General features: G+C 39.5%; 3 protein-coding genes and 1 long non-coding RNA gene across 12 annotated transcripts; 3 read left to right on the top strand and 1 right to left on the bottom strand.

Annotated features, from left to right (window-relative positions):
* Positions 1-3,807: 3,807 nt before the first annotated feature.
* MLLT10 (MLLT10 histone lysine methyltransferase DOT1L cofactor) lies at positions 3,808-150,802 on the bottom strand. 7 transcript variants are annotated; one of them, XM_054190448.1, is made up of 21 exons: positions 150,657-150,802; positions 140,088-140,256; positions 136,309-136,388; positions 120,001-120,055; positions 105,362-105,471; positions 99,032-99,135; positions 96,460-96,553; positions 94,634-94,729; positions 79,957-80,052; positions 72,009-72,264; positions 69,374-69,940; positions 44,844-45,022; positions 24,503-24,620; positions 23,041-23,113; positions 18,358-18,512; positions 16,319-16,507; positions 15,822-15,910; positions 15,335-15,696; positions 8,653-8,755; positions 7,673-7,885; positions 3,808-5,454 (listed from the first exon to the last, which is right to left on the bottom strand). In XM_054190448.1, exons 2-21 carry the CDS (start codon positions 140,254-140,256, stop codon positions 5,386-5,388), a joined length of 3,177 nt encoding a protein of 1,058 aa, XP_054046423.1. In that variant the 5' UTR covers positions 150,657-150,802; the 3' UTR covers positions 3,808-5,385. The 7 variants fall into 7 exon arrangements, with proteins under 7 accessions (XP_054046423.1, XP_054046422.1, XP_054046420.1 ...); XM_054190447.1 differs by lacking the exon at positions 150,657-150,802 and adding an exon at positions 150,634-150,651; XM_054190445.1 differs by lacking the exon at positions 150,657-150,802 and adding an exon at positions 140,899-141,058.
* Positions 140,587-146,321, top strand: LOC128905047 (uncharacterized). The gene is made up of 3 exons (XR_008464734.1): positions 140,587-140,680; positions 141,456-141,610; positions 143,460-146,321. It is a non-coding gene; the product is annotated as an uncharacterized LOC128905047 (long non-coding RNA).
* A 6,691-nt stretch (positions 150,803-157,493) lies between the features above and the next one.
* Positions 157,494-160,970, top strand: SKIDA1 (SKI/DACH domain containing 1). The gene has a single exon (XM_054190451.1). It carries the CDS (start codon positions 158,058-158,060, stop codon positions 160,563-160,565), a length of 2,508 nt encoding a protein of 835 aa, XP_054046426.1. The 5' UTR covers positions 157,494-158,057; the 3' UTR covers positions 160,566-160,970.
* Positions 160,971-249,769: 88,799 nt separating this feature from the next.
* On the top strand, positions 249,770-526,516 carry NEBL (nebulette). 3 transcript variants are annotated; one of them, XM_054191076.1, is made up of 28 exons: positions 429,190-429,588; positions 429,685-429,756; positions 436,290-436,394; positions 438,514-438,624; positions 445,076-445,186; positions 452,898-452,999; positions 454,606-454,707; positions 461,469-461,576; positions 463,138-463,242; positions 466,644-466,748; positions 467,817-467,924; positions 468,910-469,020; positions 471,926-472,036; positions 474,276-474,386; positions 475,056-475,166; positions 475,409-475,519; positions 476,030-476,134; positions 479,267-479,359; positions 484,228-484,320; positions 484,713-484,806; positions 487,122-487,217; positions 488,299-488,300; positions 489,569-489,673; positions 490,798-490,969; positions 494,943-495,035; positions 495,991-496,119; positions 515,178-515,293; positions 520,822-526,513. In XM_054191076.1, exons 1-28 carry the CDS (start codon positions 429,523-429,525, stop codon positions 520,996-520,998), a joined length of 2,925 nt encoding a protein of 974 aa, XP_054047051.1. In that variant the 5' UTR covers positions 429,190-429,522; the 3' UTR covers positions 520,999-526,513. The 3 variants fall into 3 exon arrangements, with proteins under 3 accessions (XP_054047050.1, XP_054047049.1, XP_054047051.1); XM_054191074.1 differs by lacking the exons at positions 429,190-429,588; positions 429,685-429,756; positions 436,290-436,394; ... (18 more) ...; positions 488,299-488,300; positions 489,569-489,673 and adding exons at positions 249,772-250,089; positions 251,104-251,198; positions 335,702-335,786; positions 379,048-379,155 and having other exon boundaries at positions 520,822-526,516; XM_054191075.1 differs by lacking the exons at positions 429,190-429,588; positions 429,685-429,756; positions 436,290-436,394; ... (20 more) ...; positions 494,943-495,035; positions 495,991-496,119 and adding exons at positions 249,770-250,089; positions 251,104-251,198; positions 335,702-335,786; positions 379,048-379,155 and having other exon boundaries at positions 520,822-526,516.
* Positions 526,517-538,152: the final 11,636 nt, after the last annotated feature.

Raw genomic sequence — 538,152 nt, 5'->3', positions numbered from 1 at the left:
TATTTGCAAGAAAATTCAGAGAATGTTCAGTTGAGAAGCTTAAAGCAGTGGCTCCTGACAAATACCATTTATCTGAAGGAAGATCCTTAAGGCTGGGCAAGGATTGTATCTGCCATTGTGTCACACTTGTCAGGTCGAGTCCCTGAAGCGAGGGATGTCAGCGCCTGAACACAGGTGCTGCTCATGCCTGGATGGAAGTGAATGGATGGGGTGCATCCTTACTGCGTGAAGAATCAAGCTGCCAGAGAGCAGAGGCGAGCTGGCCGTGTAAGGGAAATGCGTTGGCCTCTTCTGCGGTGAAAATGCACCGTGAACTGGTGGCAGGACGAACTGCCTCATCGTCAAGAACTGGAAAGGTTTTGCAATGTGCTGGTGGTCATTTGGCACTGGAGGGTGTTTCACACTGAGTACTCTGGCAGGGTAGGTCTTGGGATGAGGAACGTGAGTCAGTGTCCAGCGCCAGTGGATCTGCAACTAGATGCTTGGCGATACCCATCTAGGAGGGATCCTTCATGTAGTGCCAGCTTGTCCAGGCCCCATCCACTCTTACCTTCACATTTTGTTCCTCAAGGGCTAAAGGAGTTGTCCCAGCCTAAGCATTAGCTTTTGTGTTTGGCTGTGGGGAGGAAGGTGGTGTGGGTAAGAGTCCACAATCTCCAGGCCCTCTCAGGGTCCTCTCCTGGGGTCGTGGGCCCTTTTGGCAGGGGCTGGAGTCTGTGATCACTGAGGTGTGACATGATGCCCTTTACAGCAGGGCTAAACTGTAGCCAGTCTCCATAAAACTACCCAGGCTTTGTTTTCTCGTGGTTCTGGTGTCCGCCACCAAAGCTATAGTTTTTCTAAAACTTCCTGTCCATGAAAATCGAGGTGACTCTAGGCTTGAGATTTAAACAATTTCCAATTTCATTTCTAGCAAAGGAAGCAGAGTTTTTTCCAGTAATGTTAATATTTGCCTGCAAGCAAAATATTTTTCGTTTTCTGGATAGTTTCGAACTGTACCTCAAAGTGCCTTTTGCACTATAATTTTGGGCACAAAAAGCTTTCTGTCTTAGAGGGTCTGTGCTGTAGCCTCTGTACTGGGACTTGCACCCGAAATGAGCCAGAGCTGAGTCTGTTTTGAGCATCTTTGCGTGGCTCCGTTGCTGGGACAGACAAGGCTCTATGGAATGGGGCAGGCCAGCCAGGGAGGGCAGTGTCACCGTGCCACGCTGAGGATACAGTCCAAGTGCAAAGCTAAAGCACCAGGATTTTGTAAAATAATAGCCTCACAACCATAGACAAGTGAATGAGCAGAATATGACTGAGATGCTGTAAAGTTTAATAGTGCTCTCATTTAGGTTAGGTTAGTTCTCAAAGACTAACAGCGGCAGTTCTGCAGTGTCCTGTAGATCTGAACATTTGCACTATATTATTCTCAACTTTACAGCTGACAATGTAGGAACTAATTGCAAAATCTTCCTTGAAACAATTTTTTTTTTTTTTTAATGTGACCTCTATGAGATGACAGAGTCTGAAAACAATAGAAACACTGAGTGTTTGACTTTGGAAGAGCTCTCCTTCAGGCAGAACCAGCAGCGAGATTTTAGCGCAGCTTATGAAAACCAGGCACCAGAAAACCAGTCAGTGAAATGTCCCACAATCACACGGCTGAGAGTAGCTCCTGCTAACACAGCTCGAATGGATGAAGTTGATAAAACCAGGACTTGGGATGTCATAGGCTGTCCAGAATTAGTGAATTAGTCGGCTCCTGTAAGCCATAAGGTGTGTTGTCATTGTTGTCAAGACAGCTGGATTTTGGTAAAAGAAGTTCAAAAGCCTGCTAACATGAAACCCTTGTGCGATGCAGCGCATTTAGTCTGCGCTGCTCTTGTGACACAGCCCTGAGCGGTTCCCGACACGTTGGAGGGCAGCTCGGTTACCAGCGACTTGGCTGCCGGGGACCTGCGTAGCAGCTTGGGCTGCTCTGGCATCAGAGGCATTCCACAGGAACAGCAGTATCGGCGTCTACTGAACTGGTTCCAAATCAGCCACAGACCATCATCTTTGATGTCAGGATTTGCAAAATCATTGAAACAAGGTTGGTTTGGCTGCATCTGGCCCTCACGTGAACTTGGCTTTGATGTGGTCTCTTTCTTTAAAGGGCGGGTGAACTGGATTTCTGTTTAGATGTCAGAACTGTCCTTTTCATTATTTCCCTGCTGCTGATTGTTGGCCCATCAGGACTACGAGTACTGTAACACTCCATTGCTATCTTGGGCTTCTGGCCCCGATCTCTAACAAGTTGAGATTCTGAGAATGCCCTGAATTTGACAATCTTACTAGTCTTTCCAACTTTGCCCCTTTCATGTTTCTCTGTGTCTTACCAGGAGACCGATACCAGAGTTGAGGCAGTCCCGCCCCAATGAAAGAAACAAAGGAAAAGCAGGACTTACCCCTCTTACTGGTTCCTATGGTGCTGCTCCAATAGGAGCGAGGTGACATTACTGGGGCTTCTAGTCTACAAGGGAGAGTTTTGGGTCCCTGAATAAAGCAGCAGTAACGTAACTCTCCAGTCCATGACTCCAGTAGAAGGGACACTTGGGAGTCCCTGGAGACCTCATGCTGGTGGACATATGGGGCTTTTCTTCCCCCTCACCTACAGGTCTGGCAGTATGAAGTACAAATCTAGTGGCCCAGCATACACGTGCTATATGCTCTCCCTTCGTAGCATTAGCTAACAAACTGTCACTGCCCAAACAGCCAGAAGACGGACAGTACCCAGTTGTAGAGCTTGTCTAGATGGTGCATAGGTTTAAGCAGTAGAAATGCCTTCTGTTCAACTAGTCTTTGCGCCTCTTTGCCTTATAGCATAAAACATTCAGTGACTACCTGGAGAATGTTGGGAATTTCTTCTAGCCCTGATGGTTGAGGCACCGTTCAGCAGGTGGGAGGGTGATGCCCCAGGCTGTGCCAGATGATGTTTCACATTCCCCTCCTGTTAGTTCTGAGCTTCCTCATTGACCTTTATCTTCTTTCAGGACTCCACTTTTCCCCATTGGAAAAAAAACCCACAAATATTCAGTCCTCAAGACTTGAGCAGATGGAAATACAAATGGCAGAGGCCTATGGCAATGCCATCTTCCTGCTGCTTGTTCCAAAAGCCAGGCTCAGCCAGAGGCTGCACCAGACTAGCAAGGGGCTAAAAATCACAGGGGAGCCATAACACGTCCCCATCTGCCAAAAACTGACCATCTTCAAGTGACAGTAGGGGAAGGGTTAAGTTCCTCCCTGCCACCTGGGAAATGAAAGACCAGGAGTTCGGCTGCGTGTACCAGCCCTTCCATGGACGATAAGCAAAATTCCTGGAAAAAAAAGCATTGAGCTGGTTTTACAGAAAACGCAATACAAAAATTACAGCAAGAACTAAAGGCCTCGATCACCTTAACATGGGCACTGCGTAAAGAACTCGTCCCATCTCAGCAGGGCTCTCACCAAGTTATTTCAAAAGGAACGGGGGCCATTGGAGCAAGAGCTCCCTCCTCCTCCTCCTGCAAGTTCACACTCTCTGAAGGATGAAGGGAAAACACTCTGACATCCGACTATGGCACGCGGGTGCAACTGGACACTTACATCCAGGAAGCAAAAATGGCCCTGGACAGTTTTGCAGCTGCAGCAGTGTCTCTTGAAAACAAAAAATTACATTTTAAAAACCTTATCGTAATAAACTGTAGTGGCCAGGTGCAACAGACATCATTCCTGTCATGTGATGTTAATAAAAATATTCCATTCTTCTAGGAGACTCGCATTCACGCAAGCAGTACACAACTATAAACATTATTAAAGTTTATTAACAAAAGCTTTGTACATATCTTTTCATACACTTGGAATTTTACATCTAGTCAAAATAACAGCACATTTCCATCTTACCTTTTGTACAAATTGTTACAGAATATCCACCAGTGGGTTGAGTAAGCAAAATAAACCACTGGTTTACTTTTGTAAAGTATCTACAAAAGTGATTTGTGACATTTTTAAAAAATTCCCCAGAACATATAAAAATAAATTATTTTTACTTTTTCAATTAAATCTACTAATTAGAAATATTACAAATCAAAATATCCATGTTTTCTTATGAATTCTTCACAATACAAAACAGATTCACAAAACTTTATTTACAGAAATGAGGTAAGAACTGTGCAATGTTTAACTAAGAAACATATTGCAGAATTAACATGTTCTTCCAAATAAGTACACAGTGGAGGTCTAATTACAGCTGGGTCTTTTTCCTCTAATAATTCCCACCGTAATGTTGATTAGTGGTCATTAACCCCGTTTAAACTGTCCTTCACCGTACTGCATAGACTCGCGCCATGAAATCAGCTACTGTCGGAAGTGTTGGTAACGCAAGTTCACCCGTTTCAACCACTGGTAAATTTTAGTGGGAAATATTAACTCACTTTTTTTTGGTAATTTATTAGTGAAAAGTGACCCAGGTAACAATCTGCCTGAGCTATCTACAGTGGTATAAACACCTCTAGGAAAGGCAGAACAAGGCGGCTGCTGGTGCAACACAGAATATTCCCGCTGCTAACGAGGACACGTCTAGTGCATGATCAGCTGTTTGCAGCCATTTCAACAAAGCGGAGGTAGCAACAGGCACTTGGTTTAGGCCAGACACGACACCAACTTCTTCCAGTGTGGCCTTCTCATCTGGTAAGAAAACTTTTGTCACCGGAACCAAACCGGTTCCTTTAAAAACCTCAGAACTCTAAAACCTACACCAAAATTAATAAACTTCAGATTCCATACTGTAATTCTTACTCAGGAAAAACTCCCACTATATAACAACAGGAATTTAAAAGAATAAAAAAGTTTCAGAAGCAGATTCCCTTATGAGTCGGGTTTCAAAACGGGGGGGTAAAAAAGAAACGACAAACAGCAAGTCCAGGCTGCCGTTACAAGCTTAGTCTAACAGGGTGTATTGCAACTGCAGCAGAAGGTCAGACTGGCTGGGCTCCCGCTGTTTTTTAAAACTACTGCTCTGAAACCAAAGCAGCGTGGGACCACGGGCAGTTCAGCAGCCTTTACATTTATAAGATTAGGACTGAAAAGTCAAATATGTGTTTTTCTGTCGTTGAATTTGTACTTAGTACCATCACATTGACAAAATAATCGTGGTTTGCAGTTTTATCTACTTCACAGTCTGAAACGTTAAAAAGTACATCCATTTTAGTGCAACAAGAAAGCAAATGAAAACCTACCAAAAATATCCTTGTGAAAATTATTAACCTTTTGCTGTGCAGTAAGAGTTCCTTGTTGCATTTCTTCAATCTGCAGAAAGGCAAACTGCAGTTTGCAGCCAGACGAAGTGCTATAACAGCAGGACGTGCAGTTCTCAAGTGTCATTCAAATGTCAACTCTTCTCTGACGCAACTGGTCCAGTTTTATCGTTGAGCCTCTGTGTAAGAGAAAATACTTCTAAAAATCAGATTATAAAATACAGAGTTAAGTAAAGTTAAATTCGTACAAATGACAAAGCAGTACCTTTACCAGGGCTATCTAAATAGTAACTTCTGCATTGCAAAGAAAAATCATCTATTGTAGAATAAAAAGTGGGAAAGAATAATTAAAGTAGTCCTACATTGAAGCAACTCATATGAAGGTCATTACAGCTGCCGTTAGAAAACATCAGTTTTGCTTCTACTTTCATTCAACTTTCAACAATTTCATACTTTCAACAACAAGACTTGCTGTTCCCGGCTGTTGGTCTCTCCTTAGAACCACACGATGGTCAAGACAAACACCAGGTGAGCTCTGCTACGCTTTACCCACCGGAGAGGGCTGAAATCTACACTTCTCCATCAGAACAGAAATACAATTCCCATTTTGCCCCATCACGATTATCCTTCTCTCATAAATTGCTACAAAGACATTTCCTGCAAGTATTGACCAGGACTGAGCAGAAACCTCATCTCATTCACTGAGCATTCAGAAACACTTGAAAAGCTGCTCCAATTCGAATTGAGATTCAAATATTGAAACTTTTGGCAAATGGAGAATTTGTTAAAAATTCATTTTGGATTAAAATAGTTCAGACAATCCCATGTTATCCATCTCAATTCTAACCTTTTTTTTTTTTTTTTTTTTTTTTTTAAAAAAAAAGGCAATTTCAAAAGAAATTTATTTCTGAGGGTTTTGTTCAAAAGATGTTCTGAGATTTCCTGGAATTGTTTACAGCTAACTGTTACAAGAACAAAACTAAAATTGTAACTGCGTATTTGTAAAATATACTAGTTCTGCCCGGTCACGCTGTCCAAACCTAGTAATAGTCATTTCAAAAATTCAAAATAAGGTCACATATAGAATAGTTTGTTCTGATGCAAACCAAATATAGGATCTCAATTCCATTCACTAGTCATTTTTAGAAAATGAGGGGAGATAAATTTTAAACACACAAGAACAAATTGTGAACATTTCTAAATGAAGGCAAGGCGTTGGGCAAACCCCTGGGACAGAGCGCTTCTGCTCTGACAGCCGGGGACTGGGAAAGGACGTGATCTGACTGGAGTCCGGCAGTTTGCAGTATGGCTGCAACATGACAACAACGGACCAAACTGGAGAGTGACAACGACCACGCGCAAGGCTTAATAAAAGCACTCACTCATATTTCTGAATGGAAGGGAGCTGTTTCCAGGAAAACTGTCTTGAAAATTCATCCTTTATGTTTTGTGTCTCACCTTATGTTCAGGAAGTACCACAAAAGCTCAGCTGCCTGAGTCGTCCTCCACCACTGTGCCCCTAAAGTAGCTGGGGGTGGGTGCAGAGAGAGGACCGACATCTAGCCCCAAACTCTTCCTTCCTGCTATTGCAAACAAGTTTCCCTTTTTTCACGACCACTGCCACTTGAGGTCTTCTCCAAGGAATACCGGAACTTTTTCTTCCTGCTCTACTCATCCTTTGTTTTTACAAGTTCCACACGCTCCTTCCCTTCATCCTTTGTTATATTGTATGACCCTTAGAAAATGAAGTCTATTCTCTGACTCCTTGAAGAAAGGATTCCTGTCTCGGGGATGGAGTTTACGGGCAAATGCTGAAGACAATGGAACATCTTTGCCAGAAAAATGTGTCTTGTTTCCTTATCTGTCTAGGGAAAGTTGTATTACCCTACCAAGCAAAGGAGTCACTCAGCCTTCCCACGCCAGAACCAAGATTCACACAGCCCATTCTCCTGGTACATATTTCACCTTTCCAGCAATGGGCTCCTCATCTCTCAAGTCATTGACTAATCTCTGCAGCTTCACAGTGCCTGAGGCCTGGCCAGGACAAACTCTTCAAGTAAGGCGATAAAAGGAATGATCTACAAAATACTGGACACAAAGCTGGGGAAGAAGGTGGGGTGAGGAGGACTAGGGCTGCAGTTGTAATTACAAGAGGAAGGCATGGGTCGCTAGCCTGGTGTCCTGATCCAGGGAAGCAGGAGCGTGCAGCAGCCAGGTTAGGTGTAAGTGACTACAAGTTCTCTGAGTTCTGAACTTCAGTAAGTGCAGCCCAAGGCACAAGAAAAAGAAAATAAGGAAAATAAAGAAAAACTCGACCATCCTTGAGTTGTGGATACATGCACGTAACTTGCTCTGTATCTTTTAGTTGCCTCATGGAGGTACTACATTGAAAATGAGGTGAGAAATATACTTACTGTCACCTTCTGAGCTGCGTTATCTCCATGAATTGTAAGGAATGGGTTGGTGGTAGCTGCATTAAGTGGTGAGGCCTGTGTGCCTGAAAGCAAGTTGTTTATGGGTATCTGTGCTCCTCCAGTAATCTGTAATTGCTGTACTTCAGACTGGTGGTGTTGGTGGTGGTGATGTTGTTGCTGTACTAATTGATACAAAAGGGCCTGATGTTGTTCCTTGAGCAATATGAGGAAAGGAAGGAGAAAAAAAAAATTAATCAAGAATTAGTTACTGAAAAAAAGCTCCTCCCTGGGTTCTTGCTTATCCAAATCATCAATCAATGCAACTCTTAACCTAATCCCAGCTAATTAGGTTACACGGATGAAATTCCATAAGATTGTGGGAAGGGGAAGAAAGCGCCTATAAAATTTCCTGAAATCAGTAGCTCAGCAGAAGTTCAGCTAAGCCTGATGGCTTCGTCACGCCTCCATCAGAACAAACATACCTGAGAAGAATATCAAGCCATGTTTGTCAAAGTACTAAAACTACACAATTAACAATACAAGGAGTTAAACCAGTTACCTAATGGCATATATGAATACTGCAAGGCAGAATAAAGACAGCTCATGAGATGATACCCAAAAATATTTTGCTAGAGTCCTGGTGGAGTCAGAGAATAGTTTAGGATATTGTTAGAATCCAGACATGGTCCCAAACTCTGCTGCCCACAGCTGATGCCAAGAGACAAGCCACCATGTCCACACGGGACTAAATGGGACTGAAGGCACTAGGGAACAATTCTAGGGCTACAGAGAGCCCAATAGTATCTTGTAGTTTAGCATGACTGTCATCCAAAAAGGTTGAAGCAACTGAAAAACTAGAAGATTATCAAAACCTGTAATATCAAGTTAAACACATGTCTAGCATTTTTATTAGGCTGAGGAGTTTATCCATGCCTTAGAATACCATAGAGGAATAAATCATAATTAACTGTAAAACTTACTGATGTGAGTTGCTGGGTACTTAGTAATTGCTGAAATTGCTGGTGCTGTTGATGGAGTAGAAGTTGTCTCTGTTGGTCAGGAAGCAATCCTAGTCCAGAGGCACTGTGGGGTTTGACAGGGAAATACTGAGTTTATATGAAAGTACGGGAACTTCAGCTTTCCATTGAAATAAATAAAAGCTGTATATAAATAGACAGTTCTTGTTTAGCATTTTGATTGCATACTGTCAAATATTAAATAGTCTGTCTGTCCAGTTGCATTTTTTTGATACATACCTAGACATTACCACCACCGCCCCCAGTCTCAGTTATGCTGAGCAACAGCAACATCTTGCCTGTAATGGAAGTCTACTATGTGCACATTATTTTAAGCTCAGAAAATAATTACCATTTCTACATTTTTTTCAAATACTTTATATGGAAAGGCCGTATTTTATATGATAAGACAGCTCTTGCCAACCTTTCATACTTAGTTAACTAGCATTTACTTTGTCTTGGTTTCCTTCTAATTCTCATCTTTTGCTATGTTCAGATTACCACTATTGCCTATACCTTGTCTGTAACTTAGCAAACACACTGAGCACTGAAGCTGGCCATCCAATGCTGCCACAGGATGAAGCAAGCTGCCCCTGCACTTGCCTACCACTTAGCTCCCAGTCCCTGCTTTCATGCCTACATAAAATTTTCTGCAGCTATTTAGGAAATTGGGCAGGGAACTGATCCATCTGACAACTGGAAATAAAGGTTTTCTCCAGCTCTGCCAGTTCACTGCTAGACCAACAGCATGAACGAGGGTGGGTTTGGAACAGGAGACCAGGAAGACAGCTGGATTTACTCTTTCCGTACCAGTGTTAGCTTTACTAGTTTAAAACACCCATTGAATTATTAAGGTGTAGTTTCATGATAGGTTTACCCTGCTACTGAAAGGTTAAGTACATTTCTGTCCCCTCCCCTTGCACTAGCTCTTGTACAATGAGCTGCGTCTCACGGGAACTGAGCTGAAACCAAAGCTAGTACAAAACACACTGAAAGATTATCTATTAATGTTGATGAGGTTTTTGTGTGAATGCACAAGCACTAGTATCAGCAAGAAGGTGTGCGCAGGACGACAGGATTGCTAGTAAGGAATTAAGTTAAATCAGCAACTAATCTGCACAGTTAGGCTACAATCATTTAGCTCTTCAGGACAAAATATTTATCTTGCCTTTCTACAGTAGCTAGCATGCTGTAGCCCAGCTCCGTGATCACTTTGACATTTACTTTGTATTAACCAGGCAGTATGAAAATACCCAGAGCATCGCCATTCTCTACTGCTGGGACAGGGCAAGCAACCCACAGACTTTGATTCATACTTCACTGGATGCCCACAATGCTATGGGAAACACATGCTGGGCTGAACTTACTATTCCCTATTGGGGTATGTGAAGTCTGCATCTACGGGATGTCTATGGGGCTGGATGGGATCCACCCAAGGGTACTGAGGGAGCTGGCAGAAGTGCTCACCAAGCCACTTCCCATCGTTTATCAGCAGTCCTGGCCAACCAGGGAGGTCCCAGTTGTCTGGAAATTAGCAAATGTGACGCCCATCCACAAGAAGAGCCAGAAGGAGCATCCAGGGAACTACAGGCCTGTCCGCCTGACCTTGGTGCTGGGGAAGGTTATGGAGCAGATCATCTTGAGTGCCATCCTGTGGCACATGCAGGACAACCAGGTGATCAGGCCTGTCAGCATGGATTTATGAGAGGCAGGTCCTGCTTGACTAACCTGATCTCCTTCTATGACATGGTGACCCGCTTAGTGGATGAGGGAAAGGCTGTGGATGTTGTCTGCCTGGACTTTAGTAAAGCCTTTGAGACAGCTTCCCACAGTGTTCTCCTGGAGAAACTGTCTGCTCATGGCTTGGATGGGCGCACTCTTGGCTGGGTAAAAAACTGGCTGGAGGGCCAGACCCAAAGAGCGGTGGTGAATGGAGTTAAATCCAATTTGTGGCTGCTCATAAGTGGTGTTCCCCAGGGCTTGGTACTGGGGCCAGTTCTCTTTAATATCTTTGTCAATGACCTGTTTGAGGGAATCGAGTGCACCCTCAGTAAGTTTGCAGACAACACAGAGTTGGGCGGGAGTGTCGACCTGCTTGAGAGTAGGAAAGCTCTACAGAGGGATTTGGACAGGCTGGATCGATGGTCTGTGGCTAGCAGTATGAGGTCCAACAAGGCCAAGTGCCAGGTCCCACACCTGGGTCACAACAACCCCAGGCAGCGCTACAGGCTTGGGGAGGAGTAGCTGGAGAGCTGCCCGGAGGAAAAGAACCTGGGGATGTTGGTCAACAGCCAGCTGACTAGGAGCCAGCAGTGTGCCCAGGTGGCCAAGACAGCCAACAGTATCCTGGCTTGTATCAGAAATAGCGTGGCCAGCAGGGCTAGGGAAGTGATTGTCCCCCTGTACTCGGCACTGGTGAAGCCTCACCTCGAGTGCTGTGTTCAGTTCTGGGCCCCTCACTACAAGAAAGACGTTGAGGTGCTGGAGCGTGTCCAGAGAAGGGCAACAAAGCTGGGGAGGGGTCTGGAGCACAAGTCTTATGGGGAGTAGCTGGAGGAAATGGCTATGTTCAGTCTGGAGGCGGCTGAGGGGAGACCTTATGGCCCTCTACAACTACCTGAAAGGAGGTTGTAGCGAGGTGGGGGTGAGTCTCTTCTCCCAAATAACAAGCGATAGGACAAGAGGAAATGGCCTCAAGTTGTGCCAGGGGAGGTTTAGGATGGATATTAGGAAAAATTTCCACACTGAATGGGTTATCAAGCATTGGGACAGGCTGCCAAACATTGCTAGGTTGAGTCCCCATCCCTGGAGGTATTTAAGACATGTAGATGTGGTAGAAACGTGGTTTAGTGGTGGACTTGGCAGTGTTAGGTTTACAGTTCAACTCAATGTTCTTAAACATCTTTTTCCAGCCTAAATAATTCTATGATTCTATGATATCCCATAAACTTCACAAAATCGTTACTATCACTTCTACCACTTCCCTGGTTTTCAAATCTCTTGTCAATGCATTTTTTTCTCTAGTCAACAAGTTAATTCTACTGACCTTGTCCTGTGCAAGCCACTTTGCCTCTGATTATGCTTGCTGTACTCTTTTATTTTTTCCCTTGTATTATATCCTTGTCTGAAACTGTATAATCGGAACTGCACATAATATTCCAGACACACACACACCAGGGGATTAATGTGATAGAACACAAAATGGATAACACCATTCTATTTATTCCCCAATAACTGCTAGCAATGTTTGTTTGACTGTTGAGGAGAGCAGAGATGACACTCCAAGGAAACTCCTAAATTTTCTTCCTGAGCTGCAACAGCACAACTCAGACCTAACATAAGCTAGAACTGTGCATGTGTTTGACTTTCAAACGATGACATTCATCGATTAATTGAAATTCCTTCAAACAGTTTTAAATTCAATTGTATCAAAAACATTTGTAACAACTGCAAAAAATAAGTACCTTCAGTCTGACTAATATTACCATTGTTTCCTTCTCTTTTTACCTCACTTTTTCTGTATTCTTCTATACTGGAATGAATCTTCTCCATTTTTTTTCATTCTTTTATCTCTTTCTTTCTTTTTTCCTATATCATATTTTACCTTTGCACTTCTTTTTTCTGCTGCTGTTCTCCCGTCTCTTTATCCTCTCTGCCTTCCTCTCTTGCTCTGCATTGGCACTTGAAAGAAAATATCCTCAGCCAGCAGCTGAAATCTAAGTGTCTAGAAACAAAACCTAACTACAGACGACAAAACACTGCAGCTCCCGAGCTTCCCAGAAGAGGCAGTTCACTGGATTTCACCACAGAGCTTTCTCTAAACCGCATCAGCTTGGAATGTAAATTTAATCCTTTTTAGCTTCTCATTAAAAGGTATATGATCAGTCTGAAACTCTCCATCTTCTCTGGTTGCGAGAATGTAAAGAAACAATCCTATCTTTTTCCTTAAATCACTTAATCTCCCGGTTGCTCACAATCTGTATTAAGCCATCTTTTTCCCAGAAAAGGATAGAGTATTTTTCTCTCCCAAATGAATGCAGGCTCTTTTATCTACAATTTGAAACTCTCTCAAACAGCACTGTGCAAATCAGTGTTTTCTCACCTCCTTGTGTCCCACAGTTAAAGAGCTCACATGAGTAAGGACAATATGCATAAAGAATGTTGAGTAATCTAGCTATTTGTCACCTGAAAATGTCCAAACAGATTCTGAAGCTTGGGAAGTTACTGTAAATAGCGACTTACAGGAATATCTGGGAAGTCTTTTAATTACAGAACAATACACCAAAGTTAGGAAGTAGGGCTGAGTTCTCATGTGGCTTTCTGCCGTCTTGCAAACACTAATTTAAACCACCTCCAAAGCTGACCACCACCGTGCGATCTAACCAGGTTTGGAAAGCTCGCACCAGCATGGCAGCAACCCTCCATCCCTGCCTGTGCTTGTTACCATTTAACCCTCACAATTAAGAGCTTCAAACCATAGTGATACCTAGAGGAACTTAACATTAAGGAAACAGTCACCTAGTTGCCACTGAAACAGCATTGAACTCAAGAGTGGCAGGTGTCCCATATAATTTCAGAACCAATAATTTCAACCAGTGGAAAATATTTTTAGATTTTTTTTTTTCCTTTTTTTTCTTCATTCAAAATCATCCCAGAGCCTCTTCATAACATAGTTCCAGTAACAGAAAAGATTCTTCATATTTTTCACTGAAGCATTTGTAACAGAAGAAATGGGAATGAGGAATGTACGTGTCATTACTAAAATCTTATTAGCACTAATTAGTATTAGTGCTTGCTCCGCCTGAACTTTTTCCCTCTAAATATACAACTAGAAATACTGAAAACTCACAGAAAATGGGGGCAATTGTGAAACACCTCAAAGGGAAGGGGGCCCAGCAGAGAATTGTGTAAAAAGTGTACTTTTAAATTTAATATAAACACTAAATTAGTATTACTGAGGAAGCAGTGTAGAAAGAGATCATGCAAGAATAGAAACAGAGAAACGGAAATGCTGGCAGAGTTGTACACCATAAGCTTGTTGTAGCAGAAAACAGGGAATCACTGGAGTATTCCAGACTACGCTAAAAGTTAGAGAGCGAGCTTATGAACAGGATAGTAGTTGCAGTATTCTGCATGAACTGGGGTAGACTACAACTAAACTACACACTCAGGAGTTACAGCAGTTAAGATGGATATTTAAAAAAGAGACAGAAGAAATTCTGCAATAGAAAGAGTCTGAAATAAGTAATCTGTGCATTAACAAAATCATATGAGAAACAGAAGCATGACCTGTATATTTTGACATTACTTGGAAGTGGAAAGCATCATACAACTGGTCAATATTATTGACTTTCTCTAGTATTTCTCACTTCCCCTCATGCTTTTGGGGAGAGTAACGCAAAATTCTTGTGTTTTCAGCAGACCTCTGATACTCAAGAAAGAAGATAACTTTTCATTAACAAAATGTCTTTTGTTTAACCTATGAAATGTTATGTTCATATATGATATAAACTATGAAAAATATAACCTCCTCAGTAAAAATATAATAGCACAGCAAATCAACAGGATACACTTGAAAGTATCAGATTTTATGAGCCTATTGAAGCAATACCACACAGTGATGCGGTGCACGAATATTCAGGAGCTGCCAAACGAACAGTGAGGAAAGAAACTGGAAAAACAAGCTACAAAACTAGGGAACCCTTGCATCATTCCAATCACATACGCCTTTTTTGGTGGGTAATCCACCATAATCTCCAAAAATAAACTCTACTTAACGACAAGTAATCCACTGCATATTTGCAGGCATTTCTTTCTACGCAGAACCACGGTTCTCCTTCCCAAGTGATGGACAATATAAGGGGTGGGGGGAAGGGGAATGAGGAAAATGAGTTAGCCCAGGCTCTGCTCTATCCCGAAATACTTCCAGACCAAGCAGCCCATTCCCCTTCCCGGAAAGCAGCTGTCTCCTTTTGTTACCCATTTGCCTTGCAGCTCAAGCAGCAGCACTTTATGCTACTGAGGATACCTGGGTTTGGGGAAGGGCTGTTACAAATCCTGAAGCACGGATCTTTTTATGCATTTAAAAATCCTTAGGAACACCCACTTGAAAAACTGATTTTGTTGTCTTTAGACTCAGATGCAGAGAACTGAAAACACCGTGCAATGGTATTACTACTCTGGTTAGTTATGCCTATTACATGTTTAATTACATGACCGTATACAGTTCTCCTCCTTCCCCTCCCCCCTTCGTACTGCAACAAATGGTAGCTTTTCCAGTGCCCCTTTAATCCTGCAAGAACAATTGTCAGGACAAAGAATATTTTTTTCTGAACTAGAAAAAGAGCTGGAGCATATTTACATGATTGTATTTGTTTGGGAATAAATGGAAACAGGAAGAACAGGAATAAGTGGACACTGGGATTCCCAAAAGCTAAACAGAAAACATCCTTCCTTTAACTTGACTATTCATGGTTCCATTAAATACCTTCTTACTTTCATTCAAAGATCAGGAGCAGAACCTGGTTTGACAATTACAGGCTAAGGAAGAAACATTACCTTTTGACTAAGACAGTTTAAAAAAATACAGCTAAACTGAAGAACAGCAGGCACTATCCGGAAAAACATAAAATCAGCAAATTCTTACCTGTTATTTAACGTGGTTGGCAGAGGATGCGTTGCATTGGGTGGCACGGTTGCATGAGTGAGAGGAGAAGGGTTCTGTGATATTGTTGCTGGGGTCTGAATTACCCCATTTAAAGCCCCTACAATTCCATTGATTGCCAGCTGGCTGGCTGGCAGCGCTCCAATTATTCCACCCACACCAGGCACTGCAGGAATGGTGGAGGTTACAGTCTGCATACCACTAGCTAGTGCCCCCACTGTCACACCATTGACCTGTTGAACTCCTGTGACTCCTGAGCCTTGCTGAGCTGGACTCTGCCCAGCAGGTGGTGGAGTGGAAAGAGCTGATGAACTGCTGGTGCTTTGTCCGCTGGAGGTTATCTCCTGGTGTAAAAACAAACAACAAAACCCCCTCAGCTGCACAAAATTTCACCCAACACCACAATGCAAGGACTATGATGAGTTAACTTGTAACAAGTTTAAGTTTAGAAGCAGCAAATAAAAATTACCTGATTTAATACAGGAAGAGAATTGTCCGGTAAAAAACTGTTTCCCAGATGAGGGCTTTTACTGCTGTTCAAAGAATCACTGCTAGGTGCTAAAATAATTATTTCAAAAAACACATAGGAATTAAATTTCTGTAACATGTAAAAAGATACAGAATACTTATTTCAAAATAATGTCAAAGGTAAACAGAAAACATAAAGTCAACCTTAAAATCATTGCTGAATAGTAAAATATTAACTAAATAATTGGTGAATCAATAGATTCAAACAGATGTGCTCCAGACTGAAGTAAAAAAGAAACTGCGCTGAAACAAATAGTAATGCTTCACATAAATCTTCTAATTGACTTTTAAGCATCTAAACACACCAACAAATTCTTAGTCTATATTTATCCTGCATGTGTATGCATCCCCCATCAATGGCATGTGTGGATGAAATAAGTATTTCATATAAATACATGTTCAAATTAATTTGACATTTTAATACTCTCCTCTACTTACCTGCTTGTACTGGAAAGGCATGTACTTGATGAGAAGGGCTAGGATTTGAAGTTATTGTTGGAAAGGGCACTGAGAGCTGTGCATTGAGTAGCTGAAGCCGCTCCTTCTTAGCAGTCAGATTCTTTATCTGTTCTTCTAACCGCCTATTTTCAACCTGAAGTTGGTGTAACGATTTAAGCATTCCTAAAACTAAGGTAAAAATGTGTATGTTATCTTCCACAACCACATTCAAAGAATAAATAACATCTTCATTTTTTTTTAATTTCTGCGTTACAGTTTAAGACTAGCATTAAGTCATATGTGAAAATATAAATAAAATTATTACTGAGAGATATGTTAGAGAAATTTGACTTTAAGTGGAAAGGTTTAGGATCAATTTTGTGTAATTTGAAGTGCAGAAAAAAGTACATAGCATGTGATAGTAACTTTGCAATATATCTACATCCCGGCTTAAATACAGATAAAGTCACATCATTAGGGATGGTGTTCATTTTAAGCAAACAGCAGTATATGATAACTTATCCCCAAACCAGAATATAAAAACAGTACTATTTTGGTTGCACAGGGTAATTGCATACCAGAAAAAGTTTAGCAAATATGGGTTCAACTAACAATACAGCCAACCAACATCATTTACGTAAAAACAAGCAAGTTTGTGAAAAGGGAGTTTTTCTGCTTTAATGCCCTGTAGAGCGAGTCACAAACTTACAGAAACAATGAAAAAAAAGTCACCCAACGTGAAGTTATCATGACACACCTTGTTGGGAGCAGGAGCTCTCGTTTGCTTTGAGCGGCGATCTACAAATCACCCAGCAGGGAGCACTGTGTGAGCACTGCAGTTGCCACCCCTTTTTTTGCAGAAAAAGGGCATCATCTTCTCTATTAACCTGATTTTTACCAAGCAGAATTTTCTCAAACTCCAATTTGGTTTCAGAACTTGGATTTCCCAACTAGTACTAGAGTGTGACTGTAAAGCCACAGGGATAGCCTTTTTTTTTTTTTTTTTTTAAATTCTAAACTGTATTTGTTTAACATGACCTCTGGGCCTACTACAGACATAAGTCTACTGGTATAGGCACATCTGGTCATTTCCCAAGGATTTAGCTTTTATCCCTCCTCTTCAAGAACATACAAAGGAACCCTCAGTGAGCCCAAATGAGATGCAATAAGACTTAGCTAAACCTGTCCTCCAGCTATCATGTTTAAAGGATTATCCCTGCATGAATTTCCTCACAATTAGCATTTTTGTCAGGATACCATTCATAAAAATACCAAATACTAGATACCACTTTATACTACCAACAAGAAGAATATGCTCAATAAAATATAACACAAACCCCAACCGTGTATTAAAAAAAAAAAAAAAAAAAGTAAATGTATTCAGTCATTGTCTTTGATACTGATAGATTGTTGAGTATGGAGATCCAAGTTATCTACTCATCACTTACGCTTTTAACGTATTCATTCTTGGACTATTCTACTCTATTAAACATAACTTGAGAAAATAATTATTTGCTTGCTTTGAGAATTTCACAAGAAACACAGAGCATAAAAAAGATAGGAAAGCCCAGTAGGACGCCTCCCTAACATTTGTAAATATTTTTTTAAAACAGCAACAGAAGTAGGCAGTTTAGATTTAAAAAAATGAAAAATATAACAATAAAAAATTATTATGCCGATTTACATCACACAATATAAAGCAAACTGGGGAACTATTCTATACTATTTACAGTAGTGAATCTAAGAGTCCAGAATTCATTTCCAAACTCTGCAACTGACCAGATGGATCTACAAGTCACTTCCTCTTACATGACACAATTTCCCCATCCATAAAAATGTAGATAATTATAGAGAAGTCTTTTGTAATCTACTGAAGCCATGTGCTGCATTGAGAACTACATTACAATTATACACCACAGTTATATTTCTATTCACAGCAGAATATAAGTTTTTTTTTCAAACTCTTGGACAAGCACTGAATGGCAGTTCTGAATAACACAGTTAACAAAAGCGGTAATAAACACAATGTGAGTACTTACTGTCACTAGGGGTGCCTTGCTCTAATAAAAACTGTTGTCCTTCACTCCATTGCCTCTCCAGAAGCTGTTCTATGCTGGCTGCTACTGGGGGCAAATTTTCTCCACAACTGTTCCCTGATTGATCATAGCGAATCTGCAAGCTGCTTACAGGGGATCTGTTGAAAATATTGCAATTTATTGTTTAAAGAAAAGGATGGAAGGAAATGTATTAGTAAAATGATGTTGAAGTTTCTTTCCTTATGTCAGCCCTTATCACCTACATATCTTACACTTCCAAGGCTAAGTTAATTCATCAAAATCACTAAGAAGTCCTGGTTCTCACTGCCAAGGCTTTAATAAAACAAAGATGTAGTATTTCACAGCGTGAGAATTTATACTGCGAAAGCACATAACCTCTTCTTGCATACAGACTAATATATACCTAACTGACAAACAGCATTGTATTAAATTATACAACACATACTTCTACAGCAGGAAACAATTATATATGGATATATAGAGTACCTGTCTTTAAAGAAAAAAAAAATATCTCCAAACCTTTCCCAGAGAAAACTGGGAAAATAAAAACAATTCATTAAAATCAGCACAGTAACGGTACTTCTACACAGAAAGGCCAGATATAATTCCACTGCCTAACTTGTTCTAAGAAGAATCATGTAAAACCAGATTTTTGATGGGACTATGTAAAAATATTCTTTCAGAAGGGACGCAACAGAAGTTGAAGTTATACTCTGCCCGTCCTGTGCACACTTAATATACTTCTTTTTTCACTTCTGATCGCACATAGTTCAAGGAATAATCCCTTTGCCACATGCTTTTTCTCATTCAGGAGAAAATTAAATATTCAGCACACAGCCACTAAGAAAGCTGGGTACCCCTCAGGCCCTATGAGAAGGCTTCTTTTGCACTGGATGAGGCAAAATTTAACCTGTGAGCAAAATTAGATGCTCGGTGTATTTCTGACTCAGGATTCTGGCCTCACGTACGCATGGTCCCATTCCTCATACAGGACTAACACCAAAGCCCGCTAAATGTTGGCTGGTGGTTTTATTTGTTTGTTTTGTTGTGGTTTTGCTGGTTTTTTTTAAATCATCTCCAGTGAGCTCAGATTCAGATTCTTATATGTTACAGTAACAACTATTGGTGCCATCACAGGATCACAGCCACACTGTTTTACATGTACTGCAAACTTACCAACAAGACCACCATAGTCCCAGCACAGGACAACATATAGAGCTCAGGAAATCAGTGTGTTAATTATGATTAGCGTAATAAGCAGTGGTCACAGTACATTAGCTACCTAATGACTGTCAAGCATTTTGTAGGCACCAGAGCAAAGCTATTTTAACGAGAAAAGGTTTTAAGTAGGTGACTTAAGAACTCTAAGTATTTATAAATAATTCCTCTTTTGCATACAGGATGAAAGAAGAACAACACTTGTTAAAACAAAAAGCCCTGATGAATGGGTAACCAAGGTAGTGTTTTTGACAAGAGATGACAACTCAACAGCATTTAACAGTTCAGCACAGTCATGGAAAAAACGGCCTTAAAACTAGTTGTTTACATGATGTGCTGAAGAGATAAGAAGAAAGGTTTATGCAGAAACATTCTGAACAGATGTACTACACTCCATACAAACAACGCACTTTAAAAAAAAAAAAAAAACCACACCAAAAAAACCCAAACAGCAAACAAATACAGAAACCCACCACACAACCCCCCCAGCAACTTCTTTCTCTGTATGAATGCTTTTGAAGGGCGCATAACGCTACTCTAACAGATTGCACCGTTTGAATTATAAATCACCAACAAAATTCTTGTTGGGCTAAGGACTGTTTCCTATCAATTTCACAAAGGCAGAAAAAAAGCAACACATGACTATATAACCTCTGCAATCCTTCACTCAAAGCCTGTACAGAATGAGAAAAAAAACGGAAAATCTAGATTTTCCTGTATCGCAACATTAGTCAATCCATCCTCTTCCAGCTGAACCCCCACCTCATCCATTAGACATGATACGGTTCCTGCACACTAGGGTTGAATCCTTATTCCAAATAGTATTTGATCATAGTTTCCAATAGGATTATAAATGTGCAGTATGTGCAGGTCCATTGCTGTCACTGAGATGGGAATCCCTTGCCTCAACGTTTCATACCTTGCTTACGTTCACAACTGTTTTTTGTTTAAGTTTGGGGTACAGTTATTCATACTCTTACAACATCAGTTGTAAGCAATACCACATTTAGATATAGGCATTACATACATATTTCAATGCAGGTATTACATAACACATTTTTAAATATAAGGTTAAATATAGGGTAAAAAAGTTTAAGTGGTACCTTGGGAAAAGCAGCAATTCCTTTGCAAAACAGAAACAGCTCACATATATCAGGTATATTTATATTTCTCAAATATATTAAAATTTTAAATATGACAGCTTAAACATCAAACACTGTGGTTATATAGGGGTACAAAGATATAACAATATGAATTTGAAATGCCCATACAGCTCATGAGTCACATACGTTCACATACGAGCTGCAATCGTCTGCGTCATCAACAGCAAACAATTGTTTCTGCAAGTGTTTTTGGTTTAAGCAACTATTTGAAAATTACGTGGTTCTTTCAGAGAAGTGTTATTTATGAATCTCATAAGCTTCAAAGGGAAGAGAGTCAGAACTTGCAGAAAAATAATTTTAATAGATAAAGCAGGTAACATTCAGAGTTGCAAAGTTTTCAGATAGCAGATTTTTGAAGTTAGCTTTTTATTCACTATAAACCATATTTTAAATAATCAGACTTATTTATTTAACAGGGGAAGGTGCAGAGCTACCTACATATTTTAGAAATGTCGACATACATGTGATCTTTCTTATCGCACAAACTAGTGGTGAAATTTGCTGACTACTGAATTTAATTGAATGGTTAAGTTTTCTAAATTTTTTCCATGATAGGTATTTCGGAATAAGTTTTTCCATCTTTCAATTTTGGAACTACAGCAGTCATTTCTCCATTCCCTTCCCCCTTGTTCCCCTCCCCCTTTTGGCTTGTTTTTGAACAACTCTACTGCCAATCAAGAGCTATCTGCTCTTTGGGAAGCGATACAGCTTCCATACGCTCAAGGAAGCTCTGCAACAGTGGACTGCGGTGGCCTTTGTATTACACAGCTCTCCTTTGCCATCCCCGTGAAAACCAGCTGAAATTTGACCACACTGTAAGTGCTGGACTGTATGTACCCGGAACATACACTGCATAGAAGCGTCATATTTAAGAAGTTTAGCTTCTCAAATATTCTATCTAAAGCCAGCCTGAACACAACTATGACCTATTCCAAATTGTACAAAGATCAGGCCTTTGCATATTAACTAAGAAGGCATTAAAACTTGTCATTACCACACCATAAGAGGACTACTTAATATATAATCAAAAGTTCTGAAATTTCTTAATTGTTGAGCACTTCCCTTTGCAAAATTCTCTTAACTTACTTGTCTGTTATACAGACATGTTCTTTATTCATATAAAGATTTATATGCTTATGTAAATATATGTACTTGTGTAAATATATGTACTGTACCAAGAACACAGTCTAAACTAATTTATAAATTTTCTACTTATTGTTTTAGAAGGAACATGTATTGGAAAGCTGAAAAGCCTGTTCAAGACTAGGTAATACCACCTAACTATTATAATGGATATTCTCACCCCATTCGACAAGAAGTCATTTGATTAATTAAGGAATATAGCACAAGATAAACAACACCAGTCATGTACATTAAATTATCTAATTTGGAGATATTTATTACAAATTCCTGTAATAAACACATGCTGTAACAATCAAATTCATTGTTACAACACTATATCTGTGTAACTACCATTTTTTAGCTATCCTAAAATTCTTTTCAAGATAAAATTCCCATGGTTAATCTCTAAGGAAAAAATACAGTAATAACGCTATAAAATCTAATTCATATGGTATCCAGTATGGAAAATAAAGCCCTTTAGAAACAAAGATTCACTTAAAATACAAAGAAAACACTACTGAAGTATTTAAAGTGCAATATTGAAATTTTAACAGCAAGTATTTTGAAACAAAATAACGTGATACAATTCCAGCAGAATTCTTATGTCAAACTTCAGTAGAGATGAACAGCACCACAACAAAAAAAAGTACTTTTCACAGAGAATTGTTGCGTATTTCTAAGTGGAGAGGGAATGGGAAGAAAACATTTGTTTTGAAATTTTTACTGATATTTAACTTCTCAGACCATCTTATTCCTGTAACTGTTGTCATCTTTAAGTCTAAGGGATTTTGGAATTTTTGCAAATATGACTAAAGATATGATTATGGTAACAAATCTGAGGAGATAAGTAGTACGTGTGGATTAAATGATAGATACATCCCTATGAAGTAAGACTCCATTTCTTAAGTAAAGTCCTTCATTTGTAAACTTAATTTCAGTTGATATAAAAGTAAATTTCAGCACATTTTAGCTATCTGGACATTTTAGGGGTTTTTTTTAGATAGATATATCAATATAAAAATAAATGTATGCATACATCTGTGTTTATATATACATATATAGGCTTTTAAAACACTTCCGTATTACTAGTAAAAAGACAGTGAAGTTTCCAAATCTTAAAACATTTTCTCTGCCTGCACTCTCCAATATAAATAATGCTTACCGTGGTGAGAGACTTCCTCTGGGTGAACCTCCTCTGCCAACAAGGCTGCGGCTATTATCTCCGAGATCTTGATCTGCAGTGTAAATATTTCACAGCTGATAAATCGACTCTTCTTAGATAAGAGTTTTAAAGCTGATGTAGATATTTTAAAAATACCTTAAATCTCAACTTCTATCTGCAGCTACTGCTGAAGAGTGAATACGTAACTAGTTTAAGATTGCTGAACTGTAGCATGTAAGGTGTCGTCCTTACACATTTCTGAGGCTGTACCAGGCCATGGATTATGTTCACTTCTTTCATTCCTTTCAGTTTTACAGCACAGAAGCGTGGTTTGCATTTGCAGTACCCTCCCCTCAGCCACTTTTAATTTCTACGGTGAAAGTAATGAATCACAGCTGTGGACAGCTAATCTGTATGCTTATCACAGCAAATCCTGATGCTCTGTATTTTTTTAACACTTTGCATCCCAAAACAACTCATAAAATACGTAAGGTATTAAACTTACCGCTGTCGTCTAACAAGCACACATTATTCTGCAAATTTACTGAAAACTTTATGTAAGCGTATAATTCACTAATTCCTATTTATAAGCAGGAGCACAGGAAAGTCCCTTGCTAAAAAGGCAGTAAAACAAACAAAAAAGGCCTCATTAAGTATACGAAAACGTTTTGCTTGGAAGGACTCAAAAGGGTTATTTTCCCTATGGCCTCTCAATAAAATAACCCTATCTGCCCCCTTCAAGGTTACCCTCCCCCTATTCTGAGTCAAGCGACCTCCGACCTCTCGGAGGGCAGAGACATGACTGATCCATTCTTGGTAAACTGCTAAACTCCTTCCCTTCCCCCAAAGAGCCGGGACCGCTACGACATGTCAACAAACCCGGACGGAGGGAAGGAAACAAAGCCGAGGCAGCGGCTCATTAAAACCGGCGAGGAGAGCCAAGGGTAACAAAACGCCAATCGGTAAATATTCACAAGATTATTAAACGCCGCACAAGTTCTCTAACGGGATCTCTTTCACACGAAGTTGGATGTAATGCAATTTCATGAATTATGCAAATCAAGGTTTAAACTATTCACGACAAAACCCAGAGCTGTGTTACTCTCGTTGCAAAGAGCTCCGAACTGAACACATCAATCACAGAAGTCACAGGAGACATTGTTGCATTCCTGCCTGCTGATGGCTCTGCTTAAACATTTACATTTCAGACACCAAAAAAAAAAAAAAAAAAAAAAAAAAAAAAAAGAGAGAGAGAGAAAAAAAGGGGGTGTGTGGAGGGGGGAAGAGAAAAACCGCGCTGTCCTGCAGGACAACTGAGAATTTACTTCCAACACCCAACAACTTTATACAGACATTTAATAACCAAACGCTGAGCAGAGTTCAAAAATAAAATTTAACAACCTTTTTAAAAATACTTCAGTCTGTAAAGTTGCCCATTTGTCACCAGCGGCGGGAAGCTTACCTGCTTGGCTGTTTTCCGACTGAGCTATAAGTGCTGCCATTGCTGAATTGGGATTCAGCCTATTGCCGTACATGTGGGATGGAGGCAGACTGAGAGAAGATCCAGGTAGGGTGTTTGCCTGCAAGAAACCAATTAAAACTTGAATCCTTTTTTTTTTTTTTTTTGAAACAGAGAGAAATGCTAAATATATTTTTTAAAAGCCTTCTTAATGCACAATTATTAATTTTTTTGAAGTTGAATTTTTTTAAAAAAACTGTATTTAAAAGAAAAAAATACTATTTTCCATTTGTGAGTACAGAAATAGTATGCAGTACTTTGAAAATATATCAGGTTTTAAAGTGTGTTTTACTTGTCGTTGGCAAGATCTGTTAATAAAAAAAAGTCTAATAAAAAAATTACTGTAGCAAATATTAAAAATACCTAAATTGCATTTTAAAACAACCACAGTGTAGCAGGATGGGTAAACTTCCTTGCTATCCTGAAGTATGCACTCGATGCTAGGACTTAGTAGCATGGTGACCATGTGGTTATCCTACTAATTATTTAATCTTATTAAACCATTTACAAAATAAGGGCAGGTAGACAACAGATGTCTCACAAATGCTTGGGTTCCTTACATCACAAGCCGGCTGTGGAGGTCAAAAGGTCCAACTTTCAGCTCTATAGTTTAACTACACAGAGCCATATTTCCTTTGCTCAACTCCATCATTAGTAAAACCTGCACACTATTTTGCTACTTCCTATTTTGATAGACTTGGAAGCCTGGTGTTTTTTTGTTTTGTTTTGTTTTTATTTTAAAGAACGCAAACAGCCATTACAAGTATGTTTTCTATACAATAGGGGGCTCGCCGAATCACAGCTTTGCCCTGACCCCATATAAGGAACTGTATCTTTGGCAGTTGGCCAGCTCTACTTATTGAAGAGCTCCCAAAGTTTGTGTTCATTCATGTTGCTAACCACAATTCTGAAGGTCTCTGCTGGGACTTGTGCCAAACAAGCGAAAATGAACCCTTAAACAGATGAAGCTAAGGAGGCTGGCCAAAATCTTGCATAATCCAACGCAATAAAAATACCTTCTTCCTTGGCTGCTTATGCTTTTTTCCTTTCGAAGAAAAGATTTGTGTCAAATGCTGAGTTGCAGAGACAGGCAATCAAAGAAAAAAAAGGCACGGCTGCTTATTAAGAAGGCATTTTCCTACCTGATAAAAAATTATTTCAGAACAAAGAAAAGATTGCAATGCTGGGGGGGACGGGGGGGGGGCAGGGGGAATCAAAGATACACAACCTGTGTGATCACTGGTTTTAAAAATGAATCTTTTAAGAAAATGTAAACAAGCTTTACAAAGGAAACTTTGAAAAATGAAAAAAGAAGGTGAACAGTAAGGAACTCAATTTGTGGGACATTTTGACATGTATAACTGCACACAAGAGATGGGGGAAACATACTGGTTATTACAGCAAAATATTACAGAGTATAAACTATGTCTCTGGAAAGAATCACACACTACCATTAAGTTTTGGCTTTCAGCCAACATATTAAACTTGATGAATGGACTTTTATGAATTCACACAACTGTTTTCAATGATGCTTTATTTACTATATATTGGTGAGAAATTGTGCCTGATACTTACATTCTTCTACTGTCACCAAGTTAGAAAAAGCCACAAGTAATTACTTAAAATGATCAGAATTTTTTCGCTCTTCAGTTTAAAGGTCTGTGCAAGATTGCTAGGCATGGAAACACGGTATCACTTCAAATCTGGTTGTTTTTCTGGTGTTTTGGTTTTATTTTTTGTTTTTTTTTTTTTTTTGTTTTGTTTTTTTTGTTTTGTTTTGTTTTTTTAAGAATTGCATGTCTTTAGTAGAATTAATCTGAATTAGCTGTAAGTCTAAAAAAATAATGCAGGCATTTCTACCTACCCAGGTATAACAGCTTCCAGAAATACAGTACGTATTAGTACTGTTGTCCTTTAATAAGGGTTCTTTACCAGTGTGCAAGAGCCAATCAACACACTGAGTCGAGATATTTGGTTTTATTTCAATTCTGCAGAATCAGGTGCTGGCCATTTAACCACAGCCAGCACGCCACACGTTTCCAACTGCCCGGTATTTACAACAATAAAATACAGCTGATCCACTCACTGCTCCTGACTATACATATGCATCTAAGCTCTCATCTAAAACATTTCGGGAGGTACCTTACTAGCATGCTCGTTATTCTCAAAGAGGTGTGTGTTTTAGCATTATAATTACCCAAGGTTAGTTTGGGATACATTCCTGGCTCGACTGTAGTCCAGAAGTTACATTTTTTGCTATATTGTGTCTAAGTCAGCAACTGCAAAAGAACACCTAAGACATCTTGTTTTGTTTCACATCCTATTCAAGGTTAGGTACAATTCCTTGATGTCTCAACCATGTCCCAACTGAAACTTCTTGATAAACCTTTAACCTTGTTCCTTAGACATTAAATCCCCCCCTTTGAGACTTATGGTCCTGTTCTCTTACAATCCCATTGAGTCTCACTCTTTGGCTTTTTTATAGTCTCCCAGTAATCCTCCCTTTCATTTTCCTTTGTCTTATAATTTCCCTAGAAGAATCATCATCTATTTTAGTCATTAGTATTTGCTGTTGATTTTTATTCTTGATTACTTGCTTGCCTCAATTGAAACAAAACAGTAAACATCAGGTCACACAACCGCTTAAAATTAAGATTATCACTATCAGGACAACTATTAGGAATAATTGTTTTAACCAGTTCAAGTTAGGTAAACATGATGTTAACCAAGGGAAATCTACTTCTTCACTTTCATTGAATCTTGAGGCCAAATCCTTAAATCTTTGTATCTTCTCGTCCACTAGTTGAGAATTATCTGAATCCTCTAACATGACAGGATGGGCATCCCCTGATTGATTCATTCTCTCTTTCTCTTCCCTACAGGGACATTCATTTTTCTGGTGCCCTTCCTGTTTACAAGCAGCACACTGATTTAAACCCAAAGGAGGGCCTCTTTGTATCCTGTATTGGGTCTTGTCCCAGGACTCCCTCTGCCTTTTTCCCCATGACCCCCCCCCCCCTTCCCCTTCCTCCCGTCCCCCTCTCCTATCCACAATCGCTGCAGCCAAGAGAGAGGCCCACAGCCCCATCCTTCTTCGTTCCCTCTTTTCCCTCCCCACCTCTCCATCATCACATACCTTATAAACAATTTCAACCAGCTAAGAAATAGACATTCCTCCTGCTCCATCCACCCTCCACAACTCCCTTCCTAAATCCTGCAACAATTGGCCCACAAACAACATGCCAAACATTCCCCGACCTGCCTCCTCCTCTGGATCCAAGTCAGTCCACCTCTTAGCCACCTCACATAATCTCTCATAAAAAGTTGACAGGCTTTCTTCAGACTCTCGTCTAACTTCATATGTTTTAGACAGATTTTTTGGGTTTGGGACCCCATATTGTATTCCACACAGCACCAGCTGCTGACATTGCTTCAGTTCAGCCCCTCCCAGCCAAGCATTTGGATCCCATTCCGAATCTTCCCCCAAAGGCAGGCACTGACTAGGATCCTCCTGCCTACACCTTTTTCTTCCCTCTTCTTTCTCCTTATCTAATACCCTTCTCCTTTCCTCTGCAATCAAAAAGGTATTCAATAAAGCCTGCAAACCTCCCCAGTTAAGGTTGTGAGTCAACATAATAGTTTCTAAAAGCTGATACATTCCTTCAGGGTTTTCTTCGTATGATCCAACAGATTGTTTTCAATTTAACAGGTCAGAGACAGTAAACGGGACATGTACAAAAACTGGAATACTGTCTACCCCTACCAATTGTCTCAAGGGCACCTGTATTGCTGGTTGGGAGTGTCCCTAAATTCTGCCTGAAATGAGGCTAAAGCTTTCATTTCCCTTCTTGCCCTTTTTCTTGATCCCCTCCCGAACTTCCCTGTTCACGTTCTGTCCCTAGCTCACGGTTAAAGGGAGATGGGGAAGAGGGAACCAGTAACTGAACATCCTCCTGTTCATTCCCTGCACAACACACAGACACTCGCTTTTTTTCCTTCTCCTCAATACACGGCATTAACATATCTCCTCCTACTCCACACTTTTTCTGAGTATTTGGATCTCTATACAAAGTCATAAAAGCATCAACATAAGGCACTTCATCCCACTTTCCCAGTTGATGACAAAATAGCATCAATTGCAATATAGGATTAAATTGCAAAGTTCCATTTTTCAGCCATTGCTCATCATTCTCCAATTTATAATTTGGCCACCATTGACTACAATGTCTTTTCATTTTCTCATAAGTCATCAGATCTCCTCTGAATTTGTTCCAATTTTTTTTAAATACAACCCAAAGGGCTACAGGGAGGGACTGTGGATTGGCTTGATCCCATATTGAGCTTACACTTACTTATACCTAAACCAATGTTTCTTCTGTGTGCACTCAGCTCTAACTTCTATTTGTCAGCAAGGGTAACCTTTTCCCCTGTTACCAAGTGTCTATGTACAACTTTATAATCTTCCATGAAAGTAATTAAATTTAATACACACCAATCCAGGAATTTGGCCCCCTTTCACCCTTGACACAAATATCTTGTAAGTGTTGCACCTTTGAGTCGCCCACCGCTCCAACACCGGAGGAGATTTGCAGGAGTTCCCGACCAACCGGTCAGTGCACACTGGAGTCCTGTCCGATCCAATTCTCCCACTGCCAAGGACGTCAAGACGATCTGAGCAAAGCCTTATGGCTGTCCCATCTGGGGTGCCAAAAATGTTATCCCTAAATAAGGGTTCTTTACCAGCGTGCAAGAGCCAATCAACACACTGAGTCGAGATATTTGGTTTTATTTCAATTCTGCAGAATCAGGTGCTGGCCATTTAACCACAGCCAGCACGCCACACGTTTCCAACTGCCCGGTATTTACAACAATAAAATACAGCTGATCCACTCACTGCTCCTGACTATACATATGCATCTAAGCTCTCATCTAAAACATTTCGGGAGGTACCTTACTAGCATGCTCATTATTCTCAGAAAGGTGTGTGTTTTAGCATTATAATTACCCAAGGTTAGTTTGGGATACATTCCTGGCTCGACTGTAGTCCAGAAGTTACATTTTTTTGCTATATTGTGTCTAAGTCAGCAACTGCAAAAGAACACCTAAGACATCTTGTTTCGTTTCACATCCTATTCAAGGTTAGGTACATTCCTTGATGTCTCAACCATGTCCCAACTGAAACTTCTTGATAAACTTTTAACTTTGTTCTTTAGACATGACTGTGACATTTACTGATGAAGGCGGCAATACTGCGCAGCTCCTGCTAAAACGCCTATAGCATGATTCCAACTGAACTATTACTGCTCACTAGCAACCAACCTCCAGCTGTTTTCCTCTCAAAATAAAACAAACTTCAAAAACCATGTAGATTTTTTGTCAAATCCTTTCACTGAAGCAACCTTACAGAATGGAATATTACAAGATTCAACTGTTATTTGCTTCTACATCTAGGAGAAAAGACTAGCAAAATAAAAATCTATATATACGTTATTTAAATAAATTGGTTGAGGGTATGAATTCTACTAATACAGTTTGTGCCTTTTTTTTAAAAACTACAAACATGAGATCTTATTTTTGTTTCATTTTAGAATATTTCTATAAAAGATTTCTCTTAATGCTAGTAAATGTACTGCTCATGTTTTACACAGAAGCTGCTACACTTACTCTGTGTAATTCACTGAAAGGCTGCTTAAAACTGTGCAATAGCAACTATATATTAATTTATCATGGCAGGGCAACTATAATCAGCAAGGAGAATATATGTTTATTTGACTGTAACACGCCCAAATAGCTTTAAGAACTTTCTAAAAGTATCTAAGTATCTCGAAAGTAGTTGCTAAAGTCTGTTGAGTAACCATCACATCACAAAAGAAAAGACATCAAAGGAATTAAACAATGTTTGCTAAGTGGATTGATAGATCAAAAAACTTAGCAAAAAAAAAACAGTATCTAAGATCTTGAGTTTTTTCAGAAGTGGTGGTCCACCCTAAACTTAATGCCTGTTTATACTTTAAAATAATAGTAAAGGTATCCTACAAGTTGGAACAACTTAAGTTCTAGTGCCATAATGTATCCTTTGCAACTCTCAAAGGAAAAAAAATCACATTATTAAATTGTTCGAGCAAGCTGGAGGTAACTAAAAAGTTCTAAAATACTTTTTTTAAATGTCAATGTAAAATGACAAGAATAACGATTTGCGAAGCTTTATTACATATGTGACGACTTCATCTGACAGGAAAGTAGAGGAGGTGGAAGAGTGCTACATCATTTAAAGGTGAAACAGGAGCTTCATGTTTCACTCACAGTTGAAACAAGCTGTAGCAAGCATTTATTAAAAATGCACAATCATCCTGTCAATACATATTAAGGTCACAGGACTGAAACATGTTCTAAAAGGCAGAACTTTTAAAGCTGTAGTATTCTTTATTTCAACTGATTCTATTTAAATAACGCAATACATGATCAAAATGTAGGAACTAATAAAATAAAGAGACTGCTAAGTATTTATTTTGAAAAGGCAGCACATTTTCCTGAAAAGATTTCAGCAGATGGATTTAAGCCCATCTAGAGGTATATAATACACTGCTTTCATTTATGGCATGTTCAATAAATCAGTAAAGCAATAAGCAGCAGAGCAGCACAGAAGGAAGATACACTGTAATTCACAGAGTGCCCGAGTGCAATAGGAATAAATGATTGATATTTGATTGATGCTTAAAAACACTTCCTCTACAGTAAGAAAGAAAGTGCAAGTATAGTCTTCTAATTAAAGAAGACTTGCAAGTTAACTAGATTTTACTCCTATATATAAATATCCTCTGAAATATTTAAAATAGTTTTATATTTGTGTGCATCACTCCAAAATGGTATTTTACTGTAACAGTATGACTATAAAGTTCCCCAAGTTGGCAACTACTTGCATGCATAACTGGATATTTACCTAAATTTCCAGGGAAAACAGTTTCTTCATTTCAAAAGTTACATGTTCTTTAAGCAAAAAAACCAAAAGGGAGAAAAATGAGACAATACTTAACTGTACGCAATTAGATTAGATCTCAAAAATTTGAGAACCTTTGAGCATGCCTATTCCCCTATTCCTTTCAAGTTTTATGCTATGAAATATTTTCTGATAACAGGCCTCATTTCTGTCTCAGCTCCACACCAGTAAGGTTTTAATACTCGGCGTGTGATGAGAGATGAAACCAAGTGTGAACAACTTTCGGGTCCCATGAGTAGGCTGACTGTTGAAGCTGTCAGGTTCAATTGCATCATTCCACATTATTCAATGCCCCAAACTGCTCCCTAATTGTTAGGGGCTTAACATATTCAAAACCATTGTTTAGGCTAATGCTGAAATGCCTACAGTTGAGTTTCCATAAAGAAAGGGGAGGGATTTAATTGTAGTTAAACCATTACTGAACTCTCCTCCTTTCATGATAGGACAACAAGGATGGCCGGAACAACCAATTCTGAGACGGCTTCTTAATCAGTTTATATCCAATCAACATCTCTTTCCCCCTCTGCTTTAAAAATAGTCATTGCTATATTGTAGGTTTGAGTTATATTATGATGATGCTTTACAACTTGTGACAGATCACCTAATTACCTACTTCAGCCAATATCTATTTGTCAACTATAATTTCAAAGGGTGTTTTAATTTCTTGTTTAAAGTAGAAACATATCATTCCTCCTGCACTGTCTCTATCCCTTGAAGTATGAATACTAGATTAACGTGGTTGGGGTCATACCATTTACCAATCATACTGGTTCTCCATCACAGCACGATGCTGTGATAGAAAGCGCAGAACTACCCCTTGTTCCTATTAACGTGAAATAAAGAAATCAAAAGCCCTAGATAGCGCCAACAAATACTTATTATGGTCAACTACTACTGAAAACAGTCTAAAAAATTTTGATGCAGATGAAGTTTCAAGCTATATTTTCTTCAAGCTATTCTGCTACACTTCTGAGAAGGTGTTACTAATGCTTTCCATGCAATTGTCTAGCTTCACGGAACATGGAAGGAAATTCAAGCACTAAACCAATACTAACATCAGCTTACTTCATCAAGGAGTTATCTTAAGCTGATGTATTTTGGTCAATGGCAAGCAACGTTTATCTGAACAATGTACCATTGAAAATAACATAAAGATTAAAACCTGCATTGCAATTAAATGAGCTTAGATATTCAAACATTAATTCTATGTACATAATGATAATCAAAAGTTGATAATATACATATATATAAATCAATTGCTCTTCTTGAGAAGCAAAACCAGCTGCCTATTCAAGCGACAGCAGCAAAAGCAACCTGGACTTATGTTTCCTAGATTAACCTGGACAAATGAAGAAAAGTGACTTTTCATCCCTAGAATTTTTAAGGCCAGTTACACTACGGGAAGCATATAACAGTCAGCTTTTCCTCGGTATTCTGTGCAATGGAAAGAATGTGCTATTGCTTCCTTTTATTCTTTCAGTACTTCTGGTACCATCTTTAACTTCATTTAGGAGATGCGGGGGAACTACTGCTACACATCATTACTTGCCTTCTCTAAATTCTGTTAGCTCTTCATCTGGGATGGCAATATACACTCACAGAAGGGTGGCCAGACTGCATTTAACCGTAGCAATACAACAAAATTTCTAGGAAGCTCAAGAGGAAGATCTGCCACATCAACAGCTTTTCATGCATCACTTGCTGCAACTCAACTCTTGAATATTTTCACCACAAATATGGAATTCGCTTACAAATCTTATCTAGACCTTGTTTCCAATGAAAACAACTCCCAAATTCCTGTCTACTTTCCTATATGCCAAGAAATACAGATGAAATTGAGGACAACAGCGAAAATTCTTAATAAAATACTGTTTCAACATTTCTTCTCAATATCATCACATGACTTTTCAAAACAACCAGCACAACACAAAATAATATTAAAATTCAGCATGATAAACAGTATTTATGTATTTTAACTAAACTGATACTTTCATTTACACCTTTTAAATTTGCATTTTGGCTTTCATAGTTATAAATTGAACATAATTCATTTTCAAGCAAACTATATCGACTTCTTGACTAAAACAGCCTATAGCACTATTGATGACTGAAAGCAGCAAGTGTACCTTTTACAGCTAACCTCACCTCACCTGCTATCATACATACACCACCAATGTGAATCAGCCCCAAACATCCACTGTAGTCTTTTACTCATTCATTCTATGAAAGCAATACTGGGATTGAAAAGATACCCCATCCCATACTGCCACCATTACCATCCAAGCACTTTGAAGTCCTTAAAGTTTGGGTTTCTTTTTTTTAAAACAGATAATCAAGGTGCAATTTTACAATAAATGTTTTCACTAACTGGCTGAAATAAAAGAATTAACTGAAAAGCTTAATTAGGAGGCTGGGAAAGTTGAAATGAAATCAGAAAAGGGTTTGTGATATCTTAGAAGAAAAAGGCAACTTTTCAATCAGGAAGAGCATTAATTACAAATGTACAAATTATTATAATTAAAATCTGTCAGGAAAACTGTATACATGACATGTAAAATCATCTTATGGATACATTATTCACATCATTAGTACTTTTTATGTTGCAAGCAAAAATAAATACCTTGAACTTCTAGCTGTAATGAAGACTCTTGCTTATGAACAAGCAAATAATCAAATACTGTCTTTGAGAATCAATTGTTTTGATTAAATGTACAAATAAATCCTTCAATTAAATGAAACCATCTAACCTTCAAACAGCAGTACTCAAATATTTTCCAAGAAGGGCATGAATGAATGCAACTGGGAAACACAGTGGGATTTGAAAGGCAAAATGAAAAATTAATGGCACACCTACAGAAACTAATTTATACCTCTGCCCAGTGTACAACAAGGGCACATCAAGTCATTAAAAACCACATGGGTAGAAGGCCTATCTTCCAATAATGTGAAAAAGCTATAACCTCAACTGTACTATCAGTTCACTCATCTCCTCCACATTAAACAATTAAAATCTATTTATTTATAAACTAGACACAAAATGAGACTTGTACAAAAGCTTACTAGAATGCTACCTTCTTTGTTTGTTTGTTTTTGTTTTTTAAAAAGGAGGCTTTACAGAGATAAGACCCGGAGATTCCTCCACCTCCCCCACAAACCTAACTGAAAACAGAGCTATCATTTCAACACAAATCCCTTCTACCTCAAGTTTGTTCCTCCATCCTTTCCATCTACCTCTGTCTTCATAGCACTTAACCTGCATGTGCTCTACATAGACAACAGAAGCAATATCTTACCCAATAATCTGTTTTCCTTAAGAACATTAACCTATATATCAGAAATCACAATTTCACTCTCATATTGCCTAGCAGAAAGACTGACTTGATTAGGAAACAAACCCAGAATACCCATATAGTAATCTATTTTCTTCACATGAGTATTCCAAAGAAAGCCAGACTCTCATAATATGGCAAATAATGGATCTGAGAGAAAAGTAACTACTTTCAAGATCATCTATAATTTCAAAAATAGTAATAACAAAGAATCACAAACATTGACATTTTAACTTCCTAAATAAGCCTCAATAGTCTTTGCTATTTAAGTGATGAAACAAGCACCTACAGTAGCACAATTACTGCTGTGTAAAAATGCTTGCAAGATTCTCAACATTTTATACAAGGCCTATAAAGACACTGCCTCAGCAATGAACTTTGCAGCTTGTAACAAAGCATACACCACGCAAACTTGAAACCTTTTTCAAATCAAACCTAAACATCTGCTTTCACCTAAATATTTTTATTTATTCTTGCCATTGCATACAGACTAGAAAATTTCACATTTTTCACATTCAACACCATTACTATTGTCTCAGGCAGCTAAATTGAAGTAGTGCTACACTCAGTTCAACGAAGAGGTCAATGTGCCTCAGTTGCCTGGAGACTGATGGTTGCTACAGCAGCACCAGATAAGCCAAGCTAAATAAGCTTCAGCTTGAAGGCAGAAAACATTTATTGCTAGACTGAAACATTGATGCAGTTGTCTCAGCATGCAGCACTGCGCAAAATCATGCAACTGCCTTTCAGAATACCTGTATATTGCTTGAGTCTACATGAAGACAATCTTACTGAAGGCAAGAGAAAAATACAAAAAGTAAAGATTTTAATTGGGCTAAATGCTAGATTACTTGCAACTATGATTCCTTTGTTCTTCTAGTTGAGTCACATGTTAGAAGGAATTTTCCCTCTGGCTGTAAATTCTTCCTCCTTGCCACTCTCCACCACCCCCACCCCAAAAATCCTCAGTTAGATTGAATGAGAAGAAAATTAGATTTTTACCCATTTTGCCTAGAAGTAAAAAGGAATTAAAACAGCTTTTAAGTAACAAACAAGAAAATTTAGATGGAAAAACCTCTATTAGCATGGTTCTTTTACATTTTTAATTTTGCAAGACTCTTAAATTTAAATGCCTGTGACACAAAGACAGTTTAGTGGTTTTGGAAGGAAAGTCACAATTTTGCATTGACGTCTTACACCACAATCCCAAACCCCTCTCTGCCTACAACATACTGAGGGACACATTTAGCACAGTTTCTAAATCTACCAGCACTGGCAATTTCCTGTGGCAATGAGTCCCAAGGATGACCAACGTATTCTATTGAGAATGATTTCTTTTTGTTCTGGATGTGCTGCCTTTTCCGTTCATATCTTTTTCTTAAGTTATGAGATAAGAAGAACAGAGTAATTTCAGCATCCAACATCCAAAGAGTGTGTGATCCATATTGATATTTTACCTTTGATCCAGTGGGTAGGAACCCTCTTTAGAGAGATCTTATAATCAAAAGGTGTTTTGATTGTCACAGAAAATACATTAATTGGTTTTCATGTATCCACAATTTCTATTGATTAGAGAAATCTAGTATCTCGGTAAGGAAATTATTTCCTTTTTCTGGAAGCATGTTGCTTAAACCATGCAATGTCATGATCTCCAGATGTTTTATTATTCTCTTTTTAATTACCACTCATATTAAAGGTAATACAAATCATCTTTTGAAAGACAAATGCAGAAAATACAACCAAACTGACCATAGATTTGTAAAACCTGCTACTTTTATGTTGGATCTTTAAAAAAAAAAAAAAAAAAAGGGAAAAAAAACCCTCCACCAACACACCACGCACTGTATGGAAATGTATAAATTGAACTTTAAAAAATGAACTAATAGAACTTCCAAAACATACTGTTTATCTGCAGGAAAGATCACTTAACTCTAGATTACATCAAATGAATTAGTATCAGTGAAAGGAAAAGACTGGAACAACCTGATGTCATGATCACCAGAAGAAGCATATTTTGGAGAAATTTAGCAATACATTAACATACTGTAATAGGCGCTGTCAATGCTTTATATAAATGGCTGATTTCTAAGTGGTGAGACTTTCACTACAAGGCACCCACCCATTACTAGCTTTGCAGATAAGCAGTAGAAATCTATACTATCTGCACTCTGGACTTCTTAAGAGCTATGCTGGCACTCTGCGTCTCAACTATTTCTATATTAAGAAACTTACTTCAGGAATTAGCCTGAAAAAATGTGAAAAGAGCTTAAGGGTCTTCATAAGTTATGGAAATCATCTCTGATTAGATATCTAATGTAATTTACCATAATTAGGACAAGTTCCTTTGCATTGCAAGAAAGGACTGCTGCTTAAATAAGTTTGTTGAGATCATCTCAAAGTCTCTAGCTTTAAGCCTTAAGAGGTTGTGATCCAAAGGTGTCTGCAAGACTATTACACTAAATTCTTAACTTTAGCCATTACACATGGTTGCAATGTGTACCTTTGGAAGCAAAGCAGGAAGCTCACTTAGGCAGCCAACCATTTAGTGCAGGTTACTTGAAGTCTGAGGTTGTCACATCTGTCACATCCCAATGTCCTAGAACTGAGGGCAATTTGTCTTTTTTCATGTATTCATTCTACTCCCCAAGGAAAAGTTCATTAAACACTGACAGCTAATAGACCTGCCATTTTCTAGAGTACCCACAGAGAGGATGCCCCAGAAACTTCCCTTAAATGGACTTACACTTCCACTTGCCCAGCTCTAGTAAACTTCAGGTGCTTAACCTGAAACTTTCCTCCCTTCGTCATGTTTCCTTTGAGCTGAATACTTAACTTACAAAAATAAAAAGCGCAGCAGGAAACAGGGTGTGTTTCTCTGAGCAAGACAGAAGGGAAGCAGAAGTGGACGGAGGAGTATATTCCTCAGCCACATTGACTTTGAGAATATGACATCCATAATTTGAAGCTACAACTGCAAACTCAGCAGCAATACCAATCAGGTATGTGCATTTTACTGTTCTATGAAAATGCCCAAATACCCCTTCTGAAGGCTTGCAAAAAGCCCTCTCAACTTGAATTTTCATCAAGGACCACTCGTTGAAGATGTACTCTTAAATTCCCTCTTAATTCCATCCCTGTTTTGGAAGGGAAAAATAAGATTGTTCCCAAAAGTGCTCCCAACTTCTCTGTTGACAGGGACAAGAACTAAGAATAGAGTTCCTTTTTCCTGTATTTTCACTCATTTTCCCACGGGTGCCAGAATAGAAAAGAAAAAGGAGGTATGATAGCATGCAAAATGATGAGCAGACTTAAACTATGGCAAGAAAAAAACCACTAAAACAGGAAGCCAAAAATAGTGTAAACTAGTAATGTAGAGAAAGAGCAGGGGACTAGAGAGATACAAAATTAGGGACTAGACTAATTCAGAAAGTGAGAAAATAAAAACCACAGGACAGAAGCATTCGAAACATCAGATGCCCTACATTCAGAATCTGAAAAGATCTCAGGATTCCTGAGCTTTCAACATTCCTCTATTGTTAACAAATAACTCCAGATCTATTGAAAAAAAATAAGCCTTATCTCCCTCTAAAAGCTGGATCAGACAAAGGAGGATAACCACCACTATACGAATGCTAAAGAAAACCCTGCTGTTTTTCTACTGCTCCTAAGGGGAGTGAAGCCAAACGAACTTCAGAAGGGATAATGGAAGTGATTAAAGCAAACTTATTTCACTTAGAATTGCAACTGAGTAGCAGCACCTTCCCAATTATCACATCTCCACCACGGAGGCAATAGTTCATTACACCATGTTGAAGTGGACCTATCTATCATGCCGTCACAAATAAATTCTGGCCTAAAAAAAAGAAACAAACAGGAACGATTCAGTTTCCCTATCTTTGTGCAAGCCACAAGGACCGCTGTTACAGACACTTCTTGTCCTTTTCCTTCCCTTTATGAGCTGCTTCTGGGGCAAAGGAAACACAGCCCATAAAGTAAGAGATGGGAACTTAGGAAGAAAATAAAACAGAAGCTGCAGAGGAAGAAAAACAGCTTAAAAAAGAAAGAATCCACTAGCAAAAAAACCATTTTTCTCTCTGTCCTAAGAAAGACAAAATAATCTTTTGCATTTTATCTGTAAAACAGGTTAGTGACAAGTATGTGCAATATCGCTTGAAATTGCCTCACAGATGTGCTTATTACAGTCACTAAGAGCACAGATACCATAACATGGGAGAAGGAAAAAAAGTCACAATTTGATCATATTAAATTTCCAGAATAAGAATAAATCCTGAAAATTTCTGAATAAACTGAGATTACTATAATGTGAAGATCATACATTACTGAATCATAAAATATCAGCACCAAAAAGCCGACGAGCTACAAATGTTTACAATAAAAGGCTGTATATCTTAAAGAAACCACTACATGCCATTTCAAATCCCACTAAAAATACTATTGAAATGAGATGACAAGATATTCAAATGCATTTTTTTTTCTTAAAAGGAACACAGTCTGAAAGATGGCTTTAATAATCAATGACTGGAAGAAAACCCAGTCAAAACCCCTTACTTCCGTTTCTGCAGTTTGATCCTGTATTCTGAACACAGAGACACCAGAAACAAATGACCACAGAACACTAGTAGGGTGATTTCTCTCATTTAAACCATCAAAAAGAATAGACAGATTCGACCACTTTCAATCTCAACCAAAGCAGCAAACATTTCATTAGAAAACACTACATCTACTAAATCAAAATTATAAATAAAATAAAATAAAAGTTAATCTAACAACCACCACTTCCCGAGAAAGCAGAAAACAAATCCTGCTGTACAATACCAAATGGTACTGAGGCACCCAGGTCACTGCTTTTTTTATGAACATATATTAATCACTAAGAATAACTTGTCAGAAAGAGCAATACAGCAAACTGTTACAAAACAACACAACAGGCTGACAAACATTTCTGCTATAATTATGAAACACAAGGAAATCTTTGAGATAAAAACCGAGCATAGGACCTCAGAATGGTGCAACTTGTGACATAGCTTAACAGGGAAAAAGACAGACACTATTCCAAATGCATGCAAGAAAGTGATTTTTCTCAACAGAGCACAAATTAATATTCATGCAAAAGTTAAAGGCATGCTTCTAAGACAAATGACAGTAGTTTGAGATATAGTAATTTGCTGTTACATGCAAAACAGGCAGTACCTACAAACACGTCAAGAGCACTAATTCACAGAAAACCAGGAGCAAATATTTGTGTGAACTATACCTTCTTTCCTGTATCCCTTTTTTCCTCTATTCTTGCAATTGTTAAATGCATTGTTACACTAATAAGGCCTCACTGAATTAAGCAGCGTAACCTATCTGAGGCTATGCTCAAGACACATAAAAAAGAGAAATAGGATGGAAAAAAAGTCTGCATTTCCAGCAAGTGACATTTTTACTAGACTGTTGTTTCCCACCTGGTGAGGAACACCAGCGTTTAAATTCAGTTATGTCACAGCATGGAACACAAGCTAATAATCTCTTCTGGATTTATTAGATTGGAATAAAAATTATGAGTGGCATGAGGGAGAAGAAAATGAGACACAAAAGAAAAGGTGATTGCAACAAGGCCCATACTGTGTTTTCGTCTTAAAACCAAACAAACAAAACCCACAGTATGGGAACTATCATACTAGACAATAGAATGAAAGAGTCTAAATCCAGGATTATCAAGTTGTTGGGGTTTTTTAAGCTTTGAAAACAGTGTTGTTTAGTTGTTGAAGGAAAAAGCAGCACTTAGGGGTTTCAATCACTGAAGTTTTATGTGGGCATAGCAGTTATTAAAAAATAACAAAAGGCACAGTAGTATTACCTAATTTTCTCACTTCAGAACAGTTGCTTTTGATTGCTTGCAAGTTTTCTTAATACTGTGAACAAAATTTTCTGTATTAGATGTCTACCATAACCTCTTAATCAAAATAGTTCAGCCAATTTTGAGACTAATTCTATGGAAAATATATTTTTTTCCAAGACCTTCTCTTTAGAATTTCTTAACACCTTTGTTTTAAAAAAGATGCAAAAGATCCATCAAAAATTTACAAATTTATGATGTCTCCAAAATCATAATTACAAATGCGTGATAGATATCTAAGAAAACTTAACAGCTGACTTATTAGAGGAGTACACCCTAGCAGCGCATCTTTGAGGCTATTCCAATTTTTAATACTATTCCAGTTGCATACCTGCCATTCTGAACAAAGAGCTGAGCAACAAAGGTTGGGGCATGCTTGTTCTCTTAACCAATAGTTTAAGTAAAACCTACTTTTTTTACTTATTACTTCTTATCTGCTATAGAGGCACAAGCTTACCTTGACTTACAACCATTGTATGTACACCTAGGATCTTGGTTGATTTTATTGTAATTAGAACACTACACAAGAAACACATTAGCACACCGTTATTTGAAGACTTTCATGGTCAAGAGGTGGGTAAACACTGAGAATACATCCCCAAGAGTCCAGTAAGCAGACACAGCACTCTGATGCAATTTTGCAGAACTAAGTAGGTAAACCCTAACCCTTGAACTACAATCAGTGATTTATGATAACTGCATGGAAAAAAAAAAAAAAAGGTTCTCTTGAATTGGAGAACAACTACATGGTAAAATAGGCGCTCTCAATTGAGTCTCTTTGAGCAGTAGTAAGGACCTCATGAACTGAAAAAGACTCCCAGAGCCCAGGAAAAACAAAGGCACATTACAGGTGGTTGTCATGATTCAGTGTGAATCAAAGACACTTCCAGCAGGAAGATCTGCTCGGTATTTTCAAGTCTTGAAAGCTGGGAAAAAGCATCTAATCTGTCTGGTGCCATGACAGAAGTAGCACCAATTCTAAACCTCAACCGGGACATGAAAGCAGTTAATATTTGAAAATTCACAATAGACATCCATCTTCTTTCTCCTCCATGTTAGAAAGTAGTCTGTAAACTCATTTTCCCCATGAATCAGGAAGAACTGTGTCCATGGACCTTAAAGCCAACTGACTGTTCACCTCTTGCCACTACAGCTTCTTTGTAGAAAGTTTCTCTCAAAACTGATAGATCAGCAGGGTAAAAAAAATAAAAAATAAAAACAAAAACCAAAAACCACAAAACACCCACCCCAAAACAAACAAACAAACAAAAAAAACCAGAAAGGTGACAGTTAAAGCAATTTAGCCTCAACTGAAAGTGTCCACTGCCTACCTTTTGGATATTACTGGATGCCAGACAAAAAGGAAAAGCGACAGTCTAACTGCAAATGGTGAAGACAGGGAATACAGAAAGGAAAAAAGTTTGGGACAATAAACATAGGTGCCTTGCTTGTAGAGCATAACTTAAAGACACATCATGCCACACAGTTTATCTGAGGCACGATGTTTAGTTTAAATATCAATGCCTGCATAATGGTTCAGATGATGGAAGAACCAAGTTCAAATTTGTGCATTGACACCACTGATACAAGAAAAAACAAAGACTGTGCCTTTACCAATTTCCAACTGGCAGACACGAGCTACCAAAATATAGGCCTAGAATCACTGAAGCAGCATACAACTTCATTAATTCTCTATGCAAACACAGGAGTTCCCTTTTAAGGCTGTCAACCAAAACTTCTCACCATTTGAACTCCCCTTTACAGTTCAGAACCAAAAGATTCTTTAAATAGTAGTAGCTGTGATTAAGATCCTGACAAGTAAATCTATGACCACTTGAAAACAAGTTAGGTACTGAGATAAGATACGTGACTCCTCTGGGGGAAAAAAAAAACCCAACGAATAAAATAAACCACCCCAACACATCTCCCAAAAAAAGGAGCCAAAGGAAAGACAGGAATTTTAAGCACTTAACCTATGGAGGGCTCTCTAGTTCAGCTAAACACTAAGAAAAAGTGTACCTCCTAGGGTATACTTCACCTTTTTGTGACAACACAAGGAAAAAATATTCTATGGTATTTCTTTTCCTGTCTGTTAAATATGGGCACTGTCCCATTGCTTTTTAAATCCGTTTATCCTCCAATAGAGTTTAACAAATAGAAGCGATGGTGCACAATTCTTGCTTATTTAACTTTTCCATGTCGTTCATGATTTTAGAGACCTTTGTCTTATCCCACCTCAGTGTCTCTTTTTCAGGCCAAGAGTCCTACGCTATTTACTCTCCTTATAAACATGCTGTTCCATGCCATTGTTCAATACCTGGCCCTTCTTGTACCTCTTTCGATATCTACTGTATCTGTTTTGAATAGAAACTGCCTTTTCCCTTTAACATGAATTTCATTTGCCCTCTTACTACCTTGTCAACATAGGCTGGTAAGGTTTTTCAGCAGTTTGTGACAGCTGATCTTCGTAATGGCTCATTGCTTAACCTGGCATAATCAGCAAAATTGGCTTCTGTTTCTCCTCCTTTTCCTAGGTCATTTAAGAATACGTTGAGCTGTACAAAAGACTATAACACTGATCATTCCAAGACTCTAAACCTCTCCACTGTGAAAACTGAGCATCTATTTGTTTGGGTTTTTTCAAATCTTTTAACCTGCTACTAAACTATGACACAACCTCTCCCCTTATCTCCAGACTGCTCAATTTAAGTGTCTTCAGTGAGTTATGTTGTGTAATACTCTTTGGGAATGTTAAAAATAAAAAAAAAAAATAAAAATCCAATTGGTTGTGATTTCCCTTCACAAAAGCTACACTGGCTTTTCACCAAAGCATCATATTGTTATTTCATTTCTTTACAGCAGTTTCTAACAATTTGTGCAACAAAGATGCCACCCAATTTTGTGTGAAACTGGCCAACCCGTTCCAAAGTTACAAGACAGAAGTCACACAGACACACTGGCATAACACAAGCCTTATTTCTTTAGGAAACCAGTCCAGAAGGATTACATAAAAATACAAACTGCCACCTATAACAACAGAGTGTTATTTGATAGTGAAATGTATTCTATGTTGGCCTGCACATAGTATTTCTGCTATACATGTACTATACACACACACATAAGTATGTATGTATTAAGCTCGATTTTAATTCTTCAGGTTTATATCCACTATCTTGAATCACTGTAAACTTTACAAAAGTTGATGGTTTATATGCACAGAAAACATGTATTTGATATATTCATTGTAAAACAGATATCCATCAGAAAACATAAAATACAAGAAACACAAAGTATAAAAACATCATGTCCAGTACAGTATTCCTTCATACTTATACTCTAATCATGGTGGCTCACTACAACTATAACTTTGTACTCTCTTGCTTTGATAAATGCAATCTTGCCCAACTTAAACTCATATATAGAATACTACCATAAAGATATTTTTTCTCGTTCATTACTTTGACTATGTCACCTTTCTGCACTCCTCCAGTGTCCCCCTTTATCCCTTCATCATGAAACATGAATTACGTATCTTCATTTGTATGATCTTTCAAATACAAAACTGTACCATACATGTCAACTTTAATTTGCTACCACGATGTCAGTCTTGGCCACCTCTTTGCCAGGGCTAGCCTTAGTTTTCTGTTTGTCAAATCTCCCAAATAAAACCCTGTGTTCTTTAACTGATACCAGGATTTTTGCATTAAATGTGCAAAACTTCACGTGTTTTCCTCTTTTAAATCCTTTCTTAAAACACTGTTCTGATAAGAGACACTGGTTAGAGCACTGATGAATTGTAAGCAGCAGCATGTATGCTCCTAGTCATAACACAGTCATTATTACCACACACTTCCACAGATCATTTTTAAAAATCTACATGCTCTAAGAAGATGGAACTATGTAGTATTATGGGGAACTTCTAGCCACTATAACATTTTCACAACAAATACAATGTTTATTAACCTATTTTCCAAACAAATCATTGTTTCTTTTAACATTGAAAAAAAAGCAGGTCGATAACATGGTTTGCTATCTTAAACTCTTGTGATAGTTTACCTGAGTTGCAGCAACAACAGTAGTTACAGAAGGCGCAGTTGAAGGTGACAGAGCTCCCACTTGCTGCAAGTGGCCTGAAGCCTGCTGAGGTAAATGAGAACTGGAAACGGGAGTGCTAGATCCTGAGCCAGAGACTGCATTTGGAAATGATACTGCTACATCATTGCTGCTAAAAATACCTGAAAAAAATTACAAAAACGATTATATGCATCTCTCTCTTCCCCTCCCTCTGTTTTCTAGTAACCACGTAAATATGCAGTAGAAAATTAATCAAGACAAACAAGATCACTTAATACATAATGCAGAAAGTTTCTGTGTCGAAATTCTAACCATGCTGATTGATAAAATCGTTCTTGTCATTTGACATTCTACAGTTCAGGGAACACAGATTGATTCAGTTCTAAGTTTTTGTAAAACATGTGTGATAAATCAAATATTTATGTGCATTACAAACTGCTCAAATATTAAGAGTAGCAGAATTTTTGGCTGAAATGCCTGCCTTCAACTGAGTCTGCTATCAGAGTTTGTTCTTTCAATAAATTACTGTAAAAGTTAAAGTAGATAAAGAATGAAGTATTGGGCTATATAACTGAACATACACAATACAAATGGAAAAAATACTTTTTAACTTTAAAGTAAAATGTTTCTGAACAACATACATTTGTCCAAAACTGTAATTTTGGCAACTAAGGATTGCTTGTGTATTTTCAAAAAAATATTGACAGCAAGTCTGAGGACAAAGTACTCAGCTTTGCTGGTAGAACTGGTGGTATTTCGTTTATTCACCAACTAAAACTCCATCCGTGATCTAAGAATGCTTGACTAACATTTCTGCTAGAATAGCCAACAAGTAAATGACTAAACACGTTAACATTAGTCAGATTTGTATGTTAGCAATTTAAATAGGAAGAGTTCATACCCCTCTGTGAAGCCATCCATTACTTCCGTTCATCTACATGCAGGGTAAAGTTCATTATATAGGTTGGGGAAAAACCCTACTGACCAGAAGCCCAGGACAAGAAGTAGTACCTGTCTATGAAACTGTTAGGCTCCACGTGCATTAGATAAGTGAGCTGTCAGCTGGCCAAGGAATATCAAGCATGGTAGCACTGAACTGCAGTTAGAGGAAGAGTGCCACAGGGAGTAAACAGAAGTAGAATGAACATGGTTAGATCAAAAAAAGCAACAGAACTGAAATGCCAGTTAGAAGGCAAAGGGTGGAGCTAGTTTGTCACTCATACAAATAATGATTTGAAGAAGGCAGTGACAATAAGAAGATACGCAATGTCAAAACACCACTCGCCACCCAGCAATCCCTCTGAGCGCAGGCAGTCAAGGGAGACTAACATCATCCAAACCCACACATAATATGCAAACACTGATGCATCTTAAATTCCTTGCCCCTATTAACTGTCAAGAAAAATGGAAGAGAAAACCAGCCAGACCCAGTGGAGAAAGAAGATGTGAAAAACAGCTGAGGACACATTCCAACAACACTTTTTTTCCTGCCTAACTGAGGGTTAGTGACTTCTTGTCATTTTGTCCCCAGTTTCTTCATCATAGCGCAATTCCATTACTGCTCTACTTTTCTACTGACCTTAGCATCTTTTCCCATTTAGCATACCTTCCTGGGTCATCTTCGCCTCCTTTTTCTTTGGTCACCATCCCAAAAATCTACCATTATGGCATTATGAGCAGTTAAGATCCTTGAAGTGTTCACTTTGTTATGACCTTTCTCCAGTTATGTCTGCGTCATCTAACTAGACAGTAAATTCTAGGGATCCTGGCTCTAGATTTCTCCCGACACACCACCAAAATTAACATGATTAACAAACAGCTTTGCTATTGAGTCTACTCTTAAATGTGATATAATTACAGCCACAAAAACTGAAATAAATTCCAGGTCCTCAAAAGATTTTTTTAAATCTGCTTTCAAGCAGAGATTTCAAATTAAGAAAAAAGGATGAGATTTTTGACCCTTTGTATTTTGAAAGCATTAAAATAACTGAGCATACAAAAATTATTGAAAAATATGAGATTCTCATGCAATTACCTGGCTCCAGGAATCATGAATTTCAAGGGTAAAAATAATGAAATATCACACCACTTATGATCAAATCGCATGAGTGCATCACCACAAATGTTATCACTCTCATAAAACGTCAATGATAATGAGTGGAGAAAACAAAATTTTTTGCTGAGAGTCAAGTAGTAAAAGTGAAAGATATTTTGCCAGAATGGTAAAACAAAACAAACAAACAAAAAAATTTAAAGCTATTGTAGATTTTTTTTCTTAATTTTTCAAAATCTTACTTATTTAATAACTGCAGAGTTTCTGCTGCTTCTATTTTAATGATAAGGTTTATTCTTCCTCTTAAAATTAAAATTCTGGAACACAAGCATATAGTTGTAAAATCACGGGCATAAAACTACTCTAAAAGAAAGACAAACAGTAAACTAGTTTGCCAGTGGAATGAGGAAAGCTATTATTTGTTGCTAGTAATGGTAGTTGTAGTAGTAGTATTAAAAACACTCACTATTTGTTGCTATTGCAAAATACAGGACAAATATGACCTATCTGCACACCATGTTTGGGCTAAGTATTTCCATTTAGCAGTACCTTACTTAATATGTAAAGTACATGCACCTTCTGGAACTAGTCATGCAACCAAGATATCACTCCATGCAAGCACTCGAATAAGAACTGTATGCTGAACCCATAAATAAATCCTTAATTTTCACACCATTTCAAAAATACCTGTATAAAAACTATGTGCATATCACATTAGAAAGCCAAGAAAGTACTTATTTTAAATGTCTCGAACATATCAAGTTGTCCTTTTGGAGTTTGGGGAGAGACAAATCACTTTCTGGATCAGGACGGAATAATAGCAAAAGCCTGAACAAATCACTATAAACCACATTAAAGTTTAAAACAAACAAACCACCTTGAAGTCCTTACCATATTACTGAAAAGCGAAATAGCTACAGCATGTGATGAACAGCACTGTGTAATTTGCCAGAGGCATAAACAGCATGGTTAAATACAATCTTCAACTTTTTAAACAGAACACAGTTCTTCAATCGCAGGTGGAAACGGACACTGTTCAGGTAAAGTCTGACTGTGCTTAAACTGCTAAAACAGCTACAGAACATGTTTTCAAGTTCTGACAGACAAAACGCATGTATAGCCTGCACTGCTGGGGTGAAAGGTTTCACAACAAGGCAAGTGCCAAAAAAAAGCATCACTGGACAACAAATAATTGCCTATTTAGCACAGAAGGGTAGTACTATAGAGCAGGGAACACATCAGATGATGCAGGTTGGAAAAATCTGTATTCTTTTTGCTGACAATCAGTGATGAAATAGATAATAGAGGAAATAAAAGAAATTCAAGAACAGTGAAAAACAAAATAGTCTCAAGTCAGAACTAGCTACGCAGCAACATATACCAAGTGGCACGCAGAACAATTTTAGTGATTTTATTCAAAATCTCAAAAACAAACAGTTCCATGAGCAGAAGAATTAACAAAACAGATTAAATTCTGGCTTTCAACAGTGTTGCATCTCACAGCTGACATCAATACACTAAGCTTTCCCACCACAATTTCTGTATCTAGCTACAAAATCCTCAGTTCTTTTTATTTTCTAGTGCTACAGCCCCCTATGTTATTCAGCTCCCTTACACTCCCTCCCTATGCTAGTGATTGTCTAGTTCAGCAAGAGACAAAACCAGTCCGTGGTAACTTTTGTAGACATACACTGTCCATCCCTATTACAAGAACTTACATATTTTACGCTCCTTTATCAAGTTTGCTTGAAATTGGACAACAGGTTCAAAGCTTACTGTCGGCCAAAATCAAGAGAGACAACATGTATACTGCTTCCTTATGAAGCCAGGAAAATGCTCTCCCTAGCATAAAGCTGTATTTTCTTTTTTAAGTCAGTAACTTGAAATTCTTGCAACAATTATGAAAAGAGAAGTTATTTGAGATATCTGTCATAGGTTGCAGATCCTAGCATTTTGCCAGAACTTAAGGAATAAGCAGAATCTGGTCAAAGAGGTTTTTTTAAAAATGTAAAATTGCAACTCCACATATGTTACACAGAACTACAGAACCTTTCTACTTGGGGGAGGACAGACAGACAGGACGGGGGCCAGGGACAACAACCTTAAAGGGACTTGTAGTAGAATTCACAGAAATAAAAGGAAATTTTGAGCTATATAGAACAAGTACTTCTTTACAAAACCTGAAGCTATGTACACGTTTCCAGTACCTTCACCTCCTCTAGTGATTTCAAGAAGTCTCCCCTAAAGCTATGACAACTTTCTATACAGATCAAAACGAAATGGTGCCTTTGAATGAAGCAGTCCATTAATTAGTACCTAAACATGTAGAAAAATTGACTAAGTTTAGTTACACAAGAAAGAACATGGCCTATTCCAGCAGAATGTTAACAGTGGAAGAAACTTCCCAGTATTTGTTATTTTGTAACATGAACATAAGCTAAAGTGAATCTAATACTAAACACAAGCAAATAAAACCAGGTTATTGTGACACAGTTGCCTAAAAAGAGAAGAAAGTTGTGTTTGAAACTGCCAAGCCACCAACAATATTTCATTTCAATTCATCTGAGATAATGAAACTATAGTTTGGATGCTAGGGCCAACCTGTTCCCTTCATCAAGAAATTTGAAATCTAAGAATCAAGCTGTTTTGCTGCTGCTGAGCAGTGGTAGAGTTCACTTTGGGATAGGTTTCTATAAGATTCTGCAATAACAGTTCTAGAATGCGTGGAAATGATAGTTACTGATCTGCAGCCTGAAAACAAGCCTGCATTTCTGTCCCATTCAGTGACTGCAACCTCTGTGCCGATCAACAGTCAATGCCCTCCTTTTAAGAAGGGCATTCTGTGCCTTCTCCATGACAAGGCAGAAGTAAAAAAAGCTCCCAGACTCAAAGTACCCAAACAATACATACTGCTGGCAGTGGAGGGGAGGAAGGAAGATACAAAATACAGGTATAGGCGTTTTCAAATTGGAACAACTATTCTAGTTTCATACCTATTCACAGAAGACAGACTGCCTCAGTGATCTAAGAACAAGGTCATAACATCTGAAGTCTGCTATCAAACTGCATTAAAATTAACCCCAAATCCTTGACAGCTCAGCAAGCAACACACGTTTAGTCAATCTCTTCTGCCTGTCCCCATTTCTATGTTCATGATCCTGACTGTACAGCTATCTACAGTCACTCAGAAATTTATTTAATAACGGGGTGGGGGGTGAAGGATCAGAAATGATCCTGCTATAGTGAAGAATGTTATTTTATACTTGATCCCACATTCATTAATGACCACAGCAGTGTTACAGAACTCACTCTTCAATAAACTGTAACAGTAAGGAACACATATACCAGCTAACTAACATGAAACAACACATATGAGTTGCTTAAACCAAGCTCTGTCACTATACGGTCCTCAATTAGACTTTTATTTCAGCTTGAATTAATGCAAGCTGATGCAGGTCTTACACTACAGCCCTCCACTGCAGAAGGGCTCAAACCCATGTTTTTCATAGCCCAGCCAAGGTGAATTTGCTCTCTGAGAGGTTTGAACACAACACAAGGAAACAGATGAATGACACACTGGACTAGTGTTACGGTTTAGGCTGGGCTGGCCACCAAATGAATGACAGATGCTCTCTATTAGCCCCTCTCCCTTCTCAGAAGAGGAAGGGAGAGAGGCTTACAGGTTGGTAAAAAAACAACTAAAACAGCTTTAATGAAATATTAACAACAAAAATAAAAGACAATAATATTAATAAGAAAATAATAAAATATATACAAATATATACAAAACCAATATCAAGCTCCCAGGATGATGATCACATTGCCAGCAGGTGCTAGGACTCAGCAGACTGGACTCAGCAGTAGATGGGAACTGCATTCAGGAACACACGGATTGGGATCAAAGGCAGGAAAATGGACAGAGTCCTCCTCGGACGCCTGCCATTGAGGAAGAGAGGGCTGACCCCTTTGATCCCTCAGATTTACACTGAGCATGATGCAGATGGGATGGAACACCTGGTTGATCATTTTTGTCACCTGTCCTGTTCACTTCTCCCCGCATATAGAACCCCTATATGTTACACAGAATGATTCAGGTTGGAAGGGACCTTAAAGATCATCTAGTTCCAACCCCCTGCCATGGGCAGGGACACCTCCCACTAGACCAGGCTGCTCAAAGCCCCATCCAGCCTGGCCTTGAACACTTCTAGGGACGGGGCATCCACAACTTCCCTGAGCAACCTGTTCCAGTGCCTCACCACCCTTATAGTGAAGAATTTCTTCCTGATATCCAATCTAAATCTACCTTCTTTCAGTTTGAAGCCGTTGCCCCATGTCCTATCATAACATTCCCTGATAAAGAGTCCTTCCCCATCTTTCCTTCAGGCCCCCTTTAGGTACTGGAAGGCTGCTATAAGGTCTCCTCGGAGCCTTCTCTTCTCCAGGCTGAACAACGCCAACTCTCAGCCTGTCCTCACAGCATAGGTGCTCCAGCCCTCGGATCATCTTTGTGGCCCTCCGCTGGACCCGTTCCAACAGGTCCACGTTCTTTCACTTCCAGCCTTCCAAGTTGGGGTTGGACTAGATGATCTTTAAGGTCCCTTCCAACCCAAACCATTCTACGATTCTATAACAAAGTTATCTGATTTTGGTTGTTATAGCAATAAATATAAGCAAGAGCCCCTCTGCATACCATTCCTTGGTATTAACTGTAAACATCAGGCATTATCGCCGCTAGAAGCAGACACTGTCTGAAAAATATGCCATTAATTTCAGAGAGTTAGAAGAGACTTAACTCAAAAGAAAAGAAATTGGTTCTCTTCTATCTCAAACCAGGACAACTAGGAACAGAGGGAGAACTATATCATTCTTCTAGCCCACTATATCCATCTCTAACAGTGATCAACAGCCGCTGCACAAGGAAAAGGCGAGCATGAAGTAATACTTCTCTCAAATATTCTCTCAGCCCCTAGAAATCCATAACTTATGAATATTGAGCTTGAGGAATTATCTTTGTAATTATTAGCCTTAAATTTGCTTCCAACTCTACCCCAATGAATTTCTTCCAATCCTTTCTGAACAGTTGTAACTTTTCATACCACGTCCCATGCCAAAGTTAAACCTCAATTAAACCATGTGGTCTTTTTTTGGGGGGGTGGGAGTGGAAGACAGGGGCAACACAGGGAAAAACCTCCTTTCATTTGTTTCCTCCAGATATTCTGATTTCCCACAATAAATCTTCGAGATGCTTTATAACTGTCTGTTTAAGGTTCACATATATAATTAATTCTGCTTTATGAAAGAAGACATGTTAAAAATGTCATGCTTATTCTAGTCAGACTCAACAAGTTTTGAAGTACTCTTTTAGAATAAGAGCAATAAGATAAAGAGCTCCATGATCACGTGACACATATGCTCAGAACTATATGAAAGACCCCTAGTTCAAGTGTGTCACAGCACAGAAAGATCTTTGCAAGAAGAAAAAGTTAGATATGGAAGAATAATTAATAAATAAAGATCTTAGCTTTTATTTAAACTTTCACTTTTGTCATGGCAAGGCAAGACATACAAGCCTAAGTTACTTTAATATGACATACTAAATCCAAAGAGGTTTTAGGCTCACTAAACAAGTATTCCTGAGTAGGAACAAGACACTTGTGGTCTATGTTTCTTAATGATTTCCAGGGAGAACTTAATGTGTTTGCTTAAGGTCTCTGAAAACCTACCATAGCTTCAAACCATTCTGACAGTAATCTATCTCAGTGAGTGAAATGGTGAGTAACTGGAAGCACTACATTCCCCTTCACTGATAACTTCATATAGTCTTTTACAGGAGTTTCTACTTCAAAAGTTTCCTCTCTTTTGTATTTCAGTGATCTGAAGTTGGTGTCTTTGAAGGCACGCTTCAGGATGCTTTACTGAACCAGAATTTTCAAAAAGAGGACCATTAGAGAGGCTAACTAACAACAATGTCAATTCCATTGTGATTAGTTATTTCTGGTGGTGGAGAAACAGCTGTTGCCTGAACTGCTGAAAGACTACACATAGCTGTCATTAGCAACAACTAAAGCTTTAAAGTGGTATTCTAGAAATGAATGGACAGGTAGTTATACTTAAGATTGTAATATTTGATAACTGGACAATAAACTCCATTATTCAATTCTCTGAAAAAAATGGGCATAAAGGAACTATTTCAGGGTGACTTTGTAATTTGCCCTTCTCTCATTCTTCCTTTTTTACATTATATGGTTTAGCTGAGCGCTACTGTCCTCACGCTTCAATATAGGCAGATATCTTTTTATAAACACTGTAAAAGTCTGCCCAAGTTGGGCTAGATGCAAAAATTTTAGCTCATTCATGCTTAGTTTAGATTACCTTGTTAAAAAAAAAATTATCATATACATTAAATTTTGCCTGCACTGATGTGGAGGCCAAGGCTACAGAACTGAAAACTTTCTTTGGAAACATACTGTTTTCTGAAGTCTATCACAGTGCTAGGACTGGCACGATGGATGTCTCTTCTGTGCTACAACTCTCCTCACTGCAACTCACAGATTAGCATAAAACAGAACAAGCAAATACACAAACCTAAAACAGGAACAGAGTAAGAAAAAAAGCAGACGGGAGACAGAACGAGCAAGAACAGAAGTAGCCACAGAAAGGCTACAACGAAAATCACAATTTAGAGCTAGCTCTAACATAAAATTACTACATTCAGGTCGTCACTCCCCATAGTCTTTTTTTAAAGTATGCACTAAAAGTCCCAACAGATGTGTATGCCTGGACCCCCTCCTTCTGCTTTCCAGTGGTAGGCCCATAAAAATGATGCAGAAGAGATGAGACTTCAAGGTCAAGTCAAAAAATTTTGTAAGGTCCAGAGTAAAACTGATAAGGACAAAGCACAAAGTTATCACACAGCAAACAGCAGTGAAAACTTTACAACTCTCAACTGCAATTTTTCAGGGTTTTTTAAATAAGTTTTTAAAAAAGCATGAAAAATATAAAAAGCTGACCACAAAAATGAGAAACATGGTGCTGAGTTACTAAATTGCTGGCAAAACTGCAGTGTGACACTTCTGCCTGGAAGTGTCTTGACTCCTTTCTATTAAGATAGGTATCTTTACAGAAACATACAGTTTGCATGATTATGTTTTCTTTTTCAATTGTCCCTTTCAAATGTGTTCAAGTCCTTAGCTATCATCTTTCCTCCGTTACACTTTGTCAGCACCAAATTCAACTAACAGGCCTTTATACTAGCATAACTATCGAATGAACTTCTCTGCTACAAACTTTTATTTGTCTCCACTCAAACCAAAACTCCCGTTTTTTTTCTTTTTGGTACTTTTTTGCTGATATGAAGCAAACTTAAACTCAGTACAATGAAAAAACAAGCTCCTGATACACTGTCTCCATCAAAACTCTTACAGACAATGACTCTTACAGTCCTCAGCATCATCTGACTCATAATCTGAATGTGCTGTTGGAGTAAAATATTTAAATATAGAAATATAGTTATCTGAAGTTTGAATACTTTCTTTTCGTCCTATACACACATGGCAAGACCTTTCCTTGCTGTTCATATTATTAAAATTTCTACCTACCCTCATTGATTCACCTACATATATACACTTCTGCCAAACCAAGAGTATGCAAAAAAAAAACCAACCAACCCTGCAAGATGGGGGGAGAAACCAACCAACTTTAAAATCTTACTTATAGAAACATGGGAAGGTAGATAAAACACACACCACACCCAAAAAAAAAAAAAAGGCGCAGATTAGATAATAAATCCTGTCCAAACACTGTTCTAAAACAAACACGTAGGTAACATAATGCTGCCCAACAATAATAAGTCATACAAAGCATTATTACTGCTTGACAAGAAAGCATACAACATTAAGTAACGACTTTCCTCTATGCCCTTCCAACTTCTATACTGGAGTTAGGAAGACACAATCAGTTTTTTTTAAAAGTGCAATCTGGAAAGAAGTCATCACAAATGGCATTCCATCAATATCTATTCTGCACTGTGTTGTGAACCTGTACCTCTTCAACATTAAACAGCAGAAAGGCTCTGCTTATAAAACAGCAGAAACTCACCACGTCCAAATTGAGCACACTTTGTCAGATACCCTTCAGATGTTTTATTTTTGTTCAGAAAAATGGTGAGCTTGCTTTCCTTCATCTCAAAGCTGGTTCAGAGCACTGTATACCTGGGAGAGTGAGAGGGAAACCCTATATCAAAAGGAAAAAACTAAACCTATTTTACTAAAGCAAAGCAAATCCAGAGAGATTTCAATATTTCTCACCACATGTAGACTACAAAATAGAAATTTAAATAATAAAAAAATCTAATATTACATTAAGAGACCCACCACTACAGACATCTGCCTAACAGATGTAATTCGTGGTTCCGACAGTGTGAAAAGCAAAAGTCCTATAAAACCTTAATGATTGCTAGCTTAAAATGCAAAGAACTTCACCACGCAAAGTTTAAGCATTTAAGTTATTTTGCATACGCTGATCAATACAATTTGCAATGCATACAGCACTACTCTTCCAACATACATGTACAGCAGTAAGAAAAACATTCTATTTGTCTGACACCAATGGACTAAAAATTCCAATTTTTATTAACAGATCGCCTGACATCAATTAAGTGTAACACTGAGAAATAAATTTGATCATCTTCAAAACTAGCCTCATGAGAAGGTTTTAACTATAAATATTCCTTCCTAAATCTTTCAGTAACTTGTGAATATAGCTATGACTGTTTCCTACAAATGAAAAAAAGAAAGTCTTGTAAAAAGTAATTAAAGTTCTAATTTAATAAGATATATTTCATTTTCACTGGCTACAAGTGAATACAGAACTAGGTATACAAAGCCAACACTGAATACTAAAGGGAAACAGCAATTAGATACATTAAAGATTCAATATTGCTCCCACTGAAATTGATAGTACCGTTAGCAGTGACAAACGGGCAGCCTTGGGCTGTCAGAACAAAGAGTGGACAAAACAAGGCTACCTTCACATGCATTACTTGTAGTAATTTAAGTAGTCGGGAAGGCAAGTGGAAGAATGCCTGAGGTAGACACCACTATAACACACCTATGAATGGAGCACAGAAGAACAACTAGAAACACTATTCACAAAATTAAAGAAAAGAATCTCAGAACTGGAATAAAACTGTTATCATTTTACTGTGCACATACAAAAAGATCATAAAAAGAGAACTGTGGAACTATTGACCTATCAGGCTCCTGCAGACAATCTACAAAGTTTTCACTCAAGTACTGAACAATTGACTCACTGCAGACCTGTATTTCACTCAATCCATAGAATATGCAGACCTTCAATCAGGCTTTTCGACAAAAGGCTACCCTTTGTGATAAATGAACCTCTGAAAAAGATTCTAATATAACTTACCATTATGTATGGTATTCATCAACTTCGAGAAAGCTTTTGAGTTAGGAGAAAAAGGGCTTCATGTTAAGATCATGTTTAACAGACGCACAAAAGAATATATGTATAGACAGGAATTTCAGCGAACAATAATATACCTGAATACATCTTTCTTGTATTAGAGCTCTGATCATTTACAGTAGCTCAAATTGTAAAATGGATTTATTTCTATCCTCTATAATTTTTTACTTATATTTCTTTTCTCAGTGTTTGTTGGCTTTTAAATGTCAAGTGTAAGAACATTCCAGCACATGCCAATTAGCTGCATTCTAAAGCTACTATTACAAATAAGAAGTCAAATAATTTCCAGCAACTATCAGTCTTCACAACAAAAGACTGATTTTAATTTCATTGTCCACATCAAATTTAGAAACTTAAACTGAAGCTGCCTTGCTAATTTTAATCATGACGCATCTTTTTTGCTGCACTGATAGACTGAGACTAACTCATGCAAACAAGAAGTTTAACAGAAAACAGTTGTGTCTCGTGGATTTTAGGGAGCTCAGTTGAAGAACAACTCAAATGCGTAGAGAGAAAGAACGTCCAAATAGTGGTACACCAAAGGAGATGTTCACATGAACTTCTTTTTCTTTAAGTGTTGGGGTTTTTAGGGAATATTGATCTGACCATGAAGTGCCAGAATACACCCACATCCTCTGCTGGGTAGCTGGAAGTCCCTGTAACTCAGCCTCCACAGCAACACAACACTTTTATGCCCTGTTGCTGAGTGATGGCACTCACGCAGATGGCCCACCTCTTCAACTTATGCCACCACTCTACTCAACCTTAGGATAATGTAGTCATGAGACTACAAAATGATTTTAGTTTCCATTTAGTAGTTCACTCTTTCACACTACTAATGAACAAAGCCCTCAGCTTACATGTCTGGTTTGACAAGACAACCAGATGAATGATTTTGCAGGCAAGAGCATAGTGAGCACCTCTGCCACATTTCCATGGGTAATTTTTCTACCTGCATCAGCCTCTGAGGTCTAATTGTAATAACTGTTCATGTTCCAACAGGGTGACTGTCTTTTATGCTTTATTTTTCTCTTTTTTATTCTTCCCACAATTGGCAATTAATAAACACTGATGTGAGCCATTTTTAACTGCCAGGCTCTTCTGAACATCAGGATTCAAAAAAAATGAATTAATAATAAAGACAATTTAAACTTTAGTCATTGATACTAGAACGTTACAAAACTAATTTAGAAGTCATTAAAAAAAAAAAATCCTTGCTTTTTACCTACTGCCTGAATGTGAATAATTGATGAAAGTTACTTCCATGGAAAAAACTTTTGAAATTTAGAATATTTTAATTTTTTTAAAAATTTACTTATAAAAACATCAAGTCTGTAATGTAAAAAAAAAAAAACCTAATGTTTTTTTAAATTTTGTGGTAGAGAAAAAAACCTCACAATATACAAAATCCTGGATGATTCTTGATAGAAGTGGATTAATCTGATAAAAATGAAACTGATAATTTTAATTAACCTTCTCAGTAGTTTTCAGAGAACCAACAACAATGTACAAAAATACACTTATAATCAAAAGTATTACTTTACAAGGCAGGAAAAAAAAAAAATCACTGAAACACACAGAGTTAGTATGTCTGGGATCATATACGTTACACTATTGGGACAAATTCTGCCTCAGGTGCAGAGAACATGATGCAACTGCGGTCTGACACCCTTAAGAGCAGAATCATTTTACCCACACGTACTCTTCACAGCCTTTATTTGATTATAATTATATCAGTTCGTTCCACTTATGCTAAATTTTTGTGCACAAGAAATAGCAGCCATTTTGATCCACCACTGCTTTCGATATTAAGGAATGCCCCTTTCAAATTTAAGGAACCGTTGGGTAGGTTTTTTCAGAGGGCTTGGGGTGATACTGGTTTTTTTAAACAAGCTCAGCCCTAGATTGCCTGAATTTTCGCTTTTGTTTCTTTAAAACTGTACCACACAGGAGCTACCATTAACCCAAACCATCACATGCGCTGTATGACAATATAATAGACAAATGAAGAAGAGATGCAGTTAAAGAGCTGACAAAACAATTCAGTAGACCTAGTCAGCAACATGGGATTAAAACAAGTAGTTAGCTGGCAACTCAAGAACATACATGAAAACAAACAGAGAAACAAATTTCAGTAGAACACCTTCCAACTGCAGCTACTGGATGTGGAAAAAAGCCTTTTTAACATTCATGGTATACACAGTCCTTAAGAGAACAGTGCCAATTCCAGGACACATGAATTAATTTTTAATAGTCTGCTACTGTGCTTATCAGAATTAACTTTTCACAATAAGCATATGCTACTATAGAATAATTATATGAGAAAAGGATTTGCACTTTGAAAGTCTCTTTTTTTGGAATTCTTAAGATTCCCGATAGGAAGTAAAGAGACTGTCACACACTGATCAAAAGAGACAAATATAGTGTTATGAATTATCAGAAAGGAACAGAGAACAAAACAAAAAGCAAAGTTATGCCACTTTAAAAATTCACGTTGCACTTATATTTCAAATATTACCTATGCTTCCAAAAAGACTATAGTAGCACTAAAAAAGATCTGGAATGCGTAAGAAAGATAGAGTATGAATGACAAGAAGGTATTAAGATATCCAGGTCTAAAAAAAGATAACGGGGTAAATGACAGAAATGTCTCAATTATGAATACTGTAAAGATGCTGAATATTTTTAATGACTATTCACTGGTTTTAGGGGAAGGTCAAAACATGATCAGCAACAGCTGTGAACAAAGTACAACCTTTTACAATGCATAAGATACAAAACTCACTTCTCACATTTCAGATATTTACAGCATAAATTGGTTCAAAAATTATTAGACAAATTCATGAAAGTGACCGATTCACGGAAGAGATCAATAGCTACAGATATCCAACCTTGGGATGAGATGCAAGTAAGAAAACGTCCTGTTTAACCCAATTCCTTTGAAACAAACTGTTCTAACACAGACCTCATCCGGTTACATGATGAAGGGCCAACAGTAGATCAGCTCTCCTTGTGACTGATGGAGCTAACTCAAGACTCCCCTCAAGCCTCAACACAGAACAGAAGGAGAACTGTTCCCCTTACCACTATTCCCTTCCACACCCCATAAATTAGCAGAAGGCAGATGAAAAAAGGTGTTTTATTCTGGAAGGAAAAAAGAGCTACTGTCTGGGTTCCTGGTATAACTGCCTCTATTGGCAGCTACCTCTTTCCTGACTTTTCCTGCGCTGAAGTACCCTCCCAGCCACCTAGTTTTCTCCTACAACGTACAGCCAAGCCATTGAACTCCAACGTGCTAAGGTGTCAAGAAAGGTTAGCGATGGTGAGCAGTAATCACATATGCCAAAAAACTATACATTGTAATAGCTGGAAATCACATTCATTGTTTTCCTTTATTTCCCATCTCTGCTGCCTTATGCGCTTTCAGTCTTGCCTGAATCCTTTCTCTCTTCATTTAATCCTTATGGTAGCTGCTATTGCTTGCTTTAAAACCTTACCAATTAGTTTTCCTTAAAATCAATGCTGCTCAGGAAGACTTTGTTATTTCCAGCTCATTTATTTCAATTAGATTCAAAATATCTCAGAATTGATTACATATTAATACCTACATCCAAGTCACCATGCTTTTACTGTTCATTACCTGTTTTTAAGCTAATTGGTTATGCGCACAAAACCCAAAGTTGAATTATAAGCTTACCAGTACTCCCACAGCAGAAAAAAGGCCTAGTGACTTTGGCCCCTGAAAGGATGCTATTTGCTGTAACCAACCATTAATCCTTCAGATGAGGAATTAGTCCATGACTGTTATCACACTTTTTTAAAAAAATAAATAATCTGCATTTGAGAATCTTACATGAAAGCCAACTATATTAATGGCTCATGAGTTGCTTTTTCATTTGTTTGGGGGAATGTGGGAATGGGGGTTTGGGGTTGTTGTTTTTTTGGTTTTTTTTAATTTACTTGGAACCTCTAGTCATTCTTATCAGGAAATCCTTCTCATTAATGTTCTAAACAAATAAACGATGGGAAATAGATACAAAACCAAGCCAAGTACAAAGGATCTGATAGGATTACTCATGCATAAACTCCAGACACATGTTTGTATTCTTCAGCTCTGTTTACAGCTTCCATGAATCTCTTCTCAACTCAAGTTTCTAGAGCTACACTGGTCCAAAGCCACCACAAAAGCCTTAAGAAGAATTATTTTGCTAAGTATTTTGACAGCACACTTTGCGCGTATGGCATACCTATATACCCAACTGCTACAAAACTTTTTCAGTTATGCTGAAAGACAGGTTTATTTGAGTAATCTTCTGGAAATATGGTGTTAGCTTATCTGTGACAACTTTTTGCATTTTATTTATGCTGAGGAGATTTGTTAAAATGAGGTCATATCCAGGTGGATCAACACAAAGATCTTGAAGGGTTTAAGCAACTAGCATGGGTAACCTTTGTAGTATCAGGAACTGCCGCACAGTGAAAAGGCACTGGGATGTATTGTCATTTAGGGAAGCGAAGACACATCTTTGCATCCAGACAGACACTGTTTCCCTTTTTTAAAGTGTTCTTAAATACAAAAGCTATTGAAATCTTCAATTGTGTCTGTAAAGCTACCCCAATTGGTTCCTGTCAATTAAGTAGAGCTAGGTGTTTGGATTGTCATCAACCACAGCAAATGGAGCTACCTGTGGACTGCCTGACTTCAAACACTTTGCTACAAAACAAGAATTGCTGTGGGGCACGTGCCCCAGTGTCATACCAAGTGACACCACACCACAGGCTACCCGGAGCTTCAGAAAGCCACTGATCTTAGTCCTATCACCTCCGTGCAACCTGTTTAAGAAAGTAAAATAAATTACTGGAGTCAAAAGGAAGCATAGAGAAATGTGGAGCTGATAATCAGACGCTTGGTCTGATTATATTTAAAAAGAGTTTAAAAAGACTCTGTTTCAAAAGAGCATAGTATAGAGACAGTATAGTTCCTATACCTCAACACAGGAATATGTCCACTATAAGTCTTGATGGATTTGTCCCCGAGCAACAGCTTTCAGTTAAAAGATCAATTATTTTAAGGTAACTAATCTTCCTTATACCACTACATTGTGTTAGTATTTCTACTTAAATGTCTTGTTTCCTTTTTAAAACTTTACAGGGAAATCTCAGAAATTATTACGATAATCAACAGCAGCTCTAGACATCAGACCTTCTTCTTATATAGAAGTTAGTCACCTTAATCATAACCCTCAAACAACTTTCAGTTTAACTTCTGATACTGCAGCTCTTCACATCAAATAAATGGAAAATTTAAATGCAAAGTACATTTCCTTCTGATTTTAAAAACCTGACTGTAGTGCTATCACCTCTGACTGACAACAACTACAACAAAAAAAGAATTTTACCATATAAATTGGACAAGTCTTCAGAGTGACAAAAATGCTGCAAATACTATCAACACATACACATCACATTTTTCAGCTATATTTGAATTATGAAAGACTTGAAAGTCTGTAAGATCTGAAAAGTACAATTTTCAAGGAGGGGTAAAAAAACCCTTCTGCTCCTTTTATAGTAAAGTCTCTTTGCCCTCACCCCACACACACTTTTTTTTATGTTCCCATGTCACCTTTAACAGATTTTATGGAATTAAAAGACTGATTGCTATCTTGCATTTGACTTACAAGGAATGCCATACTCTAGTAAATTGACTCCAGATGCTGAAAAATGTTCACACTCAAAAAGATGTATATTTTAATTTAAAAATATATATATACAAAGTGATATCAAATGAAGGGGGGGGGGTAAGTCTAATTTTTAAAGGAGATCCTGTGAGCTAAACAGTTGCAAGTAAGCAAACAACACCTGTATCTCACTTCAGTTTCCATGCAGCAATAGAATTTCATTTAAGGAATATTTCCTTGATCTTCAGAAAAGGGATACACCTCTAAAGCAAATACCAAGTTCTGCAACAAAGACATATGATAGGATAGAAATCTTAATTGCTTCAGAGTGCCTCCTTGTTCCCCTGTTCTAGTTTAAATTCTAATTTTTAGTTTTATAAAAAGAGCTAAAGAACTAACATAATCCAAGCACAAAACTGGAAGTTTCAATACATTTTCTCTTTATGCCTTTTTTTTTTTTTAAATTAAATACAATAGAGATAATACCACATACTTTTAGTCCATATATCTGCATAATCAACTCCTGGAAAAGCAGGCAGTGCATTTTGTTCACTATGCAGGGAACAGTAATAGCAAAGCTGTCAGCTAGACCTCATCGATACAGTCTCAGTTACCTAGGCCTAAAATAAGTGAGTTTTTATTAGGAATTCAAACCTAACACCAAATATATACAAGGCACTTCATAAGCTTATAGGTCTAACATAATCTCAAAGCAAACAGTTTACAAAAAGCTCATAGACTTCTTTGAACACCTTCCCTCACCAAACATGAAAGATTTATAGCTACATTTGAAAAGTAGTAAGTACAGTAACTTAAGTAGCCTTTAAACTCCCCCAGTCCATTTTCTTCTCTGCCAATATAGATACAACTATCAAAAAGCCAACATATTCATACAGGTATTAATTACGTTTCCAAAAGACCATATTTAGATGCCTATTCTGCAAATAATTCTGTATGGGCAAAAATCTAGACCTAAAGAATTTATTTTATTCATTACTAAATTCATATTTGGGTACAAGATTTGCAAAGCTTGAACAAAAACAAGATTTCAAACAGTTTATAAATAATCACAGTTTTTCACTCAGCTGTCTAAAAGTATTACGTCTTTCTCTTGAAATTAATAACTACCAAAATCTTCTTTACGTTATTTTTAAATAAAAGACCTAAAAGGAACTCAGGAAAATCTGAGATGTATTACAAGTTCATAATTTAAACTTATTATTTTCTGTTGACTATCAGTGCATAATAAATAAATAAATTATGATATATTTTGAAATATTATGATATATTTAGAAAGTAATGCCCAGAGTCACGTCACAATTTGTTAATCTACTTTCAAGTATATAATCTTCAAAATTTCTATTTTAACTTGACACTTACATTCTCATACAACAATTAACTAGTGAGGTAAAATCTCATTTCCACAGCTGCCAAGATCTTTGATATAAGCAGGCCTAAACAGCTCGACATGCAAGCTATACCCTCGTTATTAGAACTTACCTTCCCTTCCCTGGGACATTTTTCCACTTCAAGAACACCCTCACATCTGTTTTCACTCAAGAAAAAAAAAAAGAATCTACAATTTTTTGAGAAAGGAAAACTTTCTTTTGTTTTGAATCAAGTTTTTTTTTCAATGCAATGCTTCAAGAGTCTCTAGTCTTGTGACATTCACAGGTGAGTTGATTTGTATCTAATGCACAAACCACTGCTTCCATGGAAAGTCAGGCAGCCTTGAGACTTCAAAGGTGGAAAGGCTGAACATTTGTTTTCAGCAGCTCATCTAATTAAGCACTATAGGTCTGTACTTTTCTGTCAACTTTAAAATACAAAAACGAAACACAGAAAATGGTGCGATTACCACTATGAAGTATGCAATTATGAATGAAAAAAATTCTTGACCAGGAATATTAATTCTTCCTTTATAACTATTATGATCACGCTTTTAGCCATTTTTGTAAACAGAAATATTCTCAAATCAAAGATACTTCATTCTAACAAAGAGTTTAAGACTCTCTGAAAAGGCTATTTTTTTAAAATCTTGATCATTGTATGCGTCTTCTTAACTTTCATATATTCGTATTTTGGGATGAAAGTAATATCAGAATTAAATATAGTACTCTGCTGCCTGCAATATCTATGGAGCAATTTCAAGTGATAAAACTTTTCCATCCTTTCTTGAAATAAGTACCACAGGGATGACAATAGTCTTTTCGTCCTAAAGCATCTCAATATGAGATAATGTTCAGCTCTCCATCATTATTCAGATGTTTTTCATAATTGTTTTCAAAATACATCTCTGTTACAAGGTTCATTGTTCAGTAGTTTTTGTACAAAACTTTCTTAATCACAGAATTATTATTCATTACACCTGAGTATATTTCTTACAACATATGTTTTTAGAAATCACCGTGAACCACCAGAGCAAGCAGTAATGATTTCTTAATTTCTTCCCAATCTTTGATAAAAGCATAGAACATACCATGTTAGGAATAATTTCTGCATGTTGGGAATAAAAAACTGCCTGACAATTTCCTACTAACTACTGTATTTTGAAATGCATTATTTGCTCAGTTACAGTCTATTTCACATGCCAAACTGATGTAAGGATAATACAGCACAGAATTAGGTTCTAGATTTAGCTAGTAAGTCAAAGACTACAGAGGAGTTTAAACATATCATCATAAAGATTTAATATACACTCTGAGGGACTTGGTATCTCAATGAGAATGATTTCAAGTTACTCATCTACTTTGAAGCTCAGAGTTCTCTTACATCATCAGTATGACAATGAGCCTAACAGTAAGATACCTCCTTGCACAGAAGTGTTAACACTTAGCAGAGGTTTCATCACTTCTTGAATCAGATGAGAAAAGAGAATAAAATACACAGACTAAGCTGAAGCACTTAGTAAACTCCTGTATAAAGCTGAAATTTGACTGCATAAGACATAAGATCAACCTAGAGGAACCTGTGCCAAAAAACATTACCTGTTTCTAAATCAGAGTTTGAAATATTGCTGTATTAAAGTACAATACTGGGTTTGGATACGTACTTTCTTCCAAAAACTGTCTAGTATTACCAACCAGAGCATACTGAAGACTGGTCAAGGGTAGACCATATATGATGTAGAGATAATGTAGGAAGACAAATTATAAGATTGCCTCAATTGTGACAAAGGAATTTCAGAAGATGGGCACAGGTGGTGCTGAAAGAACAGGCTAACTATTTCAAGGCCCAATTTGGAATTTAACCTTCTCCAGACTTCTTAGGAAAAAAAAATATAAAAGAATTGCTTTATAAGCTCTTGTAGGGTTTACAGTACTCCTACGGGCATAAAATCAATTATGCAAAAATTAAAATATTGAAGCAAATGATCTCCTGATCCCCACAGGAACTAAAGTTGATATTATAGGATTTGTTGTTCACTTGAAATCAAGGATGGAATTGAGAAAGACAGAGAAGCATCTCTGTACACTTGAAGCATTGTAATTCTTCCAGCAGAAGGTATCCATATAGAACTTGAAGATAACTGTGCAAGAACTTTATCTACCATAAAACAGAAATTTCAGTTTACTTCTGACACTTGATTGCTCTTCATTTTACCTTGCTGCATTATTCCACAAAAGTCAAAAGGTACTGTATGTCACACAAAATGCTTTTTTCCCCTCTATTGGTGTGGGACACGAGTTCTTAGAAGTTCTTCACACACTGGAGTGTACTCCAAAGAAAGAGAAGCCAGAGCCTGCACAAACTGCTTGACAGAAAAATACAGAATGTATGACAGTTATTTATCATAACTGTATTTTTTTTCTTCTCCCCACCATCTTATTAGTTTCTGCACATATGTGAGAGTATGGTAAAAGAAACATTTGATCTTGGAATCCACCACTAGCAGAGGTAAGCACTGGAACAAGATGCTACTCATCTCTTTCATTCCCTGGATGAAGGTTTTCTCTTCTTTAATCACCATTGTTGTGAAAAGAAAAAAATAAAAATCTTCAGCAGAAGGGATCACTGCTTTACAATACTTCAGACTAGAAATCTTTAAGTATTATTGCCTAGAAGGATGCTAAGAATTAACTTAATCCTGAGAATACAAATAGTGTGACTTTAAAAAAGTTAAACAGCTCCATAAATTGTAGAGTTCAGATGAAACCCTCCCCTATTAAAAAAATTTGGATCCTGAAATCACTCCAAAGACCAGTGGGATTTTGGGGGAACTGGTATCAGCTTTATATCACTCCTGCTGACAACTGACTTATGTCTTCTTAAACAACAAACTTACAGTGCCTGTGAATTTCCAGCAGAAAGGTAAGTATGGTTTGTAAATAAGCTGTTATTGGCCAAGAAGCTTTTTTTTTCCCCCAATAGGAACAGATATAGTAGAAAAATGTTAATGTGAAAGAAAAAGTCCTTATCACCCTACCAACTACATTTTATTTCTTTTTTTAAAATTAATTTTCATTCCTTTGAGTACATTGGTAAAGTAGCGCATACAACGTTTCCTATCATAATATAAATACATTTCAGTAAAAATTATAAAGAGCATTAAGATTGAACATTCAAGTGCCCAAAATTTTGATAGCATCAGATCAGTTGCTTGCCAACTGTAATACAACCTGAGTGTACGTATTGTAACAGCTTTTAATACGTGGCCTCGTAGTACTCATGCTACATCTCTGTTCTTATTAAGCAGGAAAATAGAAGTTCTGTGGACTGGAAAAAAGTTTGGAGAGGACACATATTTTCACAAAATGTGCTGGATGTACTTGCTCTGAATAAAAGTTTTATGGACGACATTTAATTTATAAATAGCACATAATTAATCAGCATCACCCCTTAAATGGTATTTCATATTTAATTAGAACATTAACTGTGAACAGGATTATCACACGTCTGTGAAGTAATGATTTTCACAATTTTTATGGATCTCAACAAGTACACTTCAGAAAGTGGAGAAAGAATGGTAGCTTAATAAGAAGGTTATTTAAAAAAAAAGAAAAAAGAAAAAAGAGGAGGAGATTCTTGAAAAAGTGCCTCAAAAGCTTTTGTTTAATATGGTCTAACTTATTCCCAATTCTGTTTCTTTGAAGTAATGAGGCAATTCCAAGTAAGAGTCAGTAAAAACTTTTTTGGCTTGACTTCCCCTGTATTTTCTCTCACTACATTTACATGCACAAAATCTTATCTGGGGGGTTGGGTCAAATCGTTTAGATTCACATGTCATATTTTGTTACTGGATAACATAGAGACATTTCAAAGAGAAACATCAGCATATCATACCTGAGAAAATGTATGTTTCTGATAATACTCATATGCCCTTCCCCATTGTAACAAAGTTGTAAATGGACTGCTAAACCCAGAAAATGCTTATGTTGAAGTGAGGAAAGCAGGACTACGACCATAAGAAAGAAGGGAAATCAGGGAAAAGGGCACATTAAAACAATATGCTCAGAGTCAAGCAGAATTTTGTGAATGAATTTAGAGCTCGTGCTCAAAGGCAAAGGCAATCCATCTGGTTTTGTTTCTTTGGGTTTTCAGGCTTTTGTTGAGATGATTTTGTTGATGGTTTTTGTTTGGTTGGGGTTTTTTTTGTTTTTCATTTATATTCTTTGGCACCTTCAGAAATTATCCCTATTTTAGAGGATAGGCCTAATGCTGGCTTGCAACAGTCTAAGTATGCTTAACAGAGTTGAAATTATAGGCTGTATATCATGATAAAAGTAATAAAACCTACTTGGTATTTCCATCCATGTATTCCAAAGCCTTTTTATAAAGGGAGTTTAACATTACCACTGGCATTTTATAGATGGAAGAGTGAGGTGTAATAAAGAGGACAAAGGAAGCAAGGATGGACCTGGCCAGGGAAAGGCCTGTTCTAGAAGCTGATAAAACCAGAACATTCGAAGAAAAATATAAGGTGGGAAATACAAGTCATTCACTTCAAACCAAGGTCTTGTACTTCCATCTGTTACCACAACTACAACAATACATAATCCACCTCAAAGAGTTTATAAAGGAATAAGAAAGTTCATACTAAAATAATCAGAACAGTGATCTAAATCTGTTGGATGATCTCAGTCCGTAACAGACAGGATGTTTTTAAAACTGCATTTTAATAAAAAAGATGGATAGTCAACTAAGAAGTTTTGCCACATACCATTTCTGCAAGAAAAATATTTTCTAATATAGTTGCCACTGCTACTGCCATTAATACCCGTAATAATCATCATAATCATCATACCCATAATAATCATCATTCATCTATCTCTAACAAAGATTTAAAACAATGTGGTTTTGACATGAAGTGTTTAAGTACCTGCCTTGTTCTGAAACAAACATGAAGTTTTTTATTTCTTGAAGCATGCATATTTTTAAAGCATCTCTTACTTATACAGTGAAAACATACAATATGAAAGCATAAAACCCTGCCCACTACAAAATATTCAAGTTCCATTCCTCTTTCCCCCAAAAATGGAAAACTTAAGCAAAAAATCCGCTAGAACAACAAAAAGGACAAAATTTCAAAGTTACAAAAATGAGGTATCAGAGAGCTTGCTATTTTTTTATCCAAACACAAAGGCCTTGAAAGAAACTTCAAAGCAACAGAGACTGTGGTAGCTACAGTATTCTGCAAGGTCATTCCACACACAGATTTACTGGGAACAGGAAGCCTCTCACAGCCCCAAATGCACATCACACTTAGAACAGAGGAAGAACAAACCATCCAATTTCAATTGCTAAAAAAACACACAAGAAAACATTATCTGGCTGCACAGGGGTCCAGATTCAATATCCTTTTATGTTTTTAAACTTATAATTCTCCATATAGACATTTTGATTGTTAATTATGATAAATTGGGAAAAAATAATTGAGGGACATACTCAGCACAGCTGACATGCTTGAGTACTGATTTTGTTTTCTCTATGTAACAGAACATACAGACGATATAGTCTGTATAAAGTATCACTTATTTTAGCTAAAATTGTCACGTGTAATTTCCAAAGAACCTATTTTCATGCAACTTATTTTTCCTCCTACAGCATCAAAACCTGCATTTATATAGAATATAGGTCAATACACAGGTCAATCTACTACAGCCACCTACACCATAGTGGCGCCTTAAATGAACAAGACTTACTCTTCCAACAGTATATTCTAATTTTTACTGGTTTTCCCAATGCAACTGTCAAGATATTTTAAATGGTACTCTGTTCTTGAAAAGCATACTCAGAATTATGCCCTAAATAATAAAGACATATTTTGAGGTAAGAAAACAAATACAATAAATGCCTACCTGAACCCACTGGAGATGAACCAACACTAAGACTTTGTAAACTTCCATTCCTGAGCAAAGTTGGAGATTTCTGAAGACCAGAGCTTGTCACACTTCCTGCAGCAGATGCCACAGATGAAGTTGGGGAAGCAGAAGAAACTGAAAGATGGGAAATACTTTCTTGACCTTTATTTCCTTTGGGTCTACCAGGCCCATGTTTACTTTGCTTATTTCCTTTCCGTTTCTTCTCTGTTACAGTTTCTTCTTCCATTCCAGAAGTTTGAGCTCGCTTATATGCTGTAGAAGTAAGGCTTGAATTACCTATGTCTCCAGGTGAGCTGTCAAAGTTTTTAGATTGAGAAACAGCTGATGATGAAGGGAGACCAATTAAGGAAGTGAAACAATTGACAGCCCCCTCTTGACTCCCAGTCTCTCCTTTATGTACATCTTTGGTTGACGAAGACTGTTGAGAATGTGTGAAACTGTCACTTCGCAGATCTGTGTCTGTAAAACTCAAAAAATCCTGGGGAGACTGAACTGAACTTCCAGAAGATGACTTCATGCTCCCAGGAGTGCCCATAAAGCTTCCTGAAAAAGAAAGAAAAGAAGAAGTACAATTATTTTTTTACTATAGTTGATGAAAATTCCTGGGGAAGGTTAATATCTTAGAATACCCAACTTTAAAGTGCAAGGACTTTATGGAAAGTATTACCAAGAGCTAAAGAATTTATTTTTAAGGTAACTCATTGCTTCTCCTGCTGATCTTCGCTCTGCTGGATCTGATTCTCAGATTCCTATCTGAGATTCAGATTTGAATTTAGGGCACAAACAAGGTGAAAAGGAGTAAAAGGAGAATAACAACTTTGCTGCTTAGGCAACTTGGACATCCCTCATGTTTTGAAGACACAACAAACACTTGGTGCAAGTCAGAGCCGTTTTTTCTAACCATGCACATACATAGAAAGAAGGCGGCTGATAGAAACGTGCTATGATCACATCTACACTATGCCTGCAATCTTCCTTACCATTCTACCTAAATCAAGGGTCTGACACAGGTCAAGGGAACAGCAACTGCACTTAATTTACCCTGGCTGAGGAGGTGTTTCACAGAAGAGGTATTTTTCAAAAGGACATGAGAGGAAGTGGAGAAAAGCGTATAAAATTGGCATTTTAAGACTTCTATAGCACTAACAGAGAATCATAAAGATCTTTTGTGTAACAGAATTACATTCCTTCTGTAAGATTTGGAATGCGGTCATTTCATCACTGTGTTAGCACATGCAAGGCAGAAAATGAAGCACGCTTAGGAAATACAAACATCTACGTTCACTGAAATTCATTAGCTTTATATGGTTGCCTGCATGTGGATACTGTTTTGTAGAACTCAGACTGATGATGACTATCCCGTCAAGAAAACACTCCTAAATATGACATTAGGAATAAAAAAAGTCCTTTAAAACTTACTATTTTATCATTAGTACTCCATTAACATTATTAGGAATGCCATTTAAGATACAATTTACATTAATACAGCAATTTAAGAATAATAAAAACATTGTTGCTTTGTATTTTAAATAACTTACGTCAACTTCATTTAATGCAGCTTTAAAGAAATACATGCACATAGTAAAGATCTATTTTGCCATCTGCAGTGAGCAACATTTTTCCTTAAATGCAGGATTCCAGAAGGTATTTTTCAAAGTTTTGAAAATTTAAACAAAATAAAACACTTCTGTTTTTCAAGTAAAAAAAGCCTGAAATACTGAAAGAGTTCTAGACAAATTTAAAAGTGCTGACTGCATAAACAAACTCAAAGAAAGAGCAACATCATAAAGCAGAAAGGACAGACAGCACCTACATGCCACAGTGAAAATTAAGGAAAAACAATTATTTTCTAGAACGTCTAATTTGCTGTGTTTCAAAATAACATGTTTTATTAGATAAGTAATAAAAAACCAGAGGTTTAATTTTTTTTAATCTTTCTTCAACTCTGACAAAGATGCCATAATAAAATTTGCTTTTTAGAAGTGTCAACAGTGCATTTCGTGGGTTTTAGCATGTTCAAAATGTCAAACTTTTTTATTACATAAGGTAAATAAACCATATATACTTGTCACGTAATCATCTCCTGCTTATGTATTTCAATTACAAAAAAATAAAAGTAAAAAGGTCTTCCGCTTTGAAGCAAATGGTATATTTTAAATGTCTGCATGTTGAAAATTTATTTAGGGGACACCACATCCTACACATTAGGTAGTCCAGTTTCGTTCTACTAAGCACTAACTAAAAATCCGAAGTAGTATTTTCTTAAAGAGCTAAGGAAGACCTCTATACTCAGATTCATATGTTATATTTTACTAACTTTTCAGATTAACTTTTCAGAACATAAAGAAACTTCTGTTTTTAGCAGTTAAAGAGAATACTTTAAGAGTCTAAAGAAAAGCACCAGTTTTGCCCTTTAAAGATGCGCAACCTTCTTTTTTCATGTTATCACAATGAATATTTTTTCCCTGAAAAAAAAAGTTATTTTCTCTTCAAAGTGAAACAACATCCTCTTTATTGAGGATAACGGATGAGCTGCTTTTCAAGTTTTAAATATGTAAGATTTCTAATTCATGTCAAAGCAGAAGTCGTGTTACAGTGTAACAATTAATACCTTGCTGAAAAGGGCTAGCTGCAGTCACAGTTGTTCCTGGATTTCTTCCAGCACCAGGCTTTCTTCCCCTCTGACCTGAGCTGTGACCTGCAGATTTCTTCCCTTTGCTCTCTGACCCTCTAGCCTCTGAAGAATCTTTTCCACTTGAAACGTGTGTAGAAACTTCCTGGAAATTTGCATTTGTAAATCGAGCTGTAGTATCTTCCAACCGCTTCAAGGAGCCTGACATGGAGTTGTTGCTAGTGCTTGTGTATGTCTAGCATTTTGATACGAGAAAAGAAGAAAAGAAATAGTTAGGTCACACAAAAAACTGTAACGAAAGAACTGCTTAAAAGAACTCATTCTTGCAATTAAACTTAGAAATGTTCAAATACTAAGGTAACTGCCAACAGCAGGAGTTACATAAACTGAATTGTTAACATTTCCAGCAAACAATTCAAGACCGTAAAACTTCATTTCGTGGGAAAAATGCACAAAAATAACGTCGGCTTTGGTTGAAATTTTTACTTCACTGAGGTCAAAGGATTAATTTCAAATCTGTGGTTACACAGTCTTTACATTCTATTTAAACAGGATATTGTTATTTTACTGCTTAAAATTAAAAAAGAAAAAAGAAAAAATGAGTCTTTAAATGCTTTTCTGAAAATACAATTTTTATGCAGTTTTTTTTGTCAAACTGGAAACATTGCTCCATCAGCAGTGGAACTGATGTGAAGGCTTCAAAACCTAAGAACTTGCATTTTTAAGACTTTATCGTCTCAACACCAAACCTAAATCAACTCCAACAAGCCCAGCTGCCCTTTGGACAAATGGCTTTCAAAAATTTTATCTTTAGGCCTGTTATTCTTATGTTAAATTTTGTCAGAATTGTTCATATTGGCGAACTACATATAGTCAAAATAGATTCACAGAAAGCAATTAGGTGGGCAGGGAAACTGTGGGCACAGCATCAGGAAACCACACAAAGGAATATAACTGTTTTCATAATAAAATCAAAAAAAGGAGTTCTAATAGCAGAAGTTTAATATCAGAAGAAAGAAAATTAAAGCAAAATTAGGAAAAAGGAAATACTATTCTGATGATGTTTATACTCAAACCGGCTAGTAAAGTAGCCTTTTGGCTGCATAAAGCTTCTTCATCAAAAGAATATGAATCAAACCTAGAAGCTACTCATCTGTTCAAAGCAAGTTTAGTTTGTTTTCCAGTTCTTTATAGAAGAGAGTCTAAAATAGTATCTAAGTTGATCTCCATTAGAGACTACACAAACACATGCCTTTAAAATTGAGCATATACACACATTTTCCGTGACTGGGGTGCATGCTGAATTTAGGACTACAGCAAAACATTTCCTAATCTTTGTATAGCTGGTAGAAAAAGTTTTCCATATTTTTAGTAGAACAGCTAAGGCATTTACATAGAACTTAATTTTTATATAGAACTTAATTTATATAGAACAACAACTTAAGTTGTCTTCAGTTAGAAATGACAGAAGACAACTAAATATGCAAGCTTTGAGGAAGATGAAAATTTTACTCTATTTGCCTACTGCCCTGTATGAATTATTATGAACTGCAATAAAAACATATTATGGATTTTCTGAATAACAGTGAAGAAAAATCAGTGTAAGTCTGTTAAAGTACAATGTTAAAAATAATTTACCTCAAATTCATATTACTATACTGGTAACTGTTTGTTACCAACCCATAACAATTTATTGTCTTTTAGACAATCATTCTATCATCCAATGACCCCTCTCCACCTGGGAAGGGGAATCCGAGAAAACAAGGAAACACAAGGGCTGAAATACAAATAGATTTAATAGGACTAAAGACTAAGACTATAGCCTAAAGACTGTAAGACTAAATCATTAACGATAACACTAAAGAACCAGTATTGATCCCGATACCAATGTAAAACATACAAGGATTATACTCAGCCAATTCTATCAGCAGGAAGCTGTGCACTCCCAGCAGTGGACAGCAAATGTCAGACACTGCGAGCGCTGAGGCTTCGGGAGGAAGGGAAGGGCTCAGGGGTCCGGCACCGGGGCAAGGAGTTCTCTGGACCGCCACCATCAAAGGACAGAGAGAACTACGCAGCAAACACTCTAATTTATACCGAATGTGACGTTCACCGTATAAAATAATCCTGTTGGCCAGGCCGGGCCTCGCTCCTCCTCATCCATGCACCTGGCAAGGCTCGAAAACACCGAGACCTTGAATCCCACATAGCCTAGCTGGCTAGAAAGTAAATATTTTCATGAATTCAGACACTAGAGACATCTAAAAGTGCAGTTTTCCCAAGCATTAGAAGAGAAGTCAGTCCTGCGTTGCTCAAACAGGACACTGTTTCTAATGAAGATGGAGTCGATTCTCAAGTAAATTTAGTAGTTAACTTTTTGAACTATTACAAAGTACACAAGTATGCTCAATTTTCCTGAAACTGACGTTTCACTTGACCTGAGTTAAGAAGCAGTGGTTCAAATTTGGGTCATTTGAACAAAGGGTTTTCAGACATGCAATAACCCAAACTAAAAGTCAGGCTTTTTCTAGGATCCAGGATTTCTCCTCTTATCCAGTTCCTTCCTTTCCTAATTCTTACCTCCTATCCACTCAGTGGAACATTAATTGCAAGGATAATTCTCTATAGGTATCAATAACCATAGTTTGATGTTATCTAGTACCTCTTCTCCATTGTGGCAGGAATTTTATTTATTTATGTATTTGTTATAAAGGGAAATAAAGAGTTTAACATAGGTCTACAGACTGGACAGGGCTACACAATGACAAGTAGGCATTAATTTGCATATACTGTGCGGAGACTTGGTTTGATAGCATGCCTGAATCCTGTTCTTAGCAGATTTCCTGGAAACATGCATGCACTTCGCAGTTCTGCTTTTGAAAATTTTGCTCCAACAGATATTTCTGTTTTGGAAGGTGCTGTAAAGTGTACCGAAACCTACATGCTTACTTAGATTACCTTGAATGATAATATGATGCTATACACCCTAAGCAAAGTAAAATTGGTATCATTTGGTCAGTTGTGGTGGTTTTTTTCCACAGATTATATTCCTTACTTTAAGGAGCTAATCACAACAAAGTGCCCTAAACCATATACACGTACATCAATCTCTCTGAGAACCCACAAGATATGCAGTAGGATGTAAGGTAAAACTGCAGCACAAGCTTTAGATTATTAAGCTACTTGGTTCATATAATAACCTACATACCACTAAACATACTGCTTTTCTAAAATGCTGGTTCTAAAAGACAAAGGCCTAACAGAAATGTCTCAGAAAAACCTTAATATGCCATGGCAAAGTTATAGCATTTTGTGCTATATTGGGGTTTTTTTGAGGTCAGGAGAGTGAGTGGAGCAGGGAGCAAGGATCTGAGGATAGAGGCAGAACGCAGTTGGTTATTTACTGACTGGCTTCTGTCTCTGCAGCCCACCGCCCCCCCAGGTTACAATGCTGTCCCCTCCCAGCACATGCTTTTAAATGGAATACACTACTCGAGGCTCCTCCCTTCACTGCTCACACTGCAGTCAGTCTTTTTCCTTCATTTCAGTACAGACATCCTCCAAACAGGAGGCTCCCCTGATGCTCTCACCCAACTCCATTCCTTGGTTTATTTGGGAGGACTTGACTATTTCATGAAGTTATCAAGTTAACTTTGTGTGTATCAGGGTTCCTTTATGCTTCCCATAAACCACTTAGCAAGTTTTGTTCCCCGAAAAGCGCACTTTTACATTGCCAACTTGGTGCACAGATAGCTACTGTCATTTTTACACCCCCCCATATATCACTCTGTGTGCCCTGAAGAGTTGTACCATCCACCTGTAGCAAGTCTTAAAACTTCTGGAAAAGCTTTAGATTTGTGGTAAAGGCATAATAATAATTCCTGCTGTACACAGTACGTCCCAAGGCTTGAGAAGCCTTTAGCCCTAATACAGATGTATAGGGTAGTACTCTGCACAGAGAAGGGAAGGACCATGGCAGGTAATTCTCCACAAGAATGACAGATGGTAAGCGCATGGTCCAAGAAAAAAACAACCAACCAAAAAAAAACCCAACACACATGCACACACATGTCCCATAGCCTACAAACACCACACCGCTGTGGGATAATGATGTTCAGTCATATCGAACAGAGATTTCCCTAACTCTTTTAATTCTCTTCCGTATCCCACTGTGGTACAATCAGAGTGCCTCCCTTGAGAACCAGGCTGGGCTGATAGTCAAGGTGAACTGCAGAGGGTTATCATTGTCATCTCTACTATTACAGATAAACTTTAGTCAGCTGTACTTTTTGTTTGCAATATCTTTTATTTAGTTACTGGATACAATTGGAATACAGATACACTGTCTTGTGCACCTATGTACATCAATGTTTTGGAGGTTTGTTTTAATTAGTAACACTCCTCCCCACCCCACAAAAAAAAAAAATGTATTTTTCTGTATCTGTTAAACCATACACATTTTTAAACTCTCAATACAAGCCAAAGCTCAAAACCAGAGACAAAAGCTTTTACCAGGACTAAATGAAGGGCTGATGGCCCTTCACAACTAAGATGATGGCCAGAAGAAAACCTCATCTGAAGAGGCAGAGAGAGAATTCAAATTCCTAAGTTATTCTAGTCTTTTTTAAAACATTCTGTATCTATGCCCCAAGAGAAAAGTGAAAAATTTGTTTGTGCATTAATCAAGAGTAGTTAAGAATTTCTTATTTCAGAACTTTTCAAACTTAACTGACCCAGACTAAGCAGTGTTTGCTGAGACAGTACAGGGATGCACAAAAATGCCTTTAAAAAAGCATACTCATAACTCAACACAGCATTTGGACTGGAACCTGAGTAAAATTTCTTGGAATTAAATTTTGCAGAACAAACAGGGAAATCAAGTATACTAACTCACATAATGTAAATCCACAGCTTATTCTGCAGCCTTTCAGGAATCTATCTTAAGAAACCACTCATCCAGATAAAAACATGCTTTAAGGCATCACCTGCACAAATGGTCATTACCACTGTACCACAATGGATTTAACTTCTTTAAAAAGGAAAAAAAAAATTAATTTCAAATTCCAGTTCCCCCCAGTGTGGTAGCAGAAGTGATTATATACCATGATAAAATAATGTATTCACTGCAAAGACAGACTGCTATGAAAAGGACATCAAGTCCAAATCAATTCTGACAACTCTATGTAAAAGGATGCAAAAAGTAATACAATGTTCTGAACCAAATATTTATCTCCGAAGAAAACAAATCTTGCTACATTATTAAAATTTCAAATTTTTGAGGAACTCACTATGAATTTATAACCTACAAAAGCAAATGCATGTAAATGGTGCCAAAAGGACTTAGGAAAAAAATTAAAAGACAACTGAAGGAACTAGCCACAAAAAAATCACTTCCAAATATCCAGCAGACACTTTTTAAAAAAACACAATCACACTTAGTAACTTCATTTAAAAACAACGAACACCAATTTTTCTGATGATCCGAAGCATTATACAAAGAATGTAGAAAACAAAGCAGATAGCTTAATAGAAAAAAATTACAGAATGCAAAAGGTTAAAAAAAGAAAACTAAAAGGACACATGTTGATACTTAAATTCCACAATGAATATTTCTGTTTTAGTTCAATTCAGTTATAATTTAAGTTCTAGAATTATAGAGAGTGTCTGTTCTCTGTAGTATTTGCTCTAGCTCTACCTTGCCATAGGATTTGCAACAGTTTTTTATCATCCATCTATTTAATGATTTTTAAGACTATAAAGAGATGAGGATTAGGTATTCAAAAGAACATAAAAATATTAAAAATGTTTCTATTATAAATCCTATAGACATAACTACAAAAATACATTTGTCTTGCTATACGTACATATTTAGTACAATCTTGCTTAACACTATGGCTAACAACTCAGCAAGATTTTCATTCTTTACTTGGATTAAATAGAGGTCTGCTAAAAATGGGATCTTACTCTTGTTCACCTTACTGAAATGTACACCATTGAGTCGTAAACCTTGTAATTAGGAAAAGACAAGGGAGAACAAAGCAAGAGGTCAGCAGAAAAACAGAACCCAACTGTGTCCTCAGCATTAAAAGCATATTTCAATAGGTAGAACTCAAAAATAACCAATATTTCAATATATTTTCTTTCACTTTTACACAAATATACAGCAGTATCACTTTTTGTTAAAACTTATGATGATTAGAAAAAGTACAAAATGGATGTAATTCAAGAAAGATAGGATTATACATAGCACAAAACACAAACAAAAATTGTGGAGTTTAAAGGAAGATCCCACACAAGAAGCCTCATTTACAAGTTCTTTCAAACTTAAGAGGAATATGTTCAGGACAAATTAATAAAATGAAATAAGAAATCACATGAACCAGTCAGTACTATTCAAAGAGTTTTACAACTTAATTTCAATAAAACCTGTCACACCCACTGATTGCAATGCCTAATCTCTCTTAAATCAAAACAGCAAAGAAGTAAATTGAGTCTACCCTCTCTTTTTTAATAAAGACTTATTGGGAGTTTCAGAAAACCACTGAACAGTAAGTTTCGCTATACACAATAGTGTCAAAAAGATTACAGCAGAACCAGAAACAAGACTTATCAGAAGCGTGAGTCACAAATAATGGGATGTTAACAGGTACACATCCTCAAGTTAATAATCCTACTATTGAAAATAAAGAAATATCCAAAGCATACTAAAAACCTAACTTTCTTGGTGATGTTTCTTGAAGTTGATACCACTAGATAAGGGAATACTTCCAGGGACTAGAGAAAGTTGGTATTTCAATTGTTTCACCCTGTCCTGACAAGGTCTTGGTGTACCATATGCAAAGAGACATATTTGTTGAATACTGCATATCAGGAGCCAAACTACATACAGTTAAAACAAACTTCAGCATCTTTGCTAAAAAACAGTGCTTGACATACTGATGGCTAATTAATTCAAACCACGATTCCCAGACTCAGATGTCAAACATGAATGGGACAAATGTTTTCCAACTCTGAAGGCAGAAAACCCATTTCTCAATACTGCTGCCCACTCTGTAATACCATCATTAGTGTCACTTTTTTTTGTGGATAGTGCAAGCGATTCTCGTAGAGTACAATGAGAACTGTCATCATTTAACCCTCTACGTTGTCCCCTGAGTTAGGCATTTGCTAGCACCTTAACAGGAAGGAAAGACCACAGAACTTAATGAAGCAGGCTGCTAAAAAGGCAACGTGGTATTACAGGCATAGGAAACGTGAGCAAGGGCTGTTGTGATAGAAGAAAGGGTAATGGCTTCAAACTAAAAAAGGGAAGATTTTGACTAGACAGAAAGAAGAAAATTTTTACATGTGTGCTGAAACACCGGCCCAGGTTGCCCAGAGAGGTGGTTGATGCCCCACCACTGGAAATATTCAAGGTCAGGTTGGATGGGGCCCTAAGCAACCAGATCTACTTGAAGATGTCCCTGCTCACTGCAGGGGAGGTTGGACTAGATGATGTTTAAAGGTCCCTTCCAACCCAAACTATTCTATGATAGTTTCATAATTACCGACTTAAATGCTTAGAGGTTCAGCGACAGCTCAGCACACACAAGTGAATTTCAAAGGAAAGATTTTCTAAAACTCCTCAAATTATTAAACATACGTTAATGAAATAAAACTTACTGTAGTATCAGTGGCACCTGATTGGAGTCATTTAATTACTCACTATTCAATTACAAAAATCTAAGCCTTTCTTCATATTAGAAACCTCAAAGTATTTTAGGATTTTACATTATAGGAAAAAATACCAAGACTATTATAGAATCTATGCCATTATAAAGCCATTATATATATAGAATCATTCCAGTATATATACTGGAATGATTACATCATGAAATTTCAACATAAGTAATTGAAGTGGAAGAGGAGGAAAAACACATTGACTTACTTTCTCTGTAGTTACAGTAAGAGATGGAACCAAGGATGGTGAGGACTCCGACTGCTTCTTGTATTTTTGCTTGTGTTTATCTTTCTCTTTATATTTCTAGAAGTTACAAAAGATAATATGACCTAAGTTCAGCTTCATCTTTAACATAACCCATTTTACGTAGCATCAAGCGTTATCAAAATTTAAGAGAGATGGTAATAATGTCCTGTGCTATTTTAATGGAAACAACATTAATGTTTTGAAATTTTTATAATATAATGTTATAAAAGCAAATCAAGTATTTATATTTTGCTTTCAAAACACACAAACTTAAATTCTTCAATTATAGCCAGCATTTATGAATACACTACTGTTAATATTATCCATCTTCCCAATAATCAATCAACAAAAGAAACTGGATTAAAAACAGAGACATGGCTGCTGCTTCAGAGGTCTTCCTGCATTTCTCACCGAAGATTTCTGTCTTCCTGCATTTCTGCACCTGCACAGTATTTTTTGTTGGGATATTACTGTAAATTAATGCAAGGTTTCAGCTTTGGCTCCCCTACTGACATCTTCATGCATAAGAATGTGAAGTTTGATTTAGATTTCATTCCCAAAGAGGTGCATACAGTTTACATACTAAGTAAGTATCTTCCATGTTAAACTGAACAGAATATCAAAAGTGATACAAATCAAGTGTGCTTTCTAAGGAGGCTGAAAATTTAATTTTTTACATATTTTTTTAAACATAACATGAAGCATTGGCAATGTGAATGAAATTGTGCAAACAGAGAGAAAATAATTTCTTAACCCAGAGCCTTTAGAGCATAAGTCTACATAGACTACAGAAGTCTTCCCATACTGGTAGAAGTCAATTCTTAGAGGATTACAGAATAAGACACAAACTGTGCTTGTTTAAATAATTCAGACAAATACACACACACAAACCCCCCCAAGTCTAACAAAATTAACAATTCGACTTAGAATACAGGAGGAGTTCAATATTTGTGACACAAGGGGTTTAAAACTCTCATTGAGTAGCTTGAAAGGATGAGGAAGACAATTTAAAATCTGTAAGTCTGAATAGCCATATGAAAACTCAGTAACTGTTTTGACTCTTAAAAATGATCCATGCTGATCTTTCTCTAACTATCAAAATGACTATCCAGACCCTCAAAAGAAAATGTAATTTGTTCAACAGCAACTGCACAACCACTCTCACCAAGCACCATGACAAGATGTAATATGTGCATACTCTATGCAGGTATCACCAAGCATCAATTTTCTATTTCAGTCACAAGAGAAGAAACATCAGAAACTTATACCATGGAATCAGTCTGAGAGAATAAGAAAATGGGTTCTCAAATTCTCTGATAAAGTAAAATCAGTTAATTGACAATCTAGATGCAAAGCTGAAAGCAAAATACATTTATCTCTGCCTTTATGAACAAGAAATACCAGCTGACTTAGAGATCACCTTGTCTCTAACCAGCCCCAAATCCATTTAACTAAACTTATAACCTAATTTTGCCAGGAAGAAAATACAGTTTAGCCAAGAAAATTCATAAATAAAGTACCAAAGCTATCTTCACCATAATTTCATGCACAAATATACTTTCTAGAATACAATATGTTAAGTCATTCGATTCTTGAACACTTCTTAATCCTCAAAGGAAGGCCCAAAAGAACTCTTTAAAAGGTTGATGGGGATTTCTAGGTTTGTTTTTTTCATATGCTGAAGTGAACTTCGTATTTTTTCCCGGTGTGCTGCTTGGATATAAATATGGAGTTTTCTCTTTCATAACAAAGTGTGCAGGTGTCATAATTACAATAATGTACACTATAAAGTAGGATTTCAATTGTTTAAAACCTAATATAGGCTTGTTGGGGGAGTTTTAGATCGGGGAGTCTATTTTTGTTTTCTTTTGGGGTTTTTGTTTGGAGGGGGGATTGTTTGTTTAGGTCTTTTTAGACATGGAAAATACACATTTGAAAGAAAGAAAAAAAAGGGACACGAGGGATTCAAATGCAGTGTCTTTTCAATAGTTTCTCAAATGCAACAGTGCCAAAAATGCTCCCCATAGTGCCAGAAAACAAACAGGGATCAAGAGAAAACAGAAGCATCTACACCGACTGCCATATTATCCGTCAAATCTGTTGATCCAAAAGCCTTTCATCAGTGCTAGTTACCCTGCTTACTGTATCGTCAGTGTACATGTTTAGATAAACTTGAGTAACAATTTCACTGAATCCCAAACAAGCCTCCTCAAGAAGGAAGTTAAGAAATGGAAATCCAAGCCACTGCCCGAGTTTCTTTAGCTTTCATCATTTTACTTGGAAATTCAAATCACCCTCAAGAAATTTTTTTATTTATCATTTTGTAGCCAAGAGGCAATGACTTTAATACACTTTAAGATGAAACTTCACTGTAATATCAGTAAACAACAGGAAACGTTTAAATTAACATGGTTTACAAGCTCTTTTACTTCCAGTGTTAATTTTGTCTGAAAGGCAAAGGAACACAGAATTCTGATCAAAGGAACAGTCAGAAGGACTTCAAATTACATTCTGAAATGTACTGAAATCACTTTGATAGCCATCTCAACAGAAAAGTACGTGTCAAGAAGGAGGAAAGACGGATACAAGAACAGGGGAAGGCAGAAGGCATAAACAACTTAAGAGCCTGGAAAGAATTTGCTTTAAGTTCTGTAAAGTGCAGCATCAACAACCACATCAAATTCCTCTACTAGATCCAAAATATCAACGCAAAGTTTGCCAGAACACCTTACCAAGGTTACAGCTTACCACTCAAGGCCACTGAGGGGTACCCCACCCAAAGGCCTTTTGCATACAAAGATCTCATCCACAGGACGACTGCTGTCCTTAACTCTACATTCCCTCCTCCTTTTAGGTTATACCTCCTCTAACAATCCCTCCTCTTTTTTTTTTTTTTTCCTTTTCTTTTCTCTTTTCTTCTTAAGGAAAGTTCAGAAGTCTCACTTCTGAATGTGAATTGACTCCAGATGCAAATAACATCAAAGAAATGGAGAACATTTCATTGCAGGAAAACCTTTGAAAGGAATGCTCAGGTTTTACATTGATAAGAATAAAAATTTCAGCAACAACCTGCTGAGATGAAGAGGCTTAGCTCCCACAAAGCAACTCCTTGCAGTTGCACCCTTTTCTCACTATAAAGTTGCATACTGTTAAATGAGAAGACACTGCCCGAGCATTCACACACCATTCATGGTGTCACATGCACACACACGCACACACTCTAGGGCACGCTTCCTCCTTCTTCAGGGTTGACCCTAGGTTTCCCGCAGCAGAGCCTCTGGCATCGTATTTTACAAAGTAATTAATTTAACTGAAAGGTACAGCAGCAAGGACAGCCTGGGCTGGGAGCCTCCAAAGAGAGGGACCCTGAACAAAGAAATCCTTGGGCAATTATACCCTTGCGATCTCTACACCCGCCCCTCATGCATTCTTCACACTCTGTCCACGTGTCTTTTAGTCCAATGGTGATTTTTGGACTGGGGTCTTCTATTGGATTCTTTTCCTGTGTCCGGGCAGGCAGGCTGTTAACTTGTTGATTTGCAGTTTCAGACGAGGGTCTTGTCTTCTGGTTTATACTCCTTGTGCACCTGAACTCACTGGCAGAACACGAAGAACTGACACAGACTTGGGAAAAACACTACCAAAACATCATTGTGATATCATCATCTTTCCCATACTAAAAGATTAAACACAGCACTGTACCAGCTCCTGGGAAAATTACGAAGAAAAATAACTCTATCGCAACCTAAAGGCTTCAGCAAATCTAGCTACTCATGCTGGGTAAAACTAGGCAGACAGCACAAATCACACCATAAGTAATTTATTCTAATTCAAACTTACTTATTTATGCTTAACAACTAATACCCCTCAACACATACAAAGCATAAGTTCTGAAATACCCACTTTGGGATCCAAAAAAGGAATAACAGAGGGACGTTAATTCCCACAATATTTAACAAATATGACAGCTTTCAATCGAGTCTGTATCAAAGGACACACAAACTAGCCATCTTCCCTGCCGCCAGAAAACAAACAAACAAGCAAACAAACAGTTGGCCATTCATGGAAAACTCACTGCATGCTTCACTTTTTTAAGACCTCCTCTGATCAGCCACAGTTAAAAAAAAAAAAAAAAAAAACAACCAACCACCAAAAATCCCGTAGCAGAACCTCACTAAGATAAACATCCATCCAGAAAGCCACATGGAAACCCACCATTCTAGGGAAGGTAATGATATCAAATGTCTGACCTTTTACAAGCTTTACCGTAAGGAAAGAAAAGGCAGAAATTACTCTTAACAAGGACTGAAAACAATATTGATGATAAGCAAAAGCTAAGGGAGCTCCAAGGCCAGGCAGAACCCATGTATCCCATTTATATACTCAGACTTCAATTTTTTAAAGATTCATAGGCATGAGTTCAGATGTTCCAAACACCTGTATAAGATAGTTGCAGAGCTGATAAATGCAATGCTACATTCTGTAAAAACGGGATTTAGCCGAAGAAACATTCCAAGGAAGAATACGTTTAAAAAAATACAGGGCCAATTACAAAACTGACAAAGCAACCTTCAGTCTCGGTTCACAAATAGGGTAGCTCAACAGACCGGATTCAGGCAGCTCCTGAAACCTTTCTTACTGTAAGAAAAATAAGGCGCGATTGCCATGCAGCCACTGGGTAAGCAGCTGTAACATTATTCATCCTAGAACTTGAAGAGCCCTGATTTATGATGTAGCTAAATACCAATACAAAATACCTAGAGTTCATATGTCATGATTAATCAGAAAGCTTCATTTATCACTAGGGATCTCTTTTTTGGCTTTTGTTTCTTATCTAAAATATTATGTAATACCGTCTTAATTCCAATAGCTACATGCTGCAAGATAAGAAAACTAATATGGTGCAAGATTTCTGGAATTCTACAGCACTTTCTGTACATTGCCCTCTTGTGGGGCAGGGGAGAGGAAAAGGGGAAAAAAGCACATTTTCACTGCTTCTGTTTCTTCCACAAATATTCAATCTACAAAATATGATTTCACAAATACAGTTTGGTATGGAATATTCCTTTGGCCAGCTTGGGTCAGTTCTCCTGTCTATATTCCCTCTTCCCTTTAGGAAGCTGAAGAAGTCCTTGACTGCTTAGCAACAAATAAAAACATCAGTGTGTTATCAACATTATTCTCATCCTAAATCCAAAACATAGCAGTATACTAGCTGCTAGTAAGAAAGTTAACTCTATCCCAGCCAAAACTAGGACAAGTTCATTTACACATTGGATCACTCTAAAGATCAGCACTTGCTCATTCATTTTCTTTAAAGCACTTTCAGAGGAAACATTTATCACACTACTGAATGAAAATATCACCTCATCAAAATATCAAATTAAGGATACACATATAATTATATCTTAACTCTGATCTGTTACCAACAAAATAAATGTTAACAAATCTATCCTTCACAGTTTGGACCTCACTGTCTGAGAAGACTGAATAATGCAAGTGAATGATAACTTTTCCAGTACAGATGGAATGGATGAGTACAGCTTTTCTCTAATGGCATTATTAATTCATAACATTTCCACATGGAAGTATCATTTAACTTGTTGAAGGTGTTTACGCTTATTTGCAATTCATTTCTGTCTCAGGAATGCACAGCCTTCTCCAAAGAGGTTTCCACAGTACTTCATTTCATTAACCTGTCAGACCTTCTGTGTGCCAATTCAAACTGCTAAAACAGCAGCAACAAAAACCAAAGTGGATAGTTTTCTGCTGGTTTAGTGAGCTAGGTTAGTTCAGCAAAAGAGTGTGAGCGACGAACACTAACAGGGACACGAAGAGATAGACACAAAACAGAGGAGCAAGAGCTCACCTGCCCAGGGAAGAGGAGACTAACTTCTATTTTGAAAGAATTAAAACACATGCACACTATCAGCAAGTACCAGTGCTTGGCCCTTCAGACAAACCTGCTTGGGCTGATCCTGAATTATTCCATTTTTATCCGCCTCTCTGTTACAAAAATCATAACCACCACCACATTTGGTTGTTCACAACCACAACATTTTAAAATCTATTTTCCTTAGTTATTCTTGTAAGCAAAATCATCTGAATATCTGAATCATTTTTCAGTTTTTGACTCCTCCAAATAATTCCAACATATCAGAATGTTGTATTAGCACAGAGTACTCAGATTGGTGCTTTTGTCATTTATGGATTTTCTGCGCTATCTTTCCATCACTGAAGCTTGTAAATACAGAGCTGCCACCATCACAACTAATGTCTCTAATAAAAAGCTGCATATAGTTCTTGCTAATCCCTAATACAAGAACTGCTTGGCCTTTTATTTGTGACTACTAGCTGTTAGTAATATAGGCATAACAATTCCAGAATGAAAGATGCCTATGGTCCACAAGTTTCAAATTCAAATCCAAATTTATCTTGTTTTGACAAGAACAGCCCTAGCTCAGGCATTCATCTATCTTTTTATACGGTATAAACCACAGCAGGAAAATTAAATGCAGTGGCAGTGTTGCTGCAGTCACAGCAATAGAAGGATATAGGCACAGGATAGGGAGAGGTAGAACACTACTGCCAGTATGTCATAGTTTAACCTCAGCCAGCAACTAAGCACCACATAGCCCCTCGCTCGCTCCCCCCAGGGAATCAGAAGAGTAAAGGTGAGGGGAAAACTCATGGGTTGAGATAAGCGTAGTTTAATAGGTAAAGCAAAAGCCACGCACGCAAGCAAAGCAAAACAAGAAATTCATTCACTGCTTCCCATCCACGGGTAGGTGGTTCAGCCATCTCCAGGAAAGCAGGGCTCCATCACATGTAATGGTTACTTGGGAAGACAAATGCCATCATTCCAAACATCACCCCCTTCCTCCCTCTTGCCCCAGCTTTACAAACCAATCATGACATCATATGGCACGTGACATCCCTTTGGTCAGTTGGGGTCAGTTGGGGTCAGCTGTCCCAGCTCTGTCCTCTCCCAAGTTCTTGTGCACCCCCAGCCTGTTCACTGGTGGGGTGGGGTGAGAAGCAGAAAAGGCCTTACTCTGTGTAAGCACTGCTCAGTAATATTGAAAACTTCTCTGCATTATCAACACTGTTTTCAGCACAAATCCAAAACATAGCCCTATACTAGTTACTATGAAGAAAATTAACTCTACCCCAGTCAAAACCAGCAAGCAGCATTATTCAAATACATACATATTTAGCTCTAAGAATGTAACTTGTTCTTAAGTACTAATCTTTGATACAATTAATTAAAAGACTCAAAAACTTCACTTCAATACAGGGATAACGGTCAGAATTTTAACTGCCAATGGTAAAAAGACTCAAGAATCGATGATAAGAATGCCAGTCAAAGCTTCTCTTAGGTGCACAACTCAATCAGAATAAGCTACTCTTCTTTTGATATTTAACATTAAAATACACTTTTTCTGTTATTTACACAGTTTAATATTAACCGTTAGTGATAGATACTCAGTGCTAAACACTCGAGTAGCACTTTATAACTTCAAAAATGGTGCAAGATTAACTAAATCAAGGCAACTATATAAATTGCAAGTATTTAAAACTTTAAAATATGTATCGTGTTACACACTGTGAAATGCTCCACTGTCTGCAAGGTAACTTAAGGATACCCATCAAGTATATGTCAAGAAATAGGCAAATAGAATGGCAAGCAAAAGGAGTACATTTAATTTTTCTGGCTCAATAAGCTTAACATTGCAGATCACCTTTAACTGCATATGGTCTACCAGCACACAAAACATTGTACCTGGTGAAGAGCATATACATGCAACTTTATACAACAATATCAAGATGACCTTCTAGAGACTGCTATGAAGTCAACATAAAGTACTAATAACCTTGTATTAATCTAGGATCCAAAGCAAGGAACAATAATATCTCAAAGCACCTTTTTCTTATACATCTCTCACAGTTATAGCTACAGAGTTGAAGTATAGGAAGATATATTTCTCAAACAGAAACAAAAATAATCAAGAAGTAACCTTAATGACCTATTTTAATGCTCAGGTGTCATTTGGTTTACAAATTAATACAAACAATATTGCATGATTTTCTCAAGCAAGAAACGTTCGTGTCTCTTCAAAGTTCAGCTTACTTTTTACCCCAGTTATTCAAAAGTTACTCTCATCTATCTTATAATGCGTCAGAGCACAAACATTAATGAGTTACATAAATGATGCTACTACACACTGAACTTGTAGAAAAATCAAAATCATAATCAGACAAAAAAATCTTTTCTTAAAATTTTGTGAACATTAATGAAACTGAAGTAACTAATATGTAATAATAGCATAAATAATAAATAAAATAAGTAAGAGTAACACCTAATAATACCTCAAATATATCATAGCAATTTTTCAATGAAACAGAAAGTTTTTTGGTTGATTGTTGCAGATTAAGGAAGACATCTGGACTAACAATGTGGTTTTTCTTTAAAAAACCACAACTCTTGTTTGATGAGCACAGTGCAAACTTACTACAGTAGAGATCTACTCAAAAATCTCTCACAGCATTGCTCTAGAGACGCCTATAAAAACCACGATGAAGTAGTAGCTCCATGAAAGGAACAAATAAATAACAGAATTTCTTCATACAAATGTTTTAGGATTTTGCCACCTGTGGAATTTCAGTTTTACGGTATACAGAGACAATTATCACTGCTACCAATCACCATTATTTCGTGCACAGGTTCTGCAGGGGTCTGGTTTTGAGTTTGTTTTCTTTCACGGTGAAAAGCAGAAGACTAAAATGGATACTTTGAGGTAAAAGGGACAGCTGCAGTTAATGCAGCCTTACAAAATGCTACATCTTACAGAGCAGTTTTTAAGTATACCTGAGGTGGTGTGTTTGTCATTTTGATTGTACAATAATTAACTAATCCCAGGTGCCAAGCTTGATACTATTATGAGGTGTTTGTTATGCTAACGTACACTAAAAGCATTACTCTTTTTCCCATAATACATATAATGTGTTACTGTAAGGTTAGAAAAATATGAGGTAGTCAAATCAGTAATTCCATGATAAGCATGATAACTGAAACAGAAGTTCCTACTTTTTCTCTTACTAAAATAAAAGAAAATTTAAATTAAAACAAATTTATCTGTTTATATAGTTCTTCCTGACCTCCACAACAGATCATTTTGCTTTGCCATCTATACCAACTGGTGTCAGGTCCAGTAGATTACACAAAGTTGATTATCAGGCTGACACAGAATACAGCAGAAGTTAACACAGAACTTCAGCAGGCAACAAATCAAGCAACAAGATGCCACCTTTGCTCTTTATCCTGCAGACTTTAAAGATACATGTTACTGAATACACTCAGATAGAGTAACTTTCTAATGAAATTTTATTTACACAGTCACACTCTGTCAGTCTTCCCAAATAAATAGACTTTCAACACAAGTTGACATGAAGAGGTATGTTAAAAAAGAAAAAAATTACACTCCTACAGTCAGTAAAGGACAGGTGCCCAGAAACAGAAATACTATTCGTCAGCACCAAAAGTAACAGACTGCTGCATGAAGTCAACCCTTTTTGAACACCAGGGAACCCACACAAAAACTCAGTCTTAGGAAACAGGAACGAGGTTCTGCAGCTCATAGATAGATTAAAGACCATCTATACACTGAGCAACATATGTTATGTACTTATTGACCAGTTTTTAGATGTGTTTTAGAGGCATTCTTCTTTCCCTCTGACTTAACAGAATTTGAAACAAGTAACAGATAAGAATCACCATTAGCATCCATATCACACAATTCTCATTTGAATAATATTTATCTAGCATTACTTCAATAATTAAAGTTGAAGTAATTTAATGGTGTTTGCAAAACACTTTTCTTCTCGTTATCTTTAGCATTCTTACAATTTTGCTTCATATGTCAAGAACACTTAGAAGTATTAGACAGTCACATCTATTAAAACAATTAAGAAAACTTTAAAAATAAATAAAAACCATAGAATCATAGAAAAAATGCAGTGGGATACTGCATTACTGAAGGGAGTCTGGAGCTTTTTTCCCTAAAAAGTTACACAAAAAATCACAATGTTCAAATAACATTATTAAGTTTATGAAATAAGGCAATTAGCAGAGCAATGACATAATTAGAATTGCCTTTGCAACACTCTATACAGTACTTTAAATTGACTCTTCAGGACTAAATCAGAACGCTATTTTTTTTAAAGGGAAAAAACGGAAATTACTGCTCATGCAGCTGAATGGTAACCCAAAGAACTGCAGTCTGTTCCTATTTTTGCCACAGAATCTTACTGATGCATGGCAGGTCAATTTTATCTTCTCACAGTCAGTTACTCAGATAGTGAATGAACACTTGAGCCAAGTGTTTAGGGCTTGATTTGTAACAACCCACACAGACCATTAAAATACATTAAAAAGCATCGAGTGCCTTTCTCCCAAATGAAATTCATAGCCCTGACATATGAATGTAGGCTCCCTCACAACATATTGGGAAAGTTTGGGCAGTTCAGAATGCAGTTCACAAACGAACACACAGCTAGCCCATGGAAACTTTCAGTCAGTAAACGTGTGTTTTAAATTTTCCCTTCCTGTGGGCCTAACAACCAAACTCATGGCTTCAGCATAACATGCTGAATGTCACACACTGTCTCAAACTCTTCTTAGATGTTCAAGTTTCTCCCCTCATAATCAGAGAAGGTGTAATGTTTCCTAAAGATGTTACAGTTTGAGAAACCCATAACAATTTATTGTCTTTTAGACAATCATTCTATCATCCAATGACCCCTCCCCCACCCCAGGAAAGGGAACTGGGGAAAACAAGGAAACACAAGGGCTGAAATACAAATAGATTTAATACGGTAACACTAAATCATTAACAATAATACTAAAGAACCAGTATTGATCCCGATACCAATGTAAAACATACAAGGATTATACTCAGCCAATTCTATCAGCAGGAAGCTGTGCACTCCCAGCAGTGGACAGCAAATGTCAGACACTGCGAGCGCTGAGGCTTCGGGAGGAAGGGAAGGGCTCAGGGGTCCGGCACCGGGGCAAGGAGTTCTCTGGACCGCCACCATCAAAGGACAGAGAGAACTACGCAGCAAACACTCTAATTTATACCGAATGTGACGTTCACCGTATAAAATAATCCTGTTGGCCAGGCCGGGCCTCGCTCCTCCTCATCCATGCACCTGGCAAGGCTCGAAAACACCGAGACCTTGAATCCCACATAGCCTAGCTGGCTAGAAAGTAAATATTTTCATGAATTCAGACACTAGAGACATCTAAAAGTGCAGTTTTCCCAAGCATTAGAAGAGAAGTTAGTCCTCTGTCACTCAAACCAGGACAAAGAACAGGACAAGCAGCAAGGAGAGGCCCACAATGAATTCTCTTTAGCCTGCAGCTCAGCGTTTAGAACACCTGTCCTGGCTCCTGCATTTTAGGTTCTCCTCAGAGTGACACCATCCAACTTCTGTAACAGTGCCCTGGGGCTCCTTGTCACTACTTTGCTCTTTTTCCCCTCTTTAATCACCACTTCTTACACATTTTTGGTCTTCAGTCACAAGCCCGTTATTATTTATTTTGCATCATATGAGTCATCATAGCAAAGAGTTATAAATTTCCCCTTCCAGCTCAGTCCAGACCAAAGCACTTCTAGTAGAAAAGGAATTTGTGTAATTCAGCTGCTATATAGTACTTACTCACTATGTGGTAAATACACATTTTTCAGAAGTCTTAAACATATGATGCTAGTAAGCTTGCCTAATTTTCACATAAGTGGCAAGAAACACTTCCTTTACACAAAGGTCATATCCCAGACATGTTTAGTTCCTTCTTTAGCCCCTTCCAAAGATAAGGCTGCCAGGGACATTAGCAAAGCAAGGTATTCTTACACAGCCTCATGGTGGCCTAAGTTTTTCCCTAAAAAGCTTGAGGTAAACACCTCAGCCCTGAAAAAAGAGATATTATAATGTGATGCCAAGCAATGTACTACCAACCCTACTTATGAGGCACATAGCCTCATCTCTAATCATTTCTAAATAACATCTCTGCCATAGAAACTAACAATACTTAGTGCAGCAGTAATCAGAATATAATTAAGCTACTTATTCTGTAGATTCAAATACCTCATTAAAATTAAATCATACCAAAGGTTTAGTTTGGGTTTGGTTTTTCTTAATTATTATACCCTTATATATTTGCTATTGATTTTGTAAGCACAGTGCCCAGAAGAGACTAAAAACATATTATGAAGGAAAATACATGCTTTCAACTCAGTGTCTGTTTACAAAAACAACAGCTATCCACATCAGCATTTTCAGACCAACCTCTTCTTATTGCAGAATAATATTTTATATGCAAATGGATTGCTTTTGAGGTCTGAGCAATAAAAATGGTTCCAATCCTCAACTCACACAGCTTCTGCTTGGCAAAAGGGAAAGCTTTAAGGATGTCTAAAAATCAGATTATCCAAATTTCCTAAGAACAAGATGAAAGATAAAGTAGAAACTAGTGTGCCCTTCCTGGGAGGGGAGGGGGAGACACCACTGTATCTGGGAAGAAAGGTATACATATTTGCTGTAATATCTAGATTCCAAACGGATTTATAGAAGAGGGAAATAAGGAAAGTCACCCTAAAAAATGACCCTACTCCTCCAAGATACACTGTGTATTTGATTCACTATATCAAATAAGACATCACATGCAGAAGGTAATCAAATTTACCAAGAAAATGAGCCTCCATACCACATACGGTTCATTGACTGAAGATTAGCATTTTGCAAAGCACAGGTCATTCTTTAGCTACAGAACACATAAAAAAAGCCAAACAAAAAAAAGAGTAGCCACAAAAAGTTAGGCGATTAACAGCTTTAGGAAATTGCAACCTTTTTCACCACTTTGTGGTTTTAACTAGAATAGTGTTTTGTTATTATACAACATAAATAAAGCAAATTAAACAATGTGAAATAATAGGTCAGTGCTTCACACCGCATTGCTTCACTTGGTATTACAGATCATGAGATCTTCTGGATTACCACGTTTCAGTTTATGGAAGGCAGAAAAAACTTTAATATCCTATCTAACTTCAAGTCACAGAAATAGGTCAGGACTTGTAAAGGCAAGCAACAACATTAACTATTTCTAGAGATCCACAAAACACTTCCAGAGCAGGAGAAGCAAGCAGCTAGCAGAAAAAAATAACTGATACATTGGCTGAACACACTCTGTTAGAAAGGCCCTCCAAGTACCCCTTGAAGATTTTACAGGTATTACGACCTGAAGCAGCATAGTATCTCCAAAGTCACTAAAAAAAGCAACAACAAAAACCCCAAACCACAGGTTTTTTGCACTGCTCAGACATACAAAACTGAATATAGGCTTCATGCTCATACTGCAAAGTTTCTTCAAATTTAACTTCAAAGTTTTGTCAATGTGAGTAAAAATCCATAAATACATTTTGACAAAACAGGACCTGAAATATGATAGTGGTGAAAAACTAAGCAAACTAAGATAAAAAAATATGGCAAATATGGGTAAGGTTTTACCTTGCAGGTAATTCTGTAGTCTATAATTCAAGATTGTTTTTTCCACCAATGTGTTACTAAGAAAAATTGATTTTCCAAAATCCCATGCTATTCTTATGTTAGTCATAAATTCAGATTTAGAAGTACAACCACATCGCAATGCACAGTCTCTCCCCTGCATTACCAGATGAAAATGGAACTATTCACCTACATCAATAACCAGACCTAAAGACACTTTTTAGAAGATTATCCAAGAACAATGGAGATCAACACCCATTCAAAGTCAAAGTGAGCTTAAAAACCAAATCAAATATTAAGGAGGCTAAGGGTCTGAAGACTGACATTTGTTATTCAATTTCCTGTCACTATAAATATAGCTCCTTCATATAATACACATTTGGCCAATACACTCTTTGATTTCAATTTTTTATGTAATGATTTTGAACAATGCAAAACTAAGTCTCCCCACACCTGCAGAAAATCTATTAAGTTAGTTGTACAGGATGCATGCAAGTGAGGAGTTTTGCATCTATTATTAGAGGGCTAAAAAAGAGCCAAAGCAAATTTGCATTATTGTGCCACTGTCTGTTATCACCCTGTGTTGGATTTAAATGACAAATTTCCCATAGGCAACTATTAATCTAGCAGTAATAAAAACGTAAAGTAATAATCATTACAAATTTAAAATTCTTTTTTACAAATATGTAAAGTTAAATTGTGTTTATCAGCACACTTGCTAAAAGATCTACCCCTGTATGTCTTTCCCACCTAGTCACAAATGCTACACAAAATAATCTCTAATGGAAAACTATGCAAGGAAACTGTATGGAAACAGCCTTCCCGACAGGTATATTTCAGTGTGTATCCCAAAAGTGATGATAAACAGGAATAGGAAGGAGCACGTACCAGTGCACCTGAAGATGTTTCCTCATTGGACCCTAGTACCTACCTCCTGTTTATCATCTGTGTTATTAATTATTCAGTGTTTCAGGAACAAGATTTCCTTCACGCTTTTTAGCAAAAACTAAATTTATCAGAAAGTGCTACTATTAAGCAGATGTGCCACATAATTAGCAACGACAAATCCACTTACTTTTTTCTCCTTCTCATGATGTTTATCCTGAGAGTGAGAGGAAGAATCACTTAAACTTTGATCATATGACCTATTAGATCCCCGTTTGCTCTTTTTCTAAAAAGAGAAAATATATTTATGGATAGAGAAAAGGAACCATTTGAATAAATAAAAAGTATAAAGCATTTCAACTGATAAGATGCCTTACTTCTTGAAGAAAAAAAAAAACTTCAGTAACTGAAAAATTACTGACAAATTACTAACACTAATAATATGAACAAGACTAACCAATGTATACCAGGAAAAAAAGCTATGGTCATGTATGCATTTACAAGCAGCAGACATAATTGCTTGTATTTCTGTAATTATTGAGAGCCTAGTCTGGGACTGAAAATACTTTATGTTAGGCCAGTGTTCAAAAGGTTTGTTATTTTATCTTAACTGAGGTGGCTTTATAAAGATGCTTCAGGTCAGTGGTTTGCCAACCAAAGTTTTCAGTGGTATAGTAGATATACCCCACCCACCATCTTCATTTAGTAGTAAATACTAAACACCTGTATTTACCAGGCATAAACAGTCACAGTAATCCTAAAGAACCACTAAAACACTTAAGTGATCTTGCCAGTCTTTACTGTTCTTACCACTGTAGTTTCGTAACGGAAAGCTAACTAATTACATGTCAAATATGGAGTTATATCTTTATCATTAAACTTGCTTTTTAAATAAACATATGTGTTCTCAATCATAGCTGTACTGGAACATACAAATCAAATGTGTAATTGTGTAAGAGCTTGCCTTCACTGCTAAGTAATAGAGCATTTTTTGTCATTTTGTATACTTAGCTCAAGATAATAAAAAAAATAGAATCTTAGCTTATTAAGGGCCTAGAAAGCCCTGACTTATCTTCATTATGAAGCAAACTCATCAATATTCACAAAAGCACAGAGCTAACCTCACCAAGCTTATCTTCCAGAAAGCTAAAATGCTTCATTTGCCCTGTGTTTTTACCTCATTGCAACTTATTCAAAAGTCACCCAAGTATTCACCTTTTTTAGCAGTGAAAACAAGAAATAATCAAGTTTAACTATACTCATGGCAGTATCTGAACTCAAGTTTACATATTTTAATTTTCATAATTCAATATTTATAAAAAACATTTTTTAAATATCAGTAAGTCCTTCAAGTCCACACACACACACACGTACACAGAAACAGATATCTGGATCTGTCAAACTCATGATAAGAAGTGACAGGAAAGAATCCAGAGGTGTGATCCAAAACCTACTGAAATAACTGAGATATTTCAAAGTTTTTTGTTTGCTTGGTTTGTTTTTTTTAAAAATCAAACCTCAGGTCACTTCCTTGAGGTTGTGTTTCAGAAAACTTAGAGGCAGGGAATATCCACTGGCTACACGGTGAGAGATAGGACAAAAGGAAAAAACACACACACACAAAAAAAAAAAAGTAACAGAGGCAGAAAGAAATGGAGGGCTTATTTACTCTCTCATATACAGGATAACAAGTAATATTTTCTAGATTATTCCAAAATGGACTAAATTCCTAGAAGGTAACTAATCAAATTGCAAAAGAAAACAGTACAGGAACCTAATGAAAAAAACACTAAATGTGCATGCTGTTTCTGGCAGAGGGTAAAAACCAACACATCTAGAAAGTAACCACTTATACAAACATTTTCAGCCAGTATTTCTGTAACTGTCATTAAAACATTGTTTCAACAAAATAGAATCTACCCTCTGAGCTACATGAAAATATTATTTCTAGTATTAATGGCAATTCAGAGTGAAAAAATAAGTGACATTTATTTATAGAATTTAATGAATACATACCAGTTTACTAAAATGGTATTTACAGTAGCCACAGTATTGGACGTTATCTGCACCATTGCCTTCTTCTTCACAAAGAAGTCCCGCAAACTGTGCACTAAAAATAAACCAAATGACATTCAAGAAAAGCAATTTTACATCAACTTGTACCACACTATTACAGCAGATAATGTATGGATACTTACATCTGCATTTAACAGAAGTGATTTCCAAACAAGTGACTTCTAGTGGCATGCAAGCACATAACCAACCTTTGTAGCCCAGTGAAAAACATGTTTATACTTTGGCCTGATGCCTTTTTCATAGTCTTTAAGCCATTCACACAAGCTTATAGCTTGAAAATCTACATTTATTATGCAGCTACTCCAACAAATAAACAAACCAAGCAATTTACAATGATTCTTAGCTCAAATTCAAGCCAAAAATTACCTATGGAAAGAACAGTTTTTAACAAAACCATACTGTAGATCCAAAGAGCAAATTTTTCTCAAGTTCCAAACATCTTTCTGTGCTTTGCCAGGAAAATTACTTTTTTTTTTTTAAAATAATACTTCAATGACATAATAAATCAAACTATATTTATTGGTTTAAAAGACTGTGGCAGGTTAATTTCTTTTAAAAAGAACAAGACTTACAATTTTCCTTGCCTGGGCTAATTACTACCTTATTCTACTACATTTTTTCAAATCAAATTTGCTTTTCCCCATTTGTAATGTTGATTTATTTTCTTTATCAAAACCAACTTAGACATTGAAAAAACAAATATTCAGCTTCATTTTCTATATCATTTTCATTAGCATAATAATGTAATGTTACAGTCAGAATGATGCACGGGAGTATTTAAATGAAAGAACAATACATAAGGCAGCTTATTTTCATTGCTTTTTAAAATCACTTTCCCCTCCATTTATACATTATGTTCTTAGGCAATCTAGAAATACTGCTTCCTAAATACATGCACACCTACAGCAGATGTCAACTACAGAAAACATTTAACAGGATCTCTTTAAGCAAAAATCTATTGTTCTAAGCTTGCCATACAAAAATGGATGAACCCAAGCTCATTCTTCCTTAGACATTATAACCCAATATTGATACACCTCACCTTGGATCTCTGCCTTCTGTAGTTTTCACATTTTTCTTCCATTTTTTAAATATTGCAGAACTCTCTCAATATCCTCAGTCACAGTACTCTCTGACTAGATATCATTTTATAGTACATACCTAGCGTTTTTTAGAACCAAAAAATACTAAAAAATGACAAGGTAAGTATTTTCATTTTGGATCTAATTCTCATGTTCTTTACAGCATTCACTGAAAACAGAGTTTTGGAAGAAAGAAGAAAAGACTGAAAGGATTCTTGTATGCATCCAATTGTTCAAAAGAAGAGAGACGTTTTCATTCAAACACTTGGATGTATACATTTTTTCACATCTGTAAGTAACTTCTTTATATGTTATGCATGCTTTAGGAACACAATCCATTTTCACCACAAAAAGAAACTTGACATTGATCACATCCAATGAAAAATTAAGATGCTTATGAAAGAGTAAAACCTGCCAGATAGTTAAGTAATTAAAATAAATTAAAAAAAAGCAGAGCTGCCAAGAAATCAGCGCCTAAGCTACAGAACTATATCCTTTAAGATCTGCACAAGACATTCAAAGTATCACTTGATTACGCTGAAGAAAATATATTTGAGTAATTTAAGTAGGTGTGCAAATACCTGACTCTGTTGGTCATGAAGCAGCATACTGGGGCACTCATAAAACAGACAGGTAAATCCAGATTATGTAGCTAGACAATCTATGTAAATCTGCTATCTATCTATTGCAAATTAGCTTCAGCTGAATTTGAAAAAACAAATAGTGCCTGTAAATTTTGGGGTGGAACTCCTTTTGCCTCCTTCTAGCTGTTGACATGTAGTTTTATCTAATTATCCAGCCTCTTTTAGAAGTCCATAAAGTGAGACAAGCAACTCCTGAATGCAAGCAAACCTAAATATCTTAAAGTGGAATAAATTAGATGGTGGACACAGCTGTTTTTCTCCAATGGCTATACATGAAACCTAAATGAATAGTTCAGGATAGAGGTGTACCATTTAGATAAAACCAGTGAGGTGAATTACCCCCAAATGTTTGGAAATCTGGACCAGAAGGGGTGAGTCTAGTGCATTTTTATGTATAGTTCAATAATTTTTCCCACTGCTTTACCAAAAGCACACATAAAATCAGTTAGCAGAAGGTAAACAAACAATGTCTTCACATTCTCATATCCTATAAAATATCATCTAAGAAAAACTAAGAAAAAAACCACTAAACCTTATTCACTGTAGCACACAGCATTTAATACAATCCAAGGGAGTATTTTCAGACAGCTTTTGCAGCTCACAGCAATGTCTATGCTACCACTGTCATATTGTTAGTAAACTCTATTATAATGAAGTTAGGTACTTCCACAAAAACCACTTCACTTCTTTACTCAGAAATACACTAAATAAAGAGTTTATTCATTACATTGTGTGCATTGATTCTTTTTGGAACATCAGATATGTTAAATAATAAAATATACTTACCATGTTACATGAAAAGCTTGTCGACATCCATGTTTATTACATGTCATACAAGCACCAGTGGCTGCTTTACTTTCTCTGCCTTGTTCATCACAAATATAGCATGTCTATCAAAGAGAAAATACTTAACATGATAAGAAGCATACAAATGAATTCTGTTACTCACAGGAGATTCTATGGTGAGAACTACTGGATTTTGCAGCTAAGCTTATATAAGAACTTCTTCATAAAAAGTCTAATTATGTTTGTTTGCAAAAGGAGATCACCTGGTAGACACTTGGGATCTGTGTAACACTTCATCAACACTAAAGCAATACAAGTACTAATTTACTTAAATTCTGTATCGCTATTCAACTAGCCAAATGGTTAAACAGCCAAGGGTCAATAGCACTGGGCTTCAGCATTTTCCTTGCTTTCAAGTTTGTGTTTATGTCCTTTTAGGTTCCAATCATTTTCACATTCATTTAACATTACCTGTATTGGTGGCATTCAGAAACATCAAATTAGACTGAGTGCCTAATGGTACAAGATACCATATGGTATACATGTATATGTCTACAACGTTACGTACAGAAGAACTGCAAACTTAAAATTTTATTTGTACATTTGGTGTAAAGAATTTTCAGAAGGCTCATAGCATGCTTCAATATTCATATGATGCTTAGTTACCTTTAATTAAATATGGTGTTTAACAGAACTCTGCTTTAATTTCAGCATGACTTGGACAGCCCCACAAATATCTTAGAAACTAATCAAGCAAGAACCTTCTGTAAACAAAGCTTAAATTAGTATATTAAACCCATCTCAACCTCAAAAACAAGCTAAAATTAAAACAATCTGTCTGAAAATCTTTCCATAGCATTTCTGTCAATTTATTTGTTTTACTGGGATTTGTAATTTGCAATATTTTCAATTGTAATTTGTAATATTTTCAAAAACATTCTCAGTGAAATGGAAAAAAAAATTAAGACAAAAAGAATCCAAAATCTTTCTCATTATTCGATTTTTTTTTTTTAACATGTGGCAAATAAACATAGATACATGCTGTATGGAATCTCACTACTATACTAGACATCGCTGCAATCTCTCACCAGCATTCCAGGAAGAAACATCAGGCAAAACTAAATCTCTTTCAATTTTTTACTGTCCTAGTTACTGAAATACCATTTAGAGATTCTATTGTATCACAATTATGTGTAAAATTTAACAATTTAAGAATAGATTCTTAATGAAAGTATCCTCCAGCACTGAGGCAGTGAAGTGTCTGTTTTTAAATGAGAGAGAACCGTATTGAGGTAACAAATATCAGCAACACACTGCTACCTCTGTAGAAATCCCATTACAAGATCTTAGATGAGAAAAGATAAACTTTTTTTTTCCCCAAAAAAAAAAAAAAAACTGTCTACATTTAAACTGTAACTGACTTATTGCAATTGTATCACAACCTCCCTTCAGTAAGGCAGAGAATCAGTAGAATAAAAAATAAAAAGAACACCAACCAGGGGAAGTAGAAAATACAGTTTAAGAAAAATGGACCAAAATACTACCAAAATAAAAAAATAAAAAGGATATAACGCAAAACCAGTATTACTTAGAAAGACATAATAATGAGTGAAATTCACAGATCAGAACAGCCGTTTACAGAAGTGTTTAGAACAACATTTAACATGAGACCTCAGCTAACTAAAGCGTTTTTGTTAACATGCAAGACTCTAGGGGAGGCGAGTCATTCTTGTACTGTTTCCACAAGACTTCTAAAAAGCATTAAACCCAATAGCTAATATATCCTAAAATCATACCCTATATCCTAACGTTTGAGGATTAGAAAGGTGATAGTCCTACTTAATTCTTTGCCTTGCTCCCTTTGTACATCAAGGTAGTGCATACAGATAATTCAGTTGTTTGACAGGGTCTGAGACTGGCTGCGTTTTAGCTTCCCATACCATGATCTGACACATTTACATTTTAGGAAAAAACAAGGTCATGATCTATCAACCTCATCTAAGTAACTATATTAAGTGTAAGTAACTTCAAAAGTAAGGTACCTCTATAAATAGAGAGTTCAACAGATCCCATAAAACTTAAGTTCCAGTTACTGTTCTGTTTTTTCAGACTTTTGCCTTAGGATCTGTAACTCTTCCTCACTGCAGCTCAGGAAGAAAAGCAATAGAAGCATTCCTTTAGTAAGGATGTAGGCCCTGTTTTCCAACACTACATACTACATTTGGGGTCTGTGTTTCAGGACCACTTAAACCAATTTACAGTAAAATGACTGAAAAATGATAACAAACGACTAGCTACATTATGAACAAGTTTAAACACCACACGGTAGACTGCCTACCCATTTTAACAAGCTCAATGAACTTTTATTCTTTCTACAATAGTCATGAGAAGTATAAAACCTGTTTCCTAATCTTCCATATGAAACGGGGCCATCTTCATCTTCCTGTTCCAACACGGACAGTAAGTTCTCTCTAAAGCTGAACTTCTCATACTTCCACGTTCTCTTAGACACACATATGATTCCAGAAGCCTGAGAACCTTTCTCTTTCTTTCACAAAGCAGAAAAACCAAAGGCTTTCACACATTTGCCAATCCATGCAATTGCTACACCTCCTCTGAAACCTCTCGCATGTGGACGTGTAGAACTCTGTGTCTCATCACCCACAGCAGCGCTGCTCTTCAGAGCTTTCAAGAGAAGAGAGTACTTAGACTTCTCCCAAAGTCATTGGAAAAAAAGCAAAACATTACACAAAGCTTTTGACTCAGGAAGGAAATTTTAGTCAAAACACACAAATATCTTAGTTTTTTTAATAGCAAAATATACATTTTGCAAAACTGTCTTTATGTTTCTGACAATATTTTTCCTTAAAGCTTCAAAACATAAACTTTCTTTGCAAAAGCAAAGACAGAAGGGAAGATGAGGCAAGAAAAACCTTATAAAACAGAAAGTAATTTCAGAAATACTTTACTCTACTTGTAACAACTATGCAACAGCATTCCCTGCTTGCAGAATCAAAGAAATTTTTCATTGCTGCAGCAAGTACTGAAATAAAAGTCTAACAGCTGTCTTTACTACTAGGCAGATCAAGAAACTCCAAATGCACTTATTTTTTAATCACCTCTTAAAAGAGATTCCTAAAAGCAGTAATTATATTCAATTACCACATACTTTCAAATAAACCTGAAAGAGACTAATAAAGCTAACATAAAATAAATAGATACTATCCATCCGTAACTATACAAGGAATAACAATCATCTACTAAATAGGAGAGCAACTACTAGTCCATTTCTTTTTGGAAGCAACTGTGTAAGAAGAGCTTTCCTGTTAGTTAACCCACTATTCAAGTCATTCAGTGGATTAATTCTGTAACATGATGGTTTTTATCCCAGAAGCAGGTAAACTTCAGGGCAACAGCAGCCAAATGTCTTTACATTGACAAGCCTCATGCTTTGGCGTCTGCTGTGTTTCTTCTTGCGTTTAAGATTACTGTACTTTGTAATACTGTGTATTTTGCAGTATTCAATAAAGAAACTAGTGCATAAAAAAAAAATGTGTAAATTAACTACTAACTCCTGGCAAAACTCTAATGATGTTTGTCTTCATTTGAAAGACTACAGAATAAATTTTCCCTTATGGTAATTTTCATTGGTCTATTATTTTCCCCCAATTCCATATGTTATCATTCTATATGTATCCAGCCGCACACACAGAATTATTTAGGACTTCATAGGAAACAAAACCTTTCTCAAAATCATCCTATTCCAACATGAGTTGACAGACAGAACGAAATTAACACTAAACCCCTCTAAAAAGTCATTTTTTTTCTAATTACATGTTTACATTTGTTCACAATGTGCAACAAATGTTTTAAGAACTCTTTGCTGAGTCTACTTCTCAAAAAAACATTTCTTTCCCATTTCCTCCCAAATTGATAAAGTCAGAGTTAAATGCTTTACAAAGTTTCTGATCTAAAAAAATGTATCATTTAAATAAACCCAATTTACATTGAATAGCAAGCGAGGCAGGGGGTGAAATTATTGCAGGCTACCTGACAAAGGAATTAGCAGCTGTATTGATTTTGGGGGTATTCCTCAAAACTAGCCTACTCTGGAACTGGTGACAGTTCAGCCACAGCAGTACCAAACTCAGCACTGGCTACAGATTTATCAAAAAAGATGGGAAGAGTCTCCTGTCAGTGATTGCCTCTTAAATTCTGTGCTGTTACAATTAGCCTGCTGTTGGCATGAAGTTAGATTGGTTTCAGGAGGTTTGCTGCAGCAACGGCACTACAGGCATTTCTTTGATTCCCCTGAAATCCACAACCACTATCTCCCTGAACCAAATAGACCAAATAAAGACAGCAAAAGCAGAGTTCTGTAAAAAGAGAGAAAAAAACCCCAACAATTTGCAGGCTAGGGGTGTGACCCTAAACACTGAAATTTCTGATATAGTTTTTATTATATTTTACAATATACTGTAGTAGCCTGTATGAAAGTAGTTTTAGGCTGACTGTTAACATGGAAAATAGGCCCAAATCAGAACACCCATCAAAAAAGAAGAAAACTAAGAGCTAGACAACATCAGGAACTCCCATCTCATGATCTGTATGGCTCTAGTAATTATCTAGCAAGCAAAAAAAATCATGGTAACTACAGACCAACAAATTTCAAATATGAATTTTAGCTGTAAAAACCAACTATACATCATATATTTGGAAGAAAAACAGTTCAGGAAAGAAGCAACTTTAGTTGTAACAAAAAGGAATTCAAGACTAAAGACAGAAACTAACAATGGACTTTGTGAACACATAATATTAAAAGACACAGCATACATTTTTTGAAGTTACAAGGATTTACTCACGCAATATCAATTACCATCAATGGAAATGGTGCAAGATAAAACAAAATCCAAAGTGTTCCACATATTTTTGAAGTACATTAGGGAAGAACCACTACCAAGAAAACCCCATTATGACTACTACTCAAGGAAAAATGAGAAAACAGATGTGGTCTTGGCCCAGAGTTGGGGAGAGAGAGAATAAACTCATCCACTACAGCAAATCTGTACTGCTTTGTGTCCAAGCACAAAAGTTTTATTAGTTCTGCACTTAACCTCACTGTTGCATGTTCTTGCCAATGTAGAAGGAAGCCAATAGTGAGAAGCTGAGTTAATATGTAATGAGAAAGCATGAGAAGAATCTAGAGTTTGACTCCTGACTCTTTGGATACGCTGGTAAATAAGATGGGCAAGACATGCTGACAGCAATCATAAGAATCTGAAGTAGGCAAGGTAAAAGACCAAAGTATGAAAAAAGGACAGTGAAACAGCAAGGGGGGAAGCGCATAAATCAGAGATGTAAACTGAGCGGAAAAAACAAAAATTAAAGGTCACAAAGACAACATGAACAGGACTGGTTTCCCTGTAGGAAGAACACAAGAGGTGATGCATGTCTGTTTTTTCTTTCTCTTATAACACAGTCTATTCCTCTTTTACCCCAGTGTCCACAAACCATCCTTTTAATAAAGTAAAAGAAAGAAATTAGAGCTAAAAAGACACAGGAAAAATATGCAGTAAAACTAATCAGAAATTCAGACAGTTTTCTGCCTACAGAAGGAAAAATACAAAGGATGATATAGTTAAGCCTAGTGAGAAAGAGGTAGCAGAAGTGAAACATGCAGAAAAATGTAACTATCAATATAGAACATTAATAAGTTACTATTACATTGCTTTGATTTTTTTTGCCCTTTTTTTAATAAAGTCTCACCACACTTTATAAAATATTCCATCTCACACTTATTTAGAAGCAGTTCTTCTATAAGCAAAAAATCCCACTAAAGTGAATACTGTTTACAAAGGCAAAAGTCTGCAAGCTTTTGCCTTAATATATTAGCATAGCTTTTCTTCCTAAAAGAAATGTTTATGAACATGTTTATGTTCATATCAATACTTAAAACAGTAGGACTTAGCAGTAATTAATAATAACATTTCAAATAAGCTGTAATAATATTTTAACCTATGGGAAATATTTCACATTCCTTTCAAAATAAACTGTTATTCAAAGATCATGATATTTTTAATTAAAAAAACAGTCCCTAATCTGTAAAAGAATAATGAGACATGGCAGATAACCTTACAGCTTAATTTAATAATATAGCTTTCTTAATTCTTGAATTTATCATAAAGTCATAGCAGAAAACATACAGCATTACTGCATACTTTTATGAATTTTATATACAGTGCATTCTAAGAAGTATAGTTTTAGATTAGCAAAGCTCACAAGTTTTAAAATAAATACATTAGATATAGATAAAAAGACATATAATTATACCTTATTATAACGATCATGAGGAACAGACTGCAACACGATAGGTTCCATTGTAGAAACATTTGCAAACTGCACCTCGGGAATGTACAGAGCACAAACCACATGAGCCCAACCTACAAAAAGTTACAATTGCATTTAATTTTAATGTTTTCTAGAAGCTCAAAGGACATTTCAATTATAGTACAAAAAACCTTTTACAACACTTTTATCCATAGACTATTTTAACTGCTTAGAATATTACAGACATGTTACTTAAGTCATGTTTACATTTCATTTTGTATTATCCAAAGTTTAGATGAGCTGTAATAGATTTTTAAGTTTATTCAGTAGAGAATTCATACAAATAATATTCCATGAAACCCAAATGCTAGTGATATACACAAACGGTGACACACAAATGGAAAAATGGGTTCTTTCTTTAAATTTCTTGGATTAACATAGTCATCACGTAAAAGCTACGCAAAATCCTGCAACAGGGAAATACCATCTGAACAAACTAGTAATCATGCAAGCATTCCCATCACATAAGACTTCTGTGTATACTTTTTATTTAAGCAAAGTCATTCTAATTTGACTAGACTCCTATTTTCTTTCTATAGAAAGACATTCCAACACACCCGCATCCTCTCTATCAAATCACTTCTTTTACTTCTTTACAGGTATAGCCAACTTATTTTTCATCTGAATATCAATTCCTATATCCAGTCCTGTTCAAACTCATTAACTTGGGGTCACTGATAAATGCTTAGTAACTTACCATATTATGCTTTAACAACATTTCAAGAAGTAAGCATTCCTAATCATCTGACATTTGGTTGGATGGGGGCAGGGGAAAACACCAATTCAGAAAGATACCTACTAATTTTGGGCCTTTTTTCAATACTAAGACCCTGAGAGATGTCGGTTTGTTTCGGTGGAGGACAGTTTGCCATAACTGTAAATTTAGCAGAAACTGCTATATACCTAACACAGCATATTAATATACTGACACTAATAATAGGATTACAAGATTAATATCACATAGTACAGAGCTACCTCATCTGAAAGTGAAATTGCTGTGGCGAATCATTTAGCATGAATTCTGTTCTTCCCCAACAGGCAAACTGAACTCTTTTGTCACAAGATCTTCAGTACACCTTAAAAATGATTGTGCTTTCCTCCTACCTAGGTTTACTTGTATGTAAAAATTCAGGACACAAAATAACAGTTTTACATAATTAGATAACCTAGCAGATTATTACATTAGGTAAACAAAGTAAATTATCATTGTGCAAATGCCTCCTATAATGGAGGAAAAAAAACAAACCAACAAAAAACACAAAATCCACCATACTGCCTCACTGCAGACCTTTTTGAGTTTTGTTTCCATTTGGATTTTCTCTTTTTAACTACTCTACTAAATCTAAAGGTTCTTAATTTCTTCACTCAGCTATATTTTGACTATTAAACTGAGCTAAATATAAAGTTGTACTTACAGTAGTAAGCATTTAGTATCTGGAACTGCATACGTGCTTTTTATTCATTTCTTAAAGTACAAATCTTTTCCAGTTGCTTCCAACCAATTGGTGTCCCCCCTCCCGATTTGCTAAATTGATAGTTATAATTTGTGCGCGCTTTTCATTTTCTATACAACTGTTATAGTCAACATTCACAGTCAACATAACACATATCATTCTAGTATTTAATCTGCAACTACATACAGTATCTGTGCTGCTTCATCATTTTATTCACAAATAGTTTGTAGTATTATTCCACACAGAAAAAGCATGAGGCTAATAAAAGAGTAAGGAAAAGAAAGTATAAACTACCAACTTGAGCTGCTTTTAAAAACAGTTCCAACAGACCATTTTAAAATCATCGTTAACAAACAGACTGAAAAAAACTATAAAAAACACAATCTTTTTTTGTTCTCTCCTCTACTTGAAGTATCTTCAGGAAATAAGTGTTTATAAGGACTTTCCTATGACTTGCAAACTACCCTAAGCCAGAGTCACCTTACTAAAGACAGATAAATAAACGTTAACATAATGTTAATGGTGAATATTTATCTTTAAAATTCCTCTCAAAAATTAATTCAAATAGAAACACCATTCATCTGGTAAAGCCATTAAACCAGTGGAAAAGTTACACTGAAATTTTGAAAAAATCCTTCTTCAGTTAGTTACACATAAACAGATGGCTAAAGCTTTTACTTCAGATGTAATTAAGCCTGTACTCCAGTTACATTTACTTATAATGAAAAATTATTCTGTAAATACACAAACTGTACCAGAGATGTTAAAAAAAAAATCACTTACTAAGCCAACTGAAATTTAGGTAAGTAAAGAATTTTCACTACAAGAAAACAGTTTCAGAAACAACTTTAACTGAAAACTACTCCATCACCATAATAAAAGAATTAAATACTATATCCAGAAACCTACAAGCTTAATAAGTTCTGATTTCCAAAATATAGAGCTCACATCCAAGATAGCCATGGGCAATACACACTTTCATCTTTCATGAAAACAAAACCAGTATCTACATAATGAAACAAATGAAGTACCAAAGCACTAATACACTTTTTGAACAAGGGGTCAATAAGCACCCAGAGAACTGAGGACAAGGGACCTCTTCCATTGGTTTCCATCTGGCATCTTTAGATCCCAGATAATCTGACCTTGCTGAAAAATCACAACCTGTCCAATAATAATTTAACCACAGGGGAGGTTGCAGAACTCTTTTGTTACCAGCCTCAAATGCCTACATCATAAAAGAAGCCTAAGCCCAGTGCCAGCTCCCACTAGGACTCAGAGCCCCTGAACAAATGCTTAAATGTTCTTTTGTCCAAAGTTTGAGCTGTGAAGAAATATAAAATTGTCAGAGAGAAACACCTAGCTCATCTGGAAGAACTAAAAGAGGCAGGGGTTCAGCAGCTCTCCCTGAAGAAAGAGTAAGGAAGACATTTTTCCATAACAAGTGTGGTTAAGAACTGGTTGCCTAAACTTGCTGTGGAATCTCTACACTTGAAGAACTCAAGGATTGTAGACTCCTCCACCAAACTTGTCAACTTATGGGAGGTCAAGAAGATTCAGTTTCACCATATAAGGACCATATAGTAGCGGAAGAAAAGAGAAAAGGAAGCAAACAAACATCACCTTTTTCCTAAGCGTCAAAAGACTAGTCACTGTTGCTACAAAGAGTAAGCATGGAAGTAAGGACACCTACAGCCAAACAAAGTGTGATAGCTCTCTGCTGTCTCACTGATAGAAGAACAAGCTTCTAACGTACAAGCAGACTTTACTTTTAATGTTTTCTGCAATTGAGAGGGCTCTTGACCATACAACACAGTGAAGAAATGCCTCCCTCATCCTCCGCTGCCACTTCCTCCTCTTTTCGACAACTACTCTCAGGCAGAGCCCAGCACTCAGAATCCCAACAGAATAAAGTACCTATTGCCAGGTTCAGAGTTGAGTGCTTCTGTCTGCTGCTTCTGACCGGATGACAACTGTCTACTTTGTCTGCAGGTAGAATACAACATCCTAAAGCAACACCCATCCAAACTGTACACACAAATGCTTGCTTCTCTTATCAACTAAAAGGATTTATGATATTTAAGACTACATTAAAATATATATATTTTAATTAACTCCATCTAAGCTATAAAGACTGCACCATAAACTTCTTATTCAAATCACATTATCCTTGATCAACTATCTACTTCATCAGTAAATATTCATCTTTATCTTTTTACCCCCCAAAAAAACATCATTAAATCCAGTCCTTTTGAGGTTTTCTAATGTTTATGTGTGAAAAAATAATGTTGTATACCCATGTTTTAGAATTTTTAAAAAATCTCCAGCTGCACTGTTCCACACATTCAATAACATTTAAAACATACTCACTAGTTTCTGTTGGAACTGAAATTATTTTAACGTCATTCCTCTTCATTCAAAACACCACGCAGAAATAACAACATAATACTCTGACTTTTCTTAATTGTTGTCCAAACTCATCCAGGAACTCATGCCATTTTTCAGATCACTTTTGTTCCAAATGAGTTTTTTAAAATCATCTGCATAGATCACATCCTCTACTATTTAAATGAATTATAAGCTTCCAGTCACTTTGATTGTGCGTGGTTTGCATCCAAACAACCGGCCACAGATTTATTACTCATTTTAATTTTACTTATAAAATTTACAGTAATTGCCAACAAACTCTTACTACTGTCACTGAATTGCTTATACTCAATTTACTTTCATCTCCTTTTCAGGACAACTTTAACTGGAGGCAGGGAGGGTGGCAGTCACAAATGTTTTTGTAAATGCAGGTACTGGCATCTTGCAAAATGTTGTTAAAATTTTCCTTATCCTCAGGATTTTCTTTCCCTCTCCCCCACTACCCCCCTTATTTGACTTACTGTTTCTCAATCTTTGAGAAGGTGTACATTTTAAATATGTGCTTTCTCAATAATAGTATTTTTACTATATGATAATGCCTGGCTTGCTTATTTTAAAATAAATACATGTATATAGGGATTTAAATCAGCCTGATTTTTGTGTTTCTGCACATTCTTATAAGAACTGCTTTCTCTGAAACTGCTGGAAAAAAAATACACAGCAGGCTACCGTGGGCTGGCAGATTCACTGCCTCTTTTGCTTTAAACAATCCAATATTCTACAATAATCAACGCCTCCATCCAGAAATTGTAAAATGTTGTCAGTTTTTGGTTATTACTTATTAGAAACAACTTAATGGTGACAGCCAAACGAAAATTAAGAATATTTACTTCGACTGTGCTTTCAAGTCAAATAACTTTGGGAAATGCTGCTTACCTTTGAAAAGAAAAAAAAAAAAACACAAACGACTGTGCTTTCTAAGATAACATCACACAAGTATAGCTAAGACACTTTCCTTTGAAGAGATCTTAGGAAACTTCTTCAACCAACATTAAAACATCAAAACCACAAATAAACCAACTCCAAGATCTACTTTGATAGCGATTATAATGAAAACAGTTTTCTTCAATATCAGAAATTGGAAATTCATGCTGAAAAGCCTTCAAAGTTTAAATAAGTCTTATGAAACTTCCTGCTTTTCACTTGAGTTCTTTTTTATTTTGATTTATCCCTCAGAAAGACACGTTACCGATTTTTGCCAAATTTTATATCCTGTTCTGGCATGCAAAATGTTTAATTACCAGCACAGAATCTATCCAAATTTTACCAATATTTTCCTGATATTTTTATTTCAGGTGCCTAGCTAATTTTTAACTCAGTGAAAACCTATCAGTACATACTTAGCAGGCATAATTTGAATATACATTATTCATTAACATTTAGAGTAACAAATTTCAGGCTCCAGAACACTAACTGAAAAGAAACAGTTGATCTGTTATTCCAATGCAACAAAGAACAATTTCATCAGCAGCAAAAGACTGTTGCCAACAAAGAACTCTACAACTAGAAGCAAATTCTAACAAAGTGATCTAAAATTAACAAAGAAAATCCAGGAAAATAAATAATACACAGTATTATATCCATCTAACAATTTTTGCCTTTACAACTACTGTTTAAGTGATCAAAACTTGATTCACAAGCACTTTCACTGTAAATAAATCCACAGTACTTTTAAATCATCTTCCAATGCAAATTTTGAAGCCTTGCTTTTATAATCTTTTCCTTCACAATAAAATAACAGCATAAGACTTATAACCCATGCCACCATACAAATTAAGACAAGCTCACCTATAACTTGTAAACTAACAGAAACAGAGTAGGCACTACACTAGGGCTAAGTCCCACAATCAATGTCAAAGCTGTGCTGCAAAGCAGAAACAGGCTGTAGAGGCCTGAATCACGAAGTCACATCGAGATCCAGAACGTAGCGCCAGTCTGGTGCCACAAGAGAGCTCTAGGATGTCATCACAAACTCCCAACCATGCACCAATTCCAGGGTAAAATTTGTTTATGCATTCAGTGTAAATTCTTGAAGAGCCTATTATATCTCACTAAGGAATTTTTGGTTTATTTGTAACTGCAGTTCACTCCTAAACCAAGTGCATGTATTCTTCTAGCATGGAAAAACTTTTCAGTGTTGAAATGTTAGTTTCTAATTAGGGTTGCTCCAGGTTGTAATTTAAAGATACTCCTCAATCCAGTTCAACTGTGGGCTTTCACTCTTCACTTTCAACTGTACATCCCTGCCTTCTCTCCCTGTAGTATAAGCTTGCCATGTAGCAGGGCAGATAAAATTTTATTCACATAACTACTAAACTTGGCAGAAAACAAAAGTTTACCCTCCAATAAGATCAGTAAATAAATTGATGCAATCCGTACTGAGGTCGTATGATTGCCGGACACAAAACCACAAGTGAAGAAACAGCCGGTCATGGGTAAACCACAGTCCACTCCTTTCAGCAGAGGTCAACAGCTGTCCTAGATTACATGACACTGCACCCTCAGTTTCCACAACTATCAGATCTGCTGACTGACCTCAAGACACAGCTGTCCCACTCTGCAAGGTGAATCCAGAAAAGATGTACTATTTGCAAGAGGGTAAGATTAAGTATTATTTTAGATCTTTAGCTAAGTGTGTCTTCGCTAAGGCATTCCATACACTTTTGTTTTGACCCTGATCTTTGTTTCCTGTAAAGACAATAAAACTTGCAGAAAAGAAATCTGTCAGCTTAAGTTACTGTGTTTTCCTTACCCTAGTAAATACAGTTTTAGAGTTTGCTATAGTTAATACAGTATTGTTCACTATATTGTTTGATCCACTCTTGTCAAAGTTGGGTAAAAAGAAGGTGCTTGCACTAAGTGCTAGAGATCTCACCACTGTGGTTGGTAGTCAACTTTAGCACTGTTACACAGAATGAAAGGACGATTATCTATTAAAAAAAAAAAAAAAAAAAATATATATACACACACTGCTTGCCTATGAAGAAAAGGCTTCACTCTATGGAGTCCCACTATGGAATTTCACCATACTCTCCATTTATCAAAATTTTTTCCTAAACTAAAAGAATTGGTACATAAGAAAAATTAACTTTGGGTCATTATTCAGCAGCACAACAAATAGTTTGTTTTTGAAAGAGATACGGATTATATTCCACTGGTCCACTAAATAAGCTAATAGCTTTAATAATTTTATCTGTCATGCTATGGTATTAATGAGTCTCTTCTCCTTCCCTCAAGAAATCTTTTCATACAACAAAAGGAGGAAATGTCATTAATATTTATCTGAAGCTCTAAAAAAATTTTTCCTATTTATACATTATGATTACCAGCAATATAAATAATAAATATACAATATAGATTATAGGGTAAAATATGTACATTTATATTCAAAAAATATTTTAAATTGTTTATCAATTTAACTGTCTTTACCAGTAAAAAAAAAAAAAAAAAACAACCACACCACATACATATAAACTCCTGCAAATCTGCACAAAAGGACCAGAACATTTGTAGGTAAGCACTTCTTGGAAAATGCATACACCTGAATGTGTACATATGACATTATGCCATCCACATTCTTAGACATTAACACCAAGAAAACTCATCAGAATAGTAAACCTGACGGTGAGAGCTGCTGACTCTAATAACAACAGCAATACGAAAACCTAGTATACAATTTTTTTATAGACTTGGGAGATCCCGACTCTAACCCAGGGGATGGGAAGAGGGACTGGACGATGACATAAAACCACCGCATTGTTAGCTGGCCTTTTCCCAAGCAGCTGCATGAAAGAATTCTTGGTGAAAAGTCACACAAAGAATGCTGTTACACAGCATTCCTGATCATCATCCAGTGGAATCAGATTTCAAAGTAACAACTTGTACAGCAAAATCAAGCCCTTTAGGCTTACAGAAAATTGTGGACAAAGATGACTGTAAGAAAACTATTAAAACAGGAGACGCACAATATTAGATACAACTGAACAATTTGTTTAAAAAACAGACCACATATTCAGTATTATGACAATATAAAAGAATTCTCTAACTCTGGAGACATTCAAAACCCGCCTGGACGCGTTCCTGTGCAACCCGCTCTAGGTGACCCTGCTCTGGCAGGGGGGTTGGACTAGATGATTTCCAGAGGTCCCTTCCAACCCTATGACTCTATGATTCTATGAATTGGGATTCAAAAAGCTATAATCAATTCAAATGGTCATGATTTTATTTCCTCCTCACTGAGTGTCAAAATCACAAAGGAAATTACTGCAACAGTTAAGGAAACACTACTGAATTGAAAAGGCCCAAAACTGACAAACAGCCTACAGTTCTCAAGTATCTTCAAACAAATGCTCACTTACTGCTTTTCTGTTTTTTAAAAAAATGTATTTATGTTTTCTCCAACTACTAATACACAGAGTACAAAGCTAAAGAAAAGTTAATTTCTTGTTCAATAGCCTTCTTACACATAAGACAGCAAATCAATAAGCAACCCGCACACATATCAGTTTTTTGTATTTTAAAAAACTCTTATATTCAGTCATGTGTTTAAAACCATAATGGTGCCCCCAAATGAACACAAATATCAAATTTAACAAGGAATTCTGTCAATAAATATAGTCAAAGTAAAAAGTTCCATTTTCGTCTCAATCCTACTTTTCTACTTTTAGTATCAATCAATCAATAACTAACTAAATAAAAGCCCAATAAATAACCTAATTGAATTTACAGAACTGACATCTCTGAACACTGAAGAAGTTCTGATGTTTATGCAAAAACAAATTATGCAAAGTCTACATATAGGGAAGACTACATTTTGCTCACAAACTTAACCACAGCTTTAAGACAGTCACAGATATCAGGCAGCCAAAATATTAAAATGTATTAAAAGCTTATTCCTAAAATTTCTGATAGTCACCCTGATCATAACCATGCAATGTCCCACTACTGTTAACAAACTAACTAAATCAAATGTGCAACTAAATACAGTCAACTCTTAATAATCCTTAGCACGGATAACCCACTGGCAGATAAGCCCCACCATGGATATTAGTACACTCTGCGAAATGCAACTGTATTGTTTCCAAGATCTGTGCAAGTGCAGGAGCAGAATGACCATTTTCACACAGTGTGAAAAGACTGAACAAACATGTGCAACCACACCTTAGCTGCTTCTGTTCAGGGTCAGTTCAGGTCTCCAACAATGGAAAGCACAGGAGGTGTGCTGAAGCAGACTCAAATCCATTTCACTCAAATCCAGACACAATTATCTCTTTGGGCTCACTACAAGTTCTGATTACCGTGACAGCAGCCACCATAACCAAGCCAACAGGCAGGCATCTGTGTACTCTCCAGTGTACCAAAAAAGGTTACGAGCAACTAAAAATGCCATTTCCATTTCCACTTGGGTCTTCACACGGACTCTTTAGTCCTTCCAGATCCAGACACAATAGCTGCTTGGTACAGAACCATCTGTATGAGTTCCGAACACTGAGAGGAGTGTTTCCACAACACTGTCTAGAAACCACTAGGCTAGTACCATCGCTATTATCTAGGATAACTGAACTTCCCTTAGCCCACTTCACCTCCAATAACCCAAATACTGAAGAGTTAACTATGGCTGCAAAAATAGTTAATGCCTCAAAAACGTAAATTATCCGTATCTTCTGTTTTCATGCAGAAAACAGTGCACTCAATTTTAAGAGCAACCTCCAGGAAAAAGCCTCGCTAGACTCAGTACTTTCATTACAATTTCAGTATCTGTCCTAGTTTCGAGGTAGTATGAATATAGAAAATATTCTGCAACTAATGAGAAAAATTTCTACCAAAAAAATAGCTACCAATAATTACATTAGTAGTCTGTGCTAGGTAACACTAAACCACTCTGTAATCGTTTTTCAGTCTAGAGATTCCATGGCATCATGTACAGTAGATTAAGGATTAAGTATCACTTGGAAGACATATAGAGAAGGGGAAAGGGGATGGTCAGTTTTCTGTACAAGGAATGCCCAATCAGTCTGGGCTCCTTCACCCTGAAAAGGAGAAAAAGAAGAATATGACAGAGGTCTACAAAGCCAGAAGAGGTGTTGAAAAGGTGAACATTTAATACCTGCTTTTTGTCACTCGCTATCACTTAGCAAGTGCCATCAAATAAAATCGTGAGGTAACACGTTCAAAACAAAGCAGCGGCACATCATAACACATTGTATCGATCAACTGCAAAATGCCTTGCCACACAACATTATGGACACTAAACCTTTATACAGAGGTGGACACATCAATAGTGTGATAGACTCGTCTTCCATTAAACACAAAAATACCATCTCTGGTTCAAAAAGTTCCAAAGTGTAAATACTTATAGGTTGGGAAAGTACTGTGAGAAGGCGTACAAGAACTTCCCCAATAATCTAGTTCATACTGATAAAGAGAGCAGGGCAAATGTTGTTTGGCCTCCACAACATGATCCTCTCCTCTTACTATCTCAAACTGGCACTTTCAAGTTGTGTATAAGATCCGTGACAGTACTGGTCCAAGAATGCTGTATTTATAGTATCACTGAAAACTGTAATTCCATATTTGCCATAGATATAGAATCATAGGATCTTCACGGTTGGAAAGGACCTTTGAGATCATTGAGTCCAATGATACACACACACAAAAAAAAAAACTCCACAAAACAAAAAAAAAAACAACCTACAATATCTGCCACTAGACCATGCCCTGAAGTGCCAAATCTACACGTTTCTTAAATACCTCTAGGGATGGTGACTCAACCACCTCCCTGGGCAGGCTGTTCCAGTGCCTGACCACTCTTTCAGTAAAGTAGTTCTTCCTAATATCTAATCTAAACCTCCCCTGACGCAGCTTCAGACCATTTCCTCTGGTCCTGTCATTTTTCACCTGGGAGAAGAGGCCAACACCCACCTCTCTACAACCTCCTTTCAGGTAGTTGTAGAGGGCAATGAGGTCTCCCCTCAGCCTCCTCTTCTCCAAGCTAAACATGCCCAGTTCCCTCAGCCTCTCCTCATATGACTTGGTCTCCAGACCCCTCACCAGCTTGGTAGCTCTCCTCTGGACACGCTCCAGTACTTCAATGTCCCTCTTGTACAGAGGGGCCCAGAAATGAACACTGGACAACCCAACAATACTCCTCAGCAACTGTACTGATAATCATGACTAAGGTACAGTAGATGTCTCCAACCAGAAATATGAAACCTAAAAAGCAAATCTAAAGAAGTGCTGATCTCCAGAAAGTCAGATAAGCAGTACTAGGCCAGTAAAAGGAGAGGCAGAAGGAGGAAAAATGCACAGAAAGGAATCTCATGCCACTTGGGGGTAGGGTACAAAAAAAACCCACAACACAACCACACTATCCACCACCATCACTATTTTCTAGTCAGTCAGTAATACTTAAAAACAATGTAAGTTTGATACCCAGACTATTCTGTCAAAGTTTTAAATGCTAGTACCATCACAAAGTAAGAGGAAGTAATGCATAGCAAAGACCCACCCTGCAGTAACAGCATCTTACTGCAGGTTAAGAAAATCATGGAACCCTATAGTAAAAGCTCACTAGACCAAAAAACATTAAGACTCCTGACATAAAAGAAAATACAGTATCTTCAATATGCGAACAAAAAAAATTTCTTCACATTACAAAAAAGCAAATATCCAGAAGATTGCCAGAAAAAAAAAAATCTACAAGAGCAGCAGACCATGTATGAGCTAAGCTATCTGCCTATTCAAAACACAAGCTGTATTTGTTTGCTGGCCACAAAGTGAAATTACATGTTACCAGAAGGCAGAAAGAAGCATAACTTTATATCACTGACATAAAATCAGTAATTTCTTCACTTGTTCTGAAAAGCTAAGACCATTTAATTATTTCTATACTTACAGAAAGACTCCATAATCACAAATTTCTAAACGTGGATCCTTACGAGGTTTTATCAGAAGTATTTGTTTCAAAGATTCTTCAGGAATACCTGTATCTTTTTATCATATCCCTTTGCAACAAATGGTGTAGCAGCATTAAAAAAAAAAAAATCAAAGCGTTAACTTACTGTAAATATAATTTTAAATTGGCAAGACCCTTACATGACCTTCAACAATATTTCCTTAAGTCTGAAACTCTTCTGGTACAATCCCTTGTTAGGCAACTCTTTGAAAGGAAAGCTTCAGGTTAAGAATATAGATTTCTGAAGTGCAACACCAGTCAGAGTTCATTTCTTCCAAGGTTCACATCCTCCTGTAAAGCTGTTATTTAAAGGACATTTGGCCCATAAGGTAGAATTTGCTGTGCTCAACACCATGGATAAGCTCTATTAGTGAGGCAGGGATGGTTCCAGAAAGTGAAGTACAAATTCTTAAGACTTCTCTGCTATGAAATTTTCACTATGAAGCTTTCACTGATGAAAACAGTTGGTCATGAAAATTATAGTAGGGACAATACTGTTCGTACAGTGTAAGATCTCTGCTGTTTAAACTTAAATAATTACACAGTAACTCACTTTCAGACAAGAACTCATAACTACAATTAAAATAGCTATAAGAGATAACTAATAGGATGCTCAGATGTTTGATGCACACTGTCAAAATATATTCTCGAAACTTTATGCAATGAAAAAGTTTCAAAATTACCATCCACAACAGCAAGGCATTCCCAAACACTACTTTAAGAACAGAAAACGCTAGTTACTTCACACTTCACAAATTCTCGTGTATATTTCAGTAAGTTTGAGGCTTTCTTATTATTTATTTTCTAAAAAAGCAAGTGGCCACCTGTCATTTCTGAAGAAATTAATTCAACATTGACGTGTATCAACCTGTCTGAGAAGAATAGTTTTAAGGCTAAAGTACTGGGCTGGCACTTTAGGATGGTAGTTTCACTGACACACAGACTCAATACAATCTCCCAACACTCACAAACAACACTAAGTTCACTAACATGTTTGAGATAAGCAGACACTAGAATGGTGAACACTAGAGCATATACTGTAAGTTGCAGCCAAAGCGCAGACAAGGGAAAGGGTAGATCAGCCTAAACACAAGCAGGCGCTGTGTTCCTGCAACTCAACTGCAACAGAAATAGGAAAGCTGCATCAATACTAAGCTAAGCTAAGATATAAATTAGTTAGAATATTACATATGTAGCACAAAATCTCCAGAATACAATCTACATAGACTGTCCAAATGAAATACAAACTCCTGATCACACTTTCTCCCCTCACAAGAGAAAGGGCTCAGGATCAAAATGACCAGGCTATTTACAGGTAAATGATGGACAGGAATTTAGAAGCATCCAGTAAAGAGAGAAGAAGGAATTACAGAAGTGATTGAAAAGTTAATTGAAATTTTTCACTGATATCACCCAGCTATTAATATAAACATAATCAAGACAGGATATTCCATGGAGACTTTCTCTAGCAGTTCTATTCAGCAGGAGCAGAACTGATGTCACAGTTTAGACTGGGCTGACCACTAAACAAATGAAAGATATTCTCTATTAGACCCTCTTTCTTCCAAAAGAGACTTAAGGGTTAAAAAAAAAAAAACACCTAAAACAGCTTTAATGAAATATTAACAACAAAAATAAAAGATAATATTAGTAAGAAAATAATGAAATATATACAAATATATAGAAACCAAATATTGAGCTCCCAGGCTGACAATCACATCACTGGCAGGCACTTGGAAAATGCCAGACTGGACTCAGCAGCAGATGGGAACTACATTCAGGAAAGCACGGATTGGAATCAAAGACAGAAAAATGGACAGAGTCCTCCTCGGACGCTGGCCATTGAGGAAGAGAGGGCTGACCCCTTTGATCCCTCACATTTATACTGAGAATGAGGCAGATGGGATGGAACACCCAGTTGCTCAGTTTTGGGTCACCTGTCCCATCTGCTCCTCCCCACAGGTGTGACCCCTTTATGCTCGTTCACTTCCAGCCCTCCAAGTTGGTACATAACAAAGTTAGCTGACCTTGATTACAGCAATAAGTATAAGAGACTCTCTGCATACCGTTCCTTAGTATTAACTACAAACATCATGCATTATCGCAGCTAGAAGCAGACATTGTATGAAAAACATACCATTAATTTCAGAGAGTACAGTCAGTTAGAAGAGACTAACTGAAAAGTAAAATTACTGAAAAGAAAATTGGTTCTGTTCTACCTCAAATGACTTATGATAACCTGAATGATGAAACCGGAAAGATGCAAGGGACAGGTAATCACTACTGCAACTTTTCAGCTCTAACTTCTTTGTTACAGAACATTTTAGTAAATCAGGCACGAATGAGCTATCCTTTGAAAATGCACTGGTGCATTCAGTCTGGGCTACAGACGTAAAAATTCCGCTTTCCTCCATGAACAGGGCACTTTCAACCGCTTTCTGTAAATATTCAAATTCCAATTAAATACACATAATATATGATTTTAATGGGTAAAGGATAAATTTTAAAATGCAGTTTCTCCTTCACTGTAACTTTTTTCCCAAAAATAAATCTAATAATAATGATTAATGTTCTCAAACTATATTCAGCCTCAATTGGACAAATAAATGTTACTGTAAAATAGTTCTCTCTTTCCAAACCAGCAAGTGTTTTCATTTATGTTTAGGATCCCTATAGTATTTTTTTTCAAAGACTTATTTCCCTCATACAAAACAAGAGAGTTCACAAAAAATAAGAATGAAACTTACCCCCATTATCTGTTCTCTTTAAAGCACCATCCTTATGAGGGCATAATTCACATCTCTAGGGAAAAAAAGCAAAAATAAAATAAAAAAAATGGAATGATCATAGGAGCATTGAAAAAGAAACCACACACATCAAAACTGTTAGCTGACATTAAGGAAGCAACCGTTCTTTAAAAGTGAATGAGTGTGTTTTCCCTTAACCTTTACTTGAATATTAATGTTAGTTTGTCAAAACGAAGCGTTCTTCTCCAGATCTTGGAACTATGATATATATCAAAGCTACTCGCAGTTCTACCTCCAAGTTTTTATTCCTGGATTCCACACCTTGGGATTCTGGAGAGAAGCCTCCAAAAACTATAGCACTGGGTAGACTCGCTTGATAAGAAACTTGGGCACAATTGAGCACAATCCAAAGATTCCCTACTGTATTCCCTTCTCCTAGGATCTCTGTATTCACTGAGGTGGTCAGTCAAAGATGTGCCATGGACATAATCAGCACAGGTGCACATACTGTGGCTGACTTCACAGTCTCTGCTGATTCTCGCTTACCCCAAGAGACCAAAAACAATCTCACTTTCCGTCTCAAAAAAAGGACGTCAGAAGTTGACTCATCCTTGAAATTCTCCAAGACTGCATGCCTGGAAACATGCAGTTTGACATCACATTCTTCTGACATACACCAGGATCACAACAATACAATCTTTCTGCTATCACTGCATCTATCGAGTTCCTAATATCAAGCTTATCTCTAAGTGTCCTAGAGCAGTGTAAACCAATTCCATATCAGTTCAGAGATGACAGAAATGGAAGAAGTTTGACACACATTTCACTTCAACTGCTCCAAAGGATATGCAAAGAAGCACCATTATAGGAGATCCTATACCTAGGAATCACCTTATTAAAACCTTTATATATTCCCTCATTAGGGACAACTTAAAGTACACCAATCTAACAAGCTCTTAAAGAAATTGAAGAACAGTCTGATCATCAGATGCAAACTTAACACCACATCCTTCAAATGGAGAGGGACATCTGGCATTAGTACAGATCTTCTCCGTGTTCTCTGAACAGTACTACTCTCCATTACCAGTTAACTAGCATGTCAGCAGATAAAGGAACCTACGGTGCTAGAAGTGCCTCAGAAACATATTGTCCAAACTTATTTGAAGAATGAGAAATTCCATTCCTGAAATTCACACAGCTGAAGTATATTCTTGAGGACTGTCTATTCCTCTTCACCTCTAAGAAAATTTATATTAGCAGCAAAGAGACTTTCACAAGGGGTAGAATAGAAAAGCTCTTAATTTATTTTTGCTCAGTACCTCTGTTATAGATAGCTGCACACAGGAAGAAGAATCTTTAGGATTGCTGCTTTTTGTCTTTTGCTTCACTCATCCCTCCCTCACATTCACCTACTAAAATGATCTGACTATGGTGAAATTTAGAGATAAAAGTTGTTGAAAACTTCTGAACATTCTATAAGCTGCCTGCAGATTGGGAGCATTACACTATATTTTTTAAGTCAAGATTATAAAGACTTCCTTATCACTCAAATGAACTGGTCAGTTAATTGTGAACAAAATCCTACATATGCGAAATGCTTGCGAGCTGTATCTTAACACCCCAGCTCTCCAAACAGTAAAGACTAGGTGCCGAGAGACACTCAGTAGCAGTAGGTTCATTTCAGTGAATTCCCCATACACTGAATCAGATTCTCAAAGCTGGAAGCCTGGTATATATTGATGGTGACAGTGCCATAAAGTTTGTTCCCACCCCAAAGCTGTGAGCTGGCAGCTTAAAGGCAAGTGAGCAGACATGATATATCTACCACTGAGAAAAGGGAAGCTGTTGACATAGTCTACCCTGCCCTATCTCTGCAAGTCTGTGGAAGTTTGACATAGATTTTCACTAGTAGCAAAACCAGTTTTGGAGGTGGAGGTTCTCTTCTTATCTCCACCTCTCCCTTATTAATCTCTCCCTCCACCACTCCCTCAGCTGCTGACCCAACTATCTGAAGGGTTGCCCCTTGAACCAGATCAGTGAAATGGAGTGAAATAAACTTTTTCTTTTTAACATTTTTAATTCCGGTCATATCACTGATGCAATTTAAGCATAATCCTGCAATCAGTTGCATCAGCAAAACTGAAGGCAGAGAACCATAGAACCACAGCACTGCAGCGTTAATAATTAAAGAATTCACAAACTTCTTGAGCAAACTACAAAGTAAAAAAAATTTAAATTATCACAGGACACTGAGCAGCAAGGAACTGAACCAGTCCTTTACGTATAAGAGTTAAGTGTGCAACATTCAGTCTCTTCAGAGCCTGGTTTCAACTAATTTCTTTTTCTCGTATCTCTAGTAGGACTCAGGTCCATTAGCTCTTCCCTCCTTGCTCCTCTGCAGCCCTGTCTGTAACAAGTCAGAGACAATACAAGACAGAAAACTGAAGTGGAAAAGGGAGCTTTGACAGCGGAAGAAAACTTGAGTGCAGGGAGTTCTGCAGAGTATCCTCTTGCTGGCAGGGAGCAGTATACCTGCACTTGGTTCTCCTGGAGCTGGATAACTGTGCAGAGATACTTGCACTCTGATGACACAGAGCACTTCCGGTGCCCTGAATTCTGGCTACAATCTGCAATAAAGTAGCACCCCAGTAAACCAACACACTACACAGTGACCCTTTCCACTTCACCCTCTAGGTTATGAGCCTAACGCCTTCACAGCCTCCACCCCCTCAGCCTCTGTCACCCATTTCTGCATATTGAAACTTTGTTTCAATATGCACCATATAGTAATACCAGTAGCTTTCCCAGGTAGTAACAGTGTGCATCATCCCTTGAGACAAGTAACTAGTAGAGAATTATTTGGTTTTTTTTAACACTATTACTAGTTCTAAAACCTTATGGCAATATCGCATTTTAAAAAAAAAAAGTTTAAAAGTTGTAGTTTCAGCTGAGAATTTGCAAAGTGACTGGAAAAAAAAACTGAGGTACTTTCAAAATGCTTGATTGCATGTTGTTAAAAAGGATGATGTAGGAGAAAAGAAAGGAGACAGTTGGGTGTGTATGTATCTCAGAAGTCCAGTTACTTATAATTTCTTATTTAAATGTTTTTGTTCATGCACTGTTTCCTTCTTCCAGTTTACTTATGGATGGAGCTTTGAGTTTAAGTGCACAGCAACGCTGAATCTCTCTACTAAATGGCACATCACATACTACTTGTATGATGGAATAAGGCTTTGGTCTCTGCAACACAGTATAAGGAATAGAGAGTTCTGTACGGATGGTCAGATGAGCACACAGACCACGCCAGGGCTACCTTCTCCAGTTGTGTGTTTTAAGTCTTAGCTCTAGCAAAGGATTTCTGACACAGATTTATTGTCTAAGCATTCAAAAACACCGTGGGGAACTACTAGACAAGCTGGGGGGACAGTAGGGATAGCAGGGGCAGACACAACACCCACAAGATACTACAGCATAAGTAGGGCAAGGTCCTATGACTGATCAACAGTCCAGATAAACATCATCAGGCTAGACAGTGCAAATGTGAACACCAAAGAGGCTGACAAGAGAATAACGACATCCTTTGGTGGTGCGGAAGGGCACCAGCCCTATAGCAGGGAAGGGCACCAGTGCATGTGGTGCTATAGGTACAGCAGATTAGATTTGAGGAAGAGGAGTGAAAAAGACACAAATACTGGCAGAAGGAAGACTGAAGTTGTAGCAAGTGACATTGTCCCTTCCCGTCCTGTCCACACAGAGCTTAACATGGACATCTAATTTTTGCAGCTCTTTGGTAGAACAGACTAAGTTCACGGATCTGCTTCTGTCCAAGCAGAATTCAGGTGAACCCTCAACAGGAATTGCTTTGGACTATGAGGTCTCCTGTAGAGAACTAAAGTGAAACCAATCTCACAGTCATGCAGCTGGAACAGTCTGAAGTGCAACCGTCACAACTCACTTCTGAGCTACATAAGCAGCAAGTTAATTAAGTGAAAGACGACTGATCCTGTAATTTTAGCATACAGACAAATTGAGACTGCCCGGGTCTCATGAAAAACCCACCGGGTCTACTGAGGGGCCCAGCCTTTAAAAAGTTACCCAGCAGAGACCTAAAGTGGTCAAAAGCACAGGAGGCCCATGCAGAAGGGGAAAGGACCAGTTTTTTTCTGTCATTATTAAAAAAGTAGTAATAACCTAGATGAAATAAAGAGCAGTAAAATAAAAATAAGAAATAATAATAATAAAAAGAATGGAGGTATACACTACAGATATCCAGAAGAAAAAAGTTCCATAACAGGAAGATCAAAATAAGAGAGGTAAAGAAAGAACTAAATAAACCCATCTTCCTATACTGAATTAGTTACAGTCCCATTTGGCTCCACTGCATTGTGACATAAAGTTTTCCCCCCTATTTTAGATAAATATGCCTTTCCATTTTAACCAGGACTAACAGATACCTTAACCAGCAGTAGATAACATTAGACAAATCTAATTACTGGAGTCTTTTTGGTTAAACTAACCCTACCGATTTTTCAGTTGGAAACAGAGGAAAGGCATAGAGAACCTGATTTAATCTAACAAGACTACCTTATTCATGTTGAAATGCAGAGAAAGATCAAGAGACACCTAGTAGACAGGGAACATAAAGATAGGAACAAGACTATACAAGTAGGAGGGGAGAGGAGAAAAAAAAATAATAGTAGGAATATAGCATTGTTCTTCCCTCGGGGTTCTGTAAGTTTGGAGCAAGTTTCATAAAGCATCATCTGCAGACATCCATTATATGCTGTCTCTTGTTATAAGAAAACAAAGGTTAAAGGATTCTTGTGCAAGTAATTTACTGAGGTCTGGTCCAAGGTAGGCCAATGGAACCATTCACCTGAATAATGACTGTCAACCAAGTAAAGTCTTGCAGGACCGAATTCCCAGCATTGCAATGAAGCAATAAACTGTGTGTCTCAATATGACCTGTTAACCTAAATAACACAAGAAGACCTACAGCAGATTAAATAGACCACAGTTCCTAAAAGTTAGCTGAGAAATCAGGCTGCAGTTCCAGCTGACTTTAGTTCAGGCTCACTTTAAGCTAACATAATTGCACACTGCTGCCAAAAGATCGCTGGCCATCTCCCACAGTGTACTTTCTACTGCTTCCCTTGCACTGGCAAGAGCATTCATTTGACCACATGGAAATCCTAGTCAGCAAGCTAAAAGTAAAATGCTTTGTTTTTAGCCAGATCACTTCTTTGAGCCATCCTTCCATAAGGACATATAAACAACAATGCCAGATTAAAAAATGCAACAGGAACATGGGTAGGGAGTAGGACAAGGATACAACCACCCTGTTCAGGAGGTGGCATCATCTATGCTCGCTATAAGTGAATATGGAATTCCAAAGGATCTTAAGAAAAAAAAAAAAAAAAACAACACACACACACGAACATCACCACACCCACCCACATCATCCCCCCTTCAAAAAAAAAAAAAACCACACAAAACCAAAAACCACACACCACACCTGAAACAGACTAATTTAATTTCGGTAGTAATATAGACATATTTCTTGGGCCCAGACACAGACGTATTTATTAGGACAGTTTTGTTTTGATATTTCCCTGACATTCATATATTCCAAGTTTTTTAACCGGCATCAGCCATATACACAAACTGTTTAGCATACAAGCTTATTTTCCCTCCCAAGCTATACTATATCCAGCATGACACCTATGTTTCCAGAACAATTTATCCAAAGTATATTTTGATCACAGAATTACTGTTTCATATTGCTTGACAACAGCAAACAAGCAGTATTTAACTGAAAGGAACAACTTTAAGATATTGCAATGCATGACCCTTAGAGTTACAATTAATAGAACAGCAAAGTACACAAAATCAGCATCACAGTGCTTGAAACCTGATACTCATCTCTTTCGATCCTTTCATCAACAGGAGTCAAAACTTGACATACAAAACATTTTATTCTGCTTCTCCTGTTAATCGTTAACCAAGCAGCAGACTGGTTAAATCCATTTGGTTTTGTTGCAAGTTTTTGTTCACATTTTAGTGAAAACAAACCCTGCACACCATCAAATTCTTATGACTTCCTTAAAATTAACCTCGGTGGAGTCAGTTGTCAAGAAGTAGTCATTTTGTTGCTTTACTTCTGAATTTGCTTCTAAATACATCTATTTTACAGCATGTCATACTGTACATACCAAAATGCACTAACTCACACACTCCCCCAAAGCACAGAGGGAGAGTTTACAAATGTAAGGTGGATTTACAAACTTAAGCAAAGCAGCTGATCAGAAGGTTAGTTTCTAATCAATGGCTTTCCAACTGGCAGCCCCTGATGCTCTCAGTAACCTTGTCTCCCATTCATCAGTAGTTGCAGAAGCACAGCTGAATGCGTCCAGGTATTCTTGTCCCAAGTTCTGTGGTACAGCTCCACCCACCTTCACCAATATTCCACCCCATTTTGTCTCGCCCTTGGGTGTTAGCAGAAGGAAAAATATAAAAGTCACCTCTAATACTCTTTATCATATTTAAGATGATCTTTCCCAATCCTATAGACTTTGAATATGCTAGATAGTCTTATACACTATTACTTCAGATAATACAAAGTATCTTAATATAGGTTAAAAAGCTGGTTTAGAAGGGTAAAGACATCCATACGGGTAGTTATTGCAATAATGAGTTTGAAAGTTTAAGTTATGAGTTAAAGTTTAAAAAGAATAATACACATACACTGTACTGAAAACACTGAAAATAAGAAAAAACACTGTTTTCCCCCTAATAAACCTGGAAAAAATTGGGGTCATTTTAGTGATTATTTTGTTTTATGTACAAACTAAACATAGCTCCCTCTATAAAGAGAGGCCATATTCTAAAGATACTTACATAGAAGTGTACTAATTACACCACAGACAACTAGATTGTACTTAACAGAAAACCTAACTCAAATTCAGCTAATCAGAGGGTAGCTACAGAAGAACAAATGCCTTAGAGCCTACAAAGAAACAGTTTTTGCAAGATTAGACAACCAGAAGAAGGGAAAACCACAGATATTTGCAAAGCAGTGTAAACCAATATACTAGAAATTTAGATCTTGGCATAAATTCTATCAATAGATGAGAATTCACAGGCAGTTAGTACAAAAACACACCCAGCAACAGGATGCGTACCAGACTGACCATGTCTACATCTGCTGGCAATAACTTACCCCAGCCCTCAGAATCCAGTGACATATAATTTTTCTGTTCACCCCTTCAAGCTGTCTTCTGTGAAGCAAAACCTATACTGACTACGTACAAGACTAACCAGAAAATATCATCCTCTCAGCCCTTGAAGCCTCCAGAAAGCCCAATAAAATTCACAAGCATTCCCAGATGCTATCAAAATTACTGAACCTCTACTCACGCCAAACTTATGCTATCTGTTCCTATCAAATCCTTTTACTCTGATACTTTACTAAACTTTTATTTTGTGTTTTTTTCCTTAAAACCCATTGGGTACTTTGAAAATTCCCGTTAAGAGTTTATTTCTGATCTTTTACACCTGTGCTTTATAATACTTGCCAGAGTCAAACGTTCATTTTTCATTTGTTCAGTACAGCAAAAAGGATGAATTGCTGAACCCTTTTTCCAAAGGCTTCTATAGGAATACATGGCCCAGCCAACAAAGAGACTGCTATCTACAAAACCAAATTCACATTTTCTTATTTATCAGTTTCTAAACTACAGCTGGATAGTAATACACCTTATCAACAGTCTCAACCTGCACTATTTTAAGACCTTACTTATAAACCTCCGAAATACCCCCCTTTCACTACTTTGATCTAAATGGCTCTAATAAATGATAGCTTGCAAGTATTTGAAGCAGAAGTCAGCAAGTAGCTAAATACGCCCTTTTTCAGCCAAGGTATCTGAAAAGAAGCAAACTAAAGTTCCAATGTTTCCAACCTATGGTTCACACCAGACTCCAGCATTTATAAGCCACAATGAAGAACCAACAGGAATCAAAAGATCTTCTGCCACATTCAAGAATCCCCAACTGGCTGACACCACTAATAGAGCAAACGAACGCATACTGTCAGTACTTCTCTTTGAAAGTGCTATGTTCTGCAACTTGACAACTTAAGAAATTAAGTCATCTCCATCTTTAAATAATCATTTCTTGATCCTGACAAATTTGCCAAATCTCTGCCCCATCTCTATTCAGTCATCTGTCCCAGGAGGAGAGAACTTTTTTTTAAAGCAGACAATTGACAGGTAAAAGAAAAAACAGACTGACTACCTGAAGCATTTCGGGTTTTACACCTGGATAAATTAAAGAGACACAACCTAGTTCTCTCTATCAAGGCATCAGAAAAAATATATGCAGATTCAGTTAGCTCTGTCAAAAACATCTACTACAGATAATAAATTTACAGACTATGACAAGAAGATTAGAGGCACTCAACATGCAAATCAGCATTCTTCCAAGACCATCCAGTCAGTACGTACTACAGGTGACATTCAGGCATACTTTTACTCAATACATGTAAGGTAATTAAACGAGAGAGAACATAGAGTACAATGTAACATAGTCACAACACACAGCATGTATCAAGATCTGGCTACTCCAGAAATCCAAAGCCATAAATCTCACACTACCTATTTAAGACTAGCAAACCCTGCTAGATGTTGCAAGAATCCAAATTATAAACATACACAAAGTTTAAGATTCACACATTGATCTTTAATGGAAAGCATCAGAAGGCTATGTCATGTTTGGCTGGATTTCCACTCAAGCTATTGTTATCAGACTGAAAATATGCTACTGACCCGATTCAATCTAGCTGAAGAAAACACAGTATGCGATGGTTCACTTCAGTGTCCTCCTGCAACATACCACGGATGTACCCTAAAAATTCCTAGGTATAAAATGCTAGCGTGCATTTTAATTAAGGCTCCTTGCAGTTGAGGAGCTCCTTGCTTACTTTAGAGTGACTTCCGCCAGTGATTTAACAGCCTAGCAACAAAACGAACAGAAAACATATCTGCATAAGAATTAAGCAATCTCTGTAAAGGAAAACGTTCCACTCTAGTCTCACTTTGGTTAGTAATTTTGCCACATAACCTTTAGAGCATTTACTAGAGTACCTGTTATATTGATACCTGTGTTAAAAAATTTTTGATCAAGTAGTACTTGAGTGATGGAACACTATGTTTTAAAGCCTGAATACTCTATGTATCCATATTTAGCATAAAGTAATTATAAATTACTGCACAAACAAGTAAACTGCAGCTAATCAAAGCTGAAAAAAAAAATCTGCAGACCTTTTCTGCTATAATGAAATGCTTCAAACAAGTTTATGAACTCAGCTGTGTCTTTAGAAACCGAGTTGCAAATATGCATACAAGCAGGGAAAAATGCAGTGCACAAAAAAAAAAAAAGGCATGAATGCAACACAATCAGAAATAGCACTAATACTCCCACTTTGATATGCACAGCACACAATACAGTGCACAAGGTTTAATTCACCAGTTGGAGTGGAAAATGCACAGAAACTATACTGCACCTTCTGCCATTTGTACTCCTAACCTTGATGATCAGACTCTATGCAATCCTAAGCAATTCTGCCATCTTTTGTGGTGCAGTGCAATAAGGTTACGTGTCTGTAATCACTATGTATTAAAAAAAAAAAAAATCTGAACAGGTAAAAATATTTTCTCCTACTCATGAAATGCAAAGCAAACAACACTCACCCATCAATGTAACAAACAAGAAACACACATCACTCAATCCATAGCATTTCAGAACAAAAGAAGTAGTTTAACCTTCACCACAATTAGAACAAAAATTCCCTACGATCATTCCACTCTTCCCACTCTAGCTCTGTACAGTCCATGTTTTGCCCATTACCTGTCCCAATTACTATCCTTATCTCAAGTTTCTCATGCCCTGCTCTTGGGCACCAAAAAGGACTGGGGGGGGTTGACCCTAGCTGGACTCCAGCCCACCAAAGCTGCTCTTTCACTCCCCCTCCTCAGCTGGACAGGGGAGAGAAAATATAACAAAAAGACCCATAGGTCGAAATAAAGACAGGAAGAGATCATTTAGCAATAACCATCACAGGCAAAACAGACTTGACTTGGGGAAAATTAATTTAATTTATTACCAAACCAGAGTAGGATAATGAGAAAATAAAAACTAAATCTTAATACACCTTCTCCCTCTACCCATCCCTTCTTCCCAGGCTTAACTTTAGTCACAATTTCTCTAACTCCTCCCCCTCCAGCAGCGCAGGGGTACAGGGAATGGGGGTTGCGGTCAGTTCATCACACATTGTCTCTGCCGATCCTTCCTCCTCAGGGGGAGGACTCCTCAACTTCCCTTGCTCCATTGTGAGGTCCCTCCCATGGGAGACAGTCCTCCACAAACTTTTCCAACATGAGTCCTTCCCACATTCTGCGTGAAATCCTCCAGCATGGGTCCCTTCCACAGGGTGCAGTCCTTCAGGAATACCCTGCTCCAGCATGGGTCCCCCATGAGATCACAAGTCCTGCCCACAAATTTGCTCCAGTGTGGGCTCCTTTCTGCACAGGGCCACAGGTCCTGCCGGGAGCTTGCTCCAGCACAGACTTCCCACTGGGTCACAGCCTCCTTCAGGCATCCACCTGCTCCGATGTGGGGTCCTCTACAGGCTGCAGGTGGATATCTGCTCCATCATTAACCTACGTGGGCTGCAGGGGGACAGCCTGCCTCACCATGGTCTTCACTACGGGCTGCAGCAGAATCTCTGTTCTGGTGCCTGGAGCACCTCCTCCCCGTCCTTCTTCACTGACCTTAGTGTCTGCAGAGGAGTTGTTCTCATATACTCTCGCTCCTCTCTTCTGGCTGCAATTGCACAGTTGGGTTTTTCCCCCCTTCTTAAATATGTTATCCCAGAGGCACTACCACCATTGCTGATTGGCTCAGCCTCGGCCAAGTCTTGGAGCCAGCTGGCATTGGCTCTATCGGACATGGTGGAAGCTTCTAGCAGCTTCTCACAGAAAGTCCCCCCTATACCCCCTTCGCTACAAAAACCTTGCCACGCAAACCCAAAACAACTTGCTGTGCCTAAGTATCTTTAGTCAGACTCTTTATTCCAGTTATCCAGCTACAAACAAGCATTCACTGCCTTCCAGACTCCATAGCCATTCATAAAAGCCCAGACTGTGTTGTCGGTGTGGGGGTTTTTTTGTGGAAGAGGGGGAAGGAGGAAGCAGGAGAATATTGTTAATAAGTAGCAGTTTCTCATATTTATAAAAAAAACTCTACTAGCAATTTGTATTTTACAGTCTTTTTTTCTTCTCTTATTTAGAAGTTTACATTTAGAAGTTTATGATTCTACTGCTGTGTAAAAGTCACACAAATAACACAAGTACTTAGGTGATTTTTTGTGTTGTATGCTCAAAACTAAAGCAATATAAAGTAGCAAAAACTACTTGTTATAGTATTCTTAAAGTAATCGTGGTAATATTCTGATATAAAGTGTCCTTTAAAAAAAATTATGGATGCACAATAAAAAAACATTCATTTCAAAATTTCCTTAAGAATTATTTCAAGAGATATCTTCAAAGAGAATGCATAGGATATTAGTCATGAATGATTTTGTGGACAGTATTTCAAATCAAAGAAAAAAAGAAAACAGCAAGTTTTCTTCTTCTAAAACTAAGTTTAGTTCGTCTCTATTGTGACCATATTTATCAGTGTGCATTCTAACTTACAGGTACAGGTGTAATAACCACATCAAAACCGATTCTAAGCACAGGCACAGAGATTCCATTCCCCTAGAGGCAGCCTGTTGAGCCAGAGCTGTCAGACCTCCAATCACAAACCTATCTGCATATCGAAAGCCTACATTCCTATTTCCTCTTTCTTTGCCTCCTTCTGCTTAGGCAAAAGGCAAATAATACTCCACCTACAGTTACTTTATACAACACAAATTCTGGGGTTGGGGTGTTAAACTATGGATACATCATACAACTCTTATGAGCAACTCCACAATAACAAACTTGGAGATGCATGTGATGAAAGATTTTTTAAAAAAACGGAACTTGGAGAGGAGAACTACAACCGTTGTTATATTAAAGATTAAAAAAAAAGAAAATAAAAAAATCAAGTGTTCAGACAGTGGATATCTGTGCAACAGATGCAGGAATAGCTTGGGTCTGGCAGGATTATTAGCAGGAACCTATCACTATGAGAGCACAATATACCTGAACTGGCTTTGGAGATAAACAGTATAGCTGCTTTTCTACAGCTCTGAATTCTTACGTTTTAAGTAGTGTATGATCTAAACTGACTCTGCAATGACAGTCTTTTGGTCTCCACACAGAGTTCCAAGAAACACATGTGCAAGTGCAGAGACTCCAGTTACACTAGATTCAGCTGAGATCCAGATGAATACTATCTCAAATCTTATGTGGCTAGCTCCACAGGGAGTCACAGCCCCCTCAACACATTCCCCAGGACTAAAATCCAGGTGGCTTATTAGACCAGCTGTATTGTCACACAAATGTTCTGGGTCAGTACTGCATTCAACTTCATAAGCCACCCCATCAAAAGAAAAACTAACAGAGAAATGCCAAGTGGAAAAAGCACCACCTTTACGATGTTAGAATAATCTGTACCAAATCCAAACACTCTTCCAGACACAGTGACAGGCTTGTAATATACATATTCCAGTGAAACAGATCAATAGCATATTAATTCACTTGCGATGCTGCAAACAATCTGACTTCACATGTACAAGCTGAGCTGTGCTTGAGGCAGTAAAACTTCCTGGAATTCATAACACTGAAGTTCAGTACTGAGATCTCCTGGTCTCTGAATTCTCTGAATTCACAAGGACCAGCATCTACACGTAGCCAATAAGCCTGACCAAGCTAACTGTTTGTACAAATGTTGGATGCCTCTGTGCTGCCTGTTATCTCTATTACATGGATTATTCCAGCTTCTTCGTGACAAGCATGAATAGTAGTAGCTTGTAGTAAACCATAAACACATTGTCTATTTATACCTCACTATATACTGTAATTAAATCATTCTTAAAATAAGATCATCAAGAAAGATGTTTGACACATAATAGGATGATAGGGGAAAAAAGCCTTTTTGAACAGTTGTGCTACATTTCCTAAACTTAGCTTCTCTAGTCTCTCTTTGGATACCAGTACTATCAGTCCCTGGACAACATCCAGTTTCCCAAGACAGTATGTACTGCTCCAGGTACATACATCCTCACATGGAACCCAATATTACTTTTTCCTACATCAACGTGCATCTGCCCTGCTTTTTGATTCAGAAGTTCAGGTACATCTGAAGACATCAAAAGGGCCTGCTATGCAGGGTAATAACAGCTGGCGCTGACACAGACAAAGCTGAGAGCAGTCGCCACCCATCGTGAAGAGCTTCACATTCCAAGCTTACCATAGGTCAGCTAAGATAAATTAGCTGATTTAGGAAAAATTAAGACTTTTTGAGCAATAGTTAAAAACTTACATAGTGATTGTAAAAAGTACACACTGAGATTACAGCCTTCTATTTATTACGTACTACATATGCATGTTTATAAGGTAAGTCAAACAATTACGAGACACCCCAATGTGTCCATTATCTGAACAGTTCGGGTTTACAAAAATCGCAGTTTCTCTCACATACACAAAAACATGACTCTGCTAGAGGCAAGAGTCAGTATTACTTGCCAGGTATGGAACTGTGCTTTCTAACTAGTAGTTGACCATTCAAAACCCAAGACACTGGCTACCACCTCACAATCAAAAATAAAGTGGTTTGTGCAGCTAAAAAAAAATTAATAATCAGCCTCCACTTTCACTGACAAGCAGTATGTACCAGCTTAGTGGCAGCACACAGAAGAAAGGCAATACAGTAGATACCAGTGTATAACAGCTGAAAGTATACGGGAAGCCAACCGCTCTAACCTGCTGTTAAAAGAAGTTCTCTAGTGAGCCACCTACTTGAGTTACATGCTCCTGAGTTAGTTTCTTTCAGTTGTTAAAGCAAGACTAATTTCAGTGCAAGCAATTAACCCTGGTCTCTTACCAGAATGGATTTATTTGCCCAGTTACTGCAGCTTAAAGAAAAAAAAAAAAAAAAAAGAAAAAATCCACAACACACCCCTGTCATGATTTCACCCCAGCTGTCAACTGGAACTCCAAAAAACACACAATGCAGACAGCATCAGCAGGGAAAAATATGTCTTGAGTACAAGACTCAGGTCTTTTTAAAGATTAAAAATAAGTAAGTAGAAGCATGTTCAATGTAATACAGTAAATTTAATTCTGGTTTTGTTTCTAGACAAAAAGGCCAACAGAAAAACTAAGCTTCAGCCTCCTACAGTGATGATATGGAGGTTTGCTTTTGCAAGTAAGCATGATGCAACTTCCAAGTCTGATAAACTGGTTACAATAAAGTTCCTGTTTTCATATTGAAGTCAGAGCTTCAGTTTAGTTTTTGAATTTTAAGGGCTTCTCCAAGACATCTCAGAGACAGACACCAGGCTTCTAACTCACTAACATACAAGTAGTTGGTAAAACTTCAACTGTTGCCAATGTGTTCTACCTCACACGCAATTAGTTTCACTTAAGAACCATTTAAACCTATGCTATATTACAAATGAGAAAGACTTTTTTAATTTTCTTTTTCAAAACAAGATCAGTAATTAACTTGTTGAACTGTATCATAAACGGACCCTGTTAGGTGGAAACAAGAATAGAATACACCGGGCAGAGAATTCAGTTAAGTTCATCACTATTCCTTCTTAACTTCAAACGGTGAAGAAAAGCAGTATAATGCCTATCAAAGCTATTCTCTTTGGTAAATTCACAAAATTATCAGAATACAGTGAAACACTATTTTAGAACTCAGTACCGTTCTTCTTCATTCCCTATGTCAGAAGTCAGGAATAATCATATTCTAAATCCTGATGAGAATTCCCTACCACGCACAAGACAAATCCTCCTTCTGGCCACCACCTCACTTTTCCCCCCTCTATATTTTCAACTTTGCTGTGAACCTGTATACATCAAACTCAGCAACATTAAAAAATGGTACTCTTAAAACTTTACATTGCTGATGGTATTCCCAAGAAAAGAAACAGCCTTTCTTTAGAAAGTGTGGCAATTTTGATCTTCTGTTGACAAATATTTGGAAAGTACATAGAAATAAATCCATTCTTGCTCCCACCAACAGGTCTGCTTTGGAAAGAGTAACAAAGTCTAAGCTACTAGAGCATTAAAACATTAGAAGCAAGTTGGGGAAAAAGTGGAGGAACAAGATTCTTCAGTTCTGTGCCAAAAATTCACACAACATTAAGTCATCCTACTATTTCTACAGTACTTTATATTAGAAAAGGAAATAGGCACAGCAAACAGCTCATGTAAACACTTTGCCAGTCACTGACAGTAACCAAAAATTCCGTCTCAGGCTCTTCATTTGCCTTTAGATATGAAAGTCAGAAACAGTTTACGCGTTGCCCTAAGATGCTGCACCACCTTCTCTTCCAATTTATATATGAAAAACATTTTCAGCGGCAAATGAATAGCTTAGTCTTATTGAGTTCTCACTCTTACTGAGAGTCTAAATACTCTTATTTTATCTTTTGCTGGAAGACAAACTAAAAAGCACCAAGTAGCGAGAAACTTGATTGTCTTTTTCTAAAAAGGCCTGATATCATGCAGCTTGATCTAATAACATACAAGCCTGATCAAAAAAAAAAAAAAAACTTATGTAATCAAGAAAAAAAAGAGAGTGTTGGGGTGGTATCTGAATCCCCAATATTTACCATAAAAAATTAAAAAGACAGAGAAAGAAAACGTTTCTTCAGTTATAAGTGTCACATTCCAAGTAAGCATTAGATTCCCAAATTAAGAACAGTACTTATTGGTTAAGCTTTCAACTGGGAGTCTAAAGTTGCTGTAAAAGAAAATTGGACACAGATTCTATTTCCTCCCTGAACCTAACTATGTAAGTATTAAACTGAGAAAATAACACAAAACCCACACCACAGATAAGAAGAAAATAATCTATGAAACAGTTGAGGACACACACAAACAACACAAACCCCCAAACACAGAAATTGTAAGAATACTTAGAGATAGTTAAAAAAAAAAAAAAAGAAAAAAAAGAAAACAAGTCTTTCTGAATGGCATCTAGATGGAATTATGACAGAAAGCTAAGCTATTTTCTATTATTACTGGGATACTTGGGTAAATATTATCCACACAAGCATTATAACTAGCATTACTGAATAAACAAAGCACATACCACTCTGGCTGCTCTTTCCTGAGATTCACACTTCCTGCAAAACCAAGGTCCAGTGGGTACTTGAACAATTCCATAGCAAGCTGTTTTGAACAAGACAAAATATTTCAGCAAACATAAGCAGCACTGCAGTACTACTAATATGAATGTTATTAAAACAAAAAAAAAAAGCTTAGTATTAGTTGATATCCCACCATTTTAATAAGTCAAATTGACATCTATACATTGCACATGAAATCCTATCACAATGGTACTAGAAATGAAGTACAATAATCTTCCACTTAAAAAATTATGCTAAATTCATTAAATAAATTTGTTACATAAAAAAAAGTACTGACTATCTTGAAAAGTAATATAGCCATTCAAAAGCAGCAGTGTTTCACATGTGATCTGTTTTGCTATTTATTTACTAGCAAAACAGGTAAAACACTTCACAATAACAAACACATCATTTATGGTATTTTTAAGACAAAACTAAAAGCAACTAACAAATCCAAGTTTGTCATAAAACATGCATGCACTTAATTGTGATCAGGTTCTCTTACACTTCATAAGTAAAATAACTTAAGTAAGAAATCCATAACAAACTGAACAAAGATACAAAGCTTGCTTATTTTTTCCCCTGAAAATTCATATGGAGCAAATACAAACTAAACTGAGCATCAGGGCTCGGATCTGTTGCAACTATAGCCAGGTTAAAAAGAAAAAAAAAATCTTAGGAAAGAGATTTTGAGACATGCAGATTTCTCTGCAAGATTGTCACCTGTATTTTTATAGTATAGAAACAACGCAGGAGTTTGATAAGAAATCCCACAGAAAACAGAGATTAGCAATTTGGCAATACTGTTCACGTTCAAAACGCACAGATCAAGAAGCCTTAAGAACTGCTGAGGGAATGAAAATACAAGAACACAAGTGCTGTGAGTATATTCTAGTATCTCTATGGGTTTAACAACTAATAACAAAGAATCAAAAAGCCTTCCTCAAAAAAAGTAGTCTTGAATCTAACATCACACTTTTAATATCTCAATTCCCGACAATCATATGCTACATAAATAAGAAAACCTGGTTTAAGTGTGTAACTAGAAAAGAAATATATATGATAAATTAATAGTTAAGAGAAAAGATGAGATATATCTCATGATCATATATATTTCTTTCCATCTATGAAGGAAAGTCAATGAAATAATTTCCTATTATATACACACATGTAGTCATATTAAGATCAGTTATCAGATTTTCAAAAACATTATCCAAGTACTGACAGACCAAACTATCTTAATAAGGCCTTTCTACCGTATAATAAAGAAAAAACATCTTGTTTTCCTTGCATCTATATTAACCACAGATGAGGGGGACTTTGAATTCCTCTTTAGAAATTAAGAGGGAGACTTTAAATGTGCAATCACACATTTAAATTAGCAAGAGACAGTGCAGAGTAAGAAACAAATTACAGAATGCAACTCAGAGATGGGGCTGGCAATTAGATCCAAAGGCAACACCAGTCAGGCAAAGACCAAAGTTGAAGTGAAGTACTTTTGTATCTGCAAACGTAACACAGTACACCTAAAGCCTGAAAAAGCCCACCAAAGGTTTGTGTTCTGATACACTGTGATACTGTTTATTGAGTTCCAAGACTTCCTTTGGTTTGTATTTCCATGACTACTCAAAGGTTCTTTAAACACATTAAGAGATTTTTTGTCCTCCACAACTTGCCAATGACTTAACACTTGAAAAGCAGTTTCCTCTGAACTAAAAATAATTATCATAACAAAAAATGCAGTTAATAAAGTCTCACAGGTAATACTGCTGTCCAAACTTCAAATAAGGACTACCAACTTTAATCATGAGAACTACTACTTTTACTACAGAAGGACTACAAAAAGAGCAGATGCGCTTCTCCTACCACCTCCACATGATGCACCAAATCCAAAATGTAAAACGTTAATGATATAGTAAATCAAAACATACAGTTCTTCTATTCATACAACCTCTACAACTGGACTTAGAAGCAGCAGTACTTTTTTTTTTTTTTTTTTTTTTTTTTTTTAAACACACTTTGCACCAAATTCAAATTCAGATTTCAATCTGACCTTAAAAAAAAAAAAAAAGTTCAGTGTTCTTGTACCAAATTTACTGAAGCATGTCTCTACATTAGGAATACCTCCTAAAACAGACTTTTTTTTTTCCACTATTTCAGCTCCAGCTGCCACTATGATCAAATTGTTTCACTGAAAATATTAGCAAGGTTCTAGATGCAAAGGAGGAGGCCCAAGATAATACAGAAGTAATAGCTGATTCAGGCATGACTCCTAAAAGTATTCATGTTTTAGTGTTCTTTTTCATGATCCTAAGATTCCACAAAAGCACAGTTAACTTACTGGTTAACATTACTCGGCCCCTAAGCCAACAAAAAACTGATTCAAAACCAGACTAATTTCACAGATCCTGTCAGCTCCCCTCTGCGTTCATTCTAACATCAACAAGAATAATGAAAGTCTTTTGCAGATCTCTTTAAATTATTACTATTTCTCATTATTTCTTGTCAGTTTACAGAGGAGCATATACCTGAAACAAACAGTTGCTATATTACCTTCAACACAACTTAAGACCAAGCATGAGACACACATTAATAGTATTTTCTTATGTCCTAGGCATTCAGACTAATGAACTGGATTTGGATTTCAGATTTTGTCTCCTCCAATTTGTTCACCATCTAGAAGGAGTCAAAGTTCATATGACTGCCTGGGAGTTGACAGAGAGAAACTACCATCTTATTCCTTACTTCAGCTACCGTAAAGCAAAAGTCATCATAACTTCCTTTCTTACAATATACGCAGCAGAACGTAAAGCAAAAGTCATCATAACTTCCTTTCTTACAATATACGCAGCAGAACCCAGTCTCTCCCTCTGCTCTCACAAGAAGGATCAACCCACTGACAGAAACAAAACAATCACACATAGAGGGAACATGCCAGCTCCTGAGCTGAGCTGGAAACCAACCAACCAGCCTCCACTAATCCAAACAAATCCAGCATCAGCCGTTCCGACTAACATCCTCCCCCTGCAGAACCACAACAGGAAGTCTCTTCATCTACCAGGAAACATCAGCCAAATGACATTCAAGGAAAGGCAAGCAGAGGAAGAAATCACATGACAGCTAAGTCTTTCCTACACACGGCTCTCTTCCAGTCCTAAACCCACCTCGTCTACTGGCTGCTCCTCAAATATGTTTTCTAATTTGGGAAAGGCAGGGACAACAGGGATCGCATATAAGACGACAGAGATACAGCAACAATTGCCAGAAAAGAGATTAGTAAGAAGTTCCACAAAGAAGGAAAGGAGTTTTAGGTAGCCTTTGGACTGCTGCAGCTGACGTTGTTAACAGGGTGCAAAGACGGACTGGAAAGTATAGACACAGAAGAGGTACAAGACGAGGAGGAAGGAAAAAAAACCTGGAAGGGGGGTTCTTCCTTTCTCGTTGCCATAACATAGGAAGTCATACAATACAGGAAGTCTCACACGAGGGAAAAGACAGACAGACTGGAAGGACAGAAGATGACAGGACAGGTCAGACCAGAAAGCACGTGGCCCTAGAAAGAGGGAAACAGGCTTCATGGGTGACAAGAAGGAGCTGGGAGGGAAAGAATAAGGGGAGAAAAACGGACAAGGTGGGGGCAGGGAGGGAAGCAGGCCTAAGGGAAGAGGACAGGGAGCATCAAGAAGGAAGTGGCAAGGCTGGAGGCCAGAACGGGTGAGCTGGCACTCACCTGCCTACTCACCTTGATGCACTGCGACATTGCAGCCGTGCCCGTCGCAGTAGACAAGCGGGTTCTCGGCCCAGCCCCTCTCGTCGGAGCACACGCAGCAGCCGCCGATCATCTCCTTCATGCTATTGGAGAACTCGCCCTCCAGTGACACAGGCAGCAGCAACGGCTCGCTAGAGACCATCTAAGGGTTAAAAACACCGTCGTCAACAACACACACGCACACACACACACACACACACACACACACACACGCTTCACCCCCTGCCTGCTCCCTCCCCCGGCGGTGTCTCCCCTCAGTCACTCAGCCGCCGCCGCCGCCACCGCCGCCACGGCGATGATTTAGGGCCCATGACCGCTGGCTGAGCGCCTCTTCTCGCCCCCGCCCGACCAACCGGCCAGGCTGATATCAGTCAGAGAGGGAGGGCGGCAGGCAGGGGCGGCCCGGCGGCGGCGCGCTGAGGAGGACACCCCACGGCAGGGCAGGCAGACAGGCGAGGGAGCGGGGCCGGCGCGCAGGCGCAGTGCGCCCCGCCAGCGGAGTGGGGGGGGTGGATAGGCCTCGGCCTGGGCCTCCTCGCGATGGTTCACGAGCCGCCCAAGGGAACGTGAGCCGCCGCTGAGAGCGCGCGCGCCCCCCCCCCCTCCCCGCCTCGCGCCCGCAACGGCTCCAACCGCCGCGCACGAGAGAGCGTGCGCGAGGCCAGCGGGGCCCCGCCAGGCCCGCCCGCCCCTCGCCTCGCCTCCGCCCGCCCGGAAGCGCCGCTACCGGCACCTGATGGCCCGGCCCGACCCGACCCGGCCCGCCCGGCGCCCCGGCACCCACCTCGGCCTGCTGCCACTCTCCGTCTCCTGGGCGAGCCATGGCGCTCACCCTTCCCCACCTCCCCCGGCCGGCCTAACCCCAACGGCCGGGCCGCCGGGCGCGCCTGGCGGGACAGCCCCGTGCGGAACCGCCTGCCTTCCCCAGCCCGGGCGAGCGTTAGCCGGGCTTATTGCTGCCCCCCTCCCCTGGGTGTGTGGGGGGGCGGGGGAGGCGGCAGACATGCGCCCCGCTCCCACCCGCGATGTCACCGCTCATGCCCCCTTCAGGAAGGCCGGAGGACGCGCCCCATTCCCGCCCTCCCATCCCGCCCCGCAGAAATCATTTTTACTATCTTGTTTATTTTCCCCCTGATGTGACTGCAGGACTAATGCATTCCCGCTCCCAACTTTTATTATCCTGTTTATATCCCCTCGGTGTGCCTGCAGGACTAATGCATTCTCGCGATTACGCCACTTCCCTGCCCTCGCCACAACTTTTCCTATTTTGTTTATTTTCCCATCGATGGGGCTGTGAAACTAATGCATTATTAATCCCGCTCTTTCTTCTCCCCCCAAAAGTCGCCGTGCGGATGCAGCGCTGCGGGGCTGTTGCCGCCCCAGCAGTGAAAGTGATGCTGAAGAGAAGATATGACAAATAGAGAAACCAGGGAGGCCACAGAGACACAAAAACAAACATATTCTTCAACACAGCTGTTCTCTACTTTTACTTAGAGGTGGATATGCCTTTCTAGAAATTGGGCGATTTGGAGGGGGTGGGGTAGTTAGTAAAACAGTTCTGTTGTCTCTTTTAATTGAGGGCGGGGAAAAAAAAAAAAGAAAAAAAAAAGGAAAAAAAAAAAAAAAAAAAAAAAAGAAAACCTGGGGGGAGAGAGATCTGAGGTGGTCAGCAGAGAGGAAAATCTCAGGCTATTCAATCCTCCATTGTAAGCAGGTATGCCTGTAGCAGAAGGAACTAATTGTGGTGATTGTTAGGAGCACAGAGAAATTAAATGCAGCCTTGCAAAATTCTGCTCACTCACTTGCCCCAGGGCCAGCATTTATTTGTTTATTTATTTATTTCGTGTTGGCCAAGGGAGGTATCGTTGATTTATCTTCATTATCATGCTAAAAGGCAGAGAAACAGAATTTGTGCATGGACTATATTTGTCATTATGATTTTGCAAGGGCAGCTTAGTTGATATGGTATCTGTACAAATCACTACTGAATTATGTACATTCCTGGACACGTTGCTACCTAGGCCTATATATATATGCAGGTTATATTTTATACATTGTTAACTAGTAAAACATCTGCACTTGTGTATGGGAGAATGACGAACTGCTACATGGAAGGGAGAAGTGGGATGTGCCCAACTCTCTACCCCCTAGAGACATCTGAGCCTGCAGTTTTATGCAGGATATCTTAGGTCAAGCTCTTTTCTCTCCTTTAAAGTTTTAAGTAAAATTATTTAGATAGAGGAAGAATGGAGAGCAGGCAAAAAAGGAATGATGAAGGTCGCTTCCTAGATGAAGGGCCCAGCCAAACACGCGATTAACACAGCCATTTGAGGCACATTCTAAACATTTATCTGTAAATGTATGTTCCAGTGTCCTTGAGAGTTTAGAAATTTTTAAGGCACATGTAAAAAAAGCGGGGGTGGGGGGACTGGAATGTAGTATGTTTCAGTTTGTGTAAAATCACTCAGAGATTGCTCTCAAAAACGCCCCACACCCAAATGTCCTATCTCAACACTGAATACAAATTTGAACATAAAACTATTTACATTATAAAACATACTTACAACATTATTTTTATTACTTTTAAAGCTTGTAAAAATAACCCTGAAAATTGCAGGTGCAAGCAATTACTTTGTAAGGAAATAAAGCAATTAATATATCCTGGTGTTTTAAAAAAAAGCAAATTATTTGAAGCTGATAGATACAGTGTCCCAGCCCTTCTTCATTCTTGTCAAGAAAATGACATCTAATTTAAAAAGCATTCTCAATGATTCTGTTAACCCTGACAAAAAAAAAAAAAATCATGGTACAGCAGCAAATCTGTCCTTTATTTCCCTGACAGGTAAATTAAAATAAATATCCTTTAAAAATGGAAATATATTAAATATATTTTAATTTGTTGGATGAATGTATACATTTAGAAAAACTTGTATTATAACAAACAATTGTAAATTTTTCTCAGAGCTTTTTTTTTTTTTTAATTCATTGAGAAGGTCTTCCTGCAATTTCTCCTTTGAAAAGCAACTAGTACAATTCCCGGGTCTTTTTTTTTTTTTAATGCTAGCTATTTTAAGGCTCAATTTTTAAAGAAACATCACCCCAAAAAAATTGATCACTTTGCAACAACTTGATTAAAGCTGCATGCCAGCAACAAGAGTATATTCGTGACAAGCCTACTGTATAGTTTTCAAATAAAAATATTTTAATCTCACACCATGTAACACACCAGCTCAGCAGTGAACAGTCTGAAATTTTGCTTTGGTCAAAATTCAGTCAATATGTTCAGTTATTTAATGAAACATTTGTTGTATTTTTTTATGGATTTCTGTTTAATTCTTTCTACAGAAAGAATGTACATGGACTGAAAGAAACTCCGTGACTACCGCCTTATGGTACTGTGTAATATTTGATGGAAAAATTTAGATAACCTTTTGATAGTTCTGTAAAACAATCATTTAGAGAAGACCTTTGAAATGCAAAATAGGAAAAGAAATGCGTTACCACTGAATAAATACTGCAAACAGTAAGCCTATAACAGCTATGGAATCAGAACATAAAATCTTGTAGCATATATGTTCTTATGATTGTAGTATTTAATAAGCACTGACATGACACAGAAGGCCAATTTTCTTGTTTGAAAAAAAAAAAAAAGCCTGTCCTTCTTATAGTGATATATAAGAGATTAAAATAATTAGAGAGGAATATAATCCAGTGAGTAAGAATGAATAATTTCATTGTTTATATAAATGCAAGGAGAAAATCCAATTCTCTTAAAAGGAATCTACAAAACCTAGAAGCTAAACAAGTTAGATTGTAAGAAACATGCAAGGACATCATATGTTTTGAGATTTTTTTAGATTTTATATCCTTTTTCAAATAGAGTGAATGCTTAAGTGAAAGAAAATTACACTCTCCAATGCAAATTGTTTTTAAAAGTTTAAGGAATTCCTCAAAAAAACGTTAACATACATTGGCACATAGCACTTTAGCTTCATTAACAAAAATAAAGAGGTATTCACCTTAAATTTTTACCACCAATCAATCAGTTCTAACAATGATGCCAAGATTTTGGAGTACTTGCTTTAAATTTCACTATATTTTTTTCTTAAAACGTGCAAAATAATATTGTACGTTTAGTGAATGAAACAAAGCATTGAACAAGAAAAAGTCTTTCATTTACAAAACCGCATTACCAGTTGGATATAATCATCAGAAGAGTCTTCCAGGAATAACAGAAAAAACAGACTTTATATAAAATGCATACTATATTAGAAAACATGGATTGATATTGCAACTTGGAGCTGTAGAGTGGGGTAACTCACTTCTTTCCAGAAAGCAAATTTCTCACAGCAATTTTTACTCCATTTTCAGATTGAGTCTTTGCTGAGAAAGCTTTGATCTTTACCTATGTGCAAAAGGACATGTGCTGCAGCTAAACAGATGCAACTGAAAACAGGAAAATTGCAATAACTTAGTGATACTCAATAGGCAGAATAATACATCTCCTGATTATCCATTTAAAATACATTGATGCTTGTCTGCCTTTTGTTTATGTGGGTTTAAATCATTAACAGTCTTCACTGAAATACATTCTAATCGTGGGTATTTGCTTCATTTGTGGGAAGGCAGCAGCAAAATGGTCACTTTGCACAAAATAAAATGCGACTCTCGTGTGTTGACCTTTGCACGCAGTGTGTTTTAAATGGCAGTCTGCCTTAGATCCAACAAATTATTTCTATCCATGTTCAATTATGAAGGATACAGCATGTCTACAGAACGCATATTAAAAATGGTAATGTATCTTTACATGCTTACTCTTAAATTATACCGAGGAAAGAGTGAAGTTTTCTTTCTTCTCTTACTCTTTAATATACTGCTCAAATCTGTGTTTAACACATATCCAAATGCAATGCATTGAATAATGAAAAAGTTTCAACATTTAACATGTAGTCACAGCTCAGGCAGGAGTTTGCGTGCTCTGTATTTATATGTTATGCAAGTACAGGTAGCAGCATCCAAGGTCATGTCAGTGCATCTCCTGGACACCATGCCTCTTCATACGTTGTGCTATTTTCTATTGTGCAAATGTAATTACAAATTTTGTAATTCTTTAGACTGCAAAGAAAGGGGGAAGTAATTCCACCAACTATTGTATTCATTTTCTTGCTTTTAATTGTATTATCACCTTTGGAGACTTTGGTAAATTCCACTTAACTAGCAGCAATGGATAAAATTGGTGGTTTTCAAGTACTGCTTTCGTTACTAATGTTGGCATTTAAATGTTAATTTCAGACTGAGGTTTACAGTAAACATGAAACAAGGGATTTTCTTTGAATGAACAATCTCAACCCAAAATTCTAAATAAAGGAATCCAAGCACAGGGTGTTTTTGAGCACAGTGATTATTTCCTTTTAAAGATTTAACATTCCCTAAGTGATAGAAGGTAAAGATTTAAAAGTGACAGTTAATTTATAACTCTCTACATTAAAAAGGTATTTAAATGTTAACCACATTTTTATGTGAGTCAAGTCTAAGTAATGATAATTACAGTATAATACAAAAGAACCTGAAATAAACTTCTAGCAAACCATATTGGATATTAATGTTGTATTAAGCCCTGAAATGCTGTGTTAGTAAACTCTGGAATTTAGATTATATGCAACTTAAACGTAACACGGGGCTTTTCTTTAAAGAAGAATACTTCATTTCAAAGTTTGGATTTTTGTGAGGTATGTATTAATTAATTGGATTTTTATTAAATACATTTACATAGCATCACTCCAAAACCAAGCCTCACATTACTTTTCTTCTATGGGCATATCTCTATGTAGGATTTGCTAAATTAACATTCCATATAAATTAATAGCCCTTTTTCATGTTTGTTGTGTTGCGATCAGCAGTGTGATACTGTGTTGTGTCACAGGTCACATTTATTTGATTTCGATTTAGGAATGGTATCTGTGCTACGTATTAAATACGAGAAATTACATGCTGAATTTCCCATCAAATATCTTAAATACAGACCTATTTTAGATGGATTTGTATAAACAAAACACATATATCTAATATAGGCGTGGGAAAGGAAAAGCTGGTTTGTTATATGCTAAAGCAAATTGAAGTAAATCAACCGCATCCGTGGGCTGTATAAGCAATACTACTCTGCTTTTCCCAGTACCATTTGGACAAAACAATGTTACTTTTTTATTTAAAGTGTTTTCTTCTCAACAAGGGGCCACCACTTCCCAATCTCAAAAACACGCCCCAGAATATGTTAATTAATTGTATTGTGTCTCTGAAAGAAAGAGGTTGCCAAATGCAATAAAAAAAAAAAAGTCTTTCGATCAGTGAGCTCCGTTCCCACTGCTAGTTACCATCTAATTTCAATTACACATATATATATACATACATACATTTCCTCTAGGTACGATTTTGACCATTAAAAACTGTCTAAGAGCACAAGTCTAACTTGACCACATAGGGTGTATCTGGGAAGCTTAACATTCCTGGCGAATTAAGCGCGCAAGCCTCGGATCACTTTTTGTCAATCTTACTATGGTACTTCAGAGCCGGGAATGTGGGTAATTTTTATATCGTGGTACTTCCCAATTAAAAGTAACAACAATGCTCCTTTGTGAAAAAAACTTAATATATTAAATACGTCAACACATTCCGCACAAATACAAAATAAAGAGCAATGAAGAATGGCAACAAACGGTCTCTCTCTGACCATTTTTTTTAATCTTCCCTTTCAATAAGATAGTTTTCAAATAGCAATATATTGTTTTAGTAAATACGAGAGCATTAAATGTCCTTTTGAATGACGCTTTCTAAATTTGTAGTTACCTTTTAAAAATTGCCAAGCAGCAATCAAGAGTAAATCCATCTCCGGAATACTCAAGTAGGAGAAGTAAAACAAAACAAAACAAAACAAAAAAAAAATCTTTCTTTCCTCGATCTTAAAGTTAATGCCTTTAGATATTACCAGGGTGATGTTTTCCTATTAAATATTACTTGCATCTTCAGCTTTCGAATAACATAGATGCTTTTTACCATCTAAACTGAATTGAGCTTTTATTTGGAGGAGTCCCACAAAAGCCGGCAAGTTTACAAAGAGTGAAAGAAAGTCCCAAACTGTATTATCTTAAACAATGACTGCAAGCATGCAACTTCCCAAGTGTGCGTGGGGGGAGGAAAGTCACTTCAGAATTATTTTCAGCTAGGTGATATCCATAAACACCGTCCTTTAACTTCTTTTACTTGCTGCTCACAATCTGTGCAAAACGGTAATTTCTTGGCGATATATTTAATAAGATAATAAAAAATAAAGCTAGACATCACTTCTAATCTTTTAAAATAAATTCTCACGTACTCGGAGATAACTTGCTAAAAATAATCACAGTTCTCCTAGAAAGGATTTTCTTAAAATAACTAGTTCTCTAGAAATTCTTTCCTCATCACAAATATGAGCCCCTACCCGTTTTGATTTAATCTTCCAGACACAACGTGCAAAGACATATTTTTTCCCTTATAAGATCAAGGGCACTTGTTGGAAATTTTCTTGAACATCAAGCTAGTCAATTCTTCTCTATGTAAATGCATGAGAAAGTTCAGGTCCGAAATAGCGTACCAAAAAAAATTTAATTTCTAATTATTTTCAGGGGAAAATGAAAGAGACACAAACACTTTTCCTACAAAACCAATCTTTAAAAATATCTCAAACAAACACATAACAATCACTTGGGGAAAAAAATAAAATCCAGACAACACGGTGCTTATATGAAAAACAGGATAAGATTAATCTTCATTTTTTATAAACAGACCATTAAGACGAGTTCCTTCCAAAATTCTCTTTGGCTACATTTATTATTCCAAGTCCAGTGGTTCGGAGCAGTTTCTCCCGATTTCCTTAGGAAGCCCAGTTCTAAAATCCACCCACAAACAGATGTTACTTTATGTACAAATCCACCGCGGTAGCGGGTTGTTGGGGGTGGGGGGAGGGTTTGGGTTGGTTTGGGGTTTTTTTTTTACCTTTCATGTAACACGTGAGCTACAGCCTCCCAGCAGCTCCCTCAGTAGAAGGCACTTCTAAAGTCTCCTCTCTACTTATGTGCCCCTTTTCTCGCAGAAGCCCCCCGAGCGCACCCCGGCGAGCGCAGCCCCTCGGCGGGAGCTCGTCCCTTCTTCCCTCGCTCCGCCGGCGGAAAGCGGCGCGAAGGAGGCGGCGAGGGAACAATGGGGAGCGCCGGGAGGAGCGGGAGCCCCGGACGAACTTCCACCGGCCCCGCCGCCGCCGCCCGGCCCCGCTTCCCTGCGGCCGGGGACCGCGGGGGGGCTCCCACCCCGGCCGGCGCGGCCCCCTCCGTGTTCCCTACAGCAGCCTGCCCGGAGCCCCCTCCCCCCGCTGCCGGGAGACCCTCGCTCACCCTTGGAATCCCCCGGGCAAGCCCGCCCGTTCCGCGCCGCGCTGACGAGGGCACCCAGGGATTTACTCTCTCTCTCTCTCTCTCTCTCAGCCGCTCACCCCCAAAACTCTCCCGCCCCCGGCGCCAGAGCCTTTGCCGAAGGGGCGAGTGGGTCTGCCCCGGCTGGCCCGCCGCCAGCTCCCGCTCCCGACCCTATCCCGGGGTCGGCGGTGCGGGCAAGGGCCGGCCTACGGTAGCCCCTCACCCCTCCGCCGGCTGCCCCTGACCTCCCGCCCGCCCGTCCGTCCGTCCGTCCGTCCGTCCCCTCGCAGGCCATGAGCACTACCCGCAGGAGAGGAGGCAGCACTACAGAGGCGCCCCGACCCGCGGGCTGCAGTGCCCGCTCCTTCCCTTCAGGGGACGGTGCTGCGCATAGAAGCATTGTTCTCCTCCCTGACCCCCGGATCCCCCTTCTCCCCACCGGGAGAGGCGAACGGGGAGGACCGGGAGGGACGAGGAAGAAGACGGGGCGGGGGGGGCGGACAACAGCCTCACAGAGTCTCCTCGCCTTTGCTGCCTTTCCCGAAAGTCGCCCTCGTGGCCAGGCGGCAGCCCACTCTGGCAGGCTACCTGCAGCCCTCCCGAGCTGGCTTGGGGCTGCCTATGCGAGCCCTCCTGCCCCGCTCCCTGTGCCCCATCTGCCCGGGCTCCTTCGACCTGCTGCTAGCCCGGCCGTGTCCCTCGCCCCCAACTCGCCATTAGTGGCTCTTCCACATGTCACCTCGCCTAAAAACCCCGCCGAGGCTGCGAAGGCATCTCTCCACACTTCATCCTCCTCCTCAAGTTTCCATGCGTGATCACATGTTTCACGCACCCACGAAGGGGAAAAAAAACACCAAACCCAAACAGTCCCAACCCCAGGCATTATTTGAGGATTTTGTCCTCAAATTGATGCAAAGCATACTGCTTTTTAAATCTCCACGGGCTTGGTTTGGAGACTGAACCCTACGTAAGCGATAGTGCTGCCAACTTTGGTCCCTGTGAGCCAAAGTCCAGCAGGACGGCGCATTCCTGGCTGCCACACTAAAAGCACCAGACAGCGGGAAAGGGGACGCTGGTATCCAGCAGGAAAAGGGACACTGGGATCCGGCGAGAAAGGGGACGCCAGGATCCAGCGGGAAACTCAAAAGTACGCGAGGAAGAGAGCGGGAGCTACAGCACGACACCGAGGAAAAAAAAACACGTCTTGATTTAAATAATTGCATAATATTAGGATTTAACTTATAAATGTTTACATTTGTGCGATTTGATTAATGTCACATTTCATTTCCTTAAAGCCACTGACAAGGTACTTTAAAGCACGAGATTAACGTCTCCCAGCCATATTCAACAGGCAAATCCCCTTCCCGGCGCCCTGCCTTCCCCCAGTCCCGGGCAGGTGGGGCCCTCACCCCCCGCCCCTGCCGACCAGGCCTCCGCCTCCCCTCCTCCCCGCCGCTCCCACGCGTGCCCGGCGGGTTTCGGTGTGTCCCCCCCCGCGCAGGTGACGGTCCCTGAGGGGATTCCCCCGCAGCTCCAGCCGCCTCCCGCCCCGTCCAAACGCGGCCCACTCCCGCGGCGCCGCCGCTCCCGGTTTTTCCTGGGATGGCGGAGGGAAGCGGAGGGGGACGAGGAGGGAGGCTCGCGCGCGGCCGGCGCGGGGAATTGTGGGTAGGAGAGTGGTCGGGCGGCAAAGGAAGCGGCGGGGGGGGGGGGGCGCGGGGTGAAAGGTCAGCGGCCGAGAGCCCCCGCGCCAATGGCGGGCGGCGCCTCGGCGGACGGGCGGGACCCACCGCCACAGCGCCCAGCTTGGCCCCGCGCTTCCCTCACAGCAATCCGGGGCTGCCGCCCGTCCCGGCTGTAAACACCGGGGCTGTGCGTCCCGGGCGGGCGGCGGGGCCGGGGGACGGGACAAGGCCTGGCCCGGCCCTGCCGCCCTTTGTAACGGTCCGTGGCGAGGCCGCGCGCGCGCCGCCGGTGTTTGTTTGCACACACCCCCTCCCCCGCCCGCTCTTTGCTCTTTGATGCAATTTATTTGATTTGCAAATAATTGCAGACTTTTATTCCCCCCCACACACCTCCGCCGCCGCCGCCTCCTAACCTCCGCTCTCCTCTCTCGCCGCCTCGCCGGTTACCAGGGAGATCCGTCCTTCCCGCCGCGGCTCCCCGCACACCCAGCTCCCGGCCCGGGGACGGCCCTGGCCCCGCTGCCGCTCCCGCTGGCCGCGGCTGGCCCTGGCGGGGGCTCTGCGGTGAGTTCAGAGCCATGGAACCGGCGACTCTCTGCTGCGGCGGTGAACGGGGCGGGGGGGGGGGGTGTTATTTAAATCGCTCCGCAACTTTCTCGCTGTCCCTCGCACCCCCGCCGCCGCCGCCCAGCCTCTAAAGGTAAAGTTTAAGCGAGTCGTCGTCCCGTCCCGTCCCCCCCGCCAGCCCTCTGCAACGAGACTCAAACGGGGGAGGAAAACGCGAAGTGTTCACACGGAGAAGTGGTTCCCTTTGTTCTTTCATTGTTTCTACCCGAAGTGGCGGAGACAAGGACAAACGCTTACCTTCTCTCCTTTTTGCTCCAAAACACACACGTTCCCATCAGCTGTAGAATGCACGGTCCACCTTGGAAGTGACTACAAATGTCGGGAGAGTTTGTATTCCCTTCTTTTTTTCTCTCTGCGCTTTTTAGCGTAAGATTAAGTTGCCGAGCACGTTGTTGCAAGCTGTAGCCCCCCGCCTTAGTGAGTGGTCACGTTTAGGACCCTCCAAGTCCATCCTAATTCTGCCAGTAGAATTGAGGGTATTGGAGGTCTAAACTTTCAAAAGGAAAAGGGCCTGCGTCTATCTAGCAGACCTGAAAACGCACTCAGCTCCTCACTCACTTCCACAACGTGGATGTAAACATCTCACCCCGGACAACTCAATGAAATATACATTTTAAAGCCTGAATGTAGAAAAGCTGTTCCCTCAGCTTAGATAAGCTGAAAGCAAACCGGCCTGAAGAAAATCTACCTCAGTGTGCCCTGCAGCGGGAATCGTCTCTGTCTGGAGTTTAAAGCAAACAAATAAATAAGAGCATCATATAGAAATACTAAGCGTAAAGTTCAATGGGAAACAACCTCTGAGAGGAACGTGCTACCCAGGGTGGAATGGAGAATCACAGCTTTCTAAAGTGTCCCTTTCTCGAAAAAATTACTGCTTTTCGTTTTCTCCTCTCGTGCGACCGAGGCAGGAGAGAGGAACCCTTTTTCTGCTCTCTTTGTGGTCCAGTCGGTGTTTCGCACCCAGCTGCACAGGCAATTCCCCCCCAAACCTTGCTTTAATCTGATTATGATGAGATTTGCTGATACAATGAATATTTGAAATGACCCTTGTGTCTTAGCGTGCGGGATGCGTTTTCAAGCTCCCGTTTCCAGGGCTCCCCGCCGCAGAGGGGAGAGGAGCGGTGGGAAGACCCCGCTCCCCGGGGGTTGCGGGGGGGGGGGGGACACGACAGCCCCCGCTTCCTCCAGCGCCCAAGGGTGATGGATTAATTCAGCCCAACTCCCTCGGGCCGGTGGTTGGAGCGGGGTCCTTAAGTGCTTCCCCCCCCGCATCATCACACCTTTGCCAATTGAAAAACAAACGAACAAATAAATAAATAAATAAATTTTAAAAAAAAGAGGATGCAGACGACCCAAGTAATTGTGGGACCAGGAGTTCGTGTTGTCTCACTCTCCTCCACCTCCCCCTCCTCCCGATGTGGCCTTAATAGCAAACTGGAAAGTGGGTTTATTTCATAGGGCCATATTACAACCAACAAGGTAAATCGTGGGGCGAGAGGGAGGGAGGGAGGGAGGGAAAGAGAGAGGGAAAGAGGGAAGGAGGGAAGGAGATAGAGAGGGGCTTTTCTTTGATCGTGTTTAATTGGAATTGAAACATTCTGGGGCTGTAAACATTCTTTATTTATTCAGCACACATAAGCGGGCATTGTTTTATCACCATCATAATTACGGTGTCCTTTAAACTCACTGATAGCAAAGGAGATAAGGGAATGTGCCTGTAGCTCCAGATGAAATCGCTGGCTCTCCCCTCTCCCCGGGTCACCAGGATCCACACTGTCCTTGGAGATGAGGAGCGCCGGAAGACTGGCCTGGCCATCCCTTACGTCATGAAAGTGATTTGTACCACATTGCTAATTTGGTGCAATTCATAACCTCCTGATCTCCTATGTTTGCAACTGCTTTTCAGTTTGCAGGGGATGTTTTTTAAGATGTAGTTCCCCAGTGTAGAAATTAAGAGCAATCACCTATGTGCAGGAGAGGATCTTATTTCCCAATGTTTGTTGCTTTACCTTTGTCTAATTAAAAATGCAAACTTTTAGGATCCTTTCAGAACAAAGCCTCACCAAATCCCCTTTACGTCCAAGGATTTGCAAATTTATAAAGGCTGCATTGAATTCAGCATGGGTCAAGGGGCAAAAAAAGGGTAGAAGGTCACTGCATTTTGATTATGGGTCAGTAAACAACATGGCATGTAGTATGTGTCCAGAAACTCCTGCTAAAAAGTATTTTAAAACTAACAGGAGTATGAAACTCAAGAAATAGTCTTAGCCCATGGTGATTATAAATTGCACAAAATTCTAGTGTGCAAGTGACACCCCAGCCCCCAACTAAAAAAACCCCACAACTTAAAAAGCACTTAGCAGAACTCCGCATTGCTGCTTTGTTTAAAAAAAAGAAAAAAAAGAAAAAGAAAGAAAAAAATCAAGAAAAAAACCAACCCTGAAACTCCTAGGCATAAGAGTGTTAGCCACGTTATGACTATTTTTTCTTTTCAGACTGATGGTTGGCATTTCTTTGTCCTAGTAGATTTAGTTATACATCGTGATTTGTTGTCATACTAGAATTTACGGCAAATTTTAGGTATTACAGTCACATTTGGCTGACTTTAAAATAGCAGAAGGATCCTATTATACTGTTTTTTGACCCTATTATATTTACGTTACTGGACTCTTTGTGATAGCTTCTAGCTTCTTTCTGTGTCCTCCTTGAGCAAAATATGCCCAGCAATATCTAAAAGCAGGGTATAGGGTTAGAAAACAAGTTCTCATTTGAAATACACATTTCTGCCCAGCATCATGAAAGGAAAAGGTTTATTTAATGCTTGTCAATACCTGAAGACATGGTCCAGCACTTAACAAATAATAATAAATAATAATAATACTCTAATAATGTGGCAATCCTAGTGTGAAAATGCACATGACCTCTTAGGTTTTCCCGAAGATTTTCAAAAGAATTCTCCCCATTAGTACAACTGCTGGTGGACATCGCTGTTGCATTTCCCAGCGAAACGTTTAAAAGACTGTAAATGGTGTGTGCATTACTTCATTGCAGAAGGAAGAGGTCAGGCTGAATTGCACTGGTATTTAAACATAATCATGCTATGAAAATAAATCAAAACATCATGTAAAAGGAGTATTTTAAATGTTACACACATTTTCTTTCTGGAGTGACGCGGTTAAGCACTTCCCCGCGAGCGTATATATTTTAACGCAAGTTTACAAAAATGAAAGTATACGATTCACAATAAATGGGAATAGGTCTACAGCGAGGTATTATGAATATTATTTTGCTCTTTCTTTTCTAATGAGGTTTATCCTTCGGCCAGGCAGCTTCAAGACTGAAATACTACTGCCTATAGAGTGTAGATTGCAGATTGCACGCTACTCAACGTGAAAAGGAGCGCGTTTGATTGATAGTCTCTATGTGTGTGTGTGCGCCCATACACACAACTCTCTCTACTTGCATGTAGATGTATTTGGCAAAACCGGGCATCTCCGGGCGTCCTTATCGTAAGAAATGTGAGACAAACAGCCATCCCTTTAATCATGTTCATCTTTGATCACCGGCGAGGGTGACACAGTCCACAAAATTAACAAAGAAACTCCCTTGCTTTCGAGAGATGGCTACATATACATCTGGGGCTGCACACACACACACGACATACACACGGACACACCAACACGCAGGCACACACCCCCGGCTCCCAGTAAGTAAATTATTGCATAACTTTTCAAGTAATTGATACCAGACACCTTTAATTTTTCATTTTCATTCTTTTGGCCAGCTTTCCCATTAACAATCTAAGCCATAAATGTTGGTGGCTATTGATCGCAATCCCCTGTGTGCGTGCAAATCCATTTTCAAGTCCCCTGCCTTTAATGTGCGTGTGCGTGTGCAAGGGGCCTCCGCCGGCTCTTTATCAGGATCTCCCACCCCCCACCTCCCCCCCCAGCCTGCTTGAAGACGACCCCGGATACACAACGTGTGCTGATGGCCAAGGGAAAGCACACACACACACAAAAACAACCAAAAAAAAAAAAAAACCCCAACCCAACCCAAACAAACGATGGAGAAGTAGAGAGAGAGAGGTCTCCGTGTGAGGTGCGGAGAAAGATGTGCAGCCGAAAGTGTGTGTAAGTAGCGGGTGGGGATGTGTAGGTTTGGGCGTCTGACATTTCCCGAGGCTCCTGGTGGGTTTCTCCCCGGCGACGTTTGGCTCTGCCTCGACCCCGCGCTCATGGCCGCAACCTTTGGGGGAAATCGAGGTTTTGCCGAAAAGCCGCCACGACTTTTAACCGTTCGGTCGCGGCGGCGTCAAACCAAGAGAAATAACGCATTTTTTTAAAATAAGTTGCCGAATCCCCACTGCCAGGCTGTCACCGGCAGGACGTGGGCGCGGGTGCCCGTGGCTCCCTGCGTGCGAAGGCACGCGTGGATTTACACGGGGAGCCAGCCCAGCTGAACTACCTGGCAAATAAAGGACTTTTCTGCCCATCGCAGTTTTTGGTAACGTCTTCCGAGCAGCTTTCTCGGAGTTTACTGTTCCTTTACTGTTGACTCCATAGCCTTAACCTTAAAGCAGGGGGAGGAGAGCAGTAGGGAGGGGGTGGGGGTGTTGGCAGCATATAAGTACATCAGGAGGAATTTTTAAACGACCTTATTGTCTCTAGCTCTAGAAAGACCGCGATGATTTCTTTTTAGCGCCAGCAGCTGTTTTCTCTCGAAACTTTGCTTCCAGCCTCAGCACAGCCCAGGCTGCCCCTCGCACGGGCGAGAGGGAGGAAGGCGAGGATGGGGGGGATCCAGATGCGAGGCGAGGGAAGGCGAACTCCGCGGATGGTCTGAGCTGTGCCGAGGCATTGTTCACTGCTGCCTCTCGGTTACGTTTAAAGGCTGAAATATCACGAGATCCACTCAATGATCCTTTTTTTTTTTTTTTTTTTTCCCCCTCTTCTTAATTCGAGGGACAAAATGTAATTTGCCGTAGCTCTGCTCGCTCGGATGGGAATACTATCCCTGGGTTTCAAAGGGAAGAACTAGGCATCGCGGTTCGCGCACACATGGATTAAGTTGAACAGCGGCGATTACATCTGCGCTGAGAGCAACAGTAGTCCAGGGCTGACTTTTCAAATCTCAGCCCTCCGAGTTAGAGGCTCCCTTGAATAGACTTCCTCCATTCCCGGATGCACTTCGCCAAATTCCCACTTCTCTCTAGAATTCCTGCGAAATTGGGGGCTCGCCTGCATTTCGCCTTGGCGTGCAAATCTGCGTTTTTTACAGCGTGATTATGCGCTTTATTTTAGCTGTACCTGACGGGGTAACACGAACTCCACGCACCATATTGCCAATACGCGGAGTGGATATTGACGTTTGGGATTGAAGATTTTTTTTAATTTTTTTTTTTTTTTTGCCCCTCCGTCGATTTTTGGGTTTTTTTGCCAAGTCCCAGAAATATGAGATGTCTCATTAATCTCACGGATATGTCTAATTCTGGATGTGCAGTGATACATAAAAGTGCTCGTGTTTGTATCCAGCGGAACACTGGATGCACGGCAGAGATTGGTGATTTTTTTTTTCGCGGCGCCTAACGTGCAAACCGCAAGCAGCATCACTTTAACGTGACAAGGGAGAGGCATGCAGCTATCGCAACATTTGCGAAACCCTCGCTCCTGACACTCCAATAATTTAACGTTCCTGAGAAGAGGTTAAACCTTCGTGCTGCTTCTTCGAATTGATTTTAAGGGGCTGCTATAAATGGAACATCCAAAAGCTGCGGCAGGGCTACTCCGAGCGGAATATGCAAACTGCGAGCCAGAAGCATCCTAGCCCGTTGCAATATCGCAGATTGTGTGTGCCAGCACTTTTTTGTTATTACGTAAAGCCTCTTGGAAGCACCTTGGATATTTTACATTCTCCTTTCTCTGCTGGAAGCAATCAGCACGCAGGAATCCTGACGTGGGCTCTGGGACTATAGGACATTCCAGCTAGTGATCCAGCACGGTTAATTGTGAAAAGTGTATACATTTCTGGCTTATCTATGCTTTGTTATGGGTCTGACGTGAGCCCACGTCCTCCTACCCCCTCCTGCAATATTACAGGCAGAATTTCGGTTAAAAGTGTTACAGTATCACGGTGCGGGAACCCGTGATATTCAGGCAGCAAAATAACCTTAGTCCCCGGCTGTAAAAAGCTAATTAAGCAGAAGAGGAAAATCAAGAGAAACTCGAAAATGTAAGTATTCCCTCTCGCTAACAACCGAGCGTTTAACTTTGGAGCCTCAGAAAGGGAAATACCAGGCGGTTCTGCACGTTTTCGCTAAGCTTCATTTTCCACACAATGCAGAATAAAATGCTAGTTTAAAGCGGCTACGTTACCGGAGGATTTTCCATCGCTACGATCAGACTTATGTCCTTTAAATTCACGGCATGCACAAAAGAGCAACGTTTGTCCGAAACAGGCTAAAAATATACGAAACGATAGGGAAAAAAGCATGCAAATCCTTCCTCGGAAGCTAGCGACGAGGAAGTCTGAGACGTCTGAGTGTGTTTGAGCTCGGATTGTTTAATAGAAAGATTTATATACTAACTGTATTATTTACTTTGGGAGGGGAGGTGGCAGTATAAGGGTATGCTAATTAGTGGGAGATTTTTTGGGGGAAGGGGTGGAATATCAATTTTTATTGCATCACCTGTCAGGAGTGTCCAATCAGCGTTGGCTTTAGGGGAATTAATTGATGAAGGTGTCTCCGGACGAGCTCACTTCACTCTGTCATTTTATTTGTAGCTAAAGCAGCGGCGGGAATAGCAGCTGCATTTCTTTTCTCTTCCTCCCTTCACATTCCATTATCATAGTTTCCAATGGAAAAGCAGGGAATGAAAGGGAACAGGTACTGATCTTCAGCAGCAACTTAGAGAAACACTTTGGCAAACCTGATTTTTAAGATTATATATTGATTGTAGCCTCACGGTATTTTTTTAATTTATTTTTTTAATTTTGTCTAAAGTTTGGCACTTCATTCACCAGGAATAACAGCCTTTGTTATATTTTATTAGCAGGATGCCTTGAGACAAATACAGCATCTGGCTGAGGATTGTGTGTGTGTGGCTTTTTCTTTTTTTTTTCTTTTTTTTTTTTTTTTCATCTCTCTCTCTCTCTCTGCAAATGCTGGGAATAATTTAATTCACGAAATGGGAGACCTGAAGTCGGGTTTTGAAGAGGTGGATGGCGTGAGGCTCGGCTACCTCATCATTAAAGGAAAGCAAATGTTTGCACTCTCCCAGGTTTTTACAGACCTGCTCAAAAACATCCCGCGAACTACCGTGCACAAGCGAATGGATCATTTAAAAGTAAAAAAGCATCACTGCGACCTGGAGGAGTTGAGGAAACTCAAAGCCATCAACTCCATCGCTTTCCACGCCGCCAAATGCACCCTGATCTCCAGAGAGGACGTGGAAGCCCTTTACACATCCTGCAAAACCGAACGGGTCCTTAAGACGAAACGGAGGAAAATAAGCCGGGCGCTGTCAACCACCGACCTCCGGCCGGAGCTGGCGCCCACCGACCCCTTCTCCGGCTTCTGGAAGGAGAACAAACTTTGGCTGGGTTTGAATGACTCTCCCCGGCCCCTGCTGCCCATCCGGAGGAAAGCTTTGCGTCCGGGGGACACAGCCTTGCTACCGGCCTCTCATCTACCTCACATTTTTAGTAAATACACTGGCCACAGCTACCCAGAAATCGCTCGGGCGCCTTGCAAACCCCCCGTAAACTATGAAACGGCGCCGGCGGCGGGCGGCTGCGCGCCCCTCCGCTCCCGCCGCCCGCCCGCCGCCCGCCCCCCGCCCGCCGCCGCGGCGCGGCCGCGGCTCCCGGCCGCAGGCCGCCCGCCCCTGCCCGCCCGCTGCCGCCGCCGCCACCGCCGCCACGGGGCGGCCGCCGCCGCCGGCCCGCTGGGCCCCCCCGGCGGCGCCCGCCGGCCCCTGGCCGCACAGAGGCCCTGCCGGCCCCGCGGCGCCCCGCGGCTGCCGCTGCCGCTGCCCCGCGGCTTCGGGCCGCCGCCGCCGCCCGCCTTCCCCGAGAGCGGCAGCAGCGACTCGGAGTCCAGCTGCTGCTCCGGCCGCGCCGCCCACGACTCGGACTGCGGCTCCAGCCTCTCCAGCTCCAGCGAGGGCAGCTCGGAGGAGGAGGACGAGGAGGAGGAGGAGGACGAGGAGGGCAGCGGCGCCTCGGACTCCAGCGAGGGCAGCTCGGAGGAGGAGGAGGAGGAGGAAGAGGAGGAGGAAGAGGAGGAGGAGGAGGAGGACAGCACCTCGGACTCCGACTCCAGCTCGGTCTCCAGCCAGGTCTCGGTGCAGAGCATCCGCTTCAGGCGCACCAGCTTCTGCAGCCCGCCCGGCGTGGTCCACGCCAACTTCTTGTACCATCTGGCGGCCGCCGCCGCCCCCCGGCCCCCGGCCCCGGCCCCGGCGGAGCCCGGCGGGCTGCCCGCCCTCCGCGGCGCTGCCGGCGGAGTCAAGCCGGAGCTGCCGGAGGAGTGGGGCCGCCCCGGCTGGGCTCCCGCCGCCCCGGCGCTGCGCTGCTCCGGCGGCCTGGGGAGCTGCTTCGCGGAGATAAGAGATGATAGGGTATCCGAGATCACATTCCCACACTCTGAATTTTCCAATAATGCCAAGAGTACTGACCTAACAATTAACTGTGTTGCAAAGGGGGCCTCTTCACCTAGCCCAAAGACAAACAATGCATTTCCACAACAAAGAATACTCAGAGAGGCAAGGAAATGCCTTCAAGCAACTACTACACACCGTGCAGATAACAATACAATAGCTGCTAGGTTCTTAAATAATGATTTTTCATCAGCGGCAGCAAATTCAGAGAAAGATTCCAAAATCCCTCATTGTATTGAATTTGCCACGGATTTGCCCTCTTTACAAACTGATCCTGAGGAGGATGCTGCTTCTCCAGGGGCAGCAGCAGCAGCTGAGCTCCAGTGCACTGATACAGGCAATAAGACATTGCCATTCCTGCACAGCATTAAAATCAAAATAGAGGACAGCAGTGCGAACGACGAGTACGAGCCTGACCTTACAACACATAAGCTAAAGTGTGAGTGCAATGATACTAAGGATGAGTTTTACGGTGTGACTGAGAGTAATAACCAGGACGCTTTATTAACAGCCAAGGAAGATTCTGCATGCACTGAGAAAGAAACCACTTCCTTAAACCCGCTGACTCAGAGTCAGGTCCTCTCATGCACTTTAGGTACTCCAAAACCTGAGGATGGGGAGTATAAATTTGGAGCAAGGGTGAGAAAAAATTACAGGACACTGGTTTTGGGAAAGCGACCTGTACTGCAGACTCCTCCAGTCAAACCAAATTTGAAATCAGCTCGAAGCCCACGTCCTACAGGTAAAATCGAGACACATGAAGGAACACTGGATGATTTTACAGTTAACAATAGACGCAAAAGGGTAGCCAGCAATGTAGCATCAGCAGTGAAAAGGCCATTTAATTTCATGGCAAATTTTCCCTGTCCACCATCACTAATTATTGGCAATGATGGGGATTTGTTGCCAGCTTATTCCTTAAACACCACTAAGGATTCCCAACCACCTCACAAGGCCCATCCTGTATGGAAATGGCAGCTGGGCGGTTCTGCAATACCTCTTCCACCTAGCCACAAATTCAGGAAATTTAATTAATAAAATAGTTTGGAAAATATTTTCTTGAACCACCTTTAACTTTCTTACGTTTTTTAAACTCTGCAGGATGGTTTGTACAAGCCCATTAATGCTATACACACTTTTGGAATCCTGTTTTATCACATTGTGAAGACAGAAACCGGATTACTATTTTCTTTACCATTACGACAGTGGTTTTTTGTTTTGGTTTGGGTTTTTTTATTTTTTTGGTTCTGTTGCATTTGGGTTTTGTTTTTTGGTTTGTTTTTTTTTTTGGTTACATTCCACAGAGTACTTCAGGCTAAAGACTCAAGTTAAACTCAGTTATTATGGTAGAGCTGGAACACTTTACTGTTTAAATGCTAATAATGCACCAGTACCTCAATTCAACTGCTGCAAATAAATGTCAAAAGGTTGAATAATAAATATTAGAATGAGCCATTAAATTTATGCACTAGATTTCGAAAATGGAAGTCTAACTGTTAATTCAGTTAAAGTTTGTTAAGTTACATGGTTGCACAGTAAGGGTTCACTATAATTCAATGTGGCAGCAGCCTACTTTTCGGAAGCTTTGTTTTCGGGTGCAGGGGTGTCTTTTTCGAAGAGCAGTTGCACTTACTCCTTTTTCTCTGGTTTGGAAAGGCTGGGGTCCGCCTGCGACCCCAGTGCTGGGAAAAGCTGCCTCATCTGAAACCAGTAAATAAATGTGGAATTCTATTTTTGGTAAAAGGGTGTCTTTTTACTTGTACAGCCACTCTTTGCAATTGGGAAGCCTTTTTGTTTCACCCAGAGGTCTTAAATAAGGTTACTGTTACCCACTAATGTCATACTTAAGTTGTGGTCTGAACATGCCCCTTACAAACTTGCAAAGCAACTAAAATATTTGCCCGGCTAGCAGCACAATTTATGGTCCAGCCCCTCACACTGGCTGGAGGAAATAGCAAAGCAGTAAATACAACACAGAAAGTGAAACGAGAGGCCGTAAGTGGCAAGAATACACAAAACGAGAAGACCATGTTATTCATAGCTTTTTTTGGCACCAAAACTCAGGCGTTTCAACCGTGTTACACTTCCCGATTCTACCCTCATCTCTTGAAATTTGTTGTCGTGGGGTTTGTTGTTTTTTTTTTTTTTTTTTTTTTTTTTGCCATGCCATCCTCTTTATGTAGCAGAAACATTTCTACTGCACGTGACAATCAGAGGCAATTATCTATATTTGCACTTAATATCGAAATAGTTGAACAGGCTGACTTCTAGAGTCTAGCCCTCGGTAAGACATGCTGGTATAATATATTGTGATGATGGAAGCAGTAAATCAAAATTATGGAAATTTGCACTGTTGAAAAGCATGCTTTAGCTTTATTTTCAATTAAAAACACTGTTTAAAAAAAAATTCCTGATTCCATACACTTTGAATTATTGCAGAGTTATCCGTGGTTTCCTCTCCGTTTGTAAGTTCACTGTTTTTATTTGGAGGAAATACGCTTCAGGACGTTAACTGTTTCCCTCCCTCCCCCCCAACCCCCCTCCCCAAACCCTCGAAAAGAAAGGGGGGGGAAAAAAAAAAGAAAGAAAAAAAAAGAAAGAAAAAAAAAAGAGAAAGGCCGGAGGCCGAGGTGGAGGCAGAGCTGAGGACGGGGGAAGGTCTCTCTGGCGGGGGGAGGACGGGTACAGCAACTCTGAAAACAGCCTGAAAAGTTTGCAGCTTGAGAAAGGCAGTTATAATTGAGTTGCTGAATCAGCAGAGTTTAGGATGAATAATTGCTGGTTTCTTTCTTTGGATTAGCATTTTATTTATACTAGATCATTCCCAAATTAAATTTTAAGGATTCCACTCATCGATCAATCCCGGGAGAATAATTTATCGTAAATCAAAAAAAGGAAAACAAAGCAACAATGTAATGTTTACTGTGTGACTCAAAGTCAACATTTCTGATGGCAATCCACTGCCTGGGTTTCTTTTTTTTTTTTTAATTCCTGCCTTTTGTGATGCCCTCTCCCAACCCCTCGTGCCTCTAAATATTCCAAGCAGTCACTGGCCGATTTCTGCTCTGTTTACTATAGCCACACCGTAGTTTTCATCTCATTGTAAAAGGCCTAGTCTAAGAATACCTGCAGCCAAATATATTTAGAAAGAGTAAACAATTGCCTTTCAGTGGAGTTACCCTTCCCCCCTGCATGCACACACGCGCGCACACACACACACATCACTTCAAACTGCCAATTGCAAAAGGTGCATTGCATACTTAACCGCTCTGCTGAAATTACGATGGTCATGAAAAATCTGCTTACTGAAGTTGTTCTGAGATGAATGTTTACATTCGTGTGTTTAGAGCTGCACAGATTACAGCCTTATTTCCAGAGAACTGTAAATACGTATAAAATGTACTGCTCAGGAAAACCCCCTGCTCTGTTAGAAAGCCGTGTCTGCTTGACAAAGGTCTTCCCTTGACCAAAAAAAAAAAAAAAAGGAAAAAAAGGAAAAAAAGAGAGCCAAACCCAAAAGTTACAAAGGTGCAATATGCAAACTTGAAACCTAAAATTTTGCCTTGTAAATTAAACAACTTATCACTTTCAAAGTAACTCTGTCCCCCTGACCCTGTTTACTTCCAATTAGAGATATGCTGATTTGGCCAGGAATTGTAAATTACAGAGGTGCCTTTTCAGGTTCCCGAAATAATCCGGGGGGGGGGGGGGGGCAGAGGGGAGGGGGAGGAATAAGCATAAATTTATACCAAATAGGCTATGCAGAGCTGAGGACGTGAAATATGGCGCCCAGCCCTGCCAGGGGCCCGGGAGCTGCAGGCCTGGGAGCAGGAGCGGGCCTGGCACCCACCGGGCACCCCCAGCACCCCCGGGCTCCCCTCCCTGCAGGCAACATCAAAAGGCAAGAAGTTAAACAGCCAAATAACTTTCACACGTGTACACCTCAGTTTAGTGCAAAGCCACTAACAAGGACGTTCGTGTTTTTACTACCGCTGGAGAAATTAGCCAGGTACAATAACTCACTGGGGAAAAAAAAAAAAAAAGGAGGGGGGGGAAAAAAGATATTCTTTGCAATTCTGGTAGTTTGGTAACTGTTTCTGATGGCATTGTAATTATTATTGCGAACAGAGTTCATTATCATTCCAGCCTTAGCAATGTAAAGTCGTATCATTGAGTTACGTATAAATAACCAATTTTCTCCCGTAAAGGTAAGTTCTCATAACAAGGAAAAATAAAGGTTTTTCTAGTGAGACAGGTTACCATTTTGTTGCAATGTTTACAGGGGATAAAACTTAAAATGCATTAATAATGAATCGCCACCATTTTCCAATTCCTGGTGTACACAAAAATCAACAGAATTTTCTAGAGGAAAAAGCAACCGAGGGAAGCACGCGTACTTTATGGACTATACTCCATAGGTATTTGCCACTAGTAAGAGTTCATCGGTAAATTTATTGGGAAGATTTCTGCTGCCAGATGGAAGACAAAAGAAAGTTTTGGACTATGTTTAATTCCCTAGAGCATTAAAAAGGGAACACGTGTAATGCCTTCAGCAACGAGGTGTATTGCCTTAAAAGATGTAACTTGCCGTTTACAACAATTTACTTTCAGAAGTGATTGTTCTATAACCTACACTTACTTGACTACAGTGCGATAATCTCTTTACTGGTTGTTTATTTAAAACGCCACTATTAGCAATAATGCAAAATAGTGGTAGCTGTTGTATGAAGTTTGCTGTTCAATCAATTCACTTGGTGATTTTTTTACATGGTCTCTGATCCTTTTTCCTCTAACAGATTTAGTTGCCAATAAATTAAAGTTTCTGCAGAAATGAGAGCAATGCTATCGTTTTTGTTTGTCGCTGTTCACACGTGCGAGTGATTGAGAGAGAGGGGGGTAAAAAAGTGGCATTTTTGACACACGGCGGTAATCTGCAGGAAAATATTCTACATATGCAGTATGTTAGAGAACATGAAACATGGATAACGTTGTTAATTGTGGTTTTTATGGTTAAGAGGATTGCTGGAAAGAATATGTAACGGCTCATCCTGGGATCTACTTGGTCAGCTCGGAAGTACAAAAGGAGGGCGAGTGCCTGAAAAATGAAAAGCGCTGGTTAGAGAAACAGGGAAGGAGGCACTGGGCTGGTTCTACCTTGCTCAAGTCATGCCTGCAGACATTCCCCATTCCCCTGGTGTTTAGCCCCCACAACCAGAGAAAGCGGGGTCTCCCCGCTGCTGGGCCGCACCAGGGCCGCTGGCTGTGGGGCGGCCGGGGCCGAGGCCCGAAAACCCTCAGGGAAGGGACAGATAAACCGGTTTTAGGCCTTCTACGTTGCATTTTTCCACTGCGCTGATATAATTATTTGCCGTGCCCTAGGCCCCTCTCGCTCCCCCTCTCCCTTTCACTCCGAGGCGGCCTCACAAGCCCCCGCTTTAAAAGGCCCGAGATGTTTTGCATGAAGCGCTCACAATAGGGGTTGAGGGAATTGACAGTTTCAAAAACAAGGCGCCCTGTCCCTTTCCAGATGCCGAGGACCCCTCTCCCGCACCATCCCTCGTTTGCTCCTCGCTGCTGGTGGCTTTATCCTTAGCATTGCAAATATACGGCAACAGCTGTGTTTGTAAACAGGGGGGAGGCCGGGAGGGAGCCCCGCCGCCGCCGGCCCTGCTCTGCTCTGCTCGGCGCACTGCCTCCGCTGGCCGCCGCTTCGCTGCCTCACCAGCTACTGCCTGGAAATTAAATTAAAAAAAAAATTAAAAAAAAAAAAAAAGAGGGAGAGGGAGATTAAAAAAAAATGAAGGCATCGGGGCCGGGGCGCTGGAAAAGCGGCGGCCCTCGAGCGGCGGCCCTGCTCGGTGGCGGGGCCGCCCCTGCGCGGCGGGCCCGGGGGACAGCGCGCTTCGGGCCGCCATCTTGCCCGGCGCCACACAGCCTCCCCCCTGGCACCCTGGCCCGGCTCCCCCGCTCCCGGAGCGGCTCTCCGCGGCCGGGCGGGGCCGGCGCAGCGGCCTGCGGGGCCCCCGGGGGCTCCCGCACTTCAAAGCGGCCTCTCGGCGGGGCCGCGGCTCCCACCCCGCTCCACCCCTCCAGCTCCTCCGCTGGGGCGTCCATCTTCCCGGCCTCTCCTGTGGCGCGGCCCCGGCCTCGCCGCCGCCCTCCCTGCCCTCTCCGTGCGCGGGGGACCGCGGCCGGGGCGGGCGGGAAAGCCACGGGAGGAAGCCCGCGGTGGTTCCGCGGGACAGCTGCTGGGCGAGGGGCCGGGGCCGCGGTCGGGAGGAGGCCGGGGAACCGCCGCCGGGGCTCGGCGCCCGGCAGAGGCCTTAGAGCTCGCGGGGAGGCTCCGGGGGAGGTTTTGGGGCTCCGGGGGAGGCCTGGGGACTCGGCAGGGGCCGTCCGCCCTCCGCCCCCGCGGAGCCAGGACGGGGAGCGAGGTCAGCGCCGAAAGTGCAACAGGGGCTGTTTGCTCTTGCGGCTAAAATGCAGTCGGGGCTGTAAAGCGTGTGAAATTACGCACTGGTCTCTTAAAGAGTGGCTAATTTATAGTAAATAGCGAGGGCTTTGTAAATGGCTTTATTATGTTGTTTCTTGTTAATTGTTGAGAAAATCCCCATTGTTGAGTGTGAATGGCTTTATGGGGCTAACCCGGTCTCCGCTGCAATCCCGGGGCAGTAAATGGCCGCTCCGCTAATGTGGCCCCGTAGCGCAAGGCCGGCACCAGCCGCGGTGACCTCTGGGCGGCGGGGCCGGGCCGGGTCGGGGGTGCGAGGCCGGGCCGGTCCAGCGGGGCCGGGCGGGGGCCGGGGCGTACGGCGGCCGCGCTAAGATGGACGCTCCGCAGGCAGCCCCCTGCGCCGGCCACGGCTGCAGCTTCGTCCCCTCGGAGCGGGGGAGCGCCGGGACCCCGCCATGGGGGTGACCCGTCCCCCCTCTCTCCCCTCCCGCCACGCAGCGGAGCGGCCCCGCCGGCTCTCCCGGCGCCGGGCCGAGCCCGCCGGTCCCGCCGTGGCAGCGCACACGTGGACGGGCCGCTCTCCGCCTTTGTTAGCGGCACCGCTGCCCGCAAGGCCCCGGCCGGCAGCCCCGGGTGTTCCTGCCCCGCTGAGGGGCACCTCTGCCCGGCGAAGAGGGCGGGGGCCCTCGGCCTCCCTCGCCGCCGTCCGTCTTGGACAAATGAAGAGGAGGCAGCACCTCCAGCCCCTGTCCCGGAGGGGCGGGGGGATTGGGGAGCCGCGATGAACTTCCCCAAACTCCCATGGCGGCCCCTCGGCCGCGGAGGGGGGGGACACACGGCACGGGACCCGCCGCTGCTGGGGGCGGTCGGAGGAACCGGGGGCTCCCCCGCCGCCGGAGCGTTAAACGCCGTTTCACCCAAACGCCTCCCGCGTGCACGTGCCTGCATATTATAAAATACAAATCGCGATGAAATGTAAATTCCACTCTAGAAACTTATATTGGGCTATTCTCTTTCCCGAAATCTCTCCCCCTCTGATTTCGCTATTAGGAGAAATCCCCCTGGGTTTAAAGCACTTGTTTCACGGATTTCTCCACAGCCCACATCTGTTGGCTTCCCCTCTGCCGCTCGCCCCTGCTGCGGGCGGGGGGACGCCGCGGGTCTCCCGGCGGGGCCGAGCCGCCGAGAGGCCGCCGCAGCCCCGGCCCTGCCCCTCGGAGCCCAGCGGTTTCCCAAACTGCCTCGGCAGGGTCGGGATTGAATTGCAAACGGGTCGGATGCACGGCTCCCTCTTCCTCGGGACTTGGGCTCGCAGGGCTTTTCCAGGCTGATTAGTAGCGTCGGAGCAGCTAGATAGGGCTGTACAGACCATTTCCCTCAAAACAGGATGTTTCCATCAACCTGCATTTGGTTTTCCCCAAAGAGCAGCGGAGAGTTTAGCTGGGAAACACGTCCCGGCTAAACCCTCGCCTTCAGCTGCCACTCGGGTCACTTCACATCTTTGTATTATATTTCATCCTGTCATTCCCCTTTCTCTACCGTCCCGGGCAAAAATAAATAAACTAACAAACAAACAGGGCCTTGGAAAAGCCGTTGCTGATGGCGAAGCCGCCCCGGCCTCCCGGTTTAGCTCGTTGTTGCTCCCGAAGCAAACCGCCGGCTCCCCGGGAAGCACCTCCCGGCCGAGCACGGCGTTTGCTGGGATTTCCAGTGTCTTTGTGCTTTTGCGGAGATGCGTGTGAAGGGGGCTGCGAGTGTTAAAACTGCCACATAACCTGTGTGAACATATGTTTTATATTTACCCGCGATGCTTTTGTATTCCCGGGATTCAGGGATAAAATGCCCGAGACAATAGCAAACCCAGAAATATTATCTAGTAAACTGCATGGAAAAAAAAAAAGAGAGAAAAAAATAAAAAAAAAAAAAGGGAAAAGAAAAAGGAGGATCCCTCGCTTTTGGAAATTACCATTCCCATTTTCGTGGACATGACAGTTTGCGTAAGGGTAAAGAGCGATAACGTGCTATTCCGTGTACAGTTTTCCAGACCATTTGAAAAACTTTACAGTGTCCGCTGCGGATGTTTGAAGTAGCACATTATAACCAGAAGAAGGATTTTCAGGTTGTTTCCCGCTATGACATAATCGTCCCCGTCAAAATCTGGTTAAGTTCGCCGGAGGGAAAAAGATGTTCATGCTAAATGATGTGGGAGAAGAAAAGAGAGAACGGCGTTTAATACGCGCTATAAAATAATGTCAGATCTCCCCGGCTGTGATCTCGCAGTCCCTCTTACATTTTAAGGGAAGTTTATAAATGGTTACCTGGGGTTTACAAATTTTGCTAGTAAAATCTCATTAATTCTATTATGATTTCTGTATCCCACTCCCGTAAAGGGGCCTGTAAAATGTATTAATTCTACACAAGCCCTGCCATTCATCAAGTCGGTGAACGTTTGTATTTCCCTATCTAACTGCGTAGAGGCCGATAAATAGAAAGGCTCTCCAGATAATCGCTGCTATCTCCTGTCCTCCAAGCAGAGCACTCGGTGGTGTTTGTTCCGTCCCGGAAGAGCGAGCTTTTTAAAGAGGCTTGAAAGTAGGTGAACTTTCTATAAAAACACACCTGAAAGTTGGGAATCTTTAATACGTGTTTGCATTGCTCCTGGGGCAAAAAAAAAAGGAGGATACCCGGCAGCAATTCCTCATCAGCGGACTTAAAAGAGGCTCCTGCCTTTCCCGAGGCCTCTCTCTCTCCCTCCCTCTTTCCCTCCCTCCCTCTCTTTCTGTAAACACCAGCGCACAGATGCGGAGAGGGGTTTCCGTGAAAACTCCGGCGCGGAGCCCGGGTCCTCCGCCAGCGCCTGCGGTGCCGCGTTTGTCCCTCCAGTTTTCCGCGGGACACGGATGACACGGGGTTTAGGAAAAAGCTCCGGAGCGTAATGGAGGGTTCACCGGCTCCCAGCCCCAACCGCCGGCACAAATGGCGAGATGGTTTTGCCGCGGCTCCGTGCGAGCTGCTCTGGCTTCACAAAACCTGCAAACCCAAGCCGCCTTCCAGACAAAATTTACTGCTTGTATTTGGTTTAGCAACGGCGATGGCGTCTGATCATTTAGAAAGACGAACTACATAAACATCTGATAGTTTGTATTAGAATCAAGCACAGTGACAATTGCGCAGAGCTGGTTTTAATTTTATTCCAAAGTGTTTACACATCGACATATGGTAAATTTGTCTTCGCTGAGAAAGTTAAGAATCAATAGCGTTAATAGCTTTGCATAGACATGATAGCGATTAACATTTCTGCATCTCTACCAGCCCAAGGTTCCTGAAGATAAATGCTTGGGTGCTGAAAGAAAAAAGGGTTTTCCATTGAAGATTAACTGGCTCTGCCCGGAAAGGTGCTTAGAGGTTCCTCGTAGGCACCGCCGAGTTCAGCAGGACTCGCTCTCTCTCTCTGCTGACGGCTATGAAAAAGTAGCAGCACCCTTGCTCCCTTTTTTATCTTTATTTTGCGATGCCTTTGCTCATCAGTACCTGCAAAGCTCATGCCTGAAAAAACAACCGGCTTCTCCCCGGCGAGCAGAGCTGGTCTATGATAAAAGGCAGGAGCCTAATTCTCCCTCACTCCGGCTGGGATGACAGCGTTTTCCAGGAGCCTCTCTCGCTCCCAGGAAAGCGGGAAAAGCAAAGCTACGGAGCCTGCTCCCTAACTCACGCTTTCTATCGAGGTGCCGCAGATCCTTCAGCGTATTCCCTGGTTTTCCCAAGGGACGTCCAACGACCTCCAGTCGTAGCAAGACGGGGTGGCACAAACTCGGTTATGCCGGGACGTTCTCTAGAAGCGAGGATGTGCTCCCAAATAGATCATAAAATCGTGTATTTATGTATATTAACCAAAACCTCATACGCGGGATTCATCGACATTTGCAAACGCTGCTAATGCAGCAATTTTCCCAAACACTGAAGGGCCATTATTTTTAATTTTCAGGTGTTGCTTTAGGAAGGTCATGAAATCACGTAGAAACTCTAAGCCTAACCCAATCCACAGATGTCTATGCACGTCTCTAAGTCAAACAGGTCAAATATTTTTTAAACACGCATTTACCAAGAGGAAAAAAAAAAAAAAAGAGGCATCTAAGCTGGAAACCTGTGGGGGCATAACAAAAGGAAAGAGACCAGAAAGAAATATCCCACAGTGGATTACAAGGTTATGGGACAGGTCACTATAAGAAAGTTAAACAAAAAATGAAGGGTACATTATATAAACCTTACATAATTAAAAAATAGTTAGTTCCAATGTGGTAGTTATACCCTTAGATATTTGTTGAGTTTGTTGATCGAGTGCCTGTGAATTTATTGGAAGTTTATTCTGTTAATATACTTTTATTTACCCGGCGTTTGATTTTTCAGATAATTAGAAAACTGACCGCAGCCTTTAATGACTGTGTATTTAATGAAGACTATCATTATTTTACACCGCAGACAAATGTACAGAATGAGCTATTCTAGGAGGGGACGTAATCAGACAAGAAATAAACCCAGCCTTACAGAGAGAGGACTCTAAGTCAGTAATATATTAAATATTGCAGCGATCGATTTCAATACCCTGAGTGGACACGGGAATAAAAATTCACCCCCGAGATGAAATGATTAGGAATTCTTTGTTGGGAGGGAAAAAAATGCGATTTGTTTTTTTTTTTTTTTTTTTTTTTTAGTTCCTTATTGTTCAGGTTAGAAGAGGGCCGGGCAAGCATCTTTCAAGCTCTCGGGTCCCGGTTTGGGATATAACCCTAAAGGTTAGCCGCATCTCAATGGCGTTTCTCCCTGGTAAAAAGATGGGTCTTTGTCCGAAGAGAGCCGGATTAAATATCAAGCCCGGCTCCGGTGCGCGGTACAGGGGCAGCCCCCCTGCTCCCCTCCGGGCAAGGCTGCGCACCGTGGCTCCTGCCCGGGGGCAACCGGGAGCCCGGGATGGCCCGGGCCGGGCGGCGGGGGCCGGTTCTCGCCCCGGGACGGCGGCGGCGGCGGGAGCGGGCCCCGGTGCCGGCGCTGGGGGTGGGGGGGAGAAACACCGGGCCGCCCCCCCTCCTGCAGCCCCTTTGTAGCCAGGCCAATTAAAACGGCACACAAAGCTGCGCCCCAGCCACCCTCCGCTCCCACCGCTGCCCCCAGCCCTCTCTTCCCTTCCTTCCCCGCACCACCATCCCCCAGCCACGGCCCTTCTCGGCTTTAATTAATAATTAAAAGGCAGAATGAAAATTAAAGAGGGGGCAGAGGAGGGGCGAGGCGTTTCCGAGCCCTGCGGGAGCCCGCCTGGGCGCTGGGGATGAGGGAGAAGGTGGCTGGGCGTCGTCCGGGGCTGCTGGACTGGGGCCCCCCCGCACCCTCCCGTCCATCTCACTCCTTCCTCCTTCCTCCTCCTCCTCCTCCTCCTCCCGGGGGTGCGGGGGTGGGCGCCCCGCACAAGGCTGTTGGCGGTAGCCGGGGCTGAGGGCAGCGGCCGGGGGCTGGGGTTTGCTCCGCTCCCGCCCGGCTGCAGGAGAGAGGAATTATTACAGCCCAGAAAATGCGAACCTGTTGACTGCCACATCCCGAGTGAAAGGGCCGGTAGTCTTTTACATTCCCAAACCTATGAAGTTGGGATGCCATCGCTGGGCCCCTGGATTCACCTGTCACTGCAATCACTGCCCCCGAGCACTGACAAATATTCACAATAAAAGAGTGAAAGGGTCTCTTAAGGTTCACTGATTTGTGTGTAGAACTTTGGAAAACTGCAAACAAGCGAGAAAAATTGTCCATTCTTGTGAAGGGAAATACAAGTTTGCACTTAACCGTTCGGCGACAAAACCCAAGGACTGGCCAAAGAGCCGGTGACATACACTGTAATCTCCATAACAATTTCATTTCCTCTCTTCCCTCTCTCTCTCTTTACTGGTTAGCAAAGGGGAAAATCTAAGGGTTTAATCCCGAGGAAGGCTTTCCATTTATTCCCACTGCAGGGAGAAGGCGATATTGAGAAAAGCCAACAGATCCCGAACAAAATGGAGAGGGAAGTCCTCGGGCTCTGCGCTGGGAGAGGCGGGTTGGGAGCATCCAGCCGGAGGACACATGCGAGTCAGAGTGAAATAGAAACTGGCGCTATTAAATTTCCTTTTAAGTGTGCCTTTGGATTAGTTGTACACGGAATCTAGTAATTAAGGCCCTTCTCTTTAGAGAAAAACCTTTTCGGTTTCGTATTCCAGCGTCGGGCGTGATTGCTGCGTGCTCGAGAGAAAAAAAAAAAAGACCAGTTTTTTCTTTGAGCGCAAAAAGTTGCTGCCGCATAAGTGGTTTTTACTAGAGACGACATTAAATTGTAGGGTATTAGCAATAATCACCGAGGGATCTGTTTTATACCGTCTCAGGCCTCAGAATCTGCTGTTCCCGTCTTGCTGGGACCAGGGAAAAGGGCTTCCCGATTAAATTCTGCATTAATAGAACTTGGCAACCGGCAACAAAAACCTTGCTTAAGTGAAATGAAGAGACAAAAGGCACTTTAAATGCTGAGGTTGTGAGGTTGGGGGCTGGGGAGCTTATGCCACTAATTTTAAATGAAAACGACGTTCATGCCTTGCAAGCGGTGGAGAGCCCGTGCTCAGGCTGGGTGAGGGATAGCACTAATTCTCCTCCGTGGGCTCGCTGCGAGGCTCCGGGCAGGGCTCGCCGCCCTCCGCGTCCGCCCTCCGCATCCTCCCGGGGACGAGACCTGGGAGATCCGCAAAAACAACCCCCCCTGAGCTTCCAGGGTGAGCCGCCCCCGCCTCATCCGACCCGGCGATTCAAAAGAAGGGACCGGCAGGGCTGGCGGGAGGTGGGGGTGGAGGGGAGTGTCCCCACGCACTTCCCGGGAGAAACATCCCAAACGGGGCATTTCCACGACCTGCCCCGCGGAAGGTTGTTTCGCCTCCCCCTTGAGCCGCGGGTGTCGTTTCCCACAGGGACACGCGACCTCAGAAGCCCCTTCCCGATGCCCATGAGGGGAGGCGGGGGAGGGGGGGGGCAGCCCCCACGCGTGTCCGCGGGCCGGCGCAGCGGGACGCCCAGCAGCTCGGCGGCGGCGGGACGGAGCGCCTCCTCCCGCCCCTTGCCGCGGGGTCTGCGCGGAGCGCGGAGCGGAGCCGCAGCCCGTGGCGGGGCCGGCTCTGGGCGCGGAAATAGAAATGTAACATCTCTCCAGACAAATTAATTTTTGACGGATTTATGGCACGGTTTGCTTTCAAGATATTCATTGGCTCCTCCGAGCTGTAATAAAGTCCAGGGTGCAGAAGTATAAACACGCACCGTCTGCTCGGCGGAAACCCTCGAACAGTATCTGCCAGCCAAAGATCAAGACACTTTGTGCATTTTCCACAGATAATGCCCATATTCCGAATGAGTGATCAGAGAACTCCGGTATTGTTAAGTAAAATGAGAGGAAGGCGAGTGACGTGGGAGTCGAACAATGGCATTTCTGAATCAGTTTGGTTGATTGACATTTGGGGGCTTCATGACCCGAGGGAATAGGACTCATTACCGTGAATACACCAAAACATCAACCGAGATTAGAACTCTGGATCTTTTAAAAATCCTATTTCATTCTAAATTATAGTGGGAAAATACCAATTCTAAGAAAAAAGAAAGAGAGGGGGAAGAAATTACTCCTTTATGCTCCTTTAATTGCTCAAAGCTCCCTAATAGAGTAAGAAATAGCGTTAAGATTTTAGGCAGCATTTAAGAGGAGAAAATTAACTTTACAAACTAAAAAATCTTGCCGCCGACAGAACACTGGAGACGAGGACATATATATTTCTGGGACCTGCAGATCTTGCGCCGAGCTGACATGGGAATAGGCACACGGTGCAGGAATAACTTAATAAGAAGGATATTTGACAGATTGATATGAATAACTAATTAGTTATTATTCCATTTTCCTTTGCTACGCGTTTCAGATCCCAAGTCCTCAGGAAAAGGACAAGTAAGCGTGAGGGGAAAAAAAAAAGGAGGGGAAAATAAAAGGGTGAGGAAAAAAAATGTGTGCAAAGCAGCCCGGAGAGTCAGGAAAGGCAATCGCGAGGGGTGCCATGGGATTCTGTTTGGAAGACCGGCTGGCTCTGAACAAAGTCCATTTCTCACAAGATTGGGAGCAAATAAAATAAAACAGTAGGGTGGGCAAAACCCCCGAGAGCCGGTGCTCGTCCTCCCCCGGCAGAGCAGCCCCAGCCGCCGTCAGCGGCCGTCACGATTTGCCCGTCTTCAAAACTACCCGAAAGCGAAAAACCCCAGCCCAGCACAGGGCCAGAGTATTTTAAATATAGTTGTAATTGCTCTTTCCTAGCTTTAGGGAAATAAAAGCACGCGGGATCCCTGATGCAGGATGAAGCGCCTGACCCAGTGACATTATGAATGTGGCTGCGAGAGAAGGTGGCCCTGCTATCAAATTTTCGATCAGTTCTCAAAGCTGAGGATTGCTTCGCAGTCATTGCTTTGCACAATAGAAACAAGGACGGGTTTATTTATTCGGCGACCAGAAATACAAATAATTAGGACCCCGGCAATCCTGCCAAATAAATTTAGTGCTTTCAGGTTAAAACACAGGCACACAAACAAACCCGATGATTATCTAAATGTTGAATTATACATTTACTAATACGGCCAATGACTCGAAGCCTCCGCGCATCTAGATATCATCTTTATACGGAGACATCTTGGTTTTAATTAATGACTGCTTTATTCTCATTATTGTCCAGAAAAATAGGGGTCACGTCACGTTAAAAATTAAGATTATTTTAATTTATTTAGGCTCTTAAGCAAAAATCAGTCTAATTATATTAGGAATTGGGGGGGGGGGGAGAGGCAGTTTAGCTCATTGGAGGCTTGAACAAAGACACGCCGCCCGGGAACGCGCAATGCCGAGCCCGGGGCAGGGAAAGAGCGACCCCGCTTTTCCCCGGGTTCTCCTTAGGTGCCGCCTGGAGGGAAGAACGGGACGAAATGCTCGGGCGGCACCGCGCCGGTCACCCGCCGACCCCGGCCGAGCCCCGGCCACCGGCGGGCACTGCCGCTCGGCCGGCAGAAGTTAAACCTGCGGCTCTCCCGCCCGTCAGCCAGCCCATTCTCGGGCACAGCGGGGAGAGCCCACCCATTCCCTCCCGGCAACCTGCCCGGAGCGGGAGGCGGCGGGGCACACTCCGCTCCACCGGGAGGCGGCGGCCCCGCACCTGCGCGGGGGCCCGGCGGGGAGGCAGCTCCCCGGGGAGGGGGGGGAAAGGGGAAGGGCAGCGTTCCCCCGGCCGCCGGGGGAACAAAGGCGGCGGGGCGGGGGGCGCCGGCTCGGCCGCGGCGGCGGGTGCCGGGCGCAGGGAGGCCGCGGCGGAGGGGCCGCCCCGCCACCCCCGGATCCACCACCCCCCCGCCGCCGCCGCCAAACGCGGGCCGGCAGCGCCCCCTGCAGGGCGGCGGCGGCGCAGCAGCGCCTGGGCGGCGGCCCCGCCCCTTAAAGGGCCAGGAGCTCTTAAGGTGGAACGGGCGGGCGGCGGCGGCGGCCAAGGCAGTCCCCGCGTCTCTCCCGACGGTCGCGGCCCGGCCGCGTTTCGCGTCCTGAAATACCCTCGAAGCTGCCGCCGTCTCCGTTCTCGACCCCCGATCCCCGGTGCCGGCATCGCTGGTTGTGCCGTGCATGTCAGCGAAGCGCGGAGTGCTCCCCACGGGCGTGATTTTCCACGGGTGGAATAGTCGGGGGTGGCGGTGCCGGGGCAGCCCTGCCCCCGGCTGCAGCGGGGGCTTCCCTGAGGGATGTGCCGGTGGGGCTGCCCGGGCCGAACCGGCCCCTCCGACGGCCGCGGCGCCGCTCACGGGGCCCGCCCCTCGGCCCTCGGGACCCCCGGCTCATCGCGCTTCGCTTCGTGGCGGGGAGAGCTCCGGCGGAAAGCTTCGTGGCGGGGAAAGCTGCCCCGGGCCGCTTTAGCGACGGGGCCGGCCGGCTGCGGGGGCAGATGGTGTCCCACGTCCCCGTGTCCCCGCCGCGCACACGGGGACGGTGGCAGCTCCGTTTCGGGGGAGGCGCGGCGGAGGCGTTCCCAGGCAAACCACTGCCGTGGAGCATTCTCCCCCTGCCTTGCGCCACTCGTCCCTAGAGCAAACCAAATAAAGTTAATTAAGAAAAAAATAAAAAGGCGAGGGGGGACAGTCTTCCCCCTCCGTAGTATTTGGCAGCTGCCCGAAAAGGGCCGTGCGGCCCCGTCCCGTCCCACCCCCCCCGGGGCAGCGGGTCCGCTCCCCACCCGTCGGCCTCACCGAGTAATGATTTTATTCTGGCTCTTGGGGTTAGTGATGAGTCGCGGTGACAGCACGGAGGGTCCTCCCGGAGAAGCGCCGACGCTGTGCCCCCGAGGGGGCCGGTGCCGGCGGCGGGGGCGGCCGAGCCGCGCAGCTCCCAGCGCCGGGGCCGCGGCCGCGGCGGCGGGACGAATGGACGCCGGCGAACCTCGGCAAGGACACCCGCATCTGCACCTCTTTCACCCTCAAAAAAGAAGCCGAGAAGGCAGACACGGGGGCTGGGGAGGCCTCTCCCTTTGCGCAAGAGCGCGATCGTTGCTCTGAAAATTCAGGGCCGAATTTCTCATGTTTCCAGCCGGGGGATGGTGGGGTTTTTTGCGGGGTGGGGGTGCTGGAAACTAATGAAGACAAATCTGCGTTAGAGGTACTCCCCACAGGCCATTAAGCACGGCGAGGTTTCCCTCTCGCGTTTTTAAGCGGTGATTTGCGAGCGCCGCGTATGGCGGTGGCAGCGGCGGATCGGCCCCACCGCGCAGCGTCCGCGCAGCGTCCGCGCTCTCACGCTCGCTGCAAGCTCCGCGCCTCCAACGAGCTGGCCGAAGTAACGGCGAAATGTTTTCAAAATCAACCCCATTTTTTGCGCCCCCCCTTCCCCGCGCAACAGAGCTGAACTATGCCGGCTGGCGCGGCGCTGCGCGGTTCTGCGCGGCGCTGCGCGGAGCGGACCCCGACCTCCTTCGCTGTCTGTTTTAAGTGAAATAGCCCAGCGAAGCTCTGAAACAAGGCGAGGAAGGAAGGGCCATGTCCTCCGCGCATCGCCGCCTTGTTTTTTGTTTTCCGCTTGAAGTTTTCTGCGGAGAAGCCAAGAAATTAGCGCCGGGTCTCTGCCGGCCAGAGAAGATCCCCGAAATTCGTCATTTATGTATTTAGCTTGCTGGCAGGCTTTCGTAGGCGGTAAAGCTGGAAGCTGAGAAAAGTAGACAAAAATCTGCACCCTGCCCAATTACAGAAGAAACACAAATGCTGGAGGGGGGAAGCGACGTTTCACCCCGGGGTTCATGCAGAAGAGAAATGCAAATAGTACACGGCGATTTATTGATTAATCTAATGTTTGAGGGGAAGGCTGTAAAATCCTGAAGGGGCAAGCTGTGCCATGAGAAAGCAGCAATCCCATAGACTTCAGCGGACCGTGTCACAATAAGCCATAATAACCGCGATTAAAGCAGCAGCAGCAAATCAGGTACCTTATCTCCCCTTTTTATCTAAAAGCATCAGAATATTCTGTCTTCCCTTGACAAAGGAGCCCTCATCCAAAGCATTTTGCCCCTTGCTAGAAAGAAACACATTTTCCTCCCCAAAGTAAACATAATGCATGTGACTAAAACACTGGCAGGGCCAACAGCAGGGAATTTAACTTTTAAAGAAACCGATCTCTGTCCGTGATTGATGCTGTGTCGCTCTGACAACAGAGAGTGTGTAGCTAATTGCCTCTATAAACGAAAAAGATATTGCCCTCATTTTATCAAACACATTCTTTGTCCGGGGCTAAAACAAGTGTCACAGTAAATGAACATGACTGTAGAGATTAATAGTTTCCCAGCAGCGAAATCTGAATAAGAACCCCACGTTGGCAACCAGTGTCTGGTTTAAACTGGGAAGGAGGTTTGCATTCATTTTTCAGGAGCAGTTTCCCTTCCAAGGATCCACCTATGCAGCTCCGACCACCTGGGTGCTGCTGGTCGGGGTAACCCACAGCTCCTGCCACCAGGACATGGAGGACCTCCTGGAGGCCCTTGGAACCCCTCCAGCCCTGGGGAACTCTCTGGCCCTTGGAACTTCTCTGGGCAAAGCTTTGGCCACGGCTCATCCACCCACCCTCCACAAGGCGTCACGAGAAGGGACTGCAATAGGTTTCCTTTGGGTAGCACTAAAGGACAGAGCGATCCAGACTTTTTTTTGCAGAGAATCTTCAGATGTTTTCTCTGTTCTTTAAGAAAACTTTTTTTTTTCTTTATATCTTGAGGGCCAACAGACAGTATTAGGAAGAAAAAGTGAAAGCTTTGCAGCAATATTGATTCAAACAGGTAACAGCAAATTCTGTGTGAGCACCCAAGAAAATAAAATTTAATCTCCAGCCAACACCAAAATGTGCCTTCTGGGATCTCTCTCACAACTGCTCAGTTTATACTTTTACTCCCATTCTTTCCTTTACAAGCCATTCTCTCAACTTTATATCCAGGCAGGGTAACGACGCTCTGTCACGGTCTCAGTTTTGTTTTGAAGGGATATTGAAATTTTGAAGAGCATGGAGAAGAGATCTTCCCCTTCCATGCTTATGTTTTGAAATCCAAAAGCATCATACAAGATGTTCTTGGAGCGTATCCTTTCTTAAGGGACTGGATTACCACATGAATTATGCTCAAGAGATGGAAATGTGATGTATAGAAGGTTTCTTTAACCTAGTGGGGAAAGGAATAGCCTGAGCAAATAGGTGGAAACTGGAGACAGAAAAATTCACGTGTGAAGGAAAGCACTAATTTGTAGGACACTGCCCAGGGAAGTGGCTAATTCACTGTCATTTGGTGCTTTTAAGCCTTCCTGGAAATTATGTTTTTGTCAGACACAAGTTATGGGACACAATACTGGGTGAATTGGCTGAGATCTCATGGCTGATGTTAAACAAAATGTGTCTGCTCCTCTGGACTTGAGGTTTTTGTAGATTCATAGAATTTAACACTGGTGGTCACAGCTTCTTCTTCTTCTTAGTCCAAACTCAGTGACACTGGTCAAGAAGCACGTGAAGATCCTGAAGCGCAGGTACCTTCCCCTGGGGCTGCTGTCCTGCAGTTTTTAATTTTCCTCCAGTTTATCTAGAGTTGTTATTGACAAATTACAGCCGGAGTAAAGCATCTTTGCATAATTATTTATGCTTTAGGTTTAAACTCTCAAATACATTCCCTTGTCTATTTTCTCTAAGATTTTGCCCCTTACTCCATGGAATAACAAGCACGTTCTCGGTGTTGATGTTTTCCCTGCTGAACCTGCCTTACAGATAGCATGAACAGTGCAGTTATGCCTATTAGTCACAGTGCTCGGCCCTGGTGTTAGGCTAATTTGGAAAGACTTCCTGCATAGCAAGAAACAGCAGGATTTGATCATAGTCAGAGATCCATTACAACGTGCAGCAAGGCTCTTTAAGGAGCCCTTATCACCTGGGACATTTAAAAACTGCGCTCCATGAGGCATCAGGAAAAAAAAACAAAACGAAGAAACATTGCATTCAAGGAAGACGGACCACTTGATCCGCTAGATCTTTTCCATCACTGAATTCTAGGGCAGTGATTCGATTAAACAGTAATAATAAAAAAATCTGACAAAACAGGGAGAGAATGGACAGTGAATATTGACTCTTTAACTGCACTATTTTGCAGAATATTAAATTAATGTTCCCACATGATGTCCAAGCATCAATCCTGATCTCCCTGGAGTCAATGGTGACATTTCTATTGCCTTCTGTGGAAGAGGGCTATTTATCTGAGGGCATCTTGATCAAAATAAACACAAGGAAATAGATTGTACTTGAAAATATTTTGAACTTCCTTTTGCTTGATTTGAACAATTGCTTTGGTCCTGGGTTATTAAATCTTGACTTTACCCCAAGAGAGGTTGCTGTTGTATTACTATCCTCTTTCCTTTGCTGCAGGGATAATCAAACATTTCAATAGCTTTCTGTTGACTGTGAGACTATAGTTACTTTTAACCCTTTTTCAGCCTAGTCAAACAAAAATGTTAATGAAAACATCTCCAGACAGCACTTGGTCAATCTTCTGTTTCAAAATGTTAATAGTTAAAAAGCAGGTATTTTACAGAGAGGGAAATATATTGATGCACTTCGTACTGAAATCACCTTGTGAAATTTTAGCACCAGTGTTAGGCAAATATACAGATTTTGATGACATCTTCTGTTTCAAAATGCTACCCTAGAGCTCACAGCTCACATCTTGGGCTCACAGCAACTGGCATATTCTTCTTCTTCTTTTTTTTTTTTTTTTTTTTTTTAACAAAATAAAACATGCTGATGTTTGAATGAGCACTATGGGGAAAAAAAGTGCATCTCTTCTGGTTTACATTAGGTAGCCTTTTTGCTTCCTTCTTGTAACCCTTTTTTTGCCCCATGAAAACATCCCCACAATAAGATTCACAGCTGTTTACACGAACGTCTAACTCTATTAGCTGCAAAGGGGGAGCTATAACTTAACTAGTTATTCTTTGGTTTTAACTAATGAAGCTGTCACTCAATTTTTCCCTTGGTTCCCAGGACAAAAGTAAGTAGTACTGGGAAAATGTGGTTGGTTTTCCAAATATGTTTTTGTAGGATCCTGTAAATAATGCTCTTCAGAAGCATGCAAGGTATGAGCGCCGTTATATTATGTGACCTCTTAGGTATTAACAACGTGCATTTCTATAGTCGAATTTAAGCAGTCAAGTTACAAATAAACACAGACCAACACAACAAACTCAGAGCAAGAATTTACCCTCTGCATCTCAGTATGAAAACCTTCCCCAATGAGTAGGTAATTGACTTTTCCTCGTTCAGAGATATAACTCAGGCGGACAATTAGAGGCCCTGGTATTTTAATAAAGTTTCCAGGGGTCGAAGGAGGCAGGGAAGGGTTAAGCAGCTCAGCCTCGCCTGCCCCCCAGCCCCTTCCTCGGGGGTGAGCGCAGGGGAAGGAGCGTGGCCTTTTTCTAAGGAGAGAGGGGTGCGAAGGGAAAGCCCACTGGCTGTGCCGGCTGTTTGCTCAGGGGAAAAAGCTTTGTTTGGTGTCACTTTGTGTATTAATGAACCATGCCTTAAGGGAAGGGCCTACAAGAGATTTGGGAGTTTCCCGGGCGGGCAGGGATCTCCCCCGGGCTGGGAGGGAGCCCGGCGTTCCGGAGGGATGCTCCAGAGGGATGCTGAGATCCCCGCGCTCCGGCTCCCGGGGGTACGCGGGCACAAAGCAGGCAGGGACACGGTCCTGTAGCCGTCATTCGGGAGCACAGGTTGTCCCAACAGGACCCCCCCCTCGCACGTTTCCCCTCTCCAGCCCAGGCTCCTTACGAGCCCGTCCAGCGGCAGCTCCATTCCCACCCCCCTGCCCCGACCCCTGCTCAGCCCCCCGCGGGGCGGTGTAGGGGGGCGGGGGGGAGGGGCACCGCCTCCCCCTGCCCCGGGCAGCCCAGCCCCGGGTTTTGTCTGGCTTTTACAGGAACTTCGTGTCTTTACGGTCGCGGGTGCCGTTTTGCCGTGCGGGAGCCGCCCATGCGTGGGAGCCGGGCGGGCAGCGCGGGTGCGCTCTGCTCGTTTCCTGCGGAAAACCGGGCTGGAAACGCAACCGCCGGGTTCAAAGGCCGGGGAAGCTGCAGAGCATCTTCTGCTTCGGGAGGGGCCACGCCGTCGGTTTGACCCACGCGCTTAAAAATACCCAAGCGAGGACTTTCCGTCCCATCCCCCGCCTGGCGCCGAGCAGCGGGGTTTCCGAAATGACTGCCCGGGCGCAGTTGTTTGGCTCTCCCGCAGAAGCTGGTGCAGGTCAAACCCGTCCCCCTGCCCCGCCGCCCCCCCCCCCCCCGCGGGTGGGTGTCCTCTCCCTCCCCCTTGCTCTGTTCGGTAACATGCGGCCCCTCCCAAGCCCACCCTCCCACGCCTGCGGTGCTGTGAATGCAGCACATGAACCAGTAATACCTGGGCTCCGGTATTCCCCAGGGGTTCAAAAAACTCCTTTCGGGAAACTAAGGATGGTAAAAAACTGGGAATTAACTATCCACAACCAAATCCTCCTCCAGAGTTAAAGACAATGAAATGTATTTAATACTGAGTTTCAATGAGATAAATATTTCCCTAAAAATAACCTAATTCATTATACAAACTTGATTAATGCTTTATGTCTGTAGCTGTTTATTGACTACTGAATCAAGCCTTGTGGAAAAAAAAAACCAAACCCAACAAATCCTAATAATACATGATTGTGCAATTAAAGGCTGTCTTATAACGTGTGCACCAAAGGGACTAAATTAAAACCACACAAGCAGCTATACGCCAGCATCCTAACTCTTCAGTACCTTTCTTTGTAGGCTTGGTTTTCTAAAGGTGAAAATAATCTGTCTTCTCCCCACTTGCAATGTGGAATTCACAGCAACGGCAGCAGCGTTCCTCGTTAGCAGGACCTGAAACCTGAACCTTCAAGCCGGGCACCACAACTTGAGTTACAGGATTAACTGCGCTGCTCCCATCCAGGATAATAGCGTTATTTAGGGTGTGGAGAATGGGTTCCCGAGGTCATGCTGGGAGCGGGCAGTGGGCCGCGCACCCCTCTGCTCCCCCCTTTCACCCTCACTGCTTGCCCTCAGCCTCCCGTGCAGTGGGTGCTACAGCTGCTCCCATAGGCACACCTTGGCCTGGCCTTCGGTTGAAATGTACACGCTCAGTTATTTTTGGTGTGTTGCCACCATTTTTGTTGAGAATGCAACTGAAAGGAATGTTCGCAGCTCTATACCTTGGCCAAATTACAGCACAAAGCCACAGGACAGAGAAAAGGCTCTTTTCTGGTGCTGGGTCTTTCCTCTTGCTAAATTTCAAAAGTCTTTTGAAAGTAAGTTGAAGGTATTATAAGTAAGTTCCCTAAAACGTTACAAATGTATCTTATAAAGGAAAGTGTTTTGGAGAAAAATTACTAGGGTAACCACTTAGTTTATCAATATTTTAATTCAATTTTGTAAATTCAAAGGCCCTGTTGACAAGGTGTTCATTGCTTGTGGTCTCCATCCTCATTTTAAAGTTGTTAATACTTCTGTCATGACAAAGGACTGATGTTATTGTTGTTGTCTGTGTCTACATGGGAAAATTTACCACTAGATGGATTTTTTTTTTTAGAAAAGTACATAGGGAAGACTGTTTTCTATGCTTTCTTTGCAAGAGGTCTACTTATCCCTGTCAGATTTCTGTAGGCCACTGCTGATTTTACTAAAACTGAAATGCTTACTTTGACTTTGCATTGTGCATTATTTTAACAGCAGAAGATGGCATATAAACACCTTTTATCTACTTTCCCTCCTACCGGGCTTGTAACATCAAAGATCATCCCATTCATCTTTGTTTCAAGGCGGGCTGTAAGTTTTCATCTGACAGGGTTGTTGAAAATCAAACTGACTATACTTGATCACAGTGGGATCTGCATGAAAATCCATCTACAAGTTGAGCTGTAATACTTACCTGTCTAGGTCAATTTGAGAACAACAAGAATGATAAGCACATAAAGCTGAAATAGTGTTGTTTCACAGTAGGACTGTTCCACCGCCAGTATAGCAGAAAAGGCTGATTTAAGTAAATGTGGAGCTGCATGCAAAGCCACATGATTTTATCCCAGAGGTTATTAGATGCAATTCGTTGGGATAATTTGTCTTTCCACTTGCCCTGACTTCGTATGCTGTATTGCCTGGGGATTATCCCAGCTGAAGAAGGAGGATCAAGGTATGTGAAGGAATGTAGTGGAAGTGTCAATAGGTTTCCTGTTGAAAAGGGGAATAGAAAAAAAATAACAATCCATGCATATGCCTCAATGTCCTGGGAGAAAAAATGGTGGTCTCCAGTGGGGGTCAAGCCGTCACTGGAAAGCTGGTGGGTGCAGGGCATGAGCTGGAGGTTCAGCTTCAGCCTATTGCTGAAGGAGGCAGGGGGAGCCCTGGGAGGCTGTGGCTTATCGTTGGTGTAGTTTTGGCATTGCTAAACGAAACAGACCCAGCAGCAGATCACATATTTATTTATACCTTGCTATTCTATCAATTATATAATTTGTATATGCTGAAAAGTGGAAAAAATGAGAAAAATCCTCTCCCTTTTCAAAAGGAAATGACAGCGTGCTATGATGTTCTACCACTTTTGTGCAGTCTCATATATCAAGAAACCTAACCATATTAATCAGATAAGTAGGCAAAATACTTTTTTTTTTTCCTGAGAGTTAACCTTGCTTGAAAAAAATATTTCTTTTGACTTAGATATACCGACTCTCCATGGATACGAATAACCCTAAAGATGCTATTCCCATAAGTAAGTCTTGGACATCATGTATTTATTTGGCAATTCAGTAATTAGCTGCATATCTTCCCATAATTTGAGCAAGGTAGCCAGATATATGAGTATTTATATGTGTATTAGTGGTTGAGCTAGTAATACTGCCTATAACTAAAGCTTTCTGACTCTTTCCATTATGTGGCCATGCTTATAACTCAGCCAAACTTTAACTACTGGGACTGAAACTTTCCAAAGAAATATTGAGCCTGAGGCAGACCTTGCAATGGAAAGTTTCAACTAAAAGAGTTCAGATTTCTCTAAAAAACAAGAGTGAGAAAATTGCTTTGTTTGGCTCATGTTAACAGAATAAAATTAAAAAAAAGTCCCAAACCTTACAGCAAAGCTGTAGTGTTTTCTGTAACGGTGTTATGATTCAGTATTTGGGGTAACAACAGTATTTGCAAAGACGCTTCTAGCCGCTCCTAGGAAAACACGTGGGAGTTTGGTCGAGCCATGATCCTCAGGGCAGTTGAGAGTGTTTGGGCTCTTCTGTTCAAGTCTCCCAGGGATCTGACCCGAGTGGAGCCCTGGTTTCTCCCAACCTGGGAGGCTGCCATGGGGCTGAGCTCTCTGGAGGGGCCGGGGCAGCACCTCAGAACATCCCCGCTTTTGGGCCAGGTGGGCTGCGGGGAGAAGGGCTGTGGCGTGCGGCCTATCCTTTCCACGAAGGAAATTTCCATTCGGATATTATGTACAAAAATAAGCAGAGGTTGTGAAGTCAAGTGCTCAGGAACTAGGAAATGCCAGAGTGACGTTTCCTGTGCTGTCTTCCCTCTTTGTCCCCCTTCTGTGTAGCCGTTATGATGCAACCTTTGAGAGCTCAAACTGTTTTTACAGCTTTCTCTTTAAAGGCATTTCTTCTCTTGTGATAACAAATTTTTTTTTTTTCAAATTTTTAGCAACAATATCCTATGCATATCAGAGACTAAAAATGGATTTTTTTTTTTCTTGAGGAAAGTGGGTTTTTTTGGTCAAATTTTGATGCCGTTGAAACCGAGTGTTCTGTGACCCAAAGGGAGATAGACATCTGTAAAGGAATTGGCTCTGTCAGAGCTGTTGTCTCTCGTCTTTGTCTCATGTTTGTTGCTGTCTTGTCATTTTTGACCATTCTCCATCCTTATCTTGATGCTGTAGCAAGCAGGCCAGCATTCAGCAAAACAAAAAAAAAACCCCGCTGGCTAAAAGGGAGCAGTTCATGTTGCCCAAAGAGGAAGGAAGGATGCCTCTTCCTGCCTAACCGACGGCGTGTTCTGCAAGGCGTTACTTATTGCTCTGCCTTCCCCTGCCTGTTTCCTGGAGAAGGTGGAAAGCAAAATGATAAACGTCCTTGGCTGAAGCTTGCACAAATTAATTTACAGAGACAAATTGCTTCCCAGATCTTCTTATTGTAAACCCTTGGCAGGTTTTGTCTAAAATTAAAAATAGGTGTTCTGTATATTCCTGCTCCATTATTGCCTGCAAATGTATAAATTAAACATAACAAAGCAGAATAAACTCTAATTGTGCCACATACAAGTTGTACTTCCAAAAAGAAAGAAGTCTGAGTAAGGAAGATGTAACAGCAGTGGCGAAGTTCCTCCTTTCACACTGACTCAAATCTGACACTAGTTTTCTAGCATTTAAAAAGCAAATTTTTACAACTGTCCACAGAAAGCAGTGAGCTTTTGGGAGCATAATAGACAAAAACTTCATTGACTAATATAAAAGCAGAGATCAGCTGAATGCCACAGAAGACAAGGGTCTGGATTTCTACTCTTGGTAGAAAACCTGAATGTGTTATGCCTTCCCCTGAAAGTTAACAAAATTTAAAAGAAATTGCAGAAATGACATCTCTGGTGTGACTTGCAGGGGCGTGGGCAGCCATCCCCCCGTCGCTGATGGCAGCCTGCCTGCCCAGCCCTGCAGGGAGGGGACGCTGCTCTGCTAGGGGGGGTGGCTGGGGGCAGGCAGGGCTCATGGATCCCCCCAGCCCCTTGCCCCCCGGCTGGCCACAGGGGCCCACACATATGCCAGAGCAGCTCCGCGGGTGCCATGAGTCCTCTCTCCTCTCAGGAGTAATTAGATGCTTCTGGAATATTATCAAATTCCCTTTAGCATCTGTCTGGAAGGGTTGCTGTGGGTTTTTTTTTTTTTCTTTTAGTATTTGATTTTTCCAGTCTTTCACTGAATCTGCATACCTTTTCTTAACATATTACAAGGTATTATGCATCAGCTTTTTGTATCAGTAGGCACAGGTTGTTTAGTTCTCCAATTAGTAACATTCCCTTTGAAGAAATGTGTGCCTGTGATTTTCCACTCCCAACTTCTCCTGTTGCTCAGACCCACTGCCCTTGCTCCCTGCAGGATGGGCACCTGCTTTCACCACCCATCTCCGTCCTGGCACCTTCACTCCTGCCTCAAGCTCTTTTCTACCTCCTGGCTCCATGTTGCCCTGGAGTCACTGAAACAGGTCCCTTTCCTCTCACGCACCAGGAGGGAGGCTGGACACCGCGTCTGAAAATCCAGCTGGGGTTTGTGGGGTTAAAACCAGCTCCACTGGAAGACAGACAGATAGCTGAGCCCTGACTCATTAATTGTAATTAGCTGAAAGTATCTTCCTAGCATAGTCCTGTTGTTCTTGGATGAGAACTGTGAGCATGAAGCCAGTAGGGTGATTACTCTTAACTCCTTTCACAAACCACCTTGTAACACGCTCACCTTCTATTGTGCTATGTATGTGATCATATGATTACCTTAAGCTTTTGGCACAGGTAAGTCAGGTTCCCTCTCTGTACCACCATAGATGTGGCCCCGTGGGCTGAACCACAGTATTACAGATCTCATCAACGTGTCTGTAACAGTCTCAAGCTCCTTTTCATGCTCCAGCAGCTCTGCTGTTATGTATTTTCAGAAGTGTCCTACACAGCCAGAAAGCGGTGATTTCCAGATGGTATTTTTCAGTCCTTGAAATTAATCTGTATGAACTCTGTTGATGCTATGTTTGAACTGGGGTCTCCTGTGATAGACACTTTTGTGCACAAGAAGTAACCAGGATCCTCAGGTCGGTCTTGCCGGATGGAGGCAGACCAGAGGAAGCCTGTGCACACTTGTGCCCTGCAAAAAGCAGTCACATTTTCCTTTTGTTTTCTGTTGAGCTGCAAATGTTTATTTGGCTGGTTTGTGAATCCATCTCCATGGATGTCTTGCTAGGCTGTGCTTGATAAGGAGTTGCTATAGGCTGCCGTGGGCCTGTGTATGCTGAATTCCTTATTGAGGAAACGTAAATGAGAGGATTTGAGGACTTCCACAACAACTGAACTCTCCAGTTCTGTAGCAACCCTCACTTAATCTATGGGAAACTCACCAAAGAGCACCTACCAGCCTCACCAGTTTCAGATCTCACCAGGAAATTTTGGGGCATTGCAAACTCCTGCAGATTGAGGGGTGGATCGGGAAATGTGAGCAAAACACGGCTCAGAAACCCTTCTTTTGTTTTACTCATCAGCTTTTCTTCTTCCTTTGTCTAGATAATTTGTTTCTTAAATGACGAGATGATGTCAGTTCTGATAATGTGCTCAAAGCTTTTGTAGGTGTGGTGTCTTCTGTGCACATAGCCTGTGGTTTTGCCAGTATTTTTGGTTTTGTATGCTTTCTGGTGGTGGTCTGAAACTCTGAGCCTGTCCTCGCCGACTGTATGCTCAGGATGCAGCGCCTTACAGGCTGCTAACTGTTTCTTGAGGTTTAAGCCTTTAAAAGCTTAAAAATTGTTGCCACTCTTAATGTGTCTTATGAAATATGCGAAGGCTTCTTCAGTTCTCAGAAACGATATTTTGAACTGAACTAAAATCTCTTTAGTTCTTTAATTTAAAAAACTCCGTAGATCCTCCAGTACCTCTAAATTGTGTCTGATTCATTCCAGGTTCAGAAGGCACTCTGAAGGACTGAAGCAGTCCAAATATGGAGTTTATTTCCTTGGTCCCTTGCTCCTATCATTACCTGAGATTATCCAAATTAAAACTGCTGAAATGTCTTGCTCCTGATATTTTATCCATCTGTTTGGCCTGCCTGTGCATTATGTCTCATGCAGCAAATGCATGTTTTTGTGTCTCTTTTGGGCTTTTGAGGGTGTGCAGGTGGGGATGTCCAGGGTTAGGCATGTTGTCCAGTCAGGCTAACCTCCAGAACATCACTTAGCTTTGCTAATACCTGATATTCAGGGAATTCAAGCTGGGAACTGCCTCCCAGGAACACTCCTTAGTTTCAGTGTGATCCGATGTTGCACTTGATCATATCTTGACAAGCTCCCCTTTATTCCTGGAGGATGCACTGGTGCAGCATTACCGCAGCTGTGCTAATTGCTTCCTTTCATTGCCTTCCACCAAGGCTTCTGTTAAGTCAATCCCTAACTTGTACCGGCCAGGCTGCCTCAACACTTTTCTCCTCTGTTGCTGTCAGAGGCTTTGAGATGCTGTCTCCACTGTCTGATTTTTCACTTGCTGCACCTCCTGCTCAGCCTTAGCGATGGCTCCCGTTCACAGCTCATGCCTTGGTTCAGCCTGTAACATACTTCTGCTGAACGGCAATCTTGTTCTTGCACAAGAACATGGATCTCGCCAGGTTCAGGAAGAGCGGGATTTCCACTGTTGCCTGCAGCAGGTGCTCAGCAATAGCCATTATTTTAATTTGTGTAGTCCACACTTGCTTTTCTTCCAGCATGTCAATTTGTCCAAGAGCTGGAGTCATTTCAGATCTTGGAGCTATCACTGTGGTGTGCTGGCTACTGATGCCCTCAAGCCCAAAGGTGCTTGTACAGCTCTTTGCATGGATCAAACTAGCAGTTGCTGGCAGCGGCTCTTGTCTGCCAGCAGCTTTATTCCCTTGCCTATGGTTTTCCTCTGGACAGCCTGTGCTTAGTGCTCGCATGACCTGTGGGCATCACCTGGCCCCAGACCCATCCACTGTAGGTTGGAGCTTCTGGCCCACTGCCCTCTCTAATGGGTAATTGCTCCACTAGCCACTATTTCTTCAAGTGCACAAAGGTTTGACAAAGGAGCCCTCCTCTGGCAGGGAATTAACAGCCAATGCCTCTAAAGAAACTGCATTTCTGTTTTTACACTTCCAATTCTCCAGCAGCAGCCTGGACCAGGACCTGTGGCTGTAGAAAGCAGGCAGTTGCCAGGGTCATTAAACTGCTGGAGACTGGTGAAATGGTCACGGATTTGCCACCTGCCTTTCTTACGCCAAGACGCAGGAAGACCAGTCTGGTTTCTCTCTCTGAGGAAAGGCACAGGGGCTCAGCTCCGCGGGGGGCGGCAGCTCCGGGCAGAAGCTGTGCTGCCCCCCACTCCTGTCTGCTGGGTACAGAGGCAGCAGCAAGCCCGGCTCTGGGCTCTTCTCCTGGCTGGTCTGGGCAGCTCTGCCCCTTTCCAGTAGCCTCTTGTGTGGCTGAGCTGGGCCCCTCATTCCCGGAGTTGTCACCTCCCTCCTGCTGAGCTCTGAGCTGGCTGTGACCTGCTCTAGCAAGGGTGATGGAGACCTCTCAGCACACCGGGCTCTCCTCCACGGAGGTCTCCTGCCAAGCCCCCTCCTCCCGGCCCCTCTCTGCCCCCCGGTACAGCCCGGGGTGCTGCTTCTTGCTGCCTATCTGCCGTCCTTTGTCATCGGGCAGGGACCAACCCCCCACTTTGTCGCTGGCTGTCTCGGAGGGACGCTGGTGGGTGCTAAATTGTCTGAAGCTGATAAAAAGCAGCTGGGTGTGTATTTTAAACAGAATATTCGCTGCATCTGTAAATCTGTAAAAACAACTGCCAAGACAAACCTTCAGCGAGTTTGTAGCCCTGTTTTGTGTTTCCAGCCCTTCAGCTCCAGGTTTTCCGGCTCTGAAGAGGGGATGCTGGCAGCACAGGCATTTGTGCCCTCAGACACAGTCTTTGGCCAACGGTCTGAAATCATGTAACTTATCTTTAAAATTCTATTTCTTTTTCAGTTTGGCTGACGTTTCTTCCTCCTTGTGATTAAGGGAATATGTTTATTGTCTTTTCTGGGTGAGATGAAACTCACTCTGTGCATCAGTGGATGGCTTTGTGCCACTCCATCCACTGCTGACTTTCCTGGATATATTTGGAGCGGGACTGTTTTGAGAGCCTACGTTACTCCAGCTCACATCACCGTGTTGAAACACTCACACCCAATCTGCTGATCGATAGCAGGGCAAAGGGACATTTGTCCTCACCCCGGTCACAAAAGCTTTCCAATATTTTCTTCGCAGCTCAGGGCTCCCAAAATACTAGTATTCCCTTTACCCATTTTTCTTCAGCTTTCCAAAACTTTCTGCCTCAACTATCACTTAAAGTCTATTCAATATGATTTATTTACTGTCAAATCCTGTTAATTCCTAGAGGGGGATTTCTTTGTTTCATGCTTAATAAACATGTGGTTTTGCCCAGTGAAGAAATGAGAAATGTGGTCAGAGCCTTGGTCAGCTGCTGGGTGGTGAAGAGCTTGCAGAAGGAGCAGGGAGGGCAGTGAGTGCAGGAGACGACAGAAAAAGGGTTTCCCCTTCTTTTTCTGTCGGCTTTTTCTCCCACTGGCCGGCCAGGAGATGGTAGGACCTTGCTCTCCCCCTTTCATCAACATGGTGAAGGGGTTGGAGGCAAACGTCAGGAAGGAAGCAGAGCTATTTAAGCTAACAGGCAGCGTTGGGTCAAGTGGGGTATAAGCTGCCAATGAATATGTTTTGGGTAGAAATTACAAGGAGGTTTCCCACCATTAGAAGAGCATGGGTTTGGAGGCTTGGTGGTGCTTCCTGAGGTTATGTGACATGGTGTGTGCTGTAATCGGGAACTCCGATTAATTTAAACTTTACCTTCATTCTTGACTTGTAGTTATAATCTAGGAACCATGTTTTCAGGAGCTTGCAGACTTAATAGGCTGCCTGTTTTGATGTCAGAATACCATTTTTTCCTATTAGGATAAAACTGAGAAAGGGCAGGTATTTTTATGTCTTATTTGTCTGGTTTTCCACTCATATGTCATTATGACAATAAATCTGGCAGAGGGTGTGGTTATAAATATTAAGTACATTTTATACCTTTGTAATATTTAGTGTAATAATTACTTTGAAACTTGAAGCTGGTATCCAGCATGGATAGGAGTCGAAGTCTGATCTCCCAGAAGTGAAGACCTGGGGTTTTGCTGGTAGACTGATAAAAAAGGAGACTCAGAGCCTCTGCAGGTTGAGAGCCCCCGCTCCACGCTCCTCTCTTTCTCTTTAAGGTGAGAAGATGTCAGATGCCTGAAACTGGTTTCTGTAGGTAGGCTGAGGACAGTCGACCATGAATTATAAGTTGTATGGTGGGAGTCCTGTAACTCCTACACTGGATCCACTTAAATCCTTGGATATGTTAAGCTAATAAAGTTGCAGGCTGCTGCTGAAATCCATCCCAGAGTCTGTCTTCAATAGCCTCCTTGTAGTGATTAATGACAGCAAGCCCATTGCTGTTTGCAATGAAGAATTTGCTTGTATCTGTCTGTGTTTGCAGATAGCGAAGTTTCAGATAACGGATTATAGTTCCTGTGGTTCTTTGTTGCCTAGAACACAGCACAGAAATTTTACACCCCTGTAAATTGTTGTCAAATGCCGCTATTCTGGTTTAGTAATCCACGTGTTCATTTTGCATAGCTGTAACTGAATAGTTACAGTATAATGTTGGGAGCAGAATTGGGACCCTTGCTTCCAGCAGTGTTGCCCATATCAGTAGTTCAGACAGCTTTTCCCCTTCCAGTGCTGAGTAGGTGTATACTGGAATATTTTTATAGATGCTGTCAGCCCAGGAAAGAATAATTGGCATGATGATGACTAGTAAATTGCCATCAATGGCTTGTTTTATTTACAAAGCATCTGTTTTTCATAAGTCCTTCTCTTCTTTCCCTTTTTCATTGTGCTTATGCCCATGACATTAAAAAAAAATCTTATTTTTTTTTCTTAAAAAATAATGACAAGAAAGTTGCTCAAGTATAAGTAAAATTAACTCTCAGAATCATTAAGCTATCAAATGTTTTCTGTGTAAGTACCAATAACCATTCTCTAATTGTATTTCAATAACAGCTTGTGGTTTAAATATTGTGCAGTTCTTGGTGGGATGAAGATATAGAAAAGCAAAATGAAACGCAGGTGATCAAAAGATCTGATTTCCCAAGACCATGTCTTGGCTACTGCCAAGGCTCCTGATGCCTTGAGGATGTCTTCTTCCTCATGGTCAAACCTCAGACAAAGAAAGAGACTTGCTGGAGTTCCCTCATCCCGTCTTCCTGCTAAAGCTCAAAATGGTTTTTTGGTTTCTCCAGTGCTTTCTGCAATAGCATCAGGTGTTAGTTAGATCTTTCAATCAGAAGCATACCATAATGTTAAGTGTTTTGACTGTCAAGAACATCCCTGTCATTTATAATACGGCCGAGAGGTCCAACATACATGTACCTATACTTGCAAGTCAAAAATACCTTTCTGTTTGGTTTGGTACCAGTCACCGTGTGTGTAAGTGCTGCAGGTTTGATGTGTGCAGCCATGGGGCTTCTTGTTTACTTTAAGAAAATACCTCCCATTAGACTCAGGTGAGTGATTAAAAAAAATAGTTATGCAGATTTCTGCAAACAGATTTCACCCACTTGACTTGGAGTGTTCAAACACCACTTGTAGTATCGATATTTTCTTCTCTATATTTCTAACCTTGTGTTACATTTACAGATATTTTTTGGATTGTATCCTTCACTTCGGATCATTCCAGCATCCTTCCCATTAAAATTAATCTGAATATTTCCTTACTGGGGAAGGCAGGGAGAGGCAATTCCCATTCATTGGTTCGGCAATGCTGATGGAGCTGAATGAAATCTTTCCAGTCATTCAGTTTCTATGGCCTAATATTCGCCACCTTGTGACTCCTTGGCTTGTGCCCATGGCACACTGAATTCCCAGATGGTCTCTGCATTGAAATGCTAGCCAGGCCTGGGGCTGTTCAGCTTCCAAGACGAGGCAAAACTGGGTGCATTGAGTCTAGCATGGCGAAAGGCCAGCCTGCACCTAACCATGTAATAATTTACAGATACATACGAATCCTTCATATTCTGGAAGATATTTTTCATTTGGTGTACATATATATGTCCCATTAAACTGAGTAACAGTTACGTGTGTTCACGGCGAGGAGAATAACTTCTGTGTTTTCCTTCTTACAAGGCATATGCTGTTAAGATATATATTTTTAATTGATTAAGAGGTGGGAACAGTAACAGTGTATCTGATCCAAGTTTTTAGCAAAAGACTCTTTATTGGCCTCCATACTGTAAAACATTATTCTAGGCATGATCCCAAAGGCATTTTTAATCATCAGGCTAGATGAAAAGAATATACATTTCTAAGTATCCTGGAAGTACTAGTAATTTAAATTACAAGTTTATCTTGTTAACATTTTGTTTGGTGGGCAATAAGCCACAATTCAGAAATGTTAAACAAAATCCAGTCTTTTTTATAAAAATATGTTTCAGAGCTTTGGAAGCTTTTCCCTTCTCAGTCCTTCACTGTTTGCATGGTAGCATCTCAAACACTTGTCAGAAATACTCTCCTTGTTATTAGCAGAAGAATGGTCCTTGCACCCTGAGTTTGGGGTGGCCGTGGCGCCCTAGATTATTCTCCAGTATGGGCCCATGCTTATCCATGCCATGAGGATCCTGAGACCTATCAACTTGTCCTAGGCATTATATGATCAAAAATGATGCCTCAGATCAGAAGCACATGGGAGGTGACTTTTCTGGCATTTTCAAGGCACGTAAGTGGCAGCTTCAGCTCACACTCACAGGTCGTTGTGGGGTTGCCTTCTGCGTGTGTAATTTATCTGCTTGGGACTGTAGCCCTCACTTAGCAGTTATCCTGCACCCACAATCGGAGCATGCTTCCTTGAAAGGTACTCTCTTGAATTCCCCCATCATTGTATTTTTGCATTTTAAATAGTGCTCAAGCATTTTAATACTAAAGGCCAATGTAAACATTTATATATGCTTAAATAATCTAAATGAGCATGCACGGTCTATAGACTCTTTTCTTCAAAAAAAAAAAAATCACCTTCCTTTCCTTTGCAAATGATTTATAGTATGAGATTCTATCATTATTTTCATAAGCTCGTACCATATGAAAGCGTAGCATGGACTATCTCAGAGCTATTGAAATAGGTGATGAAAACCATAAAGTTAGGAAAGTACACAATTGTATGATAACTATTCATACGTCTGCTTTGAAATAAGAATATGCCACGTAAAAGTTAAGTTTTATGAGCAGACATGTTAGCACGACCTCTTATTGAGGTCTCCTATTAGTTTCTACTAAAAGACTCAGTCCTCAATTGTTTATAACTCTGCCATCTGTTATCTGCTTAGACTGAAATTTCCCGTAGCATGAACCTGGGTTGTGCTGTATTAGTTTGGAAAACTGGATCCAGAATGGTTCATCTGGTAGGGGGAAATGGCTTTAGCCATGTTAAAACTCCTTTTTTAATGGTATATGAGCTTCTTGCTTTGGAACAGGCTTCTTGATAAGGGGGTGGGGAGGAAGGGTCTCAAAACAGGATTTTTGTCTTATTCTGAAACTGAAAACCTGGTCAAACGTGGTTTATAAAACAAAGCCATTGTGTGCAGATGCCCTGTAGAGATACTCTAGACTATAGTGTCTATACTTATAACCAGAAATCTCATGCATGGAGAGCATCTCAAGCCCTTGGTAGCTCACGTGCGTGATTAGAAGCTGTGTTTCTGACAGCAGAGAAGGGTGATGGTGAGGCCCAGCTTCAGAGGGTGGGTGCCTAGGGCAGCCTTGCATGGTGGTACCATTCCCAAACTGGACAGAGTTTGATGGGACAAGCGCAGTCCTGCCTGGGCAATTATTTTGTGAAGGATAGCCGGCAGGTGATGCTGAGCACTTCAGAGAGATCAGCTTGTCACGTTCAGTAGCAGCATTACGACCCCGAAGGCTGACACCGTGCCTTAACACGCCAACACTCACAAGAGCTTGCCATTGCGCCCTTTGGTGGTCTTACTCCTGATCTCTTCCCAGAGTAGCCAGGGAGCACAAACGGGACATCATTGCTCTGTGTTGAGCCTCTCTTAGAGGACAAGCTTAAAACTTCAGCTCTTCCTCCCGTGTCTCTCCATCAGCTGCATTTGTGTGTGTGCCCGCGTGTGTTTCTATTTACCAAGAATCCATTGCTGCTGTCAGAGACATATCTGCCTCGGTAATTCTTGCTGTGCCCAGAGTGCTGAGCTAAAAGAGATGCCTGAGCAGTCCAGATGTGGTAAAGATCTGCCATGTTGCTAATGAAGGTCTGCAGTTTTCAATAAACTGACCTGTGAGTACTGAAGACAGAACTGCAGTTTCCTATCTTTTGTAATTTTTTCTCCTTTCTTCTTGTTATTTATCTTGTTTGACCCTAAAAATAAAAGGATGTAAATGGTCTTTAACCGTTTACACTCTTTACAATGAAAGCTGAGAGCTATCATTTAAATATTTTTACCAACAAGATAGATTTGATACTCTTTGAGAGACTGCCAAGTGAAGAAAAATGTTATAACTAGAGAAAGAGATTGTATAAAATTTGGCATAGCAAGTATTTGATTTTCTCTTTTCTTTCTGTGTGTGTTCAATCAGTTATCTCGGTGGGTGAAATATTACAAGTGAAACCAACTTTTTGGTAACAGAATCTCACTGTGAAACTGAATTTGCTTGGGCTGGGCAGGCACTGTGGGCTGAGCCTGTCATCCTCTGCTTAGCTTTGGTTTTCAGTGTATCTATTCTGGCTGGAGGCTTGAACTAGATTGTGACTCCAGCTTTTAAGGGAAATGCCTTATGAAGCAATCTACAGTGTTTACTGGAGATTTTCTATCCCATACCTAAAGCTCTGTGCATGACTTAAAAATAAATATTATGTTGAGCTTTTTAATGTGCAATGAAATTATTGGAGTAACGTATTGACTGAAATTAATAGTTTCAGTCAGGGTTCAATGAAGTTAACCCAAACACTCCTTACTAAGGGACAGTAACCAGAGAGACCCCCAAACAAAAGCCTAAAATATCCCTGGGAATGGACGTGACAGTGGTCAAAATCCTTCTCCCTGATGAGGCAGAGAAATGCAAAGGAGAGATTTTTCTTAATGTTTGGGTAGGGAAATAAATACAAGTCACCCGAGGTTCTCCAGACAGGGATGGTGAGAGCCTTGTCTGGATGCCTGTGCCCCAGCTTCAGTGACGTGGTGCTTGCTAAAAGCAGAGAGTCCAGTTCTGAGAATTGATATGAGGCACCAGAAGCGAAGATCTGGCCAAAAAGCTCTTCCTTTTTTGATAAAAACAGAAATAGACATCTGTGAAAGGAGGGACTCCTGGAGGGCAGCTCCGTTGGTGACTTGGTCTGGGCTGAAGACCTGGAGAGCTGCGGAGAAGCTGAAACCCGTTTGTCTGATGGGAACTTTGAATTATGCAGACACGTAGAAATCCCAAGGAATGATGCAGACTCAGAGAGACAGAAGATAGTCTCTAGCTGAAAACATCTGCAAGGTATTTGCCAAAAGTGTAGCTACAAAATAGAGCTGGTAGAATCCTATTCATCTGTACAGCTTTTAACCTGTACAGCCTGGTAAGGAAGGGTATTTCACACAGTTGAGCAATTGGGTAGCAAGTCTTTATTTAGACAGAGATGGTGAAGGCAGCTTTGGTTAATATGATTAAAATGAAAAGCATCTACTTTCATATGGATGCATTCTTGCACATTAGTAAGTCAAAAAAGATTCATATTTAAAGATAATTACTATAAATAGGGAATTTGCTGAAATAGCAATTTAAAAAATGATGTTGCATGAGAAGTAATCTTTTATGAAGATTATTAAGGTGCAGTTATTTCATTTATGCATCATGTTACCTTAGGTTAATTGGCTTTTATTTCAAAAGAAGAATTCACAGAGATAATACAATAATGTACTGGTTATGCCAGGAATGATTGTACCGAATATCAATACTGAAGTTGTGACAGGAGTGACTATACATTTTAAAGAAAAAATAATATATGAAATGAAGTACTGTTGTAAAAATGTAGAATTATTTTTCTTTAAGCAAGCTCATCCGTAAAATTCAGAATTTTCAGCCCAGCACTGCACTTCATCAGGGAAAAATGTTGTTTTCATTTATATTATTTAAAACCTTATATAAAGCAGCAGTTTTTAATGACATTAGGATTTTTTTTATTACTTTAAGTTACTTTATTCTTTTAGGAGACTTCTAAATTTTTAGTGTTTATATACGTGATATGCATTGGAAAGAAATTAAATCTCATTATAAGATTTTCTTCAGCTATTAGCCCCCTAAACCAGTCTCAAATTCTGCTTTTTGCCAATTTTGCAGTAGGGGAGTGTTTAGATTCCATGTATTTTTTTAGTGGTGGGGTAGAAGAACATCTAAGAACAAAGCTCCTCTTTTATCTGCATTTTGCTTCTTATCCACAACATTCGATTCACGTCACAGTGAATCGAATTTGCTCCTAGCCAAGAGGTACACAATCAGTTAGCAGGGATGAAATGGAGTGATATTCCTGATCTTCTGCCCTAAAACCTAATCCCGCCTGCTCTCATTGTGTTTCTAAATCAGTTTGAACCTGGAACTTGTTTCCTTCTAACCTGGCTTTTAGACTCTTTTTCCATTGGCACGAGACAGACAACTTGGTGTGTTCGCCCAGCTCAGGGCCCCATTTATACAGATGAATTTACTGTGCCAGAAGTTACATTAAAGCGTCATACTGCCCTAGTTGTTTTAGAACAGGAATCTGTAACATGGTAAACTTTCCTACATAAACATTTACCTATGCAGAATTTATGCCTGTACATTTCTGCTTTTTTAAAAATTAAAATCACATTTTTCATTCTTGAAGTGGTGAAGACAACTTTCACATATATACTACTACATTGCCTTTTCCTGTTTCCAGAGAAAAAATATTGTATACTGTGAAGGCTAACCCTTTCCTTTAGATTTACAGCATTATCTGCACACCTACTCAACTGAAAAGGATGAAGAGGCAAGAGTCAAACAAATGGATGTTGCCGGGCTTGCCAGCCCAGGAAAAAAAATAATGAAGGAAAGCAGCCTCAACATGTTTTATTTCCCACTAAATGACGATAAACACAACATAAATTAGCTCTCCTAATGACCCTATCTGTACTGTCATATGCGGGTATCTGGTACTCCAACATGATTGCAACGCAGTCTGTTAGCAATCTTTGCAACCTCACAGCGTTTTGGATATAGATGGAGAGCAGTGTACACATTTGCTTAAGATATCCTGGGAAGTGAGAAGCAAATCTTCAGGGCAGGGCTTTAGAAAGCTCTTCTTCGGAATGATATGCGTATGAGTAACTGAGTATGTGCACTGAGGAAGTGCAGCGCTTCAAGCATTGTTATGAAGTATAACCAGGACAATTTGCTGAAATAAAAATAAGAACTGGATATCTAGAAGAATTGCGTTCTGATTCACAGATGTGTTTGATTGTGTGATAACTTGGGAACCACCAGCTGAAGAACGCTGTTGAAGCACTGTTATTGAGATGTTTATAATGAAAATGGGTTTGTTCCATGCAGATCAAAACGGGTCAGATGCTGGACGTGGTAAATCATGGGGAGGCCTTTCTGCCTTTCTCCCTTTCATTTACTTTGTCCAGGAAGTCATCACCCAACCTGTGAAAACTGGACAAGTTTGTCTTTATTTAATATTAATACACGCTAACATCCTTTAATTGATGTAACTGTATAATGATAGTGCTGTTTCCCTTTGAGGGTGTTTTTTTACTATATTTAAAGTTGGGAAAACCCCTGGGGAATGCCCCTAGTGTGCGGGTGGGTTCAGTGTGGTGGTCCTCAGGCTGGTGCTGGTCCAGTGCCGTGGCCCCCAGCAGCGCTGAGCAGGTTTCAGCAGGAGTCCTGGCTGCGGCATGACTGTGTGAATGTGGCAAGGGGCTGCCTCTTCGCACGCAAATGGCTGTCCCGGTACAGCGCTCAGGAGACGCGGCTCTGCTGCTTCAGCGCCCGCAGCTGGCTTGATTGGAGAGAGCTTAAATCTCCCTGCACCAGGCTCCACCGCGAGGCATGGAGTGGCCTTGAAAGGCCCTGGGGTAATTAAGTTTTACTTTAGAAGTCTTGCCCCACTGAACTCCACGGCAAAACTGCAGTTGACTTCACAGGGATAAAACCTGTCTCTTATTCTTGCTAGATTTGGACTAGAAATCTCAGCTTCCACTAAAGCTAATGGAAGTCACATGCACGTTCCAGGAGGAGAGCAGATCCCTTTCATCTCTTGAGTGCCATGCTCCTCTGTGGCACTTCCAAGGCTGCATCAGTTATCGCAGGTCCGTTTATTTTAATGATGCAGCAGGAGTGTCCTAACTTCCTATGAAGGTACTTTGTTGTAATTATCTTGTATGTCTAGGGGCACCACAAGGGGTTACATTTATTTTACTGCCAAAGAACTGTTGTTTCAGCTGCAGTTCTATGAAGAAACAATCACATCTCCAGCAGTTTGTTAGATTAATCACAGGTGTGTAATCCCAGCGCATACCCTAGAGGGTATATCCTTTGACCCGTTTCCTTTTTTAAAGGGAAAACTCTGAATTAATATCAGTTGCATTGCTTATCACCGTTCACATTGGGTTTCTGCAGGACGCTGCGGAAAGCAAACTTAAAGCTTCTGTGACCTTTATTTTACTTGCGTATAAATGAGTATTGTAATTTAACAAACCTGAATTGCTCATTGGCAAAATCCCCTGGAAAACTGGAAGTTAATGGTAGGAGTTTGAATTCAGAACTGGTTCAGGACCTAAGTAAAGCCTGTGGTAGTGAAGATTTTGTCGACTCTTAGCACTTAGCCGTGCTTCAGAGTTTTATCCCAATGGCATTAAAATAATTACCTCATCAACTCATTATTTATTACTTTGCAGTTCGCAATAGGTAAAGATCTCTTATCCTTGGCAACCTATATGGTCATTGAACAGGTTTAAAATAGGATCACCTTTGATTTGAACCTGTTCCTTCAGGTTAAGAGTAGTATAAGGATGCACCATTTTCCAGCTTCATTCAATGCCTCGTGCTACAAAACAGCACCCAGTGAAGGTTAAGCACCTTTAGAGACAAAACAGAAGGTTTTCTGGACTTTGACATTTCGATCACATAACCATCTAATGTAGAAACAAGGAAATGTCTAAGAACTAGGCCTTTTGTGAACTGTATGTTTACAAGCCTCATTTGGGGAAAATTCAACGACTATATGAGAAAGGATATGCATTTACCTTTATTGTAAGTTGAATTCTTACAATAAAATAGCCTTAGGAATAGAATCTCTGGAGGGGAATGGATTTCTGTACGTTAAAAATAAATATGTCTAATGATTCATAGAGACATATGAAGTGTTTTACCCAAGAGTATAGTTTTACGCAATTTTTGGCTGCTTAGTCCTCTGTTTTTTTTTGGAAATGAGATTTTGGTTTTACCTGAAGCAGGGGACATGGTGGCTTGGTGTCAGTGTCCACCACAGGATTCCAGAGACATGTGTGCACTGTGAGAAAGTGGGATGAAATATTAGGGCTTCAGAAAAACTGTATCTGTATTTCTGAACTTCCATGTCGAGCCCTATCCTGAAACAAATTTGGACCAAAGAAAAAATCATTGCTGAAGGATTTTTCCATACCAAGACCCAGCTCCACACCAAAATGTAGCAGTATGTGAATCAGAGAATGTGCACGCGAATAGGTATTTAATTAAGGTGATGGATGCAAATGATGAATGACTACTGGCATGGATTTTGCAAGGGCTTGTGCAGGAATGCAGCTCTTCCCAAGCACAGAGCCCTGTGAACTGCTAGTCTGTGGCGGTGCAGATGTGCAGAATTTGTAAAGCAGCAAGGAAGTTTGGGAAAAATACCATTCTGGAAGGGGTTACACCTGAATTTTCTTGCCATCTGTACTCTTCACTCATGTTGACCTGAAAGTCCAGAGTAGACTCTTGGATATTTAGGAGTTGACCTTAATATAAGTCTTTTGTATAACCTAAATAAAAGTCTTTTGTATGCCTTAAGGATCTGTTCAATATGCACGGTACATCCTCAGTTCCCCAATTTATCACTAAGCCCAGAAAAGCAGGCTTGCTATTGTTTTAGCAGAAGTCTCTCTAGGAAAGGAGTGGTCTGCTTGGTCTTGCAGAACAAGGCATAGCTGCAATTCTTCAAGATATTTATATGAAATGCATCCAATGGGAATTCAGATTCCTTCTGGGATTTCTTTCTTGGACAGGGTATTGCAAGTAATAACCTTTAACTGCTATTAATAATCTATTAACTCCTTTGATGGCTCTAGTGAACACAGCTGTGTGACAGGAAATCTTGTTTGGGGAGAATGAATGAACAGAGTCCACCCTGAAAAGGATATTTGTGGGAAGAAGGGATTTTAAAAAAAATAAATGTGCCTTGCCTCAGCTGAGTGTTTGTTTCTCATATTATTGTGCTTTATAATAGCGTCAACTTCAAAGCCCAATTAACACTTCTATGAGCAGAGTATGACTGGTGAAATAGTTCACATGTTTTTTGCTAAAGACAGGGTTGTTTTCTGCTAGGGCAAATTCATATGAAGGCTTTCTCAAAACAGACACTACTTGAAACTTATTTGAAAATGACAATTTATTATTTAAAAAAATGCAAAAATTAACATTAATTTTTTGCTGTAAGGTTTTCTTTAGCGTCCCTGGGATTGAGCTAGTGACAAATGCCTGCTCTGCTTCCTACACGAAGCTGCTCTATTGCACCAATAGAAGATTAATCAGAGAAAATGACTAATAATGGAAATACAATACTTAATTTTTCAGGCACTGCTAATTTGTTAAATTTGGCCTGCAATGATCCAAACTGTTAACAACCACTGTGTTGCAAGAGCAGCAAAACCCCTGTTTGTTCCTATTGAATCATTTCATACGCTGGTATTTTTGCTTTGAGACTTGCTGAAAGGGTACTAACAGTAAGAGGGAAGCATATTAACTTCATAAAAAAAAGAATAAACCTCCCACTTTGATTGCTTCCATTGAATGCTTAGTGATGTAAGTTTTACCAAAGGACCACATAAGAACTGAATAAAACCTTCAGAATTTCTCTGCGCAGTGATAACCTGGATTTGTACCAGATGTTTCTTTTGCAAAATCCTGGGAGTACTTTCATTCTGTGCAAGTCTTGGCCGGAGAAAGTCAGAGCAATTGCCACCGCCAGGCTGTGGAATAAGTTTATTAGTATTTACAGATGGAAAAAACTGAATAATCATACATCCTAGTCCAGTGGGGCGCTTTATATTGTTGTTGTTATCCGAATTTTAAATTGGGAAATGATAACATATGAAAACTTGATTTTACTGAAATCAAAAGGGAAAAATTGCAGTGACTTTAATTAAGCAGAATTTTATCCAAGATCAGTATTCAAAGTGGGTTTTGGTGTTTTGTTTTGTTTTGTTTTGTTTTTTTTAACAAGAACAATATACATTGAGTACTTCGTAGGGATATGGTACAGAGAAAACCCCTCTCCCTTTGGTTGATATGTGTTTTAATTAAGACTTGCAGGTCCTCTGAACGGGGAGGTAGAGCCACTCTGCTTAAAAGGAATTAGATTTCTTAAAACAGGGTAGAATGATGGGAAATGCATGCAAAGCCTGGGCCAGATATGCATTATTTACGTATATACTTATGTACGCTTGACATAAAGCTGCATACCACTCCCTGACAATCTCGCTTGACCCCAACACATGACTTGTGGAGTCCTCAGTGCTGGCCAACATTAGTATGACTGGCAGAGCATGTGCCTCTAGCAAAGCTAGCATTAAAGCTGGATCTCAGGGGTTAAACCCGGTGAATTATCCATAGGTGACCCTTTCGCTGATTTTTTTTTAAGGACAGCCCAATACTAGAACATATTAATGCTATAAATCTCTCTCTTTTTTTTTTTGTTCTTTTTTCTTTTCCCATTTAAAACCCACCAGGTGTAACGAATGCTGTTAAGATTTAAAGTTTTGAAATTCCATGAAACCACCTTCTGACAGCAGCCCCCCCCGCCCCGTGTTTTGCACTAACACCCCCTCGCTCAGCACGCAGCTTTCCCATGGCCAGAAGCGGCCGGGAGCAGGGAGAAGGCGAGGGAGAGGCGGCTCGGTCGGGGCAGGGTGGCCGAGAGGCCGGACGCACGGCCGTCCCGCCGTGGGCAGCCTGCCTGGTGGGTCCCACCCGGCTTGGAGTAGGGAGCGCGGGGAGGATGGCGCTGGAGACCCCATCCCTCGGCTGATTGATGCTGGCTGGAGGCTGGCCTGGCCGGGTGCCAGCGCCTCCGCCACTTTGAAAGACTTCTTTGAACCACATCTGTTTTTTCCAGCAACGGAGGACGAGTCGGTGCTAATCCAAGGACTAGTCCTGCAAAGTGTCAAGAAGTCCAAATTTGTTGTCTGCTGACAGGGTTCTGATTTTTTTTTTTTTTTTTTTTATTTTAGAGAATTTCTTCATCTTAGCTGTATGCTCCAGCATGTAAGGCATATAAATTTGAGAATAAAGACTGTATTCTTGTGTATTTGAGTGAGTGCTGCTGTATTCTGTAGGTGCTTCTCTAAGCAGCAGAGTGTGGAAATGGAAATGATACATTTAATTCCGGCAATTAAGCATAGATATCTAAGAGAGGAGAGGAGAGGAGAGGAGAGGAGAGGAGAGGAGAGGAGAGGAGAGGAGAGGAGAGGAGAGGAGAGGAGAGGAGAGGAGAGGAAAGGAAAGGAAAGGAAAGGAAAGGAAAGGAAAGGAAAGGAAAGGAAAGGAAAGGAAAGGAAAGGAAAGGAAAGGAAAGGAAAGGAGAGAGGAGGGGAGGGCGTCTATGAATACAAGATAAATTTTATTTTAAAATTATCTGTAGTATCCCAGATATGTCTGATGTTGGTTTACAGTATTTGACATGCATGTATTTATTTAATGTAACCAGTGGTAACCTCTTTGAAATTAATTGTGTACTAGTAACACTTGCTTGTCAGTTTTACATGCAGTTGCTGCAGGATTTAGAGCTGCGTAACCCTTCCTGGAAAACCAGAGCTCTTTGATTCAGCAAAGATTTAAACTGAGAAGATGTAGCAGAATTGCAGAGGACATTGATTCAGTGCCCCTGTTCTGTGACATCCTTTTTTTAAATCTAAAAACCTAATATTTTTTCCATCAGAAAGAAGAGCTTTTACTCAGGGCAGGAAGACTTAATCTGTACTTTAATTCCTCATCACTCACTGTTTGCCATACATAACTTAGTGCAAAGTCATCTAAATACAAAAAAAATGTCCAGGTCTTTGCTGAGGCACTCTCACTGGGTCAGCGCTTTATGAAAATGATTTCTCTTTACACCACACAAATGTGTGATTTTATTATTATTATTATTTATATCTCAATGTTGGAGAGCTGTGGCTCAGGAACATTATTATAAAAACTAAAGGAACCTTTTTGAGATTCTGGGACCCGTTCTTTCATAGCACCCAGAGAACAGATCAACTTTTATATTTAGAGGCCGAGCTGGACTGATTTTGGTTGAGGGTGGGAGAGTTTGGACCCCTGTGAGTTCTCCATCCCTGAGGCATGGGTTCAGCTCATCAGAAAAGAGGAACTTACGGTTAGTGGCTGCGTGTGAACTCTTTGCTTTAGGCGAGCTCTCGAAGAAGTCTGCGGCAGGAGCAGGGCTAGAACAGAAAGGCAAACGCCCAACTGTCTTAACCACAGCGCCAATTCTCTCTTCTTGCAAGTCACCAGCGAGGCTGAAACCTGTAGATTTACCGCCCAGATTGCTGCTGCTGGACGTAACGGAATAACTGGTTGCTGCAGCAGGCTCTCACCCTCCTTGCCCCGGGGATGCTGTGCTGTGGTGGGGGGTCCCAGAGCTGCCGGAGCAGCAGCCTGGTGCACCCCACTCCGCTCTGGAGCCTTTTGCTTGGGCTTTGTTTTCTTCAGCTTGTCTCACATCTACTTCACCCCTCCCAACCCGCATTTCAGTGCGGGGCTGCCTGTTCCCTTCCGAAGCTCCTCTCTAGGGCTTCTCAACCCAGGCGTCTTGCTCAGCCAAGGAATATAATTTTGAGGAACATAATTTTATTGGTTTCCTCACTTCTGCCCTTTCCCAGAATAGCAAGGGACAAAGCCTGGACACTTAGATAACCACCTTCACAGGTTCCTAGTTCCCTACCCAGTAATACAAGGACTCTCCTGAAGCAGTTCCAGATTTTTGGGCCAGTTTTGTCCTTCACTTTTGTCTTGGGATATGGCCGAACTCTTTTCCTTTACATGAAAACATGTAAGTCAGACAGAGGCAGACCCTCTGCATGAAAATTTTAGCCTGGAAGTTCCAGTGAAAACAGTCTTGGAACAGAAAGTGCCAGGACCACCTTCAGTTCAGGCAGAACGATCAGCTTATCCTGTAATTCTCCTTTATTTTTTCCATTCCTTCCTACTATTTCTCCCCATTAAGATCTGCTAATCAAAAAAGTTTGAGGAATGAGTTCCAGGAAAAAACCAGCCCACAAAGTATTCCAAATAACTGATTTTGAGAGAACTTTACCAGGAGAATGAATGATAGAATACAGCAAATAAGATAAATTAATTTTAAATGACTATCACATGGAAGATATATATAATTAGTATACTAGATAACAGAAAGAGTATGATCTTAATACAGAAGTTCTTAAAAGTTTTTAAGAAAACTTGCAGAAGTTAAGTGGTAAGAAACACTAACAGGTAAGAGTAAACAGCCAGTTAGGGCTAGACCTCTCCCAGGTGTGGGGGTGTCCAGCTGGTGGGTGGGGGTGGGGGGCCTCATTGCACCTGTGGGCAGAGGGCATCACTTGAGCAGCAGCTCAGGGCTGGAGGAACCAGCTGCGGGGCAGAGCTGGGCTTCTTGCTATTAAATTGCTAATATAAAGCTGTGTTATTGAAGTATGGAAAGTGGATGCACTCAGTCTATCACCTTGTTTTTGGCGAGGCTAGATCTAACCCTTAGCCTGATTTCTTTTTTATAGCCTGTGTTCACTCAGGCCAGTCTGGTCTTGTTCTGGCCATTCCTGTGGCTGTTTTTCTTATTGCTGCTGCTTCTTTTGCCTTCTTTTTTGAGCTTAGGCTAAAAGCTTAGCTGTCAGAAAGTTAGTAAAGCTGTCACTTTTTAGTGGACCCGTGTCCCTACTGCCATTTTCTTCAGTATTTCCTGCTTGTCCTTTACCTTAGCAGTAGGCTGTGAACGCTGCTTGTACCGTGCCGCATCTGGCAGAGCTGTGGGGTGGGAGCTGGGCTCCCAGGTGCTGCCCAGGGGCCGCACGTGATATTGGAGACTTTGCAAGTACATCTGTTTTGTCCCAGATATGCTGAAATGTCAAGGCATGTAGTAGAAACAGCCTGGATACGTACAACTACCAAAGCTTTATCACTTGTCAAAAAGATGCTGTGTCATCCTCCGGATTGGGTTTTTATGAGGGGAACTGCTGCCTGCTCTTTCGTGTTGCTGAAGCTGTTTTTTGATCCTTTGCTGCTTCCTTATTTGCGAGGGAGAGGAATCGTATAAATGGAAGGAATAGAGAGAAGTAAGGTTTTGGCAGTATTTCAGTTAGAGGAGGTAAAGGAGCCAGTGCTCAGTTAAAGACCACATTTCCCGCGCTTTGGGAAAAATAATTTTTCTTTATAGTTAGCTGGAAAACTGGTGGAGTCATGTTAAAACTGAAGACTGAGCTGGGCTTGAGCTGCAATTGTGAATTCCCAAGTAGATTTCACAGAAATTTGGGCAGTGTTTACCTGTGGCTGATGTGGCATTTCTGCTTTAGACAATCTCATTCTTGTTGAAAATTGTATTAAATAATACCTGTGTCAAAATGACTTCTGGTAACACCATATAAACAAGACTGAGCTACATTCTGAGGTAATGAGTATTAATCATTGCTCAAATATAGTGCCTACACCTCAATGTGTTTTTGAAACAAAATAATCAGTGATATTTGCACTTGTTTCTCCTTACTTAAAAAGCAGGTCCAGTGCCCGTGTCTGTAGTCAGAATCTCTCCTGTGAAACTGTTTCAGCCAGAGAGCAGCTTTATGAATGCTGAATTTGAGTCTCAAACATGCAGTATTTCTCCCAAGATTTAACTGTCCTATACTAGTTAAATAAAACTTGATATTTGTAGTAATGTCTTCTAGCCATTTTACAGTAATATTGCTTCTTTCAGTTAATATTTGATGGCTTGTACTGCGTATTGTGATTGACTTGTAAGCGAAGAGCGAAATAAATGGAAATAAAAGATTTCCTAGGGGTGATGGCTGATCAGAAGAGAGAGAAAAACCCCAGCACCTTTAAGATACTAAGTAACCTTTGTGAGTAGAACAGCCAAAATTGTGATTAAATATATTTTGATAGCTAAGTGTTGATTCAATAGTGGTTCAGCTTCAGTAAACGGTTGCTTACCCTCCTTGGTTTGCTCTCACTGGAAAATTTACTGATCTGAATAGTTTCATTAAGTACTTGCCTATCAATTCAAGTTGCTTGCAATCTGATTTTCAGTAATTAAATGTAGTCAAGGTCTGTCAGCAGGTAGTTGCCTTGTCCCTTTCAGTCACTGCCAAAACAAATAACAACAGGTCAAAACTTATCCTTTTCTGGGCTTTGATTTTCTTTAAGAAAATAAAATGAAAACACAAAATCCACTCTGAGTCACCTCTCCAGGGCTGGCTGCTTTCCAAGGTTTGCTCAGCTCACACCCCTGGTCCTCTTGTAATAAACAGTAATGAACATATGAGTCATAATGAACATGGAGAGCCACCACTCCTTTCTGGAGTGTGGCTGGGAAAGTGTACTACCTGCCTCATCCGTTTAGAAGATTTCTTTTCCCCCAGGCAAACACAGCAGCCTGAAGCACCTTGAGTCCAGGTGGGATGAGCCATGTGGGACTATGCTTGCAGAGGGCTCCATCTGGAAATGGTCTCTGGTCCCTCATTTTGGGATGGATGGTAGCTGACGTGCACCAGCAGCTCCTTTGGGCACCGTGGGGTGAAACCTGCAGCGCTCTGTACCCTTCCCAGCAGGTGGGACCACAGCTGGGGGGGGCGAGGAGAGGTGTCTTCTGCCTCCTGCCAAGAAAGGCCTCTCTAAGTAAGGCTTTGGTAGTCAGATCAGCTTGTACCTCGTAACAGGGTACGTGGAATTCGTTTCCAGTGAATCCAGCTGTTGAAAAGGGTTTTTCATACAAACGAAAACCATTCTTGTACCTGATTAAAGACAAATCTTTGCCTTTGATGTGGTGTTAGGATGTTTCAGTTCTGTTCCATTGTCATGGTTCACCTTTGGTGATGCTCAGACAGAAGTTGATGCTCTTTAATTCAGACCCTCAAAGCTCTCATTTCACCTCAGGACTACTCACAAACACAAAATGAAACAAAGCCAAAAGCATCTGTACTGAAGCAGATGAAACACGTGTAAAATATTTGTAGGGTTTCAGCCCAATATAACTTCAATATGATGAACTGAAATCACAGAATGAATTTGTGTCACTGTAGTTGCGTTACTAGTGACATTTCTGTGTGGCAAACTCAGGTCAGGAAGAGCTTGCTAATAGGGCATTGCATTAAAAACTTCTTGCCATAATTATTTAGAAAAAAAAAAAGAACATTTTTGTTGTGTAACCTCCTTCTGTTAATTTTCAAGTTTACTTTGGTGTAGAAATCCACCCCCCAGTCGGGGCTTTGTATCAGGATGTGATCACCCATGTTTGTTTCTGATTCTGACGCAAATTTAAGAAGAAAAGAGGAGAAATTAGACAAGTGCTTTCCTTCCCTCTGGAGGCTGAAGGTGACACTTCTGAGCTATAGCTGCTCTCCTCTCAATCCTGGCCCTTGCAGCTCAAGTCTTTCAAAGAGCGAGGGTGTGTCACTGCAGCTGCTGCATCAAACAAAATCAAAGAGATTTGATTAATATAAACTTCAAAATTAGTGCCATCTTTCCTTCACAAAATACTTCAAACACAGCAAGAAATGTCATCTTCCAGATGATGGAGGTTAATCTACTTAATCTCCTCTTTTCCTTGCATCTGAATGCAAACTACTGGAATATACCCAATTATGTCTCACCAGTCAGAATAAATTCCTCATCCCAACAACTTCAATCAGGTTTTAAGACGAGACTTATAGTCCTTTTGTGATATCAACTTGGCTTCTGAACCCATAAAGCGGAGTAAAGCAGGATGGACAAAACAGCAACCACAAACTCCCGCTTGTCACACTGTCGGAGTGGGTGATTAAAAGGTCCGGGGCTAAAATTTGTTCTTTGATTTGAAACCTCTGAGTTCAATGGATGTGGCAGGGGCTGGAGTCAGCAGGATTTGGCCAACTGTCTGTAGCAACAGTGTGACTCTTATTTTAGACAGGAAAATCTTCATAACACTATCAGATTTATAATCCAGAAACTCCTAAATTTACACATGAAAGGCTAATTTCTGGTGTTGTAACACATTGTTTACAGGAGCTTTCTCCCATCAGTGATTTTTAAGACTGAAGTAAACATATATGTGCATACCAAGCTCAAACATTTTTATTCACATGATCATACTATCTACTCCTTAAAATTGCTGATATGACAGAAAGCTAAATTTTTTGCCATCCTAAGAAATTCCTACTGCCAGTCCAAGGCCACATTGCTCACTGAGTAATACTTCTTTATGGACCAGCCATTTTTGGGGGTTTTCTTTCATTGTGCTTTCATTTGCCTTCCGTTCATTGTTTTGAATCAGACATTTAGAGTGTTTGAGTATTCAGTGAAACTGCACGCATTTTTCTTAGTGGTCTGAAAGTGCAGAAGGGTTAACTCTGTTGCCCAGTCGCTGTGAAACATTAAACAACCAGACATGTGAGCAGGATTCTACACCTGTTCCGGTTCTTAACGTAGTACCAGACTATAAATGAAATGTTCGGCTTTAAGTTTGCAGAAAAGAACTATTCTAAATCCCTTCTGTAAGGTTACGTAGCAAAGCGATTTAAATGAAATTGAAATGGAACAAACTTCTTTTTTTCCCCCTCTCCTTGTACTTGGATCATGCCTGGAGAGCAGCGCAGCCCATATTCAGGGGTACACAACAAATTCAAGTGATGCAGTGTAATATACTCACATCTCAAAATTCAGTTGCTGCCATTTAAAAACTCATTACAACTTGATCATACCAAGATATGATGTATCTTAGTACTTCATAACTTTTTTTTTTACCCCTTTCAGAATTAATTAACTTGATGAACATATTGGAATAACAGAAACCAACAAATACAATCACCTAATGTTTCAGTTGGCATTATTTTTAACTTGATGATTCATATGCTTTTTGAAACTAAATTTTTTACCTCAGATCTTCTGACTATAGAAGATTTTTATGAATCTTTCTTAAGTGGTTGTTTTAGAAGAGAAATTCTAGCCTGTAATTTTCCTTAGTACTTTCCTGTATTTAAATAGTCCCTTGGAACCAGTCATGGTGAGATTGCTGCCAAATTTCCAATTGCTAGTGAATAAAAAACAAATACAACAAATAGTTCCCAGACAGGGCAACATTCTGATGCTTTCGACAGTAATAAATATGCATATAAAGTTTTGGTATTGGGTTAGTCAACTGTGGTGATTGAATGGAAATGGAATTGAAGACATTTGAACCTCGGCAGTAAGCTCCCTGCTGTCCCTGCAGGCACCTCCTGGTGAGCCACCCTGCAAAACAATGAACTCAGGAACAAAAGGACAACTACTAAAAGGAACTTTTAACTCCTGCCCATAATCCCAGGGTTTGAGGGAAGTCACACAGAGTGGAGCATAGCTGCAATTTGGCTGAAAGTTAAGGGAGGGCAGGGGACAGGCAAATTTGAGCTGATCACACTGTCCTTTTTCAAGAAGGCAGACAAGTTGGGGTAAAGGTTGGGCTGGGAGCCCAACAAACGTTCAGAATCCGTACTGTGGCATGATTTGGTTACTTTGGCGAACTTTTTTACATCAGGATTTCCTGTATTTCATAACACATCCAACAGTTAATATTGGCCTGTTGACAACAACCAAGGAGTGCAGTGAAAAATCAACTCCCAGCATGGTAAAATTAACAGGAGAATGCTTTAAGATGCCATGCAAAATCCCTCTGCCATTTCAGATACTTGTCTGTAAACTGGAAAGAAAAGAGGCAAAGGGAGAAAGAGGAATTTGAAGACAAAGCTACCTATGTAGGTTAACTGCTATGAAAGAAAACTGTGAGGAAGCTGATTGAGATTTAAACCAACTAGAGAAACATGCAGAAAGATGGTGAATTAACTTCAGCGTTGGCAAGTGCAAATAAGTATACAATGGATGGAAAAATATAGAATTTCTCTATTCCTTTGAAAGACCCTTGACTATAACAGCCTTATGGCGTTAGATTGGATATGCACAGAAAAGTGATCGATGTTGTAATACCTTTAAAGAAACGAGGGTGAGCTCCCTCTTGGGAGAACAAGTACCTTCTGCTACAAAAGGATGTTCCAGAATTAAAGCACTCAGAGATGGGCAGGACTGAATTATCCACACCTAATCACACATAACCTATACCGAGGACAAGATTCAGTTAATTAAACGTAGGCGCTGTTGTCATTTTAGATGCAGTAGAAAATCTTCCCTGGTGTCCAGTTGCAGTCCAGAAGCACGCAGTCTTGGAAATACAAAGCAATTCAAATGGCGCTGTGTTTGGGTAGATTAATTTACTTCTAAGTTCCCTTCCTTGCTTTTTTGGGTGCTGTTTAGCTCCCAGAAATCCACTCATGCCTAGACAAATTGTTACCCTCTTTGGTGCACAGTTGAAGAAAATACTTATGATGCTATTCACTGTTCTTAATGGGAAGCTGTGAAAACCAGCTTTCCACTAATCACTATGTAGCAACTCTTTACCCAGTGTTTATATGGTCTCTGTTTGCTTGAAGACTATTAAGAGAGTTCATGATCTTGGCCTTATGGCATGTTTGAACTGCCTGTTTCTTTTGACATCCCGGCAAATAGAACATCCTCACAGTATAATGCCGTGTGTCTGCCCAGCCGGCAACTGTGCAAGGACAAAGAGCATGGAAATTCGTCAAGGAAAATTAAGGACACAAGCAAGAGGCTCAGGGTTTTTTTTGTTTCTTTGCATTTTTTTATTGCTAGCTGACAGTAGAATTAAGCAGGTCATTCATATAACTACAGTAGTTCACATTCAGGGAGCTATTTTCACAACTGTGAGGGCTGGATTTTCCTTTTCATCCTTAAAAGAGAGCTTAAGTTCTGATTAAATTGCTTGGGGTCACCTGTGGTGCACCCAATATCACATTAGTAAGTAAGCATTAGTAAGTTAAATATAAGCACTGTTAGCTTTGTCTGGCCCTGCATTCAATCACTTGTCGAGGAACTGCACTGACCAACTTCTTTCTAATCCTTTGTATAGTTATAGTGAATTAATCTAATACACCTGACATCCTCTCCCTTTAATGCAGTTAGTGATATTTTCCATGCTTACCTCTGGGATTTCATACTATTTATAGCACAGTAACACCCCAAATATATCAGGCAGTTTCCAGACATGTAGCTGACCATGCTCAATGAGCTGGAAAACAGACACCCTAACTGTAGGTATGACCTGGCCGAGACAGTGCCAGGTGATGAATTAATGAGAGACAAAGAAGTCTAACAATTGTTACGTTGTTATACAGATTTCCCAGTTTTTACAAATTCATTTCTGAAGTGAAGTGCCTCCTTAAATTATGACCACCTTCACCTGTATAGCCTTACATACGCATGTTGTTTGTCCTCTCTTCTTATTCTGGTCCCCTCCACCAGCCACCATCTGAACTGTCCTTGTCCGTGCTGGTGTCGTGCCTCACCACCAGCCACCTTGCACTGACGGGGCTGGACACAGCCCACCTGCGGGCAGTCGGCCTCGTCCCTCAGCATCACTCCTCTCCTCTTTTATGACTCTGCTGTTAGATGTTTCCAGGCCTGCTTTTCCCATTCCCGCTGGCTTTCCCAGCCCAAATTGCACGAGCAGACCTCACTGCAGGGAGCGTTCCCACAGGCCCTGGCAGGGGTACTCACTCCCTGCACGGCTGGGGAAGGTCTGCTGGGATTGAGGACCTCACAGATTACTCAGTTATGGATTGACTCTTGTTCCCAGCGTGACATACTCTATCTGAAGGTCATAAGGTGGGAAGAGCCAGCAGCTCTGGCTAGGCTGATCTTCTCATTATCTGGCTGGCACAAACCCCACCACTACTGGTGCAGTTTCTAACTTCAAGACCTTGAAAATCCCAAACTTTTCTCTTATCATTCAGTGTTTATGTTTTGTAGTCTTGCAGGGTATGAAATTTTTCTTTGATGAAGCAGATGGCTCACTCTGTCCTCCCCTTTGTTTATTATATCTTGACACCTGGTTCTTTAATTTGTATTTATGGTGAGATGCTTTTCTCTGTGAGTGTTCAGAATCCAGATTCCTTTATTAAAATCTCAATTTATCCACTTATAAACATGACCGGGTAAGATTTTTCCTTTAATTTTCCTGCTTAATGGTGAGATTTCCCCTTACAGAAAAGCTGCATTATTTTGTCACATTGTTGTGAATTGCTACAAGACCAAAACAAGGGACTAGCTGAGGTGTGGGAAAAGATGGCAATATTTTTTTGTGCACACATTTTCTACAAATGGTTTTAAGTGTGCTGAAATACGTCTTGGTATTTTCCAAAACTGACCATTCCTCCTACATTTCTGTGAAGCAGCGAATCACAGTACAAAAATTTGAGCCTGCCACATGTATCCTCATGACTCTCATGAGGATTCTTTAGTAGTCCAATGACACATTGACCAGTATAATGTTGAACTTAATTTTATTATTGTTCTTCTTTTCTAGTTTTATTATTTGTTTTTCTTTACACTTTATCATTTATTCTGTCTGATTTTGCTTACTTTCCTCTTCTCTGCTTCCATTTCCTTTTCCCAAGGTAAATAAGTGCCAAATATTTAGTTGCTGCTGGTGGCAGCCACATTAAAAGTTCATCTGGCCCAATTTAATGTCATACGCAGAGGCCAGCTTCACAGAAAGAATTAGAGGCTGCACAATTACCTTTCAGTTCCCTGTAGAACCTAATCAGTAGAATTCCCTGAAGAACAAAGGTTTATAGCCTCATTTTTTAAATAAAGTTTTTCTTTCCTAATTTGTGAGTGATTCCTATTTAACACGTGCAGTAGTCCTAAGCATTTTTTTCAGTTCTCCTGAGCACCTTACTTGCTCTTGTGAATTAATTCTGCAAAATAGCAATACATATTTTTCTGAGTAAAGAAGTGTTTTCTTCCATCAGGTCTGTTTGTTGCTGTCACTGGCTGTCTCCTTGCTCTTGTACTAAAAGAATTATGCTTGTTCCCTCTGTACATTTTTCATTTCTCTCCTGTTCCCTCTCTCAATTAAACAGTCCCAATCTCTGAAAGTTTTTCCTGTGCTTCTGTTCCTTTGCCATCTATCTCTAAAGTCCTTTTGCAGCTCTTGTGTCTTTTCTGAGGCAAGGTGACCAGAGGACATCTGTTCAAGTGCAAGTATTGATTCATACAATGCTATTTCCAGTTCTTTCTGTCCACATCTGTAGGTGCTCACACTTTGTTTGCTTACTTGTCCACCACTGTAAGTTAAACACAGGCACAAGTACACATCAGAGGTCCTCAGGGATGGTAAAAGGGGATCTTTGTTCTGTAGCCCAGTTGTTAGAGCACTTGGTAGGCAGTAAGCCCATTTTCTTATGAGAGAAGTCTGAATCTGAACAGAAAGCGCACATGTTGCCCACAACCAAAATCCACACCCACCGCCTCTTGGGTGGATTCCTGAACATTGGGCTGCTGAGCTATCTTGGGTAGTCTCCCTGCGCATGTCCATACCCATGACCCACCACCTGTGGTACCTTAGGTACCGCATTTCTTACCTCATGTCAGCAGAGTTTTTGGATAGACATTTAGGAAGTACTTGACTTCCACCCAAATTGCACTGCAAGTGCCTTTGAGACTCACTGTAAGGGTATGTCTATACCAATCTGGGACTGCAAGCAGAGATGTCCAGGCTGGCAAAGACCAAGTGCGCTCCAGTGCATGCAGTGCCTTGGTGAGAGAGGCAGGCTTGCTAGCGTGGCCACACAGCTGCACGGCTGTGGTTAGGTTATCTCTGAGAGGGTGGCGTACCTGTTCGGCATTACCATATGCAGTGTGGATGGATGCCCTGGGAGAGAGTACGATCATCTCTATAGAAATGGCTGGGAAACAAAGAAGGAGAGGTACCTAAGCTGAAGGACATTGCTGGTGTAAGAACAAGTGGACACGTGCTTAGGCTAGAAGTTATGCCAATGTGTTTAATAGCTAAAAGAATCAGTTTTTGGAACAACATTCCAGAAGCAATGGTGACAGCTATTGCTAAAATAAATTTAAGGGTGGGATTTACGGGCTCCTGTATTAGCATAGGTTTGGACTGATGAATCCACATGGTCACTTCAGGTCCTGTGTTTTCTATTCCTAATAATTCAGGAGGTTTTCCAAATCCCTATATGTATCCAGTCCTTCCAGAATTTCATAATGCTCTTTCTTTATTAACCTCCTGTGGCAGCAAGTTACACAGTTTAATTATACAAATAGTTTAACAGGAACGTATTTTACTGCTTTGCAGTATCCCATTCTAATTGTAATCAAATGTTCCTTTACTATTATATATGATGGATAGACCAGAAATCCCATCTCTGTGTTACTCTTCAGAACCTACATCTTTTTCTGCTCCCTCTTTTTCATTCTCTTTGTAAGATACTTCCAGAGGAAAATTTTTTGGAAATTTTTTCCCTGTCTTGATATAGGAGTTTCCTGTACCCTTGATCATTCCTCTTTTAGACCAAAAAAAAAAAGCACTTAAGAGATCAAAAGCAGCAATGCTGAGAATTGAGTGCCCTTGCTACAAATATTTAAATGAACAAACAGGCAATTTCTTCAGTAAATATATGAAAGGTATAGCTTATCCTCCTGAACTACAGAAATACCAATTGTAGTAGGAAAGCTATAATCTGTTGCAAATCTGTGTTTCACAGAACAGTGAAAGTTGGTATTCTTAAAGAAAATGACTCAGCCACACAAATTCAAAATAAATTAAAATACAAAATTTTAATCAAGAGTTCCTGCCCGTTGATTTAGATTGCTTTGATTTCACTCATCCTGCTAACAGCCCTGCTGTCCTAGAGGGAAGAAAGCCCTGCAGCACTCGCTGGCAACTGCAGTGATGGGTGAGCTGTCAAGCGCCCAAGCCAGCAGCTCTGCTGTGCAACTCTGGACGTGTCTCCATCGGTAGGTGGACACATGCCTGATCCAGTGCCAGATTTGTGTATCTATCTTAGTGTGCAAGGATGCAGGAGTTGCAGCAGGACCGAGCAGGTGATTGTTATGAATATATTCCTCTCCTGTCTAGATGGCTTCTGGCTCAGTGGATTGTATTTGAGGAAGACACTGTGTGTAGCTTTTTGTCTGCCCATGCAGACCTACCTTGTATAAACTGAATATATAGAAAATATTTTCCATGTGAGGATAACCAAGCAGCGGAGCAGCTTCCCCAGGCTCCACTGGACAAATCCCTGAGCATCCTGGTCTATTGGGGCTGTCTGTGCCTTTAGCAGAGGGTTGGACTAGAGACCTCCCAAGGTCTCTTCCAGACTGAATCGTCCAGGATTCCACGACCTCAGTGTCAGGGGGACTTCTATGACTAGTTATCTACAGCCTTCTCCAGGAGCACTTGCAAGGTGGAGAAGGCAATTGAGTGCCCTTTCCATGTTTCCCTGTACCTCCCTCTGGCTTCCTCCTCCTTGGAAGATACCACATTACAAAAGTGACTACACTTCAGGTGAAAGCAATGAGAAAAAAGGAAAATATGTCCAGAAATTCTGTGTCTAAATAGTTTTATGTATGTCATAACTGCTGACATTTGGATTTCAAGTGTTTCTTTCCTCGTGTGGCATTCTTGAAGGGATGGCAGAAGTAGACAGCTCTGCATGAACTACTCATGATGTGAGATACCAGTTGTGGACAGCGTATATGATGAGTGCATGAGGCTTGGGAAACATCCAAATATAGCCCCCATAGTAACATGGCTTAGGCATGAACTGAATGCGTGATGCTAATGTCTGGAATTTGATTATACATTTAGTGTCTGGATAAAGTAATTAACCAGTTGAGAAATGTATGATAGGCATACAATAAAAGGTAATAACTATTAACATGTGACACAGCATAATGGACATAATCAAATACTTGTAAGGGGAAACCAAGGTCATGATTGAAGCCAGTTCATCATTTGGAGTGAATCAAACCATTGGATGGGTGGGATCCTGCAGGGTACAGCTGGGGAAACCAGTCCCAGTGCTAACTGTTTTCTTTACTGCTCCAGAGAGGAAGCCTGAGAGTCAAGTGTTCAGCTGAGTCTTGTGGCTGGACAGAAGGTGGCTGAGCCTAGTGTTTGGAAAAGACAGGTAAGAAACAAACTTCGGGGCAGCCTGGGCCCTGGAGAGCCAGACATCCCTGCAGTGAGGGACAGCCACTGTGGGACAGAGCGGCCAAAGGGAGAAGCAAAGCTGTAAGGAGCAGGCAAGCTACATTTTTGATTTTAAGTAAGAGCACGCAAGAACGAATCTTGCAAGGCCTGGAAAACATGTACAGCTGTTTCAGTGTCTCAGTGTATGGCTCTGAAACTTCAGGAAGGCGGGTGGTGACTCCCACCTCTCTTCTGTTCTGCAGGTGGACAGTGGAGTGATGGTTTAATTTGTTTATTCTACAGTGACATTGGGAAAATTTTGCTTCTTCATTTTATCCTTAGGTGTCTTTCATCAGGTTGATCTGGATTTCAGTTTCAGTATTGAACTGTGCTTTACTGTGGCACATAAATGCTGTCCTTATTAACTTTGGGGCTTGGCTGAGAACCATACAGCAAATGTGTTTAATGAACCATTGTGTTTCAGTGTTGACTAGAAGCTGTTTTCTTACATAAGGCAAAAACATGTGCACAGGACAGGCTTAGCATGCAAGCTAAAAGACTCTGTAAAAACTTTCCTAAGACTGAGTCCTAAAAGTCTCTTCTAAAATTGCCTCTAGCCAGAGGCAATTTTAAAATTGCCTTTTTAATAATTTTAATGAAATATATTTGAAGCATAAAACCATCAAGGAAGCTTATACTTTTCATTTAGGCCTGGGATTGATTTCCACATCAACATGAGGAAAGAGCTAAGTAAAAGACATGTGACTGCACGAGTGAAATGGCAAATGCACTGATATCTTAACTCATAAGGTCGTTCATCTAAAATCTTCAAACAGTTGGCTCAAAGCCTAAAGAGAATACAAGTTTAGGTATAGATGAGTTGTCCGGAAATCTTTGTTGCCTCTAGCACAGACAGAAAAAGAAGAAAAAAAAAAAGAAAAAGAAGGAGCATTGCTCTTTCTGACAGTGAGAATTTATATTTCCCTCCTTTGGATTGAATGCATATAGCCAGATCTCCACAACTCTTTAGGCTTTTTCTCTTGACCATAATGGTTTTCCATGTGATTAGAAGCATTATTATGAGGTGCCAGGATAGATGGTATTTTTCAGAAATGCAAATTTCCTGGAATCAAATAACTTGTGAGAATCTCAGCTTTTTATGTCTAAAGTTTTATGACATAATGATTGAGGAAAAAAGCTTGTGACTATTAAAAGAAAAAAAAAGGGGCATAAAACCTGAACATTAACAAAAAAGAGTTTAAAATAGTAGAATTATCCTACTTTAGGCTTTCCCCCCCCTCCTTGTTAGCCTATTTGTTAACATGAACTACATGAACTATAATATGGCTAATAATAATCTACCTTTAATTTAGTATCCTGTAATTCTGCAGTTCTACAGAGAGATGCCAATGAGAGACACCTATAGAAACATCACCTTCTAATTAAATAGGTTAACAACATAAAGCTGTATTTTTAACAAACTTGAAACTATTTAGCTCTCAGTCTTGCAAACTGGTGTAAATCATACATCATAGCACCCGTATAAACTTAAGAATGATGCAGAAAGGTGCCGGAGGAATGATTTAACATTATTTCTCCTTATTCCTGTAACAATATGGGGATAAGTTCACCAGCGGAAGGCCCTACTTATGGTGGTACTGGGAGACTTCTGCATAAAGGCGATCCTTGAAGGAAGAGTAGCGGCTCCCAAGTGGGGGAGCGGAGGTGGCTTTCTGCAGGCAGGTCCTACTTGCTGCATCCACCAGATGGTGCCACTCTTCAGCAGAAGCCATCATCTCTGCTTGGAGGGAGCCTGCATGTCTCAAGTTCGCAGAAGGAAAGTTTTCTCTCTTTTCCTAAGAACAGAGTCCAGGTTCTCAGATACACGTTTTAGTCCGTGACATGCCTTATTTGTGTGACGATTTACAAAGCTTTTTTGGTTTTACACTTTTTTTTTTTCTTTTCTTTTTTTCCCCCCCCTGAATGGCCTAAATTAATTGTTCTGCTGTACGGAAACTGAAGGGAGCAAGATCCTCAAAAAAAATCACAAAGAAGCTCTGTTACACAAGTCCATTTCTTAAGTGCTGTCTCCATCAAGCAGTTGATACTTTATTCTACTTTCCACCTACATTTACCCCCGATATAATTTTCCACTTTAAAAATAATATTCATACTGATGGATATGCAAATGTATTCAGTACTTTTATAAAGTGCAGAAGACTCTTCTGTTATATTCAGCACCAAGAAGACAGGGCTGAGGGGGGGTGGGCCGTTGTAATGAACTGATAGTTGCATTGTCTGTGTTAAGAAAAAAGAGAAAGGAACTGCTAAAACCCCAAAGAACATGGTCAATTTTTCTAGTTATTAAAAGTCTATTTTTTTTTTTTAATTTTGTGTCTTGGCATTATAAGTTTGTTGAGTTCTCCTGTGCAGCGTGGCTACTTTGTATGCCACTGACAGCACAACTCCCTGTTGTGAGTCAAAGGAAGACATTTCATTGCAAGGATGATCTTGTAGAGAGGCCCTGTGTCCCTCACACCCTGTGTGAGCCAGCTTATGTCTACTCCCTTCCCACAATGTTCATCCAAGGCAAGAAAGAAGAGATTGAGTTACAGGAAAAACTGTGGCTGGAGCAGCCCCACTGCTCTCCATCCTTCAGTGCACAGCAGTGCCTGGGACTTGTACATCCACCCACCACCCTTCAACATACAGTGAACCACAGCTCTCTACAATAGCTTCAGAGCAAAATTCTGGCAACTTACGTCAACTAGCTTTCCATCCTTTATTGGATGTGAGGGGAAACATAGCGACAAAGGATGAGGAAAAAGTTGAGGTACTTAATGTCTTCTTTGCCTCAGTCTTCAGTAGTGGGACCAGTTGTTCTCCAGGTAGCCAGCACCCAGAGCTGGAACATGGGGAATGGGAGCAGAATGAAGCCACCATAATCCAAGCAGAAATGGTTAGTGAGCTGCCACAGCACTTAGACATACAGAAGTCTATTGGTTCTGATGGGATCCACCCAAGGGTACTGAGGGAGCTGGCAGAAGTCCTCACCAAGCTACTCTCCATCATTCATCAGCAGTCCTGGCTAACCGCGGAAGTCTCATTTGACTGGAAGTTAGCAAATGTGATTCTTATCTGCAATAAAGGCCAGAAGGAGGATCCGGGGAACTACAAGCCTGTCAGTCTGACCTCGGTGCTGGGGAAAGTTATGGAGCAGTTCATCTTGAGTGCCATCCTGTGGCACATGCAGGACAACCAGGTGATCAGGCCTGTCAGCATGGGTTTATGAGAGGCAGGTCCTGCTTGACTAACCTGATCTCCTTCTATGACATGGTGACCCGCTTAGTGGATGAGGGAAAGGCTGTGGATGTTGTCTGCCTGGACTTTAGTAAAGCCTTTGAGACAGCTTCCCACAGTGTTCTCCTGGAGAAACTGTCTGCTCATGGCTTGGATGGGTGCACTCTTGGCTTGGTAAAAAACTGGCTGGAGGGCCAGACCCAAAGAGCGGTGGTGAATGGAGTTAAATCCAATTTGTGGCTGCTCATAAGTGGTGTTCCCCAGGGCTCGGTACTGGGGCCAGTTCTCTTTAATATCTTTGTCAATGACCTGTTTGAGGGAATCGAGTGCACCCTCAGTAAGTTTGCAGACAACACAGAGTTGGGCGGGAGTGTCGACCTGCTTGAGAGTAGGAAAGCTCTACAGAGGGATCTGGACAGGCTGGATCGATGGTCTGAGGCTAGCGGTATGAGGTCCAACAAGGCCAAGTGCCAGGTCCCACACCTGGGTCACAACAACCCCACGCAGTGCTACAGGCCTGGGGAAGTGTAGCTGGAAAACTGCCTAGCAGAAAAGGACCTGGGGGTGTTGCTTGACTGCTGGCTGAACATGAGCCAGCAGTATGCCCAGGTGGCCAAGAAGGCCAACAGCATCCTGGCTTGTATCAGGAACAGTGTGGCCAGCAGGACTAGAGAAGTGATTGTCCCCCTGTACTCGGCACTGGTGAGGCCTCACCTCGAATACTGTGTTCAGTTCTGGGCCCCTCACTACAAGAAAGACATTGAGGTGCTGGAGTGTGTCCAGAGAAGGGAAACAAAGCTGGGGAGGGGTTGGAGAACAAGTCTTATGGGGAGCAGCAGAGGGAAATGGGTATGTTCAGTCTGGAGAAAAGGAGGCTGAGGGGAGACCTTATCGCCTTCTACAAATACCTGTAAGGAGGTTGTAGCGAGGTGTGTGTCGGCCTCTTCTCCCAAGTAACAAGCAATAGGACAAGAGAAAACAGCCTCAAGTTGTGCCAGAGGAGGTTCAGGTTGGACATTAGGAAAAATTTCTTCACTGAATGGGTTATCAAGCATTGGAACAGGCTGCCCAGGGAAATGATTGACTCATCATCCCTGGAAGTATTTAAAAAATGTGTAGATGTCATGCTTAGGGACATGGTTTACAGAATCACAGAATGGTTCAGGTTGGAAGGGACCTTAAAGATCATCTAGTTCCAACCCCCTGCCATGGGCAGGGACACCTCCCACTAGACCAGGCTGCTCAAAGCCCCGTCCAGCCTGGCCTTGAACACTTCCAGGGATGGGGCATTGACAGCTTCCCGGGGCAACCTGTTCCAGTGCCTCACCACCCTCACAGTAAAGAATTTCTTCCTGATATCCAATCTAAATCTACCCTCTTTCAGTTTGAGGCTGTTACCCCATGTCCTATCACTACACTCCCACACTTTAGTGATGGACTTGGCAGTGCTGGGTTAACAGTTGCACTTGATGATCTTAAAGGTCTTTTCCAACCTAAATGATACTATGATTCTATGACCAGTGGTTGGATTAGAGCATTTTAAAGGAAGGTTTTCTGCCAGACCTCTACTTCCACATTGTGTGGAACTAGAGCCACAAAACATTGGGTGGAACAAAGAGAAACAGAACTAATTGTTTAACTTAAAAGAGAATAAATATCATAGTTAAATATATGTGTGAACAAGCCCCAGTTCTTTTAACTTTAATGCTGTCGCAGTTTCTCTCCACCAATAGCTGGAGGTCTGTATTACTCATACTTGCTACAAGTAGTCAGTGAGAGATTTGCTTTTGAGAGTAAAGGAAGTGGCATAAAAAAGCTTGCGCGGGCTCTCTATGCCATGTGCCCTATTTACCAAAAGACTGGGAGAACCACAGCTAAAAAGAATGATTGGTAGTTGCCACCTACCAATGCCCACTGAGCTAACGTTTTCTAATTCACAAAAAAAATGTTTGTCAATTAATCTATCATCGTAATCACCCCACTGACTAAATCTCTTTTAAAAATTCACATATAATTTCCTTCACGTCATTTTACTGGAAACCAAAGAATTTACAAACCTTTCAAAGCTGCAATCTGTGAGTTTCCCTGAGCCGACCCATCATTGACAAGAAAATGCCGCCAGTGATTATTTCTGCATGTTGTGACGTATCACAGTTATTCCGAGAGCCAAATATTCAGAACCAGTCACAGGTCTCCTGTGGGTGACTTCTAACCAAACCCATCTTAAATAAGTAGTAAATGTGGATGACTTTGGAACATATTTGTATAATCAATTATTATTCTAAGGGCAAAATTGAGAAGTAGCTATTGGTAGAGTTCAACATAATTATATTTTATTTAATTCTTTAGTCTTAATCAACTAATGTTGACTTTGATCAGACTCAGACGCTGACTATCCTTCTGTTCTCTTCCAAAATTTGCTGGATACTCTGCTTTAAAGACCACTGCTGTGATCTGAGGAGTAGCAGGTCATAGCTGCCTGAAGGTGCTGCTTGATCAAAGTCAGGAGACTGCATGTTTACCTTTCTCTCTTACCCCTGAGTCTGGGTAAGAGCATGTACTGGCTTCCACACAAACTCCAGGTTTGGTTTCTTTGCTTCAAAAGGCTTACTATTTATAATGCAGCACAATGTCGTAACAAAGTACAATAGGGCATGGGATATATTTGAATATAAAGATATACACCCTGGGTCAATAGAAGCTATGAATTTTTCTATTTGCTTTTGAATAACTGTAATTTGTTTCTTACACATTATTTCACAAACCACTAAATCTGAGGTGTGCACACACAGTTCCTTATGTTAACTGCAGAAAAGATATAATGAAGGCGGTGTTTCCTTTAGAGAAGTGGCTGAGATATTCTGCAAAAGAAAAGTATTGTAACTTTTGTACTTATTTGAAATAAAACATATTTCTGGCTTCCAGTCTAACAAGCTTAGCATGTTCAAAGCATTTAATTCTGATTTGTATTTGGGTTGCCACTTTCCCCAGCTATTTATCCTGATCCTCATGAGCTGTCAGGGACAAACCACTCTGCCAAGAAGCCATCCTCCTGGAGGATATAAGCAAGGTTTTCCTCTGAGCCAAGAGCTCCAGGGCGCATAGGAATGAAGCAGGCTCTGTTCTCCCTTCGCAGATGCACAATGCTCCCGGATGCCACTGACCTGTTGAGGAAAAGTCGTGAACCTGCTTCAGAGCCCCGAGACACCTGCCCAGCTTCTTCAACCTTTTCAGTGACGCCCCTTAAGCTCAAGAATTTGTTTATAGTAATATTTATCCCTCACAGACATTTTCCTGGGGCCGTCTCTCTCATACTTCTGCTCATTTGATTAGTTTCCATAGTGACACTTATTTGTAGAGTTTAGAGTTGCTCATAGCAGGTTTCTGCAAATGCCAGCCGCATGCGTGCCATGTTAATAAGACAGTCAGTCCTATTTCTTTCCCTTTGGTGCCCTGATTTTGCTCTACAGTTGGGGGCATCCTCGGGGGGAAAAAAGAAAGCGTGTGTGTGGGCCTCCTTTGGATTCAAGATCCAGGGGCTGCTAGCTTATTATTCTGGATGGTATTTTTGATGGGACTGTTTCTGTCTGAATCGCAGCGGCAGCCTCTGAAGGGCTGTCTGTCTGAGTGAACTGTTATGCAATCCAGGGAGACCTTCCATTACAGCAAGGCCTTTAGACTGCTGCTTTATTTAAAATGCAGAATTACGTGAAAAAGCAATTCACTTGAGTGGTGCCTTGTAGATCGCCTTTTATCCCAGGTTGAAGTAGGAATTTGCTTTTCTTCTAGTTACTACTATTTTAAAAATAGGAGAATGACAAAATCAGGTACAAACTCATGTACGCACACACATATACACACATCTTACCAGCGTGCTTGCCTGTGGAAGGGGTAAACAAATATCTGCAATAAGTGAATAAAAGGAGATTTCCATACTGACAAGAGGAATTTCAGGGGCACGGTTATTTAAAAAAATGCTGATTCTTTGTAGCAATCAAAATACATTCATAGCAGACTGGAAGAGAGTTAGGAAAAACTAGTATGAGCTATGTACGAGCCACAGACAGATATCCCCACCAGATAGGTATCCTCACAGGACAGCTTCTGGAATTTAGATAATAGATCATTGCACATATTTTTCTCCACTTTGGGGGAAGAATAAGAAGTAGAGGGAAAACTAGATTTGACAAGGATTTTGTCACACTGGGTATTAGTTCTCTTAGGTTTCTTGCAGAGACTTTGAGGTCTCTCATGTTAGTTTGATATATTTATTTCTGCAAGACACTGGAAAGTTGTTCGAGCCACCGACATTTATGCACAAAAAATAAAGCAACAAACAATTACAGGAGTTCCTAATAGAATCTGGTCAGAGGAAAGACAAAGAGCAGCACTCCCAGGAGACCAGAAGTATGATTCTGCTCCTGTAGAGTAGAGAAAATAAAGAACAGACTCTCTGAAGCCACAGAAATTAAATTGGAGTAAATGTGATGTGTGTCCAGCTGGACTCTGGCCCTGGAGTTCACAAGCAATCTCGAAGGTCCTGCTAAGGTGGAGCCAGAGGAAACCGGGCATGTCGTGGAAGGACTCTCCTGACCCACACGAGGGTAAGTGCTAACCTCTGCAGCATTTTCCCTAGCAGCCTTGGACTCTCAGTAATGTAAAAGAAGATTTATTAATTTTATTAAGATAATAAAAGAATAATACAAAAGAAGTGTTAAAACCTGTTGATTATTTAAAGAAAAGTGAAAATAAGAGACAAAACCTGTTTTCCTCAGGAGCATTTTAAGGAAAAATATTGTAATTTTAGAATGAGAGCTAAAATTTTAAAGTCTCTGTTTTCTTCACACACCCCTCCCCCCCTTCTGTTTACAAAATGCAAGTATGCAGTGGAGGGAAAGAAGAAATCAGATTTATAAAATAGTAAACCTCCTTGATGTCAGAATGTGATACTTTTTAACAGCTAGGCTACTGTGCCCTGTATCAGATCCAGCATTAGAAGATCCAACATCAAATTGTGAATTCAGTGTGATGTAGTCAGCCTTCAGGAACACTGCAGAGAGGAGGGGAAAGAGGTCCTCAAAAGCATCCCATGGTAGTCAATAGGGTTAATGGGATCTACTGGGGAAGCTCTTCAGCTCTGTCTCAGTGAGCCAGATGGTGGCTGCAGGTGAAAGCTTTCCAAGGAATCAAATTAAATCTCCTGTGAATATTATTATGGGCCTAAGAACAGTGCTCTCTCTATTTAGGTTGCCTGTTTTATCTGTTTAAAGAATATTTATGAACAGTTTGGTTTGCGGAAACCCTTAGAAATTTGTGAGGGAGAAAATCCTGTGACTAGAGAAGTGCATTTTCTTTGCCCTATGAAATTCCATTCAGATTTGACTGACAGATTAAGCCTGACAGGAAGGAAATTATGATATTTTTAGTTGCATAGCCAACAAAACAATGGCAGTGTGTCAAAAACAATAGGTAAAGATGACAAATCTTGTCTAAGACCGATTCTGTGCAAGCACGAAGGAAAGCAGCACCGAGAAGAACAGATGGCCTCTCGGGAAGCAGGGAGGGAGAGTGAGGCCAAGCTCCTTGGACCCATCCACCCTCCAGGTAAGGTGTGCGTGTCCAAGCCTGTGTCAGAATGGAGCAGTCGTGGCTGTGCTGGGGGGGTGGTCACTGTGTGGTAGCTTTGGCAGATAGGCAATGTGCTGTAGAGCAACACACTGGTTTGCAATTCGGGAGGTACTCACTTGAAATCCCAGCCCCAGCTCCAAACCAGGCTGTATCTACAGACATTTAGATCCTTTTACCCATTTGTGCTATCAAAACAGTAATGTTCTTATCCCAGAATGGAGATTATACATTTGCGAGGCACAAAGAAATGTGAGTTGTGTAAGAAAAGCCTTGAGGAAACAAGTAACTCTGCATTAATTGCTGGCATTGGGTGGATCACTGGAAAGAAATATGCTTTACTAATTAAAAGATGAAGGATAAAAATATCAAATGCCTTCCTCATTATATGAACATCAGTCAGAGAGATGAGGGGAGGCAGCAAATGGTAATGATACACATATATAGGCTGACAGTGCCTATAACCATAGGTTATGAATCTGTCCCTGTTTACCTTGGTTTCCCAACATAAAGAGACTTATGTGCGTGCGCCGTCGGTCCATCCATCCATCAATCTTTCTATCATTTCACCCAGTAATTTTTGAACTTGGCTAAATTCAATTAAATCTGACAGGAAAGTAAGAAGTCTCAAAGTTATGAAAATCAGTGTCTGGGCAAAAAAATAGAGTATTGATGACTGTCCTGTCTTTGGAGAGGCTGCAGCGGGAACTCAAGAGCTACTTTTTCGGTGTAGTTTGCTGTCTAGCCCATCAGCACATGCACTGGTTGGCTGGTCACTGCGGATGTGTCTTAGACACCGCAAGTACTGCCTCTCGGCTAGCAGGTATTTTACAGACATGAGAAAAAGATGAAAGTAATGTACATGGGGTTTTACAGAGTATGAAGGAGAACTGGAAGCACTGCACAAAGGTCACCATTATTTTAGTGGGATCTACTGAGGCGGGACACACGTCTCTGGGAGACCAGACATCACTAGATCTGGGACTGTTCACTGATTTCCAGTCAGGAGGTACATCATATAAAGAATACAGATTTAGCAGAAGATTTTATTGGCATTAAAAACTGCCAAGACAACATTATTTTTTTTTCAAAGTATTTTGGCATTCGTATCTACTGACTGATTCATGCCTATTGATGGATTCCATGGGCTAAGCCTGCACTCGCTCTACTGCAGTGGAGAGATGATTCAAACTGCTCCAGTCTACCACAGTCAAAAGCTTGTTCTTGTGTGACAACACATACAATTTGGAAATCTGGTTCTATCTATAGATATGTGAAATTATTCCTTTATCAGTCTGATATTATCCAGATTGAAGATGAAAGAAAGGCTTCTACTGACTTCAGGGACAGGTATATATGTGGCTTTAGAGTAAAAAAAAAAATTATATATATACACACACACATATATATATATAATAAATTATCTGACAGTAACTGAAAAAGATTTTAAAAGTCAAACTTGGAGTAGAACTCCCATGGTTGTAGAAGACATCACAGCTTTAGTAATCTTGGCAGTAAATCTCCAGGAGTGGTAGACAGGCCACAGCTATTGATTGTACAGGTAATGCTCTTGGTTAAGACCACTGGTAAGAAAGGTGTTTTTTCCCTCCTCTTTTTTTTTAAGAAAATGATATTGGACAAACAGAAACTCATACAATAATTTTGATGGCATTCATTTATTATGTGCCACTGTGTGTCACCGATCTTACAAACATCCCTTAAAAACAGCCTGCTACCTGATTTTTTAAAAAATATAAATTGAATTCTGCACTGGTGCTTAGAAGCAAGTCAAAACTTCCATTCACAGGTCAACTTGTGTAGGAAATAGTCTAGAAACCCACCTCAGGAACCACTGTCTATTGGGTATTCTGTAAATACTCCATATTTGTAGGGTAGGTACTGTCTTAACATTTTTTGTAACTTAATTGGTTTAGATAACACATTTGTGTTTGAATTTTCACATCGTTTTCCTTGAAAGCAATTAGCCACTGCAGAAATGGAAAATGACTTTTCTTTCATATGGTCGGGCCATGGGCATTGTTATTTATCATGAGATGAATTGGTATCCAAAAAGCCAGAGCTGATTCTCACATAATTTAATTGCGCCTTTCATAATAAGTCCAGAAATATCTAGGAGGTTGCAGAAGATTTTGTCTTTCTGGTCATATCTTACCTCTTCCCATTTACTCAATACCGGTTGACTCATTTCTTGTAAGTCCTGGTTGCTTCTTATCTGCTCCATGTGTTACAAGCATTTATACAATGATACCCTATAATGAAGTTAATCTTCTTCCTTAATAAGTAAGTAGGAATTTACTCAACCACTGTGACCTGGATAAAAAAATGCATTCTAATGCATTTTGTCATTCAAAATGCCATTTTGAAAGAGGAGTAAGCTGAAGAGTATATTAAAACCAAAGTTAGTGTTTGACAACGTGCCATTTATCCATGCTGCTAGGGACAGCTATTGAAGGTGCTTTATAGACACTGGATAGGTCCCAAAAAAGTATTAATCCCACAGGTTTGGACCTCCAAGCCTCCTGCCTCCCTCATTACCCCCAGCTGGTTTATGACCCTCTAGAGCAGAAAACAGACCGCACTGTCTCTTTTCTGAGCCTGAACTCATCAGCTGATGCAGGGCCTAATGATTTAAGTGCGGTGTACATGCCAATACCATGCAGAGATGTAAGAGCTGCCTTTGAACTGAACTTGCTGGGGTAGCAAAACTAAGTATATTAAATCATCCCCCTCAGAGTGCTTTGCAGCTTTGCTTTTCCTGTCTGAAAGAGCTCACCCAGGTAAAACTGCTTTATGTTGTGATGAGCACATCGGTTACTCATCCCTCGCCACTACTCAACGTCATCTTGCATTCCCTGTTCAGTAGAGAGTCGAGGCAGTTTCTTCACTGCAAACAATCTAAAAATCAGGCACCTATTCTAATGATGGTTTCTGTGTATCTTCTGCATCTTCAGATCTCATGCCATGTTGACAATGCTGGGCCTTTTGTGTAGCATGCATTAAAATGTCAGTGTAACATTGTGTAACATTTAAGAATTTTAGCTTAGTTTAATAATTTTCTTTTGTGTAGGAATCCAAGTAATTTTCCAGGCTGCTGCCACGCTCCAAAGAAAAAGAAACATCAACAATTCAAAGTATTTATTTTCCTCCTTAAAAACTTATATTATACTTCCAGTTGTAGAATCTTCAGATCTAGATTAAGTTTTCTCGTCAGGCATTTAAATAGTGCAAACATTTTATTCAAGGGTAAAAAGCTGTTAAACTACTTTTGGCTTATCTAACAATTAAAAAAATCTGTAGTAAACCAAACAAAGTTACAACATAAAGCTCAGAGCCTTAGAAGAATGTTGAAACAATACCAGGAAGAGCTTGAAAAGGAAGCCCATAAAAATGGATGTATCTGGAAAACCTTGTTATAAAGTACAGTAAATTTTGAATATTTCTTTCTTGATTCTTCTTGAATGAAGTGATTTCTTTTCATAGTAAACTGTTTCAGAAAAAAAAGACTGTATTTATACAGATCCCTACACTCCACGCATGTAATACTCATGGTGTCTGTCTGAAGTGCCTGTGTCCTCTCACCTGGGCTTTATCACACTTTGCAGTGTTTGTGCCTGCAAATTTAGGCATAGATGACAAAAACTGATGTCCGATAAAAAAGCTGGTCAGGAACGACTGAAGTTGTTAATGACTCTAGATTTCATAGCAATTAGAGAAAGGATTAAGGGATTAATATGTGCTAATCTTGTTATCAATGAGGTCCTGAAGCTGCAAAATTTGATATTGAAGGTAAACTGGGACAATGTGCAAGGTTGAACTCATGCTTTATTATAACCTCTAGGTAATGGTAGCATACCACTAACTTTTGTCACCTTTATTTGAATGATCAATTACAAAGTCTTCAAAGAAAAAAAATATACCATGCAGCGTATAACTGAAGGCATGGCTTCCCAGATCTTTATTCTGTACTGTGCATGTCCTTTGCAGTTACTGTCTGCCTTCAAGGGTAGCCTTGAAACATATATGAAAACATAAATGGTAGAAAAATAGTATATTCTGTGGCAATAAGAACACTTAGAATTAAAGTTAATTTAAAATAAGTTCAGAATAGAAAAGATTTCTCTATACTCGATTCCAATCCTTCTGTTATATTTATTATATTCATATAGATGTTATCCCATACTGCTGAATTCATAGCATTCTGAAGTCATGAATCAGAGATGAAGAAATACACGGGAAATATAAAAGTTACTTATTTTTACCTTCTATTTTTGATACCCATAAAATCTGAAAAATACAAATATTCAATCTAGAGGACAAGAAATTAATCACAAAATTAAAAATAAATCAAATTGAAATTATTGCAGTTTTACAATCTCTGGATTGCAATGTCTGGAGATTTAATAAAGAAGAGACTTATCAGTGAAATGGCACGTTACTCCCAAAAATGCTTTCTTACTAAGAATAAAAGCATTACCTTTCACTTCAGATTTTTTAAAGTATTTTCCATAAATATCTATAAGTTATTTCTGATAACTATCTATAAGCAATTGCCTTGTGTTGTGGAAGTGCTGTTCTTTCTCATTAGTTTGATCTCAGTTATCCTGTGTGACAAATGGCTGCAACCCAATCCAATGCCTAGTGACCGGAGGTGGCATGTGCAGTACTCCCAGTCCCTTTGCGAGGGCTGTTGGCTCCCGACACAGGACAAGGAGAGAACTTTACTGAGACAAGGGCAGGGAGAGGAGGCATTTAAGGAGCCTGTGAAGAATACAGTCCCCTGGCCACAGTGGTAGCCCCACACTGGTGTTCCCGTGTGTCCCTGTTTTGGGTAGGATATGTGAGAAGAATATGAAAGTAGGGCTGCTGGTTTGGAAGTGGATCACTGCTTTCTGCTATATTGTGCTTCTCTGTGCAGACACCTGCTTTAAATTCTAAAGTGACATATAGTCCTTAGTGTTTTTAAAGCATACTACACAGTGATGTGCATGTGTCGGGGCGACTTTGCCACTTACAGCTATTTTTCACAGTCAGAACAATTTAGAGTGAACACTGATGAAAAAAGAAATCTCTTACGTACATCTTTTTTTTCCTCACTAGATGCATTATTTATTATGGCAGAAACTATTCAATTTTGGAATAAATCCTTAAGATTCTTAAGTTAATTTTCTATTGATTTAGTTTAAAAGTTGTTTAAGTATATTTCATAGAAACATCTTGTTTCTTTCTGGACTTTTATATCATCATGAACTGCCACTTCTGCTGGGCATGGTAATGTTACCAACATTTGCAAGTGAAATACAGATCCTGTATCTCAGCATGTAGGAAAAAGATGCATATGCTTGTTCAAATGTGATTTTTAAGTACACTTACTTGAAAATGTTAAAGCCCACAGACAAATTTCACTGGGATGCTAAATGGTGACCGAACTCATCAGATGAAAGAGGCTGATGCTGTGGGAGCAGAGGGAACTCCCCCCACAAAATGGTGAATCAACTCTGTGGAGACACTGTTGAAGCAATTTCTGAAGGCTACCATGCTTTTGGAGGCTTTCCCTGGCTTGGTGAGAATTCCCCAGCCCTGAATCTCCCGTGCCCTCTGCCTGCTGCTGGGGAAGAGACCTGCACAGCTGGGTGACGACCTGCAGATCCCCGAGATTCAGAGGACTGAAGCCTAACAAGGCAGGTGAAACACCTTTCCAAAATATTCTGCATTTGCCTTTAAAGAAAAAATGACAATCTTGGATTTCTGTTAGGAACTCCAATTAAACAAAAAATAAATTAGTTTCACTTGGAGCCAGTTGTTAGAATTAGGTAATAGGCTCTGCTGGATCAATGGGTTACTGGTATTTCAGTAGATCAGTAGACCTCAGGCAACAAAGAAATGCTTTTAAAAGAATTCTAATTAATTTATTAGCATTTTCTTCAAGTTCTATTAAACACTTCTAGATGGAGGTCTCTCAGACATGGGCCAGTGAACAACAGGGGCAATCTCATGCTTTAAAGAATGTGCTCAAGTTATGTAGTTTACTGGATCTGGGACAGCTTTGCACTGCTGGGGTGCAGGGTAGTGCTTCTGCCACCCTGAAAGATCCGAGGAGAGGCATCAATGGCAAATCCTTGTAGTTGGTTAGTGAGCTACATAACGAGCAACTTGTCTTTGATCTCCAGGTTCTTCATAGTCTACTCCTATGCTACCCTTTCTACTAGACTGTGTATGCACTTCTGATCGATCTACTGTCTCTGGGGGCCACTTGTTAAGTTTTCAAATGAAGTTTCTTTGTTCTTTCTCTCTTGCTGGAATGAAGCTCACATATTCACTGGGTCAATTTTTCTTTTCTAAACTGTTCTTTCCAGCAATGTCTAAGAACTTAAGTTACTCTGTGCGTGTGTGTGTATATTATCAGTTACCAACACTATCTTGTTCCAGTTTTTTATGTCTCTTATGTCTTTATCTACTTCTTGTCCTTTGCCAGGTGTCTATGAAATTGAATGTCTTCTACTTGTTATTTGTTTAGGAACTCATAAAACAGAATCTGGATCAGTAAATGGCATGAATAGATACTACAGTAACAAATGTAAGCATCTGGGGAGGTAGTCCGCTTGTGATGTGCCGTGTTTGTGATTGTGCATTTTCTGAACTTTGCCGGTCTTAATTAAACCACAGTGTTTTGTTGACTTGTTTTTATTCAAACTTTCCTAATCCTTATTTTAACCATAATTCTCAAGATTATTTGGCCCTCAAAAAAATTTGCAGACTGTCTGCAGCATTTAGATCTTTTCTCAAAGGCAGAGAAATTCTTCTATAAAATGGGGAACTAACAAGCACCCACAATCCTTCTGGGTTCAATATACGCAACTCTATCTCTGCTGAGAGATGAGTTCCCTAACTGCAGCTTTCCTGACCAAATACCTGTGTCTGCAGAGGCTTTGCCTCTGTGTTTTCATGGTTTTCATATCGGTATTCATATCCGTCTTCAAGTCACCTGGCTTCCCAAATTCCTCAGCCAAGCTGAGTGGCCCATGCACAGCACCCGCCGTGCCCCTGCCATCTCCGGAGGAGAACTGGGACCTCTTCAAGGTCTGTATTTGAGGCAGGTGATCCAGCCTGCCCAAGCACCTGGGTACAGCCACGAGCCCTGAATGTCTGCAATCAGCAATGAGCAAACCTTGCTGGCTACTAAACTGGACTTTTCTTGGGCTCTTCATATTCATCATGATTGTTTTGCACAATTTCTGAGACCAGAATAAGACACATGTTTAGCTTTAAGTCTAGGAAAAAGGATTTTTTTTTTTCAACAAAGTCTTCTTTAATAGCCACTTTATAACTTGCTGTCCAGCTACACTAACTGTCCAGAACAGTATCTCGTCAAGCCTTGATGAATACCTCCCTGCCTCTCCACGTTAGCTACTGCGAATGCTTCTTCCTGACCCTTAAGTGCACATATTCCTGATTTGTTAGGACTAGACAGGATTTAGTTGCTGTATCACCGGCTGGGTGTCTGTAGTTACACGGTTTTTGGAGGAGTGTCTGACATAAGAGCTCTCCCAGCATTAGCAGTGACATTCTGAAAGCACGCAGCTGCTACCAAAAGTGAAACGTTTGCATTAGTTTTAGTCCAATTACTCTGAAACTTGCACTAACCCTCCCAGTCCCACTCCTTGCCGAGCACTCACCAGAGTCCTAGTGAAACCATGTGCCCTTTCGTTCAGGAGCAAATGCAGCCCTGAATGGGTGATGTGAGCCCCTCGTTGAGCCACTGCATCCGTATTGGCTCACATGAAAGAGACACTAACAGTCAGGAGAGGAAAGAAGACACAAACACACACATTCACCTGGCTGCAGCATAGCGGTGTAGCTTCCCTTTGGCCATGTAAGAGCCAGGGAGAAGCTGCAATACTGTTCTGCTCTATGGGAGCCACCAGTGTCACAGTGGGGTGGGCGAAATGGAGCCAAAGCCAGGGGCTAAGGTCTTTCCAGCCTCCCCTGGAAATCCGTGCTTATATTTCACTCTTCAGAAAATGTACAATAGCGCAAATTATTAACATGCAGATTCGGCACAGGTGCTGTTATGTAAGCATGTGCTGTCTTCCCTCTAACCTATATTTCACTTACAGAGAAAATACAGAAGACTTGCAGATCCACATGAAAATAACATTCAAGTGTCTGCAGCTATCTAAGCCCTGCCAGGTTTTTGTCAGCCCTCTTAATGTATGAAGACCCTTGATGCCATCTTCCTTTCCATTCTTTGGCCATTCTTTTTCTGTCCTGGTTGCTGAGACAGAGATACTCAGAAGACATCTTATTCTGTTACAACTTTCTAGGCCTTTTCCATCATCCTTAAAGCTTCCCCCCAGGATTATTGAGATCTAATGAATTATTCAGATTTACCATCACCTTGACATGTAGACTCAAAAATGTGATTCTCGCTGCTCAGCTGCCCCTTGTAGTCAACTTCAACTCACTGTATCAGTAAGATAGTCCTATTCACAGTTATAAGACTCGATAATTCTGCAACACGGCTTCTGTGCCGTATGTGACAGTTCCTCTTAGCAAATCGCTGATTCAGTCTACATGGAAACATTCAGTGATACAGAGCTTTTATAAAATCAATCAGAGTTTGCAGGCTTACATAGATAGATTTCCTGGTGTCAAAAAATACTAAGAAAAGGATAATCATTTTTCTTATAGATTTATTCAGAAGATAATGATTTTTAACAATTATTAAAAGACAGTTTCTATAAGGCAGCCATTTAAATCTCATTATTTTTTCAAAGACTTCCAATAAGTATGAGAGACCATGGTAGTGGAAACCGATATATCACACTATGAGTCTGTCTTTGGGCAGTCAATTCAGCATTCTGTTTGGAGCATGTACCATGGCAATTTTGCATCCCTGGAGAAATGTGTTTGCTAGATTGCAAATAACAGGCTGATCAATTCAAATTCTTGGAATAACAACTGCTTCTGCACCCATTTTATTTATTATTATTTTTCTGTGAAAAAGCCCTTTCCCAAATTTTGTATTGTTATGTTATGTTCTTAAGAACTAACCTAGTTCAATAAAAGGATAGGGTCAGCTTTTTTTTTTTTCCCCAATTTGCCTACACTGGTCTGTAGTGTTTACTGCATTTTAGACAGAGGCATTTCCATATTAGATAAATTGCTCTGATCTCTGCACTGACTGATGAAGCTAATGCTTCTTCCAGGCAGACAAAAGAAAAGAAAAAAAAATTTCCTCCCTCGCTTTCACCTGAATTTCACCAATGCTTTAATTTATTAAGGAAAAGATCTTTAAATATCACAGTAAAATCAATCAGTAAGTAAAATATAATGGCCACACATTTTCTACTAAGCAAATATTTAGCATACTTAAATATATGTGTCCTTCTCAGGTTATTCAGGATGCCTTACGCAGAGAGCACTCATCATTTTGGGGAGGTAAATAAATTCGTTCAAGCTCCATTATGGACCTTCTATGCAGAATAACGCTATTACTACTGTTTCTACTTATCCAGAGAGGATACTCAATGAATGTCCTCTTCTATTAGCATTTCCTTTGGGTAAATGCTTTCTGTTTTCCGTCAAAGAGCAATCAAAAATATTAACCATCCTTGAGATGTTAAGTAATAGTGTTCCAATCTGTCACTGAAGCGGCAGTGCTGGGCAGTAGTAAACCTGCAATTTTCAAAGTTGGATGGCGCATAGAAAAAAATCCTGTGAAACCTTTAATTATAAGCAGTCATTCATTATCTTCAGTGAACCCTGGAAGCTGCTGGAGTACTGTAAACACGAACCATTATAGTTAAAATGGAAAAACCCAACATTTAAAGTATTTTTTTCCTCTGAACAAAATGTTTTCATCTTTTCCAGGAAGACATGCACTTTTAAAGTCTCTTTACACTTAACAAAGCTTCCAGAAATGTAAATATACATTTTAAATCACCTAAGTAACTTTTTCACTGCCTCCTTACAAGTAAAAAAATAAAATAAAACAAAATATAGGACTGAAAAAAAAGTCAGCAGTAAGTTCTCTCTTCAAAAAACCTGGTATCTTCACTGCTTCAGTGACCTGGAAAATTGTGAAGCTATCTGGCTGAACCTCTGTACGGCTTGTTTACAGACCAGTTGTATTTTAGGCTCTTCTAATATTTAGATTGAATTTCACTTGCCTTTATATTAGTAGAGCCAAATACTGATGTCTTCTTAAATAATTAGATGAAAGCTTTTGAAGATAGGACAATATTAGTGTAAATAACTCTCTCGTTCATTAGATAAGAGACACTCACAGTCTTCATTCCAATTTAGACCTTTTTTTGCCTCAGAAATTAATTTTTCCAATGTCAGAATTGCTAATCGTTAAAGGCCACTGTAAATTTTGCAAGGCGGGATCCTGCTTCTGCCCAGTTTCTCTTTCCTGTCCCTTCAGACTCTTGTCCCACTGGTGGGGCTCTTGGCTCTCCTCTGGTGTGGTCTAGGCTCACGGCTAGCTCATTCCCAGCAGAAAGGCCCATGAAATGCAAAGGAAATTCCCTCCCACGTAAAGCTGGGTGGATGTTCAGGCACAGTTAATGTGGAGGAACCACCTAATTAAATCATCGGGCTGAAGGGTACTTCAAAAGGTTGACCAGTCCCAAAGTTCTTGTCTCAAGGCAGGATCGGCATTATCTGTATTGTTCTCGACAGAAATTTAAAACCATACAACAATTTACGTTGGGAGGGACCTCAGGGGATCACCTCATTCAGACTCTCACCTGACGTGGGCTAATGTGAGCACTGGCTAATCTATTTCTAATGCCCAGCAAAGATAGAGACTATATCACCTCCCCCTCAGGCAGTTTATTCCAATTCTTTACTGTCCCCACTCTTACAAATTTTTGTTAATATTTAACCTGGATTTAATTAATTAATAATAAAATAAAAAGTTAATGGTCTTTTCCGTCCTGGTCCAAGAAAAACCTGTTGACAGGAGAGGAAAAAATAATAATCTGTTTTCAGTGCTATAAGAACAGCCAGCTCCATGCAACACAGCCCAAAGCTTGCCAGGCTTAGACCTTCCTTAATCTGCTGTAGCCGTGAGGGCTGGATATCAGCTGAGTTCTCGTTAGCATTAGTTCTCATTATTTTGTAACAAGTATGTTTTAATTTCAGGCATACTTTTGTGCTCAAACTTTCTGTTATTCTTTATTAACAATATCGCTGTATATTTTAGCTCTATAAGTTACATTTGATTATTATTATTTTGGGGGGTATTATGTTACCTAAAAGAAATGTGTGGTTTGTGTTTCAGGCAGTTTGGTAGGTTAGCAGAAGGTCTTGACTTACATTTGGAAGAGTTTGTAGGTTAGTTCATAAGAATGGCAAAAAAGAATAAAGAGAAATTTCACATGACAGTTATTACATGTAATTATGAGGATACACTTGACAAATTTTGGTATAATTTGAAAACCTGACAGCTTGTGGGTTTTCTGATCTATCATTAGTTGAACGGATTAACTTTACAACTGTAACTCATATGCAACTGAGTTCTTTCCTTAATGATTTTTCATATTTTTTTCCTTCCCGGGATCATGAAGAACTTTTCAATGTTGTAAGTGTTAGAAAAATTATACCTAGTAAGAGGAGCATACTTGAGTTGAAAACAAACTAAATGCAATAAACTTTTGAGTACAGATTTCCTGTTCTTTTTTCTTTCTTTTTTTCTTGTCTTCATGCTTGCTTTTGAATTGCGATTTTATTTTTTCTTCTAAAAATAGGACTGTGATCTCAGTAATTACTGAGTAGGACTGCATAATATTAAGCAATGATGTGCTGGATCCGTCATACCAGTCACTCTCCCACTGCAAAGGAACTCAAAAGTTACGAGGGGGAGCACAAAGGCATGTTAAAAATACCTTATGGACTAAGTGACTGATTTGGTGGGAAGATGATCTTGATTTTCGAGCTGGCCGTACTATCTACACCAGTTTAGATAGGCACAAGTGCAATTTCAGTTTTGCTTATGAGGAAAGTTTTCGGATAGAATATAACATTTGATCTGCAGTGCAATCCTGCCTTATTTAACTGGATTTATGCAGAGTAGTTGTACTGTATTTATACAGAGCAGTTATCCAGAATGATATTTATACATTGACCTCAATATTTATCCCAGTTGGAATACAGGCTGAGCAAAGGATCAGCCAAGCACTGATCCAAAAAACGTCTAGAAAAGATGGTAATCTTTTCTTTTGCTTCTGAAGAGCCGGGCACAGCACGTGTCATGGTCTGAAGTATGTGGACTGAGGCACCATTTCTGAATGATAACTGAAGGGGCAAGTATTTACTACACCAGATAAATGTCATGTTGACATTTTCATCTTGAAGTAATTCGATAACACCAAAGTGGGGAAAGTTACTACTTTTCTATGTATTGTTTAAAAGTTTTCCCATAGTACAAGTTCCAGGGTGATGTTCTATTTAATAAGCTTTCTGTGAGCACGACAAAGCTGTTTTTACCAAGAACTTCTTTGAAAGCTGACTTGGAGTGGTTAACACCTATTTATCAGGATTTTATGGATAAACAGTTTTAGAGTTTAATTCAGTATAATAGTGTCTGAAATGGCCCCCAGAAATCCCTCCTCTCTTTCATTGAAGAGTTAACTATGATGAAGAGAAAAATAATAGCTATGCATAACAATGTCTCAGTAGCTTCCTGTGCGCTTGCACCAAACCCTGCTGTGAAGAGCATATGATATTTAAAATTGGTGTGTGGTGCCAGCACGTAACCAACCACTCTGTTTTCTGTTTACGCTGAACCTCCTCCTTAGTGCAAATTAAATAGTCTATTGTATTTAAACTCTAATCTAGCACACACGGATGTTAGCATTGAGTCTTTCAGTTGATTTCAACATGTGTTGGATCCATCCCAATCAGACTAGCAAACTACGTCAACATTTCTTTGGTCTGAAGACTTTGCTCTGGAGGGAATCTTGGGCTGGTGTCCCCAGATACACTGAGCCTCTACGTCTACATCCCTTGGCACAACAGGTATCCTGCGAGCCCTTGCAGAACAGAAGACAAGGCCCTTAAAGCCCTTGCCTTGCTTCTTTACTTCTCATTTGTGATTTGCCATAAAAAGAGAGACAGTCGTAGCTGATATTTGTAATTATTTATTGCTGTCTCTTAGCAGAGGGACTGAAGGCAGAAAATCAGGTTCAGCCTGGCTCAGGTGGCTGCAAGGATCTCATCCTGTCCTAGCTCCATTTTTAGGTTAGAAGTGCCCATGGGCCTGTGGTAGGGATGGGGGGGTAATTAAGCTAGATGAGTGAATGTATTTAAATTGGGTTGTGGTAGGAGAAAAGAGAGCTAAAAGGATTCCCTCCTGCTTGCTCCAGACGATGCCATCCTGGAAAATCTGCTGGCTCTGAACTGTGTTTCTCTGTACGACCTAGCAGACAGGAGCTTCCAAGGAAAAACAGGATCAGGTGGATGAACGTGCATGGTCAGACACAGCAGGGCATGCCACCGTGCTCTCATGCCAGCTGGGTGTAGCTCGTTGTGAGGCAGATGCAAGTTGATGGCCACTGGTGGGTTGGTAGCTAGCTAATAGCATCAGAATAAGGACCTGGTTTGAGGGAGCTGGAAAACTGGGGAACATCAAGTTCTGTAGCCACACTGGTTAATTTGGGAAGCTCTCTTAGAAAGATTGGTGTGGTTATTTCAGGGCTGCAGTGCTGATCCTTCATAAGAAAGTTCTCTGCTCTGTGGCAGGAGATGAGGATGCTGCTGGCTGTGACGCGCTGCCTCGTATAATTGCTGCTGCTGGTCCGGGTAGCTCTGCTGCCTGATGAGTCACACCACCAGGGACTCTGAAAACCAAATCCTCTGGAGCGTCCCCTCCTCCCCGTGATGGACCAGGTAGGTCACTCTCATGGTAATGTGAAACGTAATCTGCTGCCAAGCCAACACGGATGGTCAGAGGATTTGGTCTAGAGCGTACAGCAGAAGAAGGCATGGACATGGCTAAATCATTAGGGCTTTTATAACGCGAATGAAATAAATGAAACATTCTGTATAATGTAACTTCATAATAATTTCCTCTGTGGCATATTCCAAAACCGTATCCTTCACACCGCAACACAACCACTGCTTGCCACAATGTAACTTTAGAACCATTTAACAATGCTGTTTTCCTTTCTTTATGGTTCAGTAGTCAAAGGAAAATTAACTGTTATCTCTGCAGTGTACCAATATTTGTGCTCTACTTAATGCTCCACATAATAATTGCCTTTTCTAAGATAACTTTTAAGATAATTCATAGATAGCTGTCAGGGAAAAATGAGAACTTCACACTGAAAATCCTCAATTACATGTTAGAAAATTTAATTTATGTGAAATGTTGCTCTCCATTTACTTCTTGAGACTAAAGCTAATGTGCTAGCTGTAATTCTAAAGTTAGAAGGAAAAAAAGTTAAGTAGACCCTTCTTAAAGTTTCTCTTTGTTTTGTATATGCCTTTGCACTGTGCCTAAAAAGAAAATCCTCCAAATCAACATTACTGAGAATCTTACTCAAGGTCTAGAGTACTCAGATGAATTTTTGGCTGAATAATTACTGTGTTTTTGTTTCTTCTCTTCTAATTTTTTATTAATAAGCAAGTGGAGAGATCTGATGAAAAGAGAGAAACTTGTATCTTTTTCATGACAGTAGCATTGAGCCTGCTATTCCCTATGTTGTCTATTGCAGAGAGGAAATAAATAAAAATAATATGTTCAGACTAAAGAGATGACACAGATTTTATAAAGTCCTTGTATGTACAACACAATTTGCATTCATAGCATAATTTTATCAGTTAAAATAGTCACGCTATTTAAAAAAACTTGCAATGGATTTATTATTAATTTTCTAATGCAGTTATATTTCATTTAAACTAAACAAATAGAAGATTAAATTATGTATTTCCCCATCCAAGGCTCATATAACTCTATATAATAGTTCTGTGTTTAGGGAGACGGTTCAAATTAGACTTTGTTCTGGGCCCCGTAAAGAAGCCTATGGAAAAACACATGGGAAGATGTTGGAGAGAGGAGACTTTGCTTCTGAGTTGTTATCCCTGATTTTTCGATGAAAGCCGCAGTGCACCAGGGCACAAATGGTGCCCTTCAGGTCACCGGTGATCCATAGGGGGGTGAGGGTGAGGCCTGGGTCTCTGCCTTGGCCTTTTGTTCCCAACCTTTCAACCCTTTGAAGCTCTGCTCTTAAAAATTCAGGTGTAAGGCAGAGCTCACAGCCACATCCTTAAAGTGTCTGAGCTGAGCTTCAAGTGATATGGGCTTTGCTATATTTACTGTTTGTTTTGATTTTAGCACTTTATCTCCAAGTATGTTGAGAAAGGTGAGTATTCCTTAATCTTGTCTCCTATTCTATTAGCATGTTCCATAAGCCTGGGACCAGGAACGGTGCTGTAGAAGCCAATGTTGTTGTCACTGGGAGAAGACTATCACCAGCCATTGTCTTGCTAACCTAAGCCTGTAACATACCTGAACTGGGTTTTTTTCATTTGTTTATTTATAGATTATAATTTTGAAAGCTTAAAACATTTAATTTAATAGCACTGGAGCTCATAGTATCTGGCCAAAACAGAAGACTTAAAAAGTAACATAAATTGGAAAAAGGCTAGTATCGTTGAATTACGAAGAGATTTTACTTTTTACTTTCTGGAAAGGGATTTTGCTAATATTTCCAGGAATTCCCCTGTAATCCATCCTTCTTTCCAGCAACACAGCCACGCTGGACTGCATGTCCTCCTCCTCCTCCTCCTTTCTCGCTCCGAGACGACCCACGGTAGCCGCAGCTGTTTGGCAGGTTGCAGACGGGGCCATCCAGCTGTGCCTGGCACCTGGGGTTAGAGGACGGGAGAGGAGCCATGGCGCAGTGTCGTAAATGAGTGCGATACAGGTCGAGCTGCAGGGGAGGTAGGTTGGGAGCCAAAGGTGTGAGACTCCCACTCAATGTGTGAGATTTGACAGGTCTGCACTGTGAAGGCTATAATTTTAAAATCCTGCTAGGAGGCTTGGAAGTAAAGTTTCCTCTGAAGCCCAGAGTCAGGCTCGCTAATGATTCTGTATCTTTATTACAAGAAGGTGTTTCTTTTGGCAATGGAGGGAGCGTACTCCCTATGATACTTTCAGGCCATCTACAGAGTAAGCATATTTAGTTACTCTGAACTGGTCACGTAACCTTTTAAAACATTAAATTCAAGAATCCGGTCCAATCACAGCCCAACCCTTCCTGTATTTCACCATGCCGTTCAGTTTTAAAAAGGAAACCTTATTTTAAAAAGCTTTATAGACCAAGTTCCAACTACGTGTTTATTTAGGCAGGAAGCTACTCGACTACTATTTCTGGAAATAATGGGAAAGTAGTTGCATAGACAAGAGTATGAATAATGCCATTGTTGTCCTTTTATTCAAAGCTACCAGAACCCTCTCATTAGATTTGAAAATTCAGTTTAGAACCCTAATTCTATCTCTAAATTCCTATTTTGTTCTCAGACTAAACATAGGCCAGTAAACAATATCCACAATTAACAAATAATCTTTTATTTCCATTTCAGCTTCATAAGCAAAACCAAGTGGCTTTATATTTTTACTCAACACAGCAAATAAAAAGTGATAGCTATTAAACCAGAATGAATAATTAACATTTTGTCCTTCCACAGCTGACAGTCCAGCATAGTGCCTTTTGCCTGGACTGTGTTGGATTGGTTGTCTGAGGTGGTAAAGTTTTTGAAAATCTCTTTGGATTGGGATTAAGCAACTAGTTTTGCTTCTTGACACAGGGTAGCAGAGTTGACTGAGGACAATCTTCTCCCTCAGCTTCCGCAAGAGCTCTGATGATGGCTTTTCATTCCTGTATCAATTACTTTTTCATGCAAATTAATTCCTTTATCAAATAAAGTATACAGACTTTTTATCTCCACCAATCCTTATTTCTATCTAATTTGTTTCTATTTCTGCAAAACATGGTAGGCATCTCTAATTCTGACTAGAAAGGGAGGAAAAACAGCTGGTAAAGAACTTCCCAACACATTCAATGCAATATATATAAAATAAAACGTTTCGCTCCATTTACGTGGCTGGAACATCCTCTGAGCTGTAACTGGATTGAAAAATTACAGAGACTGTAAGAGAGAAGAGAATAAAAGATGGTACTAATCATGTATATTTCTTCTAAGCACTGTCACTGAATATGGAAATTTCATTTGAAAGCTTCCAGAACTCAGACTACTTTCTGTGGGAACACTGGTTTGGGTTCTGCAAATTCCTCACCTTGGTCTGCAAATGAAATGAGAGACTGAATGGTTGAACGGAGGCACTGGGACCAGTGCAGCTCTGGCAGTGAGGAACGCGTTCTTGCTGTGCTCTGCCTGCACCTGTTTACATTACATCGTTCAGCTCAAACGAGACACATGCAACTTTAATGTGAAGGGCGCACAGGCACCCCAACCTCTGATGTTAGAATGTGCCACTGAGCTGTAAGTCAGCTTGACTGTTTCTACGCTCCCAAATCACAGGAGACACAATTTATGAAATATTGGCTGTATGGTTACAGCTTCCTAGTTGTGCTCATTTGCCTCCATCTCTGGATACGCCAGCTAAAATGCTAACACTGAAGCATGCACTGCCAAATTCTCAAAACACCCTGTGTATCGCTACCCACAGAACTCTACCTGCTTTATGCACCTGAATTATAGAGTGCATATGCTCCACTGATGCCAGCTGCTTTTTCTGAAATATATACACATGCATAGAGGTAATAAGATTTGCACCAGAATGAAGTTTTCAATCTGGTTTTTGCTCATAAATCAGCTATTCTAGGTTCAAACAAAACCAAACATAATCCAAGTAACCAGCCCGTTTTTACTTAGCTTTATTACAGCTAGCTTTTGCCTTCAGTCAAACATAAAAGCAATTTTTTTTTCCTTTTTTTCTTTTCATAATTGAAAGAGAAATTATCAGCCAGATACACTGGAAGACCCACTAATAAAGGAAAATCCTGACCCCATGCATAAAGCAATAGAAAATTCCATTGCAACTTTAATACTGAGAGAATAAAAGCCCCTTCTTCTAGACAATTCCATAGTCACGCTGATTCTTCATTATTACTTTTTCATATAGCCGTTGTGGAATGCAGTATTCGGTTTGCATGTTTTCTGAGTGAAGAAAGGAGATCCTAAGAACAGAAACCACTGCTGGTGATTGACTAAGCACTTTTGTTCTAGTATTTCCTTGCTCTATTAGATTAATCTGAATAGCTAAAGATTGCCTAATTCTGGAAACGCATATTGAGATTCCACTGCAGATTGTTGCTTGGATCATATTACAGAAAATAATAAAGTCTAACCATTGCTGGTTTTGTTTGGGTTTTGGTAGGAAAACATTCCCTTTTGGTTTTAGCTTTTCTAAAGCTGAAGTTGAAAACACACTTCCACTGACCCTTGCATACAAAGAGCATAAATTACTCTTTTGCAGCAGAGAATTTAAAAGCACATTTCTCTAACAGCGCCCCGGGTAGCTCTAAACAAGGTCACATTAAAGTTGCATTGTTCCTATTTGAAATGTAACTATGCAGTTTCTTCTTTTATGTGGCTAAATGCAAGCTCAAACAGTAAGGGTCAAAAATTGACTGGCAACTCCTGTGCCAACCAATATATGTTTAATGTTTTCCCTTCCTACATAATTAAGGACAGCCGCAGAGTTTCACAAAACTTCTTTCAGTATTATTTATCTGTATTGCAGTACTGCTCAGAGGCTTCATCTGCAATTCTCAATGCAGTGCCTTAACCGCGAGATCATCCTTCCACTTAAATGTAATACCTGCTATCTGCTGGAGCTTATACACAAACCTTATGAGCTTGTTACAGCAGTAAGATTGTATTTTGTGTACCTTACTGTAACCTGTTAGTGATCCCACCTTTTATACTTGTATAAAGAGCAGATGTGGTATGAAAAATGAGTGAAATATAAAAAGCATTATTTTTACAACAGTCCTTTAGAGTATAAGAACATATTGTCATATTTATTCCAGAAAAATGACTGAATTATGACACTGCAAGTGGGGCATCAGCTGCTAATCGAGGCATACTACATTCAGCATTTTTTTTTTACAAAATGTAATTAAATGAATCCACAACTGAATGAAAGAAACCCACATTATTTGCTGTGAAAAAGACAGATCACAATGCTTACATGAACTCCCATTTTGTCCAATAGGGCTCTATACATCCACAACATTGTGAGCAGATTCCATTTGTAGAAATTTGTGTGAAAAGACAATACCCTTATGTGATCACGGAAGGCAGTAAGCGCCTTCTTGGAGCTTTTACGTACAGCCCAGGAAATGCATGGTGAGCTGCAAGACAGAAGCCTTTGCTTTCTTGTGATGCTTAGAAGTTCACTTGATGGCTCCAACAGGTCTTACATGGTTATAAGATGGGGTTTAAGGAGCCTATTTTATGGGAAAGAGAACAGAGGAAGTTCACAAGAAACCTTTTAGAAGAAGTAGATGTAAAACAGAGATCCCTATGACCGTAGAAGCAAGTCTGTATGGGTTACCTCTTTCAAGATGTCTTCAAGTCACTTTCAATAACAAAGGGTAACTTTCTAGTTTAACAGTGTTTGGAAACTTTTCTGTCTCAGGTAAAATTCACTATCAGTGTGTGATATCACATATCAACATTTTTTTTCCTGCAGCACACATTTTCACGTTCATCATACAAATGAACTGAAAGGAGCACTGAAAACCTTCCTCTTAAATAAACAGAATGCAATTGGTGATGGTATTGATCCACATAAATCAGAACTTTAGTAATCACTATTTTACCCAGTCATACTTGTAATGCTATAACTGCTGCCCCGGAAGGTCTTTCTCACTTGGACCACTCTAGGTATGCTGAAAAAATCTAGTTGCAGGTGTAGCTGATTTGCGTTGCTCAGCTAAACACCCACTTTTCAATGGTCTAGGCTAGATAAACAGCCCTAAAATGCACTGGATGAGGTAAATAAAATAGCCTAAAAGTTTGGGATAAAACTTATAACTTGTCAGTACATACCAGTTGGGAACCAATGCTGGATCCTATCTAGAGGTCCACCACCTACTACAGTCCCGATGCTTGTGGCAACTGTTCTTTAGCCAGAGCACAAGTTCTTCGCCCTTCTGTGCTTCATAGTCTTTGGTCTACACCCTCTTAGTCCGTGACTTAGCTATTTTGTTGTATTTTGCTTTGCTGGACTTCACCATTGCATCACTACTCAGAAAAAAGAGCGACTACTGATGAGTAACATTTCACTGCTTTCTCACAGTCACGGGTGAAGGAGGTTTTTATCTCCTGATGGTTTGTACAGAGAAAAAGAACTTGCTTTTCATTACAGTAGCACTAGGAAAAAAAGTTGTAACTAATGAGGAAAGAGCTCTGTACTGTGGAAATGAAGATTGTGATTCAGACACTATTTTCCTCCCTTGTGGAGAAAACTAATAAAAGTTAATAAAAGGGTCCTGAAATAATGATAAATATTGGAATGCTTTTATAGTGACAAACCACTCCATTTGGATATAACTGCAGGTATTCCTATTGTTTTTACTGTTCCATTTTTAGTGTTGGTATTTTGGTTAATAGAATTTTTCCTTTCAAGAATAAGGCGGGAGACTTCACTGTAGCACTGAGACTAACATCCAAATGATTTTTGTCTGCACACCGAGGAGAAGGCTCTGAATGTGATTTTAATGAACTGGAACTTCCAGGAATGAAGCCTCTATCTCAAAGATTTCATATCAGCAGTTTAGGGGAGCTGTATGCCTCTAGTTATGTGTAACGAGCTACAGGGCCTTTTCACTCACAAACCATCAGGTTGAATCTAAGCAAAGAAAGAATTAAGTCAGCTAAGGGAAATTTTTTTCCATGTAGGTAACATTCACTGCCCTCTATCTGAGATTAATTTAGCTGGGTCTCCATCCCAGTTCCTACTACAGAGGCGCAACTCCACTACACTGGGTAGCCTTTGCAGAACAGAGATTGCTTACCTATGTGTTGGGCCTAATTCAACTCAGATGTGACTTTAGATGGATCCACAAATGACAGTTCCTGCAGAAAATGTTGAGTTACCATGTATTCGAGTTTCCTTTACCAACATACTCGGATGCCTAGAATTCAGAGTGCCTTGAATAAAAGCCATTGTTCACCGCCAGTCAGACCTTCCAACAGAAAGTGTTAAGGTAATCTCTACAGCACAGGGGCAGCAGATGATGAGACTCACTGCATTGGCACTGCAGAGTGCGTATGTGAATAAAATTTTTGGCCCCCCTGTTTCTGTCAGGGGCCAAACTGGTCTTCAGGTATTTGTGAAAAATTATCATGCTATTGTCAGCGATGAACAGTGAGAAGACAAACCTTAAATTCCAGATCAAAACTAATTTGGGTAACAACAACAACAATAGTAAAAAAAAAAAAAAAAAAAAAAAGGGATTCAGGGTTTTTGAGAACTGCAAATTGGTAGCACTGGCACCGAAATGGACAAGCCTGCAGACTGCAGGAATGGAAATGGAGCTGGTCAGCAGTTTGTCTATTTGCTACTGCCCCGAGACAGCCAAAGCAGACAATAAGCATTTACAAGACTGCCGGCAAATCTGCTTTCCTGTTGCTCGCAGCACAGCCAGCATCTCAACATTATGAGTTTCACTGGGTGCCAGATGTTTATGTCTGGGTGAGGCAGAAGAAGTTCTACAACTTCCGTCACGTAATATTTAAAGCCTGATTAGGTATTTCTCATTTAATCACATATATTATTAATTTCAATTAAATTACTGTTTCCCCCCACGCCTTTAACCAGCCAGTGCATAAAAGTTGGGTTGCTAAGGAAGAATTATAGCCAAGTATTCCAGTTTAGATGACTGCATTCTGATTACTTAATAACGCCCAAGTATGTGCAGAATTTGTCCTTGCTGTGCGCCACACAGAGTGCTGCACTACTGAAAAAAAAACTCAGAAAAAGCCTGCACTGCATTGGCTTAAACACTTTCCTCGGCGTAGTTTATATTCCAGGTAGTTAAGCGAGTTCGCAGCTAAGGAAAAACGCACGATTTCTTGCTGTACCGTTCCCCCAGCACTAACGAGCATGCGAAAAAACGAACGGCTCTGAGGGAGCTGAATTTACCGTTCTGCCTGAGATTTACTCGCCCCGCGGAACGGCTGCCGTGCCCCGGAGAGGCTTAGCCTCGGAAGGGCAGCGGCACCGAGCCCGTAAACAGACACTCCTCGCCCCGCCAATCCAAAGCGCGGCCCGGCCTGTGTAGCCGCCGCCCCCCCCGGCCCGTCTCCGCACCGGCCCCGCCGGGCGCTGCCGCCCCGCCCCGCCCCGCCCGGCAGGTGCCCGCCGGCGCAGGGCCAGGCCTGGGGCCTAACTTCGGGGAGCGGCCGAGCTCCCCCACCGTTCCCTCCATCTCTCCCTAGCTCCCGCCTGGGCAAGGGGCCGGCGGCCGCCTCAACGGGGCCTCGGGCGCACCTGCCCGGGAGGCGGCCGCAACCCGCCCGCCGCCAACCTCCGCGCCTCAGGGCGGCGGCGCGGGGCCCGCCATCTCGCCCCTCTCGGGGCTCGCCCTCCCCTTCTCCCTCCCTCCCCTCGCTGCGGGCCGCACCGCGCCGGTGGGCTTGGCTTGGCTTGGCTTGCGGCTGCAGCGCGGGACTCGGCGTGAGTCACCCAGCTCCGCGGTGCGGGGAGCCGAGCGCGCAGGCACCCGAAGGAGGAGGAGGAGGCGGAGGAGGCGGCGGCGGGGCGGCGAGCGGGCGGGGGCGACAGGCACCGGCTCCCCGCCCGCCCACTCACACATGCTGCCGAGCCGCAGTCAGCTGGAGCACCGCTTCCTCCTCAGCCGCCGCCGATGACCTCGTCGCCCGCCGGCAGCCGCTGAGGACCCCCGGCGTCCCCGCCAGGGCAGGGGATGGTAGATCGGCCGCCCGGAGCCCCCTCCAGCCCAGCCCAGCCCGCCGCACAGCAGCCTCGGCCGCCGCCGCCCGTGGGAGCCGCCGCCAGCCGAGAGGAGCCGCAAGATGAACCCCCAGTGCGCCCGCTGTGGCAAAGTGGTCTATCCCACCGAGAAAGTCAACTGCCTGGACAAGGTGCTGGGGCGCGGGCGGGCGGGGACGGCGCCTGCCGGGCGGGCGCGCCCGCCCCGCGCCCCGCTCCCCCCGGCTCCGGCGGGGCGGGCAGGGCCGGGCCGGGCCGGCGGGGGAGCGGGGCGAGCCGGCAGGTGGCAAACGCAGCGCCTCAGGGGGCTACTGCTGCGCCGGCACCCGCGCTGCCGCCGCCGGGCGACAACCGCCGTGTCACCGCGCTGGCGCAGGGCGAGTGGGGGCCGCGGTGGGCCGGAGAGCCCCTGCGGGCATGGGGGGCCGGCGGTGGGTGTCCCCCCCGGCTCCCTGAGGGTGAAGTTGCAGGCGGCCCCCGCCCGGCTGTAGTTGTCGGTGCCTCCCCGAGCTGGGGCGGCTTCGGCTGCCCCGCACGCCATGGCGGCCGGGCAGCGGGGTGGCCACAGCCCCGTCCCTCGGGGGTGTCCCCCGGTGATGCTGGGCACCGCCGAGCGCCGTCGCTCCATGAATAACAGCAGTGAGGCTGTGGCAGATGCGCCAAATTAACGTCCCCGGAAAGGCAAGAGCTACTGGGGGAAAATACTGTATTACGTGCTAAATTTAGTGTCTGTTCAGCGCACCCAGCAGCTACCCCTCACATTAGTTAGTGATTTTATTCACATACGATTGCATCCTTAGCAAGCTGTGCTGGTTGGGTGTTTGTGGTTTTTGGTGGTTTTTTTTTTTTCCTTTTTTTTTTTTTCCTTTAATGAGGCAAAATGTCAAACTCCTCCTTTAGTTATCTTTAACATAATCCTGACAAAGTCAGCGTGCTGAGGTCTTGGCATTCACCTATTCACCTTAACAGAGAATTTATGTTTCTGAGAGTGTTTCAGAAGCACCTTTGGTTTCACATGAAAGTAATTCTTTTGATTTAGTTTGCAGAGCCCTGATAATGCACAGCCAAAATATTGACATGTAATTGTGTTTTTACATTTGCTGTACCCTAACATAGCTTTCAAAACATCAGTATCCTAAGTAATTCTACTTTATGTTTCTTTACAGTACTGGCATAAAGGATGTTTTCACTGTGAAGTTTGCAAAATGGCTCTGAACATGAATAACTACAAAGGATATGAAAAGAAACCTTATTGCAATGCGTAAGTATTGTAAATGTCAAGTCTTGCAGAAATGGACATGAAAAGAAAATGTGGCCATGGATATTGTCAAATAGGTACTGTTGTGCTGTAAAAACTTAATCTAGAGATGTAGCAGTGCAGTCTAGAGCAGTTTAGTGTCTTTTCAGATGGTGTATTCTACTTGTATTGAATTGATAGAAGATGAAAATGCTTGATTATGATGTGTTTAGGCAGTGTTTTAATATAAGATCTCAGGATACAGGTTCTTTCCTCCCAGAAAGTGTCAGATCTGGTGCTGACTCCTATTACATTCATTATTGGCCTGCTAGATTACAGTGGTCCATTATGCAGCTCTCTGTTCAGGGTTATGGACCTGATCAGCATTTCATAATAAGAAAACAAAGTGCTTCTTGGTTGTGTAGTTTACCAGAGACAATATCCTGTTAGAGATCGTGGCAACCTATTTTTAAAACTGTTATGTTGTTCACATATCTCAGATTACTAAAGTAGATATCTACAAAATCCCTGCTTCTAGTGCTTCATGCTATTTTCTGTTTTGCTTCTCTTAGATTTTGATAAATAAAATAGATTAATTTTGGTTGTAAGTATGTTGGATTCCACTTTTATATTTTGTTGTTGTGTGGATTTGAAGAGTGCTTTGATGTTTGGCTTGCAAATACTGCAGAAGAGCATTATGATACATGTAGAAAAAAGGTGCTTATTGTTCTTTGTACCATGCTCCTAAGATCTGCTAAGTGCATTTCAGTGTGTTTTAATCTTTAATATGCTTTGTTAGAAGGATATCTCTAAAGAATTTGGAATAAAATTTGATCTTGTATGTTATTTGTATATTGTAATTATTTTCACCTTTACCTACTTAAAACATGTTTTAAGAGGCAGAATTTTGAAACTATAGGCGCATTGTAATTTTCCCAGAAATAGTCTCCTATACTCATCTTAAAATATTTGATTCATGTTGAGGTAGACAGTCTGTGGCTGGCCGTCACAGAATAGTTCAACAGCATATGCTCATTTCTTCCAGGCTAAAATTGAAGCCAGCCAGTGCCTATCTGTCTGAAATACGAGTTTTGTTATAAAAGCTGCTGTCCTGCCAAAACTTGAAACACCTGTTTCAGTGTGCACAGTTGTACTTGGATTGCTTTAGGAACATATGGAGTTACACACATACATTTCTAGCTTTCCTTGAAGTGCTCTACAGTGTATGGGGGTGACGTTAGACCTCTTGTAATAAAGTGTGGTCGGTTGCCAGTCTTGCGTCCTGCAGAGAAACCTTTGTGGGGAGGGAGGTTCATGCTTCAACAGGTGGCACATGACAAATCAAGACTAACCTAAAGGTTATTTTCCCTGGATGGGATGCTGCTTTTGGTGCTATTTGAGTTGAAGTAGAAGTACTGGTTTATGTCCTTTACAGTGATTAAAACTCTCATAATACTTTGGTGCCTTTTGCCTAAATTTTTGTGTTTAACTTTCACTGATGATACTTTGGTTGCTTGATCTTTCATAGGCAATCAAGTAGTTTGTACTTAATGACGCTGTTTGTTACAAAGCCTCTTCCATGTATATATTGGTGTTTCCATGCTGTACATATTTGACTTCTGTTGCAGGAGAGTTTTTCAACTGTGTAGTTAAGCGATGTGGTGTGTCCTTCTATTTACGTATGAGCGGTAATAAGGATGATGGATATGTTATGTACCGTTCAGGTGCTAGTCTTCCTAGTACATGCTTTAGTGAGCTTTGTAATACTGATCCTTGAAGAAATAATCTCTATCTTTGAAAGACATCCCTCAAACCTGATAGTATGAAACAGGAAAACACGATGTAAAACCATGAAAGAATGGGCTTCTTCTATTAAGGAAGAGAGAAAATCTACTATATATTATCAGTCGTGTATTTTGTTCTTAAGTTTTGGTAAACATAAGGTGGTGGTTTGTTTTTTTGTTTTTTTTTTTTTTTTTTAGTAGAGACACTTTAAATAAATAATCTAAATAATTTTAAGTGCTCTATGGATCCACTAAGGGAAGACCAAGGTGTGTTTCATGGTTTCAACAAACTTTAATATCCTTCAAAGGAGGGATAAGACGTTTATGCAAAACTGTGTTTTGAAAATACAGTTGACTTAAATTACCATATTTTGACACAGTACTCTCACATCTCAAAGGTTACTTATTTGCAAAGCAGAAACCATTATTGTATTTCAAATTATGATGTGTCTTATCCAGTGTTCCTTAGTAAGAGGCAAATCCATTTTTATGTTAAACACTGCTTGATCAGAAAAATCTGTGAAGAAAAGAATGCAAATTTACTCATACAAACACCTACAAGCACTTGACAAAGAGCAATTACTGTTAGACTGTTTATTGAGGCCATCCATCAATGAGAGTGTAATTTGTAGATAAAAGTGAAGAAGTATGCACTAATTTGAATGGAAGAACAATACCATGAAGTTGTTTAATAGGTTTGGAAGCCATAGTTGGCTTTTTGTAAGGACGAGTCAAAAAGCATGTATCTCCAGTAATTTCTGTATCTGTTTGTTAGTTCACAGGTCAGATAATGCACTTGAGTGTATTTTGGCCTTTGAACTTAAAGAATTCCATGCTTTTTTTTGGATGCTGGAATTAATCATTTTTGCGGCATTACTGGGAAAAAACAGAAGTTACTTTAACACTAAAACCTTATTGTGTTTCTGTTAATATAAGAAAAAGATACTGATTCATGACTGTTCAAACTGTACTTTTGGTGGAGGAGAGTAAAGTCAGATGTATTAACAGGAACCAGCGAACCAAGAAGGAATATGTTGCGAAATACCTTATTTCAGCGTCCGTTAGAAAAGAACAGAAATATTTGTAAATGCAGGACTCTGCTTTTTTTTAAGGGCAAGTTTTTTTTTGTTGGACAGCTTGTCACATTTCTAGCTAAATGGATGTATGTGTTCCTTGTGATAAGGGTACAGTGATAGCAAAGTAACGACTGGGCTACTGACGTCCTAGAACTGGTACAGGTCAAGAAGCTGAGTTTCCTAGTATTGCACTTCTGATACTGATTTTGTATGTTGTAGATTTATGAAAGATTTTGCAACTGGGTTATAAGGGAAAACTTTGTCTATGTGTGCTTGTGTGTAATATGGCTTTGAAAACAATGATCTTCATATCACAGAGTTTCCATGAAGTTCCTTGATCTGTCTCCTTTAAACATTTAAGTTCTCTTACTTGTAGAGAAAAGATTATACGATCTCTCTATCTTTTTTTTTTTTAATTATTATTTACACAATTTGTAAGCTGTTTGAATCAGGATAGTTTCTCTCTGCTTGTTTGCATGGTGCCTAGAGTATCACGCTTTGATCTCAGCCAGGACCTCCAAGTAGTACAGTACTCTGATGGTTTACAGTATTGTGTTTCTCGCTTTACTTGTATTTGTGTTTCATCTGAAAGGCCTCATACACAACATTTTGAAGCTCGTAGACGCTTAGCATGCGGACACTGCTAGGTTTGACCTTGCAACTTTAGTCTTGCCTTTTTCTTGCTGTGTGACTTTAGATACGCCATGTTGCCAGAGAACTGCCTGATTTGTGAAATAATGTTGATGAGGTTAAGGGCTTAGACTTGTAGTCCAGTTTTGCAGTTTAGCCAGATGCAGGTGAATGAGCCACACTTTGTCTCTCTGAATGTGCATATAGATAGTAAAAGAGGGGTTAAGACAATTAAAATGGCTTGGGTAATCCAATGATTTGTTAAATCAAGGTGGCTTTAATGCAAATCTGAACGCCTAATTCCTCTTTGATATCTGTTGATAGAGATTATTAAATATTTGTTTAATACACATGGAAATGATAAGAAGAAAAGTTGTTATTATTATTTGCAAACTCGGAGCTGATTTTTCTCAGCTGCAAATAACCAAGATGATGCAAGGGAATGAATGGCATTTTGGCAACTAACCATCTGTGTACTAGTTCTCAAGCTTGTTAAATGATTGAATCATGTAGGATGATTATATGGTAACTTATTCTTACGAATATTCATATAAATACTTTTTTTGACAGATTCACTAGACCAAAACACACGACTACTTTTTATGCAAAATGTAAAAGCTGAAACGCATATTTTTGGAATGTTCTCTCCGCATTAGCTATACCTGCTGATGCAAACAGGCTTCCTGCATGTGTGAACGCATCCGACAGAGATTTTTTAATTTTTGCAAAACCTAACAGCTTAAGCTTCTGCAGACCTGATATACCCTCTTGCCAAAGGCAAGCAACCTCACTATTGGAGTAAATCCTTCTGAAATATTTAGTATCTAAAATTTTGCTAATCGCCTGCATACAGGGTAGCTTCATTCAAGTTTTTATTTATGACAGTCACCATATGGAATGATTACATAACTTTGAAATTTAAATCTACTGTCATCAGTCTTAGTGTGGATTATTGACATGAAGAAAAACTCATGATCACTTTATTTTTTCTAGATTTAATTTCTTTTTAACTCATGCCAGTAGGAAATAGATATGCAAATACATTTGAAATATTGTGATGTTAGAAGAATTGTACTACAGTTTTAATCTGCAACTGCAGTCAAACTTTACATTTTAAGATACTATAGGGGAGGGATGAAAAATATCAAAGTTATTTTATACCAACCTGGAAATGGTAAGAACATGGTAAAGCTTTCTGGACAGTCAGATGGGCTGGAAAGTGGAAACGGTTTCTTGTAATCAGTGCATGGATGTGGCCATTAAATGGAATCCGTTGTCCTGAAAGGTGAACTTGACTATAGAAGTTTGGTTTTAGCGGTGAAACATGAGTGGGTTTTCTTTCTACCAGTCAGAAAACTTGTAGAAGGTGGCTAGGAGTGTGATGATATTATTTTTACTAAAAATAGCTAGCACTATCTTATTTTTCAGTATTGATTTCAGCAGGTGATTATTTCTTGGTTTAAATATGGCAGAAAGAAAGCAAATGAGTGTGTAAAGAGCAGCAAGAATAATCGTTCTGAAATATGATGGAGCCACTTCTAAGAATTTGTATTGGGTTTGTGTGGCAAGGTTTTGGTAGCAGGGGGCTTCTGTGAGAAGCTGCTAGAAGTTTCCCCTATGTCTGATAGAGACAATGCCAGTGGGCTCCAAGATGGACCTGACACTGGCCAAGGTCGAGCCTGCTAGTGATGGTGGTAGTGCCTCTGGGATAACATATTTAAGAAGGGGGAAAAAAACCTCTGTGTGACAGCAACCAGGAGAGAGGAGTGAAACCACTATAGGTAGAAAACAAGGTCTGTGAAGAAGGAGGGGGAGGAGGTGCTCCAGGTGCCAGGGAAAAGATTCTTGTGCAGTCCATGGTGAAGACCATGGTGAGGCAGGCTGTCCTCCTGGAAGTTAACAGTGGAGAAGATATCCACCTGCACCTCATGGAGGACCCCATGCCAGAGCAGGTGGATGCACGTGAAGGAGGCTGTGACGCCATGGAGATCACGCACTGGAGCAGGCTTCTGGCAGGAGCTGTGGTCCTGTGGAGAGAGGAGCCCATGCTGGAGCAGGTTTGCTGGCAGGACTTGTGACCCCATGGGGGACCTACACTGGAGCAGTCTGTTCCTGAAGGACTGCACCCCATGGAAGGACTCACGTTGGAGAACTGTCTCCTGTGGGAGGGACCCCACGCTGAAGCAGGGGAAGAGTGTGAGGGGTCCCCCCCCCTAAGGAGGAAGGAGCGGCACAAACAACATGTGATGAACTGACCACAACCCTCATTCCCCTGTGCTGCTCAGGGGGAGGAGGAAGAGAAATCAGGAGTGAAGTTGAGCCCAGGAGGAAGGGAGGGGTGGGGGGAAGGTGTTTTAGATTTAATTTTTATTTCTCATTACCTTACTCTGATTTGATGGGGAAAATTAATTTAATTTATTACCAAAGTCAAGTCTATTTTGCCCATGATGATAACTGCTGATTGATCTCCCTGTCGTTATCTTGACCCGTGAGCCTTTCATTATGTTTTCTCTCCCCTGTGCAGCTGAGGAGGAGGGGTGACAGAGCAGCTTTGGTGGGCACCTGGTGTCCAGCCAGGGGCAACCCACCACAGAGCTGTAGTAAAGAAAGCATACAGAGTAAACAGGTGTTTTGTTTTCTAATTCTCCATCTTCAACTATTACTGAACAACAGCTTATTTAGGGCAAAAGGATAACACTGAGTTTACGTTGAGAAGGAAGATTGTTTTATGGCATGGTTAACCTTACAGCCAGTTGTGTGGTTTTTGTTTGTTCCCCCTGTCCCCTCCTTATTTTGGGCTTTTTAGCTGTTTCTGATCATTAGATTTGATCAAAAGTAAGCTATTATATAGGTCAACCCAAAATGGTCATTCTTATAAAAAGAAACAACCCATAAACTCCCATGTAAACCTTGGCAGAGAGGCAAGAGATAAAGGCAAGGATTTGCACTTTATCACTTTATTAACTTTGTGTATTCATGACTTTCCTCTTAGGATGTAGTATAAAATGAGTAAACAGAAGCACTGGAAAAACAGCTGGTCTCAAGTCAGAGCATCCCATAAGTACAGACTCCAGTATTTGAAAACAGTTATCATGTCTCCCCTCAGACATCTTTTCTTGAAACAAACCAGCTCTAATTCTTTCCTCATAGATCGTATTTTCTGGTAATTCATGTTTCTCTACCTTCAATTATCTCCAAATGGTTTGTGTGTGTGTGTATATATATATTTATAGGTACATTTGAATTGCAGTGCCCAGTGGAACGTTACCAGAGCTGGTAGAGTAGCAAATGTGCCTATGCAACTCATTTCTCCTAAGTCCCAGTAACATTTTTGTGTTGTTGTTGCAAAACCCAAACTGTTGTTAAGTCATATTCAGATTGTTGTGTGCTACAGTTTTATCTTTCTATGCACAATCGCAACTTCAGCAGTTGTTATTATCTATTATCTGAGCAGTTAATTGTTCTTGGCTGAGCACAGAATCTTCCACTAGGTTCTCATTGAACTAAATCTCCATTTTTCCCCAGGCTGTTTCTCCAATTTGTCAAGTTCATCTTATTTTCTAATTTTGTTCTCTAATGTGCTTACAGCCCCTTCCTATCAACCCTCCCACCACACAGCCTGTAAGCACACTGCAAATTTAATAAGTGTAATCTTCATTTCATCACCCGGGTCGCTAACTGAAGGCCTGGAAGGGTATTGGGCGCAGTATGTACCACCGTGGTTTAATGCAGCCTTCCCTTCTGTAGTGAGCAGCGAAGTACTTTATCTTCTCTACGTGTTCATGGAGTGCTAGATCAAGCGTTAAGTTTTGCATAAGAAAGAAAATAAAATTGTGAAAGAGCGTAATCATGGTGGATATTTATGCAAGCTCTGCTTAAATATGAGGAACAGCTACAAGTACTCTTGTAGAGGAAACATGTTCCTACTGCTCGGTGCTGAGGTATCTTACTTGGTTAATTGAGTATTAAGTCCAAATTAGTATTGGTGGTATCCAGTAATGAAAAGGAAAGTAGGACAAGAAGCTGAGCCTTTTTGCTAGAACAGTTGAAGGAGCTTCTTAGGCAAAATATATTTGGGTCTCCGAAGCGTGTTTGATGCATATCTTTAAACTCTTTGAAGAAGGCACACGAGAACACTTTGTCAGAGTTGCTGAATATTGTGCATGAGGCGGATGGTGGTTATTTGCAAAGAAATTTCTAAAGAAAAATCATCACAGGCATTCAGATCTTGGGAAGAGTTGGGCTGTGTTTTGATCCCCGTGACTGTGTCTGAGTAATGGGATGCAAAAATATTTCTCGGGTTCCATTTCACCATGTTCAGTTGGCTATGTCCCAATTTCACGTTTGAACAAGACCTGCACATGACACCTTACATGCATGTGCTGGTGGGTGTGCAGGGAGAGGACTCTGTGTGCTCCAACAGGTCCCTCGGTTTGCAGTGTTGCAAGCTGTGGGGAGCACCACGGGGTGGTACGGCTTAGCTGCAGCCAGCCTGCTTCCCTGCTGCTGCAAATGGAGTAGAAAAACTGCCCCGAGGGAGATGAGCTGTTACCTTTTTTTTCCTCTCAGAGCAGGTGAATTCTCAGACTGCATTGAGCAAGTACTGTCACATCTGCTACCTGATGCCAGTATAGAGTCTGTGTTTGGAATTCGTGTGTTTCAATATTCTGCCTGTTGGTGTAATTGCTCCAAAGGGACAATTACAATTTAGTGTTATTTAGGATGTTGCTGGGACAAATAAATAGAAAATATGCAAATGAATATTATACATTTTATTTTTATTTTTCTGCGAGACTGCAATAAACATGACATTCAAAGTTATTTGCAAGAAGTGCTTGTAGAAATTCTTGCTGTGTGGAATCCTGATCTGTTGCCAGTTTATGTCTTGGCTCAAGTAAATATGCATTTTTAATTTGTATGATCATTGGTCATTATAGACTGCAGATAATTTTTTCAAGGAAGAAGATGTGCATCTCCTCAGCACCTGTATTTATAGAATATATTGAACATATATTCTTAGGGGACTGTAGTTACTGAGACACAATTGCAGTAAGTGGGATTTTTTTTGCTTGCTAGTATCTTAGACACTGTTGATGCTCAATGTAATCTTGATTTTTCTTAATAGCTATTACTTTCCTATTCTCATTCCTAAAGATTGATGAAGTTTGTTTCATTATATTTACTAAAATATTTAGGCAACAGAACAAGAACAATAGATGAAATTTTGTGACTCCAAATAATTTACTTATTTGCATTGCATAGCTAGAGCTTTGGAAGAGGTAATAACCCGTTGTAGCAAGCCTGTGAAAACTTAATGGTATGTTTTGTTAACAGCTTTGTGATTTAACTGTTTGGGGTTTCAAATGTTCTAAGCCATAGAATTTCCTACCATATTTGCCAAAGAACTTTAAAAAAAAAAAAAAAAAAAAAAGAAAAAAAAAAGAAAAAGTATTTTCGCTTTGCTGAATTTTAAGTTCTGTGTAGCTCTGCTAATTTTGTTGATGATCGCAAGTAAACCTGCTGAACTGATATACTCTATATACTTTATAAAACTTGAAGAAAAATAAGTATATGTTCCAATCTTTAATGTTACTTGGAATTTTCAGAGTCGGTGATGTCAATCGAGAATGACAACATCATGTCAGCCAGCTCAGTGTCAAGAAGCATGTTTTGCTGTTTACATATGTCAGTGGAAACTTACTGTAATTATCCAGACAATGTACACTCTTGGCTGAGTGTTCAGTTATTTTCACAATTTTGAATATTGTGGAGTGCTTATAGAAACCTTGATAAATTTAGAGATTGTAGAAGTTACATTGAGGGCAGAATTTGGCTGTGTGATGTTGAGGTTTCTTGAAAAGGAGACAGTAGGCAGGATTCGCAAGGGAAAAGTTTGCTGTAAGAAGAAATAGGTGAAATACTTGTTGAAGAACTGGTCTGCCTGAATATAAATAACACAAACCAGTTCATGCTGCCCCTAGTTACGTCATCTCACACAGTAACTTTTTGTAAAACAAAAACCTGCAGTTAATTCTCATTCTTGATTTGCAGATCGTCCATTTCTTTTCACTGTGCCTCCGTCTGTCTTCTGATGTTAGAGTTGTTGTTGCATCAGAGTTGGCCAGGTTATTTTCCTTTGCTTTCTATTCATGTTGCCTGTGTAACTTTTCCTTGTACCAGGGTACAAAGTCTGGATGATGAGCAGTGCAGAATTTTTAGTTTTTTGTATTTCCTCCTCCACCTGTCTCTTTGCTCCCCTCCTGTAAGTCCTCCTGTTCTCGGTTGCAGTGGAATGGTAGATGATCCCTTAACTTCTTAACGTGAGGAGGGCACAAAAATGTGCGATCAGTGTCACGCTTGAGAGAAGACTATAGCAGCTTAGTTCTAAAAATGAAAAACTAATTGTAATTTGGCCAGTAATCGTTTAAGCATATATTGCAAAGGCTTTTCTGGGAAGCGCATAGTTACTCTTTAAAGATGATTTCTTAAAATGTAAAACTGTGTAAGTTTCCTCCTTGCTTCACAATTTCACACTAGATTTTTTTTTTTCCCCCCTTAAGGGAGCAAATGTTTGGAGGTAGTCCATCATGTTCTGCCTCTCTAAATGGCAGCATTTTTCACACAGGTGTATTGGTGCAATGCCAATTTCACAAATTTAAAAAGAAATTTGTGCTGCATTTTAATATCGTTATACCTCAGGTATTTTTTTGAACTTGGCAATCTAAGTGGTTTTGGTTTGTTTTGTTCCAGTTTTACTTTGGAAGAATTCAATACTTGTAATGCAATTCCTTCTAATATCAGAAAACTATAAATAGAAATACTTAGGGAAAGATTTTTGAAAAATTGCTGATTTTAGACATAATCAAAATGCAAGTGGCTAAGTTTGTGGAGGGGAAAAGCCATAAGATGAAACAAATTGCCTAAATAAAAAAACCCATGGACTGTTTCTGCTGCGCAATGCAGAGTAGCATACGTTCAACACAGCAGGGTGCTCACATGTTGCATAGTGTTGGTTGGGTGCATCTGTGAATGCAAGCGGGAAGACGTTTCTGACTGGATTTGCCAGGTCATACAAAAAGAAAACGGGCCGATATGAGGATTTCTAGCAACAGCAGTGCTCAATAGGTGGTTGACCAGGAGACGATTACCACTGCTAGAACTGGCAGCACACTTGGTATGTTGCTGTAAGGGAGGTTGTAGTTCATGTTTTAAAGACCCTGCGTGAAAATATATATGTAGAAAAGCAAAGCTTCCTAAAGGACTCATTTATTTTTTTTTTGGAGCTGCTGTTTGTGTTTGATACAGTGATGCTAGTGCCTTTGTTGATGTTCATATTTGATGGGTAGTAGAGAAGTGATACTGATTGGAGGTGAATAAAGAGAAGGAATGACCGTTGGAAGAAGCTTTGTTAAAAAAATAGTTGCAGTGGCCCATCGTGTAGGCACACTTGAAATAAATTTTGCTATAACAGGAAGGTCTGAGAGTTTTATTTTGAAGTAGTTGATAGGAATTCGTCAGGCTATCAGAAAACAGCGATGAAGTTTGTTACAGTGTTATTAGCGTAACTTGTTGAAACACTGAGGCGTTAGTACAAAATTGATAGGAGGAATGGGGAAAGGGAAAAGCAGGCTGGAGGAAAAAATTCAAAAGATATATTTAGAAGAACAATATTCCCTGAAATATGTGAAAGAAATTGACAGCTCCAGTAAATGAGAGATAAGTATTATGGGAAACTTAACAGTGATGATGTATCTACTTACACAAGGAAAGAAAAGAAGAGTATGCGTGCATGCAGAGAAAGGAAGGATAGATGGAAAAGAGAAATAATTTATAAAAATGTTTGTTGAGCTTTTCAATTTATCAATAACAAACTAAATTTCTGAAATGGTCACACTTTGGAGGCTTTGATTAGGAACGGGGTACTGTCATGGTGAGTGATCAGTCAGGATATGTCATGAGCTTTTGGCTTATTTTGATCTGAAGCTCAAAAGAGAGATTTAACACAGTCATTCTCAGATAACTCACTATTTAAACTGCTATGTGGCTTACATTACAGTTGTGTCAGAAATGCTGGAAATCCATATTAACAAGAATGGAAGAAGCTAGAAGAAGAAAAAGGAAGAGCAAGTAGATGAGCTTTGGTTGAGTTAATGGTCAGTCTGCTCCATCTCATGCTTCTTTCCGTGCAGTCAGGTCTCAATTCTTGCAGGGGCTGAAACAGAGTATTTGCTCACAGTCTTGAGTTCTGTTAATTCTGTCGTTATTTTAACAATAACAAATTGATATTCAGAATAGAATAAGAGATACTGTTGTTATATGAAATATGATTTGGTTTACTGGCACTGCAGGTACTGAAGACTTCATCCTGCTTTGAGGAACTTGCAGGAACTTTGAGGAACTTTAAATCGTTATGAAGTTACTAATTCATAAGAAATATCAGGACAGTTGGAAAAAATATAGTTTCTCACTTAATTTTATGCCTGCTGAAAAATGTTTCTGTACACTGAAACAATAGGGTACCAAATAGTGTCCCCAGGAAGATGAAAATCTTGAGGGGAAACTAAGAGGTATGGTGAAAGTTGTGTGAAAATGAGAACAGCATATGTAATTAGTTTTTCTGGTAGTCTGATGCAAGCAAGGGTATATTGCAAACTTTCTTTTTTGCCAATGAGATGAAAATGGATATTCTTCTGAGCAGTAATTACTTAGATTGTTGCTGTTAATGTTTTGTGTTTATCAATTATGAACAACTCGGCATAGCCAGATAATTATATTGGAGTTTGTTTTGAAATGTAAAAGAACATCTGGTTCTATAGGCTACTAAGCTGCTTCAGTACCGATGAATATTTTTGTAGAACTTGGAAAACTTAAAAAATTATTTATAAATAGGGCTTTCTGTGCTTTTTACTTCAGGAAGTTTGGAAAGACATTCTGAACTCTGAACACAAGCTGGTCAAGCCTTGTATTAATCCTCCTTGAGCTGAAGACCTTCTTTCAGGATGACACTTGTCTTTGTGGAGGAGAAACTCCAAAGAGTAACTTCCAGTTTCTTGTATTGATTAAATGCCGAACTTTCATAACCATGCTACTTCTGTTTCAGGCCTTATTTGGGTCAGCAGCAGGACTCTTTGTTACTGCCCAAAAGGCAATGACAGATATGTCTCCTATGCAGAATAATACTGTATATGGAATATATTAACAAAAGGAAAATTTAAGCTTGTCAAGCTGGGTATGGATGCGAAGGAGACTGTAATGTGCTTTTAGAAATTGAAGGTTATTTTCCTCTAATTACTTATTTTACCCCGAGGAGAATGGCAGCTCCCCTTTTTCATAGCTTACTTCACCCTGTCCCTTCTGCTATGCTGGAGATGTCAACTCTGGTGGACTTAGTTTGGTGAGCAAACAGGCCCTTTTGTTTTCTTCTGCTGTTTTTCTTTGTGCCTTGGCAAAGCCACCTGGCTGTTTGGTGTCAGATCTCTCCAGTGGGTTTCTTGTCTCTGTTGCGTGCCTCAGGTGTGACAGTAATTCAGCATCTGGTGTGCTGTGAGCATGGCCCATGGTGTGAGAGACAGGTGTGTCTCCCTTGTATTTTCCACCTGCACTGTTGTAAACTTGGGTCTCATGTGTAAATGTTTCAGGGTCTCTTTTTGATGTGTATCTTCAAAGAGACTGCTACAATAAGGCACTACTTCACAACTGAGATAGCAGCTATTAATACATGTGGTTAATAGTAACTATACATTTTGTACCAAAGAAATTGGAACAGGGTGTTCGGGAACAGACTTATAATGGATCTTTGAAGTTGATAGTATAATAGATTAACAATTCATAGTAATAATTAATACTAATTAATTTTATACCTGTTCTAATTTTTTTTTCAGTGGAACAATTTCTTACCAGGAGATGTTTTGCATGCATCTGCCAGTTTCAACTCTTTTTTTTTTTTTTTTTTTTTTATTTTTTGTAGGAAATTGTATTTTAACTGTGTTGGTTTGATAGTAGCAGAATGTTTAATTTCAGGGACAAAGTATTTTGCTTAGGTGTATTTTACCAAAGCAACTTTTATAAAAACACTAAAACATTATGTATTAATTATATATGTTAATTTTATTATAGTTGTACATTACATTTAGTGTTATGATGACAATGTACAAATAAGAACCTACAAGTGCAGAAGGAGAGAAAATACATTATTTTCAAGAGCATGGAGTTGTAATATAGCTGGTGTTCTTTACTATAGCTTGTGAAGAATAGCCATTTCGTGAGAAAATGGTTTTTGAAGAAAATTTTGAATATTAAAAAAAATTCCAGATCACAGTGCTTCTCAAAAAAGAACTGGTTTTCACAATCACATGTAATGTTCATGTTTTGCGTATTCATGTGAGAAGTTCTGCTGCTCCCTGAAGTGTGGGAGGAAGTTTAAAGGCAGTTCGTAATAGTGATGGCCTCGTGGAGCATTTTAACACATGGACTTTAGAGCTGTTGCAGTCTACAATTTTTATTTTCTTCTTATTAGACATACGTTCTTTTAGTTTTATTAGGGCTTTATTAACAACTGTGGTGTTTCTTTTTTTATGTAGGCTTGAGTTAACATTTATGGTCCACTTCCTATCACTTTAATATGTCAAGCGGCATATCGGAAAGACTACACACAATAACTATGTTGAATATTGCCCTGGAAAGTGGAGTCCTGAGCCTTGAGCATAGTTAACTCCAAACAATCCTAAGACTGTTAAAATGCTTACAAAGACAGTATTTCAATACATTCCAATTTAATTTTCTCACAAACACATAGATCTAACTTATTTTGAATTGGATTCCTTACCCTCTATGGTTTGTGTTTCCTGTATGATTGCTCTGGAAGGTTTTTGCTCAAGGTCTAAAACTGATAGTGTGTCTGCTGAAATTTTTGCTCTTGCAATGAAGTTACAGAATAAAACTTATAAACCAACCACCCTTTGGAACTGGATGTCTTCTGTAATCACATGTATGTTTAATATATTACTAGAATGGAGACTATACCTTTAAACACAGCATAATTTAAAAGTTGCTAATAAACATGTTTTACATCCTGTGAATGATGGTTCTTTTGCTATATGTATATCTTATTTAACAGTAACCTTTAAGAGAAGAGTCACTCTCCTATTTGCCCAGTTGGCTTTTCTTACCTGAGATACAGACTAATGTCAGTTTGTATTTTGTTACTGGGAACAGCTATGTCCCATATATACAACAAAAAAGAAAGACACTCCTCTGACTAGTATCTTGACAGTTCTAGTTTAGACTGTTAAAGTTAGGGAGATTTTAAATTTGACTACTTGGCGCTTTGTTGTTTTTCACAGTGAAATGACCTGTTATGGTTTTGTACATTTTTCTTTGCAACGTAACTGCTTGGTAACTGTGAGCAAATTAAAGTTAAGATAAAAATGATTCCTCTGCTTTTCCTCACAGCTGTATGCACACCTACTTTCACCCAAACCATTTTTTTTTTAATTCTAGACTTGAAACAATACACCTCTAAGTGCTGAACAAACATATATTAATGGCATTGTTTTCCTATGTTTATTACAGTGAAAAAGTATACTGAGCTGTAAAATATATAATTATTTTAAAAATGTTTATTCTGGAATGAATTGTGTTCGTCATTTCAGTACATACATTGCTTGCAATTTTTATTTTGGGCAATTATGGTCAGTGAGACAATTTAATAGTAAATTGTCTTCTTACAGATTTTTTTTCCTGTCTCAGTGTAGCTTGTGAGAATGCTTATGTTAATTTTCAAAAGTTCTTTTTCTAAAGCAAAATAAGGGAAAAGAAGTAATCTGGCACTTTCCTTAAAGATAAATAAACAGCACCGGAAGCCTTCATGGCACCATTTTCATATCTGCTATAAAGCAACTATACTAAAAAGTCATCTGTTTTGGTTATAGTAAATTAAGGAGTAGATGGACAAGAGTTGGGAAAACATCAGCATTCAGAGCTCTACAAATAGTCAAGCAACTATCAGTTTCCCCAAAGAAGTGATGGGATTATTTTTAAATAGGAGAGGCATAATCACACCTTTAGTACATGGAAGATGCTGGATATAAAACCAACGGGTAATGTTAGAAGTAGACATCTGAGCTGGAAAGATTTTCCATATGCCACAATCTTCATGAAGGCTGTACTAAGTAGACCTTCATAAACAATTCTGTTGATGCCTAGGAATTTGTCTCAGCTGTGTTAGCCTTGCAATATAGACGGGCGAAAAGCAGAAAATACTTGCTGTTCCCATAAAAAATCAGACCTTAAAATAGGAATGCACTGAACGCACAAAAGGAAAAGATCCTGCAGAGTCAGAATGTCATTTGTACCATCATTTTTAAAGTGAACACTTGAAGAGCACTATCGTCAATTATTTCATTTGTTTGCAGAGTGCCTATTATTTGTCATAGTTGAATACCTTTTACCCAGGGGATATTAGTTTATATTGGCCCATCAGCTTTATATGTTATAAAATAGTATGTATCTCTGATGGGGGGGCTGGAATTCTTCATGTCCTGGAACATCATTTTGAGGACTGACTGCTAAAACTAAGGACAATTGACTGAAACAACCTTGCCGTAAGTGTAGAGTATCAAAGGAAGGTTGACGGAATGAAATACTCAAAAATACCCTGTATGGTGGTAGGTTTTTTTTCAGACACTGCTTTGAAGAGGATCTCTTAAAAGTTAAAGGTGCTGTTTAGATGTGGTTGCAAATAGTCGACTTAGAACTGTTGCTCGTATCTCCTAAGCTTCTCCCATCACAGGATAACAGTAGTGTAGATGATGTTTCTGAAAAGTAATTGAAAAAAATAATTGAAGCAGGCCACTACCTACTCTATGTTCTGTTTTCTCAATGGAAGGAATTAAGAAATACAGTCTTTTATACTGTCCTGAGTGTTCCATTTGTCACCCTTTCCCCAGTGGGAGAGACGTGCTCAGTGGAATATTTTGTTCTGGTTTGATTTCATTCTTGCTGTAAGCAGAACAGCTTTTATTGGCCTTACAAGAAGATGTAGACATTAGGATAGCGGAGAATGTGGTTAATTTATATTTCATAGAATCATAGAATCATAGAATTGTTGAGGTTGGAAGGGACCTTTAAGATCATCGAGTCCAACCTTTAGCCTACCCTGACAAGAGCCACTTCTAAACCATGTCCCTAAGTGCCCCATCTACCCTTTTTTTAAACACCTCCAGGGATGGTGAATCCACCACCTCCCTGGGCAGCCTATTCCAATGTTTAATAACCCTTTCAGTGAAAAAATGTTTCCTAATATCCAATCTAAACCTCCCCTGACGTAACTTGAACCCGTTTCCCCTCATCCTATCACTTGTCACCAGGGAGAAGAGGTCAGCCCCCATCTCTCTACAGCCTCCTTTCAGGTAGTTGTAGAGGGTGATAAGGTCTCCCCTCAGCCTCCTCTTCTCCAGGCTAAACAACCCCAGCTCCCTCAGTCGTTCTTCATAAGGTTTGTCCTCCAGACCCCTCACCAGCTTTGTAGCCCTTCTCTGGACGCGCTCCAACACCTCAATGTCCCTCTTGTAGCGAGGGGCCCAAAACTGAACGCAGTACTCGAGGTGGGGCCTCACCAGTGCCGAGCACAGGGGGATGATCACTTCCCTAGTTCGGCTTACCACACTATTCCTGATACAGGCTAGGATGCTGTTGGCCTTCTTGGCCACCTGGGCACACTGCTGGCTCATATTCAGCCGGCTGTCAACCAACACCCCCAGGTCCTTTTCTGCCGGGCTGCTTTCGAGCCACTCTGCCCCAATCCTGTAGCGCTGCATGGGGTTGTTGTGACCCAAGTGCAGGACCCGGCATTTGGCCTTGTTGAACCTCATACCATTGGTCTCAGCCCATCGGTCCAGCCTGTCCAGATCCCTCTGCAGAGCCAACCTACCCTCAAGCAGATCAACACGCCCGCCCAGTTTAGTGTCATCTGCGAACTTACTGAGGGTGCATTCGATCCCTTCATCCAGATCATTGATAAAGATATTAAAGAGAACCGGCCCCAGCACCGAGCCCTGGGGGACACCACTTGTGATTGGACACCAACTGGATTTAAATCCATTTACCACCACTCTCTGGGCACGGCCATCCAGCCAGTTTTTTACCCAGCGAAGAGTACACCTGTCCAGGCCATGAGCAGCCAGTTTCTCCAGGAGAATGCTGTGGGAAACAGTGTCAAAAGCTTTGCAAAAATCCAAGTAGATAACATCCACAGCTTTTCCCTCATCCACTAAGTGGGTCACCTTATCATAGAAGGATATTAGGTTTGATAGGCATGCCCTTCACAAACCCATGCTGACTGGGCCTGATCACCCTGTTCTCCTGCATGTGCCTGCATGTTTCAACTGACGTAAAATATTAAAACTTGTAACCATTTCTGTAAGACAAGAAATATGTAAAGCAGTGGGGAGAGAAGTACTTACTTCACGGTATCACTGGCACAAAGCAGCAGTATATTGAAGTACATCCTGGGTGAAAGAGGAGTGGGGAGGTACAGAAATGTGACATTCCAGGAAGGCTGGGGTATGGACCAAGTTGTCACTGCAGGAGAATTCAGAATGGGAAGGGCTCTGCGCATATTGTATGTTCTTGAAATGTTTGAAACAGGCAGAAGAACTTAAAAATCATGAGCGAATAAAGCTGGCAGATTTCCCCTTCTGCTTCATCCACACAGGTTGTTAGATGATTCTCCTTGCTGTGGTAGCGGAGAGCATGCCAGGAGTGCATTAAGCATCGTGATTAATGTCTGTCACATGTTTATTCTCTCATCTTCTCCCCAGCAGGTGGTGTGTATATGCAGTGCGGGTTTTTATTTTGTAGGTTTAAAGAAAACAAGACTGTTTGCTAAGATGTATGTATGTGTAAAAGGAGACAATGTCAAAGAATGGAATGTGTGCTTGGAGCAGAAAGGGCTTGTGGTGGCCCCAAGTTCCTAGAAATCAGGCTGAACACGGAACAAACTGCCTCCAGGAAGGCTCTGTTTCCATTGTAGGTGGTTTCTGCTCTTGTCATAGAGACTTGTGAGCCAGGAGCAGTAAAATCACAGTCATCCTTCCTTAAATGTGAGATGCCTTTTAAAATAATCACATTCACTATGAGGTCAGGTAACTCGAACTTTGAAATTCTGTGTGAAGGCAGCACTGACGGTGGCAGAAAGATTTCACATGCTTATGACAACCTCTTCTGGTTAGAGGGTATTCTGGTCTACTCTGTCTGAACTGGAGTTTCCTCATGTTACTTGATAAGCCCAGTGAACATCTGAGTGCTGGAACGATGGGGACATACATACCAAGTGCAGCCAGTTATTAGAAAAGTACTTATACTTAAGTGTATTTACAACTGGAAGTCGTAAAATATATATATATAAAAGGCTTTTTTAATATTGTAACTGCAGCCAAAAAAATAAGCCACTGTACTACAGTATGCATCTTTCACACTGTGTGAGTGATATATTTTTTCTTAAGAGTTTTAATAATAACTAATAATACATTATTTAAAGTAGTATTGATTTTTGTATGGTTTGGATACCATTAAGTGGAAGAATGAAATGCATACGATGAATAATGAAACTCATTTGACAAAGTTTCTAGTTATTTTATCTGAATAATATACCGGCATTGTTAGGTCTTTGCACGGTTTATTGTACAGTGGAAATGCCTACGACTGATATACACAGATTTACATTTTCTACATATCTAAACTATTTCAACAACCATAAAACTAAACAGACCCTTTTTCTTTAATATGAACATGTTCAACTCTCTTTGGCTATTGAATGTGAGGTTGTATTTGAGTTTCATTACCTTGGAATTTTAATCTCATTTACACAAGGTCTTGGATACAGTTGCCTAGTAACATGCTGCGGAAACAGATTTGTTGATTTATGATAATATATCTACAATATCCTTATAATTAAAGATGTTGTAAGGAAAGCAAGTACACAATGTGGGTGTGTATTTCAGCTGAATGTTTCTAATAACCTCTGTATTTACAGTGTGTCTTACAGTGAGTGTCTTTGTATGGGGTGATGTTTTTTGTCACTCACCTGACACCTGACTCACACCGTTGTATGTGGTTTGGTGGTAGTTTTGGATAAAGCTGATTTGCAATTTGTAGGTGAATCTGAAATCCTGAGGTTTAGCAATTTACTTCCATGGGACTGCAATTTTGATGTGGCAGTTGTTTTGTAAGACTTGCATTGATATCAGGAATATGCTGTAAGAGAGAGAGAGACTCACAGTTCATTTTTACATGGTGTTACACTTTCATTCCCAGGAGAGAGAAGCGTGTTAGAAATTAAGCATCATGAGACTTGTAAAACATCTTTTTTTGACAGCTAAAGGAAGTATCTGGAGAAGTGTTGGCTGTTGTGTGTTGTGTCCCCTCAGGTATTTGCAATTAGTGTATTTTAAGGTTTCCTGAAATCTTTAAGGTCTTTCATATCTTTGCAAACAGGGCTCAAGATTCCTGTTTACGTCCGCTGCAATACATTGCAGAAGAATTCAGAAACAGAAATTTCTAATGCTAGCGAGCTTATTGTGTAAAATGTCTATGAAAAGCAAAAATTAAGCAAGCACCTCTGAGGCAGATGGAGTGTTATTAAAATCCTGGAGCTTGCTCTAAGCACAGACCCAACCCCAGGAAAAAAAAAAAGGCAAATAAATGAAACAAATTTATAACTAAAACAAAACTAAACATCATGTATGATGAGACATGAATTTATTCTGCTGTTCCATATGTATTTTAAAGCATAAAAAGCTTGTGTTCTTCAACTCAGAACATTTAAACAACTCTTAGGCCAGACACCTGGATGTTTTGTGCAGGGCCAAACATGATGCTGTTACATAATGAAATAATAACACTTTTGCCTCTCTGCCTAGTACATTTACCTCAGTTTCCTTGTGAAATTAAGTTATTCAGGTTCCTATCAGGCTCAAAAAATTTATGAAGACCTATACAAACTGATACCTGTAATTTCTTCTTCAGATTTTTTTTTCTGTATGTATTGTGAGAATGCAAAAGAAATAATTATTATTTTAAAAAGGTCATTCACATGGCTCTGTTCAGTTCAATGTTTTGCTTTCTGCTTTCAAATGCTTGTAAGCTATTATGGTTGTTCCACTATTGTCATATCCCTTGACTGGAAAACTGTGGGTGGCACCTTTGACATATCTCATGCTGGTATACGTTGGCTGATATCATTGCTCTAGTCCCATTTTTTGTAGTCAGTGGAGAAATAAATGCTTTAAGATTTCAGTTCATCTGACTCATTTTATGGTAAGTGAAATAGACTTTATTCCTTGTTAGTTGTGTTAACTTAATCTTCATGGACTGACTCAGATACAGAGGTTTACCTTTCAAGTGGATCTTCTGCGTGCGAGAGAGACAGTTTACAACGGCTGTCAGAACCAAGTATCTTAATTTTCTGGTGCTCCTACCAGCTCATGTTTCCAGCCCTTTGGTGTTTCATAGGTTCTTGAGCAAGTTTGCAGGAGAGGAAAGATTTCGGTTGTTCCATTACATTTTTAAGCCTATTTTTGAGCTCTGCCTGTCACCTCACTGCACACTGAGCCCTAGGAGACTGTCCCTGCATCATTGCCTTCTTCAGATTCTTGTGTTATTCAAACCTGCATCATTAATATGAAAACAAATCAAAAAACAACAACTACAAAAAAAATCAGCATTTTGTATCTCAGAATATTTATTATCCCAGTTTAAGAAGAAAAATAGTTGTTGTTCTGCTTTTGGTGATCTCTTGTTCTGCATCTCCAGGCCGCATCTGGAGACCTGTGTCCAGTTTTGGTCCCCACAATTCAAGAAAGACACAAACAGACTAGAGAAGGGTCCAAAGGAGGGCCACAAAGATGATCAAAGGACAGGAGAAACTGCCCTCGGAGGAAAAACTGAAGGCCTTAGGTCTTTTCTCCTTGGAGAAGAGAAGGCTGAAGGGGGACCTCATCACAGTATTCCAGTACTTAAAGGGCAGCTACAAAGAGGAAGGAGGCTCTCTCTTCACAAGGAGCCACATGGAGAAGACAAGGAACAATGGATCCAAGTTGCACTGGGACAAGATTTATCTCGACACAAGAAAGAAATTTTTTATAGTAAGAACAATCATTCACTGGAACAACCTCCCCGGGTATGTGGTAGACTCCCCATCGCTGGAGGTTTTCAAAATGCAATTGGACAGGGTGCTAGATAATCTCACCTAGGCTCCTTTTCCCACGAAAGGCTGTACCAGATGATCTCTTGAGGTCCCTTCCAACCTGGGCTGTTCTATGGTTCTATGATTGATCTGAAATTTATGACAGTATTGCCTTGGGTCTAATAACCAAGGGCAGTTTGTGAATTCTTCAAGCATAGCTATGAGGAAAATTAGGTGAGTTCAAACATAATTTATTTTGTATTGATGAGTTCATGGAGATTGGATTGGTTATAAGCCCTGTTAAAACTGACAAAGCAGGATTCATTCAGCTGAGATACTTTTGAATTTTGAGTTACATTTTGGATTGACGTTTTAAAAAATATGTCAAATGTCCTGAGCAAAAAAATATGTTTCACAGACAATTAAAAATGTTGCAAAAAGTCTGAATTTAGTCATATGCCTTTTTAAAATCTTAATGAAACATGTAGAGTGAGCATCTCTGCTATTTTAAAAAGTATTTTTCTAAACGCACTTTTTAAAAGAAAATTATACAGGATTGGATTGGTCTCTGAAACTACATGCAGAGAACAATGAGGTAAAAGCGTTTATGACATCCAGACCCTGGATGGTAGGCTCTCCAACAAGCAGAGCCCTTTTTCTTCCAAGACACAGGATTTCAGTCACTTTGGGCAACGCTGCAGCCAGACAGCACAGAGGGGCTATACCCTTTATACTCTTTCAGTGTAAGATCTGATGGTCTACTGATTTTTTTTTTCTTTTTTTTTTCCCCCAGTTTAGTTTTGCCCTTTCAGAATGATCTGATTAATTTGTGTTCAGTGTATGGAAACCCTTTCTATGGTCTTTCATTAAAAAAAAAAAAAATTAAATTGCTAAAGCAAAGTCAGCAATTTATCTCCTCTCTCCAAGCTCTCTCTTTGTTTTATAATCTCCTGTGTGTTTTGTCTGTTTTTTATTAAATCTTCATTTACATATAAAGGAAGACACGTACGAATTCTTTGACAGAAGATCTATGCTCATACTGTATACCCAGTAAATCTTAAATCTATATAATAAAGATCTGTCCTTGACTTTTTTGGATAGGAACTGGAAAAAACCAAATACTATTAAAATATAACTTTTTCTGTTAATTTAAAAGCTCAAGAAAACATTTTCCTTATTTTGGTGATAACTGTGTAGGCAATGAAAGCAGTATTTTTGGAATACTCTGCTAGTTAGTCATGAGACTTTTTTATTTACCAGGCTCTATGGAGGTGGTGGTTGGCATTAACTGTGCTTTTTAGTCAGCACTGCAACACCAGCGTATTCCTTTGACCACATTTCTCATAGTGAAACATTATGGCCCGAGCCTTACAGTGGCTGGATTTAGTTTAGAAAGAAAAAGGAGACCATGGTGTGACACCCTGCCTATAGAAGGGCAAGAATTTTTTTTTTTTTTTTTTTTTTTAATCCTGTGGACTTTCTGTGCACAGCAAATCATCGCACTGCCTTTCACACCATGCAGTCGCTCAGTTGGTAATGCAGTTTCCATCAAGCGAGTACCCACGTTGTTCTGCTTTTTGAATTGTTTGCTTCCAAGTTGTTTTGAAACACAGAGGCTGCTCTCTGCTGCTGCTCTTAGGTATTCTCCTGGGTCTCCCAGGTGACGTTCCCTTACGACTTTTGAAAAAGCAAGAATCAAATAGCTATTATCTATATTGTATGTTTTTTTCTGTTTGATTAACAAAGGTGAACAATGATCATTTTTTGGTAGAAAAAACTTTCATTAATATTTTAGAAATGCAACACCATATGAAGGTCCTTCTGCATTGCCTTTAGATTTCCCCCTACATCTGTACAACTCATGCTACATGAATAAAGTATCGTACTAAGAAATACCATTACAAAATGTTCCTTTTGTTTCAGTTTGGAGGTTGATGTTAATGAACTCTCCAACTAATGACATGGATCCAGATTTAATAGAGAAGTTAACAGTTGGCCCATACTGGCTGTTGTCTGTGACTATTTTTGCTGTCACTCACTGAGTGATTAACTTCTGAGAAAACCTTGAGACTGGAGAGCACAGAGACCTATAATCTGTCACAGTGAGAGAACCCACAGAAGTGTTTTCTTTGTTTGAATAAGGATAACATTCTTTATTGAAAAACCTTGTTTCTTAAGAATGTAATACTTAAACTGTTAAATAGTCAGATATTTTAACTAATTGGAAAAAATTCTGTTTGATTTATTGTTACTTATTCTCTTTTGAGGGACCAGTTCCCTGCTCATTTACTTGCAGAGTAAGTAATTTTCCATAAGATAGACATTTGATATTAAATTTCTGGCCTACTTATAATGTACCCATAATCTCATAAATATTGTGCTGACATTAGCTCTGAAGTGAAAGGGAAGTTATGAATACACTTCTAGTTCTGCTTTATAATATCTTCTGTAAAATGTATACTTCAGACTATACATAAATTAGGATTTTCTTTTTTCATAGAACTGTTCCTGTATAATCAAAATTTAGAATTTTTGGACATTTAAGTTTAGTTTACTTTGACTATTGATTACATCTTCGATCAGCAGGGATGGCTAGTGGAAAAGTATCAGTCCTATATTAATATTCTTTGTAAAGAATATACATGGAAAAAAATTGTGAATCTGGTTAGATACTGAATGTCATGTTGGTCTGACTAGACATTAAGTATTAATTTTCATTGTGTCAATTAATATAGTTATATGTAAAACCAGAAGACAGCACCTCCCTAACCCCAAGCTTCCCTATTGCTGATAGGACGCTATCTATCCAAAAGTGTATGCCACCCTTCACATTTGGGTGTTGCCTTAGGTAATGAGGAGACTGAGCGAGCCCCATACCTGGGGTGTTGAGTCCTTTAATAGTGCACTGCTGGAGCGGCTCTGAAGTCGAGAGAGAGATCAAAAGTAGAGTGCGAGAGCTGGAAGGTGGTGGGTGTGCTGGCTAAGGGAAAATCTGTGGAAATGGGGCTTATTGCTTTTCAAGTATCTTTATGTTACTTCTTACAAAGAAAAAGAGGCCCAAGACTTGTCCTTGCTTTAGTTGTCTCACAGGAGTAGTCTAGGCAAGACAGAAATTTTTGTGGTAAGTGGCACGCAAGGAAGTGACGTACCTAGCATCGTGTCTGAAACTATTTCAGCTCTCCGGTGTGAGTGACCAAGTAAGTACCCAATGCAGGTCTGTGATAGGAAGCTGATAATGATGTATGGTAATTATACCTAGAGGTAGAGAAGTGTTATTTTGTCTACCTTAAGTAGAAATAAATGAATCTTTACGAAGAAACTAATGAAAATTATATGACAAATCGATATAATTATGCTCGTTGTTCTGCATGTCTTTTTATAAAAATATAGCTAATGCATGCATTGTCTTAGCGTAGCGCGTGGAGGAGCTAAAGACCGGAAGCCAACTTTAGATCATTTTAGCCCAGCTTGCACTGCAGTAGGACTAAGTTTACCTAAATTATGCTGAATATCTGTTTGCTTAATATGTTCTTAAAATTCTGTTTTCTTAGCATCCTTACTCTATTATGTCCTTACAGTTCATGGTTTTTCTGAAATTAATCTTGTTTTCTGCAGTTTTATCTTAATTCTTTTTCTTCTTCCCTAGTGGATGTGGTGAACAATTGCTAACTCTTATTTTTTGTAACATTTTATGTATTAGAATGCTGTTACCATGGCTCACCTCAGACTTTGTCTTTTTAGACTGAAAAAACTTAATTCCTGTAGTCCTTTTTCCTAAATTATACTTTCAAAAACTCTTTTAATTCCTGCTGCTTTCTACAGATCCTGCCTACTTTGTCTTTTACAGAGTGACATTTACATTTTAACAACAGTATCATAGTGCTGACTTGTATTTAGCCTATCTTCTCTATCACTTCCAGAGGCTCTCTTCCCAATCACTGCATAGGCAAAAATGAGCTAATGGAAAATGTGACTCTTCAGAAAATTTTTGAGAAAGTATCTAAAAGATGGAATGTACTTAAGGTGGCTGAAATAGAGAAGAACAAATTGTTTACTGTCTGTAGTGAGGTGATTATGTGAATGCTTCTGTCATATTAATTGGATGCAGTAATGCAACTGTTGTCAGGAGAAGTTACAATCATCACTAATTGATGATGCCACTAGGGTAGCAGGCTGTGATCATGGTGGCATCAGAGTGCCTTAGGAAGAACCATAACCACCCAAGGTGGCGGTCCTGTCCAGTGGCTAGATGACTGCCAGAGTCTGAGGAGTCCTAAGATCTGTGTACAGTTCTTCTTTGTTCTACTGGTTCATGGGACAATTACTTTTTGTCTACACCTAAGTGTCTTTTTAATCTGTTAAATGAGGAGACTGTTATTTGCTACACTCATGAAAAGCACTATGTAAGAACTAACTTGTATTCTATTTGTTCTTACAATCATGTTTTGAATTTATATGGTAGGATGTTACTACATATTAAAAAAAAAAAGTAGATAAAGGGCATACTGCCATGATCCCCAGTGCTGTAGTTTCTGCTTGTCCACCTCAGGACTTGAACATCTCCATTTCACCTGAGGGAGTGAGTATGGTCTGAACGAGGAAGACGAAGTGAGGGAGTAATACGTGCTGTTCAGTGAGAAGACACTGCCATTTCTATGTTCATCCTCCTATCCCTTTTCCAAAATGAAGGCCTGCTATTCAGGGGTTGGTATCTGCTATTCAGGGATTGGTATCTGCTATTCATGGTTTTTAGTAAGATAAGCCATCTAGAGTCAGGTTCAAAACAGGTACAGGATCTGGGGTATGGCTCTTATACTATATATGTCTTAATATCCAGGTAACCAGTTACACTTGAGATTTGAGAAGAACTCAGGGAGGACCTAGAAATTACATCTGGATGAGAAATGATAGTAGTCCCATCTAATGCTATCACAGTGCAGATCCTGCTGCAGGACCATGCCCTGCTGTTTACCTGTATGTGAGTAACAATTTTGACCAGACTTAGGCTGGCTGTGATTATGTCGCTTTGCCCTGAAATGTTTACCCAGCAGAGACTGTTTCAGCACTCTGCCCAGTGTCCAAAATACACAGGACCTCCTCATGCTGTGGGCCTAATGGGTCCTGCAGGCAGGTCCTGCTTGACTAACTTGATCTCCTTCTATGACAAGGTGACCTGCTTAGTGGATGAGGGAAAGGCTGTGGATGTTATCTACCTGGACTTTAGTAAAACCTTTGACACAGTTTCCTGCAGCATTCTCCTGGAGAAACTGGCTACTGTTGGCTTGGATGGGTGTACTCTGGGTAAAAAACTAACTGAATGGCTGGGCCCAAAGAGTGGTGGTGAATGGAGTTAAATCCAGTTGGCAGCTGCTCACAAGTGGTGTTCTCCAGGGCTCAGTATTGGGGCCAATTGTCTTTAGCATCTTTATCAATGACCTGGATGAAGGGATTGAGTGCACCCTCAGTAAGTTTGCAGACAACACGAAGTTGGGTGGGAGTGTTGATCTGCTTGAGGGGAGGAAGGCTCTACAGAGGGACCTGGATAGGCTGGATCGATGGTCTGAGGCCAGTGGTATGAGGTTCAACAAGGCCAAGTGATGGGTCCTGCACTTGGGTCACAACAGCCCCAGGGAGTGCTACAGACTTGGGGAGGAGTGGCTGGAGAGATGTCTGGTGGAAAAGGAGCTGGGGGTGTTGGTCGACTGCTGAATATGAGCCAGCAGTATGCCCAGGTGGCCAAGAAGACCAAGAGCATCCTGGCTTGTATCAGGAATAGCGTGGCCAGCAGGGCTAGGGAAGTGATCGTCCCCCTGTACTCGGCACTGGTGAGGCCCCACCTCGAGTACTGTGTTCAGTTTTGGGCCCCTCACTACAAGAAAGACATTGAGGTGCTGGACCGTGTCCAGAGAAGGGAAACGAATCTGGTGAGGGGTCTGGAGCGCAAGTCTTACGGGGAGCAGCAGAGGAAAATGGGTATGTTCAGTCTGGAGAAAAGGAGGCTGAGGGGAGACCTTATCGCTCTCTACAACTACCTGAAAGGAGATTGTAGTGAGGTGGGTGTCGGTCTCTTCTCCCAAGTAACAGGCAATAGGACAAGAGGAAATGGCCTCAGGTTGCACCAGGGAAGGTTTAGGATAGTTATTGGGAAAAATTTCTTCACCGAAAGAGTTATCAAGCGTTGGGATATGCTGCCCAGGAAAATGGCTGAGTCGCCATCTCTGGAGGTATTTAAGAGACATGTAGATGTGGTGCTTAAGGACATGGTTTAGTGATGGTTTTTGTCAATGTTAGGTTGATGGTTGTACTTGATGGTCTGAAAGGCCCCTTGCAGCCTAGACAATTCTATGATTCTGCAAAAGGACTTAGGATAAGGTCAGATGCAGTTAGAAAGCAGCAGAGAGGCTGCCTCATTTGGTGAGCTGGTTATGAATGGATGTTGGCTTTGATTTTAAAGATATTTCTCTGTGTCCGTGGCCAAAAAATGATTCTCTGAAAGTTCTTTAACTGCAATACATCACTTATCTTCTAGAGGTGGGAATAGCATACCGAGGGCACATTAGGAAAGCTTATTTACGTTTTTATTTAAAAAAAGACAATATACTCTTGCCTCTGTCCTCCTACGCGCCTCCAAAAATGAACAGGACTTTGATCTCCCCGTGATGGAGGTATGCAGGCCCCCTGTTCTCTGCAAACCAGGGTGTTGCATCAGCGGCGCGGAGCAGAGCTGATTCCTGGTCCCTCAAACAGGGTGCTAAAGTGCTGCTTAGCAACACGCGCCTGCCAGTGCCAGCGGCCGCCCCAGCCCATGGAGGCTGCCAGGGGAGACGAGTTTTCAAAGTGAGATCTTCTATTTAAATATTTCTTACAGTGTACAGATAGCTGGAAAAGAGGGCAGCAGGCAGAATGAAAGCAAAGAAACTGCGGAGGAGGAATGAGAAATAAAAGGAAGGGTGTCGAGGCTCTGAGTGAGTGAGGATCCAAGGAAAAAGAAAAGAAGAGAGTAAAACTGGAGAAGGAAAACTGCGGGATGTAAGAGGGGATGTGATTACAGAAATCAGCAGATATTGAGAACTATAACTGCTAGAAGAGGGATGTCTTCATCTTCAGGATGACTGTTTGGGAATAAAATCTTACCAAAGTGAAATGTTGTTGAAATAAGAAGGTATAACAGCGTTGATGAGATTTCTGTATTGTTTTTCTTTCATTCACCTCTTCAGAATGTATTCAGAAACAGTTAAGTACAATTATGCAGTAACTTATTCAGAATACTGTTCACAGTAAAATGGCATAGCCCTTATTAGGAGAGAATTAGAAAAAATAAGCAACTTCTGTGCAAGTTTTTGTGCTCTTAAACTCACAGAGTTGTTATTTCTTTTTATTTAAGACAGCATTGAATTAGTTTGTATCACAAGAAGTACTTTCTGCCCTTTTCTGTATAGACACAGACAAGAGTTTCATTTATCATCAGAATTTTGTGGGTATAATAAAATAGAGAATTGGCAACATTGCCCTTTTCTTTCCAGCTTCCTTAGCAGCTGCAATTGCCCTTTCTTCTCCCTTATGCTTCTGTGCTGCTTGAAAGTGCTGTCTACTTTCTTATCCTTGACATTATCGCTAATTCTCTGTTTGACAGTCTCTTCTTTGGTCTCCTTTACTCCCTGGAAATTGTACTTTAGACTTAGTTACAACAATTTTTACCTGGCCACATTTTAAGACACCTTTTTACACTTATAGTACCTCCGTATTTCTGATGATGTCTGAGTTGTTAATAACTCACATGGGAAATGCTTTTCTCCTTCAGGCTTCACAGTGTTGGTTGGTTGGTTTTTTTTTTTCCTCTCTTTTTTTCTTTTCTTTTTTTCCTCCCAAGTTTGGGCATGGGTTTTGCCAGCATTTGTGGTATTTTCTAGTGCTTTATGTGCTGTTTTATTTGTGGTGTGGGGAAAGAGAACTTCCATTAGGTCTCTCCTTGTATAGCTTGGTAACTCATTCCTGGGTAACTTCATGTCGTTTTGGGACTTTATATGCTACATGTGCATAAGGGTTTAATACGTGATCTTTCTCTCCCTACCTCAGACTTTTCCACATGGCGTTCTGCCAATAAAATGTAAGAATGGCAAAACTTGTCCACCTCTTGCCCTCAGGCTCTTGTACTTCTGCACTTCCTTGAGGGGAACGGGCTTAGTCTTCCTGTCCTGCGTAAGCAAAACTGTGGTATGTAACTTCCACACCTCTTCGTTCTCCTTCAGCTTGATACCATTGCCTACTGCATTTCACTCATTGCGCCTCCAGTAGTGTCCTCCTTGTCTCCACTTCTGTTTTGAAACTGTTGTCTTGGCTTTGATGGCTTGTTTGTCACCTTTTTGTTCTTTGAATGTCCAGATCTCCCATCTCTTGCCTCTCTTTAACCTTTCTAAATGTGACTAGGAGCTGCCCTATTTTGTCTCTGATTTTGACTGTACCTACTGAATGACACTAACTAGTAATTCCTTTTTCATTCCTTTCACTTCCACCCTTGTCTTTCATGGCTTCATTCCATTCTCATTCAAATCCCTCTTTTGTGAACAAGCATTCAAAGGGACCTTTAAATGCTGGCTTTTCAGTTGCCTCTTCACTAAGGCCTACTTTAAGAAGTAAAATGACTCAGAAAATACAGAAAGTAAGCAAAACCTAACCCCTCCTAACCTTATACGAATACAACATCCCTGCTTTATTCTGTCTTTCAACTGCATTGACCTTCATTACTGGTTCTGCTTGTAGTGTCTGTATATATTATAAGCAGCTGTATGAAGGACTGAGTTTTACCTGCAAAGTACTGGCACACTGTGGGTGTTCTATAAAGAGAAGATGGTGATGACGATTTAGCAAATTTAGTACATTTTGAAATTGGATACATTTTAGTGTTTGACAGATTCTTTTTTTTTTTAGTATTTCATTAGCATATTCTTCATATAATAGAATGACTCCTGCATTATGCACCTTGCAATGAAAGTATATGGATTTTAAGCTCTTTTTATTATTCAGATTTTTGTTCAAAATAGTATTTTCCATTCAGCTTGCTGCTAATAGCATGTTTATGTGTTCTCCTTTAGTCCCCTCTGCCTCCTCAGTTGTTAAGCTTTGCAAGATAAATTTTCTTAAATCACATAAAGTGCAATAACTTTATTATTGAACTCTGAGATGTTCTCGGGTGCTACATAAAATAGTATCTAACTTCCAGACTGTATCAAGAAAGGGAGAACTTCACAGTAAGTTCTGCTCAGTTTGAATGGCTCTCACTAGATGTGGACAAGAGATTATAAGCAGTGTCATATGGTTGAATAGTTGTGTTTGTTTCAGACAGTAATTCCTGCTGAAAAGTAGGTTTGGGGTTTGGGGAGACTGGTGCAGAGACACTGAGGAAAGGCTGCATCTACATGAAGGACAGCAAGAAGTAAAGCCTGAGAAGGACCACAAAATTCAATGGGTTCACGAAGCATGTGGAAGCTAATGGAGCTGATGAAAATGGGAAGGGTGATCCACACATCTTCTGTAGGCATTAAAATGTGCAGAAGCAAGATGCATGTATCTGAAGTCAAGACAGGTGAAGCTAGAGACAGCTTCAAAAGAGCAGCGCAGGGAAAAAACCGGGTGAAAATTCAGGCAGAAATAGAGTCAGGCTGCAACATATGTGAGAACAGTTGTTTTGTTCGGCAGTAAGCTGCATTGGACATACACATTTTTGTTGAACGCATGTTGAATACACTTATTTTACCTAGCCAGTGATCTCTGTGTGTGTGTGTTGTGGCTGTGAGATATGTACACTTAAGAATTATGACAAGTTTCACTAATTCCTAAGGCAAAATCAAGGTGTTGATTTAGCATTTGTTTCTATTGGTGCAGGTATGCCAACTGAATTTGGTTTCTGTTTTTGAATACTTTTCATGTATACGATCCAAGTTCACCTTTAAAGTATGCAAGGAATGGAAATTTCCACTGTCAGATTTTCCTCGCAGTGAAATATTTTGCCTCCCACACACTGTAGTAGTATTATATTCGCAGTCCTACGCAGGGTATGCCTGATCTGCTTCTTCATCTTGTCATGCTCAAGCAGGGGCTGAGGTGTAGCCTTAGATGTTGCCGTACAAGTACATGTAGATTTGCATCATTTCTATGGCTCTTTGAGCTGTCCATCTCAGAAGAATAATTGAAACACTGTGCCAATATCTCTACCAGAACACAACTGTGGAGTGGTAGAGAATTGACGTAGTAAGATAAAGCCCCGCAGAATTACAATCTGTGTGCAACAGTCAGTAAAATGTAGGTTCTACTTATTTGTCTTTATAATAAATGGAAAAAAAGTTCGTACCCAGAGGGGAATCGCCACTAGGTAACCAGAATTTCTCAGCAATGGCTCGAATAAGCCAAGACATTCAAAGTCTTGTGTGTTGCAGTTTTGTGTTGTACTCCAAGGTAACACCATCTGTTTTAAAGGTGGTAGAGAAAGTAGTTATTTCCATGCCAACCACGGTAACAAGTGCAGGTTTATCTGCAGTGTCTTGTGAGCTTCTATGCTTGATTTTTAGTGTTTGCATTCTGAAAGAGATTTTGTGTTAACTTTGAAAGTGGAATAGTATTTTCTTTTTTTCCTCCTAGTCTCCTACATTAAAGTTACCACAGCCTGGGGAGAATACAAAGCAAAGAAGTGCAGACTGGTGAACGGTTAACTCCATTCTTGAATGTGATGTTTGCATTGTAAGGTTAGACACTGTGAATGTGCAGTGGAAGTTCTTGGAAAGCCTTGGCAATTGCTGAGCTGCCTTGAATGGTAAAGGTTTAGAAAACGTGTAAGTCTATAGCTGACCTGCTATGAGAAAAGCTGAAAAGCCACTGCTCCTGCTGGGTGTCGCTTACTGCTGGGTGCTCAGCAGCTGGGACAATAGGATGTATTATTTCAGTGGAGCAGAGCATTTGTAAAAGTTTCTAAGCCACTCTTATTGAAATGAAAACTGAGTTCCTTTTGTTTCTTTTCTTTTTTTTTCTTGTAAAAATTGATGAAGATGGTTGGTTGATTTTTTTTTTTTTTTAAACTCAGTTTGAATGCTTATGACTTCAAACTCTCCCGACTTTTTGTCTGCCACACTCAGCACTTACTTCTGGGAATCTTTAGAAATGATTCTGTCTGTAATTGTAATCAGCTGTATTGTTGGAAAACTTGTGTTAAACGCTGCTTGCTACGTGGCTGTGATTTATGGCGACTGCTACAATTCATGGCTTGATATTGGCTGGGGGTATCAGTAAGAAATGGCAAGGGTGTTATTTCTCTGAGCTGCGTTTGACCGTCTTCCAGCTACTCTCGCTTTGAACTGATGTCAGAGAAGTACAAGGTTTCGCAGGCGTGAGATAGTGTTAGAGCCTTGGCATAGTGACTAGTTGCATGGGCCAGGGTGGCTGGTGCATTTTGCCTGGGAAAAAGATGCAAAATTCTGTCATTACACATTTAACAAAAATTATGGGCAAAACTGATGGGAAACAGTGTGTATTCCTTTTAGGGCCGATTCTGATCAGCGTAACTATTCAGTGACAGCGTTGGTGAGATAGCATGATTGTCTGTTGGTGTAAAAGGAATGTGCCATAGCAGTATCAAATTTAATAGCTGCAGTTTGAATGCTTGAGTTGTCTCTGTATGTTTGGCACAGTTTTAGTATTACTATTTCCAGCTGTTCAGTATTGAGCATTAATTGTTGAGATTGTTAGATGCTGTAAATTAGAATGTTGTCTTGTTTGAATCTGTTACAAAGGAAATTAAGTATCTCTACTGAAATGCTTATTCAGTAAGTTAATGTAATTTAACAATACATTATGCAAAAGAAGCCAAAAATCAAACTGGAAGATTATTTAACAATTAGTGAATCTTTCATGAACAGACATTGGGAGACACTGGAGAAGGATAAGTGTTGCCTCCCTCTCAGTTTTCTAGTGGAATGATTTTATGATGATTTAAAATATAAGATCAAATCACTTCTTAACATTAATTTGATGAGTTTGAAAGAATGAAGGATCCAAGGAAGTTATAAAACAGTTGATGGCATCCAGAAAAAGCTATGCACAAAAGGTCAGAGAAATTTTGCATGATTCAGCGTATGAATAATACATTATTTTTCGGAGAATATTTTATGAAGTGATTGTCCTTTGTTATGTTTATGTGTGAGAACTGGGTTCTGTCACCAGCAAGAAGAATTCATTTTCCTGTAGCTTTTTCTTAAATGCTAATTTATTGCTATGAAAGATGCCAAAGTGACAGATCTGAAGAATGAAGCCCTCTATTTATCTTCTGAATGGATAGCGCATGAGTAGCAGCGAAGCCTTTCTCATGCTCTTTTGCCAGTGTGCCACAATCTTTTTACCGTGTCCCGAGCATATTTTTACCAGTGAGAGGTGCTTATTCATTCCATAGTTTCCCTAATGGACTACCAAGGGTATCAATTAGTGACAAGTGAACAGTAGCTTTACAGCTTGGATACCTGCCCAGTAGGAACAGAAACTACCAACTCTTTCACATAGGCCATAGGACAACCATCAGAGCAGAGAATTAGTGTCACTGCAGATAGGAGCTGTTTGTAGTTGAGCAAAGGGAGGACAGAAGGATCCTGTTTTTACCACCAAACGTAATGTGTGGAAAAAGATTCCAGTTTAGCTCACTTGCCTTTACACCATGGAATAATTTTTTTACCTATGACGCTGAAGTTGCAGTACTACAAATGCTGCAGTAGAGGCATAAGTAAATAATAGATGAAGTATTTTGTGTGTGTGTGTGTTATCTCAGTGCCCTTTTGTCAACTCTATATGAGCTTCATATGAGTGGTACCAGTGCTTTTAAAAACCTAGGACTGGACAATAGGATTATTGTGGCTTAGAACTAGCATTTATATTCCAAATTTATTTGCAGTGTTGTGCTTTGTTTGGTTACGGGTACTGAATTTAATTCCTCGGTCCTGCAAACGTTCAAACAGAAACAAGAAAAAAACGTAGCAGAGCATGATAAATTGGAATCTTGTATAAAATATGTGTAAGATAAAAGCCATACTTGTTTAGATTAGTCTTCTTGAGCATTCAGGTTATATAGCTTTCTGCATTCTTAACAATTGTTCCTGTGCCTAACACCGTATCGCATCAGTTATTCTCCAGCAGATTTGTTCCTGTGAGTCTCGTCCAGGCCTGTCCAGACTTGCACATTGAGTTTGAAACTCTCCTAATTCCCTCCTACTTCCAGCTCCCCCGCTGTTAGCCTTGTGCTCCAATTGCGGGCATAATTCTGTCCCCTTGCACTGGTCCTGGTTTACACAAAAGCCAGTGCAGAACTGGGGAGAGAAACTTGCAGGGCCTGTATTTCGCAGCCTTTTGCAGAGTGAGTGTATGGGCATGCTCTGGAAAGCGAAGTTTAATTAACAAGGGGGTGAATTTGTAATGTATTAATTAAATCAGATTAAACTAGGCCACTTTACTTACGAGTGAAAATGTCCACATGGGGGTTTAATATGTTTTAACTAATGCATTTTAAACTCACAATTGAAGTCAGTTTGGCTCAGCGTTCACAATTTTCCCTGCGCAGATATGCCCACAGAATTTTAAATAAGAAAAAGATTTGATGCAATTTCTAATAAAGATTCCCCCCCGGAATTAGATCTGCAAGCTTTATCTGTCAGTGAATAAAAATAGTAGGAGGGGTGGAAGCCAGACACCGAACAGAGGTGGGATGGTGCTTCTTTCTTATGCTCCCAGCCGTTTCCATTACAGAGGAGAAGGATTTTGGGAACCAGGTTCCTGTTTCAGAGCAGGCTGAGCTCCCAGATCTCACTGCTCATGCACTCTAAATATCAGTAAGGGAGCATTTGGGGTGGCACGCTCTCATACTTATGCACTGTGTGTTTTTATTTCTTTTTTTTTGGTCCTGCCTCCCAAGTAAGAGTCTAAAACATCCCACTGTAGATTCATTCTGGCTGCGCTGACCTCTGACTCGATGAATATTTAAACACTTCATGAAAAGTTAGATATCTCTGAGGAAAGAAAGATTAAAAGAGACCACTCCAGAGTATTTAGTGATGCTGCAATTAATGCAAGATGGTGTCTAATAATGCTTTGTGTCAAAGAAAATTACAGATCTGAGCAGGTGAGGTAGTGTTTCTTAAACTAAAATATTTACATTCAATTTGCTCAGAAGTGATATTTAAAAAATTTGGCTCTTTTATTGAAATGAGAAAACAATTTCTGCAGCCTTAAGTTTTGGGGAAGAAAGTTAATTGATTGGGAATGAAAATAACATTACTCATAAGACACAAGCTGTAATTCTAACAGAATTAACTTTTTGTCTTTTAAAAGTGAGAGAGAGAGGGGACAATTTACTTTTTTTTTGTTTGTTTTTTTTTTGTTTTACTTGTAAACATGTAAATCTGGAGTAATTGTTACATCATTATACAATATCTGAATGAGGGTGACATTGGGGATGTCACCCATTGGGGATGTTGAATAGTACTGATTTCTTATTTAATACAAGTAACTGATAAAACAGTTTCTTATGGCTTCTCTGTAGTAAATATGCTTGTAATCCCTTTAAAAAGATCATAAAATATGTCTAAATTGTGTGAAGCTACTAAATATAATTTTTTTAAAATGTGCTTTTTCTAGTTGTCAAATTACACTTTTTTTCATAGTCACAAGTAGACATTTTTCTCTCTCTTACAATGTCAAAAATTTTGAAATTCCCATTCTGCTATCTTCGCCAACTCTTCCTTGATTTCACTGTTCTCAGAAGACAAAGCAGACTATAAGGATCTATTCATAGCAGTTCCAGGACAGTATCTTTATCTTTAGACTATTTAGAGTTAAGCTGTCTTGTTTTTCACAAATCTCTTCTAGATGCAAAGATTAAGGTTCACTAAAATTGTTATATATACAAGTATTTTAAAAGTTTTTACTATTTGAAATGAGAATTTTCAGCCATACGTTCTGGAGTCATTGAGCAAATTGCTTGTAGTCCTGGCATTAGTTTGGGTGTTGCTTTGTGATCAGCTTAAGTTGATCTCAGACTGGACAGCCATTGAAGGTCTTAGTTCTGCCCTCCCTTCTCCTGCTCCCATCACTCTTTTACCTTCTTCTTGGGATCAGTACTGGTGCTCGTGGGGCCGCACGATTGGCAGTGCTGAAACTAGAGGGACATTAGAGTGACATAGCAGGGTGGTGGGGAAGAGGTGGTGGTGGATCCCGACTTTTGACAGTAACATCATGTTAGGTTCTTAGGTTCTTGCGTTGTAAGAAACTGTACTTTTGGCCTATTTAAACCTCATGAAGTTCAACAAGACTAAGTGCAGGGTCCTCCATCTGGGTCGGGGCAATCCCAAGCACCGATATAGGCTGGGCAGTGACTGGCTTGACAGCAGCCCTGAAGAAAAGGACTTTGTGGTGCTGGTAGATGAGAGGCTCAACATGAGCCATCAGTGTGCACTAGCAGCCCAGAAAGCCAATTGTATCCTGGGCTGCATGAGGAGAAGCGTGGACAGCAGGTCGAGGGAGGTGATTCTCCCCCTCTACTCCACTCTCATGAGACCCCACCTGGAGTACTGTGTCCAGTTCTGGAGCCCCTACTACAAGAGAAATATGGACGTGCTGGAGCGTGTCCAGAGAAGGGCCATGAGGATGATCAGAGGGCTGGAGCACCTCTCCTAAGAAGACAGACTGAGGGAGTTGGGGTTGTTCAGTCTGGAGAAAAGAAGGCTCCGGGGAGACCTTAGAGTGGCCTACCAGTATCTTAAGGGGGCCTACAAGAAAGCTGGTGACGGACTTTTTAGGATGTCGGGTAATGGTAGGGCTAGAGGGAATGGATTAAAACTAGAGATGGGATGATTTAGATTGGTCGTTAGGAAGAAGTTCTTCGCCATGAGGGTGGAGAGACACTGGAGCAGGTTGCCCAGAGAGGTGGTGGAAGCCCCATCCCTGGAAGTGTTCAAGGCCAGGCTGGATGGGGCTCTGAGCAACCTGATCTAGTGGGAGATGTCCCTGCCCATGGTGGGGGGGTTGGAACTAGGTGATCTTTAAAAGTCCCTCCCAACCCTAACAATTTTATGATTCTATGATTCTAAATGATTTGTAATTTCAGCTGGGACAAGTGTGTGGCTTTGTAGTTCCTGCCCCAAATTCAAGTGGGAGAGTGGTCCTGATAACTTCAGTACATGTGAAGATGCTTCAGTCAAAGTGGTAGCAAATAAAAGTTCATCTGATAATCCTGTGATCTTTTTGGCCCTCCAGCTATTCGTTTCAATGTGCCTCTCAATTATTTCCTGTTCACAGAAAGCATGTGCTGTTAGCAGTGAGTAACTTTTTTTTTTTTAATGTGTGTGTTGGACATGCCACCACCTGGTAAGCAGGTTTTGAACTACCCTATTGCTTCTAGTTCTTTCTGAATTGTTTCCACATTGGGAGATACTGTGTGGAGTGAGCAGGTGGACAGGATTTTCTGGACAACCTCAGGAGCAGCTATGGTGAAGTACAGACTCAGACTATAAACGACTATCATCTAGCCAGATCATGGGCTCTAACTACCCTGCGTTCTGTTACTGATGATTCTGTGGCTTGGCTTGACCAGCTGCGCATACCGGAATAGCAGTAATTATAATGGAAAACACTGAGATGATGGCACTGCTTTGAGCTGTCAAGTTAGACACAGTCCTCCTTTCTCGTCCTCCAAATCCAATTAATTCCATCTGCAGTTTCTTCTAATTCCCAGTGGAATTTATGAAATAAAATCTTAAGTTTCTAATCTAAGAACTAATTGTAAATTAATAGCAGTAGTATGTAACAAAGAGAAGGATTAATGCAGGCCCACACATTCACTTTTCCTTTTTGATTACATTTCTGTATTGGATGGCTCTCTCAGGACTGCTACCAAGCTGTAACATAGTCAGAAAAGTGTTTATATGGTGATGAGAGAGGTGTGGGGTTTTTTCATAGTCATAGTTTGTCTGGGTTTATGATTTTTTTTTTTTTTTAATTCTGTGTTGTTATCCTGCGAACAGTCTTTTCATGGTTTTGATGAATTGCTGTATTTATTATTGGGGGCATGGGAATGATTTAGAGTAACTATAGATGGTTTTGCAAGAAAATCAATGAGTTTTGTGTTTTCTGTTGTTGGTTTGCTTTTGTGTTTAAGCGCTGTCAGAATTACTTGCAAAATGGGAGGCCTAAAATTTACCATCCTTTTACTATTGAAACAATATTCCTGAGCTGTATTTTGAATGTCCTGAATTTATTTCCTACTATCATTTCTTGTGTCCTTTACATTTGTATAACTGAAGACATTTCTCTTATTAGGTTTCTAAACGTTAAAGTGCATTTCCTTGCGATGCATGCATTTGCATTCGTCTTGGAAAGGTAGTGTTTTCAACTTGAAGAGTGCTGATAGTCTGATGATGATTAGTGTCTTTTCTCGTTAATCAGACTGTGCTGCTTTTCTCTTTGCGTATCTCTGCTTTTCATTAGTGTAAATGTTTAGTACTCTATGCAGGCTCTGTACGATGCTGCAGGAAATATCTGCAGCTTGGCTCTTGTTTCCCCTTAAATCTTCTGCTCTGCTATTACTTTGGCCTTGTAGGGACTGTCCTTTATCATTTCCTATATTATCCATATGTGTTCGACGATCCTTGATATTAATAACAGATTAGACCTTCGCTGTCTGCCATGAGATCTTCTAAACACTTCCACTGGGTTTAACATCCTACCAAAGAAGAAAGAGAACTTCTAGAAGAGGGAGAAGCTTCAGAAGAGCTGAAAAGACAGCAAATCAAGATTGCTCCTTTGTGTCCATCTCTGTGAGGTGTCTAGTGCAATATCTCCCGTCACACAAAAGACTTCAAGACAAGACTGCTTTATCTTTTCAGAATCAAGCATTTTGTTGGCATGCAGCATAATAGTGTGGATGCACTATTGCAGCAAAAGACACTCATCTTGTATGAAATTATTTAGGCTTAAGAAAAGTAAATATTTCCTTGAACTGGAGTGTTTAGGATTCTGTTCACTTTCTGACCCTTCTCTGTCTTTGTCCTAGTTTGAGAGCAGTGCAAATAATTTTTTGACAGGAGACCTGTTAAGCTTAATGACAAAATTTCTTAAATTTTCTCAGCATCTGTATCGTGTTTTTTCTCAAAGGAGTTGTAGATGTAAACACTGAAACACATTCAGTTATCCAGTGGCTCAGTTCTGACTCTGTTGGTTGCTCCTCCGGAGCAAAGAGGTCTCAACCTGCCCAAACTGGTGTCTGGTGGGTTTTGCTGCTGTGAAGTGGAGCTCCTGAGCGCTGGAGCATGGAGTTGTTGGCGTGGCCTCTTCCAGGATCTGGTGGCCGAGCTATGCCCAGAGGGTAGGAGGATGAGACTTGGAATTTATCATTTCCAATTAATTCCCAGCTAGCAGACTGGCTTTTGGAGTCTCTGTGCCCTGGATTTTTAAATAGGAACATCATGAAGGCCTATTAGGATAGTTAGGAGGAGCCAGACAGCATCCTTGGAGGTTTCTTAAATTGGAAGTGAACAGTCTGCCTTTATTAAATAAAGTTAACTGCCTTGTTCAGGTGGTGCTGGCTGTTCTGAAAGAGGCTCATGGACAGTGTTATGAAGCCTTTCCTGGCCGGAGGGCGTGCAACTTTGTCTGCAACTAGTGACTCAGAGAAATGTCAAACCATATTGGTTTCTATCCGATTAGCAAACCTTTCCTTTCTGAGCATGGTGGTGGACAAATTAGTCAACGACTCTCTTCAGACCCATCAAACTGAAGCCAGTATCCTTGGGTGTGCCCAAGGGTGAGACCCAGATTTGAGATAAAAAGGCAGTAGTATTTTTGAACAATTCTACCAGTGATAGTGGACAAACATGTAACTATCTTTCTCTGACTTGTTTAAAGAATTTGATAGTTTGAGATACTGGTGACTCTCCTTAATGGCAGTAGCAAGGGCTTTATTTTTCTTGCAGCAGGAAAGGGGAGACTGTTTATTAATATGGGGTGTTTCATTTTCACCGCTAAATAACCAGACCAGCAACCACTGCAGCTGTTAGGATTCAGATCACCTCCGCTCCCTGGAAAGAGTTTTCGCATGATGTTGTGGCTAGGAGAGCAAGCAATTAAAATCAAAGTTTTGAGAAAGGAGAAAGCTGTGCTGCTGTTGCTGATTTTTTAAGTGCATAACAGGGAAATGCTCCCTTAAAAAAAAGATGAGAAGCCCTGACATTGAATTGGTATTCACTCCATACAGCCCATTCAATTGTAGTAGATGGAAGGAATGTTGCTTCTTACTTCTAGCAAGCTTGGCACACCAGCAGCATGTATTAGAAGTGAACGCTTTTGCTGAAGTACACTAAACCCTGTTAGTTATCTGAATTGACTTACTGTAACTGATATAATTCTTAAATATATTTAGTCGGGATATTTTTTGTAATACAAAGTGAGCAATAAATGCCTTTGTTTATAAAGATGAGACTTTAACACTGGTTAACAGTATAATTGTTAGTACTAAACATATATACCAGGCAGTTACAGCAATTTTAATTTACTTTGCTGTGTTAAGTGAATATACAAAAGCATTCATCTATTTTAAGGTGTGGATTATTTTCAATCTACTGTGCCAGATTCTGCTTCACTACAGGTCAGTGTCCTCTTCTGTATCTTTGTCCTTTGAGTCCAGTTGTTGATATTTTATGCTGGATTATTGTTAGTGACTTGAACATGCAGGTGTAAATGTCTGGCATGTGGCCCAGCATGCTGTTGATTGAAGATTATCAAAACATTACACAAGATGTCTTTGAACAGAAAGTGTGATTAAATTTCCAAAGGAGAAATTCTATTTCTTGACCAACTAGGCCATTAATGTTGATGCTTGGATCCTAGTATGTCTTCCTTCTGTGATTAACGAACCCTTATGATCCTCGTACACATTCACAATGACACCCAAAATGGCTGTCTCAACATGGAAATGACCCTCTCTGTCACCTCTTCTCTGCTTGCTGTTCCTCTGTCGGGACACAGGGATTTTGGGATTGAGTTTATTGCAGTTGTGTGATTTTGTTTGTGGCTGTTTTAAGCTTTTCAGCCCTCTTTGCTAACAGAAGCTGCTGTGCTGTTCAAGGTGGTTTTGATCCACTTCCTCTCCTTCCTACATCTTGCTGATAAGGAGGCTGGACTTCCACCCCTCTCATTTGGCCCTTCGTTGCAGTTGGCGTCTTCCAGGAGTGAGCCCTATGACAGCCGTTGAGAGATTTTATTTTGCTATACTAATGATATTTTATTCCCAGACTTTTTTTCCTGCTTGTAGGAATTAGATATGCTCCCATTGCAAAGAGACATGCCGGTTTTAGAGACTGTGTTCTGCTTTCTTTGAGGGGCTGTACATCTCACTTCACCAGTTAATAAAAAGGAAGAATTTCATTTTGATAATTAAAAAAAGCTGAGTCGCTGATTGAAGTTGCCATTCTTTAAGAGCTCCGTGCACATGCCTCATCTTCAGAAGGCATAATTCTAGTGGTATGCCCTGTTTGTAGGGAGTAGGAAGGAAATTGCATCATTCAGGAGAGACATAATTGTGCAAAAGGTGCAAATTATAGCTGGCTTTAAAGCTGCAAATAATTGCTTTGATTTGTTGACTTAAAATTGTAGGGGGGGTGGTGAAAAAAGCACTGCTGGTGTTTCTTCATGCAGCCTCCACTGGAAGCTCTTGGTGGCATGTTGTGTGTGTGTGTAAATTGACACTGTTCTACTGCTGTTATTATAAACAAGCAAACTCAAACCAGCTGAGGCTCTGCCCCTATATGTTTTGTGTACAATATTACTTTGTCTCATGCTAAGAAAACAACTGTTTTCCTACTTGGCTTTGCACAACAGTGAAAGATTTATAGCTTCGTTCCATCTGAATGAAGATTACCTCTTGTGCTCTTTCCAGAAAGGAACCCAAACAGAGTTCAAATTGCTGTATGCCAAAGGAGTTAGATAAGTGAGCCACACTCTTGAAATTAAGAACATCCGTTAGAACTAGTTTATGAAAACATCTATTATACATATTTGAATAATTTATAGAAACTGAAGGCTATATTGAAATAGCAACCTGTATCCAGGGCTAAGGTATTAAGCCACACCAGTGCTCTTAGCTGTCTGTTAGTAAAATAGAGGTTGCGTGTATGTCCTAGCTGTATTCATTTTCATCTGTTCACCTGTCACCTTACAAAGACTATTCATACTGTGTATCCTTCCCACATGGATGAATTTATAAATGGGAAGAATGCCTCCAAAGCCCAGTTCCTCAGCTCCTGTATTTTACCAAGCTCTGCTTTAAGAGTTGAGGATTATGGTCTTGCAGGGGGTAAAGAGGGGGCTGTGTTGTTACCCGGGATTCCTCTTTCCCTGGTAGCCAGTACTAAAATGTTGAGTAAAGATCATAGAAACAGCCATCTGGGACCAACTGAAGCTCCATGTGGCGTGTATCCTATTTGTAAGAGTGGCCAGTGACAGATGCTTGAGAAAGAATGCCTGAATATGTCAAGAACTCGGGAGGTTTCTTTCATATATTCCTAGTTTCCAGTACTCTGTGTCATGATGCTTCCTTGGTTAAAGTTCTGTCTTTGTGTTGAACTATTATGGATGGGCTTTTTTTTTCTAATTTATTTAATAAATTTTTGAATCCAGCATCTGGCTTCCTTTATATTCTGTCTCCAATTTACTGCTACGTTACACTATATAGAAGCTGAGTAGGGATTCCCATGACATGAAGAACACCTAGTAAAGATTTTTTTATTTGTTCTCTAGCCTTTGCAGCACCAACTCTGTATTATTAATGTGGAGTTAGGGGTGTGTGTGACACTTTTGAGAATTTGCTCCCAGGTTGTCTTTATACTTGTCTCTCTGGGCAACCTGGGCCAGTGTTCAACCCTTGAACTGGAAAAATTTTTACCTGCGTTTAAATGGATTTTTCTGTATTTCTATGTTTCAGTTTACACCCATCATCTCTTGTGGTTTCAGGGAACTGCGAAGCAGAGTCTGTCTCTGTCTTCTCTACTTCCTCCCAGCCCATCAGGTATTCATACACATGGATAAGATTTCCCCTGAGCCTTCCCAGGCATCGAGATGAGCCTGTGATTCTCTTGTAGCTCCCCGGGTCTTCCTCCTTGCCCCTCCTGAAGACAGGAGTAACATTTGCCTTCTTCCAGTCCTCTTCAGCCTTGCCTAAGCACCATGACCTTTCAAAGATAATCAAGAGCGTCCTCACAATCACATCGGCCACCTCCCTCAGCATTTTTGAGTGCATCTCATCAGGTCGCATGGACTCATGTATCTCATTTGTTTAAATGTTCCCTAACCCGATCCCCTGCCACTGAGGGTAAACCTTCTTTGCTTCAGGCTTTGTCAGTGGTGTGGGGGCTTGTGAAGGGTGGTCTTAATAGTAATGATCAGGGCAAAGAAGGCACCGACTGTCTTGGCCTTTTCTATCATCTTTGTTACCAGGTTCCCTGCCCCATTCAGCTTGAGAGTCCATATATTTTTTTTTTCTAAATATTTTGATGGTTGGCATACACATGTGTGTTTTTGTTTGCTGTTTTTCTCCACAAGTGGCGATGCTAAACTTACTGGAGTGTCATAAGTAAATTTCTGTTAGAGACAAAATGTGAATTCTTTGTTTTCTATCCTTGTTTCATGTGCATGTACCATGGTAAAAGCTACTCTTCTTGGAAAGTTACTGTTCATCTTAGACTTGCTAGTTGAACCAATGTCATTATTTTGCCTTGCACAGCTCTGGCATTGCGGTGAGTGTTTTCTGGGGGATGTTCAGGGAGGTCTTGCATCCTATGCTAGGAGGTACTCGCTAAGGTCAGGAGGGCACAGTCAAACAATTTTATTTGGTTAGCTTGGTCTTCTACGTGGGTAGTATGTATTTTATATTGCATTTCTACATAGGAAGTATGTATTTTACATGGGTAGTATGTATTTTTATGCAGTATATGGTATGATATGGTGTTAGAATACCACTGCTGCCAGCTACACCAAATAGTAAATTTGGATCTTTCCATAGGAGGTTTCAGAAAAACTCATAAAAATATATAAAAATTCTGTTTTCACAGATGCAAAGGAAAGTGAATTCTCTGCTTTGTACCCTGTAACTTAAGACAGCAAACACCGAGGTAGCTGGGGGACCATGAAGTCCAGCATCTTTTTCCACTGGTGGTTTCACACAACCTCTCTTATTAACTGCAGTGTGCTACCCCAGACTTAGAGGATGTAACAGTGATTATTTCACTTTCAGCTTTTTGTGGCTGGGTGCATCCTGTGTGGGTAATATAAAACATTGGTATGAACTTTTGGACTAAACTCTGCTCTCAGATTCAAGAACAAAAATCAAGAGTCCTCATTCCATGGATATTGGTGGATTTGAACAATGTAGATTCAGATCTTAATGATGGTGTTAGGTGGGGTAAAATGCAGATTGTCTAAGACAAAGGAAGGACAGTTAATATTTGCAGTGTTCCGCTGTACATTTTTTTTTTTTAATTTTTATTTACTGTAACCTCTTTTTGATGAATAGAATGGGGTATCCTGAAAGGTAGAACATATATCTGTAATTGTAATGATGTCCATAAGAGTCTAGATAGGTCTGTACCATTTGGGTAACTGGCTTTGGGTCTAGATAGTCAACTGAAGTCCTTGTAGGAGCTCTTTATGATTTATCTAGAAGACAGCAGAAACAACTTTTGTAGCCTTATTGGCCAATTATTTACATGAAGGTTTTCTTAGTAGTATCATCATAAAAAATTACGCTCAGTTGGTATCTTGAGAATGTGTTATTTTTGCCATGAGATGACAAGAAATTACCAATTTAGCAACAACCTGTGCATGTGTCTGTGTCTATAAACTAAGTATTTTATTGCCTCTTTAGAGCTGTCCTTTATAATAGAGCAACTGCAGTTGAGAATCGTTAAGTTCAACCAAGGATTTCACACCCTACTGAAGCAAGAACCATTATTATCGTTAATATTTTGGATAAAACAAAGCTGAGTGTAGGTGTTTTAAAAGTGCCTAGAGGATGGATATAGGCATCCAGCTCTCATTTAAGGAGCTGGTGCACAACTTCAAGGTACTTATAAGAATGCAGCTCTCAGGATATGTCCCTGAGGCACAGTACAGCATATGCAGAGATGCACTCAAGAGGGTCTAAACAAGCTTGTTCAAGTACTAAAAGCAATACTGCTGTGTTAGCACAAAGATCTGCCCAAGGTAATTAACCCTGCAGAGGAACTAGGTAAAACAAGTGTGGTAGAGGGCTATACTTATACTGCAGGGTTAGTGGAAAAGAACAGACTGTGCGGTAATTTTTGTTGAATTACATTAATGCATGCTATAGAGTTATGCAGTGATAATGTGAAAAGAAAATCATATTGCTGTGAATTTTATGAAATAAAGTCACAGGTTATGTCTGGTCAAGGATCATAAGCTACCCATCTTTCATCTATTCCACAAGGCATGGATTCACTCATGAACAGAGGTTGGTAAAGCATTTTTAGTCCTTCTCCAAGCATTGCAACATTCTGTGTGTGAGATTCAAGTCATAGGACATTATTGGTCATTGCACCTCTTCTGTCACTTTCTTCTCATCTTCTTTTCCACACTGTGGCTGTAACTAGACCAAGACCTCTTAACTGCTTACTTTAAGGCATATTTGCTCTGTATCTAAGCAGAATGACTCATGGTTGATAACCAGTGGCTTAACACCTCTTCAACTCTGCTGTCAGGTAAGAGTTAAATAGCGACAGGGGAAGTTTTGGGTCTGTATATGCTGGTGGCCAAACCATGTTCACACAAAACTGGTGAAGTGTGATTGAAGTAATTGACAGTTGTTGGTCTTTTTGTGTGTTCCTTGCAGAGATGCAAATAGAACTGCACAGTCCAGGTGTTGAAATGGGGGAAGCAGCAGCAGCAGCAAAAAAATCACAGTGTTTGAAATCAATGGCATTCTGCTTGTAATTAAGCGCTGCCCTGAAGTAGAGCCTCAGAGTTGCATTTCATGGCTTTCGCATCAGCTCCTGTCTTCTGTTGGAAGTGCCAGGGATCCTCCGTCAGGAAGGGATGGAGCCGGAGGGTGGCTGGGCAGGAGCGTGGGGGCTGCAGGACAGATTGCCATCAGCTGACGCACAGCTGCGCCGGGAAGCCGGGGGACATCTGTTTGTGGAGGGTATGAAAGCTGCGGGAAGAAGGCAGAAGGGAAAGGCTCTAATAGGGAAAAAAGAGCAGCAGAATGAAATCAAAAGTCTGATTCATTACTGAAGTATTTCAGGATCCTGAAATTGCTGAATTCTTTGATATTGCTGGCAAATATCAGCACGTCACTGAAGTAATAAGTCTAGATAGAAGGGTCAAAACCAGAACTAGAGATGTAACAGAGTAGTATAATCTGCTTTTAAGTGAATAGAAAACCTGCAAAAAGCTAACAATCACAAAAATAAATTCTAAATTTTTTTCCTAGGGTTTACAAATAGAGTATAGTGCGTTCGAATTAGTAAGTCTTTAAAAATAAATTACTGCCGCATTGATTTGATGCCATTATAGTGACAGATGACCTGGATTGTTTTGTTGGGAAGGAAGCACCCTTCCCTTGAGAAAAAGTCACAGCTGCTTATCTTGGCTGTGCAAAAACAAACACTTACATATTTATTTATTTATGTTTCTTACATGGAGAGTTCAGAGGGGAAACATAATTCCTTTTATTTACAGTAACAGTGAAATAATTCAGATTTCTTTTTGCTTTGTGGACGTGTTATGGATACTAAAAATACCTGCAGCGAGTTTGCAGTGATCATTGACAGGCCTCCTCTTTTCATAAGAAAAGGTGTAGTGAGATGCAGATGATAACTTTCTGCGATTCACTACTAGCAAAATAGCAATAACAAAGTGATTATAATTTCTCAGCTTTCCTTCAAAGGGCATGGTCGTTTCTCCAGACCTAGTTAATGGAAAACCAGTCATGTCTGGCTAATTTCTCTAGTGGCTAATTTTAAATTTCTTGTTCTTGTACTTTAATCAATGGCATTCAGAAAGACTCTCGTGAAAGTGTCTCTCCCTGTTCTTGGTCGCTTCTGCATGGGCAGGGCTGCCTTCCATCAATGCTGGAAGGTGTTTTCGTTTTTACACAGGAAAGAGCAATTGAGGAAATCACTACGGAAGTGGGATTTACAATTTCCCTCTCCTTCCATTTCAATTTCGATATATAACATTGTGTCTTTTGAGAAATTACTTGAAACTTCTTTTGTTACTGAAAATATATCTTGTACATAGGCTTGAGAAATTTTATTTTCAATTGTGAAAATTTGTAATCTTAAATTCAGAACAGTGTATCTCTAAATGTCTAAGTTCTGTCACTTCAATGTAACTTCTTGATGACATGTAATCAAGCATGTATTAATCAAAGCAGAACTGAAACGTGTCAGCAACCTAAAACAAAAGCAAAATATTTTTGACTGCGCACATGCAGTGATGCCATGAGAAATACAACAGTTTGCTGAAAGCACGCAAGTTGTCACGTTGGCACGATTTTAAATAAGCAAGGCTAAATGAGGCACAATATGACATTTTGGAGTTCAAGTTAGGAGTAAACATGCCACAACAATCAACGGTCTTGTCAAAGAGCTACAAAAATAATTAATTCCCCCTCCAGAGCAACTTCTAGGGAAAGAATAGTTAGTATATTAGCTGTCTGGGAAAAAATTGATATGCAGATATGAAAGGGGAGAATGTTTGGGTCATACAAAAAAGAAACATCAAAAGGAGATGTAGTTTGTTGAATCTATTTTTTTGAACAGCTTACCATAATTTCCATTTAAGCATGTTTTATAATCAAGTATATTCCACCAGCAGGTTATATAGATGAAACCAGTTTGAATATAAAATATGTTCTTGACTATTTGGCAAATTCTTCCAGTATTTTCTTTGATCTGTTTGATTTATTCTGAAACTGTAGTAAATATACATAAGTGTATATCAAATATTGCTGTATATAACAGCAGATTTTTTTTTAAAATGGTAGTTTTCTATGTAGTTGTTGAAAGATCTTTAAAATAGGACGTTATATTTCTGTATATTTTGCATTGGCATCATAGTGAATACAGTGATTTTAATTTCCTCCTTGAGTTATCATCTGAAAACAGCAACAAGACCTACTTATGGGAACTTTCCCATCAGAAGTGTTTGAACAGGAAGCAGAACGCTGTCAGATACCGTCAACGACTTCTCTGTAAATTGGCAGACTGACTTTGGCAGGCAGGGTTGTAGGAAGACTGCCTTTCTTGGCCAGTGACAGGTGCTGAGGGTCTGAGTCCTTCCTGTAGCACTCCACCGTCACGTTATTTTGTTAAAGGGTTTATTGTGAAACATCAAAAGGCTTCTGTTTCATACAAAAAGCGGCTCCTGAATTTAAGGAATTTAAGAGAACCTGAAAATAAATGTGTAAACCTCATTCAGAGAAGTTTTTAGCAAAACTTTACATTATGACAGTAAGGACTACAATGCTGGGCACTGACATGGAGACTTCTTTCTTTTACAGAGCTTTTGGGGGTCACTTAGGAAATGTGCCACCTAATTTAAGGAGCGACTTTGGGATGAATCTGGACTGCAAATAAATACCATGTTCATAAGCAGATGCTAAGTTTAGTAAGAAGACTTTGCCACTTTTTTGACTTTTTAGCTGTGCCATTGGTCTCTCCTTGTCCAGACAAACGTGATGGCAGTCTGCATTCCTCGTTATGCTGAGATCATGCCATGTGTCTGTCTGGTCATTTCTCAGCAACTGTTAAGCCTTTTGCTTGGTTTCAGACAAATTCAATGGTCAAATGGCTGATGGTTTGTGTGAGTTTGTGAAAGGCTCCCAAAGAGAAGAGGGAGAGAATGGATAAAAGCTTACCCAGATAAAAGCATATGATAAAGCAAGGTCATGAATTCACTGCTTCTGGGATTATCAGGGATCTGCATGCAATATTGTCTTCCAGAGTTGTAGCTACAGAACCCCAAATTTCATCTGTTCTGTACTTGTTTTCTGCCACATTTCACTGTTGCTTTTCTATCAAACTGTTTGTTGCCAGGTTTTCCTTTGGTTTCTTTTACATTGAAAAACTTCATCTCAAAACTGTCTTCTAAAATATCTGCGTGTCCTTCTCCTTAATTGCTGACGAAGGCCTTGGTAAAATTCAGGCTATAATAGGAGATGCTGTGACCTCATTTCTGAGATTTCAAGAGAGTTTTTTTTTGTCAGGGTGGTGGTGTATCTTTTATAACAGATATTACCAAGGGGCAATGCAAAGTATGTATGTGGTACTGTTTGGGCTGGGGAAAGGGAGATGCATATTAACGTGATTACTTGCAGGACGAAAGATGGTGAGGTATTTAAACTGGTTCTGGCTTTGGACCAAAGTGAAAAAATAATGGGCTGTAGTGTTGTTGGCTTTGTTTGATGAACTGCTCAGTGAATGTTCTTCAACTGAAGAATAAACATTCTTGATACAGCTGTTGAGAGGAAAGAAAAAACATTGCAGCACATTGTAACTTGGAGGCGTTAAGCATTCATTTAATCAGCATGTTAATCATTAGCTTTGGTTTTGTCTTTTAAGTTCTGGAGTGAGGCAATGCTCTTCACAAAAGGAAGTTTAAGAATGTGAGGTGGTCAAATCAGAGGCTTAATTACAGAGCAGGTTTTGGTTCAGTAACTCTGTGGTGTATTGCAAAGGGCTAAAGACTATGAAGCTTTGCCTGACTTTTCTAAATTTAGATCTAGGTACCGTATTTCATTGCAATGCCTGCAACTTTCTGTTGCCTTTACATCAACAGGATCCCTCTGCACACAAAGGGCATTATGGGCAGCTGTTATGGCCACAGAGATACGTGGCTATGTGACTAAAGGACATAATGAGGATAGGTGCATTGAAAATATCAGTGGATGAATAAATAGTTGAATATTTTATTAAGAAGTTTGTGGTGAATGCAAAGCATATAGCACAAGTAAATATTTTTTTTCTAGCCATTGCTGCAGTACTCTTCTGGATATATTAGCGGTAATCATCCTAACTGAGTAGCACTTTGCAGGGAAGGGTATGATGCTGTGTGGGGTGTTTGTTTGCCCTTTGACATATTATTCTTGTATACTTGTAATGCGAATTTTTTGTAAGTGAGAAATATAAGTTGTGATTGAAATATACGATAAAATATCTGGGGGATGCTTAGGGAAAAGGCATTTTAACTGCAGAATGAGGGGAAGAAACTTTGAAGAAGAGGCTCATTTCTTATCTAAATATGGGATGATGTCTTGTTGAATAAAATATTGAATCATACAAACTGTTGGCTTTTCTTGGTAGTTTGAAGCTTCAGCTATTGCTACAGAGGATTATTAAATTCTTTTTCTGTTCTTATAACTTTATTATGTTTTGAAGAGAGTTAGTGTTGATGGAGTTGGTAGACATCTCTCGACTACAGTACCCTGTATTATCTTTCCAATATTGAATTACTTTTATTAGTTTTTATTATTATTTGGTTAAGGTAGCACAAAAATTCTTAACTAAGTTTGACTAGTCTGGCCTGTGCATTCATTTATCTGATTTGGTGAATCAAACTTAAGAAAAAGAGAAGTTATTTTGTACTATAAAGTTATTTGTACTGAAATTTGTACTTGACTACTGCAGATGTGATAGAATAGTACCGATAATGTGCAACTTTAGCCAGTTACAAAATAGGGTGAAGATGTACAGACTTTTCTCTTTATAAATATCTCATTTTTTTGTGAGTAGTGAAAGTTAGTTTTTAGTACGTTACAAAAAGGGTACACAGTTAGCACTGGCAATTAAATTTAAGGATCAGAACTGAGGAATTTAATAATGGCTGGAAATGAATATCAAATCTCCTACCCCCTGCCCAAAGCTTTTGAAGTATCTGTGAAGAGAGTGTTGGCAGAGATGCATTGTGTATGCAACATGGAGCTTTTTGAGGTGAACGCTGCCTGTTAGGTTAGCATCAAAGTATTTTTTATTTAGAAACTGTTTAAAACGCTACCTGAGAGACTGATGTGTATTTAAAAGAAAAGGACCAGTGAAAGCCACTTGGGTGGCAGGTTTCAGGATCATGAAATTTTGTGTGGAGTAAGGAGAGTTCCCTTGTGTTGCACAACTGGCCTGTTGTGCTGCAGGTTTTAGACACTCAGTGGAACCACAATTCTTCCTGCAAGGGCAAAGGACTTCTAGAAATGTGACATGGAGTCACATCATTGGTATCAGAAAGCCTAATAATGCTTAGATATTTTGGAACAGCAGTAAACTTGGAGATGATTTTGTTTAACATGAATTCCCAGAGTACTGCTGTTCTGGATATGTGAGTCCTAAAAACCTGAAAGCATAAGTTGGTTTTTGATGCCCCCCCTAATCCCTGGTATCAAAATTGGCCTTCCTTACAGTACCCTGCACTGAGCTTTAAGAACTGGAGTCCTAAGGCCAGGATGCTTTCAGCTACCCAGCCAGTGTTGTTTCCTATACGTTATAACCAGATAATAATAATTGAACTGAATAAAAGTCTTTTAATGGCAAAGAACAGTCTTTTTTTTGTGAAGGAGGAAGACTGATATCCATGAGATTTGTTAAGATGACTGAGAGGGGATAAATAGGCACAGATCTGTCAAACCAAAATATTGAATTTTTTAATTGACACTTTTGTAATTTTGCATGTGTCTAGGTCCTGTGTGAAATTCTCAGAGTAGCTTGAGTCTATGGAAAGTTTAAAATGGTAATAACAAGGTTGTGTGTTTTTTTTTTTTTTTTTAAACGAATGCGTTAGTAAAAAACTCCCCTGGATAATGACATTTTCATGAAAGGCCACTGTAAAATGGACACTGAAGAGAGCAGTTTCTACTAAAAGAAGTACTTTGGTTTCGTTTAGGCCAATGGTCCCCATACTGAAGTGATATACCACTGGTGGTAAGTGAACTACTTTACATTGATGCGGTGTGGCGGTGGCTGGAGCGAGGTTCCCTCCTACGCCACGGGGCAGTGCCACAGCAGCTCCCACGAGCAGCCCGCTGGTCCCGGCTTTCCACTTCTTCCTCTCAACACCCAGAAGGCAGCAGGCATGAGGCCAGGAGTCCAGGGTTGGTGGCGGTGGATGTGCTTTGCCATGTGGCAGAATGAAGGGCTCTGGTTTTGACTGGGGGGTGGTTGGGAGGAAGGTGGAGGTGGGTGCCTGCCATATCCCCTATACGCAGGCTAAGATAAGGGAGGACATGGAGGTAAAGTCCCAGCTGGGGCTTCGAAATACTGATACTGTTGTTGATTCCAGCTGCTCTTGAGTCTGCTGAGCTGAGTTGTTTTTTCCTTCCAGTAGTTCATTTGTGTAGTAATATACAACTCTTCACGTTTTGTTTTTAACCTGAGTGGCTATTCATTACCCATGACACAAAGCAGGATAGCATAATAATGCGAAAATGTGTACAATTTACTCAGTGCGTGTGAAAGCAAGAATGTGTATGACACCAAAACACTGAGGATTGACAAAATATAGAATCTGTGCTATTTTATGGCTTGTATTTGAGTCAGTTACCTTAGCAGCAGAACAACTTCTGCAAAAAATGGGCTGGAACTGAGAAATCTCTTGTGTGCATTATGGATACTAGTTTCCATTTCAGGGCTATACAAAACTTTACTAATTTTAAAGGAGAATCCTAGGTTTTTTTTCCCATATGGGAAACAGATCCAGTATGTGTTGGAGGTGATGAGTCAAACGCAGGCAATGTCGCTTTGAGAGTCCACTCATTGGAAGAATCCCTTTGCATTAGTGTGCTATTTCTGACTCTCACTTATTCAGTATTTCTTTTCAGTCTGTATTGGGCTTGCTTGTGGAGATGTGACCTAATGTAAGTAGGATATAATCCATTAAGGACTTAAAAGTAGGGTCAAAAGTTAAGACTGGCATTGGGAACAGACCCGGGAAGCTATGGCAAGAAAGTTAGTGTTGCCCTCGTTCTGCTTGTGGTCACCGAAACAAAAGATAAAATGTACTTGAAGCTTTTATCAGTGCGAGTACATCCTTGTTTGGGAAAGAAGCAAAAAGACACTCACTGAACTGAAAAAAACCAACCAAACCAACCCACCACTTTACAGGACAATGCTATATATACTTTATATAGCAGGTGTCACAAGAAACTGCCAGGCTATGCTGTGGGCTAGATGACACCAGTGGCAAAGAAGTAGGGGTAAGCCTTCCTGATAGCTAGTTGGCAGGTTCACCCTTCCGAATACATTTACTTTGTGTTCTGACTGTGGTGGGTTTTAGGCCAATTTCTTGGACATTCAGCCTGCTGCACCTAAATAGTTGTGTCCCTCAGCCATGGGTATTTAAAAAGAATAATTTACTGATAGTATTAACAGTAACAGCAGTTGAGGGCAGGGTATACAAGTTGTCACTGACCTCTCCTGGGTTATTGTGTTGATAAAGGCACATGCGGTTTTGAATGAATTTGGAAGATAAAATGGCATAATATACATTCTTGAAGATGAAGGCTTGGCTCAGTGAGGAACAACTTTTTTTTTTTTTTTTTTTTTTTGTCTGTTAAAGAAAATACTGATCTCTCTGTTATCTTGGAAGCTATGGAGGAAAAACTACAAAAAAAAGTCTCACCTCCAGTATCTGTTCACACTCATTTCCACAAACTCTCCTGTTGAGAATCATAGCTGAATGTTGGAAGAAGAGCCTTTTCTCATTCAGCTGGGTGGTTACATCACTGAAGTTCACATGACCTTTGAGCACCATTTACTGGGATCTGTCTTCATCTTGCGCTTTGGAAAGCCTCTGCAGAGATTTCTGGAAATGCTGACAAAGCAAAAATATTTTGGAGCCTGTGCTTTGGTGGAACTTGGGAAGAAACTCAGGGAGCAAGTAAGATGGTGCCCGGTTCAAAAGTCAAACCCTCTGGAGCTGTGTGACTTCTACCTTTAGCTCTTCTAAGGGACTGCTGTCGTAGCAGTTCTGAAAGGAAGCCACTGAATAGTTTCTAATTCCTTCCAGAGTTGTATTTAATAGATGATCTTCTCCACAAATGTTAATTTATTGCTTGTCCAGCACTTTGAATAGGAGAGCAGTAAAATAAATTTAAACATTATCATGAAGTGCTTGGAAGAGTTGCACTAATGCCAGGGTCTAATGCTGCATTTGTTATATATTGCATTATAGAGCATTATATTGTATTGCAGTATATCCTTGCTGTTTGAGGCAGTGAGTATTTGTATCGATGATGATTCTTGTGGCCAAGTTTTGCCCTTTGAATCTTTCAGTTTAGAAATAATAATGGTTGGGTGCATCATAAGTTATTGCTCTCTAGCATAAAGTCATGTATCTTGTGGAAAATGGGCATTTTTCAGCATGACAACAGTATTTAATCTCAGAATGTTGGCTTCAGAAGCACAGAAAAACCCCATGCAGCAGAATTTTGGCGCAGTTTGGTGCAAGGAGCACTCTCTCCTGTGTTCTGCCTCTTACTCTCCAGTTGGCTGCAAACTCTCACAACACCAAGCACCTGTGTTGTGGAGACCGCTCTTTGGCAAGGAAAGCTGCCTGCTCTCACCCATATAATTGTCAAGTCCCATGGCTGGGCCTATGCCATGGGACTCCAGACCTTTCCTGGATCTGGAATTCAAGGTGCCCAGGCACTCTGGTCTGTCACTTACCCTGCCATCTCTTCAACTTTGCATCCTGCGATCCTGTCACAAAAGACAAAGGCTCAGAGTTAGGAACCTGCTCAGGTGAAGGAGGACAATCTCAGGTGTTTCCACTCACTCCTTAATTTAAAGAATCCCCTCTCATCCTACCCTTACTACAGCTGCACAAGGAAGAGGAGGGGGATAATCTGTTTTCCATGTCCGTTTCATTTAAATGGTAAGATAATGTAACCCTGTATCTATGCAGTGGAATAGGTTGTGGTGAGGGATACCATGGAGTCTCTGTGCCCGGAGGATTTTAAGAAAAGTTGTTTGTCAGAAACAGTCTGGGTGGTCATATTGCAGTTCTGAAGCAAGGGATGAACCAGGTAATGTCTTGAGCTTTCTTCAAAGCCCATGTTTTGGGATGCTGTATTTTTGTATTGCAGCAAAGCCGGTGTCTGCTTATCAAAGTCAGATTTGCACTGTAATCTTTCTGAAAAGAAACAGTGCATTGATAAGAATTAAAAAATTATCTAGAGAATATTTTTAATGAGCTCTCTCCCTTGCAGGATTTAATTTTTCAAATGTCTATTTTACATTTTACTGCAATACGGGTAACCTGACATGAAAGGGAAATGTAACCATTTGTTTGGTTTTTCCTTCCTTTCTTTTCTTGCTTGTGAATTTTTTTTTCCCCTCTTGCTTGAGACCATTCAAAAGCTAATTCATAGCATATCGTAAGGGAAGTAAAAGAATGAACAAAATGATTAATGTGGAGGAAGACTCTGAATTCAAGTGATGTTAGAGAGAAATCTGTGGCTGAGAACCGAGCCTGTTTCCAGGAGGATTTGTGCTAACTGGGCAACCTGCTCCGTACTCCTTTCAAAAGCGTACCTTTGCTGACGCTCTGGGAGGCCACACGTGCACCTAGCAGCAGTCGTCCTCACTGGCTTCTCACTCGCACACTTGCAACAGCCGCTCTTCCTATTAGCCCAGGTCCGGGTATTGATTTGCAGATACAGATTTCATGCCAGCTCTTCTTTTTCTGCTGTGAGTTTCTTCCCCTTCCAAAGCACTGGGATAGTCTGATATTAGAGTATGATGAATGTGTCTTACTGTTGTTGGTTGAGCAGAAGAGCTTGTATTTTCTTCATTTTAAAGATTGTGTTCCTGCTACTCTGTTAGTACCAGAACAGTATTTTTTTCTTGTCTTTCAAGTTTATTTTAGGAGTTGAAATCACATATAAAACCAGCAAGCAAAACAAATAGGCAAAACCCCCTAAATTCTTTTCATGGCTAAATGAGAATGGAATTATTTTCAAGAGGTAATATTATTTCTCAAGCCTGCTTTAATTAGTGTACTTCAATTTGGTTGATTTTTTTTTTATTATTATTATTGTAATCTATTTCAAGTAGACCTTTTTTATTTTATTGTTTTTAAAGCATACTTGCAAAATAGGGTATTGTCGTGGTTTAACCCCAGCTGGCAACCAGGCGCCACGCAGCCACTCTCTCACTTTCTCCCATGGTGGGACGGGGGAGAGAATCGGAACAGTAAATGTGAGAACTCGTGGGTTGAGATACAGACAGTTTAATAGGTAAAGCAAAAGCTGCTCACGCAAGCAAAGCAAAACAAGGAATTCATTCACTGCTTCCCATCGGCAGGCAGGTGTTCAGCCATCTCCAGGAAAGCAGGGCTCCATCACATGTAATGGTTTCTTGGGAAGACAAATGCCATAACTCTAAATGTCCCCCTCTTCCTTTTTCTTCCCCCAGCTTTCTATGCTGAGCATGACACCACATGTGATGGAATATCCTTTTGGCCAGTTTGGCCAGCTGTGTCCCCTCCCAGCTTCCTGGGCGCCCCTCGCCTTCTTGTTGTCAGGCCAGTATGAGAAGCTGAAAAGTCCTTGACTGCTCAGTAACAACTGAAATATTAGTGTGTTATCAACTTTATTCTCATCCTACATCCAAAACATAGCACTATACCAGCTGCTAGTAAGAGAATTAACTCTATCCCAGCTGAAACCAGGTCAGGTATACACAAATGCAGTCTTCCATCTTACCTGTAAGAAAGCACCATAAATCAAAAGATGTCTTCGATTTTGGGCCCTCTGACCACTAGTTCACTGAGTTGTGCTTAGGGGATATAAAAGTGCAGTTAATGTATTATTATGAACAATATCTTATTTCCAATTAGCTACCTAAAGACATACAGAAAGAATATGTACGATGGGTATTGTATTTTTTTAGAAAAGCAATATATAAGCATGTATCTGATGTACACACAGAACTTTGAAAAAAAATTTTTTTAATGCTAAGTTGCAACAATAGATTGGATTGTGGTAAAACAAAAACATTATTTTTGGAAAAAGTGTCTGTTATTCGTTGTTTTTAGTAGCTTTAATCCTGAGGTTAAATATTATAGGTATATTACAAATACTGTAAGTATAAAATGAGAAACAGTAGGTAGGTATGGCAATAGTGGAAGCAGAAAAATAATAACAAGGAGGCTAAGAGTTGAATACTGTGTGTCTTAAATGGACAGCAGGCTGTCCAAAGAAGTGTTAGAGAAGTAGAGCTTAGACAGTAAACCGAACTTTTACACTGTAGGAATCAGTATCACCTGAAATCTGTTTGTAGCCAATGGAGAGGAATAGTCCCTTCTAAGACATGACTCTTCCAATCTATATTGGATATCTAGAAGTGCCTCTCTGTTAATTATTGATGGAGTCTAGATGACTAGCCTCATATGTAGACACATATAGTGTAGATGTCTGTGTTTGATTAGGTGAATCTAGTGAGATGAGCCCCCTGCCTGAGGGGATCCTCACAACAAGGTCACAGATGGAAGTCTTAGGCAGAATGGAAATTTGCTTGCGAATGCAAGTTGTGAAGAGAGAGCTGGGGGGGGGAAGGGGCCAAAGATGGAGCGTTGTTAGATTGCCACAAGAAAGTGGAAGCTGCGTGGGGAGAAACTCCTGGATGGTGCATCAACAGTGTGGTTAGAGGGTGAGGCAGGTTAAAAACAAACCAGCCAAGGAGGTGGTTCCAAAAGCAAAATCAGATGTTACAAACTCTAGATGATTGCAAGATTGGGAATCAAGCACGATTTAATTGTTCATCATTGATTATGACCCCAAATCTTTGGGAAAACATCCTCCCATTCTAGGCTGCACTCCCATTAGATCTTCTCATAAACAGATTAGAAAAATACTCCCACGATTACTTCCACAGCTAGAACATAATGGACAGTTTCAGTCACAACATTTGATTCTTTGGTTTTTGATAGAGGCTGTGAAAAATAGAGGGAACTAGAGATATATCTAGTGGATATAATCAAGCATTTCCAACTGGAGAAACCAGTTAAAAAATTCTAGACTTCAGCCGTAAAAATGGAATTGAAACTGTAGTGACCATCAAACAATCCGATGCTAAAAAAGAAATTTTGCTAGTGTTAAAAATCTATTATAAATTGTGTGTGATGTTTTGTGGAGGCACTAAGAACGTAAAAATAGATGAATTTCAGTTGGTTTTAAATTTCAAACGTGTTGCACAACTGCTGGGCAAGATGGTAGGGCTTTTCAGTATTCCAGGAGCTGGGACTCTATGGCTATTCTGCATATTGGAAGACAAATCAAATAACGAAAAAAAAAAATAAATCCAAACCCCAACCCAACCAGATTCACTTCTCTGTGACCTGACTCTGGGAATATGAGAGAAACTGTGAGAAATTGATGGTCCCTCTTCCTCTTTTCACCAGACTTGCAGTCAACAGAAAAAGAGTTTATTTGAAAAAAACCACACTGAAATTAATTGAAGTGCTTCAAAAAGCAGTAAGATACTGTATGAAATTCATGATAAGGCTTCAGTAATTCTCTGTATAGGAAGCAGTCATAATCCTGAAAAGTTTTGTGTTTTTTTTTTATTTTTTTTAAGAATAACTCTATAGTCACTTATATTTGGTATTCAAGAAAAAAATAAGTCCTTGGAAAATTTTGCCAGAAGTGTGACACAAGATAAAACACTGATTAGTCTTTTGATTTGTTAAAAATGTCTCTATAAATATAGTGGGTGTTTTTTTTTAAACCTGAATTCTTTGATTCTAGAAGGGAAACAAATATGTTATTCTACATACAGTAGGCCTTTGATGCTGTCTTGCTGACAGAGACTGTAATTTTCCCCTGTACGGAACTTGGTATAGATTTTTCCAAATTGGGCAACATATGCTGTATTACACTCTTCAAGTTTACTTTGCAACCAAGATAATATTGCGCAGCAGCATTCCTTGGTAAAAAGCAAGGGTAGGGGATAAGATCCAATGATTATTGTTTAGGAAGGAGTGTCAGGACTGATTAGTATCTCATTCAGGTTCAGTAACTGCTGGGCTTCCCAGGGCCGCTTGTGCTGGGTTGCTATCGACTTCAACTCCTTCCCCTGTTGCTGGGGAAGGTCAGTAATAGCTTGTTGCAGGAAGTACCTTGCTTGTTTTTTCTCCTTGATGTAGAAACCTGAGCAGAGAATCCCAGTTTTATACTACCTTGCCAGTATTTGTCTTATTTACACATGAACTCTGAAGTGTTTGTTACACTAAGAAAACATGAACTGAAAACCCATGCCTTTCCCCCGTTACCTCATAGTTCTAGGTATAGATTCTAGGAATGTGTGCTTGAGTTAGTGTCTTTTTGGGCATTTTTGATTTGATGTATCTTTGTCTGTTGTGAGAAGTTTATGGAACACACTAGCATTTTATGTAATCAAGATTAGTCAACTTTAAAATATCACCCCTCCTGATCACAGTAATACTTCCACTTACTTTGTGTGCAATAACTCTGCAGCTAGGCTGTCAACAGGTATAAAAAGAATTTTTAAACATTTAAATATTCTTTTTAATATTTCCATCTAACAGCAAGTCTCCAAAGTTCAGTGTCATGCTTGAAACAAAAATCACCAAGTGAACTTAAGACATAAATATTTTTTAGCTTTTACTATATTTTTCACATGTGAAATATAAATATCCCTAGTGCCCAGGAACAGAGGACTCAAGTTGGCTGAGGTTGGGAGAACTCCTCCATCTTGCTGTACTTTAATAATCTATATGCATGTGGAAGTGCTGAAAATGCTAAAGGATGTTTGGGTGTACTCTTTCTCAAACCGTATTTTTCTGTGTCTCCAATGCAGTAGTGAAAATCTGGGTGAGAGTAGTTTCAGGTTTCATTTACCAGTGTAGTTATTTACTTGTCTCTCAATGGTTGTGAAGATTATCTCATTAACTAAATATCTGTTTCTGTCCATAAGTAATAATTTTCGAATGTCTCATAGCATCTCCCAGCATCTTCAATGCTCTCATTTCCAGGCTTTAACGAGGGAAGAACTAGATGCAGAGAGGTTGGGTAGGATAAATGATGGCCTGATGACAGTGGAAGAGGAAACTCGAATGGTCCTTGCAGTGATGTGGCATTACACAGGAGCCTCTGATCTGCTGGGAACTTCTTAAAAAGCCAGGTGGTATCCATCGGTTGGTGTGAGGCATCCCCTTCCAAGGGGTTCCATGGAGAGGTGGTGGGTTATGGCTTTCCTTCACCTTGTCTTGCATAGGCTGTTTCCAAAGGTCATTGCTGAATCTTCTTTTATATATGCTGTCTCAGCTCTTACAGAATGTGATGGGTCACCCTTTGGAGGTGCCTGTCTTTATCCATTGATGTGTAGAGGCAGCCTTGTGAGTGCCTTGTTACTATCTCTTAAATGAGACACTTGATTCAAATTCCACCCTGACTGTGACAAATTGATTGCAGTCTGTTTGTTCCTTTTTGGAGTAAAGTCTGATTTGTATCACCTTACAACTAATTTATCTGTTCCTGTTTCAGTCCATTGATAAAACTTATTGTACCACTAGTGATGCTTAGGTTACCATTCAGGAGATTACACGCGGGCCTTGAAAACCCTATTGGAAGGGAAAACCCTGTTGGACATAGCTCAACTATTACCAGAAAATTGTTCAGTTGTTCAATGCAACTTGACCCAGTGTCAGATTTTTGGTTAGAGATCACAAAGAAAGAAACAAAATGGAAAAATGAATAAATAAATCCCATATACTTGTGTACTTCACTGGGTGAAGAAAATTCTGTTAACTTTAAGTTTCTCAACACTTGTATTTTTTTACTCCTTTGCCAAGTTTGACGGTGAAATTGGTAAGGAGTTTCAGAAATCCATGCAATGTTTTTGGGTAGAGCATAGCTATGTTCTTGAGGCCATATTGCAGACCAAAGGGGAAACTGTCTTCACACCCAAACGCGTGCATTGGTGGCATTTAACTCAGACAGATGGACATTTTTACTGAGGTGTTTGTGTAATTTGTTCAGGGTTGTTCATTTTAGCTAGTGCCCCATTGGTAATTTTACTGTGGTTCACATAGCAGGAGGCAGCATGCCAACTTCCAGGCTGGCCAGGACATTGTCTTTTTGACTGGAGGCTGCAGACCGTCCCTTGAGTGGATCAATTTACCACAGGTCCCATCAGCAAAACCCATTAAGCTTTCACTGAAGAAAGCATAAGCAATACACATGCTTTAAGGTAGTCTCTATTAAAACACACAGCTATTGGTGATTGTTTTAGATATCAGCATTGGGGATCTGTTGGCAAAATCTTAACTTTGTATAGCTGTTGGCTGTAGGCTATGGCGATGTAAATTGTTATTTCTTTTCATTGACCTTAAGAAGTGTTAGTGATTTATTCCATATAGTGATGTCTGGACAGTAAACTAAGAGCCCATTATGTGATGCCTCCTCTGGAGAGGAGAGAGCCCACGCTTCAGCTCAGCAACAAACTGACAGGTACTATTTACTGTGGGGGCAGAACATCGCTGTATTTGCAATTTGGCTTCACACCGTTTAAAGAGAATAATCGGTTATCACCAAAGTAATAATCTAAAAGTAAAGAAAAAACAAAACCAAACCAAAACAAAAAAACAAGAACCCCACCAAACCCAAACAAAGAAGCTCTGTATATTAATTTACTGTCTTTCTGTGTAGCTGCTGCCCAGTGAATAACTAGTCAATAACCATTTTCCATATTCTGACTCCCATTATGTGATTGTCTGAATATCAGCTTTTCACAATTTCACTTATTACAGTTTTCTCTCTGTCTTTTTCTCTTTTCTTTTTGTGCTCAGCCAACAGTCATGTGCTGGCGATGACACACTTTCTTCTAGCTACTGCTTCAGCGCTGCTGTTTATTAAAGATGATGATCGTGCCCTCCTCCGTGTTTCCTTCCCTGCAAATCTTTCTGATTGCAGTCGTGACGGAGTAATTTTCCCTGCTATGCAGTTACTGTAGTTGTGATTTCTAACCTAATCGATATCTCAAGAGATTTTTAAAGTTTAGCAGGCTCTGGATGGTAGGCCCACAGAATGCTGAGTCATTTTCCCTGAGCCGCAATAAAATGTTGTTTTTTGTTGCTTCTGACTTCTTTTCTTCCTCACACTGTTTGGTATCTTTTTTCCTTTATCACTTCGTATTTACAAAACTCTGCATATGTGTTTGTGTGTGTGTATATGTATTTTATTTTCTTGACCTGACTGCCCCTGCCTCCTTTATTTTCTTTCCCACTTTATTTTCATTTTTTGTTACAGAGTTCTACAGTGACGCTGTTTGTGTGCTGCTGGTAACATTGCCTGTCCCTGGTGATGGCTTTTGCAGGTTTGCTGTTGTCCACCTGCAGAAGTCAGGCTCTTTACTCAGAGCTGTGAACTGTGGTTAAAAAAAACAATTAAAAAAGGTAGTAAAAGCCTTTACAGAGCAGTGAACGGTCACCTTGCTCAGGATATGTGGTCACTAAAAAGTCCAGATTGAGCAGCTTTGCAATTCCATGCAGGATTTTTCTGAGAACCTTTGAATAAAATGCATCTGGTTTCTATGTTATCTTCTAAATGTGAAGTTCTTTACGTCTGATTTAATGCACTTGAATTATAAAGGGCACTCTACGTTCCTGAAGCTCAGCTAAGGTGGAGTCAGTGGGGAACCCTCCGATTGCATAGGAACATCTTGGATCTGTTCTTTTTTGTTTTAAATATATTTTAGCTAAATCAAACACAAAATGTAGCACTTGGACACCATATGGATTCATGATGTTTACGAGAAGCATTACAAGGGATATGAGATCCATAAATCAGGGAGTGGCTCCCATTGATCTGTAAGTATATTCTCTTTCCCAGCGACAGAGATAGATAGTCATGTTCAAGTTTCTTGACATTTCAGGGCAGATCGTAGACAGCAAGCACAAGAGATTTGCTTGTACTTTGCTTGCATTTTGCGCTATGTGTTTCTAAAAGACCATCTTGTCCTCTTTTCTTCAGGACAGAGGTAGCAATGTGGAGTTTCTCTTCTAACTTTGTTGACCCATTTTCCATTTCTGTTACTATGTCAGTTAATAGCGCATTGGCAGGAAAGAAAATAGTTTATGCCCTATTCTCCAGCAGCTCTCCTCCACTTCCTTCAGTTAGGAAACACTATTTTTTTGAGACCCTCCTTTTTCTCAACCTCTCCCTCTTTTTTTTTTTTTTTTTTTTTTTTCCCTGAGATACAACTGCATACTTTATCATAGTACTAGCCTTTTTCCCCCATCCGTATTTCCTTGCATGCTCTCAATTCAGATGGTTCTGCCTCTCAATAAAAGGTTAGTTTTTTTAATCTATGTGAAATATGTCTTTTAAAAACAGACAAAGCTCAAATTGAACTGATCAACTCAAATGAAAGGAAATGGAAAACATGAAACTGCTTTAACTCAAAACTTGTATCTAAGGCTAATATGTATTAAGTCACATTTGTCAAGAGTGTGCATCTCTGAGTTGCATCCATTAACTGGGTCCATGATCTCAGAATAACTGGAAAAATAAAAAGTAATTGGTGGAACTTAAGGTTACAACATTGACCAAAGATGGGAAATAATTTTGCATTTGCTGTTCTGGCTGCATATACAGGTTTTACATTAGAAAGTGGTGCTTTGTTTAAATTTCTGCTGCATGACTATTTTCTGTCTCGGCAGAGGTCAATAAATACAAAGTTATGAAAATTTCATCTTTTAATTAAAAGAGGTCTGTGATCCACATTCAAAACAGTACAACTGAAGAAGTCTTTCAATTAAGTAGCTAATTGTTTTAGCTGCTCACTGTCTTAATCTTTGAATTATTGCTTATTTCTAACATTTTGCCCTTTGGTGGCACCTTGGGTGTGTGTCACAGGGAATAAATAAGGTGCTGTGCAGATATCTGATGGTTTAGGCTGTCAGACTCTGGTACCATGAGGTCTTTCCTCAGGCAGTTATCTACAAAGGGGAAGTGAGAAGTCTTAACAGTCCTTCCCTTCTTTAAGCCAAGTTCAGCTGTTAGTGGGATGCAAAGCCGTGGGAAGCCACACTGCGCTCCCACTGAAGTGTTTCTTGGAGCTATTCAGGACTGTGTTGCGGTCACATAGAGCACACAGTCCACTTTCATCTGCTGAGCCAGTTGTTCGCTTTCTTTCTGTTCCAGTGACAGCCCCTGCTGCTCATGTGCATCAGGACCAGCTGCTTCTTAGCCTGGGTCACCTTTGCTGCCTTCAAAGGCAATTGTGGCTTGAGTGCTTTTGGACTGGTGGGGATCTCAGTGGAGTATTTTGTAGTAGATGTATGTGCATGTGTATAGTGCAGCAGCGGTGTGAGTAAGGAATGTGCTATGAACAAGGACAGGGTAGGTTATTCAGAATCAGGGTAATGGTGATGTGGGAATACTTAGTTACAGTAGCCTGGAAAAACAGAAAAAATGGCTGTTACTTTACAGAGGACCTCGTAAATTTTTCCTGTATGCTCAGTCCCAGTTTTTATCAGCCCACCTCTGTGCACTGACAAGATTTCCACTGAGAGCTACCGAGCTGGCACATGAATGCATGAGTACTCTGTAGGACATTTACTGAACTTGTTTTTCATTACATAAAATCTGTTTTGTTCAACTTCACTCTGCCTACATGGATAAATTCTTACTGCTCACCTCATGCAGCCACAAGACAGCTGGGGTGTTCGCAGCTCCTAACTTCTGCACTTTGTGCTCAGCCTGGTTGTTGCATGCCCATCTTCGATGAAACTCAGGGAAAACCCTGCCGATGGCTACTGCACAGGCATGGTACGTTTCCTATTTTGATATATATTTCCTTTTCCAGCATGCTGGGGTACAGTGTTAGCAGGTGCACTTACTCCACTTAGTTCAACAGGGAAGTAAGACTCAGATTTTACCAAAGGTCTACAGTTCTGCTGGGTGTGGACGCCATTGTTCACAACTTAAGAGCCACCCCAGTTCAAAGATATCTGTACAGAGCCTTACAAATGTGAATGGAAGCTACCATAGGGCTGTATGATAATTCAGACTGAAGGGACCTCAGGAGGTCCTGCTCAAAGTAGATTCAGCTGTGATCAATTAAGTTTTGAAAACATCATGGATGGAGCCTGTTTAACTTTGCATAGTCTTTTCTATTACTTGACTGACCTCATGGTGGAAGAGTTTCTTCTTATATCCAGTCTGAACCTCTTTTTCAATTTATGCACATTCTCTGTTGTGTTCCCACAAGGCACCACTGTGAAGAGCCTGGTTCTCTGTTCTTGATACTCCTTGCAGGAGTTCTTCAACTCCTTGCAAGTGTTGGAAGGCTGCTGTTAGGTCACTTCAAAACCATCTCTTCCCCAGGCTGAACAAGCCCTGTTCCGTTAGCCTGTTCTCACAGGGCAAGTGCTCAGCCACCTGACCATCTTGGTAGCCCTTGTTGCTCTCACTCCAGTTCATTATCTTTCTGGTATTGGAAGCCCAGTGCTGGATGCAGTATTGTAGATGTGGTCTAATGAGTGCTAGACAGAAGGGGATAATCACTTCCCTCAGTCTGCTAGCTGTGTTCCTGTTAATACAGCCCCAGGCATCCTCCTGTGTAAGGAGAAGCTGTGTTGCCCCACGCAGGGTGTGAGCAGAGGGCTAAGGCTCTCTAACAACGCAAGGGTGTTTTAAACTGCAGCTTGAATTGTCATGCAAGTAGCAGGAGGCAGATGGCTGAGCCTTCTTCTCTAGTAGTGATCAGTATGCCACCGTGGTATGTCTCTTTCTGCCTCCATCTGTTGTCAGGCTGGTGGTGGAGTAACCTATGGTGGGACATATGCAAGGCTACCATTGTATGCAGCACCACATAGAGAGACTTGTACACATGCTTAGCTGTACTGCTGTCCCTTTTTGCAAGAATTATTGTTGGAAACAGAACCTTTTTTCTGGCATGTCAGAGTCCTTGCTCATTTGTTGCTTCTTTCCCAACACTTTCAGCCAAGAAGCAATAGGCAGAGTTTTAAGGGTAGAGATTTGAGAAGAGGCCAATGACAGAAGAAAGGGACAAGAATTGAAAGGCACTGAGAGAGTTTGAATTGTGTTTCCCTGGCGAGCTGCAGTGCTGGCCACTGGAAAGATTTTGCCTTGATCCCACTACTGGTTTTACTTTGATGTGAGCATTTGCAGCTGTGTTTTCCTCGTTTACCTCACTTGGCAATTGTTGGCTTTGGGGAGAAAAAAAGCCTACATGATTTGTGTATGAGAGTCCTTGATAGCGGGAAATTTACCATCGAGGCATAACAGTGACAAGAAAGTAGAAACCATAACAAAATTCACTGTTTAAATGTTAAATTTATGTGTCTGTCTTTCTCATTTAGACCATTAATACGAAGGTAGGGTTTTGAACCCTATTTTCAGTTTTTATCCTGGCATCAGAGAACAAAGGTGGCAGCATCTCAGAAAGTCCAGGAGTTGTGAATTTGAGGGTAGGTACCTATAGCTGTCTCAGAAAAGCACATCATTATTATCATAATCCCTACCATTTTATCTGTTTATATGAGTGAATTGTGTAGTCTGGTAGCTCTTAAGTGCATTGTATCATTATCATGCACATCAAATCAAACCATAAACATTTGTATAAGCAGTGGAAACTGTGAGAATGAGTCACTATTCTGTCCTTCAAATGAAGTTCTGGATTATTTGAGGTTTTCAAAAAATTGTAACGGACAATTAAATGGGGAATTACACAGAAGGGAATTATTGATTCATTCTTAAATTTAAGTTAAGAAGAAAGAAGAATTTGTCTACCATTCCCATTGTCTACCATATGCCAGTTAATGAAGGTGAAAAAAGTAAAACGTTACCTTCCCTAGTTCTTGGAAAAGTTGGCCTCTAATGAAAAAAAAAAAAAAAGGAAAAAAAGGATTAATTTGCAAATCTTGTTGTAAAGCATTTCAATGTTAATGATTTTCATTCTGTAAGGAAGATTAGTTTTATATAGAGATTTCTAATCCAAGTTTGTGGCTGTGTGTGCATGTTTATCTCAACTTTAGTATGGCTTTTGATAGTCTCTCATAACATCATCATAGAGAAGGTGATGAAGTATGGGCTAAATAAATGGGCATTGAGGTGGACCAAAAACTGGCTGAATTGCCAGGCTCAAAGCATTGTGATCAGTGGCACAAAGTCCTGCTGGTGACCAGTCACTAGTGGTGTACCCCAAGAGTTGATACTGAGTCCAGTATTATTTAATGCTCTCATTAAGTATCTCGGTGATGGAACAGAGTGCACCCTGGGCAAGTTTGCCGAAGACAGAAAACTGGGAAGAGTGGGCAGTACACTGGAGGGTTGTGCTGCCACCCAGAGGGATCTCGAAAGGCTGGAGAACTGGGATGACAGGAACCTCATGAAGTGCAATAAAGTGAAATGTCAAGTACTGCCCTGGGGGAGGAACAGCCTGTCAGCCATCAGCCTCCTGGGCTGTGCTATGAAGAGTATTGCCAGCAAGTCCAGGGAGGTGATCTTTTCCCTCTGCTCAGCCCACATCTGGAGTGCAGTACTAGAACACACTGGAGTGAAGCAAAGGGCCACAAAGATGAATGCGAAGATGACTTTCCAGTGTGAGGGTGGCTGAACACAGGCACAGGTTGCCCAGAGTGGTTGCGGTGTGTTGGTGTGTCCGTCCTTGGAGATATTCAGAAGAGGACTGGGCACACTCCCAAGCGACCTGTTCTAGTTGGCTGTGCTTTGACAATTTTTAGAGGTCCTGTCCACCCTCAACTTTTCTGTGGTTCTGTGATTTAGAAACACAGAGGCAAGAAGGTTTAGGAAAGCCACAGTGAAGAACTTGTGCTGTTAAAATGTTGGAGCAGAAGTTGTTCTTAAAGTTTCTTCCTGGAGAACAGAGAGGATGGGGGTCCAGTGGTACAACAACTGTAGCTCGGACTCCTTTGCTTCGTCTGTAGTAGCAAATTAAAGATTGATATGAAACTCAGTTGACTACACTGTTAAATTGCTAAAATGGTGCCAGGCACATTTGCTTTAGCCTGTGCTAGTTACTCGCTCACAGGCAGGTCCTAGGTATGGCTTTGTCCATGGCCAAGCCAACTTCTGCTCTGCCCAGGCAGTTTGGATGTGGTGACCTTGCTTTGGACAGTAGGGAAGTTAAGCGGTATTGATGTGGGCTGCTCCATGCCAGTTCGCCTCAGTACCAGAGAGGCTTTTTAATTTACTAGCACAGATGTAGGCTTAAAGTCTGGGTGCCTGGATCCATAGCTGGCAACCAGAAGAAATGTATCTTCTGCCAAACCTCTAGCTCCCATCCTCATGAATCAGCTGTATTTTCAGGGCAGGACCTCATCAGTCTTTTATGACTGATAGGGAACCAGGACAATAGACACTTTGTCTGAGCCAGAAGCCCCTGGAGACAGTGCTCCAAGTGTCAACTTCATTTATAAAAAATGGAGGAACCTTAAAAGACCTGAGAAGACATTAAAAGACATATTAAAAGACTTGAACAAAAAAAAAAAAGAGCTTAAAAACATAAAAGTATTTGCATGGGAAACTTAAATATATATATTTTAAATTCTGAACAGCAGCAATAGCAATGCTCCATTGTTCCATTTTATTTCTTATAGAGCAGAAATTCTGTTTTTTGAACAGCTGTGCTGACAGTATTCCCTCTACCTATTCTTCACAGTATATCCAGCTTCCCATCAAAATAGAACATTTAGTCTTTCACTGGTGAGCAATGCACAACCTGTATGTTTTTAATAACTTGGATGAAGCCAGGTAATTCATCATGCCCTGGAGTTTTTTTTCAAAGACATCTTTTTATTCTGCAAAAATTATGTCTTCTGAAAATTGTTTTTTTTTCCAGGTACTTGTTCTGGATTCCTTTCACCATTTGTATTTGAGTGAAACTATGGATGTTCATCAAGTATGGAGTGTGGACAGCTGTTATCCAGATATTTTAGTTTTCATTTGGATAACATAGTTAGCGAACTTGGGCTATGGTGTGCAGAGGTTTTCCCTTGGCTTTTCTTGGACGCTGCTCTGCTCCAGAGATGCCTCAAGCTTTCTTGAGTGCAGTCTTCCTCACCTTGATTTGAGTAGAAGTGATGGTGCTAAACACCTTGGAAATCTTCATCCGTGGGTTTGAAAATGCTAACAGACCTCCATCAGCCAAAGCCTCACGTGTACTGGTGCAGGAGGACAGATAGCATGGCAGAACTGAACTCTTCTGTAGACTTCAGCAATGTGTTTTAAGTTTTAAATGTGCTCTAAGTTTTTGCAGTTTTAAGCGGATGCTTAAGAGATGCTATAAGCACTTGGAAATGCGTTAGTTTGAATGCTGAAACTGTTTTTATTTTGTGTATTGGTTCTTGTGTTAGAAGTTATTTGTGGAAGGAACTCTATGCTGCTGTCTGGTAGTAGACTTCTTTCAGTGTAAACATCCATATGAAGCCCCCAGGAATAATCTCAATACAAGTAAGGAGGTATGATTATATATCCAAGAGACATTTGCAGCACAGTTCAGTTTTGGCAGAAGGCATATGGCTCTTTAAGCTTTAAAATATTGTTTTATTTTCTGAAATATACAGAAAATACAGAGTTTCTGGAATCTAAAATATTTTTTAATGTAAATTACAACAGTTCCGTAGAGGAAGCCATGTGCTTTACCAGTGACTCAATGCGAGTTGGCTGGCACTCAGGTGATTTTAGTCACTGAACTGCTTCAGAGGTTTCAGGCTTCTTCCTTACTAAGTTGCAAGAAATTAGTGGAAATATTTTGTGTTTCTATGAACAGACAGGGTTGGCTGTCTCACTGTGTGCAAAGATTATCAGTATGTCTGTAGGGGGAAAAAGAAAAATAATCTATCTCCCAGTAAAAAAGTTAGTGATTCTGTGGAAACAGAATTCAAGTTGCATATAGATAATGAAATAATTTTCGGGATGGCTTTTTCCTTCATTTTTTATAAAATAAGTATTTTTTTCCTTTTTAAAAATAGTTTTATTAGTAATAATCTGTATGTAACTGGAATAATATTTGGAGAGAAGGTCACTAGCACTCTAGTGAAAATGCAGAACAAAATATCTTTTTGTCAAAAAACCCCCCAAACTTCAGTACAGCAGGTACAAATAGTTTGCTTTGCATTTCTTTATCTCTTACTCAAAGACTCATTCAGTTTTATTCCGAACGGATTCAGTTGCCCTCTGAGGGCACTGTCCATAGAGGATCTAGTTGATGGGTGTGTGGGACTGTAGTAAGAGGTGTAGAAGGGTCTCAGATAGTGACATCTGACAGATTTGTGGCCTGCAGCATTTAGGAATAAGGAGGAGAATTAGGAGATATTTTACTTTCTTTTTTTCATGATTATGAATACCCTCCCAGGTCTTCTGCGTTTGCGTGGTGTAAATGCTGTTTAATGGCTAAGCCGTGTGATTTGAAGCACAAGCTTTCCCTTTCATCTTACGCATATCATGTCTTTTCACAATCAGTTCAGGGACTTCCTTTCTTTGCCATCTATCCCGTAATTCACCTTTTTGCACCTGACCTAACAGCATGGCATTGCATCTGCTCTTACAGGCTGAATTTTTATGTAGCTCATGGAAATTAGTTTTTCTTCTGCATTTTGTTGTAGTTAAAATACTTGGTTTATGCTTTGGAAAGCTCATCTTTGTAAATTAGCTTAGGAATAGTTTGAATTCCTCTTATATGCTATCCAAGTAACATGGTTTTGTTTGTGACTATTTTCTATCTGAAAAGGTTTGTTGGTTAGGATATTGGCAGCCCTTCAGTAGTCCTGTTTCCAAGGAGGGAGATGGAAAAGGTTTCTTTGCCTTTTGACCTGAAGTTATCGAGAGAAGCAGATCAACAGTGAGGTCTTCAGGAGTGAAAAGCCCAGATGTCATCAAGTTCTGCTTGTTTGAGTAACTTTCTCTGTGGAAGCTTGAGGAAGTGACCTTGGATGACATCCAGTGCAGTTGCTTTGGTCTCTCAAAGAATATTTGGTAGAATTTAGGGTCTGTGTCCAACAAAATGAGGAGAAAGTCCATGCTCTATCAGTTACCTAAAGCACATTAATTTGCCTGAGTCTTTGTTGAAAATACTAAGAGCTGTGACACCAACCCCTATACTTTAATAGGAAGATACATGGTGGTATAGTTTTGGGCAAGGAGAAAAAGAGAGAAAGCAAAGAGGGGAGAATATAGCCTTCATAGCAATACTGGTGGAGCGTTTAATTAGCAATGGCAACTGCACCTGATTCTACTTAAAATAATTAGCTGTCCATGAGGAGCAGAGAGCATAATGTATGCATAAATCCTGGAGGTGTTTGCAGGGTACTAGTGCAAATATGTTACCTGGTTGTTGCTTTTTCACGATAAATAAAAAAAAATTTTAAAAACCCTGTAGTTCAGTCTGATTACGTAGGCTTTAGAATCTGGCACTTAAAAGGTGGGATCTTCTGTGAGGTACGACATCCAGCACTACAACTGTTGGTCATTGTGAGGGGCCTATGAAGTGTTAACATGCAACTATATTAAATTAATTTAACAATACATTGACTTTTGCCAAGGATTTACATTAAAAATTACAGTGTTTGCTTTTACATTCTCTTAACTTTTCAGTGGAACAGGCCAAACCTTTCTTTTACCTTTTCAGTAGAACAGGCTTTACTGAGAGCATTCTTCATTTGCAGGCAAAAGATGAATGTGTAATCCAGTAATTTTGTGTAGGTAAATGTTCTATAATATGAAATCTTATATGCTATACTAGCAGAAACTATCTCTTATAAAATGCTTGCATGGTATAACATTTTTTTTCTTGTTCTATTAATACTAATTTTGTACAAGTGCATACATTAAAGGAGAGAGAGTTAATAAAACTGTACAGATGACAGCTGCTTAAAGTTTAAGTATGTGAACAAGCAACTAGTAAAATTTAGAAATATTAGAAATATTGTATTTAACGTAAAAATACAAATCCATGCTTTATCAAGATATTTATTTGCAGTATTAACTGATTTGAAACTTGTACCGTAATAAAAAAAACTGGAAACCCTTCCAAAGAGGAAATAATTTCTAAATAACTAAAATGTAAAAATGGTAGTAATAACAGGTCAAGTTCTTTATTTTTGAGGCTGAAAAAAAGGAAATACTGAATATTTTTGTATCAACCATGAGTTTGTCTATACTATTACTTGCCAACCCTATTAGAAATGTAAAAGCAGAATGGTGTCTCTGCCCTACTAATTTTGTCATTTTCCACTTGGCAAAAAGCTAGCTTTTCCTTTTTTTTTCCTCTAGCACACATGTAAACATAGCTCTGTTTAATTTACTTTTTTTTGCTGCTAGCTTGGAACTGCTGATGTTGGCACAGTTTTATAGGACAAATGCTTAATGCTGCAATTACAGTTAAAGAGGAAGCAATATTAAGACACTGGAGACAAGTTGTTTCCATCTCCCTTCTGCTCTCCTCCCCCAATTTTTTAATAGTGTCCAAATTACTTAAGTTACAATATCTGATGTCTACTACCATAGTTAGTTGCAGAAACAGTCTCTCTAAAGGGAGTAGTGCATAATGTAGATGGCTAAGCTCTCCAGGATGACACCTGTAGCTCCTGAGGAGGTCAGTCAGTTCTGACTCGAGCTTAGTGGACTGAGCAGACTTGGCAGATGTCTTTTGGCTTTTAGGGGTCTTAGATTTCCCACCCTCTTGATAGCCATCTAAATAGTATTTTTTGTGAGGTCAAAAACCCCTCTGATGTCTTTCTAGTATTTATTTCTCTTATGTCTTCCAGATGGCTTATTAGTATCCCCTTAGTCCTATTTGCCATGTCTTTGAATGATAACTTTGGAATTCAGAAGCACCAATGAATTGTCTAATATAGCTTGGCTTTATAGGTTTGCAAAAGAAACAAAGAAAAGCAGAAAGATTAAAAAGCCAGTAAGCTTACACAGAAGAGTTAAGAAGTAGAAAACATGGAAGCTGGGAGACAGAAGAAAAATATAGTCCGTATTCAGTTTCCCAGGTTTTGGGCTTTTAACTAGTTTTCTTTCCTCAGTTTTAAGAGTTCAACAGCTGCACTCCAATTTCATTACAACTGCGATCTACTGATATATGGCCTAACAGTTTTTCAATGAATGAATGAGAGTTCCATTTCTTACAGAATCACAGAATGATAGGGTTGAAAGGGACCTCTGGAGATCATCTAGTCCGACCCCCCTGCCAGAGCAGGGTCACCCAGAGCAGGTTGCACAGGAACACGCCCAGGTGGGTTTTGAACGTCTCCAGAGACAGAGACTCCACCACCTCTCTGGGCAGCAAATATTATTTCAGTCAATACTTTCTTGGAAGATAAGGACTTAATACAAGCAGTAAGCAGTAGATAATCAGTCTTTCTGGATCTCTGCTGTTATTGTAACAGATTTTTGACATTAAAAATTTTAGAATGAAAGTTCTGTTGTATTTCTTGCATTTGAAAAGCTGTCAGAGAAAAAAAGGCATTATTAGGACAGATTCAAGTTTTACTTCTCTTCTGCTTGTAGATGGACTTAGTATCAGAAAGCCTTGAGTTTAAATGTCCATTTAGATGTTCCATTGAAATCCCCATACTGAGTGCTTCTGATTGCCTAGGAGCTTTTGAAAGTGCCTGATCTGTTCTTAAGTATGTGTTTATAAGATGTGGTTACTGGCAAGATTTTCTCAGCATGACTAAGTGAACAGCTGAAATTGGAGTGTTTCTTGAGTACAGTGTTTTGATTTTGTCTTAAATGCCAACCATTGGTGTGCTGCAGAGAACATTAATAACAATGCATAGAAAAAAATAATAATTCAGGGGTGAAACCATTTTCTTTATGTGTATCAGTTGCATGGGACTCTTAATTCCAGGCAGGAATGCAAAGACCCTTGGATATTCAGCCGAGGGTTGTTCAGCCTGGAGAAGAGAAGGCTCTGGGGAGACCGTATTGTGGCCTTCCAGTATCTGAAGGAGACCTACAAGAAAGCTGGAGAGGGACTTTTTACAAGGGCATGTAGTGATAGGACCAAAGGGTAATGGCTTCAAACTGGAAGAGGGTAGATTTAGGTTAGGTATCAGGAAGAAATTTTTCACTATGAGGTTGGTGTGACACCGGAACAGGTTGCCCAGAGAAGCTGTGGATGCCCCATCCCTGGAAGTGTTCAAAGCCAGGCTGGATGGGGCCCTGAGTAACCTCATCTAGTGGGAGGTGTCCCTGCCTATGGCAGGGGAGTTGGAACTAGATGATCTTTAAGGACCCTCCCAACTTAAACCATTCTATGATTCATGAAATAGCTTTAATTTCTGCTAATAGAAGGAGTTTAGACAATGTTACCCAACTGGCTACGTGCTTCAGTGCAGAGAAGATGAGAGTTAGGTGTAGAGCCTGTAACTGAGCTTGATTTCTGATTTGCAGTCACATAGGGCTATACAAAATTCTACACCATCTGGGTTGTGGTGTTTACTGTCCCTACAATTTTTCTTTATAAATATGTTATTGCAGTACTGTATTTTTTCCCCAATATTCATATGATGGATGTAGTTTTTATCTTATGCCATTTCTTTGTTATGCCATGATATTTAATGTGGATAAATCTTTTGAAATCCTTTTGATTAACGTTCAAGGGAGGTCACTTTAGCATATCTTAAATTGCTGCCTGGGGGGGCCTTTCCTGTCTTCGTCAGTCATGAGAAACCTTGAATTGCTATACAGGCACAGAAAGAGTTGTTTGTTGTAAGTGTGGCAGGCTGAGGTATAATGCTGCTCTGATGTAATGACGACTTTCTACTAAAAGTACCTTACTGTGTATGAAGGATAGGAAGAGGCTAGATGTACTATTGGAATGTCGGGGAAATAATGTTGGTTAAGCTAGTTGTAAAGACACAGTTTAATGTAACATGTTGTACCTTTTGGTAATGAAATGATTAAATAAATTACCTATATAGTCTTTGACACATTTCATTGAATACCAATAGATTTTATTACCTGGGGAAGGCTTACATAAATGATTTAAGTATACATACCTGTGATTAGAAATCAGATCATGAAATGACAGTATTTGGAAGAAAAGAATCTACAAAACTTTCGACTGTAAACCTGTCAAGATTTGGTAGTCTTGATATGTAAGACGGGAACCCCTGGAGTTAGTCATGTACAGAAATACTGACTTGTGGTAAGCAGAGAAAGCATTTACATGAGTAATTTTTTTGGCATAAAAGTTCTTATTACTTGAAAATATTCCAAAACTTGTGGGGGAGGGGGGGGTGGAGGGGAAAGGGAGGGAGGGAGAAACACATTTATCGTATTATAAGTAAGAGCAGAATTTAGAAACTACTTGCATAACTCAGTGTCATGCTGCTTAAGATACTGATCCATTGCTGGTAGAATAAGAGGAAAATTTTAGGAAATTTGCAAGAAAATTTACCACTGCTGTATGTATGAATTATACCCCAGAGGTCTGATAAATATCTATATCTGTAGCACCTCAGGACTATGCTGAAGTAGGCAGACCAAGCATTTAGATCTGTGCAAAACATACTGCTTTTATGGTGTACCTCTGTGTGCTCTTGCTGACATTCTGTAAAGAGGATAGCAAGACGTTGAAGGGATAAAAAATAATAGGCCATAGCAACTATGGGTCATACTATGTGTGGTTTTTTAGATCTGCTGCTGTAAACCAGCAAATGAAGTTAGTGAGAAACTCAGCTTCAGTCTGTGTTTTTTGCTGCTCATATTCATGGACTTTTGTCTCATGGATATTTTCAAAGAAATAATAGCAATCACACCATCTGAAAGAAAAAAATTTGGAAACATTGAGGCATCAGCCTTTTGTTGTGCTACTGGTGATCGCTTCGAAATATATAACAAAGTTTTCTTTAACACCTGTGGTGTTTTCTGTGTCTATACAAGTAATGTATAGACCCAGGTGAGCTCTGGGTGAAGCCTAGCAGTCCTGGGAGCAGTCTAGCAGTGGCGAATGGTAAAATGCGAGTGTGTCTTCTCCCTTCTTGACTGATTTCCTGTGCTCTTCAACGGATTTTGCTGTTGCAGTCAGATTTTTGTTTATTGTTTTGTTTTGCCACAGTTGCTTCCACCTTCCAAGTCTCCTTGAACTTCTTGTGCATCTTTTGTGTATCTTCCTTCAGCAGTGGCTCTCACTTTTTGATCTGTTGTCAATACCAATTTGTGTGCTGCCGATGGCTTCCTGCACAGCTCCGGGCTAGCCTGTAGTTCTCAGTGTGTGCTGATTCATTTTCTTTCCCCAAGCTTTGGCATCCCATAGCTGAGGAATAGGAAAATTGTAGAAATGGTGAGTGCCTGGCTCCACTGAAAATCCTGGCATTTCTACTTTTGACATCTGTGGAGCTTGGATTTTACTCTTTTTGATCTTTTTGCTAAATCCAGATGCCACTTGGCTGAGATCTGTATTATAACACTTCTTCTTATGATACAGAATCATAGAATGTGTTGGGTTGGAAGGGACCTTTAAAGGTCATCTAGTCCAACCCCCCTGCAGTAAGCAGGGACGTCTTTAGATCAGGTTGCTCAGAGCCTCATCAAGCCTGGCCTTCAATGTCTCCAGGGATGGGGACTCCACCACCTCTCTGGGCAACCTGTTCCAGTGTTTCACCACCCTCATTGTAAAGAACTTCTTCCTAATGTCCAATCTAAACCTACCCTGCTCTAGTTTAAAACCATTGCCCCTCGTCCTATCACTACATGCCCTTGCAAACAGCCCCTCCCCAGCTTTCTTGTAGGTCCCCTTCAGATACTGGAAGGCCACTATAAGGTCTCCCTGGAGCCTTCTCTTCTCCAGGCTGAACAACCCCAACTCCCTCAGCCTGTCCTTACAGAAGGAGGTGCTCCAGCCCTTGGATCATCTTCGTGGCCCTTCTCTGGTCCTGCTCCAACAGGTCCATGTCCATCTTGTGCTGAGTTCTTTCTGTGGTATTTTTTCAAATCTTTAAAATGAAAGGGTTTTGACCTGAATTCCTCAAGAAGCAAGACTCACCCATCTCCTTAACAATGTATTTTTCTATGTATAATAAATATGAAATTGCACCAGAGGTTTAAAAGAAAAATGTAAGAAATGGGAAAAATATGACTATCACCTAAGAGCTGCAGGATTTTTTTAATTCTTGAAACAATTTTGTGTAGGAAGCAGGAAGACAGCAATCCTCAGTGCTTAGAGCATGTGCCCAGCTGCCTGCATGACATGGTGCTGGTGGTGGCCTGGTGGCACTTGTCCTGCTGTTGTCACTGACCCTGCTCAGAGCAGTTCTCAGGGCAACTGGTTGAAATCAAAATCTCAGTATGGGAGCACTGCAAATTCAGACAACACATTTATCTGCTGACCAATATCTGAAAATCTATTTGGAATAGGTTTCGTGGTCATCTTAGTTTTTTAAGTACAAAGTAATTTAATGTTGTTACCTCTACGCTTTTTTCCTAGAACTTAGCCAACACTGGCCGCTTGAGTAATGATAATGCTTTTGGATATAGGCTGTGAAAATGTTGGAAATCTACAAGACTTTACTTCTTTTTCAAAATAAATTGGCTTTTTAAATTCTCAAATAAGCTACTGTAGGTTACAGATCTATCTAGACCTCTTTTCCACAGCTGCCTCTTCTGCCAGTGATTATAAGATTACTATGTAGTCCACTTCTCTGTGATCTTGGGGCCAGATACAGTTGGAATTTTTAATGTGGTCCCTAACATTAGCTTTTGTAGGGAGCCCAGATATGGGTCTCTGTAGACAGGTATCAAGTGCAAGTCAGGTAGCACAATGATGTGCATATGCATATTGTATTGTGCATATTGTATGATAGTAACATTTTTTTTCACGTTATCTTACTGTTTGCTAAATCTCCTTCAAACCAATACAAACTCATTTCTCTAGGGGGATTTTTCTTATAAGCAGGAACTTGTATTTAGCGAGCATATCGGAGCAACTTTCTCTTAAACTTCAAATAAGAAGTACAGACACACAAATTAAATATCTGAAAAAGTAAGTCCCTTGAACAACAGAAGACAAAGACGGAAAAATATTTTCCAAAGCAAACTAATTGCAGCCAGAGTAGCTATTCTTCATGCAGTGGGGTAGTAGCCAAAGAGAATGCCACCTTCAGAATCATTTGTAGAGAATTGTAAAATCTTCCTTGTGCACTTCGTTGCCTGAGCTCTGCTGTATCGAAGCTGTGTTATGCACTTGTTTACATTATTCTTCCACCAGATGCCTTTATAGTCACATGCGAATAAGTGATCTTGCACAGAAAGTTCAAAACAAAAGAAAACCCAGAGAAATCCCTCCTGGAGCTTCAGAGCAGAAAGCACAACTGAGCAAGAATTTCAAAGCAAGAAGTCAGCTGTGGGCAAGGTTTCCCTCCTGCTGCTTCTTTCTCTGCTGTCATGCATTTTGCACGTCTTTCTGTGCATGGCACAGTTTCGGGATAAGGAGTGGAATGCAGTCCCATGCCTCTTCAAACCTGAGGGTAAGTTGCCACTTCAAGCACTCCCCGGCTGAGTACAACTTAATACCTTGTCACCTTTTCCCTGGGTAAATTATTTCATCTCATGTCTTTTACATGAGAGTTAATTGGAGATCTCCTGTGTTTCTCCTCTGTGGTTTTGTGCTGGTTGTGGATGTGGGCTCAGATCACAATTAACAGATTGGGCCCTTGCAGGGGGTCGGTCTCTCCTCCCAAGTAATAGGCGATAGGACAAGAGGAAATGGCCTCAAGTTGCACCAGAGGAGGTTTAGACTGTATATTACGAAAAATTTTTACACTGAAAGGGTTTTTAAGCATTGGAACAGGCTGCTCAGGGACGTGGTCGAGGCACCATCCCTGGAGGTATTTAAAAGGCGGGTAGACATAGTGCTTAGAGATACGGTTTAGTGATGGTTTTTGTCAGAGTTAGGTTGATGGTTGGACTAGATGATCTGAAAGGTTCCTTCCAACCTAGACAACTCAATGATTTTTATGGAGCTTCCCTGCCTGTCCATCAGTTGTTGCGAGTTTGGGTTGCATCCGAACTGCTACATCATTATCCACTATTTAATTTCAATTTGAAACTTTTGCGTGCGTGATACTGAAGTGCTAGTTAAAAAGCATAACTTTTATAGTTTTTCATAATTCTTGTAAGATTGGTTTCATTTTATTTTGTTACTTTTCAGTTTTTTTTTCTTTCCACTCTGTATTACTGCAACTGAAAATAAGTATATTTCCCACCCCCCTTATCTTTTAGAGTTTGCTTTAATTAGAACAGTTATTACAAACAAAAATTAGGAGAGGACAGATGTAGTGTAACATGACAGCACTGATGGTAACTGGTATTATGGAAAGATGTGTTGGAGCTGATACTCTGCTTGGGAGAATAATTTTGTTTTGTGTAGTTTGCGGCTGTTCTTTGGTTAAAAGATATCACAGATTGTATGTTGCAGGCAATTTACTGAGTAGGTGTTCTAGGGAAGTGATAACCCAGCAGAAATCTAGCAATTCTGACTAGGGTTATAATTCTGTAACTGTGAACAGTTAATGTTACGGTTAGAAAATACACACACATGCACACAAATCTCCTAGTTACATTGTAAATGTTGGATAAGTCAGAATAAGGTATGAGCAACTCAGTTTTAGTACATGCTCGAATTTATCTTAGGTTTTGAATCTGACCCTTTTTTCAAAAGAGGGAAAGCTGAGTCTTCATCCCACTATCTCTCAGAACTTATTATTCCTTTTGTTGGTTTGAAAGCGTGGAAAAGCTGATGAAAACCTTACAGCTAAACAAGTATTGGGGAAAATTTCTGTGTTCAGTCATTGGACAGGCTAGGAAACTTTCAGGTACTTTCCTGAATTCTTGAATGTTTTACTGATATTGTTTCCAAGTATCAATAGTGAAGGAGTTTCCTTATAAGGAGGCAGAGATTGAGTTGTGGTTTGATTTATTAATCAAGCTGAGCAGCTGAAGCAGGCAATACAGTAGCCCACAGCTGAGACACCATACTGTGTATCCTGATTTGTTCTGGAACTTCTTGTATAGGTCTTTATACAGGATTAATCCTAATAGCATTAGCGTGGTAAGACATATTGCTAAGTAGACTTAGACTACTAACAAAGACTTAAAACAAACAAAAAAATCCTTTGGACATTGCTATTAAATAGCTGACATGACATCAACCTCTTTAACCAATTCCCGGCTTTTTCTCAGACATCATCTTGGACAAAAGGGAAACTGAGCAACGGATTACCAGGGACCATGATAACACTGTCAGCCTTTTGAATTATAGGCTGTTGCCATCCAGTTACTCATCCTCATTCAGAACATTGTAATGAACGTTGTAATGAAACTAACTCTTAAACTGATAGTTAAAAAGCACATTTGATCATTTTAAAGCCTGTGTTTACGAGCCTTCTATTTCAGTCAAAAGTATCCAACAGTACAATGCATCTCAGATAGTTTTTGGATAATTTAGTAATTTAAATACTGATATTTTTAATGATCCTGAAGGCATAGTATCAGTAAAACAAATGTGAATGCTAAAGATAGGATTTAAATTTAACATTAGTCTTTTTAATGGTTCTGAGGCAAGAATTTCCATAAATTAGAAGGGATATATCTAAACCTGTGTCTTTCTGGTTTGATATACTGTGTAGGTGGTTTCATAAATCATCTGCAGTTAAAATGACAACCCATAGTAGAATGGTCTGCTAATTTAATTTTGCTAAATGATTCTTTTTTTAAATCACTGTAATACGTTGCGATAAATGGTTAATATGATCAGTTTAAAGGCCAATTTAAATTTCAGCAGGTTTTTTCACTTCTGTCATGTGTATTGTTTACTTCCATGGTCAAGTGCAAATACTTTTCATTGATATAATCAGTTTACGTAGTAATTTCAAGCATAATAAAGCACTGCTTGTTCAAGGCTAAGCATACCTTTTTTTTTTTACTTGAAGTTTGGAGCTACTGCTTCTAAAATAAGTGATGATCTTAGATACAGTGGTTCTTAAGTGGTTTGCTCTTACTGTTGAAATACCTGTGAACTTCTGAATACTAAATGTGGAAGAAACCATTTCTTTTGCAAATGATGAGAAGTAAAAGCTGGTGTATGATAGGGACATGTATATACGTTCCTATGCTTCAAATTTGGAAGCCTGGGTTTGCAGAGATGTTCTCTGCTGCTGTTGCTAACAGGGTCCCCGAGGATTGTGGCTGTGACACCTGCCTCAGTGCTGTCCGCACGTTTCACAAGGGGACTAGGCCAAAACCCCCATCTGAAAGGGATGAGTACAGGTGATCACTGTGATCATAATGCTGGGGTCATGGTATGTGACCACAACAGAAAGCAGTGCTATGAAAGTTGGTGGGAATGCTTTTGAAAAATGATGTCATGCATATGTTGAATGTCAGTTGCCTGTGTGGCAGTTGAATTTTTTGGGGCAGGTATTCTGTCATCCACATGAATTATCCATAGATATCTGAATGGCTGCTATTTTTTTTAAGGTGTGCATTTTGCACTGTTCATTGCTACAATCTTCCTTGGATATCAGCAAGCCCTGGCTGTGAGGTGGCTTGTTGCCTTCTCCAGCTGTCTATTGCTGCTTTCCAAACAGGGCTTATGACCCTCCTTGTGGGCCAGTCTGGCATTTGTTTTTCTCCTCTATACGTAAGAAGGAAGGGTGAGACAGAAGAGGTGAAATAAAGAAAAGAAAAAAAAAAAAAAAGAAAAAGAAAAAAGCAGCCCTTCTGGAAGTATCTTCTCTGTCCCAAGGTATTACACTGTGCTGATACCATCTGCTTCATGCAACAGCCAGTTGGAGTTGATGTCCTCTAAGCAAAACCTAGTTCTATCTCCCTGTGTGTTGCTGGGTCTTTGGCTAAGCTATTTGGCTGTGTGGCAACGTCTGGCTCTAAGGGGGGTGGTGGTGAAAAGGGAGGAAGACAGGCAGCAGCATATGCAGCACTCCCAGTGGTTTCTCTGGCCAAAGCCACAGTTTAGGTGGGACTAGGAGGACTTGGCTGTAACTACAAAAGAATAGGCTGGAGGGTGTCATGCCTAGAAATTTTGCTTTCTAGTTTTTGGTGACGTGAGCTATCCGAGACAAGTGGCTAACGTAATGGGTGGGAATGTATTTCACCATAAGCTTTTAAGCTTACATTGGCATTATTCGTCCGTCTGCCAGTATCGAACCTGGGCTGGCTTTTACATTTCTGTCAGGAAAAACTTCCTTCCATCAAAGCGTTGCATCTTTACTCTTTCTGTGCAGTTATTAGTCTGAAATCCCCAGGTTGTCCTGTATTTCTCCTGTTTCCCTGTGTAGTGACGCCATAAATGAGGGGATGTTCCACAGCCTCTTGATGCCTCAGTCTATGGTATAGAAGTTCTGGCAATGCAAGATGTCTGATGGGGGGCATCAGGCCTGTAGCAGAGACTGGGCTTTACGAAATTCAAGCACCATTTCTCGTCAAGTATTGCTGTTGTATTTCTGAACAGGAAACGCTCAGCTTTTGGCTAAAGGCCAAAATCCTTCTTAATTTTTCACGGTTGTTTTACTGAAACCATGTACTTCATGGAAACGAAACTTGTAAGCGGAAAATAAAACTTTCTAACAAAATACAATTTTGAATGAAAATATGTACCATCTTTACAAGGTACAGAAATTTTATGATGGAGCTACAGTGACTGAACTGGTTGCTGAAAGAACACATTAGAGGTAGTCTGGAGTTTGAACATGGCAATGTTTAATACTGCATGTCTTCAGATGCTTACTTCCTGCTTACTCCCTCTGTAGAAATTATGCTGCAAATGTTACTCTGTCTAAAATGCTGTGCCTGTCGTCTTGTACCTCTGAAACGTTAAGAGTCACAAATGGGGGAGCTGGCAGACATGGGAAGCTGTGAGTGGTAACTGAAGGCAGGAGTGCCTCACGTGGTTGTAAAGTGAATATTTTGGTTTGAGACTGAAGATGCTGGAAAGTAACTAGAATCAGTTTCCTCTTAGCGTTGCTGGCTCATAATAATATACCTATTTTGGGATAGGCTATTTAAGTTTGTTATTTCCCACTTTTTGTGGTCTTTTTTTTTTTTTGGCTGTAAATTTGCAGGATAAATCCATTAAAATGAATAAATCATGGTTCTGTAAATAAGTAGGATTTTACTATTAAAATTGTTTATCAAATGCCAAAGCAAATAGTAGGAACATACTGTAAAGGTGTAAGATTTCAAATGGAGAGAGAGATGCCCAATAGATTGCACTTCTGAGACACTATGACCTTTGGTACTGGATATTACAGCACCGTATTGACACACTGACCATTAAAGCATTTGACCTTTCTGTACCCGGAATGTACCTGCCTTGATCCTTCTGGTTTCTGCACTAGTGGATTTAAGACCCCATGGTACTCCAGCTGTACTCACTGATGTAACTTCAGTTTCCGTAAAACACTTCTATTTTAAGGCCTTTTAGTTTAGTCTTTTTTCAGCACATGATCATACCAAGACAATGCAATTAAACATAATTTTGTTCACTCTGTTGAAAACAAATTTTGGCTGGTCAGTCTCTGCAGTCCATGGGCAGGACAAATGGGTGGGATTTAGACTCATTACAGGAACCTCTTCATGTTGTTTCTGCAAGGCATAATGGACACAATATTTTTAGAGTAAATACTTCTAACAGAAACCCAAAAAAGAGTTCTGTACGCTGTAGGAAAGAGTGCTGGGATGCATTTGACTTTCTAGCATGTGTAAATATTTACCGTTCGGCTTTGTGCTTATTCTTCTAGACATTACCCAAAGCAGTCCTTCACTACAGTGGCCGACACACCAGAAAATCTTCGCCTGAAGCAACAAAGTGAATTGCAAAGTCAGGTAAATCAAACAATTCTTTTGGTTCATTAATATTAGACTGTCAGTCCACTTCTCTATAGTTTTGCTAAGTAGTATTAGTATTTCTTTGTACTAATACATTGTAGCACTTATTTAACTGTAATAAATATTTTTAGGTTGGTATAACGCTGCGAAAGGAGGGGTTTTATTTCTGATCTCACTTATACTAGTTACCATACTGTGTTACATACTAGTTTACCGTACTAGTTACATACATGCAAGTCCATTGACATCACTGAAATCCTTCATTTTCAACAGTATATGAAGTATCTAGGTAGTTTTTAATGTTTGAAACGTTATAGCTCAACCCAGAGGGTTCATTTGCATTAGACAGACTGTCATTGTTAGCTTGCATCAAATTTAGTCATAAAATAGCTGTGTGATTAGCAAACAATTAATTTGCCATTAGCAAATATTTAGAAGCCTTTAATACTTGTCAACATTGAACCAACTGAATGATCAGTTTATGGATCTGTTATGTCCTCTGTGAACTCATATATGGAGCAGTCTGTAAGCCAGTTGGGGTAAATATGTTATCAGTCAAAACTTATTTGGGTTAATAAGAAAAATATTGAAATTAAAACATAAAAAGAAAAGGGGAGGGAAAAAAAAAAAAGAAAATAGCAATGAAGACTTATGTGACCCAAACATGATTTTTGTTTTCTATTGTTACTTGGTAGTCTATAATATACAGTTCTTATTCATATAAATTTCTTAATATCTGGACAACCCCCTAAGCCTCTCTGATCCCTTATAACCCTTATAACTTTCCTATTGTTTGATTTATGCAACACTGGAAATTGGCCTGACTCTGTGAGACAATTGATAATATTTGATTGAACTTTATTTTGTGAAAGTTTTTTTTTTTTTTTTTTTTACTATTGTTGTAGTGTGGATTTAATTGTAATCTCATTATAAATTGATAACTATTGTTGTCAATTAATGTAGTAAAAAAAATGGAAAAATGGAAAACAGACAGTAGGCAACGAACTTTCTTGTTTGGGAACTTCTCTGTTGGTTAATGGGTGAAATCAAAGGAGGGCTAAAGAGAAACGCTAGCACAGATATTTAGCATGGTATAAATTTTTCAAAATTCTTTACATTTTGCCATTACAGTTATTGATTATAAAAGTTAGAGAAATTCTTTCATGCTGAAATTGTGACATCTGGAAAGAGGAGAGTTTGTGGAATGTACATCTCCACTTCAGTGGTTTTTAGAGTGGAGTTTCTTCATTTTCTTATAGTTCAGTGGTTCTGTGTACCGTAGTTACCGTTCTTTCACAAAATTAAGAGGAACTTGTAAACTATACTTTTTACAGGTCTGTTTATAAGAATATAAACTTTGAGCCCCCTATTTTTTTAGTGTCTTGATGGAAAATGTTGGGATTGAGGAGAACAATAAAATTTTACTCCTCTTTCTGTTAGTTTTTCACTGGATTGTCTTGTGTATCTGCGCATGCAGCCATGCACACGTGGATATGTACAAATCTCAGGCCAAAACTTAAAACAATCAGGTGTATGCTTTGCCCATGGCTACCTCTGTCTGCTTATCCCCAGGGTATCAGTTACACCAGGGGTGAGTTTGCCCACTGTGACTTTATAAGGATTCAGCTACACAAGCCTAATTTGGTCACAGCTCTACGGTGATGGTCAGAGTGGAAAAGAAGCCAGCTGACTTCCTCATGGCTACGTCACCTGCCTCGGGAGGCTGTGGTGAAAAAAGCTGAGACAGAGATTTCAAACCTTATACCCACAATTTTGTACCTTTACTCTCATGTGAATCATGAACCTTAATCGAAAAGGCCCTCAGGGAAGCCTCCAAAGCCATATTAGTTGCGGCAGGGGAAGTTTAGATTAGATATTAGGAAGAACTACTTTACTGAAAGAGTGGTCAGGCACGGGAACAGCCTGCCCAGGGAGGTGGTTGAGTCACCATCCCTAGAGGTATTTAAGAAACGTCTAGATTTGGCACGTCAGGGCATGCTCTAGTGACAGAGATTGTAGGGTTTGGGTTTTTTTTTTGTGATCTCAAAGGTCCTTTCCAATCATGAAGATTCTATGATTCTATGATTTAAAATACTGGCAAAAGACACATTCTAATGGGACTGGTTTTCTGTAGGCAGGTAGGCTTTAACTAGAGAACTTGTTTGAAGTTGGTTAAGAAAAGTATGAATGGGACGAATCCTGTTTGGGCGTTTAGAGAGGGCAACTCTCCTGTATGAAGTCCAGACAGATTAGAATCTCATTTAGGAAACTTACCTTGTTTTAAAGCAGTCTACTTTCTCCGTGGTTATTTTGATAATACTTCTGAGGGACTAGGGGCTGTTGAGAACTGTCAGGGAGGTGTAGAGGTCAACTGGTAGGCATCAGTCTGAGTTAAGACTAACATATTAAGGACTGAAATAATTTCTGTTTTTAAGACTGTGTGCTGTCCCAATACATGATGGGCTTGGTACATCTCCAGTTTAGCTCACATGTTCCAAACGTGCATGGATCAATTGTCTGTCTTGGCTAAATATTGAATAATCCAAGGACTGTGGTCTGTTTCTGGAGTACGTAAGAGAAATTGCTTTCCCTAACCTATTTGAAACATGCTGACATGGCACTTTGGAAGTGTAAGGAAACTTGTTCTGGCGTTGTTTTCTATTTGTAAACAGAGGACTTAGTATTGTAGGACTGGGTAAGCAATATCAACCAGAAACTTGGAGCTTGCTTATATATAAACTCGCTGCAACTGTTCACAATGCACTGGCATAAAACATTAGCTAAGGATCTACTCAGAACTTTGAACAAATTAAGGGTTTCTCTTCATTTCCATGTGCCTATTTTCAAGGTTATTAGGCAATAAAAGGCTTGCAGTTGATGCAAATATAATTCTAAATTGTAAGGGCACAAATTTACCTACTTTGAAGAAAGTCCATAATATTTCTGATCATCATTTGCTTCCTTGATGTTGATTCACATCAAGACTGTGTGAAGTAGTCTAGTCTGTAAACTGTTTTAATGCTGAAATAAAGATTCCAGGGACTTTTCATAATCCAATTTAAATCTTGTAATAAAACAAACCTTCAAAATATTACATAAATTATCAGAGTATAAGGACAGAGAAATTGCTATCCTGAATGGGCCCTATTGGCCGTCTAGTCCATCATCCTATCTTTTCAGAGAAAGCTGCAAGACTCCCAACTGAAACAAATACATGATATATAATTTGCTATCCTATTTCAGTGCTGTGCAGCAGAAAAAAGTGTGTACGTGGTTCAAGAAAAGCCCTTCACGTGAAACCAAACTTGGCTGGATAGAATCACATTATTACTACCTTTCAGTATTCATCAGAGCTGCTTGAGCCTCCTGCCAATGCAGTGACAATTTGGGACTGAACAAATTCTGTGTTCGGTAATGTAAAAAATTATGTTAACTTCTGAGTAAGAAGAAATGCTTTTCTACAGTAATAGCTGCTTTCTAGTTTCTAAGTAAACATCTTCAATGTTTTTACTTCTTAAGAGGCACAACCCTGTGTTTAACTGCAGGACTCCAAGCGGCTTTTCAAAATCTGTAGCTTTAGAACTATTGTTTATCTTACTCAGCAAAGCAGGAGGAATTGGTAAAGGAAACACCATTAAATATCATATAAGCTAAAAGACACACGTTTTTGTAAATTTGTTGTTCTGATTTTCATTTAAGCAGCAATTGTCAGCGTTTTAAGTTGAAGTGCTGGGTCCTCTATCAAGACTCCATTAAGGTCAGGATCAGATGCCAGGCTGTCATGTTGACATCGCACGACAAGAGCAAAACAAATAAGCCCAAAATACTGTTTTCTGGAGGAGTCAATAGAAAATGGATTGCTCTTTAGAACACTTGAAAAATTATGTTGTTAAGAAGTCAAAGGGCAGCACTTAAAAGCTTTCCAGAGAATGTTCTCCTTCTATACAAAATAATTTCAGAGCTCTTCCCTCCTTTAGCCTTTTGCTTCCATAGGTTTTCATTTAACTCTGTAGTTTGAAGGAGACACAAAAATATTTTAGGAGGAGGCTGTACATTTGATTTCCCGTTCTGGAAGACTCCCCAGTTCAGAGTGCCTCCTGACTGAAGAAAAATGAGTTTTAAGGTCTTTCATCCCCTAAATAAAGAATCTAGACAGAGATCCAGTGTCTCCAGTAAGATTTTTTTTTTTTTTTTCTTTATGCCTTTCTGGTGAAAAAATCCCTGTCTTTACTTTTTTGGGGGTTAGTGTGTTCTCTTACTCCATAGCATACAATGTATACTTTCCACATGCCCTTGCCTCACCTAGATGAACTCAGCTATAGAAGTCACCGATACGCTCACCTCAGCTATATTTACTTGGGGATTTCCTTTACGTACCTTAGCTACCGATCTCTCTAACTTTATAACAGTGTAAATTTTTCTGTGGCCTTTAGTTCTTGTCTGTGGCAATGCTGTGTAGATCAAAAGCAGCAAAGACACAGAGGTGTTCTGCAGCAGCTCTTGGCAAGAAGGATAACAAAATGTAGGATTAAAGGGAGGGCTGATATTTAAGGCGGGTTCTCATACTCTTTAACACTTTCTGCGGAAATCTACTTTCTGGTAAGTCTTGGGGAACATGATAAAAAATAATGCTATCGTCCTACTGCCTTCTTGTCCTAATCTGTGGTGACGCAGTGTAAGGCTGCTCTTCTTGGAAACTCCTAGTGCCTTTTTTTCGTATGGGAGAAAATACTTTTCGTTTATTTCTGTTACAGCAGCTTGGATACTGAAAGTGTATGGGGCGTTTTTGTGTAGGAAGAAACATACTTGCAGTTTTTCTCGTTACACTGAGTTCATAAAATGTTGATTTTCACGAAGTATCATCTTTCCTTAGGAGATATTCCCAACTGGATCAGGCTATTATCCTAATAGTCTAACATTTTAAGAGTCCTTACTTTCTCAGGAATTGCTTGTGTTTGTATCTTTATCTGCCAGTTCTCACCAGAATAATCATGGTAATATTGAGCATTTGGAAGAGAGTGAACCTCAGAAAAGGGAATAAAAAATCCTTATGGTCGGATGTTTGCCTCTGGGATGGCCATACTCCTCTCTGTTCAGCTGAAGAAGAGGTAGACTCCGCCTAGCAGTTCTCTGTGAAAGCGCAAGAGACGATGGGTGTAAACTGAAATACAGAAAATTCTGTTTATACATAGGGAAAAACTTTTCCACTGTGAGGGTGACTGAACACTGGCAAAGGTGGCCCGGAGAGGTTGCAGAGTGTCCGTCTTTGGAGATTTTTCTGGAGAGGATTGGGCACAGCCCTGAGCAATCTGCTGTAGCTGACTGTGCTTCGAGTATAGTGATGTATTCGGTGATCTCCAGAGTTCCCGTCCAACTTCAGCTGTTCTCAGATTCTGTGATTCCTCTTTGTTCTTTCCTTCCTCAGGTTCCTCTTGACCGTTTCTTTCTTCTTTCTTGCTGCCTTCTCTATGCTTCTCTGTTACAAGAGTGTGTGCTAGCAAACTTGCAGGCAGATTGTTTTTATTAGCTGTTTTTCTTGATTTGTTAAAAAGCTTTTTCAGTTTATATGCTCTGCTTTTATGAAGTCTTTGGAATGAACTGACACAGTGAATGCTATAGGGGAACAAAATGCTGGATGGATTACTAAAGCAGATATTAAATGGATTTCCTGGGGTACCCTGAATGAGATCATTGGAGAACTCACGAAGAAAACAATCCTTGGAGCTAGAGGCAAAGATAAAAATATCCTCCTTCAGCTGAGGAAAGGAGGAAGAAATACGGGATAGCAAGCAGAGAGGCTTGGTTATAGCTTTATGGGTGATTTTGGAAATTGTGCCAGAGGACCCTGGAATAGAATTTAAAGATGGGATTTTTCCAGATAGCCATCAGGCACTGATTATTTATCTGCTCCTCTCTCCAGTTGTCCAAGGACCTAAACCCAATTGACCATATGTATATGAAGAGGGAGGGGTGAGATAAGAAAAGAGTGCAGGCTTCTCAGTCATCTTCTTGCTGTTACTTCTGAGTGAGAAGTCCTGGAGTAGCTGATTGGGTTTGTGCATTAACATAAACCCAGACTGCCTGCAGGAAATTCGCCCTTGCTCCTCTGTAAGCCTCTGCACAGTAGCATTTAGTAGATCATGCTCACCTTCTAAATGTGATTTTTTTTCGACTTGTGGTTTGTTCCTTCTTCCCTTTTGAAGACTATTTAAATGACTTCTTTTATCTGCATGAGTCAAAGGCATAAAAATCATTCTTGAGCTTGCGAGGAGTGCAGGAGGCACAATGGATTTCAGTCTTCTGCAAAAATCGTTGTCACCTCTTCTGATTGTTATCTTGCCAAGTACGTGAGGGATTCTGTCTACATCCTCTGCACTGGACAGGCTCCTGTTACCATGCTACCATACATCTTCACTGTTTCTGGGTGGTTCTTTTTCCCCCCCTTTTTTCTTCCCCCCCCCCCCCCCTTTTTTCTTCCCCCCCCCCCCTTTTTTCTTCCCCCCCCCCCTTTTTTCTCCCCCCCCCCTTTTTTCTCCCCCCCCCCTTTTTTCTCCCCCCCCCCTTTTTTCTCCCCCCCCCTTTTTTCTCCCCCCCCCCTTTTTTCTCCCCCCCCCCTTTTTTCTCCCCCCCCCTTTTTTCTTCCCCCCCCTTTTTTCTTCCCCCCCCTTTTTTCTTCCCCCCCCTTTTTTCTTCCCCCCCCTTTTTTCTCCCCCCCCCCTTTTTTCTCCCCTCCCCCCCTTTTTTCTCCCCTCCCCCCCTTTTTTCTCCCCTCCCCCCCTTTTTTCTCCCCTCCCCCCCTTTTTTCTCCCCTCCCCCCCTTTTTTTTCTCCTGCCTGCAGTTACTAGACAGGCTGTAAGATTCAGGATATGACAGTAGTGCTTCTTCTCCTTTCCTGTCTGCTAGTCCTCACTGTCACAGAGGCTGGATCAGCACATGGAGATAAACAAGGTGTAACCCTCTGGTCAAGGGTCACCAGAACATAAAGCAAAGGCACCAAACAGTGTGTAATACCATAATAGTTGATAAACAGATTGGGAGGCAGAGACAGAGTTTCTCTGTGGAATACATTGACTTATTTTTGTGTTACTGACACATTTTTAGCATTCTGAAATTCTTTGATTTCACAGGTGGAAATACAAACTTCTGCTGGGATATAAAATGTGATTATGGACTACTCTTTGAAGTAGAAATGAAGAATGGCTTGCTTTAGATTTAAGTTGTTAAGACTTACGTCTTAAATCTGATTCCTAGTACTGGCTGCATATCCTACATTTTTGTAAAGTTATTTTTTTATCTAATATCATTGGCCTTTATAATTATACAGAATTTTAAACTAACTTCCAATGGTAATGTACTAGTCAGTGTAACAAAAGTTACCTTTATAAAGGGGTTGGGATAGTAGTGTGGGGTTTTTTTTGTTGTTTTACTTGTTTATAAAAATAACTATTTTTTTTCTTATGATGTTGACTGTTCTTTTGCCTATTTTCTTTTTGGGCCAGATCACGCCTTGAAAATCAGTTGGTTAAGCTGTGTAGATAAAAGCAGTACATTCTCTTCCTTTTTTCTGAACCTATGCTATTATGTGTATGTGCATTTATATCTAAGGACACAATTACAGGTTTCAGTGCCTGAGCAAAACAACTGCTTCAGACCATTGTAGTATTTCTTCATTTCTCTGCGAAAAAAACCTGTAAAGATGCTGATGGAAGGAGCACATTGCGAAGCAAAGATGAATACTTGCCCAACATTCAGAGGAAACTTTGGACAGACTCACACACATGAACATCTATGGAAAATGTTCACCTATCTAACTTTCCAGCTTTTCACTGTTGATTTGATGATACAAAAGTAAAAGTGCCAGCATTTTTTTTTTTTTGCATTAGTGCTTGATCTGCTGTTAATATCCATAGTGATTTGAAAACCTGATGTAATTTGGTAGGGGAAAACCAGAACTGAATGACATTTAAGGAAGCACAATAGAGTCTCTAGAGACTCAGAAGCAAGCAGCACAAACTGTTGCTGCTGGCCAAAAAATTATGAAGTCTATAAAATACACAGTCACAGGAGAAAAATCACCTCTCCCAGTGCCAAGACTCGGAAGTGGGATGCAAAATAAATGAATATAATGAGATCCGTTTTTCTAGCATATATTGAAGAGGGGAAAAAAATTGTACATTTTCTCTTTCACATGTCTATTTAAGATGCACGTAATGTTTAACTGTAAGAAGTGAAGGGATAATACATTAACGTGAAATATAGGTAATTTTTGTGGTAGGATGAGGGCAGAGTGGTCATGATTATTAAATAGAGTACTTATTGAGCAAAACCATTTTTATAGACTTTCTTATGACATCCAATCAATGTACAGCAAGTAGGGCATCCTTAATAGAAAATCTTAGAATCAATAAAATTGAAAGTGATTCATAGAATCATAGAATCATAGAATTGCTGAGGTTGGAAGGGACCTTTAAGATCATCAAGTCCAACCTTTAACCTACCCTGACAAAAGCCACTTCTAAACCATGTCCCTAAGTGCCCCATCTACCCTTTTTTTAAACACCTCCAGGGATGGTGAATCCACCACCTCCCTGGGCAGCCTATTCCAATGTTTAATAACCCTTTCAGTGAAAAAATGTTTCCTAATATCCAATCTAAACCTCCCCTGACATAACTTGAACCCGTTTCCTCTCGTCCTATCACTTGTCACCAGGGAGAAGAGGTCAGCCCCCATCTCTCTACAGCCTCCTTTCAGGTAGTTGTAGAGGGTGATAAGGTCTCCCCTCAGCCTCCTCTTCTCCAAGCTAAACAACCCCAGCTCCGTCAGTCGTTCTTCATAAGGTTTGTCCTCCAGACCCCTCACCAGCTTTGTAGCCCTTCTCTGGACGTGCTCCAACACCTCAATGTCTTTCTTGTAGCGAGGGGCCCAAAACTGAACGCAGTACTCGAGGTGGGGCCTCACCAGTGCCGAGTACAGGGGGATGATCACTTCCCTAGTCCGGCTCACCACACTATTCCTGATACAGGCCAGGATGCTGTTGGCCTTCTTGGCCACCTGGGCACACTGCTGGCTCATATTCAGCTGGCTGTCAACCAACACCCCCAGGTCCTTTTCTGTCAAGCTGCTTTCGAGCCACTCTGCCCCAATCCTGTACCGCTGCATGGGGTTCATTCAGACCACCTTAACTTGTAAATAGAAAAGGAACAAAAGAGCGCCATAGAATTCATGGCTATTATTTGTAAGTTGAGTTGTAGAATTCATAACTGCATCGACACTCGTATTGAACTGTCTATAACTTTTTAGAGGAACAATTAATAAAAATACTAACTGAAAAATTAAGATCTTATCAGAATTTTTATGATTTAAAAAATTATTCACTTAATCTCTTATGTTCTAATATTTTTTTAAAAAAATTCTTTTTTTCTGGGCAGGGAAGGAATGAGGAACATTCACTGAGCTTGGGCCATGCTAACGTGTATGTTCCTTTCATGTCATGTCAAGTTTATTGTCTGATTCTGTTGAGCTTCTTTCTGCTGTTTATTTTTGGAACTAGATTTTTTTTTTAATGGTTGGTCTGTGCGACTCTGTTGCAGAAAATTGGATGCTGTGATTCTTGCTAGTTATGTTTTTTTGTTGCATTACTGCACGGCATTTAAACCCACATGAAGGAAAAATACATTCAGTTGTAGAGAATTTAAGATGAAGAACAAGAACAGAACAATTGTCATAGGAAGTGAGGCATCCAGGACTGCAAATCAGATGCTGAGGACATATCTGTACTGCTAAATAGAAGAAGGCCAGAAAGAAGTTCCTGATCCCAAAGACACGTAGTGTGTACTGGCTTATGTCCACACTGAATATGGCTGCTTCCCTTATAAAGGAGATATATATATATATATATATATTATTTTTTTCCAGTTAATAGTGTTTGAGACAGTCTGAGGGCTGCGTACGAGCATCAGAGTGGCACTCGTGAAGCATGAAACCGAGTGTCTGTGAAACCTGGTGCCACATGGGGAGTTTGCGGGGTCGGTGTCCTCTTGGTTGTGTGGAATGGCTGTTGAGATCAAAGGGAGCAAAACTGGTGCAGGCATATATCCATGCTGCCTTTCGGGAGTGCTCCCTCGACTGGAACAGACACTGAGCTGTGCTTGGTCTTGCCTTGGGGATGGCAGTACAGCAGAGCCAGGGAACACGCTCAGCAGTGTGGGGTATCCAGGTGCCAGTACGGAGCTCATTCCCTTGCCCTCTCCTGTTTGCAGAGATGTACTGAGAAAGTCTGTCAAAGCTAGAAAATGAGATCACATCACACTTTCTTTTCATTCTGGGCTTCAGATCTGCATTGTTCGGAGACTGCCATGTCTAATCAAAAAGGGTCCATGTAGTCTTGCTTCCTATTGCTGACAGTGCCATTTTTTCCCGAAACAGAATGAGGAAACTGGACTTGATGGGTGACTGGTCTGATCCAGTGTGGGCTATTGGTAATGTTAGCATTAAAATGAAGGACAGCTAAGGAGCATGCCTTTACTTATTCACCCTGGGATGTAAAAAAGGAATTTTCAGGAATATGTTTTCAGTCAACGCACTGTATTAGGAGAACTTTTTTTTTTTCTCCTTCTTGACGCTGCCAGTGTCTTCCTCCAGGAAGCGCTTAGTCTTTGCCCTAGACTTTTGTGTAATGGTGGGGATAAATTATCTCCTTTATTTTGCCAGCAAATTGTAGTGGCTGGCATATTTAATAATTTGAAAGTGGCATATGAGTATTTTTGTTAATATCCTTTCATCCAAAGTAAAAGCTCAACATTTTCTTTTTCAATGTGAGATTATAACAATGAATTCTTCGTACATCAAAGCACTGGATTAATCCATTTGGCATTTCACATTGTGACAATTAATGGCTTCCATTTAGTTCCTTATTTTAAGCTCATATCTTTTCAGAAGTACTGACCTGTTTCTTACCAAGGAACGAAGCCACTCATCCATCTTGTTATAATGAAACCAATTTTTATGTTCATCTGTGGCAATTTCTTAACAAACTTCAGAGGTTCTGGACTGAGAATTTCTAGAGGCAAGGTTAATTTTTCTCTTCATTTTTTCTTGTCCTTATTCTCATGGCCTTACATTAATGTGTTGAAAGAATATGATGAATGATGGTATTTCTCCTAATTGTATTGGTTCTTTGAAAATGTTTTGAATTTGATCCTTATCCCTTTGTAAAGTTTTATTCTACAAGGATGAGCCACTTTTACTCTTTAGACGTTAGTTTTTTTTTTTTTCCTGCTGATGCTGCAAGCTCAGCCTGTCAGTTTTTCTAGTTCAACGGATTCCTGAGAGTGATCATTGCATTGTTGCGTTGATTTCACAGTCTTGTGTTGATTTGCAGATATCTATGATTCCCTTTCAAAGGAGAAAGCAAATTGAAAGTTTTAACATATATTGGAATTTACCAATAGATATAGAGATAAAATCCTACTCTAACATACCTCTGGAAATTGCCTCAAGTCCATAGTTAGTTTGTCCCATAGTTGAATATTTTTCCTGGCATGCAATGGGAGAACAGAATTTCTGTGAGCACGATTATATTTCTTTTTATTTGATGCAGTTATTTTTTTCATAGAATGCATGCACTCTTTAGATCTATATTGAAAAAAAGGAAAATATTGACTTACCTACAGACTTCTCCCATGCAATTAACCGTGATGTAAGTCTGCTTTTGAAGAGCTTTTGTAAGTGCGCATTTTGTTTAGCAGTTGCTTGTATCGGCTAAAGTATTTTAAATTGCTAAAGATTTCTACATAGCAGTTGAGAGTGGCTGGATTTCTTCACCTTTTTGGCTTTTTTTTTTTTTCTGAGTGTAACAAAAAAGGTCTATCCAGATGCGTATCTTTTCTTTGTGTAAAAAAGCTGTCCCCATTGTGTGCGTTGGCAATTGAGTAGTACCCTTTAAATCCATTATTAATTCTGTTTTCGGTCAGCATTTGTTCTGGAGGCGGCCTTAACAAAATGACCAGCAAAGCTGCTTAATAGGAGAAATCCAAGCCTGGGGAGAGTGTCACATTCTCTTAATTTGGAAGTCTTACAAAATAGAAGCTTTAAGCAAATGAAACAGCAAAAAGAGAGCTTTAGCCTTAGTGGAGAAATTAAAAACTGAATAAACAAAATCTCTCTCATCCCCCGTGTTCCTCAACAAAAGGTAGTACGCTGGCTTCTGGAGTTTGCAATAGCTGCGGAAGGGCTTTGTCTCCAGCCAGAGACACTTTCCACGCTTTGAAGCTTTGTGGATCTTTCTCTCTGCCTGTCTCTCTCTTTGACTTTCTTTTTCAGTTCTTCATAATTTCTGACCGTCTGTAGTCCCAGCTGTCCGCTCATGGTGCAAAGAGCACGTGTAATACACTGATTGTGGCTGTGAGAAGGAGAAAGGAGAAACCGGCCTTGGCTTGCCTGGTGGTGCAAGGCCAAAACAACACATGAATCAGAAATCGCATGGTATTAGGCCTTTCAGAGTATTTGGAAGAAGAAGAAAGGACGGAGGGTTCCTGGGCAGTCCTACCCCTTGACCCCAATAAAAGGCCATGAGTGTTCGTCAGCATTTTAGTTGGTCATTTTCCTGATGCTTAGGTTACTTATTGATGGGGCTGTTTTAGATCCCAGAAATATATTGTCCTCCTGATTTATTCTCAGATGGTGCAGGGACCATTCAGAGTTCAATGATTTCTTGTAACTGCTGCCTCGCAGGATGGATTGAGGTCTATTCGGGGTGATAGTTTGTCAGGTAGTGCTATGCTTGCAGGAGATTATGTTGATGGGCTTTCAAGTGAAAGGGTCAGGAAAGAAAGAGAAAGGAAAAAGGGTTGGATTAGTATAATGTTTAACCTTGCTCAAAACAAAGTGAGAAGAAGAAAATACTGAATGCTTTCATTGCACCAAGTGTTAGTGTCAGAGCTTTGAAGATATTTGGTGGAAACGCTTTTTTTTTTTTTTTTGCAAAAAAAATAATTTTAGAATCTGCCTAGAGCACAGTTTTTTTTTTTTTTCCCAATAGTGTACTAGACTGTAAATTTTGAAGGGCAAAATACATAAGCTGTTTTGAATAAAAAAATAAAAAGGCAAAAAGCTGTTGCCTACTGTCTCTTGTGGTCCTTTGGCACTAAATAATCAAATCAGAAACCCAAATTAAAAATACTAATTTGGTATCAATGACCAAAATGTACATATTTTGTATTTATATAAACTTAGAGTTTAGTTTTATTTAAAATTTAAACATTTATATATAAATATATCTACACTTAGTATATTAATTTTTATCTCTTGTGAATGAAAAATAATTGAATTTCACTTGAAAGAAAAGAATTTTGTTGTATAAAACTAAGTATAAATTCATTGTTTTAACATTTTTTTCAGGAACTGTAGGTAAATTGCTTTAAAGCTTTAAAAGAAAAGATGCAAATGTGAGTGAAGCTACCGCATATATCAAGAGCTGTGCTTATTTTTGCAAATAAGATAACTTTTTAATAACATAATGATCAGTAAATTAATTGTTGATATAAACTTCCATGTGGAAGCAAGGTCAGAAGAATGGTGCAAGTTGCTCAGCCTTGTCAAGAAGGGAGTAAGAGAGGTAAGAGTGTTGAGCACGGGATGCTCCAGTGCCCAGGTGATAAGGTTGGAATGTGAGCACCCATCGCAGAGGCAGGCTGAGCACACAGTACAGCACCATTTGAGATAAACGAGAAGTGGGATACATGGCTTGTTTGAATCAAAGCAAAATGTTTTGATCACTGTATAAGAGGAGAATAAAATCAAGTGATGGTGTATTTGACTTTAGTGGTTTTCTGGTACACCGTTGGTCCATATACCCTTACGTTGTTAGCACCATGCCTTCTGAACATGGTGGCCTTTGCCACCAGCCTGAGCCCATGGTCATTCCATATGGAATAACTTGATCATTGGAGTCTTGTGGTGTCTTGGAGACAGACTGCTGTCTCCATCAGCTACTGTAAGCTGCTCTTCCTTTTCTATCCTTTTAAATTTAACTCATTTCTTCAGTTAAATTCCATCCTTCTCCAATATCTCAACCCATTTTACAGCCTTAAGTCCAGCTCTCGCTTTTGGCCTTTGTTTTTACTTCGTGTTAATTCTGCTTTTGCAGTCCAGGCTGCCAGGCTCTCTTGATAACATATGAATTGAGCGTGCAGGAATTGGAATATTTTGAAATAAGCAATACCAATGAAAAATGGAGCTGCTGCCCTGGAAGGCTGTCAGCAGGGCACTGCACCAGAAATGGCAGAGCTCAATGGGTCAGCAGCTGCTGAGTGGGGAAGTGGAGGGGATGCGGAGAACAGGCAGAAAGGGAGGACAAAGGGTAAAATGCTGTGCGTAAGGCAGAGCCTCAGTGCAGGCAGAGTCAGACATTAGAGAAACTTTCAGCACACGGAGAGTTGTGCTAAGCAGAGCACATATGGCTGTGCTGAGAGCTGTCTCCCTGGACTTCAGCTCCTTCACCCCTGTGCTGTGAGTCATAGTTACAAATACGTAGGTATTGATGATGGATTAAGTGAGTAGGTGAAAACTTTTAAAATCCCTTCTGCTTTTGTAGATGTCGAAGCCATAGGGCAGTACTCTTCTGGCACCTGGGGTGTAAGATGACCTGGATCGATCAGAACATCTAAAATAGCTTGTATGAACAGTGCCCCTAAAAATGCCTGTTTCTGTCCATTAACTATGAAGGAAGTGTCAGATGGCTGTCTCGGGTAAACACTTCTAACGTAGGGTAGAATCCAATGCATTGTTACTTAGCAGGCAGTGATTGAATACTGCATGACATGACAACCAGACCAAATTTGGCTTTGCAGGGGACTGGAGTCAAATGTAGGAAAAAAAGACTGGAGAGCGATAGGGCACACTGGAAGTCTAGTGAAAAGCACATCTGCTGTCCTGAACCAGCAAGTTGTGGAAAGTTATGCTGGTCATCTTATTTTATAGCACCCTATAGTACGTTCTTGTTCCCAGAAACATAGTGAGAGGCCTCACCAAAACCGTTTCTGGTTAATGTTTTACTTCTGCTGCTTTCTCCTGTTCAGAAAGGATGGGAAGAAACTTTCTGGTGACCATAGGTATAGAAGGTATTGATTTTAAACAGAAGCCCAGGATGGGCAGAAATATGCAATTTGGCCTCTTCCTCTTTCCAAGGGAAGTCCCACCTGCTTCTGGTGAGTAGAGTAGTGGATGTTTACAGATGTTCTTAACGGGCTTCTCTGTTTAATTTTTTGTTAGACTTTGTTTAATGGCAAGTGATTTGATATAAACGTTAATTCTGGGAGCATTTAAGTATTTCTGATTCATTACTCCTGTCTACTTTCAAGAAAATGGTGTTTTACTAGTTAAGAGTTTATGTACTTTGGGGACTTCTTCATTAACTTTGTTACTGAGCTCTCTGGAACCATTTGGGTTTTATATCTCCCTGATGAAGGAAGAACCTCTAAATCTGATGTACAAAGAATACAGGAATATGTTTTTTTCTTTTGGCAATAGTGAACAATTCTAGTGGTTAAAATTTTTATTTTATTACTCTCCTGAGAAGCCAGTTTATTTAATTTTCTGATTATGACTCTGAACGGAGTTTTGTCGGCTCTTATAAGCTTTAACTGGGTAGAAGTATTTAAGAGCTACTGCGGCTCTTGTTACAGAGCCCAATATTACGAAAACACAAGGTGTTGATTTTATATATGACTAACCAGATAATCAGAAAGAAGATGTAGGCTAAGATAATACAAAAGATTAGGTATCTCTTCAGGTATATTGAGAAAATGGCAACTAATCACTGGATTTACACTTATTCAAGATCTCTCTAATTGGTTGAAAGGCTGATTTGTGAATGACTAATTTTTTTTGTTGATATGCTAGAAATGGCAAACTCAAAACATTGTTTTGAATGGATTTTTTTCCCCCCAAAATGTTGGCCTAGAAGTTGAAAACAGCAGAAATTCAAAAGTTGAAAAAAAAATGCTTTTAGAATTAGAGTACTTAACTTTCTGAAAACAAAGAAGAAAAAAAATTCAAGTGAAAAAATACTAGGAATAAAAGTTGACACAAAAAATGTTTCTGAGTTTTCAGATGCACTCCCCACCTTTTTTAAAAAATGTTGTTAGAAAATATTTACTTAAACATTTCGCGCAACTCTGTTTGAGAGACCAGGAAGGCTTAGGTCTTTTCCACTCACTCTGTATACTACCAGCTTCCAGCCAGCTTCTCTTCTCTCACTTCCTAGGTCCAATAGAAATAGTGAAGAATACGTTTTTCACAGAGTTAAATTCTCTATTTTCATGAACAAATCTCAAAACATTAAGAATTCCTTTTTAAGTGCACTGAGCCGGGTCCCGAACTTGGTGCAAAATTTCTTTATCTCATCGATTTCCTTTGTCTCCCAGTTTAGTTAAAACAGGTTTTTGGTACTGAAGAGTGGCAGCTTTTGCTGTCAATGGGAACTGCAGTGTTTTCAGCATAGAAATTAAATTTCTTTAATAAATGTATTCGTTTAATTTTAAGGTCATTCATATGCTTTGTTATAGAAGAGCTAGTCTTGAGATAAATCAATAGCAGCAGGAGAAATAATAGTCGGGCAAATAGAACTTGCAGGATTCAGTTGAGCGTATTAAATGAAAGTTAGTTTTCTCCACTTTTAATATTTACAACGTAAAATAAATAAGAACATTTAGATCACTCTTAGCAAATGTTTCTTTGACTCTGTAAGCCACGTAGGCCTGAAAGATGTTAGCCCAGTGAGTTATTTTTAGTATCTATAAATCTTGCCTCTGATGCAGTTAAAACAGGGAAGTTTTTTTGGCTAGAACGGAGTGTTTCAGTAATGGATTTGTTTCTAACATATGCTGAAGGAACCCCCTATTTTATTTAAAAATAATATGGTTTTAATTTTTCATTCATTTCCCTCTGCTTCAAAACTTTGGGTGCATCGGTGATGATGCGAATTAGAACTTGGAATTTTACCGAAATCAAAGAAAAATATTCCTTTGCTGAAACGAGCTGACAGCGTAAAGTCACAGCAGGAACTCCCTCTGTGTGGTACAGTCATCTCTAGCTGTTGGGGAACTGGTGCAGTATAGCTGCTGCTGTTGCATGGGTACTCAGTTAAGCGAATTTATTCAGCTGAGTAGGTCGTATTGCAACGACAGTTAAACAGCAATACTTCAGTATCTTGGATATCTCTCTATGAGGCTGGATGGAGCAATGCAGACATTGAGTCTACAGTAAATAATTTGACTGCAAAAGCCTTCACTTGAAATCACAGTTAAGTGGCCAAAATCAAAATATCAGATATGAACTTCTTCATATTATTGAATATTTGGTTTACAGAGATTTTTTTCAGTTGTATGCTGATGTTATTACAAGTGTTCCAGAAATAAGTACCAAAGAAGTCAAGTAAATATTTTTTGTTTTGCCATTTGGCTGTTAAATGGTAAATATTTATATTATAAGGAAAAAAAAAAAGTAGCTTTACACTGGAATAATACTTGGAGGGGAAAAAAGTTAGCAAATATAATCCCGGGGTTAAAGTGGACATTTATCACTAATGTTGCTTTATAAATAAATAGACCATTTCCTTTTTATAATCGTTGGGATGACAGCAGTAAATTCTTCATCTGCAAAGTCTGTTTCTGTACTGAATTGATGGCTGCGGTTCATTGTGCTTACCAGGCTGATTCATGTTCGCTATGTAAATGGTTGAATAGCTGGCTGTTGTTACTACCTTGGTAATGAGCTACAACAGCAATGGGGAGATGTTGTCTGTCTAAGGAAAAAGACATACTTCACCTAGGAAAGGAAAGGTTGGGAAAATGTATTTCCTGTTTGAGATTTTATTTGAAAGAGCCGATCAGAAAGAAACATGTGACTTACAGTCGGTTTATATCAATCCTATCTTCCTTATCAGGCTTTTCTTCTTTGAGGCATGTGTTCTTTGCAGCAGAAGTGAAACAAATATTAACAACTGTCCTGACCCTGATTTGGAAATAAATTACTGAAGCATATTATATCTTAAGGGTGTTTGCTTTGTGTATATTTCAATTATTGTAGGAATGTATTCTGTTGAAAACCAGAGGTTGTTGCCCTAGTTCTTTCTTACCTTGCTTTCAATTAAATCTTATTTCTGTTACCATAGCATTGCCTGCTCGTGAGCCGCTGAGTCCAGTGCTGGTCATTTGTGCATATTTTCTATTTGACTGTGTGCCTGTTCTTACACTTTTGGAACCAACAGCCCCGTCCAGTATTTTTGGTCTGGGGGGGTGGGCGGGGGGGGATGGTCAGGCAGCTGTTTTTCACAACTGATGCGATTGCTAATATGTTTCCTATGCATGAAGGCAGACTTCTATTCAGTACCCCTGGGGACTGTAAACATCATTTTTATCATGTTGGAACTACAGGCTCTGTCAGCCCGGTGAAGTTGTTCTCAATTAGTATGAGGCAGCCCAATTCAGAAGGGAATAGCTGCTCCTGTTCGAGCCCATTTTTCTTTGAGTGTTGCCTACACTGATTTCCAGCTGTTACTGTGCAGCTTTGGGGAGCTAATGGGGTTCATTGGGAACATCTATCTCAAAAGGAAATGCCTGAGTCAGTGTCTAGTTGAATGATTGGAGATTTTCACACACAAAAAAACGGTTAATACCCACTTAGCTAATTATCTCTCAGTGTACATGATCGTCCTTTCCAGTCCAGTAATTAAAGAAAATTAAGTGGAAACTTGCTAATTTGCACTAACGTTAGGAACAACCTATTGCCAATTACTGAATTTTGTGAATTAGTGCAAATGAAAACAAGCACTTTTTACAAACTGTAGAGTAACACAGTGAGTGCTGAACCTTAGCCAATGATGCCATATTATTATTCCACTGCAAATAACTCACCTGTACGTGCAGGGGAAGTTAATATGTTATAAATTGAGGACAGAATCTTTCTTATGCTGAACTTTGCCTGTTGTTAACTGTGTAAAGATTACTATACTGAGGTCTAAATTCATATAATGCTTCCTGAATACCATTCTCCTGTCTTCTACTAGAGTTCATTGAGACCTTTAGAGATCTCCTTACGTTCTAGTGTAACTTAAGTTTCTTCTCTTTTGACGCACCTGCAATTGTCCCCGTGGCCGATGGAGCCAGCACAGCATCTTGCTTTGATCCTTTTGAGCTGTTGCAAGGGGCTGAGAAGCTGGAAAAAACGTTCCTTCTGAAAATCCAGTGCAAGTGAAAGATCATTAAGTGCTGTATTTTCAAAATGCCCTGGTTACGTTTTCCTCCATGAGAGTAGCTTTGCTGATAGCTCCTGTGTGTGGCTGCATTACAAGCCCAGTCCTAATCTTTCTTTCAGATGGCTCCTCCTCCACTCCTGTTTATAGTGCTAGAGCTAACCCCGTGTTTCCTGGACATCCAGTTTTCTCTTGGATTTGGTTGGGTAGCCCCTAGAAAGCAAGCTGCCTTCTTGCCCACATCCTGTATACTAGCTCTGCCCATTGCTTTTGGCATGAGCACTGTCCAGATCCCAATAAAATCCTAAAGCTCCTGGTAAGCATATGCTACATAACTCCTGGCCTGTTGCCAAAAAGGTGTAACTTGCAAACCTAATCATTAAGAGGCAAAAAAGCTGTTTTGACACATTTTGAGATTTCTGTACTATCCCTGTCTCCCTCATCTGAACACCAAGTAATGGCAATCTTTTCACGTTCAGCTATAATTTACCCTCATGTTTTTGCACCTGCTCTGAGACTTGGTGAGAAACAGTGGAGACCGCCTTCTCCCAGAGTTCATTAGAGTTCTGTTCCCTAGTTTCAGTCACCATCTTTCAGTTGTTTTCTCTTACTTTTGAACATAACAACCGCAAATTGGAAGCAGGAGCACTTGTTGCTATCACTGTTCTCACCCTCTGCCTGTCTTTGGGAAACTTCCACTTCTGAAATGAGTTAAATTTATCTCCAAAGACAAAATAAGTCTTTTGCAACTTTAGCTTTGCAGTGCTCCTCTTTAATAGCTGTGCATCTTTCCAAGGCTGCACTCCATCCAGTCCAAGGTGGTATCTGAATTTCTTTTACTGGAATCTCTCCAGTCACAGTAACAAAAACTGATTAAAGCCTGGATGCCTGTAACTTTCCAGAGCTCCAGCTTACAGATAGGAAGGTGGAACGCTGTATGTAGAGCAGCCAAATATGCAGTCTATGACCTAATGGCAAGAGTATGACAATCTATTTAGGTGACCTGCTCTTCAGCTTAGGCTACCTTTTACTTTTCTGTTGAGACACCCAGTTGTAGGAAACTGCCTGTAAGCTGCAGGAGCCAAATGCCTTAAGGTATTCACTTTATATGGCGTAAACTTAGGAAAATGGAAAGTGGGAAACTAATAAAGATTGTGGGTTTTTTGCTTGTATTCGACCAGCTGTCCTTTTTGGTGGTGGAAGACCTTCTACTGGAATAAAAATTATGTTAACCTTAAAGTTATGAGGAACGAAACAGAAGATAAGGTTTTCTTTTATCCCCACTCTTTACATTCTGATTTCCAAACCAAAAAGTCAGTTCCCCAAAACGCCTAAGCCCAATTTATTTGCATTACAACTAGAACACCTGAATATTTAAATCAGTTCTAAGGACTCAAATGATTAAATTGCTTCTTGACGCTTATCCTTCTGATTCATGTAGTAGCCTTTTGAAAAGCGTATTCTGCTTAAGGTTGTCATTCAACAATAAAAAAATCCAAACCAATTCTATTAAGAACTCTGTTTTAACGGTCTCGTTCCATTATTATGATACAAGTAAGCCCTGTGTTTGGTTAATTAGAAGTAAAACCCGGTACTAAGATAACTAGTACATAAAAGCCAGTGTCATTTTTCCATAAAAACAGGTATTATGCTTGGGATAGGTGATGTCTTAAAATGAATACCCTGCCCTCACTGCTCTTGCTCTCTACGATCCTCCCAGCCATCTCTCTATAGAATAATAAGGAGCTATACCAAATTCATAATGCATTTTTTGTTTGACAGGAAAGCAAAGAATTGAAGCTGAAGAATAATTTATGCAATTCTACTGAATATGGCTTTTTTTTTTCCTTTTTCTCATTTGGCAAGCGTGAAACCCACATAAGCAAGGTTGAGAACATACACTGGTTATCTAGCAATTAAAATTTGCTTTGGTTGAACACCTAGAACAAATCCATTAAACTTAGTCACACTTACGAGCTATCATAGAAGCTGAAAATGGCCTATGAAAAATTCTGTGATGGATCTTATGACATGACTAGCATGTTCTCTGCGGAGCGTTCTGTAACTGATTATATATTGGTCAGAATTTTTTTTAAGAAGACCTGTGTAAGGGAACAGTTGTGCTCAGCAAAATTGATGGCTGTATCTGAATGCTGTTTGTGTGCTCAGGAAGAAATAGTATGAACAAGTTTCCCTATGCAAGCATTCCAGCTGTATAGCTTGGGATGCAAATTTAGCTGCAGCCATAGAGTACGGCTATGCTGACTCTGGGCCTGCCAATATGGATCAGATTATATGGCTTATTAAGAAAACTTGGCCCATAATGTGCTATGTGGCAGACTGTTGTTACGATAGCAGCCTAGAAAATAAGGATAATTACTTTAATATGACATTATATGTGATTGTCTTGTGTGTGTTTGCATAGTTTTATAATACCGGAGCTAATGCGGAAGGCCTTTGGTTTGTGCAGAGGTAGTGAAGTGGTGTAAAGCGCTCCCTGCAAAATTTGAGCTTGTTGCTGAGTGCTGGAAGAAGATTAGTTGGACTATTTCTTGGAGAGGGTTCAGTGGAAGGCCACTGCTGTGGGTTAACTCTGCCAGGCAGCTAAGCAGCACACAACCTCAGTTTTCCTCCCTGGGCCCCAGTGGGATGGGGGAAGAGAAAAAGAAGAATAAAAGCCAGAAAACTTGTTGGTTGAGATAAAAATAGTTTAATAAGGAGAAGTTGAAAAAGAAAGAAAGGAAGGAAAACAAAACAAGCGATACAAAAGCAATCTACTCACCATCTTCCATGGTTTCCCCAAAAAAAGATAGCTAACCTACCTAAACACCCCTCCTCCCTGTTTTATTGCTGCGTGTGACGTTAAATGGCATGGAACGTATCTTTGGTTACCTTGGATCATCTGCCTGGCTGTGTGCCCTCCCAACCTCTTGCACACCCTCAATCTATTCACTAGGGGTGCAGAACGAGAAGCAAAGAAGACCTTGATGCAGTGCAAATCTTGTTCAGCAACAGCTAAGGCATTAATTATGAGCATTGTTTTGGTCACAAACGTAAAACACAGCACCATACCAGCTGCTATGAAGAAAACATAAGTCCATTCCAGGCAGATTCCAGTACAGCCACAAAGATGGTAAAACGACTGGAGAACTTGCCGTCTGAAGTAGGACTGATGGAATTGGATTTTCTCCTCCTAAAGAAGAGAAGGCTAAGGGGAAATCTTATCACAGTCTTCCAATAACTAAAAAGACAGCTACAGACAAGGTGGAGGTTCTCTCCTTACAAGGTTGCATGGTGGTAGGAGAAGAGGCAATGGGAATAGTTGCTTCAGGAGAAATTCTGTCCTGGGTATAAGAAAAAACGTCTTCACCATGTGAACAATTAACCATCGGAATAAGTTGCCCACAGAAGTGGTAAAATCTCCCTTGTTGGAAAAAATCAAGATTTGTCTTGATGGGGCGCTGGATAACCTGGAACAAGGCCGTACTTTCAGCAGAAGGTTGGCCCCGATGATCTCCAACCTGCTTTGTAATGATTCTTCATGAAAACAAGAACTGTTGGTTTGGAGATTTTTTTTTTTTTTTAAAAAGCAATTTTCTGAACACAGCTGAAATGTAATAAATACATAAGATAACATTAAGCAGATTCCAGGGGATTTTGAAACAAATGAAGTTCCTACAATTGAAAAGAAAATATAATTCAGTAAACAGCGCACTTAATATGAATCAACATCTTTTAAGGTCTGCTCCTTATTGCTCTGGTAACTGGGGTGCTTAGTTTCTCCTCATGTGTTCCGTGATCTCTATAATGAGGAGAGTTGTCTTACTTTTAACACAGTAGAAAAAATAATATCCAATAAGCACTATCTAACAATTAAAGTGCTGTTTGTGATACTGTTTAGTTGCTTTTAGCCAAGCGTTTCTTGTGTTTAGCAGATATTCCTCAGGGACAAGGCCGTTTCAGGTTGAAATATATTGGTGTTTAAACAGCAGTGAGATTTCTTGTTTTTTCTGTCTTGTAAAATAGTCCAGTTTTAAATCTTAAATAGGATACAGGCTCTCCTAGGAGTTTTGTTGTAGGTGTATATTTTTCTGTTATTGTTTATGTTAAATTTTTGGAGCTGTTTATTTTTAGTTTGAAGGGAGATTTCTCAAATTATGCTTTAAAATGTTTATTTATGAATTTTTGGAAGAGGCGATAAAATCAGGCAATAAAAACATATTCCCGATATTGATAGATATATATTGATTTTTGTATTGTAGTCCCTGATAGCACTGTTCAAGGGGCACTAATTGTGAATGCAACAAAAACCATCAGACAAATACTGTCAGGAGTGGGAGGAGGAGTTCACTGGAGTTCACTGAGAGTGTCATGTGAAAAAATTCCCTGGTGTTGATTTTTTTTTCCTTCGTAATATGATGAGCATTTACTGTAGCACATATGTAAAAGTGTGGCTTTACATGGGTTTATAGGAGAAACTGAAAGTAAAAATTGTGGCAAAATAATTAGATGGCAATCATATGTTTGCATAAGCAATATATGCTGTAAACGTTTGTCTTGTAATTTTAAAATATAAACTGAAGCAGGACAATAGATCAGATTCTGTCCTTCATCAAAAGAAGAGAGGATTAAAGCATCTGAATTATGTGGATGCAGCACAATAATTGTAGAGGGACACTTAAAAAACTGTAAGGTTCACAGATGCAGTGTTTCAAAAAGGAAGAGAAGAAAAAAAAATCCCCCAGATTAAAGCAAGTTCTTTTTTAAAAAATGGTTTTAGTCATAAAATAGAAATAAAGAACAAGGAAGAAGGTTAACTGTTGCCTCCTTCCCTCCTGGGAAATATATCAGACCATATGTTTGAAAATAAGAAAACTTTCTTTCAATTCTATGGCAGCTGACGTTAGGAAACTCTTAAGATAGTGCAGTACTGACCTCCTGTGTTTCAGGATATAACAAAATAAATGTGTGAGAAAATGTCTTGCAGTTATGAAATAACACATTGATGGCTTTTTGCTGGTGTGTAGAAAGAAAAGAGAAACCAGTAATGCTGTCTCCTCGTTCAGCATTATAAACACACTCATTTGGGACTATGGATTTAGCCTGCTGGTATCAGGCAGTATATGGATAGTAGTTTTTGCCAGGAAACTACATATTAGCACTTGTATTTTCATAAGAATGGGTGAATCCATGGGTTTCAGATCTTACTTGCTTCTTTAAAACATTTACCATCTTAGTATTGCCCCTATTATTATCCCATTTTCTTTCTTCAGCAGTCTTGGGGTGAGTTGAATCATCAAATGAAAATGCCTTGAGTTGTGAATTATACGAGGAAAAAGGTACTTGTAAATGAGGCTGATGCTGTGAAGGTCCTGAACATAGTCCATCTGTTATTTATTTCCTATTAAATTTTTTTGTCTTGCCACTCCGTTCATTTTTATTTCAGTTAGTTTCCTTTTGTTTCTACAGTCTTCTATTAATAATCTGTTCTTCATTTTTCACATTTCCCCTTTATCACACTTTTTGGTCTCTTAACTTTTTCTCTGATCTCTTCTAAAAAGAATCTTGCGTGTACTCAAATGACATAGTTATCTGTCAAACTCGTAGCTATTTCATCCCTAAAATTTTGTTCAAAAGTTCATGTTTGCTTTTGTAAAACAAATAAGGAAAGCTTTATGTTGAACTCTTTTTCTCTGGAAACCCTTGGTTGTGGAAAGTAATTGATTGTTATGTCAAGATGCAGTGGAATCCAGCTCGGGAAGGATTGATTGTGAGCGTAAAGAAAAAGGCTCCATCTCCGCTGATGGTTTAGGGGGGGAAGGGAGATGAAAAAGAGAAGAAAAAGCAGGAGAGCGGGGGAGAAAGAAGAGGTTAAGAAGGAAAAACTTTAAACGTTTAGACCTCTTGAAAATGGGCTTTGAAGGATTGTGGCAAAGAGACCTTTTTAGAACGTGTGCTGTGCTCTTGCTAATGATTGTGTGATGCTTGTAGACTAATGTGGTAGGGGCTGGAGAAATATCTACAATGGAGGTAAATCCACTTTGCATTATTCACTCAGTTTCGCAAGTGTCCATGGCATAATTTGTATTAAAAATAGTCAATAGTGTTTCTGGCTTATTATGGAGGGTTTTGAACCCTTTGCAGTGTTACAACGTCGGGTTTTGGGTGGTGAGTATCTTTTATAGTCGTAATTAGTTAATGCTCTAATTAGTGCTCTCTGCTGCGTGATAATGGCAGGCTGAGCATTATATCTGCATTTCTAACCTGTACATTTAGGACTTAGAGACGGATGAGTAAATGACAAGAAATTTTATTATTCTTAAGTGTGGGTTTTACTTTGTGTCTGTATGGTTTTCAGCAAAGAAAAAAGAATAAATACATGGTGGTATTTCAGAATGTGTTGCAAAATGGTATCCAGGAGCAAACTCTGCTCCTGCCTTCTGCTTTCTCCACATTGAGGGTCAGCCGATAACGTGAGTGATGGCTCAGCAGGGGCCTGAGAAGCCTTTCTCAACCTCATCTAGAGTCTCTCTGCGTCCCAGTATGGATGGAGATAGCACATCTGGCAGTATTTGCTTTGAAGCAGGAAGCGTGAGTTTGGGATTGTGGCACCGTCTCTGTTGCGCTGGCTGGCAGAGCAACTTAAGCACGTGAAAAGCATACACTGCATCCATTCAAAATGTGGTCGAGCATCTGTAGCCGTGTACACTCCCTTGAATTCCTGGCAGAAATTCCAGCTGAATCAGCTAGAATTGCACCTGGCGCTTCCATCGTGCTATGGTAAAAGGAACGGGTTGACCTAAACTCCAGATTTATGTGGATTTAGTTATGGAACTCTCAATAAAATCAGTGCTAACTTTAAGGGCTGTATATCACTTTGGAGTAGATAATATATACTGCGCTTGGGTAATTTTTTGCATTTTTCTTGAGGAGAAAGAATAGTGTCCTGGTTTGCTTACTGAGTCTTTCTTGGTTGTGAGATACGTATGTAATTACTAGAGTCACGGAATTGCTTTAGTGTAAGATGAAGGAATCATAAAAAGTTTCATGGGAAAGATGGTGTTTCTCTGGGATCTGCTGAAGCTTTTTTGACGTTTAAAGAAGCAAGATGTGGTGTGGAGTTCACAGAGGATCTCAGGCTGTAGTTAAAAGTAAGTTGGAATTTGTTTGACCTTTTTCCCTGCACATTCTTTCCAGAGCATTAGGTGGCTGAGGTCAAACTGAAATGTGTCACTGGTCAGTGTCTGAATTTAATTAGTAAGCAAGGACTCTGAGAACTCGAAAGTACAAGATGCTTGATCACCACCTACCCATTTCAAGTAAAAACAGAACATGATCTGTTTGTGTTTTCCTTCCACCAGCTGGTACAGTTTTCTTGAATCTGTTTGTTTCTAAATTCAAGGTTTAAATGTGGGAAATGCTACAGAAACTGTTGTGCTACCAGGCTGGTTACTCAGCCTGGTTTATGACATCCGCAGTGGTTTATGTGGACAGTCAGTACTGTATATTATACTTAATAACAGAAATTATGAACGGTTACCGTTTTTGCAGAACTGATTTCCTTACTTCCTAGTCAAAATGGCAAGCTTTGTGTTGATTTATAGATAAATCTACGAAAAATTAAATTCATACATTTTGCTCTTAAAGAGACAGAGACTGTTGTAGATGATTGGGATGAACTGTGATATAAATACCCACTGACACCTAAAAAAAGCAACGATTTCAGCTAGTCTAGGATGGCTTTCCTAAGCAAAAACACAGTAGTAACACTCTGCATCTTGGTAACAAATATGTTTGCAGTAACTCAAACATTTTTGTTCCTGCAACTCAACCAGCCTGATTCCTTTACGTACTACTCTCAGCCGTCACAATAATGACAAGCTTGAATAGCTCGAGAGAATGACGTGCCCCCAGTTTGAAAACACTATGCAAATACTTGAATTTTTTTACACATAGTCTTTTAATAGTTATCACATCAAAAGAGAGCAGAAGCAAGAAATTCTAGGAGGTGAATGTGCATGATAGGGAGCTTTAGCAAAATAATCCACCTTTGATATATATTGATTATTTCCCTGTTACCAAAATGACTCTCTCTAAATCCTTGCCAAAATACAATTTAGATATGGTCTTTAATTCTAAGTCCTCAAGTATTTGCGAACAGTCATGGCAGCACAGATATATGTCAACTTTCCCCCATCAAACTGGAAAATCTTTTGTATTGACTATTAAAGAGTAATGGAAATGAAACTTAATAGATTGAAGTGTAGGATTATACCAAGAATTTTTTCTCAGGTCATTTTCTGTTCTTTCTCTGAAGACCTCTCTACATGATCACTTAGTTATGTATTTTCTGTGCTTTAAATTGTAATTCTTGACTCACTTAGCAAAGTGATGGGTGTCTGAGAAGAGACAGGGCCATTGGTCTCCTGTTAACTGGTTGTTTCCACAGTATAGTTATTTTTGTCATGGTATCAATAGTGTAGATAGGGTATTGAGGCTGTGGTGCTCCAATTAACTATGTAGTGTGCATGTGGTAAAAGATGCGGGTGCAGAGCCCTTGATACCAGGTTTGAACTGGATTCCCCTTGGATGCCACGGGGATGCCGCCCTGTGGCAGCGCTGCTGTATTTTCAGGATTACTGATGTTCATCGCAGTTTCTTTCTCACTCTGTGCCTGGTGTGTCCCTTGATTTCTATTCAGCAGGACTCCTCTTATTAGCTTGAACTAATAACAGCCTCAGTTGGTATTTACCAGTAATTAATGATTTCAGAGGATAAAGTATTTGTCAGAAATTTAGCTGGCAGGTGGAAACGGGCTGAGCAAGTTTGCCCAGTACAGTGCTAGTGAAAAGTTGTTGTTAATCAAAAGAAATTAAAAAAAATATTAAAATAATCAAGTTACCAGTCAAGAATTATCTCACAGCAGAGTCGTATTTAATCTTCTTAGTGCACAATATGATTGTGATGACAAGTTTCCACACATATACCATGATAAATGGATGCTATTCTTTTATGGCAATGATTACATTATACATTTTGGCATTTATGGGACACAGTTGCATTTTTTTAGAATATTCAATCTTCTCGCCATGTTTTCATCTATTGTTTTCTCTGACAGCTGGAATAAGACCATGAAGTCAAGTGACAGAGGCCATAAGGGTCTCTGGTTGCTGAACTGCTTCTCTGCTTCAATTTTCAAGTTAGATTTGTTTGCTATAGTTGTTATTTTTCTATTTCTACTTGGTGGTTTATTTCATATCTAAAATAAAAAAGCAAACACTTTGTGCCAAAATCTTTAAACTCTGCATGCAAAATTGTAATTAGGTATCTTGTGGGTGTAGATTAGTAATGTGCACAAGCAACGTGTCATGTAATTGCCTGCTGCAGATGTGCAAACGAGGTTTTTTCATGGAAGCAAATGAACCTGCACATTGTCTCTGCTCTCCCCCATCTAAAAAATTAGCCTTGCATACGCTTCATATTTTGAAGTAATATCTGATCTTACTTTGGGACGGTAATAACCATCTTGAAGCAATGAGACTTCAGAGAACTATCTTTGAAAAAAAAAATATCTCCATATGAAATTCAAATATGGTTTCTTTTTAATTTAATTTTAAATGACAGATCAATAAATGTGGGTCTTTGGTTTGGTTCTTTGTACTCACCTACAAGTCTATCCCCCCCTGCTTTTTCCCTCCATCCTCTATATTTTTCTTTTCTGTCTTGAGTTGCCTTCTTTGTAATCTGAACATTTCTGGCTGTTTCTGCAGCTCTTTGACTATACGGCGTGTGGAGATGTAGGGGAGGACAATGATAAACCATTAGCAAAAATATCATAATTCATGTGTAATACTACAAGCATTAAATTAACTGCTATTTAGTTATAATTCAGTATGGCCTTGACTTTAATTTTTTTTTTTTTTAATGAGTTGCCATACATTTAACACCGCCGTCCATTTGCTGGGTTCCCTTTGCTTTATGGTAGCTTTTATTTGTCTAATTGTGTATATTTTAATAGTTAACATTTCCTATTTCTGTCTAATTTGATGCTGGTGCTATTAACAAAGAGAAAACTGAGACCAGATGGTTGCCAAACAGTGAGGCCACCTGGTATTCTAGCAATGCCAAATATATTTTCCCCCTCCATTTTTCTTTAGAAAATCACTGAGACGGCTCCAGGATTTTTTGAGGATCCCAAGAATGTGTGCGTGCAGCCAGGCAAATATCCCAAACCCTCTTAAGTTTATCCTTGCAGTTCCCTTCTCTCTTCTTCTCTCCCTCAGGTAACTCCATCTCACTCTCTTTGTGCTTTCCCCCTCCCCTCTCCCATCCCAGCTCTGCGCTGCCGGCTCTCAGGCACACGGGTGGCAGACCTTGCTCCACCGAGCTGCCTCTGAGGCTGCAGGTGAAGTCCTGACCCTGACCACTGCTTTGGTCCACCATCTCTGCAGCCACCAGCGCTGCCGGGGTGGGACGAGGAGCTCTTATTACAAGCAGAATCTGACAGGGTGGAGCTGCCAGGGGTCCTCCAGGAGCTTCTCACCACCCCTTGGGCTGTTACTAGTGCGTAGCAAACAAGAAAAAAAAATGCCTTGAAGAACAGGGTGTTTTGGACACAGTAGCCTGTGGCTTGCCATCTGATGCCTTGTTGATTTGAGGGCCAACTCTGAACTAAAGCTGTTGTCAGAGGTGTGACAGTGTGAGTTGGGACTGACATGATTGTAGACTGAGGATACAATAGTGCACACACCATGCACAGTTTGCTCCGAGTGGCAGGAGTTAGACTAAGCTAACCAAAAATATTTTTTCTCTGGTACAAACTGCATCTACGCTCTGCTCCCCGTGCCAGTGCCGTATGCTGATATGAGCTGCACCATGTGCACGGTGACAGACGAGCTGTTCGAATGTGTGCTTCTCACACATTTCAGAAGTCTGGTATAGGCAGTGCCTGTGTCAGTATTGATACATCTTTGAGACAAGCAGCGTTAACACACCATATTGACATGGGTCTGGGTCAGGGAATGGAGTGTAACTCCTCACTTAGCCGCTGCCAGTCCTTCTCTGCCTCCTCTCCTTCCTTCCTCTGCCTTTGTAGCTGATTTTCTGGACCCTGCTGGTTTATAGACCCCAAATACCTTGAACGATACTGACGTGAACCCCTGGGTGCTGTGGGTCAGTGAGTGTAGGTGTCTGTCTGAACACCCTGGTTGAATTCTGGCAGAGAGAACAGCTGCCACTATGTCGGCTCTCAGCAAACGCCCAGCTTACTGCAGTAGCTAGTGGCTCTAGTCCTAGCACGCTGTGCTAGGAGCTGCACGAATTGAACACAAAACCCCCAGTATCTGCCTAAAAAGAGCTTATACTCCATTTGTAAGAGCCAGGAGAAGGGTGTAAACAGATGAGGAAATATAAGAAATAATAAGCTTGGTATTCAGCGGTGCAACAGATAGCTGTCTGGAATGCTGTGTGTACAATACATCTGTACCTACACATTTCTTACGATTCCTTTCCTGTGCTGCGGTCTGACAGTGGTTGTGGCAACATTGAACTTTCTTCTCAGAGCCCTCTGTCTTGTGCTGGGCATACGTTGCCTTTATTCCTTTGCTCACCATCCTCTTACATTATGTACCTGTTTCCAGCATATTCTGAAAGTGTCAGAAGCAGCAATCATCCTTCATTTGGCAGGATTTGAGCTTCGCTATAGCTCTACCAACGATTGCCTCACTGCTAACATGGTTTCCCCAGTCGGCTGCAGAACGGTCCCCTTCAAACACTGACTCTAGTTGAAGCTGGGTTTCTAGAGGTCCATGTTCCTGCTGGTTACAGTATATGTCGGACACAGTCCCATTACAGCCCGCACAAACCAGTTGAGCAGCAGGAGGTCTTTTGGCAAAAAGACATCAGAATGGCCTGCCTTCAAAACTTCCCATCCTTTGGAAAATGGAAAATACTCCATCATATCTTTCCAGCAGGTAGGACTAACAATGTGCGTTTAAACTTTGTGATAGGAACATAACATAAAAACAATGTCTTGGTGGAAATACTGCCCACAAAGCGCCCGCCCAGAATTACTCCTATTTGGTCTGTTTAAGCAACAAGTCATAATGATTCAAATGTGCTTTACAGAGGCAGTTGCCTGGAGTGACAAGGATGTTGCTTTTTGGGGCTTTTCCATTGTGAAGAGACTGTATTTGCCTTCAGACTTCTCTGTATTATATTAAAACTAATTTTGCAATACTTACCATTTTTCAAAATATGTAAATGTGCCTTGAAGTTGACAGTAGACCCGACAATCAGACTTACTGCTGTGAGTGACTGCATTGCCCTGCAGCTGAAAATATTAAAAATTATGAAGGAAAAGGACAATCATTGTTTGTAATCTAGGAAGTTCATATCTAATCTCTGTCATTCAAATAAGCATGTTGGAAAGCACGTTGTGCAATTGCGAGAAGTCGTGCCTTGTTCTCTTACGCCAGTGCATGAGGGTCCTGGGGGCTTTGGATAAAATTCTCTGCAATTAATGAACGTTTCAGTGCATTTAAATGGATCTTTTTTTCAGCCTACTTGATTTGTGCAGGCTGGCTGTGTTACTCGTGGAAGCTGTACCTTCTGTGGAATATACCTCCCTGCAGAGGTGAATTCAACAGCGCAGACCAAAATCCCTGTTGCATCTTACCTGTAGGATATGATGTTTCCTGACGTATTGAAAAGGGGATGGCATGCTGGCTGAAAGGAGGCTGAGCCTTCTCCCTTCCAGATAAACAAATCTCTAAAAAATATGCAAACGATTTCATATCTAAGAAAATCAGCATCTTTCAGAGTATTTTTAACATTATGTGCCAGTCCTCCTGTTTCCTTGCATACGAATGGCAGACACAGTTTGTATCGTTACTGTAAGACTATCCCTGCCACTACTCTCCCTCCCCTAAAATAAAAAGATTAGGTTGTCTTGGGAGGGGTAAGTTCCTGATTATTAGAGGTGCAAAAGAAAAAACAACCAAACCAGGATTGAAAGTTATGACAAAGTTATTTTCATCAGTCTAGTTTGTTTCACAAGTAGAAGGCTTTACAGTAATGAAAAACCTCATCTGTAGATTTTTTCAAAACCTAAAAGCAATCGAAAGGTGGGATATATACAGATTTAGGAATGTCATTCCTGTCTTTTATAAGAGTCAATGACCTCTTTCCTAGTTTTCTCTGGTCACTAAAGGAAAAAAAAAACAATAACCAAAAACCCAAGCCTGTGGCCTTCAGTGCTTGGAACTAAAAAATAGTTAGTTTTATTATACATTTCTAAGGAAGTTTTGAAAAAGCATTTAAATAACAAAAAGATCCTTCTTTAAATTCCCACCTTCTCTCCACTAACTGCCATTTAACAAAGGCAGCAGTTTTTACAGCTGGGGTGATTTGTAACCGTTCTCATCTTTCTTGTCCCTCCCTCTCTCCCCTCCTACTCATTGTTATTAGCTAACATCTCTGATAAGAAATGCAACATGCCGTAAGGCCCCTATCTGCTCCTTCAGGAGGCCTGGTTCTTCCTTTTCTGAAACAGTGGTCGTGTTTGGGTTTTTTTTTTTTTTTTTAAAGTTTTCAGTTAATTTCTGGAATAATTTCTCTAATTTGTGGACCCTTCTTTTTCTTTCTGCTTTTTTCTGTGCGTAAGCAGGCCCTGCTGCTACACCCCACTTTTTGCTCTGATCCTTGCCCAGCCAACTGTCACTTTTTAGCCTGCAGGGAACCTTCTGGTACTAACATTCCTGCCTTGTTTTTATTAGAAGGGCATCTCTCACAACATATCCCTCGCTGTTTGAAGCAGAAGTCATGTGTATTCAGTAGGAATGAATAATGGATATATTTAAAGGGTACCTTGCCCTTCTCGTTCCTTTGCACATCATAAATAACCACTCTTTTAGTTTGGATTTACATATTGCTCTACAGGCACAGTTTGAAAAAAAAAATCTGGTGATTCAGCTCTCAATTTAAAAAAACACTGCTGTATGCAGTTGATAGTTTCTGTGTCTGAAAACTGATCCCACACCAAGCTCAGTGCTGGCATCCATGTGCAGCTCTGGAATTCTGAAGATTAGGGAACTGGTCATGAATTTATTTTGAAGCACCTCACAAAAATACAGCGTGACAGGAGACGTATAGACAACATGAGTTGTCTGTAGAGTTAATTTCACCTGGCTTTAGATGTCTTTTTAAGATACCTAAAGATATTTTAGGTGTTTTAAAGATGTATTTTTACATTTTAAGGTATTTTTATGATGTTTTAAATATCTTCTTCAGGATGAGCTGAGTTGTTCTCTGAAAATGCCCGTTTCTCTCCACTCACTGTGAAAGCAAGTTGGTTGATGAGGTTGTGTGTAGGTGTCTGTGTTAGAGACATCTGCTTTTTGTCCAATGAGCCCACTGTTCCTGGCCACTTATCACCATTTGAGGAGTTCTCTGTGGTAACGGCTGTATTAAAAGATAAACTGAACTTGGAATTTTCCTGTTAACTGTAACAAGCTTTAGCTGAGGATCCCAAAGAAGATCCTAAAATTGAAGGCCAGCCTTGAAGGATGATTTAATTATCTGATCTAAGTTTAAAGATATTAAAGCAGAGAGTCCGAGCAGCAAATGTTTTTGATGGGGGTGGGATGAGGGGACTGGATGTATTTTTATTGCCCATTTTTCTTAGATAACTGACAAATGGAATGGGCTAATTTGCCTGTTACCATCAACACTGTGGAACTACTTCCAAGTTATCATATTCTCACTGTAGTGCTTTGCCTTGAGCATGTGGCTAAGGTTTTTTGATACATGTCCCTTGTGTGTTGTAGCTTCCATAGTCTAGGACAACTTATGTCTCTCTCCCTGTGAGTTGCAGCAGGACTGTGGTCCAATTCCTGGTGAGCATGGGGAAGTGTGGGCTTGAGCCAGGGAGTCAGGGGCGATGAGCCTGTATTCTCTTTGCGAATGAGCTAGATTACCTCTGTAAGCATTTTCTAGGTGTCGAGGCACAGAATTTGGAGGTATTGGAAACTGTATACTCAGATCATTCAAGCGTCAGAGTGGATGAAGAAAAGACAGTCAGAACCAGGTTACAAAACTGATTTTACTGGTGGCCTTTGGCATCTTCTGATCTCAGTTCATGCGGCTGTAATTTTGGAATTGTATGACTTTCCTGTTTCTAACAGTTTCACTCTGCTTGTTGTTATCATGATACTTGAGAGGCTGACGATGTAAATATTAGATTTGCATCTACAGGAGGATGCTTACATACTGAAGGGCACGGGAGAGGGACTGCCTATTTTGTCCATTTAGCTGTAAGCAGATTCTGAAATCCTTAAAATTTTTCTGCCCTCCAAGTTATCTTTCACCCACTCAGTAATGAAGATAAAACCCTAAAAAGAGATAGAGGAACGGACTGCACGAGACATCTTATAACTAATATGGCAAAGGGGGCACAGAGTGTCTACGGCAGGTATGGATTTTGCAGTCAGGGCTGCACTGCAGGGTTCCACTTGCTAGATAAGTTTCCAAGAAATAACCAATAAATGACAGAATAAACAGTTGTAAGGAGCTTCCATAAGGGCACATAAAGGCAAATGATCCATTAACTCCATAGAATGGGAGATGGCATGTCCTTATCAAGGAAGTAGATAAGAGAAGCTGTAGGATAAGGAGACATGAGGATAGTTTACTATGTTAGTGGTATATAACATGGCAGCTATGTGGCATCTGAGTGACAGACATGAGACACCCTGAGTTTGCTAAGCTGTTAGCAGAGGCCAGAAGCTATAATTGCCACCACATCTCATCATTTTCTGTAATGCCTGCATGCCTGCACGTCTGCGTTGCTCAAATCTAGATTTTTTTTTTTTTTTTTTTTTTTTCCCCAGATCTCTTTCCTGTGCACTTTGTTCTGGGCTGTGTTCTGGTTGCTCTCAGTTGGACTAATTTCAGGCTCTTTCTTCTGCTAGAGCAGCTAATGTTCCCTGATTTGTTGGCCGTTGTTCATGGAAGTTTTACAGACTTTTTCCCCCCCCCCGCGTGTCATTTGCTGGCTTCTGCTGCCTGTTAGTGTTTGTTTTGGTTACCTTTTGCATTATATGACTACAACTTGCACCCTTGGTCTGTATTACAGTTTTCTAAGTTCAGTCTTCTTTACATCCCTTCTGGGGTCGATCTTCTTTACATCCCATGCTATATTTTTCAGTTTAGTTTTTGGCTTGGCTCTTTGAAATTTTCTGCTCTCTTTGGACCAATATGGTCCTTGTGTTGTATGAACGATTTGTTAGGTGGTGTTTTGGTGGTGGTTTTTTTCTGGGGGGGGGGGGGGGGGGGGAGGAGAAGTTTTTTTTTGTGTTTTTATTTCTCCCCAGAACTGTTATTGTGGCTGCCTGTCTTTTCTGTGAATGTGCATTTTTGGGTTATAACTTCCTGGTACACAGTGGGCAGATGCCTCTGAGCTCTGCTAGTACCATGAGCCAGCTAAAGGCTGCACGGCCGTGCTTTGCGTGGCACTGAGCCCAGGCTAACATATCCTGCCTCTCAGCAGGACTCTTACTAGCTCAGTCTTGCTCAGCCAGCAGTTACGCATTTTCTGTCCACCTCGGAGAGTAGGCAGAGCAAGCTCACACGTGCTTGTGATTTACTGCGTACTTCCTTCAGAGTACACAGCTCAGGAGTTCATCATTTTCCTGGTGGATGCCTGAGCATTCTCCTTTCTGATGGAGAGAACAGCAAGACAGTGACTGTATGTTTAGTTCGGAACCTGGAGTTAAAACCATATTCCAGGATTTAGCAAATCTATGCATGAGGCATTTAAATGTTGGTTTTTGTTTTACTTTTTTTTTCTTTTTCATTCCCCCCGCCCTGTACTCCCTTTATGTCTGATAATTATCCTTCTCTTTGGAGGAGTTTGCTGTTAACTAGTTTCATTTTTGAGGATATTATTAAAATTTGTGGTAATTTATCAGGTTGCATTTAGATTAGATCTATATATATCAGTCTTTAATTTTCTGCCTGGAGATGAGATATGGTAAAGGCAAATCTATTTCTATTGTGGCAGAGTAAGAAATCCTTCATGTCCTCAGACTTCTGTTCCTTGGAGATACAGAATATACCAAGTGATAGGTAGTAGACAGAAGATCTGACTTATTTCTCTGAAATGAGATGAGGTTGCAACTTCATTTCTCTTTGGCTGCAGTTCTGCACGGAATTTGTTTACTGCTTCTAAAATGTTGATGTAAAGTTTCTTTCATCCATTCAAATTAAATGGATGATAATTGCTGGTGGAAGTGGGGGCAAACCAACTTGATCTGCCACTGGCTAGTTCTTTATGTAGCCTTCTCTGTCTGTGTGGACTTTGGAGAACATTAGTGCTATATTTTGATAGAAAAGGGTATGACTGACCTCTGCTTTGCCCAATAGCAAAACAAGGTGCAAGGCACTTGAGCAGCATATTTAGTGGTATAAAACTAATTTATTGAGCAGAAGCACCTAGGTAGTTTCAGTGGCAGTAACTTCTGATGGAGTGGAGCCTCGGTGACTTGTTTGGACGTAAGCCTGTTGGATTGCCCTCTATTCGTAATTTCACTTGGATCCCAGCTACTGTTCACATGCTGTTGTGTTACATCCAAACGGAGGACTCCATCTTTTTCTTATTCTGAAGCTGTTGATCTCTCACTGCCTCCAATTTCCTGTCCCTGCACGTCCCGGGGTCTGGAACGCTTTTGCCTGTGATTTTTCTGTGAATCACTCTCACCATCCTCAGTATAAAGAGACCACATTATAGAGACATTATCTCCAGAGTTACTATTTATGCATTTTGATTTGCACCCATCCAACATTTTAACTCTTCTGACGTGGATTCCAAGATTTTTGTTTGTTAGAAGTAGTTTCCTGGCAAAACTGTGAAGGTCCTCAGGGAACTGCAGTGCAGAGATTTGCAGATGGTTGGGGACTTGCTCAGACATACTCTACAGGGTAGCACAGACAGACTTGCCCAATGTTTGAATGGTGTGTGTAGAAAGACAGTATATTTAGTGTTAGTTATGGCACTTGAACATTTTAACCCAGTATGTTTGCAAATGTTTTTTGTAGTGTTGGAGTGCTGGCCTTTTCAGATTTGAAACATCTTTAAATGAGAAGCTTTCTACTCTCAGAAGTTTCAACTATCACAAATGCTTCAGAGCCATGAGTTGTGAAAATGGCTTTTTTACTGTATTAAAAGGAAAAATTTCTAAAATATGACTGTGTGCATTCTAAAGACTGTTTTGAAAAAATTACAAAATGCAGTGTTGGGGAATTTTTGTTTTGTTTTATTTTGCTCCCTACAGGTTTTTTTTTTTTTTTGCTTTTAATGCAGATTCCTTTAGCTGACTGAGAACAGTAAAACTAAGGGGGTGAAATCTTTAAACTTGTAGTCCCTTGTTCCATCAACACTCATTCATCAGTGACCTTTTAGGAGTTCATAGCTCCTTGACTTCCCTAATGAATGCCCAACCTATAGCTTCTGGTTCATATAAAAACCATGAGGACAGTTTAGTCTGCCCTGGGGACCGTTCCCAACTCCTGTGTTCCAGATGACTCTTCGGATTTACTGTGGACAGTAACTTAATTGAGTGACAGTGAGAGGACTATGTCTTACTGCCATCGGGAGAAGCAATGCTGGGGCAGACTGGGTACCAACTGTTGTTGGGTCTTAGATGGCACTTAAACGTACCTCTAGTATGAGCAGGAGACGAATGGGGTTTAAAGCTATGGGCAGTGTTAGAAGACAGGCTGTGCCGTGAAGACTGAAACTTAGCTTTGTCAGGTAGGATAACGTAGGAATCCTTCATAAGAGGGATTAGTCAACTAAGAGGAAGTCTTATTGTGTTTAGTTTGGAATTGTTCTTTATGTTTGATTTGCCTGTAAACATTTTTTTAGTCATGTTCATAAAAAAATTTACAGAGTAAATTTTTTCTCCGTCTTGCCATTAAGTTTGTAAGAAGCAAGATAAATCAAGGCAAAATCAACAGACTCTATGGAAGAAGCAGATCCAAACAAAAGCATCTTTGCCAAGATGCACCTGAAGGACCTGTACTGTGGGAGATGATTTCTTGCCAGTCTGTGAAAACCAGTGTATTAGCAGATGGTGACCTTTGGGAAAGAGTTGTGTGTGCCGGGCACAGAAGGAGCAGATGGCCCTGGGCAAACCTCAGAAACAACATACTGAAACAAATTCATAAATATTCAGGGTGTGGTAAAAGACTGTAGGTCTGTGAACATCCCTCTCGGGGCAAACATGGTGTGAGGGGTCCTGTCCTCTCGTTCTACCCTGCTTACTCCTTCCTTGCTGCATGATGATGCCACAGTCTGTGGGGCCGTGCAGTGTCTGAGAGTAAGGAAAGGGTATATTTTGGAAGCAGATTGTTGGCATATTTACCTGGTCTGTACAGGGAAGTGGAGAAGGGACTGTACATGAAACCAGCTTTGATATTGCCTTAGCTTTTGGGGATTTAATATTCACTTTTTAGTGGCTGAGTAACTTTTTGCGGTAGAGATGGAAAGAAGAGTGTTTCTGAGGGTGGCATTATTCACAGCTCTCCAGTGATGATAATGGCATGAGGATCCACCATGTTGAATTCTTGCTCTGATTTCTTTTTGTTTGGTGTTTTTTGGATTCCAATGTTTATTCAACTGATACATGCTTCTGTTACTGCAAATGAGTCTGGACTAAGGGTAGGTGCCAAAAAACCAAGAGAATAATCAGTCTTTTAGACTCCATTTATATTTTCAGCGTATTTTTCTTAGGAAAAATTAATCATGTTTTGCTAATAGGTGGCTTTGCTGCCAAGTACCAAGTATACCTGCAAAAAAAACGAGAAGCATTTTCTCCAGCATAAGATTATATATACGGAGTAAGATGGACGCTCTCTCCTTGGCTGCTTCATGCTTACCTAGTGAATGGTGAATGGTCTTACACAATCCTGTCTTTGAGCCTCTCAAAGATATCTTGCTGATGTCATGAATCTGAGAAGTTTGATTTGTTAAATATCTGTTGGATCACTTAATCCTTTCACTGTGGGTCTGTGCAGAATTACTTCTCGAGAAGTATTTTCACTTAAAACTTTTTCATTTATGGTGATTTATTACTGTTTTATTTCTAATGTTTATGCCACACGTTGTTTCTCAAAGGATCAATTTTTCAGGGCACTCAGTGCTGAGGGTGCTCTGCATTTGTGAGACTGCACTGAATTTTGGAGCCAAGAGGGAGGCATTATGAACCACTGGCTGGGATTTTGGTGATGAGTTGCTAAAAAGCATCTTTGTAGGAAATTGCCTCATTTATGATTCAGTCATTAGGGGTTACAGAAGTTTCCATTTCAAAACTAAATTTCAAGGGTTCCAGTTTGGCGTGGGTTGACCTTGGCTGGCTGCCAGGTGCCCACCAAGCCACTCCCTCTCCTCAGCAGGACAGAGGGAGAAAATATGACGAAAAAAAACCTCGTAGGTCAAGTTTAATGGAAAAAAAGCAAAGGCCATGCACGGAAGCAAAGCCAAAAAAAAAGAAGAGTTATTCTCTGCTTCCCATCAGCAGGCGATGTCCAGCCACTTACTGGGAAGTAGGGCCTCAGTACATTTAGTGGTTGCTTCAGAAGACAAATGCCTCCTCAGCTTTTGTTGCCGAGTGTGGTGTTTTATGATATGGAATATCCCTTTGGTCAGTTTGGCTCAGCTGTCCTGGCTGTATCCTCTCACCCACCCCGAGTCTACTGGCCTTTGGGTGGGGTTGGCAAGATATCCTTGATGCTGTGCAAGCACTGCTTAACAATGGCCCAAGACACTGTTGTAACTATAAATACAAAGCATAGCGCGCTCTCGGCTGCTATGAGGAAAGTTAACTCCATCCCAGCCACAGCCGGTATGCAGTTAAGTCATTCAGTGTAGTGATATTCACAGCTCCTATACAGAATATTCTCTTCTGTTGTAAATTGGTTTAAAGCCATTAAATTACATTTTAGTCCCTGATTTTGGAGTAAGAAAAATTTTTCTGGGTAAGAAAAGCTTGACTTTTAAAATTATTTAAAATTGGAGGGCAGTCAGCAGTTGTTTTCTCCCATCTTCATTCAGATGCATTCTTGATAGTGAATAGGATTTTTTTGGATCCAAATTCTGAATGACTGATGGTATCTTTATTATTTGACATTTCCTGGAAACTACGGGGTTTTGTTCTTTTGCACTTATAATAACTAGTGGTTTTAGTGGGACACATTTCACTGAGCTGTGGCCTTCATGAAACATTACATTTATTTGTGATTTTTATAACTTAAAGCTACGTTTTGAAGTTAGATAGCAAAATCCAATAATGCATATATTAAGTCTGCTAATATTTTATATAATTTATTTATTTATAATTTCAGAGTAGTTACTCTAAAGGATATAGTTAACCTTACTCCTCTGAAGTGATTTATTTATAGAGAGTAGGAGCCCCTTTTATCTGACTGAAGGATTAAAATAATGTGAAGTTAAAACTATCTAGTTTCCTCCCTCTCTTCTTCTTCTGTTCTTTTGTAAGATGAATAAAGGTCATTTGAAGTTAATGGCTGGTACATTTGGAACTAATAACAGGAAATGCTCATTCTAACAATAGGTAATATTTCTTATAGGCAGGGCTGAGCCCATTTCCCATTATAAGATGTGTTCACTTGCTCATAATTCTAGTAAACTTTAAGCAGTAAGGCCGAACGTTTCCATGTCAGCTGTCTGCCTCAGGCCAAATTTGGAATTTTTATGCAAAATACTCAGCTGTTTCCAAGGCTGAGAGTAGGACAAACTTTTATTCTCTTAGTTGAAATTCTTGACACTTTTTTTTTTTTTTTTTTGAACAGCTCTGTTGTCTTAGTATTTAGGGCTGAGGAGTTGAAGCTTTCTGAGATGGAAGAAAGGCTTTTGTGTTAGGCATGTGTCCTTGGCCGTGGAAGTCTGTCCAAATTTGGTGAAGTTTTGTATGTTCACATATGTTCACATATACTCGTAAGACCTCTTTCTTAGCACCAGACGGTCCCAGAATATTATGCCCAGCCAGTATGATCAAGGAAGCCTCTGTGAGTCAATGGGAAGATGTAGAGCCATTTGGTAGAAGTAAAGGCAGGTAATAGGCAACGGAAAAAGCATATTTGAGAAAGGTATTTGAAGTGCTTTGGGTAAAGTGACTTAGCAAAAAGCCATGGAGAAGTGGAGTAGACTAGTTTAGAAGCTCAGAGGGAGATGGAGTTATTCCTGATAACGGTGGTCAAATGGAAAGAAAAGGCTTGAACCCGGGGGAGATGAATAGAAGGGCATGGGCCACCAGTCCATGCTTTCCTCAAAAGCCTGAGAGGAAGCACTGTTTCCTTAGTGTGAGGGTGGCATGAAAAGAATATACTTGTGTGAAATCTAGTCATTTGTGTGTGAATTTCAGCCAGCTCTACAGGTGGAACACAGGAAAAATGATTGTTGCTGTGGTCATTTAATACTACAGTGTCTCAAGGATTTGTAAGATGGACCTATGCGCATGACCTGTATACAATGATAACTATATACACACTAAAGCTTCATTTAAAGAAAATGCAAAGGGCATGAACATGCATATTGAGGATTAGGATGGGCAGGACAAACTGTATTCTATAGCCTTGTGAAAGTTTCCTTTTGTGATCTAGGGTGGTTTTTTTCTTGTGTATCACCATGATAACATCAAGTGCTTGCTGATGAAATAAGCCTAAGCCAGCCTTGAACTAAAAGTTTGGTACATAAGCTGGATGTTTTCTGGATATCAGTTGTGTGAAGGAGAATACTGCTTTTTGTACTACTGCTCTCCCATGTGTTGCAAAATCTGGATGTGTGTAGTGAATAAAGCAGGGGACGTAGGAAGTAAAAGGAAGTTGTTATGGGTAAGGTAGCTGAATCCATCCGTGGAGACATGGGTCCCACCTCTGTCTTTGCCACAGAGTTCTGTCTCTTGTTCAGCAGTGACTTAAGATTTTTGCAGATTTCATCTTGTTTCTTTATGTTGAAATTGAGATTCCCAATGACTGGTTTGCAGAAGTACTGAGTATTTGCATAAGTAACCGAAGTCCATAATTTGAACATATTCAAGTGTTAGGAATCTGACAGTGAACAGCCTGAGACCCCTCTACATTTTTGGAAATTAAGCTTTTTTTCACCTCAGTTTGCAGGTTGCCCTAGAAGTACGAATAATACCATTCCTACTTTCCAGGGTGCACTGTGAAAATTGATTAATGACTGTGATGAGAGCTATAAAAACCCCTCCTGAGGAAAATAATATCCCTACCTTGATGGTAGGATTTGAATAGTCTGGTCCGAAAAAGGATACAACCACATATGGAACCATCTCTGCTGTGTATAGAATAAAGCAGGGGGCCTGTCAAAGGGTAATATATGAGGACCTGATTAAAGACAATATCCTAATGCATATGTGCAAGAGGGACAAATTAAGCTTGTATAGGCAGCCATTCCCTAACTTATGAATGTTTGACTTTGCAATCTTCTAAATACTCTTTTCATGCAGCACTTTTTTTACCTGTAATTTATGTTTCAACTGGGGAGGAGAATGGTAGACTCATCATGAAGTGAAGCTGGAATGTGAAGATGTGTATTTGAAGACTCCAGATATAGCTATTTTTTTGTGTGAAAATAAGTGCTTGATGGTGTGCTGGTGTCCGTAGTTCTGTGGTTACCACTATGAGAATGAAATGACCATGGAGAGTGAGTGATCTTCTCTCCACAGTGGCAGTACATGTGGAAGTGAGTCCACAGCATCCCCAGAGGAGGCAGTTACTGGGGTCCTGGGGAATTTTGCCCAGTTGCTGCCTATCTGTGTTTGTGGATGAAGGAAGGCTTCCCCTTTAAGGGTTGAAAACCTTTCACAAATGCTTTATTTACGGTAAAAAAAGAATTGCTACATTGCTAGAGGCAAGTTGTGGAAAATGAAAACAACCCTGTTCTTCTGTATTTTCTATTCTGTAGGTAAAATACAAAAGAGACTTTGAAGAAAGCAAAGGAAGAGGGTTCAGTATTGTGACCGATACGCCCGAGTTACAAAGACTGAAAAGGACTCAGGAACAAATCAGTAATGTATGTGACTGCCACCTAAAGTGGTTGTAGATGGAGAAATAGTGTGTCTAAGAAAAGGCGTGTTTGTTGGTGTTTCTGATGAAGTCTGTGAGAGTGAAGAATCTGGTTTTGGTGACCGATTTGTGTATGTCAGACTTTGAAGTGTGTGTACCACGGACTTGTACAGCACATTGGCAATGTGTGTTCACCTCTCCAGCTTTCAGCAAGTGTGCTTAAAGTACTTTTTATTCTAAAATGATTTAACACTTTTTGCTTTTTTAATAGATATGCCAGCAAGTAAGATTACTTTTGTAACTTTTTATTTACATGTAAACTATAAAAATCTTATAAGCTATAAAGTTTTGTCTTTTTTTTTAGCAGGGGCTGTCAAAATTAGCATAACTGGCAAGATGGAGTTTTCTAGAAGCAGACAAAATTTTGATACCGTCTTTTAAAGGAAAATATATGTGAGACAATGTTCTGCAAGACGAGAAAGGAATGGCAAATAACAAACCCATGTGTTTCATTAGCTTAGAGTTTGAATGGAGAACTCTTTCAGGAGTGGGATTTTTAAAAATGGGACTTTTCCTGACTTATGTTTTCACTAGGGAAGTTATTTATTTATATTTTATTCCCTTGTAGCCTGCTTAACTCACTGCATGATGGAGTATTGGGTGATATGTAAAAGTTACGATATGTATGTTATGCAAGTTATGATATGTGTGAAATAGAGAAGAACTAGAGGGAGCTAGAAATGATACAGAATCAACACCATTAGCTTGACCTCACTTCCCTCCTGATTGTCCTTCTGCTGTGAGAACTTGTCTTCATAGATTATTTTGTGATTTTTTTTTTTTTTTAATCATTCCTTGTAGTAATAAAATAACAGCACAGCATCGGAGGCCCCCAGTGTAAGTACGATCAGAAGAAAATGGTGAACTTCATTTACTTGAAAGAAAAAGCTTTTTTCAGGTTGGGATGTTATTGAAAAAAGAGTCACTGAAAAATACTAGTTTACCACAGCAATGGAGACGTACCATTCTTGCTGAAGCATTCACTAGTTAAGATTTTGATGTCTAGGGCTGGTCTTTGAGGTGAAAAATTTGGGTTCATTTCCTGGACCCTTGGCCAATGAGGAGGACAGTTAATTTAAGAACCGTGCAATTGCTCGTGTGGGTAGATAAGATGAGAACAAAAGCTCATATCTTACGTTAATGCTGGGGCTAACTGAAATGCCTGATTTGTGAGAGAGAAAGATGTATTCTTCAGAGTGGCAAAAAGCATGGCTATTAAGGCCTCCATTTGGGATCTGGGAAACTTCAGTGAGTCCCTGGTTTTAATCAGCTGTATTTTTTATTCAGACCAGGAACTTAAATTAGGTCCTCTCATGACCTACATAGCTTCCTCGAGCAAGAGTGATTCTTTTGTGTGGGGTAGTTCTGGAACGCATCAAGGAGATGAAACGAGCAATGCTCTGATGAATACTTAATCCTTTGCATGGGCCTGCTCTGTTAGGAGAAGTCGAGAGGAGTACCCTACAGCAGGCCTACGGTACTCAGTTTTGGGCAGTGGCATGCCGAGAAATTTAATTAGATCTCCCAAGCCCAGTACCCTCAACATCAGAATATAGAGTAGTATGACACAGTTCACTTGCATACTCTTTCTCTCTCTCTTGTTCAAAGCATATTAGGTTTTCTGTTGTGGGAAAGGGGGGAAATAAAAACAAACAAGTAGTTTTGTGAAATGGGAAGTTTTCTTCCCATCTCTATTTTTGAATGGGGCAAGGGGGTTTCTCTTCTAGCAGAAGACCTTGTTGCACAATTTATGATACCATCTGGCTCCTGAACCAAAGGTATCTACCTGACTTTTCAAACCCTGAAATATATTTTTAAATGTGAAAAGTGGTTTTCTTTTCTATTTTTTTTCCATTTTTTTTTTCTTGGTAGTTGGATGTACCACTCCTGTCTCTTCATTCCTAACCACCCAGTCTCAACAATATAGATTTGTTCCATCCAGTCTTAACAATGCAGAGTTGTTCCATTCAGCCCTAACAATGCAGAGTTGTTTTCTTTTCCTGATTTATGTAGCTGACAGAGAGTCCAAGTCATGGACTCTATTAGAAATAATTATTATTGAAGGGTAAAATGGAATTTTAAAATGTGCATGATAAAAAAATTTGGATTTCATTTACACTTACACTAAAATAATAATTTGATTTATAGCATTATATCTTAGGAAAATAATTCTGCATAGGCCACAATTTGAATCTAATTAGAAAACTCCTGTATTATAGAAATGCATTCCACATAGAGTAGTCTCTGTATTTATCAGATAAACAGTATACATCATGGACTAAGGATCTAATTAAGGTTTCAAGACATTGAAAGGTAAGAACTTCAATAATTCTAAAATAATTTTACTTGTAATATATAGCGAAATGGAAGAATACTAATATATATATTTAATTTTCAGTTTTGTTTTGATTTCACCTTGAAGTATTAGAAACCTCTCAAAGAGCCTGTTTGAAACAAAACTGTAACAACTTCATGGAAGGGGTAAGTGAGCACAATTAAGTGTGTAGCTATTCTTGATGAAGGTAAGCAACAAACGTACTTATAGCAGATGTTATTTAGCAGAAGTCTTTGTAAAATATTGTCATTTTGTCCTGGTTTGAAGTTTTGCAGCATACATTAATATTAGAACAGCGCTCTGACTTTTTAAAGAATCTCTTATGCTGTCAATATAACCCTTGTGAGGAAAAAAAACATTGGGGGGAGTGGGAGGAGAGTGGGTTGATGGAAGGAGTTGGATTTTGGTTGCTATTTTGCCACCAGCAATCCTGCCTCTGAAGACTTAGGCCAGACTCGTGCAGTTTATTTTGTGGCCCGATGGACCTATCAGGACCAGAATGGAGTTTCTTAGAAAAGAATGACATTTACCCCAGTGTCTCGCATTTTTTTTAGCATTAAAAGGCCAATTCTGCAGGTGTACAGCATGCTCATTAGAAGGAAGTCTCTCCAGGACATTTAGGTTCAGCTGCCCCAAACTACAACTGTTATAGCTTCTTAGCACTGAGATAGCTTGGAAGGCGTAACCCACACGTAGGAGCATGCTAGTCTAGATTGATGTAGTGAAGGCTGCATAAACTAAGCGGCTTTTTTTACCGATGAGCTTGCAGGACTTTTAGCACCCTTTGCATGTCTGAGGAAGCATTTTAAAATTAAAATAAATTTTACGTGTTAATATGTGTGAAAATGTTTACAAGTGTTATAAAAAACATAGAAGTTTATAAGTATTATAAATGTTTATTAGTATTTTTTTCAGTTATTCCAAATATAAAATTTCCATCACTTGTTCTGCAGATGTCACTGTTTCTTGGCATTGAATGTGTAGTTAATACACACAAAATTTATGCTGTTCAGACAGAGAAACATGTTAATTTTGTTAAAAGACCTTGCAGTGGATTTTGTCCATCTTGAACCTTGAGAGGATATTCAATATGAATGCAAATATTCTCAAAACAACAAAAAACCCCATATATTTTTATAGGTGATTTTGCAAATAAGTTAAATGTAAACTGATTTTACAAGGAAAAAGTTAAGGTGGCAAAAGGAACAGAATAATTATAGAAGATGGTGAAAGTCTTTTTATTGATCTATCATGACACATGGCTAAATGAAGAAGTGAGAACTCAATCTAATAATATTTCCTTTGGGGAAATGGAACACTTTCAGCAGTTTGCAGCAACGAGCTGCAGCTTACTGCCACTGCACTTTTATGTCTAGATATATGGCTTGAAGCATGTTTTATCCTATGTGAAATAAGTTGTTCTTTCTTAAATCTGTTCCTGGTAAATGTCTGAAAACTATAAAGCAAAACAGGTGTCCATACAAATTGATGGAGTGAGAAGCTTTCATTAAGATAAAGGCCAGTGCTTGGATAGTAGAGGTTGCTGGCTCGGTTGTACGGCTGGAAGGGTGCATGGAAGCTTTCACAGTGGTTGCCCTCATTACATTGAGAGCTGGTGTAAGCATTTCTCACTTCCACATTCATGCTGTTATGAACTGAAGTCATGTGGGAGCAAGAAGCAGTGCGCATCTGTGCCCTTCTTCCCCTTTGAGAGCAGGCAAAATGGAGTTGTGCACTTCATTTATATGCATGTGGCTCATTTTCCAGGAGGTTTGGATTGTATATGAAATGAAAACTATACCTTAAGGTAAAAAGGGAAAATAGGAAAACAGATTAAATTTGGTTTACACAGCACGTTTCCAAGGTATCCTATTTTGGTGGAGACCTTGAGTTAGGAAGAACAGTAGAGTTAGTAAAGAGAAGGTCACTGAATCACCCCGGAGGGATGGGGGGTGTCTCCCCCATATACCGGGAGTTGAAATCCTCACTGAAGTTAGTGAAGACTTTATAGGATGCAGAGAGAGAACATGAAATCCAGCGGATTTTGGGAAAGCCACAAATAAAGCCAACTGGTGTTTGTTTTTTTTTTTTTTTTTTTAAAAAGTCTTGATTCCAAGAAGTAAATTAACAAATCTTTCCTTATTTGTGTGAAAAAGTGTTTTAAATATTCATTGAATTATTATGTAAAATTACACTTTCTTTAGATACAATTTTTGATTACATATAACAGAATTTTCTTATAAATGAAAACCTTGTAACATTCTCAAAAGCAGTGTATGTTGAGTTGAATGAGAAAGGTTACGTATTCATTGTCTTTAATGAAATATAGTCTATGCTTGTTTATTTTTTTTTTTTTTTTTTTAATTATGAAGGGCCACCTTCTATCTCCAGTTAAATTTACACAGCTTCAGGGGAAGCAGGATTTCCCTCATAATTTGAATTGGCTTAACACTTGTTTTCTGGAGAAAGACACAAATGATAAGGAAATTGGGTACTACCTCAGATGTGATATATATCTTCATGTAGCAACCAAAGGAGGAAACAAATGACATTGCTACTGTACTTGTGCACATCTGAAATTAGAAACTGTCCCCAGCAGACATTGAGCCATGGCTCTGTGGTTGGAAGCTATTGGCACAGTTGTTCAACCTGTTTACTTGCTCAAACATAAAATGGTCTCTTAAACTGCCGAAACAGATTGTAGAGAAAATTGGCAGGAGACGTTAACAGCGAGGCCCAGAGCTCCACTTGTAGGATTCACAGCGTAAAGCCTGCAGGTACTCGTCTCCAAGGGGTTTTTCCCTCCATTGAATTCAAGTGAAGGAGAAGAATAGCATGAAAGGGAACAAGAAAAATTGACAGCAGCATCAATGTCTACATTTCACAAAACCAACCATGGCACATCAACGAAAAGACTGCGTAAGCATGTTAAATTGCATACAAAACGAGCTTATATTGTTCTGAGCAACACTGGGATTTTCATTGCTTCTGAAGTGATTCGCACTTTTTCTGGCTGTCTTTGTATTCCTAAATGTGATATTTTTTTTTTTTTTGTTTCATTTGGAAAATATGCATTTAATCATATATGTCAACCGTGTCTACTAACACAGACAGAACAGCACTTGCTGACCAGTGTATGATGTGCTGCTTGCCCATAGCAGGCATGGAAGGCTCGGTGCACCATGGTACCGATTGCTGGTTCCTCTGAGCATTTAGCATGAACTGCAACTCCAAGAGCTATTCATTATTTGGTGTACTGGAGGCTTAGTTCCACACAACTGCATTTCAAATATGCCGCATGTAACTCATGTGATTAAGCATCTACCAGTTGTGTCCAACAGCGTTTTTTTCTGGCTGGAAGCTGGGAGGTTGAATATGTTATTCCAGTTGCTAATAGAAGTGTATGTCTGCAAGAAGGTGCAGTCCCTACTGTGCTCCTGTACAGTGAACATACATGCATAGAGTCATGTCCAACCTTCTCCCTTTTCTGGATTTATCTTCTAATCTTGCTTTGTATAGATACATACCAATGGAAATTCTGAGAAGCCCCAGGTCATTTGGCTTTCTGATATTTCTGTGTTGAAGTTTTTTGAGTTCCCATTTTGAGTAAGCAGAAATAATTCTGCCTTTAAGTGCAGAGTCCTAGTAATTGCTTCAAAAATGACTTAGCAGAAGAATCATGTTAATTTTCAATGACTTTGAATATTTTTTGCAGATTTTTTTTATAGTTTTCATATTCTTTATAGCTTTCAGAAATTTGTAAAATGACTGAAGACATGGTTAAGAATTGGCGAGTCTAAGAAAATGTAACTAATATTTTAGATAGAACTTGTGCTGAGTGAGCAACTCGAAACCTTTGAGAATGCATTTGAAACCTCAATGTGTATTCTACTTAAAAGAAAATCTTTCTTTAATGATCATCATCAAAGTATTATGCAAAGTTAGAAAAAGACAGGGTTAAATGAGCCCCTATGTGCATGAATTCTTTACCTACACTTTCAGTAAAAAGTCTTATGTTATTTATTGGCATGCTGCTTTGTCCACTTCTTCCTCCTTTGATCCCTAGCTAGAACAATAGTCACCTAGCATTCATCTTTTAATATTTGCTTTAATTTACTGTTTATTTACTGTACTGTATGATATTCCACACACCATAAAATATTGTAAAAACAACCTGTAACTTCTTTTTGGAGTTTCCCTCAAAGCTTCTTTCTCACTTCTTTAACTGTATTGAATGAAATTGTTTTCAGAGTTGTCTAAGAAATGGGGACGTATTGGCATCCCCTTTTGTACAGTCCTTATTTACATGAAGAACCAGAGCACAGAGATTAAAGTATTCATGCTAATCCAGTAAGTGGCACCTAGAGTAAACCATTATCTTATGTCGGCCTTCCATTAGAGACAGAGGGAGGCACAACCTTTGCGAGGGAATTTTACAACTGTTTGTTGGGGAGGAAAAGATGAGTGAGAATCCAGAGCAGTGTGTTTGTGATTCATCAGAGGTGGTGCTGACTTCTTTTTCTGTCCCCATAAATTTTTCAGATTGTCTTTGTTGGTCTCCCTTTCTTAATCCTTGTGACATACGTGACAATAACTCCCAACACGTGGGAAGCAACAGTATTTTTAGACCCCAAAATGCCAAGCTGAAGGATACTTTTTGGACTGTCAGATACCTATTACAATTATTATGTATGAATCTGTCAGTATAGGTGGAATTGAATAATTTAGTTGACTTTACTGCAAAAGATCTACTGAGCAGGGGGACTTTCAATTTGCAGCAATGTATAACTCAATCACATTAGCTCATATTCCGTGGGCACAGTAAAACAGGTATCCCTAACATGATGACGTTCTTCACCTACTAAAGATCAGCTTCCTGGTCCAGAGCAGGAAAAGCATTAGTGTATCAGTGACATTGTCATAAGACTACTTCTTTTGTGACACAGGTGGAAAGATGCATGACTCTTCACCAGAAAGAATTTTACCGTTGAGAAGCTGGAAAACAAACCCCTGCCCAAGAGAGGCAACTGCATTTGGAAAAACTGTAAGCGTTAAAAGCAGGGATTTATAATGGGTGTTAGTGAGTTGTTTAACCTGTTATATCCCATACTGCCCGTAATAGCATTAAATGTATAAATTCAGATAGGCATTTGGGTAAATCCCTTGAAACACTAACCCCAAATCTATACTGAAGTTCTGGTAAGTTACTAATGTGTGAGAGAAACACCACATCAGCAAATTGTATAAAATGGAAGTGCTTGTCTGTCAGACGCAAGTCTATTTGGGCTTGCATGGCGTGTAACCTTGAGATAATTTCTGCTTGGGGAAGGTTCCCTTTCAGCAGCCCCACAGGGAGGATGGATAAGTGACCTCAAAAGAACCCTCACAAATGTGAAGCTGAAACTGTCCTCAGATATGTAGAGGGAAATATTTTAAGTTAAGTGGATCTCTGGTAGTCAAAGCAAGCAGACGTGACGCCTACATAGCTGCCTCTTTAAATGGTCTTATTCCAGCTGGCTTCATTCTATAGGCTTGGTTAGACAAAAAACTGTTTTCTCTCCTTTTTTAGCAAATACGATATGATATATATATATATATAATACGATATATATTATTGTGGTTTATTTTTTTCTAGAAGAAAATGTTGTGACTATTGCTTATTTTTTTCTATATCATTGCGTTCATATGAAATCAGTTCATTACAGAAGTTATAGAGGCTTTATGGTGTTAAAATACATCTCAGAGTTTCAAAAAGTTTTCAGTGAAGTTCCACAGGGAATAGTATAGTCTTTCTGATTCTGATTCAGCTAAATAAATTTGACAGGAAGACTGTAACCTTGCTCACTATATCGACAAAATAAAATGAGTTGTGTGGTGGAAGTAAAACAAGCCGTCCAGAAAAATCCCCAAAGGTATGGATTTCCTGCACTGTGTAAGTGGGTCATCTCATGCATGAGAAATGAATGCTAATTGTAAACTGGCTGCAAAACTGTAGACTTGAACTTGAATTGAATCAAATGATATCGTAAATATTTTGATAGAGATGTCCTGTCGTGCTTCTCTTTAGAAAACAGCAACAAAGCTGAGCTGAGAGGAATAATTAAAAAATGTATTTGTGATATATTAGAACAGTGTCATTCAACTCCAAAGTCAAAGGCATTGTATTCATTTATGTCACTGGCACTGGTAAATTTTAAGTTGAATGTGGATTTGGTAAACCTGTATTTGGGTTAATTGCTTTACACAAGATGCACTTTAATTCAGTAAAGAATGCTCTATTTCTTGATGATCAAAATGTTCAATCCAGTCTAGAAAAGTACCTCTTGGGCTTTTTCTGGTTAAAATAATGATAAAATAGAAGTATCTAGTTAGGAGATACAAAATAAAGAGATAGAAATTTCTGTCTTACTTGTTTCATCTTCTGTTTGTGATATAACATCCATATCGCAAGGCAAGGCTTATATGAAACGCATCAGTAGTTTAAGAAACTTCGAATATGTGACATAACATTTCTTGGACTTCATTTTTAATCCACAGTAATTACCATATCTTGTCAACAGATGCATGTGTTACAGATACAGAAGTAAACCTCTAGGTCAATATGTACTGATTTAAAACTCTGAATATCCTAATTGGAGGCTAAAACAGCTATGTAAATGTAATAAATTGACAGTTATGGTTATGCTATTCACATTTTGCTGCAGTATTGACTTCATTGCACAGGCCTCTTCGTACCGTAGTTTATGGAATGAAAAATTCCAAGCAGTAATAAAGACAATTATAAAAAGTGTTTTGTGGCAACTGTGTAAGCACTAGTTTGTCATCTGACTAAAGGGCTTGGGTCTCTAAGCACTAGTGACTGCAAGACTTAATCGACTTGGAAGGTTTCTGATATTTAAAAACATGGCTTTTTCTGTTGTGGTACTAAGCAACTAAATCATGACAAAAACCCGACAACTTCTTTTTCCTGTGTCACTTGAAAATATTTAAGCAATATCAAAATAACTTGTTATTTTTAATGAGTACATACTTTTGAAGGCAGTGTTTTTTATATATAGTAAAAAGAGAATGAAAATAAAAACTTCATTGTAGCTCAACTTGGGAGCTAATTAAGATGAAACTTTTAGAATGAGAAAAAATTAATTAGTCAAAAACTTGAGAACCAAGAGCTAGCACCTCCAGAGATCTTTGAGTAGTTAAATGCTTGCAAGGAAAAGATAATTTCTATTTTGCTTGTTTTCCTATGTTGTCCATTACCCTCTTATCATTTCACCTTTAATTCTGTCTTATCTGATGCTTTTGTACTGTGCGTCAGTTGCTAGGGCAGCATCTTAGGCAGTAAACCTCCTGCTGAAGAACAAGATGCTCTGCTTCTTCTAAAGCTAATACCATCTTTAATCTTGATCCCTGGAGATTTGAATGTCTCACCCCTGTGATGCTCACAGACTTCGTTGACCTTGACAGCAGGAGTATCTGGTCCTCTGTGTCACTCAGTTATTTTTTTTTTTTGCATGTTAGCACATATGTCTGTGATTTCCTTAGCCTGTCAGTAGATAAATTAGTTGTGACAAAGCCAGCACTGTAGTACGTGTAGTGATTAAACTTTTTAACCATCCTAACACAAGAGGGGAAGTAGCAAAAGTTTGATGTTTCTGCTTCTGTCTACAAAGATCTTGGAGGATAAGGGTTTACTTTTCCAAAAAGCAGATTAGAGTGACACAAGTATTGCTTTCTAACCCTTTCTGCTCTCGGTAGAGCAACCACAATATTTTAAAGGAAACCTGAAGTGTTTTGTTTTTTTTTTTTTTCCCCACATCTGCCTTCTGTTAATTTCTTTCTCTCCTGTCTTTTCTCAGTTGGTAAGTTAGTGATCCTGTTTAGTCCTTCAGAAAGATGAGGTATAAAGGGGCAGGTACTGAATATTTCATTAAGCAAGACACAGGCACCGAAGAGAGGAATTCTGAACCTCAGTCTCTGTAGTGACTAAATACTGGGCTTTGGGAAACTCTAGTCTGACGAAAATGTCATTTGAGAGGTGATTGTTTTAAACGTCAAGGCTGTTTGTTTTCAGCCTTTCTGAGATTCATTCTTGGTGCGCCCCTGCTGTATGTCAGCTTCCCCCTTTCTTCACTGGGGAATGATGTTGTAAAGTGAATCCCTACCCAGTTTGACCAGTACAGCCCTTTTTCAACCTTTAGAAGAGAAATATACTCCAGACTAGCTCTTTCCAGTTCCCAGAATTATAGAATAGTTAGAATTGGAAGGGACCTTAAAAATCCTCACACAAATCCCTATGCTTATTGTTTCAGGCCGAGGCAGGTAAGCTCCTCTTTAGTCAAGTACATTGAAGTAGATATTCAGCTCAAAACCATAGCATCATAGAATGGTTAGTGTTGGAAGGGACTATAAACGTCATCTAGTTCCAACTCCCCTGCCATGGGCAGGGACACCTCCCACTAGACCAGGCTGCTCAAAGCCCCATCCAGCCTGGCCTTGAACACTTCCAGGGATGGGGCATCCACAACTTCTCTGGGCAGCCTATTCCAGTGTCTCACCACTCTTAGAGTAAAGAATTTCTTCCTCATACCTAACCTAAATCTCCCCCTCTTTCAGGTTAAAACTGTTACACTTTGTCCTATGGCTATACTCCGTGGTAAAAGAGTCCCTCTCCACCTTTTCTGTAGGCCCTCTTTAAGTACTAGACGGCTGTTATAAGGTCTCCCCATAGCCTTCTCTTCTCCAGGCTGAACAACCCTTCTCTCAGCCTGTCCTCATAGGAGAGGTGCCGCTGCCCTCTGGTTGTCTTTGTGGCCCTCCTCTGGAATCGTTCCAACAAGTCCATGTCCTTCTTATGTTGGGGGCTCCAGAGCTGGTCACGGTACTCTGGGTGGGGTCTCACCAGAGCGGAGTAGAGGGGCAGAATCACCTCCCTCAACCTGCTGGCCACGCTTCTGTTGATGCAGCCCAGGATGTGGTTGGCCTTCTGGGCTGCGAGTGCACATTGCCAGCTCACGTCCAGCTTTTCATCCACCAGTATCCCCAAGTCCTTCTCCTTAGGGCTGCTCTCAATCCATTCTCCGCCCAACCTGTATTTGTGCTTGGCATTGCCCTGACCCAGGTGGAGGACCTTGCTCTTGGCCTGGTTGGACTTCGTGGGGTTTTCACAGGCCCACGTCTCAGGCCTGTCAAGGTCACTCTGGATGGCATCCCTTCCCTCCAGCGTGTTGACCGCACCACACAGCTTGGAGTCGTCAGGAAACTTGCTGATAATAGTGAGTGGGTAAACAACTGCGGAGGATAGGGTGGCTGGTGCGGGTTTTGTCACAGCAGAAGTGATCTTTGGGGGAAAAGGGGAGGATTGGCTTATAGGGAAGCTGTGGCAAGATCCAGGGTCTGCATCAGGGCAAGGTCTGGGTGTCTTCAGGCTGTGCCTCAGCGTACCAATATTGAGCAGGGATTCTACTCCCTCCTGTTCTCAGCTAGTGGAACAAAGGCAATTTGTCACCTTTTATCTTGAATGATACTGGCTACTATTTTATTTCAAAGTTGTAGCTGCTCAATAGTGCTGCTCCCTCAGGCACCACTGATGGGAAATAAAGGATTCAGAGGACCTGGGAAGGTGTCTCCACCTCTCATGTTTTCTTGCCTGCTCAGCAGGGAGACCTGCTCTGGTGTGGGCTGAGTTGCCCTTGGCTGCAGTGTTGTGAGCACATGGGAAATAGCCAAAGGTTTTCTTTGCCTGTGCTAGGAGAGCTGTAGATACGACCAGGGCAAGGGCAGCAGGCGTGGAATGAGGTCACTTGTTTGGCATTGGCTTTTGTTTAGCATTCCTTTCTGTGCAGGGTGTGTTTCTGGCTCAGATAATAGCTGGCATGCTGTCTTGAATTGAGAAGTTCAGTTAGCAGTCAGGTTCCTTTTCAACAGAGATGAACTGGATGAGAGGCTCAAAAGAGCTTGGCGGTGATAGAATTATCAATGAATGTAATGGCAAAAAGTTATAGAAGGCTCTGACGGTATCAAGGGATTGGAGATTAAATAATCAGCCTATATTGAAAATGGGTAGAAAAGGTTCTGAGAAGACACGAATGAGGACTGGGCTTTCAGTATGAAAAAAAAAGATTAAGCAGAGTAAGTCTATAAAGTCACAGGTAGTATAGAGCTGGAAAAGTGAATGTGGTTTTCCACTGTTTCTTATAAAGCAAGAACTAGGATTTGGAAGTGTAGCTGTCAGGCATCATACTTAGAAGAAAAATAAATATGTGGCATATAATCAAACTGTGAAACTCATTAATACAGGAGACAGTGAAATCTAGAAATACAAAATTCATTAAAGGAAGGATTAGACGAACTTGTAAAAATTAAATCCATCAGGAAATATTAACTGTTGTGACCCAAATCCAGTGGCAGGGTCAGGAAGGCTCTGGTATGCTGATAGCAGGAAACTGGAAGGATCTTAGCAAGGGGAAGACTGTTTCTTAGGTACCTTCTCTAAGCACGCATTACTGAGCAGTGACAGAGCCATGACGGTGTTGTCCATGAGACCATCAGTGAGCTTAGTGCCTTCTGCCATTTCTAGCCCCAGCTGTGACCAGCCCATTGCTTCCTTAGTTATACATAGCTGGGTTGAATTTACAGACTTAGAGTTAAAACGGGTTATTAATTATGCACCTGACCCTAGACCCTCTCTGATATCAACAGGCTTCGTTAATGACATCTGATTGCCTTCCCGGCCTTTCTGTTACAAATCAGAAAGCCTTTCTGAGCCTTGAATGGAAAATTTTTGAAGAGGTGGCTGAGGTGCAAAGGTAAGTGGGATATGACGGATATCCCTTATGTACATGCAAGTGTTTTTGTACGGCCATGGTAATTGACAGACCAGCTATTAGTCAAGAGTAAGACCTTTTGGCCCCACTAGCATTTTAGTAGATTCCAAGTGGATCTCCTGATCATGCTACCATGCTTTCCTTGGCATTGCGAACCTGTCTTGGAGCATACAAAGTGGATTCACTCCAGATAAAACAAAACTGAATGAAGCACTCCAACCACCAAAGTGTATCCAGTCCATTGGACCAAAATAGAGATAGACCATAGCTAGTCCCCCCTGCTGTAAAATAATGGAATTTATGTCCTTAGAACCGTTTGATTCTAGAGATCTCCTCCTATTGTGTTGTAGTACTTGCTAATGGAAATGTTGCTTATGTTATCCTGCGTAGGAACCAGTTGTCGCCTTGGAGCTGTGTTCCTGTGAGACCAGAGAGTGATACTAACTTACAACTACAAGGCTTTAAAATTCAGAAAGTGGAAGGATGGAAACAGTGGGTGCTGAAAATCAGATTGTTGCGTGACCTCTGTTTGCCCTGTCAAGGGGTCACTGAGACTTGTCTAGTGTGTGCACTAAACTTGTAATTTATGTGTGTGGAGGATGTCAGGAGGAAGATTCATGCCTGGATGTGCAGGTGCTCCATTAGGACTTAGACATGGATTGATTAGGTGGTTATTGCCACATGCAAAATTAGCCTGGTCAGAGACCCCTGACAGGGAAGCTTAGTGCAGAACCAGTGAGCCAGGCTGCAACTGATAGAGCCTCAAAACGTTAACGGTAGATAACTAAGATACTTTAGGAGTTACGGCATCTGATATTCTGGGCCTGAACTTTGCAGATGATGTACTGCACCTGTCAGGTGTGGGAACTGACTTTTGCCATGATTTTTGAGTCTGGATCCACAGACAATAGGCACACAGTCCCTCGGTGTGTGCGTGTATATATGTATGATATAGGAGGGAAGGCAGGTAGCCAGAAATGTAGCCATGCTTGTTGCTGTTGCTTTGGCAGCAGTGTATAAATATATGCCAGATGTATAAATGAGACTTGGGAATTGAGTGTATCCCACAGATATAAATGAGACTTGGGAGTTAGCTGGTAAGCTTGAGTCTGTAGGAAAAGATATTCCTATGGTTCAGAACAGCTTGAGGGACCTGGGTAATCCAAGAAAACCTGCTCCATGTTAGCAATTTGTTTATGGTTTGCAACATGACCTTTCCTGACACCAACTCCAAATAAAATGAGAGGGTTGAGAGCTGAGGCGCGCAGTCCTCCTCTGTTAAGCTAATAAAGCTGGCTGTTAAAACGTATCCTGTGGATCTGGCATCCATTCACCTGTGTATCCTGCTCTGTGTTTGGTTTCTGTTCTGAGATGTGTACTGCACAGAAATGGCTCCATTTGCTCAGTCCTGTTTCTTCTCGGTTTTCAAGGGCTGGATGGACAGAAGAAAGGGGTTTGAAGAAGCGTTTCCTGTTGTATGAGCACTTGACCTCAGTCCAGTTAGGAACTGTGGGTTGTAAGGGCCACTGACTCAGGTCCTCAGCTGTCAACAGCACTTCCTCATGGAAATCTTGCCATGCATGTTTTGAGCCTGATCTTGAAAACCTTGAGATTTTTGGTCTTCGGTATTTGACCCGTGCTACCTTCGGTGTTTCTTGTTTGTCAGACAATTTCTCTTAGACACTGTTGAATGCATGGATCAACCATCGCTGGCTCATGCTAAGACAGGACAATATAGCTCGTTACACCTGGATTTGGGAGGTCTGCTCTTTATTCCTAACCTTGCTGATGGCATTTTTCATTGCCTCTGGCAAGCTACACCACTTCTACAAAATGGTGCTGAGGGCCTTTGGAAAACTGTTTAAGTTTATAATGAAAATGACAGAACAGCTGAATGGTATGGCTGCTGGTTGTTGTTACTTATGTGTGCAAATTTTGTTAGTGGTAACTCGGGAAGATAGAAAACAGTACAAGAGGGGCTGTCTTGAGTCACCAGCTCTAGTGTACTCTCTTGAGGAAAAACATATAACAAAAACTTTTCAAAAAATATGTCAAACTCCGTGTTAATCTAATCAGGGCTTTAACCCATTCTTTTTGAAGACAGTTTCACAATCTGCTGGAGGTTAAAAGCCTCATCCAATTTCCACAATAAATTTCTTCATGGCAGGGCTATGTCTATTTTTGTGTGAGCATTGTCTTTTTGTTTGCATGGCAATTCTACCTCCGTTACGTGTTTAGAGAGATATTTTATTCTCAGACTTTTATATGATGCTGAACAAGTAAGTAGTTTTCATGTGCCTGGGCAAAACTCTCACTATTCCACAAAGGCCTGCCTCTGCCTGTTCTAATAGGAGCTAATGATAGAGTATTTTTCACTCTATTGTAAATGAGATTTTAAAAATACCTTGCCTGATTAATTTCAGGATTATATTTGCTTTTCTTCAGGGCTGTTTTGTTGGCCTGCAGTCACTGTATGATTGATTGCAAGTACACCTCTTTCCAACTGTCAAATTTATAACTTGCAACAGAAATTCTCTGAAGAGTGTATTTTTTACATTAAATAACGTTTAATTCCATCCTATTACTCTAGACCTCAAAACCCATCAGTTTTTTATAGAGAGTCTTCTTTACAGCTATACCTTGTTAATAAAATTATTTAATAAAGTTAAATCCAATAAGGCCCTTAAGGTAGTTCTTCTTGGGAATCTTTCAGCCTTTCAGCATCATTTTGCTATCAGCACAGCATGTTGCGTTATTTGTGCAATCAGCTGATCTCCTAGCTGTCTCTGAATTTGCAATTCTTAGATCAATCTCCATATTTTCTTACTTAATACATAAACCATATTCTTTTGTAATTCTTTCCTGTGGTTGCCATGCCTAATTTGATAGATTTTTAATAGTCCTTATTACGAGATTTGTGATTTCAGAGTGCCAGGGATTTATTCACTGCTCTTGTTTAGTTATTTCCAGATTCTTTCAATTTGGGCACATAAAAATCTGCATTTAAATTCCATTTCCTGTTTGGTAATTTTCATTGTAAACTCTATTAGCTATCTTTTTTCTTTTTTTTGCTATATTTGTTCCCCCCTCTGGTATTGTCATTCTTTCTGAAAACTGATAAAGAATATAGTGCTGAATTAACTAAATTCTTTCTGTCTTCTGTTGGAGGAACAGCTGTTTGGTTTTTTTTATTATTTTATTTTTATTTGCATGATTAGGGCAGTTTTTGTTTTTTGCTTTCATATACTTATAAAATCTAACTGTATTTTGTAACACTAGCCTTGTCCCTTCACGTTTTAGTCTCCAAGATGCATTTTTGAACTTCTCTTATCTTTTTTATTTTTTTTTTCTTCTAGTCTAATTTGTTATTCCTAATATCTTTTTTTGAAATGGATATTTATGATGTTGGATATGGAGACTTTCTTTTGAGATTTTTATTTTGCACGGAGGTTCCAGAAAAAAATATTTTTAATGTCTGAAAAGAAATTCTGAAGCTCTTCTAAATTCAGGTCAATAGGCTTATCCTTTCACCTGATTTTACTGTCCAATTTGCTTAATTTCTCATACTGTACTCCTTTGGAAATGGAATCAAATCCAATAGTAATATGCTTATGTTTTTTCTTCCAGTTAATTTAATCTGAACACACTGGTAGTTATTCAGTACTTTGTTACTTTCTTGACCCGCTCTTCTTTCTCAAATTAATCCTAAACTCAGGCAAAAGAGTATTTTCTCTTTGCAGTTTGAAAATAAAAAAAAAAAGTTACATCTAAAACCTTTCTGCCACTCTTACTATCTTTACTATTATTAGCGTTTGTTCTCTAGGCTGTATTTTTATAATTGAAGTTCCCTTTTAGGATTCCATTCTTAGACCCGCATACCTCCAGTAATAGGAAAGATATTTCATAAATGCAGTGGTCTAATCTTGTCAGTTTGTGGTCTTTGAATTTTATTGCTGAAAGGTAATCAACGTCTGCTTTCCCAGTTTGCCAGGGTATTGATATATAACAGTGCTCGACAATTATGTGAGAGTGTCCATGTAATGTTATAGATGGGCTGGCAGAGTTGGAAGCTGAGAACTAATTTCTGTGATAAAGAGTCTTTACATTTGGCTGTAGCTTTAATGTATTCCACCTTCATGAAACTTTCTTCACTCTCATATTTCCACTCTGCTCAATACTGATGTGACTGATGGGTCTTTTAAATAGTGAGCTTTTAACTTCTCTCTCTAGCAGTCCTGTTCCCACCAACTTTCTGCCAGCACCACTGGATCAGAACAAATGTCTCCATCATTGCCTTCTACAAAAGAAATGGGCAGTTTTTAGCCTTTTTTATTGGCTTATTTCCATTGCTGTCTCTTAGTGTTCTCATGCAGTACAGCCTACTGAGAAATCCTTCTGTCTGTTGTTATCCTTTCTTCCCCTACCTCTCATCGTCTTTGGTTGCTTGCCTTTGTAGCAGACAGCAGGAGAAATGCTGACTTAACGCAACCAACTACTGGTAAGGAAATCTGTAAAGCAAGTATGGTGAAAGGGCGGCGAGGACAGCAAAATATTAAATACTAGTGCATTTTGCTTCAGCCAGTGCTGAATTCCACAGGGAATGATGGACAGATTTTGAAATCCTCATAACCATGGAGTCCCTAACATGATGACAGAGATTAACCAGTAATTCACAATTTTTGCAGGGTCTCTGCACACTCAGGCTTCCTTTTTAAACAGTTTTTCAGGTTCCCAGAAAAACTAAAATATGTTTTTTTTTTGTTTTTGGATGAAACCTGTGATTTTCAGAGAACAGTTCATAGGCAAGAAATGAATTCTAGGAGATTCTAGGGTTTGATGTGGAATTTAGGAATGCATAATGCTCTGTGGTCTATATGTATAGTACATCCACCTGTTTCCAAGAGGCATTTAAAGTTGTTCCTTTGACCCATAAAGTCCTAAGAGACTACCTATAAAGTCCGAAAAGAGCTGCCACGTCCTTCACAGGTTTATAATGTTAGTTTGAGCAAGAGATCACTTACAAGTTGTGCTAGAAAACTTCTGTCAGGTTTTCTTTGGTGGAGTCACAAAAACCATGTGTTGGACAGTGGCAAAATATATTTGCAGAGTAGTTCTACACATTCCCTAAGTGGAAAAGATTATTCAGGCAGAAGTACTTTTCCTGATGTGAGTATATATGCAATAAGGATTTTGCTGGAATTAAAATGCTGTAAAATATCACAACATTTTTAGATTAAGATGACACCCAGATGATATTTGTTCTTTGTTTAGAAGGAAGAGTATCCAGCCAGGCCACTCCACTTTCACTTCTCTATTCCTGGTTCAGATTTCTGGAGTTTAGGCATGCTGTAAAGCTTGTTGCACTTAGTGAAAATTTGGGGAGCTCAGCTTCTTGTGATCTTGTGGGGCACTCATTTCAAATGTCGGTTGTTATGTCTCTGTCTCTATGTATCTCTGCCATTGGAAAAGTTCCACTTTGCAGACATATTTTTCATAAAAAGTTTGAGGACTCAGGAAAGAGGAGGAGGGGAAAGAGAGGGAAATCAGTTGAGCCAAACCAGAATTCAGATCTGAGTCCCTATTTTTCCTGAAAAACTTGAACATGGGTCTTGCACCTGTGTATGTGATGCCTTAAATCAATTTTACAGAGAATTTTATGGAAATTGCATGAAAGTTGTCAATTTTAGAGGAAGGTAGCGTGCTGATCATCCTTTTCATTCCTGCTGGATAAACAGTTAAATTGGCATGGATTCATAAACAGAATGAATGGTTGGCAGAGACACTTGAATTTGAAACATCAGCTGTAACTTTACATGCTGCATTTGTACATGCAAACGAAGTAGGCTCCAGGTTTAATGTGTGAAGGACCGTAGCTCAAGATTTCTGAGTCTCTGGTATCTTTTGCTGTGGAGATCTGGTATTTGGCTCTTCTACCAGACTGGAGTCTTCCCCCTCCTTCCCTTTGTTCATCTCCAACTTCACCAAGAAAACTGAAACTGAGCTTGTGTGTTTCCCATTCTGCTGATGTCCAGTGTAAGACAAGAAATCTAGATGGTCGCAACCAGTTTGCCCTCACAGCAAAGTTACTTTTTGCCCTCTCAACTCTATCCAAACCATGGATGAGTTGTAGAGGGATTTCTTCTCTGGAGGCAGGTGGTATAACTTCCAGGTGAGACCTGAATCATAGACATCTTTGGCTGGTTTTGCTAGTGAGGTGTACTGATGTGCCTCTGACTGTCCTGCCTTCCTCTTTCACCTGGGACAGTCCTCTGCCAGCTCAGTGGCTGGTGGCATTCTCCTGAGACTCTCTGGTAACATCTCACTGGGGTGGAGTGTGTTTCTCAGGATTGGATTCATCTCATGTTAACTTTTTATTTGTTACAAAAATGCCAGGAAATGTAGAGGCACAACTGCATTCTTATATTCGTTTACTGAAGCAATAAATCTGCATACTTGTTCTAAAGACTTTTAGTCATCAGGATACAGAAGGCCAGACCTCTTGGTAGATCTCTGTGGCCAGCTCCACGTGCCATGCCAGCAGATTGTTGCATCAAGGGAAAACCCTTAGTCTGTGTGCAAGCCTGAAAATGAGGGACATCCTGCTACTCTTTTTGGTCTTATTTTGTCACGCATGCTTCACTGCTAAACTGGGTCTACATTTTTTCATCTTCTGTGTTCATTTTACAAACCATTTTTTAGGGTCGTATTAGGATTATGCTTCAGCAATCCAGTAGTAGTTTAAGTTTAGGTGCGTGTAGGGATGATCTAGGACAGCTTTCCTAAAATGAACTATAGAATATTGTTAACTTTTTTAGATTTTTCAGAAGTCTTCTTGCACTGACACATAAGGACTATTGCATTTACATGATACTAAAGCAGTATCAAACCTGATGATAGAAAGCATGGTTCATTTTATTCAAATGCAGTCATGTGACCCTCACTTGTCTACAAGCAGACATATTTTTAATTGCGAAGTAAAGTTTATTTATGTTAGAGTCATTGCTCCAAATGACCTTGACAGTTTACAGTCCCCTGTAGCTAATAGCTTTCTGAACGCAAAGAGTGAAGCCTGAACTCTGTAGGTGAATAAGGTAATCCTTTGCTGTGTGTTAAGAGGAATTTTCAAGTATGCTTTTTGTATGGTTTAATAACAGTGCTGTACAAAAGCTCTTTAATATTTCTTATCAACAGTTAACCTTGATGTCCCCACGGACGTTCAGCATTTTTTTGTTCTTATTTGATTAGTGTGATCCCTTCTGAAGTTAGTTGCTCATTTAAAAAAATTGTTTAGTTTTCCATTTGCTTTAATGATAGTTCTTTTAGAAAAGAAGTCTGCTACCCCATGGCTAGCAATAATCAGTCTTTTTTCCTTTTTTTTTTTTTTAAGCGTATTTCCTTGATTACATTAGTTGTTTATCTAAGTGGAGAGAGTCATTGCTTATTGAAATGGTGGTTTATAAATACTCCTTAGTCTTTTAAACTAAATTTCTTTTTGGTATCCTAAAAGTCTTGTTCTTTTATAGGGTTTTGCCAACAACTCTGCTTTGTCTGTGCTTTCCCACACAGATGCCTTCCACACTTCGCCCTCATACATCTGTAGCTTTGTCAGGTTGGTTAGAAATACTCTTAAGTCAGCACAAAGGAAGTCAAGGCTTTTTAAATGTTCACTTTTTTTTTTTTTTCTTTCCTGGATTTTCTGTCTCAGTCTTAATTCAGTAAATTTTGCTGAAATTCTATTATGGAATTCTATTATATCTATGGAATTCTATTATATCTATTATGATAATGAGAATTCCCTACTCCACTGCTTTGTGGGAACCTGCTTGAGAGAGTGTTAAAAAGTAGCCTTAATGAAAATAAATTAATGGGATTGATAAAAGTTCTAATAGTGAATGTGGTGACAAGCTGCGCTGTTTGGGAAAAAACAATTTAAAAACCTTAAATCATCATTTAAGTTATTCAAGGTAGGGCAAGAGTAGAATGTGAAGAATTACAAAAAGACTTCATGAGTAACTGAACAATATGGAAAATGAGATTAAAAGTGCAGATAAATGCATATGTATAGCTTATATTCATACAATAACGGCCTCTGAACTGACCACTACCTCTCATGAACTACTTCTGTGAAGACACTCAGTGCCTAATAGCCATCAAAAAAGCAATTCAAACATTAGAAATAACTAGGAAAACAATGGAAAATGAAAGAAAAAAAGCTGTGGAATATATCTCTCTGGAAATCCCTTTTTCACCCACCCTTTGAATAATGTTTTTGGTTCTGGTACCTTCAACTTAAAAAATAAAACTTTCTGGAAAGTCACCAAGGATGATCAAATTCAATGGGAGAAATGAATGAGTTGAGGCTTAGGAGCCTACAGCCTGGATGAAAAGTGTTTAAGAATTTCCAAAGGCGTTGTAGAAAGGTCTACAAAATCATTGTAGAGAGGGTAGTCAGGGAGTGACTGCTCTTCTGGTCTCCTAATGCAAGAACTAGGAACTCGCAAATGAAGTTTGTCAGAAGCACAGTCAAACCAGACAAAACAAGATGATGCTTTGCGGAAAGTATTAAATGATGGATTTTTGTGCTAGAAGGTGATGTGAGTACAAAAAGTTTAGATTAGTTCAAGGACAGGGCAAGCACTGGGAAGAAAAATCCGCTGTGGAACGAGAGAAACCACACCAGGCTCAGGAAAAACACCAGACTGAAAAGAGTTGGAGTCAGGGAGTGTGTAAGTGGGGGAAGTATCATATATGTTTACCCTGTCCGTACTGCTTCCTACCAGTGCTTGTAGGAAGCATTGCTTATTCTTGGATAAAGAACACTAGGCCAGATGGACCTTTGGTCTGAGCCAGTACTAGAGACTCTTAAATTCTTTCTTAATATAGAAGCACTGATAAAACGTTTATGTAAAATATTTTTATAAAAATATAAAATTTTAAACATTTATATAACAGATGGAAAGAAATTGATGCTGAATATAAGTTACTAGTTAAACACGAACGATGCAGAAAAGTGAATGAGTCCATTATAAAATGGCTAACAGAGTTAAAAATAATAAAGCTCTTAAAATAAAGGATCATTATAAGATGTAGTTTTTAGCTATAACCAAGATAGCTTCTGCCAATGTAATCTTATTTCAAGGCAATGGAATGCGGTTGCTAATCCGATCCTTTCCAATTTGTCTTAGTGTTTTGCATGTTGAATTTGTATTTGAAATTGGAAAGCTCTTATTTCACATTTGGGATTTAGGCTTTTTAAAGTTACAACTAGGAGACAGAAAACATTACAGTATTTTTGGAATAAAGCAGAAAGATGTGTCCATCCCACTTCCTCAAGATATCTGAAGCTGGACCACATGACTGTTTACATGGTTTGTTTTCTGTGATTACCGAGGCATATGTTAGATGTCTGGCAGATTTGAAGAAGTAGTTGTTACCAAAGGGCTATGACAACTGCGGATGCTTTTAGTAGTTTCCTGAGGGGCTAGTCCTTGGTCAAAGACTTGAAATATTTTTATTGGTACTCCAGTGAGATGAGATGTTTGCTGGTAAGTTATGCAGATACAAAGGTAAATAATACCAGAAGTGAAAGGAAACGTAGTGATCTTTCAACAAGTACCATTAGAGAGTGATTTCAGATGCCGAGTTAAACGGTCAAAGTCTGAAAATACATATTTTTAATAGTCAGATGTAACACGATAGATTTATGAACCTGAAAGGCAAATGGTACTTATCACAGGATGATGGTTGGATTTGAAAACCAGAAAAATGTGGAATTCATTCTAGTTACTTGCTTCTTTCATTGTAGCACTGGGGCAAACAAGCTAATATCCTTGGAGGTACAGTGAGAACAATGCTGGATAGAAGGAGGAGGTTGCACTCAGCAGAGGTTGCACAGAATCAGGACTGATACTAGAGTATTGTGTTCCCATGGTGGGGTGGATTTGGAATAATTGGGTAGAGTTCAAGGAAGGACAACAGAAATGATCCTGGGGATTGTAAAACTAATGTTAAGCGGTTGGAGTGACAGCTATTTGTTCAACTGAGAGAAAGAAATAGGTTTAGTACAGCGTATAGATATTTACAGAAAGAAAAGATACCAGAAACGCCGGGACTTGTCAGCAGTCCCAACAGAGATATGACAAGGTCTTGTGGCTGTGGATTTAAATAACCTGTAGCTTCCTAAAGATAATTAAATATGGTTTATGGTTTTATTTAGAGATGACAGCCTGGGTCGGTGCTGTTAGATACTACAGAGAACACTATCCTAAATGCAGTCCTGCTGTGTCTTGCTCAGCGGAGCATCAGGCTAATTGGATTTGGGGCCTGGAGATGTTTTCTCCCACACGTATTTGAAAGGACTTGAGACCTTTTCACTTATTGTGCAGCGTGGTTGTATCTTCTCATTCTGTACCAAACTGCTTACCATCTTTAGACTGAAATTTTTTAACATGGCCCAATACTTTGAATTCAGTGAGGGGTTTTGGAGCACAAAATGCCGTCTTGAGCTGTGCAGAGAGATGCAAGCGAGCTGCAAACAGAGTGTACACCTGTATGAGAAAGAGAGGCTCAGGACTGCTGAAGGCTAGACTTGCATCATCCTGGTATTCCATCCCATTTCTGTGGCTACTTTGAGTTTTTTTATGTCTTTCAAAGGTTTTATGTATGCCTTCTACATACGCTCACTGTGGCCTGCAGTGTATAGAAAACTAAACTTGCTCCTCTCGCCTTGCTATCACCCCTTTTGGAATTAGGAATGATTGTAATTGTTTTCTTAGAGCATGCCCAACATCCCTAGAGCATCTCTTTTTTAAACTGTTCGACTTGCTCTTGCCAGTGTTTACACTTTGCTTTTGTTTGTTTATAATCTTTGCTGACTGCAAGGCCAGAGAGAACTGGAGAAGTATATACTATTTATAAGGTCTACCTACATACACTGTTTTTAGGTCTTTCAGCACATAAATAATTGACTTTCTCTTTTGAAATTCTGCTGACAGTGTAGAAGTTCAGCAAGGTATGAAGGGCTTGTGCAGAGATGAACAATATCTGTGATGTCCAAGAGGTACAGTTTCTTAGGGCATCTTCAAGGAACCCAGCAGACCTGGGGCAACTACAGAATCTGAAAAGGAACAAAAGTTAAGAAACTGCTGTTCAAAGTAATTGCTGTCTCTGCCTTACCATGGTTGGTAACTATATTTTTGCCCTTAGCTCACTTTCTCTTTTGCCTTTGTGCTTGACTTGTAACATATTCCCAGGTAGAGCTGGAATTTGTTTATGGGTTTTATTGCAAATGGGGAAACTGTTATTTTTTTATTAAGCAGTATTCATGGAATTCCAATGGATGCATGGTGATTATAATATGTTGCTTATCGTTTATATTCTGCTATAATGAGTAGTTAGTATTGCAGAACTACTTTGAGAATATATAAATACCTGACGTTTGTTATTATTTTCTTAAATCCTGGGTAATCTGCTTTTGTCCTATGATTGTTCTCCTATTATGTACTGATAGAATTCCTTATATCAATGAGTATTGTCTTCCTTATCATCTTGGCTAAGATAAATTAATCAATAAAGCAAAGAAATTGTGAATAAAGAGATTCAAATTAGCTTGATATTTCTATGATGTATTCTTATATGGATATCATATCATTTTATCTTGCTTACATAAGCAAAGCAGGCAGATTATTGTGAAATAACATCTTTTCTCATTAACTGTTACCTCAACTTTTTAATAGACTTTTTTAGTATTTCAGCATTTCAGTTATTAGAGCTATCCTTTTCCCTCAAGAAAGTCAGTTTCTGGAACAAACAAATTGAAAATCTAACAATATGATGCTTGAATGTGGGTTGGGATATGGCTACTTTGGTAGAAAAAATTGTAAAATGATATGCAAGATGGGCATCAGCTTCTTCTGCAGGAACTGGAAGAGTTAACACAATCCTTATAGGTATAAACTTAGAGATGTCATTGTCTCTTTCTCTATTAATATCAATATTCCTCTGTAGAAGCAGCAGTTTCAGTTCTGATGGATGCACTGGAAAAGCCCAACAAACTAAGGAAGGCTTGGAGAAATACTAAAGGATTTCTCGAAGGCAAGATTTTAGTCCTTAGAGAGGCTAATCCTTTTTTTGTTGTTTTTGAATAAAATTCTGAAAATATTTCATGATTTTGAAGAATCTTGTGAAGAAAGAGGATGTTTGATTGGAACAAGAAGTTGTGTGTTGAAGAAAACAAAACCAAGATCTACAGTCTGGAAGATGAATTTAAGTTTGAAGCGTATATTTTCAAGAGTAAAGATGATTAACCATGAGGATTGTCAGAAAATGTTCATATTTGTTATTGCTAAGGCCAAGTCATGCTTATGTTTCTCTGAGCAAAAGCTCATCTTTTACAGCAGTTTGGTAATTCATGGCAAGAAAACTGGTCAAAATGTTACAGAGCAGGTGGACTCAAGAAGTGTTTGCGTACTCGTGCCAGGAAGGGTGGCAAAGAACAAAATTTAGAGAAGTGAAACACTGTTCTGCAGGGGTCATACAGGGCTGATGGCTGACCAGAAGGATGTGTGTCAGGCTGTGGTGTGACAGTCATCTTGAGCTGATCTAACATTACATTGCTGTTTAAACCGGTGCTACTGCTGCCTGCTGTGACAGTGACAGATGCGTTCCCATCCATGTGTGCTGGAAGCTACCACTTGCGAGCTGTGTGGCAAGACAGGGAGAGGACTGAATTGCTCTTTTAAGTGACAGCAAAGTTCTGAGTTGGTTTAAAGAGAAATGTGAAACTTCATTCATATATATGTTTGATATTAGCTAGGAAGCTAATGGAGGTGGGTAGCAAAAGTACTTCTCATACTGCTGAAAGTGATTTAAGAGCCCCAATGCAAAAGGTTTAGCTGATTTAATGAAATTAGGTTTTAATTTGGTTTAAATGAATACAATTTCTGTGTATCTGGAGACGGTTTCACCAAAGACGAGGTTGAAGATGATCTAGTCCCTTTCTGTAAGATACTGGAAGGCCTAAGAGGCATATTAGACAAATAATTAAAATTTTATAGCCTTTAGTGCTCCTCCACCCTTAATGGTCATCCTTGATTCTTATGTTGAAAGAAATTGCGTTAGTGCCTTGAGAATTTTGGTTCAAGTATGCCAAAGGTGTGGTGCGTCACCGTGTGCAGAATTAATGCTGAAAGAGAGAAATGTGTCCCCTCACCTAGGGTATTCAGCAAATTCTCCTGAAATATGATCTGTACATAGGCTAAACGTGGATCCTGCTTATAAGGGCTGTGAACCCATAAGAGTTTTCTAGTGGCCTTTCTCCTGCCATTCTCATGTAGGCAAAACTCCGCCCCAGTGTGGAACTGAAGTTCCCCGATGTGACACCAAGAAGAATTTGAAGTAACAGAAAACTTTCAGTTGTGGAGATTTCTGCAACTTCAGAGGGCTTTGTGGCTTCCAAGCACCTGCTTTTCTCATGGCTACAGGGAAAATGGAGCTGTACAGCTGTTTGTGGCTGGAGTTCTTAAGGCAATGGAGACTGAGACATGAGAGAGTAGAGGTAGGCCACTTAGGAGAAAATTGTCCTCTGTAGCAAAGTCATTAAGGATTTCAAAGGGCTTTGAAGGATCAAGTACATTTTCAAAATGATTCCTAGTTCGTTACATTCAGAAAAAAAAAATCACAAATATTTGCTGATTGCTCAATGTCAAAGAAGTTGCTTCTAGTAAAGTTAAGAAGGATATTCCAACGTTACCTCCACTGTGTTACATCTGTCATTTGTGCCTTTATTCACATGTCTTTAGTACTGGATTCTTCCATGCTGTATGCTGAAAACAATTCCATTTTTCTACCTGAGTTTTTAGAACTATTTTTATAAGAAAAAGGTAAAATTTAGGAAAAATTGTCCCTCTTTTTTTCCCCTTTTCATGAATAGTGAAAAAAAGGGAGTAAAAAGACAAGAGAAATAGAGGCTGAATGTTTTTTGAATACCTTTAGGTAGCAAAAATGGAAATTGCAAAAAAATGTTTGTTGAAGACTATATTTACACAGTTCCTTCTTTCACTTTTTTTGGGTGCCAGTTATAATAAAGAATAAAAATGAGAAGAATTTTAGTGTTTAATTGGTCAGTTCAAAGGCAAAATGTGACGTAATACTGGAACTGTATTAAACTTCTTAAATGAAAGTTACACTGCAATTTCTGTGCATTTCACTACAGAGAAAAATTGTCCTATTATAATCTGGTTTTATGTAGATAATGGATGAAATTCATTTTGCAGAGACTTCATAATTTTGTTTTGGTATATGAAATACCACTTTGTATTTGCCTTTTGGCATTTTTCATGCAAATTACCTTTTCATCAAATGTGTTTTTTGTAGTATGAGCTCTTGATTTTCAGAAGATTAGCATTCAGAATAAATGGTTGCATAAGTATTGAATTTGTGCAATTAAAATGGTTTCCAAGAAGAGGGAGGAAGTGGTTTAAGAGTGTGCTGAGTTGCTTATTGTGCTTATATCTGTTGCAATGACAATAGATGCTGGTGTTGACCCTCTGTTACCAATTTAATTGCTCATAGGGATATAAATTTTTCCTGATAAAGCAATAAAGACACTGGTTTTATAGAATCGGTGGCAAACTTTGAGACATCCATTGCGCTTTGTCCATAATGTAAAACATTCTCTCATAGAGATAAATAAAAATCAATTAAATTCCACGTGGTAGTGGCTGGGGTTATTTGTTTCTTGTGAGCTGGAATCAGAAGTGGGCATCAGGTTTTTATTTTCTGTGCTGTCAGAGCATGCCTCTACAGTCCCTGCTGGTTGGCACTCTGGCTGTTTCATGCATAACTGTTGCAAAACGCAAATCATTATTTTGTGAATCATGTATAACCTGCTAGTAGTTTAAATAAGTAGAGTCTTACGTTTTTAGGGACAGCTTTAAACCAGGTCTGTTTCTACGCATGGAGCAATCTCTGTATTATTCAAAATTATAGAGACAATTTCTAGTAAATACCAATTATAGGCATGTATTTCTTCCGTCAAATTAGATGGGTAATTTGCATTTATCATTTCCTATTGCATGCAATTTTGATTATAGTGTTAAGGACTGTTCCTATGAGGAAATTCATATGGGTGCACGATTTTGCTATGCTATGAAGTCTTTAGTAGTTTGCATAGAGGCAGCTCTTTACCTGTGTGGAGCTCATTGCAGGACTGTAGCTGTAAAGACCACGTTAAAAAATCTGGAAGGTACGAAAACAGAAGTCTTGTATAATTCCTATAAGAAAAACATAATTTGCCACCTTCTAAAGATAAAGCAAAGTAGTTAACATGCTTTAAGTTACTCTGAAGATGCTCCGGCTGTATTCTGTTCCCGCATACTTACTGATATGATTATGGTTAAGTAGAAATCCCTGTAATTAAAGGTAATTTGATCTTTGCTGATGCATACACTTCTATATAAGAATATATACTTATACTGTGCTCTACTGGCAGTGGTGGAAATCCCTAGGGATGTGAAACGCAGAATTCCAAGCAGAATTAGAGCCATAAGTTCAGTTTCCTCTTTATGAAATATTTTTTTGCAAAGAAAATACTGGAAAATGAATGGAAATAGATTGAGATTGCTGGAAAATATGAGGACCATGCCACAAGAAGTAAATTTCTCTTGTTCTTCCCTCAAGCAAAACCTCTGTAGTAATTGAAATGGACAGAATGAATATAAATTCCTCAGCCCTAGTATTCTGTCTAGCAATGCCATGGCCCCTGTCACTGCCAGGTCAAAATTTATTAAATGATAACAAAATAAACATAGATTAAGGCTTTTCATTTTTAGATGTAGTTACAGAAAAATGGATTTGTGTATTTATGCTACATACTGTGATGCAGGAATTACTATATGAAATTTTATGAGTTTTCATAAGCCAAAAGTTAAGAATACGTGTCACAGTCGTTTCTTGGCTGGAAATTCATGATTTCAGGGTTGGTTTCTTTTAACTGTAGCTCTGAATATTCTATCTTTATACTTTGTTTTGGGATAATTGGAACTATTATTGTTGGGTTTTTTTTGCCTAATATCCCTGAAAATTGTGGACCAGGCACAGCCCTGGCTGTTTGTTACTTAAGTTGTGGATGGGATACGGGGTAAGTCCAGAGATGCGGGGATGGCATGGAGGTCTTTGGAGAACTGACATCGCAGCTGGCAGGGATTGCACGTCTGAAGAACAAAAGTCAGTGGAAAATCAGACTTTACCTTTTCTGGGACTGGTAAAAAAATCAGTTAAATCCTTCAGTCATAACTCATGTTTAATACCGCTTTGCCTGGGAACCTGAGGTTTTCGATGCTATGGTTTCTTTGCTTTTAAGGAGTTCTAGTATTTTCCCCTGCAGTTAGGTACATTGACAGGGGACTGAGAAAATGTAGTAATGTCAGCTGAATATGAGCCGGCAGCATGCCCAGGTGGCCAAGAAGGCCAGTAGTATCCTGGCTTGTATTAGAAATAATGTGTCTGGCAGAACTAGGGAAGCGATTGTCCCCCTGTCAGCACTGGTGAGGCTGCACCTTGAATACTATGTTCGGTTTCAGACCCCTCACTACAAGAAAGACACTGAGGTGATGGAGTGGGTCCAGAGAAGGGCAATGAAGCTGGTGAAGGGTCTACAGCACAAGTCCTATGAGGAGCATCTGAGGGAGCTGGGGTTGTTTAGCCTGGAGAAGAGGAGGCTGAGGGGAGACCTTATGGCTCTCTACAGCTACCTGAAAGGAGGTTGTAGAGAGGTGGGGGTCGGTCTTTTCTCCCAAGTGATAGAACAAGAAGAAACGACCTCAGGTTGTGCCAGGGGAGTTTTAGGATGGACATTAGTAAAAATTTCTTCACTGAAAGGGTTTTCAAGCATTGGAACAGGCTGCCCAGGGAAGTGGCTGAGTCACCATCCCTGGAGGTGTTTGAAAGACATGGTTTAGTGGTAAGTTGGCAGTGTTAGGTTAACGGTTGGACTTAATGATCTTAAAGGTCTCTTCCAACCAAAACAATTCTATGATTCTCTGATTCTATGTTGTTTCTATTACCAGCTGAATTTTCAGTAGTCAGTAGAACATTTTATTAATGCATGTTTACAGTGTCCGTTTATCGTGCCTGTTGCCTGACCCCATGTTTAAGGCAGCTTCTTTTCCATTGCTCTTGTAGAGGTTTTAAAAACTTCTGTTTAACAGCATAGTGAAGGAAAAGCAATTACTTTAAGGTGCATCTAAACCAACTCAAATATGCGTTAAAAAAAAGGAAGGTGTAATTTATATTTGCCTTTTCAATAGTGTTGGTGTTCACCATGTTTTTCTAATCTTTTGAATTATGAATGAAATGGAACACATTTTTTGCAGTATTTAGTGACTTGAATGACCTTTCAGTTGAGTTTGGCAGTCTGTGGTCACTTATTCAGTGTCATTTTGGCATCAGTTGGCATTCTATAGAAAATGTTGCTATCAGTGGCTCTCTTCCCTTAAAGAGATGCCTAGAGGGGAAAGTAAGCCTGCATTATAATGTAAAGAAATTGCAGTTATCAATACAGAGTTCTAGTATTAGCGTGCAGTAGTGAATATTGTATATGGTCCAAATTTGTTTTTCTTGGAGAATGCTTGCAACAGGTCCTATTACTGAGGGGAAGGAGTAGACTGCTTTTTGGGCAATGTGTGTTACTTATGTGTAACTGGTTCTGTGGAATATTAATAAAACTGCACTTCCTTCTTGGGTGTTCCAAAACTGCTGATATGATAGTTTCTGAAATTAAACAGCACTTTGGAGACCCACGGTTTACAGATCTTCATTTTGAATTTAACTTTTGTGACATTTCTCTGTTTGAGTTGGGAGATGGTTTTTTATATATACTTCATGGGGGGAAAAAAATGTAGTGTTATGTGGAATTATGAAAGAAGGAATTGGTTTCATATGCCACTACTTGTACGGAAAAAAGTTTCAAAAAGTGGAACCTAGTCAGCAGAGACACGAGATTTATTATGACGTTAGTACGTTAAGAGTGTCTTCCTTTTGCCTTGTTTTTTCAAGGACACCAGTAAAATGCTGAGAAGGCAGAGAGCTCACAGTAATTTTTTTCCATCCTCTTTTTTTTTTTTTTTTTTTTTGTTTCCAGAGACTTCATAGAAGTCTAGAAATGTAAAAGGAGTATAAGTGGGGGAAAATTTGTTTCAAATCCAAAGCAGAGTTAGGACAATAAATTAAAAAAGATCCCAAAGTGGTGGGTAATGGGAGGCATACAGACTGTGTGCTCTGGGATGTTTTGAACACGGCTGTAACTTGAGTTCCGTATACTGTTGTCTAGAAAGAATTCACTGGGAAAGAGAAAGTGCAGTCCTGTATTCAAGGACTCATATATGTTTGCGGATCTTCCATGGACTTTTCTGTGACCTTGGACAACTCATAATCTTCCTAGATGAGGAAGAATACCCCATCTGATATAGAAGTGCATAGATTCACATCTAAGAGGAGCTGGCATCCTATGATGAGGAATGCTACAGAAATGTAAATGAATTATTACGCTTTCGTATTTATTCTTAGCAGAACCCAAAATGTGCAATACAATTGCAGAGTACAGAAGATAAACAGTGGTGGAGTTCAGGATTTGATAAAGGCTGACATCAACTTGTATTTAGAATATAAGCTGTTCGGGGGGAGGGATTTTTGGCAGCTTTTAAGACCTAGCACAGTGGAGACCTAATTGCAGATCAGGACCACTCAGCAATGCCTCAGTAAAATCTGAAAGCATAGTTTGCAATTCAGCCAGATAGTATGCTATCAATTAAGAAGAATATAAACATAATCAGAGAAAAGGGGGTGCCAAAGTAGGAAGATTAACCATATCCAGAGATACTGTGGTGATCTGATGACATTGAAGCATTCTTGATTCATAGCTTCCAGACTTGATTTTTGGTTTTTTTTAATGGATAGAAAGAAAAAGGAGAGTAGTTAATGAAAGATTCGGAGAGAGCTGGAGGAACGCAAAAGCTATTGGGTTAGAATTAGATTAATGTGACTCTCCTCTCTTCCTATCCTAGTGCTGCGTTTATGCGTTGTAATAGGATGTATCCAGGAAGCACTAAATGTGACCAGAATTACAGTCTTCATTTTCTGGTGGTGTTTTTTTTTTTTTTTTTTTTTTTAAATTGAGAACAAGCACATTGTTAACAAGAGAAGGGACCTTCTGGGATTCATTTTGTTTAAGAGTACAACGTGATATATGAAACACCCCTGAATCACAGTGCCAGTCTTCCTTATTATATTTTAATATACCCAATGATGACAGGGTTTACTTTTATCCTCTCCAAGATTTCATGCGATTTACTAAAAGACCTGGAATGAAGTCACAGTACTCACCAAGATTTTATTTTAATTGGAAATAATGATGATCAGCCAGAACAACATGTATTACTGTTGGACGTACTGGTTTGGGTAGGAATAGGCTATAGTCATTGTGTCTGCAACTCAAGGAGAATTGAAGACAAATACTAATTTCATGTATTTCTTTGTTTTACTGGATGTAAACTAATAAATTTTTTTAAGTAGTATATTTGTTCAAAGCAGGGGTAAGCAAGTTCTCTTCTGAAACCAACAATACAGGTGAAAGCTCTATAGCTCTTCAGTAATGGTGGCTCCGTATCTTTTCCATGTCAAAAGCTATCGTTAGTTTGTAATTTCTCATCTTCAGCCTAATTTTGCTACAGTTATCTGTTTCCATTGCTGGTAACTCTCCTTTCTTTCATTCTGTAGAGAGGTTCTCCACCAAGTACAGTAGCTTTTCAGCAGTATTTAGCAGGGAGTTCAAAGGCAAACTCTGAGGCGCAGCTATTAGACGTTATGGAGCTGTCTGTTGCATTGTTTGTCCACTTTCTATTTTCTTTTACTTTCTATTCTAAATGCTTACTTTTGTCTACCTTTTCTACTTGGAACTGAAAACTCCCATGTCAGTTGTCATTCTGGAACAGCCCTTCCAAAAGTTAAGGAAAATATATGTTACTTTGCTTATGTTTTCAAAGTGTATCTATTTTTTTTATTTGAATAACTTAATTTTATTCTCTGATGTATTTGCTAATGTTGTAAAAAAAAATTAAATGAGGCAGGAGAGGAGGATAGCTTATATGATGGCTTCTATAATAGGTTTGTCTATTGATCTCTGTCTAATTCGCTTTAGTAAGTATTCTAGCGTGGCTAGAATTTGCTATCTGGCAACGATTCAGGATTGCCTCTGTGTTTTCTGCTGGATGTTGGGCTGCTGCATATTGGACCAAGCTGAAATATCTGAAATATGAATAGGGAATTTCTCCCTTCTCCCTTCCCGTCAGTGCCTTGACAGTCTACAGGTAATTCCTGCGTAAAGAAGGCAGAAAACAAACTTGTGGGAAGATGTAAATAGATGATTGAAGAAAGCTGATAAGGAAGAGCATTGAAATTGGGACTAGCTATTGTTCAGTGGAGGAATGTAGGACAATCTGAACACAGAAACTGGGACAAATCAGTTTGGAAAGAACTATTAGTGTTTGAGGAAAGATGTAGCAGAAATGTTAATTTTGACAGGGAGCTATTTTGGGCCTGGCAGGACTGTCGGGCTGAGATGTGTGGCAAAGGACGTGACAGTCTGTTCTTAGTTTGTCAGCTCAGGTGGCACAGATCTGTATGATGGGTTTAAATGCTGCAACCCAGGTAGAGACCACATGAGTGTCAGTACAGTGCTACCTAATGGAATTCCTGCTTTCTCAGTTTTTTAAAGTATTTTCTACAAAATACTGTACAAAACATTACCGTGAATGCAATGTCAAACATTCATAAGGTTAGGTAGGAAATAACAAATTTGAGTTTGTTTTGGTATCCTTAGGAAAGAGGTATGTATGGGAATGTAATTCTAAATTACATAAAACAATATTTTTGTGTATAGTATTTTAATGTTTTTAATAACATAACTACTGTATTTTCTGCATTTTTGTTGTCAGACGCTTATCTTGCAATCCCATGATTATGTATCCAAGGCTGACCTTTAATTATAAATACGAAACAGGAAGTTCATTCCAGCTTCTAACACATCTTGGCTCTTCTTGGCGCATCAAATTTGTCAGTCATAAACTTCCTGCTCTTGGCCCATAATTGTTCCTGTGACTCCTTACCTGGAAGACTTTTTTTTCTTTATTCTTGTTATTGACTTTGTTTTATTTCATACAAACTGATTTAAAAGTTGACCTAGACCTTTTAAAGTGCTTCACAATGTGTAAATTTTCTGGAAAAGTATGTTTTCTTTTCATACTGCTTTTGTGAAGGATTTTTTTTTTCTGTATGTGTGCTAAAAGTAGAGCTCTCGTCTGAGGAGTGACAATGTAAAACTGACATCTTGAGATTGAACACATCTGCTTTTTGTGTGCTCACAATCATCTGTTGATTTAATTTGAAAATTAACGTTCAGTGCTTTGAATCTTTCTTGGTGGTATTGACTCTGTTTTATGAGGTAGAGAAGTATGAACTCAGCTGAGTTCCGTAGAATATGTTTTTCATAAGATAGGCTGCTCTGGTCGTGGTCGTACATTCTTTGTAGGAATAGTTGTCTTACTGTATGCCAGCATCTGCTTGCTGGGGACAGTCTGCAGAAGGTCATTGACTGGAAAACAGTGGAATTAAACTACCCTGGCTGACTTTGCGCTGGAGCATATCTGGTATATAAAGAAATGCGAAAGATTGTAGTCTTCAGTAGAGAGAGTGTGCTCTAGCTCAGATGTAAGGAGACTTGCACATGTGTCACCAGTGGAAGGAGGACAGCAGCAGAAGAGGACTGGGGATGATGCGGGGACAGACAAGAGGTTAGCCTGTGGGAGCACTGGAAAACTAATTTGCAGTTTTCATTGTGTCTGTCTTCATCTTGGCAGTTTTGTGAGAGCTGATCTTTCTTCCCCTTCACCCTCCTGAGCTCCTTGTCATAGAAACCCTGCGTTAGTGCAGACAGCATGCTCGTGATATTACCGATGCGATGTGTTAGACCAGCTCTGATTTTCACAGTGTCATGGAATATGCAGTACGTTTTCTGTGTAGGTGGTTTCACCAAAATTACCCCTCAACTGGCGTATGGAGCTGCAGTAATGTTGTCTGAGAATGCGCTAGTATGGCATAGCCCCTGAGTTATCTTCAGACTAAATGGACTTGGGGAAGGGACGCATGAAGTCAGTGATTCTTGAGGTTCATTCAGTCTGGGCAGGAGGAACTTAACATTGTTTGGGGTATCTGGAGATGGAGGCAGGATGAGAAGGCTGAGGCAGAGGAAGTGTAACAGTCACTCTGACATCTTTAATTGCTTTCGTACCATGTCCTGTGCAAAGTTGAGTAGCAGTCTTCAGTAAATAAGATCTGGCTGCAGGATTTAAGTAAAAAACATTTTTAACTGCACCATACAATACAAGAGCATGTTATTGAAAGTATCAAACAGTGCTGTATTTTCACAAATGTTTTCAGTTTTAGATTTTGGAAGAAGAATGGATGCTCTCTGTTGCCAGCTTTTCCTTCTGTTTGTTTCTTCCATAAATCCAAAACGATAGTGGGAACTTTGGGCAGCCAAGCACTGCTGGTGAATGGAGGTTGGAAAAAAGAATGAGAAGCCGCAGTGGTATGGAGGAAATCATGTGGCTACAGCTATCTGTAGGAAAAATAAACATTCTTTTTACCACTTCCCCACAAAAATGTTTTTGTATCTGGAAAAAATATGGAGCTAAGGCGGATAGAATACTGAAAGGAATTAACATCTATACACAAAAGACATTGCCTAATGTAAATACAGCATTTAACAAACCGATTCACCTGAGAGGAAAAATCTGTTATTACAGATGAATTTGAGAATTAAAACAAGTCGATGGAAGGGAATGTAACAATATGGTTGAAAATTAAAGTTAAATTTCTTGCGGTACTGTGCACAGTCTAAAAATATTGACAATAATGCATAGAAGGTAAAAGGAAAAGAATACATAAACTTACTGAAACAAAATTATAAATGGTGTATAACAGAGCTCAGGGCTGTCCCTGGCTATGAAGTATTTTCTTGTCTAGGTTTTTGTATCGGTGCAGTCTTTTTTTTTTTTGTTAGTTTGTTTTTTTTTGTTTTTTCTTTTTTGTGTTTTTTTCTTTTTTCTTTTTTTCTTTTTTCTTTTTTTCTTTTTTCTTTTTATGCAGTATTTTATTTGCCATCCACAATCATTCTTGTCTTAAACTGTCTTTATTTTGTATTTTTCCAGTCGAGTTTCAAGAGAAGAGGTGCAAAGAGACATTTTCAAAATCACAAGGCTGGGTCATAAAAGGCATGTTATTTAAGCTTACCATATGAAAGACTTATTGAGAAGACAAACATGGGCTTTAAAAATGTTTATTGTTGTAGCTGTTGCCAGCTTCTGATTCAGCAATGACATGAGTAAGTCTCTCCACGTAGAGCATTTTTTGCCAATAACATAGCATTCTGAATGAATTTTTGATGAAAGACTGATCAGGAGTCATGAATATTCACTCAGAACAAAAGAAGAGCTTTACTACTGTCAACTCTCGCTCCGTTTTTCTCTTGATTCTGAACAGCGTCCATCATTCTGAGCACTCATTCCACCGGACTGCCCCGGGTAAATGCAGAACATTTATGCCCATGCTGATATGTTTTGAACAAACACTTCTTAGTTATTTAAAAAGACAAAGCTTTTTTTAATTTTTTATTTATTAAATGAAAGAGTAGGACACCTAGGCGTCCTGAAAGCATGTGATGGCAAACTGAGAAACTATGTGGAAAAACATGGGGCTGTCGCATTAAAACCAGGGTATATACTCTCTTTGGTTCTTCAAACGAGTGATGTGCAGGAAGAAATTTCTGCATCTTTATGAATCTTAAATAGTGACAGACAATATTTAGCATACTTTGACTCAAAACCTATATGTCCTCTTTCATAATAAGCAAAGACATGAAAACCTTTTGTCTTTTTCTTTTTAGATTTGAATCAAGACAAATAATGCATATTTCGGTATATAACAGGTGATAGAGGAACCTTGTTCCGTCCAAATGATTTTTTTCCCGTGGATGGAGAATGTATGAATAGAATTCTTCCATACCAAGGAGTACATTTACTGTTTTTGGCAGCATATATTCTGCAATTCAGAGTGCAATAAACTAAACCATACTGTGGAAAATACATCCTGTAAAAGAGGGAAACCTGAATTTTCATTGTAAACCAAGACTTACTTAATGAGCTCATCTTCTATTTATACCTAATCGTTTTTAAAGTTTAGGTAACTTTAGCCTTTTTTCCAAGCTCTCCCCAGCTCCAGAAAAATGAAACCAAACCCATTTTTGGACTCTGGAATACCTATATTGGTGTTCCTGAATACCAATATTGGCGTTGGTATTGGAATACCTATATTGGTAATCAATACATATCAGCTACTGTATCTCTCTTTACAGTTTGCCTGAAAAGATCTCATGTTAAGGGGTCCTGAAAATAAGAAGTATCTCAATAGTGATTACAGCAGTTTCTTGTCTCAATGCCTTAGATAAATGGAGTAAATTGTGTTAAACAGATACTCGCTGAACTTAAAACTTTCTGAAGCCTTGTATTCTTTGGGTTATTGTGATCTGAGTGTGAGTTTTTTCAAAGCTGGCGTGAAGTTAACCTGTTAATAATGAGAATTGTTTTTCACAGATAAGATTGTTTTTTAATGAGTTTTTGAAAGCATTTAGCTTCAGGACAGTCTATAAAAGAGGTCAGGTAAAGTTAAACTACAAACTGAATTTGTGCTAAACTAATATTAACACTTTGCATTGTACAAGTAAATATTAATGATTTTGACTAAAACAGAAATATTGAAACACAGAAAACACCTAAGCTATTGTTTCTTCAATCATAATGATGCAGATGAGTAACCAATTATGCTATTTTACAGTGCTTGGGAATAGTTACGTAGTGAGTGCTGATCGCCTGTAATATTTTCTACTGGTTATGGATTCTACCATTTTCACATGGATTCTGACATTTTCATACAAGAGATGTAAATGGCAGTGAGTTTCGCATATATTTGGTCTTAAACATAACTGATTTGGCAGGACTAGACCCTTGGGGATTATTTTTATGTGGTCCTTATTAATGAAAAGATAATGGCTATTTACATGGCATGAAAACTGTTGCCTTTGTTTAGAACATAGAGTGTGTTTATTTTTAAACGCTCCTTTCTTTTGCGGCTAGAATACAAGGAAGGGATAGTGGATGCTTTAGCACAGCATTAACTTCAGTCTGCAGCAGAATGAATTCTAATTTGTAGCGGATAGAAAATCTGTGAGGAATGTCCATATTCTTGTATTCTCTGGAAGTCATTTTACACTAGAAGAAGCAAATTGCAACAGAAATTCTGTGCTTTTCAAATGAAAGCAAAGCAATAAAGTCTGATAGACTTGAGCAGGAAGTAGAGGCAACCCAAATTTTATGTAACAAAACTTGATTTTGATTAAATTGGACAAATCACAATTTCATCTAGATTTCTACATATGGACAAAATTCATTTATCTGCTTGCATAACTTGTGTCTGTACATCTCTTAAGGGATAAAAATGGCATTTTTGCAGTTAAAATACAGATAGAAGCAGCCTTCAAAGAAAAAGCTAATTGAAGTTTATGAAGTTAAATCTTAATATTTTATTTGACTCAACATAAGACAGAGAACATATCATTCAGGGACATTAAACCTGAGTGCAGTCTTAAAATACTTAGTCATTTTCTCTGGTTTGCTTAGCCTCTTTTTCTTGGTCTTGTGTTTTTGTATTTAAGGATTTTTTTAAAAATTCTTTGAGATTCAGGAATTCTGTCCTTGAAGTGACCCTATGCTTCTTGCAAGTTGAGTCTCAGAAATTGGAGTGTTACTTCTCTAGACTTGATCTTAACAAAATGGTAATTCTTTATTCTCTGTTTTAAGATTGTTAGCAGTTTCATGTGGGGCAGTTTGTGTTGTCCTTTTTGAAACTGACTAACAACTATATAAAACTTTCATTTGGTAGATAACTGGTTTTATTTTTAAAATTTTTATCTAGCAAAGTTCATGAGCACCTAATTTACACTTTTTACATTTTAGTCTTGTAATTTAATGCTGGTAGTCTGATAAATGTTATCTCCATCTGCCTCTACTTCATTATGAAGTTACCAAATACTATTCAGAAAAGCTACTGGGGCTGGTCCACTGATCCATCATTGTATAAGTTTTGATATTAAAAAGATTCCGTCTGCAGTTATGTTGTAAACTACAGTCTGGTAATCTGACTTCTTATATGAAGTAGTTGAAGATCGTGTCATCCACAAAAGATTTGGATGCTGAGGTGAGGTGTGCACAGAATGTCAATTGTCAAAACTCTGTCTCGTGACATGTAGGAGCAGAGAGCAGAGTCTGCAGATCTGTTACAGCATTGTGCAGGGATTCACCATCCTCCCTCCAAATGGTCCCTTGTCTGCCTGTTGCTTATATCCCATCAGTCACCCATATGAAGTCTTTAGGTGGAATTTGGAGCCTGCCTGCCGCTCTGCAATGGCAGCGTATGTGTCACAAACGCACTTGTTCAGAAACTCGGCCGGGTGTTGAGAGAGGGGAAGGCTTGTGGCCATTTTTCTCTTAGTTCAGGTGTGATGGCGTTCCTCTAGGAAATATTGCTTCCAGCCCAACAGGTGTTTGAGCCCACAGTTGAGTGGCCTAATCCAGACTGTGACGGGGGTCCTGACAGGTGTTTTGCTGAAGTTGCACCATGGCATAGACAAGAACATAAGGTTCATGGGCCAGAGAAGGGTCCTGGGAGGGAGCAGGGCCCTCTGGCTGAGTCCTGAGGTTATCATGCAGTAGGGACAGAGTGGCTGGGTTCTGGCTGCTGCTCCAAAGGCTGTTTGTATGTTTAATGATGGTGAAACAATAAGATTAAACTCGTTATTAGCCTTACAGCCAACATGAGATTAACATGACTTGTGCTCTCATAGTAATTTTTTACCTCAGTTTGATTTTTAGCTGTAGAAAGTTCGAACATCTTAAAAAAACCCTGTGGGTAGCATTAGTCAAGTACTGTGCTGTACTGGGTGTTAATATCCTAGGATTTAAATATAAGCTTGGGGAAGCTGAGTCTGACATATTTTGAATGTCTACATAGCATATTATAGCTGCATCTTCATCTCGCAAAGAGATGGTTTAAAATTGTTAAAAGGAAGTGTAATATGTAGTCACTTCTGGGGCTGTAGAATAGCATCCACGTATGTAAGATTAGGCACTAACCGCCCCCAGGGTTTGCAGTTTTGTATTACAGATTAACGTTATTACGTACACTTGTCTGATGAGATTGAGAAATTTCTTTAGCTGTAGTGTAAAGCTGCCAAAATACATTTACCACAGACCTGAAGGTGAATAGAATTCTTCCAGAGGCAGCCTCAGGCTTTGGAGGTTTTTTTGCTGAAAGGCAGGCTCAGACTTCCCATGAGATCATCAGAGAGATAAAAAGACTAAAAGCTCTTCAAAGCTAGGCCTTAGGCCCTAACATAAATTAATTCTCCGGTGATGGTTTATGTATGTAAAAAAATGAATAAATATTTACTAAAATACAATTTAAATAGAACCTTACCCAACTAGACTTGAAATTAACTTTTTAATATCACCTTTTGAATTAAAAATAAAAATGTCTTAACATAACTTTAATTTAGAATTCAAAAGGCAAGGAAGGAAGAAGGTATTTTCTCTTCCTTTCTATATACCAGGTTTCGGAGAGGTTATCTTGCTTGTTTCATGCCAAATAGTTACTACCCATAACTCAATAGACATTGAAATTAATTTGCATAACAAGTAACTACTCTGTTATTCTAACTCTATGCTGCGCGTTAACCCAGTCGCTTCCTGATTATAATTTAAGGTCCTGAATGAAAGGCTGCTCTGTGTTCTGTTCTCTTCCTGCTTTTTCCTTTCTTATTTTTAAGTAATGTTAACACTAAAATGTGTTCTAAAATTTTGTTCAGCAAAATGTTCCAGAAGAAAACCCGTGTTCGATGCTGGAAGTAGAGTATTATAAGTTAAGAGTTAGTTTACACTGGAAATGACTTAACAGGAAAAAGAGCCAGGAAAAATCCCGCTGAGAAGTTCTATGATATGAGCATTAAAACTGTAGGGCCTGGGAGTCAAAAAAATCTTGATTCATCACAGGCTTCCTTTCTTACTCTGGAAACGCTGCTTTACTTCATGGCCCCTTGTTCTCCACCTTGTAAAACAGAATTATAGGATAATCATATATCTTCAGGTATTTAGCAAGGAGCAGTTCTATAGAGTAGTTATTTATCCTGGTCTGAATTCTCTTACGAAATTCCAGATGTTCGAAGGAGACTGAAGACAGCTTGTTCCCCAAATCAAGTCTGCTGCACCTCCCAAACCTCTGGCCGTACTGTGATCAGCAGTATGATCTGGAGCGGGTTGTTTTTGCTAGGCTTAATTAGAGCTACCTGTGGCTGGTCTTACTTTCGCCTGAGTCCAGCCTAGTCCTCAAATGCCCGAGGACAGTGAGAGGACTTGGCTTGCTCTGCGTCAGTATCCTCCATCAAAGGCTCTAGCCCTGCATTTATAAAATTCTTGAAAATCTTATCCACAAGAAGCTGTATGAGTATAAAGTAGTTACTGTTCTTTAATGTTATTAAACAGCAACAAGTGATCGTGCCCATAGGTGGTATTTCTGGATAATTTGTAGTGTACAAAACATTGCTGTATTATTTCTTTTGCCTTCCTCCTCTCAGAAGGTACTTACTGCATTATTTCACGTGGTGCAGGCATTAGCCTTCCTTGATTTAAACAACTGTAATTCAGTGTGCTTTTAATGTGGTAATTTAGATGTACTGTGTTATATGAAGAGCACCGGTAGGGCTAAATTTTTATTATTAATTTATAGGAACTGTTTTTTCCTATAATAATGTATAGGAACTGACATTTTAATAAGTATTACAATGGTACTTTATAGATTGAGAAGTATGCTCACCTAAGAGTAACAGTATCGAGATAACTGCAAGTTTAAATTCACTGATGTCATTGGAATTGCTTGTTTTCAGGGGTAACCAGGTCCCAGAAATTACTATAAAGTAGCTGGAGCAAGAAATGCCACTTTTGTGTCCACTACAGTTTTGGAGAAAACCATTCAGACTTAGAAGTAAGATGATGCTCTAATGTGAAAGCAAATTATATAACTCATAAAGCAGAACTGCCTTATCATCATTTTTTGTGAATGATGGAGCAAAATGAAGCTAATTTAAAAGTAAGGCATTCTTCTGCTAAAATCGGCACTGTTTCTTTGGGAAGTCCTGGATCAGCTTTTATTTGATCTATGCAGAAGATATTTCCATTGGGGAGATTTTTTTTTAAGCTGAAATTTGCAGCTAAACTAGAGACAATGACTAAAGTAAAAGGTAAAGTTTTATGTGACTTGATTTGAAAGACAGAAAAAACAGATCATGAATCATTTCAATCTATCTGCTTCAGATATTCAATTAAATCCTTTAAAAACGTGAAGTGCGTTTCTCCGAATATAAAAATATGTTACTAAATGCAAGTCAACATTTCTAAATCGGATGCTTGCCACTTCATCAGTGATATAAGCATAAATGTATTTTTCAGCGGATGATGGAAGAAGGTGTTTTTATCATCTTGTCACCGTTGTCATGGAAACTCACGTATATCATTGTTAAACAGAGTTTACGTATGGGTCTAACGTTCCTGTGACTTATTATTGCTAGCTATTGTATTTGTAGTGTATTTTCTTAACGCCATAGTCAATGCTTAAGAACTTGTAAGTTGCTCTCCTGAATTACAACCATGAACTCAATTACAGGATTAGGCTGTCCAGAGAGCCCTTAGTATAGGGTTCTTTGCTATAAGACTCTTTTCAATACAGGGTTATTAACAGTTGTATTTCCAAATCAATTGTAGCCTATTATAAGCACTTCAAAAATAATATTTACTCTATTCAAGCAGACTATTTTGCCACAGCAGCTTTTCAGAAAGAATGAGCTATCCATCAGTCATTGTAAACTCTCTGTCTTGAAAATTATAGATATTTTCTAAATGTGCATTTTATATATTAAGTGCTTTGTCTTCGAATACACTGCTAAATTCATAGTACAGCTCTTGTGTATAGTTGTCTTGCACCCGTCATGCACAGAACGGTAGGCTAAGAGCAAAGCTTGACTATGACAATCCAGATCCTGGACGCAAAGTAGGTGAAACTTGTTTTCTTATTTAAATCTTATAGTGGGCACAATTCACAAAGTAGAAAAAAAAGTAAACTAGTTTCTCCAAATGAGAACTATTTAAGAATCAGTAATTTTAAGCACAATAAGGGCATTGTATGTTTTACATAATTATGGTTTTATTTTTGTCTTTTTGCATCTGAAGATATTTCAAAGTATACCTTCTTCATCAATTATTTATGACTTGAAATTATTTGGGTTGATCAAAAAATGAAGTTGCTTGAATAATTTTTTCATCATTGAACAAGTGACTCCTGTTACTGCAAATGCGTCCATTAAATTTCTTTTTTTATCCTGGCCTGTTTTGTTTAGTCTTTTGTGTTTTGAGGAATTTTCTGAAGACTATTCTGAAATTTAAAAACTATGATTTTCAATAACTGCCAATGAAGAAATTAGTTTGTGTTTAAGTGGTATCTGTCTGTAGCAATTTGATGCAAATTCAACTTACTTGAGAATCATAATAACATGAAATATTCCAGAACAGTAAAGTTATAACGGTTTTTTTAGAGATATGTATTTCTTATGGTATTGTTCCCTCCGGAGAGAGTATGACTGAAGTTACAGTATTAGGTCTATCAAAACACAAGAAGAGCAAAAATATGGAGAAGAAAAAACTCAGTTAAATACAAGTCAAATAAACCACTGTGGTTTTAGTTTCTAGAAAAATGCATTCATTAAGTAAGTGAGGGTTATAGGCTGGGGGATGTAATTACAACTGAAATTAAATTTATAGGAAAGGTCCAATTTTGTGTTCCTGCCCCAGGAGATTCTGTCAGTTCAGGCAGTTGAATTTGAAGTAATGCCACAAGAAAAATTCCTGGTAAGTACATGTGCTCGGTCTATAGGGCTAAGGAAATGTATGCAAGAGTCCATATGTAAGCCAGATATATCTTTCTATTCTTTCAGATTGCAGTAAACTGTATATTAATATATAGTCACTGAAAGGAGAAATGGAGTATCTTTAACTTTTTAGGATTTATTGAGGCAAAATAAAACTTAATTTTACATACATTCACTGATTATTTTAGCTGTGATTTATAGCAAGGTAAAATTTCCCAATTCTTATTATATAGTCCTGGCTCTTTCTTCCTAGCATTTAGGTTTGGATAAAATGAAAATTTTGTGAATGGAAAACTTTGATCTATTATCTAAACTTTTGAGGAGTCCTAAGAGAAAAGCTGTAACTTGTCTGTTGAATCCCTCTTCTGATGAATGTGATTTTGCTTTTATAGGTATCTCACACAGTAAACCAGGCAGCCAATAATTTCATTTTCTAGCCATCTTCTGTAGAAAAACCTTATAAAATCTCAGCCACAAGTTTCAGGTCAGAGGGGATAGCTACAGGGGGCTAGAGTGCAGGTTTCTCGACTACTAGCATACAGGACTAGCATCAGGGCTCCAGTTTTGTAGGTAACAGGAATAAATGTCTTGACTATTTTATGTTCTAATGGAACTAGTGAGAGGTAGGGAGCGCTGAGAGTGGGGAGGTGGGGACTAAGAGACTGCAGAGCTGTTATCGCTGGTGGACTCCCATACCTTGTTGGACACTTGAATAAGGGGAGAGGGCTTTTATGACACTTGGCACGAAACAGAAATGCCACAGCTCTGCCAGGAAGAGTGGAATAAACAGTTGCAATGCAGTCAAGCGTGACTGATTCTGGTCTCAGCTCCTGATGCATCAACTTGTAAAGAGACCTGTAGGAGTGGTGGATTTCTCAGGCTTCAGGTTAAAGTGAAAATACCGGGGGGCTGGAAAGACTAATTTCCCCCATTGTTGAGGATTTCATTAAACATTAAACAAATGAAAAATTAGAAAAATAATAGGTGAAAGTGTATATCCCATTTAGGAAATACCATCTTTGAGGGTTAAAAACTATTGTGCAAACGTAGTAGGCAATTATGAATATTTTCAGAAAAATGAAGCTGAGTTGTTTTTAGAATACATTAGTATGTGAAAAAGCTTTATGCTGGTTTATTTCAATGTATTGTTGCTGATCTCAGCTAAGGTTACATCTGCATGGCACAATCTTGTGCCCTGATAAATACTCCCACTTCTGAATGAGTTCATTTTTCAGGATAATTAGCTGTGTGGGAAAGAGTTTATTAACTCAGGCAGTGTCGTGCTAGCGTAGCTACGCTGCGTATGATAACTAGGTTAGATTGGGTATTATTATGTGAAACTAGTTGCGCCATACAGCCATCTTAAATGCTCTGTCATCAAGATTCTCTTGGGCTAGAGGTCTCCGTGACTACTTGTTTGCAAAAAATGTCTGTATTTCTGTATTTATTAGGCACTGAAAATTCATTAGGTTGTGTGGGATTCACAAATCAGTATTCTCACATCTTGTTTGTATGCATCATTAAAAATGCCATTGCCGCTCTCTCTACTTTACCAAAACCTTAAATAAAATTACTTTCATTGCATGAAAATCTTAGCTTAGAACCAGGAGATATTTGCAGGTTTTGAAGTGTTTGCAGGTTTTGAAGTGGTGTTGATAAAGGCAGTGTTAATGATCTGACAGATAGAAGCTTATGGGTAAGCTTTTTTTTTTTTTTTTTTTTTTGGTAAATACAACCATCTCTCGAATTTTTTTGGTTAATGTAAATTGGTATTTCATGTTCAAGGGAAGTTAAAATTGCCAGGCTGGGATCCCTTGCTTTCTTTCCTGTTTGTGATTGTGGTGCTGATAGCCTAACTGTGAACTGCCTTTTGCAGGGCTGCTAGTAGCTCCCAGTCTGATAGATGAGTATTTCTAGAAATGAGAAGTAATTGAATCTCAGCGCTTACAAATGCCTTGTGTGCTTTTTGAAAAGAGGCCACCAGCTGTGTTGTGTTGAATTAATTGTACTTATTTCGGTGATGTGTGTATCTGTCCAGTGAGAACAGAAAAAAATATTTTCATTTCAGGGATGTATGTGGGTTGATTTTTAACTCATTGGAAGCAGGATAGTTAGACCACTAAATTTCACCTCTTTTCTTACTAGATTTTCAGTCTAGAATTGAAAGGAGTGCATTTATAACATGTATATACCTTTCACTATAATGCTGTGCAGGTTTTCCAGCTGAAATGTCTCAGTCTGTAACTTGCGACCTGTGTCCAAGTACCCCATGAGGAACTCTGCTAAGTATGTTTGAGATTGTGGTGTTTCTGGTACCTTTTCTAGGGCAAGCACAGTTTCTGCTGTTCTGTGAAGTGGTAAAGAAGTCCTTTCAGCTCAACAGTACATGTGGATGTTGCAGATCTTAGAAGGCTTTTGGGGATTATGCCAAAAAGTCCAATGGTATTGTCAGTTCAGTGACAGAACTGAGCGCAACTGCTATATTGGTATGTGTATCAGGGCCAAAAGGAGATGAAGCCTTTTAACTTTTTGGGCTAACATCTCCCAAATGTATTTCTTAAAAGATTGATAAAGGGACAAGGAAATGGCAGGGCTTTGGCCAGATGTGGACACAGCTGCGTGTGATCAAAGCAGGAAAGCCACACAACTGCATGCTGCGTGCCTGAACCATTTGTATGCAGGGCCAACTCATACTCATGGGGACTTGGGCTCCTTTATACTCCATGTTTCTTCCCCTTCTGTGTCCTCAGCAGATACACATTTAGACCAAGCACTTGAGTAACATTCTGTGTTAAAAAATAGTATATTGACACAATTAAATGATGGCTGTAAGTGTTGGGAGGTTGAGCTGTCTCCTTTCTTAGGATAAACCATATAGTTTGCTTCTAGAAGGCTTGTCTTTATCAAAATTTCATACGCAATGAAGACTGTACTGCAGATACTGTGCTTCTGTGAAGAATCTAGACACCATACCATTATTTTGATTTTATTGCAGCTTCTTCAATAAAATAGCCTCGTTCTTAAGGCTAAATTTGAACTGAAATGTGAAAGATCCATGTGGGGTGGCTAGAATTGAAATGAGTTCATATTGGATACTTCCCTGAAGAACCCATTTCTCCCCATTGTGTGCATTTTAAGGTATCTAGAATGCAATACTAAAATTATTTTTTGCCTTGTATGCATACAAATATTATTGCGTATATACAGTTTAGCCGTCCATTACAACGTTTTCTTAAAATTCTGTACAATTGGATTTTGTTTAATGTGTGCTCTTTCATGCCAGAACCAATGACTACAGATTATTCCATTATATACAGTGGAAAATGCTTCAGAAGTGTCAGTTTGGAGATTTTGGTAAAAATGTAGGTTTTGCAGGTGAAAAATTGTCTTTAGTACGACATCCTTCATAATCTTTTTTTTTTTTTGGGGATGTAAAGCTCATCATTTTAACTAGGTCTTTATTCAGATTAGATTTAGTATTTTGAGAGTGATTTTTAAAATATCTATCAAACAAACATTTGCTGTGCCAAACATGTCTGCTGATCCTAGTTTATTTATTTATTGCCTCTTAGGGGAGTAACCTAAGCTTGTTCTTGACCTGCTAATAGAATCACAATGCACTTCTAAACCGTGCAACTCCTAAATGGTCATGACAAATTCTTCTCTGAATTATACCTGGATATATTTAATTTTCAGGCTTGCTTTATTGCACAGTGAATGTTACCTTACAGTATTCAGTGTTTTGAGGAGGATATAAAAATGGGAGGCAGGTTTCTGTGTTATATAGTCTCTTATTGCATCTGTTATGTGAAGAGTGCCATTTTGAATAACTTGTGTATGGGTAGTTGATACTGTGATATTTTTTCCCTTCCTCCCTTTGTGCAGAGTATTATATTTTTCTTTAATATGAGAAGTTATAGCCGCTGTCTTGCAATCCCCGTATTATGGAAGTTACACGGGACATAGAGTATTTGGACACTCAGTTATGCCTGACCCAGATGATGTAAAACTGAGAAAAAATGAATTCTATCAAATCAGTTGGAGATCATGCTAAAGAGAAAGCAGATTATGCAGAAACCATTACAGGAAAACCACAATTAATATACGAATTTTGGTGTGTCCAGCTGCTGAAAAGCCACCAGATACAATGTAAGCATGTTGAAAAGCTGAGCAGACCCCTTTTCCCCCTGCAAACCCGAAGTTTTGAGTTAGTCATTTTGACCATATTTGCTTTCTGGTGCAAAAAATAGCAAAACATTTCCCCATATTCAGCAAGCTTTGGACCTACTAATAGCTCTTCTCAACTCTCTTAAATATTTTTCAATGTGTCCACTTAAAATTTTTATTAAATGTGGGAAGGAAAGGGAAATTAACTGCACTGAAAGAATATAGTATTTGCAATATTATCACAAAAATCCCCAAATGAAACCTTGGTGCTGCATTTCTGTCTGGCACTTTTGTAGCTGCTCTCTCTCCCTAACACGTGGTCCTTGAAATCACACATGAGTCTGTTGTTTATGAATATATTTCCTGTGGCCATAATCTTCAGAAATGACCTGTTACTCTGAATACCCATTTTATAAGACTAAACCATTTGTTTCTACAAGGGTGAAACATCCTGAACTCCGAAATTAGTTAGCATAAATTACAGGTAATCCTCACCCATACAAGCCAGACTTCTTGGTTTCAGCCTGAACTCCAGCAATGCCAATCCAAATCTGAACTTTAGGAGCTCATATTTGAAATAGCGGAATGGAAAATCTTGAAGCTTTCTGTACTATTAACGTATAAAGAATTCTGTCTCTTGGTTATTATAGACTGAAAGCAGTTTGTGCCTTTGTTCTTAATTTTTTTTTTCAAATTTTCAGACCTTAACTAAGTCAAATGCTGTATTTGTCCTCCTCTTTGAAATATTTTGAAATAAGCTCAAAGGACATTGTGTTTGGGCACAAGTACTTAAAATTCTTTGAAGAGGTTTTTTAAGAGTGCACGTTCCTTATATCTTTGCCTGATTGCAAAACTGTGTAGTGGTGAATCACGTTGCTAGACGAAGTTAAAAATCATGACCTCTATAAAATGAGAAGTATACAAGCTACAGTTTGGAAAGAAATAGAATGTTAAAACGATGGTTACCCCAACTGGTCCTGTAATACCTCCTTGCTTGTTTTACAGAAACAAACCTTGTGACACTCTATCCATCGGCATAAGGATATCTTTCGGTTTCATTGCAGCTGGAGTCAATGACTTCGTACTGAAAAAGGTTGGTTCTGAGACTACAGACCATGGCAGTTTTTAGCAGTAAGGGAACATTCATGTTTGTGTAAATACGTAGCCATGCATACTTGTAAGTAGAGAGATGTATCTATGTATGCACAGATTTAACCTTCAGCTGACACAGTATGCAAAGCATTTAAGGAATCTTATATGCTTTGTGGAGAAGGAATACTTCCTGAAAAATATACTAGCAGTTACATCTACTGGAAAATGAGAGTAGTGTGGTTTTTTTTTTTAATCAAAAAGCTCTATTATTGGACCAACAAAATAAAGTTTTGTGATAACTGGTTTTGGAGTCAGTGGTGCCTTGAATCTTCTGAGCTGGGCAGTTTTCCCATAACCCTAGAGTCAATGTTCCCTTTTTAAGCCTGTTAATTTTACTAAATTACTTATGTTATGAATTAACTGCATCACAGTATTTTAATTAAGTGTGTTCATAGCCATTTTAAAAATAGTTGACTGGGATAGGTCATTTAATTATATTTTATCTGTAAGAAAGCATTAGCTCTGCTGCGGCTGATAGCTAACAAGGCCATCTGCAATGCCTTTCAGTTCACTCACACTGAATTGTTCAGATAAAGACTGTCAAGTGCTGCCTAAATAAGGAAGGAGCCTTGGTAGAGTTAAGTGCGGTGGAGGACACAAATGAAGCATTGATTCCAGGCATGCTGTAGGGTCTGAGCCGTTTCCTGCAGCGCTGAACCTTTTCAGAGTTTTCATTGTTGTTTTCTGCAAAGTATTAAAATGCGAGTATCTGTCATTCAGGATTTCAGGGAAGATGAAAATGAAGATGGGGAAGAAGAAGAAAGGGTGAGTTAAACCCCAATAGCTTTGAAAAGTACTTATTTCCTTATATTGTTACCCTTTTAGGACAATAAACCTGGAACGATTACCTTTCTCCTACAGGTCTTCCTCAAGCCTGTTATTGAGGACAGAAATATGGAACTGGCCCGAAAATGCAGTGAAATAATAAGTGATGTAAGTGGAGGTGACTGTTTGCATCCTTAGATTTGCATTCCTCTTTCCAGTGGCTTTATATTTACGATACATATTTTTTCAAATATGTCGAGTGCAGCATGTGCCTATCCAAGGCTCCAATATAAAAGCACACAAAATAATAGAAAAGCAGAGCCTTCTCTGGTACGTTAAATTGTCAGCCACAAAGGGATGAGCTTTTCAGAGCATTTGGACGGTACGAAGCTTAGGCCCTAGGAAGCATAATGTTGTAAAAGTGGGTATCATGCGGAGGATGTCGCCCATGAGAACACATTGGCTGATTTCATCAGAAAAATGTAGTGTTTTTTCAAGTTATAGCCTAATTTTATAAGGCTTGATTGGTTAGAACAGAACTGGGTGCCAGTATACGTAGTTGTAAGGAAGGAGGACAAAAATAAAACAGATGAATTTTGAGGTTATCTGTTGGTCTGTGGTGATAGATGCTCAAAACTGCATAGCATATTATTATTGACTTATAGGAAGAATCCACTGAAATGCTAGAATATCTTTAAAAATTGTTTAGCTAGAAAATTCTTGGCTTAGTTACTCTAAATTTTCAAAGCTGTCAATCAGATATAAACATTACATAAACCCCATCGATCAGATCCAAGACATTTTACATTGGAGTAGATCCAATTGCCTCAATGTAACAGCATCAGGTTTACCTTGGTGGAATTTTATTTCTGTGTCCCTCTGGGAAAGTGTGTTTGAAGAGTAAGTTTGTCCCTTCATGTGAATGGGAGGTAGAGCGATATTTCTCCTGCGAGGCTGGTGGCTGTCAGCCGAGGAGACATTACTGAGGAGAGAGGGACTTGCTTTAACAAGCGTTCTTCAAAAAAATCAAAAAATGACATCTGGCTTATGTTGTGTTGTAATCTGATATTTAGATTTGGGATGTTATTGTTCAAGGTGAATGAGTATGTTGATTTTATGAGAACATCCAGAATCTACACTTAAGGTATAAATTGTTAGGGGTTACGAATCAGAAAAGAATAGGTAACTCAGAAACAGTATCTGGGATGTGTGGGTGTTACAGTGCTGGCTTGAAAGTGTGACTTGACAAGGTCAAAGTTTCCTCTTTGTCCATACACCATCTGGTATCTGACGTTTTCACAGAAAGCGTGCTGAAAATTGGATAGATCCTTAAAAGAAGCTACCAAGATGGCTCTCTTGTAATCTCAAGCTACTTTAGGTAGTAGCTATTAAGTATTAATATTTTTACTGATGGTTATCTACATGCTTTCTTTGGGAAAAGAATAGCATATGGTACAATAAGTGCCTGTCAACTCATGTAAAGGCAAAACTTAAAATGGACTTGGAGCACTTATCTGACACAAAATACATTTATTGCTTCCACGCAACTCGTTTCTAAACATGGTTTCTGTTCTTAAAGGGAAAAACTCCTTGAAAAATGATGAAGAAATATTTTCTTTAATTGAAAAAGAATTATTACAGTGCTGTGTACCCATTAAGAGTAATATTGGCTGTGGCTGTTAATTAACTGATAAATGGAGTGGCTGTACTTTCTCCGATTTTCTGCAGGGGCTTGGGAGCTAAGATGAATAACTAAGTCAAGCAAAGTTTCTGAAGCCTGTAACGGTTCAGGGATGTGGGCTTTTGCTGAAAACTTGTGATGCCTTTATGTTGCAAATGTGTTAAATTTTCCTTGAGATATGTAAAGCATAATGGCAAGGTGTCATTAGTGCTTTCAAAGCAGTAGAAATATGTGATGGTCCAGACCAATTTAATTTCAAAGAAGAGACTCTGTGTTTAAAAATGGCATCCGTTGTGGGGCCTTATTTAGCCTCTGCTGAAATCAGTAGGTGTTTGTTCGTTGGCTTGAATGGAATACGTGTATGTATAGGGGGTGAATGTTGTTTCCCAGAATTTTTGCTGTAATTGGAATTTCTTATGACCAGCGAAGTCCTTTGTGCGGGGGGGTAGGTTCCTCACCCTGCACGCTTAATTGTGGAGGCCAATAAACTGCAAGGGGTTTGCATTCTTGCCTTTGATTTTTGACTCATTAACGTTCAGAACTTTTTTATATATTCTTTATCCTTTTTAGCATGAATCTTTGCACAAACTGCTGTTTGTGTGGATGCGTCATTGGTGTACATCTGTACATTTTCTGTGTACAATGGGGCTTGCAGTTTGGCCCTAAGATGACCTTGGGACAGCAGCCTGTGTCCTTGCTGACCACGAGACTGGGGGATTGTCCTTTTCTGCCGGTGGAGCTGTCAGCACAGCTCCTCCATCAGAACGCAGCGCCAGGAGTGCTCATGGCTGAGATACGGGGGTTGCATTACACTTGCCCTACATTCTTTGCAGGCTGACTTTAATTTGGCAAGATGGCTTTTTAGAAGTGTTACAATGGCAGCCCTTGGTGCATGTGTAACTGTCAGCCTTGAACTGTATGTAGGGGAAGTTGTGAAGTGTTTATGTGCTCCAGTTCTTGAGGAAATCCTCATTTTCATTTGAGGTTGGCAGATGTTTATTCTGTGGCTGTGATACCCCCTGGATTGTTTCTCCCTAAAACCATTTCATTTAATCTCCCTCCATTATGCAATCTTATTCGACAGATGTTTTCAAAACCGTCACGTGTGTTTGATTTATATGAATTACCTTCTTTTCCACGCCTTTTCTCTTCCATATTGAAACTGAGCCTGTCCATATGCTTGTATTACTTACATTTTGATATATTGTAATCTCTTTGTTTTGATTGTGTGGTGTGATGTTGTGAATACTGTCATAAGTAGAGAGGTGAATTATTATACGATTAAAATGATCATTGACTTAACTATCATAATCCTTTTTGGTAGAGAGGCAGATGCTCTGCTTCTGAAGATTCTGCTGAATTTTGTTAATGTATGGTAGCAGTGTTTCTTTTCCCCTATAGCAAAAAGTAGTACTACTTGCCATTTAACCGCCCTTGTACAGAGCCCAACTTTGCTTTAGCGTGTCTCTTTGTTATAAAGAAGGGCCAAAGAGACCTAGAGTCAAGTGCAGAAAGAAAGCGCCTTTCCACTGATATAAATGGCTTGTGACCCCCTAATTCCTCTGGGCTCCCCATCACCCGTCAGAGCCTCTAACTCGGGACGACTTTGAGGTCCAAATTGATGGAGAGTAGTAAAATACTGTGGGGCAATGATACTGTATGCTTGCCCTGTTCTTATACACTTCTCTAGGTTTCTGTGGCCACAGAGGATTTTTTATTAGATGGATCTGTGGTCTGACATAGCTCAATCTTATGATAGATTATAAATTAAGAAATGTAGGGTTGGAAACGGAATCCTTAGTGGAAAAAAGTTCCCTTTTGGTCTAGCATAAGAGCTAGATAAGAACATTCAGATGTTTTTGTGGCTTTTCTAAGTTTAAATGGGTCTTTGAGAGATGACAGCTCTGTAATGGATGCATGATGACTGTCAACATAGTTACATCACTGATGTCAAGATACCAAGAACAGTTTTTTGAGTATACTCATATTAAAGTTAGATTAATTCGTGTCCCTAAATACAAAGGAAAGGTGGCTGCACAGATTCAGCTGTTACCATCAGAGCCTTCCCTTTAGCCCCGCCTGTGTTTCCCCCATGAAAACCCATGGAACAGGCCATGGTGAGATGAATTTTCTTGGCAAGCCAAGAAGCTTCAGCCTAAAGATTGGATGCCCTTGTTTCATCAAGTTGATCTTGCCGTATAACATCCATCAAGAAAAATATGCAATTTGAAGCTTACTGTTTTGGTGGTTGTCTAGGAATTTTAATCCACTTTTACTGGATAGCTGTGCTGCTGGTCAGGGTATTTTTATCATGAGTCAGGGAGAAGAAAGGGATCAGGAGAGAGCTAATAAAAATTGGGCCTCTAGTGAGCTATTGGACTTCAGAAGTATATCAAAAGAGCAGTGGTGGCTGCAGGCCATCATTTGCAAATTTTTCCCATTTGTTTTTTTTTTGCGAGGCTTACCAGATCTGCTCAACCTAAACAGCGTATTTTGTGGTGAAGGGTAAGTCACTCACAGGCAAAATTTCCTATTCAGTATTTTAGACGTTTGAATTTGTAATCCCAAATTTTGAAGAGGAGCATTAACTTCTCTGCATATTCCTTCCAGCTATTGGTTATGTTCAGTCATAGCCAACCTCTTAAGTCTCTAGCTTACGTCATTTACAATAAATACACTCTATAAGTGCAGTTGTCATGACTTCATTGTACTTGTCCCATTTTATCTCCCATCTTTCTGATTCCAAGTGATGCAGACATTTCTGTAGCAGAATGGAGTGTGTTGGATCAGAGTTTGACCACACATTTTATCACATGTCCTCTCTAAATTGCTCATTTGAGCCTATGTGTGTTTTGTGGCCTCTGTGGGTTACTATAACAAATGTGAATAATAAAGGAATAAGGAGGTGGCATTTGTCTTATACTGCTTTCAGTTATTTTGAACGCATGATTTCTACAGCAGAATGGCTTTGATTGTTTCGTCTAGTTGTGTCATGTCATCCCCACCCCCCAGTTAAGAGATACCTTAGGAGGCTTTCATGTTTGATTTTGAAATGTGATTATTGCTTTGTAATTAAAATGGATGTAATTACAGACAGCCCTCAGTTATCTGTGGGTGATTTATCTAAGCTGGGAGCCACAAGACTCCCATCTCCTCTACGAGAGTCTCAGCTTTACGGGAGTTCCTACTGGGAATTCCATCAAACCTAACCAGTAGACAGCTCTTTAGATTTCCCACATCACTTCTCAGCTGTACCACTATGAATAACCACAATTCTGTGAAGCTTTTTAAGTTATTTTTTAAAGCTGTTTATGTACACATTCTCCGCCCCCCAGCCTTGCAAGTACGTGCATGTGTGCTGGTACGCGTGTGCAGGCTGACAGTAAGCGCCTGCTCATACTTATCATAAAACTGCCCTTATTTTGTATTGCTCTGTGATTACCTAGGAGTATGGTGTCACACACAGATTACATGAACTGTTGGATTTGTGTGTCCCTGAGTAAAACGATGATATACAGTAATTTTATACCCATTGTTCACCAAAGAGTTTTTATTTAGAATACACTGTAATCCACAAAGGTGGACAATATGATTCGGTAATGGGGTGTAGATCCCTTCAGTAGTCCAAACCTGGATGAGCTCAATAGTAACCAAAATTATTTCCTGTGTGATTATGTAGCCATCAGTTTGAGATGAACTTGGCATTATCTAATCCATTTTGTGGTGGGCAAAACGTTTGCATCAGAAAGTACAGGAGCTGATTCTGTGTAAGCTACCATCCTTCTCATGAATTTTCCAAGTCCCTGTAGAGGAGCTTAGGCAAGAACTTGTGATATCCATTAAGGATTCAGAGAAAGAGGAAATTAAGACTGCATATTTCTGTACGGCTCAGATGCAGATCATATTGCTTCTGTCAGTGCTTGTCAGCAAGTCTAGAGTGCATAAATGCAAGCTGCTGTTGTGCAGAATGTGAAAATGAGGTTAGAGAAATGGTAGCAGATAATAACCATGAAAGCTTAATACTAAATAATTCAATTTACATTGAGCTAAACCATTCTATGCACAAAGAAAGAAATGTTACAAATAACCATGTAAGGCTATCCATGTAAGATGTCTATCTTTAAAATGTATTTAGTCCATCTCATCATAGACGTTCTGTTTTCTTACACAATGAAGATCCCTACGCGTTCACCGTGTCCACGGGCTTCATCCTCCTCATGGTCTCACTAATACAAACCGTAGTTCTGACTTCATCAATGGGCATGCGATTATTTTTAGATAACTGCTTAGTACACCTGCCCGCATTGTTTGCCCCATGGTAAGAAAAAGGTTGGTTGTTTAAAAAAAAAAAAAAAAAAAAGGCACTTTTGGTTTTTTTACCCCCAAAATACATTGTGGTGTTTTGCGTCAAAAATTGTTTCTGATGAGCATATATATGACTTAAGAAGTGGCTCAATTTAAAATTGAAATGCTCTTAAACTCTGATATTACCTGCATGTGATGACTGTTGGGGTGCTCTGTAGGTAATGATTTGGCAGTGGCCTTCTGAATTTCTTCATGTAAATCTCGGATTCGTAAAGCCTTTGGCAGTGGCTTTTGATCGTGTTACACAGATTCTGCGCCTGCTAGGTCTGTGTTAGAAGTTAGGTTAACGATTTTATCTTTGAGATCAAGGAGAAAATACTTTATTCAATTCTCCTTTCTTTAGAGATACTAGAACGTCTGCAGACAGTGGTGAAAATGTGTTGTAGATGTAGAAAAAAAAATATCTTTTTCCTCTTTATTATTAAAGAGTTCTGTGATCCCACAGCCCTGGTACTGTGTGTGAGAACTGGGTGTTTCCCTGTGTGGCCTAATTTGATCCAGCCTGAGGTGTTTGCAAGCCACCCAGGATAGTATCCATAAGTATTACTACAACAACAACAACGACAACCAAAACAATAATAGAAGTAGTCATTGTTTGTTTTTCTCGTTGTTTATTTTTTAAAGACCAATTAAACTTTTTTTCTCCTCCTTGTAGATACACTATAAAGAAGAATTTAAAAAATCTAAGGGCAAGTGCATATTTGTACCTGACACCCCACAGCTAAAACATGTGAAAAGTCTCGGTGCTTTTATTTCTGAGGTAAGACCTAAAAAATTGAAGAATTCTCTTTGCTTCTTATGCCTTGTAAAAACTCTCTGAATTGAATATGGTGGTTTTTAGCAGGGGAAGGATGGCTTATTTCAAATAATAATTCTATTTAAAGCTGAAGTGACTTAAAGCACTGAAATTAGTGTAAACTGTATATATGAGCAATAATAATTTGGAATTATGCAACGCTTTTATTCTGGGATTCAAAGATGTTTTATAAATGGTTCTGAGGTGGTCTTAGCCATCCCATTTTATGGATGGATAAACCAAGGAATAGGAAAAGGATTTCTTCTTACTTTTTCTGCAGTGATGGGGTTTTCAAATTATACCTGCGTGCAGTTTCTCTGCTGCCGAGAATTCACAGCCTGACTGTCAAACAGAAGGCGGGAAGGACACTGTTACCATGTTATCACCCCTGTCCTCCTTCAGCCAGGGGACTGGGGCAGAGATGTGCACCTGCAGGTCTCCTGAGCACTTGCATGCGTGTCTGCATACCCAGGTCAGAGTTTTTAGGTCTTCGTGTACACACAGACACAGAGCTTTGGTGGCAAAGCAAGAATGTCAGCTTCCAAAATGCCAGAGCAGAGTTCACTGCCAGCTCTTCATATCCCAGGTAGAAGGTGTCAGAGGATTGCATCCCTGATTATTTTCCACATGTGAGAACAACAGCAGGAGTTTTACCTGGCAAGAGAGATGCTTCTGTTAAGGAGCTGCTGGTTCTGAGTAATTTTTCTGTCACTGTGACCCTTGGAAGACTTAAATTTTTGGTGCCTCAATTTTTTTGCGGCCTTTATGATTATGATAAAGAACATCCCAATATCCCTGTCTGGAGTTATGTAATATATATACATTCTATACTCTGTTTCTGATGTACATGCTTGCTGTGTGGCTACATTCAATATAAATGCATCTGATGAATATTTTTGTTATATTTATCTTTGTATTTTCTGAGGAAGAGTGGCGTGTCCCAAGGAGTATAACTGTGATGAAATTATACTTTTAAAGAGACAGACCACTGTAGTCTACAAAAGTACAATATATAGGGAGTATTTATTGAAGCCATCTGTCTGATTCCAAAGAAAAGCTGCTGATTATTAATCAAAGATTTAGAGATATGAAGGAATTTCAAAATTAAAAAACCTGTATGTTTTATGGTATCATGCTGTTGAGCACTCTGGTGCTTATTGCAGCATTACCTGAAGCCACTGTTGTGATGGATGGTTTATCTTGTAAGTTACTGACCTCTAGTGTCCCATAACCTGTTTTTGCAAAACTTGAACACCGAAATTCTTAACAGCATCTATTGCAGTGCAAAAGAGCCCTCTGTTTTGGGAAACAGCAAGTGTTACAGCAAATTATTGATATACATAATATATATGAGAAACTAGTTTCTAATGAACAGCTGTATATCGCACAGTAAATAAATGAAATTAGACAATATAATTTAAAATGTCTTTGATATTTACAATTACTTTCACAGCAATACTTAACATGATTGTTTTATGAATTTGAAAAACTTAGGTCTGAAGCAAAAGCCTCCCAGATTTTGAACTTTTATTCTGGTCTGTATCATAAAAACATTTTTGTGAGGAACTGCTAGTACTGAACAGTGAAGAAAGTACGGGATAAATAAAAAGTAATTTAAAAATAAATCTGTAATATGAGAAGATTAAATAGAAATGGTGGCAGACATGGTAACTTGAATGTTCCTGTCCTCCTTGATTACATTTAATCACTACTACTTATTAATCGGTAATTTTTGTTGGCCTCCCATTGCAAAATTTGTGAAAATGGAAAGAAAAAAGATAAACTTCATTTTTTTTGAAATGATTTAAAAAAAGATAGAAAAAATAACTGCCTTGCCTTATTTTTTACTTCCCCCCAATAATTTATTTTAATTAGGAGATACTTTGCATTGCTTTGTGAATTAGAAACACCTACCTAAAGTATTTTAAAGTTATTTAAAGATCTGTTTTTGCTTGAAAGTTTATGACAGCATTAGATTTTTCCAGTTCTAATGGTCTATGCCAATTTATTTAACAGAAATAATAGGTTTATGATTACTGTATCTTAATTTCTGCATTATATGTCAACTTTTTCTCCCCTCCAGGTGAAGTATAAAGGGGCTGCTAAGAAAGACCTTTCCAACTCTCTCTATCAGCAGATGCCAGCCACAATTGACAGTGTGTTTGCAAAAGAGTTAACGCAACTTCAGAGCAAGGTACAATTTTAGAATCTCAAAAATTATTTTTAGAGTGAGTGTTTGACAGAATATGACCAATTTGTACAATATGTTTGAACAGATACTTGACTGCCTGCTTGATTTATTTAGGTGAATTTATCATCCCAAGTTTATGACCATAACTTCTTAACTGCAAGAACTACTGACTTCTAAGATGTTGACAATCTTACTCGTTATGTTTGTTAAATATAAATTTTAAAACTGCTAGTGCATTCATCAATCCAATGAAATCCATTAGAAATACGTCAATGCAATAAGGAATTACTGAATTCAGTGACATTGCACTGCATTTATAGTATCTTATGCAACAAGCATTTCAATTTGGGTGTTGTATTAGCTTTATAGAATGTTTGATGCTGAAGGGAAAAAAATAAAATACTTTAATGACTTCTAAAGGCATTTACTGGCAACAATAAATGTATTTCTGATTGTCTACATACTACCACTCATAACAAATTTTATAGAATTAAAAATATAAAATCAAGTATATTGAACGTAGTGTAAAACACGCAAACAACAAGTGAAATAGTAAATTCCAGTTTGATTGCCTCCAGGGGCTTAAAAATATAATACCCTTAACGTACTCAGGTGACCCTTATTGATCTCAGTAGAATTGAGTATTAAGTATGTGTAATATGAATGAAGTTGCAGATTTTCATTGTTACTCATGAGAATTACAGCTGATAGATGGTCATGGCTTTCTGTTCACCAAGCATTTCCACATTTTTCTTCTTTTGTCTTTCTTCTCTCTTAAAGATACTAACTACATATAGTTTAATACAGCAAGTCTGTGAAGTGAACACAGTCCTAAATCCATATTATTGATTGTATCTCAATATGCATTCTTCTAATACAGTGATTTTTTCTTTTTCAAACAAAGGAAAATATTCATAAAAAAAGACAGCACGAAAATCTCAGGACAGGTTGTGAAGAAATGTTTTGGTTTAAAACAGTGTGTTAATCAAGGCTATACTTGATCAAGGCTATATCAAGCAAATATAATAACATAAAGAATATTTTGGTTTTCATGGTTTGAAATGGAACATATATACTCTCAATTTAAAGCAGCACAGTAGCTGAAATGACATTAATGTGACATTTCATTGTAAAGTGAGTGATTGGAAGAATTACAGTAGAAATAAATTGGGAATTAAACTTGTATAACATTTTTAAACCGTTAGCTTGATTTATAAAACATTAGTTAACTAGTTTTCCACAGATTTACTCCTGGATTCATTCCAAATGGGTACATTCTACATTAGTTTACGCAAATGAGTTTAATTAACATCAGTGGTATGTCAGAAAAGATAAATAACTGAGACTAAAAATGAAACCATTTGATTAATCAAAAAAACCGCAACCCTTTTAAGGAAAAGACTGACATTTTCATTTGGTATTTTTTGAAGGTTTTCTTCAATCATCCAACAGTCATAGAAAAACAAATATGCTTATAGGATGAGTTATATTTTAGCAGAAACTTTTCCTGTAAAATTCATGCCATCCCCTTAGGAACAGATGCATTATAAATCATAATCTACCATAAAACTTAAAGATACGCTGACACATTTTTCCAACTTGTGGTTACTGTTGCAGTGGACCTGAATTTAATGCTACTTTGAGAGAGATCCTAGGGGATTTTCTGGTGGAAAATCTTCTCTACAGTATTCAAATCTAATCCATATTGTGCCTATCGCTGCGGTACCTAAGTAGTAGCTAATACAGGGATTTCAGATTTCAACTGGGTCAGGATATGGCAGAGGGGATTTCTGCTGCATCTTTCTAGCTGAGATTGTGAATTTCCAGGTCATCACTTCAGCAAGAGGAGACCAAGGGTATGCCATAGTAAGGAGAGAGAACAGCACCAGCTGGCCATTGTGCCAACTCTTCTGCAAAAGGGCAGTTCCAAGCACACAACTGCAGTTTGTTTCTCAATTACAGTAAGTTGATTTTAAATAGGTGCTGATTTCCTGAGTGGTGCAAAATACGAGTATGTGTCCTCCTCCCCATCCACGTTAGAACAAATTTACACCTTTGACTCCCTTTTCATGCTTCTTGGATGCAAGGCCGGGCTTGAATGCTTTTGTAGCCAGATCAAGCAGGTGCTTTCTCGCTCTGTGATGCCATGTTCTTGGCAGGATCCATAGCCTCATCTGCCAAGCAGGTGTGGCAGGACTAGGGGATCATGGTGTGGAAGAAAGGGAGCCATTGACTCTCCCTGCTACTGCCTGCTGGCACAGGACTGCCGAGGCTGGTGTGCCTCTGCTGGGTCACCTCCTTACGCGGGTGTGTCCTCAGCAAATGGTCTCTCCCACGATTTGATGTTTGATCCTGACGTGGTGCTGCTGCTGCCCAGCAGCTCTGTTTTCAGACTGCTTAGATCTAGCCCATTCCATTAATTTTATACACTGTTTCAGATCTCGCTCACGATTTAGAAACTTGGAGGCAACTAGGGGAAATCTCCTTTTCTCACAAGAAATTATTCCTCATCTACAGCTGCCCTCCACTATCCTCTTCAGAGCAAACAGGCTGCCATAGCACCATCTATCACTGTTCCATGCTCTAACTGATATGGCAATTGTCCTTCTGCAGAGCCAGGACTTTGTTCTGCAGGGTTCCAGCCATACAATGTCAGCACTGACAGGACCTTGCCATAACGGAGAGTACAACATCCTAACCGTTATGCTTCTCCTCTTGTGAAGCTTTCTCTCCGTATTGACTGTATTGATATATGCTCAGTTCCCTCTTCAGAATGCACTGGAAAGACTAACCAAGACCACCTTTGCTGGCTTTTGCATAAAGCCCGCATTTGCTCTTCTTTGTTTTATACAGAACTGGCAGGAAGGTGGAAAGAAATCCCCACAGAGAAAGAAATCCATCTGAAATTTTGACAAAAAATCATGACGCTATTTATGGGAAAAAAAAATGCTTCAGGAGAATGAAAACCAAGTTTCATAGCCCCACATACTTGGGTGGCTTTTATCAGTTTCATTTTTTCCTCTACGCAGAAAATTTGACTGTTGCCTTCTAAATAGCTTTTTTAAGGGCGAGCAACCAGATTTTTCCTCCCTCAGTCTCTTTTGTCACAGCTGTCTCCAGCGTAAACTAGAGAGAGCAGAAGTCCCTGTCCCCAACATGTAGCTTCACCCTCCTTGCCAACCTACAAAGCTCTCACCAGTTTCCCTGTTCTCTGCAATGTTGTCGATGAGAGCGGTCTAGGCAGGGGGCCCTTATTTTGATTTTCCTGAGAGGAAATGGACATTTTTTGGAAAAAAATGCAATTTTCCTGTGGAAAATATTTCTGAAGGAAAATTTCTGATCATTGCTAGCTCTGTGCCATGTCTTTTTGTTGCCTGAAGACCAGTATACTCAGTTCTTCCTTACGCAGAATACTTTTTTAAATAAGGTGTCACAACCAGTGATAAAGGTATTTAAAATTGCTTGAGGGGGAAACAATGCTGAAAAAAAAGTGTGCGTTTCATCACTTTTTTCATCACTTTATTTCTGCCATAAGAAGAGATTGCACTGTTTTTCTTCTTATCTGAAAGGAATAATCTAAAGCAAACTGAAGGCAGTTTAATTTTCTCCTTTGCACAGGGCAATATCTCAAATAGTAACTATATGTCAATGCTCAACAGTATTTTCTTTTTGTTTTTAAAGATGATGAGCCAAGTGAGTCTTAACCAGTATTTTCAGCTTCCAGAGAAAGTTTCACAGTTTTTCTTACTTGTGGGCAGAATCCTCCTTTTACTTTCATATGTATTTTTTTACTATGCTAAAGCTATGTTTGTGGTTTACTGCATCATTTACAATCATATTACACGTTACCAGGCTGTTTTACGTAATTCTTCATGGTTTTTTATGGTATCAAATCTCATGTTCAAATCTCTTCCTCTTTTTTATGGTAGCAGGTATTAGTCTCCTGGACTTCTCCAGTATAGCTTTACACAAATACACGGGATAATCTAATTCTCTGTCTGGAGATTAAAATGGCATTTTCTGTGTTCTTGAACATTTCCTCCTACAAAATTGTGGATTTTAATTTTGAAGCTCAGCTTACTGACCATAAAGCGAAATATAAAAATAAAAATTTAATAGAGTTTAAAGTATTCCAAACCAGAGGGTCAGTCAGAGTTAAGTTAAAAGAGCACAAAGCCTTCCTTAATGCAGCTTCTTATTGACACACTGGTGTACAAGAGAGATAAGAAAAATAAAAAATGAGTACTTTCAAATTAGTTCAATCTGAAGTCATACCTACTTAAATAATTGCCTTGTATTTCTGGAGTTAATAAATGGTGCCACTAGAGTAGAGGTTACGTCAGTGACCTATAATACTTGATCTCTCTGTAGAGTAGTTTCATATGTATGCTCGATAAAGAAAATTCAGTTTAGCTAAAACTTAAAAATTAACATGAAATGAGAAATAAGTGTACACATGCTAACATGTAAAATAATGGTTCTAAGAATATTGATGAAATAATAAATTTTTTTTCATGCATCCTTGGAACTGGTTTACAGATCTGGGAATAGTTTTGCACTAAACTGTCCAAAACTAAACTAGACAGCTATTGAACTCCTCCTAGCTTATGGTGGCTTCAAGGTTGCTTAAGTCAGTTGATCAGAATAATGTGAAAAGATAGGAAGAACACAGCTGTCAAATAGCAAGTGAAATATTCCTACATAAAGCTAAAGAAACAGTCATCTTTTCCCAAGATAGTGGACACTCAATTGTAATTTCTATTTGTTTTCTCATGTTGGGAGTTGATGCGCTTTTGTTTTTTGATGTCTTGGTTACACAGCCCATTTGCCAACAGAAGAATATGCATGTGGAACCAGCAAAGTGGCAATGTAATAAAATACCTGTAAATAAGTATATTTTGGAAGTAATGGTAGGGATTTGCTTTTCAGAATGGTATTAAGGGGGAACATCTTAAAAGTGACAATCTGAAGCAGGAGAAATAGCAAGAGTTTTTGTGGTGTATGTTTATATAGTAATTACACTTTTGCAGGGGATCATTTGTTAGTGATGCTTCAGTCTTGTTAAAGCTTATTTGCTTTGCCAGTTGCAAAACGTAATCAGTATAGGGAGGTTATAGACTGTGTTTTGTTTCGATTTAAGTTGTGTTTGTTTCCCCAGAGGCCTGATTATGTTGGATTTACACCATAAAGGAGATGGCACATTTTAAGTTTCCTAATTTGATACTTTCATTCATATAGTAGCAGTGCAAAAAAACCAACAAACAACCCATCACCTTTTTGTCTTAATCTCTCAGCCTATATATCATTTTGTAATCTGAGATAGTCAGGGCAGATACTAATATATTGCCTTGGGCACCGTGATCTGTGACTCAGATGCAATCTTGCTGCCTTAAACACAAACAGACACAACATCTTCTCACAGTTCTAGTATCCTGTCCTAAAAGAGTCTGAATCATTGTAGTCAAGAGTTCCCATCTCAAAACTTTCACTTTTATTGCTATCATGGGTTTTAGTTTCAAATCCTTCTCCTCCTGGTCAGCTTTCAATCTCATTTAGTATTTGCTGTTTTCTTAGGGATTATTTTAATGCTTGCTCCTGAGAGCTATTAGAAAATGAATTTACTTGATGCTTGCTGCTTCTTCAGGCATCAAAACCTGGTGAATTTTCTTAATGTAAGCCTAAAAGCTTCTGACAAGGGTAAGTGCAAGATCAGCTTTTCAGGCAGTTTAGTATGTGAGTGTGTGTATACGTAAGTATAGCACAGTACAGTGAAAGCTGGATGAATGCCCAACATTGAGCTCAGTTTCTATTATAAAAATAAATTTGTTTATAAACTCACAATCCAATTCCATTTTCCTTTACCGTGATGACAATTGAATGTAAATATTATTTTTCTTTGTGAAGCTGGGGGCTAGGCAAAATGTGTATTGTGCTAGTAATTTCCTAACAGTGGACGAAATAGATGTTTGGGATATGAGTATGTCATGTAAACCTGTTTATTCATGAGGCATGCACAAAATCTTTGCTTTTTTTTTTTTTTTTTTCTGAAAACAGGAAAAAACCACCAAAAAACCCACAAGGAAATATATACTTAGCTGATAGATTCAAGTGTGTTTTGAGCAAAGGAAGCTTTCCCTTATGCTTTTCCCTGGGCTGTCTTCTCACTGTGTTAAAGTTAATTTTCTGTTTCTGTATGTTTCTTTTCTTTCTCCTGTCTACTCGTACCTCTGCTGCAATAACAGACTCAGAGAAACCTCTCTGCTGACTGTGCCTCATATGTCTCTGTTTTGGGTAGAAGCTGCCCTCGTTTCAGGGTTCTGGTTCCATTAAGGAGCTTAATTATTTATTACATTTCTTCCTGCATACAGGCACGCTTTGATGCTAGGTTTAACGCAGCTCATATTATTATACCTGCTCTGCCGAGGTCACAGAAACATAATGTTGCGCTTTTCAGGTTCTCTACAAACAAAAACATGATGCTGAGAAAGGAACTTCAGATTATGCACATATGAAAGAGCCTCCAGACATTAAGCATGCCATGGAAGTCAATAAATACCAGAGTGATGTAAGTACTCCCCCATCTGAAATGAGTTCACTTGTTTGGGGTAGATACATCTATTATAGCTAACTGAAATGAATCGGGCATGGAATATTTTCATATTTTAATAGTTGGTATTTTTTTTACATTATTTGCTCTGAAGTAATTTGGGACACGATGTGTGTTTAAAATATGCTATGAGTAATTGGTATGTGACTTTTATTCAAAATTGCAGTGTAAAGCAGTTCTTATTCTTTATTAGTAGTAATTGTTATTAAGTGCTATCAGTCTGAAATAAAATTACAAAGACGGGTTCTCTGAATTCGTGTGTACCTACTTGTACTCTAAAAGTGTATAAAGCTCTTTGTTTACGTGAACACCAGCACAGTTTCAGTGTCTTACATTGTCAACATTTGGGTAGTTCTTCAAGGGTTCTGTTTAGAGGAGAGAGGGGGGCTGAGTTCCAAAGAACAATTTATGACTGATTTTACAGAATCTGAGCCATAAAGGTCAATTTGATGCCTGGTTCTAGTTTATGCCATTGACCAAAGTATTTGTTCTCGTAGTTTTACTTAAATAATTTACAAATGAAGTAGAGAATTAGAGTATTCAGCAATATTTTTAAAGTTGGGTGTTTTCTTTTTTCTTTTTTTTTCGTTTTACAGCTGCTTGTTAACTTCTTGAAGTTCTTTAGGTTTTCACACTATAAAAAGCCTAATAATAGTATTTACATTTTTTATTAGTTTCAAGTCCGGTTTGATTTCATGGTTGAGCTAGCTTATAGTAGCTCAATGCACCATTGCTAGGAGTGGAAATGCTACCAAGATTAGTGTCTTGAACTATACAAACACAACTTTGAAGAAAAATGTCTTAGGTTTTGTAACATCGTGCTTATGAGAAAAGTAAATTTTAGGAGAAGATTGGCTAAAATAGTGAGGTCATTTTAAAGGGTACACAAAACCAGTAAGAGCAGCTGACATGTAAATACCTTTAAAGTTAGGATCCATTTTCATTCTTCTTAGGTAAGCAAGTCAAGTCAGGTAGGTATGTGATTTTATAACTCTTGTTTCTCAGATAAACAGGATATTTGTTTGCTGCTAACAATATAGAAAATGAAGCTTGTGTGTTCGTTTTGAATTAACTTAAATTTACCCTGTCTTCCCTACTGACAGTGTAACAAACGCTCCTAGGTTATGTAGGCTGAAAGCTAAATGTCAATGTTAGATGTATGTCCATGTGTGCAGAATCTTGACAGCTGGCCGCTGATTAAAAGGCTGCTGGAAAACTTCAGGGAAGCATTATGTTTGAAGAATAACTTTTTCTTCTGCTGGGAAATACCTGGCTTGGAACTCCCAGCAGTAATTTGCAACCTGCCTTGATTACAGAATTCCCTCTTCCTGTCAAACTCTGGCTGTCTCTGCTGTTGGAAGCATCAGGATGTCAGATTGACAGAGGGTAGGACCTGGGAACATGAACTTCTCTCCCCGTAAGCAAGAGGTTTTTTTACCTAGCAGTAGGAATGATGGTGGACTACTAGGGAAGGAAGTAATGTTGGGAAGAGAGATGGGAATCCCTCTCAGAGAAGATGGTGGGACCAGGAGGAATGCGAGATAAGTTTTTGAAGCAAAGTCATCATGGTCTGAGGATTAGTATGCTAGTGCAAAGCCCGTTCCCCTTCTACAGCTGTACATCACCTGCTAACAGAATTAAGGAGAGCAGGGTACAGATGTGAGAGTAAATGACATTCAGTTGTTTCATCTTCTTTCACCCTTAAAGCAAGCAAAAAAAAAAAAAAAAAAATGAAGGCAAACATAGGAGGATAGGATGTTTTGATAAATGAGAACTTTTAACAACATGTTAAAAGTAATGAAAAAATATGAAATAAATTATTTTCAGCCTAAGCAAACTTCAAAAAAATCAAACAAACCCTCTGTATCCAACATAAAACTCAAGCCAGTTAGTTTCATCTGTTTAAGAACAGTTTCTTTCTGGTTGCTCATGTGGAGCTGCAGTGCAATGGGGATATGTCTTTATCACACATAAAGCAGCAAGTTATGTAAGTCCGGTTATTGTTCAGCAGAGTTACACAGCTCCTGCGGGTAAGTGTTTGGGCACCATGGTGAATAACTGCAGATTTCTTATTTTGTGAGTGCAGGTTTAATTAAGAGCCGTGTGAGTTTTCATCTTGTGAGTCAAAGCGTGGAATAGCGAGCATCCCAAATGTGGAGCATTTGTCTTTCTGAAATATTTCAGGCTATTAGTAGAATCACAGCTTTGAAAGTGCAAGGCAAGAGGAGGGAAACTACTGGGGGAATAGAAGGACAAAGCTCTTTTATCCACCACTCAGTACAGTATACCTACGGGAGCAGAATGCGTGTTTACCTACAATGCTCTGCCAACTCAATTCAACCTTTACATGCAGGGTTTGCATCTAATAGGATTAGGATGTGTTTAAGACTATTTACTCAGCCTTAAAATAAGGCTGACATTTATACTCAACTCTGTGAAATGTGCAATTTCCTTTAAAAATTAAGACTGTATTCAACTTACAATGCATTTGTGCTGACATTTTGAAACTGTCATGTGCTGTAGGCCTTCACACCACTTTGAATATCATTAACACGCTGTATAAGCGTGGGCTGAAGCTACACAATAGGGAAATACTGTAAAATCTCCTGAACAATGTGATCATGTGTAAGAAAAACATTTTTCTCTTCTTCATACTTAGACTGAATAAAATTGCTCTCAAAAGAACAAAAGTGACTTTTCTAATGATAGGGAATTTACTTGAAAAATAATTTAAATACTACATAATGCTTGAACGATCGCATGTTTATCCAAACCAGAGTACTTTTCTCTATAAATCGTGTTTGTATTTTGTGAAGTGAATGTTAATGATGTGACTTTGGCACACAAAGGCACTTGGAGAAAAGTCAAGTAAGGACCATCAGCCTACTTTATGCCTGTCATTTAGCTGATGTCATTTAGCTCATCTAGAAGTTTCCAAACTTGGGACCAAAATTAGGTGGTGGCCCTTAGAAAACCGTAAGGGTCACAAAATAGTAGTTTACCCTATGTGTAGCTGAGGATCGAATGGAAGGAAGAATGTAATCGAACAGTGAAATGACATGACAATTAAGTTTCTAAAGCAAAGCAAACCCTTGCTACGTTGTGCCCGGGTAGAAGCTGCACACAGCATTTGATGAAAGTACTCAAAGCTGTGGATCACGGTTTTGTCTGTTCCATGACCTGGTCCATGACTGGGCATTATGAATGGCAAACCAGGGTTAAGTATTTGTACAGCAATTTATATGTTCTGCTTGGTTAAAATTATTGATTCTCCTCACAGTATTACATTGTGTGAAATAAGGAAGTCTTATTCTGATTTTACAAATAAGAAAACTGCAATAGACTCATCTGTGGACATTTAAAAGGCAGTTTGCAGATCTGAGGTTGGAGCCCTGGCATCTTTTCTCTTCCGTCTATATATGAAACAGTGCTGCTTTCAAAAATGTTAGTTGACGGTTGGGCAAACTTTTGATGTATACGTATTCTCTTTGCTGTCCATATTATGTCAGTAGTGGTAATTTATAATGTTTCACCGACCATCTAAATTTGAATATTCAAGAAGACTATATTGTCTTGGGAGTACGCTTTTTTTTCATATTCCGGACATTATGCAGTCACAATCCACACCAAAAAAATTTACATTCTTTCTGATAAGACCAAATCAGCAGATCTTAAACTTGATGTGCTTAAACACCATCAATAACATACCAAAATGTCGATGTTTATGTTGATGCAGATCATATCAAGCTCAAGCTTCTCTTGGCTCTCTGCTCAGCATCTGCATTAGAAAAATCACCTTTCACTGACTAACTTTCTGCTGACAGTGGTTGTCAACAGCAGGTCCCCCTGGACCACTTCCAACTGGTGCTGAAAATGATGTGTTTACTCCTGATGTAATTGGGACCAATCAATTTTCAAGCCCATTACTGGAAAGGATGACTGCATCAATCTGTAATGGGCCAGAAATGTGTTTGTCTCTTCTACACGAGCCGGGAAACAGTTTTCAACACCATTTGAGTGGGGATCAGAAAAGCTGTTGCCAATGATGATTGTCACCAGCTAGTCATTTTCTTAGTGTTGATGGACCCCAAAGTGCAGATGAGAGAAAAGGGGGCAGAGACACAGCTGACAGGCCATTAGTTAGTGGACTTGCCGCTCTCAGAAAATACTAAGCAGGGACGGACAGTAAGAGACGAATTCTCTTGCAGATAGGTGTGCCCGGCTCCTTGCTGACTTCTGTCTGTGCATCTCAAGAGGGCAAATTGTGCTCATAGCTGCTTGTGCATATTTTAATAATTTATTACCTATAGTTTTGGAATTGGAATAGGGGAGAAGACAAAAGACTGCAGGAAAGGTCTGAGTCCTTTAAACCTCGCTGTGCCGGGGTCAACCGTGTAGCAGAAGTTTCCGTTTGTTGATTGACAACCTGAGACGTTTTGCAGCCTTGTTAGAAATCTGTTTACTTTGCAGCATTGTAGTGCATGCCGATGCACTGCCACCGTCATGAAAGGTGAAGCGTTTTCAGGATCCTCAGGTGAAGTAAATAGACCGGCATGTTTATCCTCAGGGGACCTTATGCCTTTTTCTAAGAGCTGGAGGTTTTGGCCCTGTTACAATTAGTCTACTAATTATGAGCAAGCCCTGAATATTTTCCATGCTTTGCAAAAACTACTGGCAGTTCAGAGTATGTAATCATGTTTGGGATTAAAAGTGAGAAATGTCTTTTGTTCAGATTATTGTTGTTTTTAAAAAACACTCAACAATGTAGGCACTTACTATTGTAATTTCAAGTTGGGCTAGAAATACACTTTAAGTTTAGGTAGTATTTGTAATTTACTATCTGCAACTTCAAAACTGGAGATGGTACAATTTTTTCCCCTTTTTGTCCCAGCTTCTTTCTCGCTGGCATTTCTCACTGGTCTGTGGAACTCTTCATTTAGGTCTTTCACTGCCGCTCAGTTGTCAGTACCTCGGTTACTTTTTCCTATGCAAAAGCCAGTTTGTGCAGATGTTTCAAAGACCTGTGGTCCTCATAAAAGGGAGTAATTCTTGGGCCTATGGTGTGACGTTTTTTGGTAGAGCCTGAGCAGTCCTTTGAAGTGAATATTAAGTAAGGACATTGTGTAATGCCTGGAGGTTCCAGTCAGGGTTTGAGCCTCTTGGTAAGGGGCTGAACAAGCTCAGGAGAAAAGATGTCCCCTTCCCTGGGTGCTTCTGCTGTTTCCTTTCTTTTGTTGCCTGGCCAGGCTTTGTCTTCTCTTCTCCCCTCTCGTAGGCTTCTCCACTTTCCATCTTCTTGGTGCCTATGGGTGCACACGCCAGGCTGGTTGCTTTGCCCTGTCTACATCTGTTCCCCTGCTCTCTCAGAACAGCACTGGGTTTACTGTTTTAACATAGCACTATAAACAAAAAAAAAAATAAAAAAATTCACTAGATGGAACAGAATAGCAGCTGTGTAATAGAGGCCAGCACACTGTCCCAAAGGGAAAGGGTCAGCATCCAGGGATTGAGGTTATTCAGGAAATGGGAAACATATTTTTTCTTTTTTTTGGCCTACCTCTGACAAACTACTGTTCTGCTGCATAACATTTTTATTCTCACCGGAGTATGACAAGCTGCAGAATGGAGCAAATATATATTGCAGACATTTGTAAAATGCTAGATGACTTTCCCTCAGACATAAGTAATAGGTATACTGGTTTAGGTGCAGGAAAAATAATAATTCACTCGGGGAAAGCTATAGCAATTGGCCTTGCATCTAATATAATTGAAAATGGTGAAATATAAAGGACTGTCACTGTCTTATCCCACCCCCCCCTTTCTCACTGAAATTAACCACAATCCATTATTTCATGTACTATATGATCATGTCATTTGGGAGCAATAAGTGACCACATTTCCTCAACTTTATCACCACTGTTCTTGATTCTCTGTTGTTAAATTCACTCCATTCCTAATTTCTATTTTGAGCACATATGCTGGCCTTTAATTTGCAATTTACATGGATGATAGGGTGCTATTCAGAAACCTGTTTCTGCTGCCTTTGTGGTTTTCACCTCACCTCATGTGGTCATTAGGATGAACAGCATATAATTAACTAAATTCATGTAAAGCCCTGAATTGCAAATGCTTGTCTGTACAACTAGTTTCTTAAAAAAATAGAGGAAATTTAAACCTAACCAAAACAAAACTTCCAGTGGTTTTAACTAACTGTAAGAAACAGTTTCTGTTTTCTTGGTAGGTGATAATTTGGGCCGTATTAATCCTATTTATTTATTTATTTATTTATTTCACGAGTGATTACACTTGTGTGTCACTCATTGTAGGTTAAAAATTATAAGATCTATTTGTGGGCAAATGGCCAACATTGAAGCCTATTTAGCTTGTCTACTTAGCTGAAGCCATATGGGCGCAAAATTACTTTCCTGTTGCCTGTAAAATATTTGCCAAAAAGTAAGATTTACAGTGATATTTCTACAAACTGTATTTGTTGTTGGGTGCTGCAGTTTATGCGTTTGGTGCATTGTAACTAAAGTAACACTTTACATTAGAAATAGGAGCTAGATGTGGAGATTATAAGTGAAGCTTCAAGCTGAGGACTTTCTTGATGGTGAAATACAATCTTGAGAGGTTGGTTAACTTTGTTAAACAATGGAAGAAAATCTAAAAGACTGTCCAGTAAAGCAGGAATTATTCTGATACTTTCTATTTCCTGTAGGCTTTATTTTATGTTTTCTAACTTTTGCCTGAAACTTCAGTTTCACATTTGAATACCAGGGATGATTTTCTTAATCATTCAGAATAATTCAGTAAGACAGCTCTTGGAAATTGGCTTAGATTGGCACATGTGCTATAGCAAGGGAGAAGAAAAAGTCTACAGACCCTGGAGAGGGAGAAGAAGGATAACTTGTGGTCTTGGAGCTCTGTAACGTCCCTGAGGTCTATGCTGTTCCTGTGATTGCTTTCCTAAATAGAGAATGTTTGGACTCTCCTACCTGTGGTTTAGCTTTCTGGCCAAAGTTTTCTGAGCCCATTCATTATAGTAGCGGCTTTGCACAAACAGAAAGATTCAGTCTTGTACTCCACATGCTGGAACACTCAGCCTTCTTGTTTCCATGATTGTGTAAAGGAGCAGATAAGTGGAGTTGTGGGGAGTGGGGGATGCTGGGGTGGAGTTGTGTCATTGAATTACATACCAGCTACACGGCTGCCTATTATTGAGAAAGACGTTCACCGTGGTGGAACTGCGGTTTCTGTTCAGTGTAGCTGCAATCGCTAGGCTGCAGTGCTCAGTATGATAGCAGGGGGTAGTTTGTATTAAAAAAGGGTACAGCATAGAAAAAATGCTGTACTTTTGGAAGTCCTCTGAAATGTAATGATAAAACCTAATATTTGGGTCCTTGCAGTGCTTTCATTTTCTTCTACGCTTCTAAGCACAACCATTTTTCATTTTAATATTGTATTTTATGCTTCTGAATTTCTTCCTTATCCTGTTAACCTGTGTGTGGGTCTTACTAAATAATCCCTGTCAAGCAGGACCGTGTTGGAATAAATTAGGCAGAGTTCTATTGAATTTGATGGCTGAGTTGATAGGTCATTCAAAGATTACTTACAAACTTAAAACGTTTTTGTTTGTTTGTTTTAAACAAAACTGTTTTCTGTTTGACAGGTATCCTATAAGAAGGATGTGCAAGATACTCATAGATACACTGAAGTGCTGAACAGGCCAGACATAAAGATAGCAACTGGGTTAACAAAGATAATAAGTGATGTATGTTCTGCTGTTACTCTATTCGTATTTTTTAGACATGTTGGTTTGTTTATTCCAATTTCAATCAGATTTGTTTAGAATGCTGCTGAAATTCTCAAACATCATGAGCAGAAAACCTGCAACCCCAAATCTGATACGGAGGTTTGATTAAAAAAAACCCAACAAACTCCAACAAATAAAACCTCTTGCCTGGTATGTTACAAAGTTACCGGTTATAAGTTAAAGTTATTTTGACGCTGACAGTATGACCTTTGCAATTAGTGGTCATTGATCTAAAGACAAAGTTAAGCTTACTAAAGTTGGTTTTGTTTCAGCTTTATTCATGATAACCTTTCTCAAAATAAGTCATATGTTTGTATGCTATACTGCACTTCAGAAGACCTACCAAGCCTTTTTTCACCTCAGTACGCGGGATGCTCACATCCCAGGACTCCCGTTCATCCTCCCGTCTCGGCCATCAGGGACAGGGAAATGCAATTCCCCGCTGTCCTTCCGAGAGCTTACAAACACCCTCTTGCATGGGGGCTCTCCTCCCTGAACTCCCCTATCAAATTCTTTTCCCTCCCACTGTGACATCTGCTAATGGATAGGTCAATAGGAGCAGTTTGAGAAGCAGCAGTGTGTGATGCAATTTAATATTTTATTGTAGACAACTCAAACAAGATGTATATTAAGAGCCCTGAACCAAGATTTTAAGTAACTGCTGATAGTTTCATGTGAGACTGCCTAGGCACCTATGGAGGGACAGTTTCAAAAGACCTGAGATTTACCTTTTGAATATTCAGGATTTTCTGAAAACCAAGAACTTCTACTAAGTCTTGCATCGAACACCCAAATTTACTAATTGCTGTTCAAGACCCCTTTGAGTTAGAGTGTCTTTGGGACTTTTATTTCTCTCAGTCTGTTGTTATGATGTGTCCTTGCTGATTCACAGTGCCTGAGTAATGCAAGAAGCCTATTTTAGGCAATGGGTAATTTTGTGAATATTGCAAAGCACCTATTATCGGTTCATCTGTGCTGATTCCTAATGCGTTGTAGAAAAAAAAAAGCAGCAATTTGCATGGGAGGCAGTTCAGCTGGAAAGATCACATAACACCAGCCCTGTGGGACTAATTCCGCTCTGTTACACCAGTGCAACCTCACTGACATCTAGCAAGATTGCAGTGGTAAAACCGCCAGTGGAATTTGACCTTAACTTTCAAAAAAGCTGCCCCTCAGCCTAGTTTTTTTTTTTTTTCAAGGCTAGTTTCAGCTGCTACAAATAAACTTGTGTAAACTGCAGACCCTGTTGTAAGAAATGCTGAACCACAGTAACTCCTTCTGCCTTGATTGGGAGAACGATATTTCTCAGGCTTAAGCTATGCATTTGGTTAAAGTTGAATTTTGTGAATGGTGTGCATTGTGTTTTACAATAAATAAACATTATGTTGTTAAGGAGCTGAAGCCTGAGAAGGGCTTTTTTCGGAGCTGATTAGAAAAGCTCTGAAAGTAGTGTCAATGCAGGTCGCTAAATGAGACTTTTTCTACCAGCTTTAATGCTTATATTTCTTTTGATAAAACAAAAGGAAACAATTCAATAATGATTCATATTAATTTTTTTTTTAAGGCTGCATACAAGAAAGGAAGGGGAGAGATGAATAAGGAGTCTGCTGTGCTTGGAAGACCAGATTTTGAACATGCTAAAGGAGTTTCAAAACTGTTGAGCCAAGTAAGATTCTCTGTCATTTTACAATGACTTCATTCAGATATCTCGTTCCTAGTAATGCAAGAAAATATTTAGATTTTTAGTTTATTATCTCTAATTGCATGAATTGCATTATGTTCTCAAACTCTTTTAATACAATATTGCAATGACTCGCAAAATTAATATTCTTAGGAAAGAGAATATACATTTTAATGCAAAAATACAACGAACTTTGACTGTTAAAACTCATCTTTTGTGGAGATGGTGTATATTTATTCAGAATATCTAGGATTTCTAAAATATTAACAGTATGTAATTTAAATTTTGTGTAACTGCTTGCTAATGTGAGTAATGGGATCTGAGTTTGGCCTGACATGCAAACTGCTCGCCTTCCCATCCCCTGAAACGGAATCTTTTATGTACTACTTTCTGTTATATATTAACCTTAAAACAAAAAAAAAAAAAGAAAAAAAGAAAAATGGAGGGATTACTGTAGTCCATAAATAAAAAGAAACCTGAAAACACAAATATTCCCTCTTTTCCTCTTATGAGTCTTCTACTCATAACATCTACTCATAAGACTCTACTACAGATCAGCCTGACTTGGTGAGAAGGGATTTTTGACTGCTGACCTCTTTTTTTTTTTTTTTTTTTCCTTTTTCGTTTTTTTCTTTTTTTTTCTGGAGTAGGTCTTTAACAGTGCCTTGCATAATCCTCGCTAGTAATCCTGTCAGGCTACACTTAGAGCTTTTGTACACCCAGGAACAAATTCCGCCCTCCTGTAGGAGGAGGATAACGCCCTTTGATTGGAGAGGGCCATGTCTGTCTTCCCAGAACTAGAAAAAAACCCCAAGTGTAGAAGTGTATACACTAGAACAGCCTGAAAATCAGTGCTGTGTAACAAATACTTGTGATTTGGCTAGATAGCAAACATCTTCCCCAGAACTAGGACAAAATGGGAATAATGTGTCACAAAGAACAAGCTGCAAAGCAGTGCAGTGTCTGCTTGCAAGAGGATGAGCTCCTTTTGCTGTCACCAAGCGTTGTCCCTAGATATCTGCCACATGATTTCCTTTTTCACACTGACCATCATTCAGTTTGAAGCATTAATACTGCACAAAGAGAAAAGAAGGAAATAGAAGTTTTTTATTGCTTTGTTAATGAGGTGTTCAGAATCAAAATCAGTCTGCGTTTTCCAAATAGATTTTTTTCTTCCATTTTTTAATGGATCATGTGCTCATTCCTCTGCTGATGGGCAAGTCTGCTAAGAGATCCTTTTGTGTTTAGCATCATGCAGGCTTGGAAGTCAACTTGTGCTTTCTAGGAAGAGTTAGTGCTATGCTGCTGTCACTTCCAGGAAAGGCAGCGGTCTGTCATTTAGCAAACATCTTTAGTTGTTTTTAAAAGGGTTCATAGCTAAATTTAGTGTGTCGTATCCTTTATTTCTACTCAGTGGCTGTCTATGTGCTCCTTGCAGCCTATTTCAGAATCTAGCGGGCTTGCAGCTGCCTGTGGTCGCAAATGGGACCACAGCGGATCCCTTTCCAATAGCCCTCTCCATCTCACTAAGCCTGGTACCCCTGAGGTTGTGGCCAACAATCGCAACAATCAAAAAATACCAGCTGGATCATGGGGTTCTGCAGCTGCATCATAGGCTTCATCAATGCACTTTTTATCTCATTTTTATTAGATGTGCTTTTCCTCTCGGACAATGCATGCTGCATCTGCAAAAGCTTTATAATAGAGTCTCTTGACTGCCAGGGACTGGGGTGGCAGCAGTTCCAGTTGAGATCCTTCTGCAGAAGAGAGCATTTGGTGTGGAATTTTAACTTCTTTAGAGAGCCCAAATAGTGCAGAAGTTCTGGCAGGAAGAGAGGAACGGTTGACAAAATGTAGCTTGCTTACAATTTGTTTGTAGAGAAGTTCCTTGCTAAACCTTGGTGGTCCAAACTCCGCAGCCACTGGGCCTGCATCCAGGTTTTGAGATCCTTCCTTCTCTTGTCCGCTCCTTGGTCGACACTGTTGTGGCTGCTTGCAGTGTGTGTGAGGGGCCATATACTTTTAGAAAGGCAGGCAGTGCTTAAGCGCATACAGCAGCGCGGAGGCTGTAAATACCGGGCTGCTTTCAGAGGTACACTCAGCAATTCCCCACCTCCTCTGAAGGAAAAAGCAGTGGCCATGAGTTGTCCAATGTTTTTTTATATATTATTTGAATCATCATAACACTTAGACACACTGGTCGTAAATCAAGAGCACAGAGAAATGAAGATGACCCCTGTGTCCAAAGAGCAGGGCGGTGGGGCAGGATGAGGAATGCACCTGTGCTGTAGGAGAGGAAGAGCCCTAAATGTGGGTCAGTCATGTCAGTCCTCCTCACGCAAGGATCGCGAAGCAGGCTTGTAACAATTACAAGATTTAAAAAATAGTAAAGTTAATGATCTCTTTATTGTCTCCAGACTTTCTGGCTTTTAGGGTTTCCATTTGTTTCTCAGCAAATGGGAGCATTATAAACTTTTTGTGCTGAAAGTTGATAATCTCCCTTAATAGCATGAATCTATAAGCTGCGACATGCAGAGAAATATTAGTTATTTGACCCTCACAGTAAATTTGCAAAGTTGACAATTTTGATGGATGTAATGGGAAGAGAAGATGATAACATGTTTTAATGTGGTGCATATGGGTGGGTAATTTAGGGAGTATAGAGAACAGGAGCAAGAGGAGGTCAGGCAGTGTGGGTGTAACGAAGGGAGAAAGCAATCAAGGCAAGCAGGAAAGCAAACACAGTGAAGAAAATAGTGTTAATGTTTGACTGGCACTCAAGGCTCTACAAAATCAGTGGACTCTCTCTCTTTCCTTTTTTCTTTTTTCTTTTTTTTTTTTCTTTTTCTATTTAACAAAGCTTTTGACAACAGCAGCAGCAAAAATAATAGCTCCCAGGACTAGCATATTTACCCACAGCATGCAGTAACCCTTTTCTGTTGATTTTAAACCAAATTTAAAACAGAAACTGTGTTAGCCCTTGTGAAAACATGAAGCTTGTCAATTTGCTGTATGTACATTGTATAATTTGTGTTAGTTTTGTATTTTTTTTATAAGAACAAGCCCTTGTTTAGGTCTTCTTTATGTCTCCTAATGCATTTTATTAGCTTTTTCAAAGAGCTGCTGATATGAAATATTCCCCTTATGGTGTTCAGTAATTGGTTTTATGATGAATAATTTTGGATATTTGCATTTTATGCTGCTGCTTATTGGTTCAGGGATAAAATTTTTAGAGGTAGAATGTTTTTTAAAATTTACCTTCTCTGAGATTATCACAAACAACACAAAGAGCCTAGGATTTTCTCAGTCTTTATTGTTTTAAACTCTGCTAGTGCTTTTAGCAACCAATATTTTAATTTAGCTCTGTGTTTATGTTACATTTCCTTCAATATCTATGTGCTCTGACAGGTTTTTCATTTTTTAAATATGTTTTCATATGGTCATGAGGAAATGCTTTAGCTGCAAGTGTCTTCTTCATCCTGGGATCCCAGTGGTTGAATGATTCAATTTTTGTAGTTTCTTTGTAAATCTGACCGGTGGGTGATGTCATCCACTTCTGAAACTGAACACTCCCTGTGTGAACAGCTTTGAACTACAGATTTGATTTAGGAATGTTGCTGCAAAGCTTCAAAAGACACTGCTCTGTCCAGCTGCAATTCTGACTTTTATAGGTTTTGTGCAAAGCCGATGAGAAGTTTGTTTATCCAGGCCTTATTTAATTCCAGTTTGGTTTTTCAGGGATGTTGGGATGTTGTTGTGTTAAAAATCTGCAAAGTCTGCTCTTTCTTCAGCAACAATTAGAAAGCAGCCTACACGCATTTCTTTTAAATTAACACCTGCTACTTACTCTCTAAAAAAATAAACAAACTTAAGACTTTAATTAAGCTGGTAAATAAGTAGCCATCGTTTTAAAGGCTTATTAAAGTAAAGCTTTTGGTTAACGATGAAATTTGTAGATAAGCTCCCACTAACGACTGTCATTTCTACTCCCACTTTTTGTTTGTTCCTCCACCATGTTATAGCATTGCTAAGACCTCTCCCCTTCAGACGTTTTAGAAAACACTGATGAAGTATTTTTCATCCTTGTTTTTAATCAGAACCCTTTCTCTCAGGCGTATTTTCCCCCTTTAAACTGCATCCACAACTTTCTCCGGTTGAAAAGAAGGATAAATACCACGTGCGTTACTTCACAGTGACTCATCCATGGGCTTGCTCTTCTCTCTTCTCCCTCTCCCACCCCACGCTTTCTTTCAAAAGGGAGAAGGAAACAGGAAAATACCGATAAAAGAGAAAGTGAATGTGTGTGTAGCTTTCAATGAGACGAATCCCCTGTGATAAGTCAGAGTTAAATTACTGCTGGAAGTGCTCTTGAGATATACCGCCTGGGTCATCTGATATTATTGTGCTGCCTCCATTTTGCCCCAGAGTGACATGTGCGGATGGGGCTGGGGAGGAGAGCAAAGGCAATAAGCAGAGCAGCCAGACGAGTCCTCGGCAGGGCCTAGAGGTTCAGAGACATCCCTCACTGCACCGGGAGTGTTTACCGTTGGATTGGTGGACGGTCTCCTTAAATTTGGGACCCTCCTGCACATTGGCATCAGGACACGCAGCCCTGAGAAGACTGGGATCGCTGACTCCCCCGCTTTCCTTCAGTAGCAGTGATGTGATCTGAAGTGACGCTAATGAGGATTTATTACTGGAATCTCTGGATTGAAATGTTTTGCTAAAAAAGTCTTTTAAAAAATGGCATGAAACGGCTGCAGCTGGAAGATGGCAAGCCAGTTGTGGGGAGAGGTCCCTTTGGCGCTGATGTTTTCACGCTTTACAAGAATATCAAGGGCCACGTTGTGCATTCGGTCTGCGTGCACAGTTTGAGGCCGTTTGTTGGCTGGGCAGAAGTCAGCCTGCAGCAGCTGGATATTTAAACTCTTGTGCATGATTGTTGTTATGATGTGAGCTGATGCCCAAGGAGTAAAAGACAATTTTGCTCACCATGCTGACTTGATCGCTGGTTTTGGAGGCTTTTTAAATCACATATTCCAGCACCGCCTGATTTTTATTAGAAGGAAAGTTTTGGATACATCCTTTAAAAGAGAAAAGCCCTCTGATTTATTCCTTCACTGCTTGTACAGAATGTGGATTTGCCTTTGACAAAGGCAGTGTCTTTGTATTCAGATATATGCTTTTGTACTTGATCCAAAGCCAAGGCAAATATCAAACAATATGAACCATATGAATCTACCAGAGGCAATAGATATTCTCTTCTAGAGTTAGTGTGAAAGATTATGAAGTTCATCATGTGTTCAGATAAAGTTTCTTTTTGAAAGTGTCAATGTTTTAGGATTTCCTTCCTTTGAAAAATTAACGTAGGTGCTGGCATGATAATGTAGTTCTTGAACATATATGGTTAGTTTCTGTTTGAGTGGTTTAGTTTTGGTTTCTTGTTATGCTCATTAATGAAATATTGGGCATTGTGGCTAAAAATAATGAGGTTGTGTAAGCTAAACTGCGCTGAGAGCCTTCTGAGGAAAGGAAAAACTAAAAAGGAAAAAGAAAATTCTTCCCACAACTAAAGCTGAGAAAAAAATAATTTTTTGAAGGAGGTTGTTTGAGGTGGTTTAACCACTTTATCAGACATTCATGTGGGAATAGAAAAAAAAGGAGTAAGGAAAAAGCTGTGAATTTATTTAATGCAGAGCGTGGTAAATTATAGTGGATGCTGCATAGGCTCAGATATCAGGTGTCTGACTAACATTCATGAAAGCAGCATAATTCAGACTGAACTTTATTCTCGTCCATTGTGCCCAGCTGTTGGAAAGAAGCAAGGCATGTGTGCAAAGTCTCCAGATGTTTGATGATCATGCACAACAAGGCGGGCAAAGGAGAGGGAGATTTACTATTTGTTCAATTTAATTTTTTCGGGTTCCGAATTCAGTTCTTCAGCATGTTTTATGAAATTTTTGTAATTTATTTACTTTTAATGCCATTGCCTCGACATTTATGTGTTGCTCATTTCCTCTTTTGAACAAGAAGAAAAGAGAGTGAAAGTGGTGGCAGTCATTTAATTATGCTTTCTAACACTGTAATGAGATGGGCATTGCTCTCAAGAAGGGACTGTACTACAGAGGGATTCCTGGGGGTCTTTTGGGAAATTTTTGGCAGAATTAAAAATAGACCTGGGGGCTCTGGAGACAGCCTAGCACAGGACACGTGGATCTGGAGGTGGGAAGACAGCCGAGTGGGAAGTTTGATTCTGTCTTCCCACTTTCAAGTGCCTGAAAAATTTAAAAGTCATTTATTTTACATGTTTTACAGTTTATTTATCTTACAAATTGTTTTTTTTTTTTGTTAAAAACACATTTTTGATGTTAATTATGAATTGAATGATTCTCAGCAAGTAGATTATTATTGCTATTGTCAAAAAGTTCTGGTTTATTTGATTACGCAGGTGAGTCATATGGTTTTGTTTCTGTTTGCTTTTTGTGATTCTTTCAGCACCAGTAATCACATATGACAATCTTAAAATTATTTTTTTATTTTAGTAAAATTCAGATACATAAAAATTACTTTGAAACCAGCACAAGACAGTCACAGGTGTGGCTAAACTGAGCTTCTTTAAACATCTTCATTGTTTAAAGATTTATGGAGAAGGCAATTGCCTTTAATAAGCTCCTTTGTAGTCTGAATTCTCTATGCCTTCTTTAAGTGCTACATGTTAATATTAGATATGTTTGTTCTTGTGGAAGGTGAAATACAAAGAGCAGTTCAATAAGGAAATGAAGAGCCACCAATACAATCCTCTTGACAGTGCTTCCTTCAAGCAAGCACAGATTGCATCCACCTTGGCAAGTGATGTAAGTGAATTTGCCTTTTATTTTACATGCATTTACATCCTGAAAAACCTAACATTTGTTCTCAAGCAGAATTCCTTTTTCCATCTCACAAATTACTCTAAGCAGCGGTCTCTGCTACATGATGTGTCTGTATAGCAGGTGAGCATGCTGTCCATTTCTTCCTCTGTTTCTGACAAAGCCCTTCTCCAAGGGCCTGCAGAGTTTTTCCTAACTGTTTTAGATGAGTTTCGTCTCGCTTAACTTTGTGTGTCAGAAGGTATGGCTGCTTACTCTGAGCTAATTGCCTTGTACTAGGTCCCTTTGTATTTGGGAAAGAAATAAACAGGATAGAGCACAATTCTTCTGACCTGTTGTGTAGGTGCCTGTCTTTAGAGGAGCAAAGTGCTGGCATCTCTCCAGTGGATGTAGAAAAAGGTTACACGAGCAGCTGAGATTTGGATATGTATATTTTAGACTTCATTCTGCTGGTTGATCTTCTGAATGGTATTCCGAAGTACAGCAGCTAACCAGATTCAGCAATGGGTGCCTGCTCCTGGAGCCAGATTGGAGAAAATGCCTATATCAAGTGATAATGTTGTTGGGATGATATATTTAACAGTGTGTCTAGTGCAAAAAATGTGAGCTCTTCTTTGAGGGCATGATGCCAGATAGCCAAGAGACAAGCCTTCATTCCAGCGTTTCCAAAGCATGGAGCACCACCCAATGGGAACAAGAGAGGTCAGCTCTGGAAAGGATCCAACAGAATATGTAATTGTTTCCAAAATCTAAGTGTTTCCTAAAAGTTTCCTTGAAGTAATTACTATTATTAGAGATATGCAAATCGAGTATTGCTGATTTGAAGTCTGCCTATATCAGTAAAGAACATGATAACGTATGTGGAGTTGACTAAAGGTATTGATTTAAAAGATCTGTCATCCAAGATAGCTAAGGTGGCTAGTCTTCTTCCTGTAAAGAGGGGCATCTAGCTATGAGAAGTACGGAAAATCCTACTACAGGCTGATAGGAAGTTACCTTTTGCCACTTCATGAGGTAATTGTCATTTGCCATAGGTGATTATATTGCTTATCTTTGCTGAAACCAATCTGCATTAAATAAAATATCTAGGAACACTTCCCTCTGATTGTTTTATATACAACTTTTTTATTTGGACAGTTAGTGTAATTCCTGTATCAGGAGGAGGAAAAGAACAAGAATCAACAGTGTTTAAAATGACTGAACTCAAAGTATTGAAGAAGATACTCTTGATTTACATTTTCTGGGGGAAAAAAAAGAAACAATAATAATTCCTTTCTTGTCTGAAAAGTCATACAAAGTGTGATTTTTGTTGTAAGTGTCCTTTTTGAGGAAAAGTTTGAGCAGTCGCCAAATATTCGCTCAATAGAATGAGTCCTTTATTGATTTTTTCCATTCCCTCCAAATAATAGTAAATGACCACCATCTAGTGGCTGGTAGAGATTGTTCAGGCAAACACAATGCTTTCTGTTTCTGGATGGCCACACTGTAATACGATGCTGTTAATTTTTGTTAATCTTTATTTACATAACCTGAATTCTCATTCCAGGTGAATTACAAGAAGGATTTGGAAAGCCTACATGATCCAGCCTCTGATCTACCAAACCTGCTATATTTAAACCATGCTTTAAATATCAGCAAAACACATAGTGATGTAAGTTGCCTTTATAAGAATGATCTGAAAGATATATGTAGTAAGGAATGTAGTATATATAGTCACTGCGAAATACATAAATTTTTGGTACTTGCTTCACTGTCTCATGTAGTAGACTGTAGTGTTGTAACCATAGTAGTTGGGGGATGTAGTGCTTGTAGGGAGAGATATTTCAGTTATTGAACAACTAATATACTGGGTAAGAATCACACAGATTTCTGGTTCTTGAGCATTTTGTCTTACGTATCTGAAATCTTGTCTGTTTCTTCCTTTATTGATCTAAGATACTTCTTCCCTTGCAAATCTTGTTTTGCCTAAGACCTTACTTATTGCTTTCAGCTGCAAGTCTCTGTACAGAAGTGACCATTATGCTAGTTTAATATTTGGACTTCTGCCATCAACAGCCACTCAAGTGCTAGTTTCCCTTAGAGCTTCTCTGTCTAAGCCTTTTTTCCCCTCATCAATGTCTGAGGCTTACTGCGCTGGATCTGATAGTAGGCACATACTCCATTCTGCCACATAAAAAGACATACCCCTTAATGGGGCTGTTGGTCTGACATAGGACAGTGATGGGGGTTGAAATGGGGAGGAAAAGGTAGGAAACCCCTGGCTTTTGTGCAATGCTGAAGCTTCTCTCCCAGTCCAAGAGCACCTATGCTACATGTGCAGTGCTTGCAGGCTGGTTAGCTGCATTTATCGTCTTTACTCCAGAAACCACAGAATGGCCACCGAACTGCTGTGGAAAGGCATGAGTGGGTGGTTTTGGGAAGGAAGATTGCTCACGCTTAGCAGGAGGTGAGCGCTTCACACACAAAGGGTTAGCCCTAATGACTAGGAGCGTGCTGGGTCATCTTCTGAGTCAATGCCTGCTTATGGAAGCTTGTGTCTAAAATAATAAAAATAATCCAGCCTTCCTGCCTGTACTTGATTTTTGTGTTGCTATATCATAGACTCATAGAATTATAGAATGATTTGGGTTGGAAGGGACGTTAAAGATCACTCAGTTCCAACCCCCCTGCCATGGGCAGGGACACCTCCCACGAGACCAGGTTACTCAAAGCCCAAGTCACCTGGCCTTGACCACTTCCAGGGACGGGGCAACCTGTTCCAGTGTCTCACCACCCTCAGACTAAAGAATTTCTTCCTAATATCTAATCTAAATCTCCCCTCTTTTAGTTTAAAACCAATACCCCTTGTCCTATCGCTACAGGCCCTGATAAATGGTCCCTCCCTGTCTTTCCTGTAGGCCCCCTTCAGGTCCTGGAAGGCTGCTATAAGGTCTCCCCAGAGCCTTCTCTTCTTCAGGCTGAACAACCCCAACTCTCTCAGCCTGTCTTCGTAGAAGTGCTCCAACCCCCGATCATTTTTGTGGCCCTCCTCTGGACTTGCTTCAACAGGTCCGTGTCCTTCTTATGTTGGGGGCTCCAGAGCTGGTCACAGTACTCCAGGTGGAGTCTCACCAGGGTGGAGTAGAGGGGGAGAATTCTTTGGTGAATTGAAACTTGCTTTTTATCTGTCTCAGTCCAATATGTGAAGTTAACACTGACTGTCTCCTTTTGTTTGGGTAGTAAGTGAGTGGATAGCTTTCAGTTCCTGCATTCTTCATGTGCATTTTTGACTACCTAGTTCTAGTTTCTTTCAGTGTAAGGTAAGATTGGCATTTTTTTTGCTGAATAAATGAACACCCTCAGAATGAACTTCATCAATTTGTCATCTTCTATCTAATGAGATGGAAACCTGGACTTTTCCTTAAGACAGATCACTTGTTGCAAAAATTATTTATTTCTATTGCCCAGGAAGGGTTGATTCATATTGTCTATGCCCTCTTCTAAGGACACCATAAATACTAAGTCTCTAATTTTTGCATTGTCCAGATGCTGCTGGATATTTTTTCTTGCTGCAAACAGGAAGAAGAATGCTTTGTCAATCCCTGAGGTCTCCACTAGCTATTTGTCTTCTACAGAAATCCTGTTTTCAAAATCCTTCTCAGATTTGACCCCTCGATGTCATCTCTTTGATTTTAAGGTGGCTTACTCTCCTGCCTTTCTCCATGCTTTTCCAGTACCTTCTTTGTGCTCTCCTCCTTGTCTTTCCACAGCTTGTACCACATCTTTCTTGAAGTCTGCTTCCACTGTATGAAACAGTCTTCCTGACTGTGCATTTAACTGGTTTCCAAATAATGGTTTCCATGCAATTGCATGGTCTGTTGTTTGGTTCCCCCACCACCTCTGAAACATCAAGCTTCTTGCTAATTGCCCAATTTTGCTGTTTTGCTGTAGTGTAGCTTTCTCCCTTGAACATTTTGCTTCTCTTCATCTTTTGCATAACATAGCTACACCTGCTCTGGTGTGGTACATTGTAACCTTGTATGGTTAATTAAACTTATGAACTAATATGTTTTATTAGACTGGTTTGCTGATTGACCTGGAGTGTAGAAGTGTGTGCAACTTTATGAAGCACATATACTATAATACCAATGCAAAGCTGTTATACAAAGCAGCTTCCATGGCAATAAATTCCATCAGTTAAGAGGAAAGCTTGCTGGTCATGTTTGGACACAAATAGACTCATTCTGACAGGTCGAACTCATCCTATGTTCTTTATTTTGATGAGGAAGAATGCTCACAAGGTGGAACTTTCCCCTCATATGGTATACATGTAATTCTCTTTGGCATGAACTATGGAGACATAAAATTTAAAACTTTGATGTATGTACAACAGCTATTTTTTGTTTTGCGCATTTTAAATCTGTTCCTAATGTAGAGACTTTGAGATACTAATGAACTACAGGCTAAAAAAAAAAAACCAAAGGAACTTAAATGCATTTCATTTTATGGAACAGGATGAAGGCGTAGGACTTAACAGGCTGATTCTGGTGCCTGTACTTAAGTGTAGCAAAAGGTTGTGTCATTTACCTCATTTAATTTTATAGAATTATTTTTTTTTTTAAATTTGTCCCATTAGTTGGGGAATGGGGTAAAAGTATGAAGCCTGTGTCTGTAGATGGAGATAATTTTCATTTCAACTACAGAAGTGATTTTGTTGTGTGACATTTATAGTTATTTCCACTAGGAGGCAAACCCAGACCATCGTATGTGTTCCTTTGCACTTCAATTGCAAATAATAATGGCTGTTTTCTAGCGAACATAAACATTTGACGTTGGGATGAGCCGGACAAGCATTTTCTCTAAGAACTTACAAAAGTTATTTTTGTATCATATCCTTTTACAATTTCATCACAATTCTTAAATTCAAATTTAACAGTAGAACTTCTCAGTTGGGAGGCCTAAAATATAGTTTCTTTTATGCTGTTTCTCCCATAGTTATTTTAAATGGTATTTAAATTGCAAAACCTTCTAGATTTTGTTTGTGAAAACATTCTTGGGTATTTTTTGGTTCAGTATGAATATGAGAAGTCATTTAAGGAAAGCAAGGGCTTCTATCATTTCACCCCAGATACAGATGACCAGATCCATCACAAACAAAATGCAGTTGTTCAAAGCCAGGTATATGCAATCATAAAGACATCTTGCGAAGGGAAAAATTGCAGCACTCTAACAGTGATTAAATCAGGCACAAAACTGCATGACAAATTACAGTTCTGTAGAGTGCGCCTTCACTCCGAAGCACCCCATCAGGAGAGAGGAGAGTTTTTTTGCAGGACCTGAACCTAGTACAGAGGCCTGGCAGGGAAAGACATAAACACTTTTATGAAATGCAGGCATTACTAGTTTTGATGAGACAAATAAATTAACATATTACTCATTCGAATAAATTAACATATTACTCCTTCTGAATATCATACCTTGATTTGTAGCTATTTGCTTTCCTTTATGGCTTGTGTAGAATATTCGACTGTATCACAGGCTGGATGATTGACCTAAATAATGTGTTTGCCCATCTAAATCAAAAGAGTGGGAATGAATGAGTTCAGAAGGCTGCTCCAGGTTTCCAAACAAAGTGTATTTGCTTTGTCAGCAAAAAGTTGTATGTTGGTGTCTTAACCCCGTGTCCTTCAATGTGATTTTGCGGCTAGCTTTAAGGCCATGGCCGTTGGTAGCTGTGAGGTGAATGTTGGTGCAAGACCAGACTCTACTGAGGCAGTAGTTTTCCTTTGCGTAGGCACAAACAAAAGTGCGTTTCAGGATGGTGCTTCTGAGCCTGGGATAAAGACCTGTGAGGCTGGCTGTGAAACAGATTTTGTTGTTTAGTAATGTGTTGTTTAATGGAAACATGTCAGGGATCCTATTGAAAAGCTGCCAACTGTTCAGACATAGGTTATTGAGCCAAAATCATGCAATTAGTTGAAGGATTGTGATTGACGGTCCTCACTCCTGCTGTCTTCAAAGTTCACCATTTTAAAGTCTGACATTTTGAAGCAAATGAATAAATGACTCCAGAAAAAATTTCCGTGTCTAGTTGCGCTATTTCTCCAACAGGTTAAATTTGGGAGGAGTCTTCAAAGTCAAAACCTCTAAGGAGTATGGCTACGACAGGATTTGTCTGTCGTCATAGCAAGCAGTCAGATCTCACATTCTTTCAGCTGTTAACAGCATTTATTTTCATTTTCCTAGGTCAAGTACAAAGAGAATTATGAAAAATCTAAAGGGAGATCAATGCTGGAGTTTGTGGATACACCAATGTATCAAGTTTCAAAGGAGGCTCAAAAGATGCAAAGTGAGGTTAGTAAAAACTGTGTGCTTGAACTAGCAAAATTTAGATCAACAGAGAAGTTAACAGACATCTTGTACTCAGGCTAAGAAAATGGATGAAGTAGATTATAAAGGTTTTATAAATTGAGGATATGGTAGAATTAGTATTGAGTAGTTCTCTTTGCTATTCTGTAGCTCCGTTCTTCCTTCAGATTTGTTTTTTCTCAAAAGGCTATTGGTGCTAACGCTAGACAGAGATTATACGTAGAATCATTTAATTGAGAAGAAGCTCAAGAGGTCATCTAGATCAGGGATTACTAACTTTTTTACTTTTTGCCTTTAATTCCATCTTTAATGAGGGGGAGGGTTCTCAGGTGGAAGCGAGTGAAGCTGCAAAGCCCAGTCCGATCCCATGCCTTAACTGAAATATGCTGCTGCCTTTTCAGCCTGGGGAGCTCAGCAAGGGGGAAGGACTGTTCCTAGGCTCCAGAACAGCACTGGCTATCCTAAGCCAAGCCATATTTTTCTAACTTTTTATTAAAAACTTCCAATTGTGGAGGTTTTGTTACCTCCCAGACAGCCTAGTCCGGTGCTTCACCATCCATCCTGAGAGAGAGTGTGTTTCCCTGTGTCTCCCTTGCTGCAGTTTGATTCCATTATATTTCCTGTGTGTCATGGAAACCAGATGATTTCATCTTCTTGGTAGAAACTTTTATGTGTTCAAACTATTACCTTGTGTGCCATTTGTCCTCTCTTTTCTCTACCAAGCAAATTGTTTCTTTCATAGATCAGGTTAAACAATCTCTTTGGAAATATCATACGTAGGTATTTTTGTCAAAATTGTGTGTGTCTTGTGTAGATAATCTAGGTAATGAAATGAGTAATGAAGTTGCTTACTAATGTGAGAACTAATTTATAGCATGGCTCATTTCTGGGTCTGTTTACAGTGTTCTTTCTGAAATATGCTTGGAAATGCACATGCGTGTGCCACTAATTAATTGTTTTGCTTCAATAGAAAATGTATCGCAAAGATTTTGAAGAAGAGATCAAGGGAAGACCCTCAATGGATTTAGACAAGACCCCAGAGTTCTTGCATATAAAAGAAGTCACTAACCTTCTGAAAGAGGTAGAGGATTTTTGTTTCTTTTTTGTTGTTGTTAAGTTGTAGATGAGCAATAAGCAGCATCGCTACAAGCTACTGAGTGCTGAACAACTTACAGTTAACTTGTTAGCTAAATACAAAAGCGACTTCATGAGTAAAAATTGTGGCGTGTCATCTAGTATTCTGAATAGTCCTATAGTAAGAATCGATAATTTTTGAAGTTTCCTTATGAACATAAGGAAATGATAAAGCTCAGCACACCTGAACCAGAAAAACAGAGTTAAATGAACTAATCAGATGACTCCATAGAAAATGGATCATTGGCAAAGCATTCCCTCTGAGGGCCTCAGTTTTGGAATTTGATCAGCCCTGGGCTCTAATAGCCCAAATTTGGTGCCCTTCCAGGCATGCTGCAAAAGACATCTGTTTGATAGGGTTTTGGAGAGGGCCTGGAGTTTTCTTCCCTGATAGATGCAGGGGTGGAAAGGAGGATTTCTGTTCGTGTCCAGATGGCGGTTTTTCCTTTTGATTAATTATTTCAGGTTTACGATACTCTGTTGTGGATATATGGATGCCCTGAGCTGTGTGTAGTCGCTTTAAACTAATTTAATTGAAATAATTATCTATCGTACATGTTATGGATGAAAAGGAAGAGCAAACTTCTATAATATTGCTGTGATACTACATAATCTGCTTTAAGCAAATTTTGTTAGAAGGTGCAGATTTTTGTATGCTCACTGTTTCTTTAAGATTTGTCCGATGTTCTTCAGTTGCATGTGGCATTATAAATTAAATAACTTTTTTTTCCCTAACCGAGAATCCTTCTATCTTTAGTATTTTTATATTGTTATTCAAAACTGTTTTCATGTTAGGTTTTGAGTATTGGTTGGTTCTGTACATTAGACTTAGTATTTGATCAAATTTAGAAGTAAATGTATCAAAAAATTTCATAGTTAGAAATATCAGAGCTGCTAGATATCCTCTATTTGAATTGGGGAGCCAACAATACAATGTTTATATTTATTGTATTAAGAATTGACATTTTTGCTGTGGCCCAGATGAACAAATTGAGGATACTAGAATTAAAAATCCTTGAACCACGTTCCTTTCCTTGTTCTTGAAACAACTTAAACCAGTCTATGCTAGATTTCATATGGGTAAAGAAAATATTTTCTTTTCAGATATTTGTTTATTATTCATCCTCTAATAAAGAATTCATTCTGATAAGCGTGGCTGTCAGATAGACGAGTCTCAAGCTAGGTCTAGTTTGCGCAGTAGCATTCTGTGCGCACGTGTCTCATGTATGCCTCCTGACTAGGGGAAAATGTAAATGCTTGTATTTCATTGAATTAGTCTTGCTGCATGCTGAATGCCCACAGGACTGATTAGTGCATGCATAGTTGCAGATATGCAATGAATGTTCACCTTTGAAAATTTTGATGTAACTTCCCTCCATAGTCCCACATGCATAAAGATGTTCCGTAATTCTTACCTCCTTAAGTTTTATGACTCATTACTTAGGGAGTAGACCATGCTTATAAGCCAGAGGAGAAGAATATGAGAAAATGAAATGGTATTTTAATGCATAACAGCATGAATTTCAGATAATTTATATCCACATTCAAGAAACATACATTCCAAAACCAAAGATTACATTGGTCAAATTAATTATTATCTTTCAAGATTCAGCAAAATGATGTATTACTTCATAGTCAAGGATGTAGCTCAGTATTTTTGTGGGAAGGCTCATAATAAACTTTAGATAGATACTGCCTGAAACAAGAAGGAGAACTTGGAGTTATTAAAAAATGAATTATTTGTTCAATTACTTTTTTTTTTTTTTTAAAGTGTCAGCTGTGTTCCAGCTTATCCTGTTGCCTTCCCACTGTAGGGAATTCTGCAAATATTTTGCATTTTGTGACAATAAGAACTTTCTTCTCAGGAACCACATTCACAGCTCTTTCAGAAAAGATAGATGAATGTAATAATTCTGAATTAATAGAAGTTGTTTCCTACTTGTTGTAGGACGTGCTTCTAATGATAAAGAGAAGCTTCTTGAAAAATAACTGGTTTCCTTTTGTTTAAATAAAAAGGTTATACAGAGACAAAGGTGTTCACTATTGTTTATGAAATGTAATACATGATAAGGAGTGTTAATTCATGCCTATATAAGTCCTTCTGAAAAATATTTTCTTTCAATATTTTAGAGTTTCCTTGCTTAAACAAAGCTAACCCAAACCTGGAGATGGGAAAAGCAATTAAATATCCTTACAAAACTTTAACTTCAGTGGGCCTACGTCAGCTTTCTGGGAATTGAGAAGAAAAAGAATGAAATGTCCATGGGCAGGTTCTAGCGTGCTTTTAATTTTATGCTGGAGATTTGAGTACTCTGGAGGCTGCAGTTGCTAAATGTTGATAGATCCTATCAGTGCAGTGTCCGAGGGGTACAGAAGCGATACGGTAGGAATATTGCTTCCACATTACAATTTATCAAGCAGTCATTTTAACAGGTCCTAGTATAGTGTTCAGGGCATCCATCCTGATTGTGATGCCATTAGTGGAACAGGGGTAAAAACTGCAGCACAGCATATATTGGTCTGTAAAAGCAAATGCTACGGCAGTTACAATGTCTGTCGAGAGGCAGCTGAGGGCCCTAAACAATGTGCTAGCGCTGTATAGGAGGACTATTTTTCAAGAGCGCAACAGGAAAATACATGACTACATGAAAACCTTTTCACTTTTTCAACATTGTACCTTTAGATTTCATAATTTCTAATTCTATTTTAACTCTGAAACCTGTACTTCAGCTAATTCATATTTCATAGAAATTTCAAAGAGACCCTTCAGACATTTAATCAGTGGCTTTTCTTTTCAAGATCTTGCACATAATATTAAGTGGAGAAATCTCTCTCTTTTTTTAAATCCTTAGAAAGAGTATAGAAAAGATTTGGAAGAATGGATGAAAGGAAAAGGAATGACAGTGTTTGAAGATACACCAGATTTGATTAGAGTGAAAAACGCAGCTCAGATACTAAATGAGGTATGTTATGCTAGTCAAGGTTATTGATGTCACAGAAAGTTCACTCTTTATGCTATACTCCACTGGAAATATTCCAATTTTTTTTTTTTTTACATAATCTGCAAGGGAATATGTATTAAGACTAAAGCTATTTCTGTTTTGCTTTAAGAATATAGAAAAGCTCTGAAAAAACCCACAATTTATGACAAATATTTCAGATTTTCAGGCAATGGGAATTGTTAGTGGGGTCAGTAGATACAGCATTTAAAACTGGGTTCATTTTTCCATCTATTTATTTGTTCAGCTAGTATAATTAATGCTGTAATGGAAAAAGAGTTGACTGTTAATGGACTTGTAAAGAAAAGTCAATGAAATAATTTTGAGGTTTTTTTTGAATCACGTACCTGCTATTTGAAAACAAATATTGGTAATGACTGCCAGGCATCCTGGGAAGATCTTTTATCCAAACAAACTAGTCTACTTGTGAAAACCTTTTTCCAAAAGTAGAGTGCTCCTGAAGAAATGAATTTTCTTGAGTTTACGGTTCATCCAATGCAAACGGACAGGTGGAGGCTCCTTCCAGAGTGTATTTTTAGAACTGAACTTTGGTATTAACTATTGGTCTAAGCTGTTCTGGAGGCGACATGGAAGCACATAAGTGTGCGATCTGCTCCCATTGTGAAGGGATGGGAGTGGAAGTGTAAGACTCCTTGATCCATGTACTGTTTCTCAAAGACCATCCTGAGGAACTGACGTGCTCGGGAAGCCTGTGTGTTCAGCAGAGCTGCCAGTTCCACAGCTGGCAAGGCAGCAGCTCCCGTGGATGAGCTTGCACAGGCTGCCTGGGAAGCAGCAGTGGGGCTGGAGGTTGGGGGGGGGGAAGAGGGAAGGCAAAGCTCATGCTGCACTTCACACGTTCGGGGAGTCATTCTTTCAGAGCAATATATATATTTATTCTATGGATTTGTATATTTTGTATTCATTTGATATGTATATGTATGTTTGCACACATATACACACATAGCCTTAAGAAGCAGAGGGAATGCCATGCATAGGGCCAACCATACCACTGTATGCAAGTGCGGGAATACATAACTGTGACTCCCAGGATTATCTTTTTCTTGGTGTTTTACACAGTAGGAAGCTAGGATGAAACATCTGCTGTTCCGTCTTTTTGCAGAGAGGAAGAGAGAGATGATGTCTTCTCACAGATTAAGTTGTACTTTTTGCCAAAAAAATTGTGATTTTGGAAGTAAAGAGTTGTTTTATCACATTTATTTCCACATCAGGGTGAGACAGAGATGGAAGATGGAAGTCTTTTTGCTCTTGTTCTCGTAACTATGCTATAAGTGATCAGACCATTGCATTGAATAGAAGGATATTTTCCTTCTTCTTCCTAACTAATGTACAACCTAAAAAATGGTTAACAAACAGGAAAAGTAAGAAGAAAACATTTTAATTATATGTATTTTTATTTTGAAAAAAAACCCCAAACCTGTTTTCCACAGGCAGAGATAAACTATAATAGAAAAGAACATCTAGAAATAGCACTGCCTGAGAATATTTTAATTTTTTATTAAAAAAAAAGTACAACTATTGTATACAATATTTCAGTATTAGATTTTAATATCATGTGTTTATGAACAAGAAATTTATCCTTGCTTGGATAAGCTGAAGATGAAATATTCATTTTCTTTCCTGGTTATTTATAAATTATGTTGTGGGGGGAAAAGCAGCAATCATGGATGAGTACTGCCACTTGCCTAATGGCTGTGGTTCAGGAAAGACCTATTAAATGAATAAATTACAACTTCCTGCTCTGAAAGTTTACTGGAAACAAAGCTGTATGGTATTAGATTTCTAACATGTAGTCTTTTCGTAAATAAAATATTTTCTTAAAAGCAAAATGTGTTTCAATTAGGCTGGCACCAAGTACCAGCTCATTACACTATGTTCTGCAGAGCTAAACTTCCCCTTTACTTTAGACAATAATTGTAGCAAGCTGTATGGACTGATTTCCCCCATCCTCTGACAAATTAAAAATTCAGTGGTGGAGTTTTGTACGTTCAGTGAATATCTCCTCAAGTTTTCCTCCTGTAGTTTATGTGTTTTCCTGACAAAAGCTTGCCAAGACCTGAGAGCTGTGACTCTTAACATGAGATTTTTGATTAACTCTAAACCTTAAATTGGATCTCTTGTGCAAAAATCTGCCTGTAACTCTCTGGCTATTGTGAATATAATGTGAGTTTTATCTTCACAGAAACAGTACAAGAAAGACCTGGAAACTGAAATTAAAGGAAAGGGTATGCAAGTTGGTCCAGATACTCCTGAGATAAGACGAGCCAAGAGAGCTTCTGAAATTGCAAGCGTGGTCAGTACCGTACCTGGTGGAAGCTTTCGATTTGACAGAATGTGGCAAATTATTGTCATTGAGAATTCCAGGTGGTGACCAATCTAGGCAGCAGCAATACCACAAATTTCACCAAGTACCTAGTCTTTGAGCTGCATAAAGTCTAAAAGTTGCAAAATCAGCATACGGGGGAAGGTTAAGACTTCCCAGAACTTTGACCTTTCTGTCATCCTTTGCAGGTGGGTCTTGTTCCTCATGAACCACACCTGGCCTGGGCTGTGGTCAGTAGCTGCAAGCCCTACTGCTTTTAGGTCTAAAAAGCCGCTTGTTATGGCCAAATGATAAACAGAGTTAGAGAGATGCTAAAGCCTTATGACCCCAGTCTTGCAAAGCACAGCTGAGGGAGAAAGTCTCGTCTACATGTCTGTGATTGTGGCTGCCAAAGCTCAAAGACAGTAGATGTGAAAAGCTACGTGAGATTTGAAGTAAGCAGTCTGTTACAAGAATTTTTTAACTGATCATCAGGTACAGCATAGGTGTCTCATAGATAGATCCTACAAAGCTAACGCTGTTGAATCAAAAGTTATTTGGTATTTTAAGAATGCTGTTCAGTGGAATCACAAATTAAAGTAGGAATGATTTAAGAATTTGGCTGCCAGATGCGAATATTTCCAATGCTATACTTTTCAGAAAGAATACAAGAAAGACTTGGAGAATGAAATTAAAGGAAAGGGAATGGAAGTGGGCATGGATACCCCTGATATACAACGAGCCAAAAAAGCTTCCGAAATTGTAAGCCAGGTGAGTACAGGATGAGCCTCTTAAGATTACTTTGTAAGGAAAACACAATGAGATGTTAAAAATATAAAATCTTCTTGAACAGACTTGGGCTAAAAGGAATAAGCAGTGCACAATAAAAAATATTAAAGAAATTGAAGAATTTGTTTTAAAGTTCAACCAGTGCTATCAGAATAGCTTTGAGGACGGCATGTACAAATAACTGTACAATTAGTTATGGGTTTTTTCTTTCTTTGTTTCTTCAGAAAGAATATAAAAAGGATCTGGAGACTGAAATTATAGGAAAAGGGATGCAAGTTGGTCCATATACTCCTGAAATACAGCGGGTCAAAAGGGCTTCAGAAATAGCAAGCCAGGTAGGCATAGTTCAAAGGCTGAGTGTTTTAGTTCTGTGTAACAATGAGTGCTTGACATACATTGCTCAAAATACTTCTTCTCTAGATCTGTAGAGGCTTTCATACCCATATTAAATTAATTTATATGTAGTAAAAAATCTTACTGCCTGATTCTTACTTGTATTTAGGCCTGTCATGCCATGTAAATTAAATTTAATTGTTTAGATCTACTTGCAGGTCTTTTTACATTACCTAATGAGAAGGGTATATATATCCTGATAGTGAAGGGAAAATACATAATATATATGAGAATATATTTCTTTTATATATATATATATATAATATTTTCAGTAGGGGACACAGTGTCAGGTGTCCCACGCAGACGATGATAACAGTATCATGGAGGACAGAGGTTGAAATAAATACTGTACAAGGATGTTAAGGCTCACCAGCAATAAGCATCTTTAGTTGCAGTTTGGATATTCGGAGCCCAAGAAAGCAGGAGGTAGACATTTTAAAATTATTTTTCAGAAAATGTACAAAGATGAAGCAGAGAAGATGCTCTGTAACTATTCTGCTGTCCCAGACACTCCAGAGATGCAGCGGATAAAAAGTACTCAGAAAAACATTAGTTCAGTGAGTAATAGTGCTTCTCTCTCTACTTGCAACTTTTCAGATATTTTTCAGTTTAAATAGGCTCTCTTGTGCCACAGCATGAAATAGGGAACTTATGAGTAAATGTCCTCTAAACCATTTGCATAATTTTCCTGGCAAAAGCTGTATCCCTCATTTCTTTCAGTAAAAAAAAAATACCCAGCTTTTCTAGGTGTGACACTTGTATTTTGAATTGCTAAACCACTTATACTACCTCGCCAAGCCACAGTTATTTTTAAATGAAGTTTTATTTTTTTCTTTTTCCATGAAACCCCAGGAAGTACTTCATTTAAAAGGACAAAAAAATCTAAGGCTTGTTATTATGGATGTAAGATTTTTCATCTGTTTCCTATCATATGTACAGAACATCAAGATTTGGGTATAAAATGGAAGAGATCAGGTTTCATAAATATGTATGTCTAATGATTTTATATTATACTGGATATTTTTTTTAATTTTATGCTAGATTTAAGTTTCAGTTTATCCCTAAATATAAGTTATGAACTTAAGATTTCTAAAATTGCCTGGTTTGTGATGCATTCATTTCCATTTCCTTTTTGGGCCCATTAATTCTGCTGTTTGTAATTCTAGCTTTGCTTGTAATATAAGAGAGAAGAGAAGAGGAGTAAATACAGCCTCCGGAACGAAAGGCTGTCCAGTTAGTGTCTGTTTTTTATGGCAGACTAAATAATACTAATAAAGCCAGTGATTTGAGAGAAAGGAATATAAGTTACTTAAATATTTTAGTATTAGCTGACACAGATGTGGTTCTTTTGCTTAGAGATATTCTCAGCTTCTCCAACTCCTCACAAGTACAAGGTCAATTAGTTTCTGTCAGAGGTGTTTACCTGCAGCTATTCCATATCACTGCAGCTTCGCTGGGGGAGTAAGAGCCTGTGGGGAGAGGAGAGAAGAAAAGTCTCTGAGACTGCTCTAGGCAACGCTCTCTCCTGTAACCTCTTCCAGACATTACCTGCTCCTTTTCTTCCTTCAGAGGAGAGCAGCTGAAAGCTACATCTTTCTAATAGGAGCTGTTGACAGGCCCACTGGCCCCATTTTTGTTTCTTTTTACCTGTTGCCTCTTGGTTTTGGAACGGTGCTCTACTGCGCGGTGTGACGGTGATTAGCACCGTATCTCATGTCACTGGCATCCTAACATGCTGCTCCGAAACTCCCATGTAACAGAGGGGATCCAAGCTAGTATCTATTGAGCTACTTTTCCTCCCTGCTCCAGTCTTTGATAACTTTTGATTGAGTCCTCAAACAGGTCAGCGGGTCTGGCAGCGCGGACTCACTAGCAGTTAGATACCAGGCACATAATAACCTTCCACTACTTAAGCTTTGACAAGCCTCCGATACATCTGAACCCCTTGCAGACCTATAGGCCAGTCTGAGCTTTCAGTGCTGAGGCTGAAATTACCCTCTTTGTTAGTGTACTAGATAATATGAAATAAAAATATTTTGTCTTTGGGGTGATTTGTATTTACTTTATTTTGTGATGGTCATTTTTCTTTTTCTGAACTGGATCCTCCAAATGTAGGAAAGCAGTTTATAGTTGTGATTGAATTATCATTTTTTTCTTTCTCTAAATTTTAATCTTTCAGCATTCTGTGCAATTTACATTGTAAAGGTAAGTTACTTTTTACTAAGTTAAAATATAGCTGGGAGCAGCCCCAATAGAAAAAAAATAATGACCCCTAATAGGCTTCTGATTTTTGGATTTTGTCTCAAGTACTTTCCTGCCTCAAGGGACAAAAAAAGTGGCTGGCTTTGCAGATAAGATCACCACTGCCTTTGGCAGATGATTTACAATAGGATATTTACTGCAGTCATCTTTTTCATTGAAAAGTTCCTACCTCCAGCATTTTTTACCATTCCCTCCTTGGTAGAGGTGAAAAGTATATTTTAATTCAGTCCACTATGTAAATCTTTCTACATTGTCCTAACATGTTGGTGCAGAAGAATTTTCAAGTTCTTACTCATAAACTGTCTCTGTTCTGACATGGTAAAATAAAATTCTAAATTGTTAAAGGTTTTCTGGATATTTAAAAAATGAGTTATGGACATAAATAATTCACTTTCTAGAATATTTGGTAGTACTGGTCACCCCAGGTTACAGAGGACTTCAAGGAAGTAGGAGGAATGCATCAAGAATGATGTTTTATTGTTTAAGGTTTATTGAAAGGAAAAAAGTTAAATAAATCTTGGTTTAAGAAAGACAGAAATACTGAATGATAAAGATTTATGTTACAAGCTCCAGGATCAGACTTGTTTTTACGCTACCAGCCTGGAAATACTTACTGGAATGGCAACAGCTGTGTCACCAAATACTGAAATTCAAATAAAGCTTCTTTAGGAATTTTGCAGCACGAACTGGTGCTCCATTTGGAATTTGCGGAGCGGTTATTTACTGTCTCTTTCAGTAAATCTGAATGATTGATTCTACTGATGCGCTTTGTGTTTTATCCTTCACTGAAAAAATTGAAATAGGAGAATTATATACACAGCATGTGTATCTTTCTCAGAAGTGAGCTTTGTTTTTAGATGTAGTCCTCAGCTTTCTGGCTTGAACCCGGAAATCAAAACATTGCGTGACTTGGATTGTAGCTCTGGCTGTTCTGGTTGTTTTGTCATAAATATGTCAATTTTCTAGTTTGCTAAATTAGAAATAATAATATCTCTTCACTTCTCCATATTTTAAGATCTGAAGATTAAAAAAAACAATTCAAATATTGCATGTACGTGCATGTTCAAATACGTTGAAATGAGTGAGACTACTCGAGCGTAAAGTTGCATTTGTAAAGGTTTACAGATTATGATCTAAATTTCAATATTATTTCCAAAGGTAAAACTATCATTACAAATACTTACAAATGTTTGAGGTCAGTCTAAAGGATAATAATAGATTATCTGGGTCACAGTTGAAAACAAACAGAACGGTATTATAGTTATTGATAATTGTCCTGATTTATGAAAAATTAAAGTATTTGCTTTCTTAGCAAGATTTATGATCAGACCAATTTGGAACTTGGAAAATTGCCCAGCCCTTTTATGAGAACTTGTACTTGCATTGCGAACAGTCTCATAATTACTTTTTCTTTTGGGGAAATGGAGGTGTTTTATAAGAAGGAAGTAGGAGCTGGCACAGCTGTAAAAGAGACTCCAGAGATTGAAAGAGTAAAGAAAAATCAACAGAATATTAGTTCGGTAAGTGTTATTAACATTAATTATTCTTACGTGAGTAAATGGTGGTCAAATTTTTTTTCCATCTTGTTCACTAAAAATTCTACGTTTTCATATCGCTCATCTCATTCAAATACCGCTTCACTGGATTTTGGATATAGAGCTCCATTGTAGCAGAGTTAGAGCTCCACTCTAGTGTAGTTCTTTGGTGTCCAAAAGTAGAGTTTCAAGTTGAAGCATCATGAAAAATAGGAAAAAAATTTAACTAAATATTTGAGGAAAGACTTTTGACTATCAAAAAGTGATAAACATGAAATGTATTTCCTGATACAACAGCAGTTGTAATTTACAATTTACAAAAATGTACAAAATAGAAAAATCTGTAAAGTTCCTGTAGAGTTTTCAAGTATTACTCTTCAAGAAGAGGAAAATTATGTCCAGACTCAAGCTATGTGAAAAGGTGGAGGGTTTTGCCTCTTTATATGCCGATTACAAGTTGATCTGTGGATCAATTCTGAATTGATATTGTTTATCTGTGGATGCTCAATGTCTTTGGCATTTTATTGGGCAACTAAAAATAAAGTACCAAAATGAGAATTTTCTAAAAGTAGACCATGCTCTTCTGATAAATACATGGCAAAACTTGGAAAAAAGTGGAAAAGTGACTGCCAAGCAAGAAAACGGTTGTAGCTGCATTGTTCACTCGTTTGGAATTTTTGGTGCAGAGTCCTCTGGGGCCATTTTTATGTTTGCGACCTGACTTTTTTGATTATTAGATGCTTTTTAAAAAATAAACTTTGAAAGTAATACATGGACAAGACACTAGATTGTGTTTAAATATTAGTTGAAATCCAAATCAGGGACTCTGGACATCTATTCTACTAGAATTTCCTGTTTATCGAGTAGTGTTAAATGTGGCATTTCCCAACAAAGTAAGGTCAGGTAGGGAATTTCTATAAAAATTTGAAAAACTCATATTTCCCTTGGAATTTTTCTCTGCTCCATCCATCACTTTTCATCTTGTTATTTTGAATCACAGTGCAATTTGAAGATTCAGTGCAAGCTACCATGTGTCCTAAATCCCAAGGTAGTGTTTCTGGTTGGGAAACTGTAGGTTTTCTTGATTTGAGGGTGGGTTTTTTTTGTTTTGGTTTGTTTTGTTTTGTTTTGTTTTTTGGTTTGTCCCTCCTCTCCCATGCAATTATGTTTTTGGGTGGGTTTTTTTTAGCCAGATTTGTACTGGTATTCTACAAACAGAGACCTAATCTCTTGTTACCTATTTGTTTTCCAGTTACCACAGGCATTTATTTTGATGTAGTGACCTGCACACACACAGAGGCTTGTTAGGGGTAGTCTCACTGTAATGCTTTTTCTCAATACCTTTCAAAGTGAAATGGAAAAATAGGGTACAGTGCTCTTGCTGTTTTAGAAATCCTGAACAGTGGCGAAGAGGGGAAAATGAAAGGTGGATCAGTATGCTAGTAAACACACTTGAACAAAAGCGTATCAAAAGAAACACGAAATGCATTAGTGGTTTAGTGGTATGATGTAAGTAGCATGGCCTTTACCTTGCTAGTCCATGTGTAGAGTTAATGTTTTACAAAGATATTTTACTACATGGAGTGTATTTGAGATTGCTTAAGTCCTGTATAATATCTTTGAAAAGTGTAGAATGCCAAATTTAAAGGCAATGTGCAAGAAAGTTTTAAATTATATGTCAGTAAGAGGGATATTATATTGTGCAGTAAGAGGGAAATTATATTGTCTAATTTACAGGAGTCACAAAGGAAGGGTAAATTACACCAATTTTGACTCCATTACATTGAAACATTTTAGGCATATCTTTGAATTTAGCCAGAAGGACTTAGGACAGCTTTAAAAGTATTTGCTGAGCTAAATGAAACTGGAATGTGAGGCACATCTGCAGTGCAAAACAACCCGGAACACCAAACCAAAATAACACTCACTTTACAACCAAACTGTGCAAAAAAAAGTCCATTGCATCATGTTTTGAAAGTGATCAGATTCTTCCAGATGACATATATTGGAGACTAAGGTCAGAACGGTCTGTTTTCAAATCCTAAAAAACAAGGTGGTGACAGCCAAAGAGGTTGAGCTCATCTCACCTGTTGTGATGATTGGCTTGGAAGAAGCAGCCTCCAAACACAGAATTTTGAACGCAAACATCAGACCCATGGACTATAACTGAATCTGAACCGAGAAGCTACAAATAACTAAAGATTTTTAAAAAACTTTTTTATGTTGAGGGACAGGCAGGGCTGGACACAGCACTGGGAAGAAGGCTTTTGGGGGAAGATGTGTTTTTGTTTGTGTGCAATCCATGAGGAAACCCCTGTGATATGTCAGTCAACACCACAAAGCTATGGTCTGACTAAAACTCAAGCAATGGACATTTTGAAGCATTTTAAGGACTAGTAGCACTGCCAATTCTTAAGCTTACCTAATAGTCTCTATTAAAAGACCCTTTTTTTCCAGTGGTTTAATACTGCTGCCAGCTCTAAACTCTCTGGAATGAAATTTTCCATTCCTGGTCTGTGTTTTGGGCTGGTTTGGTTTTATTTATTTATTTATAAATTTCAGCCAAAGCATCTTCCAAGTATGAGCTTAGAGAAAAACAAGTTGTTTAGTCTGTGTTAAAAATTTGGCATTCTTGAGAAGTACCATGTCTTTGAGAAAAGAGTTGAAAATTATCCATCTAAGTGACATTTGGTACAGTGGATTTGGGAAAAAGAGGCCGGCGTGAGGAACTGAAAGTGTAGAAGGGCTTGGTCAAAGTGGACAGGCCAAATGTGGGGAAAGAGGGGAGCATGAGGTTCTCCTGTGCATAGGTGCTGCCTTCCAGAAGACCTGAAACAGAACCCAAGGTCGTTTAGACTCATCACTTGCTTTCTGTCAGCATGTATCTGAGGTACCCTTCGTCAAATATTTTCCCTTTCTTTAATGGTGGTGTTCACGGAGGTAACAAACTACGATTGTTTTCATGGGTTTGGGCAGTCAATCTAAACAAACTACAAGGGGCTTAAGATGAAGGTGCACAAAAAGGAACCTGTACATCATGAGAAACTGGGTCCCCAAGAGGAACCTTTAGGGAGTATTATTAAGGTCACTAAGTCAATACTCAAAAGCAAGAACCTGAATTCAAGTTCCTGTGTCTAGACCTGATGATCCATGGCCAAAGTATATGATTTTATACTTTGCCATGGAGGCGGACCTGCTCCGGTTTTCTGGTTTGCAAACATTCAATGGGAATTCTCATTTGAATGCAGGTGGTGTATAATCTGTTAAACGTCTGTTAAAATTATGTAGCCAGATTAGCTGTTACTTGTCTGTGCTCCCTAGTAAAAATAGTACTTTTCCTTGTCACAATTCCCTTTTTCCTCATTTCACAGCAAAATTAGTGAATTCATGTGTGGCAAAAACTCAGACGCTTTAGCAAGGAGCAACATAGAAATGTTTCTGAAGAAATCAGTAATTCCGTCATCAAAGCAGGGCCTTAGAGCAGTTAAAGAAAAAATACAACAATCATCAGTCATGGGCCGCATGCGAACTACTCACTAAGTAAGGGTCATTGATTATGTGTAATGAATGAGGCAGAATTCTCTTGAGAAAAGCAGCTTTTGGTAATAGATAAAGAAGATTATAAAGCACTTAAAGAGAAAAAGAATTAAGTAGTAGAAAATATATTAAAAGCTAGTTACGGAACATATTTGTACAAGGGGTAAAATTAGGGTTACATTTAAGTTAACTGTGTCATTTTCTGATTTTTGAGTCCTTGATTTTGCAGCCTTAAAATGTATTTAGCAGAAGTTTTGCATGCCACATTAATATAAAACTGTACCAGTTGATTCATTATGGTGTTCCCTTGCTCTTAAAGTACTTTTCCTTCCTTGACTCTTGCTAATGAAAAATGTTTCCAACTATTATGTATCACTGCACACACAATTTTGAATGTTTTTGTCAACTTTGCTGGTTTATTACCATAGTAAAGAAAAAGAAAGCATGCCGTATCACTGTAAAGAATGGCATGGTCTACAAATATTGTTTATTTTATGGTGACAAAAGAGATTTGAAGCTGAATGTGCTGAATACTGGACAGGAATTTCGTCACAGACAGTAAGACAAAGACAATGCACAGATTTGTCCAAGGTGACCCTTTTGGATAGCATATGGAAAACCAGAAAATATGATGCCTTTCTTTTTAGTACTACATCCACTTAACGTTACAATTCTTTCTCATTAAGTTGAATTGCAGTTTTGGTACATATGGTGTATAATTGAAAAAATTCTAGTTCTATGCATCTTTCAAATTGTGGACTCTACCATATCCAAACATACTGCTGTTTAGAAGAGATTAAGTGCGGCAAAAGCAACAGTAAATATCTGACAGCATCTTCAAAGGCATCATCCATCCAGACATCTGCATTCTGCCTGGTGTGTCTGTGTGTTTTTAGAAAACTTGAATAAGACTTTGAAGTCATCTTTAAGAACACATCTGTGAAATGTTTGGTTTCTGAAATGGACTGGTAGACTCTATAGCAAGATAATAGCAAGCTGAAGTCAATGTGCAGCGTCCCAGTTATGATGAAGATAGCCACAATGCCATCTGATGTATATTCCCACTGTAAGAGTGTTAGGATACTAGGCTTGTTGCATGCACTCTCTGCTGCAAGCTATCAAAAAAGATGCATTGGAGACCATAGCAGCCTCTTTCAGAAATTAAATATAACTGTTCCTTTTCAGGTCAGTAGTGTTGGGAGGTGTGGTCTAGCTGTGCAGTATGCGTAAGGGAGAGACTGCAAAATGTTTATTGTGGTTTTGTGCTTGTCTGTATCATCTTTAATTGGTAATATTTTGCAATATTTATTGTGCAGATTAAATACAAGGAAGAAATTCAGCATGCAACAGCTATTTCTGATCCACCTGAACTAAGGAGAGTTAAGGAAAACCAGAAGTATATTAGCAATGTGTGTCCCATTTTCATTGCTTGCAGACTTCTCTCTGATGTATTACATGTGTTTGTGCCTCAGTAAATATATTTGTGGAGTTTGTGCTAATTTCTGTTTGCCCACAAAGACTAATTTAATCAATTAATGGTAAAATGATGACTGCTTAGCCTTGCACTTTGATTAACGTCAATGAGAGTGAAGTATTCGTGTTGAAGTATCAATTGTCTGTGTCTGAAATAGAACAACTGCCAGAGGGTGAGTACTAAGTATTGTGTGGAAAGAGGGGGGATGTTTATTAAGGCATGGTATTTTCCATCCAAATGCAGTGTTCTCTTTAATGATGTCTAATACACTGTTGTATTTCTGTTACTTGGAAATTTCTGTGTAATATCTTCTGCCGTGTTTGCTAGGTTCAGTACAAAGAACAGCTCTGCAAAGCTACACCTGTGAGTATCACCCCTGAGATCGAAAGAGTCAAGAGGAATCAAGAGAATGTCAGCATGGGAAGTTGCTCTCATTTGATTCTTTGCATAATTTTTGGGTGCAGAGCATGAGTACAAAGTTCTGCCCTCAGAGTCTGCGCCTTTTCTTTAAGTGTGGGCTCAGTAATGGAATTACTTGAAAACCCTGTTTTAGGAAGCAATTGTGAAAAGCCATTGCTTGGTTTGGGAAAGGGCACGTGAAGCATCACATATTCAATTCAAGAAAGGGCTGTGATGTTTTCAAATGTTATTCTCTGTCTTGGATATTTGCAGGAAATCTTGACAGCTTTATTTTTTTTTAAACGGAATATCTTTTTCCATCTTTTATTTTTTTCTTTGCTTTGTAAAAAATTTGCTACAGTTGTACTCAAACTCCAGCTCTTTTACCCGTCTCTTTTTGGTTCCTCAGTAACCTTCCTATCAGTCTAATGGCTGGCATAGCCATTAGAAAGTAATGTTTTTTGCAGGAGCACAGGGAAGAAGGCAAGGACTTTGGGCTGTCGGGTAATGGTAGGACTAGAGGGTATGGATTAAAACTAGAGATGGGTTGATTCAGATTGGAAGTTAGGAAGAAGTTCTTCACCATGAGGGTGGTGAGGCACTGGAACAGGTTGCCCAGAGAGGTGGTGGATGCCCCATCCCTGGAAGTGTTTAAGGCCAGGCCGGATGGGGCTTTGAGCAGCCTGGTCTAGTGGGAGGTGTCCCTGCCCATGGCAGGGGGGTTGGAACTAAATGATCTTTATGGTCCCTTCCAACCCTAACAATTTTATGTTTCTATAATTCTATGATTCTATGCAGCATGCTGCTGCCTTCCCCCATTGTTGAAGTTGTAGCCCGTTAATGAGTCTTTGAGAGACCAGCCGCTCTCCTCACTGCGAACTTCCATCACCAGCTGTAGTTCATGGGGCTACAAATAACTGTAGTGTTTCCCTGGGGTGTTTTCTGCCACATTCCCCAAATTAATCTAGTTACAATTTTCAAGAATACTGTCCCTCTAACTTAAGTGTATGCTATTTTTTCCTGGATTTATGTTGATAAGTCTAGCTCTCCTGAAATGCATGCTGCTCAAACAAACCTGTTTTCCCAAGTGATTCAAGCCAGTCTCTGTAGTTGTTCTACTCACAGCATTGTTTACCTTTCACCAATTTTTGTGTTGTGTAAATTTCATTGGAAAGTTAAAATTCTCTTTTAGGTCACTAAAGCAGTGATCTAAAAGTAGCTTTGTGCAAAGACCTCATAGTAGCTTCGTGCAAAGATTCTTTAACTTCGGATGTTTAAGTCTTGAAAAATCATTTTGCATTTACAAATGTCAGTTCGTAAGTTTAATCCATTTCGTAGGTTACCATCATTTTTATCTTAATTTTTCAATTGGAATATGTTGATGTGGATAGACCAAAACTGTGTTATGTGGGAAAACAATTGCTTGAACAATACGTACATTGCTGCCGCAGTGCACTGCAGAATTATGAGCATAATGTATCAGCACAGTTATCCTTCTCACACAAAACCAAGAGCTTATTTAAAAAAGGTTTAGAAAAGGTTTTTATGGAAACATTTATTTTACATAAACCTACATGGATTGGCATAAATAACGCAAGAATGTCTAGTTATTTACTAAACGTTTTCCATATCTGACTTCCCAGTATTAGGGGCCAGGGTTAACTTTAGACTGCTTGGTCTGTCAATGCCACATCCTATCCTTTATCCGCTTCAGATACTGATCCTGCCTTGCGTGTGCATTTGGTTAATGCGTCGTTGCTACAAGCGTATTTTGTTAAAAAGCAATGGAGGGGATATTCCTGCAGTACATTTAAATAAGCACAGGGTGAAATTTAGGCAGTTTTATTCATTGTCAGTTGCCTGATGTATCTCACCCACTGTGTTTAATAACCTTTGAATATATAGAATATAAAAGTTAGAACGTGAATAGTATCCTTATGGAATCTCTGTGTCTGGATAAACATACATTTACAGTGGGTATTGTTGAAATTCAGTTTTTCTTGTGCTCTGCCTGACTTTACCACATTATTTGTGGCTTACCCCATTCCAAATATAAGATATATATATACAGCTGAGGACCAGTGTGGTAAATGTCAAGATCTTGTGTGCCTATGTGTGTATATATCCACACAAATGCATTAGTAAGAAGACTATACAGTAAGAATTCAAGGTTATGCTTCAAAAATAAAGTTTTATAAGCTTTAATAAACTTCAAATGCATTTTAGCTTTTCAGTTGTTTCCTGGATGACCTTTTAAATCATACATTTTAATGTAAAACAACGTGATACTGCTTTAGCTGAAATAGTATGTACCATTTTATTCTCTTAAATAATAGGTTCACTACAGAGAGCAGCCTGGCAAAGCTACTGCTGTGAGTGTCACTCCTGAGATAGAGAGAGTCAAGAAGAATCAAGACAATATCAGCTCGGCAAGTTGTTTGAATCTTTTTGTCGTTTAGATTTTCAGTCATTGTAGGAATATAACAAGGATGTGCTTTTCCATTTAGATTTGATGTGTCAAATGAATCCAACTGCATCATCCACTGAATAGATTTTTTAATTTTTATTCTTTGAGTACATGCACTGCGCATACGGGCAACAAAAATATTTAGACTTGCCTGATTATTCTTGCAAAAAAAGTAAGAGGTTGTGTTGGTGCCAGTATTTTTCAAGAAGAGAGTCAGTAGAGGTCAGTCATTCTTTCAAGAATCTTTGTCCCTTGTTACCAAGTTTTAGTTGCTAGATTGCAGGAATAAATTACAGTAAAGGACAAAGGAAATGAAAATTTAACTTTAGTGCAAATTTCATTTTTTTAATGATTCAAAGCATGGAAGCATATAGTCATCCATTCCACTCTGCAACATGCCACCTATATTAGAACTGAGTAGTCCTAAATAGAACCTGTTACTAAATGCTAAAGAGTAAAATACTATCTTTTTCTTGGCTTTTATGATAATGCTTACTTTTTTTGTTATTTTTTAATTTTTAATTGCCACTACAGTAGTTTAAGAAGCAGCAGACAGTTCCAATAAGGAGCAAAGAAGAAGTCAAAACAGCGTGACAAAACAAAGGACCAGACTAGTTACATTACAGTCTGCGTCCTCAGCACCGAAACAACATCAGTGACGAAGCCCCTGCAGGTGGTAAATAGAGCAGGTTTCATGCGGAACCACTGTTCCAAGGTGGCAGAAAAGAATTAGTAGTAGTGAACACTTTAGAACTGAGTGTAAGAGTGAAAAGTAAAGAAGGTTGGATTTGTCAGAGGATTTGTCTAAGGACAAAGGAACAGACTCTCACCTTGTAACTACATGTCTTAAGTATGTTCTTAAAATGTTCATGCATATTTACCAAAGTCAGTTAGTTTTGAGGCGTATAGTTGAAAGTAAGACGAAAACTTCCCAACAATTCTAGACTTTAAATAATTTTTTTCTGAAAATTAAGCTTTTTTTCCTGAGTGACTCCTTGCTTTGTTTCTCAAGATTTACAGGGATAAATACTCCTCTGTGTTAATAAGCGGTAGATGAAAACCAAACTACATTGGCTGTAAATATTCTGTCCAGAAAATGCCCTATGTATAGCATATGTACCTGAATATATTGGCTAAGAAAATTTATTATTTAATAAAGAAGGGTTTGAAGAATATGCAGTACCATATAATTCTGTTTCTCTGTACATCACTTCAAATTTACCTATGAAACATAGACACCAAGACTCATATCTTCATAGGTATGTTGTTCTTAGCTAATATGTAATTTTAAGGAGTTTTAGACAATTTCAGTATTTGGTTTCTCACGTCACAAATGCGTGTTGAAATAGATTTGCGCAACTGATTTGAGAGGTAATACTTTGAGTGTGAATATATAGGTAAGTCTAAAATATTTACTAACACTCAGTGCACAGTTTACAATGCAATGTAGGAGCTAAGAGACTCCATTAGTAGAAGAATTCAACCAGCCAGAAGAAACTGTAAGAGTACTCACTCTAGAACCAACAAGTAGGACAAACTACTTTTACTGGTGTACAATTTTGAGCGTGGGGTGTTGGTTTGGGTTTTTTTGCCTTTTGTTTTTTAAACAGATAATTAACCTTGCATCTTTACATGTAAAACACCACAAAAGAAGCTAATTAGAAGAAGTGTGACATAGGAGGTTCGGTTCTTACTGATGCACAAAACAAAAAAGGGCCCAGATGTTCTCTTTGAAAACAGCATATTCAGATTTTTCCCAGACATGTTGTTTTTGTGCTGCTACCAAAGACCAAGCTACTGAACAGGAGTAAGAAGGCTGCCAAAGGACTAATCCGCTGTAAGAGTTGAATTCCCTGGGGACTCAGGGTTTCTCAGCAAATCCCCATCTGGAAGCAGACTGAGGACAGAATCTGGATCTGTCTGGGTAATAAGAAGGTAGCAGCTTATCATCAGCCATACAAATACGTTTTAAAAATGTCCAAGTCACAGTGGTGTGTTCTTATTAATTGTCTTATTTTTCAGTTGATAAATGACGTATTTCATTTATGTTATTTAAACAGTCAAGAGTTTCAGCTTTCAGGTAAATACTATTTTTTTGAGTGATTGATGGAAGAAACATGCCCTTTAGCCTTACCAATATACTAGCTTATCTGTATCCTCCCTCTGAAATACTTTACTAGAAAATGAGTGTAAAGAAGGAAACAAGAAAAACATCGGAAATTGTGATTTGGAAAGGATACCGTTGCGTGGTGTGAGTCTCACCATCCTTTCTACTGTAAACAAAAACCTCACGTGTGCTGTTGTTGCTGTTTTGCAGGTCAAGTACAGCAGTGATCAGAGGCAGATGAAAGGTAGACGTAGTGTGCTTCTAGACACACCTGAGCTAAGGCATGTCAAAGAAACACAAAACAACATCTCAATGGTAGGGTACTTTCTTCCTATAACTAGAGTGTACTAAAGAATGGCACTTGACTTCCACTGGATTTTGCCGTCCATTAATATAGGTAACTAATGAAACTCTCTGCTCGAGTATGGAAGGAATATTTTCTTCTTATGCCTGTCAAGGGAGTGTTTGCTAACTGCATATGACTGTAATGAACATTTTCAAAATACTAATAAACAGTTTTCTAACAGTTAAATGTCTGTTCTTTTGTTTCATTGTTTTTTTTCTTTAAAAAAGTACACACCTCATTTGAGCATCACACAATTTGACTGGATTAGGTGACACACTTCACCTTGTGCCTGTGCACGTTCCTGGTTTCTGCGTGACTTTTGTTCTTGGAATGAGTTGTTTTGTGTGCATTTGCCTGTGTGAGAATGTTTGTCAATTTAATTATTTGATGATTCAGACAATTAAAAAAGTGAATATGCGTAATCAGGGGTACTACCTTTGTAACTCTTACTAATATTGGTTTTGTTCCAACACTTGGTTTTGTAACACTTTCTACCCTAACGTTCTTGGTTTTAATTTATTCTTCTTTTTATTTTTTGGAAAGCAGCCTGCTCTAGAATAACTGCAATTCTTTCTAAAAACCTATCTTTAAAGCCAGCTGGCATATGATAAAACAAAAGAGAAAAAAAGTACCTTTTGTATGAAACTGTATAATCAAAATTCTCAGTGAACGAAAATACTAGGGTTCTTTAGAACTATTACTGCTGGAACATTTTTTACTGACAGATGTGGTTGTCTACATCAGTAGAGAGCTATCCTATCTTGGAGAAGAAGAGACCAGATGACCTCCTGAGGGCCTTTCCTGTCCTCTGTGACTGTAAGATGATGCTTTGCTGCTTGAGTTAACGCCTAATTCAGCAGCAATGGAAAACAAATGGAAAAATGATAAAAAAAATCAGGAAATCAAATTAGGGAGATAGAAAAGACTTGGCCTGCCATCCAGCCTATCTCATGTGTGTAACAATTCTATTATGGTGCAAACCCTAAAGAATATAAGTGCCTCATAAAGCAAATATGTGTGCATTCCCGCATAGAATAACCATTTGCTGTCAATTGCAGCTTGGGGAAAAAATTAATTCTTCTTGTTTTCCTAGGTAAAATACCATGAAGATTTTGAGAAGACAAAGGGCAGAGGCTTCACCCCAGTGGTAGATGATCCTGTAACAGAGCGCGTGCGGAAAAACACCCAAATTGTGAGTGATGCAGCGTATAAAGGTGTGCATCCACATATCGTTGAAATGGATAGAAGACCTGGAATAATTGTTGGTAAGTTGTTAAATTCTGTTGCTGTTGAAAACATTGTGGGGAAGGTGAAAGCCTCTGCTTGTGTTCTCCATTGTAATCAAGAAAAAGTACTCCAGATTTCATTTTCACTCTTTTCTCAGCATGAAACTTGCGTTGAACTACTGGTTCAAGGCCAGATTCTAGCGAAGTAATAATGGGAATGAATGGGAGATATGTTACCGTTTGCTCTGTAGTTTCATTTTTTTTTTAAATATGGGTAGTTGTTGCTATTACTTTAAGTTTGAATTTTGACTCATCAAGATAGTCCAAAATATCTGCAATAATCTTCATTTTGCACAGAAGAGAGATGATGAAAGCTGTGATTCTCCAAGATTTCAATGTTTAAACGTGGCAGACCAGTTTGAGATCTCATCTTCTGTTAGTCAGCAATTTCTCTACTTACCTCTTGTTTTAGGATTTCACACAGCTTTCAAAATATCTCAAGCTCAATATCACGTAATTCATCAATAACTCATTAGACCTCTCGTAAGCCAAACACCGGTGTTCAGAAGTGATGTTCCAAAACATGGTCCAAGATAAAACCAGGTGTTCACGGGGTAGAATACAGATTGGTTTTGTATGTAGAGACAGAGTATTGCATTAAGATGTCATTTGGGGTATTCATAATAAATGCCAGTTCAAAATCAAAATGGATATTTGAAATTTCTTAAAAGCTATCAAGTCTGCTATGGCAAAGGAAATGGTAACCTGACATTTTTTATTTTTTTCTCCTTTTTTTTCCTTTGGTGTGCCCTTTTTTTCTGTGCTTTACAACAGTGTAGACCCCAGTGTAGACCCCTACATATGGAAAAACATGCTGAGATAGTAGTCTAAAATCCTTCATACATAGTAATAATAGCAAGGGTTGACTTTAAGTCTGCCTCTCAAAAATCAGAGAAATTGCAGGTCAAATGGACTAATCAGTGGGTCACATAGCCCATCTTCCCGCCTAAGGCAGGGCTAACTGTATCGCTATCATTCCTGGCAGATGCTTCTTCAGTCTTTTTCTTGAAGTCTCCAAATGAGTCTCCACCACATAAAGAGGTGTATTTATTTCCTTTTGTGTCACCACCTTTTCATGACTGTAGCTACAGCCTTATGTCAGAAGGAGTTTCTCAGAAGTGAGTGTTTAGAGAGCTCTGCCTGCGGAAGATACTGATGCTTTTAAGACCATGCAAGTCTCCGAGGGTCACGCATTCTGGATCCAGGGCAACAACTTGTTCAGGAAATCATTGTCTGTAGAGACCCAAGCACTTGAACTCACTTCCATAGCTAGAAGTGGTGCAGCCAAAAAGAGAGAGAGAAAAGCTCCTGCAAAATTGCAGTTTAATATAGAGTTTGCAATACGCTGTTTAGTGCACACTTCAAACCTCCTACTCTGTACTGCATTGCATGTCTGCTGTAGCCCTGCACAAGAATCATGTGTGCAATCCCGTGTTCAATAACTGAAGGCATGCTAGCACAAACAGATTGGTTCTTAAACAGAACATCCCTGAGATAAATTCTTGAGCTGTAAGTAACCAAGATATTAGTACTGTTTATCACCTTAAAATACTCCAGTATCAAAACACACAGGAATTCTTAACTCCCCATGCCCACCAAACAGCAAAAGATAGTGCAGCTATTTAAAGCAAAGAGGCCATGACAAACCTGTCAGCCTAATATCCAGTGATATTTCAGATAACACTTTTTCACAGTGAACTGCAATTATAATATCTGCTTGTTTAAAAAGAAGCAGTGAGCTCCCTGCTCATGGAATGTCCTTGGCAGCTAGAAAAAAAAAATTGCAGACTGAAAAAAACAACTATGAGTCTCTTGAGTTTTTTCCCAGCTGATAATTGTTCAGCCAGTTAGGAAAAGCACCTCTTGTGTTAGACTCCATCTCGTTTTTTTAAAAGTTATCGGTGAAGCTGTAACGACTTTTTCAAATGCTTGATTGCTAAAATTAACGCCATTGCTTTGGAAAATAGGCACTAGTATTAACCATGCTAAAGCCATTCTAAATCCATCAAGATAAATTAATCTAACTGAGCTTTGAATCTGTGACTAAAGAGGCTCCATGATTCTCATGTGAGTATAAGGATATTTTAAATTGGCAAAAGTTACCAGGAAGTTAAAATTGACTGTTGCTATAAATTGCCAAGATTCTGATACCATGTATGTTATTTCAGATTAGAGACATGGGTAAAATCAATACAAATCAATGGCTGCTGCACTGGTGCTGCTATGAAGCTGTACTTATTATGTTTTTACTTACTAAGGCATGATCAAACAGGAAAAGTTGGGCATTCACTAGGTCCCCCACCCCTCTCATGCCTGTCAGTGCTTTATGTAGTTGCATAATTTATCACCGTTAGGACTAACGCATAGTTTATCAAAAGATTTTGTGTTGGATTTTATTCATCTTGTCAAGAGGGAGTTAACACCATGCCTTGCCTTATGGGAGCTGCAGTAGATAACACATAATGTACATACATTGAATGTATTCTAAGGCCATGGGATTTACTTTATTAGCTCTGTCTGTTCTTTCCATTGCCTATAGGCTATTAATCATTTGAAACATGACATATTTGGGGTCCCCACAGTCCTACTTTACCTACCAACCCATTATTTAGCTTGGTAGCACTCAAACCAGCAAAAAACCAAAGTTGGGCAGACAATTATTTTTCCTACTTTCAATGCATTGAGTAAATCTTGCGGACAGGTCTGCCCAAGAAAAAACCCACTAATAAAAAAGTGTGATATGGTAGATTTGTGCTTTAACTGATTGTGCTTTACATCAAGGTTTTATTTTAAACTGGTTTGGTGAGATTAAATGATTATTTTCTTTTTAGACATAGCAGATATGAATGGTATGTATTAGATTGATGTGAGTAGATCAAGAATTAACACTGAAGTTGCTTCTGCATTTGTTATAAGCCACCTCTTAACTTGTACAACACTGTAATTATTTGTTAAATGTTTATTAATAACACGGTTGAATCTGTGTTCACTTTTCTGCTGTGATTATAACTTAAACTTGGATATAAAATTTGTTATTTCTTATGGACTTGTTTTTTCTTTCAATATCCAGTTCAGACATATGAACTCAAGAGATATTAGTAACTTGTATGAATTAAAGCTGAAAATCTTACATTTGCTACTGTTGTTGAACCCATGCATTGAATTCCAAAAATGCTTTTCGATAGTGGGGTAGTGGATCCACACTAAGTCTGTGTCCCAGGAAACTTAGATATTTGGAAGACAAAGAGAATTGCCGGTTAAGATCAAGAGTGGGCTTCATTTTACCCAACTGTAGATGTCTACAGTGTAGATTGCTACAGATGAATTTGTCACCTTACTCCATTTTTTTGCATTGATTAAGAAAGATGGATACTTTGGAGTTTATATGAATTGAGCGACTTGTAGAAACTTATTTTGCGTAAGATGAACTACGCCACTGAATCTGCCTGCTAGGCTGACTTGATCTCTACTGTACGCAAAGGAGGGCCTGTAGCGCCTCTGTCAGAGGTGGAGATGTAAACTGCCACCTGTTAGCTATAGGGATGTATACTGCAGCGTCTCCCTGGAGTCAGGATGCTGTTGGAGAACTGGGGAAATAATTTTGTAGCTCTGATGATATTGGTTCTTCTAGTGGAAAAGAGCCTCTGGTATGTGATATTTAACTTGTTTCCATTTATTTAGACTTAAGAAAATGCTATGGTCATATTTAGAAAAGGAAAACAAAAATGGGGAGAAAAAGTCTCCTAAAAATAATATCAACACTTAAAATGAATGCACTAAGTTCTTTTAATCAGGAAATTAATGCTTTCCAGTCCTTTCAGGTGAATGTCTAGATCTTTTGGTTAATTTCTAGGTGAAGGAAATTGGTTGCTGATTGTTAAAACTCATTCCTTTCATGCTTTTACTTCCTTTGTTGTTTGTCTGTCATACAATTTCTGTGCTTTGGGAAAAGATCTTAAAGTTTGGCGCACAGATCCTGGCTCCATCTTCGACATTGATCCTCTGGAGGACAATATTCAGTCTAGGAGTCTGCATATGCTTTCTGGTATTGCTTATATCCTGACTTTTCCACAATTCAGCTTTTTATGTTTATGAAACTAAGTTGATACAGTAAATTTTCAGGTCAATGTGCCAGCCATATGTTATATAAGAATGTTTTCATATATATATATAAAAAACTGTAGTATTAATATATATATATGTAACTGTAGTATTTTAGAAGCAGTGTTTTATCGGAACTTCAGCTGTAATCACATGTGCAGATAAGAAATAGTGAAATAAATCTTATCCTAAACAACAGTTATTCATACCACTTACAAGTGGTCGCTTAAAAAGCATTGACCTACTTTGTCCTCACTATAATTAGAATTTTCAAATAGTTAGACCTTGCTAAAATTTCAGAAATATTTTCTGAAAATTTTCTGTGAACATTTTGCTTATATGGCACATGATACTTTGCCTTGTGCTATTGTTTGCAACTCCAAGGTGTTCATAATTTAAGGGTAGATAGGAAAGGAGAGAAGGTAATGTTTTAGGTCTACAAGTTTTTTTTCTCCCTAGAAGTGTTTATTTTGAAAGTTTAATTTTGCACATGTATTTTCTTTGCTACTAATAGTGTTACTTTTAAAAGTGGAACTTTTGAATTTCATACCGCAATATTTCCACGTGCCACTTGTATGCATGTTGGGATAAAGAAGCATTTTGATTTTCCACTGGAAATTTTCATATGCTTCATCGTCATCCTTTTTTTTTCCCAGTATCTCGATCCTACCTTTGATTTCTGCTATTCTTTTAAAGCAGAGAACAAGCTTAGTTGTATCTGATTTTGAAGCAACCATTTGAACTAATGAATACAAAATTGTGAACAATTCACTTTTCTGTAATTTTAATGCCATCAGTGTATGAATTTCAATGTTAGCAGTGTTGGGATTTTTGTTGCTGCTTGTCTTTGCACTTCTGTCATCTATTTACTGTGATATTCTTTCTTTCTACCTTTGTAGAAAGAGCAAGCCGTTACAGTAAGCAGTATTTACATTCTACCAGTTTGGGAGATTATAAGTCAGATGGCTCTGACACAAACCCCACCTTTTCTTACTGCAGTGAGATAACAAGGCCATCTGATGAAGGAGGTACCCCTTGTTCCCACCTTTTCACTAATGACACTGTCACAGTGTGTTGAGACCTCACAGACCTGTGTTAACGCCATGCCCTTGTATAGTCACAGATCATTAGAAACTATGTAAGCCATTGCCTGGTTGATTAAGGAAGCAAAGCAAAATCTCAAGACTGCGCAGTTTCTTGCATGCCATGTTGCTTTATCCTGTATTCTCTTTCCCCGTTTTGGTAACGCTGTCAGTCCAAAAGCCCTACTAATTCCCATTTACAGTGCTTAAGAGAAGATCTGTTGTGTTCTTTTGAAATGTACATGAAGCTGTTTGTTTTTTTTTTTTTTTCCTCTTGAAAGACACGATGTAACTGAAAAAAAATACACCTCTGAACTGAAAAAATAAATTTATCATGTACTTTTCCGTGGGCAAATTAAGCATATAATAGTATTTCAGTGACTGAAGTACTTTCCATATTAAATTATGAAGATGCTTGTGGCTCTCTATTTCCATCCTAAAAATAAAAATGTATCAGCTGGCAACTTTCTCACACATGAAGGTTCTCTTATGCTTGTAGCAGTTCGGGAACCAGGGTTAATATTCAGCTGGGAAGCTTGTATAGGCTGATATTGTTTAACATGGATTGATATTAGAATACTTTGACGAACCTGCATTCCCAGGTACAAAACCACGTCTTGCGTCTGTTTGATGCTATAGATCAGAACAAAACATATGAAAATGATGAATAAGGGTCTAGTAGTCCTAATGGCATTACAGTGCATACTAGATGACTGGTGAATTGCAAATATTCAGAAACATTGCAGTCTAAATATAAATTTAAAAAAATTAGTGATTTCTACTTCTCAGTTGTTAAAGAAGGGGCGTTGAAAAGATTATCCAAAGGGTTACTATTTTATTTATTTTTTTTTAGAAGGTGTTAGAGTAAAGGTATTGCTACCATTTAGTTGCCTGGCATCCTTGAATTATCCATGCTTTTAGATTTTAAGGCATCTTAATTGTATGCTGTGCCTGTGTATGTTCTCCCTCTCACCAGAGTAATACATTATTATAACGGCTAGTGTTTAGGAAGTAAATGCATACAAGTAGCTCTGATTAGGAATGAGCAAGGAAGAAAGTGTTCATACTGAAGAACTAACTCTGAACAAAGAAACACACACAAGTCTTTGACAGAACTGTAATCCCCTATGTCATGTCTGTCCATCTTTCTTTGATATTTTAACTATATCCCCAACTCTTTTCATAGATGATAGCAATAATGTACATCATGCTGGTTTTTATGTCTCTTCCTGTGATGATGCAAGTGGACTTCACAGTCCAGTGCATATTCTCTCTCTGTATCTGTTCTGATCTTTTTTGGCTCTATTCCAAGCCATTTTAACATTGCTTTGTCAGCTTGATTTGATTGTTAACAGATATTTTTTATTACTTGCCATATTGAGAACAGGAAATGGGCTTTATTTTCCCGGTTGTTTTGGCACTAGCAAGCTTGCTTTTTGTGTCTCTATTTAAATGCATTGTTGTGCATTTAATGTGTTGAATAGATCCTTGCCAAGATCAACATATTTTAGCAAGATATTGTTTCCACTTTTGACCCAGCTGGCTAGCCAGGGTTTGAGCACTTGCAGACAGTTCTCATTGCAGGGGAGAAATAAATGCCAGAGCTAAGTAATTTGACACAATCCTAATGCTTTACAAGAAAATGCCATTTCTGTGAATGCACTCAGGAAAAAAACAGCAGAAAATAGCATCTTTGGTCAAAAATACCAGCCTTTTTCGTGGCAGCATCCCATACAAAATGTCATTTAGCACATAGCCACAAAGTGAGTTTGCCCTTGACTGTTATACAGTATCTCTTATGGCATACCCCAATAAGTGAGAACCAAATCCATCTTTCTGAGAATTCATGTCTGTTTCTCATGGAGTTTGTAGTTTTAGATCTAGCAGTGTTTCTCACTGGCAATTGTTCAAGCTGATGGCATACCAACATGAAAGACAGTTGGAGACCTGTGACCAGTTTTACAGCCTCTGTGTCTTTGGCCATGTCTCATCATCTTTCCGTTATTTCTACGTTGTTCAATTGCTAATTTTTTCTAGATACCTTTACTGATATTTGACCCACAATTCAAGCCTTCCACTGCCACTGCTGATGGAATTGTTCCTTCACCGTCTCTCCCAGCCCTTAGCTGGGTCTCTGACTTCACACCAGATGTTAAAAGCTTATTCAGATCTAAATAATTCTCTCTCTTGTCTTTGGGGAATTTCCATAACACCACCACAGGGAGGCTACTAATGTTGTTCACTAGAATTGCTTCTTCCTATTTGATTCCCTGACCGTTACTTTAGATGATGAGGTTGAGCTGAGCCAAGTGTGCCTCCCAGGGAGCTTTCTCTACAAAATCAGTGAATTTTTGCATGATGTAAGTTCAGGAAAATCCCTGTTCTCCCTTTTACACTACTGCAGGTAAAACTGGATTGGGAACAATTGTTAATGCTTTCCATGAAGCCAGATGCAGGTGACGAACTTTTATTTTTATATTCTTTTTGAAATTACTTTTCAGCTTTATCTGTCCTTTTCACAGCTTCTCTCTGTTAGTGTTTTTCAAGGTTGACTTTCTTACTTCGTGGTATCATTGAATTTTTTTTTGCCATACTGGACGGAAGGTGTTGCACTAGAGCTTCTCAGTTTACCTAAATGCTTTGTAATTAGTTACTGCCCTAACAAAGATTTCCTTTTTACCTGCAAGCCTTTCTGTAGCACTTCCCAGAAGCGGTTGGGTGCCACATTAGTTCTTGCAAAATTCTCAGGTATTTTTCAAGTAGTTATTTTCAGCTTGGCTGAAGAGGAACAGAAGCTAACAATTTCTCTCTTTCAATGCTGCTTTTAACACTGGTGTTGCAACTTCTCAGGCATGGAGCTATTCATTCATGTTTGGGAAGGTTTTTCAGATTGTTTTTGTCAGAAAGAGAAGTTGAGATATATGGATGTCAGATTCATTTTTGTTTATCAAGACAGACCAGACAGTTCCTTCTTCACAGAACGCTGTAGAAAAAAAGGCAACAAGAGGCAGTTTCTTTGCTTTCAATTAAGGTCTTTCTAGACAGCATTGTGCCTGACAAATTTCTCAACTGTTATTTTTGGAGGTTTTGTAAAGTCTTTTCTGTCCGTCCTGTTTTTCTGTTCAGTCTTACACACTTTTTTTCTCACAGTTCTTTTCACAGTCTTTTGCTCCCCTTCCTTCCCTATGAGTAAGGTCCCATCCTGTTGTTTTGCATTCAGGCACCAGGAGAGGATGATCTGCTTAATACGGCTCAACACCTATTCCAGTCTTGCATTATTTTGAGCAGTTGTATTTGTATTTCAACCATCTACTTCATAAAGGGGATGAATTGCTTTTACGTGTAACTCCCGTTTATGTATAATTATGGAGTTTTTGGTGACAGAAAGGAACACAGGTATCACCTAATTGGACTTCTTGTATTCACGGTCTTGACAGTGTTTCTCAGAAGTTGTGCTAAAGCATGTATTTTCATAAAGATACTTTATTCTATTTTATGGTCTCCATATAAAATTAATCTACCGTCTTCTGCTGGTCATTTTCTTCAGTAAGTGAAAATGGCATTATCTCACACCCTCATGGCTCAAGACTGTTTTGTTTAGTTCCATTCCCCCAAAGGCAAGAGTAAAAATGCTTGAAAGTAGCACAAGTTCACAATATTGGAGACTTTTTTTTTTTTTTAAGGCTTGTTATTTTAAAACAATTTCTATATATATTCTTCTCAGTACTTCCATCTCTGGAGACTGAGTTGGAAAAGGACTGTTTAACACTAGAGTGTTACTATGTGGTACGATGTAAAATATGGAAATGAATTTGTGGTGTATGATCCAGTGCCAATGACAGGAACTAAGCTCAGTTGCTCCAAGCTGTGTGTGTGTGCAGGTATAGACAAAGAGCGGCAAGATAAAGTGAAGGCTGCAAGTAAAACTTTAACGTTAATTAATGTTTTTCTTCAGGCCCGTTGTTTGTAGTAAGCAAAGAAACAAAACACTACAGCCAGAGGAGATTCTGGTTTAGGATTAAAATATCAAAAAATTTAAGTCTTTGAGAGCGCAGAAACTTGTCCTTAAGGGAGTTGACCTGGTGTCTACAGGGGTCACTCAGCTACTACTGGAATAAATGCCAGCCTTTGCCATGATGTCAGGGAAGTGGCTTATGCATTTGCATACTGCTAGAACAGCGTGTGCTGTGACTGGCCAGATGATAGCCGATGAGCCGTGGCACTGCTACCAGGGCTACCGTTTTTGTCACTTCTGTCTTTGACTCATTTTGAGGTGAAGAATTCCTCTTAGTGTGTTTGGAATGAGAAGACCCATCTGCACTAAAGAGTACCACTGTTATTCTCATTTCACTGTTATTTATTCATTCTCTCTCTCTCCTTTCTGTCTTTTATTATGCAACAATTTGTGTGCACATTTTGTTTTCATTATACCTCAGTGAAAGTGTTTTCCATAGGGTTCCTCCTTTTGTTTTAGTTATCGAAGTCCTTTTATACTGCTTTCCTTCAATCCTGTTTGAACTACAGAATGTTTTCATTTCACTTTCTAATATTCTTCCCTCTCTCAGTTTTTACTGTAATTAGCTTTCAATTTATTGTATCTCTGTGGGGCTTTCTGTTTAGCTCTCTCCTGTTTTCCTTTGATTTAAATCAGCAGGATTTTATTTAATATTACCAAGTTTTGCTTTCAGTCTGAAAGTTTCTACTTTAAAATGATCTTAATGAACATCTTGCAATAGATGAAAGTAACTTTTTCTTGTCCCTGGTACACCTTTTTTTTTTTTTTTCTTTTTAGTTGAAACCTTTTAGGTTGGTTTTCTCTCCTTTTGCTTTTGACCTTCCCTTTTTTTGTCTTCTATTTCCTCTTTCCTCTTAATTTCTAGTTTAATTGGTGTGCATCAGAATACAGACATTTTTCCTTACCATATGTTCAGAATTTCTCAGCGTATTAAAGTGTCCCTTTATTCTTATTTTTAACTGTGTGTAGTCTGCAGGTTGAGAAAAGTTAGGGTGAGTATCAGTTCCTTTCAGTCATGGATATGTCATTACTCTGCTGGGAAAAAGCTTGATTTCTTGATTATTTTCTAAGTCACCATCCCACTATCTTAAAAGCTATATAGAAGTCCGTCTGTAGGAGACAGAAATCAGGTTCACTGTACTCCCAAAAGCTCACGTTATATAGGAAACCTTAGTGGATATTAGGACAGAATTTCAAGTGCCTTTTGTTGCATTTTAAAAATGAGTGCTAAAATTTCATGTATTTGGTTGGAGCCAGTGTGTTACTGATTGGTGGCATGTTCAGTATTTGCACTTGTCACCTTCAGTCTAAGTTCTTCAGATTCAGTTCACCTGTGGTCACCAGACAAGTAGTGAGGATTAACAGAGGCCTTGATCTGAGGTTTAAGGACTTCCTTTCTTTATTCTGATGAAAAGGATGCGCTGCTAACACTCAGGTCTACTTTGCCTTTGCCTGGGAAGCTACCTTCTACTCACAGTGGCAATCCAAATACACAAATTTCAACAAACCATGAAATTCCACTTATATCTTGATAGTCTCTTAATTTTTGTTATCAACCTTAAAAGCAACCTGTAGCTTGCTATGAGAAAACGGAAAATTCGTATTAGATACTTCATAGAAACTACATAACAATTGGTCAAATCCAGAAAAGATTAGTGCAAACAGTCTTTGAGAAAGAAATATTGCAAATGGGCATGCTGGCAATTTGACTCCAAAGTCTGTAAAGACTGCAGAACACGCAGTACCGCAGTATCTTCCTGTGGGATATGGATACTTGAAGTTTTGAAGTCTTTATATAGCTTGGAGTGGAAGTTAAGCCAATGAGAAACAGTAAATCCTTTCATCTCTCTCCCTAGTGGCATGTCCTCCTTGCGCGATATGAGCCTTCTGAAGAAGAAATGCTCCAGAGTAGCTGAGCCTGCTCCCCTCCCTTTCTTCAGACTCCAGGGTTATCTTTCTCCTTTCCTCACTAAGGCAGGAACTATTGTTTGAACTGCGGTGTGAACACAGCCGTGCAAAAAGCAAATGTATTATTGTGAATCACTGGCAACAGCCTCACACTGTGTACCAGCTCATGGAGAGGGCTTTTGTTCCTCAGCCCGACACGGACATTTTAAACATTGATTTCAGAACTGTGCTGCTGCTTCTGCTCCTGGTTAGGCTGGCCGTAATTCAAACTAGTCAGATGAAATGGAGAAGAAAACCTCTTAATTTCACGCACTGGAATTGCAGAGATGCTCCCTGGTACGTGGGCAAGGAGTCTACTTGTATTGAGGCAGCGGTAATACTCTTGTGCCAATAGATGGAAGAAGGAGAGGAAAGGGAAGAGGATTTGGTTCCCTTCATTGCTGTCTCATTCCATCATTTTTTATAAAAAACCCTCTGGTTTTGAGGATGGGACAAATCACCATTAGTAAAAGACAAGTCAAAGAAAAAAAGAGGGAATTATACCTGCTCTTTATATTGTAATGTAGAGATCTGTCCTCCAGGTGCAGCTGGCAGGAATGCAGGGCAGAAATCCTTTACCCCTCTTTGTGTTCCTATTCAGTTCCTAAACTCTGTCATTTTAAGGAGGTCAAGCAGAATGACACAGCAGTTACATTTTCTTCTCTGGCAGCCAAGGAAGAATGGTTCTTTTATGCTAGGGAGCTGAACTCTCTTTCTGTAACGTTGTTCCCTAGAGTCCAGTAATCAAACATGGCATTTGGAGGGAGAGGAATTGTAGATTTCACAGGAAGAACTATAGGCTTTTGTGGGTTTCTTGTCCCCTTTCGAGTGTATCAGCAGGCTGCGCTGCCACAGAAGGCTGAACAAGTCAAAACAACGGTGTGTGGACTCCCTCTTGGTGAGGGTCACATCCACACTTCTCTGATCCACCAGACTCTTACACCTGTTTCTGACTCTTTTTAATTTATTTCGGACTAGATGGTGCTTTGGTTTTGTGTCTTTTACATGCAAGCCCCCAGCAGGTTTGCCAACCTGAAAGCTAACGTGGGCGAAAAAATAGTCTTCCACTCAACAGTGTCATGGCAAAACTGTGCTTTCCCATCTTGGTAATCAGATGATTTTCTGCTCTTAAGTATATAATATAGTACAAATATTGCAGTCAAATGATAAATACCTCACCTCTTGTGATCTTTTTGAAATTGGCTAAATACTTCTCTGTGTATGTAATATGGGCAGAAGTGCATGCATGTGTTTGGTACCCAGCTGATACCACAAATTATTTAGCATGAACAGGTTTTATTGTTAGAGAGCTTACACTCCTTCAGAATTGGTGACTCCTGGTCTTCCATTCTCAAGTAGATTTTTGCTGAAATTATACAGTTTCCTTTGTAAAGTTTGCTGTAACCACATTGTACCCCAAAAGGACAGTGCTTCTTCAGGCAGCAAGACAGAGCTCTCTCCCTTCTCTCCCCACCTTTCATCTGAAGGAGGTGTCTTTACTTTTTCAGCTTCTGCCTCCTGTGTTTTGCAGCGATTCCTAATGTTCAAAGCACTTTTTTTTTTTTTTCCTGATTAAAAATAACGACGTTACAGTCAGAGGAGTTTTTGAAAACAGTGGGAGGTTTCCTGGTGTTAGAAAGGTGGTACCTTTCCAGCTCTAGATTTGAGGTAAAAAGGAAAATTAAATGCAAGGTTAGTTGTGAGAGTTCACATTTCAGTTAGAAAGAGGTTGGGTGTGTTCCCTACACATGTGCTGATTTCTATATAAGTTTCTGTGAAAAGAAGATTTCTGACTGCTTAATATATAATTTGGTCTTTGAATAATCCATTTCAGTCTTTTAAGCCATGTAAGTCCAGGAATCCAGAGTGGCAATGGGACCACATTTACGTACTGTCTTGAGCATTATTGAATCTCTCTGTCCTAGTCTGGACTCTTGGACTCTTAGTGTCCTGTGCTGAGTGCTTTGTTAATGCAGAACATGAGAGAAATTAGTCCAGAAAATCAGATTTCATTCTTTTCCACTACAAAGAGGTATGAAGTATCTGTAAAACCTTATTTTTTTAATGTAAAACTTGAAACTGCATATAGCACTGCAAGTGAGGGCTTAGTTAAGTTTTGATTAAGGTTTAATTTAGGGTTCTGGGAATAAAACTAAATATCCCACATTGGTTGTAATACATTAAGATAAAAATTGTGATTCATCTGAAAGCACATTTTCGTTCAGTGTGTGCTCACTGAGGATGAGTTAAAGTTCCAGGGAGAGCTTTACATTTCACACTTCCAAAATATTTTTGCTTAGATTCCCTCTGCCTGTCTTTGATTCCCGTGCTTCTCTCCCACACCCTTGACATCTGCCAGCATCAAAAGGCAAGTCCCACACATCCAGGTGGAGGAGAATCCAGAAGAGACTCCATTTTCAATTTCTGTAGCGTGGCAGCAGTTCAGGGGATCCTTCTGTTTGCCCTGCTGGCTGTCTGAGTTTGATGTTCCCTTTTCCTTTGAATAGTTAGTGATCCCAAAGTGGAAAGGAAATTTCCAAGTGACTCAACAGTTGGAAGTATTAATGGTTCCCTTGGCAAGCAGTTGTTTCGGTTGTTCAGTGTGGCCCCTAGAGCAGCTTTTGATACACTTCAGAGGATTTTATATCCAGCAGACAATATAAATATCATTAGTAAAATTATGTGCAGTCAAGTACTTGGTCCTGGTTGATGCTATCCTTCCACCATTGCTCAGATTGGCTATACCCACTGCGCAAATAAATAGCTGCACAGAAATCAAAGCGCAGCTTCCGTGAGAACTCTCAGGCTTCTCTCTTTAAGGCAAATTAGCAACAGTTGATGTTGAGTAAACGTAAGTAAGTTCAAATTGTAAATGAAGGCTTGTGGGTAATGTAACATGTTAACATAACCTTCATTTTACTAACTCTTTCCATTTGTGAGGAAGCCTAGAGCAAAAAACTGCCTACTCACAATTTAAAAGGGAATTGCAGCTTCCTGTGGTACGCCGTGGCCCCACTAGGACCGAGGATGCCTCGGGCTGGCTTCCAGACATTTTGTGCCTTCATAAATAAAAGAATGTGGTGTGCTGTGTGAGGAAAGGAAAGGCATATTGTACTCTTGTTTTCTCAGCTGAGACATGCTGCAGCTTAGGTGGAATGTCAGGCAAAAAAGTCAGCTGGCAATAAGGTTTGTTTGTCAGTGACACCAAATCCTGACTGCAATTCATATTCAGAACTCCAGAGCAGGGTGTCCTGTGATGTGGTTATGTCCCAGTTACAATACCAGTAGGGGAAATGGGGACACGTACAAATATTATGATATACCAGCTATTAATAGATACATAGGCTAAACTCTTTGGACTGTATGGCTACCATTAAAGACTAATTCCAAAATAATATTCATAGTGGTTTCTGTTATAATCCATATAAAATGGATGGGGGTAGTCTGAGCTGCTAGAACAATTCTTAAGACATAATGCAATGTAGAACATATATGTGGACATATGTGCATTAGAGGTTGTAGAGATGAGTTGAAGACCTCATCTTTTAGAATATATGGTAAAAAAAAAAATAATCATTTTCACAATCTAGATAGGTCAACGGGTCTGCCAAAGCAAAAACAACCAGCCAAGCACCTCCCCACCTCCATAGCATCTGTATAAGCTGTACTCCAAATATACAATCTGTTCTCCTTAGTCCCACTTAGTAATTCTTTTGTTCCTTAGGTTGCAATAGAGTATTTAATGTATTAAATCTGATTTTGTGGGCAAAATGAGTGAATTAAACATCTAGACAAGATTTTGTAGTTGAATATTCAAAATGTAATTTTTTGTAGTGGCACTACATTTAACTGGTTTAGAATATTCTGTCTTCGTCATAACAACCCTAAAATGACACTTTAAGATCCAAAACTGGGGACAAATAAGACTCCAATTTTAGAGTCTGAAGCCAAATAGTTCAGGTAGTTTTATTTTTTCAGTACGAACTGGTAATAAGAACTGGTCAGTGGGATCTGGAAGAGGGGGATAAATGATTTGTGTTTTAAGTGAATTAAATTGTAAGTGAAGTATGCTTGTGAAAATTCTAGATTTCACATAGAGAATTCAGTTTTTAAAATCCTCAAAACAACTGTTCATAGAAGTTGGAAGAAGACAATAATTTTGTCATTTGTTCTAAATTGTAATTTTGTGTTGTGTTCCCTTCTGTTTTATCCTGTTTGTTAGCAAAACCCACAAAGACACAGTTACAGGCAGATACTCTCTGGGTTGAGATCCAGCGTCTTCTCTCCTGTTGGCAGAGCGCAAGGTTACGTGTATGTAATACTTTACAACGACAATAATGCGTTAATGCGTTAACAAAGGCTTTTGAGCTGTGACTCAGTATCCTCCACCCCCTGTTCCACAGTAGAAAAGATGCTCTAAGGAGTATCCACAAGCACTTCCCGGCAAAAATATTCCCTGCGTTATTGTCTTTTGATGAAGAGGGTGGGTGTTCAGTTGACTCTCCTCTTTCTTTAAATGTTGACAGTAGAAAACAGGACATCCTGCGTTCCTCTCGTTTTTCTCTAGACTATGACATTTAATACCTGCTTGCAGACATGGCTTCTGGAGACTGTGCTAGTCTGGTCTTTTGCTGAATATAACCCTTTTGTGCAGCTCCTCTGAAGGGGAATGAAAGCCGTACTACTTTTATTTAAAAGAAAATATGTCTGTGAGAGACTGGCTTTTTGCAGTACAGAGATTTAGACCTCTCAGAGAAGCCAGAGTGTACCTCAAGAAATAGATTGCCCTGAAAAAGAATATAATGGAATTGACTGATCCACTGTTCCTCAAAATAAGAAGAATTAAGGAGAAGGCCTGACTGACCAGACACATAGACCATGATGTACTAGAGAGGCAGTTTGCCAGCCGTTCTTCTACTGGACTAGCTAGTACTTCCTGAATTCCCGCTCCATCTGCTATTGGATGTATGATGGACTTATACAACAAAGACCAGTGTAATCAGTATTAATGATATTGGCCGTTCATAAAAATCAGGAATTTTTGGAACAGGTGAATTTTTTGTGACTATGTTTGCTCTCAGGAGTAACTGAAATATGAGAGAATTCCCCCATAAAAGGAAACTAAGGCGGGGGAAGGAAAGGAAAGGAAAACAAATTACGAATAAAATACAGGATTCCACGTGGCGTGAGCACATTAGATATTCTTTTTGTCATTCCTTTCAAAATTTCTTTGTTTTCTTTGACATATGCTAAACAGCTATGTGTGATCTTCAGTTGTAATTTCATGGAAAATCAAATTTTAATTTCTTATATTGAAACTGCTTTGAAGAGTTATAATTGTATGATTCTGCATTTCCTGTAATAATCTACTTCAGCTTACATGGTGGGTACATATAGTTAGGTTTAATTATTGCTAGCTGATAAAATTGTCTTACAAAATAATGGTGCTTAAAACAGTCTTAGTCTAATCATGACACTAATGAAGTTTAGTTTAAAACATTTTATTTTATCCATTGTAGTATGTCAGTAAGTAGTCTTGAGAGTAGAGACATTTTGATTTTTTTGCATCATGAATAATTAATGTTAGTTATTTTAAATACAAGATTAATCATTTGGTGATCCCCCTCCCCCATTTTTTTTCAAGTATTTGAAGGTTGCATGGTTTATTTCTTATGTCTTTATAATTTAGGTTATGGAAACTTCCTAAGCTTGTAGCGTTCTGAATTTACCACTGACTTCAAGTAGTTCAGAGCTTCAATTATAATGAGGTCAGTGAGCATGGCAGATATTTATTAGCACCCTGTGCGAATTAGGCCATACTTTCAGGTTGTTATTTCAACAACCTAATTATATCTGGGTTTGATATTCCAATTTACTAACTAATACTGACTCCTGTAATGGATAGTATGCAGACAAACTGCTGCTTCTGACAGCACCACCGAGACCAACAAGCCTGGTAGCTCGGACAGCCGTGAAAGCAGCCTAACTGACGAGTACAGGGCAAGAAAAAGAGAAAAAACAAAGGAGGAAAAGAAATGCAGGGAAAGTTATTGTTACAAGAAAAAATGCCAAGATGCCTTACCATGTTGTTTTCTACTGTTCTAAAAACAGCACTGTTCTGTATCAGGTCTCAACATCTGCAGTCTTCAGGTTAGTGCTTTTTATATGCTTATGCTGTCTGACCTATTCCCAGTAAATTTGACTGTGCTGTGCTACTCCTTCTGACTAGAAAATAATAAAACTCAATAATAGATAAGAGTTATCATCAGTTTAGAGTATGTGTTTCCATTTTCTAGCTTATTTGAAAAGTTAATGCCGAGCAATTTAACTTTAGAGATGCCTGGGAATTTTTCAATATTTTTCATCAGAAGATAGCAGTTTAATGCCTGGCTTCTTTATAGGAATGGATCATTTGTGATTAATGTCTTAACGCCAAACACTCCATTTTATTCAGTTTTGAGATTGTTAAGGTTATAGCTTGACTTTTTTGAAACAAAGAATCCAGCTTTATGTTGAAATGTTTAATTTTGAAGAGTCACATAAATTATAATAAACATTGAAAATTATCAAAATTAAGCCCAGAACTTTTGAAATGATTGGCATAAAATTGTTCCTTCATCTAATTTTTAAAATTTGTTTTGGCATGAACCTTTGAGATTTTTTTTTTTTATTTTCATCCCAGTTTGGGACAGGAGCATTCTTGTCAGTCAGTTCTGCACTGGAAAATTATTATTGACGTTTTCCTAATGTTATCTCTATGTAATATTATCTGTACTCGTATGTTTGTTTTCTATAATCCTGTGACTGCTTTTTTATCATTTCCTTTAGAGACTATCCCCTTGCTCTGTACCGTGGGGATGCTGCAAGAGTTCTGTACCTCATCTTAGTCTCTTCACCATCTCTATCTCTGGGCAGTCCTTGCACACTCATTGAAGTCTTTTAAGTTCTCTGATATCTGTTTTTACTGTCAAGTAAACAGCTCTTGCTGGCTGCATTAGGCTTAATCTTCTCTAAACTTTCACTGTGTGACATTTTTCAAATGCTGTGGAGACTTAGGATACAAGTAGTTGAGCAGTGCACGCCCCATGCTAGCACACAGGAGCATTCTGCATTTCATGGGATGCATTGTTTGGAGCTGGATGCTGGAACATCTGGAGGGAAGCATCTGTGATAGGCTCAGCTCTTTTGTGGTTTGAACTCGGAGGGAGCTTGCACAGAAGTGAGGTGCTTGGTGGGGACATACATTGGGACAGCTGAGCTGATCTAGCGGTTTGCTGCCTTCTGCTGCCTGTGGCCTTGGGTACTTGCTCCTGCCCCCTTCTTTGCACTGCATCTGTCGCTGGTCTTATCCCTTGCTGAGCTGACTTAGCTCACCAAGCCAGCAGAAAAACAACCCAGCTGAGAGGAAGGGAAAGAGTGGTAGGAGTTTTAGATTGCCTCAGCCAGCTCGTGGAGCATCAGCCTCAGATATGCAGTGGGAATCAGGGATGGACTGCCTGTAGCCTCTTTGAGACATGTCACCTAATGACTCTTGCTGAGTTCTTCCAACACTCTTAACTTTAGCAGAGAATGATGTTTAGCACATCATCTTTAAAAGCCTGCTAAAAGCTCATCTGTCATAGCAGTCAAGTTACTTTTCTTCTCTTTTTATGTCTTTCACATCCTATCCTCATCATATCTATCCTGCCTTACTTGCTGCCGAGGTATCAAGATTCTTATTTCTGATCAGCCTGTGAAACTGGCCTTCTTCAAAATGCTCATTAAATTCTTGGTTGACAACAATTATGTTCCATTTATCCTGCTGTTGTTGTTTGAGCAGGATGTGAACTTTTGCAAAATTAATGTATTAACCTTCTTCAAATCTCTCCTTAAAACTTTTTCTCAAGTTGCTTGTATGGTTAACACAGTGCTGGGCTGAGCTCATCTCAGGAGCTTGTGCATTGAAGGTGCACAGCGTGGGAAATAAACAGGAGGAATGATAGGGCTGCCCAGGGGTGTAGTGAAAGCTCCCTTCTGAACTCAAAATTGATGGGACAGGGCCTGAAGAAACCCAACCTAACTGCAGATTTGGTCCTGATTTTAAATGGGGGAAGTGATAGAAAACGAAGTACTGAGCCAGCGTTTGTAACCAAAGTTACCTCTGTGACACTTTCTGGAAGAGGCTTTAAAAAGGTATCAGTTGTTATTGTTCACCAGCTTCAACATAGTAATAAGAGCTTACCCGAAGGCCGTATTTCCTTAGCTATGTATTCTTGTAACTTGGACTGGGAAGGGGTCAAGGGTGTTGTGCGGTTCAGGCAGTGACCCGTCCACATGAACAACACATGGGGTGTCCCCAGGTACCCCAGAAATGCACTCTAGAGCTACACTTCCCCCCATGGGATTGCATTGCTACTTTGACATGTTTTCTGCTGCACGGGACAAAGCTGAGTAATTTCTAAGGGAAGGGCAACAAAAAGAAGGAACTGAAAGCTACGGGAGAGGCCTTCTAAAGTAAGGCCCTGTGGCCTGCTCTGGTTGTTGCAACCTGTGGAAAATAAGACAGCAGCAAGGCAAAACAGGGGAAGGACTTCAATATATGTGGAGCAACGTGATTCCCATAAGTAGCTTCATCTATTTCAGGGGAGCTAGTCATAATGTCAGTAACGCAAAGATCATAGACATATGGTGATGCTGAATTCTGGCTCTATTGCAACTTTTGTGCTCCTCGGAAAATCTCCAGCTTGATTTCTAGTGTCTTGCAGACGCTAGAATTAAGCACATAATAATCTTCATCTTTCTTTTTACTTCCTGCTCTCTCATGTTGTTATTACAAAATGTTGCAATATTCTTTGTGAGTTCTCTAAAGTCTTAGTAGTGAAACCATGAACTGAGATAGATAGCATCAAAATATGAAGTGAAATAAATGCTTAAAACTGCGTGATGTCTGTAAAGGTAAATGAAGTGATTGTTATTTTACATCTGGTGCAGTAACCGGCATGTATTGCAGCACATGGCAAAAGTGCAGCAGTTAGCAGTTGGGGATATATTGTTTTACCATGGATTGTCAGGGTTCTGCTGTACAAAAGAATGAAAGAGAGTCTAAGTATGGTTTTGATAAAATACATCTTGGAACCTACCCTTTAAATGACTTTTCTTTTCAGCGTAAACTTTTTTTAACCTTGTAGTTATACAATGCTCTCTTAATTATTCCTTTCCTGTTTCCACAGTCTGACCTTTTTCTTTCCCAGTCTTTCTCAAAGCCTGTCCTGATCAGTACACACTCTGCAGACCCCATTGTCTGCTGCAGCAAGTTGATACTCACTATCATTCTTTCAGCTGCTTCTTTCTCTTGGAGGCTTCCTCTCTGTTTGCTTTTTTCATGTTCATTCAGTTTTCTCTCTCTTTCCTCTGGGGAAGCCTATAAAGATATAGTAAGAGATATATGATAAATTTCTTCAAGTAGATAATTTTAAATGAACATCTGGCTTGCTTGGTAAGTGGGACAAGAAAAAAAAGTAAGTTTTGATATATCAGAATGCATCTGGTAAAGTCTTAATGCAACAAGAAAAAACATCCACCTGTACTTCTGGGAGCAATGGTCAGCCCTCGGCTCCCTCACCAATAAATCTGGCTTCAGCTAAATGCATTTCATGTTCCACCACTGTGTTTTATTGTTCCCTTAGGTTAACTAAAACCATTGCTTTTGCTGCTGCTGCAGTCAATGATGTTATAGAACTTTATACTTTGGTCTGAGCCAAAAGATTGCAGTTAGCTATGGTGATGATGACGAAGAAAAGTCAAACTCTTTCTCTGCATCATTTAATCTCACGTTGAGTTATCTTTATAGCACCAGAAACACAGGTCAGCCCTGTTGTCTCTTCACTAATCTGCTTATTTATGTCATTCCCAAATTGTTTTCCAAATAGACAACCATCTGTTTTCTTAAGACAACCATCTGATTTCTTAAGTATATTTTATAAAAAAAAAAAAAAGTTAAAAACTATTGATTTTTTTTTTTTTTTTTACAGCCCTACTACAGTATTCTTTTAGTGGAAAAAAAGAGTGGAATTATTCAATCAAGTGTCTTTAGCGCTGATATGTGCTGATATATATGCCTGTATATATGATGTTACCTAATGAAAGGACTAGAAGATTATTAGCAAAGCGAATCCTAGAAATTCCTTCGCTTTGTTTGTATAGAGTCTTTTTCTAATGCTTCTAGCACTTCCCAATTTTCCTCCTGCTTTGGAAGAAATGCTTTATTTCCCTGGGCTGATGGTTTCCATTGTTGCAGGTAAATTAACTAACAGGTTTGCTGAGACAGTTCGACAGAATTCTCCCAGCTTGCGAGAAGCTGATTGCAAAAGAGGAAAGTGCATCTCAGACCTGCTGCTGACAGTTGTCACAGAGGCAGGAGGTTATTGTCGCCAAACTAAGCCTGTCAATTTGGAGGCTATAATAAAGCTGACCATCAAGTAGGCTTGCTGCCTGATGCTGACAAGGGATGATTGGTAGGAATTGAGAAAGATCTGTTTTGGGGAGAAGGAATCAAGAGTAAAAAGTTTCTACCGGCATCTTCACTTCTCTCAGGAAGAAGAAAGGGACTCTCAGGGTGTCTGCTCCTGCTAGGGACCAGGGAAAAGCTACCAGCCCTTTGTGGCTGCAGAGCAGGCAGGATGCTGGCTGATCAGTGGCCAGTGTCGGCTTAAGATACTACTTCCTATTAAGTTAAAAAGTTCAAGCTGTGCTCAGTTTTTAACCTATGTAACGGATTTACTGCTGGTACGAGACTCTGCTGGCTTCCATGAACTGACCTACGTTTATGCTGGGGGTGAATTGAGGCAAAATATATTCATTCCGGCTTGATCGCAGAACCTTTGATTAAATTATGGGTTTTTTTCTATTTTCTTGTGAAGCGCTACATCTGGTCATGTAGAAATAGCTTGTATCAACACTGAAACATAAATTATTTGATGAACTACTTAGGACTATTCACTTAATGCATGATAATCCTGTGAACATGTTAACGAGCAGCAATTCTCTGATGATTAAACTGCTTTAAAATGTCTTTGTACTCATATGTCATTAGAATGAACTTGGCACTTCTAAAACATCCATTATTCATCATGTTCCAGTGTTGCATCTGACTGTGTATCACTTTAATTTCACTCACTTAACAGAGCAATCTATTCATTATAATAGTTTGAAACATGTTTTCTAAATCAGAAAAGCCCTAGTTGAATATACAGCGTTACTTATCTTTGCAAGTATAGTAGAGAAAAAAGTAACATCCCAAATTGTAATTACATACTTAGTGCATTTGAATATGCTAACTAAAACTGAATGGATGTTTCAAGAAAAACCTTTGTTGAAATCAATGATTTTGTTAGCTGGAGAAATAGGAGAGGTAAAAGACCTCGCTGAAAGAATAAGGTTGACTTTTCTTTCTGAAATAGTTCAGCAAAAAACTTCTCAGTAATCCTTTTTCACACGCATTTATTGTCCTGATTACTCAAGAAGCAGTGAAGGACAGAGTATTATTACTGCAAATATAAATACTACTATTTTTATTTTTTTTTTTAGATAGGTTTCCTGCTTCTCCTATGTTTTTCATTTTATAAGTCCTGGGCCCTTCCATACATTGTGAACCCTATTAAATGCTATATTAGCTTTGCTCCTTTTTGAATCTGTGTGTGACGGCTGCTCCAGAAGTGGTTCTTACTTCCCAGCAAGTCCAAGAGGTGTATCTCAGAAAGTATTGGGCTGATGAATGACTCCGTGTTTGAAGATTTCTGGCTCATGGGCTGCATGGGCTCCATCTCCCATAAGCGAGAGACAGCTTTTGTTGGAGGAGTTAGATAGAATACCGGCTAAATGGACCACTTGAAGAAGTATCAACAGAAATGCATTTTCTTTTCAGTGCAGCTAAATGAATTTCCAGTTGAACTAGTAAAATTCTGGTAAATAACGGTGGAGACGGACTAATAACCTTCCATACAAGCCAGAAGTCTTTATTGCCAGAGTGCAAAACGTGCACAAATATTTGGTGACTAAACTTATAATCTTTAGGTTTTGAATACCCCTTCAGTCTCTTAATTTTGCTTTAAAAATACTTAATGGTCTTGCTAGGAAAATAGCGAGTAGTCACTTATGCAGTGCTTATTTCTCACAGATTTTTGATCAGCCATGTTTTTAACACATTCCATTTCGGTCTGTTGCCGAAGTAAGGTGCTTGAACAGATGTGGAAGGTTTATGAATGCTTTCTTAGTAAGCAATAGAGGTAGGGAGTCCTTGTTGGTTGTATTACCTCTTTCAGCAGCTCTTGGTACAGTAAAAGTCAACATATTAATGATTAGCCTACAGAATTGTTAAAATAATGTGAAAAAAATATATGTGAAAGAGATGGAACAATTGTGTGGTAAGAGGAAGATACTGAAAAAGGTGGACTTGGAAATATTTAAGTAATGATTGGTCTCTCTGTGTTTGGCTAAGAATGTTGATGGAATCAGAATAAACTAAGAAACTCAACCGTGGGATCACTTTTTTACATTTCTGTTGCTTCCTATGAATCACAGTCCTTTGTTCATAGCCAAGTAAATTAGAGTTAGTTTGCAATGAGTTAAGAATTACTTGCAGATAATTTCTACTGAAACATTTCAAAATTGTGTTAGTATATAGCTTTTTTCATCAATCTTCCCTTAAAAATTGGCAGTTTATGGCACATGATATTTAGTGCGTCATCTGTAGCAGTATCAAAATTGAGTTTGTGGTGTCTCAAGCTTTTGTACACCTTTTTATGGTCAGACTTCTTAAGGTACGTCAAGCTTTCCCTTCCAACTAACCTTGATAGTGTTTGTGGATATATTACTATAGCTTTGGCTACATTTATGTATAATTCAACCTATGAAAAGCCTTATGTTATATATGGAAATCATTCTGAACTGTTTCATACTGAGGAATTGTTATTTACAATGCAAATAACCTACAGTTTCTACAAAATGCTAGATAAGGACTTTTTTAAAAATTTAATTCATGTGTCTGTATTTCTTTAACACACAGCCCCTGTTCTCCCTGGGGCGTATCAGCAAAGCCAGTCCCAAGGATATGGATACATGCACCAGACCAGTATGTCATCCATGAGGTCCATGCATTCACAGCCTCATTCAGCAGGTCTGGTGAGTACTGGATTTAAAGAATGATTTTATTTGGTAAGCAACATCATCAGCTATTGTGAAATCTCTCAAACATGAGTGAATTGGTCCTCCTGAGTTCTAGAGTTGGACTATTTAACTGTCCCAGTCCTAAATGTAGGTGGCAGTCCTCATGTATAAAAAAGATTAAGTGACTGAGGGCAATGGTAAGAACTTTTATGTCAGAATGCATTAGGAAAAGTCGTTTATGATCTGCAGAAGGCAGAGAAATAACTGACCCTTCTACCTGCTTCATACAAGTAGTAAATGCTTGGACAGTATTTCACAAGTTGAGCTTTGATGTTATGCTCTGTGATGGATTCAGGTTCCCAGCACTGGATGAAAACCACTGATTTCTTAAGATCGCCCTGTTGGTTTAAATTTGGTTCCAATTTTTTGACTTGCTGATTTTGTACTACCAGGCTTTGTGCCTATCCGTATTACTCATCTATTCTTGTGTAAAGATAGCTCAGACTCCGTATCGGCGTGCCCTTTCTGATTCAACAGAATCATGCACCCACTCGTGCCTGATCCACACTGAGTTATACTGCTGGGCGACTCAGAAGAAGATTTATCATGAAACCATGGCCACAGTCATGAAGTTCTTAATTCTGGTGGGTGGGAATGTAAAGCTGGGGAGAATATTTCGTTTTAGAAGTAACTGGTCAGGGAAGGAGAGATGAATACCCATTCAGCTCAGGTTTTTGGGAAATGGAGTTTCTTTTTTCTTTTTGAACTCTCTCTCTCTAAAGTTCAGTTTTAATGCTTATCGTATTTTTTTTTCTCCTCATAACACTACCTAGAGATTTCATAGTTCAGACCCAGTCGCCTTTTACCTTAAAAATGTTGACTTGTTATTTTGAACAGATGTATATTTATGATCTCTGTCACCTTTTTTAGAGATGAAGAAGAATTTAATTATGAACCAAACTCAGAGCTTGATGAGCTGAAAAAAAAATATTTTCAAGATTAGCTGAAACTTGCCTTTTTCTTTAAGACTGAAACTCCATGGCATTTTATATTGTAAAGATCATGACATTCTGTGAGGTTTGGGTACTTTCAGCCTTACCAGTTTCTCAGCTGCTTGGGGGCTGAGGGGCTAACTTGCTGGGATGTGTGGGATCCAGATACCTTCATCTTTGGGTGAGCCAATAACCTGAGAAACTCTCTGGGCACCTGCGTGACAGCTGTGAGGCAGCTGATACTGGAATCAACCGTTAATTTCCAAGGATAGGGCAAGGCACCTGGGGAGCTGGCTGCTTTCCCAAAGGGCCAGACTCCGAAAATTGGGAGACCTGGAAGGCTGAGCTTTGTCACCAGATTTGCCAGTCAGTGGGGAGCAAAGCATACAACCTTCAAATCCGGCAGATAGAGAATGGAGATGCCTGCAAATCTCAAAATGCAGGTAGCAGCCTTTGCAGCTGTGGGCAGGTAGGACTTTCCTCATATCTCCACCTCCCAGTGACTTACCTGGTGGGCTGCAAGTTGCAACAATATCATTTTAGTCACCTTGAGAATCATCCTTTGCCTCTCCTTCCAGAATGGGAAATGCGAAGGTAATAGGAAAAGGAAGGGAGTGATGTTAAAGCATTTTAAAAATGAAGGATTGAACCGAGTGACTCCTTTCAGCAGGATTTCTTACCCCTTTTGTGAAACTGTTGTCATTTGACATTCTTTTAAGTGATAATAGCTGTTTATCGTGGGGAAAAAAGGAAACATCAAACGTCATGGTTTGAACAAATCTTGTTGCTGTTAAAAACTGAGTGGGTTTCCTTGAAGACAGTAAACCCCCAACATTTCCAGAGGGAGAAAATGAAAGACTGCTGGCCTGGTGCTGACTGCTAACTTGCCAATCTGGTGAGGAAGACAGAGCGTGATCTTATCACCCCCAGGGTGATGATTCTGCTCCAAAAGAGGCATCACAGATGCAGCTAGAAACCTGACACGCTCCCTTGTCTTTCCACATTCGCATCAAAAGACTGTCTTTTTTTCTCTAGCCTGTGCAGTGTATCCAGGTGTGCTGGGCATCTTGCAGTCAGCTATTGGGATGCTACAGAGGGATCTCTGTGTGCACTGGGGGAAACTCCTGGTTGGGGATGTGTTTAAATGTAGTGACTTTGCACAGGCCGAAGATTGATGGCAGTCCTGGAGTGCTTTTAAAACGCAGTGTGGACATGCTGTTGGAGACGTGACAAACTTACACGATGTTAGGTTCATTGCTTTCAGCTGCCTGTTCAGTTCTGGCCTTGGAGCAGTACTGCCAGAGATGCAGCGTTGTCTGGCTAAGCCAGGCAGAGGGAAGAAAGAAGTAAGAGAAGAAAGTAGGAGAGAGAGGAGATTGGAGGAAAGAAATGCTAGCCTGAAAACTGATCTCAAAGCACAAGCAGTTTTTGAGGCTTAACTAAAAGCAATGAATGTGAAGTCAGCCATCGGTGCCCGAGTTCGGCCAGGACATCTCTAGGGTGAGAGTGATTGAGATCCCATGGGTTATATCAGGACAGGGGTGACTGGAGGGTTAGCTGCTTAGTAAAACCTACTCCGTTCAGCCGGTTTGTTGCATTGTTATCAAATCAGGGTCCCCAAAAGACATAAGTTCATTTTATAATCACGTCCATCAATTTCCTATATTGGGAAATGGAAATTTTTTAATTTCTAAAGTTTGGTTTATTTAATTTTGAACTGTGTTTTGTATCAGGCATGATCCTAATACAGTCTTTGGGTAGATTTTTTTTTTTTGCCAGATGAATTGCATTGTTTTCTGATTCTTAACTTTTGCTCACTTTTTATGAGCTGTTCTGCATAATGGGCTGAATTAAATTGTTGCTCAGAGTATAGAATGTTTTATAACAGAGCCCTGAAGGCAGTTTGCCTCTTTGGAAAATAACAGAGGGTGATCTCACACCTTTAGATAACTAAAAGTGGTAGGAAAACAAAGCCCAGGTTGCAAGTTGGCTTTCCTTGGTAGCTGCTGTATGTGAAGGACACTGCAACAGGCACTGTTCCTTACAAGGAGTGGTCAGTAGAATAAGTATAAACTGGTGGATGAAGTGGAAATATACATCTGTCAGCTCTCATCTGGCGGGGGAGCTGGGAATATGAGAGCTGGGCTTTAGTTCTTCATATGCACAAGGCTTACTGTTCTGTCTAAGCAGTAGCTGCAAGTTAGACCTTTGAGGAGGTGGGAGATAGGTGAGTATTTGACTGTTTAACAAAACCCCAACCTTTTCGTATACCCTCTTGTACTCTCAGTACCTGCTAAACTCACTACTGACAGAGGAATAATTCACTAAAATGCATTTTAAAAATCCCTGCTTTGAGTCCTTTAAGCATTGTAATTCTCAATTATATAGCCCAGACTACATTCTGAAGTGATAATTAGGCATTAAATGCTAACAGGATTATTATGGAGATTTCTCCTGACAGCCATTTAGCACCTAATTAGGTGTTAAGGCCATAAATTTAGGTTTCTCAGCAGCATTTAGGGCCCTAATAAATTTTTTTAAAGTTTGAAATTAACAGCTTGTCTCCACAACTGTGCCACCACAGTGATGTAGTCAAGCTGCCTTAAAGGAGACAGCAGTAGTATGTCCTATACCATGGTGTTGTAACAATGAGTGAGCATCCTTCTGAGTGAGCAAAAACTTCTCTTTTTTTTTTTCCAATTACATGTTACTTTAATAAAACATTTAATCTCTTCCCCAGGTCTTTGCCCATTTAAGGGAGACATATAAGCATGGCTCAGAGGAAAATCCATTCTCTGCATTACGTCACATATGGACTTGCTACCATTTTTCTTAAATAAACATTTTTTTTGAAATAAATTGTTCAAAGGACTAACTGCTACTGAGCTTGTTGTAATAGCGTATTTTTTCACTGTTTGTTGGAGTTAGTTTCAAGGCTCAGTGGAGAGATTGGCTGAAATGGTTGGAAAAAAGTAAGATTCTCAAAGGCAGAGACCATTCCTTAGGGTCTTCCAACCAATAGTTTCTAGTTTTTGAATCTTTAAGAAATTTTTGGTGGTGATAGAACCCTCCCAATTACTTCATTGTAGTTCATAAACAATAATGCTTTCTTTTATCACCTTCCATAAACACTTGGAAGACATTAAGGAACCACCAAGAAACCACATACCTCTGGTTGAAAATCATAGGCTTGTCAGGAAAGGTAGTGGTCTCCAGTGTTTAACCAGGAGTTGATTTCTCTGTAGTGTTTAATCTGCATTACTGATGAGAAAGGCAGAATCAAGACAAAAAGTGTATTTCTAGCATGGGAGCAGTAATAATGAGTTGCCCTGTAGTGTTTGGATTAGATGATCCCATATTTCCAACGTGACTAGTGACAACTGGTCTACTCACTGTGTGTGGAGGAATCTCCATCTTTTCTGAAAAAAATTTCATTAAAAACCATATATGAGATGGACTAAAACCTATCCAGAGTTGTTTTCCTCAGCTGGGAAGCAGAACAAAGTTTGTTGTCTCTTAAAAAGTTCAGGCAGTGGTACTAGGCATTAACTCAAACATTGACTGTTTTTATTTTTTTTTTCTTTAAATCATTGCACCAGAAAAATTTGGCTAGATAGGGTGACATATCAAAAATTACTGGTAGGGAAATTGGATATTATCAGCGATGCTTGAACTGCTCTTGTCTTCCGTTGAGAGACAGGGTAAGGAAAAGAAAGTATTGCTGGCAATTGTAAAATGAGCTAGTTTTCTTCTTCTGTTAAGACTCAAGGGGAGACTGTTCCCTCTGAATTTGAAAATTCACTTTGAATTCCAGTAAATGATAGCATTTTATTGGTTAGGAGTGGAAATAAATACTCTTTTTAGAAAGAAAATGCAAATCTTGGCGTACAGTTGGACAGAGGTGTAGAGAAATTTGGCTTGGCTAATTACAAGATGTCATATTCTGTTTAGATCAATCTTTTATCTGAATATGCAAAACCAAGTATTCATAAAAATTACTTTTGCAGACTTTTTGAAATCTTGTCTTTTTTTTTTTTTCATTAGATAATAATATATTCCTAATTCTTAATTTGGGGTAAAATCCTAATGAAATGAAGGACATTCAGTGAGATGGGAAAGTTAATGACCTGGATGAAGACTGTATTTCTTTTCTGTAGTGAAGACACAGGAGAAGCTATTTGGGAATCATGCAAATAAGGAGCAGAAGCACAGCTAGCCATGGCTGGATGTAATGAACTGTTACTAGTGGATATATGAAACAACAGTTGGAATATTTCAGGCAGCAGTGAATGACTTGAAATCTGTTTGTATGAGAACTTTGGGCAATGTAGGTTCCAAAAATAATTATTTTGGTACTCAGAAAAAGGGGCTGTATTCATTGTATATTTGACAGGGTGGGGGGTGTACTCTTTCTTTTCAATAGGTAGCTTGTGATTTCTCTCTCTGCCTTGCTCCCTGTGTTCTTTTTCCTGCTCTTTTTCTTTGTGCAAAGAAGAAAAGAAATCTGTTTAGGCTTGAGACTTTACAGCTTTGTTTTCTTTCCTTCAACAGAGAACATACAGAGCTATGTATGACTACAGTGCTCAAGATGAAGATGAAGTTTCCTTCAGGGATGGTGATTATATCATCAATGTGCAACCAATTGATGATGGCTGGATGTATGGTACTGTTCAGAGAACTGGGAAAACAGGAATGCTTCCAGCGAATTATATTGAGTTTGTTAACTAATTTTTGTCTCTAGTCGTTTGAGCTTTATTATGATTTACTCAAAATCTAACCTTTTAGAAAAAGTCAGAAGAATCTTTTCAGAGTACATGTTCATTACTTTATCACTGATATAACAGTCTGCATTCTCACTCAGAATCCAATTTAGAGTCCTTTAAAGATAAAGAATCAACAAGAAGCTCAGAGCTTTGAAAACAGCATTGCTTATAATAGTGCTCCCTCAAAATGAAAAACATATATGGAAGCCTGGTGCTGCCAGTCCTATAAAGATTTCAGTCAATTAGCTGTAAAAGGGAAATACCTTTTCCCTACACCTCAAAGACATTATTTCTCTTTATAATAACAACCATAAAATCGATTCAGTTCTTATGGCACTCTGAAGTCAAAGGAGGTTAACACACTGAGTTTGAACACATCTTCAAGTTATTAGGGAGGTGTTTAATGTTTGAGCAATTAGCATCCTAATGAAAATTAAAATACTGAGCAGATAATCGTTTGAAATAATGACAAGTAATATGCTAGTAAAAAAAAAAACCAAAAAAACAAACAAAAGAAATAAACCCCCCTACTGTCCAGCAGCCTTACAGCAAACAGGTCTATTTTGACAGCAAAAGTTTCCTGGCTCTTGGAAGCCTACATTATTTATTCCTGGATTACCCATTTTCTCTGATTTCCAACAGTGACCTCTTCTGTCAGCTTTGCTTGCATCCCAGTCCATCAGTTAGATCCATGCCTGGATTCCTGGTTCTTCGGTATCTTTTCCACAGAAAATTCCTTGCAAAGACTATCTAGACTATAAAACCTGTCAGCTCCTCTGTTTCCTTCTAATAATACTTAGCAGTTAAATAGAAGCTTCCATTAGGGCAATGTACAACCAATACTTCACGTTAGTTCCCTTACCTTCTGCTGTACTGCTGTAAATAAATACCCTGTGTGAGGCCCCAGTGCTGTGCAGTCACACAACGCCTGCAGTCACATCCCTCCTTCTTACCACAGGTAACTCGCTTAATGGCTGCTTTGCTGATGAGCTAATGTACCTACCCCTGCTGCAGAAATACTTGCACCTCCATTGAGGAGTGGAGGAGAGCTCTGGTTGTTGTAGTGCATTTCGGCTCAATGGCCTGTTGCTTCAGTTTCCTCCAAAGATCTTGGTGATCCAACAGTGAGTTGTACGCTTGCCAAATGATTAATGATGGAGAAATATTATGTTTACTGATTCAGTCTTTCTCGTAACTGACACCGAAGGGAAAACTAACCAAACAGTAGTCCAAGATACTCTATGCCATCACGCTTCAGTTTAGCCATCCATAGAAAACAGTGAAAGTATTTTGCTGACAAACCTTCACCTACACTCTTTGGTGTCCGTTAACTTCTGATCAGAACTGATGGATGCAGGTCTCGGTCTGTGAGGCGGAGGACTCAGGCACTGGAACAGCCTGCCCAGGGAGGTGGTTGAGTCACCATCCCTAGAGGTATTTAAGAAACATCTAGATTTGGCACTTCAGGGCATGCTCTAGTGGCAGAGATTGTAGGGGTTTTTTTGCGTGTGTATGGTTGGACTCGATGATCTCAAAGGTCCTTTCCAACCATGAAGATTCTATGATTCTATGAATACCTGGTGACATAATGAACCTGTAAGAAGGACTGTGTCAGCAGGCTTGGGTCCCAGGGAAGCTTTGACTGTGTGCCAGGAGGGTGCTGCATTCCCTCCCAGGGAGAAACTCTGGGAGTAAGGACAAAAGAGTTAAAGATTCAAGCGGGAACTTACTCATGTGGATGCATACATGTGTAAGGAAGAAAATGTTTTTGCTGATAGTATAATTGTGGTTGTGTTGTGGTGTGCTAGAGAAGTTAATTTTGGAGTAGCTCTCAGAATCTTGAGCCTGCGCTGGCTTTCTTCTATTTCTGAAATTTTTAAAGTAGCATTAATATAGAGTTTATAGACAATTTTGTATTTCTTGTTTCACAAAGTAAGCAAGCCTGCAACACCTATTTAAAGAATAAAGAAGGAAGGCAGTATGGATTTGTTATGGCAACTGAAAGTTGTCAATCCAAATACCTGCCAGGTCTATTTTTGCATACCATTAGGAATTGGAAAGCTTAGGCAGTTTTTTTTAGGTATTGCTAACATGGGGCTGGTCCCAGCTGCCAAACAGGATGGAATGACTGCATTAAAAAAAATAATTAAAAAATGTCCATGACTGTGGAATTGCCTGTGCTTTCTTGTCAGCTGCCTGATTTAAAATTCTTGAAAGTTTTACATATAAAGCTGCTGCTGCAACAGACCTTTATGCATTACGGGTGACTTCCACATTAAATAGCAAGCTTTGCAAGTCAAATGGCTTTTTCAAAAGGCTGATGTGGTAAGCTGAGCTAGAAGATCTGAAACAAGCAGTCTGCTTCTGTCTTGATTTTCATCACCAGCCATCAACAGCAAGGAGAGGAATCCCATCTTACGATGGCTGGCAAATTTTTCTGATGATGCCTGAGGCAGAAATGGCTATCACTTGCTGCTGTGCTGCTCTATTAGCTGTGTAATGCTGACAACAATAAAAACAAGCTGTCAGTTTGTTAACCAGATATGAATAAAAAAGAAATATAAGGGATAGATATATTGCATCAAGTTGCAATTTTTAGTGGCATAAAAAAGAAAGTCTGCACCTATGAATGCGCTAGCATTCTTCCTAAGCGAGGAGACAGTTTGCAGTGTGGAACACTGTATGTATAGTGAAAAGTAAATCAGAAAAGGAGCATTTGATGACATTAGAGGACTATGTTTTGCTAAAAATGGAACTAAAATTTCCTTTATGAATTTTGACTATTCATTAGCCTAGCAAAGCAGCTAAAGCAATTTGCAAAATAAAAAAGGTCGAGAAAACAAAACAGTATGTGAATTGTATTTCTGTTGAGAATGGTATGTCAGCAGAATTATTAAGATCTGTTTTAAGTTACTCATTCATGTAGTCAGGTTTTTATGTTGTATATGCTTAATAATTTGTGTTCGTATGGAATGGTTCCTGCTTTCTGATATAAAAAAAACTTTAGTGTCATTATGCAGCTTTGTTCTAAGCAATGCTGTCAGAGGCCCAAAATTATCAGAGTGCACTTATAAAAATGTTTTTTGAAGATCTAAAATTTATAAGGTAGGGAAAGTAAGTCAGCAACTAAAATGTGTCAGCACAGGTTTTACAAGGCATATATTGGAGCCTGTTACATGCAGTGGGATATAGGGGTGAACAGATATTGTATGCTGTCATGTCACCTTTAAAGTATATATTCCTTTTTAAGACAGCATGTTCCTCTCGCTGTACTTTCTTCCTGTAGACAGCATTTTTCTGGGGAAAGAAAAAGACTTTTAAGGAGCCAAATTTCCCAAGATGTTCCAAAGTTCAGGTTGGAAGTTCACACCTTCCCATTTTAAGCATTCTAGAAATAAAGAAGATACGATGTGCTGTAATTCTTGCTAACATCAGTATAAACGTAGGAAACAACGGAGCGCATACTCATACATATATACAAGAACAAATGGGTGCCTTGCTTTTCATTACTCTTTCTTGCCTGGCTAATCTTCATTTTCTAAACAAAGCTACTTACAGATACTGCAGTTGTAATTTTTCATTATGGAACATTAGCATTTAATCTTGATGAAACAGGGTTTTCTTGATTACATTTGACATACCATAAACCACTTCAGCAGATTGGGATTTGACAGAGAATCACCTCCCATGGATGATATTTTTGACAAATGTGTCCCTACCGAGTGTTCCTTGGGGATATGGAAGGTCTCCAACACTTGGGAAAGGTAATAATTCTAGTTTTTATTGTACAATGACTGCATGTCATCTTGTACAATGAAAAAGAAATGACAAATACAGAACTCTTTGGCAGAAAGTGGTACAGGGTATAAAATGTTAGATTTTAATTATGTTGATCAATACTCCATTTAAATTACAGAATATGCTTTAGTTAGCAAATGTTTAAATAATATACTGAAACAGACAAAAGATGCTGTTGAAAGATCTCCAAACTGATGTGCTGGCAAATGCAAAGTACTGGTGAGCTGTAGAAGAATAAACCATTTTGCAATGCTTTAGTGATTTTCTCCAGCTTTATGCCATAGGAACCCCATCTCTCCTTTTGAAAGAAAACCTGAAAGCTATATTTCCTAAACTGCCTGCACTACAACAGTATATTCAAAGGAATTTCATATGCTTCTTGTGTCTGATAAATAGAATTTGCATATTGTACTTAAGTTGTAATCCAGTTGTTGTTGACATTTGTTTAATTATTATTATTTTAGGGGGGAAAATAAGCTATACTGTAGCATTTCAATCATGTGTATTTAATATTACTATTAGAAATTGCTAGACCGTTGGAAGACAGCAATGACTGTATTGACACCGATTAGCATGATGTGGAAACTCTCTCAGCTGTTGGTTTTTGCAGTGTGATATAAAAAGCAAAAATGAACCGCTGTGCAGTTTGGCTTATGTTTGCTTTAAAGTGTGTAAAGTTTTAGTTATTTTGCAAAACTGTACTGTATTTGGGAGTATACAGTTATGAAGGTAACAATTGTTTTTCAAAGGACAGATAAACTTACTCTTGGATCATATGATGTATCATCTTAATCTGGCTTTTGTTATGCAGAAAGTTAACACCAGCTATTAAAATATATTTTAGTAGAAATGCTTTAATTCCTGTTTCTTCCTCTACACTGTGAATATTTAAGCCTTGGTGGACTAGAGCAACATCATGCTGCCCAAAGTACTAACCTATGCAAACTAGTTCACATTTTAGTTGATGTCACAGTGGATGTAACATAACAATTTATTTTGCATAACATTAAACGTCATTCAAATAAAATATTAAACCCAGCACTATGTATGTATTATATTCATAAACAATACTCTGCAAAGCTACCATACCCATTAATATAAGCTGTCGCAGAAGTATATAGTTTTAACTAAGGATGCTTTGAGTTTTCAAAATTAAGTAGACTACTTTGCACTATTATTCTTCAAACTTGATCTCAGAAAATAGTTTCCTAAAACACCTTTTTATTTCAGAAGTGCCCTCTCCACAAGAGGGTTAATTTGCTTTTTCAGTGAGTTACGTTCCATGTTCCTTGGTTAGTGTAAATAAGCAAAGGTGGTAAATGAAGAAGGTCTGCTGATTTGACTGATACCGGTTTGCTGGTCTTTGAAAGGGCATTTGGTTAGGCGTGCTCTCAGTGCAACACTAATGAAAACAAATTGGACTGCTGGCCCCTTTAAGACAATTTTATATACAAATGTGGTTCTTGGGTTATCCTTATTCACTTACACGAGTTTATTTTTACAGCATTGTAAGAAAGTTTAAGATAAAATAAAATCCAGAAGTGTTTTGGAACTGCTCTGCCTGTAGTTGAAGAAGATTATTATGCTTAGGGACATGTTTTATTTATTTGAGTGTTAAGCGTACAGTCCAATGTACTGCATTAGAATCTTTTAATTTTTATCAAGTGTTAGTTTGAAGAAGGCTGTTAACAATGAATGAGGACAAATGGCAGTGACAATTGGAGCTGTTTAGTTCATTCTAGGTAAGTGACGTGCAGTTGCTATCACAATAACTTTCTCCTTAAGAAATACATGTTAGCATTTCCTATAAAGTTTAATTAGTTACAGAGCTTTGATTCCATATTCTGTGGTGCTTTTATACATTGAAATGCTGCCAGTAGAGCAAAATCCAATCTTTATATATACTGTAGCAAACAGCAGTTTTCAATAAGAAAAAAGATTTAAGAGCTGCCAAAATGGACCTCAAGCACTCGGAATGTGTTTTATTTGTAAATCTCTCCTTAATCTGCTAGAGCAACTAGAGTACTTTATTTTCTATTTCTATGCTAAATATATATATTCAGGTGAAGGTTCTTGTCCTGAGAGCCACTGATGTGAAGTTGGTAGGAGACATGTGTTCAAGATCTGAAGGATTATGTCCTTGGTCTACAACAGCAGTGTCAAATCTAACAAATGGCTGAAAAGGAGAAGGTTCTGTCTTTAGCGACCCCACAGAGTATCGTTATGAAACGGCTCTACGTACAGGCACTTGCAAGTCCTGTGGAGACCCTCCATGTTGTATATTTGATAGGTTGGGAGTTTCTAGTTTTTAGGATGCCCAATTTCTGCTCTGCCGCAGGACTGGGCTTTTGATTTTCTTTGTTGTGTTAATTAGCAAGAGTAAGCTAATTTTACATAGAGTTCTCTGTGCTGAGGGAATAGCTGCCCTATGCATTGGCTGTGACAAGTACTGCCTGCCTTCCCTCTGCCTACTCAAAGTCCAACCAAGTTTCCAATCCTGTTCTGCAGCGGACCTCTCTCCTCTTTCCATAAAGCTACCCGTGGACACACTGAAATGGTATCAACAAATAATCTAGATTTGTTTTTTTCTTCCAAATGATTCCATTTATCATCATTCTTTCAGTGATCTAGTTTATTGCCCAACCTCAAAAACAGTAATATCAGCATAAGGAAAGAGGTAGTGTGCTATGGGTGGTAAGGCATGGCCAAAGTGAAAAGCCACAGATTTCTTACTCAGGTTTTGCTGCAGAGGTTAGTACAAGTCAGCCATAAGGCTGAGAGTCCCGGTTGATCAATTAACCTGTAGGCTGAGCAAATCTGTGTAGATGTGCTTGGCCTGTCTCTGTGCTTCAGTCAGTGCTGTAGTGTCAGAAGTGACTATTTGGTAGTGGGCAGACACTTAGTCCAGCTTTTGAGCAATTAGTCTGAATCCCAATGGCAGGCCATCCACTGGCATATGGCATTTGTAAGGGCAAATATATCCTTCCAGAAAATGAGACTTCAGATAGTACAGAGGGAACAAATTGTCAGTCAGTTTAAATTGTATGTTCTTGTGCCCTTGTGTACAGTCAGAAGTTTGAGCCCCGTGGCACCACAGCAAGTTCCTAACTCTGTACTGTGTAAGTAGGAGGATGAGCTCACCTGCTCCACAAATTGGATACTACGTGCTGGATATGTGTTTAACAATGACAGGAGAAACTGGAGATTCATATTTATGTACTATGTCATAAACAGAGTCTACTAAGTCCTTGATTTTATATATTTTTATTTTGGTTGCTTTCCCACCTGTCTGCTGTTGATAAAATCTACATATGGAGAGGCCTGTTCTCATGCAGGAGACTACTGGCTTGTGGCTTTGACCACTTGCGTCTACAAAGAGAGATCTCCAGGTGTTACCATCCATCTCTTAAAATATTGTTTGGTATATAAATATCCATTTTCAATGACTTCACAAACAGCTGGCAGCTTATGTTATTGTTCTTTGATTCAAGCCATAATTTTTCTGTGTTTTTCCTCCTCCATCTTTCCTCTCTTGACATGCCTGCAGCCTCAGGGGCTGTGTTGCTTTGGACAGCAGCTTTTCCAGGACCCAAAGGAGATATTTTAATAGGCTTCTCAAGGCACTGACAAGAATTTGAATTGCTTCAAAATTGCTAGTGTTATCTACCCATTAAGCTCTCCCTTCCACAGCAGTTGTACACTGGCTTCAATATACATCTTGGCTTTTTGCCTCCTCTTCTTTCAGCCATGCTGACATCTCTGTCAACAAACCCATTGGGCTTGGGGCCTCTCGTTCAGACCACTCTCTGGCTTCTATAGTTCCCACATTCAGGATTGGAACTGTAGCCTGGCTCACCTACCTGTTCTCCTGTCAATACCTTTGAGGAGAACTCAAAGAATATGGACATGTGCCTGTTTACCCCAAGGGGTGTTATATTTCTGTTGGCTCAGCTGTGAACAATTCTCTTTGAAGAGTCCTCTTGACTGTGCTTTCGTTGTCCCTCCTTCCTTCTGAGAGCTTCTGGCTTCTTCTGAACTCAGCTGCTGACTTCAGAAAAGAGGGGGATGACAGTTTTCACTGTCTCACCAACATCCAAAACAGTTCTTGTTCATTCTGTTCTTTAGAGGGTTAGCATTTTCATTATGTTATCCCTGATTCTGAGCTGAACTCTTGATTCAGGAGTCTTTCTCTCTCAATCAGTGTTAGAGCAAAGGTCCCATGCCATATAGCCGTAGTGTGTTGCTCACTGTGGAAGCTGTGTTGATAGGCACTATCCTGCTTGCCGGAACCTTTCTGTTCCTAGCACTGCTTGTTCTGAATTCATCAGATAGGATCTCTGTGGGACACAATTATCTGTACTAAAATCCAGCCTTTCTATAAATAAATATGTCATTATAAAATAAACATTTTTTCCTGACTTATATTTCCTCTGACTCAAGATGACATTGACATCGTCCAATTTCATAGCTTGTACTGCCCTTAGGAAGCATACATTGAGAATGAATTAGATGAATTAGGCTCTAAGGGACTGTTCAGGCAGACCTTGATGACTGCAGCTATGATACAGTATGGATATCTCAATTTGGATGGGATAAATGGCATGTAAGGCCTTGCTGGCAAGTCTTTATTTGAGTAATCCAGCTATTCAAGACACTGTCATTCTCATTTCTACTCCAGCAGTTGAAAACACAAGAATTAGATGACAACTATTTATAAGCAACTAATTAGCTATGCAGCTTAAACAATTTCTCGATCTAGAGAAAGTGAATTGGATAGTTTTGGCAAACCACGTTCAAGCTGGAGCAAACAAGCAGGCTGAATGTCAGGCTGTGTTGACATTCAGCATGCTTGCATTTCCAGCCTTAATTTTTCCTTCTAACTTTTTCAAAACAGTACTGGGAAAGCTCTGCTACTCACAGCATGACTTAGCGTGCCGTTAGACAAATTAATTTTTAGTGGAAGAATAGATTCAAGGGCAGGGGTGAGATCTTGGAAGACAACATTTCACAGTTAGGCTTTCAAATCTTGAAGTTACCAAGGTCCTATTACTTAAATGAACTTTTACATTGGTCCTCTGCATTTTCTGTTGGCCCTCAAACCCCACTAAAATTATTTTACTCTGCTGTACTTTCCACGTTGCATTCCTTGTGGCAGTTACCTTTGTGAGAAGGGAAAAAGACCAGAATTTTTAGAGTACTTCAAATAACTTTCTCTTCTTACAATTTTACATTGCTATGCTAAATAACATCTGTGAAATATCCTCCATTCCAAAGGCCCTTTATTCCACCCTCAAGCAACGTATCAAATCGAGTAACATGTTCCCTGTCCAGACGCCACTGGCCATGATGCTCTGTTGTGCAGCTGTGGTTATTATGAAAGGGAAGATATGTGCTCCCGTGACAACTGCTGCAGTCTCGATGTTAGAGCAAGCACCTAGCAAAGAGTCCTGTGAGAGCTTTCTCAGCTCATCACTCCTTCGAAATTAGTAGCCATCCCTACGGTACCAGTGCTCTGTGAGATCAGTAAAATTGCAACTTTGGAAGTTGGTTTATTTTCCGGATGCTATCAAGTAAACACAGCTGCAGCTGCTTTTGGACAGATTGATTTTAGATGTTGTTTTGACTAGTTGTTGCTTATGTTTTTGTTGGTGTTCTACTGCTTTTTTTTTTTTCCTACTTCTGTGATGTGATGGCCAAGCCAGAAGAATACATCAGATCTACTCATTTGAAAGCCTTCTGCCAGTCTAGAGATGTATGTTTTCTTATTCTAAGCCTTTCTTCTTTTTCCCCACGCTGCCAGACTGTTTCTCAAAGGTCAAGGATATGCACAGGAATGTACTCACCCTCCTACAAGAAGGCCAGAACTTTGATCTGAACTAGTACAAAATGACTCAAAACAAGGGCATGTTCACTGGTCACAATCAAACTAATTTGTCCCCTAAGTTGAACGCATGATCCATGAAGCACACACAGTCCTGTGCCCCTAAAAAATTTTCCTTCTCTAAATTCTGGTGGTCTAGTGCTGGTCTAAGGTTACATGAATCTTGTCTGAGAAACACACTTTTTTGGGTAAAATAACAACAGGCTTTTTATGTCTTATTGCCACATGCTTTAACCCTGGTGACCATAAGCAATCTACAACCGGACCAGAACTTCACAGCTTAATAAGGTAAGTGGAACAAGCTTACCTAGGCTTTGAGTTAGTTTATTTTGAAAAGCTTTTTCTCATTTGAATTGTGTACGGATTTGCAGTGAAGGGTTCTGTGCAGGACTGAACAGTTTTATCTGGTTTCGGAAAGCAACATTGGGAAATAGCAGAGTAACTGGACCTTGTTTCTTAGGCCAGACTAAGGTTTCTTAGTCTGCTGTATTTCTTGTCTGTATCATGCTTTACCCATGTCATGGGTAATATTTAAATCGTGTTGGGTGGAATGGGTGGGAGAATGCTCATGGTGGTCTTTAACAGATAGGAAATTCTCAAACAGAAATGGGCCACCTGGCAAAAGTGAGGGCCAAATCCTAATTTTATGTCCCAGCTTTTTAAAGGGTATTGGTGCTTCTCACAAAGCTCCAATGAAGTGAGAGGTTTTGCCCCTGATGAGCTGGTGGTACCTCACCTCTGCTGGTGGCAGCAGGTCCTGAGTGCAAACCTGCTTGGGGCATGTCACTTTGAGTAGGTGGCCTTGTGGACACCCTCCTGAAAACCTGCAGCTCAACCCCACCATTCAGCATTGGCTCAGTACCAGCAGATTTCTGAGCCCTCCTCTTAATGTTTTCTTTTTTTTTTTTCCCCTGTAAGTTGCTCTTTCTACTTTGTGGCATATTTTTATCTCAGGCAGCAGAGCAGTATCTGTGGCAGGAGGGACATGGGGTCTTGTTATCTGGAGGTGGGAGTGCAGCTATCGAAGCAGTGGAGTCAAGTGTACTGGGAGGCGAAGGCGATATAGGCCTGGGGGGGGACAGGAGGAGCTGCAGAGCTGGAGGTACCCCAGCGGGCTGTGATAGACCGAGTTGCCTGGGAACTGAGCCCCAGTGCCCTGCTCATGAAGGGCAGGAAAGTGTGGAGGATGTTCAAGCACCATTTCTCCTAAGTGGATATAACTTCTTAATAAGTAAGATAACTTCCTAAGCCAGGTAACAGACAGCCCCACCAGAGGAGATGCAATACTGGACCTGATGGTCACCAATGCAAGTGAGTCAATCGGTGATGTCAAGATTGGATGCAGCCTGGGCTGCACTGGTGGAGTTTGCAGTCCTAAGGGATGTGGGTCAGGGGAAGAGTAAAGTCAGGACCCTGAATTTTAGAAAAGCAATATTCCAGCTCTTCAAGGAGTTAGTCAATAGGACCCACCTGGGAAACTGCTCAGGGACAAGGGAGCAGAACAGAGCTGGCAGATCTTTAAGGATGCTTTCCACAGAGTGCAAGAGCTCTCAATCCCCAGGTGTAAGAAATCAGGAAAGGGAGGCAAGTGACCGGCGTGGCTGAGTCAAGACCAGCTGGTCAAACTAAAGGGCAAGAAAGAGATGCACAGGCAGTGGAAGCAGGGACAGGTATCCTGGGAAGAGTACAGGGATGCTGCCTGGTTGTGTAGGGATGGGGTCTGGAAGGCCAAGGTGTGGCTGGAGCTGAATATGGCAAGGGATGCAAAGAATAATAAGAAGGGCTTCTGCAGGTCTGTCAGCCACAAAAGGAAGGTCAAAGAATGCATACCCCCCAACCTCGATGTGCAAGACTGGCAAACCAGTAACAACAGACGAGGAGAAAGCTGAGGTACTCAACTTTTTTGCCTCATTCTTCACTGGCAACCTCTCTTCCCACACCTCTTGAGAGGATGGGCATTGGGGCAGGGACTGGGGGAGAAAAGCCCCTCTCAATGTAAGAGGTCAGGTCTGTGACCACCTGAGGAACATGAATACAGAGAAATCTATGGGACCTGATGAGATGCATCCCAGAGTCCTGAGGGAATTGGCTGATGTAGTTGCTAAGCCACTCGCTATGATATTTGAAAAGTCATGGCAGTCAGGTGAAGTCCCTGGTGACTGGAAAAAGGGAAACGTTGCACTGATTAATAAAAAGGATAGAAAGTAGGACCCTGGGAACTACTGACCTGCCAGTCTCACCTCTGTGTCTGGGAAGATCAAGGAACAGATCTTACTAGAAAGCTATGTTAAGGCATACAGGGGACAGGGAAGTGATTTGAGACAGACAGATAGCTTTATCAAGCTCAGGTCCTGCCTGACCAACCTGGTGGCCTTCTATGATGGAGTGACTACATCAGTGGACACGGGAAGATCTACGGATGTAGCTGCAGATGTCTGGACTTCTGTAAAGCCTTTCACATGGTCCCCTAGAACATTCTCTTTAAATTGGGAAGATATGGATTTGATGGATGGACTATATGAGGACTTGGTTGGATGATCACATCCAGAGGGTAGTGGGTCAAAGGCTCAATGTCCAGATGGAGGTTGGTGACAAGTGGTGTGCCTCAGGGGTCCATATTGGGACCAGTATTGTTCAATATCTTCGTCAATGACATAGACAGTGGGATCTGTCTATGTGGGACAGAGTGCACCCTCAGCAAGGTTGCGAATGACACCAAGCTGAGTGGTGTGGTTGACATGCCTGAGGGAAGGAATGCCATCCAGAGGCACCTGGACAGGCTCGAGAAGTGGGCCTGTGTGAACTTCATGAGGTTCAACAAGGCCAAGTGCAGGGTCCTGCACCTGGGTCGGGGCAACCCCCAGCATCAATGCAGGCTGAGGGGTGAAGGGATTGAGAGCAGCCCGGTCAAGAAGGACTTGGAGGTACTGGAGGATGAAAAGCTGGTTGTGAGCCAACAATCTGCGCTCCCAGCCCAGAAAGCCAACCGCATCCTGGGCTGCATCAAAAGAAGCATGGCCAGCAGGTCAAGGGAGGTGATTTTATTCCTCTAAGCCTCTCTGGTGAGACCCTGTGGCAATTAGTCATGGACTCCATTTGTGATAAGCGTGAAATCGTTTATCGCTTCTCAGGCCTCGGCTTTCATACCTGAGCTCTAAACCTTTCCATGCACCTGCTAGGCAAGTAAACACATATTTCAGATCACTAGCCTGGCCGCCTTATTCAGTTCCCACCAAGATAAGCATGCGAAGCTGTTTTCTTGTTCCATGTTTATATTGAACCAGTTCCTCTTCGTTCCACCCGTATTGATATCTGCGTTCCTGTTTCTGTGTGCTCTGCTCACTGTGTCCTTGGCCGTACAAAGGCCTCTGCTCGTAGATCTGCCACAAGACCCCAGCTGGAAAACTGTGTCCACCTCTGGAGCCCTCAACACAGGAGAGACATGGACCTGTTGAATTGGGTCCAGAGGAGGGCCACAAAAATGATGAGAGGGATGAAGCATCTCCCCTATGAGGACAGACTGAGAGAGGTTGTTCAGCCTGGAGGAGAAGGCTCTGGGGAGACCTTATAGGAGCCTTTCAGTACTTAATGGGGGCCTACAGGAAAGGAGGGGACAAACTTTTTAACAGAGCCTGTAGCAATAGGACAAGGGGTAATGGCTTTAAACTAAAAGAGGGAAGATTTAGACTAGGTATAAGGAAGAAATTTTTTACATTCCTGGAAAAGTTCAAGGTCAGTTTGGACGGGCTCTGAGCAACCTGATTTAGTTGAAGATGTCCCTGCTCATTGCAGGGAGATTGGACTATGTGACTTTTAAAGATCCCTTCCAACTCAAATTATTCTATGATTCTATGATATATGAACCCTTGTGACAAATATTTTTCCCAGTCTCTAGGCCAACTACAAAACCTGAAGGAACAGAAGGAGCATTCCTGGAGTAAAATTTAACTTTTTTGCTTTAAGTCAAATTATCCTTGAAAGCACTTGGTGCCTCCCCTGGCCTACCATTTTCTAAACATGGTAGGTTTTACCATGAAAACCAATCTTCATAGTTTCTTGTTTTCTTTCTTGTTGAAGTGCAGAGCAAGCTTCCTCTTGTTCCTTCTTTTAGCTGGGCAGTTTCCTGCTGTGTTGGGAGCAAAGGTCTCTTCGCCTGGTGCATTGAAGACATTCAGAAACTGCCACTGACCACAGTTATTGGCTGTAATTCTTCTGATACACATAGCACCAATAGCTATGTACCTATCCGCTTTTTTCTAAGTCTCTCTGCCTTTTTGGAAAAAATGTCGAGGAGCTGAGATGGAGATGTCCAACAATATGTCTTTTCCTCTTTTCTGTTGTACACAGAGAGGGAAGCTAAGGAGCAAAATACCTGCATGTCAGTTTTAAAACGGTCTTGCAGGACTAAATGAGCTGTAGTTCATTAGTCCCTTTAGCAATAAAAAAGGCAGTCATGTAAAACTGGCACAAGGGGGCAGATGTGCACCATTAAAAAGTCTTCATAGTTTAAGATTGAAATTGTGTTTATGAATGATCAGAATTGTCTGCAGGACATACTCTGGTAATTGTCTTGTTAGATGCATAAATAGCTATGATAATTGTGTTTTAAGTATAATCGTACTGCATATTTAATTAGAATGAAAACTCACATTTCTACATAAAATCAAAACAGTTTAGCAATACGAATTGATTACAAAATTTGATTTCCAGTGCAGATCTATAGCAGAGATAACTAAGGAATAAAAATATGCTTCATTAATATTTTTTACTGGATAAGATAAGATGAGCCATTCAACTATCGTAATTCAACGTTTGAAATATAAACATATTGGAACCATATTGTTGTGGTGCTTAAAGGTGTCCTAGTCCTTAAAAATGCATATGTGCTCCCTGAGCAGTGATAATTACTTAGAAACCTACAGTGGTGCCTATGCTGGTGCCTGTCTTAGGAGTTTGTAGAGTTAAGTATGTGTACGAAATGGTGTATACGAATGCAAGAAGAAAGCCGGTGCAGGAAAAGCTGCAGTAAGAGATGCTACAGCAGCAGAGGTTTCATTATGCTATTAAGACAAATTAATCTGCTGTAGAGAGAACTACTCATGCAGTGACAGGATTTTCCTCCACAAACCTCTCCTCGCTGTGATATTTTTGATACTTTTTTTTAAATTAAAAGACAAAACTCAAGTGCTAGAGATAAAAGCAGTAATTTTATTTCATGTGATTCCATTGCAAGCGAGCTTTTATTGCTGGCTGGAATTGGACTTAACATAGCACTTTGTTATTCAAGCAATGGCAAATTCAAAAATCGTCCCCTATTTAGATTCATCTGAAATTTTTCAATATGCAAGACATGGAGATGAAGCTTTGCAAGACCAGGGGTATTTAATGAGAACTCCACTATGGCTGAGTTGAAATTAATGGAATTAATACAAGAGAATAAGCTATTTACACATATGTATACAGGGTGAGTCTGCAATTCAGTGTTTATTTGGGAGACTTTATTTTTCTGTGGAAGAAAAAGGCACTCAAGACTGTTTAAAATCTCACTGTTTTATTGTTAAGATACCATTATGTCAGCAGATGATTAAAACTTACCCTGAAGCCGTGGAGGCTATGTTAAGCTGGAGACAACACAGAGGTGAGTAAATGATGCTTCCCTGCCATCTTTCATGTTTCCAAGCACATTTCTCAGCCTCACTTGGGTTGTTCCAGGTCAGAAATGAGGATGTTCCTTTCCAAACTGTTGATATCTGACTGTTTGACTCATCCCTTACTGATGTTCCCTAAATATTTGATTTCTTCATTTTACCTACTGACCTGTATTACTGACATGATAAGCAGTTCCTTTGCCTTTTCTTTATGTAGATGGTTTCTGCATGAGCACGTTCTTCATGTGCCTGTTGCAAATCATTTCAGTTCTTCTCTGAATTTCCTTTGTTTTCTCTTTGTTTCTCTCATTGCCTAAAACAAGTGCAAGGATTAAGAAAAGTTCAGCAGAAGCGCAGAAAGAAGGACAACTTCTACCTTGCTCTAAGAAGTGAAGGGTTTGGCTGAGGTTATGTAGGGTCTGGCTGAGGCCATGATTGTGATGGAGAGAAAAGCCTGGGCAGCATCTCCCCCATCAGACACTGCTAAGACTTGGCTTCTGCTCCTCCTGGGCCTCTGTAGGAAGTCTGCTGCTCTTGTAGGTCCGCTTGTTTCCTCATATTTACTAGATCTACAAAATTACATCTCCTTTACCACTTCTACGTTGGGTGCAGGTACCTGGGTCTTCTGTGGCTTTTCCCTACACTTGGGTATCCTGGGCTCGGAGATCCAGGTGATGTGCTCCAAAATAGAACTGGATAATATGGCAATGTAGAAATAATGTTGATGACCAGAGCATTTGGCATGAAGGTGAATTCAAACTCAGGCCAATGTGAAGGCCTGGATGTGGCTGTGTGGCTTCACTTCTCTGAGTAGAAGTGAAGACTGTCTCCAGGCCCTGGGAATGGGCCTCTGGGAAGCCATGCATTGAAGGCCTCCTCCTCCTCCTCGCTTTCTGTGAGGCACTCTACAGGCTCCTCTCCTTTATTTGAGAATGTAATGAAGTGGCTGCTAAGTGGTTAGTTGCCATGATTGCCTTTTCCCCAACTTTGAGTGTAGACGCTACGGTTACTTTTAAGGAATCTCCACGGCCTTGAATTTTAATTGCTTGTGGTTCATTAAATTCTTTAGTTATGTCCCTAGCTCCTTAGCCTGAATATCACCAGGATGCATTTTTTAACATTTTTCTATGCATTCTCTTTTCCAGTTGTAATAACTATCTATTTCTACATAATTTTACAAGTAAGAGTTGCAAAGCTGCTTTCAGCTTGTATTTTTGTTGTTTGGTTTTTTTTTTTCTCTCTACAGACAACAATTTACCTAATTAATTCTGACTATAGAATTGCTGGATTCCTCCACTGCGTTTTGTAAAAGTAATGAGGAACAGAGCAGAAGATATGAGAACTTAACTTCAATTCTAGATTTTTAATTTTGTTTATAGCTAGATCATTGCCAAGGTGTTATAGAGACGCTTTGATGAAAATAAAAAAATACATTACTAAAAGCAGGGAGACTGAATACTAAAATAAAGCTATTTAGCATGTCATAATCTTTTGAATTCCACTTACGTGCTCTCTAAACCTGGGCTAAAAGTGGTTTCCTTGCAACATGATCCAGTCCCACAGGAAATGTGCTGACATTATAAAAGTAATTTTAAACTTTGTACATTATTTACACAATATGATCAAGACCATTTCCAACTACTTTGAAGACTTAATTTATGGTCTGTGAAGAGGAAACGTCTGTCATTGAAACAATTCCTCTGCTTCATCTTTCACCCTAGTTTGTTTTCTTTCACAAGTTTTGGTTGTCGGTATTTATTACCCTACATTTGACAAGACACCTAGTTTTAGC

The sequence above is a fragment of the Rissa tridactyla genome, chromosome 2 (genome assembly GCF_028500815.1).
Source record: "Rissa tridactyla isolate bRisTri1 chromosome 2, bRisTri1.patW.cur.20221130, whole genome shotgun sequence".
Taxonomy (NCBI): domain Eukaryota; kingdom Metazoa; phylum Chordata; class Aves; order Charadriiformes; family Laridae; genus Rissa; species Rissa tridactyla.
This window is presented reverse-complemented; position numbering and strand designations above follow the sequence as displayed.

Coding starts and splice junctions, on each gene's coding strand:
- MLLT10 (XM_054190445.1), bottom strand. CDS start 140,937: ATGGCTCGCCCAGGAGACGGAGAGTGGCAGCAGGCCGAG. Junction 24,621..44,843: donor CTGTTGTTGCTGCAACTCAG/GTAAACTATCAC, acceptor GGTTTCTTGCAG/GCAAACACCCTACCTGGATC. Junction 15,911..16,318: donor TGCCTTTCCAGTACAAGCAG/GTAAGTAGAGGA, acceptor TAATTATTTTAG/CACCTAGCAGTGATTCTTTG.
- SKIDA1 (XM_054190451.1), top strand. CDS start 158,058: ATGGGAGACCTGAAGTCGGGTTTTGAAGAGGTGGATGGCGTGAGGCTC.
- NEBL (XM_054191076.1), top strand. CDS start 429,523: ATGCGAGTATCTGTCATTCAGGATTTCAGGGAAGATGAAAATGAAGAT. Junction 467,925..468,909: donor CTCAAAAGATGCAAAGTGAG/GTTAGTAAAAAC, acceptor TTGCTTCAATAG/AAAATGTATCGCAAAGATTT. Junction 472,037..474,275: donor CAGCTCAGATACTAAATGAG/GTATGTTATGCT, acceptor TTATCTTCACAG/AAACAGTACAAGAAAGACCT.